General features: G+C 40.0%; 3 protein-coding genes and 1 long non-coding RNA gene across 10 annotated transcripts; 1 reads left to right on the top strand and 3 right to left on the bottom strand.

The window, feature by feature from the left end:
- Positions 1 to 32178: 32178 nt before the first annotated feature.
- Positions 32179 to 62612, bottom strand: SLC15A4 (solute carrier family 15 member 4). Its single transcript, XM_061466170.1, has 8 exons — positions 61977 to 62612; positions 53736 to 54031; positions 52794 to 52962; positions 51690 to 51767; positions 46767 to 46935; positions 42407 to 42562; positions 37244 to 37402; positions 32179 to 33563 (listed from the first exon to the last, which is right to left on the bottom strand). The coding sequence occupies exons 1-8, from the start codon at positions 62538 to 62540 to the stop codon at positions 33415 to 33417; spliced, it is 1740 nt and encodes a 579-aa protein (XP_061322154.1). The 5' UTR covers positions 62541 to 62612; the 3' UTR covers positions 32179 to 33414.
- On the top strand, positions 60335 to 118643 carry GLT1D1 (glycosyltransferase 1 domain containing 1). Of its 4 annotated transcripts, none has more exons than XM_061466173.1 (12): positions 60335 to 60390; positions 74402 to 74550; positions 78104 to 78209; positions 83345 to 83396; positions 86686 to 86722; positions 88143 to 88199; positions 96913 to 97008; positions 98064 to 98113; positions 104453 to 104496; positions 105987 to 106107; positions 111480 to 111578; positions 118231 to 118643. In XM_061466173.1, the coding sequence occupies exons 1-12, from the start codon at positions 60350 to 60352 to the stop codon at positions 118375 to 118377; spliced, it is 999 nt and encodes a 332-aa protein (XP_061322157.1). In that variant the 5' UTR covers positions 60335 to 60349; the 3' UTR covers positions 118378 to 118643. The 4 variants fall into 4 exon arrangements, with proteins under 4 accessions (XP_061322157.1, XP_061322158.1, XP_061322156.1 ...); XM_061466174.1 differs by lacking the exon at positions 60335 to 60390 and adding an exon at positions 65436 to 66107; XM_061466172.1 differs by lacking the exon at positions 60335 to 60390 and adding an exon at positions 66661 to 66866.
- Positions 118644 to 124989: 6346 nt separating this feature from the next.
- LOC133275632 (uncharacterized) lies at positions 124990 to 139484 on the bottom strand. The gene is made up of 3 exons (XR_009745641.1): positions 139376 to 139484; positions 139178 to 139232; positions 124990 to 125135 (listed from the first exon to the last, which is right to left on the bottom strand). It is a non-coding gene; the product is annotated as an uncharacterized LOC133275632 (long non-coding RNA).
- A 1593-nt stretch (positions 139485 to 141077) lies between these two features.
- Positions 141078 to 416434, bottom strand: LOC133275886 (transmembrane protein 132D-like). Of its 4 annotated transcripts, none has more exons than XM_061466160.1 (9): positions 416308 to 416434; positions 328645 to 329533; positions 286690 to 286836; positions 236564 to 236747; positions 183171 to 183314; positions 149636 to 149841; positions 148294 to 148567; positions 146409 to 146600; positions 141078 to 143893 (listed from the first exon to the last, which is right to left on the bottom strand). In XM_061466160.1, exons 1-9 carry the CDS (start codon positions 416324 to 416326, stop codon positions 142721 to 142723), a joined length of 3228 nt encoding a protein of 1075 aa, XP_061322144.1. In that variant the 5' UTR covers positions 416327 to 416434; the 3' UTR covers positions 141078 to 142720. The 4 variants fall into 4 exon arrangements, with proteins under 4 accessions (XP_061322144.1, XP_061322143.1, XP_061322145.1 ...); XM_061466159.1 differs by lacking the exon at positions 416308 to 416434 and adding an exon at positions 385427 to 385798; XM_061466161.1 differs by lacking the exon at positions 416308 to 416434 and adding an exon at positions 344074 to 344207.
- Between the last annotated feature and the right edge of the window lie 2754 nt (positions 416435 to 419188).

Below are 419188 nucleotides of genomic sequence, written 5' to 3'. Positions count from 1 at the left end.
TGCATGTCTGTCTCCTCTTGCTATCTCACAACATTATCTAAGAAAAGTATTCCACAGTGAATGAAAATGCTATTCCTAATTCACCTCCTCCCCAAAAGTGCTTTTTTCAAACAAGAAAAATGTGTCTTCATTGAAATTAAAAGTGGAGGAAAATCAAAGTTTCCCATGAGAAACTATTTTGCAATTCCTTTTCAAAAGCAGAGTAAATTTGTGTGGAAAAAATGTAAATTTTTGTGGAAAGACACACTCCTGTATTAATGTAACTCAGATTGGATTCAACATTTCCAAAGAGGAGCAGAGCTCTTCTGTCATGAATAGGAAAGTTATATCTTATTCGTTATTTCAGTATTCATTGGAATGATCACTATTTTTTGCTTTTTATTTGTGGACTGCATGTATAGTTCTCTGTTATATTGACCTTGGCCTATACACTCCTACTGCCTCCTTGGGAGCAATATTTCATTGATGATTAGCCATGTATCAGTTCTCAGTGACAGTATTTTGGCATTATATTTAAGTTGGAAAATATAGTCTCTGTTGAGTCTCTCCAGAGTGGGTGGTTTCAGAGGCTTGCACATGTCCGTAGACAGCAGCCTTCAACACTGGGCTGGACACTTGCCATTCATAAATACATACAGCATTTCACACACTCTGTAGGTCACCGTGGACATTTGTTACAGTTCTGACTTACTCTTTATCTTGTCTGTATCATAATAATTACTTTGCAAAAGCTGATAATCACAACTGCCAACATGAGCACACGCATGGCCAAAGGGAGAGGCTTAAGCAGCAGTTTCTTAAATGCTGCAGGACTCGGGGCAGTCAGCGTGGTCACTTGGCCAAAGCAAATTAAACTGCAACGCAACATCCCTGAAGCACATAAAATTGTTTTCTCTGGTGGTTTTTTTTTTACTAACACATGCCTGTTATTGATGTCTTTTAGTTCCTGAGTTATCAACTAATGGACTTCAGCTAATCTCCACACTGGCAACACGGTGGGGTTTTAAAGCTGTAAGAGGAAGACACCTGACGTACTGCCTGTCGTAATATGACATCAAATCATAGAGAAGAAGAAGAACCACTGCTCCAGGTTCTGTACCATATATGTGATAGTAGTTGAGATGTGGAAAAACATGTTCAGACAGGGCATGGTGTCTTTAACAGGCCTACATAATGCAAGGCCTGTGATGGCTGGGGGGAGGAAGGCCTGGGAATCCTCTCCAGTCCCAAGGCTTCAACTGTTCTGTTGCTCACATCTATGGCATTTCTGTCAATATCCACCCCTGTTGTATATCTATGTGGTTTGAAGCCATCTGGTAGAGCCATGCTGGACTTTTAATATATCTATATGAGAAGTCCCAGACTGTTTAGGAAGAGTTTTAAAGCTGTTTTACCACATGCTAGAATTGAATTTGTGTGCTTCCCAGGATGAGGGGTTGGTTTGCCCCTGCCATGAAAATAGAAAGAGATAAGGCTATCAGGAGTGCTCGGGAAATCTAAGTGGGATGGGGGCAATGCCTGCCTCTCCTAGCACAGCCTGCTCTCTTCCTCAGCATCAGAAATTGCTTCATGCATCTTGATACTTCCTTTACTAACCCCTGCCAGCCCGGCTGTTCAGGATGTTCCTTCAAACAAGGAGAGCATCTCCTGCTGCTGTAGGTACCTGCTGCCTCAGTCAGGCTGGCTCAGCTGCCAAGGGGCTTGCTGTCTCTCCTGGAAATCTTGGCACTGTGCTTCTCTGTGCTCTTTGTAAGTCTTAAGCCCAGAGGAAGCTCAGAAGAGGCCATTGATTTTGATTCCTGTAAACTTGTGGCTGAACAGGACCATGTCTTCAAAATTGCATGGCCTTTGCAAAGGAAGACAGGCTGTATTTGAAGAGACAACAGAGGGAATTAAAAAAAGGGAAATACTCAGCCCTGCCTTCACATTTAATTTTTCTGAAGCTACAGAATGTGGTGCTTCAGAGACAGAGGCAGGTACTGAGATTTTTCAATTTATCTTCCACTGACCAAATATTCCATCAAAGCCCAATTCGGAGTGAGCCACCACAAATGATCATCTCAGGAGGGAGGAAAGCACCGGGCTGTGAAATATCATTTATTTGAGAAATTCACATTGGGTCAAATGTCAGGATTTACATTTCTTAAGCTTTCCTGTGCTGCAGTTCCAAAGGCAGCAGCATAGGGTGCAGAGAGCTGCTCTGAACGTCACTTGTCAATGCGCCTTATGTGCCAGGTGCGGGAATCTATGAGTGCCAGGGGTGCGTGGCTGCAGAGATAACACAGTGCAAGGTACATTCTTCTGTCAAGGAGCCAAGATGGAAAATCATTAATAATAATTTGCACTTAGAGGGGAGCCTTTCATCTGGGAAGCTCAGTGACTTCCAGTTGTCACTAAAGAATGAAAAGGGGAGCAGGCTCGAGTGGTCCTGTTCTCTCAGATGAGACCATGCCAAGTGAACACACTGCCCTTCTCAAGGCTAGGAAGTGGACCTTTGTGAGGGCTGTGTTCTCTGCTGGGGGGGGGAAATCAGTGAAATCACCTGGTGCAAGCAGCAACAAGGAGCCTAACCTGTTGGGGAGAGGAGAGCATCTGGGGAAGGTCAAACTTGGTGTGAAAGCCATGCTTTGGTGGGGTGGTGCTGTGTGTGATGAGAGGCAGCTGTGGATGGGAGATCAATGGTTGCAGGAGGAGGAGGAGGAAGTGGTGAAGGTTAGAGAAGGGAAATGTCTCCTGTTGCTGTGAGGCTGCTGGCATGGAGTGGACCTTGGTGAAAAAGTGAGTTCTGCTTTGTCTGGGTGGTTTTTTATTACTTGGTTGTGTCTGGAGGAGAGGGTAAGTCTTTTTGTTTGTTTGAGTATCTCTGGTTTGGGAATCAGCAAGATAAACTGTGTGTTTATTATGTCTTTGGCAAGGAGAAGGCCACTGCTAAAAGATTAAGATGTAGTTTGCCTGATACATGTGCATGGGAGCACCTCAGTGCAAAGTCAACATGGTATATCCTGGATTAGAAACTGGATTATGAATCCTTCTGATATATCTTAATTGCTAGGGAGTCCTTCAACAGGCATGCTGACTTGCCTTCAGCTTCTGGAAATACTTTTATGTTGATTAAATTTGAGAGATTACCTGAAAAAGGCTCTTTCTTTTGGAAAGCAGAGATGCAGTTAGTTCATGGTGCCACACTGAACTTGCTGGTTTGGAAATAGAATAATGACCCCTAATGTTTGCACTTATATTTCTTCTTTCCAAGCTCCAAGACCAAGTAGACACAGCAGCAAGAGTTTGCTTTGAGAGGCTCCTAAGCTGTATTTCAGTGCTTAAAAATAAGCTGTTGGCAAAGATGCAGCAGCAGACAGAGATAATGATGTAAATTACCAAATAACTCTCCCTCTTGATTACTTATTTTGGACAAACTCAGACCCATTCTTTTTATGCTTATGCTAGTGAGGAATTAAAGCTTTTTGTGTGAATCAACAGTGTCAAAGCCAGTCGGGAGCATCTTGGAGACAATCTGTCTGATGTTCAGCTGAGCCATATCAAGTTACAAAGATGCTTTGTACTAATCACCCCCTTGGCTGCTGGAGGGGCTGCTTTGTGCACAGACAAGAACGTTGCAGCTAATCACGCATCTTTCTTCAGTAGCATGTCTAAAGATAGGGTTTTTTTCCTCCCTTCATTTTCCTCTTGAGCCTGTGTCTGAAGGTTTTTCAGGTAGCCAGTTTCCAGCATGCTCCATGGATATTTAAGGTGGTGGGTACTGAATTACCTCTGTACTCTGGCTGGTGCAGTAGCTTTTCAGCTCTTGAGCCTTGTACTGCAATACACAAGGGTCACTTTAACCCCCTGAATTCAAATAGTGTGAGTAACAACTGAATTCCTGGAAGCCCCAGTTTAGGTTGGAATCCTTCATAAACAGATTGCAGCACCATAATTATCTGGGCACTTCTGTGTGGCTCCAAATGCAGGGTAGGAGAGGGAGTCTTACAGAAGGCTTTTGGTAGTTGTGCCACTGTCTTACACATGGCCTAGCAGAAGAGGCACCTGGCTGAGAAATGCCTGTTGTGCTGTCAGCTGTATCAAGCTCTGCTCATTCACTGCTTGTTTCTTTCAAGGGTCAATGTTTTAAGCTTCCTGAGATTGCTGATTTAACTTTCAGCATTAATAATGAAAAGCCACTGGTAGGAATTGACATTATTCAGATCCCCTGTGGACTGTGGGGAAAGGGAGGGTAGATGGAGCCATGGACAGCTGATGTTGCAGAACTGAAGAATGAGAGCAAAGTCCTAGGAGAGGAAAGATGACTACTTCAGTTGTATAAAGGCTAGGATTACTTATTTTAGTTTGTTTCTGTAACATATGTATAATTTCACTGACCGTTGTGGTCTTGGTTTGGGGGTAAGATCTGCACACACCCCTGAGGCTTCTGGCAACATTGCTTGGCTGGCATTACATGCAGTGGGAGCAGCACAGAGGGTACCAGCGCCTCCACTCTGACAATCTGCTAACACCTGAGGATCTATATGATGAACAGTACTGTTGCTAAGGGTTGTCTATATAATTGATAATCTGGCTGTATGTGATAGAGACTTATTCTAGGAGCAGGTCATAACTGTGTGTTTTCTGATGACGGGGAGGATTTTGGTTCCCAAACTGAATTGTAGAGCTTATGAGGCTCTGGTTGGATGGTTTCTGCAGGCAGAAAACTCTGTGTGAGACAGACAAACACCCAAAATGCTGCGTAGCTAACGATTGTCACTTCAGAGTCATCTAGTAGCAATTGCTATAGAGTAGAATTATCTGGGGACTCTTCTTTGGCTATGATGACACTATACATCTTGTGAAACTGAGCTGAGGTTACCATAATGATGAGACTCTATTAATTTAATTTGATATTGCTACAGGGCCTTTTCATGGATTGTCTGAAAAGATTAATATTCTTTTAACAGAAACACTTTGGCAAATCAAGTCACCGTTTCCCATTCTTCCACTCCACCCCTGCATTTTGGGATCTGCCATGTACTTTTTCCATCACGCCTCTAGGTTCGTCATACTGCATCCATCAGCATGACATGAGTTTTACATACTTCTTTTTTAGAGTGCTCCAAAAACGTCTCCTCTGCTTTGTAGGGCATTGTGTCTTATTTTAAAGCCTACTACTGCAAAAATAATATGCAGTTTCATGTTGGGGGAAGAGGAAAATGAGCGGGTCTGATAACTGACAACTTCAGGGCTTTTTGGAAACCCACCAAGTGGACTAAAATGGAAGTTTTCCCCAAATGTGGAGCAAAAGGGATTTGTTCCCAGCTGGGAAGAGACAACCATTACAAATCCAGCTGGCCTTCCCTGTACAAGATGTGCTGTTCTCCCTTGTGATCTACCACAACTCTGCAGTGTTATTTTTAGACCTGCACGTTCCCCTGGGTAGTACCAGTGGGACCCAGGTAGCTACAGTCAGGTATGTGTGAGTGAGGGGTTTGTTGCTGTGTGAGTTGCAAGTGTCTCCAAGGAGACAAGGGAGCCTGAATGCCTGTGTCCTGACTTCATGTACCCCTCACGAGGCTGCTCTTGTTCCTGCTCTGAACAAAAGCCTGTGGACTATGGTGATACAAGCTGGCACTGGCCTGACACTTGTGGCTAAAGGGAAAATCCTAGGCATGTCCTGATGAGAGAGCAAGCTCATCTCATGTAGGAAGAAGTTAAAAACGTATAGGATTATGAGCATGTCACTTGGTAGAAGTGGCTGCAGTGAATAATCACCTGTGATAATGTGTAATTGTGAGCGAGTGCTGTGGGTCACAGCAGTGAATGGTTGTGAAATGTGCCATTTCCCATTACATTTTGCAGAGCTTCATGTTTATGCAGGTCTGTGAGTACACATCTCTTGTAATACAGGTTTTTGGAGAGCCCTCCATATTTCAGGTTCCTTCCTGGCAGGCCTGTCAGCAGCATCATCTGTCCATGTAGTAACTGCTATAATAGGGTTTGTATTTATTCACCTGCTACCTGTAATAGGAGCAGATCAAAACACAGTTTTTCTGTTTAGAAAAAGCTAAAGACACAGGTGTCTTCCCCCCCTCTACCTGCAATGGGAATAAGCTGGGCTAGAAAATCTAGTGTAGTTAAACTGAGGTAGTTGGAAGGACAAGGCTAAAGATGGTGCTATTAGCAAATGCAAACTATGGTACTGAGAGCAAAAGCAAGGCCAGATTCAATGGGGCTTAGGGCAACCTGGTCTAGTGGAAGGTGTTCCTGCCTGTGGCAGGGGGTTGGAACAGAATGATCTTTAAGGCCTCTTCCAACCCAAACCAGTCTATGGTTCTATGTTCTGTGCCTCTTCTCGGTGCCATTCTTTTCACCAGAGCTGGTGTGGGGATGTCCCACAGATTTTCAGTGATCTGAGGATTGCCATGGTAAGCTATTCCTGCTACTGCAGCTTCTGAGATGCAGGACCTATGGGGCCAAGGCAATGGCATGGCAGCTCCTCATGTCAGGCATGGCCAGCTGCAGTGTTTATATTCCTGTATTTATCTGGTCCCCAAGTAGGTTGACATAACATTTCCACTTGCATAAGCTACTGTGGAGTAGTGGGGAGGTGAAAGTGTGTGTCGAAAGGGCAGGAGGAGGAGAGAAGTTCTGCTTGTCATGTCTTATTTTAGTTCAGTATTTTTAATACCCTGGCTTAAATTGCCCTTAACCTGGTTCATAAATCCAAAGCTATGCTCTGATAATATAGCCAGGTCGATGTACTTACAGGTTTGATTGTAAAGATGAGCAAATAAATATAAAATGAACAGGCATATTGCTAAACTGATCCAGTACAATTTCACTGAACTACTGGAATAGAATAATGCAGCAATCAAAAGCTGCTATTAAAACTGAATCCATAAATCAGTGGATTCAAATTAACAATTCTCCAAATTAAACCTGCAGGTAATTAAATTCAATTTAGAGTTGATGCTAAGAGGAATTGCTGTGTTGGTCTCATTGGAAAGACACATGGAGAAGCCAAATCCTTTCTGCTGATGACATAAACCAGTGCTTTGGCCAGTACAGGCCTTAAGCTGGTGAATGACATAAGCACATGAGAAGTAGGTACAAAGAGGACATTAAAGCCTTCCCAGGAATGTACTTCAGAGCAGACAAATGCAGAGAATTGATTTATGTATGTATTTTGCATGAAATTATCAGCATCTGCATCAAACGTGTGGCCTCTTTGGGTCTTGTTCTTTTCTCACAGTCCTATTCTCTTACCTTCAGTACCATGGAATCTTCTCCAGGCTTCCTCTGGAGACGGTGGTTGGATTGCAGGCAGCCCAGTTTCTCTTCAGACCTCTTGGTGGCTGAGAAAGGGGGGAATTTCCCAGCCTCATGTTACCTTCTAAGGTATTGTTACTGACCATACGAATGCCAGTCTCTGCTACAGGTGTATTCATAGCAGAAAGGGGTGTGTATGGGGGAGGGAAGAGAGTCAGAGACCATCATGACCTGGGGTGTCTTCAGGTATCATGGTAATGCTTGGAGAAGTCTGGAGGGAGACAAGGTGGCTATTTCCCACCTCCCCTGCTTCCAGACAGGTGTCTGTGTGAGGTAGGATACCGCGCTGTCAGCGGGATCCTTCCATGGCATAGCAAAGGCAATCATAAATGACCTTTATACTTCACAAAACCTGCTCAGCTAGCATTAAGCATATGTTCTTTCAGAAACACTCTGATAGCAGGATGAGGGCAGAGAGGAGGAGGCCAGCCAGGAAGCTTGATGTCAGCCTTCTAGCTGAGGTAATGGACATAAAAATCTCCATATGCTGAGAAGTCACTTTAAGAAAAAGTATTAACCTAATTAGCCCATTCGTCTCTTCTCTCATCAAGAATCTTTCTAACAAGTTATTTCCTGCCTTAAACTAGGAAACTAATACAGGTAATACCGTTGCTTGTGGTTTGGATTTATTAGAACAAGTTGTCTTGCTCTTTAGAATAAATTCGCTTCAATTCTGTCCACTTTGTATCTGTATAGACTAGGGAATTTCATTGCACTAAGCTGCCTTAGTGAATCCTAGAGTCAGAATTGTATCTATGGCCCTTTAGGATAAGGCAACCAAAATAATAATGCAATTCAAAACAGTCTTTATTGGAAAGCAGGAACTCATTTGCAGGTAATGCAGGAATTGCCCCAGGGAGAAGCAGTCACATGGAGGTGGCACACAAGCAGCTGCATTTGTATGTTTAAATGAAAATGGATGGTTGAACAAGGCCTGATGCAATTTTGTTTCTAAAAAGGCTTGCAAATATGCTTGCTAGCAATTCCCCATCAGAGCCCTGTGGCTTAATTAAACAGGTTTAATTAGTTCAGTTCCATGCAGCATTGCTAATCTGCAAGAATAGGAAATTCCTGAATCTCCCCCCCCATATTGGTGACACAGTGGTTAAAAATGCAATTTGTAGGCTTTTCCAGCTCCAGTTAACACAGAGCTGTAGGAAATGCCTCTCTTCAGCCTTGGGCTGTTAATAGAAGTTTGGGTGCATTAGGAATGCTGCTGAATGCTGTGAGGGCTATTTTAGATGTGGAATCTTTCACTCGCAAGTGACTAAATCCTTTGGTTTAAATGGGAACTTGGTGTTTCTGCATTCAAGGATGTGATCTATTAGAAAATCATTAAAATCATGCCAAGAACCCAGTTCTGAGTCAGTAAAATTCAGTTCCAGAAGAATCTTGATCCTTGAGCTCATCTCTGAGCTCTCCATCTAGCAGAAATATTAGCAATTACCTGGCAGCAAATCTTCAAGCCAAAAGAGCTTGGACTTGTTTGGTGTTGTGCAGTGCCCTGTAGGACTAGGCACTGTCTGTCCTGGGCTTCCATCCAGGGCTTTCATCATTGGGATGTTTATGAACAAGAATTCCAATGCATCTATTATAAGAAAAAGATAGTCCTAAGATTTCAAGGTTAATTAAAATGAGGCTGATAGTGGGGAAGATCGGGAGCTGGTGTATTCCTAAACAGCCAAGAAGATGTTTCTAGGGAATGTAAATGCTAACCTGATACAGTAAAGGGAAAATACCAAGTGCTCACCTAGCAGGAATCTTGGCCAAGTCTTAAAAGGTGATTAGCTGTTTAGCCAGTGTCAAGACATCACTGGTGGTGTACAACTGCTCTGTATTATAGATGCAGGCATTGCAGTGCTGTTTGCCAGAAGATGGCACTCCAAGTATGGCATGCTGCGTGTTTCAGAGTCCTATCTGCTTGCTCCTGATCTATTGGGTAATAGTTTATGCACTTGCAGACCCAAAGTTGACAGAGATCTATTTAATCAATACAGCCTAAGGTTTTATAAGCACCTACTACCTTATGCCTCAAAGAGGTCTGTGATCCAGAAAAATGGGGGGGAGTTCAGCAAACAAGAAGTCACTGCTGAAACATTTAGGTTGGTGTCTCGCAAGCTCGGTGGAGAGATTTGGGGTTTGCTGCACAATTCCAGCATCACTACATATCTCTTCAGGAGAGGGATATGCCCTTGGATAGCAGGGTTCTACTGCAGTGTAATTTCTGTGTCTGCACATAGGCATACAGTACTGTCAATCTTTATAGCTGCACCTTGAATATAACAGGCATATACAAGCTTTGTGACCTGGAATAACTGCAGGGGGAGTGGGCAGGCACAGAGTGTCTGAGTAAATAGTGCAGGGCTGGATGGTACCTTGATGCACTGTGAGTGCTCCTGACAGTGACAGCTCTGTACCATCCTGCTGGGGCAGGGCTGAAGGTAAGCAGTTAAAGGAAGACATTACACAGTGCTTAGGAAATGAGGACTGGATATCGTGCATAGATTTCTGTAGAGAATCTCCTGTTGCTGTTTCAAGCAAGCAATGGAGCAGAGCCTGAAGTTGTGGCGAGGCCATGAGTGTATTAGCGGGTGGTTTTCCGTGACAGTAGAGATCAGGATGAGAAGGATGCACACTCTGCTCAGCAGTGGAGCATCACTTCCCCTCTTTGATCAATAGCTGTGAGCAGTCTAGGAGATGCAGGACCAACTTTCATACCAGGTGTTTTCCCAGGGAATGCTCCAGGAGTAACTGAGCCTTTCTTCTTGGAGACTAAGCAATAAAAGTTTTAACACAGGTGCCTCTTCTCTCCTTAGCAACCCACCTCCCTCCACACTGTTATTCCTTTCCTCTCTTGCATTATGGTCCATTCATTCAGACTTCCCATAAGCTAAAAGAACATAAAGTTTGTGGGCATGGAAGAGATTTATTTTGCTTTGCAAGTGCGATAAAATCTTTCTTTTTGCCCTTCAGCATCAAGCAGAGTTGTAGTTAAGGGGAATAAGTTAATCTTTTCATATCGGGGCAATAAAGGAACTGTGAACTCGGTCCAGAGCCCATTGGCCATGTGAGTGAGCACAGCCATGCAGTATTTACAACCCAGAAAGTGCCCAATCTGTACTTCTCTCCCTCATACTTTACCAGCAGATGCTTCCATTGTACATAAGCCCAAATATTAATGATTCTCTTTTTTTTTTTTTTTCTTTTTCCTTCTTCCTTCAGTACTTGGGGACATAATCCCATTGTCACAGTGCTGGCATGCTTTAATTTTCCTATGTGGAAACCATTCTTCTGAGGCTGAATTTAAGAAAACAAAATGCCAACCAGTGGCCTCAGTATTGCTAATACTGATTCCATGGATTTCCTTTTATCACACCACAGAGCTAACAGACATTACAGAAAGCTAGTGAGCAGCCTTGGCTCATTCTGATTCCCACATACTCCTCTTGATGACAGAGTAAAGACAGGTCAAGTGGCTCATTTGAATGAGGAGCTGGTGAGGCTGGGACCTATGAAGGACAAAGATCAGCTTAAGCCAAAAGAGGCATTAAATTCCAAATTATTATTCTGGAAACCCTCTCTAGATCCAAGCACGCCCACTGAAGAATCCCAGGAAGGGTAATCCATCAGAGCAACCAATTCCACCTATTGCAAAGTTAATGTGGGTCTCTGAATGTCAGTTGTGTGTTTTTAACCTCTTATCACTGCTTGGTTTAGCTAAGTGCTGCTCGAGTCCTGATTTCTGCCTTGGATTATACCAAGGGTAAGATATCTTTTGTGCTAGTGTGTGGGGAACAGCCTTGGGTTAAGGTTCACTTCTAGCGCTGCTACGCTTCTCTCCTTAGGGTGCATAATTCTCCTTTTTGTTTTCCCTATATAAACAGCCTGAATGACTACATATAAACACGTGCCTCAACACAAATTCACCCTCTGCCTTCTCAGGAGTGCAAGGGGCAGCACTGAAGAGCCCTGGCAGGCAGAGCTGCCTCCCCAGGCCTGTGGGAGAGCCGGGTTGCTAATTGGAGCATCCTGATGTGGCTGAGTCGCTGGGAATCCCTGGCTGCTCTCCAAGCCACTGCATCAGGATGACAGCTGAAATGCAGATCTCATTTTCCCTTAATTCGTCAGGGAGCCTGCCTCTGATTGTACACCTCAGGGTTCCCTTTATGCTTATGCACTTCCCACAACTTATTAAGCTCTTAATGGATCGCACAGTCGTCAAGCTGCAGTGTGCCGCCTTATTGGAGTAGCATGTGTTGGCTTCTCATACTGTGGGTTTGAGTGGATTTGGGATAGTTCTGCTGCCTCTGGTGAAGGTTTGGGTGTAGGAAGCTCTGCTGTCGTCCTTGAGGATGAGGAGGTGTGCTCAGGCTCCATGAAACTAATACTGGTGTCAATTATACCTGGATGCTCATGAGCTGGAGAAGTGAGACAGAAACAGTTCCTCCCCCAGTTAGTTCTTTCCACTCAATTTTGAGCGGACTGAAGTACAACTTGCAAACTAAGGTAACGGTAAAACACACTGCTGGGGTTTCAAGGGTTTGTCAGCTTTAGGCTACAGCAGAGTGTGAGCTTCCACCAGACTGTCTGCTTGGGAGAATGGCAGACAGATCTACTCTGTCATTACAGCTGAAGCTGTGTCACTGATGACCCATGGCTTCCCTGCAGTTTCACAGCTACTTAGTCCTTCTTAAACATCTATTTGGTCTAATGGATGGATTTAATTTTTCTGAGAGCATATGTGACTGCGTATTCTGAACTGGGGCAGTGATTTTTCTACAATAATCCACATATCTGGGCAGGCTTTTTCCTTTGGGTACTCTAGCAGCATTCAAGCCTTCGTGGTACCTAAAAAACCAAACTTTGGAACAAATGAAGTGAGAGGCTGTGTTACAGAGGAAGGGAAGATCAAGAATGAGGCAAATTAGGACTGGACAGAGTATGAAATGTAAAAGAAATACCATGACCTTTTCAGGAAGACTGAACTGTGATCAGTCTTCTGAAGTTTGATTGTCATTTCTGATACTTGTTGATTGCATTTCCTCTTCATGACTTCGTATATGTCCATCATCTGATCTCTGCCCCAGCTGCTAGGATCTCTTTTCTCCTTTTTCCTGACTGAAATCCTAAATAATTTTACCTTCTTATTCTCTTTCTTCCATCAAAACCTTCTGGGGTTTGGTTTTTGAATATAGATGTTGGCTGAAACATTTGGATCCTGGATGCCGTTTGGGTAGACGTCCCACCAGTGCCAGTGTTGTCTGTAGCCTCTCTGACACATGCCTCATGAAACCTGCCTTTGAGTTCCAGCCTTGGTGACAGTCCTTGTGATGCTTGGTCACCATTTGAAGCTCATTATGGGGACAGCCACTCTGTCCCCAAACTCAGCTCTTAGTTTAATCTTGTTCACAGCATCTCTTGGGGTGTTTCAAAGGGCCTCATAGGCAGGATTATTCAGGCAGTGTCTGTAGATAACGGAACATGAAGGCTGGGACCTGGGCATGGATACATTTGTCTGCCTCCTTCCTTCTACTATAGCCAGGCTCTATTCAGTTACCCTTGTTGCTGTGTTGGTCTCTCCTGTATAGCTCTGCCCTGGACACTGCCTGTAAGTGCTTTCATACAGGGTTCTAACTCTGCATCTGTGCTGTGTTCGGAAAGCTTGCAGTAGGGTAAATAAAACCCATCTACTTCCAGTTCCCTGTTATATGCATGTTTAACTCTGCTGAGCTCAAAGGGTGGCAGAGGCTAAGTGCACCTGCAGTGCTCATCCTACAAGCTCTGTCAATTCCAGGAGAAAGCCATGCATCATGTAGGAGGTGAGGTAATAATTTAAAGTGATCCAGGAGACCATGGTGCAAGAAACACGCCACTGCTTGGAAATACTTCAGAATTTTTCCAGGAATGACTCGGAAATCTTGCTCTGTCCTTCTTGTTGTGTACAAAGTAGCATTAGAATATGGTTTCAGTGACTCTTGCAAGCAGAAATGAGAGTCCTAAATCACTGATCGCTTCCAAATTTACTTGGAAATATGAGAAACCTTTATTTCCATTTTGAGGATCACAACTACAGCGCTGCCTTGTGCCATTAATAGGGAAAACTCGCAGGTTTACCAAAACACCCCATGTCTTGCATATGACTTTCACAGATGTCTACTATCACTTACATTTTTATCATCATGTACAATAAATACCAAACTTTGCTATTGTCTTCACTGCACTGCATTCAAAGGGAAGGCTGAACATGCAGCAGCATAGTGGGGTTCCCCCTTGCCTACCTCATAAAAGCAAAGAACTTGCCAAAACCGAGTAGCCGAACACTGCGGGCATGGAGAGAGGACTGCTCTTGGAGAGTGATTCTGTTGTGTTTAGTAACCAAGACAGAAAGGGAACAGCCAAATGCTCAGTCCCTCAAACCCCCAAGGTAAATCTGCTGCAGAAAGCTTTGTTCTACAGTTCATTGCCACAACTCTCTGTGTGGCAAATATTATACTGGGGTTTGTTTCCTTTTGTATTACAAATAGCTGTAAAGAAAGAATGGAAAACATTGGCAGTTAAAGGAGAAACAACTTTATGGATAAAATAGATGGTGTGTTGTTGGTCGTGTTGGTATTAGCCTAATTATTGTGCAAGTCCATTCTGAAAAGGGTTGTAGAGCAAACTGCTGTCATAAGGAAGATTAATTTCTGTAGTGGCAGTTCTACACAGTCTTTCTTAAATCACTTGTGGTGCGTTAGGTAATAGAAGTAAAGCAATGGTTTGTCTAAAGGTTTAATTCTCCTTGATGAAGCTTCCTCAGTAAGTGCCTTTTTGAATCTGGCTTGGCTTGCGTCTAAGATCTTCATGAATGAAAAATGCCTGCCTTGAACCAAAACTTTGAATAAAACAAAAGCTGTTTGGGAAAGTTCTGCTTATTGTAAACCTGGAGGTTTTGAAACTCTCCAGCGTGTAGCAAGTGGCTAGCATGACAGAGTATGGTTTTGGATAGGTTCTGTGCAGCAGGTGAATGCTTTAGGGTTGATTCTGGTTTTATTACTCTATGGGTGTTTTATTTTTTTAGTCTTTAGGGATCTCTGATGGTTCAGGCAGCAAATGTGCTTGTGGAGTCCTTGGGCAACTCTGGCTCATGCTGTTCTACCCTATCATGACTGCTATGCCCAGGAGCCACCTCCTTAGAAAGGATGCTGATGGATGGTTAGGGATACGCATGGGAGGAAAGCTTTTCCCAGAGAGGTTGTTGCTGAATTAAGAAGGCTTGAGGGGAGGCAGGCAGGAAGCTCCCCTGCTGCTTCTCATAATAAAACAAAACACAGAGGAGTAGGAAGGGGTTTTGATCATGTTTTCCTCCTCTGCAGGATTTAAAGGTCCCTAACAAGTTGGCAGATGTTAGTGGAAGTCACTTTCCTGTGGCTTCAGGAAGAATCTAGACCTCCCTGTGAAGTCCTAATCACAGGACTGACCTTCTCAGAGGAAAACAGATACTGTAGAGGGCAGGCAGGGGTATGGGTCTGCCAGCTCTGACCCTGCTTCAGTCTGGTCTCATGCTTTATGCCAAAGAGTGTCTATATAACATTCAACCAGCCAAAGATGTGAAAGCTTTGTAATTACATAGGCAGAGCACATCCTCTGGTGAAGAGACTGCCACTTTGCCTGGGATGAGCTACTGTGCTCTTGAGCTGCTGGAGCAGCCAAAGTCACCCATCTGAATGGCGGAGGTGACAAGAGCATTAAATGCTGAGGATAGGTCGTGATCTGTGCCTGCCTGCTCCCCTCTGTACACAACCTCTGCCCAGCCATGGGAGATCACTTGTTCAAATAGGGCAGAGCTACATGGGGTTACTTTGGCTCAATCCCACCAAGGTCAGGAGAGTTTTCTCTTGGCTGATGTGACCCACTACTGTTTTCTACCCAGTATTCCTCAGCCTCGCTCATGCTCAACTCCCTCTTGGCAGTTGTGAGAACTCTGCCATAGCAAATGCACCACAGATGTGATACCTGAGACCAGGCTTTGCCTTTACTGTGTGCTTATCTCCAGGGTTGTAGCCTTGTGTCATGGTCAGCCTAGTCTCAGTTTCAGTTTCTGCTATGCAGAGATGCTTGTATTAGGGGCTTTAAAACACAGAAATTCATTAAATAGCATAAAAAGCAACTGTTTGTCATATTTAAAATGAAGGGAAAGTGAGGCCAAAATACAAAATTACTTTACTCAGCATCAGATGGTCCAGAGCTGCTGCAGGATAAGGGGGTGTGCCTGGTTCCTGTGCCCTCTCTGTATGCTTTGAGCAATGATGCCTCTGGCTGCAAAAATGTGTTTGGATTCCTGTGGCTGGCCTAGAGCAAAATGCCTTTACAGCATGTGCAGGTGATCCCTATGAATGTATTTTCTCTGAGCAATACCCTCAGGTTCAGCTGCTGAATGGCTCCATCTAATCAGAAGACCTCTTTCTTCTCCTCCCCACCTGAGAGTCTCTTCAGCAAGATTACTGCCAGAGCAATTCTGCTTTCTGTCACAGGGGCTTCACTGTGCCATAAAACTGACACCTTCTGTGGTACGTGTGTGTTTCTGACACAGATACTTACTCAGCCCCACAGGGCCAGCCTCATTTCCCAGCTTCAAAGCATCGTCTGCTGTCTCCTTCATACATCATCACCAGCAATGCACAGATATTAATAAAATGCAGACGGACAGAATGATGATCGTTGGTTATGTCGAGTAAATGTAAATGGGTTTCTCTCTTTGGTAAATGACACCCGGCAGGCTTATTTCATAACTTATGCTGACTCCCTGGGACTCAAGGTTGTGACTAACAGCTGTTGTTTTTACACAGTGACTCGCCTTGGCTGGAGGAGAACAAAGGCAGATAAATGTAATGTGATTTGTGGAGTCGCCTAGCGGAGCCTTGTCAAATGGGGCCATCTAAATCCCAGTGATAAAAGTGGGCCTTTTGCTGGGTTGTGACCAACAGGAGCTTTTTGTATTGTCAAGCTCGGCTCGTTCTCTGGAGAGAGCAGCGTGTTCATCCAAGAGCACCCTGTATTCCCCCTGTAAGCAGCATCAGAGGCATGTATTGAAATAAACACCAAGGCTTTGATTGAGGAGACAGCTCCGTCTTGGAGGAGATAGCAGACACATTGCAAGTGGCTTGCAGAATGCTGCCTGGTACCGAGTGAGGCAGATTTGTTTGGTGCTTGTCTCAGGAGGCCAAGGAGAGAGGTACTGCAGCTCTGTGCTCTCTGAGCCCACGGGGAGGCCTGTCCTCTGCAGTTGTGTTGGCTGGGTTGGGTGTTTGCATTTGAATTCAATTTTAGGTAGGGTCTTTAAAAAGAAAACCCAAACCTAATGGGTATCCAGGATAATCGGAAGTAAAGCGCAACCTTATTCACATGAATAGTCTGCCTGAGTTGTTCTGAGTTCCCAGGAGGTTATTTTTATTGTATTTAACAGAAGAAAATGCAAATTGCAACAAAACCAGCTTTCAGGAACTTGTGTTAAATAATCATTTTGCCTCTTGTCTGAGCATTAAACAAATTCCTTCCCAGAAGCATCCTGCCCTTCTCCATTCCCTCTAAGCATTTCTTGTATTCACTAATAATTGCCCATATTATTTTCCTCTCCTTGGCTGGCATGATGTACAGTCATCTTCATTGAGGTACAATTGTCTTCATTGAGGTCAGCTGTTGACAAGCTCAGAGTATCTTTCGGCTGTGCTGAGCTCGAGGGAGTTCTCATGACCAGCTGCCTGCTTGGGGAATGCTGCTGGGGTCAGATCTGGGTGCTCAGCTCACTGCCAGTGCTTCAGGTTTGGCGAAGCTTTTGATGCACATTCCTTGCCCAAGGCTTCTCTTTCATGCTTATTTGCCTCAAGCAGCTCTAACAGCACCTGTTGTTCTGCCCCATTGTTTCATTAGGTAGTAACAAGCCATCCAGGCACTCGAGTTGGAGACTTTGACACTCATTGTTTCAGTGGTAACTCTTTCCTGCACAAGAGGCTTGTTGCCATCAAAGCTTCTTGTAAACACTCTTGGTAATTACAGCTGTCTAAAGCTGACTGAATTTTCTGCTTGACATGCTGATGGCCTTAAAAATTAGGAAGGAAAACAACTGCTAGAGAGCTAAAAATTTGCTTTCTAAAGCTCTAGCATGTCCTACAGCTGGTTGGTAAGGTTTTGTTAGTAATTCAGTTCTAGTTTTCACTCACTGACCAAACTGAATCGTAAGGTGGCCATCTGTCTCACTAAAAAATGTCTGCTCTAGGTTCAGTATTTGGTCTGTGTTTTGTGGTGCAAAATGCACTATTAAACTTCCTCTTGTTTAAACTAAGAATATTGACAAGCACAACTATTATTTTGATGTAGATTTTGATCCTCAAAACTCTGAATGGCTTTGCCTTTTTTAAGGGTATCTGTGGGATGGTGGCTTTCCCGAAGGAGAGGTCTCAAACCCGTAGAGAAGTTGCTTTGCAGAACACGACCTGGCAGATTTCTAGCTTGCAGACGACCCTTTTCCTCTTGTGCCCCGAGTGAAACCAGGCCTACCTTCTGCTTATAAAGAAAGAAATCCCTTCCCTCTCCCAGGTCTGCACTTAAAATCACAGTGGATTATTTGCTCTCAGTGAACGTTTAATGTAGAGTTAACTTGATTTGCAGGAAGGAGATCTCAAGGCATAGAGCACCGTGTGTTTAGATGGTGCAGTCATTGCAGCTCTCCTTGAGCACTCAAGCTCCAGAGTATGACACTGCTAACCTTGGAGAGGGATTACATTAAGGCATGTTGCTTTCAGACTGAATACTGTCTTGACAAAAGCATCCTCCGAAAGTAGACAATAGGTGTGTTACATATTCAGGCTTGTAAAATGGAAGAGGAGGTAAAGAGAACTTTTAACTATTGTTCCTGGGATGAGGGGGAAAAGCGTGGTCTTCCAAGACTGCTCTTGATTAACAGCTCAAACCCAGAGAGCCCCCTCGGAATGTTTGAGTGGTTCCCCTTTTATTTCAGCACCAGCTCCGAGCAGCAGCAATGGAAGCAGCCGAGTGGAAGGCTTAACTGAGCTTTCACTTCTGAGCTGTTCCCCAAGAGGAGAGGAAACTCTCAGCAAGGTGACAGCAGAGTGGGAGCTCATGGTGTGGCTGCACATCTCCGTGATTAATAGGGCTCTGCAATTTGAAGAGCTGTCAAGCAAGTGCCTCTTGCCTCTGCTAGAACTCGGTGTTTAAATAGGGCTTCTTGCTGTCAGTGTTCCTGAGCTTATTTGGTATTCAAGGATGCAAAGAGGAACATAAATAATTTGATATTCATACTGACAACTCTAGGCACTGCCATAGCCCCAATTTCAACAATGTAATGGACAGTATGTTATCTCATAATGTGTTTTGAGATCAGAGCTGATTTAAAGGTTATTCATCCTGGGAGAAATTATGCTGTAATTGAATTTATCTTGCATTTATCTATTCAAGGAAACATAACTACAGTTTAAGGGAGAAAAATACATCAAGAACCTAAATTTTTATTACCAGTTTGTATAAAAGATACAAATTATTTCAACATCTTTCCTCCACTGAGCTGTATTATTTGCTTCATAATTGAAGTCCAGACTGGAAAATAGAGACTTCTTTCAGCAGATAAAGCTCTACACCTTTACCTCAAAGGATAGCTGAAGATGATAGTGGGGTGAAGCAGCACAGAACATGGAAATAATCAGGTAAATGTAAAACGAATTAGAAAGTAGCTGCATAGGGTTTAATGGAAAAAGAAATGTTCAGCTGTGAAACATGAAAGCAGAGCTATAGCATCCCCAGCCTGTGAAATGGGGGTTAAAGCCCTTACTGGGGCAAATGGGTACATGATAACTCCTGCCTCTCTTAGTTGGCCAGGGCTCAAAGAAGCTGTTACTCAGATTAACAGATGGTGATAGAGCATGTAAGAAGCCACTGACTTGAGAGCTGTATCCCAGGGCTACTTGTAACCAGCCTGTGCTCCCTCCAGGGTGTGCAGTCTCCCAAGTGTGATGGCCTGGAAATGGAGCAAGAAGGGATGTTGGAGTATGTTGTCCATCCTTGGCAAGTACAGCAGCACGTGGCAGCAGTGGAGCAAAGCTCTCCCTCTTGGGTATCTTGGAATGCTTCACTGCAATGAGTATAGTGGAGTGAGAGGGGTGAAGTGACAGGACCAGGACCATGTAATAAGTAAGCCTGGAACAAAGCCAAAGCTGGAAGGTGGGAACAGGCAGTACATGCAGTAGTTTTGAGTTGCTGGATTTGCACAGATGTGCCCATGGTTTCCTTCCAGAAGCTTCCCCAAGCCCTGGCTGCGCTGTTTTCTCACAGCGGCCAGACCTCAGCTTGGACCATGGGGCTTCCACTCATGAGCCCTGGCAAGCGGCTCGGGGGATACAGGAGGATGTCCTCCTGGGTACAGCACTGTCCTGCAGCTTCTAGGGGGGCTGTTTCAGAGCATCTTGCTTTGAGGCTTCACAGGTGGCACTTCAGAGCATAGACAGATAATGCTGAAAAACACTGTGGATGAATTGGACGTCATTGCCATGTCCAGCGAGCTGTTTTGAAAGGGAAGATTGATTTAGCTGATCAAAACGCTCCTGAATGTGGATCTCTGTATCTTGGTTTCCTTGGCCAAATACCACAGTTTTGGTAAGGGGAAAAGAATTCATTTATCTCAGAGATAACAAATTTTAGGCTAAATTTTAGCCAGATGGTTCAAAAAACAGCTGAGAGATTATAGCCCCCAAACCAGGCTTTTAATAGAAATTATAAATCGCTATAAAGCTGCCACTAGCACTGTTCTAACAATGGAAGAATTATTTCCCTCATTCATTCTCCTGTTCCTTATTATTTATCTTCCTGTTCTTCATTATCCGTGTTGTTTCACCTCTCCTACTGCTTGGTACATCAAAGGGAAGGATTCGAGCCTTAGGATCCTTAGAGAACCTCAGGAGCAGCAGAATTTCATGCCTTGCTTGAAAGTTTTCTTCAGAACTCGTCTTTAACTTGACAAAAATACTCCGAAGGATGCATCAGCCTGGGATGTTGTGCATCAGATTTGCACCAGTACCAGCAAAAAGGTTCTTTGAATGGTCTTGGTGGCACCAGTCCTGCTCATTGCATTGGAAGTTACTTATTTCTGGAAATCTGCAGCCTTGTGAGTTTACTCTGGCCTCTGGTATTCTCCTTGCTGGGAGACCAGTCTCCATGTCCCCCATGTCCTGCTCTAAAACTGACCGTGGGATGGTTGGATTCGTCGCGAAGGGTTTTTAATAGCTTTTTTTTAAAGCAGCACTGCAGCAAAATATTTATTCTCCGAGAGCTTCCCCAGCCTGAAGTGATTGCACAAGCACCGAGTGTTATTTCAGTGCCACTTGAGCACAGTCAATATTTGGGCTCTCCAAGAAAAAACCCAGCAGCCTGAGCGATGCTTACACACAGGTTGGGAAGAGCAAGTCTGCTGTTTGTCCTCTGTGTTCAGGGGTGCTCCCTGGTGAGGCTTTTACCTTTAAGGCAGTCACTATGAAAATGAAGTGTCTTGAAAAATCCCAGCTCTGGGAGGCTTTTAGCTCCTCAGAGGTAATAAAAAGACAAATAGATGGCAAAGCAGCCAGCGGTCCTATGAGGAACCTGCCGCTCATTCTGTGTTCCTGGGGCTGAGCCCTGAGAGGGGGACTCAAGGATTCCCTAGGCATAGGCTGGGGATGTGCAGGGGAAGGAGGAAGGGCAGGGAGCACTAAGAAGGGGTATAGGGGAGCTGACTTGAATCATCCATCTTCCTCCTGATTTACCCCCTTGAGTTCTGTATGTGATGTTGATACGGTGTCTGCTGTCTCACAGGCCTGTCTGCATGTGTCTGGTTAGGTTATATGCTTATACAAGGTCAAGAACAGCAGGACCCTTTATTCCTGATCTTAGGCTTGAAGATGGTGATGGGTTGGGGGGGTAGCGAGGTCTTGCTCCACTGCCCCACCAAGCCCTGTTACCTGTTTAGAAATGGTGGTGTTTTGCTAATGTGTGACTTTCCTTGCCAGCTTAGGTTTAACCATGCTCATCCTTGCTGTGATCAGGCTGCCTTTCTTTGTTTTGCTTGTGATACAATCTGTGATTGCAGTGTCATGGCTATAAATGATGCAAGTGGAGTACGCATGGGGGAAGTCTAGGCTTTGCTTTAACTGGGGGGGGGGAGAGTCATCTATCTCTTTACTTACATACATTGATTCAGTTAAAAATTCCAGGATACTGGGAGTCAATCAATTGGCTGAATTGTCCTTGTGCCACTGGTGAAGCTCAAGAGTCCACCAACCTTTATGTGCTGGCAAACAACCTTTCCAATATTACATAAAATAGCTTTCCAATGTAATGCATCATTGCCTCTGGCTGACCATGAACTCTGAAAGCACACCCAAAGCCCAGATGATTGTTAATATTTTAACACATGCATTAGTTCCACGAGCATCTGCCCTGTCTGTGTCCCTTCAGGTGACTGCAGCACTCAGCTTTGCTTCATGGTTCTCTCACCTTCACATGAAGCACAGTGTAACATAGCTGTCAAGCAAGACGTAGAGAAGCAAATGCATTGACTGATACAGAATAGAGCTGGAAAATCAGCTTGATGGAAAACAGAAGGAGAATACCCCTTGGTATAATAATATTTGCTAGTGGCTAAGCAGCTCTCACCTGAGCTGCCCTGGGGGAAATGAAGTTTGATTTCCCAGCTGGAAAATTTCACTCTAAGGTCAGCAAAGGGAAACAACTGTGAGAAGAGAGAATGTATTTCCTTCAAATGCTTATTAATGTGTGGATAGTGGCCTGACAGCAGTGACTCCTGCTCAGGTTTTTACTTGAATCCTTCATGTGAAGGAATGGATGTTGCTGAAACTCAGTGTCACAGCTGCATCTTGTGCTATGGCTGCTATGTAACCTTCAGGGACACTGAGACAGAGGCAGTGAGAAAGCAGTTACTTTCTGAATTAGAGTTGAGGTGAGTGGTGAAGTGCTCAGTGGTTCATCATGAAGAAGCTGCAAGATGTCTGTGAGTAGATTGAAGCCTTTCTGCAGTGGGGACTGGGGGAGGAAGGAGAATATCCAGCTTATGCTGAGTACAGTACAATTTTATGCAATTGTACCACATTGGTACAGGGAGATGAGGCCATTCAATGTCACTCAAATGTGTAGAATTCTGCTAAGCTGGAAACAAGACAAAATACAAATAAAGCAGTGGGTTTGGTCACTCCCAAACCCAGTCTCAGGTTTGAGACTCCTCCATCAGAGATATTGTTTTGAGGAAATCCCTCAGGATGGAATAAGAGTAACAGTTCTCTTCTGTCCTGAAATGCTTCATCTCTCCATGCCACTTAAAATGGGTTGGAAGCAATGGCTGGCTATGGCTGCAGACACCCTGGCCTGGTTCTCCTGCACAGCAGTAAGAGCTCTCAAGCAGCAGCCTGCTGCATCACAACATCAGGTTCATATTCAGTAGACAGGAATTGGTGGCAGTAAGTTAAACCTCTCCAGCACCCTGGTGAGGGCCTGCAGGGTGCTAGCTGCATGCAGAGCCATCCGCAGGACTTCAGACTCCTTTTCCTTCCATGCTAGGGTGCTGAAAGGCTGGGAGGTTGAGCTTGAAATAATGCCACTGCTGACATGAGAATTGGAGTTCAGAGGCAGATTTGCCCAGTGACAAGGCATCGCCCTGAATAGGTGTTACTTTACCTTGCTTCATTACATGAACAGAATTCAGTTGATTTTATTGAAGAAAAAGCAGTAGTGGAACAAAGGGACATTTTCTAATGCCATTTGAACCTTCCTTCTATTTTAATTTCAGCTCATGCCAACAGTGATTGCTTAATTGTAACTGTCAGCCTCTCCGCAGCCACTTCACTTTGCTCACTATAAACAAATCTATTTTAAATCCTGGCAACTAGGGGCAAACATCTCTAAAATGTCTAGAGCTGGGCAGATGCCTCAGCCAGTCTTTCCCTCCCCTCTGTAAATGGCACTGAGCACAGCTCTGGCTATGCTCAAATCACTTTTGTGCTCTCTTCCCACGGATGCTCTAGTTTTGTTGCTGGCACATACAGGGCTTTTAGTGGGTGTAGGGAAATGTTAATATGAAGTGAAGTGTTTTTCTTTCATGCCTGTCCCTGAGCATCCAACCTCCATCAGAACTGGATGAAAAACGGCTAAAAATGTTCATCTGCCTCCCTTTTCCCCATGTGTTTCCCCACAGTAGATAGGAAGCATTACCAAGACTACTATAACTTCAGCAGAGCTCTAGGGAAAGGAAATCACTGCATTTCTCCAGGACTACCCCATTTCTGGCATTCAGAAAAAATCCCCAAAGCCACCCCAAAACCATTTTCTCATCCCAAAACTTTTTTCCCTTTCTCTGCTTGTACCTTGAGTAACTCAGGAGATCTGCCTACAGCAAAGTGCAGGGGCTGCGGCCTAACTCCTGTGAATGAGATGGTGCCTCTGCTCCTTATGGTTCAGTTTGGGTTTTCTGTGGGCACACCTTTTGCTTTGCAGGTACACGAGCAGACAGGCAGTCTCTGAGGCAATTTCCATGTGCCCTCTCACAGAATGGGGAGTAGGGAGGGCTCATGGGCTGGGTGAGCACACACAGGACAGTTAGGGACCATTTACCACTGCCTGTCCTTGACTGCTGGTATCTGCAGTTGGTCTTTAGATTTCATTTCACAGGCACATTTTAAATTGCTACATGTCTAAGGAAAGCAGACAAAAGGGTTCTTTGCCTGCCGGAGACATGAATCACATCAGGAAAGGGAGAATAATAAAATATTGTTTAATATACTGCAATAGACACAGCAGATGTTTAACTTTCAATAAAAATGACCCCGTATCATTTTATTAACTTCAGGGATGCATTAGGCTCCTCTTCAGAAGGCAGAAGAAAATACATCTATTGTACCAAAAATTAAAGAGGAAATTGAAGGAAGATGTCATCATGGCATGTTTTCCCCACTACACAGTCTGGAGGACTGAGTGATGCAGTAGCACAGTTTTAATTAGAGGCAGCTCCTGTCAAGTCTTACTCGTATGTGCAATTTGAACCCCAAATTAGCCACCTCTTCCAAAAACATAAAAATCAGGCTGCTGGATTCTGCAAACATTAACTGCTGAGAAATCATGTGAAGTGTCTTAGAAAGTCTCTGGTGTACGTGCAGGCAGGCACGCTACGTGCATGGGCATACATAGCTAAGACCGCATATTCCAGTGATAGCTAAGAGCAGATAAACCTCCACTGACAGCCAGCTGCTGTCTTGAGTGTGGAAATCTGTAAGAGTTAAGACAATGTAGAATCTTCAGTTTATGTCCTGTCTCCTTCTAGTACAGCAGAAGGAGATACTGGACTGCACTGCTTGGTGCTTGAGAGCACTACTTCTTCCCTGCTCAGCTGGGTTCACTGTGTTGGTCAGATAACACTGACTGTGGGCATGAACTCCCACTAACATCTGAGGCTTGTTGAAAGAACTGATTAAGGTGGCAGCCTCTAGGAAGCCCCAAACGTGGGCTTTGGGGTCACAAGTACCCCTCCTGTAAAAGTTAAGCAAACACTTGTTTGCAGGATCAGGACCTGGCCTGTCACATCCATAGGGGATAAATGTCTTGCTTTAACTGCATCAACAACAGGCTTCTGCTTCAGAAAGCTTCAAGCTGAAGATGAGCTGAAATTATTTTTTCAAGCTATTCCAAGTGCTTTTCTCAGGCTTTGGAGTGTGTTTTGATGTTTTCTGCTTTCACTTCAAAAGGCTTTTTGACCACATTCCAGCTTGACATCCTTATACAAATATGTGAAGTGTTTCAGCAAGATGAGCCCTTTGTGAAGCTATTTTAAATTGTCGTAGGACTTCATGCTTTTATATTGATTTAGGACAGTTTTGGGTCACGTAGAATGATTTCATAACATCAGAGATCATCAGATTTGATAAGCTGCAATTTAGCAATGATGAGCATTGTGGACATGCATAATATGATTTTGGAAATTATTAGACTTCTTAAAACCTGCAATAGCATCACTGACAGGCATTGCCCATTGCCCTCCACTGTTCCTGGGCTACATTAGTAGCTGCAAATGATATTAAACCACTACCCAACCGAAGTGTGGGCTACCAAAGACAGCAAAGAGGGGAGAGTTATAAAGGTTAAACTACCGCAATTCAAGTCTATCGAAACAGAACTTGAGTGCTTCTCTAGAAGCTGTTTTGTTTCCCTAGACTGCAGAAGTGCTTTAAAATTCATGGTTTTGCTTATTTTCTGGTGTACTCATTTGCTACATTGACCCTTTCAGTTCAGAGGCAAGACTGAACTGCAGCACAAAGCAGGTTACTACCTGTCTGTTGAGCTCTTGTCAGCAGTTACAGGAGGGCTCTCAGCCTGTCCTCCATGTGATTGGATGCAGTGAAAAGAATACTTGTAGTGCAAGGGAAAAGTTTGTGTTCAGTTACATTGCTTCACAATTGGGAGATTAAAATGCAATTAGCAGGGGCTCAGTTGGTGATCACCCGGTTGACAGAGGTAGCTCTAAGTTCTCCTTCTCTCCTTCATACTAAAATGCTTTTCTCAATTAAATTTATACTAGAATGCTTTCCTCATTTAAATTAATCCAGTTTAAAACTTGTAAAACTGGTAGTCCATACGGAATAAGTATCAATAGGAGGAGTTAACATAAAACAGCTACTGCCAGACTAATCCTCTATATGTGTGCCTACATACTGGCCATTGTAGGCAGTCCCCAGCACAATCTCCTACTCCATCTTTCAGGACTACTCCCTCCACTTCTTTCTTCTAGTCTGATTTAGACGAGGTCTTCAGGCATTGATTTGAGCACTGTGCTCAGCTCTACTGCTAAATTGTCACAGAGAACCTCTGCAGCATCATATCCAAACAACCTCCTAAGTAATTTTTCATTGTAGTTTGCCCTTTGAAGGATGGGACAGAGCAGAGGTATAACCCAGTGGCCCCTGATTCCCATCACTATGTAACTTACAAAGCTAAGGTTCTATATTGGAATAGAGTTATTTTTATGATCTGTGTTGCCCAGACTCTACATAAATAATTACCATAACAAGGAGTTGTGTAATCTACAGCAGTAAGAGAAGGCAGTATAACTAATAGTGTAACACGGCCACTGCAGGATTATACCTCATTGTAACCGGGGGGGAAAGCCCAAACATTACCTGTATAATCTGGTAGCACCAATTTAAACTAAACCAAAGCATGGCCAGTCATTTGTGCACCTTTTCCAGTGCAGCCCTGTGGAAGTATCTCCAAAGGACTTTAATGCAGCAACAGTGACAAACGTAGAAGATGCAGTAATATTCATTAATTTTAAAGCCACTCACCTTTTAATTAAGTATGCTGTTGTAAAAGCTCGGGTTCCAGCAGAGATCGCCTCTGCTGCTTTTGTTTTACCTTTTTTTTCTGTCATTTTAAGGAATTTTCCTTGTGCTGTATTTACAAGCAGAGGAACACCTGGTTCGTGTTTCAGTTATGCCTTTGAGGTGAAATGTCTGCTGTTTGACAGTAATCATCTGCTTCCAGCCCTAACTATTCCATGATTCTATGATTCCCTTTAGTCCTTCAGGCTTTTACACAGAAACATTTGGGTTGTTTTGAACCCAGTTCTAGATGAATCAAGATTAAATTTATCAGCTCTTAAACTGAAGGCTGCAGCATCTAGAAGCTTCTTTTCTATGCAAAACAGATGAAATACACAAGCAGCTTATTTCATCCAGACCAGTCTGCAGGGTTTCAGGCCTTCAGAAATTCAACCTTTTGAAATACCTTCGTCAGGTTTTTACGCTTCAGGACAGATGTCTCAAAACATACTTGCACAAGATGCCAAACAAACAAAAAGCATTTGTCTGAGTGAGCCCAAATGGTTATCCTAGGGTCTTGTTCCAACTAACCCTACAAACGGAGCCCAACCAGAGGATCGCTTGTCCAATCAGAGAGCTCTCTAATTACTTGGAAGAGAAGGGGAAGGGCGCACTCCCTGCTTTATCCCAGGAACTCTAGTCTCAAACCCAGGCTATTACCTTTAGTCATAAACTGCCTGCCCTAACACTGTACTGCTTCCAAGGGCAGTGCCAGCTGATGAGTAGAGAGCAGAAACCCACATCAGTGATTTTTGTAAAGTAAGTTAATTGAATTCCTTCCATCAGTGACTTCTGATACAGTACTAAATTCTGCATCAAAACTCTAGGAAATTTTGGGACTCTTACCAAAACCCACGTTTCTTTTAATTGTAATGAGCTGATAGATATTTAGACAATATGGAGGTTATCATCAGTAATGTCTTAAGAAACAAGCAGAAAAATTGCTGATGCTTAACATAAGAGCAATACTGGGATTTGCTGAAGTCAATGAGGGCATTTGCATTTATCCAGCCAAGTGCTCAATGTCGGGTGTATTTGTTATTGTGAAAGCATACTAAGTCATCAAGCTGTCAAGGAGCTTCGCTGACATTGTTACATTGGAATAGTCATTTAAAAGAAATAACTATAACTTCACTAATAGAAATGTGTTATTAGCGCAGCTTTACTTTTTAAGCCTCCAAATAAGATAGCCAAGACAGTGTTCTGCGCTCATCCCCCGCCTTCAGGTAATTTTCTAATGCAACAGAAAAAAGCACCTCTCCCAAATGTATGGACAAAGCCAGAAAGGGAAGTACAGGTTCTGTTGTAACAGGCCATGAAGGATGCTTGACACCATCTTTTGACCGACTGCTTTGCGTTTTCTGACTACCACCCTTTTCCCCAGAGGTGGCAGTGTCAGGAACTGAGGGGATAGAGCTCACCAAATGCTTGGGACATCCTCCAAAGGAAAAACCAAGGATTTCAATGTAAAGTTGCTCTTCACCAGGAGTTGCTAAGATCTCACTCCTGTTCCTTGGCTCCAGAATTACTGCAATTGCATTATCCTCTGCCTAGCTACAAGCAGGATGAAAGCTCGCTTCAACGTCTACCAACGTGTCATTTTAATTACTTCACTGTAGGTCCTTAATCCAGATTTTCCTGCGCAGGGTATTGATTTGCTAGACAGCATTAGGAAGTTGTGCTTTAATTCTGGATCACTTTAAGTTCTAAAACGTGAAATTAATTAGTGGCAGTCCTTCCCCGCGTTTTAATTATTGCACTGTTGGCATAGCAATTTGCCTAAACCCTGGGGCTATACAGCAGCCCTTAGCATCTTCTCCCTCAAGCCCCTTCATCCTCTGAGGAGAGCACTGCTCTTCACAGATGTTTAGTTTGCAGACTAGCAGTTTATAGCATCTTTGCCTAGCAGTCACTTGTCATTATGATCAAGTTAATAGTTATCACTGTTTAAATACGCTAGTCATTTTGTGTTGATACATGGTATTGACTGGTTTCCACAGCTACAGCAGACAGACCTTGGGGTCTCCTGAGAGTTCAGAGAAAACTATTCTTGAAAAGGTGATGGGATAGGTAGGGATTATGATGTACAGCATTAGATGTGGAGAAACAGTCATGTCTGTCTCACAGCTTTCAGAAACATGTTATCTGTTTTAAGTTCTATCTTCAAAAGCCTAAGCAATATTTACCTTGTTTTTCCTTGTTCAGTAAAGTGTTCTGTTCCCTGCCAAAAGTGATCTATGGACTCTGTTGTATCACTGAGTCTCATTGCTGACTAATGCTTCTTAGTAAGGGGGATGAGAAATCTTACCAGTCAAGTATGGTAGCTGTGCACCAGAGGAGGAGTACAGCCCTGAAGTGTCTACCCTGCAGTCTCAAAGTGCCTGTAGTTTGCACAGACTAGACCTAAGACTGCTGTTTGGATGCTGATAACATGTACTGTTATCTGCTCTGCAGCCACAAAGCCAGCCAAGGATCACCTGTACCAACCTGTGCTGTAGCTCTTCGTCTGTATCTAGCTAGCTCAGGACTGTCTACGGCAAATGCAGTCACAGCTCTTCCACTAAAGGGTATTAGTTATGTTATGTACATATTTTGAATTTACTGTAGGAGAATGTCCTGATAAAGAAAGCATGTTTAAGAAAGATGAAAAAAAAATACATATAAGGGAGTATAGAATCAAAGAATGGAAACAAAATCAAGTTTTCATCACTCAGGGTATAAAGCAGCCACTTAAACTTTCTATTTCTTCCATTCTGATAATTCCTCAATATGCTAGGTTATTTTACCTCCTTTTTCAAGCATTACTACAGCCACTGGCAGACTGAAGTTAGTGGGACGGATTGTAACTAATTTCCAATTCCATTCTTGTAAAAATGTAAAGTTTTTCATCCCTTTTTATGATCTTCTAAGTCCAACAGACTGTAGGTTAGAGATCACTAGTCATGTCGTAAGGCTCGTTTGCAAACCACTGTAATCCAATTACTATGTAACTAGGTTTTGACAACTCTTCTTTCCACTGACTTACAGAACAAAACCTATGTTGTGAATACTGTAATGGAACAGTTAATTCCAATATGGAGACGACTATTAAACCAGGCTGTGTGTATGACATGAAAAAACAGCCAACAGCCACCTTGTATGAGCTGTCACTAGGCAATGTTGACTGAAAGTACTGTTTATCGCTGTTCTGAACTTTGTGCTACTTGCAGCAAAGTGTCTATTTACATCCTTATTGTTGTGCAGCTTCTGACCTTAGTTCTCCTCTCTGTTCTTTCACTGCAGTTACATCGCTGTTCTGGAAGGCCGGCAGGTGCCATGCTCTCAGGTACGTGCATTATTCCTCCAGCAGCACTGAGTTTTGTCTACAAATTCTCTGCTTCCTCAGAAATGACTCTGCATCTCAAACTATTGACTGTTCAGATGGAAAGCATTGTAATCTGTTTCCCCAGAGGGCTTGTCTGCAGTAGCTTAACTTGCCCTGCACATAACCAAAATCACTAGGATACCATTTTTCAAAAAACAATTTAAAAACACACGCAAAATGTTAAGAACTCCATGCATCTTTTAATACAGGTTTATTGTTAAGCTGAATCCTTGTGTGACAAGTGTCAGCCCTGAGCAACTTTGGGTGAAAAACCCAAAACACCCAAACAAAACAAAAAAGACTTACAGAGTTGACTACAGGCTTCTAAGGGAAATACTGATGGATGCCTCAACTAAAGTAATTAAACTCACTCTGGAGATTTACATAAACAGAATAAATGAAAAAGCCTCCCTTTTTCTGAGGAGGGCTATTCAGTACAGGCTGTAGCCACAAAGGCATGAGAAGCCAGGGTTTGCTGTACTCTTGAAAGACCTGCAATTACGCGAATAATGCCTCCACCTTACAATCTCAAATGAAACACAGGGACCCAGGCATCTGATCTTCATGCATGATTAGATTATAGCTGGCATAGGCTTTGTAAGGTACACGCTTATTTTCGTCATAATTCTTTATGACTAAAAGTAATGAATTTGAATCAGATACCTGCTCTCAGGTGACAAGTACTTCCTTTCCACTGTGTGTTTTGAATTTAACGTGCCTGGAAAGACAGTGGGGTGAAATGTCCAGTGGGGTGAAATGTCCAGTGGGGTGACTCCTGTCACAACATTCTGTTACACTGGAACAATCTTAGGAAGTGAATGTAACTAAATTCAACCTATACACTTCAAGGTATTTTATCAATAAGGTGCAGTGCTCAGTCACAAAGTTAATTGATTAGTCCTATTTCTGTGACTGGAGCAGAAACACTAAAGGACAAGACAAGGAAGAAGAATCCGCCAAGCCTTTGAGTCACAAAAACACCTTATCCTTTTGATGCAAGTGTCAGATTAATCTTCGTAAATGGTCATAACTGCTTGTGCCTGGAGCTCAGCCATGTCGTTCCAAAGAAAAGTTATACAACTGGTTGCATGTGCAGTCTCATTTCCAGAGTGTTAGAACCACCAACAGAAACATACAGACATTTACTGTATGCTTGTAACAGGGTAAAAGATACTTGCCCAAATGTTGAGTGGACTAACAGAGTATTAGTTTTTTCCTTTAATAGTTTCACTAAAGTTTGCCTGCACAGACTGCCACGGCTGCTATTAGACACCTCGTTTCTTGCAGTCGTGTGCAGATTACTCTCCATTCTTCATTAAATTCACTTTTAACTATAATAGGCAGACACAGCTCAGAGGGAAAATCTATTAATTTTGCTGAAAAATGTTAGATCTTGGGGGGGGGGGGGGGGGGTAGTACAATAAATTAAGTTCAGTTACCACAACAGGGATAAGTAAACAGGGACCAGAGGTGGTAACTTCTAAGACCAGAAGCAAAATTACTCCTGGAGGTTCCTTCCTTCTAAGGCAAGGATGCTTTTAAAAGCAAGATCTTTATACAACTAAGTAGAATAACTTTATGGACACAACCCAATTCCCTCATGTGATTATATATGCCTTAGAAGTGAATTAAATAAACATGAAACACTACAGATTCATCCCTGTATCGTAAGTGCCTGATTGAAAAAGCATACATAGAAATTATTTTGTCCCTATATGTTCCTTATGCAGCTTATACAATCTTAATATTTTTAGCTTGATATAAATGGGATACTCCAGAAATATAGCAGATGGAGCTCTTAAAGTTAGAAAAGGAAATCAGCTTTTCCTCATGAGATACTACTTACTTACTTCTTTATATAGTATGAATTAAAACTGGAATAACTGAAAAAATGCAATCACTAAATAGCATCTACACTGATTTACCTTGGTAAAGACAGGACAGCTTGCATTCAGCTAAGTTATCTGACAAAACTAATAGGATGTCAGTGTACACTTACAAATCTAATAGCATTCCACTATATATTTAGGAAATAAAGGCTAAAGAAGTAAATAATTGTAATGTAATTTTATCCACCTAGAAACAAAAGGTCAAAAGTCACAGCATGGAACTTCATTTTATTTTGTAAACTCATTAAAAAGATGTCCATGTACAAAACCAGGATATTTTAACAACATAAATGCAGACAAAGGAAATGATAAAAATTCAACACGTTAATAAAAAGTCGAGTTTTTATTTTCTTTCTGCATAATTCCATGTATCTTCCATACCATCTGCACACAATCTTAACTACAATTGTTAGAATCATTAAAATTCAGGAGGCTGAACATAAAAACCATTTGCTCTGCTATAGGAATGTGTTGCTGAAGGATACAAACCCTGTAGCATGTTAGCTAGAAGTAAGACACAAGACTGAAGAACTGGCTGAAAGGCTTCTAAATTGTTACTGTGTATTCATCTTCTGAGAATTCAATCTCAGTTTTCTTCTGAAAATATTTATATATTCCTTAGGGAAATAACAGCATTAGATTGAACAGGGTTTTTCAAAAGATGTTTGTTTCCATATTATCCTAATACATCTACTGCAGCTCCAAAAAATAAAAGTATTTCTGAAGTAAAACCATTTCAGTCCAAACAAGTGTTTCATTGTGCACCAAAAGTCACAGCCAGTTATATGACAAGCTACTGTGACATATAATTCAGGCTTCAGTATTGGATAGTTGCGACTGCAAGTTTGGACTTAAATCCTTGAGACACTGCCAGTGAAAGGTCAATTATAAAACTTAATTTTTTTTTAATCTGCAACTTAATTTGTCCCTGTTTCTCCTCCAAAAATGACTCTCAGGATTGAAAACTTATTCTTGTAACCACTTCTTGAGGTTTATTAAAACGCTTTCTTTCTTGTGTCCTCAAATGTAGGCTTGAGACTCTTGAGCGTTTCTCTAGATCCACTCTTCTTCACTAAGCAGAGCTTTTCAGTCAGGAAAAATTCATATCATGAATCCTTCTACTCCATTTCCATTGTAAGTGTCCTGGCTTCCAGGAGTTTAGTAATCTCACGATTAACAAAGAGCAACTTGAATGCCTAGGCTAGAGTAAATACACTTCCGAGATCTGTATTTGTCCTCTGCCAGGACATAGTAGTAGTGCAAGAAACCAGCCCCGCCAACATAAGGCACTTACTGACATTACATGAGAGGGGGGCAAGGGAGAGAACTCTTGTAACATGCAAGTCTAGCAAGAGTCTCACTGGAGAAAACCTTGATATTGCAGACGTAGGGTGCACTGCCACTTCACTGTGAGCTGCTGTAATAGTCTGCTCTGTAACAGGTATCAGATCCTCCCATTGGCAGCCACTTCATTAATCTTTGTTTTTTGGTGATCATATTTCACAGAAACAATAAGGAAAAGCAAGAGGGTTGCTCCTTGGATAGCAGCCAGCAAAAAAAAGTAATAGTTTAATTGGCAGCCATTAATATTACCTAGAAAGAAGAAGATTGATACAGATTACATGAATTAAAACGTCACTCCCTTCAAGCCTAACTAGTGAAGACATCTGGCAAAACCAAACCAAATCACATCTCCATCTGACAGCACAGTTTAATTTTTAATTATCCAGAGCAAAAGATGGACCTTCTGAGGAAGACGTGCACAGTACAAGGACTGCTTGCATTTGTGCTTCAATGCCTCAAACCAGGCAGTGTCCCTGAAGACGCTGATATGCTGTTACTGCAGTATTTCTTACAGTAAATAGCTGAAAGCTTCTCCTACCACTGTAAGACCTTTGTGCAAACAAAGACTACATACATATAACAGTGGGCATGCTTCATGAAAGTCAACAATTTTAAGGGCTAAGAGGTTAATAATCTTTCTTTCTTCCCCCTCCGTCATGTTTTTAAGTCTGGTTTCTTATGCTGCAAACTTGCAATGCCTTGACTTCAGATAAACCTCAGTGTGTATTTTCATGTATGATTTACTTCATAATGGTAAGCAGTAAAGATCACTCCTCAATTTTTGAGGAGATGCCCGATTTCAAATGCAGAAAGAAAACATCCCTGTGCCATGGCCAAACAGACTAGAAAAAAATTGCTGTAAATAAAGCTCTGGATCCAAGACGGAAGCAAAATTACACTGATAGACGTTAGTAATGTAAAGCCTTTACCATCTTTTCTAGATGTGCTTTTAAGGAGCCTGGAGAAAACAGTGCTGCGATACAGCTTTAATGAAGGCAAAAAAGGAAGTCTTTCATGTTTTACAGTTTAACTGAAACAGGTAAATATATGATTTCTTTTTTTGTACTATGTATACTAGAGTCTCCTCCAGCACCCTTTTCACCCCTACTATATGCCTTTCTGCATCTGGAGGCCTGTACCTCCTTTCTCTGCTAACTCAAAGATAAAATAAGAACAAAAAGATGAATGTTTTTAAAGGGAAAAAAGTTTGGCAACTCTGTAGATATAAAGAAAGTGATTACTCAGATGTCTAAGCCTTCTTTTAGGACAAAGTTTACAATTCATGAAAACATACATGGCTTTTTTTTGGCTCAATTCACCTTTGACACTCCCTCAAAATTGTTACAGTGATTTGTACCGGATTAAATAATGTTAAATTAAGAAAGCTCATTGCTAAAATATTATTCCTCTATTAGGCAATATGCATTAACTATTGCTGTACTTCCAAGAACAATGTATTGGGGCTCATTTCCAACATGCACATAAGCCACAGCCAGTTGGACCATTATGATTATCACAAAGGTTAGAGTAAAAACAGTGACGTATACATCGATCCTAACGAGCTGTTCATGCAGCATGCCTATAACTGTTAAGATTAAATTACTTTAATTACTGAAACTTAAGATCCAATTAAATGAACTTATAATAAAACGCAGTAAAATTAAACAGTCTTTCCTTGACATTTAAAATACAATATACATGTGAATCTCCATCTCAATAGCAGACGTGTTTAAAGAGTAGTAATTATCCTTTATGAGATGGGATATTAAGCCCATGCAATCTCAGTTTTTGTCAGAGAAATAACAGTCATTTCAATGGCAGCAACCAACACAGCAGTGCCAGCAGAGAGTGAACTTTCTCAGCAGAGGTGAGGCAGGCAGTTACCTCTCATATGGTATCACAAGTTAGTATAAAAAGCAGAAACTTGGTGCATGTGACTACAGTTATTATACAGCATCTAATGTGTCCTGGGTTCAGCTGTAGCAGTTGTTGTTCTCCTTCTTACTAGTTGGTGCAGTGCTGTGTTTTTGACTTTAGCTTGAGAAGGATACTGATAACACACCCATGTTGTTAGTTGTTGCTAAGTAATGTTTGTTCTGATCAAGGACTTTTTCAATCTCATGCTCTGCCAGTGAGGATGGGCACAGGAAGCAGGGAGGAAGCAGAGACAGGATACCTGATCCAAACTAGCCAAAGGGGTGTTCCATACCACAGCACATCATGCCCAGTATATAAACTGTGAATTTGGTAACTTTCAATAATGTTCTACCAAATGAAAAATTAGTGATTAACAGTTAAACCAGTAGCTACTATGGATACTACAGATCAAAATCACCCACTGAGTTCTTCAGCCTTGAGCCAGATGAATATAGCTGCTGAGCATGCTCGATTGTATGCTGAAGGGAGAAATGTCCAGTTCTGACAGCTGTCCAAAGGACAATCCACTGAGCTTACTCAAAACAGATGACCAGCAAGTCATGAAAGGTAACATCTTCCAGTTCTAGCCAAATCTGGATATATTTACCACAACCTAAATATCTTCTAGAGAAAACATTCAGTACTGTCTTCTCTTAGGTTGCTTCAGAAAACAAAGGCAAAAGGCTAAAAAAGCAACAAGTATCACACTTATTAATTTGTATGAAATTCTAGCCTCCTATTGAGCCCTTATTAACTGAATTATCTATACAGAATTGCAGAAAAAGATAGCTCCTCTGATTTTGGAATTGACTGGGAATTTGGGGAAAAAAAAAAGTCTCTATGTAAGTTTTCATTTGGTGAGGGCACTTCCATAAAGTTAAGGTTACCTGTGACCTTTTGCAGGTTCTTAAAGAGTAACATACAAACAAAAGATGGCAATTTGAGGCATGTGTACTGTTCCAGACAACTTTACGTTGTGGCAGCATGCAAATTGGGTTTAAATGGCAAATTCTCTCATGACAGATTTAAAGCAAGCTTAGGCTGCACTTTTAAGCTCCGTCTATACAATAGGTCTAGCATACATTTTAAGAACTTTTCACACTCCTTCTGTTGGAACTAATTAGCCCAATGAGGATGGGATTTTTCTGGAATTCCCGAGGTGCCACCTACTGGTGCCAATAATTATTTTTAACTTTAACTGGCAATACAAAGCAGATTGGACTTTTTTAAGACTACAAATAGCTAGCAGACAGAATGACCTCATGGTAAGTTTGATGAAGTCTCCTGAAACTAGGAAGCTGAATAATCACTAAGAGAGATGGGTACATTTTACTCCCTATAACTCCAGAAAGTAATTTCAGGACTTTATAGAATCATAGCATAGTTAGGGTTGGAAAGGACCTTAAGATCATCTAGTTCCAACCTCCCTGCCATGGGCAGGGACACCTCACACTAAAGCATCTCACCCAAGACTTTGTCCAACCTGGCCTTCAACACTGCCAGGGATGGAGCATTCTCAACCTCCCTGGGCAACCCATTCCAGTGCCTCACCACCCTAACAGGAAAGAATTTCCCCTTTAGATCTAATCTAAACTTCCCCTGTTTAAGTTTTAACCCGTTACCCCTTGTCCTATATTCTATCAAATATATTCTTCTTCCACACAGAAATTAAGTATTTTTTACTACAATACAAAAGTTTCTAAGTCATTTCTAGTGATGAAATGCAATAACAGCTGAGCAGGTAATTGAGAGGCCTTACCAAGGCAAAATACTTTATGCATCTTTCCCATGCTTTCATGAGGGCAATGTGGCATTTGGCATAGTCACAATTACTTCACACTTACTTCACACTTACATGTAAAATGAAATTTTATCTTTAACAAAATAGTAAATTTATTTATTTTTTAATAAGCACTGTGCCAAGACTCAACAGTTCCACACACTTGATGCTTAACTGCTTGTGAAGGAAGCCTTCTACTTGATAGACTATGAATCCACTGAAAATAACTTACCGAAGTCTGTGTGATTACTCATCCAGCCAATTTCTTTAATAGACACTAGTGCCAACAAGCCAGAGCCAACAAATGATCCAATCCCCGAGAAGAAAAAAAACAGCCCCATGATGGCACTCTGCATAGATTTGGGAGCAGCTGAATATGCAAATTCTAGACCTGTATTAAAAGATAAAAAATGCTATTAGAAGATCTAAGAAATGATAGTGACTTGTTCTCATTTAATGCCACAGAAATTGCAGCTGTATACTACTTGTGGTATGTTAAAGACCTAAAACCAACCTTGGATATCAGGAGACAGGGAATTGAGGTAGTGAATCCCTATCAATCCCCTCTAATTGTTTTATGAACCCTGTTAAAGGTCATCAGTGTATCAACCTCTTAAACAGACAACATTTAAGACATTCACTTTGATTTTATTAGACGTGTAAAATCAAAAAAATCTTCTGAGGCAACATATACTTTTTTTTCCTGTCCAAAATTATCCTCAGATTCATGACACTAACTCTAACCTGGCAAATTCCATGTTCCCCATTTCACTTATTTCTATACTGCCCATATGATGTGCAGTATTTACAAAGCACACGACATTCCCTGCTGAGAACAAAGTACTCAGGAACTGAAAGGTCACTCTTGCATTGACCACAAGCATTTATTTCTCACAGACTCAGTGTCTGTATCTCTGAATGTGCAGACAGAAATTAAACATAGCTGGAAAAGCAGCAATTAGTTTTAATTTAATTTCCCTGTAGAACTCTCCAAGCCCACTGCTCGCTACCCTGTTCTTTTTAAGACTTGTAGATATGGGACTTCAACATTAAATTGTCCTTATTCAAATTTCAACCAATAAAACCAAGAAAAACAGACCAGTGACATCAGTGTGAAAAATCTGAGCTACTGAATTTGAGTACCAACAGAACGCACTGGGTTAGGCTCTGCCTTGCAAAGACAAATGCCCATGATTAACTCTCCTTCTTAGAGTAATACTCCTGTCAAAACTCAAATGGGATTATTCGCAAGAGACAATCATACACATTCTTTGCAGAGCCTTTTCTGACAGGTGAAATGCTTGTTTCAAAACAGTCTGCTTCATACTGAAAATTAATGCTACCCCATAATCATTTTTCTTGCCAAAGAGAGCATTATAGACCTGAAAATGGCACAAACCTTATGTCTTGCATAATAAAGGTATGCTTTATCTACATCATTACTAGTATTTGACTTCTACTACTCCAGACAGAGTTTAATAGAAAAACAGTAGCATTTCTTTCTAAGAAAAGGCCTGACATTTCAAGATAGTGCCTGTTATGAGGGAGGAGCTTTGTTCTTCTAAAAGAAACGAAACTATGTTCTCACTTATTCTGCACCGACACCTGAGAGATCTCCAATAACCAACACACTGCTTCTCTTCTCTTTTGCAAAAGATGTTATCATGGGCCAACAGCAACCTGCCTGTGATTCTAGAAGGGAACTGAAACATTCTTCATGCAACTCAGTTGTGTGGGTTCCTGTAAATTCAAACCATAACAAGAGAATCGCTACAGTGATGGAGAGACATCTGCAAACGGAACATGGGGGAGGGCAAAACTACACTTATTTGGGGAATTAAAAACTCAAGGTTTTCTTTCTAAGCTTTGCCACTAATCTAACAATGCAGATTTTTCAAGGCTAATCTCACTTAAAGAAAAAAACAAGTCTACTACTTTCCAGATACAGTAACTTGGTTTTTAACCTCTTGTTAAGCTACCACAGCTGCCCCAAGTCTCCAAAGGATCGGTCATGTTTTGGTCATCAGGCTTTTATACAGTCTGTACAAGTTATCTCAAGTGTATCACATAAAAGGATCTGGCCCATTTCTTCTCTTATTTCACACATCTACTGGATGCGAATGTTACTGCTAGAAAAAGATCTTAAGACACAAAACCAAACCAGAATGGGTGTAACACTATGCACTTTTTGCAACAAAATAAGGCACATTTCTAAACCTGAATAATGTTTCCAGCAACCCTAATATTTAATCTGGCAAAAGGAACATAAAATCTTTTCTTTGCCATCAGAGCTATTTTTGCCTGCTGGCAGCCATTGATAATGATTTCATGCTACCTCAAACAAGCCGTTTTGCAATGAAACTCTCCAGTTGGTGTTGTCATGTGTGATTACAATTCCCAGTTAAATAAGGATCCTTTAAGAGGATTGACAGAAAAATACAAAAGATTAATGCAATGTGTGTCATCTTTTTAAAGAAGGTACCTCAAGTGTAACTAATGTGGCTTAATAAGAATATGCTTAGGCTTGCAGTAAACAAGTGATATTTAGTCCCTTTTTATTCACGATAAACATTTCCAAATTACTGTAGTTGTTACCATTAACACTTTGCTTATTTTGAAGCTGAATTTCATAGCACAACAGATACCTTTATCAACTTTTTAGTATCAACTTGGTAAAGTATACTCTGAGGTCTTGAGAGGCATGCTTAAAGATACTAAGAATTCAGTTTAGATAATCAGAAAGCAGGTAAGAAAAAGCTTTGTAAAACAAATCAAATGAAAGAATAATAAAGCAATTAAGATCTGCATAGAATGGCTGGTTTAATGAAAAAGAGAAGCATTTGCATTTCCTATCACTGGCCAACAGGTTTTGAAATTAAAAAACTCCTGGTACAGACCCAGCAAGTGCAGAACAGCAGAGTGTTCACCTAGAATAGTGAGAGCCTTAAACACTTCTCATGAAGAAGTCCACTAGAGCAGCTGGAAAAATAAAAACCAACCCTCAATTTGGAGTTCAACAAGCAGGGACTGCATCAAGTCCTTGACCCTTCCACAACCTGCAGACAGGTTTGTTATTTTCTCCTTGCAAACACCTATGAACTAGTAACAGTGCCCGACAGAGAAACTAAAATATATATCCTCTGTTAAAGGATATGTGTTGACTGCACTGCTAAAGCATACTATCCATTGAAGAATCTAAAGTGTGTAGCATCTTGAGTCATAAGGTGCTTTAGAGATCATGAACTACCCCCTCTACCTTTAAAGATAAATCTATCTAAAGATATCTCTTTATTTTTTAAAGATAATGAACAAAGGATAGGTGTTTACTGAAACAAATTAATTCAATGACTTGTCTATACATCACTGGCAGGGGGTGGAGAGTGGTGGAAACCAGAGACCTTTATCAGAGATCAGACTCTTACCTCAAACCTTCAGCCATTTGGCACTTACCCATTCATATACAATACTGACTACTGCAGAACAAGAAATGAAGAACTAGATTTCAGTTGGTGCAATCCAGTAAGACCCTTATGTCTAAATCTTATGTTTACTATCATTAGACAGTTTGTGTGAGGTGCTGGTTTCCAGGTACATGCTATGTGCAAGCAGAGAGCTAACTGCATTCACATTGTAAATGGGACACTCCCAAGACCAATCTGGTGGGAGACATCAGCCTACCGTTCACCAGAAAGGAATGAGGACACTAATGATGCATTTGAATGCATATCACAAAACTACAAATACACACAAGGCAAAGCCGTATCACAAAATAATTCCTCCAACATACTAAATAACTAAGGTGGAGTTTAATATGTGATAGATATGTCTAACTCTTCCCATCACACGAAATCACAGGCCAGACAGCTCGTAGAGAAGCTTAGAGCTTTTTTTTTTGTTTCCTTAGATAGGAAAGGAAACCAAGCCCACACTTTTACTTGCTTAGCAATCCAACCACCTTGTTTTATTTCCTAACAACTGTGATGAGAGTAGAACATGTGTAACCAGAAACCCGGTGGAGTGGAGGTTCTCTGTTCCACTAAGAGGGGAACAAATGGGCCATGTGACAGCTGGGGCTACCGCCAGCAAGAGCTTACAGAATTAGAGAATCTCATTTTAACCCACTGTACTTGCCCAGCGTGAGGAATGAAAGTAACCTCCTGCAGGGGAAATGAAACCAAGAAATGCTGTCCTAAGGAATCGAAGAAAAAGAGCTATAAGGAATGCCAGTTTGAACTGACGATCTTCAAAGTTCAACACTCTCAACACATTAATAACTAACTATAGTTAAGCAAATACTAAATGATTTTTAAAAATCAAGACTCTGGAAGAGTTCCAATATATTACATCAGGAAGCTCTGCAAATCTCTTTAAGTAGTATCAGAATAGCTACTTCTATGATCATGAAAGGTTTCTGTTACTGCTAACCAAGCATTGCTTCCAAGCACTAGATACAGAAACACTGTGCTAAGAGATTCACAGTAGATTTTCACTCGTTTAACTACAGTAAACCACTGTTAGGCATACCACAGTGACAAGAGATATGTTGCATGTGCTTTCCTCCTCTAATGAGCCCTGCATGTATATGAAACAGAGCAGAAAATAGGATTTTATAGTCCTCTTCACCCTCTCCTCCCACTTCACTTTCAGTTTAAAAAAAAAAAATAAATCAATATGATCACACAGCTGTTCACTGCATCACACAGAAGAGTATTAAGAAATCTAAGTTTTCTTGCATTTGTTCAGGAAAGGGAGGATTTGAACAGTGCTTCAGTTTGCCCAGTATCACACTGAAGTACTAAAACAACTACAGAAAAAAACTTATCTCACCAAAAAACTTTAGATAGGAGTTATGTAACACTCAATTAGAGATGTAAAAAGTCAAGTAACATGAATTTAAGCTGGCGATAAACCTTTCCAAAGATGGCTTATTTCTTCCTTTTTCCCCTCAGAAAGGTGTTCCCACTTACTGATTGTCTTTCTGAAGGGTGAGCTCAGCTTTAAGCCAAAAAACATTACAAAGCACAAATTTTATTTGCAACAGAAGATTCAGAGGAGACAATACTGCATTGAAATTATTCTTTCAAATACGATGTTGGAAGAGTATATTGTTTTATATTGTTTGCAAATACCTTGCGCTAACTGGATGACAAATGAATATTGTAAGTGTTGCTCTTCTTGAAATTCAGCCTTGATAACATACTCTCATAAAAGCCAATTTTCAAATGTGAAAGACAATAGTTTGCTTTGACACTTATATTAAGTTATATCGTATAATACTGTATTTGGGAACATTAGAGCTTATTTATAATGATTTGAGAAGGAAATATTTATTTTCTAAGAATCCATCATTTATGATAGATATGAAAGCAGCTTTAAACCACACAAAGACTCTTACCTGCTATACTTGCAAATATTTCACTGAATCCAATCAGCACATATTGAGGAATCTGCCACCATATTGGCATATCTGCAGCATGGTATGTAACATTTCCAATTGTCTGATTAATTGTTTTAACCTTTACAATTTTCAGTCTGTTGCCTTCCAGAATTCCTACATGAAAGGGGGGGAGAAAATAATGACCTAAGACGCAAACATTGTTTCTTCATATTAAGAACTAAATGAGGATTCAGCCCTGCACTGCAATTACAAGTTATAAAATAGGAATATGTATTTCCTTATATCCTAACACAAAGCATTTCAGACTATTTTTGCTGTTGTTTTTCCAAAGCATACAGTTCTTCTGCCACAGAATTGGTGATTATATTATTACTCAGTAGGGATAATTATACAAATACTTAACCCCTTTCCAGATGCATTAGCTGAGAGCTCTCTCATATGAGCTACGTTGGGTTTTTTAAAGGCAATTTCATTTTCACAAACTACTACTTTGCAGTGTTGAACCATTGCTTCTGCCACTAAAGTATTAATAATTTAGAAACCATTTCAGTTACCTAAATAGCTACACTAGTTCTGTAGAACTATGGAAACCCTCTATGAATATGACCATGACATTTATATGACAGTTACCATCCCAAGTGATCCAAAAGCTCATTAAAGCTTGATTTACAAGCATTTCTTTGCATAGGAAGTACTTCATGCAAAATGAGAAACAGGTACTATAGATGGTAAAATATCACCACTTTTAGCTCACAACAGTTTAGAGTAGAAAGTATCAAATAATGCTGTAGGGGTTTTGTTGAAGTTGCCCACATTAAGGGATCTGCCTCACTGTTACACAAAATGCAGAGAAACTTCCTGCTTCACCCCAAAAGAAGGTCTATAAAAGACCTTTCAATATCCTTGGAAATAAGGTGGATTTATTCATTACCAATTCAGAGGAGCAACACTGAGTCAATGAAACTACTTCCTACAGAACCTGTTACACACATGGACTCCTATTTAGTGCCTGTCAGTTTGGTCTCTTTTTACTTGTTGAGCCAAGAGCTGACCTAATCCTGGGCCACAAAATATCACTCCTGTTACCAAAATAAAATCCACCACCACTGTACAAGGCTTAGATGACAGACACATTGCTTCATGGGTATCATACCATGTACAACTGATTATATCTGCTTACTCACTTCTAGCTTTTCTTTCCTAGAAGCAGCCAAAGGATGACATAGATATTTAGTGTGATGTTGGCTGAACCTATTGACAGCACTTTTCATATAAACGAGCACAATCAATTTCTAACACACAACATAACATCTGTTTTCCTGTTTATTCTCAAGTCTGTGACATACAAACTTTGAGGGGGCCAACCAGATCACTGTCTCTCTGCTAAGTGCCCGTGTTTCAAGGGAAATGGCTAATACTTGCAAAAACCACCTCATACCATGACATGAAGTTTCTTCATTAGCCCTGGTCATGGCAAGAGATCCAAGCTTGGAAGAAAGCATGAGGCAAGCCCCCTATAGCTCCCATGTGTAGTCTGTAGGTGAGGCCATAACTAAACAAGAAGTTCTAGAAATCGTATGCTTAAGGATAACATTGTATTTCATCATTTTAGGGAGCAGGAGCCAGAGCTCTGAAAACCAGAGTGAGGAAGCACACATTAAAAAGGGACTTAAGAGTTCTTTGAAAAAGATGGAAAGCTGCATTTTATAACTCATGTTTGTTCATTCATAGCAGTTCAGAATCGATTCAGCTTGAAATCTCACAACAGCTCTACAGTCTGATCTTCTGAAATCCAAGAGCTGTACAGGGAAAATATGTTAGGCTGACTCAAGTTTGTTTAAATATTACCTTGAGGCCCTTAAGGAGTGTTTTCTTAACAAGTGTTTTTCAGGTAAAGACTGTTCTAAACTTAATACCTCAGTGCCAGGCCACCACTTTTTCCTCTACCTTCCTCACTTTTTAGGTGACCACTTACCCATCTTAAGTATCTTTTAGTTCTTCAGCCACCTCTGTGCCCGCTGGACTATGAGGAGCTAATTTAATTAAAGCTGGTTTTCTTTATGTTTTGGTTTTAATACAGCTGCCAAACATTTCAGAATGGAACTTAATTAAAATGTAACCAAAGCAATGCAGTCAGCTAAGAACTTGGATGTAATTCCATTCATACGTATTCAACACACACAAAAAATCACTGCATCTCAAAATGATCCTTAATGTGTTTGATACTCTTCACAACACATGCAGATTTAGGAGGTATTTAGCCACATATGAGCATAACTACGCAATACCAAATTTTGCCATAAATTATCTTCAAAGTCGAGTACTTTGGAATCCAGAATCTATTGATTCTCACACTTTGACAGACGAACTTCAAATTTAATCTTATGGTTTTAGTAGTTAAAGGGATTTTAAGGTCTTGCTATAATTGTTTAAACTCTAATAATGAAGTAGATTTTCCAGTTGAATAACCTTAAATACTGCTGCTTAGAATTTACGATTAAATGCATGGAGCACTGGCAGATGTTCATTAAATCTAATCACTTTTATTCTCACAGTTTAGAAGATACTTAAAATAATCTAAACAACCTAATAGGCAGCCTAGGTAGTGTCCACAATTAATGTCAGTTAAGATAAGCAAGTTAAAATGGAAATATGGCACAAACAAATTAAGATACTTCCAAGATTGCAAGTTAAGATATTAACATCTTCATGCGTTTACAATTTTAATCAGTATCTCTCTCCAAGGCAAAAATGGTTGGAAGTGATGTTTTATTTTATGCATACGAATATATGGCTTCTATAAATACACTTATAAAAATTTTATGAAACACAAACCAACAGAAGCGTTCCACCCTGCTAGAAATAAAAAGAGTTTCCTAGGCCCCAAATTTGTCACAACTGAAGCTCTTAAACTGCTGTTATGATGAAGGGATGTTAAGTTACTCCGAAAGGTTAAACTTTCCAACCAAACTGCAGGTAACCACCCAAAGAATTCATCTTCTTAAGAAGAGTCAGGAGAGGACGAAACCAACAAAGCCATGAGTTACATTCGTAGGTGAGTAGAAAACAAGGTGGCATTTCAAATTTTGAAGAATTCTGCTATATGAACACATTCCCCAAATCAGCAATCATAGCTTCATATGCTTTTCTTCCCCAGTACTAGTAAAGACAGATACTGCTGGTTGTGCATTCGCTTATATGTGAGCCAGCAGGTTCTATTTAAGGAGCTGACATTTAAGTGTTTTACATCATCTTCTTTTGCTGGTAGCAGTGTCCTAAGTAATATGGAATAAGAGAAACATTCCTATTTTAAAGTTTAAATGACTTTGCTTTAAGAACTTTCCTTGCCTACATAGAAAGTGACCTTGGCCTAATAAGATAATTATCTCTCTTATTGAGAGAAATCTTAATAGCCGTATAAAATGTCCCCTTCTCTAAAATATAGGAGATTACAAGTGCTGAAATTAATTTATTTAATGCTATAATGCTTTATCAATATGTTCATTACAGTGATACTAGGTGAAGGCTATAGGTTCTATGAAGCATTGCTCAGTTCCACATCAGCAGTGCTTAACAACTTTAAATCATCTCAAAAGCAGCCGATTTATGGTTTGAACAGAGTTGCCATCTTTTTCCTCTCATGCTATAGCTAAGCTATTTTACACTACAGTAATTCCTAAACATTAGGGAACATTAAAGTAGGGGAGAAAAAAACTAAAGTGTAAGGAAACTCTTGTTCAGCCATAACCTAACTTTATTATTTCAGATACAGGGAAAGGATTTTAGGTAAAACTTCACTTTTTTAATACTCAGAAGTCAGACTGTATGAAGGAACATAATTATTTCTGAACTGTTCTTCAGATTAAATAAATTTTCAACTTAACAATAAATTGTTGATAAATCAGACAACATAGACCTCCACAATACCATAAAGTTTAAATTAAGGTGACTAACAGCGTTATAAACACTGGACACTTTGCTCAGGCACTGAACATGAAGCTAAGGATTTGTTGAGAAAACATGGTCAGAAACCAAACAGTTCTTTTCTATCAAGCATACCAGAAAGTAACACTGTATGTTAAAACCTTACCTAACAAGTTGGCTTTAAAAGGTATGCTCAAAGTCTGTTTCAGGCAGGAAAAGTGGTCCAATTATCACAAACATTCAAAACAGTTCGGTAAGTCCTTGGGTAAAATCTCTTTCATTGTGAGAAATATATCCATGCAGTTCCATTTAACTAACCCATGAAAAAGAATTCTGAATAATCTTAAAGATTCACAAAGGTTTTTTAAAAATGCTCTTGCAAACAGCTGAAAAAAATAACGGTGTAAGTAGATCTCTAAAATTGTTTTCTCACCTGCAGCAAATGCAGAACACATTACAAAGAACATTCCAACTGCAATCCTCTTCAGTGAGGATGGAAGCAAGCCATTTCTCTTTAAAATGGGGTCCACCAATTTGTCTTTTAAGGGTATTAGGATGAGAATAAGCACTGCATCAAACATAGTCAACCAGGCTGCTGGAAACTGAAAGAATAGATGACTTAAGTTAGCATTATCATACTTCAAGGATTGATTTTTTACTATTATTTTTTACAAAAGACAAATATTTTTGATGGAACACTGAGAGCCAAAATAACCTGCAGATATAAACACTGTGAAAAGAAAAATAAATGTGTGTAAAAGCTGAGGAAAACAATCAGTTATACAGGTTTTCATTTAATTTGGCAGGTCATGATTCTATTAGCTCAGAAGCACAAATGATTCCTCACCATAGTAACTCCAACAGCACTGCATAGTCTTGCTTCCAGCTGTGCTGAGGTGGGTGTGTGTTGGGGCTGTTGTTTTGGGTTTGGGGTCTCTTTTGGTGGGGGGGGGGGGAGGAAAGGTGCAGGGGTGTAGGAGCTTTCCACTAGAACTGAACAACATCAGCTATTCAGAGTGAAAAGGTTCTTTTCACAAATGCAAATAATACTGCACATCGCAAAATGAGGAATAAGAAAAGGACTCAGCAGATGAAGAGTACTCTAAGAAAACAAAATGTAGAACTCAAAGATTTTTGCAAAGGATTTTTTTGCAAGATTTCTAAGCTTCAGAGGGTCCATATTTTACAACCTTACTCTTAATTTTTGTTAAAGCAAAAGTTAACTAAAACTATATGAATTCCTTTTGAAAGAAGAGATGGCCATTAGCATTGCTGCAACATCCAAGTTTTTCTGCATACATCCTGAAATACATTTAATGGAAATAACAAAAAAAACCACTATCCTTTGGGAGCTTTTCTGCCATTAAGCCTTTTTTTTAGCCATAGAAAACCTGTCTGAGGAATGGCTGATTGTGCTACTCAAATCTAGTAAACAAAATTGTGCAATTATTTAAATGAATACACCCCAAGATACATCTTTAAAAGCATTCAAAGTCAGCATTAATGGCGCACAAGTCAGGAACTGATTTAATGCAATTAAATAGTCCCTACTGTTTTGCTTCCAGTGATAGACTCCAGTTTGACAGAATTAAACTTTTTTTCTACTTCAGTCACGAGAAATATTTAATAGCTAGGTTCTGTAGATCTATTATTAGGCTTAGAACTTTCAGAAATATGCCACAGAGTAGTGGAAACAGAGTTTTACTAATGGAATACAAAACTCAATTAAAATTAAATTACACTTGTCAAATGAACAAATAGTATGGTGGAATACATGCATTTCTCATTTGCAAGAATCAGTAACTGACAGTAAGATTCCCGTCTGTATGAATGAGACAATTTCTACCAAGCTTAATAATATTTAGCATCTGTTCAGAGATAACAAACAGACAGTACAGGAAGATTTATAAACATGTTCTGGTTTGGGGGTATTTTTTATATTGCATTTAGAACAGTGTGATACTGTACTATGCATCGCACTGACTCTGTGACCCAAAATACAAGCACTGCTTGATCTATGTGTTTCAGACACATTTGGTTTTTGGTACTAAACTGTTTCTGTGGGTACGGAAGCACAAGGTTAAAATAGATAAATATTTTTCTAGAGATTATCCAGGATGACCAAGGGGCCTGTGGCCCTCAAAGCTACAGCCAGAGTAACTGAAGCAGCCAGCCACATTCCCTTAAGGCTGCAAATCTCAGCCACTGCAAGTATCTCAAAAACCAAAGCCCTCAGCCCTCTAACACAGTGTGGGCATGTATCATTCACTGGAGATTAGAACCCTATTTCACTGAGTGGTTGTAGTCACTCCAGCATGGCTGACAAGATGACAAACTGCAAAAACATGAGTTAGCAAAATGTGAACCTTTAGATCTTCATAAGCTAAGCATGACTTGGCACTTTCACAGGAGTCTGCACCAAGAGCACCAAGTCTGACTGACATCAAGCCATGTCCATATTCAGCTTTGTCAAAAGCTCCAACTAGCATTAGAGCATGTATGAGGACATTTTTAGCACCCTCTCCATGTAGACACATTGCAACAGCCACTAAACATACTACTGCCTTCTTGCTCTGCATTACAGTTGTCATTGCAGTTCTCCAAGGCACCCAGACAAATGCCTTCTGGTTCATAGTCTGCAAACCCCAAGAAGTAGATGATGATAGAATATGAATTGATGAATGGTACAATTATGATGTTAGAACTGAATTCATCCTAAGCTCTCTTTAATGTTTTCCAGGCATTTCAAGATCATGCACTTGAAAATGGGAGTAATAAGCTCATTTGGCTATATAAAAATATTCAGTAGTTTGCTACACAAGGTTACATACATTGCTTAGCCATCTTCACTCACTTTGGAAAATGCACAGTGAATTCTGCTTAGTTAGTCAAGTTCTTGCTTATTTTAAAATATTCAGCAAAACTTCAAACCTGTCAATTTCCCTCCCTCTCCCATTCACCTTTTTGTTTGCTTCAAATACCACACTAACCTTAACCTCTGTAACAGTTTGTACAAAGACTGATTTGTGTAATGAGAGTCAAGGATGTAGGAATTTTTTGCCCTTGCTGAATCTGTTAAGAAAGAAGAGAAATACCAAATGCCTCTGGCACTGCTGCATTTCATACAATCGATCACTTGGGTTTGGGGTTCTTTGGTGGTTTGCAGTTTTTTTTTGTTTAAAAATCTACGTTTTTCCATTTTCTACTCTATCACGAGCCTGCAAATTAAAAGGGCATACACATATATCACTCTTTTCATAGCAAGAGGAAATACATTAGTAAATACACTTGATTAGTATTGGGCAGAGGTACCTAAAAGAGCTTAAAGAAAGCCTAGACCTGATAAGGTACAAAGCTACTAAGGTAAAACATTGTATTACCACTCGTTTATTATCTCCAAACACTTCCATTTGGAGAAACCAAACTAGTCAGAATTGCTTTCAAAGAAACTGCCTACATAATATAGGCTGCAGGTCAGCATCCTTCAAGTAGACCACATACCAAAGAAGGCAGCAAAAAATCAAATTAACTTATTATTGACTTCTACTGTTAATGCTGTTAAACCACAGGAAAGTATTTCAAAATAAACCAAGAAGAGCAACATAACTGATGCACTGCAGAAAAAGGAGCCAGTCACTCTTATGCAAGATAGAAAATCATGGTTTAGAAGTATCAAGACAGACCAGGATTATTGTTCCATTACCTTGTATTGAATTCTGCATACTCTACGTAAACACTAAAACCAGGTAACTAACTTTTAAAGCCATACTTTCAAGTTCGAAAAAGTGGCTACACAGCATGAGTGGTGTTTTAGTCTTGTCAGCAAAACCCATAAAAGCCATTATTTTTCTGAACTAATTCCAACATAATACTCTCCTTACAACTTGAAAACAATTCTAATGCCCAAAAAAGTGATGGGAAAGGCTCAGTTTGATAACCAAAGCTCCACATTCATTTCTATACTATAAATATTCAGACTGACAATGGGACTCTGAAGTCATGTGTACACTTTGTTACAAGAAAGAAAAGCCACTTCTCTAGTCAAACTGACAGTGTTTCAACAAGACAGTCACATGTTTCATAATAACAGAAAAAAATCCAGAGAGTTCTCTTAAATGCAAGCAATAAATAAATATGAAAAGCTCAATGAAAAGAACAAAATGGGTTACATATCAAAACGTAAATGTGCCAACCTGTACTGAAGAATTAGGAGTATACTAAAAAATCCCAGTTACCTTGAATGTAATCCACAAAATTGATGCAACTAAAGCAGAAGCCTCCGATTAATCAGGTTTTTTTTAAACAAGAAAATATCTTATGTTTAAATAAACATGCAACTCAAACACACCAAAACTTAACCTTGAAGGGAAGGTGGCCATGGTGTTCTGTGCCCAAATGCTATGCAACAAAAATTACACAAACTGAGAACTCAGCTGAAGAAACTGACCTTAGATCCTTTTGTTGATGCATTTAACTGAAGAAGTGTCAGACTACTCTTTATTTTTTTTCAACTACGTAAAAGTAACTAACTAGCACTGGGTTGGTTTAGAAGTCTTACTTGACCGCTTACTTAACCACTAATTTCCATTAAGCCTTCAGCTATGATTCAAAGTAGTTCAGTTTTCAAGCAAGTTCAAACAAAAATAAAGTACAAGCATTTTTTTTGATCTCTAAGAAGACTGAAGCCATTCTGTATTATTGATATTAATTTAAAATAAAAGAAACTGATCTTTAAGGTCAGTTCAGCCCAAACTCTTCTGTGATTCCAAACTTAATTTTAAAAGAGTTTCCAGTAAGCCTGTTAATATAGTCATACTTTGTTTTTAATTCTCAGTACCATTTCTGCAATTACGTGATGCCAGCCTTTCTTGAAATACAGTGATTGAACAACTACCTTCAGTATGCTCAACTGATCCAAGGTAAAGGGAATAAATATTAACTGAACAGTATGAAGTTACAAATGCATTCAGTTCTGAATTTGCAAATAATAATGTTACAGTTAAGTATGGGTATTCCTACTGAGTCTGTACGAACGTTGTTGTGCTACTAGCAACTGTGAAAACTTAGGGCATGTGAATTTAAAAGGTTTCTTCAGAGATCATACTTTGTTTGCTGAAGGATAAAGATACTCTTAATTGAAGCAGTGAAAGCAACCTGAATACATACAAAACAGGATGGTGTGAACTTCATATACTGGTAGGTATGCCAAAATCTCTGGACTATGTGTCATGTTTCTAAATACCCAGTATCTGTGGTCATTGATCCTCCTTAGTCACTACCTTAACTTCATGGAATTTTTGTACAATACTGTTTTGCACTTCAACTAAAGAAACTTCTCACCGTTTTGCCAGCTTACCGTATGAATAGAGTTGGTGTCATTTGATATTTCAGGAATTTTCAGGTGGAGACTTTGCAATACATATGTTGTCTGCATCTAGTAGTAGGAAAGATGCGATTACTTGGAGGAGGACTACTGAGAGCAAGATATTTTTACATTTTAATCATTAACAAAGATGATAACAGAGGTAAAGTGCTACTATAGCAAAACAAAAAGAATTAGTGTCAGAACCTTGCAAGATTTTTTAACCCCTACATTTATTTTTACTAAAAGCAAAGAATCATTCATGTCACCTTAAAAACAACTTCTGTGTATTTTTCTACCAAAACATATTTGCTATCCCAACTTCTCTTCCCAAGACAGAAGAGCCAGAAAGGAATTAATCAAAATGAAATCTGAACCACTTACCCTGACCTATCTGAATCAACTACAACATGAAACATAGCTCAAATATTTGAGATGTTAAATTGTACAACTGTTAGTTTTAACTATCATTTTCTTTTCTTTTTTATTAGCAAGTAAAAATACTATTTGAAAGTATTCTTCACAGCCATTTTTCTTCTCTCAAGTTCAGAATGAGTTTCATATTTATGAGAGTCCTCAGAGAGACGCGAAATTAGATGCTTTGGCATACTGGTAAGCTAATATAGCTTTCCACAATTTTATCTAGCAAATAAAAAAAAAAATCAGAAGCTATCATCACATAGCATTAGTTTTGCTAATATAACATTATTAAAATTACTCCCGAGATGCAACCCCAGATGTGTGAAAGACAAGTAGTTAACATTATTGAAGAAATGGGTGTTAAACAGGTCAAACTGCCAATACCAGAGTACCGAAAAAATCTTCTTCGATACTCATCTTTAGAATCACTGCTACTGAATGCCAAGTGTAAATAAACCTTACAGAACAGCTTCCCCACAAAAGCTTTTGTGTGTTTCCTCCAGGTAACTGCTCATGGGGGTAATTTTCAGAGAGGAGTTAGATTTATAGCACAGACTCAGAACTGCAACTGCCAAGAGATCTTTCAAATGCAACTGGGAGGAGGAGGAGGAAGTTATGGCCCTTAAATTATGGTTTTAGACATGTAAAATAAAAATGTAATTATTTGGAACTACTCACTTGAAAATATACTGTCCAGTAAGGTATTAAAGCCAAAAAGACAGGGATAATCTTGACAAGAGCCTTCACATCTTCTACTTTATCTTCTCTGAATGGGCCCCCACGAGACAGCTTGGCCATCTCAAACAGGCTTTGCTTGCGAGGTTGCTGAAGTACTCCCTGGCTTTCGCTTTTGAAAAGAATTTGAAATGTTCAGTAAAGCAGCAACAAAACCTCAATATCTCATTATAAAAAGGTCACACATTTCCAAAAAATGTTACTTGTGTAAGTTGCATCAGAACAACTAGATCAGGATGGATCATCAGCAGGTGAAAGCATCAGCTGAAAACTTCTATTATAAAGGTTTCTTTATTTCCCATCCTCACACCACCATGCATGAATAACTGGCACTGCAAATTCAGAACTTAAGAAGAGGATCACAAAATACAGATTATTCTTATTAATTGAATTGTTTTGTAATATGAATACGTAGAAGGCCAACAGTATTCCACGGCCTTCCTAAGAGTGGGGTAACCATTTGGGAAGCAAAACATCAGTAGACATTTTAGCTGTCCATCAAGCCACTCTGAATATTAAATGCAGATTATAGTGTTTTTCAAATCAGAACTCATCCCATAAACATATCTAAGCAGAGAAGAAAGTTAACTAATGCTTTAAAGGCAGCTTGCTTAGGTTATGTTACGCTTTCAGAATGATCTGGCAAGCCACAGCATTCAATCAAAACCAGCAGACTTGACCTTGCAGCAAGCAGACCCAGTGATTTCAAGATGTGCCCCTCTCTCACTCCAGAAAAGATCTCCAGGACTAAAATTTTCCAGTTCTCAAAGCAAAATTGTATCTCCCAGTGTATTCCCTGGTGTGACTTCCTGCCATCTAGTTTGAACTAACTAGTTCCAACTCTTATCACTGAATCCAGACTATACAAAAGAGCTCAATACACACCTGTTAGCTGAATGTTCCACGTGTCTCTTTCTTGAACAACAAGAATACGTGAGGATTTTAAACATGTCTGTGAAGGCACTACCATCAGGTGGTTTTGTGATGAAGAAACTCTGACCACATAAAAAAACCATGAATGAAATCCCAATGCAAACTGTTGGGATGCTGTAGCCAATAACAAAGCTCACGTTCTGTTGAATGTATGCAATGCCTCCCAGAGACAGAATAGCTCCCAAATTAATGCTCCAGTAAAACCAATTAAAAAATCTTCTTGTGGCTTCTGGACCCCGGTCTTTGACCTGGAAAGGATTAAAAAACAAGTCACTCCCTTTCTGAAGAAAATGAAGCCTGTTTATTAGATTCCATCAAGTTCAAGGCACGGAAGAGTTCAGGTTTAGAGTCATACTGAAATCATTGAAGTGTTTCGGGCTTAGCATGATATTTGATGAAATGACACCTTACTGAGCTACCCCATTATATCAGTAACCTACTGCTACAAGTTTAGGATAGGGATAAAATAAGCCATACAATGCTGTAGCTTCCCTATTAAGGACATCATTATTTCTACTGCATTGTCTCTCGTTTGGTCATTTCTTTAGACAAAGCTCACTCAGACTAACATCCCATAGTCCACAGAAGTTGAAATAACTATCTTTTTTGGTAAACAAAGTTAACCTACTTAAAAATTAATTATTAGCATTGTAACTAATTGCTTCTTAACTTGTCATAACCGATAACCATATTCCATTTTCTAAGCCTCAAATGACTGCTTGGCAATTAAAGCACAAATTTAAACTTTAGCACAGTCCTAATGCCTCTCAACATAAACTGAAGACTTGCCCCTCCAACATTTAAAAACTGAATAAATAAATTTGGATTGCTTGAGGTGTCACAAAATCCCAGTAAATATTTATTCTTCTATTAAGGCAGCACTGTTCCTAGTGCTGTCTTCCTGCTTGGAGCTCTCAATGTCTCTCAAGTGAAAGTAAAGACAACCCTGGTTTATAAAACTATCCTGTAGTGTTCATTATCACTCTTTATTCTGTAGTGCCTACTGTAAGTCACCTATGTTTTGTAATGAAGTCACGGGAACCTAACATCACTCATAAGATGCGATGTAAGAGGAATCATGCAAATTACAATTTGAAAGACATCAAAAAGATCAACTAGTCTGTAGAAGAATTCGTAATACTCTATTTGTCACTATTTTATGACTGAAAGGCCATTAATAGTGACTAGCAAGTCAGTGCTATGCACCAGTCCTTCTGAGTCAGGTTCTTGATTTCTAATTGCAAGTTTCCCTTCCTCATTTGCAGGATCTTCAAAAGACCTGTGTTTAGTTTGCAATATGAAAAGCAGGCTATGCCTTGAAATAGGTTTTTAATGTTGTCAGTTCTGATTTACAGCTTCAAGTTTCTCAGTGGTACATAAACTCATCTGTATCATTTAACCATGCCTAACAAAAGAAACATTAAAGTATCTACTCCTGTGCATAGTTAATAGCATCGTTAGGCATTCAGACAGGCCTGCTAGCATGTCAGATACAATCTTGGAGCCTCAATCCAAGAAATTCTGCCTTTCCAATTTCAACTTGGTACTCGCCTCCTAATTCTAACAGTCAGCACCTGCAGTAGTGTATCAAACTAGGAATTCCTTCCGACCCCCAGATATTAGAAAACAATTACATTGTAAGCACAGTGCTCTAAGTTACATAGAGTTAACAATCTACTTTATGAAGTTTCCATTTCTTCACCATAAAAATCTCAGTTCTAATTTCTGCAAGGAGGATGACCTCCCCCTCTCTCTTACAAATGACCTTGCTCACATCTATGCAAAGAAAAGCTATGAGATGGTAAGAATAGGACAAGTACAGCATGATGCTTCCATCAAGTTTTATCCCTGCCTCCAAACATTAGCTTATGAGAAACTTCCTGAACCAAAGACAGCTTCTATTACATAACAAATGCAGCAGATCACCTCTCCATGAACTTATCCATCCCACCTCTGAACCCAGGTCAGCACGTAATACCCTGTGGTAAAAAGTTCCCCAGCTAGTTACACAGTGAGAAGAACCACCTCCATTTGTGTGTTTTGAACCTGCCTTTTCCTAGCCTCACTCATTTTACCTAGTTCCAGGAAACAACAAAAGACAGCTGAGCTTTATCCCATCCCTGACCCATTTCTGCCTTTCCCCCTGATCATTATTTCCACAAGCCACTGTTACATCTTTCTTCTAGCTGCCTTTTCAGAGATAGAAAGTTGTAGAGTGTTTCATGATTCCTTGCATGGAAACTAACGACCATGTGTGTGGCCATTCTGTGAAGCTTTCTTCTCCATGTCCAGTATCCTTTTTGAAACTGAGTGACCAAAAAAGTAATACGATGCTCAAAGGACAGACACATTGTCTTTCTTACAAAGAACAGAATCCATTTTCTGCTTCCTTATCAAAGTATATATACACACTAAAAACCACACCATAGCCACATCTGAAATGCCACTATGGTATTTCATTGACAAACATTACTAAATTAATAAAACTTACCATGAATTAGCCAGTGGAATATCCTGTCAAAGTGGTAGAACTATGAAGAAGTCTTACCAAAACCAAAAGACACGGTAGAGTTAAAAGGCAATCCTTGTAGCTCCTTCCAAATATCACATGAGCCACATAAAATAGGAGCTGTATTGCATTTACAGTGAACTACTCAAAATTCCCCCCTCTGGGCTATTACTTGAGCTGTGTGACAGCACAAAATAGATCAGTCTACTCTTCATAAATAGACACTATATTCTAATAAGGGACCAAGAAGAAAACAATGCCACAATTTTATTATTTTATCAAGGATAAGTATTTTTCACAAAACAGCAGGAATTCTCCCTTTCCCCCTTATGCTTGCACTGTTTTCAATCACTCAAGCACAAAGAAAAATCTATTGCTCCCTCTGCTCAATTTCATCTGTGCTCAAGCATAGCAGCACTCAGATTGTGGTACCAGCATCACTAGCTTCATTGTTTTCTTAATATCCTACCAGCAACTGCAGTAGGAAAATGATGCACATTAATGGCATAAGTATGGTTTGGGTCCTGGACCAAATCTGTCCTGTAGGCTAAGGGTTCCACATCCCTATACTGAAAGTCAAAATAAGTATGTTTGAAAGATTCTGTACCCATCGCAACCCAAAGGTATGGAAAAGGTTACCTTCTTAGATTTACCATGTTTCAGTCAAACTCCTTACAACAGGAAAACACAAATATTAGCCAAAAGCCATGGCTAGAGTGCAAGGTCTCCTATCACAGCACAAAAACACTGCAGTAAAACTCTTCAAAGGTGCCCTGAAATGAACATTAGCACATACCTAATACACACAATTTATTTGTTCTAGGTAACATATGGCTTTGCAAATGAGCTGATATTCAGACATTTTCCACAGAATTTACCAGTGATGGACAGCTGTCACTTATTTAATCAACTCCCACTGCATAATACCCAGCCCCAAGTCTCCAGTTCACTGTTCTGCATTCTTCAAACTTTACACAGCTGTTTTCCCTAGTAAATGGGATAGCATGTCATTCCCCAAGAACAATAAGAAACAATCCAGTAGTGCTTCTGCTTCAATAAAAATACAGAATGACCTATTGTACTATACAAGGAGCATCCCAATTGCCCTAATTTTTCCTTAGGCCAAATTTTAATTATTAAAAAAATCACCTCCCAAACTCTTCCAAAAATTAAACAAAAAACTCACACCAAAAAACTCCAACAACAAAGAAATGAAGGAAATGAGCAGCTCTAAGCAGTCTGGCCACAGCTGCTCTGTTGGTCTTTGGCCACATGTCAATGCTGCCTGCATTCAGGTGGGCCTCTAAAGAGGAAGTAATCCTGCTACTTTCAAGACATCTAACATAACTTTTGCAAAAGAAAAATCTAACCTCTTATTTTTCTACAGTCAAAAATGCGTTTTATTTGATATATATGAGAACTATCCTTCACATGTAGTTAATCCAAATGTAGAAAGAAAAGCACAATGACATTCTTAGTTTTGTAACTGGGACCTATGCAGCACTGCATTTCAAAATAGTAAAGAAATAGTTCTCAGAATAAAAATTTCTAACACATAACATATATCAGACTGATTATGGCCAGATAAGAGGTAATTTCAACCACGGTTTTCATGATAAAGAATCCTAAGTGCCTGGAACACTGTTATGGGAATTGTGTAGTCATTAGGTTATTTACAGCCACTTTCAGCAGAGGACACATCAGCTGCATAACTCTGCACTGCAGCACTGAACTCATTTAGGATACAAGGTTAACATCTTACAATCAGAACAAAATTTTAAATGCAACTAGAGCAACAAGAGAGGAATTAGATCTTTAGTTCTGACACCTGATGAAATGTCATTACAGATACCTAACCAATGGCAAGTTCCATAGCACAGCTGTCCCTGAGGTTAATACTTAGACCTCATTCTGCCTTAGAAGAAAGATGACCCCTTGCTGAATTATTCCTCCCCTGGAATTTTAAACAGCAATGTCTTTCTTAGGAGATGATCAAAAGCAGTTTGTATGGCTTGAAACCAAAAATATTATAAAGCTCAAACATTAAGATTCTGTTCGATTCTCCTGATTTTTATGTAAAGAGGCATGCATCTATGAGCACCACGTCTTCTCCATAGCTCCCATTAGATGCTTTGCTTTGTCACAAAGTAATTTCCTAGCTCTCTAAGGCAGTTTCAAAGAAAAGGTCATCCACAGGATTTCTTATTTTTGCCACAGCTAGTGACTATCTGGTGCCTACCATTCCACTGCTTCATCTGATTTGGCGTCATCTGCTAATGATCTCAAGTATTTCCTAAACCACAACATTACAGAGTTCCAGTATGTCATAATCTTCCCTCTCTCCCTCTTCAGATCACAACAAATCCAAAGCTACGACCTCCTGTTTGACTCACATAAAAGGAAAAAGATTAGAAGTTACTGACATTAGCAGTTTCTGCAATCAACTGACAGTCACAAGTGACAAATGTAACAAAAAACCCCAAACTTATCCCGGCCAACTATGTGAACAGCCACACAACGGAGCAAGGGTGAAAACACAGAAGCTTGCTCTTGTCCTTAGCACACAAAAGAAAGAACAATAACAGTTTTCCACAGTCAAATTCACAGAGAATTTCTGACCACCTAATCCATCATTACAGACACCGGTTAGTCTTCGAGAGTCTCTGGAGAAAGCGCAGTACCAGAGCTGCTACATAATTTCAGATTTTTATACTAAAATTTGGCTAGTCCACATTTAAAGTCCGCTTCCTCTCACTAATGTCACATGTGTTCTGCTTCTGCTGGAAACAAGACACAAATTAGTACTGCCCATGTGAGTGTCACAACTGCAGTTTTTAAACTTATCTACAGTCTTAGATGGTTGCAGTCGAAAGTTCAACAACAAAGTAACTTGCAGTTAGTGATGTTCAGTTCTTTATACATGGTCCTGCATCCTTCCCCAGAGGCTGGCAAATCTAAGCTCTACAAGTAAATGCTGAAAAAAAAAAAAAAAACAAAGATCACTCTAAAGCCGTCTTTCCACCAGCAATTTCCAATAAATTTCCAATAGCACTCTGTGTCTGATGATGCTACTGCAACAATGATTTTAGCAAAGATAGATTTTTGAAGATTACGGACTGATAGATCAGTGAATGTGGTTCAAGTCATAAAGAAGATATAATGTGGTTTAAAACTAGCATCTCTAATCACCATCACCCCAAAACAGATTTATTTATAATTACTCCTGATCTAGCTGATACTAGATCAGAAGCCTACTACTACTGTCGGCTTCAGTGCTGAAGCTAAACCAGCTTTCACAATGATGAGGGAAAATCATATTGTTTCCCAAGTACAGAAAGTCACAAACTGCTGCATAGAACAGGAAGTGACAGCAGAACACTGGCACTTAAAAGGGGAACTGGAAAGTGCCAGGTTATACACATCACATGATTACAAACACTATTCTGAGAACCATCAGTTCAGATTTAGACCAGTATGACAGATCAATCTGAATTTCTAGAAAAAAGGCTCTTATTTATAAACACAGTTAAAGTAAAGCTGGTCTGTGCCTAGTTTGCAGTCACTGTTTTTTTGCTAACCTGACTGAGAAAAGTTACTCTATACTAAGCCTACTTAGCCACTTGTAAGAGCAGTTCTAAAAGTATCCATGTAACAGAAGTTAAGAAACTATTTTAGAGGAAAATAAATACTAGAATTCAGTTCCCAATTTCCACAAAGTGATTCTTTTCTTCTAAAGAAAAACATCCTAATTATATTTGGGCTCAAATTACAGATCATACATTAAAACAAAAAAAAAAATCCATTGTAATTTTTAAGAGATGTTCAAACAGTATAATTTACAATATCTAAAAGCTGGTTCATACCAGCTAAACAACATTATATACAATTCATATTTTCTTTTGGTATTTAAGGGAAAGAGGACAAATCTCGTCAGCATGTGTCCAGCCAAAACACATTTGCATTGTATTCTGGCCTCCCAAGAATGTGACTCTGGAAGACAGACTTTGTTCTCAGCAATACATATCCATTTACCCAGCGGTTTGCTGCATTTCGATGCATGGAGAAGGCACCCAAGAGGGCCCAAAACTGCACAACAATGTAAGTGGTATGCTGTAACATACTTAATAATAGATAAGTCAGAAAACCAGAGAAGGGCAAAAATTCAGTACTTGGCAGAGCTCTACTGATTATTATGAACCAGAAAGGAGTATTTCTTTTGCTTCACCCTACATAAATCACTGTGAATTATCTGCAACCCTATCCAAAACCTGCTTTCTGTGAAATCCTGGGGGGAAAGCCTTTAGAAAATCCAGCTACAACAGCTATGCTTCCATTGGCAATGGTTCTTCTTTTGCTCTGTTCCTGCCATTATTTATCTCTTATATTTAATGTTCATAAAGTGTTCTGGGGATAAGCAGGCAGCTTTGAAAAACACCTTACAAGATAAAGTCATATTAAAGCTATTTCACTTGATGGGCTCATGCTGGCTTGAACAGAACCAGTACACTGGGGACACGCAATCCTAGGCTATAATAATGTTTTACATTTATATACTGCCTTTCACCCAGAACTCCAGAATTTATAATGTAGCAAATACAAAGAATTACAGATGTAAACTACAAATTAGATAACAGAGGTATGTTTGGCAAGATCCTGTGGTAGATTCTACCTCTCACAAAGACTTTCATGGCATTTCTGATACCTGCTCCAACCAGAACTTAATGAGCCACTAAACACACCCACAACTGTATAAAGGTATCTTCCTTGCCTTGTCACCAAGAACAATGGTTAGAAAAGCTGCTCATATCCAACCATCTGAAATTCTCCATTTGCAAAGCTGAAATTATACCCATTACCTTAGCAGATTATAAAATGAATAAGTTTACATATATATGCGCAACAGTGCATTCCAACAGACACTTAATTATAAGCTGTCTCTCAAATGTTTTCTGTAAAGCCACTTGGTTCTGCAGTGATGATCCAATGAATGACATCACTGAAATGATGATGTGAATAAGGTCGTTTGACAGGACATGTCCTTATGAGAAGAGCTCAGGTAATGTTTACCATGTTGAGAGCACCTTCCCATCCACCATGTGGTGCAGCATTATCCTGCACAAAAATATCACTCAAGGGCAGTGCAGTAGACAGAGAATGTCTAAAGCATAAAAAACTGTTCTCTAGCCTTCACTTACAGAGGATGATTGCTTATCAAGATATCTGACCACTGCCATACAAGGCGTGTGTTATCCTTGTCAAACCTAAAATATGTATCAGATATTCCACCTGATGAGATCCAAGATCAAATTAAATCCACAGTGCAGGATGCAGACAATCCACTTAATGGCCATTAAGCATTCAACCCAACTCTTCAAGACAGCGATGGCTTAACCAAACCAGGTACCGCAAGTAAGGCAGGGCTACGAGGAAGCCAGGAGTCATAAGAGATCAGACACCACAGACACTAAAAATGTATCAAACAGGGTACAACTTAACAGCTTACGTTACACAGAGAACAAAGCTGCATTATCTGATTCCTTCTGAGACTTAACACCTACTGTGATGTGCATCAATAGGCACACCATCCACCCCACCAAGGTAAGCCCATCTACATGACTGACACCTGTCTCCTGGTTCAGATCTGCACCCACACACAATTTGGCAGCTGCCAAATAATACTTGACCTGGTCTGCCCCGAAAGGGGTGATGTTGGCCTTGACTGACCCGACGCCCAGCCCCACGAGTACGAGTCCGATGAAGGTGGCTGTGGCACAGTAGCGGGTGGCTCCCACCTGGGAGCAAGGCGTCATGGTGGCGTTGGCGGCCGGAGAGGAGCAGTTCTCTACAGGGAACAGGGGGATGTCCCCACAGAGGCCCTGGCGGGTGTGCGGTGCAGCGATGACAGGGAAGGCCAGCATGCCCAGCAGGTAGAGTGCCATGCTGAGCAGGATGGTGCCAAACTTGCCTAGGAGGGCGTCAGCCAACCAGCCACCGAAAGGTGACACCAGGTAGGTGATGCCCATGAAAAGCAGCAGGGCCTGGCTGGCCTGGGCACCCTCCCAGCCGTAGGGAGGCCCGTTGAGGAACAGCACCAGGTTGGAGGTGATGCCGTAGAAGGCCACTCGCTCCAGCAGCTCGGCCAGCAGCACGGCAGCGCAGGCCAAGCGCCGCCCATGAAAGGCGCTGCTCGCCGCCCGGCCGCGCTCCGCGCTGCTCAGCAAAGGGCTACGCTCGCTTGGCTCCTCCATAGCGGCGCCTCCGTCCCGACCCCGCCGCGCACCCACCGAGGGCCCCGGCCCGCCCCGAGGGAACTTCACCGCGGCCGCACGGCGGGGCCCGGCAAGGCCCACCCGCGCGGGGAACAGCGCGCCGCCATTGGCTGAGGGCTCCGTCACTCTGCTGGCAGCGCCGTCACGTGGGCGGCTGGGCTGCACGGAGTGGCTGATGAGGTGAAAAGGGGCGGGGCTAGCTGGGAGCGGGGGGGGGCGGGATGGTGAGGACCGGAAGTTGTGGGGTGGGTCCGCCCGGCGTTACCGGCGGGGGGGAATCCCGGCGCGGGGCTTGGTGAGCGGTGCTCCCAGCGCGGGGCCGGGCATTGGTTACAGCTGTGGTGCGCGGAGCTGCACCGCGGAACGGAGGTCACTGCTCTGCACCTGCAGGGTTCCCCTCGCCGCTTGCATTAGGTGGTAAAGAGGGCGGGGCGGGGAGAGGAAACATTTTACGGTTATTTCCTGTGTTAGTTCAGGCTGGGAATGGCATTTTAGGGTTAACTGGAGCTGGGTGAGACGTTGTGAATGGCACGGGTTCAGTGCTGGCTTCCGTGAGAGCCCTACTTTTCTGCTTAGGTTTATCCAGCAATAACAATGACAGCGAAAGTACAGCGCGGTTTGTTTCCCTACTTTGCTTCTCAGTCGGAAAAGCAAAAGCGAGGAGCGTGCCTTTAAAACGTCCATCCTGCAGAAAACCCGCAAATGTGCCTTGTTAATGACTCTTTTGGCCGTCTTACACTGCCCCTGATAAATGAAGCATGCACACCTGTGCCTGGAGCTGCTCTGTGGATACTTGTCCCACTAAACAGGAGAGCGCCAGCTGGATGTGTGTCCTACATTTGGTGTTTGGGGTGAGGTTTATCTGAGGTGTACCTGCAGTAATAGTACGTCATAAGTACATGTGGAGAATGAAGACTGATTTGAATGGAACAAAGGGCATGATTAAAATGAGAAAACATAAATTAGTGGTTGCACGATCAAGGCACTAAGTGTTCCTTTTGCGCCACCATCACATATGTTGAGGTAAAGGTCATGGAAGTACATAATTGTCTTCAACAGCGGATCATAAAGTCATATTTTGGCCAGAACAAAGTGGGAAAGATACTCTTGGTTGTGTGTTTTCAGTGAAAAAAAGGTAAATTGTTTGCCATCATATAGTTACACCCAACATGTGCATATGACTTCACATTTTTGGAGCAGCGTTGGTAATTGAGCAAGCAATGCTTGTAAAAGTAAATATTAATTTAATGATGGGCCTTCCTAAATAACATATGCCATTAAAATGACTCATTAAATATATTTACTCTCAAGTAGTTAAATTTTGTGACATAGGACAATAAGGAAAATGCAGCTAGCTGTAGAGATCACATTTTGTGAACATGACCGATTCTGTCATTTAAAAGAGTATGTGTCAGCTTTGCCTAGCTTAATGCAGTATATCAGTTGAGCTTACATTTTCTAAGGGGTCTAATAGTATTTGCTAGAGACTACAAAGTAATTTGGCACACTTTGCATTATTGTGTGTTTCAATATGTGCAGATACCACATTCTAGAGGCCCTTCATAATTTGTGACTGGAGCGAGATTTTTATATTGGACTACCCAACAACTGTTACAAACACCTAACAATGCTGAGTAGTATTTGAAATGTACATTATAAAATGTTATTTAAATCTTCAGGTACTGAGAAAGTAGGTGTTCTCACTGAAATTCACAAGCTACTGTTAGAACCCAGACATTATTTCTGGAAGTACAGCAGCTTCAGGAAGGTGGGTTTAAATTTTCCTCTAAACAAGAACACTTAGCTACAGTATATGTAAAACTTACTTATCAAGATATATCCGTGACTCTTTGAATACAATGAATACACTTATGTCTATATAGTGATGCATTAGTGCATATACATGTTTCCAGAGACACAACAATAATTAATGCTGCAAAGCATTTTTACCTTTTTTCAGTCAAGGTCTATATAGCATGAAAACCAGAGTCACCATAAATAGTGATAAAATGTTAAGACCTCTTTGAATGTTTCCCTTACTTTCTTTTTATTTCCCAGATGACTGGTTAAGTTTCCTCATATGTCTCATGGAGCAGGCCTTGTTTTACTTTTGCATTTTTGTCTTTTTTGTGTTACACACTAAATGTGCTGGATAGCTGTTGTCTGGTTTTACAGCTAGCAGTGGTGAAAAGTTACAACGGCCAAGCTCTCTGTAATTAGGTCTCTCTTGCAGATATCAAAACCGCAGCTTCCTTTTAACACAAAACACGTCTTTCTGAGCATCATCACATATCCTGCTTTAGGATGCAGCTAGGAAATATCCCTGTTTTGGATGATGTAGGCTGTTTTAGGTACAGGGCAAGATATGTTTCTTGGTTGGCATGCACGCTGCCAACTTCGGTGCCATGCAGCCGGATGGTAGCTGGATGAGCTACATCGTGTGTGTGAGATCTTAGAACCAGAAGGAGCATCTGTTGGGACAGGATTTAGAGTAGCAGTGTACCAGGAGACCGAAAGCTGCATAAGCTTCATGCAGTAGTGTGATACGTTACAGTTCTGTTAAACTGACAGTTGTGCAGCAGTGATGACTGGTGCTAGATTTGAGGGTGGTAAGTGCTCTCAAAAGCTCGAACATGCTTCCTATAGCCTGCTTCCAGTGAAACAAAAAGCTAGAATCCTGACTGGATTCACAAAAGCTCCCTGAACTTCAACTGAGCTGGGATTTCATGCCAGTAATGCTTTTGAAAATGGACATTAAAATAGCTTGTTCCCTTAAATTAGTATTTATACAAGATTTGTTGCTCCTTTAAGTTGTAACCATTCTTTTTAGCTTGGGTGGAGTTTCAGATGGTCTGAACAATGTTGTGCTGGATTATTTCTAAGTGGTAACTCAGTGAGATGCAGATAGTTGAACATAGCTCCGCAGCATGAAGACCCATTAGCAAAACATGGGCCAGTGTACCAAAATGCTTACAATTTGCCAGAATATACTCAAATATATATCTTTATCACTTCTAAACCCTCAATTCCTGCAATTATTCTCAGAGATCCACGTGAGTTATTTAAAGAAGTACTGTTTTAAAAATTACTAACTTTAAAAGCCTTTCTCTGTATCTGGCATATTTTTCTCCCTCTACCTGATACTGAGACTTGGAGGAATGCCTTAAGCCACAGTACACAGGCAGTGCAGTTTGTAGACCTCCCTTCCTACAGCCTTGGGGAAACATAAGCATCCATGTGGCCCTGTAGTGAATTCCACCAGGAAACTAGACCAGGTTATGAGTATACAGGCAAAAAAAAGTGAGTTTTCTGTCAGATCACGCCCTCCTTCTCATCTGTCTCCCAGACACAAATGTCCTGCTTGTTCTCTCAATGTTTTCACAAGATACTGACCCAAATTCAAGACCATATCTAAAGTCAGCCGCCTGGCCCCTATCAGTCTCCCAACAGACTCCCTCAACTCAGTGTTGGTGCCTGCTGCGCCACTCATCTGGTCTTTGCTGCTCGCTGTGCTCCCAATTGGGGTTTATCCTGAAGACTGGCTTGGTGATTTGGATACAGCTTTTCCCCTCCTGAGTTTAGGCTCTTCCTTTTTGTCTTCCCTGCTTTGTTGAATCTTCGGGTTCTGCCTGCTGCTATGGAAGCTGAGGTTCTTCACCAAATCTCTCCCCTGGACGTACACACCTTTGGCTCTTCATTATATGGCCTTCCTGACATTCGGTGTGGTCTTTGACCATCCCACTGCCTTGTTCTTTAGACGAGCCCATTCCTCTGGCTTTTCTACTTGTTGGCATCTTACCCACAATTAGTATTTTCCCCATTCCTGCACATAATATGAACCACCTCCATCTTGGGAGACACATGGCAACGGCAGTGTAGCCTGAGGAGACGGTGGCTGAGACCGACCTTCTCCTCATGTTCTCTCCGAAGACCTTTAATTTAGGGCTCCCCCGAAGCCATGCTGTGAGCCCATCGTCTTTGTGCCGCTGAATGAAAACACACGGCGCTATTTACAGGTGAGGGGCTGGCACAGGACCGGTCAGGACAAGGCCATCCCCTCCCCAGAGTGGTCCCGCCACCCCCAGGGCGGGCCGGGGGCTGCGGCAGGTGGCACCCCGGCCCCGCGCCGCGGTTTCCGGGAGGCTGCGGGGCCGCGTCCGGGCCGCCGGCAGGTGAGGGGGCGGCGGCGCTGCCCATCACTGAGGTGGCTCCCGCCGCGCGGACAGGAGGGGCCGCTATGAGGCTGCTCTTGCTGGCGTGCCTCCGAGCGCGGACCGGCAACGCGACCACCGCGGCCCGGATACAGTAAGTGTCGTCCGTCCCCCGCCCGCGATGCGATGGGATCGGGGATCCCGCTACCTGCTCTTACCCTTGGAATCCTCGCCACTGCTCCCGCCTGCGCTGCCCGCTCCTCAGCGAGCCGGCGGGCAGGGATGGGGGTGGTTCCCCCGCACGCTGAAGCTGCCGCAGCCCTCCCTGGCGGGCAGAGGAGGCTCCGGGCTGGGGCTGGGGTCCGCGGGTAGCGGGGGTCACGCGTCCGCCATTGGCTGCCCCCGCTGGCGCACGGAGGCCGCGTCTCTCTCGCCTCAGCTGTGGGGATGGCTGCCGGGGGTCTGTGAGAGGGCCGCCGAAGCAGGGCCCCTCCAGTAACGCCGGCCGGGGCCTGCAGGCTGGAGGGGTGTCGGGGGCGGCCCCAGGTGAGTCTTTGCGGTGGCTCAGCCAGGGCAAGGTGTCCCCCTTTGCCCCGTTACTGGGGGGTAGGGGAGAGGGGGAGCTGAGGGGTTGCCCCACAGAAAATACCCCAGAACCAAACCGAAGTTGATTCTGCTCAGGGCAGGTTTTGGGCACAGGAGCCGGTTGCATTTGCAGGGTGACCCAGGCTCACAATCCAGGAGCAGAGTTCCCCTCACTGGCCGCCCCATAGAGCCCCTGTAGAGTCGGTGTTAGTGGAGCAGCGGGTTTTTCCAAGAGGTGCCCGCTTTGGGGAATACCCGGGATGAGATGAGAAGTCAATGCGAAGACCAGGAGGCTGTAGGAGCTGTGATGAGGGTCTGAACCGAAGCCATCCTGCAGCAGTAGTTGTACAAGAGCTACTCCAGTCAGTGCCCTTGCTGTGGGGATTCCACATGCGGCTCCATTGGGGATTATGGACACGAATCTGTAGTGCTTTGGAATAGTCTGGACTAACAGAACTGCATAAATATGCTTAATGTCCCTGTTTAACTTTTTCTATGACACCTGGGAAAGGGATGTGGCTGACAGCATTTCCAAGGGCTTTGCTGTGCATGGGAGTGGTGTTTGAAAGAAATACAATGAAAATTAAAATGTTTCAGAATGGTTTTTGCCTTCTGAGGCATGAAATAAGGACTTGGTTGCTTTTTATCTGTTTGAGTCATCCACAGTTTAGTTATTTCTCTTACGATGCATCTTCTAGGGTAGCCTTCTTGTAGTAAAGTTTTCCCTGACCTCGGTCTGCATAGTGTCATGTTTTTAATGTTGTGCATTCAAAATAGTCCTGTGACACTCAGTTTTTGCACTAGTTGTGTCATACCAAGTTCAGACTTGGATTTGTGCAAAGCTTTGTATAAGCTAATGGTAGAACATATCTGCTGCTTCATGTCGGTCACACAGGTGTTGAAGGTTTAAAGCAAACAGAGCATAAAGACCCGATAAAGCTGAAGTTTTCTGAGATTTACAGTTAGCAAATAAGTATTAATGAACAATAAGTATTAATAAGATGTTGAGATAAAACAAGTATGTCGTGTTTATAACACATTTTTATACTTGTGCATACCAGCATAGAGTTCTGTGGCGTGGTTTGTGTGGTATTCTGCATTTCCTTTCATCTCTTACTTTTTGCTCTCACTGGATAATACAAAAGTAGTTATTCTTGGGGACATCAATCCCCGTTCTTCCTCCGTAAGGTTATTTCTTATACCTTTACAAATTAAATATTCACTTAACTTCATCTCCCACTTGAAGTTTGTGGAAAGTCAGGCAAACATTTAGACTGTGGAGCCGTTCAGAGATCATCTAGGGGAAAGTAGGTTTTGCATTATTTCTAGTTAAGCTAAGCCTGAGTAACACAGAAAACAAATGTCCACGTATTATTTCAAATTGTTTTTCAATTACACTGAAGTGGATTGTGATCATGTAAGCATACTCTATCAAGACATAGTGGTTTAGCAAGGTGCCCTTATGTGAATCATAGTAATGAGCACTTTTGGTTAACCTTCTCCAGCTGTGACTCCTGCATTGTGGCCTGAGATAATGTGTTTTAGTATGAAAGATTTGGTGAGATGCAACAGCTCAGTTGGCAGATGGTTTAACATATTATCATGTTAATGCAGTCATTTGCAGCTATGTGAACACATCTGCAGTGATCTGTGTAGAGTGCATCAACTTGCTTTAGCATCCTCTTGCTTTATAGGCATACTGGGTACAAAAGTGGATGCTGCTTTCACGTACACCTTCGAACAGAAAGAAAACGAGTGAAAAGTCAGTTTAATTCATGTTCACAATAAAGGTGGATTAAGGATTCTACCAGAAATAGTGTTTGAAAGTCAGTAATTTGTCATGTTCAGTTGCTGTCTTATCACCTACCATAAATACTGTTTGTCATAATAATATAAATGTGCCTCTTCAGGAAAAAGAAAGAAGTCTGATAAGGCAAGCGAGTAAAGAGGCTAGTGAAGTCACAGCTATCACTAAAACTATCCAACTCAGATACTTCCATCCTAATACTGGTTTTCTTATGACTTTATGCCATTTAAAAATAATAAATAAATTTACATAAGATTCTGTATATGGCCAAAGGCCTGGGGAATGTCACTTCTTACACTAATCTGCCTTGCCTAAGGTTCATGTGGCAACCTTTGTAGCATATGTGATAGTGCATTGAAAATGCATGTTTCAGTTAATATTGGGCTTCAGTTGTATCCGAGTACATGCTTATGAATGTGTTTGTTCACCTTTTTTTTTAGCTTTGGTTAAGTATAAATGAAACAATGAAGGTGTCTTCAGGTTGGACATTTGCCAGCATAAATTTGTGGTTTAATATCACTGGGTATACCATGTTTATGATATTATAGCTGTTCCTATAACTGCTTCATCTTTTCATAAAGAAAATACTAATTTCCTGAGTTCAAATTAACTGGTGACAAAACTGACCAGAATCTAATTTGGCTAGAAATGAGCTTGCTAAAACAAGTGATATAATGAATGCACTGTGGGCTTTATTCCTGTATTGGTGTGCATAATCTTTAATCACCTTAAAAACTATGAGCAATGAGTAGAGGATAAAACACTAAGCAAAAGTCTTTGGTTAGGCTGTCATTCTTCAGCCTTAGAAATAAGATCAAAGAAGGTGTTAGGAAAGAAAGTAAATGAATCTTCTCTGCCCCTTGAAATGTTCTGTTCATCTTCTATTATTTGCTAGTAAGGAGGAATAGAAATCTTGAATTAATTGGTTAATGAGAAAGATTTAGATTAAACACTTTGTCAATAATTAAATATTTTTTGGAGAGAGAAGGATGGTTTCAGTTCACATTTGAAATGGGAGAGCTGAGAGAGCCATTCGGTAAATCTCCAGGTAATCAACTGCAAAAGAATTAAACCCACAAATTCAGTAATGCTCTTTGCAATTATTTTTCTCCTTAGACATTTATTGGAGTAATTCTGAGCAGCAGCTTTTCTTCTGTTTAGTCTTACCCTATCTGCCACCATTAAAACCATACAGAAGAGCGCTTGTACAGCAGGAGATCCTCCTCTCTTCGTGGTAGATCACAAGAGGTGTTTCATCTACTTACGTCAGTTTGCATAGGTGCTGTGCAAGTTTAACCCTGCTGTTGTTTGCATGGCCATTCCCAGAGCAGGCAGCTGCAAGGCAGGCATTCATCCTCCACCTTTGGAACTGAGAAGCACTCGTTTACGTGGCCTGCACTTGATGTATGTTGCATCCCAAAATGTTTTACATGGCTAGACCTATTTATAAGGCAGGAATAAACTTTGCAGAGTTATTTAGTCCTTCCAAAGGACACTTACTGACTTCAGAAGGATTCTCTTCCCATTTTCACCTGTATTTTTATTTCTGTTCTTATTCATACTTCATTCATGCCAACACGATTTCTCTGTGTTGTTTAAGGGGGAAATTTGAGAGAGAAATAAAATGAAGAATGCTTTGCTTTAACAAGTAAGAAAAAAGAATTTGCAATACAAACAGGGAAGATTGAGCAGGGTTTCAAGGTTTTCTTGCAATTTGATCAACTTCAGTGGGAATTGTGAATATTCAGCTATGGCTGAGTTTCAGAAAGGCAGTGGAGGTGACTCTGCTCACTTAGTAAGTTTTGAATTGGGCTCTATAGATTAACAGTAGTTGATGCATAGCTGCTTTACAGAATAGGCAGCCTAGGGGAAAGAGATAATTAAATATTTTTGGATTAAGCCTATTCTCTGCCATTCAAGATGTGTCAGTGTATCTGCCTACCAGGAACTTTTTGGAAATCAAACATTCTTTGTCTGCAAGTAATTCCATCGAAATACTGGTTGAAAATTAGAACATAAATGTTTTTGAGAGGAACACATAACAGAAAATGAAGCAAGTTTCAAAACTACAGTACTTTAGAAGTAAACATACTTCTTGCTCATTTGTGTCTTAGCTTTGGCCATGCTATGTTTGGAACTATAAAACTGTTTCTGTATATGAAGACCTGTGAACTGCAGATTCAGGTTGAAGTTTGGTTATAAAACATCATGTGGTATTTCATAGTCGTGTTAGAGAAAAATGTTTTTCTATAAAAATCTTTAATGAAGTGAAAACATGTCAGAAAGTGGTTGTACCTTTTGGCAATATCTCTCTGCAGATGGTATAGATCCAGAGCAGACAGAAGTTTCACTGACAAGCCTCGTGGTTTCCAAGAGTTTAAAAAATAAAACAAAATATATCGATTCCATGAAAATTAAAATCCCTGGAGGTGGGAAATATTTTGTTCATTGTGCAAATATGTGTATGTATCACAGTGTAAGCAGTGACTAATATAATGTACTCTAAGAAATGACCTTTCAAACTTACTGGATGACTGAAATTTTCCCTGTTTGGTTACTTCCTAGTATAACACCCAAAATCTGGAACTTCATTTTAGAAACGTTAATATCCCTAAGCAGTGCTATTGGCTTTCATGAGAGTTTCAGTAGAAAGATAAGGCAGAGCAAGGCAAATTCTGTATCAAGCAATAATCAGTGGTTGGTAAGACACTTGGAAATTTATCTACCACGTACAAAAACTGTGACGGAGATAAAATGTGACCATGAGATTTAGCATTCTCAGTGTTATCTTAGATTCACAGACAGCAGGAGACTGTGAATGTTCATTTTTATTTTTCGTTCAGAAAGTATTTGTTTATGAAATGGCAAAATAATGTGAATACAAAGTTGCCAGGAGGAGAAAGGATGGGTAATGTATCTCTTATGTCTTGGCTTGATTCAGGGACATCTGTGACTTTGCAGACAGATCAGCCTTCAAAAAAAATCTGCAGTAACTTTGCAGCACCCTCTTATCATGTTTCTTGATAACAGCATATGTGTGAAAATCTGCTTTTTTTATTATAAAGATGAAAAGTCATTTAGCAAATACGAAAATATCGCTGCAAATTTCAGTATTTAAATACTGCCCAATATCTCTGCTTCCATGCACATATATTTCCATATATGCATAATCCGAAGCCTGTGACTAATCATGTTGAGCTCAATAGTATGTTTATGAGATTAAAGCCTCTTTACATCTGGGAATTTGAATGTTTCTGGGAATAATTTGGTTTTTTTTTTCTTTGTTAAGCTATATGCAAATTTTTTACATGCTCTTGAGTCATTATGCATAGAAAAAAAAAGTTGAAATAACAGAGGTAAAACACAATTTGTGAGCCTTGGAATACTTGAGGGAGTCCCCTTCTGTTTACTGCAGAAACAGCTGCCATTCAGCTGTGAGATTTGGAGCTGTGGAGACTGTGGAGGAAAGAAGTAGTATTCCTTCCTAGTGTATTAAAAAAGATGCTTTAGATCAACATTCCTAACTGAGTTTCTTGATTCCCGATGTCCTGAGAGAGTTATTTTCAAATTAATTGTAATATGCAAACATATTGCTTGTACATGATAGTGATTTATGGTAATTGCAATACTGATGGGGAAAGGAATCTTTCAGACTATTTAATGAGCACCTGTGAAATTATGGAATACAGGCATGAGCATCCCAACTATTTGCCCAAGAGAGTTTCTTTCCACAGCTGTGAGATTTGGGCATCATTATTTAGTTATAAATTGAGAGCCTCTTCCAAAAAGCAAGCAGGTACTTGGAACAAGTTCATGGGACAGCTGATGTAAGTAATTGCTCAACAGTGTAAATAAGGAGCTTACAATCTGGCTGTACTTTATTATTTACTAGTACTTATTGCAGTTTATTGGTCTTGTTTCAAATGGTGAAGTTAAAAGTAAAATGAGTTTCTTTTTAGAATAAGGAAGAAATACAGCACCATATGTTGTGCCAATGGAGCTCTGTCTGATATAGTGCTAATACATTCCTTCCAAGGCCTCTAGACATTTTACAACATTTTTAGCACCAATTTCTGCAGTAATGACTAACTTCTTCAGGACAGAAAATTACATTCCTTGGGAGGATATGAAATGATCAAGAAACGAAACAGCGACATTATCCAAGAAGCCATTGAGTTAGGATTTTAATGCCAGAGCAGTTAATACGCTATGAGAAATAAATCAACTGGAACAATATGTAATAAGCAGAAAGCATTCTTGTGGTCTTTTTATAATACTGAAAATGTAAACAGTACATGTCAGCAGATACAATGTGCTAGTTTTTATCAAAATATGGATTTTCTCGGAAACGTGGGTTTGATCAATGGAAACATTGATAAATGACTCTGGTTTCCATGGGAGGAATTGTGAGCCTGAGTATAAAAGAAAAGGCTAAAACAAGGCTCACCAAAATGCCTAAAGTAAAGCTCCCTGTAGTCAATCAGTTTCTTGACTTTGGCAGTCTTTCAATCAATGTTTTAATATTAGGAACCATAAGGATGAATAGGTGAGCTAAGGAAGTGTGGGGGTGTGGTGGTGTTGGTTTGGGTGTTCGTTTTGTTTTATGTTTTCTCTTTGTTAGAAATTGAGATGTTTAAAAAAGACTGTGAAAATGTGTAATTAACTTTTGTGGGTTTTTTTTTTCTTATACTTCAATTATCCTGTGCCTTTTTTACAAATGGGTAAACTAAGACAAGAAGCAATTAAAGCCACAATCAAACAAAAAGGGGATACAATTTTAACTCTCCAGTTTTATTTAGGTATTCATTTATTTGCATATTCTGTGTTTTCAGTAGCATTGATCAGCTGGATGTATTTGTGCTGTTTTCACTCAGTGGCCTTTCTACAAAATAAGAATCGAAGAAACTCTAAGATAAAGATCTAACACACTCAATTCCAAAGGAGTCTTTTCAGCATATTAAGCAGAAGCTCAATCAGGAAAGATCCTGATTGTGCTTCATTTCTGCTGATTTCCAGAGGTGATGCTGTAGGCTTGGGCTTTAAAATGGATGCAGATTTTGTTGCTTGGAAATGTGCCTGTGGCTTCACAATGCTGAAGGTAATAAATGTTTTCCAGTAAAAAAAAACACAACCTTGTGAATCGCTCCATGGTTGCTTGAACAAAATGAGCATAAATGCGAATATCACCAAAATTATTAAGGAAAAACATTTTTATTAGGCTTATTTTATATATTAGCATGCCTACAATGTTAATAGTGTATTTTTTTGTTCTTTTTGTATTTGTTCTGATAATGAAGGAATCATCTACATGCTGCAGGTCACATCTGTGTTCTTAAAGATGCTTTCATGTATGAAAGTCAAACTGAAATAGCAAACCTAATCTCCACAGACAAGTTTGATGGAGCCCTGGCCATTCATCTTTATAAAGGAGGCAGACTTCTGCAAGGTAATCCTCTTTCTATTTTGCAGTAAAAATACCTCTTAAGAAGGTATTGAAAGAGAAGAAAATGAATAGTTATAAATGTATAAACCCACACATACTGTAGTTATTCTGTTTATCCATTTAAACAAATGTTCAGAAATACTGATAATCTTTCTCTGTGCGAGATCTAATCCAGGGAGGAGAGAACTAAATAAATGTACTTTTAAAGCACATAATGCATTTTATGATTAAGTACTTTAACTACATTAAGATAAGAGAATTATATTAACATTAAGATATTTTCAGCAAATGTGTTCCTTCAGAGGATAATGGCTTGGCTAAGTATAGCTGAGGTCAAATAGAAAGTATAGAGGCTAATTTGATTTTTCTGCTCAAAAAAGAGTCAGGGTTTTTTGGACATTAAATAACTTTAAGATGTTGTTCATGCCAGCTAAACTATAGGAGACAGGGTATTACCAGAAAACTAATAAATTTTTCTGTTGTATCTAGCCACATAGCACAAAATTTAGCCTGACATTAATGATACACTAGAAGCCCTGACTTTCAAAATTACAGGCAGTCACCTTCTGAAATTGCAGGTGTGGATCCATTTCTGTGTTGTACAAATCTATTCACTTGGACAAAGACAAGTAATTTGATACTTTCATCAGATCTCAGTATAAGTTCTGTTGTGCTGGTTTTCAGACTTAAGAAGTCCCCCTGCAATTTGTGCTGGTGGGTTTTTAGAAAGCCTGAATTATTACATCTGGCATGCTTGTGTATCTTGTGTTACAATGAAGCTCTGATTCTGGTAGGGACCCTAGAATACAAATAAAGTAAGTAATTCTCCAAGATGATCTCTGCTAACATATGTATTAAGATTTCTCTTGTTGGAATATAGAGATGATTGGTTTTGTGACAAGATCAAGAATTGTTTTGGAAGATGCTTATGGAAGGTCTGAGGACTATCTCTTTTTTTGCTAAGGAATAAAAAAGAAGGTTGCATTTAAAATGTTTACTCTAAAACTGTGTTGTAGTTTTGACGTGCATAGCATTGCCCAAGTGCTGTTGCTGTTAGCTTTTCAAAATTGCAAGTAACCTGCAGAGCTTGATACTTGAATGATTTACAAAAGCTCAGTAATTTAAATAAATCGCAGTCACACTGTTCCAAAATGCATTTGCAATAATTGAAAGAAAAATAAAAGAAATCTGAAAAGCAAGGCAGTAAATAATATGATAGCTGGGATGATCCTAATAAAAGTTATTGTAGACTTCTTGGAGGGAAAAAGTGATTTGAAGGAGATTCCTGTTTCATGGAATATGTGTTCTTCCATACTGTCTATATGATGAATTAGCATAAAGAAATCCAGTGATTAGAACCATACTGCCATTACTACCATACTACCAATCTTTTGGGCCTTATTCTGGAAACTTTGTTTACATGATTGGGGATGTATGATCAACACATGTAATGGATGACAGTAGTTATTTACTTGTTTTATTTATTAGAGAGACAAATTATTGCAGAAAGCCTCTTGAAGACTAATGCTGTGGTGCTTTGCTACAAACCTTAAATTAAACCTAAAAGCTCTATATACTTAGAGTATAATATCTAAAAATGCCAAAGAAAGTCTTTTAAGTAGCCAGAATGGCAATTAGTCTTTCATTCTTTTTGTTTCTTTCATTTAGTAATGAAGCAATTAGCAATGCTAGTAAATCCTCATCTTAAAGCTCACTTAATTTTCAAATATAAATGGAAAACATAGAGTACCTTTTCTATTTTTATCAACATATTTATTATGTTCCTCATTTGCTTTAAGATTTCTTTATATGCTTGATTTTAACCATTAATTTTAATCATGAATTATAAGAGCTCATTGAATTTAACCTGTCATTTCTCTCCAACCCCTTAAGACACTGGATATTTACAGAAAGTGTCACTGATAGTTTCCACAGTCATGAACATTCAAGGTCATTTATGTTATCTCCTAGAAGGAAGAACCTGCACCAACACAGCAACCCCTTATGCCTGGTTGGTGGTCCACTGCTGAGGATAGTGTTGTCTACGGAGTCCCTCATCCCTCTCCCCTTCCATCTGATAGCAAAAGTGAAAAAACAGAGCACATTTTGTGCCTTTCTTGATACACAGTTTGTAGTGGCAGTATGGCCTAACTGCCTATTCTTGTTCCCAATCAGGAGGAAACCTTGGCTTCATCTGTTAAAACTAAGAGGTCTGCAAAATCCACAAAACTGGTCATCTTAATGGCAGGTTTTGTAGGCTGCCTTATTGGAGACTGCTTCCTTTGCAAGACTGCAGTCCTGTTTGGAATTTAAAACAATGTTTTGCATGTAGTAATTAGCCACCAGGAGGCTGTTATTTGTTAGCTTAATGTGGTGTAAAACTGACCGCTTAATTGGTTTCAGTGCTGAAACAATCAACAGTAAGCATTATTGTCTGGTATCTTGATTAGTTTAAGGGGAGAACATTACTGGTGACTTGTCAGTTACTAAAAATTACTTGACTTGAAAAGAAATACTATTAGAAAGGAGTATCTTGCACTACTATTGGCTTTTCTGTTTTCCTCTTAAGTGATCTTTGACCATGTCCATGTAGGTCTAGCAACTGTTAGCATAGAAGTGCTACACTTACCTGTTCTGGTGGCTTTACCCTTTCACAAATATGAATTTATTCTGATGCCATATATCAAAACTAGGCTTTTACCAGAGAGCGTACACCACAAGGATATGTATGATTTTGTTGATACTCTAAAATTTGAATGATGATAAGGTCTTGTGCAGAATGTCTCATAGCCAACATGACTTCCTCTGCTCATACTCTTCTGAGCACTGTAAGGCATTGTAAAACAACTTCCTAACTTGAGTGATCACAGAGGGTCTTGGAACAACCAGTTATAAGCACAGATCCATCTTCTGGGATGGCATTAGGAAAAACAGTGGGTTTGTTGCAGGTTCACATATACTGCCTTATTTAATTTGGTGGCCTTTTCCAGTGGTGCAGATCCATCTATATTTTTTGTAGCAATAAAACTGGCTTCAGAAGTCAATATTTAAAAAAAAATTAAAAAATCAGTAACCAGCTTTGCAGGATGGTTACCCAAACCCCTCCGTGTTGGAATGCTTGAGGAGGCAGTGAGTGAGTGGCTGAGGCTAAATACCTGTGACAAAACCTTGCAATACTTTATCTTATTAAATGTGAATAGCATTTAAAATATATAGGCTGTTTGGTGGGCTGCCAAGAAGCTGATTGGTTTTACTGAGCATGGAAAAGGCAAAGAAGTGTCTTATAGAGACACAGCAGATAACATGCTATGGAAGTGCGTAATTACTGTATGGGGTGTTTTCAGTGCCCACGTCATGAAAGTTCAAGTTTCTCCGTTTCCTTTTCAAAGGCTTTTGCTTACATAAGTGATACAGTATTATCAGTATACTCTTATACTGCTAATGTTCCTGTCTAATCATTGCCACTACATAATCTTAAGTCCTTTCCAACACTAACCATTGTATGATTATATGTTTCTATGTTGGTCAACTTTACATTATAGTCATTGCTTTGCAGGTAGCAAAATTCCTTTTGGAATTATCTTTGGTGGGACAGATGTAAATGAAGATGTCAAATGTGAAGAGAAACATCGGGTAATGGGAGCAGTGCTAGAAGAAGCCAGGTAAAACCATGTGTGGAAGGTTTATGACAAGAAATTGCATTTTTGTAATGGCAGATCTTTTTCTTCATAAAACATAGTCTGAATGCAGTCTGTTCATTTTATATTTCCTCGTATTTGTCCGTGTAAGAGTTGATGGAGATACTGCTGAAACTTGGTCTCTTGGGTTGTGAATTTTCAGAGACTCAAATCCCATTAAAAGCTAATGAAATATGTACTCTTACTAACTAATCCTGTGCTTTGCCTACTGAATTCTGTTTTGTGGAATAATAGAACTATGCATGTGATGAGGATATAAAATTCTAAGGCAGGTGAAAGAAACAAGAGTAATAGCAGGAGTACTTAACCTGGGATTTGGTAGCATGTTGCTCTGTAGAATAATCTGCTTTATGGGTAGAAGTTATAAAGGCAGCCTTTGATGGTTAGTATAACTCAACACCATAGCAGCTTGATTGTGGCTTATTTGACATGTTTGTAATGGATACAATTTTATGAAATCAAGTTTAGATTTCTTACCAAAATTATTTTAGACTATTTATATTTGCAGAGATTTAGGTAAAGAAATGCACATCTAAATATCTGAAACAATATCCATACAGTTCTCATTTGTGCAGAACTATCCTGGCCACGAAGTGGCTGATATTTGGTATTTAAATAGTGAATCTTTAGTAGTGGAGGTAGTTAATGGTGAGTTAGTGGTGGAGGTCTGATTATTTAAATTGCAAATATTTATTAGTGGTGGAGGTCTGAATATTCTCATTAAATCTTGTTGTAGTAATAGAAGCATAAACGAGGTAGGACTCTGTTTGCAAAGGCCCTGTGCCAGAAGTGCTAAATGTTGCACCAAGTTGTTTCTTTTTCTTTTTAAACTTTTGCTTCTTAGTAAATTCTGGTTTATATTACATATATTCAAACACATAAAACATTCTGTATTGGAATTAACATTTCATTCCCGTACAGACCAAGATGCTCAGCACACTTAAGTGAGATAACAACTAAAAGTAACTGGTGTTTGTCCTGGTCATCACAGAATCGGACCTCTTGGAGGCGTGGCTTTTAGCTTGTTGACAGAATTCTTGATAATAATGCAGATGACTCGCATACAAAGATTTTGTTCTCCCCCCCCCCCCCCCGATAATGTGATCCTTTCTCTAGGTACGTGAGCAAAGAAACAGGCTGAAAAATGTCTTTAATTTCAATTTCAATGTCAATTTCAGTTTTTTAGGTGACTTGACAAAGGAGTATTTACAGGGTGTTTTAATGTCCATAAAATTCCTAGTAACATGTCAGTGTAGTCATTTAATGTAGTTCAAGAAATCAGAGAAAGTGACTGAGAACCAAAAAGCATTACTCATTGTTTCAGCATCTCCAGAAAAGAAGTGTCCTTTTGCTTGCCTTCAGCAGTGTTTGATCATTTCCATGTTTGGCCAGTAAGCCCTTTTCTTATTGGAAACTAAAGCATTTTACAGATGTAGAGATTCCAGTGGATGACATTAAGCAATAGTTTAAGTTTTACTGAGATTGAGGCTAATGTTACCATTTTATGTGTAGCCAGCATAATAGCTCACCGATGGCAGGGATGGCGCTACTGCTACCTCTCTTGCGCTCCTTTTCCTTTCTCTTGCTTGTGGCTGTGTGATCCACTCTTCCTTGTGCCAGGACTGGACTGCTTTTTGAGCAGGTTTAACTCACTAAATGGTGTAAAATTGGCTTCTTTTTTTTTTCCGGGTTAGTTTTCTACCCCTTTAATAAGAAAAGTCAGCTTGTGGAAGGATACGAGAAAGGATGTCTTCTTGGTGGCAGTAAGTTGCTACAGCAGGTCACTCAGCTTCATGGACTATACTGTGCCTGAGCCTCTGATGACTTGAGTATTCTGAAGAGTCATCACTCCAGAATTGAGCTCTACATAAGCGAAGGGGGTCCCTGAGTGTACAAGGTGAGATAAAATTTAAGCATCTGGAACATCTTATCAAATCCAGTGGTACTGCTTGCATATTTACTTTAGGAGAACTTAACTACTTTGCTGAACAGCGCTTGATCAGGATACTGTCTCTGTTCATTCTAGGTAAGACACATAATTACAGTGGGACAGATGCAGCAGTATGGATTTTAGTTCATGTTAGCAATGAGGAAATGCATACTGAATCTGCAGCAGGCTTGTATCTCGTAGTTTTACCTTTGCCAATAGCACTATATGTTCTAGCTGTTATTAGCTAGCTTAACACTGGCATAGATATGGTCTTCTGTCTATTGTGCCCTATAAAATGTGGTAGGTAAACAGATTTTAAAGACGGCACTTAATCACGTTTATTGAGAAATCATTAGGGCATGTTCTTGCGTCTTAGTGTGACTTGTAGTTGGAAAACAGCTTAAGGACCCATTCAAGACTAAGTTTATATACTTGTTTGCTTTTGTTATCAGATAATCAGAAGTTATTCTTTAAACAGGTCTGAAGGAAGAGAAAAAAAAGTATCTAATGTGTCAGCTAAATTTCAGCACTGTGCAAAACGAAAAGTATATAAAACCAGAATCTCTGAGTGCCTATTTGATCCAATTCCGTGTTTAAAATATGATCTATCAGAAGCATAACTAATATACCTGTGCAAAAACTGTTTTACTGAATGTTTGGGTTTTTTTAATGATGATTAAGTTAGGAACTTGAAGTATAGCTTAGTAGCAGGGATTGCCCATGATGTATCAGAATATGTTACTGCATCTTTATTCAGTTGATAATATTTTCTCTGCTACAGGAAAGTAATTCAGTTTTCTAGAACTTACTCTGATTGCATCTCTTACCCAGTATTATCACTAGTATTATTCATTGCATAGCTACTAAATGAAACATTGATTTTATTGTTTTTTTTCTTTATTGATTGCAGGGTTCTAAGCAGAAAGTATCATGAATTGTAGATTACTTGTCCAGTACAATATACCATCACATTCCATAAAACAAAGTATTGAACATTGTCTAGCTTTATGAGTGTTTCATTTTTAATCAAATTTCTCTAAATGGTAGTTGTACTCCTCTAGGGTACTTTTTTTCTGTGGAACAGTTTCGTAGACTTAGGCGCAACAGAGTTTTTTTCTGCTTGTTAATGCAGTGTATTGAAAGTGTGATTGCAAAAACTGGAAGAGGAGCATGTACAACTTGACAAAACAAGCATTTGCAATGGCTTTAATAACCTTAAAGCTGTCAAGTTGTATATATGAAATTCATTGTAATACCATAAAGCAGATACTACGAAACAAATGTATGGGAATAAGGTCTGGAATAAGGTTTGTTTCAACAAACAAAAGTAGGAGTTATAATTCAGCATTTATGTGACTTCTAATGAATGATTGTGATTTCATGTCCCCAGATTATAATGTCTCCAATAGGAAAGCACTGTTCTGGTTGTGACTCGGCAATGTGCTTCATTTCTAGCCATTGAGGTGTCATAGGGTCATAGTCATAGGGTCGGCTCAGGACAGAAACGTTATGTCTATGAAAAACAAACACCAAATCAGAAGTGTAATATGTGATAACCTCTTTTTTATATTCAATATCTATAAAAGCAGTAAAAAAAAAAAAAGCAACTTCGCTTAGCAGGCATTTTGTGTCTCATATGAAGGAGGCATTCAAAGATTTCTATTCCACAGTACTGATAGTCTTCAAAAATGGTCCCATTTGTGGTTCCAGTTAACACTAAAATACCATTTGAGTAAAGTCAAAGTATGTGTTTACATTCCATCACAACTTAAAAGCTACATTAAAGCCCAGCATGTTCGTAAGATCTCTTCTGAACAGGAATTCTTTATTAACTCTGACTCCATAAAAGTATCTTGTGTGACTTTTTGGTATTAGACCAAGCTCCCATTAAGCATAACTTGTTTATCTAGATGGCTTAAACATCTGACTTTTGTGGCTAAAGTCTCTCTGTGCTGAGAAACCCAAAAATAAAAACTGCTGCTTTTAAATGTTCTCTGATGTAACTTTTCCATTATGTGAAATGATAGTGTGCTACATCCATTTCATAAAGGCACATAAGTAGAAGTCCAGCTGAGCCATTATAAACAGCCATAAGAGAAAAAGTGGAGGTAAGGCTGGGAATTAAAATTCTCTTTTTTGCTGCCAGATGACAACTCTAGTCATTAAGTTATTCAAGTATACTTCGGTTTGCTTGTTCATATTTTGGTATTATCATTTATATATTATTGTAAAGGAGGCGTAGATGGTGTTAGTATACTATTACAGTTCTTTCATTTAAAGGCCCTTCTCATATCAAGAGTCTTAAGGTGATAACAGTCAAAGTGCCCTTCTGTAAGTATTGTGTCTGGCTAGGTTAATGGTCTCTTTGCTTGAGATGATGACTGTGGTAACTCCAATTTCTGGACACTGAATTCTTCCCTATTTATTATAGAGGAATATCAGGCATTTAACTCAGCACTGCAAATTTCATCTGCACTGCAGGTGCATAACATTCAGAGCTAGAGCTGAGTGTCCCAGGCCTGTGAAATTTTGGAGCTGAAGTCAAATCACTGGGTCATCTTTCTTCTTTTTTAGTTTAATTAATTCTGGTATTTTTCCTGAAGAATAACAATTTTGTCTCTCAAATGTTTGTTACTCATTGACAGCTTTGACTACTTAGAAGGAGAGAACACTGAGGAAAGGTTTAAAGAAAAGTTCATCTACTCATTTGAATTAAACTCAATTGGAGTGAGTTGCAAACAGTGGGGCTGGGTATTGTCAAACAATAGTAGTATGAAGGTTACTGGACTTAAGATCCCTTCTTACCTAGCTTCCTGATTAGGAAGAGGGCTAGTGCAGCTTGTAATGATGTAGAAACAGGAAATGCTAGCTCACTACTGCAGCTGTACATATTAATCAAATAAATGGGGGTATTTTCCTATTAAATGGGTTTTCTCTTACTTTAAGAAATCCTCACTTTAACTCCCAAGAGCTCTAAGTTGGAAAGCCTGAAGAGGTACCCTTTGTTTCACCAGTATTTTCTGGTAAAACAAATAGAAAGCCTGCTTTCTGTTTTTCATCTATAATAATGCTCTTTGTTCTTACAAAGAATTTTTCTGAAGTACTTTCCTGGTTTTATGTTTAAACACTTTAAGCAGATGTTCCCTACTATTTTTGTCCATTTAACTAGGTTTGCAGTGGCTTTCACGGTGAAAATGAAGGAACTGGCAGCAGCAGAGTGGGTATGTTTACATGATGATGGTGATGCTTATAGTAACTATGCATTCTCCTAAAATGTTTTCTAAATAATGCTAGAGAATTGCAATAATCTTCATATTCTGTATTCCTGTTTTTCCTTTCAGAGAAAGCATTTCATATTTATGTACTTCAACAGGTCAAATAGATCTGGCATTTAAAAGCTGTTTAGCATTTGAAAAGAGTATACAGCAGTTTAGGAAATGTTTCTCTCTAACATTTAAAACTAATCGTTGCTGCTGTTATCGAGATTCTCCTGATGCCATCCATATGCATGTATTGTTTCTTTTTGCATCATTTAATAAACTCTGTGTTGCTAAAATGCAGTAAACAGCTTTACTTACAAGAAAGAATTAGGAAGAATAATTTGAAAATACTTGTTTTGTCAACACTGGAAATAGAATGAACATTTTAAAGTGAAATCCAGAGGTAAAACTGAAGTTGTGCTAAGCCCAGCAATATGTGATATACAGCCCTGTTGACCACGCCTTGAGGAATATGTAGCACATAAGTAGCAGTTAACTTTGTTGAAACTCATCTCTCCTTCTGAAAAGTGAATGAAATACACTGTGCTGAATGATATATGGGAAAAACACTGTATAAAATTATTTTCATCCAGTAGTATAGTGGTTAAATACATATGGCAATGTTTTTGGAGGATATAATTTAGCCAGGAAAGGACTGGGAATAATAATGGTTTGTCCAGTTTCTCTCCATTTAGTTGGTACCATTACATCTGCTGTATTGCAAGTCTACTTCAGTGATACAGTGCAATTATTTTAGCATCTGATGCTCCTGCTTGAAAACAGACTGGGTCAACATTTTCACCCCTGCATGGTTAAGCTGATGGCAGACTTCCAGTGGAGAAAATTGAGACAAAGCCTTGAAGTAGACAGTGCTCAGTCCTGGTTTCTGGTTTCTGAAGACAGTAGTGTCAGGCTGCACTAGTGACCTGTGAAAAACTCCACATGAGGCCGCAGGGCTTGCTGATATTCTGTGCAGGGTTAGCTTTCTAACTAACTTCTTAGCTAAAAACTTGAACTGGTTCATAGAGAACTTCACTGAGCACCAGATCCAGTGCAGAGCAAGCAGTAACTATTTGGCTGACAGTAAGGGGCAACACACTGGGATAAAAACAACAAAGCAGGACCACCCTCTTGCAAGCTGCCACCAGTTGTTAGCTCCACTCACCTCATCTTATGAAACATCAGCTGAAGCTGAACAATAAATGCAAGAAGTAGAAACTAACTGCTTGGTATCTCTTCAGTTCTGACTTGCATTTTACAAACCCATTAATACACCCTTGCCTAAAAAAAAAAAAAAATCACTTGGAGTGGAGCTTGTACAACAGTTCAAATTAATTTTCAATACTTTGTTTCAGCATGAGTTGATTATTATTTTTTTAGTCTGTTTGCATTAGAAGGATACCTGAGCAGGCACAGGATCTGGTATTTACATTACAAATGTAACTTGGTTTTAATAATTGCTAACATTAACTTCATGATGGGTAAACATGAAAGGCTCAGGTTCCGTCATAGGTCTTATGCCAGAAAAAGACAAAGTAACAGAGTATGAGGAAGAAAAACAAACTTGGATTTTGAGATTCCTTTGAAATCAGCACCTCAAATGTTTTTAAATACTTTGATTGTTTTTTACCTAAACACCTTTGTGCTCTGGGCCTATTCTTAGTGTTTTGGAGAAGGTCTGCAGTAGACTGACAATTGGAGGCAAGTCTGTCAAGTCCTAAATTGACATACCAACTGCTGATCTGTGTCTTAAATGCTGAGGTTTGTGTTGTTTTTCTAGCTGTTATCTTCATGTAAAGGGTGAAAGCAAACGCCACACATTTACTTTCAAACAGTGAAGAATAAGAATGCATCTTTCCATACTGAGGTCACAGAATATTAACAGTTTTTATATATTAACTCACACTGATGTGAACTGCATTATTCCTTTAATGTGTGCTTTATTTGTTAGATGGTCAATTAAGAATTTGAATTACGAACATGTAAGCAATTTCACTGTGCTCAAGGGCTATATCTTCTGACAAATCCTTTTCTATTACATTGAATAAATTATCTTTAATTATTAACTACATAATGCAGTATTTATAATGTTCTTTGTTCCAGGTAAGTTTGAAATACTGTAAAAGACCTTGTGCTTACAGTCAGTGTTTTATTTCAGTAGTGGGAAACTGGTGCATAAGGATTGGAAGGTTCAACATAATTAAAAAAAAATGAAGCAATAGCATTAATTGAAATTCTTACAAGAATATAGTTCAAAAGTGAAACATTCAAGGTTATATTGAGCAAATCTGTTGGAGATTACACCAGTTGAGTAATACCTTAGCATACTCCTTTACAGGCATTGCAACCAGTGCTTTTTAGAGCAACTAGCACAAAGGTTTGCCCAAATACTGTGAGCTCAAAAAACCTCTGCTTGTTTGCTGGGGAGCGTTGGGTTTTTGGTTTTGGATTTGTTGTGGTTTTGTTATCATATATAGAACATTCTCAAGAATACTTTGATGTTTTTGTGGAAAAAATGTATTCCCAAATTCATGATTTGAGTTGTAGAAAGAGACTGAAATAGGAACTTGCTTATTTAATCACTTAAATGAAATAACTAGCTTAGTAGCACTTTGGGAGTAGCTTTGGAAGTTGTAAGTAATTACTTTTTAAAATAGCTATTTTCAAATAATTTCTTATGCAATTTTTATTTGGGGATATTCTGCAATAACTACTATTGGACAGTTTTCCTGTGTGAACAAGTCCATCAGCAATTTCTGGAAAGGTTCGAGGTAAATGTGGTTTGTTTCATGCCCAATGTGTATAAAATTCTATTATGGATAAATGTAGACTGTGGTTTCAAAACCAGCTATAGTTTTTCTCTCAAGATGTAATATTTTTGGGGAAGTAGGGCTGTTCTGTAGTTGCAAATCTTTCTATTCTAGGGCGATATTTTAATTTCCTATGCAATAAGCAGTTAATGATTTTGATGAAGGATACAGAGATAAATTAAAAATACATTTGCACAACTTTGTAATTGTGTTAATTGCAAAATTGATTCATTGATACTGTAAATGTTCACTGTAAATGTAATCTGCATTGCTGGGTTTTGGTGTACATTAAGTGTATCTCTCTAATTGTCTATTTTGATTTTTAATAGTCGAAAGAAAACCACACTGATGTGCATTGTGTTAGACCAGTTGGGGTTTTTTGAAGGTTGATATTTTATAGTGAACTAAGAAAGTTACTTTTCTTCTCCTTCTCTTTAAAGCCAGATGCTAGGAAGAAAATATATGTCCAGACTCAAGGTGAGAGTTTTGAAATATTGACTAAGGCATTCAGTTTATTAATTTATTTTTACACAGGAAATATTTTGCTGAAATGGGTATGGGATTTGAAGTCCTGATTCCACTGAAGTTGAGCTTTTTGCCATTTACATTAACTGGGGCAGTATTGCAGTCTCTTAGCCTAAATTTTCAGCTTTTTGTTCTTTTCAAAAAAAGCTTCCTCGGATTCCTTACAGTAGCAATCTGAAAGATAAGGTCATATCTAGGGGAGCACCGAACTTTCTTCAAAGTATATGGAAGTTTTGATGCAGTATGATTATTCTCTGAAACTAAATTCCTTTTAATGCGTGGAGTTCCCAGCATAATGATGCCCAACAAGTATCTTATCCAAAGTGCTTGAGTAGTCTAGGGACACTCAACTCAGCATTTTAGATGTGATTGCTTAAGCTACAGCTCCCGATTGATCTACAGATTCCAAAGCTCATTTGGTATATTTAATTTTCAAAGAAAATAAAATTGTTTTCAGAACTACTATGTTGAAAAGCTCATTATGAGGTCTGTTTAGGCCATATTTAGTCTATATTTAAGACCATTGGGAGGCAATAGCTAAGATATTTAAAAAATAATAGTTTCATTAGTAAAATAATTGATCTTAAGGTCCTTTCCAACCCTAATTATTCTATGATTCTATGAGGCAAACCAAATAAATTAACATTCAGTTTAAATTAATATTTATGTAATTTTATATAATTTTAATTTGCTATCTTTGCCTTATGTTAAGGACTTAGAATCATAGAATAGTTAGGGTTGGAAAGGACCTTAAGATCATCTAGTTCCAACCTCCCTGCCACGGGCAGGGACACCTCACACTAAACCATGTCACCCAAGGTTCTGTCCAGCCTGGCCTTGAACATCGCCAGGGACGGAGCATTCACAACCTCCCTGGGCAACCCATTCCAGTGCCTCACCACCCTAACAGGAAAGAATTTCCTCCTTAGATCCAATCTAAACTTCCCCTGTTTAAGTTTTAATGCGTTACCCATTGTCCTGTCACTACAGTCCCTAATGAAGAGTCTATCTCAGCTGACCTGTATCTGTTTTGGAATATGTCCCCTTAGATAATACTATCCCCTGTATAGATTTTAAAAGGCCAAATATTAGCGAGGTATAAGTGAGCTTAATTCCCTGGATTGCTAAAGAATTTCATGTGTTGTGTGATTGGGCAAAATTTTCAATTGAATTTCAGTTTGATGACTACAGAAGCATTGTGCAGGCAACCTGACCCTGTTGGGATGGGGAAAGTTTGAGATGAGAACAGCTGTGTATGGAATTCAGTGTGCTTGACAGAAATACTGTTTTCTCAGGGCAACACTTCAAGAGCCATAGTTCAGCCATCCAGGGACCAATTAAACATGTTGTGTTTCTCGTTTTGTCTACACAGGAATTAAGACTACACCCAAGGAAACATTTGACTGGTATAGATTTCTACAAAATGCAGGTAAAACTCATTTTTTTTTCTGTGCTCATTATATTTATTCTCGGTAGATGTCAATGATGAAAGAATTTTACAATGTGAAGGGCAACTGATTAGGTTGTAAAATGACTTAATGATAAGGAAAGTGAAAAAAATCTTCCATTAGATTCAGGCAGAATATCAATCGGATTAGTCTGGTTAGTAAACTACATGGGCTGTCTCCACATTTCTGGTCTGAATAGCACCAAAAGATAAAATCATCATGACCTATGGGTCACTGTCTCTTAGAAAGTAAGTTAGACCAAAGCACCAGCACCTGAGCACGCTGTGCATTAAAGTTGTGTGATAGAAACTCTGGATGTCTTTTGCAGAAGAGCCAGTGAGGCGAAGAAGTGATGAAGAAAGGAAATACGTGTTGATGTTTTAATATATGGTCTTGACCTAGAGCCCGTTTCCATTTTCACCAAAGTAACAGCATGTAAGGCAGATGACCTAATTTAAAGACACCTGGTCTTGGCAATGCTTTAATCGTTCCAGCTGCCTTTTCCCTAAAGAAGAATTCGTAGGCATTTTACTGTGGTAAAAATATTTCAATATTATGTTCATCAGTCTGATCTCTGATAGTACAGCTGTTCCCTCTGTTACAAATGAATCCTTACTTGTCAATTGCTTTATCGCATCAGTAAATGTGTGCCATTATTCAAAACTGGTGCCCAATTTTAAACTCAGCTTTGTGACATTATTTTGTTCTCAGTAAATCATGGCACGCAAGCACAGCACCACTAAGATTAATAGTTTTCTGAAGTGAAAAGATTTGTCACTTGCTAGCACAGCCTCAGTGTTGATTGGATCTCGTGTCCAACCACTTTATGATTAAAATATCAGTCAACAGATTGAAGAGGGGGAAGCTCCCCCTAAAGTGCATTTCATCTAATGTATTAGAGACAGTATTTTGCCTAATGTGTACTAATGCAAAAGTGCAAAATAATTCATAATGTACATGAAAAGCAAACTAAAATGTGACTCTGACATCTGTGCCTGTTAAGTAATAACTTGAAAACTGGAATTAGATTTTCCAGTATTATTTTTTTATGACTGTTTCATCCCATCAGTTTTGTCTCTGTATCCATGTGGCAGCCTACAATTTCCACTTCTTTTAATTTTGCCCAAGGAGGTAGGTTTTTTGGCTGTACCAGTTAGGAGCCAGAGTGGATGACTCCTAATTGGAGTTTATAAGGATTTCCCATTGAATTGCTTTTCTGGGTATTTCCAGTTTCAAAGTCTTAAAAATTCTACTAAACTTGGAGAAATCAGGAAAAAAACATCAAAAATAGAAGGCGGTTTTGCTCAGAAGAATATGATTTTGATAGTGTAGGTTTGCACAATGAAGTGCACTTGAAAAGATTCCTAGCTTTCATGCAGATAAAGCTGTCCAATCTGGTTCACCTTTTGGCTTTTATGATTTTTTAAAGGTTTTTTTGATGAAGTTCTGTTCCATATTTAAAAGACATTTAATGATTTTTGTGGGAAATATTTAACCAGGTAATTCTTGCCTGTATCTTTAGTAGTGTCCTTGGAAATTTTTCAAATTCAGGATTCCCAAGACTGAATGTAAAGAAACAGGACATGCCCTACAGTGCAAATTATAATACATTTGAGGCATGAGTGTTAAATGTCCTTGGTGGTCAGACCATACATTGTCAGGTTATTCTTTAAAATAAAATAGGCTGTTCAGAATATTTCAAGACCTTCTTCATAGAACAGACTTCTTATGAATATTCTTTGTACTGATTTGTATTTTTTTTTTAGTCATAGAACAGCCTTATCATCTGACTCATGTTAAATATAACCAGTACATAAATAGTCTCTAAGTTAGTGTAATGGCTTCAGAAAGAATTTAATGGTAAATTTAAGTGAATGGCAGACTACATCAAATACATTTCATTGTGGGAGGCTTCCCCCCACCTCCAGCCCCCAAATGTGAATGGTACTAAACCAAAAGCTAAGAAATCTCAGCTTTTTGGACATTTAATCTTATAGTTTGGGTTGCTAACGAAAATAGCAATAGCCTAAGAGAAACTGAAAGAGTGCTGTGAAATGTTATTGTTATGGGTACAGTACAATCTTAGTACAAAAATCATGGAATTAGTATTTCTTCGCAGCCTCAGTAGCAGACTTGAGAGTTGCACAGGTGATGTTTGTGTATTGTGCATGTGTTAGCTTCTAGCTGCAGTATTTTCAGTGGCTGGCTGTTAAAATATTTATTGACTAAATCTACAAAAACCAGTGTTTAAAGTTAATCTGCATTCTGATTCTGCATTCTGATTAACAGCCAGCTTCACAGTTTGTCCTATGAGGATGAGAGACTGTAGTCAAACCCAGAAGTTGAACCAAGCACAGATTTCAACACAGACTTCCAAGAAGGCAATGTTTTCAGTATATTTAGTAACTCAGGCTGTTTAGGGTAGTGTTGCAGCCTGTGTCAGTCTGGAGGTCAGACCACATGATCAAAATGTTTTTCTCTGACCTTGTAATACAGGAGTCTATAATACAACACCATCAGTTTTCTTAGCCATTTTAGAAGCCTGTTTAGACTTGAGAGAGACAATGAAAGTTCAGGCTTTTGCTGTAAATTGATTGACAAAAAATTACAAGACAGTCTAAGTAAACACTAAAACTGGGACTGATCTTCTCTTAACAATTTAGCTTAGGGATTGAGCATAGCTAGTTAGGATCACAGGCTTGATGTCATCATACTGTGATGAAAGGCTCCTTTTGATTTCAGTGGAATGTGGCTGAAGCTTGTGAGATGTAAAACCTAATAAACACTTAAGACATCATGTGATTAGAAGATGTAGATAGCTAATAACATCTATGCTAATGAACTGAGAAAGCTCTTTTACCCAACAGATAAGACTAATAACTGGTTTCCTGGAAGGTGACATAGAATCGCAGGGTCAGATGCTTACTGCATTGTCAAATAAGACATGCAATATACTTTTGTAGTTTGATTTTTCTACTCTCAGATAATATCTGCTTCCTAGCATGGCTATTTTCAGAGCTTGAAAAGTTTACATAACCTGTAATAATACGGACAGGGATTTACAGAGCCGTTATGTTTTCCTAAAGTTATGCTGGAAATAAAGAACCACGTAAGAAAAATTAAATAGTAAAGGTTTGTGCAGATATATAGTTGACCATAGAAATAATATCATAGCAGCAGTAAGCTGTGTTCCCCAGCAGATCTGAAAGCATAGAGCATTTTTGTTGTCTGATCTGTTAGAAGTAATGAGAAACAGGGGAGAAGAAGGATTTCTGGAGAATTTTGCAGTCTGATTTCTCTGCATTAGGAGCCCGCTCCTGGAAGTTAACAGGCTCATATAATTTCTGTTGTCTTCAGAACCATCTCAGCAATTCTAGCAGTTATTCACTGTTGAATGTGAATGGCAGGATAAACGCTTTGGATACAGTTACTACCTTCCCTTCTCCTTAATTTCTATGAAACAAATTGCTTTGTAAAATAAAAGCTCAACTTCATAAAATGGTAATAAATGTTCAAGATCTGCAGGTGGCTAAGTGTATTTCTGAAATAAGACCTAATTAGGCTAATAATTGTTGAAGTTCTGTGTCATCAGTAACTTCAATTAAGGAAACCATGTCAAACAAGCTGGAAAACTTGGCTGGTCTGGGCAGCTTGTTTTTAATAGTTGGCTTGTGAAAGAGACACAAGGTCAAACTCTTGATGCCAAGAGACTTGAAGTGCGAGTGATGGTATTTCTGCTGTGTGTAGGGAGATGAACGTGAAGCATAACTGTGAATGGGAAGATTTAGAGTATCAAAAATACATGCCAGGTTCTTTACCTCTCAGCAAGGTAATGGTTGATATTTCTCACTTAGAGGCTTGCAGCTTTTCAGGAAGATTAAGGATTTGCAGTAATATATTTATTTTTACTGTACATCTGTGATTACTACATTTTTTTCCCTGATAGTACCACGGGGAGTGGAGTTACATGAATTTACTCTTTCAGAATCTGGTTAGATAACACTGCTACTTATTCTTGCCTTTCTTAGAAAAACAGTGTCCTTCCTAATGTTGCAGAAATGATTTGGGGTTTTTCGTTACTTGTGTTCATGTTTTGCTATCCTGGCATCAAAGTACAGATTTTAATAAAGGCCAAAGTATAAACTATCGTAGTGTGTCATGGTAGTAAAATAGTTGATGTGACAGTTAAACAGTTTCAGATAAGGCACAAACTAGGAGACAGTGAAATCTTAAAACAGCAAACTGCTTATTTCCAGTGTTGCATTATGAAAATGTTTACCATGTTTCACATACTCCATTCTCTCATTCTGTCCTGCAACTGAAGACCTGAAAACAGTTTGCTAAAAATTAAACCCAGTGCTGTTACTGCATGCTTGCAGATGATGGGTAAGTCTAGTTGGATAAGTCTAGATTTGACAAACTTCTGGGCCATGCCATGACGCAGTCATAGCCAGCAGGAGAACATGAATCCTGAGTATTAATCACATTTTATCTATTCACCAGTATATTTTGTGCCAGGTTCCAGTACTATCAACAAATACATTGGAACAGCACTAGGATACCCTTTTGATCATTCAATTCCTCTCTGAAATGTGACGTGCTAAATTGCTGTGTTTCAGTTTTGAGCAGCATAATACCACCTCTGCTCCGTCATGAAAAAGGAGTTGCATGACCGTGGGAGTTCCGTGTCAATTTTAATCTTCCGCTGTGCCTGTCTCATTGCAGCTCACCTGCAGTTTATTTGTTACCATCCCCATAGTTCTGTATGGCATATGAGGCCAGCATAACGTCAAGTTGATGAGAGGAATGAGTTTTCGTAACCCCATCTATCTCTGTTCTTGTTTTGACCTTTCACATATTGCTAAACAGGTGCCCTGCAGGCTCAAGACTAGCTGTGGCCAATGTGCAGCTGTTTTTTATAGATAAAGCCAATGTAACAAATCAGACTACAGCAATAGACAAGTACTGACAATGTATGTGTAAAGGAACATCTCTTACCAGCATTAAACAATTGGTTTTGACACTGAAGGAGATGTTGATTACAGTGGCAAGATTTGACTTGCATTTAGTGTGTAGTGATTCTGAAGGGTGGCTGGAGAACATGTACCATGCAGTCTCTCTTTTTTATAGCCAGTGATTATGTACGGATCTTTCCATTTTGTATTTTCTTTGCAAAGCACGCAGAAGGATGTATGAACTACCAGAAAATTAAGCACAGCGTGGGGTTTCAAATCTCTGCTTTTGTAACACTAACAGAAACAGGAGGAACAGACACAAGCTGCTTTTTTTTTTTTGTTATTTGGGTGTTTGCATGTCAAACAAGATGGAGTCCTAGTGAATGTGTCAGAAGAACGAACCCCTTGATTGTGCCGTATTCATGTATTTCCATTTCAGAACTGAATCACACAAGGCAGTAGTGTATGAAGTAGCCTATCTGGGAAAGGCAGAATGACAGTAAAAATTCACGTATCAAAAGTCTTGTAAGCTCTAGGAAAAAGAAGAACTCTCTTCTCCAGTTTTCATCCAGCTGATGGCTGTAGTTGGTAGAGGCAACTACTGCAGTTATTCTCTTTGTATGTTCCCCTTGTCAGTGTTCTTGTGAGGAAAAAGCATACTAAAATGATTGTTCTCTTGTACAAATGATGTGTCTTTTTTTTTCACAGCAGGTGTGCTAGCAAGGCTTGAGAAAGCAATAGGTTGGGAAACAAGGCGTTGTCTTGATGTGTGCATTTAACCATTTTCAGTAAATGAGCAGAAAGCTAATAAGATATGCAAGTGCTGCTGAAGTTTGATCTTAAGTAGACAGAGAATGAGTAAACTCCCAGCACTAAGCAGTGGCAGTGATGTGCTGGGAAGGCAGTCTTCTCAGGAATGTCTTTATAAGCTTCCAAGTGGATGGAGTGGGGAAAGTCTGCCTGCAAAAATGAACTAGGTGATGACTAAGATGTAAAACATACAATAAAATAAAACCACCTGATTCTTACTTCACTAAATTGGATTGCAAAAGCAAACCTAGCCCTTTTATGATAGGTTTTAGAAATGCCATGTAGAATCCAGTCTCTAGAACAGTGTATCCAGTATCTGCTATTTTGGAGAAAAGTACATAGAGTTTTGTGATACGGTAGTGCTTTGTAAAGTTGCATGAAGGGGGTGGTCTACGGTGAGAGTTCCAGGTTGTGAATGTATTTTCAAAATAACTGTCAGATGAGTGGACTATTTTCATTAATAACTACTATTTTAGGTAATTTCACTAGTGCAATAATAGGATTCTTGCTGATGAGATGCTTGGGAGAAGTACCTATAAATGCCACATGAACTGAATGGCAATATCCAAATTACAAAGTACAATTGCCATCTGTGGGGCCAGTTGCTGGTTTCTGTTTTGGGTTAAGGTTTTTGTACAGGGAGCAGGATGGCAGTCAGTACTGCCCAGAATTGGTCTCTTAGGGCTTTTCATTGTCACAACACTTTTAACCCTCATTTAATAAGATGAAGAGACTGAAAGCCGTAAGACAAAAACAAAATGATGTTAAGGGAGAAGAAAGTTTATTTCAGGTGTAGTTAATGTTGATTAGGTGTCCCTGCCTGTAGCAGGATGGTTGGAACTAGATGATCTTTAAGGTCCCTTACAACCCAAACCTGTTTACGATTTTGTGATTCTGTGGTTAGGGTACTGTCATATTGAGAGTGCAGTAATTCTATAGTCTGTGTGAGAACAGGAAGACGTGTTTTCTCTCTACTTTCTGACTACCTTTTCGGTGCTAACTGTAAGGTTGTTCCAAAACAGCCAGAGCAGAACATTGATAGATGGAAGTTCATGGTGTAAAATGAATATTTGTACCATATGGATAGATAAAACGTGATCTGAATTTTGATGACACTTTCTAGTAATTTGTTTTGTGTGATTTATGTTGTAAATTGAAACCAGTGCCCCATGTCTTAAAAACAAACTGTTAATGGTCCATTGCACCAGAAGAATGCATTTTTTAATCCAGATGTTTGTGTATTAGAAATTACAAATTATTTCTTGGTCCAATAGCCAGAAAAGTATTACTTACCATGTCTGCTGCAGCCGCTCTCAACGACTCAAGCTGTTTAAGTTAAATGAAATAGACTCAATAATGAACCCTGTGACAGGGAGCATTTAGAAGTCCCTGAAATGAATTTTAATTTTAAAAGCAATAACGTTTGAGTATGTAATGAGTTTTTTGATTCTCCCTCTCCCACAAAATATAGGTTTGATGCAGAACTCCTGTTAATACAATTCCTTGACATGAGGGGAGATACTCCTGGCATGTCTTCCAGGGCTGACCCTGTCATTAAGTTACACAACACCATAAGGAAACATAAGCTGCTACCAAGTTTGAGTGATCTTAAATTACAAACTGCATCAGTTCAGTGATGCTGTGTAAGCAGCTGAGTTATTCCTGCAGCTGCTGAAAAGTGGAAGGGAAAGGGAGGAGGAGACCTCAGGGAAGGGAGCTTTGCAGTGTTCAGCAGCAGCAGGTCACTGTGCCACCACAGCTGTCCTTGTGGCCTTCCTGGTGATCATAAATCTCACAGACAGTCATTCCGACCATACAGCATAGCCCTCCTGATACCTGTGTGACATCTCCCTGTATGGGACCGATGCATTAATGTCCCACAAACAGCCTGCTGCTGATGAGCAGCAGTTTGCTGCTCCTTGTTGAACTGCCTAATGTTAGATAATAAGTGTCATCTATCCTTGCCATGAGCTCAATAAATAGGTGAACTGAAGGACAGCAAACTGATTTGTGCAGTACAGTAAATCAAATGTGAACATTCCAGCCTTCTAGTGTTTATTAAATTATGTTGTTGTTATGTGTGTTCATTCAGCAATTTGTGGATTATGTTGGTTTATTATAAGCACATTTTAGAAGTTCATCACATAGTGACCCTTCTCCAGAAGTGTGTTCTGAATTAATTGTGCTGTCATAGAGCCCATGGCAACTGCAGTATCGTACATCAGACCTTCTTTTTCTAATATAGCCTACAAAATTATTTTTTGTGGGTTGTTGCTGTGTATTTACAAGATTTTTAACATTAAAAACTTGTATATTGAGGTTTTTTTCCCCCAAAATAATTTTTCATTTGTGTTTCATAGCAATGAGGTTAGTATAAATGCTTTCCAATAATGTAAATTATCGTTAACTATTCTGTTTTCTACATAGGATTATATTAGGGATAGATACCTATGGGACATTTACCTGATCTTCTATTATAAAGTGTCAGATTACCAGCTCTAATCCCTGCAGCCATTGATTAACTAAACCTCACAATATCCTTGAAATAGGTGCTGAGTTATATGGATGCAGTTTTACACTTCTTATGGGTAGAAATACTGAGAAACACACGGATTTGTACAGTTACCTAGTCAGTCAAAGCTGGGTTCTGGTATTCCAGAATAACAGCCATCATTTTTTTTTGTCCAAATCCTGCACATTGCCTCTGGAAGTAAACTCGTGTGCCCTGTAAAATGACACGCATGATTAAGTTCTCCACTGAGTTGATCTGAGGATTGATGCAACAGCATGAAACAGAGGGAATAATAAGGAAGATTTTTCAGAATGCACCCTGTTACGGTTTTTACTGTGGTATGTGCTCATTCATGAAACAGTTTGGAGTGTTCAGCTTTTTTATCTGCATTTGGACTATTAAAGTTATTTGTTGCAGGTATTCCTACAGATACAGACAGTTTACATGTTTTTCTCTTGATATGTGGACTTCGAAGAGTCAAAGACCCCCTGTATTTAGTAGATGTCTTTTCGGGTAGGTACCGGCTATTTGAATACCCTTGTTTTGTTACTGGGTTCAGATGTGTTTCTTCTAATGTTTATCAGCTTGGCATAAGTTGTTTTATTCGTTGCAGAAAACTTAGTAATATATTTGCATTTAAAAGAAGAAATGCTCATGTAACCATTGATGTGTTCAACGCATTATTTCTGTAGTGCATCTTTTCCAGCCTGCTGGGAATAACAAAGCATCAAAATCAAAGCAATACTTGATGATTGTACTTGTTGGGAAAAGGGGTTTGCTGTTACATATAATATTAATGGAAAACAAAAGATGAGTTCACCTCCTTCAAAATAACTTCTTTATCTTCCTGTCACATGGTTGTTACACTGATTTGCATGTGTGCTAATTAGTATCACTAAAGTTACAAGCAAATTTTACCACCCATCGTTATGACTCCACACTGTAAATTAGGCTGGAGTTTTCTCATAGTCACATAGATGAATGTTTTGCCAGGTTCTGTTTGTCTGTAAAAGGTTCAGATATTCCAAGCCAGAAATTCAGCCTCCACTATTCAGCTTGCTTTTATAAGCCTTTAGCACCTTGTGACACTTACTTAGGAACAAATTACGGTTTATTAAAGTAATTGGATTTGTTCTATTCTGGTATCGAAAAAGCAGCAGATTTCTCTTTTGCATATAACTGAGTATTAATCGTAATGGTTGGAGTTGCTTCTACATGTACCTTTACATAGGAGAAAATTCAAATAATTTTGTCTCAGCAGCCACAGCCACTGCATTATTTAGAGTATTGTTCTCTCGAGATGATTCAGATTTAATATCTGAGCTTAGTTAAATGACCCTTGAATCACAAGAGATTGCATGGAGTAGAAATGCTAAATACTAACTTTTCATTGGAATTCTGAGGAGTAATATGAGGGCTGAGTGTGAGCATGGCACACGTTCAGTCTTTTAAGGAGTAATACAATATTTGCCTAATTCTTTGGTATTCATGCAGCTGTTTGCATTGATTTCAGAGAGAGAATTAAACATTAATAATTTTGATTAATAAATTTTCTTCTTCTGGTTTAGATTGGCACAGAAAGGAACCCAGCATCCATCTGGGCATAATTGGACCTGCAGTAAGTTGCTGTAATTTTTATTTATTTGTCTTTTTATCCCTAAATACCTGTGTTTACTCACATCTGAGATACTGCAATACTTCTTTCCAAACCACAGTAATTCTTTCCAAACTGAACCTAAGGCAGAGGCCTTCTAACTGTTGCAGAGATAAGAAAGTACAAACCTAGCACTTGTAAAGGCTATTCACAACAGGTCTAAACTATAGAAACAGAAGAAATTCCAGTGCTTGGACTTGCCAGGTTCAGAGTTCTGCTATCAGCTAATAGGCTCCCTCACTCAGCATCTGCATTGCAAAAGGGAAAAGCAGCCAAGAGGATTTTTCTAAGGGGGTACACAGTGAGGTAGCCCAACTCCATTCAGGTAGGTTTTTATTAATGCAGACTGTTACCGGGAGCTCTAAAAGAGTTTACAGCGGGTGTAGATTTTGTTTACACACACTGATTTTATTTTTTGTTTGTTTAGAAGGCTTGGGCTAATTTTGTAAAAAGCATTTGCAACTGGATCACTGCAGTTTTATGTCTAGCTCACGCATGTGACTTGATAATGCCATTAGTCTATTATGGTCTCTTAGAACAAAATGTTTTGCGTTCCATTTGACTACAGAAAGAACTTTCATAGGTAAAAGGTATCAAAATATTTGGATTCTAATACTGGTGTGGGTTTATATACGTGTGGGATAGTACAAAATTGTTTAGTGTAACAGAAAGTACTAAAAATGTGAACTCTTTCAGATAAAATAATAGTCTTATTTCAATATGAATAATTTATAAATGAGCCTATCAAATATTTTGAAAGGCAACAGTTGTCGAAGATTTTTTTGCAGGTGTTGTTAATGAGGAATTGTAATGCTCTGAAGGTGCTATCAGATGTTCATTATCCCTGTTCTTACATCTTTCATTCACATGGAGGATTGCATCTTTGTTCCATTCCATTTAGATTTTGATGGCATTTCTGGTAGTCTCAGTTTGTACACAGTTAACAGTTGTCAGCAGGTGCAAAACGATCTTAGGTTTCTGTCTGACACCAGAGAGCAAGAACAGAGCTTGGGCTGACAAAATTAGAACCTGAGTGCCTTAAGGCCTGGTTTACATATACCTGAGAGGGAAGGTGGTGCTGACTAAAATAAAATCAGAAACTGAGTTGTTCTTGTATATTCACATCTCAGATTAAGCTTAGAGTTGGTAGCATTCCTTCAAATGAATTATATGTATTTTAGTAAAAGTGCTGGCCAATATTAATGTGAGACTTCACTTTTTCCCAGCAAGTCACAGAGATCTTGTTTAACAAATCTAGAAGTTACAAATTCTAATTCTCTCTTTTCACGGTCGGTCAGTTAAGTGGCAGCTCCTCTGTGATTGCGAGCTCCCTTTAGATAAAGCGCACGGTTGGGCTGCTGCCTCAAAATGCTGTCATGAATTTCTCAGCAATGGTTTGCTTTTCGTGACGCCCTAGTGCCTAAAAGGGTTTATAATGATGACCATCGCAGTCATTATTATGAATTAATCTGTAAATTGGTGAGGGAGAGGAGGAAAGATGCCTCAGAGCCACCAAAGTGCTTCTCCTAATTCTGTGCTAAATCACGTTCATTCCCACAGCTTCCCATAGCCTGGCAGAGGGACCAGGTGGAGCTGCAGGGAGACTGTCCTGCTGTTTCTGCTTCTAGTGTGTTGCCTATGCCAAGAGAGCATACTTTAAACTAAGAAAATTAATGGCAGCGCTTCTCAAAAGAAATATACATGTACTAAATATATAGCCATAGCAGAAGTCTTGAGAAGGCAGCCTGTAGCCTTAATTTAACCAGTGGAAGGGTATGAGTAGGCAGCAGTGTCATACCAGACAAACTCTAGCTGATGCTAAAAGGGTACTAAAAGCTTCACTGTTGCATCTGGGTAATGTGTTCGTGTCCCTCTAAGTCTCCTCTCTGATTCGTCTTCACGTGAGCCTGTAAACTTGTAGGCAGTCTGTTTTGTGTGAAAATAAATAGAATCTGAATTGGCAAATAAGAACTGTTTTTCTATTTTCTCGTTCAGTTTTGTTCTTTGTATATTTGGGGACATATTTTTTTCTTTTTAAAAGCTGTTTTTTTGCTTTTTTGTCTGCATTTTTTTTTCCATGCTAAAACGCAAGATGATGTGGAAGTGAACTGGTGTGGAAGGCAAATCTAGAGCAGGTGTAATGAAGCTGTGCTTTAAATCAAAAGATGCGCTTGCTGCCTCCAGTGAGGATTTTAAACATTTTAGTCGTCTTTTTACATTTGCTTCACTTCTTCATAAGCTAACATCTTTACAGTAAGCCACCAGAAATAACCCTGTAGCAGTGCATAGGACTGAACCTCCTCAAAACAGTTTATAACATATTTCTGCCATAGTACTAAAATATTGCTGAAGGACAAAAATAACTCTCAGCTCTGTTGGTATTTATCTGTACTCTTCTTATTCATGTTGCTACTCAAATACAAAACCTTAAAACTACCAGTACCATTATCTGTGAAGCAAGTTACATTTATTGTGGATATGAAAAAAACATTAAGATTATAATAATTAAGAATATAAAGAACAAAGGCACACGCACTGTTCTGTGCTTTGCTTTCATAAGATTATATAGCCTTTTAGTGCATTTACCATGCACAGTTGTCACAAATGGTGCAATCTAAATCATGTTGCAGGGTTGGCTCCTGTATGGTGTAAAATTTTTAGCATTTTTCTTCTCTTCCAGTTTTCTTTTTATTTATTTCTATAATGAAATTCAAAACAGTGGCTAATTTTCAGCAGCTCCATATTCCAAGAATAGAATCTTATGAAACTTTAAGGCCACAAAACTTCCCTTCAGCATGCAACCTCTGGAAGGCCACTTTGTACTCACTTTGTAATTCTTAACCACTCTTGTGGATAGTACAGAATATCGCTATGTTTGTAATGATACTGTATTCCATTGACAGCTATTTTTCCTCTGTCCAACTTCTTTTCATACCTACTGAGACAGTTTTAGTTGAATAACTTGCCTCCACAGATAGTGGGACCTATCTCTTTATACTGGATTGCTGTTACCTATTCTGTTTTGTGGGCTAGTTCTAAAATGAACCAGCTGTTGAACACAACTTATCTAAGCAACTAGAGGAAGTCTAATAATAACCTGCTCCAGAATATCCTCAAGCACAATAACTGAGAAAACCAGCTAGGAGACAAAGATACAATTTCAGATTCTTTAGCCTGCTGAGGACTATGAAATTCTGCCAGGTACATCCTGCCTTAAGTGTCCTACTCACAGATGTTTTAAAAGGTAAGATGACAACTCTTGTAACCCCTTGTTTGCTCGTTCTGCAAGAAAAGCTTCCTGAAAATGACAGGTTTGTTAGAAATGGTGAAATGAGCTGTTCCAGTATCTTAAAGAGGTTGTATATTTTTCTTTTAGACCCAAAGTTTTGTTTATTTAGATCCTAGTTCCCAGATGTTTTGGCTGAATTAAAATGGGGGGGGGGGGGGGGGGGGGGGTTGAAGCAAGCCAGAAGACAGTGAATTTCCTTAAGCATTTGGTGTATGGAAAAGATGATGTAGAATGGTTGAGTTTAGTGTGTTTGCAAGGATCTTACATTTCTGGTGCAATCACTGCAGCCAGATTGCGTTGCGTCGCAGACGGTGCTTGTGTTTTCAGTTGTAGGCAAAGCTTGGTCTTGCTGAGCCTATTCAAGTAATCGATCAGATAAGAATTGTAATATGGTGTCTGTCACCTGCTGCTGTGAATAAAGTGATTCCTTTCACAGTGACGCTGTCAAAACCTCACAGTCCGGAGCAATTGAGCAAATTCTTCCTATCTGTATTGAATATGGTTGCAGATACAGCTTTTCACTCTTTAGTGCTCCGGATGATATTCTGACAGAACTTTGAAGGGAAAACCAGGTATTAGTACATTTAAAGTCTAGAGTCATCCCAGCATTCTAATGAATATGTTTCTGGACCATTGCTTCTGTCTGAGTTAATTCTTACATGGCAGCAATTTAATATAGTGTGTTTATAGAAGATTTCCTAGATTTTGATAATGGTAGGCTCTGTGCTTAACAGGCACCTTCATCTTTGTGCAGGGTTTTGATTTATGACTTTCTGCACTATCAGACACGTCTCAGATATTTCTTTGCCTGTCAGCAGAGTAGAACTTCTCTAGCAGTGCATCTGGTCCTGCTAGGTATGGTTTCTTGCCATGTGCCCACTCCCCTTTCCATGTGTCAGTTTACCTCATCTGTTCTGATATTCGTACACGCAAGTTGCTTTCCTCTGATCTCTGCTAAACTGATGAAATTTGCAGCTCCTTAAAGGCTCTTCCTCTGGATGGATGGTATCTTAACAAAAGTCGATAGGTAACTGATGATCGTATCTGCCTGCTACATGGACAGGTAATAACATAAAATGTGCCAGCAAACACTCTACCTGTAGAAGAACTGGATCATGGAGACGTTTTGGGTGAAAGTAATATTCTTTTAGTTCCAGTACCTTTTTCTGAGACTATGCTAAGTTCCTAGGCATCCTGCCATAGTGTGTTGGCTTTGGAAGCATTCACATCTTTTAAGTGCATTTCCAACTTACCGAACAGCTTATGTTGCATCTAATTTCTGTTATATTGAGCCTGTGGTTGGATAACTGTGCCCCCTCAAGTTCCTAAATGTAGCTCAGGGGATCACTTCTCTTAAGTCATTGCTACACCCATCCTGAAAGTAATACTTTATCTGAATTCTCATATTCAGGCCTGGCTTCTTGGAATATTTACCTATAGAAGAATACAGCTTAAAGGACTGTTCTGTGTATGAGGCAGATGGCAATTTCTTGGCTTCCACTGAAGTAGATGGGATAGAAATTAATATCTTGCAATATTAATATCACAGGCTGTAGTTTTCCTTGTCCTTTTAAAGGGAGAAGAGCAAAGGACCACTGCTCATTATATCACTTGCAAGTATTCCATTGATTTTAATGGAAACAGAGTATAGGTTCTCACGAGAGGACCTCAGCATCACAACAGCACTTTGGGGAAAATGCTGAAAAGGTATTTGTACAGAAATTAAGTTCAATGTGAAATATCCAAGGAACCTGTGACATGACATCCTGGTTTAATGGATAGATCTGTATCATGCCCTGTCATCAGTATCAGCAAAGAGCACTTGATTTTCTCCCCTGCTGTTACCAAAACTACTTTCCTAAGTAGTAATGCAGGCCTTTTATTTCTTGCATTCGTTAGTGCAAGAGTGATTCACTTGAATCGTTTCATTTATAAAGCCTTGAAATAATTGATCTTGTGTTCAAAAACCACAATCATGGTTATAACAAATTCTGACTTTTTCCAAAAGTTTTCTAAAATGCTTTGATAGTGTTCTTTATATTGGAACGTGGAAAAAAACCCAAACAAAATGTAAGCATGCATTAAAAACCCCAAGCCGCGTTGTTCCCAGTGCTTACAACTGCTGTATGCTGTGTAAACTACCATAAGTTAATCTAATATAGTCAGCCTTAAAAGCAAAAAAAAATCTCTTTCTGTTCTTCATGTCTAGTTAAGGGTTTTCAACTTCTGTTTATTTCTTTTAATTGTTAAATGATAATCACAGCCATAGCTAAGCTTTGCAGATAAACTGCTGGAGCTAATTGCTCAGCTTAGACAACATTTTAATAACTCTGACATACCGTCATGTTAGACTGTATTTTAGAGTTTTGTGTTTGTTCATTCTCAAACAAGCGGTTCTGTCAGTGCATAACATCTCTCTGCCTGTCTCAGTTTACATGCGGATTGCTTCCTGTATTAACTAAAGCCCGAAAAATTCCTGTTCTTCCTCGCATTGCTTACTCCATACACAAAGTGCCAAAGAATTGCTTACACATCAGTGCGTTGTTCCTCACTTAGACAGTAAGTTGTCAAATCGGTCATTTGAGTACTGTTAGCCTTAGCAGAGTCATCTGAAAAGTCATTCATGTTAAATAGATCTAGCACTAATTAGAACCTGCAGCCAGAGAGATGTCAGGGGAGAAGAAAGGGAACCTCCTCTTCTGACAGCAGCCCAAAGCTACGCTGCATTAGAGGAGTCATTTAAAGGTTTAGAGTGGAGTAGTCAATTCATGCTCTGCTATGCTGTGCACTCAACCCCCCTAGCTGGGTATTCTGAGTGTCAATCACTCACAAGAGTGCTTGTCTGAAGGGTCAAATGTAAACACCATAGTGGTAGGATTTCAAAGCTCAGCACATTCATGTCTTTAACTATTTTAGTAAAAAATGTGCTAAAATTTATTTTTCTTTTCTGGGTATTTCAAACATGCTGTAGTGCTAAAGTAGTGCCATATACCTTTGTGTGTATTCCTTCCTAGGTTGATCCCCTTTTTACCAGTGAAGTTAAGGAAAAAGTTAAAAGGTAAGAAGTTAATGCTAAGCCTTCTGTCTGCTCCAAGTGAAGGCACTTGGCTGACTAGCTTTTTAATCATGTGCTTAAATGCTCTTTCATAAATACAAACGAACATATATGCACAACTCTATGGCTAATGAATTGTTCTAATTTCTTTGCATGTAATGTTCTCATACTAGATATTCCATACATTTTAAATTTTAGAATACCCAGTAGATCTCATGCTTTGTGTTAAATCACATGTGGTTTAGTGTGATTTATGTTTGTTATGCTTTTAAGTCTTCTCCTTTCTTCCATCCTGGCTTCTGCAAGATTTTGCATGCTTGCTGTTGGTGGGTGAATGAGTAGCTGGACAAGATAACCCTGTACAGCTTTTATTCTGTCCCTAGTTTATATGCTTCCTGATTGAAGGATATAAATGTTAGAGAAATTGGATCTTTGTGTGTGTCTGCAGAATTGAGAATTGTCAGAGTTGAACAGAACCACCATGTAATAGCTGATACTATCTGATAATAAAATGTGCGTAAGGGGCGTGGTTTTTCATTCCATTGAAGCCAATATAATGATCTTTGTTTTCTATCAGGTTATTCATGGGCAACATGACTCCTGCCATCATGCATTTGTACTCCAGTTGATACAGTTATTTATCTCTATAGAAGCTGGTTGTTAAAATACAATCAGAAAAGCAACGTTTAACAAAGTCTGCTTGACAGGGAGCTAGCCTTAATGTCAAATGCACTTGTGTTTCCATCTGGCTTAGTGATCTCATGTTGAGAGCCATGCAGGAGCAGGCTCATCAACTGGAGGAGATGCTGGCTTTTCAAACATGATCACCAGTCTGAAAGATCTGAGACTGCACCCATAGTTTCCATCTTTTTTAACACTTCACCCTTGATTCAGTTGGCCTTGATTAATCGGAGGAAGATGAAACAGGAGAAATTTAACCAATCAGAATAGAAAAGTACTTATAATGAAAGAGGAAGCAGAAGAGATCTTTCAGAACCACATTCCATCCCCCAAAACCAGCAGCTGAAAAGTCAGCATCTCCTGCAGTTGACCATTCTGATTGTGCTCCATTTCTTAAGTACTTAAACTGTGTATAAGTATTGAAGTCTCTGCATGCATCCTTCCTATATTGCATAAATTCTTTAAGGGAAAATCACACCCCTCTCCGTTGAACTCAGCTGCTTCATTTAAGTACTTACAGTGGTTAACAGAGCAAGGTGTAATTGATCAAAACTAAAACTCAAGAACAACAGGCTTATAGCAGTGACTGATAGCAACTGATAGTGACTGACAGCAGTGTATACTGTACTGAATTTATAACCACATTTATCAACAGAAAGCTAACCAGAACACGGTGAAGTGGCAAGTGAATCTTAACACCAGAACCAAGCCTGAGTTGCTTTGACCACCTTCCTTCAGTGCCATAAGTTTTAGGAAAAATTGTTGGAGCAGGTTCTTATCAGGAGCCCTATTTGTGTGCATTTTATTTCTAGGGCACCTGGGGTACACTTATTACAGGAGATGCCCCAAGATGATCTTCATGCTGCTATGAAAAGGTGCTTTGCTGTGGTGAACAGCTCCATTTCAGAGGGAATGTCTGCTGCAATTCTGGAGGTAATTGCATCTTGGCGGTAAGGTTTTCCTGTGAGGTTACAGTGAATCTGAAATCGCCTTTTATTACTGGAAATGTGTGTCAACATTTTATGTCCATGTTTGAAAGCTAGTGAACACAAACCTAAAAGATCTATTTCTTCAAGTGTTAGTAATTAAAGTTTTCGTCTCTTGAACTGACAGGGGTTTTTGCTTTATTTATTTTTTTAAACGGCAATGTAATTTTATTAATCCTGTTAAATTAACGAGACAGACCTGAGATAGAAGAACCATTCTGATCTACTGGGGTTGTCATTCATTATTCTTGACTCCACATACACTTCCTTGCAATGGTGCTAGAGCAGACTTTCATTTATTCTTACATCCTTTCAAAAAAGCAATCTAAGCTAAGATCTGTGTTTGGTTATTTAATTCTGAAATGATTAATGAATGAATGACACGCTCAATTTTTTTTGCCATCAGTAATGAAAATTAATAACAGGTTTATTTCATACCTGTCAAAGTAGGGTGCTGCTTAGTATCAAATGCTTCCTAGGAAAAAAAATAAATGTACTGGAAATGGAAGTTATTTGGGCAGACACCTTTTACTATTCCATTTTTTCTGGTGACTGCAGAATGTTCGTTTGTGATGATCTCAGAAGATCATAGAAACTACTACATGATTTGTATTAATGACTCTCCTTTCCTATTTCTAGTAAGTACTTACGTATTACATTTCCAGCATGCTTTTCTTCCATGTCTGAAAGTCTTCAGAAGTAAGACCTAAGTGAGCATTGTAAGAATTAACTCGTAACTTGGAATTTATCATGGAAGTTGTGTAATGGGGATAAAACAGCTGGTATGCTTTCAGAAGCGTGAGCATGTTAGTTCAGGTGCACATGGGCTACAAGCAAATGAGTTACCAATTGCAGGTGCAAACTGAAATCTTGCATTATAGTAAGGGCAGTTCAGCAGACATGGCATAGGTGTTGTGAGCCAACAGCTTCAGTCCCAGCTGAGTCAGGATATTCTAAAGCAAAATCAGGTCTTCAGTTACTACTTGAGAGACTACCTAAAGCTTGTGTTTTTTAGTACCTCAGACCTGTCTGATTTCTTCTGAAGTTACAAGGGTTTTGGTATTGTATGTCTGTTTACTAGACAGTTGTACAGTGGGATTTGATGACATGCTTATAAAATACCCTACTGTAAAAATCCGTCTCTCCAAGGAAGTGTCAGTCTAAGTCCCTGCTTGAGTTGGCCAGCACTAGGGAGAGCCATCTGTTAAGTTCTTGTTAAATTAATAAGGCAGAAAACTGTGTATAAGACGACTTCTGGTCCTAGGCTGGAAATAACATCTTGCTTGAATTTGGAAATGCAACTTTAATTCTCCTGAAAGTTCAAAATTTAACAAGGTCATGAATCTGTAAACAACAGTATTTTAGTATGAGATAAATATATAATAGATAAAAGAGATAAATACATAATCGTATGTATTTCAACCTGCCTTAAGGTATGAAATCACTAGAAGCCATAACTAATTACTTTGTCATCTAGTACTGAGATTTTGCCGTAACTGATCTGTTTTCTGTTTGGCATTTGAAGAAGAGAAAACAAACATTATAGCAAGTATTTAAAATGTATCTCTTCCTCAGAAAGCTCAGGAGTTCTGCATGTTCCTGGGCATGTGATGGTGAAAAAGGCATCACTACTGGAAAAGCTTGTATGTTCTCTATCTAGCTGGTAAGAACAAGATTTAGATTCCAGCACCGTTTCATTGGAGTACTTCTCCTGTGCTCTAAAGACTATTCCAACTGTTATAAAAATTATTAGATTGTTAGGCTTTTACAAAGGAAAAAAAGAAAGGCCAATTAGAGAAAATAATCATAGAAAAGGAAGATGGCCAGACTTTATTCTGCTGTAGGGCAAAATCCAGTCTTAGACATCATGTGAAGTTCAGGCCTAGTAGTTTGGAATATAAGCCGTAGCACACTATAAAAATAAAGAGAAATGACGGGATTTTATAGAGCAGTAAAATTGAAGAGGGGCCAACAAAAAGATGTGTAGGCTAGGAGGAAGGGAATGAGGGACAGTCCAGACAAAATAGTAAATAAAACCTGTATTTACTCTATAAGCTTTATACTGCTGTTTAGAAATGCTTATTGGATAAACATGCTTCCAAAGCTGAAATTTACATCCTGCGTCCTTCTGAAACAGCATTAAAACACATTTGCAGTCAGAATAATGTAACAAAACAGATGGCCAATGGACTAAATTGTTATTTTATGCTATTATTTGTGGAACCTAGGTCAGTAAATTATACATATTTTCAACAATGTAAATTATTTTTTTTATTGCTTAAAAATAGACTATCTAAATTAAATTCTAAGCCACTTCATGCAGTAATTATTTACAGCCCAATCCATTTGTTTAAAGCTCGCTGGTATAAAGGCAGCCCCTCATCTCATGTATTTGGCCATCTGTTCTGTCTTTCAGAAGCTATAATTCATTGGTACCTATGTGTTTTGGGACCTGAAAGCTTCCTTATGAAGCAGTTACCGCCCTCCAACTCTATGAGACAGAACAAACGTCTTTCCCTTTAGATTTCAGAAATTACAAAAAATTAAATATAAACTTAGTGATCAACTCCAATGAATCATCAACTATTTAGCATTCAGAAATAGATGTGAATGAACATATCTTGAAGAGATCTATTTTAAGTGTGTGCTACAGTCCAATCTAAACTTCACTACAGCAATACTGTGCCAGCCTATGCAACCACACTGTTAGGTACAGTCCAACACAGAACTGCCTCAGGCCATTCACACACATACTTGATGTTCACTGTCTATGTGCACAGTGTCCACTATCCACTGACATGCTGAATCCAAACTCCCCTCTGTCTTGCCGGTAACTGTTCTTGGGGATAGTAGCACTTTAGCCATCAGTCCTCACGTGGTTGTGCTGTGGTTTTCATGTTTTCTTCCTTTCCTTCCTTCCTTCTTCCTGGTGCTCTTTCCCTTGAGTGGACAATCGCTTGTTTGGGAAGTAGTCAGACTTGAAATACTCTTACAGTTTTGTAAAAGGAGCGATCCAGAGGTGAGGAGAAGGCCTCAGGCAGGTGACAGTGACCACTGCCACTGTCAAGCTCTTCATTTTCAGTTCGCACGGTCAAAAAAATGTCTACGCTCCCAGGTCACTGAACGTCTATGAATGAGGTCAAGAGCCAGCAGACTGAACACAAGGGCATTTAAGCCTGTCAACAGAAAGGTCTGAAAAACAGCTGACTCAGCCATTCTCTTTTAGAAGATGTTGATGCTTCTGAGGTAACCCTGTGTTAGGGCCGTGGTTGGGTAATTAGAGCCAAAAGCCATGTCCTTGATCTGCAGACTGAAAACCTGTCAGACGGAGTGGGGCACCGATCTGTTTCATTTCCTGGGTGAACTTCAAAGTTCTGTGAACTTTACTGATAAGTACATTCTGTCATCATATGGTTTTTGCAAATCTACCTTTGGAAAACAGATTTGTTTAACAGTGAAGTCAGAGCAAATGACAAAATTATTGCATTTCCTCTCACAAAAAGACTTTTTAGTTTTAAAAACCCTGCATCTCAACAACTCTAGACACTTAAATTCAGAAATCTGTAGTTTTTACATTTCTCATTTATTTAATCTGGGCTGTGTTCACTTAGTTAATCTATTTGTCTGAATTACCTCCAGCTGACCCAGTAGTTTCTGATACAAAGAGTAGAAGACGTTATTTCAAGTGTTGTTATTTTTAGTGCCAACTAGTACAAAGCAGATGTTTGTTCCAGAAGGACTATAGAATTTCCATGTCCAGAGTATATTCATCTGCAGTGGTGATTTAAGCAGCATTTCTCTTAGATATTTTAAGCTATTAAGTCCTGTTGCTATGTCTCAGAAGTCCCTCACTGTTCTAGACATAACTGGTTCTATATCAGCCAGGATCTTTTTGTCTTCAGTTTTGTCTGAGCTATAAAATACTGTGGTTCTCCTTGCAGTTCTGTTTTCTTACTATGTAGACTGAAGGAAAATTGCTAGCCATCCAGGAGTGTAATGACAGTAATTAAAAATGCATTCACTTTGAAGTGACAGGGGATCGGTATGAAACAGATTGAAGGTTTGGGGGAGTGAATTCGTTTCTCGTTTGACACCGTGATAATTGTACAAGATGAGTTTTTGCGGTTTTACAGTCAGTGCATCTCAAGACATCCGAATTCATCAATAGTAATTAAAGTTTCAGATCAGGATATGCATGAGTAACGGAGCTGAATGGCCAGGGTTTGCACATCAGTTACTGCAAAATCTAAGCTGTATATTTTAAAGTTGCCAGGCATTAGGGCGCTTGGAAGTGGTTTCTTAGCTGTGCTACCTCTCTGCTCCTGATTCTGCAGGCAACCTGAAATGCTACCGTGTTAAGACCCCACACTTCTTTTCCTTTTTTTATGCATGTGCATAAATGCACACATACATATGCATACAAATAAATAAATAAACACATCAACTGCCCTATAATTTCTGTGGACTCAAATCCTGCTTCTTCAGATGTATTCCTTGGTCTGTGAGGAGTCCCATAGCAATAGCTTTGTAGATAATATGTTTTGAAAGCGTAATGTGTTCTGAAAGCATAACCTTTTCTCTCCTCTCCTTGGTATAATTCAGTCAGAAGCTGGATCACTGCATACTTCTGTGCAGCCCCTGAATGCCCAAAGTCCAAGACAGCCTATAGTCACAGATGCTGTCAAAAGAAAAACTCCTTCCACAGTCCTGTATGACCCCTAGGAATCAGAGCTGAGGAGAAGGAGCCAAGCGATTTACACGGTCACCTTCACTGTCGTTGAGCTGCCCACCTCTGTCCAGATCTGCACATGTTACAGAAAGTCTGTGGAAAAAAATAAAGTGGTTTAATGGAACAAAGGAACAGATACTTGGGTGGGGAGAAATGGCTTTTTGTGCTATGAACTAATCTTCTCATCTGTGCATAATAATGGTAGGAGTTACAGTGAGAACCTTTCATCTGAACTTTAATTTTATCCTCTTCAAGCCTGTAACATGTCAGGAGCTTTCTTCCAATGGGAAACAAACTGCATACTTTCAGATGGAAAAGCACAAACAATGAAGCAGCTATTTGTTAAAGTTCTGGACTGATAATATGTTCTAAGTTACAGTACTAATAAAAGGATAAACAAAATATTTCAGAGAAGTTCCGTATAGGAGATCACCTTCGACGTGGTAGCTTTCAACTAAAAATCTGGAGAGATGGGAAAGAAAGAAGTCTGGTTTGTTGTTTCTGCCTTTCATTTTAAAGTTGTCATCATTTACATCTCAAAATCCCTGAATCCTAATAAACTGTTGTTTCCTCTTTCTGCGTTCCTCTAGGCAATGGATTTAAACATTCCAGTGCTGGCAAGGAACATTCCTGGGAATGCAGCAATAATAAAACATAAGGAAACAGGACTGCTATTTTCAAATCCTCAGGTAAGAAAACAACAGATCTTAGACCTTTCCCTTCCAAAGCCTAGGTTCATTTTCCATGTTTGTGTTTGCAAACTTGGCTTTTCCTCTCAGCAGCTTTTTCTCAGATTCTCCTACACTCCTGTGTTTTAGACTGCCTTTCTTTGCATTCACTTTGCAGTTCACTAAACTCTGACTAGGTGTCAGCCTTGCTGAATGTTTGCCTTGCCTGTGCTGCTGTACAGCGTGCCATCTGAGTGGCGCGCTTCAGGTTTGAAGGCTCCATAAGCCTTCCAACTCTGGAAGAGATGCTATACTTGTGTCACAGTTCCCCTTAAGTAGTAACTGAAATACAAACTCATATTTGACAAGGAGTTTCTAACCAAAAGAACTAAGAGTCTGAAATTTTAGATAATACGTTATCTCTAATTTCTAGCAGTAAGTGTTAATATAAAGCACTATTAGGTTCAAGATACTGCTTGGTCAGAAAATAATTAATGATTAAAATTAAGCAAAGGGTTAGAATGGAGCTTCTGTGAAGAGAAGCGAGAGTGGGGACAGGGAACACTACCTGTGTTTAAACGCTAGAAATTTTCATTTCAGTATATTTTCCTGCATTATGGCTTTGCTGTTACACATGCGTTTTTATCCAGCTCAAGACTAAAAAAGCCCTTACTAGAACAGTCCATTTGTAAAGTAGAAAATGTATCATATTTACTTTATGGAGTGTGTGTGTGTGTGGTTAATGCCTCCTGTTAAGTTGTACTTCAGGAAGGCAAATTCTCTCGGTTAATTTTGGGGGCTTTTTAATAGAAAAATTCTATTGTTTGCTTGGTTTTTTTTTGTTTTTGTTTGTTTTGTTTTATGGGATATGCAATGTTTCCAATAGCTTCTATGGAGAAAAAAGTCTTCATTAACATCTGAATTTTTTTTCTCTTCTTGCAATATCCTTTGGAAATGGGATACTTCCAGGCTAGTGGGGGCTGAGATATAAAGCTGTTTATAAAATCCTTTGTATTCCCTGCAAAAGCCCATTGACTTCCATATGCTGCTTCAGAACTTGATGGATATATGATCATGTTGAACACACAGATAGATAGCTTCCTTGATACGAATTCTCATACGTTCTGTTGGTTCCCTCAATATGCTGCTTACATTTGGCTTGTAATTCAAATACATTATTCATACCATACCCAATTAGCTTCATCATACATCCTTGTAAGAAGCCTCTTTTGCAATCTCCAAGCGTCCTACATTCCGAGTGTTTCCTTGGAATCCAAGATCAATTAAAAATACGCTATATATTTCCTTACTTGGAGGAAAGTGCAAATTTAAATACAGAAGTAGGCCCAGTGACATCGGTGGCTGTGTACAAATGGCGAAGGACTTCCTTTTATGTCAGAACTGGAGTCACAGGCTGTAAATATGTCTAGAACACTGTAAGCTTAGTTTATATAAACCCCTTCTGCCTGAGATCCCTTCTCTGCAACATGCTATAGCAAAGATCAGAAACTCCCCTATTCTGCTTTTTGATCCCCCTTTTGCAGTTACTCTAGCTCAGAAGTCCACAGAATCTCTTTGACATGAAGATGGTGACTTGCATTACCATATTCATACTCATAGGTAATATTTGTATTGGAATCACTAATGTTTGTGCAGATAGATAACCTATCTTAGAAAGTAATATTCCTGCTTTTCTGTAAAACATCAATTGTATCTCATTTAGTAAAAGCCCTTTTGTCCTGTCATTGTTGTCAAATACAGTATAAACTATCAAAGTTTGGAAATGGGTCAGGAAAGTACTTGGTTACAAGGGTAATACTCTTAACTCCACTGCAGAGTTGTTGAAAACTTTCTTCATGAGCTCAGAATGCCAATCATCATTGCTCATGGTTTTAAAGTAACCATTTACTCTTGTTCCTTATCTCCCCAAACCATATCAAATACAATTTTTAAACCACTGTACATAGTCTATCATGGGTTGAGAGTTATATTAGATCAAAGAAATGTGATTAAGTCAAAACACAGTTTCAAAGTAGGTTTCATATTTTTATTGTTGTAAGAAGGAACAGTTTGCCCATGGCACTTTGGATACTGCCTTAGAAGATTCAGTTGACAACAGGGAGCAGAAAACATCTTCTGGTAAGAAGTTTTGTGGGGTCTGTTACTCTGATTATTTTGACCTCTTAAGTATCTGGTATTTTGTGCCGCAACCTCAATTGCATCAGGTTAGTCAGGGAAAAAGCCTTTAATCATATAGGGAGATTACTGCTGTGGTCAGGTGTTTGTGAAAGGCTCTCTGCCTTGAAGAATCCAGACCACCAAGGATTAGAAAATGTCAAAGACTTGCTACGCAAGTTTGGTTGTGATGATACAGACTGTATCACAGCTCAAGAGTAGAAGGCACTGCTTATTTTCAAGTCATTACTGATCTGGGGAGGGAAAGCTTTACAATAAAGTTACCTTGGATACGAGCAGTTGTGTATGGTCTGCAGACTATCTTATCTTTTGAAAGCTAAATAAGAGGGATATAGAATTATCATTATACAATGAGAATTGTTTTAAATTGTGAATGCTGATGGTTTTCTTCTTTTGTTCTTGCTGAAAGTGAGCCTTTGCAGCTTACAGGGAAGTAGGAAATTCTGTGCATGACTGTAGTTACCGTTATCCATTTGCATTTATGCTGAGGCTACTTGACTGGAAATAGAGAAAGCCTTGCCAGTCACTGAAGACAATACTTGCATAGAAACAGTTAATGGAGAAGTGAAAGCTATGAAACGTTTTGTCCTTGATACTACCTCACTACTTTTAAATCATGGTTTGATCCTGCCATTACTTGAATTTGCAAGTTTATGGAATATTTCACACTGACTTAATAGGACCTGAAATAAAAAAATAAGTAATAGATAAGAATAGGGCAATAAATAATGCAAAACCACGCTGAAAGGGAAGACAGTTATTCAGCATTCTGAGTTTCAAAATTACATGTTCAGCATCTGTAAAAGCTCACAGAAGGAGCTAAATAAACAGGAGGAGGTAAATAAACTTCAAAGCCAGTAAGAGAGGCCAAGCACCAACCAAGTTTGAGAGAGAGTGGGTCCTGGAAAGACTTGTGTTAGCAGAGACAACTTTTGAAGTGGTGAGAGGGAAACACAGCTCAGCTGAGAACAGGCACGAATACACTGAACATACATTACTCTCCTCTGCCAGACGTGGGTCAGCGCCACTGCCAGCAGGGCTTCAAGCCGGAATATTGCCCAAGTTTTCAGAGCTTTCAACCTTCACACTGACCAGACTAATTTGCAGTTTCTGGCACTGCCAGCAGTCACTGTTTATACTCCCCTAGAAATATTGGCCCGTTGCCCTGTGAAGTACACAGATGGGCCAGCTGACTTCTGAGCTGTGCCCGCCACTGGGTTGATCTCTCGCTATTCTGAATTTACATCTGGCACTCGCCTTCCCTTGGGTGATTCTCTGTTGTTTAAGAATCATGTTCCTTTATCTGCTGAAGCTGATATGAAATGGTTTAATTGCACAGTTACTTTCATTACATAAATAATATATTAACCATGCATCTTATTTTCATTATGTGTGAGCTGCAGTTCCGATGTAGTTCTCATGGTAGTTGAAGGAATAAGTCATTCTACTCAGTGCACTCACTTTCTAGCTTTATTTCCCAGATACCTGCGTATCTGTGTCTCTGCAAACTATTATACAGAATTTCTTTTAGGTACTATATAGAGAAGCTGACGTTTTCTTTAAAGATGGTCGGTCAGTTTACCGGGGAAAAAAAAGTATTAGGGATGCTGCTGTTGAAAAATGCTTGTGTCTGAAGTACTATCCATAGAAAGGGCACGTGAAGTATCTGTTCTGGAGGTACACGAGATTATCTTCTCTCCTGTTTGTTCTGGGTAGTGGCTAACTACTGAGGTTCAGCTTTTACAGTGTTTTTCTGTCACATGTAATAATACTGATTTCTGTATGTGAATAAAAGGCTTACTACAAATATGGATGTCCCCCAATAGTAAGTTAGCCTGCGCATCACCTCCTTCATTCTGGCTGCTGAAGTGCATACCCTTATGTTTGCTAATTGGAAAGTCATTGATGACTTTTTCCCCTCCTTCAGCAGGAGTGAAGGTTACTTCACATCTGCAACAAAATATGAGAATGCACAAAACCGTGTGCAGTATCACTTGCACAAATTCAACGGAACAGCTGACAGAGCCATGTTACCACACTGTAAATAGCTTGTGTATCATCAGCTTCTAGAACAGAAAAATTGGATGTTCAATTTTCTGAAAAAGCTCCGAGTTCTGAATGTCTGCATTGTGCATGTGGGAGCTTCAGGCTTACCACAAAACTGTGACTGAAATGCAAGTCAGTTTAGTTAAGTGAGACACCTGAAAAATGAAGTTATTGCTTTCTAAAGCTGAGCATCCAAGACAAGCTAAGCCAGCTGTTCAAAGGGTATGAGGCAAAACCCAGATAAGTCATAGTGAATCTTCCCATTGGCTTCCAGTCAGATTGCAGGTGACTTGTAGGTGGTCATATTTGATTAGTAGAAGTAAAGATAAAACTAAGAAGTCCTTATTCTCTGCTTCCTGGTATTTTTCCATTTGCTTTTTCTCCCTCCTGCAGTTTCTCAACTTTATGCTTTGGAGTCAGTTTGGCATTTTCCTGAAATTATCTCCAGCACTAAATATTGTAACTGTGAATAAGGATCTAATTTCTTCTATCATTTACATGTTTCCAAGTTTTTGTCCTCTATATCCACATTTTAAAAGAATGCTAATAGGAGTACCTGTCAAGAAATGTTACATTGCTGCTTCTGTTCTTAGGTAATTTACATAAATTATTTTTAAACATTACATAAAATCCTCCACAGGAACATAAAATTAAAGTTGGAATGTAGTTCAGTGTGAACAGTATTTATTACTGTGATTATATAGGCAACTGGATGAAGCCACCATAAGTCATGTAAGTCTTTCCCACCTTGCCTGCTCTGTATTCTTGGCAGATATTGAGGAAGGAAAGGAGGAAAAGAACGTGGCTCTAAAGCTGGAGTCAGTGGCTGTATCTGCACTGTCTGAGAGAAGCAGCCTCAGGGTACTTCCTGGACCAACCTTACTTAGTATTTTTAGGGTGAGAATCACAGGAAACCAGGTAACTCCCTCTTTGGGCCATGTGAGTTCCAAGGGAAAAACTGATATACTGATAAAATGAGCACATACCTGAACACCAAGGTAGCTGTGGATGGAAAAGGGGCTGGAGGTGAAGCATGTGGTCCTCCTGGCTAGTCCAAAGGCTGATTTGTCAGTGCTGTGTGGACAGAGCAAAAACTACAGTACTGTAAAATAAGGGGTTGTTAATACACATGTATGAAAATCTTTCTATTACCTAGTTACAAACCTTTCTGACTATTCAAATTTGATGCCAGTGATGCATATATTGATAGTTTATCTTGTCAGTGAGAGCCAAAGCAGTGATTATAATATGTTTAATGTGATTTAACATACCAGCATTTCCCAGGGGTCACTTTATAGCCATGTATTATGCATACCCATCACTTGCATTACAACAGGGAAATTGATTCCGTGGTAACCAAAGATTTTCTATCCATGTATGTATTTATATACACTGTGTACTTAGATTTTCAAGTATAGCTTAGTAGTCAGCCTAGTGTTCATAAGAATTCTGGTCTTGTTTGTGATAATGCCTTTCACAGCCGATAGACTGTGTAAATAACGTATCTCTGTCTCCCATCCTTTTTGTCCCCCGCATCCCTATGCACTGATCTTCACTACCAATTGTGTAGTAGTGCAGTATCTTAATTTTCCATTGACACAATAGCAGTCTGCTTTTCTGAGCTGAACCAAGACACAATTTTGCAAAGATCTGAGCACATTTATAATTGAGCTAAAGTATTGGAAGTTGTCTCCTGATAGAAAATTAGACCAGCTGCTCCGAACAGATTAGTTCAGACATCAGATCTCCTTTCACATGTTGGAAGTTCACAGTTTCTCTTCCTTAGAACTAAATAAATTAGAGTGGCAGAGGAGCAGGCAAAGGAAGAGCTGTATTTTGGCCAGTACAGTTAAAGGAAATTAATATATTTTATTGCAGAGCTTGTTTTGCTAACACTGCTGTGTCTGTAAGTGCCCAGATGCATCTGCTCCAGAAGAGCCTGTTGCTGCCTGCCTGTGCTTATCTTCATACTGTAACTGTTTATGTTGGTTTTTAGTCTTGCCATAAAACTAGCTAAAGATGTCACAGTAGCAGTGAGATACAAGTTTAGCTGAGCTGAGATCAAAAGCCTGTTGCCAGTTGTCCTCCATGCAGGCGACCAGATGAATTATTTAATTTATAATCAGCCTGGTTTTCTAACACTTGGGCAGGCAAACAATTTTTGAGTCATTAAATTTGTTGCTCTTATTTGTCTTAATGCTCATGGGATTGTCTGTGATTTTAAATGTCTTAGTTGGCGGGCTGTGTAAAATGATATACAGAATAATTATTTATTGATCACTGTTTATAAATAAACTATGATACTTGACCTTGAAAAATTCATTTGAATGACTTCATGTATTGGCTCAGAGTTGAAGAGCTTTACTGAAATCACAGCTGATACGGGTACAAGCTAGTTCAGTATCATTAGAACTTTCTTTATCTTTTTTAGGAGTTTGTTGTGCTGTCCAAGAGTTTGATGAATGACCCCATTATGGAAAAAGAAATTGTAACAAAAGCCAAAGACTACATGAAGAAACATCATTCATGGGAAAGTGAAAGAAAAGCCTATGAGAACCTTGTCCTAAGACTCCAGTGAATTGCAAGACCACAACTGATACCCACCAGTCTATGTAAAGCACTGTAATGGAGGATGTACAATTAGATTTGGGTTTCTCTTGGTTTCTTTTTTGAAGAGATATTAAGACATGCATTAATATTCTGTTCAAACATACCAACATCACAGGAGTTGTCTGCTATTCAAACTCAGATTTTATCTAATTCAGCACACTGTCTCTAGTGTACCAGTTCATCACAGACCAGTATCATTTTGTAAGATCACATAGGAGAAATACACTCTTTGAAGGCAGTTTTTATTGTTGTAAGGCCTCAAAGGGAGGATTTCTTGTATGCAGTGGAGCACACCACTACATAGAGCCCACATGACTGTTCTAATCATACTGCATCCTAACCAAACTGCAGTTATACCAATCTGAATGTATTTAGGTACATTTGACATGCACATACATGTTCAGAAAGCCAGGATTAGTTATATAAGCAGAGTATAAAATTATCAGGATGGAAGCTTTCTTAAGACTGGAAGATCAACATTTCTATTGACTGAATAATGACCTACAGTTATATAATGACTGCATAATTGCCAAAAAGCAAACAAGAGTGTTGCTGCTTGAGAAGAGTGAGGAGTATAGGGCATGTTTTGTACTGCCCTCTGGGTACCTGAACTGCTCTCAGGTTAGCTGATGTGACCAAACTATCCTGTGCCTGCTTTTTTTCTTGGGACCAGAACAGGAAGGCTGGCACAGCACCTGCAGCCATACATGGCTTCAGATTCCTGAACTGCACAGCACTGCCTACAGCAGCAAGACGTGCTCGCAGACAGAGATGCTTTGTTACATGAACTACCTCTTAGTTTGCCAGTTTTGTTGGTACCTCTGTGATTTATTTATTTACTAAAAGACTTATGAGAGCTGTGAAAAGGGAATAGGGGGTGGGTGTATTTTCAATTTACTAAGTATTTTGGTACTGTTTGTTCTCATCTGTGGCTTTCAGGATATATTGCAATATACTGTAGCAGGCTGTACTAAAGTGAGACTTACCTGGGTTTGAAGTCCATACTAATCATACCTTCCAGCTTGGTGCTTCTGGACAGATCTTTGAATCTGTAACTGGTCAAAGGATTTACATTTGCAGAAAACAAACAGCAAAGGTCATATTTTTAACTACTTGTTATTAGGAAACTATTTGCTTTGTATAGGCTTGATCCTGCCAATGAAAACCAGTGAGATGTTTCCTGTTGATGTAATGGCTGTTTTATCAGACTTTTCTTTGCAATAATGAAGTCCACTGTATATCTGAAGCTTTCCTCTTTATTTTTGATGTTTTGCAACTGTTGGGACAGTAAAAAAAAAAAAAATAAGCAATTTGAATGCTGTATATTGACTTCTCCAAAATCTCCCCCACCTTTTACTGTAACAGGCTTATGCTCAGCATTGCCTTCAATAACACAGTCCCTCAAGGGCCAATCTGGCCTGGCTTGAAGTCCAAGCATTGCTACATTCCCTTTTGAACACAATTTTCCTAAACATTTCTGGTGTATCCTTTGGCATGCTGGGATGTAAGAACCTGTGCACTAGTTCTCAGGTTAAAAGCCAGCAGCCAACATCTACCATTGAACAACTGCTAAGCCTGCAGCTGAATCAGCCTGTTGGGTTTTCCCTGCTGTCTCAGGAGGCACTATGTTTCTTTGGACATCTCCATTACCAGTGACTATTGAGGCCTCTTGTGTCAAGACACATACCACTGTGTATTGAGGCAGTGTCTCAGTTGGCCACTATATACTGAAGAAGGAACCTCAATAGTATGGATTTTCAGCATGATGTATGTGGTGTAGAACTGTAACAGGCAATTAAAAAAAAAAACAACAAACCCTATTTAGAGCCAACTGAGCTGACCAGGAGTCCTGTTCCTCTCAAAACACCTCCTCTCAGAAGATCTCTGCCACTGTATCTCTGATATTGGCTTTGATCCTTCCACCCAGAAGACAATCAAGTATTGGATGTCTTCTGAGAACTACAAATTGTTAAAAAAACCCAAATCAAATACATAATGTGTGACAGAAGTCTAAGCATTGAAATAGCGGTAAATTATTAGTCACAGTAATGATCAGAAAGCTTTTTCTAAAGCATGATACATTTATAACCAGCCATCAAGCAATTCAATACATTGATCTGGAATCTGTGCTATTTCTAGCAAAACAAAACATGTTCAAGTGAGAAATTCTGCTACACCCTCAGAATGTAATTAACATATGATTTTTCAGGCTGTATTTAATCTATAAATACAAAATCTGCATCTGGGAAACAGCATGCTCATTTGCATGTGATAACCATCACAGAAGCACAAACAACCCTTCTGCAATATATGCATTAAGGGGGAAAAAAATACAAAACAACCAAAATAGTGGTGAGCTCAGCCCTCAGGACTGTTTTATAGTCATCAAATGAGGCAGCGTTCATCAATCAAGGGCATTCAGCTTTGATATCATTTATCACTGGGCTTGTGTTCTGCAACGTGAAGCCTGTCTATTAAGGCTAAGAGGTTGGGGCAACAACTGCTAGGGAATTTCATTGCAATAAATTGCTATTGAATTTATGTTTTAAATTTCATCCACTCTTATGTTCCAGGTCCATAAATATTCAATGAGATTTGCAAGTCCTTGTAAAGAAAGTATTAGACCCATACAAGCAATTTTAGATATATCTTTCAAGCAACTTCACTCAAATACTTTTATATGTAAGAATAATCCTTTCATTGTCCTGCAGCCCTAATTATGGTATTTATCCTCCCCCCTTCAAAGCCCCGTTTCTTACCCTGGCAGCTTTTTAAGCAAGGCACAGCTTGATGAGCTACAGATCCAAAAATAGCACTTGGTCTGTTTACAGGAAAAACCGGCATTGTGCATTTACCCCATGGCTAATTCTGTATTTCAGGACCTTAAAAATGTAAGGTTAATTAATCCAATTACATGGATTTTATTTCGCAATTAATTCTGCCACTGAATTCGCAGGAACTAAATGAAAGCAGTGGACCTGTACAATGGGTACTACTATGCTGTTCCCTTTCTTGGCACAAGTACTTCAGAAGTGGAGACAATTTGGTAGTGTATGGCAAAACCCAGCTAGAGCCTGGGGAGTGTGGAACGATAGCTTCCTGAAGGGGGATTTCATTTTAATTAGCCCTAAAGCAGATACAGTCCAGGTTTTGGAGGTTGTTTCTACATTCCCAATGCAGCCATAACCAGCATGTGTGCTAGTTACACTGATACTGTGTTAAGTCTTCCCATTTCAGCCTGCTCCCAGGCAAAAAGTTGCTGTTGGCTTAAACCAGCAAGGATTTACCAGCTACCAGCTCCACAGCCTCGGCTCTGCTGTTCTCCCTTCCTTGGCTTCTGCACTAACAGGCAACTGCTCTTACTCATTACAGAGGGCCTCGGTGGGAAGCAAAAAGCACCAGAGGAAGGAACCCGAGTATGACCGTGGCTGTGAAGATATTACTATTTTAGTGTTCTAGAAAAGCCTATATCAGAGCAGTCCGAGCTCCGAAAATAATTCAGGTGACGTGGCATTTTAAGCATCAAATTTTAAATTCATCTGTGAGCACAACGAGCGTTGACTTACCACAGTTACTGGGGGTGCCAAGGACTGCAGGACTCCTCCCTGTTCAGCCGTGGTCAGTTTGGTAGCTCAGCTCAGTCAACAGCTTAATTCGTCCTTCTGGGATGCCACCTGCAATCTGACCACTGTGATTTCATTTTAACAGAACCTCAGTGCTCCAGATCAGCAAAGGCAGTTGTTTGGTGATCTCAGGCAAACTGGTTTTCATGTTTTGCTATTAACTTTCTTGACATAGCAGGACTTAAAACAACTGTCAAAAGAAAATGTTAAATAATATATTGGAAGATTTGAAAGTACTTGTGCTCCTTCTGAAAATCATTTACCATCAACTCTTCCTGAGTATTAAGAAATCCAAACATCTACAAATGATACCTTTATGTTTAATGAATACACAAGTAGCTCAGTCTGCTGTTTTCAATGTATTTTCTCCTGTCTATTGGGCTCATAACCCATTCTGTCCCTTTCTTCCCTCGGTCTTTTTAATCCTTTGGTCAACAACCATTCCACATGGAAATAAAGGGAAAGTTTTGTCAAAGGCTTCTCGGAGATGGGTGCTTCCATGTGGAAATCAATCATTTGGTGGCTCAGTGGGATCCGAGCTGTTTTCTTTTTTTCATTAAGTTGTCTAAAGTGATTTCATCACTCCACGATTTACTTCACTTCCACCTCCACTCTCTGGTTGGTCCAAGTCGAGTTGCTTTAATGTTTGAAACTTAAACCCCATATAAGAGCAGGTATCTGCAGCCCTGCACATGCCCCAGTGTTCTTGGAGGCCACAGGTAGCTTTAATTCTGCCTGACATAGTCAAAGGAAAGCGTTGATCTCCCAAACTCTTAATTACATTTAGAATTTTAGCGTAAAGGGTGTATTATTAAAACAAAGGCCACCAATAGAAGAGCAAATTATAAGATACAAAAACCAATTACATTCTCTAAAGGGGTGGGTAACTTTTATGTGCACTTTAATCCTCTTTAAATGAACTGTATTTTCATCAAGTAACTATTCCATGTCATTCCTATGATATCTAATTCCAGGTATTAAATATTGAGGGTACTTGAAACTTCTCATCCTTTCCAACAATGTAGGGCAGCATTTGTTTTGTCTAGTGCCTGAAATACGATTCTAGAAATTCATTTCCCCTAGAGCATTACCAATAAGCTAATTTAAACCATTTTGTTTAAACAATACATTTCGTTACCAACAACAAAAAACATCTACTTACTGAGAAATCATCGATGTGGACCCCGTCCTGAAACACCCCCACAGCACCCTTTAACCCTTCCTACTCCAGGGGCAAGTCGCATCACCTCTTCCATGACAGTTTAGCATTCTTCTCACATTGCAATTTCCATTCTTGTGTACTTCAGCACAAATCTCCTTTAAGTCTAGCTACAACTATAACCTTGCTAGATAGAGGTCACTTATTTCATTTGTCTGATTCAATCAAGTTACATCAGGCACTGAAACAAAATGCCCCTGTGCTGCTTCAAAAATTAATCCCTGCCGTTGAGACGCTGCACTGTTATTTTAGTGGCTTTAATGAAGTGAAATGAGTTAGGGAATCTTTAATTTAACTGGAGTAATATATCAAAAGCTTATATGCTTGGAGCGTGGCCTTTGCCAGCCCTTACAGCCACCTAGGTTCTTTCCACATTTTTTCTTTAGAAGACACATTTAAGTATGCAGTCACCTGAAGCCACATCTGCAATGTATGATTTCCTGCTTAACGTGTACAAGTGTTTGCTCCTTGCAGCACGCACTACGATGCACGCCCAGGTTAATCCCTATGCTTACCCACACTTGTCAGCACTAGTACTCTGTGTTTAGAGGAGGGAGGAGGCTGCAGGCTCTCTCTATGGCTTTTAGGCACAAGGCTGTTCTGGTCTGCCAATACCATTGGTAGGAACGATTGGCTCTACAGCCCCTGTTTACATACCCATTATAATCCAGCAATGACACCAGTTATTTGAAGAGCAAGGTAAGGCTGTAAAGGTAACACACTCTAACAAAGTAGTAATGTTTTCAAATATTGGTATAAAATATTAGCACTTCAGTCCCTATGTAGAAATCAACCACTGAATTCAAACTGTGACACTGATGTGGCACTACCTCTCACTCCTCAAACAGCATCAGCAGCTGTTAGGTTACAAGGTGCTATCTGACATGAATAAAGGCATTAAAGGCTGTCTCACGCTTCATAATGTGGTTTAAAATAAGTTTGTCTTGGCCAGGGATTAGTGACAATATGGCTATTTACGAGCTGCACTGCAAGCCAGGCAAAAGCAACAGCATCTTTTTCTGTATGGAAGTAGAGCAAAGTAAGGCAACGGGAAATTTAATAACCATTTTCTGGAATAGGGGAACATTAGTATTACATGTTCTGAATATTCATCGTCTTTTAATACCATTTCACTCTCTTTTTGATCTCAGTATGACCCTAGTAATGATTCTGCTGTGAACAGGTTTAGTATCTTTCACAAAGCCTGTAGCTCATCTTCAGTTTTGTATTTACTGTTTCTTACTGATTACATCTCTTCTTCTTGTAGCCTTGGGAAATGCTCTGAGGTGTCCCCAGAGTATTGTGCATCTAGTTACCTAGTGCAGCTTCCATCCTTTTTAGTTACTTTTCTGTAGCTTAATGAGATCATTCTTCTATCCCCTCCACTCTTAAAACATTCGTCCCTGCCTGTTATTTCGTTGAATAAGACATCAGGATGTGTTTAAGGAGAAGTCTTCGAGCCATCACTGTTAAGTAACAGTGTTCTACGCTGAAGCCACCTCTGTCCTTTCATCCTACAGCCTGCTGAGCTCTGATTTTGCCAGGAGGCAGCTCTATAGCAGGATGGAGTCACCCGACTCAGCTCGAATGTGGGATACCCTTTGCAGCAGCAGCCCAACACACAGGGCACTGTGCCCTGCTGAGACAAGGGAGCTGTAGATGTGCCTGTGGACATACAGGGAAAACCGTGAGTGAAATGGGAAAGTCAGCACAGCAGAAACAGAAGTGTGTCCTGGGGTCTCCTGATGCCTGATGTGCCAGTGATGGACACACACAGCAGCTCAGCTGAAGGAAGAGAGACAAATGCTTACCCTGCCTACAAAGAAATGAGCGGAGGTAATCTTGGATCCATGGAAAAGAAATGATTACTCAGCAGGGGAATTTCTGCATGAAGATAAATAGTCAGGAACTGATTTCCTCTAAGCTACTTTATGGTTAGCAAGATTAATCTCCCCTTCATATGAGGATCTCATAAATATAGAAAACTATTCTTCCACATTTCCTTTATGGTCAGTGGAGAGTCCAGGCCTCATCAAAACTATAGTTCATCAACATAGCCTTAGGTGAGGGTGATTCGCCTAGAGCAGATATGTGTCTCCATTGGGTGAGACCTTTTTAACACCCCCAGCTCAGTAAGGTTAAATCCACCCCAAATTCAGGTGTCAACTTTCTGACAAGGGGTTGGCACTGGAGGACAGCATCTTTTTAGAAAAACACCTGAAAGAGCCACAAGAAACAGATACCATGGAAGGGAGGAAGCTCTTGAAGATGTGTGAACTCTGCAGGTGACAGCAGCATCCCGCACATGTGGTGTGGGCAAGGTTGCTGGCAGATGGGACATGCTATCCATTAGGACAGCAGTGAAACTGGCTACAAACATCTCTGAGCTTCCCTTGATCACCCTGTTACACCTGGGTAGGGTGTAACACAGGGGAACAGCTGTTCTGATGACAGATCTACCTGGAAGAGCATCCGTCCAGTGCACACAGCTATAGACAACAAGCAGAACAAGTGTTCCCCAGGATGTATTCACTGCCCAATTTGCTGTTTTGCCCTCAGCAGTATTTTGGGTTTTTGACACTAATTTTTCTGTATTTAAATACATCTAAAACTACTAATAAATGTATCAGTTCTGCTATAACATTTGGGGAAGGAAATGTAATTATTTTCTAAAAGTAAACAGGTAACTTTCCTTTAATTGAAGGAAAGGCTGGTTCCTGAATCACAGCAAACTTGGTTCCTGCTTTAAGCAAAGACACCACAATGGCTTGATCTCAAATCCCACAGAAACCTGCATCCACTGTTAGCTTTGTGCACTGCAGGTGTGTAAGAGTCAGAACAGGTCTACACCTTCCTAAGGTGTCGCACTGATGTAAAACGTGTTCCAGCGCCACCACAAATGTCACGCAAATAACATGCATACAAGGACTTCCAATCATGTGTCTTGGTACTGAAGGATTTCCAGAAAGACAGAAACTTAATCACAGGAAGCAAAAAAAGCCCAGAAAGCCTTTGGATGTAGCAGGTACTTTTGTGATGCTCTTTCAGAAGCTGTCACACAATATAGATGCTGTTCTCCCCAGCATCTTTGCAGTTTTGCCTGTAAATTCAGGTTTCCCTGTTCCCATCTATTTTTGGTAAGGCCAAAAGTCCCCCAGAGCACTAAAATTACCTCTGTCAGAAATGTCAGAAGAGTTTACAGCTGAAGTAGGTGTTTGCCTGGAACACGAGAACCAGGTACGCCTCGTGTGCTGGGGAGATACTAAAGTCAAGTTGCTGCCACACCGCCTTCAGGGGAAGGCTTGGGAATGTGGCTGTACTGGAAGGAGAGACTTCTGTAGCATGTCTGCTTTGGAAGATCAGAGAAAATAAGTCATATTATCCCTCTGGGCTTGAACTGTGAGCCATTAAAGACTGAGCAAGATTAAATCATTTTAAATAAAACCTTCTTGCTTCATCTGTTGGGAGAAAAAACAGAAGAGCCCCTTAATACAAATGCAATAATTGAGGACACACTGGTGATGCTTTCCCTGCTTTCCCCCTTTGTATATTGTCAGTTCTCCCTACAACATTCCAGGGTTAGAACCTCTCTGCCTAGTAGTGCGAAATAAGTGAGCTCTTACTTTTAAGAGGAAAAGTCAAATTCTGTTGTGGCAGTGTTAAAATTCAGTTGCATCAAGCTTTATGTGTAACTGAGCATCCATCCACCTAAGCAGTGAAAACTACATTTTCAACAACACATCAATCGGCAGGATCTTATTAAGAAATGTAAAACCACCCAAAACATGTTATTAGAGAGAGTAAGCCTTGCAAAGACTTTTTAGAAGGACACTAATGGCTTAGACCTTGAGTTCAGATGTGGGGAATGCAGAATATCAAATAGACACTAAAAGCAGCTTTTGTGTGTGTCTTTGCTCCGAGGTACCAGGGCCTCGGGGCATTCCCATCTCCCACTGATTCTATTAAGAATATTGGCTGCGCAGTACACCTCAGAAGTCAGACCTTTGTGTCATAAACTGGGCACTCAACTCTCTCTACCACTTTAAAACTGGGGATTTTAACTGTTCTATCTCTCTAGGTTCCCTGTATTTTTCAGGCCAACAGAAAATACAAAGAAACCCAGATTTTGCAGGAAAAAAAACAGCTATGACAAGTGCATTGTCATGTACTTGTGACAACTGTCAGCACATAACCTCAGAGCAAAAGACGCCATCTCTGGCCATGGATACCCCAACTTCCTCTGTGGAACAGGGGATAGCTGTGGGCTGATACAAAAGCTGCCGGTACCCATTCACAGGGGAAGCAGATTAATACCCTAAACCCCCAAACCACCGTTGTGTATATATATGCAACTGCGTGAGCAAAATACCCATGTTTTCCTGCACATTATGCTCCATTATTTTTGAAGACAATGGTTTCCCTTGGCATTAGTACTCAATGAATGGTAAGTTGATTTCAGCTGAAAGACTAAACAAACAAGCACTAACAATGAGAATAAATCAGATTGCAGCAGCACTTTCAAGTAGCTGGTAAAAATAGTATTTTAATCAAATAACTCAGCTGTAACTGCCATGAACTGCTGGGGAGGTTAAGGCTCTAGCTCAGTATTCTAGTGAGAAAACACACAGAATTATTCAAACCACATGATTTCATCGCCACTGCTTGACTTGGATTTAAAGCAGAAGATGGCAGGCCGAGTTCCCATCCCCACTGCCAAGTTGAAGCCACCAACAGAACAAAGGTTAATGGAATATTCTGAAAGATGAGACATTTAACAGAGAATTGCAATGTGTATAGCAATTCCTGTGGCCAGGCTGGAGTGGATACCTTCAAAATAAAGGATTTGGGGGGTGGGTTTGGTGTCTTCCAAAATGAGGCATTAGGCCACAGGACTCTAGACTAGTGCTTGTGAGATGAGAGTTTAGCATGCAGTGGCCACGCTTGCACAGGAGGCGACTGCTCCTATATTGTGGGAATACTGAGAGGTGAGTAATGGGAAAGTCCAAGCTGCTCAAACAGAGCGATGCTGAAGATCAAAGCGAACGCTGCAGGTGACGCCATTCGGGTGTGCTCTGGTGTGGCTGAAGTTAGAATGTGGCTCTGAAGGATTTAGCACTCAGTGGACGCTGTGGGAAGCCCACTTCAGCAAACTCTGTCAGGCCACTTCATGGGCAACAAGCAATGTACAGTTTGAAACGTATTCTCAGTTAACATCAGTGAAATGAGACACAGCGTGACTGCAGTCTGTGCACCTGTGTCAGATTAAAACCAGCCCTTAGCTTGCCTTAGAACATAGTTCATGTTAAAAGGAATTAGAGCTGAACAGAGCTGAGAACATTATTTTTAACCTTTTTTTTCTACAGAGGGCCTTACCCAGGGACTGCCAGATTATGTTTTGAGACCAAAAGACAGTCATCTTATTCAAGCTTAGGCACAGACCTTCCGCGTTCCCACATCCAGCCCAGCAGCAGCACCCAAACCAGAACAGCACTTCCAGAAAAGCATCTAAAAAACCAGCATAAACCTGCTGGGATCCTGGGTGACCTGGTCCCTCACTGCAAGAAGCTCGTTTCTGGTTCTACACTTACACAGCTACAGCTCCGTAGCCTGACGGTCACGTCTCTGCCTATGGATTAAAGAGTCTCTTCAAATTTATGTTCACCGCCTAAGTACTTTGGGGTTATGATCAAAGCACCACATAAGCTCCCTTTGATACATGGCATGGATTGCGCTCCTTGACTCTCTCTCTTGCTCTAAGGACTTTTTCAACCTTTTAATATTCCCCTCTCTGAATCCTCTCCAGTTCTCAGTGGCTGAAGAGGAAGATCAAGTCCCACACTTGCGAACATGTTCCACTTCTCTTTTTTGCTGCCCAATACTAACACAGGGGTGTTGTCAGAGGCCTCTTAAACCTAAAGCCTGAACTCTTTACTAGAAAACATGATGTCAACTTAGACTAAAACCAAACTTACCAAAAGGATATGTTTAATAAAACCCACTTTGATTGTGGATGTCAGCATAGAGTTACAGGTTGATAACAGTGACAACAGCTCTGGCTTCAGAGGTAAAAAGGACTAAATCATCAACTGTCTCAGTAGTCATAAAAAAGAAAGAAAAGGACACACTAATGCAGTAGAGTTTGCTCTATAGAGAGCAGTTGAAAGTGTTGCACTTTTCTGTAATACTGAAAGAGAATATTCCTCAAATCCAACTGCCCTGCAACTGAAGCAGGTATTTGTAATGAAACAAAACACTCAGCAGGAAGTCTATCACCACTGCTGCACGGCTGCTTTCCTACACCACTGCTTGCTCTGCCCACCCTCACCAAAGGGCCCTGCCGGGGCTGGGGTTAGGCTGTGCTCCACACACTGCCCCAGCCCCTGCTCCTGCTCCCCTGTTCTGTCTCTCACAGCCCAACCTGGAATAAAGATCATCCCCGCTTTCCTCTCTCTGCCTCCACAGGCCAGTTTGTCACAGCCCAGCGCAGCAGGGTCGGGAGCTGCGGGAACAGATGTGTGCTGCACCAGTGCCTTGAAGCAGGCGGCTGGATGAGAGATGCTCCCGGCATAAATCAGCACGATCACAGCTCGGTGAGGATGAGCACAGCATCTGCAGCTGCACTGGCTCAGGAAAGCCATGGAGCCCAGAGAAAGGTGTAAGAAAACAGGTTCATCCCTGTGGAGCTGACACCTTCCTCACTGTGCTGGCACTCACCCTGTGCCCAGCTCTGATGGCTGCACTGAAACTGTGTGTGACGGGGCTTTGCGTGTTTGCTTCCTGCAGTGATAAGTACTGCTGGGGAGAAGGGTATACGCCCATGATATTAGTGTTTCCCTGCCTTTTGTCCCATTAGGAACCTATAGGTCTTGCTTGGAAGTGGGTGTGCACATCAGCACAGCCGGTGCCAGGCTGAGATGTGACATGACACCAGCCATGATACAGCTCAATGGGTTTAATAAACCAAGTGGTTGCTGTATGGTAATATTGTATATACCAAAAATTAGAATTCATCTGTCCCCGGAGTAATTAAAATAATTGCCACCAGAGGAAAAAGCTCTGTGGACTATTGCTACATATTGACTTTGATGGGAAACTACTTCTGTGACTGATAAATCAGGAGCAGACATTTGTGCCATGAACCTCTGCTTTCCAGTAAGATCTTTAATTGACTTCTCCATAAAGATTATGATGACTCGAAAACTGGTTTATCCTGCAGCCAGTGGTCTTTTACTCTTCCACACCAAGCATTTAAATGTCAATCTATCAACAAGTTGTCCACTGGGAACAAGGCTGCCCTTGGAGGCTGGGAGCTCAGGCTGTGTTCCTTATTAGCCCTTTCCTAGACCCTCTATAGTAATTTAACCTAAAGTAAACCAACATGTGATTAATTCACTTACAAAAAACACATCACCGTAGTTTTGATTACCCACCTCTATTATTTCCTCCAGAAAAACTTAATTTGAACAGTTGCAAATGAAGCCTTTTGAGTCCAGTTTTACCTAATTGAGGTTATTTAAAAGGCAAAAAACCTACAACCCTCCAAAATGTTATGGAACAATTCCCATCAGACTTCCCCCCAAACTAAGCATTTTACTTTATATTGAATATTCATTTCCATATGGAAAAAATTAAGGAAAACCAACCCCAACGCAAGACTTCATGAGCTGAAGCTTCCCCTGCTTTGTGTGTAGCTGTATCAGCAGCTGGGCCAGCCTGCCTCCTGCATTTTGATGCCTCATGCAGCTCCTGAGCTCACTCACATCTGATAGCAACAGATATGGTTATAGGAAGGAAAAAAATCCAGGTGGAAATTATTACTGCCTTGCTCTGCCTTGGCACCACATGTAAAAGCTATTGTGATCATGCCAGATTTCCCTGAATACACAGCATAGAGCCCGAAACATCTCCGTTAAGAGAAGTGAAATGCAACAGCAACCTCCAGAACAATGGAAGAGAAACCCTAAGATGCTTTTCTGTACTGTCACATGCTAGTTAGAGGTCCTAACGTGATCAGGGCCCCCCTCTCCAGCCCTGCAAGGGGACAGTCTCTAGTATATAACATCCACACTGTCAACCCTGAGCTGAACCCAAACAGAGCTGCCACTAACCACCAAGCCACCAGGGCCATCCAGCGGGGCACAACTTCCAGAGGACTGTAGGGCAAGGCAAGCCCAGGCCCTTCCTGCCAGCTGACAGAAACCTCACACCACCAAGATGACAAATAACCAACAATAACCTCTGACAGGAGCTGCTGGTAATGACTTGTTTCCTGTCTCTTGTTTCCTAAAAAGCTCTCCCAGCCTCTTGACTAAATGAAATCAGTGAATCAACACACAAGGTCCAGGTATCAACTGTGCTCTACATTTAGGGGCAAATATAGTCTAAACAGCCAAATAATCATGCTCCTCTCTCAATACATACAGAATTTATGGTCACTGCAATATTTCAGCAAGGTACTTTCTGAAGGAGGAGCGGGCTGCAGAGCAATTAGGATGAAAAAGAGTTCTGGCTGCCTTTAGCTCCATGGCTCTCATCTGTCACAGAAGGAAATATATGCTGCTGCAGAAAGCCTGCATTAAAAGGCTGGGAGGAGAACATGCACCCCCCCAGCTGCTGGGTGTTGCAGTGGCCACAAGCTTCTCTGCAGCGCCAAAACCACATGTATGGAAATGACAGGCTTTTATTAGTGCTGCTACGACAGTAACAATCAAGTCTTTACCTTGCCCATCACATTTGGTTCTGTCTGCCTCACATTTACAGAAGTTGTTCCAAAGGTTCTGAAGTACACTGCATGAAGCAGTTCCTTCTGGTCTGGCCTAAGATTTCCTCACCTCTGTGGCTCCTGTTTGAGACCTACTGGCTTAACTGCTACAGGAGTACAGAGTCTGACTCCTCTACTGCAGCTCTTCACATCCAGGGATAGTCCAAGCAAGCCTATTCTCCAGCTGTAAAATGATAGCTACTTGCTTCTAACTCACCCAGATCTAAAGTTACCTCCAGATTACTATTTATTTTCCACTGCAAACAAATACATACCCAAGGAAAGGTATTTTGGCTTTGGATGATTAACAGCAAAGATAAATGTAAGGACAAACAGGTGAAACCTAGTTTCTGTTTACATATAAGGGGTAAACATAGAACTAGTTCTGTTCCTCCAATAAACTTAACTGTGTACCTAAAATAGAAAGCAGGTGTGGTTGCAGAGCCAGAACCTAATCTGGAGCCATAGCTCACTCCTGAGTGTCCTGGCCAAGACAATCCTCACGGCACCACCATAGGATCCATGGACCCAATATGTATTTATTTGCTGCAGGTGTTTTTTTATTCACTCTTTATTTGACAACCATGCACAGAAGTGAGACTCCAATTCCCTGCAGAAGGTAGCAAGTTTCCCCTTTCAGAATAACTGCTGGGGCAGCTGGAGACCACTGCCTTTGCTGTGCTTTAATGACAAGGTGAATAGGGAGAGCTTGGAGGAGAGGGAAGAACTCAGATAATCAAGTAAAGCTGCTCAAAATGTAGTCAAACAGTAAGTGCAGGGGAGCCCTTATGCCTTTGAAAGTTAAGCATTGCTTGGGCTGTTCTTATGAGAAGGCAGGACAGAAACCCCTGTTAAAAAATGACCTGGGTAGAATTGCAGCTCTGATGTACAAAACTCATTTCTCCAACATCCATCCTGCTCACTGCAAACCTGGAACTGCTGAGCCAAACTCTACCCTTTCCCTGGAGCAATCTGCACACCATAGCTGGGAGGAAAGCTCCCCAACATCCCTGGAAGCCCCCACAAACCCTGCAGTGCCAGGATAACAGCAGGCCAAGTGACCGGGAAGGCCAGCTTACACCAGTCCCGCCTCTGCTACAAGCACTCGGAACACGGAAAGGAATGAAAGACCTCATGAGACTGATCTCTTACCTCTGTGACAGAGTGATGAGAGAGACTGCAGTTCTCCTTTCAGTGCTAATAAACAGGTGTGTATATATCCTGTCTTCCTCTGCATATCCACACCCTGTCTGTAAAGCTATGTGTTTTTTTCTTTCTCCAACTTTATCCTGAGTATTTACTGCCCATATCTACTACCCACAAATGATGTGTTTCAAGCTAGTTGTACTCTTTGGGGGAGGAAAGGAGAAGGGAGGGGATCCTGAGATCAATAAGTCAGGTTAAGTAATTCACAGCTATCCCTTTTTATAGAAAACAAGTCTATTCCCCACCTCCCCACACCCCGTATCATTGTTGCTACATTATCTGTATGAGCCAGGCATTGGCAAGGAGGCTGGGAGAAAAAACTGACAGGACATTGTAAGAGAATTTAATGAAGTGGCTTCAAATATTGTATCAAAATAAATGAAGTGAATAATGCAAGAGCTCATTCCAGGTCCCTTCTACAACAATAACTATTGTGCGAGCAGCACATCTGAGGAGATGGGGATGGATGGATGAATACAAAGGTGCCACTCCAGCGCATTACAGAGCAGGGAACAATAGGCAGCCTGAATTGTGATATTTAATTTCGGTAATTCTTTGAGTCCATACACTCAGGGAGAAAACAGCAGGTGGTAAAGGAGGAGGAGGAGGAGGAATTATCAGCCTTTCTGATCTTACTTAACTATTTTGCTTCTGCTTAGGATGGAGGAAGAGGGCTGATTGCACGCCTGCCTCTTTGAACCCCCATGCGAGGCTATTGTATGTCAAGCAGCTTGGTGACAGCCATCAGCAAGCAGAGCTGCTGGCTTCCCATGAGGAGGACACTAGCTTGGCACTTCCACTCAAATTATCTGCCTTTTATTAAGCATATATGCAACAGCATGCAATAGGAATGGCCCAGAGCCAGGACACTTGGTCCCAGCCCCAGCAGCAACTACTGGCCTTGTTTTCAGCCCTGATCCTGCTGTGGATTCAGTTCAGTGCATCTTCTGGGCTTGCCAGCACCTGCAGCTGCACTCAGCAGACACCTTGGAACTTGGCATGGAAAAGCCCTGCTAGGACCCTGCTTTTGCAAATGTGGCTGCTTATTCACATCCACCTGATGGTACAGGGGGAACAATCCCCTTTGGTATGTGTACTTGTGAGGAAGGGACCTCTATTTGGACTCAGAAGCAAGGACAAGGATTCAGACATTGGCAGATTGCCTATTCCCAAATTACTGTGCTTCCCTGTCACTGTCAATAGTGAGGGAACACTTGATATTCTCTGGCTGTTTGCAAAATACCTTTTTATTTCCTCTCTTTACATGAAAAATCCTTCACACTGGTACGACCTTCCTGGGACTGGCACTGAGCACTCAGGTAATGAACAGTGCTGTCAGTAACGCTCTCGTTCAAGCTTCGTTTAAACGCTCTCCCTGCACTCTAACACTGGCTCTGCAAGAGGCTCCCCACTGTTCTCATCTGGGTGCAGGGGTGCAGTCAGCAACACAGCAACACCTTTCTGCAGAGGTCATGGGAGCACCACACTGCTAGCAACCAGGAGCAACGCACTCCTACCAGCAGTGACAGCAGAGACCCATTGGGGAATCAGCAGCAAAAGCCATTACAACTGTTACCTTTGCTTGTAAACACTCCCTGTGCCTCTGCTCTCATTTTGTCTGACTATTCCCTGTAGGTCTGGCAGAGAGAAAGTAAACAGCCGGCACCTACCCCTTCCTCCCCTCCAGCTCTGCCACCCACAGCATCCTTCCCTCCTGGGTTAGACAGATCCTGCACCCATCAGTGCTGTCCATCAAGCCTCTCCTAACCCAACTGCAATTCACTGACAGTTTTACTTGCAAATTCCCTCTCTGCACAGCTCATGCTAAGAACCTTAATATTCCTGGAGATTCAGGAAGGGGATTTCCAACAAGCATTAGGAAAATTAAACTTCTCAAGAGCTGTCTCAATCTGACAAGCTATTTCTAGCTCTTCAAAGTACGGTAAGTGAAAAATATTAAAATGGGGGATGGGGAAGTGGTAGTAAGCAATTGATGAATTACAGCTAGAAACGAGGGCAGCATAAGTCTGTTTCACACATATATGGATACACACACACACAAATACATGAATACGCATTAAGGCTTCCTGCTACCTTATAACAGAAAATTATCTCCCACCCTTTCTTCCACACAAAGCAGCAGATAACACTACTGTGCGGGGCATTCGCAGGTTGTTTACACCTTATCAAGCGCAGAAATGGCAGTTTTTATTGCTGTTCTCTTCCCAGCAAAATACACACCATGTCCCAGCTAAGTCCCCTTTGCTCCTTTTTCCCCCCTCCCTTCCCCTTTCTCTTTTCCATCCCCTACAGAGCTTTCAAGCCTACACCCCAAACAGAGAAGCTGTTTATAGCCCAGGCCATTGCTGGGTGAGAAGCTGAACCAGGTTTTCAAGATGTAAGGGTGTGACTCTGAAGGAGGAGAGGGTGATGCTATGTTTTTAGGAGGAATAAAGCAGCATAATTTAGCTGGTACCAAATTTTTCTGCACCCTGGAATAGCTCTGGCTCAAAACCTTGACATTTCCCATGGTTTAAGGCCTGATTTGAGTCAAGGTACTTAGCTTGTCTGTCTGTCTGCTCTCCCTCTCTGCTGCCACTTTGCAGCAATCACCCAAGTAGCCTCACAAATCACATTACAATTGGGCTAGAAGAGCATCCTCTTCAATTACAGCCCCTCATTACGGGTGCTTTAGGAGTAGGGGACACAGGTTCTGTACTAGACCAGGGGACAAAGCAATTAGAAAAGCTGATTAAAATCCTATTGCTCTTCAGGGGCTGGTGTGATTGTGTGAGGGCTGTGCCATGTGATGGAAAAAACCTTTCTGAGCTCACAGCCTGCCAAAAATGCCGCTTCAGCTCTATGAACTGGTCTTGCAAAAGACACATTATTGAGTGCTGTGTTAAAGCTACAGTCAAGCATATGCAGAGAGCTGGGTACAGAGCTAGATCTGATCAAGACTTGGGATTTTTCAGCATTACAAAATATTTTGCATTAAGACATGCAGCCTGATACTATGTAAAGGAGAAACACAAAAGGGACTTATGTGACCTTGGTATCCTGCCTGGCGGAGCAGAAGGGAATGCCAAACGCTAAGAGCAATGCTATTGATTAGACCTGAGAGGGAGAACTGGTGGAAGAAAACAATACAAAGTTATTAATGGCAGAGAGGAGCACAGTGATTTGGGTTTTTGGCTTGCTGACAACAGGATAGCAAATGGGTGCCCCCAGTCAGTGAGACAAAGGATTTGCTTGAGAAACAGGGAGGCTTGAGATGCATCTGTACTGGTGGGAGAATCCCACCAGGAGCAGAGCACAGGGATACAGATTATCCTGGGCAAAGAAGCAACCCAGCAGCATCTGGGGCACCAGCAACGTTGCCCTCCCCCAAAGAGCACAGCCCCATTGTGCAGCAGTGCAGGCAGGGCATGGTCCTGCAGCCTTCAAGCAAGCAATCCAGAAGGTGCAACAGAAAAGCAGAGGCACATCGATTATCAGTACAAGAAGAACTAAAGCTCTTGGGGACCCGTCTAGAGCCTGCTGTTAAGCTCACACTTCTCTACTGATAGCCAGTGAGATACCCAACAGCTTGGGCAGCCACAGGCAAAGGTAGGTAGCGATACCTATCAGATCTCTAATGGAACCTCATGGCACAGCACAGGGTAGAAGAAGGGATCAGAGAAACTTCTGACTTTGATGGCTGCCTGAAAGGAAGTTGCTCTGTACTTGGCTGCTGAGCATCACCATGCAGGGATGAAGCTGAGGCTCTCAGGACCAGCTCCTCACACTGGCCTCTAAAAGAAGGCTGAGACACAAACACACAAGAGCAGATGGAGAATAAGCTGCAGTGAAAATCCGCCACTGGACAGCCTTCTGCTGAAGGCAGCTGGCCACATCCAGTGTGTGCTAAGATAAGCACTGCTCATGGAGAATACAGTCCCTTTATTCCCATCCTTATTTCTCCTCCACTCTGTTCATCTGTGCTTACAGAGTTCAATAAAATGTTGAAAATGGGACTCTTAGTCATCACTGCATGCTTCTATCATCAAGGCTGAGCTCTTTGGACTGTTTTTAGGTCATTAATATGTTAACTGACTGTAGTAAGCTCTAATTTAATTATTAGGAATGAAAGTCTGAACATGAATAACCGAATTCCTCATTACACTTAAAAATTGCAGCTTTCTTTTGCTGGTAATACTGGTTTGAGTACTCAGGTACCAAATATCGAGCCACTGTTAGCGTGCCAACACAGCATCAATCCGAGTTAGAGAGAAGCACCTGTGACTGCAGAAGGGGAATGCAACAGGAGGCCTCATTTGCACCCACTGAAACAAGGAACAAGTTAAGTTCTGGAAGACATTGCAAACAACTGTGGTTCAGTACTGAACGTGTGCCTCCAGGCTCCAGGGGCTGTTTTAAGGAGGCAGATGCAGAAACTTGTCGTATGTAATCTACCAGCCACCTTTATAATGTGACAGGAATTCCTTAATGAGCATTGGCAGTACATACAAACAGATCAGCAGTGCTGCTTCTCCAGCCATTAATGTTACATACGTGGGCTGCTTAATTTGCTGCTTCTCACAGAGCTGTCGCAGGAAGCCTGCATAATGAAGGATTTGTTGACAGAGGTCTTCATATCAAATCGGCAAAAAGGTAGAAAATAATCCAGTTTTAGGCATACTTGCTTGACTCATGTAACCTTGGCCCTCCTAACACTCCTGATTATGGGCATGATGTACCAGGCGTTCTGCTTTTCTCAGGCCCTTATTGCTGCAACTTTTGAACTTCATCTGCTAAAGCTTTCACCAAGAAGCCAAGCAGCATACTCACTAATTTCACAGGAAAGAGGCATTATCTGTGCCTGAGGAAGATGACGGCTGTTGGAGACCAAACACACATTCAGAAAGGTGTTTAAACATGTGCCTGTTGCCAAGTGCTCAAGCAGACCATTCTGAGAGTATTCTAACAGTAAGAAGTGAACTGGAAACAGAACAGAAATCCTATCTCCTCAGCACTTTGTAAGTGATATCCTGACTTGTTTTAGACCTCTCTTCTACCTGTCCCCAAGAGGCAGCTCATTCTGGGGCCAGACATGGCAGTGAAGAATAGACAGTCCCACTACTCCTGCGCGGGAAGCTCAGGTTGGCATTAACCCTCCTGTAAGACACAGGCCTCTCCTACTTCAAACAGGTACATTATCTTGTGTGTTTCTGATAGTATGGGATGGGAGTATCATAGAACTGATTTTATATAGTAGCTGTACTACAGGTAGCATCACTGCAGTACTCTAATGCTGTGCATGGACAGGATATGGTACTACAATAACCACATAGAAATATGTGACAGAGCTCCTGGGCTTTCAAGGACTAAATACACTCATCTCAGAGGCTTTTTTTCATGTTTGAGGCATTGTCTAAATGCATCATTTGACGGCAATAGCTCCTTGCCCGAGTTAATTCCTCAGTGATGCTTACTGGACTTTGCTTGATTAATACATACAGGAGTCCAACCAACACTCTCCTAAATGACACATGAAAAACTCCTCTAAGTTATAGTACATGAGTCCTTCAGCTCCAAATAAGGATATTCCACAATGAAGCAGTCCCACAGACCACAGGGGAATGACAGCAGAGAGTCTTGGAGAAGCTGAATATATAGAACCAAATCAAAGAGTCTCCTGTGTGCTCATTTCATTTACATCTCATTCATTATGGAAACAATGTGTGAAAGTAGTTTCTAGAGCTAATGAATGCAGGCTGCACATCGATTTAATACCTATTTCGCTTTTTCAAGTCACTTACCTCCATAGAACTCTAGTTCCAAAGTAATTATTTAGCTACATTGCTCAGACTTTAAATTCACTGGTGTATTAATGCAGCTTGCTCTAAACCACTATATATTTAAGACTGCTGAAGGGGAAGCTCTTAAAATGAAGGAAGACAGGAAAGAACCAGCTTACCTGATTTATAGGACAATTGAGTTTCTACTCCAGATTGTATTCATGCATAACATCTCTAAAACAAAACAGCCAAATTGCATCAGATACACTTGCTGTTGTTAACATGCCTGTATCAGTCTATCTACTCACAAAGAAAGAGACTCAAACATGAAAATAAAGAGACAACTGCAAAAAGAAAAAGTAATTAATAACACTTACAGGAGACTTCTTGCTGTCAGCAGGGCTCCTTATCAGGCTCAAGAGTTTGCCCATGGGAACCACAGCTGCAAACTGTTACATGTAAGCACCACCTAACCACCATCACTGCTTTTATAATGGGAGAACAGAAATTAGCCTCCTTTATTTGCCAATGGAATTCTTTGTCTGAAACACAACCTTTTCTTTCTTGAGATGCCCCTGAAGGTCTCACAAGTATGGACCCTGTACTGTAAGAAAACTGAATATATGCAAACACCCCCTATCAACAGATGATAGGTAGATGATACACACATACAAAAATCTCTATAGGAAGTTGATTTATTCTGCTATTAGCAGATTGATTAAAAGTGTTTGCTGGCATACAGATGGCCACAATCCACTCTGGCTCTCCTTGAGTAGAGCTCAGGATCCTGTTCAGTGACTGATACATTAAAGGGTGTGGGGGGAGCGATGCCTCTTCCTAGTTTTGTCAGAGATTGCCTATGATACTTTGAGCAAATCACTTAACCTTTGTGTTCTCTGTGCCAATAAGGAATCTGCCCTGCTCAGAGCACTCTGAGATCTATGGACAAAGAGCACTGTAAATACTATGTATTATTTATAGTATTGCCCTATGGATAATAGCAAGCTACAGCTGCTAGAGACAGCAGGGACCTCTGAGCAAGCAAAAAGGCATAAATCTGAATGTCAGTATCCTCAGCATTGTAGCTGGCGGCTGTTTTGTCCTAGGAAAACATTTTGGTGGTTTGTGCTACCAGATGAACTTGCTGTTAGTTCCTCATGTTCCCCAGAGGCAGCTAACACAGAAATCTGGATTTACCATAGCAGCTCATTGGTAAAGCAATTCTGACAGCCTGCTCCCAGTGTGGCTTGTACCTGCTCTTTCCAAAGGAGAAAGATTGGCCATGCAGTGATGCTTCTGCAAGACAACCTTGCACGCACGCACGCATCAGACTGCCAGCTGAGATTTGGCCACTTCTACCCTGACCTCCACATTGCTTAGGGGAAGTCTCTGTGGACACAATGTAGTGATGTGTAAAAAGCACCCAAAATAGCTCCGGAATTGGAGGCAAGTGGGCTGGAATACTGCTGAACCTGCTGGGAGGCTGCAGTGCTTTGCTCCAGCACTAAGGCTGCTTCCCTCACCTGAGAGCTCATCCAGAGCTAGAGTGGGCCCTGCACTGTGCTGTCCTCACTGCCGCACTTTGTCCTTGAGCTTGCATAGCACCGAGTAATCCAGGCCTTGGTGAGAGGTGCTGAAAGAAAGCAAAGACCATCTGACGTACAAGTACTGATCTCCAAACTTTTGTGCACATTTGCCCTATTTATACCAACTTACTCCGTTAAATTTGTCATCAAAGACATTTAGCCAAATGTGGATCTTCCCAATAGCACCAAACCCAGAAACTCACATATCAGGCTTTCAGGCTACAAATATGCATGTGGATTTATTTGCACATAGTTTCAAATCTTGGAAGGGTGACTCAGTGCAAATACATTTGTAGCACAACATGTTGTTCAAGTTATACCTTCTCCCCCCAACACTGCACAATGTAAAACATTGTGACTAGATTGTGCCATGAACCTTAATTCACCGATTCATCAAAGGACAAGTCTCCATACTGCTGCCAGTCTTTCACGGTAAATGTTCTGACAGTGAAAAGAAAGAGATGTTCAGAATAGGAAAAAAAAATGAAGCCACTAAAATGCAAATTTTATTCACAGTTGGCATGTTTATAAATATATATATATTACATTCTTACAATCTACAGTACATTCTATATATAGAGGGATTCAATCTAAGTGTTTGTGGGAGGGTGGGTGTGTATTAAACTGAGCAACCTAGATTCAATGACAGGAGATTTAATAATAAAAGGAGGGCAAGGGCTCACTCTGGAAAATAAAGGGAATCTTCATTTTAGTTAGTGCTTTGGAACTTTGCCACTGGTCACTGGAGACTGCTTTTGGACCTCACAAAAATGTCATGGTTTTAGGGCTGGAGGGCACATCGGATTCAAAGAGTAATCACTGAAATCCCACCATATGTACATCCTTATCAGAGGAAAGCAAAAGATAATCATCACCTCTGGGAGAAACAAATGTTATCTACCAAGTTTAGCTGTTCAGGCTTCAGTGTTGAATGTGCAGCACTCCTCTGTGACCTTCGAGTGCCCTCTAAATGTGCTGAGCAGGGGTCTAAAGAAGCATGAACAGAGGGAACAGAACTACCTGACCTCTCCCAGGGAAGGGGGTGGACAACGAGGCAACTGGTGTTGGTGTCTGAGTTCAGCACAAGCTACATTTACCCAAGATAGTGGCCAACTCTGGTACATGACAGCATGTAAAGCAAGTAGCAGAGTGGTACCAAGATGTCTGTGCTTGGCAAGAGCACATTGTGGAGACGTGAGTGTGCACGGAAGGGAAGGAGGAAACCACGTGGTTCCAAAGTTGACTGATGCTAGTAAGTGCCCTCAGGATAACAGATGGGGAGCGCTCCAGGGAAATGGCTGGGAATACAAATTTGAAATAGGACAATCAAATAAAGTGGGCTTCTAAAAATAGCTTGTTCTCTCAAACTTTCCAAAACAGACCTTCCTTTATATGAGTGATATTCTGAGTATAGATAACATCTTCTATTTTACAAATTAAGAAATACTGAAAATTGGCTGGCAAAGTTTATTACCTTGGCATCTACTTAAAAAGAGAGTTTCAGTTTTAACTGTATATGTGTATCCATTCTCAGTGCTCGGGAGGCAAACCTGCTGGTTTGTAAACAGCCCAGTTATTCCTTTTCCCCCTCCAGATTCTTTGGAAACTCCTGACTTGTCAGCTCTGGGAGCTGCTCTGCTCACACTGGTGTTTTTTTGTCAGCTTTAAATTCATGTTCATGGATGGCCATTCTCCGCATGTGGCTTGACTGATACGCTCTCTTTGTGGATCTATTTATTCTGAGACCAATTTTTTGCTTTTAACCAAAGCTTGCAATATTGAACAGCAGACCTGTGTGAACTGGAGTTTGTTATATTTATTGATTTCCTGGGAAAGCTCAGAGAATGAGACCGTATTCTTTTGCTAAGGTTTTGTTTTTTCATGTTACCATGCATCAAAAACCCTCACACATCTCTCACTTCCATCTCTGAGCACAGAGAAGGCTTGCATTTTAAGAGCTGTCCAACTCTCCCAGTTGCTTTTGGGTGGCTTCTTGGGGCTCCATTGAGTTATTATCCACCAGCTGATTCATGTTATCAATACAACATTTTGCCCCACTACCCAAAATTAAAGGCAGAAGGTGAGTGAAAAACAAACAAACAAACAAACCAAACAAAAAGAGTCTTTTGTGTCTCACTACACATTTTCATGTAATCTCTCCATATAGTTTTTAAGTTCTTTGCACTCCCCCAGGTCCATATCCTGGCAGACCCATTTAATGTCATCCTCACTGCTCATCAAGACTGAGTTGACAGTTGGACACCCATCATCAGAGGAGATGGTGGTAAAGGTGGTGAATTTAACCCGTTTCCTCTTAGAGGTAGGAGAAGTAGTTGGTTCACTTTTCTGTTCTTTCCCTTCAGTGAATGTGGACTCAGTAGACCTGAAAGACTGTCCATTAATATTTTTGGTGGCATTTGTGTTGAGGAGATATTTGCTCTCTTCATAGTCCACTCCTCTGTCAATGGCTGTGATACGTTCATCTTGTTGGGATGAGAAATTTATGTGGTTCTCCAGAAGTTCTGTCCTGTTGCTCAGCCCAACCCAGTCATGAGAGTGGCTCATGCCTTCTTGCTCTTCAAAGGGAACTTGTTTGTTTCTGTACTTCAAAGCAAAAGTGACACAATTGATAAGGAAAACCAGAATTGCCAGGCAAAAGACTCCCAGGAGAGCATACATCCCTATCTCCAGGTCACTGAGACCCCTAGGTGTCTGGACTAGGTCATTCTCTTCCAAGTCTCCATTGCTTCGTGGCAAATCCACCTGTGCAGGGAAGCTCGTGAAGTCTATTGGGATGTTCTGCAGATGGCTGTCATCATCCAGGAGGCTTTCTCTGTCTTCTTTTTTACTTAGAATAGACCTTTGAGTGGTGGTTCCTTTGCCTTGCTCATGGCCCATTGAGGAGCTGTAATACTGGCCATCTCGCTCCTGAGAAGTAGTTTTCTGACGCCGATCACTGGCATGATTTTCTAGGTGGACACCAGCACCTCTGTGTTTACTGTCACTGATGTTAGGGTTGGCATCACTCTGCCCAAACTTGACTTTAATGCTACCACTTCCAACAGCTAGGATGCTCTTTCTTTTGGATTTCTGGCACGATTCACTGATCACCATCTCTACCTTCACCAGTGTCCCCTGGCCTTCTGTCTCAGCAGCAATCACAGGCCACTTGAATTTGGGGTCATGGTGAACGGAGACCACCTTCTCATCCAGAGATGTAGCTGACAAGGAGAAGTCTTTGGAGTCATAAATATCCAGGGGCATGACAGATCCATCACTGAACTGGATCCAGCAGCTGATGGCTGCTTCCTATAATATATAAAACAAATACATGCATACCCAGAATAAATATCGAGGGAAATATGTTCTGTCCTGGTCTATTCCCTCCTCCTCTCAAGATCCATATACCACTTATAACCAGAAAAGAAATAAAAAGGGAGAGCAGCAAAATTAGTATCTTGCCAAGATGTGAAAAGAAATGCTAGCTTAAAACACTCATTGATAATAAGATTTGTCTCCCCAAAGGTGCTTAAAGGAGCTGTATCCCCTGGGCTCTGAAGAATCTACTTCAGCACCATAATAAATTGCATGTCAGAAAGCATTACCAGTGACTGAGATCATTTACTATTGTGTATTCAAATGAAAAAAAAAATTACATTATTTCTAAACTGCTTAAAATACAAAGTCTCCTCTTATTACACACAACACATGTTAAAAAATACCTAATACAGCCAGTAGGTCCATGCATGACTCCATACCTGCAGTCCTTGATTTTTGTCTCTTGAATTAAATAAGCCTTTTGTACAAGCAGAGGAAACCAATCTTTGGGAAACAGCCAGGGTAATTTTCACACTTGTTAGCAATTAAAAGCAATACAATAATGAGGTTTAATCTCGTGTCACACCAATGCAGGCTGTGTATTTCAGAGTGCGTGGAGGCTTACTGAGTCTAAGTGGGTCAAACCTGAGTACTAATTGCCTATTGCATGTGTATAATGGCGCAGCATTCCTGGGAAACTTGACTTTTGGTTGCTAACTTGAAACATTTTTAAGTATTCTTAGATCTCAGAAAACAAGTGCTCACCCATTTCTGAAAATCAGGTCCCATAAGGACTCTCAAATGGCCATCAAAATGACAATTCAAAATTGACATATATACAGAGAACAAATATACAGTATTGTCTTTTAAATTGTTTCTAGCACATAGTCATTCACCTGTTCAGATCATGGAGAATAAGCCTCCAGTCTTTTGGGATTGTATTGTGCATAATCTATTGGCCTGATTCTGAAATCCTTACAGCTACAAAGCTCCCCATGCTTCAATGGGAGATTTGCTTCTGTCTCTGTTTCAGGACAGAGCCCTAAGACTTTGCTGACACTGTTATAAATCCCAGCTTTGTGTTTATTAATCTTTGGATGTTTCTTGCAGGCTGCAGAGAATTTGTGTCATCAACTTTCATCCTCCCACTGTGTTGCTTAAACCTGCATAATCATTTAATAATTTTGCTTTGCTTTGGTTATAGGGATTGTGCTTGGAAAATCATTTACTAAGCAATGGAATGAACCACATGCCTTTCAAAATGAAGTCGGTCCCTGAAGGGTGTAAGGTGTGCATCTTCCTCACTGGTGTAATTCTGATCCAATGTTGTTCTGAGTGTACCCCTGCATCCAGAGAGGGATTCATCTACGCTCCATTTCTGGGAACTGAAATGTCAGTGCTGGGCAGCTTACTGGGACTAAATGCCATCAACCCCAGCTTCTGGGCTGATTTCAAGGTATTTTGTTTAACTCCCCCATGTCAGCAACGGATTAGCTCACTCATCTTATTTCTATCTGCCTGGCATTGATTTTTTAACTCCCTGGAAGACTATGGGAGCCTGATTTTTATCACCCTATAAAGACAGGAGCTCTGCATTATTTCTCACCCTGCTTCCCAAGGATAAGACCCTATGATGAATTAAAGCATCTCAACACTTGGCCAGATTTCAAATGTGCATGTCATGACCATTTACCTTTAAAGCTCAGAACATGTTTAAGTGTTAAGAGCCCAGTGCATCCTTGAGGTACATCCCAGACTGATGGATTTGGGTTGGAAAAAAAGTTAAAATTTCAAATGTAGACAGAAGCACAAAGACAAATATCAAGGAGGGACCGATAGGGACATTTCAAAGTCCAAAAGCCCTTGGTGACTGTTGGCTCCCTAGTACAGGAACTAAGAATAACATGGGGAAAAAAATTAGTTTATGAAATCACAAATCAGGAAATGAGTCGATGCTGATTCATATTCTAGTAATGGGTTGGAATGAAAGGGATGTTCCCCAACTTCGTAAAATGCTCACAAAAAGTAACTAATGGAGCTTGCCATAAGGCATTACACTTCCTCACTTAAAGATGGACTTAAAGGACTGATCTGGTTACCTGTGGTGGGAGGCTGAATTTGTCAACCTAGCTGCCTGTATGTCATGTGATCTAGTAGGTACTGGAAGGGACAGAAGGGGGAGGGGTGTGTGTGTGTGTGTAAGGAGACTGCCGTTGCTTAATTATGACACATCATTCAGTTTCATGTGTTATTTATAGGATGCAGCCATGACAGATGGGGGATGCCTGTTTGTTGACTGGGGTTGTTTAGACATAGTGCCATTTTTCTGAGATCTTTGTTTTTCTGTAAGGGCACCTGCTGGCCTTAAATAAAAAGTGCCCATAAGGAAAATGTTTTATTAGCACAGTATCAATAAAAATCTGCTTGATTTCATCAGCTTGTAATGTCAGATATATTGAATCACAGCGGTGTCCTCCCACAATACAATACATGTGGGCAATAGTACCTGCTTTGGAGACTGGAGCAGCTCTTGTGCTACTGCAGTGGCAAAGATGGCCTTATTGCTTCCTGGACTGAGCTGCAGAGAAAGTGACAATCCAGTCACCAGCTGCACTCCCAGGTCAGTTATTGTCACCTTCTCATCCAGAACTGTCACTGTCTTCTCAGCCAAGATAGCATCTGAAAGGGGGGACAGTATCTGAAAAGAAGAATCAAAGTTAGCAACAGCCATTTTGCATAGCACCAAGCAAACCAGCTACACAGAACTTCTGTAATACATGTAACTGGTATTTATGTTAATGGGCAGAATTACTCTTAGCAGACAGACATTATTAAAATATGATTAAAAAATGACTAGTCACATTTTGTAACTCTTCTGCAATAATAGGGTGCTTATAACAGCTTAATTGTAATCAGCTATTCCATTCGCCTCTGCAATATGCTAACCACATCTGCTTCAGATGTATTAACTATTTGTAAATGTAATCTTTATATGAAATGCAATTATTTTGTAAGTGATTGACAGCATATATATAATGCAATCTACAGTTTTCTATAAAATCCATTGAATAAATGACATTTATTTCTATCCTATAGAAATAAAGGCTAATCTATTGCTACAATAACCACTCATGGTATTGTAATCAAAATTGACACAGAAAACTTATCTTGGTTAAAAAAAATGTGCACGGAGGTCAGTGCACTGATACCTAACATCCAAAGATGCTCACCAGGAAGCAAGTTGAATTTAATGATCCATACAGGGTACCACGCATATTCGAAGCAGTTTACAAGAAGCATTCTTTGAACACAACTTGCATTCAGTTTTTTTTCCCCTCAGATTTTTCTCTTCACAGCTTTATGTGCATCTGCTGGAGCACTGAAGTCCCAGAGCTTTAGAAAGTCATTCAGAAAATCTTAATAGATTTTGCAGGAAGTCAAAAATCTCAAATCCCATTTCTCCAGCCCTGATAACCTCTGTTATTGACAGTGCAGTGGTTGTTTTCTGGTTTGATGGTCAGAGATGATGAGCACGTTTGGAGAGTTAGATTTTTTTTACCCTGTTTCAGTGCTTGTTAACATGTTTTCTAATTTGTAACCTCTCTCTTATTTTTAATTAATCTCTCTTACTTTTTCCTTCTCTTCTGGGACTCCCTTTTCTAGGCTGCTATTTCTTTCCACAGCATGTGAAAAGCTGCCAATGAGATGATGCACAGGTGAGTTACTATGCATCATAGTAACTCACTATGGGTGTTAACTTCAGACATAACACCCATATGTTACTCCAGAGTGGGGACACTAAGGTACAGCCACATACACAGTGGTACTTACAGGCCACAGTCTTAGCCATATTGGCTGAAACTGATGAAGCTAAATCTGCACCCCTGGAGAACATAACGTAGTTGTCTCTCTCAGTCAGTGTTCTGAACATCATTCTAGAAGTGCCAATGATTATTATTGCTTTGTGCATATTCTGAATTATGCCCCAACATTTACATTCTGTAACACATGCCTTGAGCTTGCCAGGTGTGCAGGGATTTGATCTGAGGGGACTTATATTCCAGTCTCAGATCCTCAACCAGCACTAGTTAATTTTTACTTTACCTTTGCTCTGTCGATGCAGGCTTTGAGAAAACTGATCTGTTTCACCAGCCGCACTGTGATAGCCCGTATGCTAGCTCCAGGTTCAGAAACACCCTCAGACAAAATTAACCAAAACTTCAATCTACATTACTTTGGGGCACAAGATAAAAGAAAACCATCTCTTTGTGTCCCAGTCCTTGCTGCAATTCTGCTTCATCCTGTTGCTAATGCAAGAAGCTGCTGTACACCTCAGCTCCCAAGGTGGTGGGTTAATGGAGGAAAAGGGATAAGTAATTAATTTTCCCTACCTGAATCGTTGTCATTCCAAGCTCCTGCCCAATCAAAACCTGTCCATCCTTCAGCTTAGCGATTCTTGGCTCTTCCACCTGCATGAAGTCACTCACCAGGTCAGTGATGTCAATCTGCCAGTCAGAACCCAGTAAATAGTTCAGCTGGCCACCAGGGTCTGAGGCTTCAGCTACAAACTGTGTGAGGACTCGCACCATTGCATGTTGGTACTGAAGAGCACAGCCTCTTCCCTTGCGTTCATCCTCTTCCTCATCATCGCTGTCCCTGGCTGGCCTGGTAGGACACCACAAATGAAAAAGTAATTTAAACTGGTGCTAGGAGTTGCTTCAACAAGGGACCCTTTGCCCCCTTCGGTTGCTCTGCTGAAGCTGATTCCTTCAGTGCATTTCTGAAGTCAGCCAGGTTCCCCCACTTTAATCCTATTTTCCTTGTTCATAACTGAGACCTCCAGGCTGCCCAGATCTCCAAAACAGCTGCTGAAATCAGCAACTGGCCTGCTAACTTTGGTACCATACTGTCCTCTCCTAATATCTCTCAGTATTTTCCATGTTAAGTCCTCACTTTGAGGACCTTCCCACTTTTTTTCTTTCTGGATCTTTTCATAAACATCTTAGTGTTGCCATGGGAATCTCCTCTTCCTGTGTGCCATTCATACTGAAATCATGTCTCCATCAAGATCCCCGTCTCTTTGCTGTTATATTAACAGAACCCTGGTAATAAATGATGCCTTACAGGTAGGTGGGAATAGCAAGTACCTACTTTATCAATTTGTTCTTAAAACACTGACAACAGACATAAACAATCCAGATCTGCCTACGTCCATCCTCTGCCTTGTCATTCACAAACCACTGACCTGTGGGCATGAACAGAATCTTTAAAGCTCTAGTTACCAGTGTCCTGACTCTGAGACACTGAGCAGTGCCACTGGACCCTACAGTGATATGAAACAAGTATGTACCAGTTGTGATCATTGACAATGAATAAATTAACTGGCAGGACCTGTGAACCAGGCTGCAGAATGACCAGCCTTGCCAGAGCTGGTCCTTGTTGATGTCTTCCTGCTGCCCGATGGCCAATCCTGCCTAACTTGACCAATTGGCTCTTCCCATCCTAATCACTAGCACTACACAAGGAAACTGATTTCCAGTGTAGGATCATGCAACCTGCATCTTCATTTCCCGCATAAGTCCACTGCAGGAGCCTATTGAATAAATGTCTGCTTGACCTTCAAATTTACACCGGAATTGCATTAACGTCAAATAAGCATGCTCAGATCCACTGGCCCTGACAGGACTTTGGCACGTACACATCCCAGAATGAACATCCTCTAATGAAACCCACCTCTTATTAGAGATGATGGGGACTCTCCACCCCTTGATCTGATTTAGTTCTGTGTCAGACACCTCTATCTGCAGTGGGAGACGAGGAACCCAGACTGTCATTTCTAAAGGGGCACTTAGATGCTGGTAAGTGAAATTAACTATGACATTCACTTTGCCTTTCATTTCCTTCCCGTTGACAAAGACATAGTCACATCTGTCAGAAACCTGAAGAAAGGAGAAAGAACAAGAAATTAGTGAGTTTCTTCACAAATTATAAAGTACACCACATGCTGGGAAAGTGAGTGGGAGAAAGAGAAAGGATATAGGTTTAAAGTAGTTCCAAGTTCAGAGGACATCTAGGAAAAACAAAAAACGTGACTGGCATGACCCCTTAACAGCCTGTATAATCTGGCATCATTTTAAAAGGCAGGCTTTTTCTACTATAAACATTTTCTAGTTTAATTTAAGATAAAAGAACAGCTTCATTCTGTTCTTAATTCCCACTCTAACACAAGGATAGTCCTCTCTCCATGGCTCAGTCAGACTCTGCTATCCTCCATCTCCTCTGCTTTGTGTGTAGCCCAAAGAATACCACATACCCGTGAGGAGGAACAGGTAACTGCTCGTATACAAAACTGAGTAGGGAACAGATTTTTCTAGTCAACCCCAAACTGGGACAAAAGGTTCTTCAGGAGTCCCATTACCTGTGCCAAGGCATGAGCTGGTCACATCAACTAAAAACCAGTCACAGGGAAGAACTCACTGATGCCCAGTGGTGTTCCCTGGTGCCAAACACCACCTCAGCTGCAAGGCTGACACAAGTCTTACACAGTGCTCTGCTCAAGCTGGTCCTGATGTCATTTTATTTATTACCTGCAGTTTTGGACATCAATATTGCCAAGAGTTACTAAATCTCACTCAAGCAATTTAGCAGCTATTGCAAGGATCTAGGTGAGCTGACAGGACCTGTTCATTACAGCTGGTTAAAATATACGAGTAAATGTACACGTCTAATAATTTATTAACTACCACTTTACTGTGCTGATGATCTGAAGGAATGATCTATTAAAAGTCTGAACTCTTTTCACAATCCATTACCATCCAGACCTTCCATTCCATTCTGTAAATGTATTTAATATTTCTAACTCCAGAATGCAGTTTCATCCCCATCAGAATTTAATGCCGTTTTCTCCTTTTCTGTTTGAATGCTAAATGAATTTAAATCATATTTAAATATCACCAGCTTTCATAGGATAATTTGCATTCCTAATATTATTATCTTTAAACAACAACAACAACCCCCCTTACAGACAGATCCACAGCAAATCCATTTCCCTCCTTGCTTGTCTGAGCACAAGTTATGTTCCAAAAAGGGTTATCATGACCCTTGCAATGGCTCTCTTGCAAGTAATGGCTGTTCTAAGGTCAATATCTTATAGTAGCCATTGGTTTCAGCAGGAAGGTAAGGAATTTATTCACAGGCAGAATTATGGTTTGGGGGATTTTCTCACATTTAGCATGTTTTACATTAGCTCTTAACAGCTCCTGTGAGGATCCAATCTCATTGTGTTGCACAGAAATAAAACCTAGCTGCTGTCAAAAAAGCCTCAGAGCATGGGGCTGTGCAATGCAGGGAAAGGACCTCACAGCAGGCAGCTGAGGACAGACAAATCCTGCTCCAGCTGGGGCCTGTGGCACTGCTGTAATATCCACTTCATCATAGTGTTCATCCAAACTGGGCTGAGCTGAGGAAGAAGAAACTCTGCAAAACTCCAGGAGAAGCTTCATAAGCATAAGGCATAAGCGTATTTCCCTTCTGGGAGCAGCATGTCTGGGCAGCAGCAAGAGAGCAGACGTTATTCGTGCATCCTTGCAGAAGGCACACTAATTTAAGTGTAGGCTTTTCAGGGTGAGAACTACATCATACTTCCCACCTGCAAGGTCTAACTGTCTAATGGGCAGGAAGTCAGAAGACCTTCAGCCAGTACCTGGTACATTTTCTCCTTCTCCCACCCCATGGGGTACCTTGGTAAGTGGAAATCGTCTATTTCTTGCTGGCACTGCATTTATCCCTGTTGCCTTTTTGTATTTCAAGTGCTCTCCTCAGACCAGACAACTCCCCAATGTACCAAGAACCCCTGTCTACTGCTTCCGACCTCTCCTGTTTCACTGGGATGCCAGTGAGAATTAAAACAGGGCAGAGCCTCAAAGTGCTGATTCCCACCTGAGAGGCAACAGATCAAACCTGCAGGCAAAGTGACCCTGAGGAAAACATTCTGCCTGGGAGCTGATTGCCCTGAGGCCCTTCACCTGTCTCTGTGCTCTGCAAGCTGCACCATACCCACAAGTGAATGGCCTGAAGACAGGGATTAACTTTAGTGGTGCATGGGGCCAGGTAACAGCTTTCACTGTGACTTCCTCATTGCCTCTGCTTCCAGCTAGCAACATCTCATATTCTTGAATATTAGCTAGTTAACGCATCAGGCAATTAAATGTCTCCATGGGTGATCAACCTAGGACTGAAACCATCTCTTAGAGATCTGAGGTAACAGGTAAACTGTCTTGCAGTATGAAAACCAGTTGGGGGATATTTCCAAACATTGCAGAGAAGAGAGGGGAGCCCTCTCCCAAGCAGACCCCTTCAGCCTCCCCTGCAAGTCTCTGCTCTGCACTGAGCAGTGGCTTTTAAAGCATCCATAGATAGCACAGGGGGGATTTGGACGTTGTTTTTATTAGACTCTGTGTGTGTGTGAAGAGCAGCACACAGGGACTGGAAAAAGGCTGAGACTCTCCCATGTAACAGAGGTAATTGCTGTATTATGCTAGCAAGAGATGGGAATCAGACTCTCAGATTTTAAATTCATTAAAGTTCAAGCAATAGCAAGAGAAAGAAAATTTGGCAGGCAAACAGATCTCAGTTCCAATTTTATCAGGGTATACTACAGAAAAAGAGAGTTAAAAAAAGAATCCACCCCTGAAAACCTACTATATGAATGATTCAATAAATACCATGACCTTGTGCTTTCAGGATTATGATTTATAAAACAAACTGATGGTCAGGAAAAGAATGACTATACTTGGGATACCCATTTCTGCTGTTTTCCTTTCTGTAAGTGGAGATGGCAACAACTATGAGCTCATTCGGTTCCCAGCCAGCCCTTCACTCTTTGAATGAATAAGCATCACTGTTCACTGCCGTTTGCATGCAGTCCTAACAGAGGAACAGCAAAACATGGTGCAGAGTACAGTACATTCTCGTAAATCAGGCCAGGATGTTCAGAAACAGGTCATCAATAGAAAGGCAGATTAGCCATGTCCACGTTACTACAGACACATCCAAACAATCCATCTTCCAGCACAAGGGAAAGACTAAGATGCATAGAAAGAAGAAAAACTGAGTTTCTCCATCTCCTTTGAGTTTTCTAAGCTGTTTGTTGGAAATGAGTGAATATTTAGTGAAATGAGTTTGGTGGGACTCAGCTGAGCCTCTGCAGGATGGATCTGCACATGAGCACAGACCATCCATCCAGCTCAGCAGCTGGCAACCTCTGGGCAGTCCTCAGGGCTGACACAGGCGAAGAGAGTGATGGGTTCCCCTTCGCACACCTTCTCCATGTTAATGCTGACAGGGGCAGCACAGAGAAGCTTCTGCTGCCACTGCCTTTTCTGAGCCCATGTCTCGTTTTCAACCTGTAATGGATTTCAATTCCTTGCTATGTCAAGCAGTTCCTTTTCTTTGGTGTTAATTCTCATAAACAGCCTTTAAGTACCAGCCCTCCTCTCTGCTCTCCAGTCCTGGCTTTCCACGACTCACCACACACAACAGCAATGGCTGTGGTTCAACTTTATTAAACACATGAATGGAGCCACTGCACATACCCTTGGATGCGTGTGCGAGCCAAAGAGAGGGCCTGCACTAAATCAACAACAGCTCCCCGACAGTGAGCTATTAAGGGAATTATGGGGTTGCAAAAGCTTGGTCTCCACAGTGACAGATTTCAGAAAACTATTAAACGCATTATAAAATGCAAGAGGGGAACTACAAAGGGCTGGAGCAAGGTGGGCGATCTGTGGGGAAAACCAATTTGTTTTCTTTCCAAAGTCCAGCAATCCCACCTATATCTCCTTTTCCTTTCCCCCTTTGAGTATTGGTATGTCAGGAATGGCAACTCAGTTTTCAGTGAAGGTGACAAGGGTTCAAGAGCGAAAGAGTAGATTTTCCTTTACTGCTAATGTAGTGCTGGGATACACCTCTCTGTGTTGTGACCACTATAATTCAAGGGCATTATAATGCCATTAAGCCCTTCTGGTGCTGTGCTCCCTTGCTGAAGCCTTTCTGGGCTTTCTGTCGCTGGAGCTTTTCACACAACCATGCTGAGCTGACTGCCATTAATTAAGGGAAGCTGTACTTAGTGCTCACAAGATGCTCCAGAAATCCTCTCAATACAGGGGACTTTTATCTCTCGAGGGAACTGGGATTTGAATGGCTTTTTTTGGCCATGAACTTGGTAGGTTACAGAAGTGCTTTGGGTTTCGTTTGGCTCCTGCAGCTCCACCTCTTTTTTGGTGAACAAGTCAGACAACTTTCTCTGAGTCACATACATATCTCATCTCCCTGCACCAGGGCAGCAGAGGGCAGAGGCCCATTCCTTGCTGCCAGCACAGCACAGAATTAGGAATCAGATTTCTAAGTGCACCATGTCTGTACCAAACATGTGGCTTCTGGCAAGCTGGGTGTCGAGTTCAATCATCACTACTATAGAACGTGCAAGGTGGTGTATTTCAAATGAGCTCAGCATTGCATTTAATTCAAACCCTTAGTCCTGTTGTGAGAAATGGGAATAGAGTTAAGTCACTGCTGCCTCCTTCCCCAAAATCCTCGCTGTAAATTCCTTCAGCAACTTTCTACACGGGGTACCCCAAAACTGGGCCCAAAACTCAGCTGATCGCCCCGCAACTGTGAAAATGATGCGGCTGTGTCACTTTAATTCAGGATTGTTTCCTTGGCAAATACTGACCAGAAAAGAAGGGGGGCATTGCTGGTCCAAGGCATATTTTTATAATATAAAACTTTTTTGATAATAAAATACTTTTTTATTAAAGCCTGTTTGTGTTCTTTGAAAAGAAGTCAGCTCTGTCCTTTAAAGCACCCCCATTCTGTACGTTCTTCAGGTGTGATCACAAGCAAGAGAAATTAGTTTTTATTGATTTCTCTTATTTTATTTCACTGTTTGCTAGACTCTCTGTGGAACAAAACGCTAAATGCTTTGAAGTCTTGTATTAGCAGGACTTCAGCCAGCCTAGGAAAAAAATCATAAATCACACACAATCCATATCCCACTGACCTCCTGGCATCCAGTGTTCTCCAGTGAACATTATTCCCATCCCTTTCCTAAAAGGATTTAACTGCTCTTCCCATTACCCTTTTGCAGAGGCTGTATATGGTAGATATGAATCTGTGTGGCTGACTATTCCTTTGGTCCCGTAAACCCATGTTAGCTCTGGGCTGAATAGAATCCAAAGATCTAATGGGAGGGAGGGTACATCGTAACTCCCAGAAGAGGTACCCAGCATTTCACTGTTAGCTCTCAGAAATAGCTTTAATAGTCTTTTCACACCAAATTATCATCATTAAATTCCCACAGGATAATGGTAAAACCCTCACAGGAAACGGCTTTTCTGCTACAGTAATTCTGTAGAACTCTTACAAAGTCACAGCTAATAAGTCTTTGAAAATAAGATGCACCTAGAGCAGTTCTGGTTTAGGCATTTCAAGGGTGGCCTATTAGGAAAGTGTCTGACATTTCCATGTAAAACCTGTATTTCAGAAACACTCTGGGACTCTGGTCCCCTGTGCATGTTCTGTAAGTGATCCTTCCCTCATACAAGCATTCTTCTTTTATAATATACGCTTCAAACAAAGCCCTGCCACCTTGGCAAGCTCATGGGATCTCCTCTGATTTAGCACTGCACACATTTTCCTTGGTCTACCAGCATAAATGGCGATATTTAGTAACGTAAGTTATGTTAATGAGCCCTGCCTAAATCACTGCTGTCAGAAGAAGAGTGGGGGAGTCTCTAACAACCATTAAAATTGAATGAGGAGGGAAATAAATAAGCAAAACCAGCTCATTTGAGCTATAAAAGACTCCGGAACACAAGCTGTGTACCAAGGTACAAAAGGATGAGGCCATTATTAGCTCTATAAGTCACTTATAAATGACTCGGGGGAGGCGGAGTCACCTTTAATCACCTGCTCTTAACCCGCAGTGCTGGAGTGAGATACGTTACTGTGATAACTGAATCCAGCCTGAAATGATGCAACGCAGAGATAAATTACTATAACAAAGAAGCAATGCAGGAGGTAGGTCAGCTCTAAGCGCACTGTGTGTCCCAAAAAGTGACCTCAGATTCTGTGAGGACCCCAAGTTTGAGAAATCTCTGTCCTCAGACTTGATAGCATCAGCAGAGCCGTTAACTACCCTGGATGCTGCTGGAATTAGGAACAACCACTGAACAGCTGCTCTTAAGGAATAATTAAAGCACCTCCTGTGTTGCAGAGAAAAGAAGATTTTTATTCCCGCCCCCCAGGAAGAAACAGTAAATGGATATAGCATCAAGTTTAGGGATGCTCTTCCCATTCCTCAGTCAGTGACTTGTTATGTTCAGCAGGGTGAACATCTCAAGCCAGGCTGCTCCACAGCTGCTGAAAGGAGAATGACTTGTCTTGAACCCTAACGACTGGATTCCAGACACACTTTAAATCTAGCATCACCTTGACAGCTTTCCCCATGTGGGGGGATGTACACTGCGTAAGGTCTTCTTAATTTTAAATATTCTGAATTTTGATTGTAAGTATTGAAGTATCTGCCAAAATAGCTGCCAAATGATGAGCTGTGTTCACAAGGCTTTATACCTCATAATCTCTTTATACTGGTTCTCTGCTCTGTGCAGAAAGGTTGTGCCTGCTTTAGAGGCGACAAGTGACACACCTGAACTCTACAGAGTCAGGAAAACCAGAGGGTGCTCTCAGATTTGAAAGTCCTCACCTTCAAAGCGTCCACACTTTCCTGCAGTGTTTTTCCTAATGCATCATGACACCAAAAAATGCTGCGATCTGATACCAAAAAAGCTGTATCTGCTTTTTGATCCAGAGACAAACATCTCCCTTAGTTTCTAAGGGTCTTTAGAGCTTATCTCCTGTCAGGCATTTTCATAGTGTCATCACAGAAACATACCTAGCACTGCTCCAGAGGAAGTTCAGCAATAAATAGATATTAGCAGAGACCTGTGCAAATGAAACATGTTTTTTTTCACTGTACTTATCCACCTGAAGCACATCACAGTGGATATTGATTAAGAGAACTCTGATACAAATTAATTTATATTAAATTCTTTGGTTTGTTCTATAGCTTTGTGGCAAACATCAATATATTACCCTCAGCAAAATGCACCTGAGTGCAATATGCAATGGCACGTTTTAAAAGGACTTACAGTTCTGGGCAAACATTTAATTCTAGCTGCGAGTTTAACACTTACTTTGTGAAGTTACGGATGTGACACAATGTTTGCAGTTTGCTGCTGTTATCAACTGAGAAATCCCCTCATTGAAAGTTTCCCCTCAGGAATCACCTTTTGTTTCTTTTTTGATTGAGATTTGGTGCATAAGATTTTGGTGGATTTTTCCCTTCCATATGGCTTTTGCACTCATTTCCACAGTAAGAACAGTTAAATTTATTTCTATGCAGTGGATCTGCACAGAATCCATACACTTGTCAAGGATGTAGTAAGAGAAGAGCAGCTGCCACGCAGTCATTTACGGACACATCATTAAACCCCCTTACACACCATGCCTAAGTACCTGCCTAAGGAATAACTGCAGTCTGGAAAGAGCTTCATCCTTGTCCTCAATTTGCCACAATGCACAGGAGGAGCCACCTTGGATGACACGCTCCCAGAGCACATGGGACTCTCCTATGGGACAGGCAGTAGATGAGGAGGATGAATGCTTCATCTCATGAGGGCTTTCAAGACACCTACACTTGGTTTCATTTCTGGGTCACGAAATGAGTTTTCATTTCAATTTCAAATGATTAAAATTATGTAAAGATACCATAACATCAAGAAAAAATGTTATTTTAAAATGAAAAATCAAAACATTTCATTTTGGAAATGTCAAAACAAGATGTTTCTTTGACACAACAGGAACCTGCTAGCATCCTTTTCTTCCCTTTTCTGTCAAGAGATTAAATTCCTGGGAAATCAGCATAATTTCATGAAGCTGTTTTACAGAGCTACAAATCTGACTGAATATATTGTGCCAAATTTTCCCCAAGAAGCCATAATCAACTGGGGCCACAAATCAAAACAAAACCTTCACAATGAAACTCTGCTCAATTAAAATCCAATCATATGAAATCTGAAGTACCTTTAGCACAATGAATAGTGCTATTCTCATCTGCAGAAAGGAAAGTAAAGGCACAGAACAGACTTTCTCAAAGCCTGGGATTAATTCCCAGCTCCATCACACACTTACTAGATGACTGTGTGTAATGTATTGAGATCCATATTCTCAAGGATATTGAAGTGTTATCTCCCACTAAACTCAAGGGGAGTTTGGTGGCTAAATCTCTTTAAGAATCTGGGCTTTAATCTCTCTTTGATGTATTTGTAAAATGAGGATACTATCCCCTTGTTTTACAGGGATTTTGCAAAGCTTAATCTAAAGAAAACAAGAGCGAGCTCAGGTGCAAGGGTTACACAAGTACATCTTTCTCTTGCTTGGAATTTGTCTGTACTTAGAGGACAGTCCTTCCCTATTTTCACCTGCACCAGCACACACCCACACCAAGGGCACAATACAGTTCTATGGGACGTAGTGTTAAGGGTGAAGTTGCGTCCCTGGCAAGCAGGCGATGCAAGGAGAAATCAAATGGCTCCATTCACCCCTGCAGTTCTCCACTCCTTTTGCTGCTATGGCCATCCCTCATTTGCTGTTGGCTAGGCTGCAATTCCTGCTTTCCAGCTGGAAAAGGAAGGTGGTGACTTCCTGTTCACCTGCTGCTCTTGATATTCAGCAAGCGGTGTTCCTGCCAGCACAGGATAAGCAAAAGAATGAGAGATGGCTTTGGTGTCTGTGCCTCTAAATCAGTGGGACATGGAAATGTCAGCACTGTCATGCAGGAGAGCTTTAGATAGGCAAGTACTGTCTGACAACTAACCAGAAAGCTGCTGGACTCGACCCACCACCTCATGCTTTAGATTTTAGAAGCCACAATTGTTTGTAATGAATGTGTCAACACTTTCTTGCCAATGATAATTAAGCTGCATCTCCCTGTTTCTCTCTTGATCAGAAAACCACATGCACTCTATAACACTCACTGTATCACTCACTGCAGGCATCCAAGCAAAGAGGGAGAAGAATGATGAACACATCCAGTACCCCAAGCTTTTTATTACTAAACTAAGAATGGCATTTCTCCCCTCCTTCCAGGAAAGCTTAAAGAGGAGTAACGACAACAGAACAACTCTGCCTCACACTCAAGAAAAGACAGGAGACACACAGGCTGCTTGTCTGTGGGTAATAAATACCTGACTTCCAAGTGAAGCAGAGCAGATCAATAATATGACAAATCAGACAGACTAAACACTGTAACCACGCTGCAAAGGGGATGGTCAGTCTTCCTTATTTGTCAGAACCAGTGAGTGAAGCAATGCTGGAGAGAGAAAGGTAATTGAGAGCACACAGCTTGAAACTGCCTGTTCCAAGGGCTGCTCATACTGTATGCCAAACCCGCACCTTTGGGAGCAGCTGGGAGGAAAACAGAGAGAACTGTGTGCACCACGAATCTGACCGAACACACAGGAAGGCAAGGTACTTTATGGAATTCCTGTATTCTCCCAGGGCAGCTGAAGGATCTCAAGAAATGCTGAATCTCCCCAGATGCAAAAAGGACTGGCAAAGGAATGTTGGCAGTCCCACCGTGAAGCAGTCCCACTGTTCCCCAGCATTCCCAGCACGCTGGAACACCCCAGAATCAAAACACTGATGTCAGACCCACACTGTGAAATGAAAGAACCAGCAGCATTAACCTGCAGTCAGTAACTTTGGTTTTGTCTATAATTACCATGACAGTAAAACTAGGTGTGCAAAGAACCTATTTGTCATATCTAGGACACTTGATACTCCCCTTGTCTACAGGAAACCAGAATCCCTGCCAACTCCTTTCTGTTCCACAAGCGATCCCACCTGCAATTCAGCTGAAGTCATCAAATCTCATTCACAAATGGCCAAAAAATATTTCTGTTGGCTACCATAATACTGATTTTACACTGCTTTGTCCTATATTAAGCAACAAATCTGTACTTGGATGAATTTACCAGGTATGTGTTTTACTCCCTCATATGCTGATCACAGAAGGTATGTGTGTAATTCTCTCTGGCATCCACCAAGTTATTCCTCACTGAGGCATGGTTTCAGCAATGTGGAGATCACTCTGTTTTGATAATCACCAAATCCAGCATACTGTAGCAACACTCTACAGTCAGAGACGAGACCCCTTGTACCCAGCGATGTTCCCTGCATACAGCTCCTACGACATCTAACCAAGGCAGGGAATCAGACTTCTATTTATTGTTTGAGATAGAGAGCTGAATCACACAGAGATCAGAACACATGCCTAAGTTTTCCCAGTACATGTGTGACCCAGCCCAGAAATGATTCCCAAAATCCTGGGCTCTCCTACCACAGTGCCCTGTTACTCCAAACCAGGGCAGACTCTGCTGTGTTAGTGAAGAGTTCCCCTGACCCCACTACCTGTGGGAGCTCCACACTTCTGCTATTGGCACACACACTGCTGTCACCCTTTTGGCATCTTCCTGGTGCTCAGCATCTGTGGTACCTTTTATCTTTTGGGGTGATACCCTTGCAGGATCATCACATAAGCAGATGGAAGGATTGGACTGTCTGAATCTCTGCGGTATTTGCTTAATACAGTATTTCCATTGGCTATGTTGAATTTTCTTTTTTGGCACCGCCATCACATACATTACAATTATGTTAACAAGCCTGTCTTTCTAAAGAACTCCTGGTTTTCTCTTCATTAGCCTGAAACACATTTCCAGTCATTTCTCATCTATCCTTACCAGGTCACTTTTGATATATTGTACAAGTGCAAAGGAGAGCTCTCCTTCACCAGCAAATTCAAATGACTATGACATATACGCTGCTTTTGAGGGTGTAGGTGGGATGGAAGTGAAGTACGCATGATGTGCTGAGTAGTGGGTACCACAGCTCCTCCACACGGCCTGCTGCACAGTGTAAGATCCCATGGCTCGGCAAGCTCTGTGCTTCAGCTCCCCTTTCAGACTGGGCTCCTAACTCAGGAGGTCCCCAGCTCAATTTCCGAATCTGAGCACTAAAGGCCATTGAAAGTCACTTATCACCTACAAAACATTCACATCTTATTCTGAGATTTGTATCTGTTACTCAGAATTGAGAACACGGCATGATCTAACACTGACTCCAATTAAATGCATTTTCTCTCTGTTAGAAAAAAATAAGATCCTCTTTAACAGGGTTTTCATAATTTTATGGAAAACTACTAAAAAAAGAATAAAATACAGAAGTTCTTTTTGATCAACTGAAGCAAAATGAAACTACCACCCTTATTGTGGTTTTAAGCATACTGCTACAAAACTTGATACTAGTTTGGTCCAGCAAAGAGAAGAGACATAAAGAAGCCAGCTTAAAATACATTTTCTTTAAGGCCATAAGAGAAATGTAAATCTTTACAGACCATTTTTGACTTCTAAACTAGTTAGAAAAAGGCACTGGGCTGATACATTCTCTGCCTCCTTGGATTCACTCATCTTTCATCTCCATCACTGCACTGCAGGCTGGAAGCACTGCTTTTTTTTTTCTTTTTGACAACATTCTCATTTTTCCAGTTTCCAAGAAACCTCTAGACAGGGATTGTCAGTTCTAATTACGCAGCTCATGGTGCAGCGACAGGTGGTTACTGAAGGCTCAGAAATGACACTGACACTTGCAAATGGATTAGAAAGTTTGGCCTGTGCTCTTGACAAAAACAGCCATAAAGGAAGGACAGCAGGAGAGTGGTGAAGGCTACTGCATGGGACTGGGAAGACCTGGTTTTTTGGTTCCTCTACCAATACCACATGTGCAAGGTGCACCTGCACTACAGCGTGCCCATCCTCAAGCTCGGAGATCTACAGAGATTTACAACGTATCTAACCAGCTAAGCACTAAAAGCAATAGAAATGTATGCACAGTGCTGTGGCCATGATTTATCTCTGTACCTTGTCCCACAGAGCACAGCACCGGGGAGACTCACTAGCTTGGGCATCTCTGTGCCATAGGCCATGGCATGCCATAGACATTGCAGGCATGTCATGTCTCTAGCCCTCCAGCAACAAATTGGATGCGTGGTCAAGGATCCAGTCTTTAGTAGAGTCATTTACCATCCATCAAGTGAAGACAACAGCACTTTTCTATTTCACAGGACAATCTTTGTGTTTGGAGCATTAAGGATGCAAAATTTCTGCCCAAGGATTTCATCCAAACCTCAGACTTTTCTCTGACTCTGGTAAGCTTTCATTCTGCCAGAAAAGGGCCCGGACTTCTGCCCTCAGACAAGAAGTGTCCTGCTTGTCTAATTTCTTTCCAAAAGAGTTATGGGTTATACATAAATTTTAATTAGGGACACCACTGAGAACTGATCTGACCTAAGCCATGTATGAGACCAGACCTCTGCAGACTTGAAGGAGGTGAGAGCACGAAAAAGAAGTGCGTGAAAAGACCCTGCAGTGAGAAGAGAATACCAAGATGAAAGGAGAGGAATTTGAACTCTTCAGTGCTCTCAGACTTCAGTGTCCCACAAGTACAGATCTGCAGGCAACTCCTTCAGTTTAGCCATGTCTCAGCTAGTACTTAATAGAACAATGAACAATTGCTGCTGAAATTACCTGTGTAACTTAGACATCATCCTGAGCGAGGGCACTGCATTTCAGTCACTCCAACGCAGGGAAAAGGAGATTACATGTGTTTAGTAATGGCAGGCTTTAGAGCTACAGAACAAAGAGATTTCAATCTTGGTAACAGGATGACTTCAAAGAGTCTTAAAGATCCAGTTCTCTTTCTGATACTGAGTTTGCACAGGCAAAGCCTAGTTCTGTTCCTCTGGCAAGTATTCAGACATCCACCATTACCACTTAGAGGAAAAAGGAGAAATCTGCTGCAATATACATACACTCATGCATGCATGCCAGGCTCTGGAAAGCTGGCCAGCACCTTGCAGTGACTGGAGAAAGTAACAAAATAGCAAAGCATGAAAAATTTCTCAAAGAGACCTAAGCCTTTTTAAGCCAAAAATCAGTTGCAGAGAAGCATATATCTAAGCAGACTGTGCCGCAACAGCAGAGCGGCAGCCATAATAAACAAATGCCAGATGAAAGCTGGCATCAAGCAACATGGACAGGCCACAATGCCAGGGAACGTTTTCCAAACAACACTTGCTGTCACAGTGACTGCAAAGTTTGTACTGGAACAGGAACATCCTTCCCAACTGGAGCAGTGGGCTGAGGTGCGGAGCAATGAGGGGATTTCTGTCCTCACTTGACTCACTAACACAACCATCTCTTTCTGCAGTTTCCTATTTCTGGAGAACTGAAGATAAATGAGTTCCCAAGCTGGACTGCAGAATGGCATATGGCCGTGAGCTCGTCACCCCTCACGCTACTACGCTGTGACACATGGAGGTCAGACTGTGACCATACTTGCATGAGTTGCAGCAGACTGGCATGGCTAGGGGGGTCACTGCCTGATAGACTTGCTTTTAACAAACTCCTCTCCGCACCTTGCTTGTTACCAACCAAGATCCAGACAGGGCATTCTGTCCTTTCCCCCTCTGCTAGGGACTTGCTCTCCTCGCACTCATTTAAGGAAGATTTCAAGCTCTCAACGCCTTCTGATTTCCTTTTAATGGGGAAACAGCAGTGAATCAAGCGGTGCATGCCTATGTGTGTGCAGGCACGTGTGCGTGCATATGTACACAAGGCCAAAGCTGGGAACAGGACAGGTGTGATCCTGGCATTCCCAAGTATTCCACAGACTGGGTAGCAGTGCCCTTTCTGTCAGGATAAAAGGAAAGTATCACCTTCATCATTCTAACATGTCTCCCACCATCTGCAAACACCACTGCTACTGACGCTTACCTTTCATTTTACATCTCTAAACAAGCCCCTCGTGATGGCGCAGATCTAAACCCATGCTCCTCCAGTGTCTCTCTGGGGATAGAAATAATCCAAAACCACTTGCTCCCCACTGTGAACAAAGGTCATTATTTTGACAAATTAGTTAAATCTCTCTCAGTCAGCAATGATGACCCTGAATTATTCAGCATGCATCTGTCTTCTTGCTTATAAAAACGACCTGTAAAGCAGAAAGTGTATTTCCCTTGAACCACTTCTTAAAGACGTAAGACAGTCTGGAGTCACTCCAATGCCCCTTGAAGTCAATGGGAGCCTTTGAGTTAATTTTCATTTAATTAATTTAATTAAATTTACAGATGATGCCAAGCTGGGAGGGGCTGCAAGTACACTGGAGAACATCTTTAGAATTCAAAATGATCTTAATAGAGTAGAAAATGGTTTGAAATAAATAGATGCAATTCAAAGAAGGTAAGAGCAAATTGTAAAGCTGGAATAAAAAAACTGAATAAAATACAGGATGGGGAAATATGGGAGAAAGGAAACACATTATTTCATCTTTGTCTCCGATTCAATATTGATCACAAAACCAAAAATAGGTCCTGTTATACTGGAAAATATATTTTGCACACTAACAGACAGAACAATGCAACCCATGTGAAAACCACCACTGAAAGCTCCTCTGAACTTCTAGACAGGAGACAACTTGACTGCGGTGTTCAGCACCCTTCCTGATGACCTGGAGTGAACTACAGTCTTTGTAGCAACGTTAATTTATGTTGCTAGAATGCAATTAAATGAGTTTGCAGTGCACAAAGTAAACTTTTTTCGTACTTTCTTCTTTCAAGATGTGATAAAATGCTAAATATATTATCCTCACCTGTATTTACAGCAACAATGGTGATAATTTACGTCACTTTGTGAAGTGTTCTGATGTGCAAGACAAGCCATTGCCTAAAAATTGATTGCATTTCATTAAACCCAGAAAATACAAGGAAAACACATATTAAAAAGATGGGACAAAGCCATTCTGCTTTCCTCATATAGCTAAACAAAAGGCTGATTTAGGACCAGTTAAATTACTACAGCTCAATACTGTTTCATTTCCGTGTTCCTTCTTTTGTACAGTCAAATAAAATAACAATGGTGATAATGATGAACATTTTATATTCAAACTCTTACTATTATCTAATACTGTCTCAGCATTTGCAAAGAATATATCTCCCAATAACACACTGTAAAGCATACCACTGTGAAGTCTCAGGGCCTCTGTACGCACTTTTTTCATAAAACTACTTGTTTCCATAGTATAGCTATTATTATCCTCTTTGTGCAGAAGAAGGAATGAAATGTTTACAAAGTTTTCCCCTGCTCACAGAGTGCTGGGGAATCTGCAAATGTTATCTGGGGCTAGAAATGAGGTCTCATTACTCTGAAGTTTAATAATAATCAACCAAACCACAAAAATATAGAATCATAGAATCATAGGATAGTTAGGGTTGGAAAGAACCTCCAGATCATCCAGTTCCAACCCCCCTGCCATGGGCAGGGACAACTCACACTAAACCATGTCACCCAAGGCTCTGTTCAATCTGGCCTTGAACACTGCCAGGGATGGAGCATTCACAACTTCCCTGGGCAACCCATTCCAGTGCCTCACCACCCTAACAGGAAAGAATTTCATCCTTATATCCAATCTAAACCTCCCCTGTTTAAGTTTTAACCCGTTACCCCTTGTCCTATCACTACAGCCCCTAATGAAGAGTCCCTCCCCAGCATCCCTATAGGCCCCCTTCAGATACTGGAAGGCTGCTATGAGGTCTCCATGCAGCCTTCTCTTCTCCAGGCTTAACAGCCCCAACTTCCTCAGCCTGTCTTCATACAGGAGGTGCTCCAGTCCCCTGATCCTCCTCATGGCCCTTCTCTGGACTTGTTCCAACAGTTCCATGTCCTTTTTACGTTGAGGACACCAGAACTGCACACAATACTCCAGGTGAGGTCTCACAAGAGCAGAGTAAAGGGGCAGGATCACCTCCTTCGACCTGCTGGTCACGCTTCTTTTGATGCAGCCCAGGATACGGTTGGCTTTCTGGGTGGCAAGCGCACACTGAAGCCAGCTCATGTTCATTTTCTCATCAACCAACACTCCCAAATCCTTCTCCGCAGGGCTGCTCTGAATCTCTTCTCTGCCCAACCTGTAGCTGTGCCTGGGATTGCTCTGACCCAGGTGTAGGACCTTGCACTTGGCATGGTTAAACTTCATAAGGTTGGCATCAGCCCATCTCACAAGCGTGTCAAGGTCTCTCTGGATGGCATTCCTTCCCTCCAGCGTATCAACCAAACCACAACTTGGCATGAATAGAAAAGACAGGCCTGAAACTATTCCCTCTCACAGACATATTCTAGAAAAAATAATGACACAAAAAGCTCACTCATTGAATGGATACAAGTCTAGGGGAGGACTGAAGAGATGCAGTTTCTGCTTCACCTCTGCCATTTGACCTCATGAAAGGTTTGTCTTCTCATTTTGTTCATTCAATGATGTTTTATTCACAGCTGTTCAGACTGTGAAATGACAGACTCTGATAGGGAACTGGAGCTCCTGGTCATTGAGACTCCATGCTCTTGGGAGATGTAGGTGTTGTCATAATAGAAATGTACTAAAAGAGACAACAATAAACATGGAAAGAGCAATTGTCTGTCTTGTGTGTATAGCCCTTACAATGAAGAACAGACACGTAAGATTTAGGCTATGATGTGCCTGGGGCTAATAGCAAAGTAAAGTCAGTTCTTAAAACATACTCGGGGTCAGCATAAGATTAGAAAAACTTCAGCTTTTCCCACCATAACAAAAGAGAAAGCCAAATTGTGCTCTAGCTCTCAACCTGTCAGCCCCATTGCAGCTAATGGGGTTACATGGCAGAGCAGCCTAGGTGCCATTTGGCCTGTAAGTGAAAAGCACTTGATCTTGCTGCTAACCTGAGACGACAGTTCCTCCGAGCTTCCTTCCACTTTCAAAGAAATGACAAGAGAAACACATTCAATAAAACATTTCAAGAGCTGGTTTCAGTGAGGATGGGAAATCAAAGGTGGAGGATAATTTGAAAGCATTTTGGAAGATTTTAGCTGCTTGTTCCCCATTGACTCTGATGGGAGTCATGCTGCTTTGATCTTCCAAATGCTTTCACACTCTCTCCATCTGACAAGCACCCACACCATCTATCTGTTTACTGTTAAATCAAGGTGAGCCCTGAACTTTGATTTCAGAACTATCTTCAAACAGAAAAGAAGAAAGAATAGCCAGATTATGGAAGAGACCCCATCTGAAACTATATAACCCTGTTGTATTGACGCATCTTGCATATTCTCAGTTTTTAGGAATTGATGATGTTAATAACAAAGCTGCATAACTGATCCAGAAGCTCCTGTGAAGCTTCATTTCATGTGAGGACACTAGGGTATAGAAGCTACAGGAAAGAGCAGACATGGGTCTGTGTACTCCGTACCTGGATTTCTTCCAGCAAACTCCTATTTAAAGCCTATGATGAACTCTGGACCGTTAAGGGAAGAACTGTACCAATCAGCAGCTTGTCTCTCCCAGCACAGTTTGAGAGAAGTAGAACAGCTCCATGCATGCATTCTCCATGCATACATACAGCAAAGACATGAAGAGGAAAACAGAGGAAGCTATGACGAAGTCTTTAACCTGGATTTGGCCTTGCAATTGAACAATGGTGTAATTAGTTAGCAAAATCTTCCAAATTCACCTAACAGTGCTTGGATTTCAAGGACACTAGACAGACTTCGGTGCTGAGGTCCCAAATGATCAGCTACGGATATCAAATTCTGCTAGTTCATGCTGAAAATCCCTCTCTGGAAATCAGGCTTACACTACAAAGGATGGATGACTACTCACATGCCTAATTCATTACAGATTTTAAACTCAGAGGCATAAGTGAGGCACTTCAAAACACCAGGATTTGCACCAAATTCTGCAGTACCCTGGATTGACCTGCAGCTCCTTTCAACAGATATATCCACCTCCAGAGGAACATTTACGAAAACATGGAGCAGAACTGTCGAGCAGCTGCTTCACTTGCTCTTGCAGTGCTTAGAGACATGTTACACCTTCACTAGTCCCTGAAAGAGTACCTGCTGTTACTCACACAGGAGCTGGCAGAAATGAACCCTCTAAAATAAAAGATCTCCTGAAAATAGCACATAGGGGAGTGGAAAGGGGAATCAGCAGAGTCTGACAGTCAGTTATTGTTATTTATTTGAATGAGGCAGGTGATGGAGCCTTAGTCCTGGACTGTCTCTCATTCTGCTACAAATCACACAAATACACAGCCACAAGCCTAAGACCACTCAAAATATACAACAAAGCTGAGGCGCCAACTCCTCTTTCTTGACTCTCATGCCTAAGTAAGCTCAGAATCAGGCCAGACCCATCAGACCAGGGTATGCTGACTGTTCCCAAAAGCAGTGCTTTCAGAAGTACTACCACAGCACCAGCTAAGCATCAGCACTTACCTTTGCAGATACTGCTGTCAGGGGAGGAATAAAGCTTGCAAGAAAGTGCATCTCAAGAGGCTGGTGCTTTTTAGCTCGGCAACAAGTGCCTACATTTGTGAACTGTGTTAGAGGTTAGAGTTCCTCACACAGACCTACATGGAAGAGCAGAGCTGTTCTGCTGACGTTTTAGCGGGATGCTAAGATGACTTTTTTTCTTAAGCTTAAGAAATCCACCAGGAGGATGAGTGGAGCAGTTTTTATAACAAGGCTCCTCAGGAATTCCAGTTAGGTGGATATGTGTTTCACTTCTTTACAGGGTATGAAAGTGATAAGATGGTGCAGCCTGTCAGATCTCTGCCATTTCACAGCCACACTTGCTCTTTTATAAAGACCTCATGGCCAAAACCCAGCAACACTCATGTATTTAGTGTCGCTGCTGTGCCAGATATACTCAAGTCTTTAGTGCTTCACTTATGCTAATCTGCAAGTCCCCTGCATAAACATGCCCTGTCCCATCTTGCAGGCACCTAGAGCAGCCAGGCAGCTGCACCCTCTCCTCTTGGTTTCCAGACAATGTGAACAAACTGGACAGCTCAACTGTATGGAAAGTTCCTAGGAAAAATGTACATAATTAATGCCAAGCTCTCGGCACAGCGAGCTGGCAGGAGCTCGCTCTGGTTTTATCCCTCATACTCACCAGTGGGATGAGAAGACAGCTGATGACAAGGGCTAAATATTGCTGCGATTGAGCTCAACCTGGTGCATTATTCTGGCTGCTTGTAACCTTACATGTTTTATTTAGAACAGACTGGGCTCATCTGGTACCCTGTGCTTGCTAATCATGCACTTGTCACTGCGGCTTCAAAGCAGCAGACTGCAAGGTTCACTGGTGTCCCGTCACTCTCTTCCTATTTCCTGCTGGAAGCCCAACTGTGCCATCACTCAGTGCACCCAACTTCAAGACCTACCATGTATCTGATGACTGACACTCATCCATTCCCAGGCACAGTAAGACTGGGAAAGAGGGAGCAGTTTGTGTGGTATAGCACTTAATGGGCTGCACAAAGCCTTCTGAACTTCCCCAAGAATTACCTGTTGTAAGATTTTCAGGTGACTTATTAAATTCCTTATTTCTCCTCAGGTCAATAAGGGTTGTCTGCCTCAGGAAGATGTTACGAGGCACTTGCTAAGATTATCCTCACCATGCAAAATCATGCTATAGAAAGAGAAAAGCTGATTACAGGATATGTACAGTTCCTCCTTGGGCTCTTCCCTGCTGTGTCTCACCCAATCTCTGTGTATGTGTGTGTGTATTTCAGTGGGTTGAGATACAGCAGTTAAGAAGAGGTTCCCTAATCCTTTTCATTTGTTTGAAAAGCAGGACTCCATATAATGGAGGCAGAAGGAAAATGAAGTGATATTTCCAGCAGAACTATGATTGATGCAAAATCTCAGTGTGTAGTTATTCATGCCTATAGGATTGCTTGGGATGAAGTTGCATTTCAAAGTTGTTGGTTCCACAGGTTTTTTTGCATAAAGCAGTACTAAAAAAAAGTTGTTCTATCACCCTCAGAAACTGAGAGGAGATCTTAGCACAGTTTCATCTGGATTTTTGAGCCTTCTTCCCTCAGACATGTGCAGACAAGGGAGATTTTAGGGTTTTTTGCACTTATAGATGGATATGTGTGAAACCTGAAAGGCTTTCACAAGCTAAAATAAATCTTGCCACATTAGCAGACACTTAGATGGAGACATCACTCACATGGCATCTGTGTCTGTCCTACCTGCTTTTTATGTACAAAAAAACATCCACAGAATTAGCCTGGCCAACTCATTTCACAGAGAGTGCTTTCTTCCAGATACTTATAGCTGGCTAGCATGTAAATGTTGCTGTCTAGGCTCTCTGGATTACAACAATTTTTCTCATTCCCATACCTACTTGTAAATCTTCTGACAAAATTTCCAATGGACCAATGTAAGCTTCTTCCTCTTTTGCACAGCTTCTTAATAGACTGTGTGTACTGCAGCTGCACGTTCCCTTGTAATACGTTACTCCTCATGCAATTTTAAAGTTCATCTACTTTTAGTAAATCTGGCTGTTTCAGCTAACAGTTGTGTAGCCTTACGGATTTTTATCAGACAAGCAGATCATCTTTTTAACACCTTGAGTTTCTGGCTTTCATATCTTTCATTAAATCTATCTCCCTTTCATGATTTATATTTATGCCAATGCCCAATTCTATTACAACTCTCTCTTCTGCTTTTTCAATTTCGTCTATTATTCTTTTTGGGTCTATAATATAATTTCAGTGGCTAACACATGGACTGTCACTTCACATTTATGATCTGAAACATGAATGCGCATTATTACTTTATCTTTATGAAAATCCATGATAACTAATGTACTGATTAAATTTCTACCAAGCATCTTTATGTTCAGTTTCATGATATCTGGCCTCTAACCTCCTTCTCTCCAAACAAACTTTTACATCCATATTTACATATTGAGATCATTACAGTTCTTTTATCTCCCTGTCCCAATGAATTCAGAAGCTTATAATGGATTTAGGCGGGAGCTTAATTAGAAACTGCTCTTTTCTGCATTTCAGGCTACATTTCAAGTGAAAGAGAAAAACATGACTCTAACAAATGAAACACTTGATGTAACTTCCCAAAAGGCCACAGCTAGCTAGGTAAGTATTTAGTGGAACAGACAAGTATACAGTGGGAGATCATGGTGGTGCCCCATTCCCTAGGAAGCTGGCATTCATTTTATACAGGTGTACGTCTTTGTAAGAAAACCACTCTCAGCAGTTTCCCTCTGGTTAACAAGGACACCAGTGCAGGCAGAATGGGATCATTTTCAGGAGGGTTTTTCCCTTATTTTTCTTCTTTGATGAGCAGGGAGGACCTCCAGGTATCCTCAGAGATACATTCTTTGGCCTGCTGCACTTCTGTCTTGCTATGAAGAGGAAAGAAAACATACGAGGCTTTTCCACTTACGTGTAACTAGACTGCTCACCGCAGTGTCAGCTTCTGATGGAAGAGCCAAGCTGGGGTTGTTCCCAGAATGAGAAAACGTACCAAACTCCAAAAAAGCTTGCCTGAGTGATCATCTCATTATGACTTAGCTCATTAAAACTCATTAAAACTTAGGGCAGCCCTGAAGCAACCATAAATTCTGCTAGCAGCAAACTGGTCTGCAAAGGGACTAGATTCCATAAGACATAAACATGCTTCTCAGTTCCAGCTTTTGTGCTGCAGGTACTAGGTGGGTCTGAACAGAAGGCTTTGCATCTAAAGGGAAATGCAGTGATAGCTGAGTAATAAGTCTGATTATTCAGCAAAATTTTCTATACTTACTGCAGCTGGCTGGTGGATGAGAGTGTTTCTGCTTTTGGGCTGGTGGACATCACCTGCTTGCTGTCAGACCTTGCCAGAGCTAGTTCAGATTTCACCCTAATCATGCACTTAAACTCATCTTTTGAACTATATTTTCCAATGAAACCTGAAGTTGAGTGCTCAACTCCCATTAGACTACACCAGGTCAGTGACCTTAAATCACACTGAAAACCTCAGCCTTACAATCAAGTTGTTTTTCTAATCCTTTCACTAAACAAAAAATAAATGACTGACCAGACAAAGCTAAATATTACTAAATCTGGGGACAGCCATTGTAAAATAAGGAACGCCTTATGGCTCTAAAGGACTGACATCACCTTGACATCAATCTCTGGCAAAAGTATATGATTAAAAATACTTGTTTGAACTAGAAGTTTGTAAATCACTTCACCCTTGACAGTGTGTAAAGCAGGTAACTCACCTTTTGCTGATGTCTGAGTGGGAAAGAGTCCAAGACTCCTTCCACGATGTATCCTCCCTCCAACAGCACAATACCAGATTATTTCTGTATTTGTTTCCTGTGCTGTTGAGTGAAGGAATTTCTTGACCAGTTAATGTGTTTCTAGGATCATCTTCAAATGTGCCCTAGTAATTTCTGATTTATCTTTTCTTCAGTTTTTCTGTGTTGGGCACACTTTATGACATTTAATGTCTCATTTTATGCACTCAGTTTTCTCAGACCCTCAACAGCAACAGAACAACCAATCAGTCCATGAAGAAAACTCTTGCCAGCAATTAGCCCTGCTGGAGATCAGATGGTAACTGTCAGATCTGGAGAATAAGAACTACAGGATGAGGTTACTCATACCTATGTACAGCTTTCCTTGCAGCCTGAGCTCCAAAGACATAAATATCAGTGAAGGCAGCCCAGTTTAATCTATTTAGAACACAGCAGGAGATGAGATTAGACACACACATTGTTTAACCTGGGAACAAAGGGCAGAATTTGGAAAGCTACTTGTCAAGGTGTCTTCAAAAATTAGTGTAGTTCATGCAACTGTATTGCCAGAGGGACTGTTTCTTCTCCTGTCTGCAGGCCTGTGTGAAATCCTTGTGATGAAATTCTCAGCCCTAGGGAAACAGTTGCTTTCAAGATTTGTTACAAGCTTGAAACTCAGCTCAGCATCATCAAAATGTGTGAAGAACTTTCAAGGAAACATGGGCTGACTTATGGCTATGGCACTGAAACAGCTAAAATTGGCTCTGGCTGATCTTTGCTTTCAGCATCAAGCTGATGCCAAACTAAACCATCCAGGGACAGTGAGAGCTGTGCTTAGACACAAAAAAATTTCCCAATAAGGAACAGACTTTCTCTTCTCTTCATCCAATAAAGTGCACAGCAATCCCATTAACTGCACTGGGTTAACTCTGGATTCTCAGCAGTAGGAATCAGATCTAATCATTACAAAAATTGTATGTGTGCATGTGAGACTGGGCCTGATTTTTCCGTTAGTGACAGTCAAGTGCAATTAATCCAGTGCTTACAGATGATGCCTAAAATGTAGTTCAGTACACATTCATTGTGCCTTTAGATGCTAAGTCACCAGGGCAAATGATACTTTCCTTCATTACTGAAGTTTCACTCTTCCCTCTCCGACTGTTAGTGGAATGAAAGGGAGCATGTAATGGAACGTCATGTTCATAGGTTTCATCTTGGCATCAGCTCCAGGTCTGCACAAAATCTCAAACCCTACAACAGCTTTTCTCATACTCAGAAATGCTGAAAAAAATTGCTGAATCCTGAAGTCTAAAGAAGGTGCCCTAAATTTACTCAAACAAAACCCTTTACAGTTGCAAAATAAATACCTGCTTGCAAATAATCTGGTTATTTTAATAGTTATTATATGGAAGAGATTATATAAATTGAGAGAAAATATCAGCTTTCTATAATACCCACCTGCTCTAAATACACACACTTTTAACTAAAATTGAAGAGCCATTAAGGCCAGTTTTTATAGGTGCTTAGGTTTCTAATTCCCAATTAAATTAGTTGGATTTGAATGCCTAAATAGCTTCAGAAATCAGGCTTATCATCCAATAACCAGTTAAACAAGACAATGCTGCAAAACAAGGTTGAAACAGGAAAGTTGATCAGCATTCCTAGGGGTAGCTGATGTGGGAAAAATAATAGCACTAATGTTTCCTACAAACAGATATAATACCCCAGCCCCAGCCTTAGAAAAGGAAGAAGACCAGATCCTGTCACGTGTGTACAGCGTGAGAACTATTATAGATAACTATTTTGGATAATAAACTGGACTCAGGTAACTCCTTGTATTCTGACATCTCAAAGCACTTTTCAGATGTGTTTTGTTTATCTTCTTATGTTCTTGGAAATCCTTCAGAAGTATTACATCAGTTTTGCAAGTAACAGCAGGGAGAGCAAGTAAATGGGTAGCCAAAAGTCATCATGGAAACCAGGGAAGTGCTGAGAGCACGAGTCAGGACTACACTGCACTTGACAGAACGAAACAACACAAAAACATCTGCCTCCAAACATGCTCACTCTGAGTTATTTAAGGATAGCGATTTTTAAGATTTAATTATGCCACACCAAAAACATCTCTGGAAAAGAATAAATTGGTCTCTTATGAGATATATTTGTTTTGCCCAAGCTTACCTAGCTCTGCAAGTGGAAGCTGAGCACTTCTGCAAATGTTAAATGAGGAACTGTAGGATCTGGACATGCCGTAAATGGTGCTTACGAGACATTAGGGTACCACTAGATATTTTGTTGTCTCAAAGCTTTCAGAAAAGATTAAAAATGGGGCTGATATTAGAAGGCTAAAAACTGGCAACTCAAAGGGTAAGTAAGGGCAGAAACACAGAGAAAAATATATAAGATGCAGCAAGCACAGAAAAATAGCAAGAGCAGCAGCAACAGTGGCACAGCTGGAGAGCCACTACAGAAGAACTGCAGGAGGACTGAGAGATGAGGCTGAGTTGAAATGATGGGTGGGTATCATTAGCTGAATGTTAGCAACAACAGGAGCAACAGAGAAGATGGAGAGAAGCCTATCCAAAGATGGACAAATCATCTCCCATGTACTGTCTTTACATTCATTTTCCTGCACATATATGGACGGGAAGAGAGACATGAAAACCTGCTCTGTGGATAGAGATGTTTCACCTTAGGACTGTATCAGGACATTGATGTCTAAATGCCTGAATTTAGAAATGCTCTGGGCTGCAGAAATTCAAGTATCACTCTCCATGGTTTCAAAGGGAACTGTTCACCCTCTAGATCAGTCTCTGCACTTCTTTACTCCTATTAATTAATGCTTGGCCTGGTAAATAGTAAGCATGATTACCTGCCTAAAGCTGAACAGAAAAGTATTTGTGATTCAACCACAAAGGTCTGAAACTTACCTTGCCTAAGTCAATTCATTTAGCCTGTGGCCTGATGCACAAAGTTCTTGCCATTTAAGCTTCAGGCAAAGAGGATTACATGCTTGCCTCAACATGGGCCTAGAAAGTAATGCAATATGGTTCAGACAGTGGATGAAAGGGAAGAAACCTTCAGTCAGCAGACCTGCACAGACTCTTTTACATAAGAAATCTGGAAATATTTCTAAGTCCTTACTCAGCCACTAATATTTTATCATGACAGTAATTTTTATGTGCTGTGATTAAGTTAAATTTAACAGGAGTGCTTCCTTAAGAGTCTGTCCTAGTTAATGTATTAGTAACAATCATAATGCTGATAGTACATTTTATATAAAGATCTCAAAGCATTTTTCAAGGATTTAGTATTAATGTTCTTTATCTGTCAAGGTAATTCAGAACCGTTATACATCTTTTTGTATATGTCTATGCTGAGACAAATCAAGCAAATGACATGCCAATATTCACAATAGCACACCGATGTCACAGCTGAAAGCATACGCCAGAGCCCCCACTATAACCAGCACATTTCAGTGCAGCATCTGAAAACCCATCCAACAAGTTATCCAACTGTTATCCTATTTAATTAAGGCAGAGGCAAATGAAATGAAAATCAAGTGTCACACACTGTATGCAGACTGAGCCCTTATTATGATCTGTAATGCCTAAATCCCAACCCAGATTTAACCACTAGACCATACCTCCTCTCTCCATCACCACTGAAGAAGAGAGAACAGGCCATGATTACAGTCATTGGATCTAAGTGCATTTAAATCAGCTGAAAATACATTGTCACATATATTTTTGTTTTAATAACACCATTCCCTTCCATAGGTAATACAATATTGGGACAGTCTTCCAAATGATAAGCAAAAGCAAAGTCATTTTGTGGCTGCGATATCCAGAATGACATCCATCTGTACCTCAGGCATCCAGAAAAATCCTAAATTGGGCTGAGAAGACAGTAATTTATATGGCATATTGTAACTTTTCACTGCATGGTAACAAAGCAACACAGAATTTTATGTCATGATCTGGAGGCTGGCTTACAGCAGGCACAAAGAGCTATAAATACCACATCTTCTAAAAGGAAGTGGCAGACGGTCACTGGAACTGAAGAACCCAAAGAGTTTTAAAGCTGAAGGGATCTTCTGAAGTGAAATAATCACAACTTACAATGATTAATGCAAGTTTCGGAGACAGGTGCTATTGGATGATGTGAGCCCAATTTAGCTTTCATTTCTATCAGTGTGACATCATGTGTTTCAATAATGCACTGCTGGCTTAGCCCAGTGGAAGAAAGAACTAATTTCCCTTTATATTCAACTTGTCTATTCCTTACCTCCTTGGCACATTTTTTCTAGCAATCAACCAATCTCTTTTCTTTGAGATGATGGAGCACTTCTCAACACTGGCAGTAAAACTCCTAATCCCCCTTGGAAGGCAAGGTGGTTTTGACATTCCTACATGGGTATCTTTCACTGTACAAATCTGACACTCAGAAACAGGGTGAGGCACTTAGAGTATCTTCACAACAGCTCCTGAGCATCTTCACTGGGGAGATTCAGAGCCACGGGGCCAGGTAAGACTTTTACATGGATGGTAATGATGTGACAGCATGAGAACGCCTGCACAAAACCCTAATTAACATGTCATTTAAGCAAATACATAAGAGAAAGAAGCACTCCTGACCATCTCATACCCTTAGCTACTAATTCCTACTCCAATGTCACTTCTTTCCCAGTGCTGGCACAAGCATTGTGAGCATGTGAAATGAATTCAGTGAGGGAGCAGGGAGCTGAGCAGGCAGACAGCTCATCCACAGGAAAAAAGAAGCAGTAGCAAAAGGAAAGATTAATTTTCACTCAGTTGCACTCACGGCCAGCAGAAAGACAGGGGTGGCAGCTCCATGTTAGTTCCTTTGAAACAGTCATAGATTTGCACCTTAGCAATGGTTTAACACATTAGGTACATTCATCAGTCCCTTTTGGGTTCATCAAATGATTAAATCTGCCCACTCAGATCTCCTTTGGCATTAGTGACTGGATAGTCTTTAGATTTTGCCTTATTCTTTTTATGAATATAGACATATTCCTCCTAATAAAGGAACAGAAATACCCAAAGAAAAAAGAGATTATGATCCCTGCCTCTACAAGAACACATATTCTTTCCCATTAAGTACAAAGAGACAGATTTCTGGGTATCTTCTGTATAATTTTGAGGAAGCCTTCAATCAGGAATTACTTGGATTTTTTCTGTTACAGAGAGGTTCTATATCTTATAAGCTTATAGGCTTGCATAAATACAAAGAAACTGTAGACAGCAGCAACTGTAGCAGTCACACTGGGATTTACAGTATGGAAGATTACAAAAAGGCAAACAACTCCACAAAAAACTTGTTTCTTGCCAAGATTCACATCCAAATTGTGAATAAGCAGTACGGAAAAGGGACAAACCCGGTAACTTCAACAGCTTTAGGTGAGTTTCAGTCGATTCCTGGGACATGTGGGACTGTTATATCAGTTCTACATTCAGAACTCTCCTTTGCTATATCTGCTGTTCATATCAGAAAGAGAATAAAACTGGTCCCGCTCCCTTTATAACCAACACTAACAGCACATGCACTGACAATTACTATTACAACTTTTAATTTAGATACCACATTTTTCTGAGTTTTTGCTGTCTCCTGATTGCTAGGGCAGTTGGAAGAAGGATTTTGTTCTTCACAGTTGTTTCATTGTAAGGTGAAAAGTTCAGAAAGATTCTGATGTCAGGAATACTGAAACTGAGTTGAAATGACAGGACATGATTTCATCATTTTCTATCAGAATGAAATGTTTGGACATTGCAGAAAATAAAAACATCCATTTGCTGACTTAAATCAAATGCGTGTTTCAAGACCGATCAAAATTATTTGGGATGGAACAAGGCAGTTCAGCTGGTGAGAGAAAACACATTATAATGTGGAAAAACATGGCACGAACTTGATCTTCACCAAGCCCTCAAGGCAGAGATTTATTTTCCCATTACAAAATTCAGCCCTACACAACCACACTCTAGGCAAGTGTTCAATCCAGACAAAATACCATTTGCTGATGGGAAAATATTTTCTTTGATAGCATTCATCAAACTATGCTGATTACATCTGGCTTTTCCTTCTATTTGTATCTTCCGAACCCTGAGTAACCAAAACCCATGTGACAACTTCACTTGAATGTGATGTTGCACATTCTGGTTAGCTGGTTTAATAAGATTACTGCTTCTGAAACAGGGGCTTGCTCTTACTCACTCTTGTCTCCCACTTTGCTTTGCTACACTGCAGGATGCTTTCTCCTCCTTCCTTCTCCCTCCACCAAATCACTACAGAAAGCACCAGGGAAGGGTGACTACTTGGATTCCCTCTTTGACTACCTGAGCTGCTCAACTCCATCAGGCCATAACATACACCTCCAAATACCCTCAGCTGGGCTTAAACTCCAGAGATCACAGGAAAACTGTGATTCTCCATACTCTCTTGTGTGCCTTTGCAATACTTCCTTTTCGGGGCCCTATGCCTTAGACCTGCCACAAGGGTTTTCTTTTCCAGTTAAAAGCCGCAACTGAAAACCTGTGTAATCACACGCACCTAAGAATGTGTTGTAAAAAGAATATCAGATGGACTGCCACTAGCAATATGGTTGTGAAATCGGCAGCACTGGAACTGTCAAGGCTAAACTAAGGAGCAGATAAAATCCTGGACTCAATTATCTCCTCCTTTTGATTTTTCACTCTGTCACTCCACTAACTGTAGGATTCAACTTTTCCCTGAAGTGTAAGAAAAGAAACCAGTGTAAGGAAGACAAGAAACAGCTACTAAAAGTTTAACATTTTAAAACAGTGTCTGCTTCAGGCTATTTTAAATGCTCTGACACTTCAGTTTCCGTAAAGTCTGTCACTTGTTTAAAAAGAAGGCATTTTGCCACTGATAAAACCACACTAAGTGTTACTGAAAGATTTATTAGCCTGCAGTAATATTTTACAAGTTTCCAGGTGCACTGTTATCCCCTCTAATAGAGTCCAAAGCGATCAGAACAAAGTGGGTAACAACCCTTCGCTCCATCAGCAGTAGCTTCCTATCATGTAGGCGCAATCTGGCTTTGCAACTCTACAGCTGCTTGATAAACAGCAAGCAGGGATAAAACATCACTGCTTCACTCCTCACGCAAAGCCAGAAAGATGAGATGCCGCAGAGGACAAGCAAAAATGCCTGACAATTTTCCCAGAGCCAGAACTGGTTGTAGAGCTTTGGGAAATGGGAATTCAGAAGGAGAAGCCATACCATAACATCCTGCACAACCCCATGGCTCGCCAGGTTGTGCAAGTGATACCAGAAGTCGTAACCCTCCTTTCACTCCTTCTGTCCCAGGAGTTTGCTTGTAATATAGACAGAAGTTAGTACGTCTTTATCTAAGAAAGCAACAAGATGCTCTAGAAGGAAATAAGCTACAGGTAGTTTGTTAGAAAATTACAGAGTTTTGGAAAACACACAGATTTTGAATGGAATCCTCTACAAGTTACACAGTGTATTACATAAAAGAGACAGAGAAACTGTATTCCATTCCCAGTGTTGGCACCATTCACTATGTTACTTCTGGCAAGTGGCTTCTGGACAGAGCTGAGAATAACTGGAATTTTTAGTTAACTGATAAACAAAATGAACCTAAAGGAGTTTTCATTTCAGGGTGACCAAAATGCAGGTTTTCAATTAACTTATCAAATTGGAAACCCAAAGCATTGGAAAGTGTTGCTTTGGAGACTTTTAGGTTTGGTTGAGCCTTGAAAACAAAGGCCATTTTGAAATGGGAATGTCTTTTCAAAATGACAGAAGATGTTGATTTTTCCTCTCTCCTCATTTTTTATTCAAATCATCTTGAGAATTTGATCCATATTAACAACTCAGCAAAAAAGTCTGCTCACCAATCTCTTCTCCACGAGGTCAGTAGGAGTTCTACAATGTACTTCAATGTTCAGAATCCCTTCACAGCACTTTGAAATCCTCACTTTAACCTTTCTGTGTCTCAGATTCCTCATTTGTGAAACCGAGCCCACAACATGCCTCCATGTTATTTTTGGTGTGGTTACTCTGTCATGATGGACCAAATAATTTCAGGTAATGATCTGCCAATAAAAATACTGTTTCAATGGACTAAATTCCGTCCTGACTTCTTCAACCAAGTCTGGCAGGAAACAAGTTAGTGCAGAATTTGGTCCAGCTCTTTAAAGATCTTGGAAGTCTCAAATGAAAGAACTGAGTAATAAATGTGGTCCCTGAAACAAAAAGAAAAATGAGGTATCCTCATTCTGCAAGGAAAATGAGCTTAAACTCATCATTAATCAACACCAAGGAAACAGGAATAAAAGCTAAGCCACGAAGACGTAATCAATCTGCTAGATGCGACATGACAGATGCACTGAAAAACAGCAATGGGAAAGACACAAAGAAATTTAATCTTTCTTTATATTTCAAGGGGCATCTTAAGCAGACTTTTTCTTCCATTTTCTATTCACTACTCTAATGTCCAGAGAACAGAAACTCTAATTACTGTTGCATGCTGAAGGCTGGCCAGTAATTATGTATCTTTATCTTCATTAGATGTCTGTGAATAAGGCTTGAAGTGAAACCGAGCAGGTAAACTGGAAACTCTGAGACACGTTTTCAATTAAGAGCTCCCTTTAAACTCAAGTTAATGCTGCTCAAACCTGCCTTCCTGCTGCAGAGCAGTGAACTCTAGGGGTTGTTTGCAGAAGCCCAGAACATCTTGATCTCTGACTACTGATAGGGCCTATCATTAGCATCATTGTGCAATGATAAGCACACAAGCCTTTACTGGTATATTCGTGGACTTGCAACCGATGTTAGCTATTCACTTCAGCAGTATTACAACTTCAATTTCTTTGCCAGGGTTAGAGTTGAGCATATTTATCCTACAGATTGTTGTAGATTTGTATCAGACAAAACCGTTGCACAAACATCCGATGAACATGCCAAATAATTCTGATAAAACTCCAGAAAACAAAACTGATTTTAAAAATATTGTCCAAATGATGCATTTGCTTTCAAATTCTTTTTATACAGTTAAAAAGTTAGCTAATGAGTGAGTTAGTGAGTGAAGACTTAGTCTATTAACTTCCACAGGGAAGACAAGGACCCCAATTAATTTCTTTCTGCTTTTGAACCTAGATTCAATCTAAGAGTTTGCTATACTTGGCTGATTTATCAGGTTCAGAAGGGCTTCATAGAAGCAAAAAAAATTGTCTCTTTTAAGACAGCCAGACAGACACATTTAATCAGAAAATACCAACATGGTGCCTGTTCACAGAAATAGAAACCCTGAGTAGATTCTAAAAGGGAAAAATAAAAAAATGCTGGACTCTGAAATTGCTTGGGTTCATCTTGTGTATAAGAAATTATCATGAAGAAATTACTTGAAGCAAGTCCAGTGAGCGTAAAAAATTATATTTGAGAAAAAAAACCCATCTGTATAGAGAGTGCAAGAAAGATCATTTAAACCTGTACTGTGCTCTATTCTTCAATTACCCTGCTCAAAGTTATCACTCCTTCTGTGACATGAAGTTACTAAACCTGCACATATGTCTTTACTCCCCAACAGGTTCCCATATGACAGTAACAACCAAGCACCTACACCCATCTTTGCCTACAAAGGCAAAAAATGGTCACTAGGAAGAATCTCTTTCAGGTGATGGGGCCCAGAGAGGCTTGCTTTGAAGCTGAACACTACCCTCGGCTGTTTGAATTCAAATTAAAATGAACTACCATAACAGGCAGGAAGCTTAGCAATCCAGTCAGCTTCAGGCTAAGGCAAATTTCACAAAGGCCAAGTCCTCGATATGGTGCAGTTCACAAAAACTAGGGGGATAACAGGGATTCCCAGCAGCTGCAGGGGCAGCCTGTAGTATTTGTAATGGCTTTGCAACATGCTGGTTATGTTAAAAAACGTTCAATTTTAACTTTTATTTGTAGCCATGTCTCTCACTTCCTCTTCTCAAGTGACAGCCACAGATGAGTTTGTGAAAAGATAAAAGCTGCTGTAGACAAGCCAACATTTCTGTCACTATGCTGGAATACTTTCTACCACGTCTCCCACAATCACCGATGCTGACCATGTCCTTCCACTACCATTAAGGTGCGTTAACCATTAACCAAGCTGAGTAGGAATATGCAGGACTTCTTACAAGCTTTTAGTAGCAATATTTGTACAAGCTGAAAGTTCCAAGAAGCAGCGATCTTCCTGAGGATCAAGTCTGACCATATGATTCCAGTAATGAAAAAGCTCTTAAACACACTCTTGCAGGCTCTCTCCTCACCACTGACTAGGAATGTACATACTCTGAGTCAGAACTAAGATCAGCAATATCTTATTGTCTTGCCATTTATATTTCAAGGAGGTTTAGGCTACAGTGCTGTTGTACAGAGTAAATCTGCTGGTCAAATGCCTTATCCAGCAGTTTCCAGTCCATGACTGGCAGTCAACATGTCTCCTGTGCCACATCCTAGTAGCAACTGTGACCAAAGAAAATTCCAAATTGAAGTTAATGTTGCTTTCAACACATTGATGGGTAACAACCAAGAAAAGACCCAAACTTTGAGCCATACAATTCCTGTTCCAATGGGGCAAAGCAACCTCAGAGGAACTACCTCCTTCTCTAGAACATCAGCTGACAACATTCCTACACAGCCCATATAGCTGAAAACTAAAAGGCAAAGGTAGAGTGAACTCCAAAAATACTTTAAAAGTGGGAAGTGACAGACAATTCCAAGTATTTGACACGCAGGATGAAAAATGTGTGATTTTGTGTTTGCTTTATTGCTCCACCGAACCAATCTGTACCTAACAGTGATAATAAACCTTCATCTTCCAGGGGTAGAACAGTTAGGAAGATGAAAGAATTTGTTATATTAGAGAACAGCACCAGTTTGCAGGGCCTCTGTCTTCGTGTAATGGAGCAGAGCAGTATGATCCTACCTTAATGACATCTTCATCTGATGATCTGCACTCCACAGATTCCAGAAGATCAGTCACAGTGCCATCATCTTCCACGGAGATCACTTTGACAGGGACAGCCACTGTTTTTCCAGTCAGAATAGCTGTATTCAGGATCTCTGCTTCCTAAGAAACAAGAATAAAAGTCTCTTTGGTTAATATTGGTTGCTATCAATTCACTAGTACCACCTAGATTCAAATTCACTTTAATTTCTAATGGCTATGCCAAACACTGTTCCAAGTGCAGCAGGCAGGAAAGAAAAATTTCCTCCCTTCAATCCCTGAACCAAACTCCCAGTTCTGATTCAGGCCTGTTAAGGTATTTGTCATGCCCTAATTGCTATTTCATGAATGCTCCTCAAGTATCAGAGAAACCAAACATTGGAGGAATGACCCTGCACCACATAAACAAGATGTACCTTGCATCTAGCAATAGTGAAATCTCCATCCTGAGCAGCTCACTAATAACCTCAATGAGCACACAAAACTCATGTCTTAAGTCTTGCTGTTTTACCCACAAAACTGTTTTCCGAAAGGTTTTCTACAAATACTGAAATTCTGTGACACTATTGGACACATAATGTTAACGTTTAGACCAAAGAAATCCTGTATAATTGTTAGGGAACAAGTTCGGTTTGGGAATTAGGGCATTAGTTTAAGACTGCCACCATTTCAGTTAAATGGGAATCAGGCCCTGATCAGGTTTTCTAGGATTATCCTGGCTCTTGTCAGCTAATGGTGGGCAAGCACTTGTTCACAACAGTTTTTCTTTACCTGTAAATGACTCTTGTGCAAAACCATTCTCTCCAAAAAAGGAAGGATGCTGAGAATCATTTAAACAAAGTGAGCTCTGCTGTGACCTGTATTTCTGGTACATCACTGCTGTGAAGGTTATTGCAAAATACATTCCTTCTATTTGATTTATCACTTCTAACTTCAAAGCACTGAGCTCTGATTGTATGAAGATCATGAGACTGAACAGTGCTCTCAGTTACCTGGGTGGCACATCAGTCTCACACAGCAGATACCACTGGCTTGTGCCAAGATACACGGAGTACACAAACTGGTGCCTGAATTCTTCGGCTCCTAATTGCAAGATACTGCTCATTCCTGGAAGGGTCTCTGAGCTACTCAGAACTGTGCCTGTGAACCGCAAACTATCCCATAGAACAAGAGGCTCTTGACTTCAGTTGGTTCTTGTGAAATAAAAGCTTCCAAAGCCCCCCAAGTGCTAACTCCTCATTATCTAAATAGCTCACACTATGAGCTCTGAGGCTGACCTGATTTTACTTGTGGAAGACAACAAAGGGGGAGATTGAAACCAAGTTACCAGAAGACAACTCCCCCTACTGCCTCATGGGCTAAAGAGAAGCTGAGATTTCCCTCGTGGAAGGGACGCAGATCAAAAAGACCTTTTTCCTATTACTTAAAGTAACAGAGGCACTTTATTCAGACTCAAAGCAATATTAAAAAAAAAAAAAAAGGAAAAAAGGTCTTTTGATAGCTGCTTTGCTAAAGTTGCCCCATCCTCAACATGATTTTTAGGGGAGGGTGAAATAAGTTTTCACAAAAAAGAGAGCATAAGAAGAAAATCCTCTCCCTCTGTCAGCACAAAAGCCCTTCATATATTTGGATATCATAATTCATACAAAGGTGAGAATATCTGCCTGTACCATAAGGCCCTTCTGTCTTGAGTGCACCTTTGTTCCCAGTAGAGATTATATTATTCAGGCAACTGAGATCTCAGAAAGATTTGCAATTAAGTTTCCAGGTTCTTTTATTTGTTTCTCAACTGGGCTTTGCAGCGGTTACTGCATGCAGGTTATTTAGATACTTCTGCCACTCTCCTTCAGGCTCCACAGAGCTGCAAATGGGAGCAGCTTCGGCTTAACAAGTGCTATTATGCATTCACTATAATTACAGAATCCTAGCATTAGGTCCTGATTTTGATGACATCTGGGCATGAATCTCATTTCATTGGGACTATCTGAGGCCATACCACATGCCTAGCTACTAACACCTTGTACTAAGCTGAAAAAACCTGCTCCGCCATGCAGGAACAGCTTTCTTCCTCCACTGACACATTACAGTATGACCCTTGCAATTATTTTCTAATGCAATGGGAAGTTTAATAATCAAGCCTTTGAAACAGCGTGATTAATGAGGTCTGCTTACCAAAGGCAAATGTAATTTCCCCTGGTAAGAGCTACTAACTGAGAACGGCTCTCACAAGCTCCATGAATTTCTTTCAAGTTTCTGAATTTTCCAAGTGCTAGTTTTGGATATTCATAACACAGACTGCAGTCTAACATAACAGTTTCCTGCCATTTTATGGCAACACATGCAGATGGCTACTTAGGCCATCTGCTGCTTCACCACCACTACCCTGCTTTCCTTCTCTGCTACCTTCTAAAAGCATGTGCACAGCACATCTAATCCGCAGGCAATTCTGCATGTCCAGACTCACAGCTGGCTCCAAAGCTCAGTAACATGGTCTCAGGTCCTGCCTCAGAGCTTTCTCTCTGGGCTGCAGTCTGGCAGATCTGTGCTTTACCCAATTGTGTGAGTAATCCCAATTACTTTAATAACGGTACTTACATGCAAGGAGATGAGTGTATTCATACTTGATTCTAAGGCAAGGCAGCAAATTTATACATTGTTTCTATCCAAAGTCAAAGGTTCCAAATTTGTAGTTTTTGTCTGTTCTAGATCTACGTTCAGAAGCAGAGCGCTGCCAGAACTGTGCACAGTCCTTATCACATGTGGCAGCATTGCTGATTCTTAGGCAGCCATAAAATTCTCCAAACCAGGCTTTGTCCCCTCTGACCCCAAAACAAATGAGGGCGGTGGGGGGCAAGAATGCCTGGAGGTCATACAAACTTCCTGACTTCCTATCAGCAAGTACTTGCTCAGTCTTAGGAAAACAAATCCACCCAATACCTCTTTACAGTAAAAGAAGGGAAAAGCGAGCTGGTGATGGTCCGAAGGTGTGTTAACCTACACAACAATAACTGAGCTGTGCATTCTGTTTGCAGTACCTCTGCATCTATGGATGTGGAGGATGATTTCTTTAGGCACCTGGTTTGCATCCCGCCCTTCAATATCGAGGCATAATAACCATTTACACCTATTTACACAGCAGGAGCAGAGTAAAACACTTCTTCAGCCATTTGTTTAATGGCTAGAAAGGGCTTAGTGTTCCCCTGCTGAATCCATATAAAAATTATTTCATTTTCAGGGAACAAACATGATACTTATTTAGCTACTCAGAGATTTATAGTTCAGAGTCTCAGCATGTAAATGCCATAAATCTATACAGTTACTAATTTAAAAGTGTTGCTTTTTTGCTGCTTAAGAGATAAAGGAATCTTCTGAAGAAATATTATGTTCTTTATCCATAACTAACACAGATTATAGGAGATAGGATGTCAGGGCACTGCAAGATGGGAATAGCTATGCTTTTGCAAAGCTATAGCCAAATATTCTATCAGCCACAAGCTGATTCCCTGAGCAGTTATTAAAAAGATGCTGAACTTTCTCTAACTACTATGTAGCATATCTCTGTAATTCGATCCTCCCAAGTACTAAAATGAAATAAGAATCAGAGAAAAACATTTTTCTCCATGTAACAGAAATGGAAGCTCACGTAATATTTATTCTCATATTGCCTACCACGTTGAAAAAATAGTAATAGTTTAAAGAAGATTCTGGAGTGAGTGTTCCTTACCTACTGAAGAGATTCGTATTAAATAACTGAGCATATTAAGCCCTCCAGCAGAAACATATTCAGAAGATGTACACAGTAAGCATCTATTTAAGTAGAAATGCAGAAGTGAATACCTATTATTTTTTTTCAATTTTAATTTGTAGCTTCCCTGCAATTTAATTTCCCTTTGGACATATTTTGCCTTATAATTCCTGCGGTGAAAGAAAGGACTTTAACAATACCTTTACAAATCTTAAGGAATTTCTTTTTCTCCCCTTAGTTCTCTCCATATTTACACAATATTTCCTAATGTTTGTATTAATAATGACATTTAAAAGAAATAAATACATGACTAACTCATGCTTAGCTCTGGGGCCCCAAAAAGACAGAAAAGTTTAGTACTAGCTGTTTGCACCCTTTTCCAAAAGCATTTTAGCATGATTCCACATCAGGTAATTGGTAAATGAATTAGGAATAAGAATACTGAAACTTTGAAATCTTAGACAAGTGATACAAAGGATTAACTGCCCATTTATAATCCTTTAGACATAAACCACTGACCGAGTCTGCACCTAAATTCACCTCTGAGAAGGAGTTCAGAACACAAGGGGTCTTTCGTGAACCTCATGACTCAACGGGAGGGTGTCCCTGACAGTTTTGCCTGGCCTTGCTCTCTATGCAGTGAATACTTAAGTGTACTTTGCTGTTGGACCTTGTTAAACCACTCTTGAATTTACCATTGAACTTTGTTATCTCACTGTCTTATCTCAATAAAGTACATTTCTGCTTCTTTCTTGCGAGTGAAGTGCATCACTCCATCTGCAACTCACACCCTTCAGAAGAAGTATTTGTCCTACTACAACACACAAGGAAAACGTATTAAAGAGTCCCCACAACACTGCAATACATGTTCTATAGCACAGAGATCTCAAGTTACATTTTTTATTGCAGTAGTGGAATGTATTTTGCAGGCAAAATATCTAACTTGTAAAATCAAGCATGTTACTTGTTTTCAATAGGAATATGGCTTTTGGGTTTACTATGCACAGGCTGCATTGGGAAGAGAATAAAATGCTCACTGAAATCTCCTGAAATCCAGGGCATGCCATCAAATGGGAATGAATGGCTGCTTGAAAATCCATCCCATTTGGCCGTCATTAATATGTTCCATTTTACTATTTTTTTTCTTTTCTATTAATCAGTCTTGTAGAGCATTATTCCAGAGCACCACCTTGAATCCTTCTACTATTTATTTTTAAAAGACCCAGATTTTCTTCCCCCTCAGCTAGCAGCCATCTTATTTATATCAGAGAATCCATGCTTCAGTCTTGCATAACTAATTTCAAATCTTATTTAGCATCAAGTCTCAGAATTAAGAAGCTAAGTGACAGCTGTTTAATTAACTCCTTAAGCTGATTAGAAAGCATTACAGAAATCCCCCCAAGGAAGACTTTATAACTGTCAAGAGAGACTAAGGCCATGTTAATGCTTCTGTTTAAATTTAGTAAGCTTCTAAACCAATAAAGTCTAAATGCTTGACATCCTCATGGATGTGGTCAAATTCAGCTTTTTCCCTCATGTTGCCACTGCAAGGACAAGAAACAAAAATAACAACATAGAAGGGATTTGAAAAGGCAGAAAGCAGCAGCTGAACAATAAAGCAAGTAGATGCATCTCTGAAGGAAGCTGTTGTGAGTTCACACCATCCTGACACTCGGTTATACTGGATTAGTATCCAAAGCTGGAGTAAAGCTGAGCTTGCACCTTAAATGCAGAGTCATCTCCTAGCTTCTGGTTGCGAGTACAAGGGCTTGTTCATGGGTTCTTTAAACTTAAATCCATCTTTAATGATAGGATTATGGCAGCTGAAATACAAGCTAGCTGGTGGGGCTAGATACATGGTGGTCCAGAGAAGCTGAAAATGCTCCAAAGCAGATTTCCTTGTTCGTAGAACATTATTGTCAGCGCTGAGCTTGCAAACAGCTTGAAATAAATAAAATTTAATTGTAATTTCTTTATTTGCCCTGTGGTTTCCAAGCCTTTAGGATGCCCTAAAAAAAAGAAACAAAAAATTGTCTGCAATTCTTCTGTGTCTAAAAGAATAAAGGAACTGTGGCCAGAAATAACACAAAATAATTTGTGAGGCCTTTAACATAGACAGAAGAATTGCAAGTACAAGTTGAAATACTGCAGAAGTAGGAGAAATGATGGTGAAGCCTTAATGCAAAAATGTGAAAAGACAGACATGAACTTCAAAGTTAGGTGTTCAACGCGTGCGCCTTCAACTGTGCAGAGTGAAATGTGAAGTCACTGGGAATGGGAGAGAAGAGAGAGATGAAAGCAAATTAATTACGTTTAAATTAAGCACTTGATACTTAATCAGTTTCCTTTCTCCTTGGTACAGGCAAGAGAGCTCCACAATCAGATGTGCTGACACAGGGTTAAAAAGGACCATCAGCTGAACCCCAAATGTGTGATTCTCTGCATAGACCTACCTGCTGACTCCTAGTCTTTCACATAGCTTGTAGGCAGGCAAAACTTGATTTAATAGCAAAATGTGATTGCAAACCCATTGTTTAGAAAGTAATGGGTGGCACAATAAGTGTCTCAATACGTATCTTTCTTTCTTCTTCAGTCTGGTATTCCATGGCAGCTCAGGCTGCCATGGAATAGGGGGAACTTACCTCCAGCCACACTCTTTCTTGCTCCTCCTCCACTGGGGCACAGTCAGTGCTTATGGAGTGAGCAGATTTGGCAAGGGTGAGCAGGGAAACGAAAGCACATGCACATACAAAGCACACCAATCACAAATTTCCAGTTAAAACCAGAGAAAAGCCAATGGCTGTATTTTGCTGTAAGGAAAAAGCAACATGGGACAATCACAGTGACTGTCTGCTCCTCCTACTGTCACACGTGAGGCATTTAGGAAAAATACCTAATTATATTTAATCTGAGAGTTAACTTTTGCAAAGCCTTTTAGCTATTTTATATTTTTACTAATGAACTTTCATCTCTGTATAGATAGAACCTAGCACTGCTAAGTTTGAGGAGGAGGAAAGAAGAGCCAACTATGTAAGACATTGCTGCATGTAGTAAATAGGAGAGAAGGTGCAAATAACAGGTAGGTGTTGCAAAGGAAAAATGGGATCATTAATAAGTTGACCAGCAGTGAGAGGTCTCTCATTACACAGACAGTGATAGTCAGTATAAAGCTCTAGAAGGAAAGAAACACATCTTAGAAGCAAAATTGAGGTGCTGCTGTATCTGCCTCAGTGAAGTAAGGCTGCGGCTCAGGCTTGTTTCACATCTGTATGGTGTTACAACTGGCAATCCTGTTTCACATCTGTATGGTGTTACAACTGGCAATCTCCTGGCTTGCAGACACCACCTGTTATTGTGGTCCACATCTTTAAGTGGTGACAAAGCCAGGAAATAAATCACCTCCAAGGGAGAGAAAAACATCTTTGCTTGTTGTGCCTCTTTTCCCAGCCTTTGTCTGCCTCATGTATCCGGACTGGCATTGCTCAAAACAGGGATCTTTTGGGGGCATTTGTGCAGTGTCCAGTTCACAGCTCAGAGCTGAGCTCCAGCTGCTGGACCAGCTAACAAGAGGTAATGGTTTTCTTTAAGGTGAAACAGCAAGCACACAACAAATGCAAGAGCAAAGTCGGGGTGGTAGGACATTGCCCCTGTTTTCAGTGCTAGCTGTTCTTTACAGCCCTGCTGCTGGGATAATGGCACACGAGGTTTTAACGTTTTCTGCAGTGACTTCCCGTAATTTTAAGCCTGTACTTTCTTCTAAGGATTTCTGGGAGTCAGCACCACACACACAAACTATCTAGAGAGGGTAATGAGCTATTTAGCAACAGGCAGTTTGTAACATTACCAGTAAGCTACCCAAGCCATACTGGATTTCCTTGATGCTCAGAGAGCTGAGGAACCAAGTCCTCTCATGGGAGTTCACTTTTTTCTAGCCGTAGAGTCAATGCAAATTCTAATTTGTCTCAGGTTTAAAGTCCCTTTAATGCTTTGATGTCTAACATTTAGGAGTTGTGTTAGCATACTTTCGGCAAGTCCTTTAATGCTTTGATGTCTAACATTTAGGAGTTGTGTTAGCATACTTTTGGCAAGTTCTCCTTTGGTGCTTTGGTGGTTTGCAGCACTAAGTAGGCTACCATGATCCCAGGAAGCTGTCATGTACGTTCTCAATTTATCAAAGTCAGAGAGCTATAAGTCTGTGAATTGTCAGGCTGCGGTTCTTCAGAGAAATTGCTAATTAATTCACAGGCTCCAAACTGTAACTCCATGAAGCTGCGCGTGCATACGTGATTTTGGTCTCTAGACAAACTGCTTTAGCTGATAATCAACAAGGTTTGCTCTTAAAGGCAAACAAACAAACAAGCTCGTGGAAGAGTTCTTTGCTTTTTCTAAGCAGGCTGCTTTTAGACATCGTTGCAGGAGGGAAAGGCATGCCTGATTGTCAAAGGAAGACCTTTCAGAGAAGCAGAGACAGGAGATCTGGCCTAAGGTACACGGATACGCTGTGTCTGATGCTGCTGAACTGCTGAGACTGGAGAGACTGGTAGGGACATGTCATGCAAAATTAGCTAAACCCAATCAGAATTTCACACATGCGGTCAGTATCTCAGCTCCCGGATTGATGTGCCAGCGTGAAGGCTCTTTTGATTCTCAGGCCTGCAGTTAGAAAGCCTAATGCAGAGGTTTGGTGCCTGCAGGGGTTGTGGAGCTCTGTAAGGGGTGGACTATGGGATGGGATGTAGGAATTTCCAGCAACAAAATGAAAGCTCTAGGATATCACTTCAAAGAAAAGATGCCAACGAGACTCTAGCAATGCAATTTAGCAGAGCAAATATTTGGTGCAACGTGTAGCAGAACCAGAATGAGTGGGGTCAAAGTGACTGAAACAGCTTTGCTTTCATGGATACAAGTACGAAAAATCCCAAAACAAATCAGTGCCTTGCATAATACATTGGGGTTTTAATTCTTTTTCTTTCTGCTGTCACTCCCAGGCGCTACTATGAGCTGCACATGAATCCTCCCCATCTTCCACATCATGCTGTGAGCTCAGTGGTCTAAAGGGAATACTAAGGGACACGATCAGGGAACCCTGTCCCCATCTGCCATACAGCTCCTTGGGGCCTGGCCAACACGGAGCAGATTAGAGCAACCCTTGGGATGCAGAAGTATCCAGCAGAGACATTTGACAGGGTTTTTTTCTGTCATTCTCTGCTTCCCAGAGCCAGACAGCAATGAAATCTGCATTCTTTCCTGCCTGCACACCCTGCTCCTCTCGCCTCCTGCAGACACTGATGCCCCTAGGGTGGATGACCAGCAGGGCTCTGTGCCACCAGGCCCTCCCTTCTGCCCCAGTCCTCACTGTCTGCTCTGGCCACAATCACAGTTCAGCACTGTTACAGCCAGCAAGTGACAAGATGAAAGAGAGTAGAGTCTGGGAGGGGTGGGAGATAGGACTGGGAAGGAATCTGAGACAGATAATGGGGAAAGGGGTAAGAAAGGAGGGGGACTCACAGTTTCCCCAGGGCAGGTTGACTGCTGACTAAAAAAAATACAGGTAAAGCACTGTGCACCTTGTTAAAGGGCTTTGCAAAATAAAGTACATGCAGCCAGTGTTGCAATGGATGCTAGGCACAGCTGAAGAGTGAAGCTGTTTTAGCAGAGACCTCCCTGCTCACACACTGCTGCTCTCATACTCTGTTATCTGCTCCCTTCCTCCACATAATCACACATGGGATGAAGCCTGTTTCTGCACTGGCTGGAAGTACTGATACTCTAGATTAGGAATGCGTAAGTGACTCAATGACCACAGCAGCTACAGCAGCTTACTTGGAAAAATATTTCTTAGTACATATCACAGAGGTGTAAATGATGTGTCTTTATGGTACTGGGGAACAGGCTTTCTGTAAAAGGCTGTGTGGGAATCAGGCCCCACCAGAATCACCTGAAATAAGCAAACCAGACTGAATAAAAGGAGAGCCCATGTTTTATTTTCTGATTGAGTTTAGATTTTCTACTGTTTTACTATCAAACAAATTGACACCTGAAAACAACTTCAGTATCACCCTGTAATGCGTGATGATGCACCTGCTGAGGTCTGCCTGACAGTGCTTTGTGCAGTTTTGTTCCCATATTGAAGCCCTCCTGTGAAATATTGCATTATATTCACACTCAAACTACCCCCAGGGCCTGTCTTGGTGACTCCCGTTTCCTTTATTGGCCACATGTTTGCACTGACCCATCTGAAGCAGGGCAGATGTGGGCAGAGGTGCAGACGCAGCCATCCTTATTCTGGACCTCAACAGAAGCACCCCCTCCTCCTCTGCTGCTTGCCAAGCACCAAGCACACAGCATCTTCACAGTCTTTTGGACTTGAGGATCTCCACAACTCAGGCACACAATGCAGATACATCATTTTCACCTCAAAGCCCGTGACATTTTTGCCCCATCCTCACTATATGCTTTGTTATCTCCAACAATTTTCCCAGCTTCTAATGTCTACCAGCCAGCTCTGTCACCAGCACATCTGTACTTTTTCCCAGCACACCTGCAGAGCTAGTTACTTCACAACCTTCTTTAATATTCAGCTCTCCCACAGGGACTACAGGATGTTGCAAGTCTTGAACAGACACGTTTGTTCTTCTCCTCCCATCTCTCACAACTTTGGTTTAATCCTGTGAGGTCAAGCAAGACCTGTCAGTAAAACAGGTAAATCAAGATGCACATATGGCGTTTATAAATTTATATAGAAATCCAGGTCCCACCACATCTACAAAGTACTTCTCTGACAGGAAAGCCATTTAGCACTGTCTACCACAGCAACAATCCTAACACATTTATCAACTCTGACTTGATTTCCCCATCATTTTAAAAGTTCTGCTGTCACCCCTGCAGTTTTCCAGAGGCAAAGCCTCAGAAACAGTAAGGTTAGGAGATCTGCCCAAGCCACCACAGTGCCAGCTGTGCAAAGCCAGGAGCATCTCTGGAGCTCTGGCATCCCATTCCCTTTGCTGCATATGGAAAACCCTGATAGTAACACAGATGATGCACCAAGGACAGTGGGCAGACAAAGAGAAAACGATGCCGTGACAGTGAGAAAAAAAGCAGATCTGCAAGGATGAAATCTGTCCCAATGTGGTAATTACTGTAAGCTCCCATGGCAGAGACAGAGAGCAAGGACCAACCTATTTTTTCAGACTTCTAAAGAAATAAAGAGGTTTGTAAGGAATAAGAGCAGCCACGTTCTCCTGGTCACTGTGTGGAGGAGAAGCTATTAAGTTGCCTATTCCAAAGTTTTCTTCCAGATTGGCCTTGGTACTTTTCATAGCACATTCATATTTAGTAATGTCAAGCAATAAGCAGTCTGAGCTAAATTGGGATCATCGCAGGGGCCTGGAAACCTGCCGCAGAACCAAAAATTCATTCATGAGCAGACTAAGGGCAAGCAGCAGGGAAGCCTGCAGCCATCGGGCTCTGCTGGGTCAGTAATTAGCTCTTCATTTGAACTTCAAACAGGAACACAAAAATAAACACGAGGGACGTTCAGAAAAAATATGATGTTCCAGCTCCCATATGGCAAATGGGGCCAAAGTCTGCTCTGATACATGTGATCACGACCTTTATGAGGACGTCATGATGCCCAGGACAGAATTTGGGTCACAGTATGTCCTTAGAAAAAATCCCTGACAGGGACTTGGTGAGGATGCTGGTCCCTGCCTGCAGCACCTGCAGAGGCTGCACCCTCCTGCTACTGTGGGTACGCTCATCCCTTCGCTGGGTCACACCATGTGTTGACACTGCAATTCTAGGAGCAAAAGTAAGCAAGTGTGCCTTTTATCCACACGTACCTTTGGTTATAACACTGCCATGTCTACAGGTGAGGAGCCCAAAAACTGCCTTTGCTTTTTATCTTGGTAAAGAGAGATCCTTATATATTCATATGACACAGCAACCACACTTTTATTTCCAAACCCTTCCCCTGTTACAAGTTCCATGCCCATAAAGGTATTTGGTGCCTGGATTTTAGTGGCACTACTGATTTAAAACTTTTTCTGTGTGATTAGCCTGTGACAACTGCTGCCAGACCCTTTGCAGATATAAATGGGTGCAATTTTGCTGATCTTATACATACTGACCCATACATTCATTTTCCTTGCCATATACAGAGGCTGTAGTATAGGGAACCGCAAGAATCTGAACGAAGACAGAATACTTTTAGGCCTGATAAAGTAGGCAGAGATACAAAGTAGCGAGCCCGCAAGCTCTGCTTTGATCATTTATCCTTCGCAGATTTGTGACAAATTGTTTTTTCTGCATGAATCTGAACTGATACAGATTTACATGAGTAGTTAAAAAGTAATACCAACTGGGAAATAAAATCCCTAACAGCATGACAGGAAAGCAATAAACTTAAGAAGTGGTTAGACAAGACAGAAGAGTGATCAGAAATGCTTTGCAATAGAAAAGAATTAATAACAGGGAAAAGGAGCGGTCGGACACTTGTAAAGCTGGTTGTGTCAGGCTGAAAGCAGAAAATCCAAAAAGCCATTAGAAAAAAGACATGAAGAGTCTTGTAATAATATCCTGGGGAACATGCATGCTGTTGATTCGATGCCTTTAAGACTATGTTGTACATTCTGCAACTGTTGCTTAATGACTAATCCTTCTGGGATGATTGGTAGAGAACTTACGTTAGTGACAGTCCAATGTCCTCAAGGAAATAAATCTGAACTTGACATCAAATTACATATTTTGTACCCAGGACATCTGAAGTATTTTCCTAATCCAATGTCTGCAGAGATCTGTATTCAGTAATTCTTCTGATGTTACTCCCAGAGTAACAGCTTTCTTTTCTTCCTTCAGCTTCTTCTCATTTCAAGTATGAGAAAAAAATCAAATGAATGAAGTGCTAGTCACTCTACCATGATTATGAAGTTGTGAACCTGAACAGTTCTAGGCTGCAACACCCACACTGACAATAAAGGCTGTTATTTGTAGTGCTAGATAACGGCACAGGAGGCTGTTTTCAGGGTCAGGCATCTAGAAGTGACTGGGACTCATACTGTAGTTGGTGATTTCAATAGCAAAATTCTCAGTGGTTTTAATGAGTGTAACCCTGATGACTAACAGATCATCTGTCTTACTGTGATACAATATTCCAAAATCTTAACCAAATGCAACTACAAGTATCTCAAGGTTCTGGCCTTTTTGTGCGAATCTGAAAATTAAGAAAGAGATGCATGAGGAAGGAGTGTTTTCCAGATAACTTGTTCAGAGGCAAGCTTACTGTTAGGAAGGAAGGGGAGGGTACGCAGCCTTTTAAGATTATAAAGCTCTTGTCTGATAAATAACTGCCTCCAGATACCAACACTGAGCCTGGTGTGACCATTTATCACCTGTTACCAGCTATACAGGCTGCCTCCAGACACTGGCTCCTGCAGGAGCCATGCTGATAAACGGCTACAGTAGGCTCAGTACTGGCCTGTGACAACCTTATTTATTGGGTTAAAAAAGAAGAAGAAAATCTTTAGATGACAGCAATAAAAGCCTGGTTCTTCTTCAAGGTGCCGCCAGACACATGGGACTGAAACAATCTGACTTTTGCTTTCATTTGCTTAGGTTTTCCTGTTTGTTTGGAATTTACTACAAGCCGGGGCCCTGCAGCCAAAAGCTGTACAAAGCTCCTGACCTACCTTGATAAAATGACAGTTTTGCTCAACAAAAGCCTGTTTCCAAGAATCAGAATTCCTGTGATGACTTGCAGTGACTTCAGTGAGATCTAGTCTGAGCTGCATTCATCGCTTATCAGCGGTTAGATGGTAACCACAATATCGCCATCATTCAATGCTTCTTTTATGTGTTTCTGCTTTCTACATTAGGAATTTCCCTCACTGTCCCCAGCATTTCAATTCCCTCTTCAAAAAAGCAAATCATCCTTTTTGCTTTCCCTCTCTAACCTTTAATTTTTTGCTGTTCATGTCTAGGACAACTGAAAAGGGCCCTAAAAGGGCTAAAAAGGTAATACAAGAAAAAAGGCTACAGGTGAGATCCATGAGATGAGCAGTGGTCTGGTGAAAGGGAGCCACGACTGGAGAATCATAGTCTTGCATCACAAAAGAGGAACATCACCAGATGGCAGAGCTCAAAACAAACAGAAGATGATTTTTTTCCCACATAATGTAGCTAATAATGAAATTCCTTGCCACGGAAAATGGGAATGTTTGAATGTGTTAAGCTCCACTGCAATTTAAAAACAATCAAATAAATTAAAGAAAGAAATAGATCACACTTCCAAATCACAAACATGCTGAGCTACACACCCTTGAAAGCAGCTTCCTTTGCTCCATCGTTCCCATGGCATTTGCTATCAGCCCCCGTTGGATATGGGGAAATGGATCAGAAAAATCTTTGTCTTTAGCCAGTGTGATTCTCTAGACAGAAAGAGTACTCTATTTACTGCAACTGAAGTTTAAAAGCAGAATTTAATTCCCAGATACACAGATTTGTTCACCATTGTCCTGCTTTCAGAGACTCATTTTACAGATAGACTTGAAGAATTGTATTGGTTAATGGAACGGATTTTGGCATTAGTGGAAAATACAAGTCCTCAATATCAAATATTAAATTATTCCTGATTAATTCTTTTATAGGCTTGGACTTGCAACTGATTTAATACTCCTAAATAATTACTTCTATTATAACTGTGGCTTTGATTTTTAATTAACTGTACAAAGTTTCTCATTCAGATCTAATATTACCTCTGTTAACACCGTCAACTCCCCGTTTAGAGATTTTGTTCATATTAAACTCTGATGCTCAGTCCTTAAAGTCTGCTCTTCCACAACTCTGTGAACAGATTCCATATGAACCTTATTTATTCTACATCATCATCTACAAAAATGCTGTCTCCAGTATCCTGAACACTGTTGTCTGACAAGTAACCCCATTCTCTTAGTGCTACTGCTCCCATCACCTCATCTAACTCACATGATTCCCCAATACTAATTCGATGGCCAATTTTCATCTCCTGATTTTCAGCTACTTCACTGAAACTACTGACAATGTTTAAGTTAGGACATGCACAGAGCTTCATCTTTTATTGGGACAAGAACTTCATTTCTCTTCCTGACTAATGAAAATCTGGAATAGCTATCTCTACAGTACTTTATGATTATGCTGAGATAATGAATGATGCCGATACAGTGTATGATGACTGTATGTGTAGGATGACTTTATTTTTGAGAAGCCTCTCCTGCAAGAAGCTTTATGATTAAAAATACCAATAACCTGTTAACTATGTCTCTTTGGGAGCAGATGAGTGTTCAACCACACTGTGTCTGCAGCAGCATCACACATTTGTTGCAAGGTTACTGGACAAGGCAAAGCACAACATTCTCAAACTTGTGTGCCATTACTCACCTCAATCCATATTTACAGACCTAATTAAGTGACTTTATTCCATTAAAATTCAATGCAAGTGAGCTGTCTTGGAATTGTATGCTGACGACTTCCAGTGACCAGGCTCCTTATAATTCAGAGTCTGGATATGAATTTAGATGGCGTATTTGAACCATTTACATCGTAATTTGATCCCTGCTTTGAAAATGTCAGTTTCTACTTTACCTTCCTTGTAATTAGATTCACATTTTCCTATGGAGAGAGGATATTGACAGTACTCACAAACACCCTTTAAATCTTTCTTTGGATAAAGGGGTGAGACATAGTATGTAAAATGAAAAGTGCCACCATCACTTTGCAAACTATCACATTGTGACAGATGTAAACCTGCATTTTTAAACCCATGCCCTTGTTGTGTTTTAGGGATCCCTTGAAGTCTCTGTTATTTTGTGCATTTTCTGCCTGCCTACAGTCAGTGTGACCGTAGCAATTCTGCCAGCCATCGCTGTTATTTCTCGAATAGCTTGCAGGGTGACCCCGAGCTCTTTTATCTTGGGGGTCAAGCACACCCCTCAGTGCTCCCAGTCACAACAGGCCAGTAATGAGGATCTGAACTGAGTCTTGGATGATCATCAGCCATCTGACAATTTGTTTCACCACTGCAGCATGACCAGAGTGGTTATACAGGAGGCACATGTCTCTCTCCAACACATGTGGGTCTTGCAACACCCTATGCACCTGCTCTGACACAGGCTACCATCTCTTCCAGCCAGAACTAAATAGTCCCTGCAGAATTCCAAAAGCTGGTGATAGTCAGTTCTCACAGATGCTAAAGAATTTCTGAGAACACATGAAGATCTGGCAAGATTTCTAGAGATTTTGAAGCTTTCAACTATTTTTCCATTAGGATTCCTGAAGGAGTTCTACTGAGAACCAAAAGCTTTGCAGGAAAACATTTTAAAACAAAAATGAACACAGGATAACGTGCTGCTGCTCTACTGGCTGGCACCTCAGTGAACTAAGATGGGGAACATCAGTTCTCAAGCTGTGCCCTGGTTCTGCCCAGTCACTGAGCTGCCTCTGCACCTGCCTGCACCCAGAGAAAAGATGCTATAACTTATTTCAATTTATGTTAACTTCCAATTACATTAACAAAAACAAGAAAATGCAGCCTAAGAACTCAATTATGTTGTGCTTGAGGAAATATGGAAATAACCATGAACTGCTGCATTTAACAGACTTTCTGATATGAAATTATTTGTATTCAAATCTGTGCAAAACCAATGATCATTTCTAGTTTTGATCAACTCAGCCTGTTCTTTGGGGAAATTAATTCGATGCTCTGGGTGTAAACATTCTTTCAAAGTGCTTACCGTAGAGCACTGTTTTCCTCCTGCTCTCCTTCGCACCAGAGCAATTTTCAAACCATTCCCGTTGATAACACAAATGAAACAGAAAGACCACTTCATCAGGAGAACCAGAAATTGCAATCAGAGAAGTAATACTTAACATAGAATTTAATCTGTATTCACATCATCTCCTGGTCTTTTCCAGGGCATGTGTGGGTGGCATGCAGAGACTTTAAGCAGGAACAGGTATATTTATGATTGCTAATGAATACAAGTAGAAGTGCAGCAGCTTTAGACAAAAAGTGGTTTGTTAAGCTACATCACCAGACCAAAGAGAAAGCAAAGATCAGTGCGAGAAGCTTGGTCACAATGAACAGATACCAGCTATTTCTTATTAAGTCACAGTGACAAAGCATTTAAAATCTACTAATACTGGTACCATCCTACCAGAACCTTGTACCAGGTCAAGATGCCCTCTCAGGGAGTGCTGTCCAAAGAGGAGGGGACCTTCATATTGGAAATGGATGTCTCTGAAAGCTGGCCATGATGAATGCTGGAGCTGAGCTTTGCTTCCTTGCAAGTAGAATGAATCTCACAAAATATTTCCATGTACTGCAATGTGCAGAAGTGACAGCTGTAATTAGAGCAGCATCATGCCAGAGGTTAGATGGGGCATTTTGTTCATGACTCCAGCCCCAGCATGCTGACAAGAACATTTCATCAGGTCCATGGCAATTCAGAGGATGGGGGGGATGAAAACCTCGCGGTTTGTGATTTAGACAAGAAGCCATGAATCTGATAATCCCTGTTGGGAAAGGGAGAAACATGAGCCAAGGATGGATGGCAGTGAATGAGCAGGCAGAGCTGAAGCCTGGGAGCACTTTTTCAGCAGAAGCTACAGGATCACAGTTTTATGTTATTGACTGTGAAACAGGAACACAACACACCTTCCCTGAGGAATGCAAACCCTGGCTGCCACAGCCCTCCCCTCTCCTGCTTCTCAGCCCGTGCTGATCGTTTTTGTCCTGCTAAGACAGCAGAGAGTTAAGGGCATTTTAAGGGCCTAATTTTCTGCTGACTTAGCTGAAATGGCTCAGCTTTGGGTTTGATGAGTGCTGAGCCACCAGACAGGACAGGATGGGATGGAGATTCCTCATCAAGATGGCCAGGGAGGCACTGAGCAGTTAAATGAGAAGAGCAGCTTGCAGAGAAATAGGAAGAGACACCCGAGCACTCGTATGACCTCTGAAGTGCTCACCACCAGCACAGCACATCCCCATCTCCAAAACAGGTTCAGGATTGCCCAGCTCTTCCCTTTGCTAGATGAGGGCTCTAAGGAGGATGAAACAGGCCATTTCCTGTCCATCTTTAATTTCCAGAAAAGATGACACGGAGTGGAATCTGAACTTCAGCCTCTCCCATGTATCACAGGAGGACTTAATTTCCTTCCTAGCTCGTCTCTGATGCCCTGAATTATCAGTGTCAATATCCCCCTTCATCTTCCTTCATTTTCCTTCCATTCTTTCTGTAATTGCTTGGGAATATGAAGTGCTGCCAACATGGGGATCACTATTAACCCTAGGCAAAATGTGCGCTGGAAGACCACAAATCTTAATTCTTCTCTTGTTACCATAGCTATACCTAAGAGGCGACACTTGAATACTGCCTTCAAGCTCTAAGTAAATGATGACTGATGAAGAATGAAAGAATCAGAAAAGGAAACGACAGCATTTGAAGAAGGGCAAGCACATTCACGGTACAAACTTCAGAAATTAAGGTCTCACTATCTATTTCTACAAACAACTTGTCATCACCCTGTCTAAACAGATCTGTATGAGAGTATGGGTTTTCTGAACTGGTGGAGTAGGATTTTCAGAGCTCCTCATTTTGAGAAGAAAACCAGTACAGAACAGTTTTCCCTCATGCACTTGAAATTTTATTAATTCCACAAGAAACACTGACCCAATTCTGACACTTATTTCCACAGTGATAATAATGTACACTAAGGGTGTTTTTCTTCATGTGTACAGTCTTCTACCTCTGTTAAGGTAAGAGATCTAAGATTTTAGATTAGTGAGTAGAGCTTGCTTTACAAATCCACAGGTCTTCAAACCCATCTCTAAAAGTCATTCAAAGGTATTAATCCTCTTGATTTTCATTAAAATGGAAATAAACTGCAAGGAATGCGCCTTAGTGACAAAACACGTAATATCTGTGTTGTGATTTTTTACAGCTGGTGGAGAAGGGTGCTAAGGTTGACAAAGATTTTTTTTCTTCAGTGTTTCACAGTTGAATTAAATGAGTGTTAACTAAAGCACGCCAGAACCAGGACTTAGATTAATCTGAGCACAACCACTGCCACTCAGTCCGCACACCTCTTTTTAGGTGTGACATATGTCACTTCTCTATTGTCATGGAGTGTTTCAAGCTAGACTACACCCGAATTTCTAAAAATGAATAGGAAAGAAACTTTGAAATCAGATACACTATTTAAAATATATTCCTAGCATGGAATATATGACCAGGCTCTGAGAGAAGGGCTCACAAAGTCACTATTCAGAAGATGGAAGCTGCTGGATTATCTTTGTTTGAATGACATTTTTTTTCTGTCCTTTTTCTTTAGTTTTTTTAAATTAAAGCTAATGAAAAACAACGAATGTATCAGGAAAGTATGTCTCCTTTCACCTAACATTACCCTTCTGTCCTGGGTTCAGCAGTAGCAGTCATGTTTCTCCTCCTTGGTAGCTGGTGCAATGCAGTGTTTTGACTTTCGGCTCGGGAACAGAGCTGATAGAGATGTTTTGGTTTGGCCAAGGACTTTGTGAGCCTCATGCTCTGCCAGGGAGGAGGGGAAGCTGGGAGGAAGCAGAGACAGGACACCTGACCCAAACTGACCAAAGAGGTATTCCATACCACAGCACGTCATGCCCAGGATGTAACTGGGAGTTAGCCGGAAGGGCTGGGAGACTGCAGGGTTGGAGGAGGTGTCGGTCAGAGCTTGGTCGGGCTTGGGGGGCGAGTTATCGGTCAGCTGGTGCTGAGGTGTTGTATTCTCTTTCCTTGTTATTTCCTTTATCATTGTTATCATTGGTGGTAGCAGTAGTGATCTGTGTTATACCTTAGTTACTAAACTGTTCTTATCTCAACCCGTGGGAGTTGCATTCTTTTCAATTCTCCTCTCCGTCCCTCCGAGAGCAGGGGGAGGGCAAGAAAGGGGGGGGAGTGAGCGAACGAATTACCTGACTGGGTTTAAACCACGACAGTTCTTTTTGGCGCCCAACGTGGGGCACGAAGGGTTGAGATAACGACAGTTCTGACCAGATTAATAGTCACTCATCACAATGACGATTTATTGGCTCTCAGAGTTGTTTCTCTTGATCTCACAGCTTCAGAATGTTGTAACTTACGTAGAGCCGGTATTTGCTGTGATAGTGTTTATCAAGTGTGGGGCCTGGGCTAAAGTTCTTGTCTCACTGTGCTTTATGGCAATGGCTTGTAATACGGGCGGGCTCCAGCAGCAGGGCGGGACGGACGTGGCCGTGGACTTGTACCTGGCCGTCCGGCTGCTCTTCACCGTCCTGGCCCTCACCCTACTCTCCATCTTCGTGAGGCTGCGGGGAGCCGAGGGGGAGCGGCCCCGGGAGCCGGCGGCAGCCGAAGCGGCCCGGGAGAGCGGCCCCGGGGAGCAAGGGGCGGCGGGAGCGGGGCCGGAGGCCGCGAGGGGACGGCTGCCGGTGGAGGAGGTCGGGGCGGTCGAGGAGAGGAAGGAGGCGGCTGCCGAGCAGCGGGAGAAGGCGGCGGAGGAGCCGAGCCCCGCGGAGGAGCCGAGCCCCGCGGAAGAGCCGAGCCCCGCGGAGGAGCCGAGCCCCGCGACGGCCGAGAGCATTTCCCGGAAGCCACCCGCCGAGCCCCGGGAGGATGCAGGAGACCACGCAGCACTTCCCAGCAAGGCAGAGGAGGAAGAGCTGGACTCAGGAAAAGAGAAGCTGGTGGTGGGAGAGCCGGCAAGCACAGCAGCTACACCAGCCCCAGTGACAAGCACAGCAGCATCGTTTGAGAGTTCTGAAGGCTCTGAATGGCCTTTGGGTATCCTTGGGACCTGCCTGCTGATTGTGATGGGGATCAGCATGTTGGCACACACACAGGCTGTGTTCTACCCACAACCATTTTGTCTGATCTCAAAAGTTAAGCAGAGTCAGGTTTGGGTCTTGTCTGGGGTTAGACGACAATATAGGGGGACCAAGAGATTTTCCCCAAGGCTGGAGAGTCATGACTGGCAGGGTGTGTGGGACAGTATGGGCAAGTATCTAGTCCACTGGGCCCCTCCAGTGCTTTGGAAGCATCGGAGATGGAAGGCAGCTGTATGGAGTCCCCAGCAACAAGCTGCAGAAACTGCTGAAGGGGACAGTGAATTATTTTAAGCCTGGTGGGCCCATGGCACTTCAGGCCATCAGAGCAGAGATGCAACACAGAGATGGACTCATGATCGAGGGGTGGACTTAACAATGGACACTATTGCCCAGGTTATTCACGAGTGTGAACACTGCACACAGTCTCTCCTGCTCTGGAAGACTGTTACAAGAGATGGAGCCTGACATGGACCAGATGGACGCAGCAGCTTTATAGGGACTGGTCCATGCACTAAGATAAGAGTGCACCGAGATAAGAGTGATGGTATATTGAAAATGTGGGATCTGAGCATGACGTGAATGGTATGGAATAAGGGGTGGATAATGTCCTGGGTTCAGCAGTAGCAGTCATGTTTCTCCTCCTTGGTAGCTGGTGCAATGCAGTGTTTTGACTTTCGGCTCGGGAACAGAGCTGATAGAGATGTTTTGGTTTGGCCAAGGACTTTGTGAGCCTCATGCTCTGCCAGGGAGGAGGGGAAGCTGGGAGGAAGCAGAGACAGGACACCTGACCCAAACTGACCAAAGAGCTATTCCATACCACAGCACGTCATGCCCAGGATGTAACTGGGAGTTAGCCGGAAGGGCTGGGAGACTGCAGGGTTGGAGGAGGTATCGGTCGGAGCTTGGTCGGGCTTGGGGGGCGAGTTATCGGTCAGCTGGTGCTGAGGTGTTGTATTCTCTTTCCTTGTTATTTCCTTTATCATTGTTATCATTGGTGGTAGCAGTAGTGATCTGTGTTATACCTTAGTTACTAAACTGTTCTTATCTCAACCCGTGGGAGTTGCATTCTTTTCAATTCTCCTCTCCGTCCCTCCGAGAGCAGGGGGAGGGCAAGAAAGGGGGGGGAGTGAGCGAACGAATTACCTGACTGGGTTTAAACCACGACACCTTCCTTTTGATGTTCCCAATTTCCCTGTCTCCTCTCTTCTCCCCACACAAACCAAACAGTCTCCTGGGTTTCTGAGGTGCACCTCGGTCTCTCACTTCAAGATTTTAACATTCAAAAAGATGAGCAGGAAGAACTTACTCGAGTCCCGGGTAAATCAGTCTGGAAGCCATGCGACCCTACTAATTAGAGAGTCCACCTTGTATGCTGAAGGAGGTTATATCTGCATCCTAGGAAGTTTGTATTCTGCACAGATTCACATTCCATTACTGAGTAGGTCTTTTACACCGTCTTACAGGAAAAAACATGGATGCAAAAGATCTGAAAAGCCAACCTGTCAATCTAGGCCCAGGGTGTTCATTTTTTTGGATAGCTTTCAAGGACATTTACTATAAATCTGTGAAAAGAGAGCTACTTACAGGTCTGGGATTTATAGAAAGTGCTGCCTATTTGTGCTCCGTCTTTTGTCAATAGCGTTGAGATTTGCAGTTTGCACTGAATTATCCAATGACCTAAATCCTAGCAAGCTATCAAAATCTGTTTCCCAGATAAAGTCATAATAGAGTTTGATACATTTATCAGTGCCAGGCACACAGCAGTGCTTACACGCATGGCTATTTCTCAAGTCTTCTTCAACAGCAGACAAAAGGGAGGTACAAATGAATTAAAACCTATTCACTCCAATGGTTTAAAATAATTATTAACCATTGGAAACACAGTAACACAATTCCTGCCTCTTGATTTCACACAAACTCCTGATAATGAGACACTATTTACCTAAGGTAAAGCTACCATGTTTTATGCTGACAACTCCAGAATGATTTATTGTGTTCCTTTATCCTAAATACTTGGGATAGATAATACTTCATTAAACAAAATATAATCCATTGCCATTCAGCTGAATAAGACTTGATACGGGAGAGGCAGGGGGTTTGCTAATTGTCAATATAACTTTATGGTGACATATTCTTTCAGCATCAGGACTGAAATCTTTGACACGGGAAACTTATCTGTCTTTACTCCTCTCCAGCATCAGAAGAATCTTCCTGAAGCCCCAGAAAAGTTAAGTGGGAGCTGGAAGCAGCACTTGAGTTTTTAAGTTTATACAGCTCCTTTCTAACCTGAAGTGCTCTACAGGTTATAGCCCTGATCTCTCAGGAGGCTTTCAGGAAAAACACCTACCAGTCATGTCCTGTTAGGTAGGCTGCCCTGCCAGAATAAGGACCAGAGTATTGGGACTTCAACAAATGGATCAACTGGGCAGAGAATTTTTTCATATTCCCCAATTGCAATTTATTCTGGGATAAACTTTGCTTTCCGTTATTTTCTAAACTGGCAGAGGAATGTGTGTGAGGGTTGCTATCATAACCAACAAAATTGCTAGTGAACTGTAGATCTACACTAGAAACTACAGCCATGGTCCCTAACACCAGCACCAACAGACTTCTATCATGTATAGGTCAGGCTCAGAAGAGATCTACTACACATTCACCAGTAGACTGCACAACAGGGTGGAGGACTTGGCTCACCTTGTAACAATGGCAAGGGAGAATAAGGTCTCCTCCCCTGAACCTCCAGTTTACAACCTCTTTAAATTCACCAGATGTTTGAATCTTGTCTGAGACAGTCTATACCCACACCTAAGCTTTCTTATACATAGTGTAATGGCTTCATTTTATATTCAACTGCTTTCACACAGTCTGCCCTCAAAATTAAACAGTAAAGACATACCAGTGGAGCGACAGATTGTATCTATGGATAGTGAGCAAGGCACAAACTTCAGAGCTCAGTTTGGAGTTATGGAAGCAAAGAAACAGAAATGGCTTTAGCATGCATGAGAAAGGGAAAGCCAAAATGAGACAGACACATCTCTGTTGTGATATTAAGAGGCTCCTCATATATTTTTCTCCTTCTGGCCAAATGCAATCTGTATTACAAAAGGCTCCCAACAATCTGAGGCCCTGGGAATGTCCATCTGGTAGCAATGCAGGCACCACTGAGCAGAGACAGCATTATTAAAGCCTTCAACAGATATAGCCTATTAAAGCAAAGCCACCAAAACTCCACCCAGGCTTCCTGAGAGACATCAGACCAAAGGCTGCTGCTTACTCTGGGACTCATATGTAGGGCTTAAGGTTTTCACAAAGGTTGAATAGCAAAGCTTCAAGTTGTAAAAATACCCATCTCACAGCTGCCCCAGGGAAGGACTGTCACCCGGGTAGAGGAAATAGAGAAAAAGGAAGAGATTTCACTGGAAAAAAAAATCCTGCACTCAGAATTTAAGGTTTTTAAGTGCCTGTGAGAGATTCTGAACAGCATTTGGAGCTTTCGAAACTCTAAAGTCTGCCTTAAGCTAGGTTTATGTTGCATAAATATTTGCTTTCAAATTCATTACTATTATGGAAGATACAACATGAACATAATAAATGATTGTGGTATTAAAGCACATTTTACAGCATCATCTTGAGTGCTGTTTTTTTTAATGCTCTGCTTACATGACATGGAGGGATTTGCTCTGAAACTGCATTATGATGCAGAAAATTCAGTACTATAGCCCATAATATTTTTTTTCTCTAAACAATTCCTAAAAGACAAAATACTGTGAAGAACACAGCTTCAGTTCTGAAATAGAGACATGTGTCTTGCTACTTGGCAGAAAGGTGTTTTGAACTGGGGGGGATCTGGTACTAAAGATCCTAGCTGTACTTTTATGTCCATGTCCTTTGGCTCATGCCTGAAATAGTTCACTTACAGAGCCAAAGCAGAAGCAGCATAGGCTAAGAAGTGGGCAAAAAGGTACTGAAGAGAAGAGGATCTCTATATAGTGGGAAATAAATTAATAAACTGGAGCTTGGCCAGAAGACTCCTTTGGATCCAAGATCTTGTCACTCCTCGGCTTTGTACATTGAGAGCAGCAGGAGCTGGGGCTGGCTGTGTTCCCTGCTAAGGGCTGTGCTGGGCTTCTCAGACTGTCCCCTGGATGTGGCTGCTGTAAGCTACTGAATCTATCAGCTGTCATTTCAGCTGTGATCCCTGTAGCAGCATATTTAGCACAGAGCCAAAATAGGGCTCATGCTGCACTGTTTGTTTAGCAGCCTTATAAAATGTAATTAGTTAAACTTCTCAGTACTCCTGAGATGGAACGGCATTATGATTTCCTTTGTCAGTACTGGTCACATTTTCCTATTGAATCGAGAGAAAACCTTTCTTAAGGAGATCACAGTTAGGAGGAAGAAACCTTTCAGCTCACATGAATGTAGACTTCAAATTGTATTCAAATGGATGGCTCTTGAAAGTACCAAGCAGAATTCTGCTGTCCAAAGATATTACATTTATTTTGATTCTTACTGTCCTCTTTTTTTCATCTTTTTTTTTTCTTTTCATTTTAATAATAGGAAAATAGAATACAATTTTCTAGGAATAGCTTTATGAAATTATGCAGCATGCCCATAATGTGCAATAATAATACACAACATCAGATAGCAGAAAGACTGAGTAGTACATGTTGCTACACACTCCCCGCTTCCCCCTGCTCCTCCCCCTAGTTAATCTGCCTCTGATTACTGTAATGGTCCCTAGAGACAGGCAAATTATTTTGGTTAACTTACAGCATGTATATTATTTTTTCATTTGTGGCTGTTTCAATTAGCAATGTCATCTATTTCCTAAAGCATTTTACTTTTAAATAATTAGGGCTCACCAAAGAGGTTAGCACAAAAAAAATTATTTGAAATGCTAATCCAGTATCACAGTCAAAACTGTTCAATCAGATTTAAATCCTGTTGTTTCCTAAACATATTGTAAAATATGACAGCATCCACCAAATACTGATAACCTCTGTGCAACACAAAAAGGTAGAGGCCAATGTATTACATATGACGGTTATTAAATGGAAATGCTGACAGACCCTTAAATAAGCTGAGACCGGGCACAGTGATTTAATGAGAGCGATAACGGGCAGGTGGGCTGAGCATCCCTGCTAAGATTAGACCCAGAGCAGCAAACGTGTCTTTTGAAACTGTTTCTTAACACAATCTGTACACAGGACCAGACTGTGCATTACAGGAAAAAGTGTCTTCTTTTTAGGCTAACTTTATCAGCCAGGCCTCTTACAACCTTGTTACTGACACTGACACACACACACACACACACACATATATATATAAAATGCCATAGTGATTAGATTTTTTTTTTTAGAGTGTCTTTCTTTTTCTAATTACATTCAGAATCAGAAAATAGGATGAAACCTGTTGCTTTGGTGCAGACTATGTCTTATCTCTGGGGTTAAATGCTTTTGCTCTTTTTCTTCATCTATTTCATGCATTTGGGCCTAACTCTGTAAACCAAAGCTCAGCCTGAACAGCTACAGCCACTGAAAATTTGCTAAAATAAAGCAGCCGTGTTAAGGCTTTATTCTATGCCCTATGCCTAGTGACTATTGTGCTTTTTGCCAAAATTTAATTAAGAAGATACACTTTATATGATTCTATGGCTCATTCCCTTGGATAGCAGCGAGTCTGTGGGTTACTCTTCTGCTACTCCCAGGAAGGCACCTTGTGGTGCAGGTGCCAATTTCAAAGGCTTGAGCCGGCAGCCAGATGGAAACACAACTTTACTTGTCCCTAATGTTTTCCCTGTTTCTGAACCCACAAGAAGTTTTGTTTCCACACAGTGAAATGAGCAAGAGAGATTTCATCTCATCCATTCCACTGCTCTTAGACAGTGTAAAACTTGATACCTGTCTTGTACTTGGGAATGATTACAGTGCCCATCACAAGGTGTTCTTTTTGTCACCTACAGGTTCCTTGGGATTTTACCTATGGATTCAACCTGAGTCCAAATAGGATCTTATCTTCATATACACATTTCCCAGTAGGTGTTTGTGCTAGGTTAGCACCGTAATCCCCTCCTCTTCTGAAACACACAGGTCTTAATATGCCTTTTTTCCCCTATCCTATTTTCTCAGCTACATTAAAAGTCAGACTTTGCTCCCACTCCTCAGCCTATTGGATACTCCTACACAACCCGAAGAGAAGGCAATTGAAGGAAAGCATTAAATGAGATACATCCCTCCTGGCCTTTTCACATTTAACTCAACTATTAATCATTGTTGCACCGATTACACTGTGATGACCCATCTGCAGCTCACTTATATAAAACAGCCTGAAATCAGACCCTTGGTTGATTACAGCAGGCAATTAGCAGGCTGGTCCAAGACCAGCCTCTTGGCCTGAGTTAAACTCAACTAACTTATCTCAAGAGATTCCAAGCTTTACTCACTGTGATAATTATCCAGGGCAAAAGAGACCAGAAAGTACGTTGAGAAGGAAAAGTTTATCAATAAAAGATACTTTTGCATTCATGATAGTTCTGTGATTATTATTGTTTTCTTGCCCTAAAGGCAGGTGATGGATGTGGAACTATTCTAAATGCCAAAACCAAGGACCCATTGTAAGTTCACTCTGAATACTGGTTTCATCCACATTCTGCATAATTTACCAAACTCTGTTCTTGGGTACGTAAAGAACAGCAAGCCCCCAGTTTGATCACTTTCTATAGGGCTAGAATAACTGCTGCAGTGGGGCACTCAGCTCTGCAGAAGCAGAGGTTGGTGAAGGTGACCATTTGTGGCAACTGTCTTATGCTGCTTCTGCGGTCTCTGGTGGAAAATGAAGTTAAATTGCTGAGCTTTTCACTGTGGAAACATCCAATCTCTTCTAAAGGCATGTTTTTCTATAAGAACCAGTACATTTTGCTGTCATAATACAGTACTACTTGAGTTTATCTCCCTCTGCACACCTGGCATGCCTTCATTCTATCCCACTTATTTTTAGTGTTACACAGGGAGGTTACTGATGTAAAAAGGTGCTCCCAATAGAGGGCAAAGCAAAGCTATAATCACATCGTGGCCTCTCTTCATCACCATGGCTATTATTGTTTCATATTTGCAGGTGCTAAAGGTTTGTCCATGGGGGATATAGAAGAACTGAAAAACAACAGCGAAACACTTGACTTCCACAGACACGCTTCAGGGTCAGATTGTGACTTGTGCAATCAGAACAAAAAATGAAGCATCAATGAGTCCCTCCTGGAAAAGATGAAGATTTCAGAGGTCTGCTTTGCCACTTTTTGTTTTGGGAATGTGTTCTTGGGGTGGGTTGATGGAAGGTGAAGGGAGGTTCGTTATCTCGCTGTAATACCGTTTATGGAGATACATGTCCAACAACTAACTCAGGGTGTGGGTAAAACACTGCCAACAGCAGTAGCAATCAGAGTAACTGCTAGAAAGAACCTGGAACAGTAATTGATTAGGAATTTATTTCTTATTTGCATTCTAGCATTTTCCACAGCAGGCAGCCAGTCTCTCAGTGCTAGACCCAAATAATGGGGGGGGGGGAAACGACATGTTGTTCAGGGGCCCAGAGAGGACTGTAATAGAAGCCTTAGGATTATAGTGGGTGATGGAAAATGTAAATTAAATGCAGGGAAATGTTTCCTAACAAGCACCTGACTGAAAATCCCAGTGAAAGCAGAGAAGTCCCAGTCAGCATGGACTAGATATTTAAATCAGAGTAGAGAATGTCCTTTAAGGCTCTCGTCCACTGTATTTCTGAAATGGTCTTACTTATAGGTGGCTAAGGCACTAAAATATGCCCCAAATGTATTGCCAATGATTCCATAATTGTGCTACAATGGATGGAACAGGTACTGTTGGCATTTTTGGGGGAAAAAAACTCAGATACAACTGCACAGCTGTAGTCTTTGAAGATAACATAGCTGACGGAAAGAAAGTCCAACTAAAAAAGGTTTTCTGGCTATCGTTCACAGGTGGAGGGATGTAAACCTTGGCAAGTTTATGAGCAACAGCTGCTCTGAAATGCTTTTCACATTCTGTCCTTTTCACAAAGTGCACACACGTAAATACAATCCCATTTATCAAGCACACCCACAACCATACCGCATGACTTCATAAAGGACACGTTAGAGTTATCTTCTGTCATCAGATCGTTTCATTGTATTTGAAGTTAAGTAAATTAATGTATCTTGAATTAATTTTCTTAGTGTTAAAGTGCAAACTGGGCTAATAAAAGTGACACATTGACTTTTTCCAGAAAATGATGTTCAGCTTATGGAGAACGGCAGCATAAATGAAAATTAGCCTCAAGACAATGTTAATTACATTTTATCCATTAGGAGGAGGGTAATTGAACCACTCATTTTCACTGCAAAGAAAACCCTTCTGGCTTCATAAAGGGAAACTATGTACCTAATGCACTAATTAAAGTCTAAAAATGTAAAAAAAACGCAATATAAAGAAAAGCATAATGCAGGTAATGTGTATCTATAGTGTACTGAATTACCATCTTGGACATAATATGTGTTATTGCTCTCTTGCTGTGCTGAGAGGGCCTTCAAAATACACATGATGCAGAACTCAAGCATCTGAAGAAGCAGTCACGGAATACTGCCATGAACATGATACATCCTTAGAGATGTGTATTCAAAATAAAACAAAGGCTTCATACAACCAAGCAAACACTATACGTATACCTGACAGCAACAGTACTATTACAACTAATATTACTAATACTCATAATACCAATTACAGAAAGTGGTCTCTGCCAATTGCAAAACTTTGCCACTCATTTCTATTAGATTTATATGTGTCTGAAAGGCTGCTATTTACTTAGATGGAAAATACCTCCAAACCAGCAAAGGCATATAGGTAAAGGCTGGCCAATCTCTTGAAATAAGTAGGATACCCGTTCTTTTTTAGTAGCTATCTGGTATCTATGAATAGTTACATTAATGATTTTATCTTTTATAAACACTGAATACATTAATAAAAGGACTTTTTGATTGCTGGACTGCTGGAAAGATCTTGCAGTATACCTATATGCTATGATATCCTACTACTTTTGGACCTCCCATGGTTAAACAGAAAGATTCTGAGTTCTGAATATTAAACTGTTTTATAAAATTCATACTGCTCTATCAACAATCTCCGGCTTCTTTCCAATACTGCATACTATCTATTCTGGGCTTCACTGAGATACTAGAGAAAGAGAAAATTTATTTCTTGAATTTCTTTTTAAAGGAAAGAAGTAAAATAAATAAATTAGGGAAGTGCAACCAGTCTTGGGCTGATTAAATCTGTTTGTGCACAAATTCCATAAAGAAATGCCACAGGAACCATACCATCATTTTCAGCAACCAGAAAAAAGTGTAGGGGGGACAAGATCCAGTTGCAGATAATGTTATGGAGTATCTGCCTACTGGGCTCAACAGAATCTGTATCACATCCTTGAACTTACTGACCCAGGAGCAGCATCTCGGCAGACTTACAGTGAATTCAGAATACTTGCTTCTATGAAAGCCAAAAATACCTTTCCCTAATCAAAAATAATAATTTTTAGATCAACCTTTATCATAATATTACCATGAGCATTGAAAAGGATTATCTTATTACAAAAATGAAATGACTTAAATTTACCCTCATCATTGTTTCAGAGGAAAAAGAGGCTTTTTTTTTATTTCATTGTGGATGAAGCTGCTATTTGCATTTAAATGAAGGCATCTGAAGAAGAGGAGCTAGAAGTTAGGGGTTTTTCCTTTTGAGGATGAGATTTCATTTCATTTCATTTCAGTATTCTCCTATAATGCAAACCTAACTCCACTTGCTGCTTCATTAAAGAGTCAATCAGAAGCTGCTTTCCAAAAACTGTCATAGAGAGTTAGACACCCTGATTATTCCCAGTTGAGGCTTTGTAATGATGCTAACCATACCGTGTTGGCACCCCCTAAATATCAGCAAATAAATGAGGCACTTCCCCATTTGCTGTATAGCATGGCATTTTTTTGACTTACTGTAACGGACCCATTTAAACAATCTGCTTTCTTAATATTCTGATCAGAAACAGGCTTTTATCAAAGGAATCATTTACAACCTATTCCAACATAAACATTCTGAAAAGTACATAAACACATAAATATTTGTCCCAATGTTATAGATGATATTACAGAAATCAAGCAGAGTTCCCAACACTGCACCAATGTCATCTGCTGGATACCTGAATTTACCTAAATGGGAAAGAAGATGCATGGAACGGGATTTTCCCTCCTGCATTAAAAATTCATACCAAATTCCATTCCATTTTGAGCATTCATATCTAGCTCCATACACAGGGGAAAAAACACACCACTTTCAGACATTTCACCTTTCATAGGCAAAGTTGATTTTGCTGACTAACAGGTACTGAAAAAGCCAAGGACACTGCAATGTCTGCTTCATCCCTGGAAGCATTCAAGGCCAGGTTGGATGGGGCTCTGAACAACCTGGTCTAGCGGAAGGTGTCCCTGGCCACAGCATGGCGTTGGAACTGGATGAGCTTTACAGCTCCTTTCAACCCAAACCATTCAGTGATTCTACGTCATCTGCCATTTTCATTGTTGCCTACAGCTGAAAGCAGAGGTTAAGTTTTAGCAGGGAAAGAAAAGAAACATTGAAAGGTGAGGTTAAGAGAAAAGGTTAACAGTGAGCAGTAATATAGAAAGCAAAGTAAGGGCTGGTTTTTGAGTCAGCCTGGATGGGCAATAATTTAAGTCTCCAACAGAAATGCTAAAACATTAGCTGAAACTCAGATTGGAAACATCTCCTTTCCTTTTCTCCTCTCCTCACACTGAAATGGGAGGCAGGACTGGTGACAAAATATTTTTTGTATTACAGGTCCTTTAATTTTCTGAGTTTAAACGAAGTACTTCAGAGACTGGTCATTAGAAACAATCATCTTTGCAAGATAAGATTACCTTATCTCACCCAGAGAGATGAACATTAATGCAAGAGGGATGCTGGGGAGGGACTCTTCATTAGAGACTGTAGTAACAGGACAAGGGGTAATGGGTTAAAACTTAAACAGGGGAAGTTTAGATTGGATATAAGAAGGAAATTCTTTCCTGTTAGGGTGGTGAGGCACTGGAATGGGTTGCTCAGGGAGGTTGTCAATGCTCCATCCCTGGCAGTGTTCAAGGCCAGGCTGGACAAGGCCTTGGGTGATATGATTTAGCATAGGGTGTCCCTGCCCACGGCAGGGGGCTGGAACTAGATGATCTTAAGGTCCTTTCCAACCCTAATGATTCTATGATATGATTCTAAGATGACAGCTTCACAGCCTAATGTGTCATAGGGAAGACCTCTGCTTACCCAATTATACCCTTAACAGAAGAGAAGAACTGGGCAGCTCACTCACCTGGCCATTTTACAGAATAAGAAAGATGGTTTGAGATAGGCACTGGGACTGGCAGCGGTAGGGCAGCAGTTGTTGATTGAAATGTTCATCAAACTGAACAAGTCTAACAAGATCTCAAGCCTCGCTGGAGGTGGGGTTGCATCAAATCACACCAGAGGGAGTCAGTGGTTAAAAAAAATCAATCTCTCTTAGTCTGCCACCTGGCTCCAGCTGATTTGTTTCATTCAAGCATCAGGCTCTTTCTCATTAGCTGAGTAGAGCCTAATATACAGATCCAGTGCCCAACAAAGATAAAAGGTTGATGCCCAATTAATACATGGAACTCCTGCTTATTGTTAGAGATTTTAGGCAGGTTACCTATACTCAATGTCCATGTTCAGAAAAACACAATGTTCCTTTCAGTTGTAACTATACATGGCAGTTTCTTAAGCTACCGTGTCAGCTACCTGCTGAATACACAGGCGTAAAATGAAAAGATTTATTTTATTATGGTAGGCATCTCATTTAAGCCATTTTCAAGAATAATAATTTTAAACTAAGCCATAAATTCTCCCAAGAAAATGCCTTTTAATGCAGCAATGCAGGAATATTTCCATTAGCTAAACCAAGAGAAGAAAAAATGTGAAAGCCAAGCAAGAAGCTGCAGAAAAGAAAGGGAATTCTAAGGATGAAATTCTTTTGTCAAATGTATTCATGCACAGCCCATCAAAGTCAACGGCAATTCTGTGTGCATATTCAAGGACAGAATTTGTTCTAAAGGGATAAATTTTCAAAAGATGCTGATTTTTTTTTTCCTTCACACCCAGCATTTGCATAGACTCATTAGTATTTGTGAAATGGGTACCTGCGCCCTTAAACAGGCACTGCAGAGTGTAATTACCTATTCTGCCCGCATAAATGTAGGGGTACGTTGGTGCAGTCTTTCACCATTGTCCATTTAAAGAACAGTGAGGAAAACCAGTGTATTTATGGATACATTCTAGAAATGGGTTTTCACATTCAGGTGCTCTGAATCTTCCGATCTATTCTCCAGTTATGCTCAGGAAAAACATTCCACACATTTATTTTTGCTTTTTAAAATAAATGATGCAAAGAGGTATATTTAAGCAATAAGGATGTTTTCAGGTCACAGTTCATGCCCTCCAAGTCTTCAATAGTGCATTCAGTTTTGCATATGCCACACAGCACTGACTGGCTGTACTAAACTCTGCATTGCTTCACTAATCAAATTCTTTGCAGCCAAACTGAACTTGTAACCCTTTAATGACATCCCACAAGGACTGTTACAGACACCTCATCTACAAAACGCTCATCCCAGAGGATGGGTTACAAGTGCTGACTACCAGTACCTGAAAACATAAATAAAGCTGATTATAAAAATAATGCATGCACTAGGATTGTTTTATAACTGAAAACACATAATAATGATCCAAAGTTTTAAGGACATGATAAGGAAAACTCTACAATACAAAACAATATCGATATGACGAGATATTTAGCAGGCAAGGCCGGGAGCAGTAAAACTCAAACTTGTACGAGAGGAAGACTGTATTAAATACTTCGCTAGTGCACGTATAGTCCAGTAACGAGTGGCGTCCCTCAGTGATCAGTGTTGGGACCGGTCTTGTTTAACATCTTTGTTGGTGAGATGGACAGTGGGATTGAGTGCGCCCTCAGCAACTTTGCCGATGACACGAAGCTGTGTGGTTCGGTTGATACCCTGGAGGGAAGGAATGCCATCCAGAGGGACCTTGACACGCTTGTGAGATGGGCTGATGCCAACCACATGAAATTTAACTATGCCAAGTGCAAGGTCCTACACCTGGGTCAGAGCAATCCCAGGCACAGCTACAGGTTGGGCAAAAAAAAGATTCAGAGCAGGACTTCTCCCTGAGGAGAAGGACTTGGGGGTGTTGGTCAATGAGAAAATGAACATGAGCTGGCTTCAGTGTGCGCTTGCAGCCCAGAAAGCCAACCGTATCCTGGGCTGCATCAAAAGGAGCGTGACCAGCGGGTCGAAGGAGGTGATCCTGCCCCTCTGCTCTGCTCTTGTGAGACCTCACCTGGAGTATTGTGTGCAGTTCTGGTGTCCTCAACGTAAAAAGGACATGGAACTGTTGGAACAAGTCCAGAGAAGGGCCACGAGGATGATCAGGGGACTGGAGCACCTCCCGTATGAAGACAGGCTGAGGAAGTTCGGGCTGTTCAGCCTGGAGAAGAGAAGGCTGTATGAAGATCTCCTAGCAGCCTTCCAGTATCTGAAAGGGGCCTATAGGGATGCTGGGGAGGGACTCTTCATTAGGGACTGTACTGACAGGACAAGGGGTAACGGGTTAAAACTTAAACAGGGGATGTTTAGGTTGTATATAAGGAGGAAATTCTTTCCTGTTAGGGTGGTGAGGCACTGGAATGGGTTGCCCAGAGAGGCTGTGAATGCTTCATCCCTGGCAGCGTTCAAGACCAGGTTGGACAGAGCCTTGGGTGAGATGATTTAGTGTGAGGTGTCCCCTGCCTACGGCAGGGAGGTTGGAACTAGACAATCTTAAGGTCCTTTCTAACCCTAACTGTTCCATGATTCTATGAATAGTGTATAAGCATTTTAACAGACGATGCACTAACAGCAGTTTTGCCTCTGGTGAGCAGTTAAAGCCAGAGCTACCAAGATATCACTCATATATATATATGACTTTCTTTTTATTCCCTTTTCTACTCTCTGGCCCTCTCTAGATAAACCTGTATGAAACTCACAGGTGACTGTATGCCTTCTCCCTTTGCTGTATCCTTTGCATCTCTCAGTGTCCCTGGAAGCAAATGCATTCCTTTCCTTGGCCATTCTCTTTCCTCCTTTACTTGGGACTCAAGCAAACTTTCCTCAAACCAAGACTGGATCACAGTCTTTGTGCTTTGCAGACATATTGAGAGAAATAATAAGCACTACTATTTCTCCTGGTTTTGTCTAAGAAATAGTAATAAAATTGCAACAAGCATAGACAAACTTCTGAAGCTGAATTCATGTTTTCATATGGAATGCCACTGGCAAGAAACAATATAAATAACACTCCCAGGAGAAGAAAAATACACCTTCAATCTCTTAAAATAATTTTCTTCTTCCATCAAACACATTCAGCCTCTACTAATTTTATAGCTACCATTTTCTTGCACACTAGAAACTGCATTTTTACCCAGTTACTGAGTTTTACAGATAAAGGCAATGGAAAAAGCTGTGGTCATTACCTCTCAATTCAGATGTCTTTAACAACAGTTTTCATCAGATTCAGTGATGCTCACTGGAGATACGGTTACAAAAATCAAGCTATACAATCCTCTTAAAGTGCTATAGACCACTTCTGTTAGGGAAATAAAAGCCACATATATTTGTAATTTCCATGTTCCATGTTAAATGCCATGATTCTTAAGTGCTCTTTCTGGTCCTGCTTCTTACCTTGAAAATCTGAATCCGGCAAAATCTAACTATACAAATATATACCTCTTAAACAGAGTAAAGCAGAACAAAATACTGCGGTTGAAAGGGACCTACAACAATCATCTATTCCAAATAAAACATTCCTTATTGAGAGCTATAAAGAAGTTCTGCAGAATATATAATATGGCTTCTTAATGTACTTTTAAGGAAGCCAAGTAACTTTTCCATAGTGAGTCAGCGGAAGATGGAGGGAATTTGCCATCCCTTTAGAATAACCTGTTTTCCCAGCAACAGGGCTCCGAGGCTTTTGATCACTACACCCATATATGCGTCAGGCACATCTGAAAGCAGAAAATTCACACCTGAAGAAATGAAGGAGTGGAATGATCTGTTGAGGGTGTGGCACCTGTGAGGATTTGGTGATGTGAGAGAGGACTGACTGATCAAGGCTGAGCTGAAATGGGGGTCCTTTGGCCATGGGTGTGAGGGGAATCCCCAGGTAACACCAGTTAGACATGTTACTACCCCCAAGGTCTTAACAGACAGTCCCATTTGGCTCTTCTGCAGAGTAAAGAGTACCAAGAAATTAAAAGAATAAAGCAACACAGAAGAAGGTGAGCCCGCTTTCCCAGGTTTGGGCAGTTCCTGGAAGACTGTTTATTTACCACCTATAGTTGTACAAGCACAGGCACATCCTTCCTGGGGCTGATTGGTGCAGAAAGGCAACAAATAGCTTGCAGCTCTGCAGAGGCACAAGGGGCAGTTCAGGGGAGTACTAAACACTGCCGGTTCCAATTAATTTCTTCAGTGCCGACGACTGACAAATGGAAAAGTATTTCTGATTAAAGATCACCTGATTATCTTTTTGTATCTGTCTACACCCATATCTAGGGCAGAAGTAGGGCATTATCTTCTTCACATAAACACGAAATGGGAACGATTCCGACTTCAGTATAAGCGAGACAAAAAGCAAGCTGATAGTTCACTTACAGATATGTTCAGGTGGAAGAACAAGTCAATAGGCCTGTGGCTCACCGCTCTTATACTGATACCTTCATTAATAAACTCATTTTCATTTCTTTCCAGTGAATTCTGAAAATCAATCCTTTAATGCCTCGTGAACAGCTTAGAGGAGGGCAGCTGCAAGTAATTTGTGCAGCCATAAAGAACTGTAGTCACATAGTAGTACAGCTCCCGTGGATCTCTTCTTACATAAATAATTACATTTGCTCAATGGTAGGGGTTTTTCCAACAATATGAACCATTTATGCAAGCACAGTGTGAAATGTTCACTTTGGCTTTCTCTCCTGAGTTCCAATCAAAGGCAGAAACCTTATGTAGAAAGAGAATCAGACATACCTAAAAAGAAGCAACAAAACAAAAGCTGCTCTTTGGCCATAAAGATATCTACCTTTCTTTAAATAAAGCCAATTGGAGCTTTAACTTACATTATGTTTAATAGAGTATTTAAGTTAACATACAGTTACATACATTAACATAGAGTTTTCTTCTTTGACAGGTTTCAAAGGTGCAGTGACAAGGTGAAGTGCTTGCATTAGGTACAGCTGGACTAACACTTGTTTTCCACAGCAGTTTTTCTTAAGTTGACATTTGAAGTTATTTGTCAAATGCCTCAAGTAAAACATGAAACTGTAGACGAAACCAAAGCTACTGGTTTGAAATCTTCCATGCACTTAGAAAGCCACTGTCAGAGGAGGAATTAAAAGTACCTCCTTCTGAGTCTATACCTAATGTTATCAAGATGTGCTTCCGTACCAATGCTTTTCCCTTCCATTAACTAATTGGTCTTGCCTAAAACCTGTGACAACCAGAAGTTTCAGGTAGTTTCTCAATGATAATGTGCTGCTTTTTTTACACTATCAAATCCATGTCACCTGTTATTTGGGTTTTCTATGTCACAGTTGTGACTGCATATAAATATCCTGGCTATTTTAAGGATAAATCTGTTGTTACTTTCTCTAAAACTGTGCAGTACCAGGGTTATGAAGGACAGGCCCATACAACACTCTTCTGCCAGATATGCTGCTCAACAGTACGAAAAGTAGCAAGAAGATCCTAGTGCAGCTCTACCAGAAGAAACCATGGCTGTGTTTATACTTGTGTTTATGCATTTTTTTAATGGAGCATTTACTTATCTATAGACATAAACAAATAGCCTGTGAATCTACAAATATTTTGCCACAATGTAATACTGGCCTACTAACAGTTGGCATGTTCTTAAGTCTTTATATAGAAGATTCATGTTTACTGCTTTCAGACATCATCAACATGAATTTTTACAATTAAGATCTGCCCAACAAAGCCCTCACTGGAAACAGAACAAAACCTTGATCATAAACTCACTGAAGTTTTAAGTGCCTCCACACCAGACACTCCAGAAAGCAACAAGAAATTCTGTAAATCCAAACGGGTTATAAACAGAAAATGAGCACAGGATCAGAGCACCACCACCTCCATGTACACTGAAGACAGCAAGGTGGGTGACCTTGTTCTTCACAGTACTGGATCTAGCCCAGCTCACAAAGGCGCAAGGGCACTTCTTGGCCAGCCAGATGCTGCAGCAGTGCTAATTGTCCAGCTGTTTACACATGCATGCAGGACCATTCAGTGCAGCAATCATATGAAGGGGTGGTTTGCTGGCAATACAAAAGCAGAAAAAACCTGGCTATCAGGCAGAACAATGCCCAGAGGGAATTTACTACACCGATGAAATCAGGTCAGCTCTCAAGGTCCCTGGAAAAGTGCTGGCTTCTGTTTTATTCAGACTCTGCTTGCAACAGGACTGGAAAAGGTGATAGAGCTCCAGACAGAAACCTCAATGCCCATGATAAATGGCCAATGCAAGAAAAATAATTTCGATTCTCCCATTACTCTAGTTCCTCTGCAGATTACATTCTTCACTGATGTTCCTGTGCAATTTTATCAGGAGAAACAGGAAAGCATATCCTCTTACCTTAATCTTTGAAGTCTTGTGGACTATGACAATCCCTAAGAGGCATGTACAAGGCAGTAAAAGCTGCCTCCGCAATCTCCTAAAAGATCCCTGATGATGCTTCCTCCTATTTTGTTAATCTGGATTATTGAATGTATCGAAGTGAAAGGAAGATTTTGTGCAGGGGTTTCCCAATCTTTTCCAGTTATGAGCCTAGTTCTTCATGACTTACAGTCCAAAACATTGAAAAAACCTCATTTTCTAGAGGGCTTAACCTATTCTTGGCTGCTAGGATGCCAGCAACTGGCATCTCAGTCTGCTCTGTAGAACCACTGCTTTCCTCTGCCTACGGTCATTTGGCTGTGCTTATCCTGGAAGAAGAATCACTTCTTCCAGCTGCAAACCCTCTCTTTGTATTGTACTGCACTTTTAAATAGAAATGTCACGAAACCAGGCTAACTTGGCAGATCTCCCTTGTAGAATGAAAACGGTAAAATTCATGTCTGACAACTCATCACGTTATGTTTTCCTTTCATAGTACAGATACTAGCAGACAACAGAGAAGAGCCTTGCGTTGGACCAGCATAAGGGCAACCAAAGCAACCTGAGTACATGGGTTTTTCAAAAGCAAAACAAATGAAAAAGGTCAGACTGGATTCTGTCACATTTCCATGGCAGACAAAGAGAAAAAGCCAAATCTATTTTCAAGGATGGAAGGTTCTGGCTTTTTGTTTTTTTCCCTGCATATAAGTTAATTTCTCAGAATCCCAGGGACATGTTCTGCGCACCAGGGCTCAATCACAGGGCCCTAAATTACATCTTCAATCCCCCATGGAAAAACTGAGGAGGCAAACAACCTCCATTACTTGAGCTTGCTCATATATTGTTCTTAGCATTATATTGCAACCCAGCATATCCAACTGAAATCAGAGCTGTGCTGTTATGCACACTACATATACATAATGTATTTAAAGCAGTTGCTGCCTCAGAAAGCATACTACTTAATAAGGCTGTGGAGACACACAGAAAGGAAAACAAACAAGGAAAGGCAACACCTTCAAACTCACAGAATAGTCCACCTATTTTCTGGCTAAATACCAAATACACTTTCTCATTCTTTATGTATGTCTTCCCAGTTTAATGCGGAAAAGTTACATTAGAAAGTAAGATAACTGCAACTGTACTTTCTATTGAAAACCTTCCACTCATTCTAGAGAAGCCAGAAGAACACAGACTGGGGCTGGGACAGCAAGCTGAGAATTGCTTCAGAAAGCAACGTTTTAAAGAAAAATAAAGTTTTTCAGAATAAAGAATGAATAAATCATTTAACAGACCACAGAACAAAATGTGCCTCTAAACTACAACGTTTGACACGTTAGAGCTATTACTGCATCTGCTCAACCAAGTCCCCAAAGTAGGAGAGCATTGGCTTTCTTGGATGCCAGCTACAATACAGATCTATTCTTTTCTGGTTTTGTTTATGACAAAATTAGATATATACTTTTACATATTTTTACATATGTTCATTTTTTTCTCTCTGTTTTAAATGTTGAAATGCTTTGTTTTTCCCCTCATATCTACGCTTTTTACTTTTTACAATGGTTCTTGTTATCACCACATCAGCAAAGAGCTATATACATATATTAGCTTGTACCCAGTTATGACAAGGAAACTTAACTCTGTTTTCTGACATCTTTTTAAGATCAAAGAGAAAATACATACCTGAAAACAACACACCTTTATTCCACTGAAACCGGCAGAATTATTTTTAAATTCAAGGGTAATTTGCCTCACAAATATTACAAGCAGAATTTGGGATTTTTTTGTGTGAATGACAATGAAAAGACTTATCACTGTGGTGTACTGCTGTTCTTTGTGAAGCTGCACTACTCTTCTAGATATTTTAACACTTATTGTTTTTTACTCTTGGGTTGAACATTTGAAAGTCCTGCAATCTATTTTCAAATTGTCAGGACTGATTCTCATGCAAGGTATGGAGTGGCTTACTTACTTACTTTGTTTGGAGCTGAGGGGTTTAGGAAATAGAAGTTTAGCAGTGCAGAAAAAAGTCACTTTGAACTGCAACTACTGTATCTCCAGGGTAGTTATTTTGCAGAATCCCACTCCAGGGTAGCAATTCTGCTATTTTATGATAGAGCTACTAGTAAGTGGTATGAAAAAAAGAACCAGATTTTTAATTTCACATTTACATTTCTTATATGCCTACAGTTTAGTCTCTTTAAATGTCAAGCTTTTTTAAATGAAAGTTTTTCACATTTTGATGTTGTTGGTTTTTTTGTATTCTTCCCACAATTAGGAATGACATCAGTGATTATAAAACAACATCAGGTACTCTGAAATCTCAGCTACACAGATTTCCTGTTTTACTTTTTCCCCTCATCCCTTCTCTGACGGTCACAATAAAAATGAAACAAACGTCCTCTTACAAATTTATTTCTCTACATTCAGTAAACATTAAATTCTGAGATCTTCATTCTGGGTGATTTGGGTCCATGTCATCTATCTTTAGGTAAGTCTCTACTGTTCTTCTTCCACACTGAAAAGGACCACTCTTGTGGATGCCATGTGTTCATACTGTTCCTCCCGACAACACTTAGTAACACGTAAAAATACACCTCTGCACAGCCCACAGTTTAAATTTCTCTTTAGACACAGTATAAGGGGCCTTATACCAGGAAGAGCCTTGGGAGGTACGATGAATGACTCAGACATCCATCTGAATCACAGCTGTCTGCTTTGCTTTATTCTTTCCTGTCTAAACAAAATTACTTCTCCCTCAGAGCCCCTCCTTTGCTGTTTGCTGTCCCACACAGAAAGCCATCCCAACAGCCAATGTGAAAGAAAGGAGGCAAAGGAGCTGTAAGACTGAAGCTTATACAAATGCTTTCAGGTTCAGAAACATCCTGCACATAAATCCAGACAATCAAATTTGTTTTGCACTGCCCCAAAATCTCCACCAAGGCAACAGCTCCATTCCCTGTTCTTGGAGAGGACTGGTCCCAATCCCTGCTCTTGGAGAGGACTGGCCAGAACCAAGTGCTTTTCCACCCTGTTCAGCTGTCCATGCCCTACTGATGTAAGACAGAGGATCGAGCTTCCCTTCAGACCTTCTAGGCTATTTGCTAGCACTTGTTCCTGAAGCTGTCAGTTCAGCAGCCATGCTGCCTGAAGTGGCCTCTGCCTATGATTTTTAAGCTGTTCTTTTGATTGTGCCACTGTTCCTTTTGTATGCACAGGTGATGAAGCAAACTGCAGAACTGAGCTGGGTTCAGAATGACCCAAAGCCACCCAGAATGGTTATTTTTAGCCAAGCTCAGGTCCCCAGCCCAGCTCTGCTGCAGCTGCACAGGCGCTTGTACCAACCCAGCTGGGAGTGTTGGTGGGGAGGAGTAAGTGTTGCTTGACTTAGCAATGCTGAAGAAAAGCATCATCCTCATCTGACCAGGAACCTGTCCTCTGCTGTCTGCCCCAATGAACCAGCAGCTTTCAGGTCAAATGGGTAACGAATCCCTCATAAAGTGAGGCAAAGTCACACACAGAGCTGGTGGTCATTTCTTCTGAGTCCTGGCCCAGTGTTTAATTCACTGTCCCTCATCCTCTTTCTGGCATCCTGCCTCTGAGTTCATCTCACATAGAAAAAGGAATTCTCACTACCACTGGCTGGCAATTAAAGGAAGGATGGAAAAGTCAGAGAATAATTCTCTTAATTGACTATTTTTCTTACTACTTGTAATCTAGAGGAAATCTAATTAATTCTACATGAAGAATGACTATTCTGCAGCGAAGTGTAATTCCTGATCTCTGGGGCTTCAGCTTACCAGTTGTCAAATTATCCAATTACACACTTGTTAAAATCCGTTTTGGGGAGATTTTCATGGCTCATAAATAAATAATTTCAAAAGCTTTAATCCTCAAAAGAAAAAAAAAGAAAGAAAAAAGGGAAGCTCCTGACCCCCAAATGGTACCTCAGAATCAAAAACCTCATCTAAAAATAATGGCAAGAAGCTGAGAAGAGTGATCCGCACCTGGTTTGCAGCACCGCAGTGGTGATGATCTATTTCAGTAGGAAGAAATTTGCTGCTTCTTTTTCAGCTATGCTTTATTCAAATAACTAATCTGAAGGGAACCAATTAAGGCAGCATCCCTTTCATTGTGCCAAAAGGGAAAAATCTTTTCATAACCACATCAATTAAGAGGTGGGAAGCCAAGGGAGGCAGTAGCTCAAGCCAAGGGTATTGACGTACTTGAAGCAAGGCCAGCATGGAGCCACCAACCTGGTTGGGGGCTGGAGCACAGAATGTTCACAAACAGTGAGATGGAGAGAGCTGGGCCTTAGGAAGAGAAGGCAAATGGGAGGTCTTACTGCTTTCTACAGCTACCCCATCAGAGGATACACAGAAGATGAAGCCAACCTGTCCTCAGGCCTGTATGGCAATAGGATGGGAGGCACAAGACACAAGTTAGGACATGGCAAATTCCATTTAGATGCATAGAAAAACAAATAACCATGAGGCTGAATCCAATACTGCAACAGTTTTCCAGAGAGACTGTGGGCTCTCCATCTTCGGAAGCATTCAAGACTGAAGTAGGCAGCCCAGAGCAACAGGCTCTTTGAGCACAGCATGGGACTAGCTGGAGCTCTCTCCAATCTTGGCTGTTCTGTGACTTAACAACTCTTACAGATTCCCTGATTGAAGAGGGAAGGACACACAACACTTCCATCAGTATATGTTTGAAGGAATATTCTTAAATCAGTGTAAACTCTGGATCCTGATGTGACCAAAATTGCCAAATCAGGGCACAGAGGAAGACTCTCTGTGGTCTTTTGTATGCCAGTGAAAACAATTTAGCAGTCAGAATTAAAGATTGTTTCGCAATATTTACTTCTGTGCTGTATGGCAGCATTGTGTTACAAAATCCTGCGAGTGAAACTTGACATGAAACAACAGAGGAACAGAAGGCAGTAATCCGTTTTCTATAAACCCAGTCTCACTGGATTTCAATACAAGTAAGCAAACACCATCCCTGATTTTTGTATTTCAGCAAAAAAACTTTTGCAATGTGTTTACGATTGAGTCTGATTAACTGAAAGATATAAAGGTATTGGAAAAATAATCCAAATTAGGTGGTGCAATAACTGTAGTGATTACTGGTGCTTCTGGGCACCAATGTGAGACATCATGACTTTAAAGGCATTCAAAGCACTTGCCAACTGAAGACAAGGTCCCTTTGAGCTGGCTGAAACTGGCTGCACAAAAATCATCAAATTATCAATTATTTATGGGACCTTTATTCTGAAAACTCAATTCACCAGCAATTTTTTCTGTTTTAAACCCGTAATGTTTTTAGTACCTGTGGCTTTACAGCAGTGTGAAAACAGGCCAGCGTTTCTAAATCTTGTGTCCACTGAGGCACGTACAAGTTCTAAGTGAAAGCTTGCTCTAAGTTCAGATCTGCCATGCTTCCCTGAGTCTTCTACATCTCATATCATCATGTAGCTTCAGAGCAACACAGAAAGAGTGTCAGGGCTGAAGGATTTGGCTTGTTTCAACCCAGTTCAACTGCATGTGTCTAATCAAGAAAAACATATGTAACGCACACTTAAGGAAGAACAGCAGCTGTTATGCAAAGCCATTTTTCTTAGGCTTTAATGCATAAGAAAAATATCCTTGTGTTTGTTCCTGCCTCCCTAGGGAACCCAATTTTCAATGCTCCACAGTAAATTGTGTGGCTGCAGCAGCTTTGCCAGCAGCCAGTCCAAACCTTCATTACTCACTGCCCCACTCAGACAAAAACTGGGTGACTGTTGCTTTCTGTTATTACAGGTGATTGTGGCATTAGTCAGCCAGCAACTGCAGCTCCAGATACAAAAACGTTTCTATCCTTTTGTCTTCAAAAACATCAAGATCTTTTTCCATAAGCCTCTAGTAACCTATGGCAGAACAAGAATTGGATTAAACTGGAAGATCTGCTTGATGGTTTTCACTGCTTGGGAATTTAAGTAGCAAAACGTCTGCATTGATGTTGCAATGAACAGAGTTACCGTTTCACTGCATCCTTCACAGGTTAACAAAATGTCTAATTGTAAAGGGAAAGAGCTATTGCTTCTTGTTTCAAATGTTAAGAACCCCAGGGTTGTCATTAATTCTGGAAGGAAAAATCCAAAGAATATGGCATTTTCTGGATTCTGGAGATTGCCAAGTGCTTGTATTATTTTCTCATTTCATTCCCTGTATACAAAACAAAATGCTATGTGCTAGTGACTCACGAATCTGTCAGTTTGGTAGTAGTTACACAACAAAGCCTGCCAGAGTAAGGCCACTGTTTTGCATAACAGTGATAATAGCTGAAGACCAAACCAAGCCTCTTTTAACAGTCAATTCTAATTGGAAAATAAATGAACCCTACACATTAGCTCTGTACAATTGAGTACATTCATTTGTGGAACCCACTCATGTAGGAGTATCAGAACGGTTACACCTGATGGGACTACTTAGCTGCCTGGTCCATCATTTGGGTACAGACAGATGCCAATGTCTCATGCTCTGAAAAAGCATAAATATTTGACATCTACACATGGGGAAGTAGTTTCAGATACCCGTGATTCAATTAGTTTGTGAACCATAACTGATTATGTGTTTACTGCATGAAACATTTTCTTCTATTAGCTGCACAGGCTCATCACAGTTACTAGAATGTGAAATAGAATCTGACTCATGCACTGCATAAAGGCTGATTAATGAGCTTCTGAATACAAAGTCCATGCTGTTGAAATTGCCTGAACCACACAGAACCACTCCAATAGTTTGGGTCCAGGCACAGCTGTGAGATCAGCAGTCAGTAAGACTGGTACAGCAACAGTTCAGAATTAGCCTAGGGTCAATAATGACCCAGGAACAAGAAGAAACAGAGTACTACTAAACTTTGCCAACAGCTTCAGTTTGGGTGGCATGGTCAACACTAAAGTTTGAACTTAAATAAGCAGCACCAGATAAACCCAAGGATTCAGGAAGAAAAAAAAAAAAAAGGAATGAAATATGAAATGCAGCCCCACACAGTGCAAAGTTCAATCATGGGGACCAACAGCAAGAATTTCCGACAACAGGTAAGATGTATTCAACCTGAAACAACAGAGCAAAAGAAAGATCTGTATGTAATATTCAGTCACTGGATGAATGTATGCCACTGCTAAAACAAACCCCGACCAACCAATCAAAAACCCCCAACAACCAGAGCCAAAACCATGCATAATATCATTTCATATGGAGAAAAACAATATATGTCCAGACAGCAATGGTAAGGGGACATTATCTGGTATCCTGTAGTCATCTTGGCTATCTATTTTCGAGAAAGATGAATTAAAATCAGATCTGGTAGTGCCAAGAGATCACAGAATCACAGAATACCAGGCTGGAAGGGACCTCAAGGATTATCCAGTCCAACCTTTCTTAGCAGAAGCACAGTCCAGACAAGATGGCCCAGCACCCTGTCCAGCTGGACAAGAAATGTTCAAGAAACTGTAAGGCCTTCTGTGATAAACTGTATGACAAGAAATTGTAAGACCTTGATCTACCTGATTTTAGGAAGCAATAGGATATACTTGTGAAAAGAAACTAGTTGCTTGCAATACCACAGAAATCCAAAGGTTTCTCTCTTTCCCATAAGCAGATTTCATCTGTGATTCACTAATCATTTTGATTTAAAAGGTCCCTCTTCAGAAATGGGTAACATTTTAATTAAATATTTGAAAACTTGCCGAATTATTGTAACTGCAATTTAAAAGCTATGAATTAGGAAGGTAAAAGCTTTCAACTACTCTCTAGACATCTTTTCCTTTTTCATAAAGCTGACTGTCAGTGAAGTGTTTAGCAATATTCCCTCGTTAAAGTTGAGTAGTGCAGCTGATTCTGGCTGATGTGATCCAGCATGTCTCAGTTGCCAGGCAGAACACAGGCCAGTGACAGCCAAAAGCAGATCCTCCCTGTAATCAATTTGTTCATCTATACTATACACACGGATGGAGATTCACACTTCAGCTCTCCCACAGAAAAGCATTAATTTAATCCAAAAGCATCCTAATCGTCAGTTTAGATGCTAAATTGCAGAGAAAAGGCTGCAACAGCCTCCAATACTCCATTCCACCTCCCCACCATGGATCCCCACTGTATTCCTGAGCAGCTCCCAATAGAAAACAGCAGCACTCTGACAACCTGAGAGGTAGCAAAGCACTGGAGCAGAAGAAAGAGCTTAAGGAAAAGGCAGGGAAAGCCATGATGTCTTTAGAGCTATGTGTGGGTGTAAACTTCAACAGTGACAGCACTTCCACAGCTAGGTCTGCATTCCCAGACCATGATCCACCCATTCCATCCACTGTAATGGGAAAAAGAGCCAAACTGAAACCTTGGTCTCGGAGAAGGCAGTCTGTGGACTTCAGGAAGAACTTGAGGGCACTGCCCATCCCCATCTCTTCTTCTGTAGGAAGGGACTAGTATTTTCTTTCTGTTTTTTATCATTAGTCTGCTCCGGCTTCTAAGTTTTTCAGGGTAAGGTTATAATTAAATGCAGCACTGAGCACCCTGGTTACTAACTCTGAGCTGTCTATCCAGTCTCCAACAGAACATAAATAGCACTAGCTAAACAATTAATGTTTCAGATACATGTATTTTTAAGGGCATTAATACCCTCAAGCATTTTTAAAATCCAGCAATGACTGGCACTGCCATGACAGCTGATTCCTGTAATTATTAGAAATAATTTTGATACAGAAAAGCTTCCTATATAATAGATAGACTCTTTGCTGCAGCAATTGATTTTATTTATTTAGCTGATCTATTTATCCAGCTTCTTACACTGATGGTATGTAGAACAGTTTACTTTCTGTCAACATTTTCATTACACTTTTATGAAGAACATCAGGAGCAAGTTGAAACAATAAATTATCTAAAAGGTATAATGTTAAACTGGTGTTCAGGTTTGGGATATTTATTAATATTATTTAATATGACTGCCATAAATACAACTTCTCACCAACCAAAACAGCTCTAATGGCTCTGAGGACAAGATCATCTCCCATCTGCAATGGGAGAACTGCTTTACAGGCCATGTTGCTTTGGTAGCTTTGCTAGGATGTACCAAAACAGAGCTTCTAACAAAATATCATCTTAAACATGAATTTTCCTATATGCTTAGCAATATAAAATATTTCTCTTCAACAAATAAAGACATTTCCTTTTTACAGCTAGTTTACTAACCTGACCTTGTAAAATAAACGCTCCACATGTGTTTTGTACAATAGCAGCTATGGAGACAAAAACACTGCAAAAATGATCATGCTGGTTTAGAATGTTTTTTAGCTCCACTGCTACCAGTGACCCTTTCCTGGGGGGTACTGATCTTGTAAGTCACCTGAGATGAAGGATAACGTGATCTTTCTTTCTAACAGCTCACCTGAGTTTGTTTAAATGACCTTCACTTGCAGCTTGAAAAAAGGTCAATTTGCTTTTCACCAAAGCAGCTTTTCTCTGCAAGAACCCTCCTGAGTACTTCTGAGAGCAAGGACAGCTCAACAAGTTGGGACTCACTGGTAGGGTCAAATGAGTAGGAGTAATTCTTTGCCTTCACTACAACATGTTTGTTGCAAAGTAATGAGCTGGACTTTGGTCACTGACTCTGTTTAAGCCTGTCATAAATCAGGAGTCTCTTCTCAAGAGTTTTCTCCTACATGTGATTTAAATCTGCCTCACCCCATCTGAGTGTCTTGGAGGCCAATGTTGCACTGCTTGAGGATAATAAATAATGGACCAAAACCAGAGAGATAATGGCAGCTCAGCTGCTGATACAAGTTTGCAATTCACTGTAATTCACATGTTCACTACCTCCTTTGCCTACTAAAACATCGCTGGGAGCAATGGAAAGCTGTCTTTGAAGATGTTTCCCCTCCCGAGCAGACTGCAACCTCAACACTGTACCATTAATCAAGTTTCAAATCCCATCTTTTCTTCCTGCCCATTTCATTTCTCCAATGATTTTTTAGTTATTTGTTAAGTTGATGCTGACTAGATTATAAACATATCCAAGGGCTGTCCCACTGTATTCAGTAAGATGGAACAACAGGCTCTCCACAGGCATATGGGCATAAAACTCACCAGAGCCCAAACTGAAGCAGAGTTTGATAAATACTGTAAGGATTCTGTCCTGCTTGGCCCTGGCAAGGTGAGACATGCTAATTCAGCCCTAGTCCTGCCTGCCAGCAAGTCTGAGATTCTCTGGGCAGCAAGACAGCTCAACTACCAACCTCAAAATATCAACACTATGATTAGTATGAGGTAATCCTGGGCTACTCAGCCACTGCTACCACGACTCTGCTGTATTCAAGGATTCCTGCTCTGGAAGGCAAAACTTTTCTGCTGTTTCCCAGTTGCACAGATCATACAAGGCAGTCTATTACATTAAGATCAATTCATCTGACAGGGCTGGGAGTCTCTTGAGAAAGCAATCCAGATTCACAAGCTTTTTATACACAAGGGTGCTCATCATCCAGTTGCCGGGCTTCTGCATCATCTTCATATGTCCTACCGCTACCTGAAACATCTGGTCCATGTTGGTATCTTTAAACCTAATAATGCCTCGAATATCAGGGCAACTACATTTGTGTGAGCCAGGCTGACTCTAATATTAACCTGTTGATTCATAAATTTAAAATACAACCTTTAATTTTAATTTTAAACCTGCAACCTTTTCAAAGAATTTCTGAAGGCACACAGCATCCTGCAGATAGTTTTTTCTGTATTCTAGGAGAAGGGAAGTTAACACAGTGCATTTTCTAGTCAAAAGACTACTCTAATAATGGATTTATCAACATTGGGACCAACATCTCCCCCATGAGATTTGCAAAACAGGTGTTTTGCCCTGATTCCATATCAGATTATTAACTAAATGGAGGGCACAGACAGAATAGGTTTAAGGCATATACACAGCAAGACAAGTGATTTCCAGATTCAGAGCTGGTTCAGTTAACAACCAGCCAGGTATTTTATTATTCACCATTTTTACTACTATTATTTGCAGAAGAGATTTCAACTGATCCATTTACCAGCATGTCATATCTGCCCTCTGCCTTTCTCAGTAGGAATTATCTTGTATGTGCACAGTTGGCTACAGAGCTTGTCTGTATCTCATCTTCACCTAATCATTAAGGCTCAACAAAAGGTGAACACTGTAATTATGGAAGAGCTGACAGAATGTTTGAAAAGCAACAATAATCAATAGCAGCAAGTGTACAATTTGAGTGATTAAAACTGTGCCATTCATCACCTAACAAAATGAGAGTGAAGTAAAATAGGGAAGAAACACATGAAAGAAGTCAAACAGGAACTGGAAGCCGATTCTTTGGGATGCTAATAAAAATAATTCATATTCTAGAAGATTCAGGCATATTACTCTCACTGACACTCACACTACACTGCAAGTCCTCAACTCAAAAAGCCTCAGCATTTTTGCATGTTCAAGACAGCTAATGAACAAAAGGACCATGTGCCTTTTTAATATATTTCAAATGTCTGAACTGAAGAGGTGCTGGTTTTCTGTCTCAAGGGATACCTTGTTCAAGGTGAATGTTAAGAGAATGATGGTTAAAGAGAATTACAACGCATGTTAGTTGACAACAAAGAACACACCACAGAAGGCTTCTGCTTCTTCACTGTTTACTTGTGATTACACCCACCCTCCCACCAAAGTACCAGTTTTTCAGTAATTACCATGGAGTAGTCATCTGGCATTCCTTATCCAGAGTTCTCCATCTAGAATAAAGCCCTCTCTGTTTCTATAACCCCTGTACCAATCAAGGAATTATTAAAACCCCTCTTCTCCAGTTCCCCAGCCACACATTACCTGGAGACACAGACCTTGAAGGAAAAAACTGGCAGGGAAATGGGAAGAGTTTTGAAGAAATGCACAAATTACAGCGTGAAACTGTGCTGGTGAAGAACTTTATACCATACAAATATCTGCCTCTTCCATGGGGTTTAGTGGATGGTTTAGTTTCTGTCAACAAGGCAAGAGACACTGCTGTGTGGCTATAAAAGCCACTGCAAAGCAATCATGGTAAAAGGCTAATCATTTTTTATAACCCTGGATAAACATTTCTGCCTGTATTTCATCAGGCTTAAGGGAAAGGATCATGCATTGCAAATATCCAAACAGGAGCTCACAGTTCTCACAATGCTCCCATATTAAATATCTTCTCCCATGCTGTTCCCACTCCCCTCTCAAAGGCTGGCTGGGGTCCCATGTACAGCTTACCAAGACAGGTTCTGTTACACTTTACAATTAGAAAAGGTATTATTGAAGTATGAGGAGTATCAGCCTTTATGGTACCCATACAGCCATAAAACACACCCTACAGCCTTTCTCATCAATATCCTTTAGTGCCCCACTGTGACTTGTGTTGCCATTATTGGTGTAGGGCCCTTCAGGGGGCTCAAAAGCTGGAATGTTAATATACCATAGGGAAAACCAAGAACAGAAGAGAGCACTGAAGAAAGGTAAGGTGAGTGCAGCAAGTGCCCTAATAACTTCAGCAGAAGGCAGGCAATTCCAGAATGTCCTGATGCCGATACATACACTTAAGTCTTTCCACTGCAGTGTTTTGTAACTCAAAAAAGGAAAACAGGAAGCTCTAAATTGGCCGATCTTCTGCTTTGCAATTTACAAATCCATAACAGCTAGTAGAAAAGACTGTGGAAAACAAGGATGGTGCAGAGGTGGTATGTGCTAGTCTATTAAAAAATCAAAGCTCTGCCTAAAGTTAAAGCAGTAAAATTGTTGTTTTGAAAAATTAACCTGTAATTGAAATATTCAACATCATTTCTGTTTGGTGCTTCTAAACATGAAATTACATGCTCTGCTAAGAAGCCTAGGAAAATTGACCCATATTAGCCCCAGAATCAGGGAAATAATATAACACTTTGTTTTCACTGTGGTTCTTCCTAAATGGAAGAGTAGAATTAATTTTTTTTTTTAAATTTTTAAATTACAAACTGGCTTTGCTAAGACCCCAGGGAAAGCTGAAGCACCAAGCTAATCTAAGTTAGACATCTTGAAAGGTCTGCACCTGAATCAGAATTTCCTAAGCACAAAATGAAGTACGTCAAAGATCTGGAGATTTGTGATACCTCAGAGCTGCTTCCCTGACACTCCAGTTAATGCAAAGAAGGTTAAAACTATTCCCAGTCTGTCAGTAATTAGGGGACCCCTGTCATTTATCTTTGCTTTCTCTCTTACCCATATCCCAAATCTGTTGCCTCCTAAATGCCATATACTAATAACTTTATAGACTTCATGTGACTTTTGAGCACAGAACTTTGAGCTTCTGGAAAATGACCTTCTTTTTTGTATTTAATGGAAATGAAGAGAGTGAGTTGATTTGTAGCAACTGCCCAAGAATCTTTGTTCTTATGAACTCGTTTTTTGCCACTTATACCACTCGGTATACCACTAAAGGAATAATGGACATATATGAGAAGAACTAGTGTTTTCTGCAGCGACTGGAACTACTAGAAATGAAATCTTTTATCTTCCCATTAAGGGATGGAACAAGTAAGCCCCCTACATTTCTCATTACGCAAATCAGATCACTTCTACAGCCTTAACCCTCAACACTCCATAACTCATGTGACTGTGCATTAGGGTCCCATCTGCAGACCTGAAAGCCTCTTCTCTATCAGCAAACCAGCAGAGATGACCCAGCAGGAACTCGCCCATGAAAAGAGTCATGCAAAACAAAGGCATTAGTCACACCACCTGGATTTGTATGATGGCCACCATACCAGTTGGAAAGAGCTATTTCAACTGTGACATACACCTTGGTAATGAAGCATGAACCATTAGAAACAAAGTATTTTTGGTGAAATAATCACTACAGCTGAGTGGTTCTGAAGTTGGTAAATAAAAGTAATAGCCAGCTCTGTGAGTTTGGAAGTGCAAAGCACACCTTCAGCCTTCTATAATGGCACAATTAACAGGCTCTCACTAGGGAAACATCCAGGTTACATTTTTTTAAATGCTCTGAGACTGATTTCTGTTTTTTCTTTCAGTGTTAAATAATAATGTGTCAATATTTTCTAATAGATGGTCTAAGAATGAAAACGGGGCCCAGCCAGACCTTGGACAAGTACACTTCATCCCTAATGATGAAGAAATGTGAAGGGGAGAGAATCACAGGATCACAGAATCCCAAGGGTTGGAAGGGACCTCAAAAGATCATCTAGTCCAACCCTCCTGCAAGAGCAGGGTAACCTAGAGTACATCACACAGGAACTTGTCCAGGCAGGCCTTGAATATCTCCAATGTAGGAGACTCCACAACCCCCCTGGGCAACCTGTTCCAGTGATCTGCAACTCTCACAGTAAAGAAATTTTTCCTGATGTTCACATAGAAGCTGAAAGAAAATTTCTGTTTGTACTTAGAATTTGAGTATCCAACAGGTGTTTTAGGTAAGAACAAGGCTAAAGGATCAAGCCCTGTAGTTTGCACACTGTGACTTTAGTTCTCTTCTCACTCTCAAAAGAATACAGAGTCAGAAATAAAAAACTGTGATTCGGGAAGTCCTTAAAAACTAGACCAAATGTAAGAGTACCTGTGATTCAAGTAAGGCATATACCACACTGGACTGCATGTCCAAGATTACCACTTCATTTAACAAGAAGAGAGAGTTCTGAATGCTGGAAATTGCATTTCTGTCTCCAACTCAAAGAGAGCACAACTGTGCCTGCCATGGGAAGCTGTGGTCACTCCTCATGTGGTTTCACTGCTGAATGAAGTCAGCATCTATTTTTCAAGAGGAAACATTCTGTTCCTCCCTCCCCTGTCAGCAGATTATTTGCATCTGTCAGACACTCAAGTTGGAAAGCAGTATTGAAAACTTGCAGAATGTGAGACAATTTCTTACCATAGCCAAAGGGAGAACTCCTACAAGGTCCTTCTGGCTTACGTAGATCTTGGAGATTCCTAGATCAGATGTTGTATCTCCAGGATATTCTACCTGCCATGTGATGAGCTGGGTCCCAGGTAGGTCAGTTAGGTCTTCAATTTCAAAGTCAATCTGCATGATTTCAGAGGAAGGACCATCCGCACTGCAAGAAAGAAAGAATAAGTAATGTTCCATTCACATGACTGATAAGGCAGCAATATAATTACTTTTGTATTAATAAAACAGTGGATTAAAGCTCTTCCAAAGAGAAGATTTGGTGGGATGATGGATTTAATAATGAATAAATCATTCGCACTTAAGTTTTCAGGACATTTCTCACACATTCAAGTGACTTAGTAACACTATGACGTGGATAGTGTTCACAGGTGGAGAAACAAAAACAAATCAAGGTAAAGCTAAGGCTAAAGCTACAGCCTAAAACTCCTGATTCCAAGGCTTTCCTTTAACAAGCACATTGTATGTTAAAGCAACACATGAGCAAATCTAAAGGGAGTCACTCCTTCAAATGGGAAATCACTGCACTGAAAGCATTTTCTGCTTTTTAAAGAGAGAGACGCAGAAGAGAGGTCAAAGCTCAGGATGGGGTCCGTGAACCAGGGCAGCAGGCAGCAGAGGACTGGAAAACTTGGCATTAATTTTTGGCTCTACTGCTACCTTGCTGTGAATGTTTGTCTGAAGCTCCTTTTGTCCTTTGCTAAACTAGGAGTTACAGATAATTGAGCCTGTTGCAGGACAGGAGAGTTACAAAACTGGATTATTTAATATTGGCCAATACTGCCAGGATCCTTGAGTAAAAAACATTAGAAAAGAACAAAGAGTTATGAGATGTGATTCCCCAGGATACTCTGGCAACATCAGGGTAACTAATACCTTATCAATGCTACTTTGTCTTTACATGCTGTCCTTCCTAAGGATACATGGTTCACATAAGTGAATATGACAAAGCAGAAACGTAAAGAGGTAAAATTGGAATGAGGTTTATTGGTACAATTCCTGCAAAGCTTGTTATAAAATCAGCTACTGTGCAGAAAGCAACGCAGTGACGTTTCTGCTGTGTATCTTGGCAAGGTGAGCTCCATAGTCTAGTGGCATTTACAGAGAAAAGAAAATACTCAATTTACTGCAAAGCTGTTGAGGAATGCAGAATTTTGTAGCAGTACAGAAATCCAGGGGACACTGAGAATGACAGTGCATTTACCTGTGAAGCACTGAAGGGAACAGATCTTCAGTGTCTGTGTGGAGGGGAAAGAGCAGAATTTCTTTCTGGGGGCTAATACTCATGGGGAGAAAGGACAGCACAGCACTGAAGGGTCACAGGCCACTTGTGTTGGAGAGTGCCACTAGAAGAATAAAGAATTACAGCAACTGATTGAAGAATCGCAGAATGTACTCCAAATCCAGCAGGTTTCCCAGCTGTTGTGGAACAAGAGCTAAAACTGGGCATATCTTTTTATGAAGAGCAGTTATGACAACAGCCCTGGTTTGGGATTCTTTCCAAAATACTCAGAAATTTTTATCATGCTGGCTAAATGCAACGCTTTGTCCAAAGCTACTGCTTGAAGGGTTTAATCCAATCGTCTTTAAGGTTCAGGTTTTAATGGATGCAGTGAGATCTTGCTATCCTGGATGGAATTTCAAAGGAGACTCTGTGTTTCCAAAATGGAACACATTGTGCTCAATTTCTCATTTCTTCATGTCAGAAAGATCAAAAAACCAAAAGAGCACAACTTCTAATCTAGCAGTGAATGCAGTCTTAGCTCACACTGACCTAGGTAGGATCAGAAAGCTGTTTTATGCAGCTGTGACTATTGAAACTCAGTTGCTTTAATTGTACAAGCAGGAATGGGCAATGCAATACCTATAAATAGCTGACAGTGATCCTGGTTTGTACAGTATGCTCTATCACATTTTCTGTGTTGAAAAAACTAACTGAATCTTCATATAATGAACCTTGGGTTTGTGATTCTATTCAGGGCGCCTTTCTTTATTGTTGCATAGTCTACTACTACCAGTCACTGGCTTTGCAGGATTGGTGCTGTCACCAGGAGACTGTGGCAGCAGCAAGGGACTGCTGCACAGGATGGGGCTGCAGGGCAGAATACCATGGAAAAACAAATGGTTGTCAAAAAAAGGCAACCAGCTTCATCTCTTCCAAGGATGCTGGCGATTAGGAGAAAAGGCATAAAGTGATTAGGGCACAAGGAAAAAAAGGCGGCAGTGAAAGGCACTGGGAATAGGGAGAGAGAAGTGAAGCACGGTCCTTACGTTCTTGGCACAAATACAGTAACCCTGAAAGAATGGAAATATTTCTTAATTTCTCCTTCAAAGCAGGTAGTTTCAAGTAGGATTTCTTGAAGCAAGAAAACCCTACACTTTGCTACAAATGTGTTCTTGACAGAAATTATTTGAACTACTTCTTAGAAATACCAAATACCTCCAAATGACAAGATTACAAAGTACCTCAAAACCCAGTAATAATCTTACTGTTTTTACTAAAGATGTATTAAAAACTTCTGAAAGCACTGCATGACCTATTACCAGACCCAGGCTGTCAGCACCAGGTCAGGAACTTTTGTGTAATTAGTTTAGTCATCACTTACTATGATGATCCTTCCATGTGCAAGTCCTATGAAACTATCCCCAATTTACAGCCTTCCTAAGTAGTATTTAGCAGTTGAAGTATTTCAACAGAGAAGTTAAGTGTGAAAGTTACCCTTCAGAAAACAGTTTAAAAATGTAAATGGAGAAACTTGGACACCGAGTATTCATTACTGGAGTTCAGTCACAAACAATATTTGTGCCTCTTATTCCAAAGTCAAGGCTAATGGTGCAACAGGAATATTTCTATCGGGTAGCCAGCCACTGCTACTTGAAATGATGCACTGCCTAGTCCTCCTCAAGGTAGGCATATGCTTTATGCTCACTGTAATGCAACAGCATGTCCCCATTACCATTTTGCTAATGGTAAAACTATGATTGCTATTCTGAACACCGCAACAGTGTCACTTACAAAATGGGAGGCTTCACTATTAGAACTTGTAGGATGGACAAACTCACAGGTTCACAACAAGCTGAGCTGAACAGCGGTCAAAGCAAACTGATTTTTGTTACTAATTTAAAGTCAAATCCTTCACACAGAGCTTTGCTGTTCGTAAACTGTAGCGGAATTCACTGCGGTGCCAATAAACTCTCCTTGTGAACACAGCCCTGCTGAGCTGTGTACACACATTTTTAACGGGTTTCAGCCCAACCTGAAGACAGGGAAGACAGAAAACAAGGAAAACTTCATTGGAACAGAGTAGCCCAGCCTTTCCTCCTGTCAGCCAGGACAGCGCAGCATGTTCCTACTGTACTTCTTAATCTGCTTTTTATTTCTTGTCTAACAAAAGATCAAGCAGCTTTGACAAATTAAGAACAATGGGAAACTCTCTCTTTTCCCTAGGGGAGTGTTTCCTGCCTCCCAGAGCCACTCTGCACTGGGTTCTTCTGACACAGCCCTGACTGAGGCAAATGATTTTGGTTTCCAATTTCTCTTCTGCCCTTTCAGCCCAGGAGTCCCTCCAAATGCAAGAGGCTGGTAGCAAAGCCCTTGGCCAACTGCTAACACCTCTGCCAGTGGTGAGAAACCTTCTAGAGAAAGAACCAGCCACTCTCTGGGTCTCTACGGATGCTGTGCCCTGCAAGACAGAGTTTTTGAGAGGAGACCCTGTAAAACCAAGAGAAGCTACTGGATGTTGGCAGTGTTAGTCCATCCAAGTATCCCATTCCTGATTTCACTCACTGTGGTATTGGCTTTGATCTTTACACAATAAGATTCTTTCTGAACCTCCTAAAACGACTGGGGGTGTAATGTTTCTCATGATGTATAAAGTTTTATCACTGCCTTTAGAAGGCTGTATCAGACACAAGAAGCCTGAAGCCATGAATATGCTAAATGAGACATATCCTAGGAATGTTAATGAAAGAGCCTTCAGAAGAAGAGAGCAAGAAAGTAATCTTTATTCTTTTTTAGCTCCACATACATACCCAGGTCTCCAGTACATCTCCTGTATCAAAGGAGTCTGTGGCCTGAGATGCTGCGCAGGCCAGGCTAAGAGGTGGATCAGTAGTGCTCAGAAAAGGGGGAAATGTTTCCAGGAATAACTGGAAAAGCTTTCCAGCATGAGAGAGGGGAGACAGCAGCACCCCATGAGGCCTGAGGGAGGTTGTGAAAACTGTTATCCGCATTTTACAGGAGAGAAAATTAAACTGAAAATGACTTCCGCGTAAAAAGAGGGATAAGATGATTTATACATCACAAAGTGGCATTTCAGAAAGGAATTCATTTAAAAGTAAGTAAAAATCTTGGAGCACATAGGTGCTTTGTGAGAAACACCTAAAAATGCAGATGAAAGGGAAAGGAAGCCAGTGTAGACAATAGCCAAAAGGGAAAACACAGTTTCAAACCGCCTTCTTGGTTGAGTCAGTCTTTCCATTTGTATTTAAAGTAGTCAGGAAAGGATCTTGATAACCTTTCAGTTTATTTTCACCAAGAAAAGGTTGCCTGCTACTCTTTGCTGAATCCTTAACAAATACCCACAACTCCTGTTTCACATAATTCTGTGAGGGTTTTTTGTTTCAAGAAGCCTTTACATGAGAGTCAACCTGTTGTGGCAGGGGGACACATTTGCATTCCTCTCCATATTTGCCAGAGACAGCGATGACATCTCTTCTGCATAAACAGGTACTTGCAATGCAATAAACTACTTCTGCTTGGCATGTTTGCCAGCACCCTAGAAATTAAATGTATGGGTTATGTTAACTAAAAAGTGTGGGATCACAGACAAGGAGACTATACCACTGACATGTGAGGAATAAAAAGCTCAGAATGAGAAAAGAACACTGTGTTATGCCAGGCTAATTTATTTTGGCTTTTCTTTGGTGCTCATTGCTACACAATAAGCCATTGCTTTGGAAATGCTGGTAACTTCTTCCAGTTCAGCCAGTGGTCAGCTAAAAATACCTTTGCAAAAGATGATGACGGGTGTACACCTCACGTGCACGTTTCATCTCCTTTTTACGTGGTGGGGTTTTTTGGTGTATTTTATCTTTAGAAATCACAATGTGCTCCCTTTTGGTTTCCTACCCTAAACCAATGCACACAAACATGTCTGCTTCAGGCAGGATTTGAACTCCCCAATACAGCGTAGAAGGACAAACCTGGGAAAAGGGGTCCACTACCGACTACAGTCCCTGGAAGCTTTATGTCTCTCTTGTACCCATAAGCTAAAGGCCCTCAAATTAACCCTACATGCAAAGAGACATCCTTTATTTTAATGAATGTTTGACTTTTCCCTCTGGCTTCTGAGCAAGAGTACACCCAATTAATATTTTCCACCTTTTTTTTTTTGGAAAAGCTTTTATACAGGATAAAAGTCGCAGAATTTCAGTGAACTATTTTATTCCTACAACTAGGAATTACAGAAGAAATCAAATATGGCAAGATTTGACATTAAGCATAATAAGTTAGCAGCATGATACTGCCTTTCACCAGTTGAGGAGCTGGCTCGGCTCCCGAATGTGAGCTCAACACATCCAGCGCTCAATCTCCCGCATCCATTCAGTAGGCATGGATCTAGCTGGCAAGGCCAGCAGGTTTTCCACCCCTCCTTTGAATTCAAAAATAAAATGCTTAATTCTACCCCAAAAGTTAGAAATTTATTAAAACAAAACCAAAGAATATGGCACGATACCTGCACCATGTGTTGCCAATGAACTACTATATACGCACTCTGCACACCAGTCCCTGGTCCTAGTCTAAGCAAATAATCAAAAGGAAGAAATACTGTGTACAAGATGAGGTATGAAGCGTGGGTCTCTGACTTTTCTTCCAAGGTCAGAAAGAGTATTCAATCAAATCAGTACCTACAGAACCTAACCCACTGCATTACAGCAAAGATCATTATTCACCATTGATATATCAAGATAAGGTGATACATACAGCAGTACATTAAAATATAACTTTATTCATTGTCATCTTACTATTAAAAATTCAGTGATGGGTAGGCTAAAAAGTAATTTTTCTTCAGGAATCAGCGTATGAAGAGAACCAACTAGCAAGAAAAATCACAAAAAATGACTCTGCTAGTCACGTCATAAGATTATTTTTAAGAACGGCTCCATCTCTCTGGAGCATGACATCAGCAGTGCTGGTTGAGAAATATTCACTGAATTATTTATTTGACTTTTTTTTTGCTATTTTCAAATGAATTATTCACTATACAATTTTCCAGCTGTTGATAGCACTTTTCCTAAATAACTCAAACCATTCTAAAGTGGGTAAGAATTAGCAAACCTTTTAATATAATATAAATTTAAAACATAATTTCCCACCAAGTGAGCATTTGAGTTCAGAGCTATGATTCTGAGCATCTCTTAACATAGTAAATCCACTGATCATTTACCACATCATGCTAAGGGAATGGTAAATTAACACTGACTTTATTACATCGAATCTAATCATCATTCACTAAATTATTCAACACAGTAGTGAGTAACCATCAAGTACTTTTGAAGCGGCCCAATCACGAGGCAACAGAAGAAAAACCACAGTTACTATGCAGGTGGGATTGAATTGCCGGGCTAAGAAAACACTTCTACTGACAGTTAAGAAACCTAATAAACCACTGCAAATACACTGTCAATCTGGGCTTCTCTACCTGCTGGTTTTATTGTCCTCAGCATAAAAATAACAATAAATATAACATTAGGCACATGTAAGTGTGATAAGACAGTGAAAGAGGAAACCAGGCATACAGCCACAAAGGACCATTATCAATTGATAAAGTTTCTACAGAATCCATCTAAAGCTCAGGCTACACTGAAGGAGACAACTGCAGAATGTGATGGCTGTTTTCTTAACTGACAAAAGCAAACAACCGAAGAAGGATCACATAGTAAGTCATTTTACACCTTGAAAAACCCAAGTATAAAGGCTTCAATGAAATAAAACTTCATGGAAACAGTGTGTTGACTCCACACCCTTGGTTTGCCCAGGGTTGTCAGCACTATAGGAATTTGACTCTTACATCATGACCCTCAGATCTAAGCCTTTAGATCAATTCCGGAGTGTTCCTTAAAAAAGCCTTAGATATTTCATTCACATTATGATTTCCCAGACAGCTAACACTGTCACTATTGCTTTACTGTCACCATCTCCTGAAAATGAAAGAAATCTTTTGCTGAGTGGGATGAGTCATGCAAGCATAACACTGATTAGGAGGGAGTAAGACCCACTATTTTAATACTAAAATATTACAGGGCCAGTGCTGTGAGTATTTGTTATTGAGTAATCCCAGTGTACTAAATCTTGAGATAAAGCACTGCACTCAGTGCACTACCCTGCAGCAAAATCCAGTCCTCATATATTTATCTACCAAAACCCCTTATGTATGTGAACAGAAAATTTACACTTGTGCATAAATGTATGTGGGATTAGACTTGCTAAATTCAGGTTAAGTCTTTTGTTTAGGAATTATTTATCCCTGAAAGGCAACCATGTAGATGAAAGTTATCTGCATGTGTGCTATACAAGCAAGCTTCCCCTGAGTTCAGGAATCCCGTTTAACAAAGGCTATTTGTTCCCATGCTTACCATACACAAGCCCAAAGGGAGTCCTTGGCTCATGTGAATGGATGTGCCCATGCAGGAGGCACTTGCTGAGTCTGAGACTTAACACCTTGCTGTGAAACTCGTCTACTACGGTGAGGCAAAACTGAGGTGAACAAAGAGGTAATCCAGTTGTTGACTCTGCTCCTATGAAATCCACTCCCTGCAACAGGGAACATGCAGAATATGTATGAACAGCCTCAATTCTCTATAGAGTGCCCATCTGTCCAGGGTCCACAGCAACATTTTCCAAGAAGTATCATAGGCCAGGGTAAAAGCAATCGAAGGGGCTATGAGGTGCTAAAGGGTAAAAATCTTACTCCTCTACCTCCACCTGTTTCCTTTCATGATTTCATGCTCTCACCCATCTTCTGAAATGCACACATAATAGATCACTTATATAAACTTATCATGGCTACCTTTGAGAGAGTGCTGATGTTTATTTTTACATTTAAAAGGCTCAAGCAAGGAATCGCCAGCCTGAAAACATTGAGAAGCTGCTTTAAAAGTGAGTTCTAGAGCAAGTCTCCCTGAGAAGTGATAATTTACCACGGTAAGTTACTATTTTCTCATTCACATCAAAGACACAGAATTTTGCTGCTTTATTCCATGCTTCAGACATCAGCCGCTCTCCTTAATGCCCATGTTGGTCATTTAACTTTGGAATAAAGATGAGTTAAAAATTATGTCTCCTACCCATTTTTAAACAAATGTAACTGTAGTCTTAAAACCAGAGTGGGAGATCCAGTATCTTAGCATGTAGCTCCACTCATGTCTCCAAGGTGAGATCTGCAACATACCTTTTATAGGCCTTGCTTATTAGTGTCCACACTGGTTCAACAAATACAATTACATCAACATTACAGTCCACTAGATGCAAGGCCTTAATACATTTCAAAATCAGTGGTTTCTTTGGAGACATCTGCCAAGGCATATCCAATATCTGAGATAAGTATCCTCAACTATAGGAACTTCCTCTGCTGTGAACTATTCAGCAAGTATTTTTGCTGAACTCGTACATCTTGCAAAAGCATAAAGTTCTTTTCAAATTGAAAAAAAGAGAGAAGTTTTCTTTACCCATATGTTCAGTATCTGCCAAGTCGAGAATTAAACCAGAAAAACTTTCCAGCTTCCTTAATAGCAAAATAAAAGAAGCTTCCAGAATCACTTTTCTTTCTTATTTTTAAGCAACAACATGAAAAATCAACTGAAGAGAGGAAAGGGGAATATACACCCTGGCTCTCACACCCCTCCCAGGTTTGTGAAAGAGCTTTAGGCTTAAATATATTTTTAAATCACAGAATTATAGGGTAATCATAGTTGGAAAGGACCTCTGAAAGCCATCTAATCTAATGCCTTCCTCAAAGCAGGGCCAATTTCAGTGGATAAAGCATGAATGGTTTAAATTTTCTCCCTTTTTGTTTCCAGAGGTGTATAATTTAGAGTCTTTTTTGTGATCCTATGGAAATGCTGGGATAGCCTGAGCGCTTACACTGTCAACTCATACACTAACACCAATGTGTAAGGGAGACAGGCATAAGGAGAGTCTTCTATCAGCTTCTGAAGATCTGAAACTTGGCCATGACCAAGTAACTAGAAGTTCTTTTGATCTCTGTGAGGCTTCTGTTCTCTTCCACCACAACTGATTTCACAAACTATTCTGTCAAAGTTAATTTTAAGGCATTGTTAATAAGCAATGATAAGAAAGCTCCTTTCACTAATTCTTATGGTGAAAATAACGGATCTGGAGCATGCTAAAAAAGGGGATGACAGGAGGCTACATTTACTAAAACCTGAAAATTAAATTATACCACGCTTTGCCAGGCTATTTCCTAGACTGTCCTACAGCAAAGCAGTATCTGATCACCAGCTCTAACTGCCATCCCCGCTTTCATACAAGCACCTTCCCAAACCCATTTGCCAGCTGCACAGCACTTGGGAGCTTCAGCACAACCAAGCTGCTTGAAATGCAGCATCTGTTTCAGTCATGTTATCAGTCTCTGCTGTGCTGTAAGGAGAAACAAGACCCTAATCAAAAAAGCATACAAAACACAAAAGGTTGATAACATAAATATCAGAAGTTCAGTAAAATATAACTATTTTGGGAATTACATGGACACAGAGAAAGCCATGTTGCTCTCTATCAATTTTTGTTAATTGAAGACATGGAAATGTTGATCTCTGCTTTATATACTATACATGTTTGGCAGTAAGGAACAGATATCTCTGGGTATCCACTGCACTATATACATTTGTTTTGCTTTATCCACGTATTTGAACCTTGACCTGGTGGGGTAAGAGGTACACTCACTAAATTACTTTGGCTGTAAAGATCAAGGCACAGTACACCTTCCCCGCTCCAGCTACGGTACAGTTTTAGTATCTGAGCAGATGTTTCCCCTCTGTACACCTTGGGATAATCTGATAGCCATGATGAAATCATACAGACAGGATGATGATACAGGTCTGCAGCTGAGCCTAGGTCCTGTCGCATCAAATCATAGTTTTTGATGTACTTGTGACATTAAAAATTGTGTGAGTTCAAAAGCTCACAGAACTCATGTTCTCACTGGCATGAACTGTTCCATTCAGTCAAGAAGTGTCATCAGTTTGGGTCTGACTACATCCAGCACTGACGCACCTGCCTTTTCACCACTGTGAGCCTAAGGCTGAGGTACACTTGAGCTCAGGACTGGTGTCCTGGCAATCCTTGGGTACTGAGAAATTGCAATGAAGAAAATAGTATGGGCAATTATTATGCTGCAGAGAATTATCAAATAGAAGGTGTACTGAGACCAGCAACGTATAACACTGTAGATAGTAGCAATCTGCAGTGATGTATGAGTACAGTCAGTCCCTTGGTGAGGTCTAGCTTTTCTATCTGACCATCAAGTAATTGCTTATCAAACAATCTTAATCTTATTTATGCAAATGGTTCAGGAGCTACTAATGCAAACACAAACTGTTCATATGAAAACTACGATCATTCATTCTAGATGAAAAAAATTCAGCACAGGAAGGAAGGCAGAGCTGCATTTATGTGCTGGTCTGGACAGGAAGAGATCTTGGTCCATATGGATAGCTCCCTGTTACAGCAACCACCACATCATGTAAGCTCTTCATAAACTTATAAAATCCCATTTTAAAAGCACTTAGGGATTTTAAATCCCTATTCCCCAGAAAGGCTGTTCCAGAACCTGATTATTCTAATGGTTAAAGCAGTCTGAGGAGCCACCCTGGCTGGAACTGAAGCCTTCTATGAGCCATTGCTCAAAGGGACTGGACCATAGCACACTTCTGGCATTGAAATGGATACCGTGGCCCAATGCAGCTTCACTTCCCACAACAAGTGCTCATAGCAAAATATTAAGTAACTCTGCAGACCTTCTGGAAGCATGTAATGGCAGATAATAGCTCCCTCATTTAAAATTATTCTTTCCATGCTTCTGTGCCCTCAAATCACCCCCAGACAAACAACTCCTTCCCTACCCCAATACAGCTGTAAACAAAAGAATTACATTACTGCAGACAAATTTAAGTGGACTTTAAATATTCACCAATCTAAGTCAGCAAGCTAAGAAATGGTAGGTTCTCACTACCGTATCTCCATACACCGTCAGAATATGAATACAGTTGTTTGTCATTTCCAAAAGTAAAGAAATCTTTCAGTAAAAGTAATATTCTCAAACTTATAAACTAGAAAACTGGAGAAGGGAGGTAAACAGGCATGGCATGAATTAGGGAAATGCTTCATGAATACTAAAGAAATAAACTGGCATGAGTAAGAAATATCACCTACACGAGTGATGCTCTCACTGTCACCAGCTTACGTGATGGACCTACCACATCACAAACTTCCTTACTATGTGGCAAACTTCCATGTAACGCAATTTGGTCTTTAAAGCTACTTTTATTGATATGTTTAAAGATAGCAATACTGGAACTTAAAAGAAGATTCTGTGAAAAAAAAACAACCAACTCTAGGGCTGAGCAGTCGCACAAACTGCACTGCTTCTACTTGTACAAATCTCAGGACAGTACTTGGAAATCTTTGTAACTGACTGTGGAAAGATGTACATCTAGGCCTTTAAAAAGACAAATTGACTTTATTGAACTGGAGGCAAGGTAATAGAGACCCTAATTATTATAATTATGAATTCAGTAATGCTAGTAATCATTAATAGTTTCAACAGCTTCATAAATCATTCACATAACAGGGAAAAGCAGTAAGTGAAGATCAATTTCCACTCAAGCAAGATTCCGTCTCATGACAGGCACCTAAATATCAGATAGCTTGAATTACTGACTTTTCTTTGGTTTATACTTACTGCTATTGCACTCTAGTTTCATAATACGATTTTTAGCCTTAATGACTTAATTTAATGTAAACTCTCTTTATTTTCAAGGCAAACCTGAAACCACTGCAAATATACACACTACTCTTCTTTCATTGCAAAGGAAAATCCTCAAGGGTGTACTAAATGGAAGACACAATCACCAAAAAATGTAGTCATAAATATCTTCTCCAAGCAAGCAAGATGGAAAATTCAGAGAGGCAACGTACTTCGAACCTCACAACTAGGAATGTGTGTGGAGAAATCCAACAGGCGGCTGTTAGGAGTAATAAAAGCAACCAAACAACATGCAAAATTAAAACACAGCACTGCCAAAATTATCACTATGGTTTATGAATATAAACAGATTTTTAGGCATGGCTTTCCATTCAAGCTGCTTGCCTTCAGTAATGCTTTCATTGCACAGCAGGATAAAGTACAAATAAGAGCCACAATGATGGAGGGAAATGGACAAGTTATTCTAAAAACAGTAAAAGAAATAATCTGCTAGATTTTCAGAGGGCCTCAATGTGCAATACCTGAAGTAAGATCAAGAAGAGGAGAAGGTAGGTTGGTGATCTGCTGTAAAAAACAGTAGGTGAGGTTTAAAATGCAGAAGAAACAGAAAGTGCTAACTTTCCACAAATATTTCAAGGATTTAAGCATCAAGGAGAGAAAATTGCTAGAGCAGGTAGGCAGGAGAGTATAATTAGAAGCAACAGGAAACACAGACCAAATTCAAAGCAAAAGGACAGTGGGAGAGTCGCAAAAGGAAATGGTAGAAAAAATAACTGGAAACATTTAAAATTAGATAGAATAAAATGCTTAGAAATAAATATTTGTTTGCAGTGGCAGCTATGGCTGTAACAAGCCTTTTCCAGTTTTTGCCTAGTTCCTGAATAAAGGATTATGCAATCAGTGCGTCTGTGTTTCTGTCATTCCCTCCAGTAACACTAGACTAATTTCAACAAAACCAGGCAGGGGATAGAGGTTAAGAATTATTAAGCTTTTTCAAAGCAGGCAGACAGCAGAGGAGAAGAGATTGAGCGATTAACCCCTATGCCAGAAAAGATGCAGTATATTCCCTATGAATCCAGGTACACACTCATTCCTAAGAAGCAAGCACACAGAAACCAGGCTTCTATCTTTTGGCTGCTCACCGAAATACTCCTTCAGTTTTATGGCTTCCCGATTTTCTTTAAAGTTCCAGTTCAGAAGCTGACCCCTGCTCAGCGAAGCACTGAAGCAGGCTCCTTCAGTCTTCTGGGACTCAATCTCATTTTGTAAGTTAAGCATATGTGTAAGTACTCTGCTAAATAGAAATGAATTTAAATACTCTGCTGAGCTAGGCTCTCATTTATCAGCAAAATCACCAGTTCAACTCAATAAATTCACCAAATTATATGTGGAGAGAATTACTCCTGACCCGTGTTCAATGCTGTATGAAAATGACCCCTGTAGGAATATAGAATCCCTGAACCAGGTCTCCCACATAATTAAGAGCACGACCTACACTTCTGCTCCAGACATCCCGAATAAAGCAGTAAACCAAAATTCATAATGTTATCGTGAACAAATGAGTCTTAGTCTCACTTACTAAGCTTCCCAGCATTGAGTACACTTGATATCTGCTGCTAGGGTGCTTATGATCAGTAGCACAGATTATTATCTATGTCACAGCATCCTAGGACATACAATGAGCAACAGTAACTCTGAAACGTAAGGACTGGAAAAGAATCAACTATTTTTCATGCTAAAACCATGCAGCAACATGAATGAATAATATTTCTCTTTGACAATTCCAAAGGAAAAGAGCTACCAAATATGTCTCTCTCTTATTTCCATATTTAAGAATTTAGAACTCTATTGTTCACAAAAGAACCATCATGCTCTGCAAAATCTATGCAGATATAAAATAAGAAGCAACAAATTCATGTCTAAATCTCCGGTGCACACTTTTCTAATGCTAAGGAACAAAATATTCTCAGATACGAAAGTCTAGGATTGATGACAAAGTTTTTACATAAATGTGAGAAGTGGGCAGATGAATTGTGTGGAGAAAAGATGAAACAACTTGGAAACCATTTCTATAAGAAAGGGAAATGAAGAGGATTGAAGCACTTAGCGGTTCCATAGGAGATATTTCTTCCATAGGTATGGAAAAAGTGACATCTCCATCAGTACTGATGAGGGGAAATTAAGTGTGCTTCTCTTTTCAGAAAGTCGTATGTTGAAAATATGCTGATCCTTTGCTCTTCTCATCTATCTCATAAATTCATAGCTGGTGGAGGGAGAAACTTCCACTTATCCTATGCTACTGCTGAAGTTCCAGGCAGTACATGCGTCAGAGTGGACTACCTCGAACAATGGTAAGTTTTTCCGTATCGTACCTTTCTAGTCTCCATGAGCTGCAAAGCCCATGGTAGTCCATGAACAAAGAGATGAAGAGTTACATTTCAAAAACTGAGTTCTTTTCTAGCTAGATTATTCCACTCCATTGCATTCAAATGTGTAATTTGTCACTGGAAAAATGGCCTTCTTGTCAGTCTTTCAAATAAAGATATTAAATCCTTCATTAGCTTGTTTTGAAGCCCTTCAAACCTGGGGGCTGTTTAGGTGGCAATACACCAGTGCAGTGATTCCACAAGATTCAGCAGGGAAAGATGAAAAATAAAAGCGGTAACTGAAACAGTTTTCTAAATGACCAGAGATCTAAGATGTCTATTTAAAGAAGTAAAGTTCAGTGGCGTATCACTTTGTAATTAGATTAGGTCAGTAGCACCAATGTACAGTACCAGCTACCCCAGCTCCCCCTAAAACTACAACAGAGAGAATTTTTTGCTGTGCTTTGCATTCCTAGACAATACAAAGCCCCGAGTGCTATGAATGCTGCTGGCTTTATGAAGATATACATCATTTTGATGTGGCTAAAGCAACCCCAGCGAGGAGCCTGTGCCAATTTGACGTCCTTTCCTTCCTTCAGTTAACATCCATCACTCACAGAGGCACACTGTAACACGCAGTGACACACACACAACAGAAAGAGCAGAAGAAAGCTTTCAAAGCATTTAAGTTCCTCTTTTACGAAGCGTAAACACAGGACACTGAATTCGGTCACAGCAGAGTTTCCAATGTTTGACAACAGAATCCACTCTCTGCAATTGAAATATTTATTCAGGCACAATTACCATACAAGATTAATATTTAAATCAAGGGTAATTTGCTTTCATTATTGCTCTTATTTCTTTTTAAACAACAGTTAAGATTCTAAACTGAATTGAATGATTTATTCTTAAAGCGGATCTTTAACATTCTGCATTTATTAACACCAGTCTGAAATGCTCAGTCATTGATCAAACTCAGCATGTTCCAGAGTGATGGCTTGACAAAACAACCCTAGCCCCTGAGCTCTGGATTTTACAGCCATTACTGTCAATTATACACCCCACTGCAGGAGCAAAAGAAATCTTCATACATGCCAGCTGCAGCCTTATCCCCAAATTTTGCAGAGTTGATTATTATTTCAAACACTGAAGGGGGGAGAGAGAGAAAAGGGAAAAAAAACCAAGAAGCTAGCTGTAATGCAGGTAATTGAGATTCTACCCATACACTGGAAGACCTTGGCATATGAGTCTGAAATTTCTTTGGAGAGAATACATTTTGATAGTCATAATAGTAACCATAACACTGAGGTCTCTCTAGTCTCTTTCATGCAGAGATCTTCAATCAGTTTGTGAAGATGCCGGAATAGCAACAGGCATTTCACACAGAAATTACAGAAAGCACAAAACCCAGAACCACAGCAACACCAACAAGATGATCTGGGGAGCGTTGCGTGGAGCAAGGTGCAGCACTGACACCCCTGGGCTGCTGGGCCTGTCTGCCTCCAAGGGCAGAGCAGCAGAGGTCCACAGGGCATCCCTGCCTGGCACCTCACTAATGTCATGTGTTACTCTGCAGACAGGAGTTAGTAGCTCCTCATGGTGCTGTGCTGATCTGTCAGCGTGACTGCTGCTGGCCTGGCAGTCTGCACAGCAATCCATTTGATGGAATGGAGGTGCCAGAGTAGATTACTAGAAGAGCGAGGAAAAGAGGTAAAACCCAGTCCCTGGCTGAAATAAATGGGGATTTTACCATTTCAGTGAGGAACACACTTTCCACTGTAATAGTCTTGACTACCTGGACTATTGTCATATCCATCAGACCACACTGCAGAGGCTGTCAGGATGAAGTTTGAACTCACTGTCACCCTAAAGAAAAGCAAGTCTCATGTCTCATGATTCCATATGAGCTCTTCACATCCTGACCCAATATTTTTGGGTCATTTCCAGACATAAAAAACACGTCATCACAATTCCATATATCTCTTCCCTTTGCCTTCTCTCCTTATTTAGCAAAAACATGCATCACTTCAAACAAGAAAAAAAATGGCTGCAAGTCTGCCTGCCTGCTGCAATTGAGGAAGGGGCCCACTGGAGATACTCTTGCATAAAGCTGAATAAAGCTGTAGGGACTTACATCTAAGATTATCCTTTCCCCTGCCACTGACTCCTCTCCCCTTTCCTTATGTGTTTTCTGACAAGAAGCTTTTGCGTAATTATGAAGCGAGTTTTTGTCCAAGTGGAAGAATAGATAATCAGAAACCTCCTTGGACCTCCTGAACCCCATTAGATTTGCATTAATTCCAGCCATCACTTCCAAATGCTGCAGGGCTCACTGCCCAGGCTGGGAAACTATCAGCCAGACTCTTTGTTCTAGAGCCCTAAGATGATGGAAATACCTCAGTGACTGCATTAAGATGATGATCTCTGACACAACTTACCTCCAATTATCTGCTGAAAGCAGAAGAGATACAGCTTGAAAGACCAGGGATAAAAAAGGCAGAAATTAATACTTCAAGGTGTCTATTACAATATCAGCTGTTATGTCACATCTCCTAGGTTTGTGTACTGAAATAGTGATGTTTCTTTCCAATTCCTCATATACAAGATTTTAAAGAATGCATGGCTTGCATACATATATATATGTCTTTAACTTCAATTTTTAATATAACTTCATGATAAGAAATACTGCAGAATTTATTAACATTTTTCCCTTTCCTTTTCTGTTTTTCTCTTGTAAATTACAACAATTCTAAAACCATCCAGGTATAACAAGTGTCCTGCGTTTCAGTTTCAAGGCTTGGTTTTTGTGTGCTCTTAGCTTCTCAAGAGCTATTGCAAAACTCACGGAGGCTCTTTAATCCCCCTCAGAGCTGCTGGTGAGAACAGATGAGAGTTAAATCTGAATGCCTTTAAAACACTGCGTGTGGGTGCACAAGAAGGAATTCCATCACAGGCCTTGAGGGTCATATGCCTGCTACATGCTTATGTGTGCTCTTCCCTGTACTTAGTATTTTGTTGTTGCCTCCCAAAGAATTGGAGGAGAAAAGGAAACAAAAGCCTTATAATTTATAGGAAATGTATATACTACATGTTGCTAGCAGGAAATGTCAAGAGAGAAAAATAAATGCTTTCTGACAATTGCTAGTCATTTTGTGCCAGCAGCTAAACAACATGAGAGCTACGCTTTCCCTTCTCCAACACAAGAGCTCACTGTAGATGAATCACTCCACTGAATTATCACTTTCCATAATTTGTGGTGGTAAATTGCCACTGACATCACAAAAACAACGTGTAAACTTCAGATTTTATTAACAGATAGTGAAACATTGCTGAACCGCACTGTGCTAAAGAGCATCCTATGTAAAGCTCAGCTGGCCTCTCAGCATATGTCAAACCACAAACACTGAGCTGAACTCACACTCTCTTAAGATTCACTTCTTTTTATAAAATACATGATTTTTTTATTCCTAGCACAACATGAAACGTCGCTGTAAATTATGTGAACTAAATGGCAACCAGGAAAATATCAGCACATGAGACCTTTATGTGGCACTGCCTTTGCTTGGTTTATATGCATGTTTGGTAACCTGTTCACCTGTTTGCAACAGGCTTATGCAAGATTTGCCCCACGTATTCAGAGCTGCTAAACCTCAGTGAGGCACCGACACCTACAGGGTGCTCCATGTCACACCAGCGTGTACTCAGCATGGGTCAGAGATGTTCTCTGGACGCAGAAATCTGCCGCTCTGGAACCTGCATTGTGTCCTGCCACTGCTCCCTCACAAGCACTGAGAGAAACCAAAAGCCTCTCCACGGAGAACAAAGTATTCTATGATTGACAAAGTCCTTTGTTGAGCTGTCAACCCTTTTGTGAGGCAGTCCTGTCACGTATAGGGACCTTCAACATCACTGAGCTTCTAAAACTAATCGTTCTAGGCCCAGCAGATGTGTGGGTGTTTCATTTTCCAAGCACTTTCAGGGAGACTGAAATCAAAGTACAAGCTCCTGATAGTGAGGTAATTTTATTTACTTATAAGAAAAAATAACCCAGATTCACTGTCAAGTGCATCATCTCAAAAAACAGTCTCATAGCTTGAAGAATGATGGAGAAGAAATCACGTAAAAGCAAAGAGCAACATAACATTTAGGCACGTAAAATGTTTCATACCATGCTCCACACTGGGATGCTTTTTTGCCATATCCTGAAAAAAATTGTGATATTTACCACAGACTAGACTAGAAGCTTCTGTTAGTCATGTTGATCTTTCTTCAAGACATGATCGATTCCTGGAAGATCCATAGCAGGTATGCCAGCCTGCAAATGGTTTGCTTGTGGGGCACACACCTCTTTGTTCTGCCCTGTCTCTTTAATAAACTATGTTAACAAACCCTGGGGTATGAGTAGGGCAAGTTCTATTTTCAATGACAATTAAGCAGCATGAGCACACCCATGCACAGAAGGAATGCAGATTCCTTTATAAGCAACCCTATTGTGGAGTTGTCTTTATAAGAGGAATTACTTTCACCTTGTGGGTGAAGCTTGAGATCAATCTTCCTCAAGCCTCTTTTAAAATAACACCACCACATGTGGCACGTTCCCTGCTGTGTAACTGTTTTCTTTCCTATAGCCCTGCGAAGAAGCAATGTGATGCTGTTAAACAGACTGCTGAGACTACCCAGAGGGAACATTCTCAGTGCGTAACTGTTGAGGAAAATATCCCCAGAAGAGACACTGCTCTCGGTTAGTCACAGAATGAAACTTCTAAAACAATCACCAGGAGACTGAAATGGACAGTAGAAATCCAGGATGGTAGCAGGTAACACACAACCCCAATGAATCCTTCTCCAAAGCTGGGCTTTCGCAGAGTTCACACGTAACCAGGGCACAGTCAGAAGAGCAGCAGCGTGCCTTCTGTCAAAGCAGCACAGACTACAGACACTAGGCAACAAATTGGTAAATGACACAGCCCTGTAAATCACCACCTCATTTTTGTGTCCGAAATGCAATTACACATTACTACCTACTGCAAGGTGGACTACTAAGACAGATTATTGCAACCTGAGATCCCTTCTTTCTCATGAACCACAAAGAAAGGTGAACTGGTCACCAGCTCCAGAGGTATTTTTAATTTTGCATATTTCCCTCAATAAAATATGCTGTGGTTTTGGTTTTGTTCATGGAGGGTTTTTGTAGGCTTTTCTGGGGGGTTTACTCTCCAGAGCAACAACAGCCAAATACCAAACCTACAAGAGAAACCACTCTTTCCTTAGCACAGTAGTGCCGTATGAGACTTGATTTTTATGACATTTGATACAAGCAAAGCCTTTACCTAAGCACAGTTAAGCTTTCAAAAAAATGTTTTTTCAATATAGCGATTTCACTGTGTGAACAGTTTTAAGCCACTAGGGACAAAGCATTCTGTCTACTTAACCTGCATCAACATCTGCAGTGCAACATGGGCCTCAGGTGCTAAGGTCCAGGACCATTTCAGGTCAGGAACTGAAAAGAAGAGGCTAAAAAGAAATGACCAAATGGAGGAGAATTTTCTGCCTCCCAGCAAGACCTCAGCACCTGTCAGAGTAAAGCGATACCTAAAGTGCCTACAGGTCTATGCCAATTGTCACTGTTGTAAAAAAGAAGTTTGATTAGTAACACTTTCTGGAAGGAGGTTGATTGTTTACTGTTTTTAGACCTGTGCGTGTGCCAGTGAAGGGGAAGCCTAAGCACTCTGCAGTGATGAGGTGCCAAGTTTGCTTTTGCCTCCATAAGGAAGGCGAAATCATGTCTAAGTAGAGGAATGCGAGTCAGCAGAAAGGGGTTCTGATCCATTCCCTGCCACCTTCCTGCATCACCTTCAACCTATGACCTGATGCCAAATTCTCTCCCACTTGCTATACAGAAAAGCATAAAGATAGCAAAGATTTTCAGCAAGTATTTAAGCCCTGTAAATCATTTCAACTTAAGATGACATTCATGCACAAAGTAGTTTAAAATTACATCCTTAAACCTATCTCCACTTGGAAAAACACCTTCCTATGGTTAAGACCATTTTCATGTTGGAGCTGTGCTTAACAAGCCTAAGCGTGTGACTGCACTGAAGCGAGGCTGAGCCTGCTGCAGTCAAAAAGGACTTACATGATTAGGTACAGCAACTAGTGAACTTTCCTCATCTCAGTATTTCTATGCACAACACAGGGCAATGTCTAATTTGTATCAGGGATTAGCCAAAATCTCAGCTGTACTGAAACAATAGTGTCAGGTATACAGTCTTTACCAGAATATACAAGTAAATTAAAAAGCGCCCACATCAATTGCACTGCAATCATAGGGAAGAGAAGAAAGCACAGAAAAATACCTTTCAAACTCATAAGGGTAAACAGATGTAGACTGGAGAAAATCTATCTTCATATGCGGCAAACCCCATCATGATAGAAACAGGGCATCACCAGAGACAGCTCCTGCCAGCTGAGAGGACTGGGTGCTGAAAATGCAGTGAGTACCACATAATCATATTTTCACAAACAATATGTAGGAAGTTTGCAGAGTAGTTTACAGCTCTTCACTTCCGCAACAGATGTACACTAGAGGGAACCAAGCCTCTTATTTTCCCATTTGCCGCAGCCCAGTAGGATCATGGAGGAATGAGACAAATTGAGCGCATAAAATGGAGACTCCAGTGGAACATACAACTCCATGATACCCAAAGATATTCCTGTAATTACTCTCTGATAGCATTACAAGCATATCTTTTCTAGACGGCCACATTTAAAGTAGTTTAAAAATCACATGCGTAATTTCTTGTCCACAATTGCAAAATATAGTTGGTTAATCTATTGCATTATGCATTTGATCTTTCACAGTGGGCCAATGCGTTGCACTTCAAAATACATTTCTGTCCTTGAAAATGGAGTCAGTAACTGAACACTACATACGGATTCTTGAAAATCTAGTATTAGAGGGTCAGTATTAAAAGCTGAAGCGTTTTAGAAGGGGCATTAAATCTAGGAATCTTTAGATCAGCAATCCTGGGGTCTGCTGTAAGTCACTGCATCATTCTGTTACTAAATCAATAAAACCAAGATTTCCTGTGACAGTGGACAAATCATGGAGTCCTTCTGGGCCTCATCTCCCCATTTCTGCTTCCCTACTTGACAAGGATGTTACAGTGATAACCACATGAAACATTATGTGCTGCTCTGATAATCTGATAATAAGGAAAACAGAGTGTGTGCAAAAAAGAAAAACTTTAGTACAGGAAACTCACTGTTTTAACAGAAATGCAAACATATGATGGGAAACCAGAAAGACTAACTAGCATCACACTGCCACATTTACATTGCTTCGGGCCCCAGCATTAACCCATTCAACACTAACTCAAATATCTTGCAATCTCAAGGGACAATTATGCCATCTGGGATTGAGCCAGTGCACGCTCTATCTTCCACAGGGGTCCTTCACAATTAAGTACCAAGTTGAGCCCCCAAATCCTTACAGCAACAGTGATGGGGGAAGCTGGATCCTCTTCCAACATTCTCATTTCAAGGATGTTTAAAATCCAATATTGTACCTGAACAATATTTTCAATGTACCCTTGTCAGCTGTTCTTTAGCATCACTCTGGCACTGCTGTAATATTGTGTAAAATGCCCTCGTGACCTTCTTTACTTTCTGTCTGGTTTCAATCTTCTTTGGAATTAATAAAGATCACTTTTGAGCTCCTTATCTTTTAAAGGATTTATGATAAAAACTGTTTCCATCAACACACAGAAACATAAGAGTAAGTAAAGCCCAGCAAGAAATATTGAGAGTATCAGGAGAGAGAGAGATAAAGCAGATGGCTGAGCACAAGCATAAGAATTTCTAGTTAAGACAATGGGAATTTATGCTTATGGCAGATGAGACATTTTATAGTACTGTTTTTACATATTTCAGATATTAATATCTCTTTTGTCAGGGTCAAGGTCCGAGTGGTGGGATGGGAAGTGTGTATTAGCACAGACAGTTATTCAGGCTGCTGAAGTTGCAGACAGGAGTCGAGGGGTACAACAGTAGACAGGCAGGCTCCTCACCTAACTCCCACTGACATGTGCCAAGGACAGGAATTAAGAGAGTTCAGGGACGATTTTTAAGCCTTCTAAGATAAAGGCTATGTACCTGAGAGCCTGACAGTAAACCAGGAGAGGAGCAGATTACTCTCCAGGTGGCTTTGGTGGAGATGCCTGGAATTTCACAGTTACTTTCCAAGCACAGAATTACTACAAATTATATCGGCAGGTGGAATGTATTCATCCGTAGGTTTTTTGGCTTTCTCAGGCCGTAAGTCAATCTCAACAAAGTATCTTTGCTTGCTTTTCTGTTTTGATTGGTTAGCAGATCAAAAGCACATCTTGTAAGTAAAAATACTACAATGGTCTAGAAATGGCCTAAACTGGATGAGATTCATATCTGGTTGTAATCAGTTGCTAGAAGCTAAGTTACATCTTTGCCCATAAAAGATATTCACATACAGGAAAAAAGTTCCTACGTAATTACAATTATTTAAAATTAAGACTTTGATTTAACTTAAACTGGTTAAAAACATATTCTTAACACAATCCACATAAATACTACAGCACAGCAGATAGAAATAAACATGTCTGCGTGATGCCATATACTAAAAATTGAACAGATGAGGCTGCAAAAATAGCAAATAACCATGAAGTGCATAAATCAGTGATGACTTCCACTGTCTGAAGCAAATATTTTGCTCTGCAGAAAAGGACTGCAAACTGCTGCAAAAAGTGTTCAGAATCACTGCAATATATATGTCAAGAAATAAATTACTCTGAAGTTTGCTGCCCTGCCCTGGTTTAAAGAGTTACATAAATCGGCAAATTTCTCACTTCCACTAAAATACTAATTAAAATAAAGCACGAAGAACATTATCATTTTCTATGGAAAACTTGCCCTGGCCCCAGAGGGTTGCAATATTTCAGAAAGCACAGTGACAACACATACTGGAATTCACCAAAGCAATAAAATAAGGTACTACAGCTGTTCTCAAACAGGAAAGCTATCCAACCTTCAGAATGCCTGCTCACTGGTGGACATCTCTATGCACTAAGGGGTAAAACAGCCTTTTGCTATTGAAGATACTCTTTACTTGGCTTTTCCCATGTTTAAAGTCAATCTTCCAAACCCATTAATTATTACAGAGAATTGCTATACGAACTGGCACAGCTCAGATGGTATGAACAGATACACACAGGTAGGTGTGAAGTGCTCACATCATGGCTCAAAGGTGTCCTAAGGAATCTGAGAGCAAAAGTCTTGGCTGTGCTGAGCTGGGACTTGTTTTCAAGTTGAAGTACATTACAGGTTTGATCCAAACTCCTCTGGGTTTAAGGAAAGAGATCAGTGGACTTTTCCTCAGGGTTGTGAAGGTTAAGGAGTAGTAGAAAAACACACGGAAATACCTTCTGCTTCCTTTGCAGGATTGAAATCTCTTCCTGTCTTATCTGGTAGAGATGTCCCTTATGTCACTGCCAGAACGCTCCATTACCTTTTCCTTTCCTGACCTACTTTGCATTCCTTTCTGGTTCATCTTTGACTCTCACAATGAAGTTTATTCCTATCTATCACCACATTCATTTGCAAAAAAATCTGCAAAATGTCAGAAGTCAAGGAAATGTAAAAACATGAACTCAGAGGAGAGGAAGAAAATCGATGCTTCTGTGTCAAATGTCAACTTGCCCATTTCAAAAAGTACTCCACTGGATTTTACAATTTGAAAGAAGCTGTGGCCCTCAGCTCACACATGCACTCAGATCTCCTGGAATCTCCACTGCTGAAACAACACAAAATCAACAATACGGAACATTCAGCTACAGCACTTCTGCTCTGGGGCTCAGGAACCTGTTGGGACCCCGGCGAAGTTTCCCAGTCTGCAAAAGCTCTCACTATTTGATACAGAAAGGATGTAAATCTCTGAAATCTCTCTTTAAAGCAGGGTTTTAAATGTGAAAGGGTAGGAAAAGCTCAGCACAGACATACACACATAAACCACTACACTGAAACTAATGAGCCACAGAAGCTACATATGCTGTGTATGTTCACATTATACACACCAGCTGACCAAAGTTGTACTTTACATATCACATAAGAGTAACAGCTTGCAGATCACAGGTGTGCTACAGCATCTGGCATGTATTTTTTGACTCACAGGAAGAATATGGATGATCCAATCTAAAGGGAATGTATAAAGCCTAAATTCATTTTGAAGATACGCTATAATGACTGATGTAAAAGAAAAATCAGGTATTCTGGCAAACTAGGAATCATACTAAATCATTCCAAGAGCTAACCACACTGCTTGATACCATTAACTCAATGCCATCCGTAAAGAGATTTGAGGCTCCTGAGTCACAGTTTGCTGAACAGAAGCAGCAGCTCTGCTTCTACCAAGACCTCTTTTGAGTTGTACTGTACCCACTTAATGAAGCACACATTTTAATTTAGTCTGACACTTGGATATATTTTTAGATTTGATTTTTGCACCTTTTGTACACAACTTGAGATGTGTTGCAGGGTGCTAAAGCACGCACATTAAAAACCACTTGCTTACACAGACCGCGGCAGCACATGTATAGAAGTTCATCCAGAGGCAGAGGTCATTAGCACAGAAAACTGGTCTACTTATGGATGCAAAGATGACTTTAAACAGAAAATCTGCCAGTTCTTCATTGACACAGGCATTTGCCAAAAGCTATATATTGTAATGGTAAGATTTTCAAGGTTACTGGTGTCTGTCTGCTGCATTCACATCTGAGGTTCATCAATCTTTGAGCATTACACGGAGTATTTGGACAGTACAACTTTATTATGAAGTTATCTGGAAATGATTGAAGTACTCTGATCATAAATATGCAGCAGCAGCACAGGCAGCCAGGAGTTCGCTTCGAAAGTAGTAAGTATCATTTGGGAGACAGACTTTTGGATAATTCATATGCTATTTTCCTTGGTCCCTACACAGCTTCACGGTAAAGAGAAGACAGACACATGGGATGGAGTGGACAATAAATATTGCTGTAGTTTACGAACCTAGCTTGTCCTCTGCAGCACTTAATTTCCACATCATTTATTTTAAGGTAAATAATGACCTAGTAAGTGATGGATGAATATGATAAAGCCAAAGGTAAATTAACACCAAATACTGTCATTCATGACACCAAGATTAGAAGCAGTGCAAACCATCTGATGAATGTTGCTCATAAAATTTTTCTCATCAACACACCCTCCCAGGAGGATGCCCAAGGGATGGAGTTAACACAGTTCTGCACTCCTGGACACACACATACTTAATTATTCCTTTTTTCAGCAGAGGTCATGCAGAACATAATACAGAAAACAGACTCTAGTACTTGTGGGAACAAACACAGCACAAAAGATGGCTCCTGACCCCAGAAGACTGCAACGTGATTATAGAAGAACAGAGTAAGACTGTACACAGACACCTAGAGAAGCACAGGGATGATACAAGGTGTGGGCCTAGACATCCCAAAGCAGATCAGGGTAAAACAAGTATAAGAGTATCTTTTAAAACACTGATTTAGCACTTATGAATAAACAGGTTCTGAGTCCATTTGAAACTTTAGGTCTTTGAAATAGCATCACACTGAATAATGTTACAGTAATAAAATACTGTAGTGATAGGACAAGGGGTAACGGGTTAAAACTTAAACAGGGGAAGTTTAGATTGGATATAAGGAGGAAATTCTTTCCTGTTAGGGTGGTGAGGCACTGGAATGGGTTGCGCAGGGAGGTTGTGAATGCTCCATCCCTGGCAGTGTTCAAGACCAGGTTGGGTGATATGGTTTAGTGGGAGGTGTCCCTGCCCATGGCAGGGGGGTTGGAACTTGATGATCTTAAGGTCCTTTCCAACCCTAACTATTCTATGATTCTATACTTGGAAAATCTCAGATTAAAAGTGCTACAAATGGGTTCAGAATTAATATTGTTGTGCAATTAACTTAGTTCCCATTAGTAATACGATAAGGATTAACTAAATGATGCCTGATGTCTAATTCAGCTAAAGGTATGGACACAAAGTACCCTTTCATCTCTGGACTGTGAAAGTCAACTCCAGTATTCATATCTTGCCTTTCTATTCCCATGCTTAGTCACTTTGGTTGATGCTGGTGTCCTTCAGAGCTCAGCCTGGAGGCTTGGGACTATTTTTGTAGAGCCAGTGTGGATCAGGGTTTGGCAATACACACCAAGCAGCGGTTCACATGCGAAGTAATGAAGGATGAAAATTATGAAGCTTCCACTGGGAAATCTACAATACAAGTAAGACTGGAAAAGCTGAGTCAATCAGCCCGTTAGAAGGTCTAGAATAAATGTGCCGTAGGATTATTTTACTGCAACTGTGGCATGGCACTCTTCATAGACTCTCCATCCTCTTCTAATAACATTTTGCATTAAGTTAACCTCTGCACGTTCCTAATTTCCGGGCACTCAGGTAAATGATGGGTATTGAATATATTACCAGTATTATTGTTTTATATGTTACAGTGGTGGCAAAAGCTGAGCACTAGTGATTAAGCGTAGGAAATTAAAAACTGCTGTCAACAGTTTCTTTCTCTCTCTAAGGGTTTTATTTCTTCACCATTCTTGCTCTTGTTGCTTTAAGTAGGGAAAATGCTGTGGTAGTGATTTCTTTATTAGAAATGTCAATAGGGTCTGCCAAACTTTAATCAGCTCACTTGGCTATTAGACCAGACTGACATAAGCTTTCTTTATGAAATAAATGACTGCCTTATTGAGCTTACTATTAAAATACTGCAAATACCACCAATATGTTGAATGCAGCATTATCTAACTATCAGTTTCAACCTCAAATATGTTAATCCCCAGAGATGGCGAACCACTGCTGTCAAAGATTTCAGCCAGTGAGCAAGATGTTTTCCCCCTTCTATGTTTATATATTTAAAGCTCCTATGTCCACTAATTCAAAACCACCTGCCGGTAACCTGACAATCAGTAACCTCTGACAACTGCTAAGAAAGCTGTCCATTCACAACTTTGAAGTTGACTGATCCGCTTTCTTAGTGTGAACCCAGCGGTATTAAGTCCTCAGTGAGAAACTCTGGCACAATAGTCCGGCCTAAAAATTGGCAGATTTATCTCCTATTGGTCACTTTGGAACCAGATAAGAAACAGGCTGAAAAATTTCTTCTCTTTGTTCTGTACCAGCACTGCTGAACAGCAGTGAAAGGAGAAACTGAAGAAAGCTTAGAAAAAAGGGAGAAAGATTTTAATTCCATTTGGTCAAGACTGTTCAAGAAATAATGATGTATGCGCCTGACTGGGAATACTGTGACTGAATTTGTTATCCCTGGCTCTGAAGATAGTATTGAAACATTTCTGGAAATCAAATCTCGCTTCAGTTTCTAATTTGCAAACTTCAAATTTGATGCAGTCAAAATCAGAACTCACTTTAGAATATCTTTGTCTTGTTTATTATAAAGACCCTGCATTATCATAATGCTCCAGGCCTATCTATCAAAATGGCACTGGTCTTAAGAGCAGCCCAACCCAAAGCATGTGTAAGTCCAGAGGAACCCACTGACATAGCTGGTATTTTATCCAGCCTTTTCTATAAATTAGCGTTACCCTATTAAGCAATGGATGTCCAATGTCTTACCCTAGCTAAAGATCATTACCACTATCTCTTGTCATAAAGTCCTAATAGCCAGGATTCCATAGCTTGCATTTCATACTTGTTCTTTATTCAATTTGCCTCCATTTTGAAACATACTCTTAAATCCATCCCACCAATGGATTAATTTAAAATAAATATTTCAAGAAAGTACCACTGCTGAATTTCAAGCAAGTGTTCAAGTCTCGCTGATGCCAGTAAAATTTAAGACTAGACTTCAATAGTTCAGTGAATCAAGAGCTGGGGAAGGAGTATAGTGTGTGTTGTAGGTCAGCCTTACAGAGGTAGGTTACCAAGGTGTGAAGACAGCAGTATAGTAACCCCACACTTCTAAATCTTCCTGTAGAGCAAAACGAGGTCTCTCTTCTTGGCTAACCCTACCAGACTGTGGTGCTCTGTGAAGGGTATTCACTTTTCTTTATTTAGCTTTACCACAGTTTTATCTATTGCCTACAAGATGAACATTAGTTACACTGACTGACCTCCCACCTTTTCTTGTGTTGTAGCAAGAGTAATCAAGAGGAGACTAAGTATGTGCATACTAATGAAGTGCAAGTAAATAAATAGTGCCAGTGCTAACTGAAGTGATACATTTTCCTATCCAAAGCCAAAAAAGAACAGAAGCCCCAAAAGCTTATGGGACTTTAAAACAAAACAACAGGGGCAAAGAGAAGGAAGTTGTGAAATTCACCATATCAGCTTTATTGTTTGAGACTGGGCTCTTTGAGGTCGAGCTAAAAGAAGGAAATGCAGTCTTTCAGCCTGGGTATATTCTTCCTAGCTACTCATTTCCTCCAAGACACTAAGAAGGAATCATGACAGATGACTCCTCTGCACTATCCATTTGCCCCAGTTTTACAGCAGAGATCAGAAAATTTATTGGATTTTGCCTGAGAAAGAGACAGCGTGTAATAACCCTTGTCTAGGGAGGATAAATAACATGCTGAATGGAGGTAGAAAAGCATCTTATCTGTTAATTGCAAGGAAAACTGTAAAATCAATATAGATATAACAAACCAGTCAAAGCAAGTTTCAAATTTCTGTTCAGGTGTGAGCAAAGAAACAGTGCCCGTTTCCAAGAAAGAGATCACTCCTGTCACATTCCATGGCGACAGCGAACTGCTGGTTAGTCCTCTCTCCTACCTTTTCATTCTGTGGTTAATCTGTGCAATGACTTTTCTCTACTGTCAGCAGTGGTACCAGCTACAGCATCTCAGGTGTGTTGATTCCAGGTTCCCTGGCATTCACCACCATACTGGGTTACATACGTCTTAGTACATCAGTTTTATTCATACACAGACAGAACTATTTCAGGCAGCCAGTTCAGTGTAGCAGAAGAAGGAATAAAAAAGAAGCATCCATATTCTTATAAAAAAACCTTAGTCTCTTAATTCGAAGCAACCAAAATAGTAACAGCTCCGTACCTCCACTGGTTCACTCTCTCCCCAAAGAACCACCAAACTCCAATGCAGCTGGATAACTGTGTTCCAAAACTCTCAGATTCAAGCGCACTTCTTGTCTCCACTGCTCAAGACTCCATTTAGCAATTTCCACAGCAGGGAAGTAGCGTAGTTCCTTTATGCAACACTGCTAGACCTAAGGCAAAGGAACTGCTATTGGTGGCCCCCAGAAAAGAGATGATCTGAGAGTGAACTTACTGCCCAAGGGATAGGTAGAATCGCATTCAACATACCTTTCATATCATGTTACAAATTGACACTTGTGGCTCATTCAAGTACTAAGCTCTCTAAAGCAGGTAGAGAACAGGAGAACACATGAATATACCATCAGAGCCATTGAAGAGCTTCCAACGCATACAGGAACGTGACAACATAAGCACCTACATCAGCAGCACATTTCCATTACAGGCCTTGAAAAAGCTCTTGCAATTTTGGACAAGCAGAAAACGAGCACAAAGCTCCCATTGAGAATACATGTGCTGAATTAGCTCATTAAATGTTGTTTCCCTGACCAAAAAAAAATGTTCAAATTTAATCTAATGCATCTAATATAGTTAATTACCTGACAAGGAATTTAGATACTGCCCCAAGAGAAGAGGAAATAGAATGTTCTAAATAAAACACGAGTATAAATGGGGTGGAAATCACAACTTTCCCTAGATATAAGAGATGTTTCCTTCGCTAGGATTTGTCTAAGAGAAGTGGGAAATTGTATAAATTCTAAATTAAGCACCGGAGGCTATTCACGGGGTCCTTTACATAAACACCCACTCACAGCTTTAGCAAACAAATTAATGTTACAAGTGAACACAGAAGTGGTTTTTTAAGAGCTCTGCGTTTTGATCTACACAGAAGAAGGGGGGCTGGTTGGGTCTGGGGTGGACACACAACTTCTTTGTACTCAGAAATCACAATTAAAAAAGAAGTAAGCTAGACCAGCCAAGGTTTTCCTGGGGTTTTTAGCTTTAAGAGTACATTCCATGCCAATCTCCCCCAGCAACATTTAACAGTTTAGCACAGAAAGCCACACAGGGAGCTGATTGCATGTACATTTTTCCAGGTGCAGTTTCCATTTTCAAACTACTCTAATCACAAATATCAAAGCAACTGGACTACCACTGATTCAAAGACCTGACGTGTGCCACAACTGAACTGCCATTAATATAGTCACAGTGATGATTAAGTAAAGAAAACATGTTAACTATTCTGTTTACTCAATCATTCTGGGATGTAAAGCTGACCAAAGATAAAACTTATTAATTTAACAACAGCAGTAATTATTCTTTTTGAAATGGAAAATTCCTGCATACACAACAGTCTTCAAAATGAAATTACTTAATTCCCACAACTATGAGGTGGCACAAAATAATTCCTTTGACCCAGCTGCTGTTATTTAAATTAATTACACATCTAATTTCTATTAAAAGAAGTTAGGGAAGAATAAACAGATTTAATGTGATTACCCTAGCAAATAAAACACCTCTAAAAATGCAGGTGTGGTTTTCAGCCTCTGGGCAATAAAGGAGTTTGAAATTGTTGAATGCACAACTTGCCCCTAAGTTTGAGCCATGTCTTGATGCCGTCCATTATAGGGTCAAAGCAATACAGAACAGGATCCGTGAGAGACAAAAATACTTGTTACTAAATTATTCCATGCAAATGAAGAAACTCAAGGAATCTGCTGTTGGCTTGACTCTAGTGAACAAAAAAAAAATTAAGAACCAAGGGAAACCAGTTAGATTTCCCACACAGACCATGACAAGAAAAATGCTGCCCTGGCTGCTGGGACACATTAACAATTATCCAAACCAACTAGTTTTTTGGTAGTGCCAGCAACTATATCATAAATTGTCCTTTCTCTCATTTAAAGTTTGCTGTTTCATAAACCAAAATTCAGTGATGTAATTTCTTTTTTAAATTCATTTTTCATTGTTACAAGTCAATCTTCCATTTATTTGCCTAAATTAAGATTGCCTCTACTTAAACACTCCCTCCAGATAACAAGTGCTAATCATTTTTGTTAGGTAATGTTCTCCCTTTGTTTCAGACCTTTTCCATCTGTTTAGCTGTTTATTGACAGAGGAAACCAATTTCAAGGCAGACAGCAATACTGAATATATTTTTGCATTCTGTGTGTGTTTTTTCTCTTCCATGTCTTCCCCAAATTATGTATTTGTTCAGCTATGGTCTAAATGTAGCAAGAGGGCAGGGCCTTCGGTTATTATGTGAATATTATTCAGAAAGTAGTTTAATATAAAAACCTTTTTTAATATAGAAACCTTTGGCAGAACTCCATCACAAAGTAATAAGATTTAGTCTCTCAATTCAAGTAAATTCATAATCAGACCCAAAGAGAACAAGACAGCAGTCTGTCATACTTCATACCTAACTGCCTCCTGTTTGTTCAATAAATGAGGACTCCAAAGTCAGCAAGGTAGCATCCATACTAATAGTAGAAGGACTTGTCTGTACAAACATCTCAACCACCTTTCTGACTTCTGCTTCTCTTTTTTCCCTCTTAGCCTCCTAAATGCATAGACCTCTTTAGCTCCATTTATTTATAGCATTGCCCACTATCAGCTAGGGGGGACTCGATAAACTTTCTAAATCATAAAGAACAAGAACAGCCAGATGGTTCTGCTCTATTTTAACCTGATTTTTCCATGGAAATCATCGGACAGGGGCAAATTATTTGTCTATTTACCTGTCAGGCCCATCCTGTTAATTTGACAAGAGATGCTGCCCACTTATTTTGCTTGCAATGAGGGAACATGGGAAGGAGCTGGGAATTCCTGAAGGAGGAGGATGTTTGCAATATACAGTACTAGCAGCACTGCCAAAGAGTATGAAGATGAAAAACCGTAAGACAAACCTATAACAAACCAAGTTTCTGAAGTTCTGCTGCTTTCAGAAAAAACAATTTACTTTTCCCAGGGAGAATAAACCACTATGCGGTCACACTTTTGACCTTAAAATATTATGTGTGAATCATTCTACAGGATGAAATTCTTGAGACGGAACGACTCAAAATAGTGTGTTTTCAACCCCAGAACCTACATTAGTATGCATTTTTGCTAATATCATGCAAAACATGATTTTTGGATGTCACCAATATGCTACTTCTACAGTCATCTGGGAATAAAAAGTTACAAAGTTCATTCTTTCCTGCTGTCCATTTTGCATTTAACCAGTAATGGGATTTTCATTTCCTTCCAGTAATGCTTTATCATCTGTTCTTTCCTCTTCTCCAAATGACTGAAAAATAGCACTGAACCAAATTTAGTAGCTATCAACAAAAACAAGTTTGCTATCCCATTTGGGGGAATACTTTTCGTGCAGTTCTTTCTCACTCTTCCCTTCCTAAGGCGTTTGGGAAAGCTTATTTTATAGGCTTCTTTGCCAGCCAGACATCTTAATCACATGGAATGTCTCAATTTCTGTGGGATTTTATTTAGTTTTTATGATACTCTAACCAAATTTGAATGTTACCTTGTAAAACAAGAATTCCTTATTGCCAGGATGGGTACCATACTTTCTGGCTCATGCATTCTGGTAGAAATCTGACAAAGGCACAGACAATATATATCAAGTTCTATTCCATTAACCCATTAAAAATAGTACAGGAAATTTCCTCTTAATCTCATATCCAAACCATTTTACAAAGTATTTGTGCAAAATGCTTTACCGTTCAACTTGCCATGTTGACATCTGTGCAGCATTTTAACCAGAACAACTTCTGATCTCTGCCTTTCAACCTGTGATTGGAAATATTTCCCACTCCCACCCCTGTCTGCAGGCTCGGTCTCCATGGAGACCAGAGGACTATCACTTCTTTCTCTTCTCTTTTTTTTTAATTAACGCCATGGCCATGTGCCACTTGAGTGCAAATGCAGTGAAATTTTCATGGGCTTTCCACTCCATTTCAGTAGGATTATAGGTCAGTGAACCTTGAACAGGGAGAGCTAAACACGGTGCTTCCTGATAGACTATGAAAGCAAAGTTAATGTGCCTAAGGAAAAGATTCAGTGAAAGCCAATCCTTATTGGAAGAACTTTTCTAATGATGTTAACTCTCTCTATATATTTGTTTTTTATAAGCCTTCCATCCAAGGTTTTCAAAAGGTTTTATATACACTAAGCATGTAATGCTTAATATTATCACCTCAGTCTTCGGATCTAGACAGTATTGTCCCTACTATCACATGTGAAAAAACTAAGCCATAAACGTATTATCACTAGTCTAAGGTCACCCTGAGAGTGGTGCTGCTGCTGGGCTGTACCTGCTGACTTGCCGTGTTCCCTGGGACTTTCAATAAGCCATTTCAGGGAACTAACTTTATGTTTCTATAGCACTGGCTATAGAAACTGTAACTGTATAAACCCTGTAAGGTCAGATCACAGAGGAGAAGCAACATACAAATACAGCAATACTTACAGTTGGTAACTGAATATATACCAAAAAATAGTTCAGCCACTAATTTTTTTCTCCATTGGAAAGCATTATGTCCAGCAAACTCTCTCACAACAGCATATGTAAGGACTCCATTTTCCTGTAAAACAATCTGCCTTCTCTGACCGGTGCAACGGGAGCAGCCCATGACACTGGCTGCTGGCCTAAAGTGCCTCATCAGATTCCACAACTGCAGTGGGCCAGCAGTATTTTGTTATCGCACACTCTTCTTTTCCCCATCTTCATTTAAAAAAAACAAAACAATAAAAGAAAACATGGAGGAGTGACAGTTAACAGCATTGGCTCAATACCTTTTGTTTAAGGAGCCAAGAAAAGTTTGGAATTGAAATCAGATTTTTCTACCAGGGAAAGGCCCCAACACCAAAACTTGTTCCTCCCCTCTGCCCTTCGTAACATCAATTGGGGTTGTGCTCTCAAGTGCTTGCAGAAATGCACAGGGAAAAAGCTATTGACTATATGATTTTGAAGAGGGATGAGGTGATAGTGTTTTGCTTTGTATACTGTATGTGAATCAACCCAAGATCTATACAGCAGAAGCAGCGGGACTGATCAATCTTTATTCGTAGGCAATCAAGCAAAGCTGCATCTTCAAGTCCCTTTACTGACAGCTCATAAAATGATGGTATTGATCACAATGCCTGAATTTGTAGTTTTAACAATAAAAGCAATTTGTTTAGGGAGGAAAGTAGCTCTACGAGGTGAACGCCTGTGGTTTATTAACTTTAAAAAATAATTCCGAGCAATAATGTGAAAGGTTAGACAGAACTTTTTAACCTTGAAGATTTGACTTCCATTTTCCCTACTAAGATATTTTCCGCTTGAGAAAATTTATAGTTTAGATTTTGGAGTCAAGAGAGATGTAGCAGGGTGTGCCTCCATGCCACAGCTCCTGTCTGATGCTCTTCAAAGTGAATGCTGCTACATTCAGCGCAGCTCAGGTGAAACCGCAGGGTTCAGGCAACAGTAACTTCTGAAGGGCTCATTCTGCTTGTCCTTTCTCTTGCTGTCAGGCAGAATGAAGTACAGTTGTTAGAACCAAAAGGCACTTAACCAACCCCGTTCTTCTCAAACTCCAGATACATCACCCTGCTTTCACATCCTCCGGAGAAACTGAGGAAGTAGCAAACAGAGGTGTAAGCATGAAACTTGCTCACCTGAGAGGAACAGGGAATAGCAATTACCACTGCTTGTCCTAACCCCATACACTTCCTCTGCCCTGAACCTCTTCACCCAGGGTCTTTTCTCAGTAGGATTATACTGAACCGTGTTTTACCAGCTCTCAGCTGTGAGTGTGCTACGAGGAGACATGCATTTATAAATAAGTCTAATTAATGGGAAAATGAAGAAAGGATAAAAAAGGCAGCTGCACAGTGGAGATACCTCCCTTGCATTCCAGTGAAATGAACTCGTACATCTGGCTTCCAGAGCCATGGCATTTAGCTTTTTCCCAGTCCCTCCTCCTGTACAGCGTATCTCACTGACGGGAACGACAGATCTGTGGTCACAGGTCTCAGCTAAGACACAGCTCTGAAGAGGGGCTACAGTGTGCTATGTCTGTGTGGAGCCTGCCGTGACAAGGTGGATCTCTGGACACCCGTACAACACACAGCAGCAGCTTCCAGAGCACACACCTCCCTGTGCCCCAATAGGCATCTGGGGCCTGCTTCTGTGACTGTTCCCTACCCAATTTCTTGTCTCCAGCATTCCCAGCTGTGCTTGGAAAAGGTAACACACTGCAGGATTCACTGGGACTGTTAGCATCCCAGCAGAGATGACCCAGCTCAGGAAGAGAACCTGGTGTCAAAAAGTCTGGGAGATTTGGGAGTACCTAAATTGAAACACAATCGTAATTACTATTGCTGTAGGTCAAAGACTCCACTCAAATACAAAAGCTTTACACCGTTACCATTTTGGTTTGGCATTTTAGGCTAACCCCCCCTTCCTCCTTTTAGGATACATCAAAGTGGAATTTTTACTCAACTCCAAATCCAGCCTATCTTATTTTCAACAAAGGGCCCTTTCAACATTACAACACACTGTCAGTTGTTATACACTGAAGCCAGGTCTGCACTACAGAGGCAAGATTTTCTGGAAATTACATAAGCATGAATAAGAAGCTCCATAAGGATGAAGTTTCCTACAGAGATCTGTCTCACAGTTGATTGACTCTCGTGTCCAAGAAAGTACAAGCTCTTATTGAAGATCTTGCCGTAACGGGCTATAAGAATTCAGCTGCCTGGGGATTCTCTAATGTCTTTTTTTCTTCTACGGCCTGCATATTTTCATGCAATGTGTAAGAGTATAACCATCTCTGAGCCAGCTCTGCTGCTGTCAAATTTCAAACACACATGCATAGGCAGCATTATAACATAAGGCTTATTTCCTTGGAAAGCCAGGATAAAGTCCTCCTTTTTCCCTCAAAGAAAAAACAATGAAACTCAGGAGAAATTGACCCAGCTGTAGTTACTTGCTTTATTTACTTCATTAAAAATGATGAATGTAGTCTTGAGTTTGCCCATGTATAGTACTGCTAGCTGGATTTATGACATAAATAAGCATAAATTCTATATGCTGGAAAAAAGCATCATACACCTATTATTAGTGATGGATCTGCACAGCATGCTAAAGTACTTGAATATATGTATTTGCCTGTTGACATCTTTCTAAAATAGAAGGAATATTATAATCTTAAAAATAGAAAGCATGAATATCGTTGACGTATAAACAAAAACGTAATATCCACAGAGAGCAGAAGCAGTATGTAAATTAACATCTAATGCAACTACAGGAAAAAAACAGGGATTTTAGGAGACGAAAGCTTGAAAATTCAATTTGACATCTTTATGCACATTCACTGAGATGTGGTTAGCAGAGCACAATTTTCAGGTAAATTTAATCTGCGATATATGGAAACTGCAATCACCTAATAACGCATACATACATGTAACTTAATTGGAATTATTTATTAGCCATAGAAATAATTTGTAAGGCTTGATATGCAGCTGTACTACTTTCTTTTTAAGTTGCTATCCAGGCCCTTGGGGGTAAAACCCAGCAGAAGCTGTGTGCACTTTTTGGCAGCTAAGTCACGTTTTTTCCATCAAAGTTTTTGAAGCTTTCCAAATCCTCACATCTCCAGCCTCAAGTTTTGTGGAAGACTATGGGAATTCAAGCTGCTTATAGTCAGCGCCTTCACATCTCCTTAATACCTCCCTGAGCAACCCTTTGCAATGACATTCGCTTCTACTATAAGAAAAACCATAGAGATTCTCACATACCTACACTAATGTTAAATCCTTCCCAAGTACTATCCATACAAAATCAAAAGTATTACATTATTGTCTTTTTTCTAGGTCCATACTACATGAAAGGCCTCCCTCTGCATTCCTGTTCTCCAGTAGCACCTTCCTCTACAGTAACAGCACCTTTTACAAGAGCACACGACTGTTAACTTTAATGTCTTAGTTTTGTGGCAATTAAGGAAAAGATATTCAGCAGAATAAATTAAAACCTGACACAGTAGACTGAAATGGCTTTTATCTTCTGGATGATTTTAAAAGTTGAGCTGATTATTTCATTTAGAGATCAGACCAAGGCAACTCTCTCTTCCCCCTCCTCTTTTTCCTCTTGTAAAATAACTGTGACAGCCTGGAGAAATATTGTCTATCTTGGTTCCAGCCACTGCCCTGAAGGTGTAAAGCTATAGATGAGCTCAATACAGCTCGTTTCATTGCTAATTTCAGAGGGCATGTAGAGCTTCTTGTATCCCTAGCTTAACAGACAAATTGACTTTCTAATTTTAGACCAGGAGAGTTCTGCACACTCAAAGACCAAAAATGCTACTTTTCTGAAGGAATTAAGTACAAATTTTTGCTACTGAAAACCAGAGCATCTGAGTGACTTTCATCTTGCCATGAAAAACGGTATTTAGGAATGTTGCCCCACAGGCAGATGTTTAAAAACAAGCTTCAGATTGCTTGTTCCTTGGGAGGTGACTGTTTAAAACAGCTCTGGGTAACCTTCCCCACAGCACGCCACACTGCAGCGGGTAATTGCCCTGGTTTTAGAGGAAGGCAGCAGGCAGCTCGTCACAGCCGATGTGCTGTCACCAGGACACCAGTGCTCACAGCTTGGCCAGGAGGGTCAGGCATGCTTTGGTATTGAACCAACACCTGACCTGAACACCCCTTGTGCCATCAGAAAGGCAGTGTTCCCTTCCCTTTACTGCTTAGTTTCCCTCTTCTGCAGTGTTCTGGCAATGCCTCGTTAGCACCCAGCACACAGCTGCTCTGATAGTGTCCCACCTCTGGCTCAGCTCTGCAGAAAAGGTAAATATAGAAAAAGAGAAACAGAGGCTCAGACATACACAGTTCTGCACTGCCTACACAAGTGAATGCCCACATATCTGCCTTGGTTCTCGGGAATCCCTCTCTGGCACCTCAGCTTCAAGAGCCTTTTTCAGGAGGAAGGCTCCTGAAGAGTAGGAAGGGCAGAGCATCCATAGCTCCTCAGAAGTGGGCAACCTGGTCAAACACCACAGCATGAATATCCATCAGCGAAGTGCTGCAACACTTATTACCACACCTTTAAGAAGGATTTACAGACTAATCTAACCAGCAATATAGAAAAACAAATGCATTTATTAAAACTATATTAAAAGGATGCCAGCTTGGCAAACGAAGCAATGTAATTTAGTCCTTCCTGTGTTAGCATTGCAATGATCTTCATAATACACATACTGCTTTTTCTTGTAGTCTTCATTTAAATATTCGTTTTCTTTACTGTGGCCCCTAACAAAATTCTTCCTTCCTTGCTTTCAAAAGTTCCATTTATTGTATTATTTCTTATGGAAAAATAAATCCTCAGTCTCTCAAGAGAAAGGGGGACACAAGCATCATCTTCCACCCCAGCTGGCCAGCAGATCCAGACACACAGTACTGTGCTTACCAGTAATTCCCCTAAGAGTTTTCACCTGCCTGGTAATTGCACATTCCTTTATAACTTAATTCTTCTGATGGAAGCATCTGGATTATCATTAGCAGCTTGTTAGGACTTTCTCAACATGTTTGCAGGTAGCGATTACAATTGCAGAGTAAAATCTTTATTTGTGGTTTTCCAAGGAGCAGAAGCAGCATTTCTTTTCATACACAAGATTAATCCCTTAAACCCCTAAACAGGAGATATTTTACTAGTGAGTTACATAAGCATGACGAGAGTGCCAAAACTAGAAACCTAAAGAGCAAAAAGCTGCTTTTACAAAACAATTGCCAATTCCCATCATCTCAAAGGCTTGATCGAAGGCTGCATTTTCTGGAACTGCACATTTATCCCCATGCACTAGAGCCAGCTAAATCCTTGATCATCTGCTGCTTAGAGCTGCTGCAAACAAGATTTAGATTCATGTCATTTATGAGAAAAGTCTTGATTTTTTAATAAATGGTAATTTTTCAGCAAGACATTGTAATTCTCTTTGAGACTCTTAAGGACTAAGTCAGGGGTTAATCTCAATAAAATACATAAACCAAATACAGAACACACACCCACAACCCCTCTCTTCCAGAGTTCTTGGTATTGAATGTGCATAAAATCAGACCTGATTCAATCTATTAGAACTGAAAAAAAAATTGCAATGTAGACAGGCTGTCTGCACCACTGAGTGTGTATGTGTACCTCTAACATAAAGATCTCAGTGAGAGTATGGGAATGCATCATTTGTGGGTTTGATAGATACAAATGCAAGTAAGACCACTCAAAATTATTTGGTGTGCAGTCCTGACAATCTTGCCAAAAACGAAGCTACTCAGATATAAATTTTTGTATCAGGGGGATGTCTTGATTGAAACTTCTGGGGAAAACCAAGCTAACATTGTAGCCATTTCGACATGTGCAGCAGGGTTCAGGAGAATGGCATTGCCTGTTCATATTAAATGTTTAGAATTGCAAATAAGCATTTCAAAAATAAGAGAACATTGCGTTGCTTTCAAGTGAGAACTTAAAATCTGGCAACAGACGTATTGTTTGGATATTTGGATGAACTTTGGATTTTGCATCCAAGATGTAAAACTGCATTTTGTTTTCACTATAAAAATCTTCCCACATTCTTCCAAACTGAAAGTCTCAGTGGGTGACAGGGTGGGGGGAGACGTTAATCTTGACAAATACAACATAGAGAGACTTGTCAGAGTTCGTCTGCCAAATTCTCCTCTGCCCATAATCCCATGGGAGATGTACCATGTGTTCTTGCAAGAAAGACCGGTTTTAATGAATATGCATGACAGATTAATTCTAAGATGTCCTAATTTCTGCTTTGGAATTTTGAAAGCTTCTCAATTATGGATGCTGACAAAAGTATAATGTATGTACAACATATATAACACACTGCACATACATTATATTTATTAATTCTTTGTTAGTATTTTATTATTGTCTTTTGTTCTCTTGTATGCCTTTTGCTTTTCTTGCCTTCACTACTTCATGCAAATATCTGCACACGTCTGTAAGAAAATTAATTGCTTCAAGAATTAACAGGAAAATGTATCTCGGAGGAAACACTTCATAATCGATCTGTTTCCAGGTACAATATTTGCCACTTAGGAATAGATTAATTGGATTGAAAATTATTCAGTCTAATTATTTGCTTTCCAGTATAAATTAAATGTAAGAGTCAAACAAACTAAAAATGAAGAAGTTCCACTCAGTACTTTAGATTCTCCTGAGCTCACAGTGCTCATGAGATACATAGGCCTGTTTTCTACGAGGCTGCACCGTGTCACAGTCAAGCTGGCACATTTATCTTCACATGGCATTACTCTGTGCCACATAGACTTCCATTTCTTAGTCTCTTAGTATGATGACTTCATCTTTAATATGGGGTAAGACCACATCTGCACTTGCCAATGTTGTTATAAACAAACCTATGGAGACTCTGGTGCATTAAGGTATAGCTAAAAAGGGAATTATGTAAATACCAGAATCAGATGTTTTGGGATTGATTTTACAGTTGATTTAGAAACGCAGCGTAAGAAGATGAAAGTAATATAGTCTCACTTTCAGTGGTATATATTGAATAGCTATCCTGTTCCACAGACCCCATGCTGAAGTTCACAAAACTTGGACTTAGGAAAGCTTCCAGAGCATCAAGACTTTAAAAAATACAGTATCTTGTTAATATTGAAGGTATTCTACGAGCATCTCAGTTAAAGCTGAGGAAAAGGCAGGCACGTGCTCTTGCAAAATTCCAGAGAAAAAATTATGTCAAGAAAGGATGGAGATAGCAGTCATCTGTTCAACTAATTGCGCATTTGAATATTAGCTTCAGGTGATCCCTGAAACAAGGAATAATATTAACACATTTACATAAGTCCAAGCAGTCCCTCAACTACCACCCTGACAACGAATTTCAACTACAGAGACATCACAGCAAACTGATCCCTTTGTCTTTCTGTACCATCAACAGGAGTGCACAGTAAGTGCTAGACGGGCTCTGTATCAGCTACATCAAGACCAGCCAAGGCTGGGCCTGTATCAAAGGCAAAACAGCAGAGCTGTCACTTACTCACATTTTAAAGTGCACAATGTATGAAGTCATATTTGTGCTTCTTGCATGAAAAAGCTCTCAGGGTTCCTGAGTAACAAATGGAAATGTAGCCTGTAATAGTCCCTGTATTCTTCCAAAGAATTGCGCAACATGCCAGGCTTGCTGGCTCCCTTATTTGCCGTAGAAGATACAGCCTGGCTCCCCACTCCTACACACTCTGAAATGCAGTTTTGTCTAACATCTTACATAACATCTTTTCTATGCATTCCTATGCTCACTTTTGTGTCAAGCTATCATGCATAAAACACATGATTCATAAACTTACACAGTGAGGATGGATTTCAAATTGAAAGATTCAGAGACGCAAATTGAAAGTGTATTGAACATTAAAACAGCTCTATAGAACACTAAAAATTTATACTCCAGATTACATCCTAGGTTGGAAAACGTTTGCAGAAGGAGGAGTGTGTTGGTAGAGGTGGAAGTACTGCTTGTTGTTGCAGATTGCCATGCAGAGGGAGGAATGAATCACATTACACACTCCTTCTGTGTAACCCAAAATATCCAGTGATCACACAGACAGCTCTGCCTATGGAATCTTACACCTCAGTTTTCAGTCCTGTTGCTGATTTTTATATATGTCTGTGTGTATGTATGGTGGAATCAATGCTGCCCACAAAGACAAGGCATCCTACTATCCTAACAAAGTCCAATTTCTTCTATTGGTATGAAAGCCAACAGAAAGTCTTCAAAAAGAAGTCTAACTCACACTATCAGCTCCTGATAGTAGACTGGGAAGGAAGGCTTTCCCTGACTAGAAAACAAGCAAGCAGCCTTTGGTGCTAGTTGACACTCAAGGGACTAGTAAACAAGCAAGCAGCCTTTGGTGCTAGTTGACTCTCAAGGGACTAGTTAGCACATGAAAAGAAACAATTCCCATGTGACATGAGTTATTAGGGCTCATGCAGTTACAAGGGGTCATAAAACAACACACCGCTGACTTCTGCATTGTCTTCATGACAGCTCAGAGCAGCTCCTGCTATGTCAACCCACTTTACTGCATGCACATAGACATTAATAGACGTCAGTACACAGCCTGAAGGTTTAGCCCATATCCCCTCTGCACCTTTAAGATGGGGCAGCAGCACTTTCTTACCTCATTAGGGGTGATTAAAAGGCCAAGAGCTGACTAAGGCAAAATAATTAGAGGATAAATTATATCTGCATCATCAGTTTGTATAAATCAACCATAGATTTTTAATACTGCAATCCTGACTCGTCCATGTCATCAATATATCTATACATTAAGCCATAAAATAACTCAAATGCCCAGTGAACTTCAGCTTTGTACTTGCAGATGTAATTTAGTTAGGATTAGTTTTACTATTTGCATGGATGCTAAACTGTATAACGTCATTCTGTTAACCTTCCAATCCACACTTTGATGTCTGTTGACTTGTATGTGTTAGCTGGGTTTAATTACCTTTTTCATCCAAAACAAGGGAACCCTCATGCCTCAACAGCAACAGGCATATTTTCAGGCTCAGCTCATATTTAAAGTCATCCGCTCACTTTCTCACTCTCTCAGTAATTTGTATTACTTGTTACAAGATTTCCTCCAAGGAAAAGAATATCAACAGCACCATCAGATACTTTCACAGGACACACTTTTGCATTTAATATTAGATTTTTAATAAACAGGAGATTACTCACCTGTGACAGGTAGCAAACTGGGTTTGTCCCACTGGAATCGTTAGTTTGAGCTTTGGGACTACTAAAGTTTAAGGACCACAAACACAGAGCAAGCATGATGATGAATCCTTAAGATTCTTAGGGGAAATCATTGCTCTTCAAGTTTGATATTATGTTTATCACATTGGATCACACCAGGATAAAAATAAATACAGATTAAAGGGCATCTCCTCTACAATGCAGGTGGCAGAAATACCCATAAAACACCTGCACATCACCCAAGGACAGAGAAGAGAGGACAAAACCACCCCAACATGTCTGTGAATGATCAGCTCACTGTGACTTCTGTCAGCAAAGTACTTAGGCTTAGGTTGTTTCTTCCAAATTATTTCATTCCCAGTTCTGCACTTCAAGAACTCTCAATGAATGGGGATTAAGCTCCTAGAATCATTTATTGTTTGCAGATTTTGGAGGCAGACTGCTTAATCTGAACAGTAACTTCAGAAGGCTGCCTCTAGACAACTCCTTTGAGCACGGCGATGCGACTCAGTCCTGTTGCGAACTGTTAAGACAGCAACGAGTGGCGCCCCACAGGGATCGGTGTTGGGACCGGTCTTGTTCAACATCTTTGTCGCTGACATGGACAGTGGGATTGAGTGCGCCCTCAGCAAGTTTGCCGATGACACCAAGCTGTGTGGTTCGGTTGATACCCTGGAGGGAAGGAATGCCATCCAGAGGGACCTTGACACGCTTGTGAGGTGGGCTGATGCCAACCTCATGGAGTTTAACCATGCCAAGTGCAAGGTCCTACGTCTGGGTCAGAGCAATCCCAGGCACAGCTACAGGTTGGGCAAAAAAGAGATTCAGAGCAGCCCTGCGGAGAAGGACTTGGGGGTGCTGGTCAATGAGAAAATGAACATGGGCCGGCTTCAGTGTGCACTTGCAGCCCAGAAAGCCAACCATATCCTGGGCTGCATCAAAAGAAGCGTGACCAGCGGGTCGAAGGAGGTGATCCTGCCCCTCTACTCTGCTCTTGTGAGACCTCACCTGGAGTATTGTGTGCAGTTCTAGCGTCCTCAACATAAAAAGGACATGGAACTGTTGGGAACAAGTCCAGAGAAGGGCCACGAGGATGATCAGGGACTGGAGCACCTCCTGTATGAAGACAGGCTGAGGAAGTTGGAACTGCTCAGCCTGGAGAAGAGAAGGCTGTGTGGAGATCTCCTAGCAGCCTTCCAGTATCTGAAGGGGGCCTATAGGGATGCTGGGGAGGGACTCTTCATTAGAGACTGTAGTGACAGGACAAGGGGTAACGGGTTAAAACTTAAACAGGGGATGTTTAGGTTGGATATAAGGAGGAAATTCTTTTCTGTTAGGGTGGTGAGTCACTGGAATGGGTTGCCCAGGGAGGTTGTGAATGCTCCATCCCTGGCAGCGCTCAAGACCAGGTTGGACAGAGCCTTGGGTGAGATGGCTTAGTGTGAGGTGTCCCTGCCCACGGCAGGGAGGTTGGAACTAGATGATCTTAAGGTCCTTTCCAACCCTAACGATTCTATGATTCTATGACATGCCGAGTTACTTTTCAGGGGTATTTCCCTTTAACCACTTTCCTTAAGATGGTATGCATGTAGCAGTGATGTAGCCCTGAGCATCACTAACTGCAAGCCAACAGGAGATGGTAAATGCTGTCTTAACTGTACATCGGTATTTCTAAAGGATAATCCCCAAATGAGGGAATTATTACTTTATTTTTAACTGCTTCAAAAGGCAGCATCAGCAAGTCAATGCTAATTGTCACTTTTCCCATTTCCAGCAACATGCTCACAAAGAAAAGAACACAGGAATAGCCTTGTTCTCTAAGGAGAGCCCTAAAATTCAGCTGAGATAAAAGGCAATCTTCTTCACAATGACAGCTGAATTGCCCTGTGGCATCTCCTTCACATAAATGTCAGAGACAGAGGAGCAGAGTCCACCCTTAAGGTGCCAGACGGCTATCAGCATGTCTTTGAAGTGCCTTCCTGCAAGCCTTTTGTTTTTAAATGAATTGAATCTCTTTCAAACAGGTGGAAAAGTTGGCTAATAATACCTTTATCTAATAGTTGTTGGTTAATATTTCATCTCTTTTCTTTTGATTTGCTTCAAGATGATAACCATGAACCTTTTTTCTTGTCTATTAGCATTGAGTAGGATGGTTTCAAGAGAGATTCTGCATTTCTTGATAAATAAAATAGTTCTCGTCTTAAAAAGAAAAAAGAAAAAAGTGGGTCAGCATGTAAAAGAATGATGCACTGATGCTTGGCTCACACCAATTTACTTTCCCTCAAGATCTCAAAGGGTTCTCTCTCAGAGAGCACATTTAAGTTTTAAAATGAGAAACAAGAAATGGAAGTTTGTGACTAATTACTTTCAAACAGTGGGATGTAAACATGACTTCTGAGATGTTTACTACTTTCACATCACCGTAACATATAAACTCTTAGAACCTGAGAGGTTTCAAATAGCACAAGAAAAACCTATGAAAGAAAAATCAAAATGGCACACAGTATAAAACACTAAAGCTACCCAGGATAAATAAATCTGCATCTGATCATTATCCATATGCCTTGGAAGTATCAGCCTAACCCAACCCTCCACCCCCTCTGCCTGTCCAGCCTTTTGATATCATACTTGAGTATATCCTACTAGAAAGCATGTATGATGTCTACAGTCATTTTCTTGCTTTTGTATCATCATGATAAACTGAAGCTCATGGGAATCACACATGATGTGATGGGACAAACGACACTGGGAAATATTTTTGCTACATCATATACCTTTCCTGTAATTCCATCAAGCAGAAAATTATCTTTCCCAGCAATAACATACCTCTAGTTGCTAAAGTCACGTGAGCACAGAAATAGCAAGGGAAAAAATTAATGGTGATCTAAACCATAAAACTATTTTTATGAAGCATTTTGATGAACACCAGCAAGAGACATAATGTAATTATTGTGGCTATTAGGCTGTTATTTATGTCAAATTTGTTGCTTTTGTTGTTTCAGAAGCGTTTTAGGATTATAGCACTCTTGAGAGTCTATTAAATGTACTGGCAGACACAACAAGTAAGAGAATGAGGCAGTAGCTCACTGGTGTTACAACATGAAAACTAAATGTTAAATAACTAGATTTGAAAATGAGAAATATAGGGCACTAAGGATAATGTTATAAATGTAATAAAAAGAATGTATTATGCAGGAAAATCAAAGGCAATGCTGTCACAGGTTTTCTTGCCCCTGTTATTATCTAATATTAAGTCCTTGTATCATAAAACTGTTAAGAAAATTAGGCATTAAAATACAGTATCATAAAAAATGAGACACAGAGGAACAATGAGGGATACAGCCCAGAAAATACTGTCATTGTCTCTTACTGTGTCAATAGTCACAGACTGATTCAGCCACTCGTAGTTCAAAATGAAAATAAGTTTCTCTGCAAACAGCAGGACCAGCATCTGATTTCAGGCAGCATAAGCCAGTAACTCCTTCAATGCTATTAGAACTGCAACGCAAAAGTCAAGTGGGAAAGTATCAGAAGAAATGCTACCTTGGTAACATTTCCAACAACGAGCATAGGGAAAAGGAAATTGCCAAGCAAAGCTTATCCATCACATAATTCAAATACATCTGGAGATGAAGCAGTAAACGGTCACATCCAGACATTAAGGTTCTACCTAGAGATGGCCAAGTTTTGTCTAGAATTATTTTGCACTTGCTTGGATCAATGGCCTCATTCCTGCCTTAAGCACAGAAAACAATAATGTATTCTTTAATGGAGTAACAAACTTTTTCACACAAAAATATAAACATGAATAAAGTATTTCAAGAGGATCGTGACCACATTAGTATCATATCAGAACAGAAGCACATCAGAATAGATCCGGTATATCTGCGTCTTTAGCCACCTCAGTCATTTTCCAAACCTATCCCACCTGGGATGCTTCCCATCCAACAGGAAACACAGGATCCCAGATCTTCCACTTTCATCTGTTCTCAATCATCACTAGTGCAGCAGAGATGCTCCATTTCAGGTACAAAGAGAAAAAGCACCAATCCAAGAAAACATTCAGAAAGTGCAGGACTACTTTAATCGCATCTTTCTAAGACATTCACCTCTTTACATGCAGAATTAAGAAAGGTCAGCCAACTTCCAAAGGGAGTAAGTGGCACATATCAGGATGTATCTCCCTGATTCACTGTTCAGTGTTTCTGAGCCACTGGTTAATTTCCATCATATCTTTTTCTATTTGGGTTTTTTCGATCATTTGCACAAAAACAGCAGGATGGAAGAGAGATCCTTCATTTAGGAGTAGCACTGTACAGATGCCACAAGAAGTAAGCCCATCTAATGATCTCATGGGTCAGGATTCAGAGTGTTACAACATGATTACTGCCTGTGAATGAAACCAGAAGAACTGGGGAGAACTTTATAATTGCTTCACCATTAATCTGGAACACTGTTGCAAGCCCATAATAAGCAAGGCACTGAGAACTTCAAATCATATTTGACAGATGGGCTTAATTAGTTATTCTCACACAGACTCACAATATTTGCTGTTAATATTCATTCTAAAACACCCCGCTGGCTGTGCTAATATTTGTATAGTAATCCTGTTACGATAAGCTTGTGGTGCCAAAACCTCAACAATCAAAAATGATGGATATATTTCAAACTCCGATAGAGAAATGCTCAGGCATCTTGGTTGACTTTGTCACTTGCACAAGTGCCTCCTTAATCCATGAAATTACACCTGTCACAGTAAGTTAGCTTTATTAACACTATCTTCTGATCCATGTCAAATTATCAGAAGCACGAAGGTATCGAATCTTTACTTAATTAACATTGCCCCCTTTTCATTCACATGATCAGATCGCTTGATTTTTAGGAGTAATTAAACAACATACAGACAGAATTTGTCAAGTTCCTAATTGAACTATGGAAGCAAACAATTTGGTAAGGGACATCAATATTTAGCTGTCATTCATTGTGCAAATATAGTGACGAACAACACATCTAGATAAGGAAAAAGAAGTTTTCCCCAAAGCACTGAGCACATTCCCCTTCCCCGTATCATGCTTCATCTTCTTACAAGGAATAGCAAAACAGATGCAACTAAATTTGATGAGGAAAACAAAATACTGAATAACACAGTAGAAATATTTATGTTTGTTTACAAACAATGAGGAAGAAGTTCTTGAATGTGAGAAAACCACAAATCTCAACTCAAAGCTCAGATGGAATAAGTCAAACCAGAATTCCCACATATACCTTGTCTTCATCCAATTTTCTTTCCAGTAAAATCTTATATGAATATATATTTCTTTCAATAAACCTGAAGCAATGCTCATACTCAGCATGTGAAAGCACAGAATCCACAAATACTGCATGACAGGTGACATCATAATTTACTTTTTTGTGTACAAGGAAACGTTTTGAAGACTTGCCACTGAACGCTGAATATTGAAGGGAAATTAAGTTTTCAAGCTTCAATTCACCCATGAGGCTGCACTGTATTTTCCTGATGAGGAAGGAAAATCAGGCAAATGCACTGCATGGACCCAACAGGATAAAGTGTGATGGAAAACTCATTGTTGAAATAATCTTTGGGCTTGATCCAATGTCCACTGCAGTCAATGAAAATATTCACACTGTCTTCAGATAGCTTTGAACTGGGATTTTAAAGAATCTGTCTGACAGATTGTGCTAGACAGCAGGAAGCTCTGACCTTGGCACTGCTTCATTGACCAATAAAATTCAGTCAGGTATGAGACAATATATGGCTTAGATTGGAAAATACAGGATACTATAGCAGAAAAATGTGTAGAATCTGAGTTATAATGAGGCAAAAGTGATTAATGTCATGGTTATGAAGGGAAATACTTCCCTTCCTCTTTTTCCCATATACCCAGATTACAAAGACATGAAACTTCCTAGTTATTAGGCTCAGAGGGTATTTGTTTAAAAATTCTAAACCACATAATAAATCCACAAGGCCTCTCAGATTTTGTCAAATTTCAGAAGTAAATCACAGCACAAAACTCCATGTTATATGCAAGTTTTCTAACAGCAATGCCAAACACAATACATAGGCAGGCAGTCAGAGCCTTATAAATATGCACTTGACATACAGTTCCAGAAACAATGAACAAGAAGCAGCAAACGATATAGAAATGCATTCATTAAAGCAATCAGTTGTGACTGGAGAAGGAACATCCACCTGTCAGATGAAGGTTGTTTAAGACAGGTCAGTGTCCTATCTAAGCTGTGGCACAATGGAAATGGAAAACCTATTCCTTTCTGCAGATTAGAAGTTCCTATCAAACTCATCATCAAGGGTTTGATACTTGGAGTACATTTTAGTTTCCTCTAGATTAGAAAAAAACAGACAAAAAACCCCAAGCCAAAACAAAACAAAATCCATTCTGTAACTCTGTGACCCCCAAATATTCCAAGCAAGAACTACAAAAAAAACCCAAACCCAAAATAAAAAACCCCACCAAAACCAGCCCTATATAATTACCCCTTGCTATAATGCAAATCATTAGAAGATGTTAAACCCATCACAACCAAATTCCAAGATATGAAATACTCTCTGGAAACAATATCTCCTGCTAGCTTTAACTTGCTTTGAATATTAGGATGGAATAACATTTTTTTTGTGAAGTGTATGTGGTAGAATTAGCAATGCATTCCAAGATACAAACACAGCTTTTCCAAAAGCATTTTCGGCATGCATTATAATAAAACTTATTCAAGTCATGGCAAAACACTCTGAATAGGAAAATCAGCCGTTGGGTTGGTAAAAGATAGGCTGCTGTGACCTACCTGTTTTCAGAGGCAGCAGATTTCCTCTGGCAAACAATAACAGCTGGTGCGTATTTCCCAGTATAATCCACACTCTCTCTGATGTCCCACAAGTACGGGCTGCTGGCTCTTACACTGAAAATGTTCACACCTTTCTTCACCTTTGCCCTGGGAGGAACAAGAGGATATTTAACCAATTAGATACAGAATGTCAGCTCGATCTGTTACTTACTTCTTCATTATTTTCTCATTACTGCCCCACAGAAAATGCTACCACTCATTAGAGTTCAACAGTGTTACAAGGAAAAGAGATGAGAGAATTAATTAAGAATTCCATATTTTGAAGAAATGTTATCAAGATAGAAATCTTATTGAACTACGGTAATTATAGCTTTAGTCATAGCTAAATTAAGGAGTAGATAAGTTCTGGAGCACGCTCCTCACTCCTGTGCTTCCATTACTGACACTGTGCGCACCACTGGACACGTTACAGCTCTCCCTTAACTAGAAGCTATTGTATTGGAGATGGAAGTACCATTTTTGTCATGAAAAAAGTCAGGTTGTTGCTGGGTCATAAATCTGGATTAAGGAGTCATTGCTAGGTCTCACATTACAAGCAAAATTTGCTTTTTCTTCTCTCCCTCCCTGGATTACATGAAGATGACATTTCATATCTTTGCTCCATCTTTCATCATCTGAGTCCACAACATCTTCATTTCCTTTTAATACTGTTGGGTTTAGCTGTTCTATCAGCACTGCTCCTAAAAATACGCAGAAATATCCTGATTTTTTCCAAAGGGAACTGGTTTTCTCAGAAGTCTGTTTCTATGGATGAGGTTAAACGACAGGAAAAGCTGTGTGACAAAATGTTACAGTCAGGACAACTAAAGTGGCTCCTACCAAGAAGTATTTTTTGGTTCTCATGTGTCAGCACAGTGCTTCTGGGTTCAAATGGAGAAGATGGAACTATACATATATACACATATATATATTTAAATGTGTTTTATTTACTCTCAAGCAGGTGTTGCATTCCTTAATTCTTTTCCTTTCTCTCCCTTTCTTTAACTATATATCTAAATCTGTATCTTAAGGCACTACTGAGTTAGTCCACAGCTATTTACCACTGGCCACCTTACTGAATTAGAAGAGTTTCTGGTGGCGTTAACTTTTGGGTTGTGAATGTGTTTACAAAAACAAAAAGTCCATTGTGGTCAAACAGCCTCATATATGAGCTGTCAGGAAATGACAGTTTAATTATATTTGCTTAAAATCTCATACACAAAATCCATTCGGTGTTATGGCAAGTTCTCAATTCTGAGCAAAAAAAACAAGAAGGTATGTGATTTTTTTGTATAAACAGCTGCTGCCATGCAGAGATGCTAATATCAGTAAAACAAGCACTATCAGCTCTGCCTCCGCATGAAATTACTTGAGAAATCTTTGAAGGACAACATCCACACAGATGTTTTCAGAATAAAAAGCCAAAAGGATTCTTTTCAACTGTCTTGGACAAAAAGGGTTACATCTCATTTCTCCTACCACTAACTCAACAGCGGTGGCTGCAATTTCCTTCACACACCTGGAAGGATTAATACATGAAGGCTGCCAATTTGTGCTCAAGTTCCTCTTTGCTGATTTTACAAAATGTACTTGAAGCAGGTGCAGTTACTGCTGCCACACCACAAACATCTCTCAGGACCGGAGATCAACAGCTGAAGAAGAGTGGAAATTAAACTGCATTCCTGGCATCTTGGAGAAGGAGAGGGACACAGAAAAAGGCTATACCATATATGTGAAATGTTTATTGGTATATGTCTTTTGCTATTCCCAGTGACCAGCATCCAGCCCCACCTTTCTGTCCACCTCAAGAAAGGAAAACTGCTGTGTGTCAACCAAGACCAATGACAGAAAAATCACTCCCATTCACAGGGAAATGAGGGTGGCTCAGATCTTTGCAAATTAAGCTGGCCATGATTAAAAAAAACTCATATCCACCCTTCAAGCTCTCTAATGCTGTCACTATCTCTCTAGCAGTTAATCATGGCTGATGAGAAGGTGCCGTGTGGGATTTGGGTCACCTAGCTGAGCTTATGTGTTTGAGAAGGCAGCTGTCTCAATGGAGCCAAGTCACTGTGCTCAGCTGTAGCGCAGGACAGCAACCAAATTGCTCAAAGCCAGTGATGGGTTGCAAGAGAACAGCTGATTTCATTTCACAAAGCCATATATGCCTGCAGCTTGTGCTGTAGGGTTGGCTCTTCAGGTTTTGTCCAGGACTTCCAAGTCCCAGATGAAGACACTTGTCCCTTGAATTCTCCTGGACAAGACTTGAGGGCAGGAGGGGGTAAAGAGTACGCATTCTAGAAAACCCAAGCAGGCAGTACCCTTACATAAAAGTAACCATTTTCCCATGATTGGAGCTTAAAAGCAATTAGTATATTACAATTCCTACCTAAGAACACACAGCAGATTGCATTGACTATACAACAGTTATGTCTTTATGGGCTTTATTAACAGAACTGGTGGGGAATTAAGAAAAAAGCAGCCTTAGACCATAGCACAGTCTACCATGCTCTGCTGGCACATACGTAACAGCTTTACTGTGACAGAAAGCTGTGCAGGGTCTCAGTACTGCTACATAGACAGCCACACACTGAAAATTTAGGAAATTTCTCACTTACGTTTTAAACAGCATTAAAAACCAGATTAAAATAAGTGTACAAACACAGACACAAAACTGAAAGCATCCCCTTCTTTTCTGTCTGGGTTTCTTTAAGTTCCAGAGTGATGAGGTAAAACAGGAAAAAAGAACACAAAACCAGTGAGGCAAACTGAGGTTTTTTTATCCCTGACGTTCACTTTATCCAACAACAAACTGCCATCCTGCACTGACTTCTGATGTTTCCAAACAAATGCAGATTCTTGTATATACTCCTTGGGGTAATTGCAGTCTATGGATCAGGACTTCTTAGAAGAGCTTTTGATAAGGTCTAATTTAGTCATCTATTAAAAGCCCCAAACCCCTAATTTTCCTGAAAACAATAACGTGACAGGATTGTTGTTTTCTACAGAATTAAGAGGTTAGGAACTGTTTTTGAAGAATCAGTTAAATATACTTCTATAATTAGCACAAAAGCTTCAACTCCACGATCCCAGGAAATCCTTTTTCCTTTAGCGTACATAGAAGCTGTGTTGGCCACTGTTAGGGAACAGTAGAATTTTATTCACATCAATTACAATGGCAGCAGCACCTCACAATGACCTGGATGAAACAGGGTTAACAATAACTGCAGGCATGTTATTTGTCAACAGGTAAACCTGAAGATCCCCAAGGTGAACACACTGTGGCTGCTGTCAGGGCTCAATTACTTCTTGCAAATCTGCTTTACTGAACTGCCTGGCTGTCACAGGGCAAGGTTCACCTTCGGCCCTTAAGCTGCTCCAGAGTGCTCCTGAGACAGCCCCTCGGTTCAGCCACAGTTCAGCCTACTGAGATTTCTCAACTGCAAGACACCAAAAGGCATATGCCAAAAGCCTCTCCATACATTTGCTCAGTTAACAGGCTAAGACAACCAGATTGTACCTTTGCTTAAAACACTGTGCCTGGGCCACAAGTGAAGTTGTTTCAGCATTTTGGGCCCATCACTTCACTTCGGGCCAGATTCTACTTTGGAAAAGAATGAGGAGAAAAAGGCCTTATTAAACATTTCAATCGTGGTTTAGTTTGGGTTTTTCAAAGAAGGAGCCAATCTAACTGAACACTTCCATAATTATTTCTAGAAGCTGTTACTTGCCCCTGGATCACTGCTCATAGTGCAGCACATCAGTTACTAGACTCCTAAGTAGCTCATCCCTTGCACCAAATCAATCATGGCAAACAAAGCACTCGGGAGTCTTCAGTTCCTGAAAACCCATCAGTGCTGACAGGGTACAAATGAAGGAAGGGAGAAAGAAAAATATCATAGAAGGAACTCCTGGAATCAATACATCACATCTGAAATCAAGGAAATACATTTCCTAAGTGCAAAAAGATTGCGATTCCCAATTCTATCCCAGGACCCACTAAACACTGTGTTTACTCTGATGATAAAAGAGGCTTCAACATGACCAATTAAGATGCAGGCAACATCCTCTCTCATTTATCAAACTGTCTGGTTTAGCATCTCCCAGGTTTTGCAGTTTACAACCAGCCAGCACTCAGCTTTCAGCCCATGTCATTACTGCAGGCTGGTAATGGCTGTGAAATCGTTACTTAAGTGTTGTATAAAGTGGAACAGCTGGCTGGTGAGAAATAACAGCATTACAGCACGTGTGCTGCTAAGTGCTGTGGTACAATGTCAACAGAGTGTCTGGTTTAACACTGCAGGGAAGGCAAAGACAGAGAGAGAGAGAGCAAGTGCAAATTCACCCTTAGGATGTGCACGAGATCAAAGGGAAGGAGTGTGCAGACCTGCAGATAACCTGCCACAGGCAGGGCTCCCCACATAGCATTTTACTCCTTACAGTGTCCTGAATGCAGCATACAAATACCACCCATCCCTGCATTCCAAAGCAAAGTGAAAATAAACAGGTATCTAACCCTAAACAGCTCCAAATAAAGATGTTTTAAACCCGTGACATTGCATCTAGTTTTTTATTGCTGTGAGTGCTGAGGGCAAGGATCTGTAGGCACTTTTCATGCTACTTCCGAACAAGTGAGCTCCTTTCAACATCAAAGGAATGACAAGCAAAGGGAGGCTGTTAACACAGGTGCTACCATGGTTATCATCTTGTTACCAGTGGTGACTAGAAGGTGCCAGATTATGTGCAGAGGGGTGGGCACATTTTTGAGAGCTTCCGGGCACATAACAGGCATGGCAGTGGAATATGAATTTGCCTTGCCATTGCATCTCCCCAAAGCACATCATAAATAACTCGAGGAGGTTGCTATTCCTGTTTCATGCTTTTTCCTAACCAGGGCCTAATCTTAACCCTGCAATGGAGAGAGACCACAGCAGTGTTTATGTGTACAGGACGGCAGTCTTCACTAACGTTCCCCACCTGTGGACAGCAGTGACAAGAGTGGGAGAGGCTTTTGTGCCACCGGTTCATTGCAAGCCAACGACAAGCAAAACGCGAGTGAAAATGGCTCCTCAAGTCATAAGATAAAGAAAGCGGGCCCATTTCCATCCACTGGAAAGTTTAATGCACTGACAACAGCAGCAAAGTGCTCCCTCCAAGAAACCTTGAAAAGTATTCCTGGTCCCAACCTGCTGGAGGTGGAAATATCCAGTCTGCGCTCCACTGATGGTAGCTTCGAAGAGGCTGAAGAGCTACAACAGCCAACCTCCAGACAGAGCAGACAGACCTCATCAGGGGTTTTCTAAAGACCAGAATTAAATGTCACAGCTTGAGAACCAGGTAGTAGGGAACTGGATGTTCTCATGGGATCTAAAACACAGGCAGCAATTTTGGCATGACTAAGCTGCTGATCTATTCAAAGGATTCCCAGGTAGCTGTCTCTTGCTGGTGAGTCACTAAGAGCACTAAGATCACTGTCTCAAAAGCTAACACTTTGAGTATATTAAGAGTCATCCTCTGCAGTATCTTGAGGTCACTTTGTTGCTGCATGTTGCATAAATGAGACCATTTTGACACCACAACACTTCAGTAAGACATTTGCATCCTGATGTTCCATCCCCTGCAAACAACCCCAGTTTGTAAATGCCAGAAAAGCTAGCAAGCTAACAAATAGCACTGGAATAAGAATTAAGTACGTTAACTAGAGCGCACACCAGACATAACAAAAGTAAAAGAGGAGCAGAGCAAGCTTCCCAGTGAGAGCAAAAACCAGTGGTAATTCAGTGGTCAGCAGGCTCTTACTTGGGGCATGCTCTCCACCGGTTTGATAAGTCCTCAATGAATTTGAGACTCTTGGTAACACTTCTTCCACCCCAGTGGAAGTGGTGTTACTGTGGGGCGGTGAGGAGTAAGAGCAAATGAGGAATCAGAATAAACACTTTCATCAGCAGCATCCCAGTCCCTTTCTTTTGCAAAAGCCTTTTTATCCTATTGGCTTCTACCAGAGCTGATCAAATTAACCACTCCACAGTGCAAGGAGGACTGGTTGGAATTTGCCTTCCCAGCATTTCCACCTCTAGTTTTATGTACGACATTAGGGTGATGCTAAATCCATACACTTTAAGGCCATACCCTTCTTTTGCCTCCCTCTGCAGTTTCATTTCTTTTTATGGCTGGAGCTAATATAGGAGAGAATTTGAGCCTGAAAGAGATTTATCTCTTTGAACATCAGTCAAAAATAAACTGTGCCTGTCATTGAGAAAACAGGCAGAACTCAGCCTGCTTTTGTTAGACTTAAGGCTTATTTGCAGCAAGCTGATGAAAACCAAGTGTACAGAGGCTTTCTGGATTTATACCTATCACAACCCCTGAAGAAATAAAGATCATTAACAGGAATAAAACTTCACATTTGAAACTCTTTCAGTGGAAGGGACTGTAGCTGAGAGGGGCCCATTTAAACAAACTGGTTTAGAACTGACTAAACAAAATCAACCAGATGATCTTTCAGGTCCCTTCCAACCAAAACCACTCAATGATTCTAAAACTGCAGGCTTCTCAGGCCACAGGAATGACCTATCACAAAGTTAAGTCATTTAGTGAGACAATTCAACGTAACCATCTCAATGTCTGGCTTTTAATAACATGATCAATTCTGGCATGGCTTATAAAAGGTAGGATTTGGATACTAGGATTTTATGTGCAGAGCTGGCTTCTGTAAGCCTTTTTTTTTTGTTCTGTTTTCCCCATTGAATACGTGCTGTACAAACCAGTGTTGTCAGTTGTGTTAAGAGAAGATGCCTCGAAGTTTCTTCAGATTACACTAATAGTTTCACTGATTGAAAATCCACAGCAGAAGAGAATCGGGACTCCCTGAGATACTGATGGAGTTAGAATAATTTATGGAGAACGGTCTAGCACAACATAAGCTATTTAAAGCTGTATAATATACCCACAAACTCTTATTAAGGTCTGTGGTTTTCAGCCCTGTGAGACAGAAACCAGTTATCATTATGCATCACCATGAAAGCAGATTAAAATTAAATCAATCTGTTTATCTATGGGCTTGCAACGCAGCTTTTCCAAAGCATAACATGTTCTCCATCTAATTAACATTTCAGGAGGAAAACCCATTCCACCCAGACACTAAACCAACCTCATTCAAATGGAGAGAGTACAGAAACACAGCCCAGGTGGATTTATAACAAAATTTAATTAGCGAAAGGGCGCAAGACCTATTTAAGCTTCAAAAGTGGAATTGTGCATAACAGGAGTTAAATAAAATAGATCCCTTTGTAATATGCATCTCTCAGACCTGCCCAACTGCCTATTGTGCTTACAGTTTATGTGCATGCAAGCAGTTGCATATATATATATATATATATATACACATGCAATCATTACACACAGATTTAGATCATATTCCTGTGGCTTTCAAAAAGAAAGTCCATATGAAAAATATGTTTTGCAAGATGTAAACTACAAAAGTCCCTGGAGAATTGACAGAACGCGCACAAATCAATCCAAAGCAGAAACAGAGTTTGCAATTCTGACCTCTATTCACTTACTAAACAAACCATGAGAGTGCCCAATCCTCAGTGGGATCCAGAACCCTTTGTGGCTTCAGAACTGCATCTTCTGGATTTAGAAAGCCCCTAAATTATTGCTCAGGAAACAAACCATGGGAGTTATATGGATAATAAGAATAGCACTGTGCCTACCCAGGGACCCAGCAGCAGTCATCCTGGGACTCTCAACATGATGGGAAAGTCAGAAACAGGTCTTTCATCAACACTGTGTCTGTGTCAGCCAGCAGCCTGGCTGATGCACCCTCCTAATTTCATCACGTGGACTGTACGTGATATCAAATGAGTGGCAAAGTAGTGAAGAAGAGGAAAACAGCAGCATTATAACCTGAAGTGGCACTATAGAAATGTGCACTACTAGCTGGTAAAATCTCAGTAAGATGACAGGTAAGACACCACTGTTACAACTGACAAGGTTACTATTTGCTTTGCTCAAAGGAGGTATTATTGTGTTAAGGACAGGGGCTGGTATTCCTGCACATAGCCATATCTCAACAGGAGTTATGAAACAAGCACGGAGATGCTTAAGAGGAAATACAGTCACAAGGTTGGTAGCTGGAGGTCAAGGTGAGGAGGTAACCCATCATCTCTTCTTACCCTGCACTACTCAGCAAAGGCAGTGCTGTGACCTAACACTGACTTGCTGTCACCTCTCCCAGCTGCAGGTCACTTTCTCCTACAGGAATGGATCATCAGGCAATAATGAGCAACAATACTAAACAAAACAAAATATTTATGTATTCAAGGATGTGAAGGAAGGTGTTTGTTTACTGCAATGAAAGACAAAGACAAATAGCGCTGCCTGCTGATTTAAAGTGGTTGGGAGCCCTGCGGACTGTTTTCAGCTACTGTTTCCAAATTAAATGCAAAAATATGATGTAGGGTCTGAAATGTATCTTTCTGAAGTGCTTTTAAAAAGAAAACAATGGAACACATCCCTTCCCGTCCTGCCCAAACATCAGCAAAGCCACTAACAGCACAGCCTGTTCAACCAGCAATTTTTTTAAATTAGATCTAAGAAATGGTAGAAAAAACAAAGCTCAATACTGGGGACTCTGTGCAGAGACAATAAAGTGCCCTTTGCCCCGTTTCACAGATGAAAAACATGGTAGGAAACAGCTGCCACACTTGAAGCATGTGAGAGTACTTGGTTGTGAGCAACCCCCAGAGAACCATCTAGACTACAAGGTAAGGGTAATGAAGGATTCCCCAGTTACCCGTTGCAGATGGAGTAAAACAGAACATAGAACAATGAAACAGTTTTTAAGTGCTGTAGGGACGTTTGTAAGTGTGTGTTTGCATACGTGTACATGTATTTTTATGCTGAATGGGCAAGCAACAAGTGGAGGAATTCTGGATTCACTTAAATTGGCTGCGAACATTAGATCAGTCAACAAAGACGACAAGGCTGGTGAACCGTGCAGTACAAGTCTTCCAAAACAAAGAGTTGCTGACATAGGAATAGAGCTATATATTCTCTATAATACCAAGAAACACTCTTGGGGAAGGGTTTGCTCCTTGGAGGTGATCTAACAAAGGTTCTTTGGCAGAAAGTTTATTTCAAACTCCATAAGCAGGACGCTGCTGAGGTATTTCAAAATCACATCTTAATGCAAAATGAAATGGCAGTATCACTGAGCAACAGTGATATAACAGAAGAGAATATTACCTTGACAGTGCTAACAAAGACCTATCAGTGAAAATGAGTTAGCGCTGTTCCCTAGCAACTTCTCACAGCTGCAGATAAAATCATTTTCTGGACATCACAGAAATCGTGATTACTTAGTTCTCTTACACAGGAATTCTCTCATCCATTGCCTATATGCAGCCCCCTCTAGGAGGTAACACAGGAGGAATTTACAGCAAGCTGTACCATTATCTTCACTTGTCCAAAAATTTAGTAAAAGACCCATGGGTCCATGTGGACTGTGTTTGTCCTTCATTCAATGACATGTATGTCAGATGTTCAAAGAATAGCGTTAGAGAGACAGAAACACAACATCTAACAGCCTTCACTGCAAATATCCAGAGCCTGCAAACCCTCTTACACAAAGGTGTTTTCTCACTCCTGGGAGCAATTCCACTGCTTCCTGATGACATTACTTAAAGTTTACAGAATCAGGCCTACAGTAAAGAAAATCTAAGGAAGTGTATAAATAAAGGGTTTGGGTTCTTTAAAGGAAAAAAGCATCGCTCCAGAGAGCTGCTACTGGCATAAAATAGATACTCACTAAGCAATTCAAATACCTATTTCTGGTCTATACAAAGAATCTCAGGCTGAACACTATACCCCTATGCTGACATATTTAACCACCTTTCTGTCATCTGCACGAGCGGCTACCAAAGCAACATTTGCTAAATAGCAGCAATGGTGTCTGCTGCAGGCAAACCCTAACAGCTCAGGGAAGCCACTGATGCAGAAGGGAGTTCAATTAATACAAAAATGACACTGCCCAAAATTATTCTGTGTCCTTAATGTAGGGTACACGCAACGCTGCCCATGTCCAGCTGCAGCAGTTAACCCTTGTGCATGTCAGAGTGCACATATGGTTATGGCTTTAATACTGGAAAAGCTATAGAAGAGGGCCTGGCTGATCCAAGCAAGCAGAAGCAGAGAGCACTTGGAATTACACAAAACCCTCCCTGTCGATTGCTCTCCAAGACAGCTATTTTGCAGGGAACACAAAGGCAGCTGGTAATCCTCTCCACACAGAAATCCTGAAAAAACAGTAATTTCATCTCCTCTCAGCCTCAAATTTCATGCATATCCTTGGACTGTTTTATTGTATTTGTGAGTTTTAATATCAGAAAGATAAGCAGGAGTTAGAGAATTCTCCTCACAGCATACAATTGTTCCGACTATCCTACTGTGGAATTCAAACGTTTGAGAACCCCCTATTGCCAATCAATTGGTGGCCAAAGTTAAATATCATAAAACAGACTATGGGAACTTGTAATATAGACTGAGCAAGAATTAGAAACCTTTATAGCTTTAGGCATCAGATTTAAAGTGTCACATTTTTTGGAAGCAGATTGCTCTTTTGAAAAGAGAGGGGTTTTAAAAGTTTTAATGAACTGACATACAGAAATCTTACTTGTGGCAATGGTATTTTTTCCGTCTGCAGCAAAAGCCCAGCAGCAATCAGCCAAAAGCATTAACACTAAATTATTTACCACTTTTTAGGCAGAGGTGACCATAAGGCAGTTGATTATGAAAGTAGTGTCCTTGGCTACCAGCTGGTAGGAGAAAACCTGCTATGAGTTGGTTTATCAGGCACCAAAAGAATCAACGCGCTGGATGAAATGGCTAGATGATTAAGTGCTGAGAGTGATGGACTATATGTAGGCTGGAGAAATCATGATGGAGAGAGAAAAATTGCAGAAAGGGAGCCCAGCAAAATAACTTAAACCGTAAGTTTATCAGACATTGACTTTCCCTCATTCTTTAAACTACGAGAAATGTGAGCTATCGTTTCAGGAAACCCCATGCCCCTGTTACACAGTAAGGATTTTACAACACAGCATCATGCTACCATTCAGCATGGAAACCCACACAGTTGTAGTAAGAAGGAAATTAATAGTCTGCCCAGGGATTAGGGCATTGCTTGGACTCAGTGAAATCCCAGCGCCTTTTTGCTGGGCTTTGCCTCACAGCAATGAACTCCTTTTGTTCTTGACAAGTGGATGTGCACTCACAAACTCAAACCTGTTTTTTGTGGGGGTTGACAGTGCTGGTAAGACTTGTGGTCACAGTTAACATTCAAATAAGATTCTCTGTTCCAGCCACACACAGCAGTCCTCTCCTGATTGTGCACTGAAGCAAGGCTGTGTCACGCACTGTCACCTCCAAACCTGGGTATGGAGACCAGATAGGAGCCTCAGCACAATCCAGTTACAGACCTCAGCAAGCACAGGTCATCAGCACGAACATTACATCTAGTGCTGGTGTCAACCTGGCACCCAGGCTCAAGCAACTTGCTGTTCTGGTGTGGGGCTGCTGCAACCCTCAAGCACACAGAGATGCTGCAGCTTGCCTGAGTTACAGCAGACCCTGCAGGCTTTCCTGTGGGCTTCAGCACTGAGGATACACTTCACTCCTTTCACACATGCCATGCACTGCCTTTAGTATCAGAGGCTATAAAGGGAGCCTTGGAGAGGTGTCCATAATGCAAGAGGAGACTATGTACAGAATGAAACAATACAGAGGACACCATGTCATAGAATCATAGAGTCAAAGAATAGTAAGTGTTGGAAAGGACCTTAAGGTGATCAAGTTCCAATCCCCGTGCCATGGGCAGGGACACCACACACTAAACCATCTCACCCAAGGCTCTGTCCAACCTGGCCTTGAACACTGCCAGGAATAGAGCATTCACAACTTCCCTGGGCAACCCATTCCAGTGCCTTACCACCCTCACAGCAAAGAATTTCTTCCTTGCATCTAACCTAAACTTCACCTGTCTATGCTATAGAAGACTGAGTGGCTGTACCTGCTGCTGTCCCAGCCTGGTTTTGTGGTTTGATATTCCTTTAGCTGATGGAGTGTGTTAGGTGACTACACCTTCTGGTTTAGCTTCCTTGAGAAGTAATCTAACTTGTGTACTTCACAACTGCTCTGTATTATAAATCAAAGCACAGTAGGAGAGGACAAGTAAGAGACTCTAGAAGTATGCTTAGGATGCAAACTGAACAGTAATGTTTACATTCCAACTGACACTGCAGGATGGAAGAGATAAAAATCTGTCACCAAAACCTGAATGTGACTGAATATCATCCTCTAAAAATCCTCATTTTCCAAATAAGATGCCAGTAGCAGCAGAGGGTGAACACCCCACCCTCCCTTCCTGAGCCATGGTCTTCTTTTGAATATCTGTCTTCATAGTAACTGCTTTGAGACATTCAGACGGTTCTGTTCCCATGAAAGGCACTGTAGAATCCACAACCTAGCTTTATGACCCACTGAAATATCACAGGCAACTGAGGTTGGCAGAACAGAATACATGTTGGTAGATAACTGGGTTAAATGTTTCAGTATTGAGAAACCTGCAAAACCTACTTGAGCTTTCTAACACAATAGACAGAAGTTAACAGTAGGTAAAATCCCATAGATGACAATGGGGCAAGAGAGCCATGCTGGTTTGAAAGGAAAGTAGCCTCACCCATAGGAACCCTGGTACAACACAAATCTCTGAAGATTCCTAATACAAGAGCAGAGCTGCCCCATCCCTGCTCAGCTTTTAGGTGAAGGTATTTTGTCATGGTTTGACCTCAGCTGACAACTTGGCCCCACTCAGCTGATCGCTCACTCCCTCCCAGTGGGATGGGGGAAAGAACTGGAAAAAAGAGAAAGCTCATGGGTTAAGAAAAAGGCATTTTAATAGGTAAAGCAAAAGCCACGCACAAGCAAAGCAAGGAATTCCCTCACCACTTCCCACAGGCAGGCAGGTGTCCAGCCATCTCCAGGAAGGCTCCATCAATTATAACAGTAAGTTGGGAAGACAAACACCATCACTCTAAATGTCCCTTCCTTCCTCTTCCCCAGCTTCACTGAGCATGACATCATATGATCTGGAGCATCCCTGGGGTCAGTTGGGGTCAGCTGTCCCAGCTATGTCATCCCCACCCCCCAGCTCCTTGTGCACCCCATCCTCCTCGCTGCTGGGGTGGGGTGAGAGGCAGAAAAGGCCTTGGCTCTGTGTAAGTGCTGCTCAGCAGTAATGAAAGCATCCCTGTGTGATCAACTGTTACCAGCACAAATCCCAAACACAGCCCCACAGCAGCTACTATGGAAAAAATTAGCTCTGCCTGAGCCCAAACCAGCACACGTTTCTTGGCAACTGGTGAAAAAAAAGTCACAGATCCCACTCTCACCTTTTAGATTGCTTTAGGGACTTGTGTGTGTGTGTGTGTGTGTGTGTGTGTGTGTGTGTTAATGAGTTTAAGACAAGGTAAAGGCAGACATCTGTTTCATAAAGAACATTTTTCCAGCCATAGCTCGAATGTCTCCCGCACACAGTGCTGTTGTTCTGAGAATCACACTGTTTTATTCCCAAATTGCAGAGAGGTAAATGATGAATCAATAAACATGGCAATGAAGAATTCAGTCCACGGTTCATTCAACTGCATTGAAATTAGCACTTCATGAGCTATTTTGCACACAGATTCTTTATACAGAAAAGTTTTCTTTGAAGACCTATTTCAAGCCCACAGTAAAGGTAGCTCTGCATGTGTCACACTCTACTGCACGTCCCTTTGAACAACTGCCTGCACAACTGGAGGCAGTTTGTAGAGACTAATTAAACAGCAGCCCCTGCCATCACAGGCCCTGCTGCGAGGACACTGGTGATGCCATGACGCATGTGCTCCAAGCAAAGGGCACAGTTGAAGCATCTAAATAACCATGCATGCCAAAGGGGCAGGGGGAGTAGGAGCAGTTGATTTAAGCATTTAAATCCATTTTTTATCAGTGTGTGGCAGTGGGAGTGTATAAAGAGCCCTGAGACCAAGGACTCCAAGGTGACTATGCAGAATTGCAGAAGGTCAGTGTGGGGCTGGGGAAATAAAGATGTTGCAGCACAGTTAGTTATAAAAAGACCCACTCCTCCTGTGGTTACAAAGGTTCCCTTGGAACTGCCTTTCTCAGCCAGAAAATAGGGGAAGACCAGTATAACATATTATTTTAAAAAACCAACCCTTCCTGTTGGCTGAAGAGCTGGCTGCTGATAACAGATTGAAAATCTCTGGTTTTCTGTTGATATATTGCTTTTGCTTAAAAGATAGGAAACAAATGCATTAAAAAAGAAAGATGCCGGGGGTAAATATTTTAGTAATCTCAGTCACAAACCTGTCGTATTATAAGGATTACAGTCCATTAGGATTTTATAAAATACATGGCAAAGCTTATAATGCAGCTATATCTCAATGACAAAAGCCTCCTATTGTGTTTTAGGAATCACTAGTATTGAAAACATTACCAAGAGCTACTTGTTGTAACAGGGCTAGTTTGGGGAAGACGGCATAAATGCAGCAGTCACCACACGTAACATCCCACTCTGCTCCATCCATGGGGGTGAGTAGCCTGTGAGTAGCCTCCTTGGGAAAGGCTGTTTCCTGAGCAAAAAGCCCTGATGTGGCATTTGCTTTGGAAGTTCCTTGCTCTAATGTTGAAAAACAGATGTTGGGATCAGCTAGAACAGCAGCTGTCATGGGCACACCAGGTCCCCTGTGCAAGACCTGGCATACAGCCCTATTCCCTGCACAGAACCTAGTCAAGTAGAGACACAGTTGTTGGTACAAGGGGCAATAAATAAGTCCCAAGGTTTTGCTAAATAAGGAATTTTTTCCTCTTCCAAAAATACCCGCCTGGAAGTCAGGGAGTGACTGCTGGAGGAGATGTACTAAAATGGTACGTGCTAAAAAAAATAACATAAAATAGAGAAATCTGACAGGCCCTTCTGAAGGCTAATTTGAAGACCTTCCCTCTAGGAAACTGTTTCTGACAGAGCTATCACTATATATATGTATGTACTGCAACAGTGTAGAGGGTATGCTAATTAACTTTCACCCCACCTAGCCAAAAAATACTATTCTGAAGAGAAGCAAAGCCATGAACAACGTTGGAGAGTCAAATACTAGGTAGTGCTGTTAGCAAACTATTTGCATCAGCAGGTAGGCAATAGCTCTGGTATATACAGTTAGAATGCATTACCTGATGTCAAATGTACATTAAGTTTGTCCTTGAAGCAGAGCAAAGTTAGACTGAAATATAGAAACTGGGTCACTCAGGATGATATCAGAAGCATTATCCTATTTGGTTATGCGTTGACTGATCAGTGCCATAACACTGTCTTGAGACGTGCTCTGCTTGGAATAATGGATTAATTAGAATAGAAACTAAATGCTACTGATACTGGTGACGCAGGAAAAGACTATTACCTGGTGAAAAACAAAGAGAGCTAAATGCTACATTAGACAAAACACAAACTCCTAGTAAAATACCAGTTACAGAAACAGAATCCAATTTTAAATGCGACTTTAGCCCATTATTTCAACAATTCATATTCATCTCTTTCACAGGTAAAAACAAACATGGTCTTTAAAATGTTATTTGCAATACATACTCAAACTAATGATAGTACAGCAATATGCCAGATTCACATTTTGAGATGTTCATCAATTTCCCAGCACTGCTGAGAAGCACACCTATTTACCCCATGATCCAGTGGGATATTTTTCGTTCTGAATAATTGGACTCGAGCAAACAAGAGAGACAGAAAGAACTATGCTCAGAGACTGAGGACACAGACTCCATGTGGATTTTAAAAACTCTTCTACATACCCTTTCCAAATTGCCATGTCTATGTAAATTGCCAGCTCTCATCTGCACTGATTTGAATCAAATTGGCTCTAAGTCAGTTCAGAATTAATTTGAGCAAGATATTAGAAATGTTCTTACTAGTTTCATGTTCTGCGAAGTCACTTTGAAAGCAGAGAAGCTACAAGTCCCATCAGGGTATTGTACTTCCAAAGGTCAAAAAAGAAGTTTCATCAAGCCAATAGTAACAGAAAGAAAACTCATCAGCCTTAGGTGGGTAGTTTAGAGCTAGGTGGCCTTCCTTTTGACTCACTCACACTGGCTTGGCTCCTGCAACCACTTCACCCTGCAGTCATGACACTGTTTTTTTAATGGCATCATAGCAGAGAATTTCCCCTCAACTAGAACAGAGGAAGCAGAGAAAATGAGCTCTGCTGTCCTCAGTATGCCACGTTCCTGCAACAATATTATCACTCGCTTTGGGGAGATAAACAGAGAAACTGCGATCACCTCACCATAGCCCACGGTATGCCAAGTAAGTGACTATTACAGTGACATAAGGCAGGATGCCAGCAAGGCTCCAAGAAAAATGACATTTCTGTACTTCTCCTTGGAATGAAATATTTACAGGAAATATATATACATACATACATATATATATATATATATCTCAGCTGTACCACCCTGTGCAAAGCAAGTGCCAAAGAAGGTTTAGGTGAGACCATGCACCAGAAACGGAGATCAGTCACTAGCAGGTCTCCTATCCTGTCACATACTTTACAGGAAAAAAGTGGAGTCAGTCAAGTTGGACTACAGTGTTCTGGTGTTCAACATCCAGGAATGGCATTTTCTTCAAAAGCTGCTACAAACTACAACTCCAGACTTGTCTTTCACAGAAATACACTCCAAAATGAGACACCCAGGATGAATGTTCACATTTGTGAATGTGTGCCTCGAATTCAGCTTCTCATGGGTAAGATCACAAGCAGATCACAGATTAGATGGAATCGCTGCAAAGTTTATTCAGTTTTATAGCAACCCTCAAGTTCTGTAATGCATTCATTGTAGCTTTTCAGGGACTATCCAAATCCCATTTCCCTGAACACAGAAAACTACCTTTTCTGTGTGTTCCTGGCTGCTCAGAAATTTGCAAGCCTCATTCTCCCTTTTATCCCTAAGGAGCTCTCCAAACCATCTCCATTCCATGTTTGTAATTTCTTGCCTCTCTTTTCTGGTCTTGTCCTCTTAGCATTCACCCAATAAAAATATAATATTTACTTATAATCAAGGAACTTCACAGGCCATTAATTTCTTTCTGGCCTCCTTAGAAATCCCTTCAGAAATTCTGGCTGTTGCCACTGACGCTAACTGGAGCTGCTTCAAAACTGCTAGCTTGAGATGAGAAAGCCACCCCTTGCTAAGTAAGTTCAAGGATCAGGAAAACAGGACAAGGCTTTTGCTGGAGAGCGCTGAATTGTAAATCTGCCATTGCTATTGCTAGAAAAGTGCCCATTGATTTCATTGACCACTGAGGATTTCTCGGGCTCATTGCATGTAAGTTTATTTTAAGACACTGGTGAAACAGCAACACATTGCAAAGCTGTATTAAATCACATAGCTTTGCTCAGTAAGGGCTGTTTGGAAATCAAAGGGTGTAATATACATATTTGCTCCTGTTCTGCACAATAAATTATTTACTATGTCTGCATCTCATGTCAAGATTCCTAGACAGGTAGTTAAAAGTATATGAAATGATTTATTCAAGGTTTGGAGCGCTTGCAGCATCCATAATGTATCTCAAAACAAGCCATGTTACTTCCAGAACATACTTAATTTTCACCAGTAGTTGAGACACCTATAAAGCTTCCGAGCAATTTAATAAATCTTCTCAAAACTAGATGGGCATGGGTGATTTTGTAAATTTCCCACAGAAATAGGAGGCACCATTCATTTTTAAGCCCTGAGAGGTACCACATCTATCAGTGTTTGTAAGGTACTAAAAGCTTTTCGAAGTATACTCATCTAGATAAAGATTTTATGCTTTGATTTGCTTTTGTGTAACTACCTTTCTCCCCTCAGCTCACCTACTAAACACACAAATCTATCCTTGTCAATTCTGTATTTCCCTTCTCGGGAAGGGGTTTCTGGCAGTTCGGTATCTTCACAACTACAGTGTGTTTTTAAGGCCTCTGTATTCCTTGACAATGTTCACAGGCTGTCTCCAGTTTGCACTCCAGAGAAAAGGACCTTTTCTAATGCTATTGCCCAATCTTCCCTGCATTGTTACCGGCCAATTAAAGACAGGACTTTCCCATGCAGTTACTAATTACTGCTTATTAAAGCTAAGTACAACTTTTGACAATGCACAGTAGTACATCATTTACATAAGATAAAAAGAGGGCATTTAGCATACACAAAGGAATGTAGAAGAGATGGCACTACATCTATTATGAATAAGCATATTGTTATTCTAAATTTATTTTCACTCCACTAAATTAATCTTTCCCATTATGAACCTATTTTTAAATTCCTTATCACTAAACAGAGAATCTCTAGTTTTGGATTCTGCTTGAAACAGACTATTTCTTAATACCTGTATATAGATAACATGTATGTAAGACTAATTATGTCACATAAGCAGGTGGTTTTTGGGATTCCAAGGATATTTGATACTTAGTTTCTTTGTGTTACTGGGATGTATTTTATCAGCTTGAGCCCCTCTTAACCTGATTTGTTATTGAGGTTTCTACTGCAACAGCCCCCCAGACTATGAATAAGAGCACCACTGCTGATACCATTTTCCTGGTTTCCTCTGTTAAATAGTAACTACACATTTGTACATTTTTCTAAATTATTAGTTAAATCTTTAAAAAAAAAATCCCATTTTACAAAGATATATTGATATTGAGATGTAAAGCACATGCATACAGCTCCTCACCAAATGGGGCCCTGTTCTGGCTCTGTGACAACCTGAGTAATCAGGCTTATAGCTGTGCAGTCCTTTGTCAGTTATGTTCAAGGCCAGAAAGATCTGTACAAATAACTACTCCCAACTTCACAGTCTCCGCCCCATGATGTACCTTTCCCATAATACAATTTCAGGAGCTTTTAAACACAGTGGGGACACAGCACCATTAGCAATCAACAGGACCAAAGGCTACAAAGTCACCTGGGTGCTGGAAAGTGCTCTGAAAGCCTTACCCACCAATTAAAAAGAAAAAAAAAAACACAACCAAACCTATAATCTAAAAATGCATTCAGATGCCAAACCCACATCATATCCCTTTCTGAGTCAGGCTGCAACCTACCTTAAAGACTTCCATTTACAAAGCAAGTGTGATTGGAACAGAGTAAGGTCTCATTTTTCACCTTAGCACAACACCATTTTTCTCTTCCTGAGACGGTATTAAGATTTGAGATAATCAGTTCTTTTAGCTTAATAAGGTCAGTTATCAGCTTCAACGAAATACACAGCAATTCTGACGCACTTCTGAAATGAAGCCTATTTTCTTGGGATTGGAATACATACATACATTGTCTTCTCTCACTGTTTATATCTGGTTGGTTTTTTTTACTTCAAGTCAACCTTTCCCTATGAACTACAAGATTTAGTGGTAGCTTGCTGAGTTTCCTATGGCAGCTAGCCAGGTTTTAATTCCCCCAATCTGCTGGTAACATATTCTTCAAAGATAAATCACTCTATCACAGGAGCATTGTATCCAGCCCCTGGTTTCACAGTGGCTGAGCCAAAGGGAAGACCAACATCTGAACAACTTGTTTCTGTTTTATCCTGTAAAATATTGATTGCCAGTAAGAGGAAATAAGAGACTGTGTATTATAAGGTACATGAAACAATTTTCTGTAAATCTCAAACCTTTAAACAATAATCATTGTGAAGGAAAGGTAATGCCTCTCCCCAAGATTCTGAATGCTGCCTCCTCTGTCACTGGACAAATCTGAATCTGAACGGCTGTTCTCTTAACACCCATAGGATATAAATGGCCCAGCTGAGTTTACAACAGTAATAAAGAACAGACTTTCAAACTGAGTGTGGACTGAAATATACAGAGTGCAAAATAAACATGCTAAAGCTGCTATATAATTCTGTCAAGCATATGGTAAAGTTATGATTTTATTTAGTGAACAGATTGTAAGAGTGAAGTGATGACAGATTAGGGTATATTGGTCAGTCATAAATAAGAGATTATTCTAATAGGAACTGGGATTGTTACTGATCATGCTGCCATGCAGATTTAGTAAGATCTAATCACTTACAAAAATACAGCTTCTTAAATACATATTGCAGCTCATCTGCAACTTTAGGTTGCTCTGCTGAAAAATCTATGAGCAGTACCTTAACTGCACCCAACTTCAAAGAGAATGATGGGGGATTTACATTTATGGAGGCAATTAGACATCCTTGTTCCTTCTAAAAGGGTCGAGTTACTCCCTTCAGAATGGCATTCTCAGCACAGAGTGCTCTACATTGAGATGACTAAACCAGACAAAGGAAACACTGAAGTCAATCTGAAATCGTTTTTCTAACCCTGATTGCTCTACAGCATTTAGGTAGGCATCACTAGCTATGTCAAAACCAAGAGACCAGGGAGCACATTCCAAATACCTGCTTCTGTGTGCTCCATCTGCACTCAGATTTCTTCTGGGACAAGACCTAGGTAGATACTAGCTCGCTCCACTGCTGAAATCCGTGCCAAAACCAGCTTCATCAAGGCATTATTTCTTCTGTTCTGAGTGCATCATCTACACAAAGACCTTCTTAGACTGTAAATACCATGCAAAAAATATCCCATCAGTGCTTGTTCAACAATTCACATCTCTTAGCAATGATCAGAAATACTGCGAGCACAGAACTCAAAACATTTATGGTTTATAATTCCTCCTGCCATTTCATATTTCATAAGTTATTACCAAAAGAATTAAGCTGGATCACCTATTGTTTTTTCCCCCTCAGAATCAAAGTGGTTACTGTTCAGAGCATATGCAAAAGCTGTTAGGTGCCAAAGTAACTTCATATTTTAAACTCTAAGCAACTATGAATCTTCTTGTAGCTATAAAGTTAAGCAGGGGGATTTTGGATTTCTACCTAAATCTCTGAGACCAAGTATTTCTGAGACCCAGACAACTCCTCTGGTAGGTTTGCTTTTACTGTACTTCTTGTAATGCAGCTCATTTCCAAAGAGCAGAGAAAGTCAGATAATGCTAAAGAACTAAAAATAGTCACACATGACTTTATGAGGAGACATAAAAATTATGCTATGGGAGTATACAAGCTGTCTACGAAGACATACAGCAATTTGCAAAGGTAACTTTTTAAGAGCAAAAAGACACTGGTGAAAATGAATCCCCTGCACAACCCTCCTGCACAGCAGAGAAACATCGACATGAAGCCCCAGACAGCTCCTCTGCTGCAGGTATTACACATCCATCAGTGAGTGCCTGCCAAAGCCATTCATTGCCGAGGCTGACACACCTGCTCCTCCCGGATAATGCTCCATGGGACTTCCATTCACTTTCAGGGTTCAAATTGAAGTGATGTCTGTGACTTTGCTTTGTATTTTCAAAGCCAGGAAGGAATTTCACACATCTCAGAATGTCACTCGGCCCCAGGTAGAATACCCAGAAATGTCTGCAAAAGCAAATTCTAACTTCTCTTTTCCTAAACCCCTCATGGATGTAGCTTCAAGGTGAGGAAACCTGACCTGAAAGTCGGCAGCATTGCTGTTTCAGCACCCAACTCACTTGTCATTAAGAGCTTAGGTACCTAAAGATGCAAACAGGTCTCAAGGGGAATTTATTTACAAATACTCTATAGCAAATTATCCATTAAACTTCTTTGGAATATCATACACAGCACTCATTATGTTCAATTATACAATGAGGCTAGGAGGGGTGGCAAAAGAAAACTGCAGTACACGGCTTGCTTGCGGAATATGCCAAAGCACAACTTGTCCAACTGGAAGAGAAGTTACTGCCCAGTGTTACAAAAATGTGAAGTACCAGAACCATAGCAGCAAAGAATCTCAAATATGAAACTCACTTTGACAGCCCTGCAATCAACATCGGTCTATCAGCTATGATAGTTACTGAAAGCTGGTGCTCAGGTTTCAGCCTAAACTTAGTTGCTCTTGACAGCGAAAGCTCTAACATGTTTCAGTTGAAGGGGGTCTCCCACTCTCCAGCTATGCTATGCAGGAGCTCCATTCTTGTTCCAGCTTACTGTGGGGCCACCCTGGATGCTAACAAATGCACCGTCCCTACTCAGGACAAGGAGAAGAAAGTAAGACTGATAGTTACGAAGTTCTGAGTGGGAATGGACCCAGTGTAAGACCAACTCATGCCAAGCCCCAAACCTGCATTCAGACTCAGGCATCCCCCAGGCACAGGGCTGCTTTTGGAAAAAGTCTTCACTTGGGGAACATCTCTGAGCTCCACCTTCTGCGCTCTTGATGAAAACATGTACTCTGAAACATACCATATACTGTTGTATGATTCCCAGCTCCAAACACTACAGTTAATTGCTCCAAACGGCTTTACCATCAGCACTCTTGCCTAGTGCAGGTAAGGAACCAGATGACTCATCTCTTTGGTGTTTTCTCACTTTTTTGTCTTTTACTGTTATTAACAAATTTGACACTAATGAACTATTTTTCTTGTTTTACATGACGTTTCTTTTCTGTACAAGCTCATGAGGGTCAGGAACAAATGGCTGCATCCTCTATCAACCAGAACGTGCCCCTTGCTCTTCCAACACTTTTGCTTGTGTGACACATACAGTATTAAAAGCCTGTCATTGCTGCTAGACATGTAGGACCACAGGTGGATCAAATGCCAAATTTTGGTTATTAGCATGGTTATGTATTCAAAGCAGCATATTCCAAATGGTATTTACAGGGTACTGAAAATGGCCAAAAATGTTCCATTTCTTTGCTTCTGTGGTAAGAACAAGCTACACAAAGCTGTCACTGGCTCACACTAAGATGTCTCAGCATGGCACATTCCTACTACTGAAAACAATTATATGAGAGAGCAGACAAACAACTGAAAATTAGTAGGCTTTACGTGGCACTTAGGTTAAGTATTCTTGAAAGTATATTCATCTGGCACCGCATTTGCATTCGGATGGCAGATGAGAGAAAATGGATATTAAATTTATTGGTTCCTTTAGAAGGCAAATAGAGCAAAAGAGTCAATTATATCACAAAAGGAGAAAAAAATTCCTAGCTATTCCCCACATATTGTCTGACCTATCTTCAAAGCCTGCTAGTGTGTTTAATATACCAAACAGAAAGGCTGCAAGGCATCCTGGTACTGTGTAAAAGGAAAATAATCAACTCCCTTGTTGACTTGACACTGTGCAACTCAGCCTCACATTTCTTTCTTCCTCCAGCTCACAGCCTGCAAAATGGAGTCAGAGATTTTTCTAAACAACTATGAAACCTAAAGAAGAGTCTCATAAATGCAAAAGTCCTTTTTATCTATTATTATTCATTTGGTGGGGCTTAGCATTTATGCTAGTCTTAAGCAACACAAGGCACCTGATAATCCCATGCTATTAATTTCTAGTTTTTCCAAAGCTTCCTAATACATTTAGCGGTGTATTCATTAGGGTCCTGCAAAAAGCATTTTTTAGTTTGACTACCAAGAACCTAGAAGCTTCTTGCCAGCACCTCTATGAATGTATTATACGCTTCATACACGCATAGGTTGCTTTTTCAAGTGACATCCAGATCTATCAGGAGACACCTGACATGATTACAAAGTTATTGGGGTACCTGACTTTCACATGGTATTGCAGTCATCTATGGAAACAAATACTCTATCAGTAGCAAGCTTGTGATACGAATGAATTGCCAAATCATCTTCCTCTTCATGGAGATGTCAATCACCTGCAGACTCTGACAGTGCCAATGATGCACGAAAGGGCATGCATTACATTTAAGCTGTTTATTTCAAGCTTGAGCAAAATGCCTCACCAGAGCAGATAGCTTTTGTTTTAGCTGAGCTGTCTTTCCAGGCTCCAGAAAATCCACTTCAGCTTCTAGAAAAAGCCACTACAACACAAAGATGAGAAGTTTCCCATAATTTTAAAAGATTTTGCAAGCACTGCCTTAAGAAACAAATGCTCGGTCAATCTTACAGTACCTTACAGAAAGAGGAATATCAAAAAGCATATTGCACCCAACAGGTTTCTGTCTTACAAGACTATTGTAATATATGCCAAGTGGTGTGTTACACAATTTTTTCCCAAGACAAGTTTAGGGGGGGAAAGAAACCCAAACAAACATCAAGTCTATTCAGGAGCAGCTATTCCAAATAGACTGCTCAATTTGAGTACATAATACTTGGCTGCTCTGAAAACACAGAGAAATATCTGAATTAAACCAGAGGGGGCACAAAATATCAAGAGGGATTATTTCCATTCTTGAATGCACTCATTCAATTTCAAAGGCTAAAGACAGCCTACTAGACAGCCACTTAATAAATTGCTTACATCTTTGAGTAGCCACTGGAAAAATCTTTCACTGCCTTTAGATGTAGTCTTGAAGAAAACTCCAGAGGGATTCTAGACACTTGTTATGGATAAATGGCTGTAGAAAATTCAGTCTGCTCAAAATGGCCAGTAATCCTATGCTCGTAACAACAAGCATGAAACAGCTAACTATACAATTCTACACAGGACAGATTCTCAGGTCACACAGCTGGAACACCTTCAAGGTCACTCATTCTACAGTGTTGGACAGGGACAAACACTGGGTGCCAGTGCTGTAAGCTGCAAGCTCTGGAAATAATGCTCTTTTTATGGGTTCAGGATTTACACCAAAGTAACCCAGCTCTATTGTAACAGCTCCTGACAAAGACAGAGGTTTCTACTGGAGACACCTGTAAGTCTGTATTTCTTTATTGCAATTGCACAATAGGCCAATGCCACAAGTGGAAGAACCTAGCAGAGTTTCATTGACTAAAGAGCAACGGGCACCATACTCAGTCTCAAAACCAACCCCAACTCCTTTGCTTTGTTCCCAACTCTCAGACAGCTTGGCTCAGAGAGCCCAAAGCTCAATTCAGCCTTCCTCTGCTTCCAGTTCTCCATCTGTAACTAAGGACGGTGACATTGACTATTCTGTACAGATGCCCCTGCATCTGTAAATGAAAGTATTATATCAGAGTTTGTTGCTATAGTTATTGTTGAAGTAGGCTGATTTACAGCAGGTATTACGGGTTTGGGGCTTGGGTTTTTTTTAATCAAATAGATAAATAATAATACACAGTAACAAAAAAAAAAGAACACATTAAGTACACCAAGTGGAATGCAGCGAAGGAGGATGAGATTGGCTTTAAGTAGGCTGCTGTCCTGTGTGAACCTTCCATTTGATTGTTATTTATCAAATCAGCAGCACTCAGTCCCACATTCAAAGATTCAAAGTGCCTGAGAACACTCAGTACAAAAGCTTTGGTAACTCACTCCTCTTGAAATTATTCTGAGCCACTAGAGTCATAATTACAGTGTCATAATGAAGAGGAAAAAAAACCCTTCTAACAACTAAATTCTTGTTGTAAATTGCATTATGAAAGTGGTAATTCCCTCTGAAGTAGACATTATCATGTCTTACTGCCCACGCCAGTTCATTATGGTGCCTCCGCTATCCCAGTGGAGCCTTCGCTTAGTAAATGAATGTTTTGGGATGATATTGCCAACTCGGGACTTATTACTTAGTTGAATATGGAAACATTTAGGCCATTAGCATACATTTAGAAGTGTCTTATTTCATAGATGTTAATTTATCTTGGGGGATGCCCTTCTTTCTTCCCTCCTCCTTTCCCTCTTACAATTCTTTCCCTGCAGGCAACTTATGTATTCGGTTAGGTCCTAGTCCATCCATTTGCAAGTTTGTGAACAGCTTCCTACTTTGAAACACCCCTGAACTGACATTTGGAGTCTATTTTCCAAAACATGCGAAGATCCAAGGCACTGCCTATCTTTCCCCACAGCTGAAAAGTATCACCAACTCTGGATGATTAAGAAAGTCTACACCTGTTCAGCTAAATAATGAGATTTTTCAGGTATTCCAAATTATTTAATTCATCTAATTATTACAAGATTTCAAAGCCACACATACAGCATTTCTCCACAGAAACCTGGCTTAGAGAATTTTTAACTGAAAGCTAATAAATTCCCTCTATCAAAAAGGTCAAGAAGCTAGAATAACACAATGATGGCAATTCCCCCTACTCCCTCATTATTAATATATATTGGAAAATTTAAAGTAAATTAATATAGATTCCTGCATGTCCTTAAGTAAGCTCCCAGTCGTGACAGGTGAGTGAAGTCCTGGGGTTTGGTTTCTTTATCATGTGCCAGCAAAGACTGCACATTTGCATGGCTGTGTATGGATGTCACAAGTTGGTAGGAAGCCCTGCTCTCCAGTTGACACACCCTGCATGAGCGCTACTGAGGGTCTCCAAAAGCCTGAAAGACCGCATAACATAAGAGCAAGATGTGTTACTTACAATGCTTTCCTGGGTGTAATTCTAGCAACACAAGCTACCTCAACTGTGTCATCTGTTTAGAGCTCAGAGAGTACAAAAAATCTCTGACCATTCCTTAGGCAGGAAGTAATAAAATACTGAATGCCTCGGTAAACCACAAATCTGTTTGTGCAGCCAGCTCTGTACCAGATCCGTATCAGTATCATCTCTTAAAAAAAAAAAGATGCGAATATTCAAAAGCAAGAGGTAACTGAAATTCTTGCATCCTGACCTATCCCTGTGCCATTCCCAAATCACACAACCTGATTAGCGAGTGTGTACAGGTATTTGCACAGCTCATCTCAATTTGCTTCCATGAATTCGGAAGCGTGCAACAAAATCAGTACACTTATGCTGGCATGTGCTATGACATGCTGCCCCAAACAAAATCAGTCCTCTGAAACTATCTCCTTTCTACTGATTTCAGGTCATTGCTATGCAGTACAGGAAGCTGCTTTGCTGCCCAAATTTGAATTCCACCTTGGACACGGGCCTAGCAAGTTACTGCTGGGTTCCCAAAACACGGTGCTACTGCAAACCTTCCACAGCTCCTGCGAACAGCACTTTGAGATCAAAATATGTCTCAAAAATGCTGTTAATCAAATGGTTGCAGCCTTTCCAGACAGACACTGGAAAAAGCCTTCACCTGTAAAGCACACACTGACTCTCTTTGGCCTGGAGGCTGAGCATCCATTCTTGGTTCCTTCCCTCTCCCCTGCTCCAGCTCACCATGGCTCTCAGAATACGGCCCTTGTAGTGCTGAATCTGGCACTTGTCTGAACGCTTGGAAGGAAGGGCTGCTTTCCGCTTCTCCAGCATCTGTGCGAGCAATGGAAATGATGCTGGACAAGAGACAGCATTATCACAAGAAGGTGTTTTAGTAAAGGGAGCCAGAATATATGAAAGAGGCAAATATAATGGCTGCTTTTGCTGAAACTCTATTACAAGTTTATATTATTCCTTCCAGCAGCTTTGATGTTTATTCTCATCATTGTAGCTCCTTTCTCTCTTAAGAATGCGCATACCTACAGCTCACCTTCCTCCCCCTTAAATTTAAGCAGTGGAAGCCTTATTTAAACATCTCTCTGAACGACAGTGGTAATGTTAAAAATTGACTTTCCCCTTCTGAGTTTGAATTTGTCCACACACAACTGCTTCAGCTGGTGGCAACTGACATTTTTCTTTCAGGTTTTACAGATTGCTCCAACCTACAGACTGGCAAAGCAATTACTGTCTGCAAAATCTAGATCACAGGCATATTTTTAAAAGGGTATTTTAACACAGAAGTTGTTGGGTTTTTTTAGTTTTACGTTGCTAAATCAGTGCCAATTAGCATTTCTAGATGCAGAGAAGGAAAAAAAGCCTTCATACATGGACTCTAAAAGTTCAGAAACTAGAGGCAAGCAATCCCATCCCTTAAATAAAATAATAAGCTGTCGTGGTTTAAACCCAGTCAGGTAATTCGTTCGCTCACTTCCCCCCCTTTCTTGCCCTCCCCCTGCTCTCGGAGGGACGGAGAGGAGAATCAAAAGAATGCAACTCCCACGGGTTGAGATAAGAACAGTTTAGTAACTAAGGTATAACACAAATCACTACTGCTACCACCAATGATAATAATGATAAAGGAAATAACAAGGGAAGAGAATACAACACCTCACCACCAGCCGACCGATAACTCGCCCCCCAAGCCCGACCAAGCTCCGACCGATACCTCCTCCAACCCTGCAGTCTCCCAGCCCTTCTGGCTAACTCCCAGTTACATCCTGGGCATGACGTGCTGTGGTATGGAATAGCTCTTTGGTCAGTCTGGGTCAGGTGTCCTGTCTCTGCTTCCTCCTGGCTTCCCCTCCTCCCTGGCAGAGCATGAGGCTCACAAAGTCCTTGGCCAAACCAAAACATCTCTATCAGCTCTGTTCCCGAGCCGAAAGTCAAAACACTGCACTGCACCAGCTACCAAGGAGGAGAAACATGACTGCTACTGCTGAACCCACGACATAAGCAAAGCAAGCAAGCAAGGAAAAACCCACCAGATGATTAAAAGCCATTTTCAGTACCTGTTAGCTTGAGTAATGAATACTTAAAACAGGCAATTCCTCAAAAAGAAGACAATCCTTAAACCCAAACACTTCAGAGCTTCTAGGTGTTGGATCCAAAGATTTGTAAAGAGATATCCTTTTGTTGATAAGCTTTTAAAAAACATGTTGCACCAATGTTCACAGGACACATTTGAGAAAGGAATGGGAAGACCACAGTTAAAAAAAAAAGGTAGGAAAATCAAGTTTCACTACAGCTTGCATGGTACCAAAACCACTGCACATCCTTGTTAGAACACAGGGAGAATTGCCCCTTTTTTTTTTTTGGGGGGGGGGGGGGATATGAGAAATGGTTTTACTTACAGAGCATTTAACAAAAAATAACTAATGCAAACAAAATAATAATCAGATTTGGACACAGGGTCCATATATATCAACTTCTATCAAAATACTGAACACAAACTCTATACTAGTGGAATATATGCTGTACTAAGCATTCAAGAACATTATCAATTTGGGCAATGATACTAGATAGCTTGTCTCAGGGTGTGAAGTGTTTAGTATCCTCGAGGCAATACTTCCTGTGTTGACAGCCAGTATTTAGTTTCATCATTTTAAATTAACTTTTACAGATTTAGATCAGATTATAGCCACTATAATACTCGTGATCAATTGTTTTGTGCAACGGAATATCTACTATAGGCTATTACTGTTGACATTCTTTGTGATGGAGTTAAATAAATCATCTTGCATAAACACTGATTTCTCAACAGCAGCTCCACTTTCTCCACTGGGAAAAAATTCTTCTCTGTGAGGGTGCTGAGGTGCTGGCACAGGGTGCCCAGAGAAGCTGTGCCTGCCCCATCCCTGGCACTGTTCAAGCCAGGTTGGATGGGCCTTGGAGCCACCTGCTCTAGTGGAAGGTGTCGCTGCCAACGGCAAGGGGCTGGAGATGGATGAGCTTTAAGGTCCCTCCCAGCAGAAACCAGTCTGTGATTTCCACACCATGGGAAGCAGGTACTGATATGGCAGCCAGAAAAAAAAGATGGGAAAGACATTGCAGAGTAATAGGTTGGGAAAGGCCACCAAAATGTAAACAGGATAGAGAGGTGCAGAACAAGAATACTGCAAGAGATGCTGTTAAGATGAGTCTGACTGGGTTCACTGTAGGCTTCAGGGTGTGATGCTGTAAAGCAAGATCCTTCTTAGGATTGTAAACGTAACAGCAGGAGGGGCCCCATCCAGGACTAAGAAACTCTTGCCCAGCGCATGAACTCACTTAAGGAGAAAGAAGTGGTCAGGCTGACACGACTCTCCTGCACAGAACGGCATTCTGGCTATACCAGTGGCAAAACTGGTACAAGGACCTCAAAGGACACAGTGGAAGTACCCAACAAAAAAATGTCAAGAAGATTAAAGGGTTTTTCCTATGAAAATTTACCTTTTTTTAAGGCTCTGAAGAATGTGGAGGAGTAGAAACAAAAGCTGTTGAATTTCTGTTCTGCTGTTGAATTTTTAATCAGGAAAATAATATTTTTAGGATTAAGATTTCCTAGAAGGTCTAGGAACCAATCACATTCCAGGAATAAAGGACAATAAAACAACTCAATGGATACAAAAAGCAATTGCCTCAGACTTAACATTTGACAAAGCTGGAAATCGCAAAGGAACAATAGATGGTAGCAACAATAAAACTCTATAAATAAGGTCGGGTAGAAAAATATACAGATCACTGGTTTGAAAGCAGTTAATGCTGAGAACAGATGAAGGTATCATTCTCAGCAGTGGTGGTGGCAGGAATAGGAAGACATCTCAGTGACACCGCTTGCAAGCGGCAAAGCGACATAGCAACAAGAAAAAGAGAGAGAAAACTGATCTGAGAAGTGACTGATGGTGTGAAAACAGCAGGAGGAGAAGGAAGAGAAAGCAGCTCCTCAGGAAGCAGAGCAGGCAGATTGAAATGGAGCAATTCTACTTGAGATGTGATGGCACAAAGACTGTCCCCAGCTCCCTCAGGTCCTGGGGTGACTCAAAGTCAAATGAACACCAGCAGAGCAAACAGTGTCTTTGGGACCTTGCTGCTGTACCAGTTTAAAACCCCCATATTCACCTGGTTGAGGAAGTGCTTGCTCGGAGAGGATCTCCGGGCAGCATTCAGGACTTGGAGAGGCCAGCTTCCAACATTCAACATGGAGAACAGGAAAGGGCTGTGAAGCAGATAATCCTGATTTTCAAATTGTACTCACTTTGTTTGATTTTTGCCACTGTTCTGTGTAGAGTGAAGCTGAGGATTCCCTTCTCAGTGCTGCATTTCAACAGTAAGCAAGAAGAGATGGGTGGATTTTATGATTTTTGCAGACATGAAAGAGCTTTTGTTTGGAAACTGCATATCTGTGAACAAATGGAATGTGATAAAGTAACAAGACGATCTATTAAAATATACCATGGCTTTACATAGGTATTACAAGGATGTGTCAGATCTGTTCCATCTAGATGGAATTTCACGTTTTACCAGGATATTAGAAGAAAAAGGAAATTCACTGACCCAAAGTTTTACAAGAATGTTCTACATATTTGGCCACCTAGATTAAGACAACAAAGAGAACAAAACATAGATAGCTTTATGTGAAGACAGACATAATTAGGCACTCTGCAAGAATACAGGAAGAGCATACTAATCCCAGTATCCAGCTCCTAAACTTGTCAGTAATAACTAGAGAAGTACAAGAAACTGGAATGGACACTGTCAACACAATGACCTGAGCTGGAAGAGGGTTCTCAACAGACAGCTGAGAGGGTGATAAAATACTTCTATGACTTCCTGCCACTGTATGACTTCATGTAGTGGCTGGTGCATATCAGAGCTAGAAAGTTTGCACTGGGTTTTCCACAAGCCTTGCTTTAGAAATAGACATACAAACCAGACATGAACTCAGCACTGTGACTGCCTCTGGACTTTCTCAAGGGGCCTGTTTCCCTGTCCCACAACAGCAGCATTAAACTGTTTTACTCTCAAGGAAGTGGGAGGTAGGTTGGCAGTGACCCACTCCGAGGGCTGTCCCTGGCCCCAGGCTCAGAGGAGGCATTGGTGCGAGACATATAATCCCCTTGTCCTGACAAAGCAATTAGAAATCCTTGCACATACCAAACAGCATTAGGGGGAGCATGTGAACAGCAAAATACTTTGTGTCTTATCTCAAGACACAATGTTTGATGTTTCTTTATCTGTGCTAACAGACCTTAAAGTCACACTGTTCCCAGTATGATGCCCTTACCCAAACCCTTCTTCCTGTTGGCTTCACTTTACCAGTCATTTGGGGATTTAAGTACATCACAGTGACATCTCCCATTATTAGGTGAAAGTGTGATGGATGACAGGAGCAGCACCTGCAAACAAGGCAGCTCACACCTTGTCAGTGCCAATCACACTTACCATCTGTCTTCCATTTATCTAGCAGGGACCTGACAGCCGCCTTTCATATTGTTTCATTTCTTACCACAAAGGAGACTCTAATGTTTTCTCCATTGAGAACTCAGAAGTTCTATAGGAAGAAAATCATACCCAAAGACATTGATTTCAGAAATTTAACTTGTAGTAATACAAATCTCCCCAGTCCTAAAGAAAAAAGAAAAACAAAACCACAAAATAGCAAACCAAAACAAACCTGTATTTCCCAGACGTTCATGTTCTTCATCTCCCTAAATTAATGAATTATATTGAAAGCATAGTTTTCCCTAACTAAATCCCCCAGTATCTCCATAATGTAGCAGGACAAGCAAAATAAAGCTACACAGTCTATAACTGCATGGAAAGACAAGTGACCCTACAGCCCACTGTGACTCCAGGGAGCACATCTGTACACAGCAGCACTCGGACTACCCAGTGTAAGCAGCACAGTTATCCTGGTATTTGTTAGCTGAACATTAATGTTCTGATCACACAGCTTCACATTTATTGATGGTCCAACCAATGGTGCTTACTCATTGCAAAGGCTAGAAGCTAGTCTTGAGTACGGTTGTAGCTTTTAGGTACTACTGCAATGAAACAGACCGTAACAACAGTCAGCTATAAGGACCAGTCATGGAGTAATGGTTGGCCTCAGGTAACTCTCAGTTTTTGACATCTTCTTGGTCAACATGACTTTGATTCTCAATGCAGTGGATCTTAACTGGAATAATTTTAACAGAAAGAACAATTTTCTTAACAATCTGTCAGTGCAACAGCAGGTAACAGAGTGCCCTTGAACTCAACAGTTCTGAAGTACTTGCCTCCATACTGCTACTGACAATCCTGGGGCCATTAGCAAGTCACTTCAAAATGTAGGAAAGCTATTTTCCCCATCTAGAAGACAAGGGAAATTGTATTTGCTTGACTAGCTCATAAACAGGCTATGAAAGTTAATTCATACTTGTACAGTATGCTGAACACAGCAGAAAAAGGGAGAAGTCTTGAGTGAAGCCTTTGACCAGCCAGTAGCAGAGGTGTGATTTCCCCTTAGCACTACTTTAGAAAGGCCATCACTGTACAAGCTTATATGAGGAAATAACATTTATTACAGTGAAATGATAAAGACACAAGACTGCCACCTTCTACGTGCCAGCATATAACTCCCACTTACTTCAACATGTCACTTACTCAGTTCATGCCACTGAATACAAACTGACCTAAGTGTCAGTCCAGAAGACATCAAGTGTGATTCACCTTGTTAAAGGCCACCTTTACAAAAAGGGCAAACCAAGCTGCAAGGCCTGGGAACCTTGAGAATACTGCGAGCTTGCTGTTTAAAATGACAAGGTGCTGCTAAATAGCATCAGGCATTGTTGGCTCTCCTAAACAGTTACTTTTCCTTTAGTCTGTGTAAAAAAAGGCTCAGACTGCTGTATCTTTTATCCTCTTTTCTCTCTGAAGGATTAGGCAGGTTTTAAGTTTTCAGATTTCCTTAGCACCAGAAGCTGTCTTTAGGTCATTCATTTCACCAAAGACATTTACCAAGCTTTGGCGAGGGGGAGAAGCGAGAAGAAGGAAGAACGCTAAGATCTTCTGAAGTTACCTTAAATGCACTTTTTTATGCCTTCTAAAAATCAAACTCATATTCAGCCACTAACGTAAGACACATGAATTCTAGCAGTTGCTATAATCAGAGATAGACTTCCTAATCTGCTAAAGTTGCATTGCCAAGAGAAACTTCCTTTTGCCTACGGTACCATCCCTTAGTAAAGGGATTATAGTAAAAGCTCCAAAAGAGTGACAAGGCAAGTGAAACAACACCAGCTGAGGAGCTAATGCTTGCTGAGGGGCTGTGTATTTCCAGTTAAGTAGTATGTTACTGCTGGACAAGATCAGGACCTGGAGACCATCAGTCAGATAACCAACTCAGTGATCTGGGGTCTTTTTTAAAACTGAAGAAATAACCTATCAATAGAAACTTTTCCATACCCTAACCTGGTTCTTTGCAAGGACAAAGAACCCAGGAAAACCATTAAATTCATTTTTACATCAAGACTGAGCAGTGGAACAGCTGAAATTTAGAGTTGTTTGAACCAGAATGTGGAAGGGGATGGTTAAGTAATAGAACAAACTGAAGCTACAGAAGAATGAAGTGAAAAAAGGCACATTAAAATTCTTTTTGATCTGCCAGAAGAGGTACAAATTCAGGCTTGGGATACCATGAAATAGCCACATAATCCCAGGCCTAGAGAAAAGCCCACCTCATTACAGAGTTTTATGTGGCTAGTAACCTTTCTGATCACCACTTACTGCCTGATTGTTTCTACCACTAGAATATGGTTTAGCTCAGCACCAAGAACAAAATTTGATATAGCTCAGCACTAGAAGAGCACAAAAGCAACTGGATAAAATACCAGCCTTGTTTGAATTCTTTTGCTGTATAAATTGAGTGCTAATGATCTTGACTCTACTCCCCTCATGTATTTATGCAGCCTTTTTCATGCTTGCTGGATTATCATTTATTGATTGTTACATAAAATGACAAAATTAGAGAAGTTCATGTAACCTAAACTCTAAAGGCCTTTTAGGGAAAATTGTCCTGATTATCAATGAGCATCACTTACTCACTACCACAATTTCACACTAGTTACTGTATTTCCACAATTACCATCAGAAAGGTGACATTAAAAATATCACAGACAGACCACAAACGCTCTCATCGGTTTATATAAGTGGCACCTACATACCTCTGACCCCCAAGTTTGGTTCACAAATGCAGACATACCATAGCTACAGTTTATACAAAAATCTCATCTATCTCACAGTATCAGAGTTTTACAAGTTTCCATTACAACCTTCAGTCATTTCCTAAGAATAATGGTATTTTACACTTTTTACCAGTTTCCTACAGAAATCTGGTGATGGAGTTTGACTGTGAAACCCCAAACTATACATATAGGTTAGGATCAACTTAACAGTATAAAATCAGGATGTTTCTTTGAGCTAGTGAAGCTAAACTGGACTTCCTCCAAATGAAAAGATTTTCCAAAAGCTACTCACTCAGTAGCGACAGCTAAAAGTAGCATCGAAGGCCACAATATGAACATGGAATAATAGGCAGGGTTCTTTAACTGGAAAACCAATCTGAATCTCTTCCACTTAAGTGTTTATGCTGCTTGATAATTTTTAATGTTGATTGAGAAAATATATACACCAAAAAGAAGTTCCTATGAAATGTTAAAAAATTCAGTACTATTCCAATGTATTGCTGATAAAATATGTTTCTCTCTCACAAACAGAATTCAAACCAATAAGCAAATCAATCCTTATTGAAGAAGTGAGCTAACAGATGACCTGTGGGGTTTGGTGAATTTTAGCTGTCTTTTATATTTACTGCATATCTCCTAATCAAAGATCTCAGATTAATTAGTTCATTCATCTCACAGAAATAACACTTTTTACCAAGATAGATATTACTAATTTCTTCTTAGCAGGTGAGGAGAGCTAAGACTGGGACTTCATTTTTCAAAACCTGGGGCTGCATTTATTTTTATTACAAGTTTCTTTTGACTGCAGCCATGATGCCCAAAGGTTCTCTTGTCTTCCAATCCACCATGCCCCAGCAGGCTCTCCACTGGCGCTACCACCTGGCAGGCCATAGGTTGCAGTTCCTCTGAAAGTTCATTTCAGGTATCAGCATACCCATAAAACATGCAGTGATTTCCACATGGGTTGCAAAGGAAAGCAGAATTTTGGTTTGATGAATTCCAGTGCCTACCTTCAAAGGATTTAAATTTTAAGATTATCTGTGTAGATCTGTACAGGCAAAGTCAGTAGGAAATATCAGGGAGCCTTGTCTACTTCACGGCTCACATTTTAGTAGATGCCGCTACAGCACTGGCTATTAGGTTGCTTTTATAACCTGTGTGCCTGGGCAAATGGAGAGTCCTGGTGAACTGCTCACTTGAATTCAGATATCTAAATTCTATTTAAGTGTGATTTTGGAACATGGAGTTATTTTTTAGACTGGTCTCGGACTTCCATGTCACAATGAAAAGTCTATGAGAGAGGTAGAACTAGCAAAGCTGGTGTCCCAGCTTCCAATCACTTCTGTCAATCACAAGATTTTCTCTCTTCTCTGGGAGTTTATTTTTCCACTGAAGCAGAATCTCTTGAATGCATTAGGTCACGTATATGAAGGAAAAAGCAGAGTTAAGCAGACAGCTCAACCAACTAATATTCTCCTTTTAGATCTTCATATAAACTTATTGCAATTTCTGGCAATAGAATGCTGGTGAAAAGGTCCTCTCTTCAAAACACATAACGCCCACACCCCTTTGCACTCCTACGTGTCCTCTGCTGCAAATATATGTTTTCACTTCTTACCATCATCTCCCATACTTAGTGAGGTCATCATATATTATAATACAAATTTAGCTGATCTCGGCAGGGCAGAAACCATGTTCCCAGGAAGGAGAAAAGAATGAAAGCCTCAGGTAGGTAGGTGAGCAAAAAAGAACTGTTTGCAAGGTACATATTTTGCATATAAATCTACTTGTCATAGGAGTGCAAAACAGTAGGAGCACCTTCACTCTGCAGGCACTTCCATCAGCCCACTGCAAGCTCACTTCAAGCCTAACCCTGGTGCACCTTGGGCTGCAGCAGCAGTAGGGGAACATTCTTCCCTCAGATACCACCCAACAGAACATACAGCTGCCATGAAGACAAGTCCCTGTGTTGAGCCAACGTGTGAGCAACTCCGGGGAGATCCCATGAATGTATGAGGCTTATGAAGCCTAAAAACTGTGTCTTATTACATAGCAATACCCAAATTCCTCTTACCAACCAGTTCTTAGCAGCCCTTTCTGGAGAGCACAGCACTTAGATGCAATGAAGCTATACTACTGGAGGACACGAGTGTAGGAATTACAATAAGGCACTGCACGCTGCAGGCTCTGCTGCAGGGAGAGGTGAAGCTACTGGATGCTTGGTGAAAAGTTTAACTACTACGATGCTTCTGCTGCACATACTTCTGGCAAAGCAGGTGAACTGGTGGAAAACAAAACCAAAAGCAAACCCCAAAACAAGCCACAGTGGAGTTGGGCTCCACCAGATAATCAAGGATACATCTCTCCCCTCATATGCTAACCAGTAAAGGACGTGCAAGAACAGCAACATAAACTACATTACAACATAAATAAAACTAGAATACAAATCAGAAATGGGAACAGCATCAGATCCTGCATCCCTCCCTGTGCACCAGGATGCTTCCTGCTGTCCTGACACACCAGCACACTATATCATGCTCTTTCTGATAGAGTCCACATCACAATGTGAAAAGAGACAGATGCAAGAAAAAGGCACAGTTCCAAACGCCCTGATAAACTGTTCTAAGTTAGCACACAGGATTTGCTAAGCATAATTATAAATTGAATAGCTTTAAAAAGAAGAAAAAAAGCTACAACTTATATATCTATGCCAGACATTAAGTACCCGAAGCCAATTCCTTCTCTATCATTTCTTTGTTGAATCATCTCCAGAAACAAGAAAACAAATTTAAAAGACTGCAAGCAGAAAGTACCAATACTGCCAACTTCAAAACAAAAAAGAAGGTTGTAGTTAGACTTTATTTTAGCATTAGCAACAACAAACTAATGAAAAATAACTGGCTCTACACTGTAGATTCAGAAAACTCATGTTCCTCAGTTTGTAAAACTATGGCAACCCTACATATATTAATTGTAATCTATGCAACACAGCACAGTGTTAATAACCAGCAGTAATTTGGGTTTGCAGCAAACAGGAATTGCAATTGCATAACACTGGAAGCTTTGAAGCATTAACTACTGAAAGCATTCTATAGGACTGACATGAAATAATACTTACATGCTTTCCCTCCTTTAGCAAAACATTTCAGATAAAGATTGCCTTCAACTGCCATTTCCAGTACACATATCTTGAAATTTGGAGAGAAAAAGTAAACCAAAATAGACTAGACTACTTCCCACAAACTTTAGGGATCTTTCAAAACCTTTTGATGGGAAGGATAGAGTCTTTAGCCTTCCCTGGTCAGTCACACGTGCAAAGATGACAGAACAGTGTCTGGTACTGCACACGCTGTGTCCAGGGCTGGTCATTGGTAGGGGACTTTGAGGTTTGCCTTTGATCACAGAGCCCTGCTGTGGGCTCTACAGCAGCTTTCTTTGGGCTAGGATGTACAATTCTATTTGTGCCTTTGCACTCAACCCCCTCATGGGGCCAGTTACAAAGAATACGATGAATAATTAATTTGCACTTAAAATAAGAGAAGATAATAGGATAGAAGCACAGGACATTCAATCACTTACTTTATAAAGGCATTTAATACTGCTTCATTGGGAAGATAGAATTGCTCAATGCTTGTATATTGCATGTCATATTCAAGTAACTGTTGATATTAGCAGTGATAAAATGGCTTCAGAGAGGTTAAGTGACTTGGCCAAGACCAAAGAGGAAGCAAGTGTGTGAATTAAGATCACAAATCAGTCAGTTTCATAAGGCTTAGTGCTCCAAGCTTACAACCTGGCACTTACAGCAGTATTCCATCATTACCCATCATTTAGGTTTTATCTCCTTCCTTCCTTTCCTCTCACACCCATAAAGAGTCAAGATAAATATTTTTAATTTCTCTAGTTCATTAAAAAACAAACCCTAATCCTCGGCCCTTATGGTCCAACTCTTCCACAAAATTAAAACCGTCCATTAGGTTCATGCTCATGACTCTAAATCTTCCCCTGCACCCAACAACGGCATGAGGAAAAATCACAGAGGTACCTTTCCCCATGTATTTTAGTATTTAGCAGTTTCTAGAAGGTTCCCCTTGGAGACAATTTCCTGTTAGAAAGGGGATACAGTTTACTCTAAATATAACCATTTTCAAACAAAAAAATATTCAGCTGTGATAAGTGTTTTTTGCCTTTCGGTTGTTTTGCATGGCTGTTTCCTCTTTTTTGACCTGTCTATCCTATATTTTCCATCTGTTCAAGCCATGATTTCCAGTCCACTGGAGCAAAAGCAATGGTAAAAGCATTTTGCCAGCAGCCCTTGGCCTCACTTCATGAATACAGTTCCAAGTCTTGCTGCCACTCAAGGTAGAACTTCTAAAAATATGGGACTTTCAAAATAAAAATTAATACCAATTTCTCATAAAAGAGTTATGCTGGGGGGGTTCAGGGGCTTTCCTCTATCAGAGAGGGGCTCAGAGTGAGTGGAGACCAGACAGATGCTGCACAAAGCGGCTGACTGATATTTACAAACCAGGAGCAGAAACCATAAAGACCAACAATACCCATTAGAGTGCACACAGCCACCAGCACAGCACTTTCTGTCCAAAGGAGCTCTTCCTCTTCCTCCCCATTCCCGTCTGAGGTCTGTTATCCTTTCCTACATATTATAATGAATCACTTTACTGATTATTTACACAAATGGGTCATTTCTGCTCCTTTTTGCTCCATCTTAACTTCCAGGAGAGAGGACCTTTTGTATGTCTGTTCAAGCCTTGTATTTACATGTTTTAATAGGATGAAGTTTCTTCCCATCTATCTTGATGCAATGGCTGTACCTCTGCAAACCAAGAGAATTTAGAGTTCATGGAGACTTAAAACTCAATCAGGTCACAGAAGAGGTCTCTGATGGCTTTTACAAAATGTCAGCTAGAGACTCTTCCAAAGTCAGAACAGGCAGCATATCTCAAATGCATCTTTTGTATAGCTGACCATATTAAAAGAGAACCTACATAATGTAATCATAGAATGGTTTAGGTTGGAATGGACCTTTAAAGATCATTTAGCTATGAAAAATGGATATACTAGGCTAACATAAAATTGTAAATCCTGAAATAGAGCCATACTTCAGTCAAATGCTATCTCAATTATCCAATCACTTGGACACATGTTTACTATGAAAGAGAAGGCCATGAAAGAGGCATGTTGTTTGACACTGGGGTTATAGGAGAAGCCAGAGTAAAAGGAATTTTTTAAGCCAAAGCATTTAATAGAGATCAGATTTTGCTCTTACCTGATACTTGCTATTTCCCCCTCACAGAAGAGGATGTTTATAAATTAGTAACCACTGAAAGCTGAATTTGCTGTGTACATGTCATGGAGAGATGAATGCAGAACATGGATACTACAATTCTGACCAAGAAAACAGCCAAACAAAAACTCAGACATGCTGTAGCTAGATCAAACATAGGCAGGCAACAGTGCTTTAGAAGCAGAGCAAAACAGGTATTATAATTACTCTGGTATTGCAGCAGATTGCAGTCTGAAAGCCAGTTATTGGTAGAAAAACAGGTCAAGAGAAATCAAAACTCAGAAAAGCAATGTAAGTAACAGTAATCTGTTACAGGAGCTTATATATATGAAAAGGTAACAGTAAACTGATGTTTTTGAAGGAGAAAATGCCACATTTTCCATTTTGAACCAATTTCTGCTATCTATTTTAACCTTTTTTTTTTTGTTGTGGTACGATAGCTTAGATCTCAAAATACAAAATGCTAAAATTCAAACAAATTATTTCCTTTTTGTTCCAGAAAATCAGTTTTAGCAGCAATTAAAAGTTTGGGTGTTCAGTTTTCATCCTAATTTAAACAAAGCAAGAGTTCTGAAAATTTTATAAACCTACAAGTAATATCATGGTTATAACTAGCTCTACTTTAACTGATAACAGCTCACAGAAGTACAGATGCTTTGAAGTCACATTTCTAAGACACAAAAATTTACAGAGTAGAAGCAACGAGCAGTTTTTACCTTAGATCTCTTAGACAGAAAAGGGAGAAAAGGGTTTTAGTGCTTATATTTCAACCAACTTTGATGTATAGCAGAAGTTTCCATGCATGCCTGAAGTAATATACCTCTAAAGTCATTAGTGCAGGGGAAAAAGGAAAAAAGGAAAAAAGAAGGAAAAAAGGAAAAAAGGAAAAAAAGACATCCCTGAATGCCTACTTATGAGGAATCGCATTGTCCGTCTTGAAATTATCAGTTGGGAAACAACTTAAATCACAGTCAGATTGACTCAGAAAATCAAAACCTGGTATGTTAAGGAGAGCAGATATCCTACTGGTGTTTGTCCTCACCAGAGAAAGAGGAAGTAACAGTCCTCAAGTCAGTACCTAAGTGCTGTGGTTATTCAATTTATATCTCACGCACTTGCAAAGGAAAAACGACCCCATTTTATAGCAAACCACTTCCCACAGAAATCCCCCACAAATCTCCCTGGTCGAAAGGGGTGGGGGGGAAACAAACCATATCTAGGCAACTTCAGCCAGAGATTGTTGGTCTTAGAGAGCTTCCCACTGTAATGTTCCAATGCCTGGAAAGCCATGAAGTAAATGAACACAGCACTTGACATTACATTCAAAAAATACCCACTACCATCATTCAAACACATTCAAATACATTCAAACACAACCACCATCTATTATTTTTTGTTTTCAGAAATGGTTTTGCTATATCAAATATCCTATATTTGGATAAAAGCAGCACCAGGCTTATAACAAGTTGGGAAGAGATGTTTAAGCATATAAATCCTACTTAGATGCCTAATTCTTGCTCACTTCCTATAAATACCTTTGTGGATTTGAGATGTACTAATCTTAACACGAGTTCAGCGAGAGCTTAGGAGAACTGCAAACTCCAGCTCAGGAGACTTTAAATGTTATCTCCTATTAGCACATAGATAGGTCCCAGCTCTACTATTTCAATTTTTGTAAGCACTCCTCAAAGGACAACTTCAAGAAAAGGCCTTTCTCACTCACAGAGATCACATCTCAGACAATTTATACCATATTAGACTGAACAACAGGAGAAATACTGAGTCAACCAACTGCAATACAATCTCTGTAGAGCAGCAATTGAAGGAGTGTTAGGCAATTTATACATGTGAAATTGACTTCCCGTACCAAGAGTAGAGAAACAAAAACTAAGGTACCAAAGAAACACAAAACAGCCTTACCTCAGTGTGAACTGATCTTCTGTTGAATTTTTAGCAACAGATACAAGGAAAGTCAAAATGTCACCTTGCTTGACAGTCTTTGGTGCATACTGGATGGCAATATTATTATCCAACCTCATTTCATTTAAAGAAGGGACAGCATGTGTCTGGTAAAGGAAAACACTCCCAATCCTCTGCAAGGGAGGTCCTGACTCATCAATGTCATTGCGCCCCAGTCGGATCCCATTACTTTTCCTTACATCCTCCTTGGTGCATTCCCCTTTCTCATCTCCTGGTTGTATGGCATAGTAAAGCTCCACAGGGCTCCCTTCAGACTGATCCATGGCTTTCTTACGGCCAGCAACAACAGTAGGAGGGTTAAACCAGCTTGGCAGGAGCTCCAGCTCTGCCACACACAGCCCCAGGTCCCCTTTCAGCCTGCAGCTGCCTCTGACTTCCCGCGTCTCTCGGAAGGCGAACACCCGCAGGCAGGGCAGCTGCTCCGTGGTGCTATAGTCATCCCAGTCCCTGCCCACGATGTAGAACAGCACCTGCACTTTGGGCTTGCTCGGGTAAATTTTGTCACTCATGATGAAGGCCTTAAGTTTCCAATTAAAGGAGAACTTGTTAGTAGATCCAAATGGATTTGAAGACAACATTAGGTCCTGGGGCACTACTTGTTCAACAGAAAAAGGTCCATAGCTGGCATTTAACACAGGTGGCCTCTTGGATTTGTAGATCAGAAAGGATTCCACTCTGGACTGCAAGCTAGAATTCCTCATAATATCCTGGTTGGCTTCCTTAAGAAAGAAGGAAACATCCGCATTGTGGATACGATAGGTCACAGGCAAGTAAGTTGGCAGTAAAGAAAATCTCTGTATGCTCTCCAGGATCCCTCGACTCTCAGTCACTGTTGAAAGGAAAGGAGAGTTTAAAAATCAGACCTCCAAGTCATACTGTGATATAACCTCACTGACTTTACTGAGGGGATTGACAGTGCTATGGTTGGGATTAGGGGCAAAAGGAAGCATCATCAATCCATGCAGAAGTCGCCTAGGTAGATGAGGATCTGTCTCATTAGCTTAGAAAATAACAGGTTATGACATGTTCTACATGGCAGCTAGATTAAAAGAAGTAGCTTATATAGGTTTACTCATGCTCAAAGGTCACATCTTCACTTGCAATATGCATTTACTGTTGGAGAGCAAAATTACCCCATCAGCATCTGTAATGTAAGATCACTGCACTGGCACATTTAAAAAGCTGTGACCACTAAGGCAATCTGCATCTGTATAGGAAACCAATGCGATGGTTTTACATCAAATGCTGCACATGGATCACTTAGAGCTCACTTCAACCTTTTTTTTTAGCACTCTCAAGCAATACATGGACCTTAAGTGGTTTCCTGCACAAAGCTGAATTTCCCTTTAAGAACAGTTAGCACAATAGCCATTTACACAAAAGCTTCTTTATAACACTCTGGTACTAAAGGATTTCAAAAGGAGCTTTATTTGCGTCCAATTTATAGTCCCTTCCATTTCACTTCATCTAAAAAAGAAAGTTTTTCTCCTGTAAATATCAGGATTCATGGCACTGTTGTTGCCTAACCCTACACTGTTCCTTAATACAGCTACATTATCTGTAGGCTGTACATCACTGCACACTGAAAGAACATTTTCAATGACTCTCAGCCTCTCTTAGTGCAAGATAGCTATTTTAGCTGTGCCATCGAGCAATTACCTGAGGCAGGCTATCATATTAAAGAATAATCTCCATTCTTTCTAGGAACTGTCAGTCCCAAAGAGTAAAGACATACTCTTAAAAAATACAGATGCAAATACAGAATGACCTTTTGAACATCTTACCTTCATGTTTATGTCTTCACAACCTAGGAGTGAAATAAATACCTTTTTTTCCATAGCAAACTCAAATCCTTGCCCTCATTCAGAAGAGTGACAGGGTTATCACAGATGGCATTCAAAGGCAACCCAGTTTCCAAGCTCTAGTCCACAAATGCTTTACTAGTCTGTATTTTTTGTTTGACATCCGACCTAAATATTTATTTGTTCATTAAGTACTGCAGTGGCCTAAACTGATGTCAGTTATTCCCTACCACCAACCTTCAGTTCAGGTACTGCAATTCACTGCAAATCCTAGAACAGGATGGAAGAGGCTTGTTATCTTCAAATCCTATGGGAAGGCATTGTTAGTTCCTAAAACCCTCCAACTGCAGATGACAAGTGTTCCCTGAAAATGATCTGGAAAATACCTCTCACAGCAAAGACCATCTTACCTCCCTATGGGCTGTATAACTCAAATGGGGAATTTACCTTTGCCACAAGGGAAGCCCCACTGATGCTACCCATAACTGACACGTCAGGCAGGGCACCTCCGTAACAAAGCAGTTAGTGTAGGGAACCTCACTCTGCCACAGACTTTTGGACTTAATGATCTTTTTTTTGCCAACCTAGTTGATTTTAGGATTCCTGTGCTCCTGTTCTATATCCAGCAAATAAGAGTATTGCTATTTATTTCCCCTCACCCTCTGTGTAAACTGCAACTGCAACAGACTTACCTTACTACTTATGTAAGAGCATCACCTACAACAACAAGGCTGTGATCTCAGCTAAGGTCTCCAGGCACTAACACAGTGCAAAAAATAAACTAGAAAACTGGAGCAAAAACTTTCTATATGAAAAAGCAAAAGCAGGCAGCTATTAAAAACAAAATAAAAACCCACAGAAACAAACCAATAACAAACCCCAGATAAGGGTGGGCATCACTCAGCTGTAAGACAGAAGGAACAAACCTCAGCCCAAAAGAGGTCAGGAAGAAATGACTGCAGAAAAGAGTTTCACAGTTACGCAAATCTTTCAATCTTGAAAACCTGAAATGCCTCACCTAATAAGCAATTAAAATGAAAACCTTACTTTTAAAAGTTTAACTACTGTCAACTCTAAGGCCCCACCTGGAATTAGAAATAAAATCCATCTAAAGAATCAGGAAAATGGCCTCAGCACACATCCTCATGTGAGACTGCAAACTGCAACAGCAAAAAAAGGCTAAAGTCCTGTTATCCCTAGAGGTGCAAAATTCAGGATGGATCCTGTCTGAATGTAGAGGAAGTTCCATCCAAGGCTCTTCTGCTTGTTTTTAGTCAAGAGTAAACTGCAGAGATTCTTTGCATACAAGAACATCGTTCAGTTTAGTCTTGGCCTTCTCAACATTCAGCTCCCACTCTTTCCCCAGATATTCACTGAGAGCAGATGAAGTTTTTAAAGACCTTTTTCGAGATAATCCCCCAACAAAGATTTCTAACAACTCTAAATGGCTTTGCTAGTACTTAGAGTTGCAGGGATACATCTCTTATATCCAGCCCTAAGGCAAAATCTGTTCTGTTGTTGTACTCCTCAGATCCCCCCAGCCTATAACATCGTTCCTCCATCTAATGTCCCGTTTATAAATTCCACACTCATTTTGTACTCCTCCCAACAGCCTGGCAAAGCACCATTAAACACAGTGAGGCATCAAGGAGGCAACTTAGAGAGAGGGGAAAAAAGCTCAGGGTATTCAATTTTTTATTTCCCTTATTTTGATTGCAGCTCCCTCCCTTGCATTCCACAGGGAGAAGTACATTATTTTTTATATTAAAGCTAACAGTGTTTCACCTCATAATTTTTTAATCATTTATTTTAGTGCTTAATTATCTCAGGGAGTAAATATCTTCCTTATGTATTCTCCATCTCCACAAGACAATGTTCCTCAGAGTTTGCAAATCAATGACTCTTTGGAATAGGAGAACACCACAAGTGGAAACACACAGGTGAACTGCCTATTACAAAAAGGAAACCATCTCACCAGCCAGAGCAGGGCCCACTGGGTTTTAGATTCTGGGGCAATAGCAAACTGGTCTGCTGGCTGTTGCACTTCCCACTACCATCAAGCTGTGGATGTGCACGGAATATGAACTGGCTTTTGCTGGAAGCAGACAGCAGCTTTCTAAACAGCCAAAGGCCAAAAATTCAACCAATTTTACACTTTTATCTGGGGAGAGTTATAATCAGCACAAACAAAAAAAAAAAACCCTCAAAACCTACACTGAGCTCTGCAGTACCATCTGGATTTTGACCGTGAAAGTTTATTAAGGATTCTGAAGGATAGGAAATTGAAAACAAAAACAACTATCAGCGGTTTTAATTGCAACCATGACTATTTTGGTAAAAAATATGTTGTGTTTTTTTTTTTAACAAAGGCAGAATTGTGTAAGATTAGAATTCCTGCGAGTTGTTGGGTAAGACCCAGCATAGAAGTGGAGTTTTAAAGATTTCAGTCATATCATCTACTCTAAATATTGTATCAGATCTGTGCCATCATAATACAGGTATAACCCACCTGAACAAATAAGACAAGAATCACACAATGCCTCAGCTTGAATGTGTCAAACAAAATAAAAGATGGGTAACTGAAGTGTTGTTACAGAAAAAAAAATAAGAAAAAAAACAGAGTTAAATTTGGGAACTGCAATTTATCTTTACTGTACCACTGCATCTGAAGGTTTTTGTACATGGGGAGCTTGGCAGAGGGATAACCAAGTGCAAGAGTGGTGAACATTAACCCGCCTTACTAGTTCTATGTGTGGATGTATGGCACAGAGCACGCCATACTCTGGGTTGACAGAGAAAAGCATGCCATTAGACTGAAACAAACTTTGAGTTTAATCTGTTCATATAAGGATAGATTCCTAAAATCCACAGAGATTCACTCAACTTTGAATTGACTAGTCATGGCAAGCTGTAACATCAGTTTATCTTAAGCTAAGACATCGCAGAGGAAAAAGCAGCTTCTTGCAGAGGACCACACCAAGCGATACCTTGCAGTACTATGGAACCTCAAAGTGCAGACCCTCTACTGGAATAAGCTGCTTCACTGCAAGGTCTAGTGAAGACAATCTAGTGCAACTGCAGGGTGGTGTTATGGCATTCCAGATTCAGGAAATGCACCCCAACAGCTTGAAACAAACCAATAAAATCTAATTTTGATGTTGTGCTTATGCCAGGAGCTATTATTTCTCAATCCCTTACAATGGCATCTGTGTTTGACCTCTCCTGCTGTGAGCGGTTTGTTGAGGATTTCAATCAGTGGCCACCTGGGAAGAGATGATGTAGTAGGGCAGTTTTCGTTCCTCTCTCCTTAGTAAATCTTCCCCTGACTGACACTGTTTTAAAAATACTTGTCATTGATGGAAGAAGCAAATTCTTTGCAGGTCAGTGAATATGAAAAAAATCCAAGAAAAAGGCAGCATGATCAGTCTCCTCCCTCACAACCAAAGCTTGTGCATACGATACATCCCTCAACACAGCATTGTAAACCTGCTGCATTCGCCTTCCAAAGGTCATTCTGCTTTCTTCATTAGGCTATTAATTTCATACTGCAGTCTGGCTAAAAATCTTCAGTCTTTATTTCTTTAGTATCATGTAACAGCAGCTCTCAGTCAGTGACAAACACACTGTTCATAGCTCAGTTTTATTGCAAAGTTATTGACCATTGCCTCAGAAAATTGAAGAAATCTGCCAGACCACTAACTCCGTTCTATATTGCTACATCCTTGGGACTTCATTGCCCAAACAGTTACTTTATTGTTAAAGCTGTTCAATCCCCAATCATCCAGCATTCATGAGAAATAAAATACTCTTCCAATCAATTACATAATGCTACTAGGAAAAAAAGCCTTTTTCTTGTAGGTTGAAGGGAACAACTTCTTGGGCAAACTGCCGTACCAGCTGCAAGCTCAGATGGGCAATGTAACAGATGAAATTTGTTACTGTACTTTGAGGGTTGACATAAGTGCTTCTTTTCAGTCTGACCAGAAATTTTATTTAGTTTCAGCTGTTCTTGAATCTTCTGAACACTTTTACTCTCCTAAGTTTGTTAGGAATTCTAATTGTTTTTTTAGCCAAGCTCTAGGAAAAGAACCCCACCGAAATATCAGTCTGGTAGGGCGATCTATTTTCAGAGCTGGAATCCAAAGTCACAAGGATACATATTCCAGTAAAACTTTTTGGCCTACAAGGATTCTGAGAAGGGACTTTTCATTAGGGACTGTAGTGATAGGACAAGGGTTGATGGGCTTAAACTCAAACAGGGGAAGTTTAGGTTAGATACAAGGAAGAGCTTCTTTACCGTAAGGGTGGTGAGGCACTGGAACGGGTTGCCCAAGGAAGTTGTGAACGCTTCATCCCTGGCAGTGTGCAAGGTCAGGTTGGATGGAGTCTTGGGTGACATGGTTTAATGTGAGGTGTCCCTGACCATGGCAGGATGGTTGGAACTACATGCTCTTAAGGTCCTTTCCAACCCTAACTATTCTGTGATTCTAAGACATTCTGGTCTTAACCTAGTTAGGTGGCTGAATCCACTAGTGCCCCTGTTTAAAACTGACCATAATACCAGAGTGAATACCATCCCCAGGCATATCTCAGTCAGTTCATAACAGAGGGACAATCGCCTCTGCCAGGATGCACCACTTACTATGTCCCCATTCCTTACAAGTAGGTATTTCCTTATGAAGACATTATGACATGTAAAAATCTTCAGTGAACACATTATTCTCTGTGTAATACAAGACTGAAATAATGACTGATGTGAGGCTATCACTATTCACACTGGAGCACTGATTTCCCATCATTCTTCTGCTTGCTAGGAAGAGGATTATCAGCATCTATCTTCCATACAAGCAGAAATAAAAGACTCCACCCTATCTGCAGCGGGAATTCTAATCTTATGTCCCAGTGTGGTCACACCATTAGAGAACAGTTTCCCAAAAGAAACTCATGTTCTGGTAACAACACCATCATACTAAAGGACAAGTACCAACAGAACAGCAATAAAGCTAAATCAAAGTGTCACAAACAGGAAAACAAAAACAAAACCCTGGAACCCAAGAGTCACACATTTATCTGTAGCCAACTAAAAATGCCTTCAAATCAAAAAGTCACCAATTTCTTTTGAAGTCCTTTCTTTCTCAGCATTTCAGACTGCTCTACCTGCTTCACTTGATAATGCTCTCTGGAACTGTTTCATCCTTGTAGGAAATCATCATTCCTCAAGAACAATGCTGTTCCCAACCTGCCAACATCCCCCCTTCCACCAAGTTATTACAACTCTTGTTCCAGTCCTGTATGCCTGTGTGGAGCTTGTTACAAAGCAAGGGAAAGATTACTTGAACATCAAGGCCATAGACCATGAAGAATAGCGCCTCTGTAAAAAGGTGACTCCTTGTTCCTTGCAACAGAATTTCAAAGAAGTTGCAGTTCTGTTCGAGAGTGCAACATACATTGAGCGACAGTGAAGTAGATGCTAAATAAAACAAATTAAAGTTTGCAGAGATACAGGCAAATCATTTGGATCATTATTTCTAAGAGGAATACACACTTGCATACCATTCTATGAAAACTATCAAGCATTGCTACTACAGTCAGAAACAGGAAGCATTTTTAAGTGTTGGGTCCTGCAAAGTAGGAAGTGCTCTGACAGAATGGGCTTAAACTCCATGCGAACGTTCACTGCAGAAAGACAAAGTAGTTAATGCTTTACTGAAACAGAGCCTGGAAGCCTTTGCAAGAGGCAATGTTAAAGCCTGCCCATCAAAGCATATCTTAGCCTCTTTTTCTTCAATCATGCTAGACTGCTCCTCTTGAGCAATCTTGTAATCCATCTTGCAATTTCTCCATTAACTCCACAATGAAGTTTCCATGACCCAAGTAGGATAAGAAGAAAATCTAATGAAATGCAGTACAAAATTCATCCCAGAAGGGTCTCCAAATACAATGCTGGTTCAGAAAACAAGAAACACATCTGCAGAACAATCCTCAGTTAAGAAGTATGCTCCATCTTGAGTGGTGAACCACTTGGACCAACTCAAAGAATTGTCACACAAGGGTTTCAAGGACTCACGCTTCTGATTTTACCTACAGTAGGGCAGCAAATTTGGATAAAAGACTTTGTACCCACGAACACGGTATCCCAGAGCAGGTACACACTGATAAGTGTACGATTGGACTATTCGCCTGTTGTGACCAGTACAGGGGTATTTATGTTGTCAATCAGATGTTACTACACCACAATGACTTTATAATATGGGCTCTCCACACAAGATCTTTCACACAGGAACAAAATGTTTAATTTTACAGAAAAATATAGAAGTTACAAACATTCAGAAGTGGTCTTCTAGAAAGGGAGCTCTTGTTCCACCAAAGCAACCGGCACCACAGAAAGGTGTTCTCAGTCTTAACATGAGCCACTATCAGAATCTTCAAAAGCAGGGTAATAAAGTAAACCCCAAATGAATCCATCCATTCCACAAGCCTGCCTGTCAGCAGCGCCTTGTGATCTACCATAAATGATAAGTCTGAAAGTTGAATCATGACATCAAAGGACTTCCATGTCTGCAGTGAGAGCAGGCATCTGATCTTTGTATGCATAATCTTACAGGCATGACTTCAAGGATCATTGCAGGTCACATATTCATCCAGCATTTTTCATACTTTAACTGTTATTTGACTTGATGGGTTTGTAAGTGCTCATCCCTGATACATGCTTAGTGGATGCAGATTGTACTCCCAGTTGCTGTATCAATCCAGTTGGTGAATGGGCCTGATTATCAGTCAGATAAGGTCCTTTTCACAACAGCGCTATAGCCTGATGACACAATATTTTCTATGAATATCCCATTTTAATGAAGTTTAAAGAAACTTTTGTAAATTAATCATTGATGTCAGAACAGACTACACCTCATCACTGGAGAGAGATGAACAATCCTGAAGTCATTTTATTATTCCCACTGACAGACAGATAAAGAAATAATTTAAATAAAAGGGCTGCAGAGGAACACACACCCCTTTACAGTACCAAGTGATACAAAAATGATCAGAGAAAGAGCATATAACAAAGGCAAGTTCCTACCTGAAAAGGCAGCAAAGTAATAATTAGAGAAAATTATTAAGATAAAAGGCATTGTTTCACACAAGAGCCGATGTCAGCCTGAACATGAAAGAGCAAAGCAGTGATGGGCACCACAAAGTTAAGAAAAACAGGAAAAAAAAAAAACAACAATCAACCCACAGTTACATTAACTAGTGGGGAACAGGGAAGGAGCAGGAAAGAAAATTCTTCTGACACGCCAGATGCAAAGCATCAATAATCACACAGGGGGCTGCCCCAAAACTATCAGCTGCATGTGATGCAAGGAGTAAAAAGTACTAGACACCATAAGATGCATCACTCCCTCGAGTGTGCCATTGCTTACAGTAGTGAGCTTTTGTCTCTGACTCACTGGGCCATCTTGACACACTCCATCTCTTTGCCTTTTCTGGAGTTTTGATGCATTTATTTAATGAACCATTAAAAGACAGAATCTCTCTTCAGTGAATATAGTACTAGCCCAGGTGCTGTCCACTATGGCTCAAGGAACCCCTATGGTCAAATGGCTAAGAGCCAAGGGCTTCAGTTTCTAACATACTGAAAGATTTCTCAGACTTTCAATGGCAATAGTTGTGTCCTCTCTCCCCTCCTATGCCTCTAACTGTGGAGAAAGAAAGGCATTATGATTTCAAATATTTAAAGAACAAAACCCACAAAAAAGAAAGCTGAAATTCTTGCCAAGAGTATCTTGACTTAAATACCCTTTCTAGTGTAATTATGCTCAGGAACCAACAAAAGGAAAGTAAGGTGGGGTAGTGGGCAAGTGCAGAGTGTGCCAGTAGCCTGACATCAACTGTCAAATTCCTCACAAGAGGGACAGAAATACATGACTGTGCAGTACAGCATAGCCTTATACTGCTTAAATATACAATCAGAAGTCAACCAGATTCTGCCTCAAATATTCGCCTAACCCCCCCTTCATTTTCTGGAAGGATACCCAGCCATTATCTATGGGAGGAAAAAAATTCTAAGCATTAAATTAACACCTGACTCAGCAAAAGTAACAGGCCAGTTTCTGTTGCCGGTCTTTCATGAGACAAGCCACGGCTATAGATGCTAATCCAATTCCAGTGGAATGCGAACTGCAGCACAAAAGTGTTTGTGGCTGCTGGCTGATCATTCTCTTCCCCCAGAGTACGTTCCTTTAAAATGAATTGTAAATTTGTAAATCCATATTGTGCCTCTACATCTTGCTACAGTCTCTATCCCCAACACTGAATTTGTACGACCAACAATCACAGTATTGATCGTCTATTGCTACATTCGTTAACAAGAGAAAAAGATTCATTTTTTATAAGTCTTATTTAAATAACACCACAGTGATGGTACATGCAGTAAATTTCTGGAAATGTCAATAAAACTAGTAATATTTCACTAAACATATAAAAATTTTGGATTCTTAAAAGAAAGCGCAACTTCTAAATATTTAAGTGTGTTTTCAGAAAGAAGTGAAGATATCAATCTCTGCCCATGGCAGCGGTGTTGGAACTAGATGACCTTAAGGTTCTTTCCAACCTTAACTATTCTATGATTCTATGATCTGTACCTGAAAAGTCTGGAACTGGAGGACGCTATAGAATATATGTAAGTTATATACACATATATGCACAAGCACAGATACAAGAATATATGGCTGCTTCTTGGGTATTTCTACTCTTCACTGTGATCTCTGGTATAGACACACTGTGAACACAGGAATACATGCTGCCCTGAATCTATACATCAACCTTCTTTAAAGTTCCAGGCAACAAAGGTTTAATTCCTGTCCTATAATGCTGCTCTAAAATAATACATGCAGTCCAAATCTCACCAGCTTTCCCTCCAAACCAACTGTTATACTCATTAACAGAGATGAACAAGAACCTTCTTGACATATACTTATTAGCTTTTGAATCACAAGGTCTTTATCCTTCACATGAAGTTTTCTTTCTTTGTACATCCATAACCCTGACACATTCCTGATCCTTTTCATCTTGCCATCTAAACAGGAAGCTAAGGTGTCTCAGAGAAGAATTTCTCTGAAAAAAAGGCATGCAAACATCAGTGTAACTAAACAGGCAGGTTTTCGGGAGTCTTATTCCAACCACTGAATGACACCAAACTTCTAAAAGGCCTGTAGCATGCTTAAAGATGCTCAGCTATCTCTAATAGCATCAGGCATGGCATTTTGTCTGCCTCTATGTATGCCAGAGAGGAAAAATGAATACATAATTTTTCCTAAAGGAAGTTTTGCAGAGCTAACAAAAGCAGCAGTGTGTGCAGCTAGCTATACCTCAGTTGCATCATCATCCCCAGGAGTATCCATGATAATCCACTCCCAGATCATGACTGAGCAGAAGAGATGATCTAAAAACTTGCTGCTAAGCAGCTCCTCTCTTCTTATTCCTCTTTTGTTCCTCTCAGCTGCAAAATCATGCTCTCTCTACTCACCATTCTCTAGCCACCCACTGAATGGTCATCTTGTCTTTCAGGTGAGATCACTCAGCTCCTCTACACTGGCAACAACAATCTACTTTTTCCTGGCTCATAAAAATCTTTCTAGACTTAAAATACCTTTGAAAGTCTGACTTACTGTTCTAACAGAGCTGTGAAATACTATTATTTCTTTAAAAACAATGCTAGCTTGCAATTTGACAGGTGATTTTGTAATTAAGTATTTTGCCCTTTAGAAATATACATGGCATATTACTTTACCTTTATTTCCAGCACAAGAGCACAAAGAATATTAAAGCAATGTGCTATTCTCTCAACTCTCTCTACAGCGTAAGAGACAGAAAAGGTAAGAGCAGTGAAATTATCATTTTATAGCCCCATAACAACTTTTTTCCCTATGCAGACAAACTGCAAAGGGTGGGAACTCCTGAACTTACCCAGTATTCATCCAAATAAATCTAGGGAAAGTTCTTCGGTTATACAGATCTCCAAAGTCTTATTTGGAAACTGATTACACCTTTTCAAATCACTTTCTTTCTCTTCCTTCTCATACCTATTTGAAAGTGGTTTATAGATAAGGTGATACTGATAGAGATGCTACAGCATTTGACACTCTGTAAACACCTAAAAATAGAAAGATAAGCAAGACTTTTTTTGTCTTTTTGCACCTGATGGTCTCCAGTGTTTTCTTTGGCACTTCCTGGGAGTTCATTCTGTCAATTTTGAGCCAGTTTCACATCTCCTTGAAGATTCTAAAGGTCATATTAATATCTGCCTCAGCTAAATACCTTGTTTTCTTGAAGCCTGACTAGAAATTGGAATGTTATACTTGGGTGTCACAGTCGGAATCCCCTGAGGAGGATGCCATGACACATGGAGCCAAAAACTCTGGCTATTTAATTGCAGTAAAGTTCCTCCTGGAAAATGTGGAGGATATTTGAAATTCAGCAGCAATAAAGACTGCAGGGGAGCTGTACAAGAAGCACTGAGAGCTCAAGATTATTTTCCCCTACCCTGCAATTATCTTGGATACTTAAAAATCCCTGCTACTTGGACATGAATAGTTTTGCATTCTAGTCCCACTGAGAAGCTTTGAACAAAAGATTTCAGAAGCACTGGTGAAAAACACACAATAGAAACCTCAGAAACAATAATCCTACATTTAAATCAAATTACAGATACACTTTCTGCCAAACAGGTCTTCCACTTACAAAGAGCACAAACTGAAGCCCCTGTCATAGCAACCACTTAGAGGCTGGTTCTCCGATCATACACAACAGTTGTCCTCATGAGTGTCACATACTTGCACATGTGAATCCATATGTACATTTGAAATAGTTTATTTTTAGCATCCATGTTTGTGTGTATTTAAGAGCAAATCCTACTGCAAGCAAACCTATTAAGTCTGCACCAAGTGGATTCTACAACTGTATAATTGACAGATGTTTCACATCACTGCTTGTAAATAACAGATTAAAAGAAAAGGTTCTCTAATTGAATGTCTACAGAACAAAGAGCAGTATCTACTAGACAGAGCAAGACAGATGGTAGGATTTGTCTGCAAGCAGAAAACCAGCACAAAGGCATTACCCAATTTAAGTTGCATTTGGAACATCTGCTGGTCACTACATTTTATTCAGTGGGGCTAATTTATAGACTGAATAACTGATTTTTCAGCTGCCCAGCTAAACTAATCAAAACCCAAAACCAATTCTCTCAGGTCAATCTGAAGGGAGATTTAGGTTTTTACATTGCATCACTATAAAAGGAAGAAAACAAAAGCAAAAAACCCCAAAACAAACAGAAAACCCACACAAATCCCACACCATAATAAAACCTTCAGAATGGTTTTAAAATTTAAAAAGAAAATTAATGCTTCTAATCTTTCTTCTCAAACTCTATCTTACTTTTTGATTATTACTTTCATAGGAAAGCTATTCTGTGTCTCCATTTTAATCCACAGCCTTTCTATTCAATTGGCATGTATAAGAGGTACTGGAATTTTTTTTCATCTAGTACATTCATGACAAAGGCAGATCATTTAAAACTTGACATTAGCCATGCTGAGGGAAGCACTCTTAAACATACAAGCTACCTCTCATTAGTGTATTTAGATAATAATCAACTCAGTGGATAAATGGAATAAAGTGGAGCAAATATTTCTATGCCTAGTTACCAAGATCCACAAATCACTACCGGCTGCTGTAAGGATTAAACCTGTTTTTGGAAGACAACAAATATACAATTAAAAACAAACAGAAAATTACCGATTACTGAATCTGATTTATGTTACTATTTCTAAGCTTCTTTACATATCTATGTTATGCATTGAATAAATACTTAAGATCCCTTTCCTGGTCCCTGAAAAATGGTTTGAGTTGTTCAAACAAATCACAGATTGTATAGACATTTACTGCCTGGCACTTTAGGAAATATCCAGGAATAAATCAACCAAGACAAAACACTGAAAGTGAAGGAAAGCAAAAGCATTAAAGTGACACATTAAAAGTGCTCTCCCAAATTGCACATAGTTCACAGAGGTGCCACATATAAAATTTAAGACTTGAGGGTGTTAAATTGTATAAACGGCAAGTAGTATCGTTGGTACCATATCAGAAGAACTTCTAATCTTAAGTAATTTTGATACCTTACTATACTACCTGAAGAAGACAGATCAAATTCACTGGTAATACCTTGGGAGGAGATACCTGTAATAGGTGAAGAATCTCATATAGTGTACAGAAATAGGAAAAATGCTCCCAATAAAAAGTTCATCAGATAAAGTGCATGCAGTACCCCATGGGAATCAGCAGTGCAAGCAGTTTGTATCTGGTCCTTCCAGGTTGTTATGTCTCTGCTGCATGTGCATGCCAGCCCTTCCTCAGCACAGAACAATTAAATTCTGTCTACTTGTTAATGCAACACCAGCTAAAAAATAAAATACCTTGAGCACCTCAGCATTTTTATTGTTTTCTGCCTACTGCTTCCCTATATCACCCAAAATCCACAATTACCTTCTACTGAGACCATATCAGGACCCACAAGCTACTTCTGAACAGCAGAACATGCAAGGAAACACACCACAGTGGCCATCATCAGCACTCTCCTATGAGCATGGAAGAGGTCAGTATTTCACAGACGGTGTGAAACAAAACCCTTCTCTCTCATGTCAGCTGAAGATTTCAGACTGTTTTTTTCTGCACAGTACCTGTGGTTTTGTTTTGGGAGAGGGCTGTTCTCTTTGTGGTTGTTGTTGCTTTTTGTTCGTTATTTTTTTAAAGTAGTGATCCTGTCAGGATGTTCCAAATTATTTACATTTAAGAGAATGCACAACCATCATATGCACTTACTGTCAGCTCTACTTTCTGAAAAGAGGACTCTTCTCATTTCCCCAACAGAGTACAACGTGATCCCTGCTTAGGAACATGCATAATTCCATAGGCTGAATAACTGAAGGCAGCAACAGATCAACCTTTCCTCACAAATACAAAAATATCAACTCCCACCCTTGTTCATGCAGAAACACCCCTTAGGGCTTATGCCCTCTGGTTTCTTTCAGTCTCTTTAAAGGTCACAGTCTGACATTTCAACACTGTTAGAAGCCATATAGGAAGTCTTCCTTCTTACATGTGTGTCCCTGCTTAAGTATTATTCCCTGGTAGTCACAAGGGCCAAAGCAACAAATTACTTCTTTGTAAGAAGACTTGATCTGGTAACTGTGCTTGGAGATTGATTAAAACTAAGTCAAGGCAGCTCAGCTGAAATATGCTAGATAGAGAGAGATTAGCCATAAAACCAACAATCCGCAGGAAACCTGAAACTAAAATAGAAGATGCACCTTTCTTTCTCCTACTTAAGTCGAAAAACAAAACCACAGATGAAGTCAGTCTCATTCATAGGCCAGAGCAGCTCAGCTCTTTTCTATCACAGCAAGTTGTTTATTACCAGTTACGATTAATACTTCAATTTAAACAGAATTCTCCTCTCTCCACTAAACCATGACCAAAAAATGCACACCACCACCCCCAGAAAACAACTTACTTTCTTTATAAACCAGGATTTGAAGCTTTTACATCCCACCTTGTCCTTCCAAATCCATTTTAAGTGGTGACTGAGGTCACCAGACAGCATGAACTGCTCTTTAAGTGAAGAGGGAGACTGAGGGGAGAAACTCTGTATTTAATTAGAACCCACACCAGGGGATGGTTTGGCTAATTGCATAACTTAGCAAAACCCCAAGGCTGCTCCAGGTTAAATTAGTTTGTGAAAGCTTTCTACAAGCTTTTATGCTCTTACAGTACTCAGAATGTTATGTGCTCCAGTAATGCCTTTCCTGACTGATATTACCACCTGCCCAAAGTTCTGAGTCAGAAAATCTCCTATAATTTTTCAGAAGGGTCCACCTCCTTACTGGAACACCTAGCACTGAGCAGCCACAGCAACCGGGAAGTCAGGGAGCCACCTTCCCAAATCCTTCTGAAAGCATTCTAACAGGGAACGGCTGCGGTTGTGGGGGGTTTATTGCTTTTTATTTTTTGATTGTAGGAAAAACTGCAGAAAGGTTGTTGGAAAATTTCTGCAGCTGTAATTAGGGAGTCTATCAAATATGTTGCCAATTAGCTTAATTGGTGTACAGGCTGAGTGAGACCTGTGGAGAAAAGGTTTCTCATTACTTAAGGGGGTGGGGGAAGAAAGACCAAAAGTTCTCATAAGCTTGCTAAGAGGAAGAGGAGCAGAGGAAGTTTTTGACTGCTTCTCATGATGAAGTAACAGTTCTCCAAGTATTTAAAGAGAATTCTCTGAAGAATGGTTTCAGCTGCACCTTGCTAAATCCCACACAAAGTGCTGGGATAATGATGATTTCTAGCTGGTTCTACTGGATTCCATCACAAGAGCTAAAGCTCTGATTGGATTGTAAAGATACTCAGCTTTATCAGGACAGATATAAGAGCTGCAATCTTAGGCACTGTGTACCTTCCAGTACCAGGAATAGATCACAGGATTTCTAATACTGCCCAGTGCCTATTAGTTCTGGAGTGATGGACAATGAAAAGGCTACAGTGAAATAGTGAAGAAGGATTTATGTTGCTTTTAAACTAAATTTCAAAAGGTTCACCAATAAGGCAAATGTCAAAATATATTGATCTATTTGGTGAGCACTGTAGATTTGCTGGGTATCACCTCCTGGAGTGTGTACATACATGTTCACACACAAACACTCCCATGGTAAATGTGCTAAGTAATACACAGCATTAAATCACTATCCAAACTATAATTTTGCACAGGAGTAGAAATCCTAACCTGTTCCTATTATTCTGTCTTATCTACATGAACAGCAGATTGTATGTATACACATAAAGTGTATAAAGTATCAAAAGTAAAGCAAAGTACAGCTATATAGCTTTTGAAGCTACATGCCCTGCCTGTGACTTTAGTGACAAGAGACTTCAGTGCCACGCAGCTTGGTTGTGGTTAAATTCATTCCAAGGAAGCCAAGAGTGAACCAAACAGCTCGGTAAGACTTAGTTGGCATAAGATCAAGCTCAGACAAGCAGAACGTTAAAGCTAACAGTGCCCCATGATCATACTCAGAGTCTATTTCGCCACATCTTTAACTATTTTTAATTTATGCCCTGATTTAAGTGCAGCTCCAAGCAATGGAATTTTTCTGGGATTGCCCAGACGTTTGATCTTTGCATCTCAAGAGAATACATGAAATTTCATGTCAAACCAAATCTACACTTTTTTATCTTAAACCTACAACTATGTCCAAACACAGTCAAGATCCAGAATCAAACAGCTCCTCTTTGCCTCAAACCTTAACTAGGATGGCCTCTCAGCATTAGTATTCTGCATTCATAAGAAGTCAGTGAACTAAAAGAAAACAATGTCTGAAGAAGAAGAATCTAATCAAAGCTACAAACCATAGGGGCTTTGTCTCATGGCTAGTGTCTCCTGACCAAAATACAGCTTAATTCACATCACTGCTTCAAGTACTTAATGATTTTCAGTCTTTTATAGTGCAGATCAATTAGCTCATCATGGTATCGTGGTGAGATTAAGTTTAAGTAAAGTTGTTCCCCTGTGTTCATTAGCCTATAGGAAGGTTTAGTCTCTGACGAATTTCCAGTGTGCAGGTTTTAGCAGCATACATTACTGATCAGAGACAGAGGGTAACCTTTAGGAAAAATGTTTCAAGTATCAGATTTTCATGCCAATAATAAAGCCAAGCAATATTTTTATAAATAAAGTTAAAGGAAAATACAATAAAAATGAAGCTATGTATTCCTGTACCCCAGTGAAAACTTTGTACTAATGGAAAAAATAAATGCACAGCAAGTTTTTATTCACAGCCCTCATATCTAAAGGTCACATATATCCTACTCAAAAACACACTACAGTGCTTACTAAATGCAGACATGGAAATGAGCCTATCAAGAGCAGAACAGCACTTACTAATGCATAGCACACATTTCTGTCTGTAAGTAAAACTGCAATGAAAAGAACTAAAGGTAAAGGTACCACAATTAGGTAAAAGAATAATAAATATCCTCCCTATATTATTTTAATACTCCTCTGAAAATTTTACATTGCTCAATTCTGCAAGAAATTTCAGAGGGGCTGTTGGGATTTTGACCTTTCTTGGCAGTGTTACTTTCCTGATGAAGGTCTGTGCATTAACGGGTAACTACTCCCATTCATACAAATAATGTCCATTTTAAAGTTTCAGCTGCAGCGTAACACCTAATCTGAACTGCTGTCTGTGAATAGAGTGGATTCAGCACATCTTATTTACGTGCTTATCTAAATAGGAGGAAGCCACACAATATAATTTAATGTACAGAGCAGTTTGCTAATAGGGAAACTATGCTCTGAGCAGCTTTTACTCAGAAGGTTTCTGTAGCTTGAAATCTCAACTCTTAATACAGCAGAATTTAATTTTCTGGGACACAGTTTCTCACTGACACAGGTGCCCTTATAGGAGAATTTACAGCGTCCATTATCTTCTCAAGTAGGAAGCACAAGAAATGACCAAGCAAGAAAAGACATTATAAAAGACTCCACTTAATCTGAGATTTGTGGGAGTAGGGCTCCAGTTAAACATCAAAAGCTAAGTTCAAAGTCCTACTGAAACAAGACCTGCAGTTGATAGTGTGTAACTCCAGGAGCTGCCCTGCCCATTTAGACAAATCATGACTGGAATTTCTACACAGTCATTACACAGCACCATTTATCTTGCTTAGTGTCTCTGAGTAATGGAGAGGACACAGACACTGACAGTCTACAGAAGATTCATTACCTGGGCCACTGAGGAGAGGAGTAAAGAACAAACACAACGCTTTTCATCTCACTTTGACAGAATGGCAGAGGAATAAGTAAAACATGGTCAATACACTCCTGGGAATACCTGACTGTCAGTTTGCTAAGAAGTATGCACACTTTTTGCCTGAGGCTGGAAAAGCAGCTCTTAATTGGAATCAGATTGTGACCACCACACTCACAAAGCTCCTGCTTTGTGAGCAGTTCAATAGATCTCAGCCAGGCCACCTGAGAAGTAAGGTACCAGTCTATTCTGATTTCTTCACAGTTAGGTGGTCTTTTCCTCTCGTTTGGGCACTAAGAACCTTTCAACTTTGCACCGGGGGATGAAGTGTGCTGGACTGCTCTCTAGCCTGCCACGGGCAATCAATGTAAAATTCCCCATGTCAAGCTCAGCAACAGGTTTCACTGCAGAATAGAAGCATGAGTCAAACCTCTGCTTCTCAGGGGGCCTTCAGTTACCAATGTCTGCTTCCAAACAGTTCAAGGCTGTAACTTTCAATCCGTTATTTTATGACAGAAAGACCCATCAAGATGCAAACAGTACAGCAAATCAAGACAAAAATCTCTGTGTAATGGAAGTACACGAGTTGTGACTTCATCACACTGAGACACCACATAATCCACAAAGACAGTAGAAACATACTTTTTATAGTAGGAATCACTAAAGAGATGCAGGATTATTTCTACCGAAGTTGACATCCTGTTATTTGCCTGCTTGACTTCCTTCCCTGGTCCATGCAGGTCTCCATAACCACAAAGATGTACGACTGCTACTGAAACCAGCTCACTGGGCAGGTTCAGCAGGAGCTCAGCCTGAACTGGCTGACATAACCAGATACCGGGAGGTCCTGCTGAGGTGCAGAAAGGAGTTGGTAACTTAAGGATACTTAAAGGTAGAACTTGGAGGTCCTAACAGAAGTGTCCGAAGAAACAACAGAATGAGGAAAAAGCTTAAACTGAGGTTTCTTCTGTCCCTGTTTAAGTTAATAAGAAAGGACCACCACAATGAAATAGGCAATTTAGGATAAGACATAGCGCATATAAACTGCACTAATTTACATGTAATTGCAGTACACAAAACATTTACAAGCACAAATACTCACTGAACTAAGAAAAGAACTCCAGTTCTAGACAGGAATAGGTAAATCCTGCCAACCTAGTTTCCAAACCTCCCACATGGAATCTACCCTTACAGAAGTAGATTCAGTGTTGAAAAATATCAGCAGCAGTTTGCTTTAACGACCCACTAAGTAAAGAAGCTCCTGAATGCTGGTAAATGCCATCCTGGGTGGGGAAACTTACTCTGCTTGAAACAGGACAAATTACCGTTAGCTGTGTAGAGCTCTTAGGAAGTTTGAGTCCCTGTCACAGATTCCGCTGTTGCCAGCACTCTCTTGGAAACCAAGGCCAATTAACAAAGAAAGCAAGAGCAGGATCATATTTAAAGGTGTACAGGTAGATAAATATACTTTCTACATGCTGGAAAAATTCAAAAGATGAAAAGGATAAAACCTACCACAAGCCAGCATGCAGTGGCAATCTGTCAAAGGTGCTCTGACTTCATTATCACCTCCAAAGTACAGTTCTCCCATTGTGCTTCAGCCATGAATGTAGCACAGGGAGATTTCAAAGCAGGCTACATAAAACATTTTCTTGGCAAAGATCCATGGCTTTATGCTGTGAACCATCTTTTACGTTATGTTTGGTTTCACTGCTCCATTCTGATTTTAACAATACTGTGGATAATAAATGAGTATGTTTCACAACTTGGTAAGATAACCAAAATGCCAGCCTCTACCTAATGAGCCTTATAATTGAGTTGTAATGAATTTTATGTAGTGCAGTGTAACTTGAATGGTGCAAGAGGCACTGGAAAGGTATTTAGGAGGGAACAGTTCTAACACCTCCATTTTCAAAAGAAGAGATAAAAATAATCACTAGTTTACTCACATATTTGTTATTCCTGACAGCGTTCAATTTAAGACCATGAGATTATTCATGTGAGTAAATCTGTTACAGAATTAAGGCTGCAGAAATAAGCCCCAAGAGGTAAAGGTGACAGTATTTAGAAAGCTCTTCTTCGTGCAGTATCTAGCTAGAACCGTGTGACGCACCCCTGTGAAGAAGGGGTTTACTCTAACATGACATGAAAGCCTGGGAGTTCTGAAAAAGCTAACAGCCACTTATAAACATATTTTTTACTGCTCAGGCTTCAGGGATAAAAGTGAGAAATCTCTATTCTTTTCCTTGTTTCTCTCTCTCTTTGATGAGTATTACCTCACTTGGATTTCACCTGGAAAAGCAATTAAAAATGAAATTAGGTCAATGAAATCAAAGAAATAATTTCAGGTCTCCTAAATTGCTGGCAAACTTTTTAACAAGACGAATGGCAAATGACAACTAACAAATAAGAAGCTTTCACACAAAACATTACTTGAAGCAAAACGCGTGAAATTCAAACAAAGAGCACTTGTGTGAGTACCCAGAATATTCTGAAATACATTTAATGACTTAAGAATAAACAGTGGAAGGTTCAGTATTTACTCACGGAAGAGTAAATAAAAACAAGCAAAGTAACAAAAATCCCCACTTTTCATTATGTTTTGCCCAAGAGGCACCTGTAGCCATTTTCAAAGAGGGATTTTCAGCTTGTAACCACACATAGCTACCGACACATTCTCAGGAAAAAGCAGTCTCTAAAAACATTTCAGAACTTCATGAAAATTCGTGACATACGGAAGGTCTGCAACACTGCTGGGTGGATTTCGGATAGGTTAACCCAGCAGGAGCAGGGGTGCTGTGTAACTACACAAATGGGCTCTGCACTCACTGGTGCTAACAGGCAGCTCAAGCTTTTATTCCTTCCTCCATGCTACTGTCACAGGATTAACCCAAGTTGAAATACTTTGTATCTGTAAAAATAGTACCGACTACTAAAATCTTATCCAGGTAGGTATTTGCTTAGATATTAGAGCATATTACTACATGGATACTTTTCTGTTTTAGGTTTTTATTACATTCACTTTTTTAATTGAGACTGCACACTGCTGGGTTGCCACAGAAGGCCTCCAGTTCAGTGGGATGCAAAAACATGCCACTAAGGAAGATGATTAATGCCATGGTTATCTTGTTGGCACAAGTCAGGATTGGAGGATCCCAAAAAATTCTGTTGCTCCAAGCTTTCTTGTGTTAAAAGTACAGGGTCGTAAGAGCTGAACACAAACCAGTAATTTCACTCCATGGGAATCTGAGTCAGTATCTTGCCGGGGTCTGCAATGCCATGGAAATTTTGTATTATCAAAGGATTTCAAAGAAAAACTGGATGAAATTCAATTTTATGCAACCATGTGTGCTTTTGACACATGTAATAAAAAAATAGTCTGATCCAAATCTCCACACAGCCAATTAAAAAGAGCTCCAAAGGACTTCATCTTCAGATCAGCTTCTCTGTCTAGATTTTGTGCCATGATAGAAGCCAAGACAACAACTGAAGTACTCTATGAATTCACTACTTTACAGAGAGGTTCTGTGGTGCCAAAATGTGTCATCAATAAGCATCATGTAGCTATGCTGATCCAGGAACAAGAGAGGCAAAAGCAGTAATTGTTCTGACAGGCATGTTCTGAGCTCTGTTGGGACTGCATCTGAAATAAAGGCTTTGTGTGCTGTCTAGGGAATGAGCTGTGCCTTACAGCCAGGAGACACATTTTTTGTATCAGCAAAATATTCAAATATTGGGATCAGGTAATAAGTGATACCTCAACTTTCCCAGCAGGCACACTAAATTAAAACCAAAATCTTCCCACTGACACTATCTGTTCTGTTATCAGGAAGTTCCATTTCTGAAGTTCATGAATAGAATACAGTTGGCTTTACTCAGATTTCCTATTTTTTACAAGCCTGATGCTTGGACAACCTGGCAGCTTTTTAGCTCAATCATATAAATGTCTTAATACCCTGCATTGATCTGGAATCAACACAGTTGCAGACACACAGATAAAAAGCACCTGGAGAATTTGTTGGTTGTTATTTCAAGCTGTTTATTATTCCTTGAGGACTCATATGAACACTCAGAACTATCATGCCTGCATTAATACTGCTCTCCTACACCTCTGGGTACAGTAACACTGTACATTAAAGATGCTTTAGAAAATTGTTTGCGAGTTGATATTGCACTGGGATTACTTTGTACGGTCTGCAGCTTTGCACTAAATAAATACTGGAAAACTGCACACTGTGAAGTAGGCTGTTTGAACTCCTCAGTCTGGCCTTTGGAACACAGTTAAGAATAAAAAAAAAAGCATTGATATTTACCAAGTTATATTTTAAATCTTGGATTTGGCAGGGCTGTGATTAATAAAGACTCAAGGAACTTTAGTAATGCTGTGCTTACAGGCTAGCACTGGAAAACAATCATTCACAGGCTAGTGAAGGAGCACTTTGTAAGCTGTTCGTGTTGCCTGTATGGAGGCAGAGATCCCCATTTTTATCGCTATGGTGCAGTATGACAACAGATTATGAAAAAGAGGTATCACAAGGAGAGCAGAATGAGATGGAAGCATCAGGAGAAAAGTGGGAGAGAGAGCATCCAAAAATTCCCTGCTGGACTGCCTCTGATCTAGTGGGAGACCATCAGCCACAATTATACAAATAAGTTCAAGTCATGCACTCATGCAGTAAGAAAAATCCTATTAAGTGGAACAGATTCTATTGCCATGAGGAAAAACAGGAGCACGGAAGCAAGAATGAATCAAAACAACCAAATCCAGACATCCAAATCAGTCCTAATTCCATTACAACCACTGAAAATAATTTCATGCTGAAGTAGGGCTGTAAGGAAAATCTGTGGTATCAGTTTTTCAAGACAGATCTCAAGATATATCAGTACAGTCATAAGCAAGGTACATTCTGTATATAAGTACTGAGTAATACACAAACTTGCATAACCACAACTTTACAGATGTGCTGATGGATATTTTAAGCAAATAAAATTTCCACTAGTGCCCTGACTGAGTGAGCAAAAGATTCAGTTCCCCTTGGTCAAACAAGCAGTCAGTGACACACTGTAAATCCTAGCCGCTTGTCTGAAAAGACTTACACTCATTCTCCTACACGACGTTTCCTTCAAGCTACAGCTGTGAAATCACCAGCTGGATAAATGAAACTGTGCTTCTAATGAAGAGCTTTGAAAAAACAAGTCATTAAAAATCTCAGTAAAGTTTAGATACAGAAGTAACCACATCAAGCTGAGAGCAGGCAATTCTCTTGGGTCCTGCAGAACTGCTAAAATACAGTTTAAGTAAGCCATTGCTCCAAACCATTTCAGCAGTGCTTCTGGAATTTCAGGACAAGAGAGATTTGTTGCTTATTCAAGCCAGGATCTTCAGGTATCCTAGAACAAGGTTCAAATTCAACTGAAGCAGAAAGAGAATTGAAGTTTCAAGTTTAGGCTTTTATTAGACTCTAATGATAAGAGACCTTTTTATCTCATCATTCTCCAATCAACCACTTGTGTTCTGTAGCACAACCATGACATATAGGGTTATCCCAGTATTCAACTTCTCAATTTGCTTACTTCTGAAAATCAGACACTTTCCACGGTCCAGATGGACACAAGCTCCTATGATAACAAGTCAACGAGACTTAAATGTCATTCCTGAATCTAAACACAGATGAAACACTGAATTAATTATAAGAGTCCTAAGGGAATCCAACTGCAAAATTCCTAAGCCTAAAGGATGAGGCTAAAATAGCTTTTCACAGGCTCTTAGGAATATTAAGTTTTTATCCTTGCAAATGTTAAATTTCATCCAAATGAGGCTTAAAAAAGATAAGCAAACAACAAAGCTGTAAATGGTCTAACACATACTGATTTACTGTGATCCGCAAAAGCATTGTTATTATTGATGATAATATTTTTTTGAACTATGTGCAGTTGAGAACACATCAAATCGCTCCTGTATTTGCAATGAAACCAATACAGAACTCAAATTAACAGCTATATAATAACTGAAATCTTACTTCTTTATTAACAGTTCTAGCCAGTATCACATTCTACAAAACAATTCTGTAACACATTATGCAAACCACACAACTGAATTCTGTACATCACAATTGTCAAAAGCCAGGAAACACATGCAGTTGGCAGTAATATTACAGAGTTCTGGATTGTCAGCTCTGGTTCATGATGCCAAATAATCTCACTTCATTCATCTCAGAATTGTTTTAAGTCTCATCTGTCCCAGTTCCTTGAGAAAAAGACAACCCAAGATATCTTTTACGATCCTTTTAAAGCAATCTACTCTTTGGCTACTCCTGCTCCTTCTGAATTACTCTTAGAGTCTTAGTACTTCTTAAGAGTTTAAAGTAATGAATTTCATAAACTCCCCATTCAGTTAACAAGCAAGTGCCCTACTTATTAAGGCTGGAATTTGCTGACTGCACCTTTGGAAATACCTTAAATAATTCTTGAACTCTTGCAATAACGGTGTCAACAGCCAAATCAATTAGAAACCTAAAGCCAATCTAAAGAAAGCAGCAGTATGTAGTTTTATAAAGCACCCTTCCCCAAGCGAGAGGCATCCTTACTGCAAACAAAGTGCATGTAGACAATTTGCTGTCTGGACAAGGCAAAACACTTCAGGAAAAGTCAGCAAAAGGTTTAATTCAAAAGAATTTGGCTCTTTTGTCTTGGGCATAGATTTTCAATAGTGAAGCTGCAAAATTCAAAGTTGATTTTACATTCTAAATGCAGAATCTTTCATTTACAAGTTTTTAAGTACTCAGATTAGTTTCTGACTATAGATTCTGCTGTTGCTTATTATTTTATCTATTCTGTCTCCATATCACATTATATATGCATGAATTCACATAGTAGAGATACTGTATCTACATGTCTATCGAGACTATTATTAATCATCTAAAAGGGGAAATGAAAATAATTTGCCAGATGTTATTAAAACATCCAAGTCATTTTATCATCTAGCAATGAATAAAGAAGCTTATGTGGTTGTTAATATATAGTAGAAGGAAAATTACTGCTTCAGGTATGGAAACAAGCCTTTGCAAAGTCAGCTAGCAAACAGAACTGTTGGAGAGCTTAATATTTAAGGATTACATCCAGCATTTCTTTCGTATTTCATCTGAACCAGGATTAACAAGAAGAAAACTCAATGCCTTGAGCAAGCAGATAGAGTGAAGAAAATAAAAGTGACCCAGTACAACAGTGTTACTTTGCACAATTACAACACTTAACATTAAGCATTTGAAAGAATTCTGCAGTACCAGTTAACTCCTCGAAACAACACAGTATTAGACCCAGTTTTAAGATCTGGAAGCCAAGTAGGCAATAAGGCATGGAATGCAGCAGTTCCTGGGGCTTGTGCTAGATGTCCATCAAGTGTTAGGTCAAACCTTACTTGACTCGTATGACAAAGAGACTGTTTCCAAGTTTTCCGTGACCATCAATCCATTAGCCCTGCATGTAAGCCTAGATTTTTCCACAGAGTTGTCTGGAAAAGTGATTCTATATTAGCTTTCAGTTCCTAGCCACAGATTACATTTTAAAATCTTTGGTATCTCTGTTTCATAACAGATTTCAAATTTCCCATTCATGGCTGGATATTTTACACCTGTAATACATATCACATTCATGTCTTCACATTTCAGAGTACTCTCTGAGAGAGTCTGCAGCAAGACTCAATCAAATTAGCCTCAACTGTCGGCAGGACCTCCTGTAGACAAAGCTGTAAAAAGAATCAGTATTCTAAGTTCAGTAGAGCCGTGACAGTAAATACTACGGATAGAGGGTGTGCTCCAGAAATCTAGAGCAGAAAGACGTATCAAAAAATGAATGAAAAAATGTGCACGTAGATGAAAAGAACTTCTCTCTCTCAATAAGGAAAATATTTTTGCCGTTATTTACAGCACTTAAAGAGCTAAAGTTGCAATAGGGTTAGTAACACATTCTGGAAACCAAAGGTATGGTCTCCAAAAAGTATAAGCAAAAACATGCTTCAAAATGACTCTTAAGTTGCATGTGTATTCACACAGGTACCACACCAAAAAGTAAATACCTGAAGCGCTCTTCCCTAACCCTCAGCCAGTTATTTGCACAGGCTGAAATTAAACATTAAACAAGAAGTTAATGGAGAACAAATCAGCCTGTCTGTAATACTCAGATGCACCACAGCCCTTTTGCACTCCCACAACTTCATAATATTTCTTCATAATATTCTTCCATAAATTTCCAGAAATGCTGAGAATGGAAAAGGAGAATTCTGCTCTTTACAACTCTCATGCATAAATCTGGGATGACAGACTGTGAGCTAGAACTCCTACTCTCTTCCAATTCCTCCTCAACATCCCCCATTTCCTTTTGTTAATACTCCTATACCCTTTTGCAGTCTATTGTAATTGTGCACACTTCATTTCAACTGCAACCTCCTAACGTTAGAGGACATGCCTTATCTGTGTTTGCAAAGCACAGCATAAATTAACAGTATTATATAAATACTGCTAATAATAATAATAATTAATATTTACTCACATGAGCAGAAGCTCAGATACAACATCCCATTTCAAAGAGACCTTTCTATTTTACTGGAATCCCAGTGGGATGACTCAAGGGCAAACATTAGAAAACTAGTTCAAGATCTGAACATAAGCAAATGCTTTGGTCAAGGAGAAGCCCCAGACTACTCATGACTTTCAGAATGACAGTTATTCCCCACAAAACACAAAAATATGTGCACAGGACTTGGTGGGTTGGTTGTGGCTGTCTAGCAGATGTCCACCCAGCCACCCTAGGTGGGGTTAAAAATAAGATGAGAAAGCTTGTGGATTGAGATAAAGACAGGGAGGTCACCTACACATTACCATGAGCAGCAAAATAGGCTCAATTTGGGGGAAATAATTTAATTTACTGACAATTAAAATAGATTTGGAAGTGAGAAGCAGAGGCAAATTAAAACAACACCTTCCCCATCCTTTTTCCAGGCACAAATTCACACTTCCATTCATGCAAGCAAATTAGTTCAAACAAGCAAGTTTGTGTTTCTACTTTTCCCCTACATAGCTTTTAACATCATACAAGTGGATATTCAACCATGTACTCTTACTGACTAGAGGAAACACTTTAAAACAAAGTTAATACCATGAACTTGCTTCTCCCTTATTTCCTTCCAAAAAGCTAATCCTATTGCTGTTTAGAGCATACGATAATTTCCAACTGTTGAAGCAGTATCCAGCGGTATATATCAAAGGAAACAAATGGTGCAACTAATATTTGTCTTGGGCTTCTATATACCTCTTCAGTAACTTCATTTTTTTGACTTAGCCTTATAATCTTGTAAAGGAAAATGTAGATTTGTGCTGAGGTTTACTCCATAGTAACTATGTTTTAGAATAACATGCACTGAAGGAGGCTAGGTAAGTTGCCTCAACGCTTTAGATTAAATAAAACATTGGCTTATTTAGTAAGTGGCAGATACTGGATTGCATTTCCATCTTAGAGATCTATTCTCCAACCATGCCTCAGTACGGAGAAAGATGACCTTTCAAGACAAAGATACTCAAGACCAAAACACATTCACTGCAAAATGCTGTACAGTTCTAATCAGTCACCCACAAGCTTTGGCTCAGCAACTCTTTTCTCAGGACAGAAAAAGTGGAGCTGGAGTTAGAAGAAAACTCCACTTTTATCATTCTTCAATAACCTTGGAAGAAATACGCACAAAGAGAATCAATCTTTTCCCCATTTTGTCAGAATATGATTTTGCATTGTTAGAATGACTCAGAATTCCTACTGGAATTAAGAAATGAGCCTGAAGTAAAAACTGCCGTGAGTGAAACCAAGCAACTGAAACACTACACCTTGAGGCTGCATGTAAAATGCAACTATACAATAGTACTTCGGTATTTAACTGCTTGGTTTTTAGAGAGAGACTGGCATCTCACTGAAAATTTGTGGCAGAGATACCCATATATATGATGATCTATATGGAAGACGTGATACACAGAGCTTCTTGATTCTCCCATAGCTTACCTGGGGGTTGCGCAGCCTTTTTTCCTGCACATCCGAGACATAAAAATGATCTAAATGCAGCTAAAAATCCTGCACAGAAGCTGCAGTAGGGAAGATATTAGGGTCAAGTCCCCAGTGTAGCTGTTGAGCATTCTACAAAAACTGGGTAACTCTTTTAGTTGAGCCTGAGAAGGAAATACATACTTAGAGTAAATATCTGTACTATCTGTAATGTTTGCAGACATCTTCCACATTTCTTCTTGTCTGCACAGACCAGAAATAGTCAGGAACTAAACAGTATAATCTGACTTTGTATTCCTGTAACACCCCTTATCTGAGAGTGCTGGAGGCATAATAAATATTGTTGTTCCAACAAACTTTGCAGAAGTAACAAGAAGTCAAACTGACAACACAGAATTGCACTGCTCTTCTTGAATTTCTCCTTTCACTCAAAACATCAAGGGGAAAAAAAACAATCCCACAAACAAAGCAACTGCAGCTCTGAAGTTTCAGTCTGTACTTACAGGCTCAAGAGTTAATAGGTCTCGTAACTATACTTCCAGTTTGTTTTCTTCCTGTCTCAGAAAGAAGGAATCACAATAACTTGCACAGAAATATTAAGGATTCCTTTTTATTTGTCTTTAGATATAAACTGTAAAGACTCAAATATGTTCAAGGTTTCATCCACAACCACAGAAATGTGAAGGGTTTTTTTTAATAAATGAAAGTTGGATTCATAACTAAATCCATAACTTTTGAAAAGCACAAAATACCATGAAACTGATTATTCTACCCTAAGCAATCCTCCAAATGCACTATATAACCATACTTTAAATCTTACCTATCAGTATTACTGCATAAAATTTGCCAGGCTTTGAGAGCATGGTATTCATGATAGCCTTTGGTAAAATGGGAAGAAATGCTGTGTTCATGCATGAATGATCACTGCTGTTAGAAAGGATTTCAGTTTAAGGGAATATGCATGATACACAGATGGACAGACTGGAGAGAGAGAAGACCTGAATCTGCTCTGTAGAAATTCCACAACCCAAATAATATTGCACAGAAGAGGAAACATACATTCAGATCAACCACCCTGCTTTAAACAGCCTTTAAGGAAGAAAGCTCTGAAGAAAAATCTTTTCAACGTGGAAATACAATGAATGATGGGAGGGAGACATTCTCCAGTCTCAAAGGGAAACAAAAGACAAATGTGAAAGAGAGATGCGATTTGGAGCTGTGCTGTCTCAACCTGTCAGAAGCAGTAAACTCACGAGCGAACGGATTCATCATATTCTGTAGAAGCTTTCCAATGGCTGAAGTCTCATAGATATTGGTACCTACATCAGCTAGATGAAAGCCAATTCAGGTTTATCTACCTATGCTGCAATCACATCTGTATTTGTAGCTTCAGTGTATCACAAACCCAACAAGAAAACCCATACCTTGCAGTTAACAGCAAAGACTGAAATTCCACTTAGATCAGTGAAAGGAGTATCATCTTCTAATACATTGCAAAAACCTTTTTCTTATTTGTTTTGGGGTGGGATGTTTTGCCTCATAATCCTCTTCCTAACAGATCTGGAGCTAGCAGAAAAGAATCACTGGCAAGTTTCTCTACATTTAAATACAAGTGTGGAAACAGAGAACACATCTATTAAGGACAACATATGTAGAAGTGCTTGCCACATCCCCTACGTGATTAAAGGGTAATAACGAAGAACTGTGACACGTATTTGTTTATATTAATGTAATAACTTGCTAACTAATGATAAATGTATGATAATCTATTCTAAGTGAAATGAAGTGTGCCCTTACAGACAGACTATGCAAATGAAAGCTTCTGCTCACACAGGTCTAGATCATGAACATTAATAACAGTGTATCCTGACTGCTGTGAAAATAATTACATGAGTGATATGTGAAGGCAGAACAGGATGGAAGAAGACAAAGTATTACAGGGTTATCTAAAAAGCTGTGCAAGCCCTAAAGTCTGCCCCACTATCATTTCAGCATCTCAAGGTATACAAATGCAAACCAAGTAATTATTTTTCTATCTCTTAACAAACACACTTTACAACATATAGTGACATGCTTTTTAAAGGCCTCCTGACTTCAAGGTTTTGTGCAACGCATAAGGTCAGTCCTCTTTCCTTGCAAATGGTGATGAGGATTCCATGAGAGCAGCCATGACTAGCTGTGTTACTTACCTCACAGAACCACCAACTGAAACATATGCTCTCTCGTCCATCTTTGGTTTCATACCTCTACCGTTGTTATTTGTGTTCTGGAAATATTTGATGCTGCTGAAACAAGGATGTAATTGTGCAAACTCGTAGTTGTTGTCTGCACACCTTACATGCCACTCCAAGTATGGCTCTACACACTCCTCTTTTTGTCGTGTTTAAAAAAGGGAAGGTGGCTTCCGCCATTATGTTTGGGATGTCTTCCAGATTCATGCAGAAGGGGCAAAAGGTAACTAGAAAATTTCCTTCAAACTCAGTAAAATTCCAGGACACCTTCAGTCACCCGTCAGAATCTTTCCAGTGCAGCAGACTCAGCAGATATGGAAAACTGAACCCATAGCTGTCATCCAATAAACTCCACAATATTCCTTTCCACAGATAATTATACATGGAAAGATGATGCCATCTCTCCTTATGCTAAGCAGTCCCTGATTACCACTGGCATCATTTAAGAGAACGATGTCAGAATACCTCTTGTCTCTGCAATTCTTCCTACAATAAAGATTTGTGAAACTCTGGAAATCAAAAACAAAACTGAAGTTACTTCCTTTCCCTAAAGAGATATAAATGGGAAAGGCCATGTCAGGGAAATTAAAAGTTTAAATTTGGAATGAAGTGAGGATAGCACAGCTGTCAGGAAGCAAGCTGTATCTATTCAAGTTATTTTCAAAATCAAAAATAACCTTCGCAGCCCAGCCACACTTATCCCCTCTCTCCTTCCCTTTTCCTCCTGTACCTTCACTCCAACATGCTTGCACAGACCAAAATGACAAGGTATGAAATGGCACAAAACACAGAAGCAAAGTTTAAATGCAGAATTTCATTAAACAAAATGTTTAGACTTTATATGGCTCTTTTTCCTCATGTACACTCCTTTCAGTATACAGTGACAGTCCATTTTCCCTTGAGTTTTGTAAGCACAACTTTCTTTGCAGAGCCAGACCCTACCATTAATATTGTATTTCTTTTGGAAAGAACTGGAAACATTAAATTCTGCATATATTATGTGATACTCTGGCCTATACAAAGTGATGACTAAGTTCTGATGAAGGTCAAAAGCCATCAGTAACAGCCAAGTTTCCCTTTCTGCCATAGACAAATCTCTGATGGTCATCCTTGGTATTCTGATAACAAAATCATTTAGGTAGGAAAAGACCCTTAAGAACAAGAGAAAGATCATCATCTACAATTCTTCAAAGAGAAGATCACTGACCCATAAATCTACTCCTGCCACTTGGCCAAGCTTTAGTGAAGTCTCAGCAGGAGGGAGCTCCTTTAAAAACCAAACTTACAAGAATCTTTGCAAAGAATTGTCTCTTTACTTTGTGTAATTAATTCCTTGACTGCTACAGAAGGATAGTCTGAGTGAAAACACGCTCTCAGACTGTAATGATTATGCTAATCTAGTGAAGAGAAAAGATGTGCTGTATATTAATCAAAGTCATGAGTTCTTGGACTAAGCGAACAATATTGTGACACTCACTTGTCACAAGTACAGAAGGACTCTATTACAGGATTCTGCATTTATCTTGTGCTTGTGAATGAAATGCAACTAATGAAGGTTCATCATATAAGAAAGTTAAAAAGAGCGTTTTCAGGAAAAATTGCAGTGTCAGAAGGTATCAAGTCCACAGTAAAACTGGTATTTCACCTCCGCACTCTAGAGTATCATGTAGTCTAAAAAACCAAGGGGATTAATCAAAGGTCTTTGGGGAAGGTTCTTCCTTCATCTTTTAAAGAGCATTTGGACACCGTTTCTATAAGCAAAGATACATATTCCCTTTCTCCTGTCTACCATAACTTGTATTTTCATAATTCCTGAGTTATTACTGTACTACCTAGTAGGAACACACAGCACAAAGTACAATGCACCCATCAGGCACTAAATACAGTCCTAATCATATAGGTAATGCAATGAGCTCCTGTGTTGTCCTTCTGGGACAGTAAAGCATTACTACTGTATGCCATCCTCTCTTCTGGCTAGCCTTATGAAGGCAGCCGGCTGCACTAAGTTGTTCAAATCCCAAATGATTAAAAATATGCTGTTAACAAATCCCTGTGACTTATTATATATATAAACATAAACATATATAAACCGAAACAAAATGAAAAGACAAAGGCTACCTAACGAGAGTACTAGTTCTAAAGTATGTGTGATTGTAAGCTTGGAGCATTTTTCTCTTCATAAAATTAATTTCAAACTCCAGAATCCTACCATAATTTTTGAATACCACTTCTTAGATTATTTAAGTTACCCCACAGATTTTTGCTACAGAAGGTTTCACCCAGTACTCAGGTGCCAGAAAAGTCAGTCACATACTGATTTGAAGCATGTTGTCAAAGGACAGCTAGGCAACCACAGACAAGTGGGACTACGCAATGGTCTCAAGGCTTTGTGTGTGTGTGTAACAGACTGAATTCATAGAAGTTAGAGAAAAATCCCAGAGATCTCTAGATCTAGTTTTACTCTGAATAACACTGAAACTTCTGCTGCTGAAAACTGGTTTCAAGTTCAGGTTCAGACTATCAGCGTCTTAGCAAAGCCTTGCCCAGCCCTCTCCAGCACATAAGAAGGGGAAGGGCAGAATTTGCACCACCACCATGGCCCTGCTGTGTCTGTTCACTCTCTCAGCCATCTTTCAGTCTCTGAAGGATACACAACTACTTTATCTTCATCCTGCTTGTCACACAAATGGATCCCATCATAACCTAGACACGAAGGATTTACAATGCTCTACAACTTGCTATGTAGGTTAATAGCTCATTTTGCCTCCCACTGTACATATGACTCCCATTAGTACTAATAACTCATAAGAAATAGACAAATGCCTTCCAAAAACCTGAAAGAGTTATCATCTTCAAAAGCTCCTTTTGTTAGCAGTAAATCTCTATGTATTTCTTCTGAATACAGTGTATAGAGACCAATAATTATTATACTCTTCCCAGCAGGAAGTAAGACTTATGCAGCCAGTCTTGTAAATATAGCCATTAACAAATCAATTAAAGGAACCATTAACAAATCCATCCAAATTGATTTCAACATTTCTAAAGAATAAGGAAATTTCACAGAAGAAAAACCTGCTTTAAACATTGTAGCAGATTGCAGGGGGGGAGAGGGAACACTGGAAAAAAATCCTTTGTGACTGCTCCTATGCTGGAGCAGAGGAAGAACGTGAGGAGTCCACTCCGAGGAAGAAGGAGCAGCAGAGATAACATGTGATGGACTGACCACAAACCCCATTCCCCTTCCCCCTGCACCACTGGGAGGAGGTAGAGAAAATCAGGAATGAAGCTGAGGCTGGGAAGAGGGAAGGGTGGGGGAAGGTGGTTTAATATTTGGGGTTTATTTTGTCATTACCCTACTCTGATTTTATCGGTAATAAATTAAACTCATTTCCCCAAGTTGAGTCTGCTTTACCTATAGTGTTAATAACTGAATGATCTCCCCATCCTTATCTCAACCACAAGCCTTTTGTCGTATTTTCTCTCCCCTGTCCAGCTGAGGAGGCAAGCAACAGAGCAGCTTTGGTGGGCACCTGGTGTCCAGTCAGGGTCAACCCACCACACCTGAGCAGAAACACTGAAAAAGGCTGGATTTTTTTTGCAGGAAATCTTAAGGAAAAGATCTTAAAAAGGCTTACCACATTGGAAATAAAATCAGACAAAGCACATGTATCAAATACATGTGTTGTGAAAGCAGAAGTGACTCTAATTAGAAAGCTTCTCCTCCTGTTAAAACAAAGGGGATAAATTCTGTTTCCCATTAAAGAAAAGTGAATCCACAGTAATTCCTCAGGAACTGCTTCGCCTTTACATCAAGGTAACAAGTAGCTGAATGTAGTTGGGGTTCTTGGAAATCAGATGACAATGAAGCTCCAGAAGTGCTACCTACACACCAGAGCATCCCATTTTATAAAAGGTCTGTCATGTTTTAATCAGGAGAGGATGATGACCCAGGCTGACATACAATTCATATACTGAATACAACTTGAGAAGCATCTGGTGCATTAAATGCTCACAGAATGCCCTGGTGCACTCAAGGGGTGAAAGCAGACTGTAACACAGATTGGAACACTAAACCTGGCCAGCATTCAATTTTGGGGTTTAGGCAAATCAAAAGCATACACATATTTTTTTAAGGGTTCTTTCCTTTTGTCCCCTCATTGACATTATAGTCTGAAGCAAGAAATGCCACAGAATGTGTCTTTTACCCATATGTAATTAGTATATAACTTCGCAGCAAACTTGGAATATTTTATCCTATCTGAGAAACATGAAACATGTTTCATGAAACATGTGTGGAACAGTTTCATGCCACCTGCAAAGGAAAAAGTCAAAATTTACAGTTCAGAGAGGCGAAACACCAAAGGCTTCAGGAAAGGCTAATTTAATACATCTGTCATATACAATTACACAGTGAACTGTAATCTAAAACATCTATATTTTCCTCTTCAAACATAAAAGAGCCAATTGCCCAGGCTCAGAATTAAACATCTGTTTCATGAAACAAAGATATTAACCTCCAAGATTTTTTTTATGAATCAATAAAATTCAATCATTCAGCACTCTTTAGTAGCAGTTGTTTTCTCCATTACACAAATTGCTACAGCCAATTCCTCAGCTTAAACCACTATGGTGATTGAATTAAAGGTAGTGGGTGGGCTGTTATTACCACAGGGATACAGATGCTTCTTTTACTAATATAACATATTTATTAAATACGGTTTTGCTGCTGTTTCTGTTACTGGATACATTGACAAAACTATGTAGACATGACAGAATCAAGAAAAGAAACAAACACAACTGGTAGCATTATGCTTTGGAAAACCTGCAAATCATGTTTCCATATTAATCACAAGGTTTTAAAATGTTATCACAATTATTCCATTGTTTTAATTCTTATCCATCGTTAGTACATACAAACCAGTCATGAATAAAACAGGAAGCGGCCCAAACCATAACTTCTGTCCTTCCAAGTTACCCTTCCCAACTTTGAAAACAGAACCTAGAGCATGGAGCTTACACTTTAAAACCTGCTTTCTCTTCCTGATGCTGTTTGCAGAACACATTAACTATTTTAGTCTGGAGGTATGGGAACACTGAGCTTCTCTTCCTTCTAAATTTTCCCAGACACCAAACTAATTAAGTGCAATGTGTGCAGTTGTAATGTCTTCTTCACCAACCCCTGGCAAAAACAAAGGGAGTAGTTCACCTAACAACAGCAAACACAAGACTAGTAAATAGGCATTAAAACAAGTACAACCATCATAAATCAAATTCTATTTTGAACTTTGTAGTAGGTTGCAGATATGAAATTCTCCTAATTCAAGAATATTAGAAATAAGAGACTGTGAAAAGGGAAACACATTACTCACACTTGTTAAATCTTGTGACGTACTATGCCACAAGGAATTTGCTTGCATAAGCAATGTTCAAATAAAAAAAGCTCTCCCTGGAGGCTTTAACTAAAATGTGCACAGCACCTTAGTTGATATTTCCAGATTGCCAAGCTGTCCAAACAAATAGAGATCTGACAGTAAAGACATATGCAGCTTCTCAGCTTTTCACAAGGAACACGAACATAGATTAACACCAAAATACCGAAGGAGACCAGCACTGGAAATTGTTCTGCAATGTGAGTGGGTCAGCTGCACCACACACCTGGGAACAAGGTTCCTGGCCTAAGCCCGTTTATCATGGAGTTCAGCATGAATTTTGAAGTTTGATAAATTACAGTAAATGAGAAGATGAATAGTCTGGAATGACTCTATTAAACCATCAAAAATAATGTATACCTCTCTCTAAGCAGAAACATCATCTTCTCCAGACGATCAAGGGTCACTTCAAAGTACACAATTACAATGTGTAATTGCATGTCCTTAGCATATAAAAGGGGTGACTCCTACTGGCTTTGGCTGGCCAGTATTCCAGACTCTTTGTGAGCATCTTCTATCAAGAAATAGAGCAAGTAGCACGAATGAAATCAGTCAAGAAAAATTAACAGCTGCATTTCCCCTGAATATCTTTTCTCATCAAAATAGAAGCAAAGTATTTGACCAAAATATAGACTTAAACCAGGAAAAATTACAAAACAGGCCTCCAGAAAGCCTGTATATTTTAATAAGACCATTAGATGCTTTTCTCCAAATTTTGCTATGCAAAGTTATCAAAAGGTTAGAATTCGAAGCCAAATTCCTTTGGGAAGAAAAATAAATCTAACAAAAATAGTTACAAACACCTCCCACAGATTAAAGGTTATTAAAAAAAAAAACAATGGGTCAGAAATACCTCTCTTCTTCCTATCCCTCCACAATACTATCTCATTAGATTGAATGCCTTTTTATTCCATTCAGTGCAGAGAATTTCTGAAATCCCAGTTTAATCAAGCTCGAGTCCTACTGCTCCTCTGAGGCACCATTTTCTTTAAAGCCATAAACTCCAGCCAAGGTTGCGTTAACACTCTTTTTTTCCCCTCCTTGAATTATTAATAATCAAAGCCTAATAGTATTCTGGTGTCTCACCTACTCTTTATGGAAATACTTATTTTCTGATTTCCTTAAGTATTCTCCTTTACGCCAAGATCTATCTCATTCGTGTGTTACTGAAAAAAAAAGATGACATTCAGGATAGATGAGCACTGTGAGGATGTTGAAGGGGGTGTCAGATGCTAGAAATGTAGCTCCATGCTCTAATCTATTGCATCCAACTATTAGCAGGTGTTCCCATAAGTAGTTTAAAGAAGGTTGGGTTTCCTTTTTTGTAAGAATAGAATTCTGGATATTGTGCAGAGTAGCTTCAAATGTAGAACAAATTCATTGATGATTTTTCATCCACCCATCATTTCACATTTTATGTGTCCACTGTAAGCTCTTGGGTCTTAACAACTCTGAAGTCAGTAGAGTCCTACCTCCCTGTACTGATCACACTACAAATAGCATGGGGTGAGTCATCCAGAAGGACCTTTGATACATGAAACCTCAAAGAAATTGTGGCTATGGATGCAGATGGCTATCCACAGATGCAGTTCCTCTCTAAAACCAACAGTAACCATCACGGTATCAAAAAAACCCTAAATGGGTCTGATATGGATTCAGAAGGGGATAAACAGTTTCACATGTGATCTCAGACAGGGACAGTACTCAGCTCCAGGGGAAAGACAAACATGTTTCTTAGTGTTTTCATGGGAAATAGTTATACAGAAAGAACCACTGTGGCACTACTTTCCACCATACCGAGTAAAGTGGCTAGACAAGGAGATCCTTTGGTTCTAATGTACTATACAATCACCGTATAGTACATTATACCTTGCCCCATTTAAAAGCCTAAGACTTTGTCATGCTTGTTTCTTGAGGTAAAACTAAGTGATTACAGAGCCCAAGAACCACTCAAAAGTAGACTTGCTTTGTTCCTTAAAATAAAACTGAGGACCAAGTTATAATTTTAATTGTGGCTGTATTCCACAGATGATAATAGGTTGAAATCCAACCTGACAGAATTAATTCTAATTCTAAAAACATTACAGATGTTTACATGATAGCTTCATCTGGCTAAGAGGGACTGGTCTGTATGAAGTCCTGTTTGTCACTGCCACAGAAGGACTTGGATATGAGCTGATTTTGATGTATTAAAGGGTCTGAATAGTGGGCACTAAAGATATCCTTAATCTAACAGAAAATGACCTTTCTCAAAGCAAAACAGGACCATTTGAACTGGAAACCAGAAAAATTCAAACTGGAAAGCACGTGCTTTTAATTTCCAAGGTGATAATCAACAGGAACAAGCTTTAAAGATAACCAAAACAAGAATAGGTCTGATTTTGTATGACCCTTTTTAAATGTACAATACTAGACTCAGTACAAAGGTAAAACAATGAAAAAAGTCTTAATTACATGTTTGATATTATAAACAGAGAGACCCAATGCCTTTCAAGCCCCTCTGCACACAGAATCAGCAGAGCTATAAACAGGGTTACTAGCTTTAAGTCCTGAACTCTGGACAACAATGTCACGTATTTATATGTGGCTAGGGCAGGAAAACAAACCCAGAAACCTAACAAAACCACACACAGCCACATTAATATACTATGAGGAGGCTACTATAGAATTATTATGTTATATTCCAAAACCAGTAGCTAAATTAATCTCTCTCAGCACTGTTTTCTTCTCCAACTTTTTCCCTGCTTTGTCCCTGCACACACACCCCCCCAGCTAAACAAATTAAACAAGGCCTTTGTCATGATTACCTATGGAGTTACTTAGACAAGCAGCCTCCCAAGGAGGACTGCCTCTGAACAAGATGCTCACTAGATATTCCAAGGAAAAGTCACAAGGGAAATAAGAAATGAGTTATTCTGGTGTTTTAAATCATGTCTCAACAGCCAGTGTCTCTGAAATGGTATATAAACAGCTCACCTGCCTACTGCTTGTAAGAACATATAAAAAAACAGCAGCCTGTAAATGTCTTACTAATAGAAAAAGGACTTTTCTAAGAACTGGAAATTTGGTAATCTTGGAAACATCCGATTTAACAGAATGCTCTGAATGTCACTATCAGAAAGCAAAATGAAGAAAAACAAGTACGTCCCTACTTCTGGGAGCAGCTGCTAGAAGTGGGAATCCAAATAAGAAAGTATGTTATTAACCAGCTCTGAAACAATGTAAGAACAACCTAATTTTAGGGAGCAGATATGGAACGTATTGTGTGCACAACAAGCATGAAAGCTTTATTTGGGAATGATAAAAGCTATCTTACAAGATAGCAGTCATTTGTGTAATCCTGGATAAAGGAGAATTCAGTTCACTTCTGTGATCAATGAAAGTCTTAAAAACAATGCAATCAATGTGATTCTGCTCAGAAAGGACATCAGGGCTGCTGATGTTCAGTCCCTTCAAGGTCTTTCAGAGAAGCTAAGAAAACAGAAGGCAGCCTCCCCCAGCCCTGCACCTCCTCATCCCCCTGGAATTCCTAATCCTCTAATCTAGTTTCATCCTTCAAATACTAAACTCCCACCTAAGGACTTACACCACATTTCCTAAGATTATTTTTTTTTTGCAATCTCATTAATATCATTATTAGAAGGTATTTTCTTCCACTTCAGGTTCAGACACTCAGTACAAAACCTGATAATTCTCTTGCTGTAAGAATTTTGCAGGCTTGTAAATTTATTCTGGTATTTCATTTCAAGTCTGGTTTTGGGTTGGGTTGTTTTTTTTAAAATCATGGAAACTTCGAGTGTTTAACTTAACAGTTTATTGCATTTCTTAAAGATCAGCCTGAAGAATAAAGTTCAGAATAGAGCAGCAAAACAGAGGCTGCACTTCTTCCTTAGCTTTAAGAACTGCTGAAATAGAATAGTCTGTTAAGTGCGAGATCACTTTCTCTAAATTAAGCAAATAAAAGCCAGAATTAAAAAGACATCTTCATCAACTTCTGTTGTAGTATCAATAGCTCTTAATACCACATCAGCATCCTTAAACTCCAGCCAGGATTCTATCCACTGAGCTGGGAGTTGAACCAAAGTTTTCAAGAGTCAAAGCCTGGATGTTCTAGTCTCTGCTCCCTCAGTTACTATGGGAGGGTTCAGAAGCATTCAGCATTCACCACTTCCCTCTGCAACATTTCTGGGTGGACTTTAAAGAAAGCACGAGTCAATGTTGAGATGGACTGAAAATCTCTCCACTCATTTTGGTACTGAAATGTAAAACTAAATGCTTGCAACAACCTAGCCTTCATCTACAGAGTAAAGAAGTATAATCTCTAAACAGATGTATTCATGCAATTCTGTTACCTGAAAAGAAAGAAAATGAACCAAGATAAGCACAGTTCATGCCTTACATATTCATTAAATATTATATGCTTCCATTTCTTTAATCATGTGGAAATAAACCAGATTTTAATTAAAAAGATGGTGGTTACCATAAACCAGAATTGGAAAGCAAAAAAGCCTCAAGCCAGGAGTGCACAATGTCTGACAATTTCAATCTATTAGCTATCGTTCTGCCCATAGAGATCATGGTTAGCCAGTAAACTCGCCCTTTCAATTCACTCAAAGCTTCCATCTATTCCATCTGTGCTCTCTGAACCTTTCATTTCCAATAGGTTCAGGCTAATTCAGAGCAGCCAGGGAGGCTGATGAACTCTACCTTTCTTTCACATCCTCAGGGCTACATGCTGACATTTTAAAAAGACCTTAGAAATAAATGTAATGCCACTTCTTTCACATAACAAAATCATTTATTTGAATTCCATTAAGGAAGCACACAGGTGTAATTAGGAATTGGTCCACGACCCAAACAGCTATTTGCCCCTATTCTGGTCTAACAATTCCACTGTAATAAAATAAAACACTCCTGGGAGCTTACAGACTTTGAGCTAAAAGCTGGATGCCCTAAGAATCAAGATGGACATAATTTAAAAAGAAGAATTTGTAAGAGTCCTTGCATCTTGATACATACAAACCAATCGTGGTACTTGTGACAGATTTACAATTCCCAGATGGCAATTGTCTACTATGTACATTCTGGTGGTGGAAGAGAAAACGGGGGCCGGAAGCAGGAAGCCTACACAAGACATGATGAGCCATTACAACTTCCCAATTTAGTCACAGCACTAGTTCATAAGGAAAGAGAAAACAAGTGACTAAGAACTGGGAGCTGCTGGGTGATAGGCAGATGTGAGAGATTTCATACAATAGTAGTCTGTAATGCTTCATACAGAACTGAAAACCAAACGGAAAATGCCCATATCCATGACAATCAAAGGGGGATGCCTGGCTTTTTGGAAATGGCTGCAAGAGCAGCCACTGCTGATGGCTGAAAATGACCGCAGCAATGCAACTGGGGCAAGGAAATGAAATCCAAATTTCTCCCTGGAAACTCCTGTGTCTTACATCTTCTTGCAGTCTCTACCATCACTGCTACAGAATTCAGCTACTCAGAATTAGTCTGGCTAGATTAAGAATATGAAGAAGTTTCTAAAATCTTAATTCACTCGTCAAAATAATCTGGTATTGTCCACTCCAGTTTGGAGTGCTATAGCTGAATCCAAAAGCATAAAGTATAGTAATCATCACATTGTCAACAACAGTGGGAGGCTTTCCTTCCCCTTCAAAAATGTCAACCAAGCCATGAAATGGAGTTTTCTGAGGGAGAACTGTGACTGATACTATTTTTTATATAAAATTATCTTTGTCTAGCTTGCATAGTTTACATATTACTATTATACTTAAAAAATGTTGCAGTTTTGTAGGTGGAATGGGATGTTTCTTCAGTAAGGTTTATCAGCTGAAAATAGCACTTACATTAAGTGACCACTGTCAATTTTTTTCTCATTTTGACTGTTTCCAGGCTACTCCGTAAGGTTGAAAAACATTTAATTTCCATAATCATGATCTTTTTCTACAAGAGAACAAAAAAGCCTGAGAACAAATTACTGGAGGTACAGCTTGATATGACAAAGAAAGCATAATTGCAGGCTACTGAGGCACGCACTCAGCCTTTTTTCATCTCAGATCTGGTGAGCATTTGGCCTTAGGGTGAGATTACTCACAGTGCCATATCTGTGGGAAAGCTGTTCTTTCTGGTGAGTTAGTTTTCCATCAGATTAGGGAGGTGAACCACCTCAATATGCAACGGCAGTAGAGTTGGCGCTGGTGTCTGCAAAAAAACCCTAACCTACATAAATGAGAAAAAAAAGATTAGTTTTCAGCTGGCTCCATCAGCTCTCTGTATGGTTCATTACTCAATTGCATAACTGCCAGTTCCAGACAAGAAAGAGAGGCTGCAGCAGCCCCAACTGAGGCTGACTTCACCTACTGAGAAACCACACCATCATCCATGCTCCTTTGCAGATCAGATTCAACCTAACAAAGACTGATTACAAATTTTCTTCTGACTGCTTCCAGTTTAGATGTAAGTGAACAAAATTCAGCACCCAAACCACAGGAAGGCACCAGTGTTCATACACTGTGCTAGCACTGTGCTTGTAAAATACAGTCTTTTAATTTCCAAGATCTGTCATAACCTCCTCCTACAGCCAAATCATAAAAATTCTGCACATCTCTCCTTTAAATCCAGACCTTGACTTCAAAAGACTTATTGTTCTTTGCTGCTGTCCTGGGTTCAGCAGTAGCAGTCATTTTTCTCCTTCGTGGTAGGAGTTTTCACAGTACTTAGCACAGTTTTCACTGCAATAGAAAATACTATGTCATTTCGTTATTCCTTTCTCTTAAGTTACATGGTATCTGTAGTGCCACATAATGCCTCATTTCTCCATTACCAGCACATTTGGTGACTACTTGTCCAGGGCAGAAGGCAAGCTCTATTGCGAGAGGTGTGCAATCCACTTCAATTGAGAAGGAAACTAAGAAATTTTCAGTATCACCTTTTGCCAGCAGGTAAAGGAAGGACACGAAGGGTCTTTGCAAAGTGCGAGAGCTTCTATGACACAAAGGAAAAATTGCTGAGAGAAAACCTTTACTATTTACTACTGGCAAACAAGGTGAGAATTAAGAAGCTCATGTGAATGAGAAAATATTTTCCTAAAAAAAACTAAAAGGAATTATTTTCAAACACTGAATAAAAAGAAGTGAGCATCAGTTATTTTAGTCTTTCGTTCAAGTGGGTGAAATAAAGTACAAACCATTTCCCACAAAATTATTATGAAAACAAGCAAAAATCTGTCTTAGCTGTTTATGACTTGATCATAGGTAAAATTAAGACTTACTTATTCCATAAAATAAATATTGAACCACCATATTTTTTTCAAGTCTGAAACCGAGTTAAAATTTCAGTTCCCCCCCCACCAAGGATGTACCACTGATTTAAAAAATCCAGAGCATTTCACTTGTTTTGCTGAACAGAGCAAAGCTTCTTTGCCAGTTTTTCCATATCAGACTGCATGCTAGATGCCTGATCCTCCATTCCCACCTCAGCTAAGTTCTTTAGGCAGAACATAACCGCAGGAAGCTCAGTGATTTTGGGAACCATCTGAGAAAAACAGCTCTGACCCCTGGCCATTCTGTATAGAAGGGATTGTGTCCTCTGAGCTCAAGCTGCTTTAACTCATGTGAGGGCAATGTTGCGGTTCAGCAGGATACCAGTTTTATAGGATAAGGTCAAATATATGTGTAACTTGCCCATGGACTATGGTACATGCACGTGTGAGGGAGTGTGACGACTCAAGACCTCCTGGGACTGTTCTGGTAATGGTCACAGTCCGTGTGCGCTTACTGTCTTCCTGAAGCAAGCCAGAGAGTACGGGCAGCAGATATTCTGGTTCTCTTTATACACAGTGTTCACAATCCCATTCTTCACTACCAGTTCTTACTCTGCAGAGCAGTAGCAAAGTTTGATCTTTACTTGTTCTTGTCATCTAATTTTCATAAATTTATTCTTGCTTACCCTCAAACTTGATTTTCTGGGCTCTCAGACCAGGTTTCTGATTATTTTCTAACTCCTATGGGTCAGTACTACAAGTTCAGTATCATCTCAAAATCTAACATGATATAGTCTGTTTTCCTTCTGTTCATGTCAGTGCTAAAAACAAGACAAACTTGCAACTGGAAGGTAAACAGTAAAGGCACTGACCTATAATTAATGAGGCAAGGAAAAGTGCGAGAAGTATGGATGAATTCACTTACTGAGTGCCTGAGAGAAACATTTTTTCAGTCACTGGAGAAGAAAATGAAAAGGTAGAGGAAAGCAGCACTTGTAAAGGACCAGTCAGATTCAGACAGAGATGAATTCAATAGATGAGCTATTCCTAAGACAGATGTCACAGAAGCATAAAACATAACTGAAACTGCTACAATAATTCCATAGGCTCCAGACGAGATTTTGATAGTGCTTGTCTGTCAGAAGAAGATAAAACAAGCCTGAGAATGTGTAGTTTCTCTGACAAACTGATGAGACTAGCAGCAACAAGTCAAAGTCCATAGACAATAGGCTGAGGGAACAGTGCAGTTGTCACCACAGATAGGAATACTAGGATGGCTGCTATTCCCAGGTTGAAAACACAAGTGAGAAAAACACATTGGGAAAAAATGATGAGCTTTAGCACTCCACATTATGAACTGAGACACAACAAAAGTCCTCTTACGCCAAATAACATCCTGCAATGCTCTCTCTGCATTCTGGGGGGAATTTTTCTTCATCCCTTGATCTTCACTGTCTCCCAACAACCTCCTAGGTAGAAACTGTAGGCCATAAAGACAAGAAGGTTTGACACAACTGATTAACTGAAAGACTATCTTATGACCCACTGCAACAGCTAAAATCACCCAAGGCCTGTGAATGCTCCCCTGGCACCTAAAGACAGTTATTATCAAGACATCTCTGTGAGGAATCTTTAGTTTTGAATTCACTGTTCCCGATTTGGGCTGCCAAAGCACAAATTTGTTAGCACTGCAAATATGCTGCCAACTTCATCGTTTTGTCTGAAGCTGCTGAAAAGGAAACAGTTGAAAAGAATCTCTTCATGAACCATCTCTTTTATTGCTATTGATGCAATTTGATTATTTGATGAGAACCTATAATGCATATGAAGACATTCTAAACATCAAGACTATAAATACCATAACAAAGGTCTGCTATGTATAGTATCCTCTACTTAAAAATATTTCTCTTTTATCAGGGTCTGATCCAAACCGCGTGCACAATTCTGACAGGAATAGATGAAAGGATGACAGGAACATACGACTGTGTAGAAATAGAAAAGAAACAAACAAATGCTTCAACAGCGATTACTGTACCATTACTCTGACCTACTGCTACTCAGATAAAGAGTCTAAATAAAAAGGCAGAAAAGACACAGTTGATGCTGATATATGTATTTTAAACTACTGCAGCAGAAACAAGAGGGAACATTTACAACAATACCCAAAGTTGTGATAAGGCAAAGGGGGGGAAAAAGGTAACAGCAGCAGCAACCAACTGTGTAAGGATCACAGATCTTAGGTATCTCCCTTAGTTAGCATTTCATCCATTACATAAATGAAGCATTAGCAAAAGCAAAGAGAAAAGAGCACTGATATACCACTTGAAATAGCAGCCTGCTGGATAGCATTTGGGAAATACTTTAATTCTCAAGAGAATGCATAGGGCTACCTGGGTTATACTTTTCTAACCAGTAAATTCAGTCTGAATTCCAGACCTCCAGAAGCTGGGTGGTTTCAAGCAACAGCAAGTCCAAAGAAATCTACAAAGATCCAAACATGAGAAAATAAAGGGACCCTGCACTTGGATGCAGTATTGCTAAGACTGTCCACAGCTTCAAACCAAACTGGCCAGAAAATGTAAGAGAACCTGCAAGCAGAAAAGATTCACATAATTTAAGAGCTTCACATGCACAGCTCTGCTGTTGACCATTTATTAAACAATGACAGAATCTTCTGCTTCTTCAGTGGCAAACAAGTATCTTGCCAACTTTCTCACAAATGGTACCACCGTGTTCACATTCCACAGGTTAAAAAAACAAAACATCTTCATTGAACAAAAGGTTCCAAAGCTGATGATGGTTGTGAGTGGTTCTTTTATACAAAGGCTTTGCACATTTCAGGATATACTGAAAAGGTGCCTTAGACTTGTGGTCTTTTCACTCAAAATGCTCATTTTTTGAGGGGACTTCAGCAACTGTTACTCTTGAGTAAATGGGCAACTAGAAAAAGGTTCAAATATCTTGTACTGGCTCCCTACACAGATCTACAAACCCGAACTAGCACTATATAGGGCACAGAGAAGACAAAAGAAACTCAGGCTTCAGTGGAAGCCTTCATTTCAGCTGGAGGTAAAACCATACGTAAATTAGAAAACAAGAAGCTTAAGGATTGTGCCTGATTCTCTCTGCATTCTTATCAAATCAGCTCAGAAGTTCAGAAGAAAGAATCCATTTACATTGTCTGCTTCAATTTTCACGTCCCAGCAATAAAGGAAACCACTAGCCAACAGTTTCTTTCACCAGTTCATCTCATCACCACCACTGCCACCCACTGTTTGCAACATGAAGGAGCTTAAAATAAACCCCAAAGACTTGGAGAGAATGAATTAAGTATTTCTATGATCTGTATCATCTGTCAAAAACTACTTTTCACTGTAAGTGGTTTGTTGCATTATTAATATGGATATTCCAAACCTTTTCTAATAATTTAGTAACAGATTATAACAAAAAATATAAAAACATCTTTATGACATCTTTCTATTTGAAGGTTTTATGTGCCCTTTATCACGCTGCTGTTTGAAAAGGTTTAGACAGTTATTAATTGTAACATCATAGGATGGGATCAACTTAAGCTCTTAGAATTTTTTAATCACACAGATGATTTCATTATTTCTTTATTTTTTCCTCTTACACTGCTCTTCTATTCTTACAGGCCTCTGAGTTGTTCATGTTGTCCAGCAATCAGGACAATCAGAATGCCATATTCCTGTTTCTAACTCAGCCACTAGCAATTAATTAATGTGGCAAAAATGTATATTCTCATCTGAGAAGAGGGACAGATGCTCTACAAACAGCAAGTAAAACAGGTCCTTTACTCTGAGCAGGCAAGGCAGTTTAAAAGGAAAAGGGAAAGCAGAAAACTGATTTTCCAAAGGTTACAGAAAGCCACTGGGTACCCTGACTCCTAAATCACCATTGTGAACCACTACATTGCCCAGCTTTCATAAAGATAACTCCAACAAGGTAAAACGATTGTAATTCTCTAAAAGGATAATACCTGACTTAAAAAAAAAAAAAGGACAAGAAATCATGCTTTATAAAAAAAAAAAAAAAAAGGACAAGAAATCATGCTTTATAAGGTCATTTAAAAATATAAACTAGTACTATTAGAAGACCATTCCAAGCCATCAGTCATTTTCCCATTTTAAAGCCTATCAAACAGATACATTTCTGCTTTCACAAAATATCAAACACTATGTAATCCTCAATCTTGTTGGAGAAGTCAACATTCATGGATAGCTTTTCTGAAGAGATTTTGTTTATTTTTGAAGATACAGAGCATGCTGTCAGGTCTGTAGTATAGGCTGGCTCAGCAGAAACCCATTAAAACCACTTTACTGGGCAGATGGTGTCAAAGAGTCAGAAGTATGTAACAGAACCCTACTGCGCACAAGTGTTCAGTATGCAAGAAATCATCTTGTATCAGACAATTGCTGCAGGGGAAGACAGTCAACCACAAAGGTTAGAGCATAGCACAGCTGAAGTCATGATAGCTTTACAACTATTTGCCTAATAGTACGGGAAAGGGTAGAGAATAAGAGAACCTTAACTGATAAACCCTGAGTAAACAAGGGAGGATCTATGGAGAGCATCATATCAAGCTTCAAAAAGCAATACATCGCTTTTATTGTCCATCACTAAGGGTATAACTACTCTTCGTCTGTAAGAGGGATATCAAAACTCAGAAAGACTAAACCAAGGTTTTAGAAGTGTCTATTTTGGATTCCCATCTTTTCATATTCTGATTTACAGGACTGCTGAGCAGTTGGCATTTCAGCAGGATTTCTAAGAATCAATCCAAAGAATCTCATTAGAGACATCAGGAAGCAGCAGCCTTGCCTCTACAGTCTTAGAAGATGACAAATTTCAATTAGTCACATATCAGCTATGTACTAGCACACCAGCAGATTATGAGACACTCCTTTTGCATATGTTCCTTTTCCATTCCCTTTTACAGAAGGCAGCCCAAGTTTTTCTAGTATTTTCAATTCTTCAGGTGAGCTCGACACCTAACGAAGCACCTGAGTTAAAAGATCTTGTGATCCAAGTTAAATAGTTCCTAAACATAGCAGATGCAGTGAAAATTAGTGTAAATTGGACATATTAGTGAAGACTGAAAGTATTCATTTAATGCTGCTTACAGTGTAACAAAGCATTATAATAAATTTATAGAATGTGCATCCACCTATTTCCTCTGCTTGAGAAAAATTGCTCAATTTTGCCCCAAGTCACATGCTGTTGACCGCATAAAGATATCCTTCTCCATCTCTAGAGCTACTTGACCAAACTACTTCTATTTCTGAAACATGCTCAAGATGACAGGAGGGTAACTGCTGATGCATGGTGGTTTTACATGTTCATTACATGGGGAAGTTCTGCAAGGCTGAATAGTTCCTTCAACAGTAGCTCAAAACACAATCCACTGAAACAACATTGGGACCCACCTTCATAGCAGGGAAACCTGACAATACACCCTGTATTCCTAACAGCAATGTAGGAAATCAAATTTAAGAATTTGCCATATATAGACAAGAAAATTAACTACCCAATGTATATTACCAAAGTAAAATTAACCAAGCAAGACTGATTACATTAAGACAGAGATGCACAACTCTGAAGGATACCGATACTTCATCTTTGGCACTATTTTCTTGAAAACAAATGGAATTAGACACCACAGCTCAGTAGAAAACGGAGGATACAATTATGTGCTAATACAGAATCTTTGATATGTGAGTGGATTAAAAACTAAGAGGTATTGTTTCCTTTCTTATATTATGGATTGGATTAATATTCAGAGACACTATTAGCTACTTATCTTGGGCAATTCTGGATTCCTCCTCTTGTACAATGAATTTACAGAGTGCACACGGAAGACATACAGTTTTAAAAACGTAAATAAAAAGCAAGCCATGATGGAGACCAACAAAATTAAGGTTCTGAGATCATTTACAATTAGATGAGACTAATCTCTCTGGCTTAAAAATCTGAGGATTTTTTCAGCGGGTAAGGCATTCAGCCTCACCTGTGTTAACATCTGGACACCTGCCTTATTCCTTAGCAAGAAGTCTGCGGACTGACTGCTCAACAGTCTGCCTACCTTGAAAGCAGATATCAAAAGGCATGCTGTAGAGCATCCTGGTTCAGCTAGAGAGGACACTTCTTTTGTTGCTTCTTAGTCTGGCCTTGTAAGGTCATATACATCAAGAATAAAAAGTGTGTTGACACCTTTCTACACTGCTGCTTGGTACGCTCAGTATTACCACTGCTACTGTTTTCTCTTTAACTAGCTAACTCATGTATTTTGCTTGTTTTACAGGACCTACGTTATTCAATATCCTTCCTTGTGTTTTACAGTCTACATGGTCAATTTTACATGCGGTCTTATTTAGCTTGCTCTAGCTGCAAAACTGCAAACTAATGAGGCCAAATGCGTTTCACCAAGAGAAGAGGCGCTATTAAGAGACACCATTAGAAGAAAAGCAAATGAGTATAAAATTGAATAAAGTAAGGCTGGAAAATTGTTATTAACCATTCCCATATCAAAATCCTGGAAAGCCTTATCCAAAGCATCTTACACAGCATTATGACATTAAGTCTTTATTTACAAATAAAACCCCGAATAACAAATCAAATCAATTCACAGGAACTTTAAAAACAGCTCAATGGGCCTTTGAGAAACTGAAGTGACTACAGCAGGAGGGAACAGGCTATTTTGTAAATCTGGGGTAGTGTAGTATCAGCACAGATAATCCACTACCAACCATTTCTACGTGATCTGTACAAGAAACAAAAATGTATGCATTTTGCTGAGCAGCTTTCAGAGTGACAAACATCTGCAACAGAGAAAACTTGATCCAAAAACCTTTCTGGAAACCTTAATTAAAAATACCCCAACAACTAACTCTGACGGTGTAAGAACAAACAAACATCCTCTGTGAGTACAGCGGAAGCCTTTTAGGAAGTTAATTGACCATTAAGTGACTGGCAGACTACTCCTACATTGCTTCACTGAACCACTACTCAATGTTGATTTAAGTGACCCTATGCTGCAGTGGATTAGAAACACACACCATCAGCTATTGTGTCTGAAGTACTGAGGCAATACCAAACAGCTCAGAGAAACACTTTAAATTACTACAGTTAGTCTCGCTACAGCAGTTTTTCCTCAATCCCTTTAAGGACAAGAGCTATCTAACTTTTTGCAAGAAATCCAGACCATCTTACACATTGTCACAAGGTCTCTGTTTACAACCAAACACAAATTGGGATGCACTCTGAAAGAGGCCTTGTTACTTCTATTTCCTCCCTTGTTTTTTCCTCCTAGCTTGCACGCATAAGGTTTCTGGCACTGGTTTCACAACACGGCTCAGATGTTCTATGAATCACCACTAGTGTGTGGGCCACAGGCGGAAAAATACCACTCCAGAAAACTGTCTACACTCCGAATTAAAGCCTACTAAAGGCAATGAAACTCTGTGCAGTGACTGTAACAGGCTCTGGATCACACCCACTGGGGATCAATAGATGAATGCAATATCTTATAGAGCCAGAAGTTAGATCATTCTCTAGGTCAAGTTTATTACTAAACTAGAAAAAAAACTAGGTCATACCACTAAACCAGAAAGTGGAAGCTTGCACAGATACTACATAGGCTGTACTTCTTTGAAGGATGAAGACTTTCAATCCATTAGCTTTGTGGGGCCATCAGACTAACACCTTACACTGGAATTAAGTCTATTCAATAAAAGATGAAATCAAGAACATGAAGAAGCCAATCCTCATTCTACAGTTAATTTTTCCCCCCATGGAGGAGGGTGAAGTAGCCTAACATCTTCAAATATATACTTTAAATATGCTTGTAATAATCAGTGTTATCTAAATGTCTCTGAACTATTTAAAATCCACTTCATTTTGAATTGCCATTAATAATGCAGCAGGCAATATTACAAAGACTGCTGAAAATAAAGTAATTTAATGTAACACTTTATAAACCAAACCTCCAAACCAGAATCTCAGCTGCCTCTTCAGCTTCTCTGCAATCAATCCGTCTAGAGTCATGTTTATGCATCCTAGGACCTGTGATAGACTGCCACTAGACTTGGCATCCACAACAACCTCAGGAGGCTGATTTAGTGCAAATGCAGCATGAAAAATCAGATTATCTTTTGATTTTTCTCTTTTATTAAATAAAACTGATCTTCATTGAATAAAGCTGCTTTTATTAATATCGAAAACATTGGTTGGTGTCAGAGAGCCTGCCAGTCCTATGGAACTAATAAAAGAAAAGACTGAAGTAAAAAATGAGAACATTACAGGGAAATATTAGAAACAAAATCACATTAAGCCAGAATTGCAGCTGACAAATAAAACATTGGTCTAGCTGTAGATTTTTTGTTGTTTAGTCTGACTTGATTATTTTTACTGAAAGAAAAGAAATAAAAATGGGGCTTCTCCCAGAAGTACACAGTGGCAAGAAACACAGTAAGAGCAAAAAGTGCAAGTTAAATTCTTCCCTTTCCCTTGTATAATGTCTCAAACAACACTAAGTTAAATGTAGCTGGGACAAAGTACAAAAACTTTGGGTTTATGGGAACATCTTGAACCTTAAGGTAAAAAGATTTCCTTTATCCTTTGTGTTTTTAAGAAAACTTTCTGGGTTTCTGCACATGGGCAAAAGCTCACAAGAAAAACTCCTGATCAGACCTGTACTTTATGCTCATATAAGTTCTGGTCATCTGAAATCAGCATGCAATAAATGTTCTGTATGTATCAATTGTACAGAGCAAGAGATGCCTATGATGAGTCTGTTCACAATCAATGTCAGAACTGTTACCTTCAGAAAAAGAATGTGCCCCCTATCACCACAATAAAATCTTTCAACATGAATCGAGACTCAGCCATGAACTCCTACCTAGTCACCACCAAGGAAGGGAAAAAAAAGAATACGTATCTCAGATCCCATATACAGCATTATTTTACATTACCAATGTACTATCAGCATTCCAGATTAATGAACTTCAAAGTATGAAGTGCTGAAGCACAGATTTTTGCACTCTTCAGCTTTTCATTTTCCATGTTTCTACTTCTGTTAAATCCACAATGCACTTAAGTGTCAGCAGAAGATCTGCACATACAGATCTTCAGAAATGGCCCACAGCCTTCTGGAAGACAGAACATAACTAATAAGCTCAGCTGTGTAGTTCTATGTACACCACTACTCCCACTGAAGCCAGCAGACGCACAAGTGAGATTAAAGTGAAGTAGCTTCCTGTACAACTACAATTCACAGATATAATCCACTAAAATCGTAAGAGAAATGCTATGTGGACAGAATGATACATTCTGATACTAAGCATAATCACAGAATCAGTAAAATTACATACAGTAAGCCAAAGACAGAGTTTGCCCATAAGAAGACAAACAAAATCCATAACGTAACATTCAGTAGAAATCAAGAGGGTTTAAACAATACTGTAACATGGAAAATTCCAAAGGAAACAGAAGCAATTTAAATCCAAATATCTAGATATTTCTCTATTATAATGTAACCAAAACTAAGCATTTGGGGGTTTAGGTTTCTGGGAGATTTCCACACACATACAAGATAACAGAGGGACAGCTTGTAGATAACAAGGAGATTGGCATCACTGTGTATGTACTATCCACATCTCTAGGCTATGAGGAACACTCTTAGGGGTATACAAGAAAATCCTGCCTAATACAGTTGCCAAGCTTCCACTTTCAAAAAACAGAGAGAAAGGAAATCTAAACAGCAGCTGTGTGGCCTGAGATCTCATTAGAAAGCAACTCGCAGGAAGATTGCAGCCCAGGATGACAGAGAAGAACAAGGAACGCTCAGCAGAATGCAGGCAGAAAAAAATCATTAAAATGTTCATTTATTTTGTTATTGTTGAACTTAGACCTGAAATTTAAAATGTATTCAGGAGTTTAATCTGACAACAAACATTCATAATGTAAAAGGCTCCTCAATCTCATGTCTCACAATATACATCCTGAAATTGTTTAGCATCTCGCAGGAGATGCTCAGTTCATTACAGACTTAAGCCAAGCATGGAACCTGAATTTCAAGTAAAGTATTAAAGTTTTTATTCTGCTCCAATGAGCCTAGTGAGAGGTTTTCCCCTTAAACAAAGGAACGAAATGTCCACTTTACTGTGCCTGCTGTATCACTCCGTGTTTTCATTAATGTCAACTGGACTTCAGTTATTTTTTAATTGAAGATTTCTGAAGACTTTCTTTTTGTAGTTGATACCAAACAGCAAAATACCAAACTGACTGAGAATAAGCACTGGCTCCCTAGAAATGACTGCAGAAAACTCCTAATTGAAGTCAAACTGTGAAATGCAACTGCCCCTATAACTACAGTTACACTGTCTTGTAAACTGTCCATTGTCTATATATATGCACATATATGTACACACACACGTATGTATAATTAGACCGACAATTTATTAAAATACATGGATTACATCAATAACAAATTATTCTGATAAGAACATGAAGCTCCATTGAAAACAAGGTTTCATTTCTCAGGCTGGAGCTGTTTTCTGCATTTACAAGATACAAGCAAAGCAAAACCACAATAGTATTCTCAAGTCTTCAATGTTATTACCTGAAAGATTTGGAAATACAGCAGTAAAAAGGTGTGTTGCTATGGTTCTGAGTAATCAGCAACAGACCTATGCACAATAGACAGCTGATTGCTGTTGCACGTTAGAAGATGTTTTTTACCTCTTTAAGAAAACTTTGTCATCATGTCATAAATGAGATAGGTTTTCTATTAGCCACAGAAAGGCATCAAAGAAACATACTCTGTAGTAGTAATCAGACTTGATTACTACTACATCTATCTTCTTATGGAGGGGAGGGGAAAATCAACCTTTTATGCTGTCAAATTTATACTGTAGATTTCCAGAACACTCTGGTCTTCCCAGAGTATGCAAAGGCATCATAGTACAGATGGAGTCTGCTACTGAATATGGAAATACATTATTCCATCAAAGATAGATACTAGACAGCAAAGAGTCACAGCAATCATGCATTAATATACTGGATACCTGAAGTGCAAAATAAATAGCACAGACAGTATCAGTAATTCTAATGGGCTCTCATGTATCTGGTTTCATAGAATCACAGAACTGTGTAGGTTGGAAAAGACCTTTTAAGATCATAGTATCCACCGCTAATATTGCACTGGCCAAGTCTACCACTAAACTATTTCCCTAAGTACACCTTTTACATACCACCAGGGCTGGTGACTCCATCACTTCCCTGGGCAGCCTGTTCCAATGCTTGACAACCCTTTTGATGAAGAAATCTTTCCCAATAACCAAACTAAACCTCCCCTGGCACAACTTATTCCAATACATATCAGATTTAATGAGACTTCACAATCACAATACACAGAAAAACCTCACTCGTCAGTTTTTATAGGATTTCTTTTCCACCCAAAAGACCTCCTTTCCAAGTCAAGTTTTCTGCCTATGTTTATCATTCAAAGGAGATGTAAATAACATTTAAGAATAAAGTCATATGAGTGCTGTAATTGCTGAGCTGGCAATAAAACAAACACTGTACTCTGTAGGACTGAAATGCCACTTACACTCCAATCTTGGAATAGCTGAAATCTCAGCCAAACACTGTGTTAATGCCATGTTAAGGCTGCAAACTGAAACACACCAAAAAAAGACAGGAGATGAAAAAGTTTATATTCTTACTGCATTGTCAGCCTACCTAAAGTACTGATATTCCTTATAATGAAATACATAATTTGCAGCCCAGCTGGGAAATCAAAAACTATTGGAGTGCAAAGTGAATGAAGCAATCTTCCGAAAAGACTCAAGACATCCAATCCCCGTTCCTAATGCATTTCCAATTGCAACTTTAAAACTGTACTTATGTAGGCACTGCGTTTAGGTAACATTTGAGCAGACTTATAATTTTGTTGCTTGCTTTCTTAGCCTGTTCTAAGGAAAAAATGGAGAAAGGAATGTGATACAGCGAACCACCACAGAAACACAAAGCTGTGTATTTTGCCTTCTGTTCGTAAATTCAGTTCTGGGACCAGTAAAATAAGTAACTAGTAAAAACTCAAGAAAAAAGAAAGGTGCTGGTATCTGTAAGAGTAAAAAGATGTTAAACTCTTTTAAACAGTGATGTTTATATACAGAACTCTTTATAAGCATGTTTGCAAAATCATAGATGAAATACATATGCTATTATTCTCTTAAGATTAACCAAGAGTAAACTTTAATTTCATTTCCCTGCTAAAACGTAACTGTATAGCTGTTGATGAACAATCTCTGCTCAGTTAAAATGTGCATTTATCCTAGTTTATATTCCATAGGAATGCTCAGAATCACCTAAATTAAGTATTGCAAAAATGCATTCACCTTTTGGAGAGGCTATCACTGAAAACTAAGTGAGGAGGAGGACTTGAATGCACACAAACACATGTGCATTGCCTATATGCTGTTTTTTTGATTCTTACTATAAACACACTCCAGGGCAAGAAGAAGGTGTCACTGAGTCATCTGAAGTCATGCTGTCAGAACATTCTAACTCTATTCAGCATGAAGAATACCAGACACCTGGTTCAGGCTCTCATCAAAGCTTCTGAACATTTCAGTAAGCACGTATACCTCTGGTTCAGTAAAACCTTGCCAACCAGTCTGAGATACAGGATTTTTTATTACAACATAACAGAGAAGCAGCTAACTCCAACAGCTTGCACCTCTCAAGATTTCACATTTGCAGATAACAAACCTTTTGTCATCCAAAACCAACAAACCTCACAACAGCAACTACTACATGATCGAAAGTGCAATAGCCAGGCAATAAATACCTCAGTAAATGGGCAGATTTTTGTCATAGTCAACCAACAAAACCCCAGCCACTCGGGATTTCCCATCAAGATATCTCTGCTCCTGACTAGCATAGGACTCTCCCCGAGTCCTTCAGTCATGAACTGTGGGTATTGACAGTCAAGGCATTACCAAGAGAGGGGGCAGAGGCTGTGGATTCAAAATAAGAAATAAGATGCAGTGAAGAGACTGAGACTTACCTTTGGAAAAAACTGCTGCCAGGCTCAAAAGGAGAGGTGACAACAGATGCCCCATATTGCTAATCCCAGAAGTGCACATCCTAGGGTGCGTTAAGTTATGACTCAGTTTTGCACACTTTGTAGTCAAAATAAAACTCGGTCAGCTGGAGAGGCTACATTATCAGAACAGGTCATCCGGAGAGAGTAAAGAGATTTCCTTCGGAGAGAAGGCTTACTTCTTTAGGTTTAACCCTCCCCTTTTCTCCCTTCTTTCTTCAAAAGAGATGATACTGTGAAATAAAACCCCTCTCCTCTCAGTAAATAAATAGGAAACAGTTCAGGCTGAAATCTCGGTCTGGGGCTACAGTAGCCTGAGGCAGGGAAGCACCCCACAACACCCCTGGGCAGGGGCGGCGGGGCTTCGGCTCCTTGGGCAGAGACGCTCCTGCTGCTCGCGCCTCACGAAGCCAGCGCTCGCATCCCGCTGGAAAAGCACGGCGGATCCCCGGGCGTCACCAAAGTTTTCCTTTGGGTGATGCTGATCAGCCCTGAAATCATCCAGACACGTAGGCTGGGGTTTGTTGTTGCGCGCCCTCTCAAAAAGTTCTCGATTTCCTTATTGACTTGTCTGACTTTCCGCAAGAGCGGGAGGGGGTGAGCGCGGCTCTCCCCAGAAGGTCATTGCCACAGACGTGCCTATTGCTCCCGGGGCCGGCGGGCGCAGCGGCCGGCGGGTACCTCCCGCTCCAGCCGATGCTGCTCGGCTTGAGCCCGCAGCGGGGCGCCGGCCCCGGCCCGCCCGGCAGCCCGCCTCCTTCGGCCCCGGCCCATCCTACGCGTGCCGCGGTTGCTGTTTACACAGAGACAGAGATTTCAGCCGGGAGATGTAGCGGAAAGCACAAAAAGAGGAGGGAAACAAATAAATAAATAAGCTGCCGAGCCAAGCCCCGCCTCGCACCAGGCAGCGCGGCAGCCCCAATCCCCGGGCAGCGGGGCGGAGCGGGGATGCCTGGCCCGGCCCCGGAGACGGTGCTAGGGGAAGGCGAGCACCGCCGCTCCGGGGGGCTGGAGCCCGGTGGTGGGTCAGCCTCGGAGGGGGTCGGGGGGGTGGCGCCATGAGGGCGTGTTACGGCGCTGCACAGGCTCCCGGAGCGCAGCGGCTGAGGTGGCACGGGATGAGGCGCCGCCGGCGAGACCGGCCTCCCGCTGCCGGCAGCGCACGGGGGCCAGCACAAGCCTAGCTGCCCTCTGCACCCGAATAGCTAGCATCGCTGCGGCTGGAGGCAGCAGCAGAGCCCGCCGCCGGGCATGTGTGCTCTCCTGCGAGTGGTTTGTCGAAGGCTCCTTCTCGCATCCAAACGCATCATATACTGAGCGCATCATATACTAAGGCACTCTTGAGTGAGCCGAACTATGCCGGTACGGCCGGCATTAGGAAACAACGTGAGGACCGTGTAGTACAATACTGCATCTGTATTGTACGAACAGGGGGAACACCTACATTTGGTGTTGTGCTGGGGAAACACCTACAATGGCAGTGCTGGGGAAAAACAACTGACTTCAGGTTTTTGATTACGGAAGGTATCAAATGCAAGAACCATTCAACCCTTTGGCCAAGCCTAATAAAAAGACCGGTGTATCTTTGGCAGACAGAATGACAGCAGTATGCAATTTACCACAGCCCAAACTTAAAAAAGTAGCTACAAGAACTTACCATCAGTATGTTCCTTCACAGAGAACATGTTTGGGAGCAATAAAACCACTAATTTAATCTTAACATCCACAATGCTGAAACTTTAAAGCAAGTCCATCAAAATAAACTTTGAAAATGTACACTTCTGTTTGCCAACACCAAGAAGTACATCTTAACCACACAGTGAGAAAAGGCTGTGGTTTGCATGATGCTATGAATTCATTTTAGAAGATCACATCAGTTCTAACAATCCCAGAGAGGTTCTCCAGACCTGAAATGAAGCATGCAACTGGCACTGTATCTGAAACAGAAGTGTATCATCTCAGAGCATCCACTGGCTGAAAGATAAATAATTGTTATTGACATGATATATAGCATGTTGTGGCCAAAACCTTTGTTGTCCAATGTAAGAGAAATATTATAAAATAATACTCTCTATCCAAGATAAATCAATCACCTGGAAAAGGAAGTCAATGCCCAGCTCCATTCAGCAGCAGGATGAAATATGCAAATATGCAAGCATAACACACTAGTTAGTCTGTGTTCTGACAGACACAGAGAAGCTTCCTACAGTCTACAGAAAGTATGAAAAAGTGCAAAAAAGGAAGAGCTTTCTCTCCAGATACAGGTGTAAGCGGGGCTGCTACCAACTTTCCAACTTTTAAGAAAAAATCCCATACTAAAAAGAGAAAACCAAAACACAGTAAACAACCAAACCACCAAGATTCTCTTCTCTCCACTTCTACAGTTTGACTCCGTGGCCAGTACCTGGCTTTTACTTTGTTATTTGCACAACATAAGGAGATGTTTCATACACACAGTCATTCCAGGCATTCAGGGGTCACCTCCTCTTCCGCTGTCATGTTATCCCAACAAACCACGTTTGGGTCTCAAGCCTTCTCAAACTCAACTGATTCAGGAATAAACCATTGCCTCCAGTCCCTTTGGAAATGAGTAAGTGTAGTCATTTCTTGCATATGCCATGCACAGAAATCACATTCCCTTTGCTTTGGTGGGTGTTGTAGTAAAGTGACAGCTGAAGGTTAGGCCACTTGCCAAATTCCACTCTGCAAGAGCAGGTGTCTCAATGCAAGTTTCTTCTTACAAGTACAGGTGAGGACACTTGTACTGTACAGTCTCTGGCTGGGCTAACACCTTTGTGATGAAAACACTGCCCATGGAAAATACCATCAATTCATACTACTCCGTAATGAGAGAACATCTTCCTGTTTTATTAGCAATACACTATTTTGGCAACTATGTCTGATCTTTTCTGGGTAATTAACACAAGTAATTGTGAATGAAGAATTGGCTTTAGGAAAACACAAGAAAGAATGAAAAGACCTTCGTCCCCACAACTTGTGGCTACCTGTAAAGGTGGTAAACCCATTAATCCGCATCCAAGAAGTTAATGAGAAAAATCCATCACTACCGTGAGACTTCTTGCTTCATTTCCAATGTGATATATCAACTGATATATCTAGTCCGCTTTATGTAATTAAAATTGCTAATTGTTCTAATCAGTTTATCAATTCACATTTTTGTTTGAGGGCTGGGGATTGTTTTTTTTGAGACAGTAATGTTCCCTCATTGACAATATAGAAGTGCAACTCTGGGAGAAGCCCTGGTAACACAGCAACAAACAGCAGACTGTAGAAAAGACTGTAACCAGGTGAATTACAAGTTTTTCACTAAAACTATTTTTCACTCTCAATTAAACACAGAGAAGAAACCTGGTGCTGCTGAAGTCAGTGCATACTTTACCACTGATTTTTAGAAAGGCAGATTTTTACTCCTATTTTGAAGATTACACAGAGGGCATTGAAATGATTATCTGGGTTTGCTACTGCACAATATCCAAAGTAAGGAACAATTCCAACTGTAGATTCAGAGGACAAAAAGGAAACTCCCAATCAGTTTGGCCTCCCTGCAACTTTATATGATTTAATGCATTGCCTTCAAACTTAGTAGCCATGAAGTTGCGACCATCATTCATAGCAAAGCATGACCTGTTCCACTCTTATTTTATCTTTGTGTCACTCATTTCTTCATCACACATACCTGCAGACTTTTCTCTTTGTTCAGGTAATGCAGAATCTTTAGTGATAGGAGTTCTTTGCCACATGTGTACACTACATCCTGGCCAGCAGTGGCACAGTCACCAGCTGAAGTTTTTTGTGATGCTCCCACAAAAATAATATGAAAATCTGAACAAGATAATGGGAGTTGCCACAAAGACCAAACTGAGTTACACTCTTAAATTTCACCTTAATTTCTGGATCTTACTCTCTTTTGACATTCACCAGCACTTTGATTTTTGTTCCAGTGACAGCAGAATGACACATTCAACTCTGTAAATTTGTTTAGAACTAATTCACATCTGTTCTCTCATACCAGATAGGAAAATAAAAAATAAAAGCACTTGATTTCTTAGAATGCTTCTCTTGCATGAGAAAAGCAGATTCAGTTCAAAATCTTTACAAGGCCAAACTAATAAAACCTTTTTGACAGCTTGCAGTTGTGCTGTCAGTGTAAATACCCCTCAGAGCACCTATCTCTTTAATGATCAAACACTAACCTTAATAGTGAATAGTATTCCTATCAGGCTACTTTATGTTGCAGGGCTTGCTGTCAGTTCACAATAGCTGAAGAAGCAGGTGATGTCAGTCAGAGTTTTCACTCTCCTTTACTTGTTTCCAATGAAGACTCCGAAATAGCTTAGTTACAAGTGAGTTCTAAAAATGACAAAGAACCTTATCGCACTACAGTTAGGCTGTTACCAGCCAGAGCAGTAGCACTCTAATAGACAAAAAGTGTATCTAAGAAGGCTTTTTTATTTGAATTCATGAGCTAATATTTTAACTTGCTTCCATCTGATGGTAGAATTTTAAAAGCTGCTTTGGCGGCAAGTAACATAGTCATAGTACAATAAAGTGCAGTGATTTATAAGGACCAAGTTTTGTAAGATACAGAGGCCAGCTTGAATAAGAGCTCAGTAAATAAACTAACCAGTATGTGTGTATCAGGAAAAAAAAAAAAAAAAAAAAAAAAATCAAAATCACTATAGGAAGAAATACGTATCTCATGACAAAATTAAAAGACACAAACAAAATTGCTTCTTCCTGGTTGAACTTAAGCCTCCACAACAGTGAAATGTGATGTATTAGTACCAGTACTTGCCAAGTTACAACAGGGGAGTGATCTAAATGGCTGGAATGTAAGTGTTAAGATACAACAGTGTCCAATCTGAAATCTGGTACCATTTTCAGTGGCTTGTAGGAGCAGATAACATGAAATAACAGAACCGAGAATGTTACGATGACTGTTCTAAAACGTAACTAAAGACAAGTTGATGTGATGCCTTAGAAGTAGAGAGGGCAAAGCCATTTAAAATTACTATGGAAACAATGCAGACATTTGCCTGCATGCACTGCCAGCTTTTTTTCCTTTTTATTAATAATATTTTTGTTTATATCAAATGAAAATGAACAGAGGAATAGGACGCTTAGCATGCTGTGCTGTCTTCCATAGTGGCTAAAGCAGATGCATAGGGAAGAATATAAAAATAAGGCCAGAATACACAATAATTCCCTTGAACACTCTCTCAGCCTTCAACACCTGAACCAGCGGTGGTATCTCTGTTCTCAGAAACCCTCAACAACTTCCCCTTTTACAGGTCTCTTCTTGAACCCACATTAACTTTGGGCATCAACATCTTGGTTCACAAGGAAAGGATCGCCACAGCCTGACCACAGCTCACATTCAGAACCCTCAATACCTACTCTGCACCCAAGAACTTCTGACCTTTACTATAGGCTGGTGTTGTTTTGTTTTGAGAAAGAACAGGACTCAGCTGTCATCCCTGAAAAACCTACAGCATTTTCCATATGAACCAGAAATAAAACCTTTGATTTATAAAAGTGTCTTTGCTGTTACACAGACTGAATAAGAAAAACTTCATAGTGTATATTATTTTCCATTTTTTCTGATAAATTCCATCCCAATACATTTTCCATATTTAATAATCTACTACAGATAGTGAGTTTTTATCTACAGAGGATTTCTAATTCCTCATTCAGACTTTCAATTTAATATAAACCCCTGAAAATGCAATAATTTTATTAAACAGGATTAAAATGCAACTCTTATGCTTCATCAACTGACTTTTTTAGTCTATGGCTCATTAAATACACTAATTATATTTTTGTAACACCATACTGTGAGCAGGGGCTAGACCTTCAATGATTAGAAATATTTTTGAGAACCAATTCACCTTCTGTGCCAAACATCTCTTAGAATCAGAAAGAACCCCGTCCTGCCAAAACTCTCAGGTACAGCATTTATTAATGCCACATACTGATTACTGTGACTTAGATTTAAAAGGTACATAGTTTCTCAAGACTAAGTGAAATATGGGTCCAAATGCACAAACACAATATAGTCCAATAATTTGGAAGGAATGAGAAATTCAAATATGCAAAGAATAGTAGCTTTGAAGAGATTGCAATCTTTCATAAACATATCTTTGTAAACACATATGGCGTCTACTTGTGTGTATACATCAGACCTTAAAACAGTTGCCTATTTGGCAGTATAGATATTACTCAGCTTCATAGCAAAACAGGCTTGCTGCTACGACAAGCACCAACCCCGTTTTCCACCAGCTGCTTGTCAACGATGGAGTTCTAGTGACCCCTAGTGCTAAATTTATGCGGTGCGGCTCCATATAACATTGAAGACTCAAGAGGAGGTGCATTTTAGACGTTCTCTGAAATTGAAGAACTGCATCTAAGTAAGTGAGAGAAGTGCGAAGATGAGGGAACTAAAAGACATTGGAAGAAAAAGTAGGTCTTCCAATTTGTGAAGTCTGCTATTATCTATAAATATATCAAACATTACAGTTAGAATAGTCCCTTAAAGCATGCTGACTAAAACATGCTTAGCAAAGTTTCAAAAAGCACGGGATTACTTAAATTAGCTAAGCAAATGGCGGTTTGAAGGACAAAATATTATTCTGACTCCCTTCCTGAATCTCTACCAGTTACTGAAAAAATGGTGTTGTCCAAAATACTGACTTCTGAAATATTTTTGTCTGCCTACTGAATGCTACATATTTTAGATCTCACTGTACAGTAACAGTTGATCTATAAAGTCTAAGTCAAATAGATTTTTAATGAAGGATAACCATTCTGCATGATGGGTTCTTGTTACTTGATTATAGGTACCCAACACTGAAGTGCTTCTTAACATTTTTAGTACTGTGTATGTATTGTAGTGCTATTATTTTAATAATTTATTGGCTTGTTATAAACTATGAATGAAAGATTAATTATACCAAAATGAGTAGCTATACAGAGCCAAATTCAAACCTAATATATAAGAAACTATGCCTTTTAACACCAAACATAGTTTTGCTCATTTCATCCTTTCAGTATGATAAGAGCTAGGAATAACAAACACATCAAGAGGGAAAATATTTGTGATACAGAAACTTAAAAAGAGTTTTTAAGGTAATTTCCATAAAGATACTTAAAATTAAACAGTTCCTCTTCTTCCCTTCTTCTGTGGGTGTTTTGTTTGGGGGGTAACTTTAAGATACAGACCTACATACGCTTCCTGCTCTTGCCTCACTTAGATAAGAAACATCAGATGTAACCAGGGCAGGAGGGTTTGCAGAAAGCCTTAAAGAAGTTATGTTAAGCATCTGTACAAGCACTGTTATATCACTGTGGTTAATCTTTAGCAAAGGTATATACCCTCTCCAAAGTGGAGTCAGTAAGGTCTAAAAGCCACTTCAATCAACTTGAAGTGACTGCAAACTGTTTACTGAATTACAGCTCTTGAGATGTGTTCACTTCCACTAATTCTCCAGGCCCCATAGCCACCATATTTTTGCACAGAAAATGCTTGATCAGCAATGTGTAATAAACAGAAGGTAGAAAAATTCATGACATGTATAAATACACATATTTACTTTTCAAAGCTTCCCTAAAGCAGGCAGCTATTGCACACAGTTCAACTCCAATCACACAATGAAATTTTTGCCTTTTTTTCCAAACCCCTCATTCTTATCACAGATGGGAGAGCATATGGTAGAAAGCCCTTGTAGTATATTGGAAACAGCTTCCACATTATAGTACATTTCATATTGAAACTACAGAGTCGGTAACTGGGATGAATCAACCGAAGATCTACAATATTTTAACCTTCTCACTATAAACAATTGCTGCCCTCTCAGTTGGAACTGTGGGAGAAGGGAAGACAGGAGGGGGAAATTACACTAGCTCCATGAATGCATGGCAAAAAACCTCACTCCACCCTTGAAAACAAGATTCTGTTAAAAAAAGATACAAAATTACACGGAAAATTGGAAAACAAGAGGTATTAGAACCCACCAGGAACTTAGAGTAGCAAAACTGAAAGAAAAAGTAAAGGGAGAGAATAAGATAGTTTAGGAGATGCACACAAAGTTTAACTTTTCTTATGGCTTGCTACTAAACCAGGTTTTTAGGGACTACCTTATGATGCTTAAAATTCCACCTGAAAGGAGCTGCTGGCATTCAGTCTGACAACACTGCTGTTCTAATTAGTCTCCAACCCACAGAATGCACAAGTTTGTTGGCTGTTATATTTGTTGTGTGAGTAAGAGCTGAACAGTGACTCCAAGAGTCTACTAAAACCCATATGGCAAAATTAAAAGTTTTGTTTTCTTTTTCAGTTTCTAGTGGGAAAATGGAATGTAAACTTTTAAATACACAGAACTGAGTTGATACTGCACTCCGGTGTATCATAGGAGAAACAGTCCTACCAATGAAGGCTGGTTGGCAGAGAACAGGCAAAGGAAGTAGCCAGTCTTTTTCCTGCACCAATCATAGATTAACATCAAGCCAACTTAAAGCACAAACCAGATGACTGATGCATCAGTTTGACCCTTTATCCTCCACAATAGTTTGGTTATGTTATTCCCCAGGGCAAAAATCACATAGGACCAAAGTCTTTCCCAAAGAAAATCTTCCATATATAAACAAAAAAAATTCCCAAATAATCAACTAAACATCAGTCAGCATGTCTTACTGGAAACAGGTGATTGTTCTGTAGTTAGAAGTGTTCCCACAGGTGCCATCCAGCTAAAATGCCTTAGAAATAAGTATTATTTCATTGCGCTGAACAATGTTAATTCTACTGTATATTTGCATCTGTGAATTCCCTTCCTCCACAGAGCTTGTTTTCATGATTTCGGCAGTCATCCAGGGTGTTGTTCGCACACTCACACACACAGAGGCTTGAAAAACACAACACTTTCTGTAGTGTTAACCATAAAAAACAACCAACTAACCAATACTTATATTCTCATAATGCTGAAAGATACATATGACTACTTTAGCCATCAAACCTGAAGGAAGTCTTTGATTTTGGAATATAAAGCTGCAGCTATCAAGGATGCTGGTCTATGCATTACCTATCCTGTTTCAACCTGTACAAGACCAGTGAGGGATGCCTAAGCTCGAGGTCACCACAGTGACCTCGATAAAGCTTTCTGTTAAGGGCCATCATTCTTAATATTAAGCTCGCTATATTTTTGGGGAGTACTAAACTGAATGCTGTCACCTTTCAAATCACTTTTGTTCCATCTAGATCAGCCATCCATCTAGATGCTGCTTGAAGTTTGATCTTTACTTTCTAATGTGCACAGGCCCTGGTCTTGGACATAACAGCCATAACTTTGCTGCTACAGAACAGCTACAGAACAGCTCTTCTCCAGAGGTCCTCCATTGCAAAGGTTCTTAGGGCCTCACTGGTAGTCCCATAGGCAGAAAAATCATCTAGTTTTAATTGAATCTAGATTACTTTCTCTGAAACCTTGATTCAGCCTAACATGTGAGGGTATTAACTCCATGCAAATGCCCAATAATGCTATAATATTGGCACAAAAATAAAATCCTCTGAAAGCACAACAGACTGAGTCACCAGCTACCACCTCAGTCTACTCAGGACAAACACGTAGCTCAGAGAGCACCTTAGTGCCTAAGGTTATTAACAACTAGTTTTTCCTGAGGTTAATGAACAGAAGCAAACATCTTCTGTGGAGTTAACGCTCCCAGGAAATGCCCTGAATCATGATCACTACTATGATTTACATTCAGTGTAAATGCTTTGTATTCAATTTATAGCATTTTCTACCTCGGCATCTCAGAATAGCTTATAAATGTAACAGCATTCTTCTTAGGCATCTTAAGATGGAAATTTTAAACAGAATGGGAAATGAAGTAACAGCTAGATCACAAAGTGCTGTGTATTACAGTTAGGAGCAAAACCTGGATTTTCTTTGTTATATCTAATCTTGAGAGGTTTTTTAGAAAGTCTGTTGTGCCACGTTCTCATCTCTACAATTACCTTTATGAGTGCACAAACACTATGCAGAATACTAGCTCAATTTCATGAAGGATTTTACAGTTGATTCACTCTGTAAAAAATATTTTCCTTCTATATCAACTTCTATAGCAAATACAGAGATGAAATATAAAAATTAAGCCATTACGAACTGAAAGACAAAAAACATTTCACCACTGCAGGTTCAACTTCTTACTAGTATTCTTCCAAAACAAGATTCCAGCTGAACTGACCAAATCTCAGACTCAAATTTTTATATCAGCATAGCTGAATACAGTTTCATCTCTGTTTCCCTGCCCAGTGTGATTAGTAGCATAATGCCTGCAAGCAGATAAAGTGCAAAGGGATGAATATGGGGAAAAACATACTGCAAGACTGACACTAGCTCTTAATACTTGAAAGACAAGATATTAAAAGTCATTATTTGTCATTAAGTTATTATGTTATTTAGTTGGTTTTTTTTAAACATCAGCTCAGTGCTCAGTAGTAGTCCAAAAGTCTAATAGGAATTTAGGAATGCTTACGAGTAAAAGATGCTGTAATGACAACAGCATAAAGATATGAGGAAGACAAGACACAGGTAGAAGCAACATTTGTCTAAGTTTGAAAAATAGGCGAAATTTCAGGTAATTATCTTTCTTTTCAGACTCGAAGCATAGATTTTTAAGTTAAATGGAAGTTAATATCAGTATCTCTGGATGTTACTAGACACATCATATATCTGAAAATAGATAAATACTATATGTGGAATTAGAAAAATATTAATACAAAGGAGATTACAGTTATTCCCATAGAAAATGTAGGGAATTCATTAAAAAAAACGAAAGTAGAGGATAAAGTTAAAGATATCGTATAAATGCACAATGTAGCTCTTAAATACTACACTCAGGTCTTGTCATTGCCTCAAATAACACATAGGAAAGACAGAAGAAAGTGTGAAAGGAAAGCAAGATCATGTGAGGTATGAAACAGCTTCGCAACAAAAATAAATCGACTGACTCAATCTTATAAACAGAAGTACTGAAGAGAGGCTAACATTGCAAATAGTACTTACTTACACTTTTACTAGGATTTAGAGTTCATTCACAGGAATTACTTCTGAGCCTCATGGCGGGGGGGGTCGAACTCAACCTTTAAGGTCCCTTCCAACCCTAACCAATCTACAATTCTATGATTTACCAGAATGTAATATATTAATATAGTGTTATCAGTCTTACTAACCTCATAGTTTCACTGTCATCATAATAATAATCTCATACATAGTTTTGTGAAAGTTACACTTGTATGGAAGCACTTAAAGACCCTGACTGACAGACTGAAGTATTTATTGGGGTAAACCTAACATCTGTACAGTAGCTCTTACAGATATTTTTGCTTATTGAATCTTTCTTAGCATAGACAAGGTATCTTTGCCTCTCTTCAAATAAATCTTCAAAACTTAACATTATCTTCTTCCTATTTTTCCCAAACTGGGCAGAATTGCTTCACTGCAGTTAGGACAAGGAATTACAACATGCAAAGAGTACAGGATGAAACCCATAGATTTTACTTTGTAGGCATATAGGAGCTGGTCATGATAGATGCTCTTGTAACACCTATTTCTTTGAAGACCCCACTGACTTCAAAATTGAATACGTGTTTCCCCAGGGCCAGAGACAAAGGCTGTATTTCTATTAGCATCTCCATTTTCTGACAGTAGAATTCCTATGAAAATCTCATAATTGGACTTATTGCAGATATTTTAGGGAAAGAGTAGCCTTTATGACAAATTAATTGAAAGGATATATCATTGCACTGACCATCAGGAATGGGCCAGACTGTGACTGCACTTTGTCAGGTCAGCATAACTCAATTTACCAAGAGCCTTCAGCCATTTAAGAGAGATTAAGACAAGTTATGGTTTACTTCTGGTGTTTTCAGAAACCTGCCCAAAAGGCTTTAATGATGTAGCCAGTGATCTGATAGCTCTTGTAAAAGCTCGATGAAGATCTGTAAATGGTAATGTATAGAAGGGTATTTCTTTTCTGTTAGGAAGATCAACAAGAACACTCAGCTCCTTCAGGTCACAGGAGAAGCAGCACTATTAAGTCTACAGCACATTCATGATCTTTGTTTGGAATCAGTCTTTGAGCATCAGTGAAATATACTCAATACATTCTCACTTTGAACACTCAGGCACATTAACTGTAGGGCAAGACTGTCAGAAGTACCAGAATTCAATTAGTCCTCTGTAGTTCTAATTGTGTGATACCTTTGAAGGTCCTGTGTTTTTTTAATAAGCCAGCTGAGGTAAGTTCCCGATACACATAGTTTGCCAATACCATTGCTGATATTTTACCATAAGCATACTACAAGCATTGCAGTACAAGCACAACAACCTACTGCATCGCAGTCAAAGTCTCACTTGCATATGACCATTTTTACTTTCTTGCCTGCGTTCTACTGGTTCCCAAATAGAAAGAATTTTCTACACCAATCTACTTTTTCTACTACAATTGTTACATGAAGTTAATCACCCTTCTTACAAGTAATTAAGCCTCTGCTACGATACCTGATTGCCCATGAGGAATCCTGCCATTCCATGAGGAATCATGTCCAACTGCCTGCTCTTCCTGAGATTTTAAAGGCTGCCAACCACCACCAAGCAACAGCTCTAAATCACTTACTTCAAATTTCTGAGACACTCCATTTCTGTCATGCAGCTGGTCACATTGCTTATGGATATCAGCTTAACTTTCTTTCCTAGAAGAAGTATAAGCTTTGGTCAAGCTCTTAGCATTTGTTTAATTCTTTAATGGGTATTCTGCAGCATTCTAACTCTCATTCAAAGGTCAAAAATTTGAACTCACTACTTTTATAATAAATATCAGCTCATACAGGCGGTTACATGCAGGTCAGAAAGACTTTTGATGTGCATAGCTGTTTATCAATGGGAGTGAGGACATTCCTAATCTGGCACTTCCCAATCAATTTTCTCATCTGCGATTTAGAAAGAAAACTGCGTCTTATGTCCAGCATCATTACAAGTTGTTTTATACTCAGAAGCTTAAACTGACAATAGTCAGGCTAGTGCCACCATTACACAGTAATCATCTCAGCAATGCACATTTAGGTGATTTAATCAAACAATATCAATTAGAACATGTAACTGATGCAATTCATATTATTTTAACTGAAGTGATGCTGTACAGGAATGTAATGAACACAATTTTTCTCTGCTCTCTGTACTGCTGAGAATCTCACAGTCATATAGTCCAAGGCAAGTGCAAAATGTTGCTTATTGGACTATTTATATAAAGTAACAGCTTTTCTGTCACTACCTCATTTTTTTAAGTTCTCATAGTTTAACAATCCTTTCCCAGTGCCCATTTCATGTGCAGAAATAAAGCTCTCTTCCTGCAGCATTATTGCCAGCTCTTAATAGCAGCATTTAATCTTTGTTTAACAAGTAGTATTCCAGAAAAATTTACAAGTACTTGTCAGAAAACATTGCAGGATCTTGTTACATTATTACAGTTTTATATTGATTAAACACATGGTCAGTAAAATGCATAATATAATTATAAAACAGAGCTCACAAGCTATGCTACATCCTTTTGCAATTCTTATTTAAAAGCAGCTGATTTCACTTTCATTTATTTGTTCTACTCCTTCTATGTGAGCTTAGTACATTTTAACTTAAGAATGTGTCATAGTGTTGTAACGACTCTTAAATTGCAGGACACTAAGAGGCATTCTGCTTAGCAAAAATTACAACATTTGAAACAAGTACTGGCCGTTCATGAAGTCTGCTATAAACATCACTGGATTAAATATTAAACCATAGCAGTCTAGATTATGCTAAACTTTGTAAATGGTCTGATCAGGAAAATGGACTATTTATGTCACACAAACAATGACACGATTTGTTTTGTTTCTAAAGTAGTTCAAGATAGAAATTAAAGCTGTGCACTCCTCAAAGTGAGTTATTAGCCTATCAAAAGCATTAAGTAAACCAAACAGCATAAACAGTTAACACACAAAACCATTCCATCTAGTTAAAAAGATGAAAATAAATAAACTATTTGTCATTAAGGGCACATGTACGCTATGTGCATTAAACAGCCAAGCTATTCAATTAACTGTGCCATTAATAAATAATTTAAATTATTTTGTCTTAGATAAACAGTACTTGCATTACAGGAATTAAGAACCTTTGTATTAGTAAAATAAAAAAATTGGTTTTAGCCCCAGACTATGCAAGAAAGTTGCGTCTTTTAGCCTCAAAGACAACAGTTTGAGATATGCCTCTCCACCCATTTGACCTGGCCAGAGACAATAAAATGCAAACCAGTTGGCACGCCATCCACCAAGCAAAGTGTGGTGGGACAAGGAACTACGTTGTCCTTCATGGCAGTGTAGGGAGCAGACTTTATCAGGTGCAAGTCTGCATCACCACATTCATACTTCTGGGCCAAAGCTGGCCATCCCAGGGATGGTACCAGCATACCAGCTCACAGTCACTGCTGTAGGGATCTGCCTGCTCTCCTCCAGAAAGCATAATACTGATGGCTTCCTGAAGTTTACCAGTCCTAGCACCTCATTACTGGGATCGCACTTAGTGTAACTTCATAACTGGGGAAAGATTTAGTATGTTTTTCACCTAATTAAACTTTATCAGGTCTAACTGGCAGCCCAACTAATAGATTCCACAGTTTCTTCTTAAAATGCCTCTTCTAAAGCCCCATCTTAGAACTCAATTTTCTTTGCGTAAAGAGCCATATAGTAAAAACACATACAGACTGTGGAAGCTCAGCAAAAGTTTACAGAATTTTTAAATCTGAGTTCAACTACAATGAAAAAGAGGCTATAGCTTGGTTTTTAATTTTACTGGTGCAGCCAAATTTTCCAAAGCATTCATTTCTTTCCTTTAACAGTGTCAATGCCCTTGTCAAATCAGTTGTGGAAGCAAAACTGGACTGTTTTTCAATGTAGTTTGTCTTCCATATTTAGGAAATACCCCAAGCTTCTAGAATCGCCAGCACAGAAAACAAAAAAAAAAACAAAGAATGAGAGGATTCTTGCCATGGAATATGCTTGCATGCTATCTGCCTTCCATGAAAAATAAAGCAAAACAAAACCAAAATTTTATTTATCCAGTGTTCCATTTTCCTTTTTAAACTGTAACTATATATACTTGCTTTATGCAAACTATCATAGTGTGCATACACATCACCTTCTGTAAGATGGGCTATTCTGCTTGTCTTTTTATAAAAGTTTCACTGACAATAAACAGGAGTTAAGTAAGTGTAGAGCAGAACTGCTCAGGACCATACTTCTTCATCTACACTTTGGAGATCTAAGTGTGGGGTTTTTTTTTAAACTGTAGAGACTGCAATAGTTTCTTGTCATTATTTCAGCAAGCCCAAAAGAATTATGATTTTAAAATTTGTATCTTATCATTCCAGTTAACATTTGATGCTGCTTTTTCATCTAAGCTAAGACTGCATGTCAATAAACGGTGGGGGCAGACTTGATATATGTTTTTCTTCCCCTTCACCTGCTCCTAATAGAGCTATCCCCCTTCAACCATTAGACACTCAGAAAAGATCATTGCCTTGTTACACCTTTTGTTTCTCCATTAACTCCATCTAAGTGACCCCTTGAGTGTTGTAAAAGCTTATCATCTATTTCCTAACTGAATTAAAGTGAAACCAGACAGCAGACTGTGTACAAAACCTCAGTCAGATCTTTGATCCTTTGAAAACAAAGCAAATTTGAGCACTACAGGATTTAGCTGTATGTGAAGACTAAAGTACAAATCTGATTATCCACTGCAGGGTTGATGGGAGCAAGCAGTTCCAAATCAATGCTACTGGAAAAGACTACAACAAAATCTAATATTCCCTCCCAAGACTTTTCCCTCTTGTACAGTATCTACAAGAATCCTCATATATTTTGTTCTAAAGTTTTGGTTTATTTGGGTGGTTTGGTTTTGTTTTGTTTTTTTTATTTTTTTAAGAAAAAAAGCCTAAAATGTCAACCTCCCCACCCTGATTAGAAAATTAGTTTAAATATAATGATTTCATGCATCTGTGAAGATCTACACTAAACCAAATCTTGTATTAATTTGGTGATTTGAGGGACACCTAACTACCAAAAGGACCAGTTTCAAAGAAATTTAAATATACATAAGATAACACACACAAATAAAGCACACTAGCAACTGCTTACAATCAACCATGCTTATGAGCTATGGTTCTTTCAGCATCACACAAAAATGGTTAGGGATGAAATCTGGTTGCAGAAAATATCCTGTTCAATTTCTTTTAAGATAGCAATCTTACAAAGATATAAATGAAAGCAGATTTTGGCCTGTAGCACATACTTGCATGCAGACATAACTTCACAGGATAAGCTGTTAGACTAGAGGATGAAAAAATCTTTTTGCTTAACTGAACTGGAAATGATACAGTGTGCATAAAGTAGCTATTTATAGATTATATTTCCTTTGCAAGTAGCTTGGTGGCATTTTTAATTTATAAAAGCTATAGCATTAACTGTAAATATAAATAACAGCAATGTTGCTATCATACAAGGACTCTTGGCCTCTAACTCACTTATACATTCTCTTATGCCTCTGCTGAGAATTAAGCACTTTTTCAGGTATTTAGATTTCTTAATCCTCTGCATGCTTGGCAGAAAAACAGAGAAAAGAACAGAAAGGGCATGGAAGGTTGCAGTTAATCCCAAGTATGAGGAGGATTGGTTTGGTTATTTAATGTTCACTGCATTAACAAGACTTTGTAAAGCTAGGGCTGCTGTGCATTTTTTGCCTTCTAAATATTATAGAGAAAAAACAAAAAATCATTAATATGCAATAGATTATAGACATTTTCTTTGAGTGAAAAACCTATGGATTTACAGGTTTATCTAAAGACAGCACTGGTGAATTCATACATGAATTTATCATATGAAATATTGGGATATTGATGGGATTTACTTCTGATTTCAAAGAACCATTATTTTTAACTTAAATGGACTTACATCATCTGCATATCTTACAATAGATAATTCTGGCATTATGTTTCACTTTGCATCTATGTTTGTCATAAATAAACAAGGCAGTACATTTACAGTATCTCTAAGTGGACTAAAACCTCATTTTCTGCACAGTTTAGAGAGGAATCTAGTAGTCTAACAAAGCAAGTAAAGAAACGTTTGCATGACTCATCTCCATAATGACCCATTTAGCTTTAAGTATTAAGAATTAACGTGATAACAGAGATCCTAGGTTTTGGCTAAATACTGTAACTCTTATTACACCTACCATTCCTTTACATAACATATAAATCAAAGAAAAAAATGAAGATAACTTTTGCAGCCGTTTATTTACACTTTCCTGAATTATAATTAATTTCTACCTTGAGGCACTCAATGATAGAATAAAATTGCTCTCACAGTAGAACCTTATTTTATATAAAGGAAACCACGATTTGCAGACTTTGTACAGTACCTCTGACATAAAGATAGTTGCAGTAGTTGTTTTTAATCTGTTTTCATGTACTGTGGAAAATAAGTACATGAAACATCAAAAGAAAGCCTAAAAAAGCCCCTTCTGAGTTGACGTTCTGCAAATTGGGGATTTAAATGTGCATTTCTACCACGCAGACTGGACATCACTGAAGTAAAAACTGGTCCAGACAGATAATGCAGAAAACAGTCAAACAGAAAAATTAACTGTTACTACAGTCCCTTCCTTCATCTTTGCGACCCAGATAGCATTAGTTTATATATCGTTTCAACTGTAGCAGTGCATAAAGCCTTAGCCATAACTAGGACTCCATTGTGCAGACCAAGGCATAAATGCAGAACAAATGAATCCTATTTTAAATACCAAACACTTGCAATGAGTTGTTCCAGGATGGAGTCAAGGCATAAATGTATCGCCTGATGCATTTGGTGAGGTTTCTTTACCAACCAGCAGAACCTTCAAAGTAATCAGATAAGAGATCAGTGTATGAATACTTGGATGGGCTGGAGTGCTGCCAATTCCCATGGATGTCAAGTCATATCCTTTGCTGCATACTACAAGCATAGGTGGTGAACACTGGGCATAGCAGCGGCTGTTACACTGAGGAGACAGGAATATTGGAATTATTGTAGATAGAGAATCTTCAACAAATAATAACACCTAACTCTGCATGAAGACCTTACACAACTACAGGATGTCTTTGTAGATGTTGCTTTAAATCTGAGGATATTTGTCTGTTCTGTAAAAGAAGGTAACCACTGCCATTTGGGTACCAAAGCCTACATGTTGTACAATTGCTGAGGCATTACTCCTTTGACCTTAGTACTTGAAGTTGCAGAGGTTGTTTCAGTCTTGAACCTGTTACACCTGCAAAATCAGTTTACAGCTGATTTGCAGGCCAAAGGTGGATATACATATGCTGATATTAAATGCTGGCCTGCCTCTGGAAAGTGATGACCTTGGGTTGCTACTGCCCAATTCAGAAAAAGGAACTGAATTTGTTCATAACACCAACAAGCCAAAAACTCTGGTGATAACAAAAGCTTGGTTAAGACAGGTCTGAAGAGTAAACAGGACCTGTACAGCTCTTGAACTGCACGTAGCTGTCTGCTACCAGGAGAAAGATAATTCATCATGATAAAAACAAACATCCATTTTAAACTTGCTCAGCAATGAGGATGGTCTTATTTGCATAATGATGGTTATTTGAATATGATGAGAATTTCCCTGAGCAAGTCTCAAGCTCAAACACATTTAGATGTGATACAGTCTGTACAATTTTCTCAAGGATTGCAATTTAATACTATTTATCTAATGAAAGAAAAATAAATATTGGCTGTAACATCCCATTATGCTTGAGAGCTGGTTTTAAATTACACTTGAATAAAGTAACTGAGTGTGGGATGTTTGCATTTCCTCAAGGAACGGTAACACTTCTCAAAATAGTGAAAAATATCATCTTTCTCTGAGTAGCCTCCATCTCAATAATGGGACTGCAGAGATAACACTAACGAAGTGGGGCCTATTGCATTTTCAACACTGAATATCAGCCATAGCAGCAATGAATCAAACAGCATTTCATCAATATAAAACAGTATCAAGGAGTCCTAAAGCCAAGTTTCAGGGAAAAAAGACCGATATTTAGAGACTGATGAATAACCATTGACTATATTTATACTGGAAACCTCACACGAGTTTTAACAAAGAGGAGCACTGGTCGCTAGAACCATTAGTAAGGAAAGGTATGGATTGGACATTATTTAGTATGTTCAGAGTGTTGCCATTAGCTCTAATAAAGGCATTTCTTGGTTGGAAACTGCTGTTACACACACGACCAGAAGACAAAAGCTCCTGTTAGGTTTATGTATGTTCAAATGTAATTGTGAAAAAGAGAAGGGAAGTACCCCCAGTTATCTTTAAATTTTGTACTTTCATCTGATCCAGACATTGTGACAGCCTCTAATGAACAGGACAAACTCCAGTTTCATTTCTGAACACTCCTAAACCCTTGGTGAGATACAGTTCTAAATCAGAAGTTTGCCAAGTCTATATCAAGTACAAGAATTTTTTGCTGTTTCATTGTAGGAAAGCCTCTGCATTTTTCAGGATCTCAGATCCCACCTCTAGTGAGAACTGATAGAATTTCAAGATTTTCAAAAGCATATCTCAATGGGAAGCACAGGCATGGATAAACTGGTGTTGAATATGTACTCACTGCAACAGATATACCTACATATAAGCGCACCAAATTAAGCCAGCATTTGGCTCTTGGTAATTTCAGATGTCAAAAGTGTTTTTAGCAAGGATGCAACTGTATGATTGCAGAGCCATGTATCTGTCTTGCCAAACCTCAGATAGCGTAAGACTGAATTCTGTGCTGCAGATAATGTGGGTAATTAACTATCAAATCCATCCATGTGACAGGTTATTTTATTTGTGTCTTCAAAGGAATAAGAAAAATTATGCCTAAGCTTAGCTCAAAGCTCATCCTGCTCCTATTAAAGTCCATGCAGGCAGGGTTTTTCTGCTGCTGAAGTTAATTAGAACAATTAAGTCATTTTAGGTTAAGAACTAGACCATCAAGAAAGCTTTGTTCTTGTAAAACAAAGTGCCCTTGAGAAACAGTTGAACTACCTGAAACTATCATCTTGAAAAGCTAATAATGCACCTCTAAAAGTGAAAAGGACACAAACTAGTATTTTTAGTGCAATTCTAATAAAGAGTCATTTGTAAAGTTAAACAAATTTTGGTAGATTTTTTTTAATGATGGCTTGCTCTTCTCCTTGTGAACTTCCACTGTAATCTTCCAGTGTGAATCCACCGCATCACAGAAGCATCTACCATTGACTAAAATTCCCAAAATCTTAATGGAAAGTTGCCACCCATTTCAGTGAGAACTGAGGCTGCCACCCTGCCACATGTAAATGCCTCTATACAAAACCATCTCAAAAGAGGTTACCACTTCAGACTTGTTGCCAGAAGTTCTGGCTTCTTCCTTTAAAACTAGGGTTCTATTCCTTTGACGTTAATCTAGTTCATCAAGATCAGCAAGCAGATAAAGACAACTACAAACCCAGTTCACATTTCAGAGACTTAATTTGCAAAATGTGGCATTATCATCTAACATACAGAATAATTTGGCATTCTATATGTCCACTTAGTCAATTCAAGCACATTTAAAAAAACAAAAAGAGATTTCTTGACATTTAGTGCCTCAAGACACTGATCTTTTTGCCAAAGCTGAGCCCATTGGGTTTCTCCACCATGGTGTGCAGAGTTCATGGCTTTGTTGGCAATTAAATTTCAAGACATTTTGCTCAGTTCTTACAGTTCAGTAGTGCCGTTGTTAGAGTCATTATCCTTGCCATTACTTCTAGAAGAGTTAAAGGAAATGGAATTTCACTCACACAACTTGATAAATCATTTCATTAAAAGAAGGAGAAAAACAAAGAATTGTTCCTCTCACAGTGGCACACCAACCAAATGCCCTGCTCAAAAGAGAATTCTGAAGAGTGCTGGGAACATTAAAACTACAGTTTTAGTTAATGTGATGAAATAGAAGTGACTGTAACCATAAAGTGCATTAGCACAGTTGAAATAATAATTTAATAGCACAACGTTACCTGTCTGGAAAGCAGCTTGTCCCTTCATCTGTTTATCTATTTAGTCACACATGAATGGCCAGTCTGTACTTACAGGAATATCAGTTCCCTTTTGCACTGTGACCCATTTTTAACACTTTAATATTTCCCACCGTACTTTTGGTGAAGAGTGTATGTTACCTGTCTCTTGCTAACTCCTAATATCCCATATTGCAACTCTGCCAGCATACCCTAGATTTACTATGAAAAATTTTAGAAGTATTTAATATAAACCTACAAACTACATGGAACCTGCTAAAATCCAAGTATAAAAAGTACTCAATGTGCTAAGTTGCTCAGTACCTCAAATACACTTTACCAACTCCTAAACAGTTTTCTTGTATGCTCATGTAAGACAAAAGTAGTAAGTCCTTTTTACTGCCCTTCTCTTTGAAAATATCAACTCTAAAATAAATTTCAGAGAGCATTACAAGCACGTGAATGCTAGAGAGCTACCTTGGGAACAGTAAGTGGCACAGAGAACTTCAAAGGGAACAAGAAGCCATTGTTAAATGAAGCACTATTATTATTAAACGGACAAAATTCAAGCAGTGGCACTACCTGGATCTGCAGCTATTTGTGTATTTAGTAGTCTGCTGGATTTGAGAGGCTTCCAGCACTGAATCTCAAAGTAGCTTGTCAATGCCTCTAATGGAGCAGGCCTAGATCCTAGCTCATCTGAATCAATCCAGCTACATAGGCCTCAGTGGAGCTCTACTTGCATATATACATCTATAAGTATATATATACACATCTATAAGCTATATTTATATATTTACACATGGCTAAGCATCTGGCTATGTGTCTCATTGAGGATACAGTTCTCAGCAGCACAGGTAGCCAGCCACATGCCGACTTGAGTAGGTTATTTCCTCTACACATTCTTCATTTTTATTTTCATATATACTTAAACATTCCTTCCAACTGAATTCTAGTTTTGCTTCTGTGTTTTCATGGGGCAGCTTTTTTTGTATTTAAGATTCTAGTATCTTTACCACAGATTTACATCTCATTTGGTAATCAGGCCCCTAACCTAGATAACTAAGTTTGAGTTCAAGTCTTCCAGCTTAGGCTTCCTGCTAAGTTCTCAGGGTATAAACATATAAATAAATACCTTAAACCTACTAGACGGTAAAGGGGCAACACACATTCTATTTGTCTTTTTTTTTTCTTTTTTAAGAATATATAGTAAATAGAAATTATGGTCACACCTAACATGCCTAGATAATGTCATAAAAAAGAATTGAATTACCTGCATGCAATCTGTCAATATCAAAGTCATTATGATTGTTAACTTTTCATAGCAATGCAATCATTGAACCATGCAAATTTACTGTTCCACTAAAATTAGGAGCAGGTAAGAAATGAATCTGAATGTCATTTATGTCTTCAGAGAGCTCCACTAGTAAACAAAACAAGGATAGGTTCATGCTGTGTAGGGAGAAGTCAACCTGCATTCTCCCTTCCTCCACAGCCATTGTTCAGCATGTGACAGTTGCACAGAAACAGGAAAGAAAAAGCTCCTTATGGAGACCTAGAAGATAAAAGGTCCAATTCCCACTTTTTTGATAAGACATTTCAACTGTCTCATGTTCAACTTTCCCATCAAGTTAAGTGGGGGACAGTGCATCCGTATTTCAGAATCACATTCCAAAGACAAAATCAGGAAGGGGTAGTGTTTATAAGTTCTTGATGTGACTTGGCTGTATTTTTCTATGGATTTCTCGGGTGAAAAACAAAAACTGTGGAGTGCAGGGTTTGGTAAGCAATGCGGTGACCATAGCTCATGCACAACTGACTCTAGAAAGCAGAATTTAATGTGTCCAAAGTCATTTGCACAAGCGCTATAGTCTCCATGAATCCCACTGATGCTGAAGCTATCATGCATCCAAAATAGAAATATTTTTCTGTATATTTTGTATAAACACTTTTTTTACACAGTCATATTTATGCTATTTTCTAGTATCTGCCTATGCTCTAATAAATGCATTAAAACTATTTCACATACACTGACATTTTTCATCTGACATACAAGTTAAAAACATTTTAAATCAGACTAAAGGTCAATTTTTGTGACATACATACCTCCAGTGTCCTAGCCATTTATGCTCTACCATTTCTCATCTGTCGTTTACAATCAGGTTGTTTCAGTCTTGTAAGCAACCTACTCCCCTGACATCTGTATCAAGCTTTAAAGACGGTTTCAACAGACTATTTTCCCATGAGATTTTTTAAAGAGCAAATTCTTCATTTAACTGGGCATGCCTCTCTTTTTCCATCTTAATTCACTTCCATTTTCCTCACAGACTTGTAACAAGATGACTATGATGGATCATGTTGATTTTATATGATCCTTTACAATGGAAGAAAAGATAAGACAAGTAAGGCTTTTTGTATTTCCCTAAACATAATACTGCTTAAAGCAGAGAGTACTGTTTGCCAGAAGGCTTCAGAGAATGAAATCAAATGCTTTAGGTTATTATCTTCAGTAACAGTCAATGTTTGTCCAACTTTTCTCTCAATTTCACAGGTACAGTGAAAGTTATGCTGACACATCAAGAGACCTTTGGAGGAAGGCACCACATCAGAGCAGTGCTTTAGATCAAGCCTGCTAATTAATTCAGTTATCAGAGAAACTGTCACAGCATCAAGGACTCACTGAACTCCGACATGTGGAGATAGCAAGACTGTTAACAAGACACCTTGTGCTTCCCCAGATGTTCACGTTACAGAGTTCCATCATTAGGCAGAACAAGTTCTGTGCTTATTAGCACAAAAGACAGTAATCAGCTGAAACAGTCTGGAGAGGAGCTGATGTCTCCAAGCCAAATGGGAACAGTTTAGACCAAACAGATCTGAGCTTGCACAGGCTGGTAAATAATGTGCTCAGAGCACACTGGATTTTGGGTCTTGTCCGATTATTTGAAACTTTTTCTACAAGGGGTTAGTGTTCATCATTTAGATGCATCTAAATATGTCTAACTAGAAGAAGAAAACTACATGTCCACTGCAACAGAACTACACCAGTAATTAAGATACACAACTATTCCAGTTTTTCCCCAGATAATTTTTCAGTTTTAAGCAAACAGCAATTTCCTACTTCTCTAGCAATTTAAATTCTCAAATCAGTTCAGGAACACTGTGTAAAGAAGGAACTTTTTATTCTTTGTTTTTTTTCAGATTTCTGTTTATGTGTCTGTATAAAAGTATTAATCACATAAAACGATTTGGCCTGCATGTAAGGCTTGAGATTAAAGCCTTATAAAGACACTGTAGCTGCTACATTTGAGTAGAATATGATCCAAAGAGTACCACTCTTTGAAGAAATAACATTTAACATGGCGCTGCCCAAGCTTAATGGGTTGGTTGTTTTTTCTTCCAGGAATTAGTGATAGTTTCAAAGTTGATTTGTAGGCTGGAAAAATAAGGTTTTAATACTGCTGCAGAGAGATACAATCTTTTCTTCATGGGAGTTTGCTAAATACTTATTACTGGTCTTGCTTAAAGCAATAGAGTGGGTAAGTCTTATTTAATAGAAAACTGAAAATACAGATGAGCCTTCTCTGAGAGTAATACAAATTCCATAGCATCATTCAGGGTCAGAAGAGGTTTATGCAGCCAAAGACCAGGTATAAGACAAGAAGACGAAGGGTTTTACCTGCTTTTCACAAAGCAATGATAACACATACCTATTCCCAAATGGACTACTGTATTCATACATGCCAGCAATACAGATAAACTTACATGTTTATTACACTTCTGATCCCAACAAAAACTTTGTTGCCATTTGAAAAAAAGCAGTAGATTATTATTTGTGATCATACATTGTGATACTGATAGCCTACAACTGAAAGCACAGTCCAGATGAATCAAAGCTGCATGGAGATAAAAGTTACAATTACTTTAAACTACTGTCTTAAATAGAAGGTTTTATTGTCTTCTAGAAAGTAACCCTACCAACAAATCTTCCAGGATGTCAGCAGTATTATTATACATCCAGATCGTACACCCTAGCACAGTCAGGAAGTAAAACACTAGGAAACAGGAAAAAAGTAAGGTTTAGTTGGTGTGGGAACATAGTAATACAGCAGCACATAAGCTTCCATCAATTTACCACTTATACATACTTCAGTCAAGTATCTGCTCCTAGTACAAATAGGTGTCCCTGGAGGGTTTACATGAAGATCTAAACTGGAACAGTCTTCAGAAGCTTAAGAACCTTTTAGAGCTGGCTAAAAACTTTACAGCATTTTAAATTTTATATTTATTTCCTTAAATTCAATAGCTTTTATATTAAGAATGGTTTCATTGAGTTTTTTCCTGAACATTTAATAATTTAGCAGGAGATGTCACACATCAGTGTTTATAATCATGGTCAGAGTCATCCTAAAGCAGAATGACTGCTTTAGGGTTAGCTTTACTACACAGTCTGGAGCTTGAAGGATACTGTAAAGAAGTAAAATTTGAAACTCAGGTTGTTGTTATTTTAAATATTTTACAAAAATATTTGCTTTCCAAACAGGAAATAATGAATCTGTTTCAGAAAATATTTTGATAATTCAAAATGTGAAGCATTGACAGTGGTAAGGAAATGATTCCAGCAGCATTTCTGCATAATGAAGCAAAGTGTAACAGTTTCAATCTGTAGAGTTATAATTCACTGAAACAACTATAGATATAAAAATACTAGACATTTTATGGTAGCTTTTCCTTTCCTCACACTGGTTTATTTTTGCTCTGGAAATGCAGCATATTCATTAGCCTAAAAATTGCCACCAATTAAGTGGTATATAAATTGTCTAACAGCATATTAATGAGGAATGAGGGGGTGTTAGTTATGGTGCCTTTATGCAGTGAAGAAAGAAGCATTTTTCTCAACTGTTGATATCTAGTCCTTGGACTGTTCTCCAAAGCAAAGCAAGACAGGTCTAGACTTAAACAGACTTCTTGTTGATCAAGAAATGCTTACTGAAAAAAACATCTTTGAAGCTGCTCATAATTTGCTGCTTTTTTTATTCAGTTATATCTGTGCTTGCTGGACAGTTAAACAGAAAAAAACTGCTGTGTAATCTTGGTCTCAAAATACTAATAGACTAATCAGAAATATTGCTCAGTCAATGCCCCCGATTAGTGTTTGCATTAATATATCATCTAGAGTTAATATATCAAGAGCCTGTTGTATCGGGTGTTACACACAGAAGAAATTGTTATGCCTGAAAAAACAGCTTATGAATGCAATGTATATTGTGTCCTTGTTCCCTACAGCACTGGAAGGATCTGTTAAAGCAGCTACCACCTACCCTGCAACCTGTTTAAAAATTTAATCCCCAAGGGCAAGTCTTTGTCACACAAGTCATGGTCCATGGACAACTGAACAAGCAGCATCCAACACATTACCAGAATGGGAAATAGTAAGAGCTGTAGCAGTTCAGTCACAGCACCCTGCTAAGATAACAGTACTGCTTCCAGACCCAAGCTTACATGCCTTCCAGGCATGCCATAATGGAAGTAGAAGAGCTCAAGCCTGCAGAGGTTGGCACTACCTAAGGAGATTCCACAAATTATTCTCTTTCATAATGCAAACTCATCTTGTGTCCCCCCTATGCTTCAAGTTACTTTAGCAAAAATAGTGAATTTTCTGCCATCCCTTGGAAACAAAAGCAGATCTCTTTCCCTTCAAAAGAATATCAAGGTTATTTCCCTTGCATCAGTTAGCATTCCTCAAGTAAAAGCCCTCTGTGCTACAAAATACAGCTGCATGGGACTGGCAGCATGCTGAATTTCAGGGGTTGAAGAAGCTCAAGGATTTGATAGCATCATCTCAACTTATTATACAGCAAGTATAGTTTAGACAGTATACTATATATAGTATATAAAATATAACCTTTTTATGTTTTTACCTATTTCCTCTGTACATGGGCCAGTCTCTCAGCTGGTGCTAATCAGTTCCACTGCAAATACTGCTACATAACTTGATGTCCCTTTCTTTTACTTTACCCCATACATTAGGTACTTGAGCTAGGATTTCACACACCCTGAAGAAAAGGATTTTAGGACTGAATTTGAGAACAGCCAAAATTATGCATTTGTACAGGCATAAGCTTGGAGTGTACTACCACAATGACTATTTCTGCATATGCTGGGGTGCCCTTTTTTGGGGCAACTGAAATCCCCAAGCCTTATGATTTTATTATTATAGTTGCATTCAGCAGAACTGATTCAGTCATGTCTCATACGCACAGGCATGATGACAACTTGAGCATTTTGCTGTTGAGCTAGAGGGTTTTATTCATATGGCACTATTTTAAGATAGCTCATCCATTATACAAGGAAAATAAATATTTTATTCATATTAAGTAATTTTTAGAGCCTGATTGAGGTTCTGGTATCACAGGATCGACTAAGGTAACGTAACCAGATGGTATTACTTGTACTCCTACTGCCAAATAAAATCTGAGCATCCTCTCTCAAATGCTTAATTTAGAGAACTTAATTTGGGTGCCTTTGTTGTCAATCACTCTACTTAAACTCATTTACCAAAAAAATCCAACAGACACTAGCACGCACAATAAATCTCTGCTAACCTACCAGCTAAACCTGCTTTTCTCTAACATCGAAGACTGCACTATAGTAAACGTGGCTTCAGATTATTTGCCTTGGGGATTTTGTGAGCACTTGGCTTCAGACACGTACTGTACAAACTAAAATGGAAGGCATTAGCATTTTGAGCATACTGAATTTTTACGGAAGCTTATGGGGAAACCACTTTATTTGGAAAAGAAATTATGATCCTTTGCTTAAAAAAGTTTTCTGTTAGTTTGGAGAGATGGTGGCTGACTAGGAAATAAAAAAACAAAACCCAAACAAAAACCCAGAACATTTTTCCTCCTGAAATTTTTCCAATTAACGCATGCATTGGATAAAGACTTTCCTGGTATCTTTTCTCAGTTGGAGTATTTTTCTGTATATTAAAATTATAAGATAAAATGGTTGTTAATACATCTGCCTTTTCCAAAGTAAGACATACAGGTCATTCACGACAGACAGTTGTCTAGCCTCTTCTTTTGGTCCTCCCAGTGACGAACACTACATATACAACCATATGCCCTCCCAGGACAGGGCACTATCTCTGCTGTCATTTAAGTCTCTTAGCTGCAATTTGCTTCCAATTTTTTCTCTTTCTGTTCACCCTAATGAAAACATTACCTCCTTTGTCTCTACAGCAGAAAGCAAGCATGACCTAGTGTGTTCACCTGTTTTTAAGGACTGGACTTGATCCCAGGCTGTCACTGAACATTTTTTCATTACTTTTCATTGTTATATGTCACTTCAATATACATCTGTCTTCTCTCTTATCAACTGCCTTGCCCAAGACTTGGCTAATCTTTCGATCATGACATGCACATTTACTTTCTGTCTCACACTGGTTCACAGCTAAGTCTCACCTTCATGCACTACAATAGTATACTGACCTCTTCTTCACACCACCAGGCGCCAGAGAACTCTGTAGTTTTAATTTTGATACAATTCCTATTGTTACATTAACAAATGGCAATATTAAACCCCAAGACATGCAGAAAATGTGAGATTTCCTAATTAAAGATTATAGTAATAGAATCCTCTGTCAACTTCTACTGATTAGGCAACAACCTAAAAAAAAACCAAAAAAACAACCAAACAAAAAACCCCAGGAACCTGATTTATAATTGAATTGAACATGTCCTTCAAAAAGGCCATGACAAGTTTAGTGACCTGTTAACTGAAATTAAATCTTTACAGGAAAAAAATACAACAAAAAAGGGAATGTGATGATTAACATAGCTTGAAAAAGATATGTTTCTTGACTGAAAGTTCAGCTGCCAGAAATCTGAGGGCTGAATATTAACTGTCTTGGTTAGATCATCATTTAACAGAAAGGTGAAATGATCTTCCAAAGCATGCTTTTGTTTGTAGCAAAATAACAGTCTGAATTCCAAGTACTGGATTCATATTACTCATCAGTCAGTTTTTAAAAAAGAAGAAAAAATTAATACCAAGCTAGCTGGAAATACTTTTGATTCTAAAATCCTAGGTACGTATTTCAAATTTCTCCTGATGTGAACAACAACTTTGAGTGAAGTAATAAATGGAGAGGGGGTTGTAGCGTTTTTTGCAATGTTTTTGCACCCTGGTTTCTGTTACAATCAGATGCAGTTAGAATCATGTAACACATCTGTCAAGTATAATCATTATTTTCTCTAAAGACTGAGTCAGTTGGAAGTCGTTTCATTTATGCTATGCATTAAGAGAAAATACAAATATCATAGAAAATAATTACAAGTCATCTGTGAGATAACCATCAACAATAGCTGACATTGTATCTGTCATTTTGTAATGACATAACTGCAACTTATTTTTTCCCCAGAGAAACATCCATAGAAAAAAGCAGTGAACACGTAACAACTACAAGATCCGTATATGATATATAAAATAAAGAAAATTTTATCAAACTAGCATTTCAAACTGTTTGCTATTTCTTCCTCTTTACAGTTCTATTTATTTTTATTTTCCCCTTGCAGACTTAATGGGCAGTTAGGACCAAAGTTTTCCCCCCATCTTCAAATGAAGATAACAAAAACTTTCATGTCCTAGGAGACTGCACATAAAGTCTAGGAGGATAACCGATTTCAACCCTCATGTGCAGCCTAATACAAATGTATTAAATATTTGCTAGTCTCAGAACCAATGTGGGAAAGTACTAACTGTGTTTAGATTATTCATTCTTTTAATCCCATAGGACAGGATTACCCCCTGCTTCAACCTAAGCACATTCTTAGCAGCTTTGCATAACTTTACAGTTGATGAAATATATCCTATATGGCCTTTATACTTGTTCTAGCTTTTGAAATCTCTATAAGGCAGTATATCTGAGGACTGGAAAAATTAGTGGATACTATGGGCACACAAGCATCTTCTTCCCTGAAGACAGGTTTCCCTAAAGCAGGATTTGGCTATCCAAAGCACATTTTCTGCCTTTTGCCAGTATATCTGGATTGAACATCTTCCTTGAACTCAGTTGTGAATCTACCTGTTTGCTCAGGAAATGGTGCATAAACGCTTCTTAGTCAGTGCTACACCAAATCAGAAAAAGACAACCATTTTACCCAATACAGATTCAAACACTTTCCATGCCTTTAAACATAATCCCTCATCATGCTGGTTCACTCTGACATCAATTTCATTAGATGACCTAACATTTCCTTTGCTTTAATTAATATCCATTTTTCCACTGAACACTTATTACCAATATTTAAAATGAGAATATATTGTGAAACACTACTGGAAATTTGTTGGCTAATAATTATCATCTTTTTACAAGAGAGATCTCACTTCACTTCAGTTTTCCATAATTTAAGAGTATTTCAGCAAGGCTGAATAACTGACAGGAACCCTAGCAAGTGTTTTGTTCCCTGCATATATTCTCTGGAGAAAGATCTAAGAATTTTATCTGCGACTGACATTATTAAAGTCTTTTCTGATACATAACATACAAAAATGTCAGATACTGTAGTTATTCCCTCTTCTAAGTGCAGATTTACTACCATAATCCAAATACCTTGTTTTCATTTCAAGTACATATTACATTCAGTATGCGTTAAGCACAACTTTATTATTTGTAACTCACAGTTTACAAGAAGATTCATATCTCTTTCCAGCCTTCTGCTATTCTGATTTCTGCATTACAGCAGGTGACAGGCGTCTCTGGAAATCTGAAGCAGGCTGAGAGAATTACATGTAAAAATCAGTATTCTTCAACTGGAAATGGAAAGGTCTGCTCCTAAAATCCAAGCTCTAGCATTGCATCTAGTTAACAGATGCATGTAGGATGTGGATAATCGGAAAATAACAACTAGGGTGCCAGACTGTGGTACATCATATATCCGAAAGAGCAGCAGTTTGAAGAACTGTACAGGCAAAAGTTATGGCCTGGTGAAGACTAGTTTTTTTCCTTAAAAAGTGAGCAACAGGTCTTTTTCTCCAGGTGCCAGGTCAGAGACTATGCATAGGGTGGCTCATGAAAATAAAACAGCACACTGTGCCTAGAGTTCCTAGAGTGCCTAGAGTTAGCGCTATTTAAATATTTTAATTCATGCTTGCTGAAAGTATGCAAAATTTAGGTAAGAAATGAAGCAGTATTTTAATCTCTTTTTATTGTTTAGATAAATCAATCAATCTCTAAGGAGTTCATAGCTGCGTTATAAGCAGGACCCTCATATTTGTAAATCAATATGTGAATTGTATGAAACAATTAAAATCAGTACAGCAGAAAAGCTTGTGAAAACTTAAGACTTAGTATCTAAAAAACTTTTTCTAGAAAAAGGTCTTTTCAAAGTCAATTTTTCTAGCTATCTTTCTGTATGATCTTCTTCATCTTGCTTGTATAAGGAGTGACCTAGCTCAGACCTGAATAGCTAGTAAGCATGGCTATGAAATTTCCAGGATTAGCTCACCTCTGGAAGCAACAGACATGTCAACACAGAGCTAGCTGCTGAGGAAATAATGCAGAAAGCTCTAGTTTTTGCACAGAGGACTGTGTAACAGTCAAACTACATCTCAAACACTTCTAATGCAGTTTATTCCAACTGGATCCTACAAATCAACTCAGGCCAAAATCACTAGTAGAAAGTGGTTTTTTTAAGCTACTGTATCAATCAAGATTTTGTGATACAGCTTTCTTTCACAATCACCTTCCTAGTTAACTGTGCCTACACATTTGTTTCAGTTGTATTATTTGAACTGAAAATACAGCAAATGGAAGAACTGAGAATACTTCCGTTTCACTGAACTATAAAAGTGAATCATAATTCACATTTATGATTAGGTCTATTCTGTCCAGTTGCTTGGCCTGTTGTTGCTTCACATCTCAAATAAACCCAAAAAAGGTAGCATAGAATTTTGCCAAAAACACAAGGGACATAATAGAATCCATTTAGGGAAGTCTAAAGTGAAGTCAAGTAGAAGCAGAGCACAGTTAATTAAAAGTAGTCCCAAATGCTGGGGGAAAATCACTCCTGTAGGCCTTAGGGCAGTTCCCTAGGAGCAATCAGAGTGAGAAATGGGTATCACAACCATTTGTTCAAAGTAAAGACTTCAAGAAATGAACTTGCCAAGGAATAAATACATCCTGGTTTTTCAAAATTTATTTAGCTCACTTTTATTATTTTGCCTTTGAAACATGAGCTCTTGGCTGCAAAATTACTAGGTAGCTCCTCTCAACTTGAGCTGAGCATATTAAATTCCTAGAAAACCAATAAAGCCATGTTTTGTAAAGAACTAAAATTAAATAGAAAGTAACCCAATTCACCTTCAAAACAAGCTCCATCTTCTCACAAAAGTAGTATTTGAAATACAGGTTTTGGGGAAAGCAAAAGTTTTAATAGCAGCCATCATGAGCCACTAATCTAAATCAAACACTATGCAGCTGTCAAGCTGATAATGGGGGGAAGTCTTATGGGATATTTCAGTGATTTTTTCTTTTTTTTTTTTTTGTTATGCAAATCCTTCAGGTAACAAAACAGCAACAACAGTTCAGTACTGAATACTTTTCATTTGATTTAACATGAAAAAGGCACTTCGGCTAAAAAGCTGCAGAAAGTATATGGCGCTCCTTTCATGATGGGAAAGTAATAAAAGCCTAGGAAGGACCCATTACTGCAAGGTAAAAAGGCACACTGATGCTACTTTAACTGTAGTAAGAATAAATTCCATGCAATTTCACATCTGCATCACTTGAACAAATTATGGCATAATCTACATCAACAGTGTTAAAAAAATAAGCTTGAAGTCTACAGACTTTAGCACCAATGCTTTCAAACATATATCCCTGCAGGTATGTAAAGAATAACATCTCAGTTAAACTTCATGTGGATATAAACATGAACCAGGCTGAAGGTGTACGTTTGTCATAAAATAATGCTGTTTCTTTGCCCAATGTAAATGCAGAACTGGACAGAAATTTAGAGGCTGAACTCTGGTCTTACAGAAAAACATGGTTACCAACATAAAGAAAATGTTGATGTTATTTATTTTTATATCACACATTATCAACTTATAAATTAAGTCTTGACAGATTCCCTTTAACAAATCTCAGCATTTTACCCATCTGTTTGAAATAAAAGAATGAAAAAGCAGTGATCTCCTATTAAATTTCACAGGAAAAAGTAATATATTAGGCTTCAAATTTCATTTCTTCTCTGGGACAACAGTAATTGTGAAAATATTTACTCATATGAATATTGTTGCTAAATTTAAAGAGTAAAATTAACCCAAATGCTTTCAACATGAGGATTTTCACTGGGACCTAAATGTATCCAAGTAAACCTAAGGTGCACTTTGTTCATGTCTTGAGCATTAACTGGAAAATAAAGGGATGAGGGAAACTATGCACCTAATGTAATGATGAACCCAGGAGATTTTAAAAAGCCAATGAACTGAAATACTTTCAGACTAAGTAAATCTTAACTGCATATTCAATTACAGATAACTAAGAGCATGTAACAAACACT

The sequence above is a fragment of the Pezoporus flaviventris genome, unplaced genomic scaffold (assembly GCF_033815535.1).
Source record: "Pezoporus flaviventris isolate CSIRO_AGI_PZ_B2104156 unplaced genomic scaffold, CSIRO_AGI_Pfla_v1 ptg000041l, whole genome shotgun sequence".
In the NCBI taxonomy this organism is placed as follows: Eukaryota; Metazoa; Chordata; class Aves; order Psittaciformes; family Psittacidae; genus Pezoporus; species Pezoporus flaviventris.
The sequence above is the reverse complement of the archived record's forward strand: the minus strand, read 5'-3'. Positions and strand labels throughout refer to the sequence as shown.

Excerpts from the sequence above, each read along its gene's own strand:
- GLT1D1 (XM_061466172.1), top strand. The coding sequence starts at position 66,799 with ATGAGGCTGCTCTTGCTGGCGTGCCTCCGAGCGCGGACCGGCAACGCG. Across the intron at positions 86,723-88,142 it reads AATATATGTCCAGACTCAAG|GAATTAAGACTACACCCAAG; the intron begins GTGAGAGTTTTG and ends TTGTCTACACAG. Across the intron at positions 88,200-96,912 it reads TAGATTTCTACAAAATGCAG|GTATTCCTACAGATACAGAC; the intron begins GTAAAACTCATT and ends TATTTGTTGCAG.
- LOC133275886 (XM_061466159.1), bottom strand. The coding sequence starts at position 385,505 with ATGTGCACTTCTGGGATTAGCAATATGGGGCATCTGTTGTCACCTCTC. Across the intron at positions 236,748-286,689 it reads TCTGCTGCCTCTGAAAACAG|TGCGGATGGTCCTTCCTCTG; the intron begins GTAGGTCACAGC and ends TCTTTCTTGCAG. Across the intron at positions 183,315-236,563 it reads GAGTTCTCCCTTTGGCTATG|GAAGCAGAGATCCTGAATAC; the intron begins GTAAGAAATTGT and ends CTTGTTTCTTAG.
- SLC15A4 (XM_061466170.1), bottom strand. The coding sequence starts at position 62,540 with ATGGAGGAGCCAAGCGAGCGTAGCCCTTTGCTGAGCAGCGCGGAGCGC. Across the intron at positions 46,936-51,689 it reads ACACCAACTCTATTCATACG|TTTCCAGCAGCCTGGTTGAC; the intron begins GTAAGCTGGCAA and ends CTATTCTTTCAG. Across the intron at positions 37,403-42,406 it reads AATATTTGCAAGTATAGCAG|GTCTAGAATTTGCATATTCA; the intron begins GTAAGAGTCTTT and ends CTTTTAATACAG.